Here is a 473,432-nt window from a genome sequence, read left to right on the forward strand (position 1 = left end):
AATCATGATCGAAATGAAAGCAAAGCCCGTTAGGAAAAAGATGACCGTCACCTCTGTGAGGCAAGATAGTGAGATGATATACTCTAGTCTGAATAGTCGATGCAAACAGTGAAGTTCTTTGAGAGGCTCTCCTTCCTACAAACAGGGATCCTGGCGTAAAACCGGCATTAATACGTGTTTTCAGGAAAAAGCAAACAAATTGCAATTTTCAGTAAGTGGCAATGTAAGATGGCTGCCCTCTGGCTTTCCGCCACTAGGGCCCAATAGTTAGTCCATTCAAATAAGTCCGTGGTTCTTGTTCGTTCTTATGTAATCTCGTGAAACGTCATCAGTCCTCGAGGAATACCCAGATGTTGTAGGATGCATTTGGTGGAGACTTGTTAAGGCTTGGCGAGGAAACTTATCCCAAGATGCATTTCATGCTGCTATCATGGAAATGCACCAGAGTCATTGGGAGAGTTAACACTTAACAAGTACACAGCCGTTGCACTTTACAAAGATGCTCATGTTCTTAGGAAGATTATGCCCCGCGTTCTTCATGTTTACACTGCAGTCTTTCGCTTTCATTCAGCATTAGTTGCAAGGCTTATTATGCTAGTAGCATGGTGAGCTATTGGTTAGCCCTTCTGCCTCACAGTTCTGAAGTTAGAGGTTTGCATCTGGGCTCCAGCCTTCTTGTGTGGAGTGAGCGTGTTGTCCTCATGTTCATGCTCATGTATGTTGTTTCTTAGATAAAGTCATTGAAATGGTAAATGACTATAATCTAAATTAAATCCATGGGCACACAAGTGACGCAGATTGGCTCCAGAGTTCAAAGTGTGTGTTAGTTAGCAAATGTAAACATCATATTGATTTCTTCTCTTCTTCATGTGCACACACACACACTTTTTACTCTTCTTGTGAAGAAGAAAATTGTATTGCTTGCATATCATTTTGTTGTTGTGTTTGCGTGTGTTGGAATATTCTGCAGTGTGGCACCGCGCCACAGGGTGGCGCCTCCTTGTTTTTGTTGTGCATATGCAGCACTTCTTCGTTTTGGCCAACAATGTTTTTTTGACGCCGTGGACGTGTACGCTTATCATGCGTGGCTTTGTTTCCTTTTAGTAAAGTGATTCTGTAGACTTCCAGTTCCTTTGTTGCTCTCCAGTTTTTGCTGTCCAGCTACGCCGCCCATGGCCGATCAACCACCGCGCGTTATAGTGTGTAGCGGAAGTAGGTACCAAACCCGCAAACCGCAATTTTATTGAGAACACATACACACATTATCGTCATGCTTCTTGTGGGCGCAGGCGGGAACATTGACACAAGGCTGAATCTCCTCTATGGCGAACCCTGGTGGCATGTTCCCGCACGCCAACGGCATCCCAACAAAGACGGCCGGGTCGGCCAAATTACCGATGGTGGGGCTGACACACACAAACACAGGTATGTGTAGACATGCACAGACAAAAATCCCAGAAACAAACATGCATATAGATTCACATACGTGAACACACACACATAAAATGACAATTGTCAAATTTGTGCTGATGGTTGGAGGATAGGTCATGTGACCACACGCATGTTCTTACCGATATTGACTGTAGTCTGGTGAACATTTCCTCCTCCGGGTGCGCATAGGATTTTGTCCACACACCTTCTTACACAGAGACCATGGCTCCCAGCCCTCCCAGTTGCCCTGGACTGACACACGCGCGTGCACACACATGCAGACAAAAAACAGCAGAGCTACTGTGAGCTGATTTACATATGGTGTGTGCGTATTTACCCACTGTAGCAGTCGCTGACGTCGTAACATCCTCTCAACTGGCTGAGGGTGTCGTCGTTTCCTCCGCAGATGTCGCCGCCGTGCGCCTTATGCAAACAGCTGCGTACTCGAGTTTGACTTCCACCAATCTGCTTGCAGCGGATGTCACGGTTCTTGTCCTTGTGCTTGAACGCATAAGTGCAACTGTCCCACGCGGACCACTCGGCCCACACGCCGTCCACTGAGGGACACACGCACACTTGGTTTATTTCAAGACACGGTGGCGCCTTGAGATACCAGTCACCTGACTTGCAAGTTTTTCCATATGCGAGCTGCCAATGGGACGATTTCATACTTTGACGACATGCTTGTGTATTTAAAACAAGCATGTAGCTTTGCCAAAGTCCACTACTTTCATGCTAACAAACAACGCATAACACCGTTGACATGCTAATGATTAGCATCGATGGTTTTACAGTATAAGCAATGTAAATTTGAAAACAGTGGAGCAAAACATTTAGATGGATAACATTACTCACACGTAGTGGTGCTACAATTAATTGATTAATCCACAACTAATCAATTATCCTATTGATCGGCAAGTATTTTGCTAATCAATGAATTGTTTAGAGACCCTGACTTTGAAACTGTCCCTTGGAATTTCAGCCTCTCAACACTAAATATTCTACTACATGAGAGAAGATTGAGTAGCTTTGTGCCCCCCCCAAATAAGACATTCGCAAACATTTGTTTTTACTTTAGAAAACAAAATGATCAAGATTTTTACTGACAAGCTACGGACCAAATATCCTGGAATGGATGAATGGCATTTGCATTAATTTCAATAGTGGTAAGGTGATTTGAGATCAGATCATGGTCAACTGGTATCTCAAGGCACAGGTGGACAGTGAGGACACATGAAGACCTGCCGAGGACGCACCCGGACAGTGTTTCTTGGTATTGCAAAGGCGTGTCCGCCGGTGGTCACCGTCGCACGGCCGGCCACCGTGTTTGAGGGGGGGGCTGTCACAGCTCCTGTCCGACACCTCAACTCCGACGCCGCAGGTTACAGGACAAGCCGAGAAGGCTGACCAGGGCCCCCAGGCGCCGTCCACTGCCGACAAACGAACAGACATCAACCCGGTGGACGCGGCGCGGTAGAGGCCAGGGTTGCGGTCATACCGGCGCAATGGGGCAGATCAATGCAAGCCTCCGTGGAGCTGTTGGTGCCAGGGCAATCTTTACCTGTAAAAACAACCGAAGACGCCGTCACATGCACTGAGCCACATTTACAACCAAATTACAAATTACACTGCTACCTGGATTCACCCCAAATTAGGAGTTTTTCAAATTATAAACCATTAATTGTTCATTTATTTTTTAATTTTTTTTATATGTGTAGTGACCAAATTTGGGGTGAAGTAAAAGGGAAAATGAGCAATTAAGGCAGGGGTGTCCAAAGTCCAGCCCAGGGGCCATTTGCAGCCCAATGTATGCTTTTTAGTGGTCTACCCGCAGATGTGAAAATAAAAAAAAATATTAGGGGTGTCAGGCGATCACAATTTTTAGTCATAATCAATTGGATGACTTCAATAGTTAACTCATGATTAATCACAAATCTGTTCTAAAAGTACAATAAAATTAGTGCTGTCAGAGTTAAAGCGTTTAAAAATGATCGTATTAATCATGTATTAACGCAGATTAACCACACTATTAATTTGGACCATAAAGTATCCTTTAGCTTGACAGCGGATGGATACGTTAAAGGTAGCACAGGTTGCGTTTGAGCAAAAAACATAACTACATGCATTAAAGTAAAACATAAAAAAAAAGTAGGTCATTTTTTATTTTATTATGCAAATAATTAACTGAGGGGGTAGATGAGAATGTGTGCAGTGGATCAAATTTTTTTTAAGATGTCCTGATAACATTTAATGTCGAAAAAAATTAACACAGAACATGTGCTCTTTAAATTTAGCGGGCAAAAAATGTTGGTTAAAAATAGCCTTTTAAAATAGGTGATTAATTGGTATTAATCAAAATTCTAAAATGTGATTCATCTGATTAAAATTTTTAATCGTTTGACAGCTCTAAATAAAATGTACAATATTTTTTGGTTTTCATAAAGTTTTCATACTTGACATAAAAATGTTAAACTAATAGAAATATGGCTGCATCTTTTTGTCATTGATACAGTAATTTCATATTGATTAAGATTTACAATTAAAAATATGTACTGTCAAAATTTTTGTGTGATATTGATTTGTGTTGAGGTCATTTTTATGCTACAAGACGACCTAATTGCATCTGTAAGATGTTGGTGACAGCTCAGTGCATTTTCTTTATATTAAGAGCTATCTAATGTTTAACATGAAATAAGAAATTCTGCACATTTTTAAAATTGTATAATACTTGACCTCAGTCTCCACAAAATATAGGTATTATTATTAAATTTATTACGTCGTCCTTTACGGCTGCTACCTGCAGCGCCCACGAAGAGGTAAATATGGAGGAAGATATTGTAGGGTTTAAGAAAAAATCAGGCCAAGCAGCTAGCTAGCCGCAATCACGCCAAAACTACAACAACAAACTAAGCTTATGAAAAGTCTCATGTTGCCTTCACGGCCTCTCCGGGCCAGGGGAAACGACAGATCCCGCAAACCACACACAAGGATTGTTACAATGTTGTGGAGCCTCGCGTCCTCGAACCAACGTCAAGTGCCAATCTTTATACAGCATTGATGTACTATTCATGCATGCGCATAGTGATTTGTGCAACGAGAAAGTGTATTTTACATGTGACATATCGTGCTTGGCAACGAAACTAAAGTTAGCGCTTATGCTAATATTATGTCATCATTTAGTTAGCTGTTTACTAACAGCTCTGGCCTCTCCGTTGATTTTGATTGATGGAAATGCACAAGTTTTAAAGTTTAACCTCCCGGTCAGTCCACTTTGGTACTGGCCAAGGTTAACCAGTTACACAATGAGTGAGTGAATAAGCTAACAGTGAGTGAGTGAGTGATTGAGTGAAGTTAACACAATGAGTGAGCAGAGCTCCAGCCAGGGAGGCCGGCGCCTCGGCCAAGGTGGCGGTATGGGGGTGGGTTCTCACTTTTGTACGTAGAAAAGTGAGGACCCAGTCCTTTACTTGGGTTGGGACTTGGGAGGGGCTGGTGCTTGGAGAGCAAGAATGAGAAGGAAGACTCATGCGAATGGAGTCAGTGAGGAAATAGCCTTTTAACCCATTAAGGCTTAAAGTGCTTGGCAAAACATGCCTCCAAGACCTATGGGTGACTTTAGAATCACTCCCGATAACCTGAAGTTTTCCTGGAAATTCAACAATATTGTCCATGCCTGCTAAAAAATTGATGTCTCAGCTCCTGAAGCAGGTAGAGTGAGTTAACACAGTAAGTGAGTGAATGACAGAGTTAAGACTGTGAGTGAGTGAGTGAGTGAGTGAGTGAGTGAATAAGATGACACAGTGAGTGAGTTAATACAGTGAGTGAGCAAATGAGTGAATGTGTTACACAATGAGTGTGTGAGTGAGTGAGTGAATAAGCTAACATAGTGAGTGAGTGAGTGAGTGAAGTTAACACAATGAGTGAGTGAAGTTAACACAATGAGTGAGTGAGTGAGTGAGTTAGTTAACAGTGAGTGAATAAGCTAAAACAGTGAGTGAGCGAGCGAGTGAATGAGTTACAGTGGGTGAGTGAGTGAGTGAGTGAGTGAAGACAGCTAGTGAAGTTAGTGAGTGAGTGAGTGAGTGAGTGAGTTAACACAGTGAGTGAGTGAGGGAGGGAGTTAACACAGTGAGTGAATGACTGAGTTAAGACTGAGTGAGTGACTAAATAAGCCAACACAATGAGTGAGTGAGTTAATACATTGAGTGAGCGGGTGAGTGAATGCGTTACACAATGAGTGAGTGAGTGAGTGAGTGAATAAGCTAACACAGTGAGTGAGTGAGTTAATACAGTGAGTGGGCAAATGAGTGAATGCGTTACACAATGAGTGAGTGAGTGAATAAGCTAACACAGTGAGTGAGTGAGTGATTGAGTGAAGTTAACACAATGAGTGAGTGAGTTAACACAATGAGTGAGTGAGTTAACACAATTAGTGAGTGAGTTAACACAATTACTGAGTGAGTGAGTGAGTGAATGTGTTACACAGTGAGTGAGTGAGTGAGTGAATAAGCTAACACAGTGAGTGAGCGAGCGAGTGAATGAGTTACAGTGGGTGGGTGAGTGAGTGAGTGAAGACAGCTAGTGAAGTTAGTGAGTGAACAGGAAAGTGAGTGAGTGAGTTAACACAGTGAGTGAGTGAGGGAGGGAGGGAGTTAACACAGTGAGTGAGTGAGTGAATGACTGAGTTAAGACTGTGAGTGAGTGACTAAATAAGCCAACACAATGAGTAAGTGAGTTAATACATTGAGTGAGCGGGTGAGTGAATGCGTTACACAATGAGTGAGTGAGTGAGTGAATAAGCTAACACAGAGAGTGAGTGAGTTAACACAGTGAGTGAGTGAGTTAATACAGTGAGTGGGCAAATGAGTGAATGTGTTACACAATGAGTGAGTGAGTGAATAAGCTAACACAGTGATTGAGTGAAGTTAACACAATGAGTGAGTGAGTTAACACAATGAGTGAGTGAGTTAACACAATTAGTGAGCGAGTTAACACAATTAGTGAGTGAGTGAGTGAGTGAGTGAATGTGTTACACAGTGAGTGAGTGAGTGAGTGAATAAGCTAACACAGTGAGTGAGCGAGCGAGTGAATGAGTTACAGTGAGTGGGTGAGTGAGTGAGTGAAGACAGCTAGTGAAGTTAGTGAGTGAACAGGAAAGTGAGTGAGTGAGTGAGGGAGGGAGTTAACAGTGAGTGAGTGAGTAAATAAGCTAACACAGTGAGTGAGTGAGTTAATACATTGAGTGAGCGAGTGAGTGAATGCGTTACACAATGAGTGAGTGAGTGAGTGAATAAGCTAACACAGTGAGTGAGCGAGTGAGTGAACAGGAAAGTGAGTGAGTGAGTTAACACTGAGTGATTGAGTGAGTGAGAGAGGGAAGGAGTTAACACAGTGAGTGAGTGAGGGAGGGAGGGAGTTAACACAGTGAGTGAGTGAGTGAATGACTGAGTTAAGAATGTGAGTGAGTGACTAAAAAAGCCAACACAATGAGTGAGTGAGTTAATACATTGAGTGAGCGGGTGAGTGAATGCGTTACACAATGAGTGAGTGAGTGAGTGAATAAGCTAACACAGTGAGTGAGTGAGTTAACACAGTGAGTGAGTGAGTTAATACAGTGAGTGGGCAAATGAGTGAATGTGTTACACAATGAGTGAGTGAGTGAATAAGCTAACACAGTGAGTGAGTGATTGAGTGAAGTTAACACAATGAGTGAGTGAGTTAACACAATGAGTGAGTGAGTTAACACAATTAGTGAGTGAGTTAACACAATTAGTGAGTGAGTGAGTGAGTGAGTGAGTGAGTGAGTGAATGTGTTACACAGTGAGTGAGTGAGTGAGTGAGTGAATAAGCTAACAGTGAGTGAGCGAGCGAATGAATGAGTTACAGTGAGTGGGTGAGTGAGTGAAGACAGCTAGTGAAGTTAGTGAGTGAACAGGAAAGTGAGTGAGTGAGTGAGTGAGTGAGTGAGTGAGTTAACACAGTGAGTGAGTGAGGGAGGGAGTTAACAGTGAGTGAGTGAGTGAGTAAATAAGCTAACACAGTGAGTGAGTGAGTTAATACATTGAGTGAGCGAGTGAGTGAATGCGTTACACAATGAGTGAGTGAGTGAGTGAATAAGCTAACACAGTGAGTGAGCGAGTGAGTGAACAGGAAAGTGAGTGAGTGAGTTAACACTGAGTGATTGAGTGAGTGAGAGAGGGAAGGAGTTAACACAGTGAGTGAGTGAGTCTGTTTTCTTGGTGATATTCACCTGCGGGGAAGAGTGAAGGTGAGGGGCTAGAGCAGGAGCGTTTTCGAGTCCTGACGGGAGCTCCGCTTTCCGGGATGCAGGAAGCCGAACACTTGGTCCAGTGGGACCAACCGGACCAGTTGCCATCATCTGTCAATCACACTCACGTCAGTGTGTGTGCGCATGCGCGTGTGCGGGTGCTTACCGGCGCAAACGATGTCACAAATGCTGGTGAGCACGTTTGATCCCACACAGTATCGTCCACCATATTTGGGCGCCGGCTGATTACACTGCCTGGTGGATACTACAATTCCCTCCCCACACTTGGCGGAGCAACTGCTCAGCGGTGACCACTCCCCCCAGTTGCCATCCACTAAGAAGCATATCACAAAGGGGGGAGCTTATCTCAGAGAACAAACTCAAATTCAAACCCGGAACCTTGAACCTGCAAGCCCGACATGATCCACTTGTCACCATGTGTGAAAATGTGCCGCCAAACTACCTGGACAATTTGGGATGTCGGTGCAGCTCTGCAGCTGGGTGTCATTTCCAGGGCAAGCATCGCCAGGTGGCGTTGTGTCCTTGGAGGGGACGGGGTGCGAACAGGAGCGATGGCGTTGTTTGGACGGCAGCGGCGCGTCGTTGAGCACGCACTCGTGAGAACACGACGACCATGATGACCATGATGTCCACCCGCCATGCACTGCGCACACACGCACACATATGAACATATGCAGTAATGGGCAAAAGTCTTGATTGGATGTGCTGCTTTAGCAATGTCATCATGATGATATGGCAAGGCTCAACTACTCCCTACTTAATGGTTTCATTATACCCATATTTAGAGAAAACATGTGTGTGTGTGTGTTTTTATGACTGCAACAGATTGCTCTCGCATTATAATTTTTGTGTGTGTGTGTTTTTTTAAATAACCCCATGAGCTAACTATAAATTACAACGCATGCCAGGTAAATCCATATTGAACAAGCTTTTATAGGTCAAATTTAAAAACTAAATGTGAAAATATGTCAAAAAATTAGAAAAATTGTTTTGTTTTGTTTTTTAAATCAGTGTCTATAATACTTTTAGGGACACACAAAGCCATTCTGATTCAAATTTGCTGCTGGCCAGTATAATGAGGTAGATGCCACGGACTTCAGACTTCCACACATCAGCGCCGTTTCCGGCCACTGCTGGCCGCGTTCCAACACTCGCACCCCCAACCCTGCGCCCCCCAACCGGCGTCTCAGCTCTCTGAAATGCTTCGGACAACTGAAACAGACACACTACACACTCGCACCCGTCGGGAACGTGCAACCCAGGGCCACAAAAGCGCAAACACAAATAACGGGACGCGGCCCACCCGTCGCAAACCGGAACCGTAAACAAAGTTGATGTGAGAACCCGGAAGTCTGAAGTCCCGCCTCCTCTGTGGCATATAGCCCCTTGATGGTCATTACAATTGCCAAGGATAAAAATGATAATTTTGAAACAAAATTGCGAATAAGTGTCTGATCAGGTCAAAAAATTAGGGGGAAAATAACAAAAATAAGGAGGTTCTGTGAATAACAATGATGATGACGAAGATGCAAAATATATATAGCAAAATAGCAAAATCACTGAGAGTGTTAAATCTAAGACTAGAAAAGTGTTTATATGTGTCCACGCTAATGAGTGTAAATCTGACACTTTTCAAACTGTTATTTTTTTCACACTTAACCAGTGTTACTCCAACACTGTATAGTGTTAAAAATATACACTGGTAAACACTGGATAGTGTTGAAAGTACTCAGTGTCAGTGTCAAAAATTGGAAAGTTTCTCCTTCACCGGAAATGAGGGTGTGGTCAATTTAACACTCAAGGTAGTGCTAGTCTGGTTGCATCCAACGTCCACCTCAACACTCAACGAAATTTACTCTGACAGCGTACATTTCTTTATCATAACAGTGTTAAAATAACACTGCTAACTGCACATTTGATCGAACGCTGGACCGATTTGCTGTGTACTCACCTGGACACTTGCCGGTGGCGTCGCACGGCATCTGCGTCTCGGGTTCGCCCGCGCAGGTTGCCATGCACTCGGGAGGGGCGGAGCAAACCCTTGCTCGCTTCCTGACTCCGACCCCTCCGCATGTCAGGGAGCAAGACGACCACGGAAGCCACGGGCTCCACCCGTCTGATGCACACAAAATTGGATGAGCTCTTGACCCGCCTACTAAGTTGGATGGGCCATGTCCGATGTTTATGTATGAACAACTGTGCATGAGTGTGTGCGTTTAGTTTACCATAGCAGCATGTGCCGTTGCAAGGTTTGGTCTCCAGTGAATGTTCCGTGTCGTGGCACTCTGATTCGCCGATGCTGAAGCACTTCCTCCTCCTCTGGGTGACGCCATCCCCGCACAAGGTGGTACACGGTGACCATGGCGACCAGTTGGACCACGCCGGAGGACTGACACACAAGAACAAGCTGCATCATGACATCACTGTGTGTGTGCGTGTGCGTACTGACCCACAGGACTGACAGGTTCCATCTTTTCCGAGGAAAGCATAGTGAGGGTTGAGACAGCAGTCCTCTTCATTGATGTCGCCCAGCGCTTTGTCACAACTGCCTGATGACCGCTCGAAGCGTGCGAAACACATCTCACCCTCTACACAAGCATGCACACGCACACGCACACAATCAAAACACACAAACGTGCATGCGAGTCATCATTATGAACAAATAAAAACACACAAACTGTAAGAACACTCAGCATTACGCGTTGGAATTAGAGGTTTACCGATTTTCGGAAGAAGAAAATACAGATTACCGATTAATCTTTAGATTATTTAAAAACATATATTTAATGCATAAAATTATCTCCCTGATTCCTTTTCAATGGGTGTCACTTACTCGCAAATTTCGCTTTTAAGATTCTCTGCTTTAAATGGCAAGTCCATAGTATGACCTTATCAACTAATTTTTATGAAGTATACAAGGTTATTGTATTAATTTATGTGTCATAACATTAGCCTTTTCTTTTATATATTTTATATATTTTTATCTTGTGTTATTTTCACAAGTCTTTGGACTTGTTGTGCCAATGTTGGACCTCGAGGATTGTATTTGGAGCCATGTTACGTGGGAATGTGTGTTGAGACCCCCAAAAAATCCTCCCTTCGCTTTTAGCATTTGTGCTAGACTAGCGATGTTTTAAAAACAAAAGCATGTTTTGTATTTAAATACAGTGGATGTAATTCTTATCGTCGTGTGTTTAGTTTTACAGTTAACTGCAACTGGGGTGTCATTACATAACAGCTTATAGGACAACAGAATAACTTGGGTAAGTTAACATACACTACTAGTTGCTAATGCTACTCAAGCATATATGTATTTATACATATACACTGTATATATATATATATATATATATATATAAATACTTCCAGAAAACATTGTGGGTGAACACAATCCACCGTGCCAGCCGCCGTTGCCAGATGAAACGCGACAGTACAAAGAAAAAGCCATTTCTAAAGCAGACCAAGAAGCGCAGGCGTTTCTCTGGGCCAAAATGGAGTGTGGCAGAGTGGAAACCTGTTTTGTGGTCAGACCAATCACGATTGGAAGTTCTTTGTGGAAAACTGGGGCGCTAGATCATACTGACTAAAGAGGACAAGCCAAGTTGTTATCAGCACTCAGTTTATAAGCTTGCATCTGTGATGTTATAGTGCGTGTGACATGGGCAGCTTCCGCATCTGGAAAGGCATCGTCAATGCAGAAAGGTATATTCCGATTGGAGAACAACATCTGCTCCCATCCAGGCATCATCGTTTTCAGAGAAGATCTCGCATTTCTCAACACGATAATGCCAGACCACATGCAGCAGCAATTGCAACATCATGGCTGTGTAGGAAGGAAAAGGATCCGGCCGGGTATTGAAATGGCCAGCCTGCAGTCCGCTTCTTTCACTTCTAGAGCACATTTGGCGCATCATAAAGGGGAAGGTGCAACAAAGAAAACCCAAGACACAAGAACAGATAGAGAGACGCGTTTTAGACAAGAATGGGACAGCATTCCTATTTCTAAACTTGTCTCCTCGATCCCCAGACGTTTGCAGATGGTTGTAAGAAGAGGGGATGCCTCACAGTGGTGAAAATGGCCTTGTCACAACTTTTGGGAGATTTGTTGACACCATGAAATTTAAAATCAACATAGCTTTCCCTTAAAATGATAAATTTTCCTGTTCTCTATGTTCTATTCTGAATAAAATATAAAAATCTGGCACTTACACATAATTGCATTGTTTTTATTCACAATTTCTTTAGTCTTTTTTGGAATTGGGTTTGTATATACATACATATTTATATGTATGTATATATATATATATACATACATATTTGTATGTATGTATATATATATATATATATATATATATATATATATGTTACTACAATCCAGCCTAGAAGTGGACGGCCTTCTAAAAATATCAGCAAGAACCACAAGACAAATGATAATTCAGGTGAAAGCCAACCCGTGCATCACATGGAGGGATTTGCAGACCTCTTTTGCTGCATCTGGGACATATGCGCATGCTTCAACAATCAAAAGAAAAGTCCATCGACAAGGCTTTTATGGAAGGCTTGCTAGGTAGAAGCCTCTTCTCACAAAAAGAGGATCAAAGCTGCACATCTCAACTTGGCCAGCGAGTACCTGGACAAACCTGAAGCTTTTTGGAAGTCCCTTCTGTGGACATATGAGTCCAAAGTCGAAGTGTTTGGTCACAACTAAAACAGTCACGTTTGGTGAAAAGTCAACACTGCATACCAGCAAAAGATCTTCCTCCCTAAAGTGAAGCAGGGTGGTGAGAATGTTAAGTTCTGGGCTGGCTTTTCATCCTCAACTCCACATAGTTCAGGGAATGATGAATTCAGAGGAATATTGTAAAATCCTGGAACATAACCTGAAGCCATCCTTTGTGAAGTTACAGCCTGGTAGAAGATGGATTACGCAACATGACAATAATCCAAAGCATTCCAGCAATACAACCAAGGAATGGCTGAAGAACAACAAAATTCATGTTCTCAGGAGGTGCAATGTCTGATTAAGTGAGAGATTCATACTTTTGCACCCATGAAATCTGAGTTTTTCTTAAATCAACAACTTTTGCTCAATAATGACATTATCATGTTGTTTTTGCTCAAGTCCATCATTTTCAATGTCAGCATTGTAGATTTGGGTATGACTAAACATTTCATAAGGTTATTTTACACAAATGGTCTGACGTGACATTCTAAGCTCAGTGGCCACTTCTGTCGAGAACGTCCTGTTTGAAGTTGAAGCATCACGATGGCAAGGTACTGTTGATCCATTGTTGGGTGTCGTCTTGGTCTCATGATGTCAAAATGTCAACAGCATGATGAGGACGACTGTTTAAACATCAGCTCTAATTGAACCAGGACCTTGATTGGTCAGTTCAAGGATCAAACACCTGTTGTGAATTTTGCCGTTATCCTCGCTAGAGAACAGCAACTTGAGCAAAAAGTACTGAAACATTTAACAATTGGACATGTGCATTCTAAAGCTTAGAGAAGGTCACATTAGGTTGACTTGCTCGGCCTGAAATTTGCCCCAAAAGCCAAATATCTCTAACTTTTTGTAAATAATGTATATAAATATTTTTTGGGTGGTGGCTTATTGGAAGCTCACTTGTGACTCAACTTTTTGGCTTGCAACACTAGGCAAAAAAAAAAAAAAGTGGAGCAAGGGACAGCTCGTGACAAAATTCTTGATTTTATAAAAAGTGAGCATGGGTGAGAGTTTGTAACAGAGGTACAAATTGAAGATGGAATATTGTTAGATGTCAATGATTGAATAGACTCTCATGATGTCAGAATTTTTAAGACGTGAGGGTCGATCATTTTTTGGGATAATTATTCTTATAGCATATTAATCAACATGACCCATTTACAAATTTGCATGTCTGGATTTTTTTGGAAAGCCCCCCCCCCCCCCCCAGTTATTTTTTTTTATTCTTATTTGCTGTCTTTTCTGGACCCGGCACCCATTTATTTTTTCAAAAATTTTCCCCAACGCAAAAGCATCATGACATACATTTGTTTTTGAAATTATTTTTAAGGCATAATGATTCCGAAATTTGAACCCCCTCGTGTGTGCAAAACTCACGTGCATGCTCCACGTACACAAGGGCGATGAAGATAACAAGGATGGCGAGCAGCTTGTTGATGTTTTCCATTGCGTTTCTGAAATTAAACCTGAAAATGTTTTTGCACTTACTTTATCTTAGCTGCGTTGTTTGCACCCCCATTACACATTAACCTGACCTTCGACCCTTTGACTAACACACTCTTTAACACACAAACAGGAAGCAGGAGGCCCGCCCACATTTATTGACAGTTCACAATTATGACATCATGGAGGCGTGTCCCAGCACAAGTCACTTGACATCAATGTTCGGGCCCCGCCGACTTCCTGGATGTCACTCACCAGGATGGACGTGGCTCGGGATTCGTTTACATGCGAAAGCATCAATGTCCTTCTCAGCATCCTGTAAACAACTTTTTTTCATTTCCAAGGTTCCAGGAAGCCACACAGTTAGCGTCTTTGTCAAAACCTGGCGGCGTCAGCAACGAAAGCCGAGGAGTGGTTCCTTCTTTACCTCCCGCTGACCTCAGCAGCCAATCACAGAGCTCAGAGGAAGGTCACCCAAACATGCCCAAATACAGGACGTAGCGAGGGAGCTGATTGGCTGTTCAGCTTCAAGTTCATCCTGCAATGTCCCAAAAAAGGAACAAACAAATAAAAACAAAAGAAAATTAATAACTTAAAAGGTTTAATTTTAAATATATTTTTTTCTTTTTTAAAGTGCCCTGCTTGTTTATGTCAAAGCGTTAACTGTTTGCCTTTTTGTGCCCAAACCGTTTTGCTATGCAATAAGCGAGTTTTGCTCCCTCTGTTGTTGTTTTTTTGTATTGTTGTGGAAAAACTTGTAGATTGAATAATCTCTTTTTTAACAAGGAATTTGCACTTGCACAAACATCGAAAAGCTCTTCCAGGTTTGCTCTTGATGTAGTTGAATTAAGTCCACATTTGTTTTTTGAACCTGGATGGGCAAAGCTTACACAAAAAGGTATTTTTTTCTTTCTTGAATCCTCACTTATCTCCTGATAAAAAAAAAAAATAATAATAATGGCAGGATAGCATATGGTTTGTGAATGCATTGGCGCTGCTTATAGTACCTCGCTTGCAATTTAGTCTTTACTCCTTTTTTTGTCAGGTGGCTGCACACTCTACACTAAATTAAATGATGATGCAACACACAAGCAGACGGCATTTTTGGTTGGCTTTGGCTGCAGGTGGATCATTCAAGTTTGGCTTCAATTTCAAGAATATGAGGACGACTCAAATAGACACTGACAATTCCATTTGGAAGTAAGCTTCAAACAAGCGTCTTATAATAGTTTTTGTTACATGCAGAAATAAAATTTTGTGTTCTGATTTAAATAAATGCAAAGCACTATATAGTTTTTATACATACAAATTAAAATTAAAATAAAAAGAGGGGAAAAAAACAATATATGGAATGCTATTCCCACTTTAGATGTCAGTTTTGTGACTCCCAGTGGGGTTTTTTCCGCATCAAAGGTTCTGAGTACAGACGCTCCCCTACTTACGAACATTCGAGTTACAAACAACGGTACATACGAACATGTCTGCGCGCATGTCAAACAATGTTCGGAAAGAGATGCTGTAAGTTAGATTTTTTATTGCGCACCTTTTTCCGAGTACTGTAGTGCTTCTTACCGGCGCTAATACCGACGCTTGGCGCTGTGAGAGCTCACCCAGCATTGGAGGCTCAGCAACGTGTCGAGGAGGAGGAAGAAGAAGAAACGCCTGTCGCTCATAGATAAAGCCATCGCACTCTTCGAGCAGCAAGACCCAAATATTGAACGTTGCACAAAGGTTGCAAATCAATTGAATGATGCCATACAGTGCTACCGCATCATTTATGATGAAAAAAGAAGAAAACTGTGCAATCGTCGTTAGATCGCTTCTTTCGGCCAGTTTCTAGTAAATCCTCCAAGGAAGATACTCATCAACCCTCATCTTCTTCTCCGCGACCCTCAACTTCTCCCTACATTGAAGTTACGGAGGAGGAAGTAACTTTTGAAGCCCATTCCAGCGACGACGAAGAACCTCTCATGATATAAAATCCTCCTCTTCCTCCTCCTCCTCCTCCATCAAATCCTTAAGCATCGAGTACATCTTCCAAAAGTAAGTTAAACTTCATTTTATTTATCTTATTTACGTACATACTGTGTGTGTCTGTCGCTCTCTCTCTCTAACATACGTAGTACAGTGCTGTACGTATTCTCTTTAAACATAAATTATAATACAAAATATAGCACTGAAGCAACTTACGAACAAATTCACCTTACGAACGATCGCTCGGAACGTAACTCGTTCGTAAGTTGGGGAGCGTCTGTATTTCAGGCTGCCGACACCTGGTTCAGGTGGAACGTCAACATTGTGGTGTGTATGAGAATGCTAAAAAGAATCAACGTCCTTTGATGGGTTGTACTCACGTTGGTTGGCGTGCCACTTCGCTACGTTTGTGTGTCGCCGGTCTCCTTGGTGGGGCTGACCTCCTCCTCAGGGTCGTAGTAGTAAAACTTGCGCAGGTAGGCGATCAGCGGCCTGCAAACAGGAAGAGACAAGGGCTCAGCAAGCGCTCCGGCGCCGTACAAAGACGAGCGTGGCGGAGGTGGGCTTAGCCTGACGTGGGCAGCGGCAGCTCCTGGATGTGGTCCACGCGAACCAGCTGGCGGATGCAGAAGCGGCACAGGTGCTGCAGCGACTTGATGCTGCTCAGGCGGGACACGGGATGCAGCAGCTGCACTGGCGTGGGCGGCAGACCTGACAATGAGAAAAGTGCAGCGTGTAGTGGTGGGGTGGGCACGCCGTGCGTGGACGTCAAGTATGAAGAGAAACCCCGCCTTAGCTAGGATACATAAGCGCATCTGCCATATTGGATGTGGCAGATTTGCCCGTAAACTTACTTCAGAAAGCCACAACCAATCTGGACTTGTTTTGTTAAGTTCGACCCGTCTTGTTTAACTAAAAATTGTCCAAATTCTCCGAATTTCAGCAGTAAACCTCCAATTTCTGTAGTCCCCCTTGAAAGCAGACTAAACATCTTTGTGTTGAATACAATAAGGCATTTGCATCGAGTTATATTTTTGCTGACTTTCTGATGGTCGTTACAGAAGAAACAAAAGGAAGCAAACTACAATCTAAAAAAAAAAAATCGGATTCATTAATAATCTGAAAAAAAATATCACCAGATTAATCAATTATCAAACTAATTGTTAGTTGCAGTTCTAGTGGTGACGTTCACATATGACTGAACGCCAAGGCAGGGTCAATTTATATTTAATTTCTACAGGACGGGCGGCAGCCTACCCGGGACTCGCGAGCGCAGGAAGTAGAGAAACTTCCCGTTCTTAGAGTGCATGATGGCCCGCTCGATGAACTCCACCACCGAATGGCAGCGGTCCTCAAACTTGGGGTGACACCACAGACTGAAGGTCCCTAAGGAGGCACAGGCCAGATGTTACAGGGCAACCGTCGTAGCGGCGTCAGCCGCGGGTGTGTTTTACCTCGGTAGTGCTCCATGCGTGTGTGGTGCGTGACGCCCTGCGACCTGAAGCTCAGACTGAGGATGTAGCGAGGGTCTGAGCTGTCCCGCACCAGGAAGGAGCCGTCCGCTTTGCCCTTCAGCTTCATCTCGGCATCCTCCCACGTCATGGGACCCCAGTACCAGCCGCACTGCACAGTGAGCACACGCACAGTGAGCTCACGCAAATGTCTCACCGCCGGCATCACACGTGATCGCCCGCCCGCCTGACCTTTTCCAGCTCTCGGAGGCTGCTGGCAAAGTTGCCGGCGTCGGCACGCTTGAGTGGGCGGCGGGGCACCGGACGGGATGCCGGCGGGTGCGGGGCATCGAGCCGTAGTGGGACGGGCCTGGGCAGCCCTCGCAGGAACGAGTCTGATGAGAGACGGCAGCATGGTCAGCACCCAAGGCAGCTAGTAACTAGTCACTACCCAGTCTTTTTAGAATCTATTATCATATTGAATATTCCACCCAATAATAAAGTAAACACACCTCCAAATTAATTAAAATAATATTTATTTATTTATTTTTACTTCTAAGGTTGAAATTTGGTTAAAGTGAATGAGTTAAATTATGTATTACTTATCTTTTGTACACCAGCATTATCAGACACCAACAATATCCAGCAGAGCGTCATGGCAGAAATTTTCAACTTATTTTGGAAGTCATCTTATGAGGTATTTTGATTTTTTTTTTCCTCTCCCCAAACCTGTTAGTAACCAACTACTTACTACCTTGCAATTACTTTAGTAAATGTGTGGATACTTTTTGTACTTGTCACAGTACTTTAATACAACAGGTCCAACAACTAATTGATGATCAAATCAAGTGGGGAACTGACGCACCGTTGAGACTCAGGCTGTGCTGGATGGTGCTCAGGGAGGGGGGCGCACCAATGGGACGGGGGGGCAGGGATTGCATCGACGCCCCGCCGACGCATTCGGACAACGGAATCCGTGGCAGGAGGGGACCACCCAAATCATCTGAGAGAGAGAGAGAGAGAGAGATCACAAGATGTCAGGAAGTAACATGGGCTCAACCAATTAATCAGTTGGTCGACTGTATGGGCCAATATCAGCCCTTGTAAAAAAAAATCATCATAATCCGCAAGTTTTATCAATTAAACCTAGATTTATTCCTACTTTCTTATGAAATAATAAATGCTGTTCATGTTGGAGTCAGAATGTCCTTGCACCGTTTGTCCACTAGACAGAGCTCTGACTGTACAGCTTTCGGGTTCATGCGCAAATACAGCCAACATTTACAAAAACAGTGGAATATAATGTTCCTTAGCATGATTTTTCTTTGACCGCACTTAGACAGAAACAAGTGCAGATGGAGAATGGCATCTGCTTAAATCCGCCGCATTAAAAAGAGAACGTTTTGGGGATGCATCATTTGACTGTGGAGTGTGACTGTGACATTTCATGTCAGCAAATTTTGTTTACCGGATTACATTTTATAGATCAAATGAAACTCTGTCAAAGATGACATGTTTTGATGTGAGAAAGAAAACTAATCTTTTTATTTTGAAGTCATCACTTCACGGCAAAGAAAAGGATGGAGAAGAAAAGTGATTTAACATTAAAGGGCGTAACTCATGTTTTGACAGTAACGTCACTTCTTATGTTGCTTATATAATACTACTTGCATTTGTGGACTAAGTTCATGTTTTTTATTTTTGTATTAGATAATGGCTTGGTTGTAAAGTTAAACAAAATCTAAAGCACGTACTCATGTAAAACAGTCAAATGTTCTGCCTGTAATTCATGTTTACTGTTGCAAGCATTCATGGAACAAAAAATAAGCTGTGTTAAATTAATCAGCCGTTTGGAATTTTTTTCCTGCCAAATATAGCCTAAAAAATCCATAATAGTCAGGCACTAGAAAAAACACCAAGAAATAAAACAAAGAAGAAGAGGAAGGGTAGCAGTGGAACAGGTAGCAGAAATTAGCAGGAAGAGGAAATTGTACCGAGCAGACTGAGGCTCCGTCTGGGTGGAGGTGGAGGGGTCGGAGGGTGGAGACAGTTCCTCCGAGAGATCTCCACATCCACCAGAGAGACTGTCTCCCCTTCACACAGAGATAGAGAAGACAGGAAGTGACATCACCGCTATGAAAGTTCAGCACTCAAATAGAAAAGAATGTGGGTTCTAGGTGGCGGAGTGGTACCGTCATTTGCCTACATCGCAGGTTGGTGTGGGTTTGCTTTCCCGCCTGGGAGACCATGTTTGTATGTGTGCGTGTTTGTGTGAGTGAGTGCAAAAATACATAAATAAATAAAAATAAATAGAAAAGAATGCTACATATTAGCATGTCAGGTGTGCTCACCAGTGAAGGGTGGCGTGCACGTCAGCGTGGGTGTCTGCAGCCTGACAAACAGGAAGTGATCCGTTAGCACGTCACAACGGCAGCCATCCAACTCAACCTTTGACCACATACCTGCCACCATCCTCCATGTTGCTGCAAGTGGACCCCCATAACCTGGCGGACCCCCATACATCCACCAGACTCCCCCCTGACGAGGTGGACGAGGCGAGGGATGGCCTCTTGTCCAAAAGGCCCCCTGCGCCCCCGCACGAGCTCTTGGTTCGGAACAGTTTACTGAGACGCACCTTCAGGGACCCCCCTTTCCTGGACTTGCCTCTGGGTGTCCTGTCCCCGCCTGGCAGGTCCCCTTCCAGGACCACCAGAGGGGAGGCAGAGCGGCCCCCCGCGGCCAAGCCCAGTTTGGGGGTGGTGGCCCGGCTCTGGGGTTGGGAGCGGGACTGGTGTTGCGGGCGACGCCGCAGTTCAGGGGGCGAGGATGGCGAGCCAGTGGGGGATGACTGAAGACCGCTGGCAGTCGGGAGGGAGCCGGCAGTCCACGTCTGATGGGTGCATACCCCCGCCTCCCCTGCCAGTCTGTGGACCTGCTGCATCAGCCCGCTGAGGGTTCCGCTGGAGAACACAGGCCCAACCCTCCTACAAGGCCCCAACTCCCCAACATCTCCACCTGCATCCAAGCCTTCCAAAACCAGCAGGGCGTCACTGGTCTCGCTCGGATCCTCGCCTGGTGCCATCCCCCCAGTAGCCAAAAGACAGGAGCACTGAGGGACAGGGGCCGCCACACTTTCATTGCCTTCCCCCACTCCCACCTGTTCAGGTCTAGGGTTCAGAGCCAGGACCAGCTCCTCGTCACCCGTACCACAGCTCTTCCCCAAACTCAGTTGGGGCCACTGCGCCAGCGGGTGGCAGAGGACCGATCCAGAAGGATCAGGTCGGTTCTCCTCAGAAGACGGGACACAGCGAACGTCCCGCTCCTCAGCGCCCCCGGAAGGACCAGAACCCAACTCCGACGAGTCCACCCACCGTCTATCCTTCCCGTCCAAAGGGGGTTGCTCCAAACCGAAGTCCAACATCCGGTTCCGGAACACCATCAACTGTGCCCTCGAGCCAGGCGTCCCCGAACCAGGATAGTCCAAGTCGTCTTCTTCCTCGGATCTCGGGGGGACCTCCGGCAACAGCAGCCGGCCTTCTAGCTCGCCTTTGCCGGGTAGAGGCGAGCTGTAGTGCGGGGACGCTGAGCCGAGGAGGCCTGGCGGGGACTCGCCGGAGTCCACATCGAAGCCGCCGTGAGCCAGGCCGGCTTTCCCGGATGTGACGAGTTCAGGCTGCCGGTCCAGGTGCTCCAGGTGGTCGTACTCGGCCGCCGAGACGAGGAGGCGCATCAACACGAAGTCAGGAGACATTTCGTCGTTCATCGTCACGGGCTAACGTTAGCTTAGCTTATTTGAGTTTAGAGAAGAGCTGCGGGAGCCGAGACGGCTTCGACGGCGCTCGGCGGCCGCCTGGTGGGGCGGCAAGCCCACATGTCCGCCCGACCCGCGACCTCCAACAAGAACAAGCAGACGGAAGAAGAGAAGAAGACGAGGAAGGAGGAGGACGCGGGCTAGGCTAGCCGTTAGCAGTTAGCCTCCTCCGTCCACCGACACAACATGGAAGGGAGTCAGCGTACGCGTGCGCATCAGCTGCGTCAATCATCGATCATGTACGCTTCAAGGCGCGCGCATGTTATTTGCGGCGCACTTTGATGGTGGCAAAATGATCCAAAAACTGTTTGTTTTTTTAATCAATTGCAGATATAGCACAAAAGCCTCTTCAATGATTTAACCATCCGTGTGACATTATAAAAAAAATAAAAAATCTAACACACAAACAAAAATTGCCTGATTTTACACGGTGAAAACAAACAGTGTATTATATTGCTGTTGCCTGTGCCGTGGCTAGCAAACAAACCAGGCAGATTTTTATAGTATTCAAACATTTCATTACATTTTGAAATCAAAATAATCCTCACAAATCAAGAAACGATCCAAAGTACAATGCTTTTTAATAAACAGAGCTAACGTTCACCGAGAAACGCCGCCATTTTGACTTGTGACGTAAAATTGGAATTGGCCATTGCATCATTGACATAAGTATTAACCAGATTATAGATAGATTAATTCATACGTTTTTATCCATTTCAGAGGGCCGCCATTTGGGCCAATACCACCCTCTCCTGTTGATTGAAATTGATGTCAACGTGCCCTCAGGTTCGCATTGCCAACATCACGTAATCAACCCCCCTAAAAAACAAAACAAATTGGTGAGCTTTGACTATATAGGGGTGTACATCTCTCCACAAAAGATGATTTGACACGTTATTTTTTTTCAATACAACTCAAGGACTGGTTCGATTTGAAAGTGCGACGATTCGGTTAGTAGTATTACGAATCGATTTGATATGGTATGGTTCTGTTCGAGGGGGTATGATGCAATGACTTTTTGTTGTCGTCTAATGAACTTGTTACTGTAAATGTTCCATTTTCTCTTTTAGGGTATAGCTCTCCAATAAAAGACTATTTGATACACATCTCATCATATGTCAAAGTGGAATGATTAGATTCAGTTTGATTCGATGTACTCATATCTTTTAAATAAAAATATATATTTTCTAGTGAACACGTTTTTTTGTCACGACCCTAATATATATATATATTGATGGGGATGAGGCGTCTGGGGACGTTCTCTCATATATATATATATACAGGGTGTCCATAAAGTCCCTTTACCATTTAAAAAATGTATTAAAATGCAATTGATTACATATTTTATTCAGATTTGTTCTATTGTATTCAGTGTTTAAAAACACACACAGTGTTTATCATTACTGACCTTAAGCAAAGGATTACTGATGCCATTGCCACAATTGATGAGGCTATGTTACAGCGAACATGGCAAAGAAATCGAGTACCGTCTTGATGTGCTTCGTGCAACTAATGGTGCCCATGTAGAAGTGTATTAAAAGAGGTAAAACAAAAAAAACTAATAAACGCTGAATACAATAGAACAAATCTAAATAAAATATCTAATCAATTGCATTTTTAATAAATTTTTGAAATGGTAAAGAGACTTTATGGACACCCTGTATATATATATATATATATATATGAGAGAACGTCCCCAGACGCCTCATCCCCCCAAAACAACAAAACTGCACCTTTCAGAGTGGCCTTTTATGGGCAGTCTAAGGCACACCTGTGCACTAATCACGGTGTCTAATCAGCATCTTGATATGGCACACCTGTGAGGTGGGATGGATTATCTCGGCAAAAGAGAAGTGCTCACTATCACAATTTTAGACAGGTTTGTGAACAATATTTGAGAGAAATTGTACGTATGTGGTAAAAGTTTTAGTTGAGTATATAAACCAATGTTGGCAGACTTTTAGCATTTTGAGAAGTACGAACTCATAATCTAGATAGTTTTGTGTATTCCATTGGGCTAGAATAGGAATTTTACTGTGAAAATAGTGCCTTTAATTTTTTGTCTTCAAAGTAAGTGTGGTTATATGGTGAACCATGCGTGGTTGATAGCAACCTTGCACCCTCTAGTCTCAAATGTGCAAAACCAGCTGTAAAAACTGTGAAGAGGTAGACTGATGAAGCAAAGCTGGCACTACAGGAATTCCTGGACTGTACAGACTGAGGTGTGCTTGAAACTTCAGCTGGCAACCTGGATGAATATACCGACACTATAACATCATACATAAGTTTTTGTGAGGACGTGTTTCATGATAAAAGCTACCGTTCATTCAACAATGCGCCGTGGTTCACAACCAACTCAGGAAAGCCAAATGTTAAAAATGGGAATGGGGTAGATGACACGGACTTCCGACCTCTGGGTTTTACACATCAGCGCCGTTTACGGCCACTGCTGGCCGCGTTCCAACACTCGCACCCCCACCCCTGCGACCCCGAACCGCGCGCTCCCGCTCATCGGCGGGAGGGTGTCTCGGCTATCTGAAATAATTCGGACACTGAGATAGACACTACACACTCGCAGCCTCGCACTCGTCGACGGGAACGCGCAACCTCGGGGCACAAAGGCGGAAGCGCAAGTGCTGGGACGCGGCCCATGAGTCACAAACCAGAAATGGAAACAAAGTTCTTGGTGAAAACGAGGAAGTCCCGCCTCCTCCGTGGCATATAGTCCATTACATTCTCTCAGGATCTGAAGTGGGAGACCAACATCGACTACAACCTGAAAAAGGCCCCGCAGAGAATGTACTTCCTGTGGCTGCTGAGTAAGCACGGTCTGCCACAGGAGCTACTAAGACAGTTCTACACAACAGTCATTGAATCAGTCCTGAGTTCCTCCATTGGATTCTGGTTTGGTGCTACCACCATAACCTCATTTGTTTTTACATACTTGGCCAATAAAGATGACTCTGATTCTATTGTCCATCTGTTGCTAAACAGAAATGTTTGTTAATGTTTCACATAAAGTGTTTTCCCTCCTCCTCAGACCACTTGATGTGCAACTATTGTGCGCAAGTGTGAACAAAATCAAGACACAAAGAGTGTTAACATTTCACTATATTTATATTATAATCATTAAATTCATTGTAGTACCTGAAACTAACGAGCAGGGGCGCACAGCCGCCACCGCCCTCGACACGCAGTCCCAGCGACGACAAGGAGAAGAGGAGAAAGGCACAGAGAGTTGTGAGAAAGACCAAAACACAATGAACAGAAAAATCATGACTGGATATCAAAGAAAATGAGAAGAAACAAACAAGCAAAAGAAGCACTAAAGTCAGCAGAGATGAGACAGAAAAGGCACGAGTAGTAAAGTTTTTTCTGAATGGATGATGAGGCGGATGAAAGGAGACACACAACTGTCCCCCCCAAAAACGAAAAACACAGACATTTGAGACAAAATCAAAAATCAATACTATTCTTGCCAGCGTGAAAGGACAGCGACAAGACGGACGATTCACTGAGACACTGAGATCCAAAAAACACCACTACCAACCCAAAAGTGCCTGATGATGTGATGACATCATCGGCTGGGCTTAAACGCATCAGTTAAGTATGAGCTTTCGCACGCAAAGTCACACACTCATTAACACACAGTGGCGAAGCCAGAACGTGGCTAATGGGTGGGCCTGGACAAATCAGGATGTGCCTGAATCATCTACCATTATTTATTCTAATAACATAAACGGCAACTGTTGGCCGTACTGATAAATAACAGCAGCTGCGACTGCGAGACAAAGGTAGCAATACGAGCAACAACTCTCTAACGTACGGCTCACTCTCTCCAACCTGCTGCGCTACTCTGCAGTACTCCCTCCCTCGCTGCGAGTTCCGCGATGTGTTAACAAACACTTGGAAACAAGACAGCAAAATGAAATATGCGCTAACAGCATGGTAAATGGTGAATGAACTGAGCTTATAAAGCGGTTTCTAACACAAGACAATGCAACCTAGTTTGTTACAATATAACATTTTTTTCCCCCATGAATCACACTGGGTGGGCAGTCTTGTCAATCTGGGTGGGCCTGTGTGCATGGCTCCGCCCCTGAGTGTCACACTCACTCATACGTAGCCTCTCAGTCTCACACAAGCCCTAACATTCAGTCACACACAACACATAGCAAGTCAATGGCACACACTGACTCACACACGCGCAGGTTTGTATGAGGTGTTTTTGAAGGTTAGGCGGCGGTCATGTGAGGTACTCGTGTACGCTGAGCCGAAAGTAGCGTGGCGCTCGTTAGTGTTGTAAGATGCTCTCGGCATGCGTCCGTCTCGTCTTGCTCGTTTAGTGTTACGACTTCCTGTAACAGGAAGCTCCTCCTCAGAAGAAGGAGTACTGGTTGTCCACGGCCCGGGGCGCCCGGGCGGCCTCAAGCTCATCTCCTTCCGCCGCCGCTGCCGCTGCCGCCTCTAGTTGGCGCAGTGGAGCGTCCCGGTCGTCCCAGTCGTCCGCCGCGCCACCACTTCCCGCCCCGCTGCCGCCACTTCCTGCCACTGCCGTTGTCACCTCCGGCTCCATCTCTCGTCCTCTCTCCTGGGGCGGGGTCGGGGGCGGCGGGCGGCCCGGTGGCATTGGGGGCGGCTGGGGGGGGCTACGGGGTCTGCTGGTCAAGTCTGCGAAAAAACAAAGACGCCGAAGAATGAGACCAAAAAGTGTGAATGCAGTAGGAGAGCTAGCAAGAGGAAGTGAGGTCGGGAGCGAAGGAGGAGTCATGGAGGCCGTGGTTGTTATGGAAACAGTCAACTCTCACACTGAATGTTTCTACTTCATGTTTGGACCACAAGAAGTAAAGATTGCTTCCTATATGGACATCCGTGCCACTTGGTGGCAGTAGCGGGCGTCTACGAGGGCTTCTCAACACGCTGCAGGAAGAGTTTCGCCATTTTTAGTGTCACACAATCCAGCCAATCACGGACAAGGGATGTGGACGCACAAAGCTTTGATGCTAACACGCACGCACACACTAAGACACACCCTCATGCTTGCATGTGCACATTTTCCTCTCATGCAGTCACTCACTCACTCATTTTCACACAACACATGCATGCACTCATTCATTCACTCACTCTCACATAACACAGGCACTCACTTCTTCATTTTCATAACACATGCACTCAATCACTCACTAATTTTCATTAAACACACTCACGCACTCACTCACTTTCATTAAACACATCCACGCACTCACTCATTCACTCACTCGAGTCACTTACACACAGTCAGAGATGGGGGTTGATGGAGAGTCGGGATGGCGCGTGGTGATGACATCACAGACGGTAGGCCGACTGCCCGCCCTGTCCCGGCCTGCAAGGACGAGTGACGGACAAACACAAGATGTCAGAAGTGGGAGGGGCGGAGGGAGGTGGCCATCAGTCCGCCGTGCGGCGAAAGCCCGGGCGCAGGAGAAAGGCAGAGCCGCCCGGGGTCGAGAGTGGGCTGGTCTGGCTCATACCCGGCTGGCGGACGGCAGCGGCGCCCACGAAGCTGATGAGCGTGACATCGGAGGCGCCGCCCGACTCCAGCGGGATGGGGTGCACCCGAAAGTGCTCCAGCATGTCGAAGATGGACTGGAACCAAAGGTGCTGCACCCGGCACTGCCCGTCCTCGTTCAGCGACAGACGCAGGTGCTGTCGAAAGGGACAACAAAGGGACCAACATCCTTTTACACCAATCAATTCAAATGTGTTTGTGCTTAAGTGTAGGTGCCTGTGTGTTATTAAATGTGTGCGATGTGAGAGAGGGAGAGAGGGAGAGAGAGAGTCAGAGAGAGAGAGAGAGTGAGAGAGCGAAGCGCATGTGTGCGAGTACAGTAAGGCAGTGTTTCCCAACCAAGGTATGCCTTGGGATATGTGGGCATATTGCAGGCGGTACGTGTGAGCATTTAATAATTTGTTGTCACAGCAAGTAAATTAATAACCACAAAAATGCTGCCTGTCTTTTTTTTTTGCGGGGAAGTCTAAGCAGCAGGGCTTGAAGAGTTGCGAAGTAAACAAGCCCCCTCTTTAAAGGAATTGGCTCCAATTAATTTACAGAGAGGAAAATGGGGCAGGCGGAGTTATGCACGGAGGATGAGCTGACTCCTTTAACAGGGAAGAAGACCTTTTTGCTCTGCTAATGTGCATTGTCCTAAAAAAAATTGTGCCAACAAGACAACACGAGTAGCCCATGGGTCCATTCTAAAAATAGCTCACCAGTGATGGGACACTGTGACGTAACAAGAAGAATTAGAACAGAAGAAGCATGTGAACATTTATCTCTATTTATTTAAACTTATCTTGGTACATGTTTTTTTCGCTTCCAAAAATATTCTAGATTTTGTTCAAAAAGCAGTTTGGAAAATGAATGAGTGAATGCATAGATGTAATAGATTGTGTTCAATGGGGAAAACAATGTTTTTATTCACCCAAATATATAAAAAAAAAAAGAAGAAGATAATTTTAGTGCTGTAATATAAATAATATTAAGTGATTTGTTCCTGATTTAAACTCCTATTTAAAGGGGATTCAAAGGAGCTCCAGTTTTTGTGGTAATTGTTATAAGAGCTATATAAAGGCAGATCTATTCTTTATTCTGATTAGTATTTTTTAATGTATATTACTCTGCTTATTTAATTTCAAGGCAACATGTTTGTTTTAACTTTGAGTTAAAAAAGAATGCCTAAGAATTAAATGTTAAATTAAGGTAACAAAATAAAATGAGGCTCATTTAATAATCAGTTGTGTTGCATTCTACTTTTGGAGAATCCTCAACATGCATAAGTGAGGGGGTACTCAGCGTATGACAAAAATGTTTTGGGGGCACACGAGCAAACAAAAGAGCGAGAGTGAGTGTGTGCCTATGTGTAACAGTAAACAGCAGTCGCTTGCTTGGATTTGAAGCTTGGTGTTGCGTCACAAAAATGTAGGTAGGCTATTTTGTCGGCGGAGGCACTGACCTTGGCCTTCCCCTGGAAGTTGAAGGTGAGAACGTATTCCCCGCGCCGGGTCTCACTCTGGCGTACCAGAAAGACGCCGTGGCTGGCCGGCCCGCCTGCCAGCACCAACTGGGCCGCTTTGAGGCGCGATAAGGTGCCATGGAACCACTGACACTCGCTGAGCGGGTGCTCCGGAGCCTCGCCAACCGTTGCCTCAGAGAACAGGAAGGAGCCTGCATGGGAGGACCCACAACGTGGTGACACGTCAGCACAGCTAAACGCTTCTTGAAGCTTGGAAATACAGTGTTGGGTGCTCCCTCACTTTTTGCTGGTGATACGTTCCAGGGAGTCGTGCGTGGTTAAGTGTTTATTTTAGTTTTCTTTACCACAGTGAATTTCCCTAATTGTGTAAAAGAATATACTTTTTGGTACCAATTTTTTACATGCTACTCCAGGTAAAAAAAAACGTTTAGAACCTCCACTGCTTGTCACACTTAATAAATTTAACTTTTAGCCTGCAAAAGGTAGAATAAATAGAGATGCTGATGGAGTTTTTCTTTTTAATTTTAAAATGGCTTACTTTAACCAGAAACAGGGCTACACATGTCAGAAATGAAAATCTGCGTTACAGTGAATTTGCAATATCTGAAGCGCAAAATAGCAAGGGAACACTATGCCACATTCGCATCACCTGTTGCATCCGGCGTCTCCGCAAATGGCGTACCCAGGCTAGCCCCACCCCCTCCGAGAACACGTGCATCGGGTTCGTCCAGAGGGGCTCGTGGCGGCAATTCGGGAGGAAGAGACTCCAGCAGAGGGGAGGATCCCGTCACGCCGCCGTAGCACACTGCGGGGGCATGAGAGAGGAAGCGGCGTCAGGCGACAGACGAGCGCTGCCATGTTGCGGCGTGTGCATTTGACCATGCTTACCTTGCGACAGACGGTCCACAATATCTGGCGTGCCGCTGATGTCCAGCGGGCCGCCGCCCTCAGGATCTTCCTGCCTGCTGCAGGAAACGCACGTGTTAAGAGGCATGCCACGCAAGGTTATTTTAGTTAATTGAAACTAACAAAATAACAAAAATTCAAAAAGCATTTTCATTAACAAAATAAAATAAAAACAAAAATGCTAAAAAAATTAATAAATAACAAACTGCATTTTATAATTCTAACTAACACTAACTATAAATATAGTGAAAATGTCCTTGGTTTTCGTCTTTGGTAATTAATTTAATGCATGCGCCTTTGGGGTTGATTTTAAATATATTTATTTCGATATTAACCGGAATAAGGGCGTTTGAAAGCGAGTCGCACAGAGGTAATGTCATCTAGCAGCAGCCAATAGAAAAGCACCATCAGAATTTCCCATGTTTGTCTTTTGACTCCAATGGCTCGCCTTGCCTGCTTTTTCATTAAATTCAGTCAAAACACACCGCTAGAAAGGTAAGAAGTGTGTTACTTTTTTCATTTTACAAAGGTATTCATTACATCTTGCACACAAGTAATACACATAAAAAAAATCAAAACTAATACTAAAACTATTTTGAAATAACTAAAATTAAAAACTAACAGAGCGGACCTGAAAACTAATTAAAACTAACTAAATTTAAAAAACTAAACTAAAAACAAAACAAAAACTAATTATATTGAAAATTCCAAAACTACAATAACCCTGATGCCACGTCACACCATGTGTCAAATTAGTGCGTCACATGCCGGATGCCGAACTGTCACATCCCAAGTTACCTGTCACATGCCGCATGCCACACGTTGCTAGCCAGGTGAACTTCCTTACCTGAGACAGATGCCGTTGCGGATGTCACTGAGCCACGCCCTCATCTGGACAGCGTCCCGTGTCTCGATCACGTACTGGACGGCGCCTTCCAGCTGACAAACGAGCACGGATGAGCGCAAAGACGCAGGTGCTATAGAAAACATCCACCGGCTCGCGTGTCAGCATCTCACCTGCAGCAGAAAGCTGTTCTCCTTGTCGGGAACTTCCAACGCCGTTGTGCTCCTTACGTCCACAATGGCGCCACATGCCACTGTCCGCCGCGGTTTGGACGCCTGACCGCACCAATGACGGACGCAAACATCATCATTATTTTAAGCGTTACGCTCGTCACCATCATCATCATACCTTGGGTGGAATGAAGAATTCCAAGTAGTGCTCATCGCCTCGCTCGCCTTCACGTTCCCTGTCTCGGAGGACCAGACGACACTTGTGCCAGCGTCCACCCCTCCAGGGCACGTTTCCGGCACCCACCGCGGCCGCCACGGGAGCCGTGGCCACGTGTGCCGCCGCGTTGTTGTCAGGGCCGTGATGGGGGAGAGCAAACGAGAAACCTGGGAAGCCATGACCTCCGCTCAGCTCATCGTTGGATGAACTGACACTCACCCCACCTTCCCGAACTAGCCGTCCCACCTTCCTGGGCGGCGCCACGGCAGCAGCAGCGCTGCTAGGTGGCAGCACAGAGGCGGCGGCGCTCGGGGTGAGGACGGGGGGTGGGGATCGCGTCAGTCTCAGTTTTTCCAGACGGTGGCTCCACTTGTCCTTCTCGCCGCCTTCGCCGTTGCTCCGACGACGGTCCCGGGCAGCGTCGCCAAATGAAAGGGAGGTGGCACTGCTGGACGATGAGGGGGGCAGAGAGGATGAAGAGGAGTTGGGCAGGGATAGGGGCATGGACAGAGACACGGGCATGGAGGAGGTGGGTGTCGGAGGCTGGGTGGTGGCGTTCCGGGTCGGGGCGGCATCCTGCATGCCCACGGTGTAGCTGTAGCTGGCGGGCAGCGGGCTCGGCGCCGAGTCGCTGGACGAACTCCGCCAGTGCAGGATACCTCGCACGCTCCCACGCACGCTTCGCCCCACGCTGCGCAGCGAGAAGCGCTTCTTCACTTTGTTTTTAGAGACGGATCCAGGGCCGCCTCCTTTGGAGCCGGGCGGGGGCGTGTTCGGCACGTGGGAGGCATCAGGTGAGTCCACTTCGCCGCTCTCCACTTCCCGCTCGTCCAGCTCCGCCTCCTCCCCCACGGACGCAGCCCCCGGCCAGCTGTCTTCCTCTTCTTCAGCGGGTGCGTCCCCATTCCCACTGGCTGTCACGCCGCCCCTGTCGTCCCGCCTACCATTGTTACCACCCACGGAGGAGCAGCAGGATGACGACGAAGACGGCGGCAGGACCTGGCCGTGGGCGTAAGGGTCTTGAAATCTGTCACCGCTGCAGCCGTCCAGCAGGAGGCGCGTGGGTGCCTGTTTGGAGGCAGGTCGCGCCATGTTAGCGGTGGAGCAGGGCGGAACGGTTCCCCCGGATACCGACAAGGGGGACACAGCTTCTTCTTCTAGGGAGGTGGCGTCCGACTGGGGAGCCCAGCTCACCAATTCCTCCCTGCCAGAGGGGCCGCCGGGTGGCGGCACACCCTCCAGTTCGCTCTGGAAGTGGCGGACAAAGCGATCTGTGAAGCGGCGGCAGAAGGCGGCGGCCGAGTCGGACGAATAGTGCGGGTTCTCCAGGAGAAAAGCCCGGAAGTGGCGCGCAAAGTCACCAGCAGCCACACGAGCATGAAGCTCGCAAAATTCAGTCCAGCTGAGGCAGGGCGAGGGCGAGGGCGTGGGCGTGTCCGACAGCGAGGACGGGTGTGCCGGGGGCGGTGGGCTAATCAGAGGTGGGAGGGGCGGTGGCCGGGGAGACAGGGGCAGCAGAGAGGGCGATGGTGGGGATGGTGATGGGGAGGGCGACGGGGGCAAGGGAGAGGAGTTTGTGGCCCGTGGGCTGGGAGGAGTTAAAAGCGAGCCGTTCATCCTCCTGCTGACAATGCCAGATCAGATGGGTCCTGACTTGTAAGACCGACAGACGAAGAAAACTCCGTACGTCCGATCGTTTACAGTTGAGTGCCGAGTCTGGCACTCAAGGGCCGTGATGCATCATGGGAGCCCACGATGTGTGGCTACATGATCCCGACAGCGTCCATGGTTCCTCGGAGCGGTCAGGTGGCAGCAGCGGTCAGGCAACAACAGTGTGGCAACACATGGGAGGCCACATCCTGATGCACAAACATGCATGAACAACATCAACTATTAACAACTTTTAAGTACAGTATCATATTTATTATCATCCTACTGTATATTGTGGCTTCCAACACTAACTGAATGAATTTCATATACTAGAAATGCTTCCTAACAGAAATATTTTGCACCAATTATAAAAATAATGAACTGCAATAATCATATGGCTTTATTTGATGCATTTATATTCACATTTGCACATTATATAATACTTCACACTAGGAGACCTTGATGATTATTTTCTGTTAAACATTTCAATTTAGTACTAATTTAATATTAATTAAGTTGGTCAAAAATCTATGTATTTTCAATGATTTGAAAGAGTCACTATCTTAATATTTGTCACAAGGAAACGATATTTATTTTACTGGAATTGTCTTTTTTCTTTTTCTTTTTATCTAATAATGCTGTTGTTATGTAAATAGCATACACACGTACCTTAAATATAGAAAGTAAGTGTTGAATGATTTTTACACATAATGTAAATATAAGCAGTACATTTTTGATTTATAGTTTTTTGTTGTTTTTTTAGCCTTGCAGCTACGTGTAACATTGAGGTAAATACGCTCTGACTTTAGCTCGCTCACGCTAGCAACGCGGGTGTTGCTCACTCAACTAAACCATAAAATACAACAACAAAAAACATCGCTCAAATGCACCATGTGTCCCAATAAACGAGAAGACGTTTGTCCGAGAGTCACGTTTTAAGCCATCGCTTAGCATTTCAAAATGTATTGTGGAGCTACGCTAGGCCGTTAGCTCCACGGCTAGCTGCTAGCAGCGGCTATTAATAAACCTGAGATGAGCAGCATCAACCTACGGTACCTGCAAATCACAGCCGCGCTCAGGCGTCTGTCAACGGGGCCAAGCCCGAACGAGACGTGACGAGCACGGATGAGCGGGGCGCATAGCGGCGCGATGGCGCCCATGGGGAGGCTTCTTCTTCTCCTCCTCCTCCTACTCCTCCTCCTCTTTCTTCTTGTTCTTGCTATTCTTGTTGTTGCTCAGATTTCCAGCGACAGCAGCAGCAACTCGCGACAGGCAAGATTCTAGCTAACAGGCTAGCCTGTCTAGGCTGTTTGCTCGCTTCGACAAACTCTCGCGAGACTCGGCGAGATTGGAACGTCACACGCGAACATTGCTGGCCGATTTTTTTTTGATTCATTTCACAGTTCACACTTTCAAATACAAAACAATGAATACAAAACTCAACAAAACAAATACAAGTTCACTTCCAAAGGGTTATACAAGAGTTGACAATAAGACAAATGTTTTCATATCGCTCAGATTTGATACTTATAAGGGGTTTCAAATATAACTCGAATTCTATTAGAAAAACATTAAAGATGGGGTTGATTTAAAAAGTCTTTGTTTATGAAGAAAGAATTTGGCTAAACACAAAATTTAATTATAGCACAGTTCTTTGTTTTTGTGTTCAAGAAAAGTTCCAAATGTTACAATGACTCTTGTATCGTATCGTATATAGGTTGATCTCCAAAATGTCCATGAGTCCAGTCTTGCACACGCTTCCAAAACACTTAAGTTTTAGTACATAAAAAAGTGGTCTATTGTCTCTACACCATTCTCACAGAAAGCACATGCATTATCATATATTTAAAAAAAAAAACTTAATTTTTTTTTTTTTTTGCAAATCTTTAGCAGGATAAACAGCAATCAAAATTTTAAAGTGTGTCTCTTTCACTTTTGGTGGAATAGGAAGTTTTAAATAAAGTGGTCTTAGCTTTGTAATAGCAGTTTTGTCATATTTATTTCCTATGTTATTGTTGTTGCTTTTACCAGGGAAAATAGTTTCAGTAAGACACTGTCTAATGAATTTGTTTGTACATTTTTTTGTCAGTGAGACAAATCCCTTGAATATTAATGGTACCCAATTGTGGGTTGACACGTTGACTATATTTTTTTGTGAGAAAAACAAATTCCTTAGGCAGTGCTTTCGCCAATCGTTCAAATTCAAATCTAGGAGAATAGAAACTATATTTGCCACAAAATTACTCATAACTCAGCATAGTACCATCTGTGTTCATCAAATGTACAGTAGATTCTATATATTCTTATTTATTCAATCTTTATACAATAGTGTCTTGTTTCTACATAGTATATACCTGTTGTTCCACATTATATTTGAGTGTGGTGAGTAATTGTATACATAGTACAAGAGTTTCCAATGCAATAATACCTGCTTATGGAACTCTGATAATTTAAGTGGTAATTTGTTTATTGTAAAATCACACACAAGTCATATTTTTAGCCCACCTATTTTGTTAAATATAAAGTTTGTGACACAGTACCAAATAGCGTTAGGGTTGTTTAGCCAGGATTTTAACCAATTAATTTTGAGTGTTCTATTAAGACAATCAAAATTTATAACCTTCAAGCCACCATCTTGTATTTCTTTAACCATTTGACCTTTTCTAAAATAGTGAGGCCTGTTCCTCCGAATAAAATAAAAATTTATGGTATTAATTGTTTTAACTACTTTGTTTGAAACAGCTGTGGTAGAACTTGGGTATATTATTTTTGATAGACTTTCCATTTTTGTTAAGTAAATACGCCCTAAAATGGAGATATCCCTCTGAAGCCAAATATTTCATTTGGATTTGCCCTCTTTAAGTTTGTTTTCAAAGTTCGTAGTAAAATTGCACAACGCTGGACGATGGATGGGCAGACACCGAGGACAACAATGCCGCTTATCGCCCAAAGATATCTATTAGTAAATTAAATCGCAGTCATAGTTTGCTTCCTTACCATCTTTGAAAGACTTGAATACGGACTATCAGACGTTATGTGAAGAGGTCTCAAATTATTGATGCTTTTCATGTGTGAGACTAGATACTGAAGTTGGCTTGTAAAAGTGTAAAATGCCTTGCTGTTATTTTATTATGTTTTTCGTTGTTTGTAAAACAAACGTTATCTCTTGTAAATTGTTTTTGTGTTAAAAAAAAAAAAAAAAGAAGAAGAAGATATATATGAGTGAAGCCACTAGCGAACATTTTACTTTGGCACTCTGATACATGAAAATATGTGAAGCTTTTTCATATGTGTGTGCGTTGACTTTTTTTTTGTTTTACCTAAACAAACATGAATATCGAAACATTTCTAGTTGAATAGTCGCGTGATCATGACAAACATTTTAACCCGGAAGCGGAAACATAGGGCGTGTCTTTACAACAAATCTACATATCAAATGGATGAGCTACAGTATGACATTTTCAGTCATCCCTGCTTTTGATACATATAGCATTTGATGCTTAGCGTTTAGCTTGTGACGTTGTGGGTCAGCTGACGTCTTCTCAAATCACATGATTTCAGATTTTCGGGTTCGTCTTCTGCTTGTTTAGGATTGTGAGAGGACGACAACTTTGGAGAAAGTCGGCTTGTTTCGTCATGGTGGATTTTTTGGGTCCATACAGAGAAGCTCGATGACAAGTGCTAAGATCTAGGTGTCAACCTGAGCTTAGCCTAGTTTACCCTGTCTCTTCAAGAGGCAAATAAGAAAGCGACAAGAACTGCCGCCTCTTCCGTAAGTGGACAAACACATATTGAATTTACCTTTATACGTTTAATTAATCAAAATTCACGCTTGCGGCTCATTTTACCACCAATTTTATTAAGTATTTGCAAGGATGGGAAATGTATTTAAGATTACAGTAGAACCTCAAATTACAAATTGAATTTGTTCCGTGAGTCCGTTTGTAACATGAAACGTTCATAAATCAAGCCGTCAAGGTAAGGTTTCCCATCGAAATGAATGCAATGCAATTTTCCATCTATCAAAATCCAGCTCCAAAACTAAGTTATACTTACATTTTTAAGGGACAGTCACAGTATGTCGATTTTTATATTTTTAATGTTCTTTCGCTTTAATAAACGAAGTGGCTATTTTTGCCGTGACCGGCAACCCACCATCTTGCACCATTTTTGCAGTGAATCGCGCGAAAATTAAAAGTAAAAATTCTGCGCGAGTGCATGTGCACGTGGCGGTCCTACTACCATTTCTTGACATTTATCTAGTTAAAGTTATCTTAAAAGTAAATGCTAATTAGTACATATGCAACAAACAAATTGTACAATTTGATGTGCACAAAATCAACATACAAAACATAAAATAATAATAATCGTAATAAAAACATCACTAACCAGACAAAATTTGAGTGTTGACATTCTCCATTCTCATTCATAGCAATTGGTGCGCGAATGTGAATGTAACATATTTGGGGGTGGGGCGGAAGAATGGCTTTTCAATTTTATTTCAATGGACAAAATACATTTGATATGTGGGTACATTGAGCTAGGACAGGGATAGGCAAGTTCAGTCCTAGAGAGCCGCAGTCCTGCATGTTTTCGGTGTCTCCTGCATCCAACCCAGGTGTTTCAAATCATCAGCTCATCATTACGTTCTGCAGGAGCCTCTCAGTTGTGTTGGAGGAAGGAGACATAAAAAAACATGCAGGACTGCGGCTCTCTAGGACCAAACTTACCTACCCCTGAACTTAAGGCTGGGCAATAAATCGAATTAATTCGATACATCGTCATTTTAAAAATCAAATCGTTGAAAATTTGCTCAATCGTGACATTGAATTTTGTCTTCTGGATTATTAAAAGCTGTTATTGTGTTCTGTTACATTCAAATGTTTTTATGAGTTGTCATTTTGCACATGTGGCAGAATGCTGGATGGGTGGTTTACAAGACATGTTTACAATAGCTACCAACTACAAGAACAAACTATGAATGTTACATTTATGTTAAAACTCATTTATAATTAGTATACATTATTGTTGTCTGAACATTTCTGCACAGGAATTATTTTTGAATAAATGAAATCTTTAAATAAATGTTTGTTGGGTTTATTAGATTAAAATCGACCAAAATCGTAATCGTCCTAAATGACTGCAAAAATCGAGATTTTATTTTTTTGCCCATATCGCCCAGCCCTACCTGAGCTAGGAGCTTGGAATTAAACTTGAAAGTCAATGCATGTTGATAATTGTTAATCCTGTTGACCGAGACATTTTGCAGACCAGATGTGTTACTAAGACATCTGAAGACTTTTACATTGTGAAGAAAAATGTCACATTGTACCCTGAGCATCCTCTCGCCTCTTCATCAGATGTTGTGACGTCAACACATGCTTCCAAATGGGTCCTGACGGCAAGAAGATGATGAACGTCATCGTCCTGGGCGTGGCCTTCATGTTCATCTTCACCGCCTTTCAGACGTGCGGCAACATCGAGGTAGGCCAGCTGTGCGTCAGCCACATGTCACTCCACACACGTTATGCCGTGACACTCTCTGCGTCACTCTGGGCGCGCTTGAACGCTGACACGTCTCGGTTTGTGCAGCAAACGGTCATCAAGAGCTTCAACAGCACCACCTTCCACGCCAGCGGATACACCAGGTAAAACCCAACAAATCTATATATACAGACGCTCCCCTACTTAGGAACATTCGTGTTACGAACAACGGTACATACGAACATGTCTGCGCGCATGTCAAAAAATGTTCGGAAAGAGATGCTGTAAGTTAGATTTTTTATTGCGCACCTTTTTCCGAGTACTGTAGTGCTTCTTTCCGCCGCTAATACCGACGCTTGGCGCTGTGAGAGCTCACCCAGCATTGGAGGCTCAGCAACGTGTCGAGGAGGAGGAAGAAGAAGAAACGCCTGTCGCTCATAGATAAAGCCATCGCACTCTTCGAGCAGCAAGACCCAAATATTGAACGTTGCACAAAGGTTGCAAATCAATTGAATGATGCCATACAGTGCTACCGCATCATTTATGATGAAAAAAGAAGAAAACTGTGCAATCGTCGTTAGATCGCTTCTTTCGGCCAGTTTCTAGTAAATCCTCCAAGGAAGATACTCATCAACCCTCATCTTCTTCTCCGCGACCCTCAACTTCTTCCTACATTGAAGTTACGGAGGAGGAAGTAACTTTTGAAGTCCATTCCAGCGATGACGAAGAACCTCTCATGATATAAAATCCTCCTCTTCCTCCTCCTCCTCCATCAAATCCTTAAGCATCGAGTACATCTTCCAAAAGTAAGTTAAACTTCATTTTATTTATCTTATTATGTACATGTACATACTGTGTGTGTCTGTCGCTCTCTCTCTCTAACATACGTAGTACAGTACTTACTGTACGTATTCTCTTTAAACATAAATTATAATACAAAATATAGCACTGAAGCAACTTACGAACAAATTCACCTTACGAACGATCGCTTGGAACGTAACTCGTTCGTAAGTTGGGGAGCGTCTGTACACATATACAGTATATGCTGTGGATATTAAAAGTCTATACACACCTGTTTAAATAGCTGTTTTTCCACCAACAAGCTCAGGATCTCTGAGTTCTGGGTAAAGGAAGTTCTTGGTTGTAAAAGTTCCGCAGGGAATTTATCATTTGTGTTTCCACAGTGTTTTAGCGTTCTCGGTAATTAATTCAAATGAGTATGATGACGTATGAGTTTGATGAGACCAGCCAATGTAACGCCCCCCCCCCAAAAAAAAAATTTCAAAATAAATAAATGACTAAAAGTGAAAAACTGATATAAAAATTATAATTAAAAAATTAAATCCCAAAATATAAATGGAAATAAATATAACTATATATACACACACAAATAAAATTAAATAGGGATCAATAAATAAAAACACTCTGCTCTCACATTTATTTATTTCATGCTGCAGACGCTCTGCCAGGATAAAACGCTGTTTTTGGATTTATATTTTATTTATGTATTTATTTTGACATTTATTTTTATTTTTGGAACCTCGTTTTTTATTTTTGAGTTTATTTTTACATTTATTTATTTATGCATCTATGTATTTTTTATTTCCATTTATATTTATTTTTGGGGATTTAATTTTTGAAAAGTATTTTTTGTATCTGTTTTTATTTTCACTTTTAGTCATTTATTTTAAATGTTGGCAGTTTTGGTCCTCCATAAGTGCAGCCCGTCCTCTCTAAAGTTCCAGCTTGGCTCAGCAAGACCCTGCTGCTGAGATAGTACTCGGATGTCCCCTGGGGAATTGAATTGAAAAACGCGCAAACTGAATTTTACCAAGGTAAATTGAAAAGATCTCCAAAAGTTCCGGCGGTGGAAAAGACCCTAATGTCAGGTTTTTGTGACATAAACAACATGAAGAACAATGACTCATGATTAAGCGCAACATCGCAAGGGAAGCTCGGTCAGACTGGAACATAAAATATGTCAAAAATGAAACGGATGCACACTGTGTGTGTTTCTGTGCGTGGCGCAGCATGGCGGTGATCTACGGCGTGTTTTCGGCGTCCAATCTGCTGGCGCCGTCGGTGGTGGCGGTGGCGGGCGCGCAGTTGTCCATGTTCTTCAGCGGGCTGCTATATAGCGCCTACATCGCCGTCTTCGTGTACCCGTACACGTGGAGCTTCTACACTGCGTCCGTGCTGGTGGGCCTGGGCGCCGCCGTGCTGTGGACGGCGCAGGGCAACGTGCTGGCGCTCAACTCGGACCCGCGCACCATCGGCAGGAACAGCGGCGTCTTCTGGGCACTGCTGCAGTTCAGGTGATGCTCGTGTCGTGTGTGTGTGAGAATTTGGACACGCGGGTGTTTGGTTAGTAAGATTGCGTACATGTACGTTTGCAGTTTACTGTTTGGAAACCTGTTCATCTTCTTCGCCTGGCGCGGACACGAGCATATCACGGGTAGGAAGCAGCTGGCCGCGCACGTGTGTACAAGTGTTGAACTCTGCGTGTGTGCATGCGCAGACAAGGACCGGCAGACGGTGTTCATCTCCCTGACGGTCATCAGCCTGGTGGGCTGCTTCCTCTTCTTCCTCATCCGGAAGCCCGACAACGAAGTGGAAGCCGAAGCCGCTTCTGGCGACCAATCAGAGGCCCTGCTGCTGCCCTCCGACTCGGGCGACAGTGCACTCGGGTACCCGTCAACATGAGGAGGAGGCGGGTGATGTTGACAAAGTGCTTTTAATATCTTATGGTTGCCATGGTGACCTGGCCCTGCCTATTGACTCTCTAATGCCCTCCATGTTGTGCAGTCACTATGGTGACGCAGGGTAGCGAATGTCAAGGATCACTCGCAGTTTTTTTCCCCCGTGCCTAACTCCAACGCCAAAAGTAAAAATTGGGTTTCTTGTGCCTATTTTAGTAGTTTAAAGCCTAAATACACTGCAAACTTTAACCCCTAATCAGTTACATATCATTTCAAACTCAAACTGAGCGAGGGACTGTGTATAGGAATTAGTGCCATCTAGTGGTGAACTAATCTAATGCAGCAATTTCGAAGCATGTGTACTACGGTGCCTCAGAGAGACCAGATTTCACAAGGCTACCACCAATTACTACCAGTTATTATTTGGAGCCAGCAGCCTGGCAAGCAGGAGCAGCGTAGGCGGCGAGCAAGAGTGGCTAGCGGGGGAAGTTAGCAAAAGCTAGCAAGAACACAGCAGAGGGAGACAACGGCTAGCCTGGCAAGCCACACCCACTTTCTTCAAGAAGAAAGTTTGTCTGGACAGGCGGCCATAGACAGCGATTCGGCTCCATCTGAAAACAGGACGGCCCAATCAAATTCGTCTATGCGTGACGTCGTCTTCGTGAGCATTTTTCCTGCTACGACATTCAACGACATCATTCACTACTGTCACTCTTCAGATAGTAACCATGTTGGAATTTTACTCCGTCCCTGCAAAAAAAAAACAAAAAAAAAAAAACATCACGTCCGCTCTTCGCTCATTGGTTCATTCCACTGTCTGTTAGCTCAGGTTTGCCCTGCCTCAGAAATGCGACTGATAGGGTGGTTGACTAGCGAGTGAGTCTGGATTTCCAGGCTACACAACGGCGGGAGCGCGAATCGCGGCTCTCAGCGATGACCAGATGCAGACCCCAGCTGTGGAACGCAAGCAGCAGTCGACCCATTTGGTCCGACACTTGCTGAAAACACCACCGGAGACTAACTATGTTCGCAAACTTTTTATCCTTCGGGTATCCGTAGCAGAAAGATGGCGGCGAAAAATATCAGTCTCCTGTATCAGCGATTACTAGAGCTACGATTATATAAAATTGCTGTGATAAAATTATTATTTTTTGCATATTATTGAAATTAACTCATTCACTGCCATTGATGGCTAAAAACATCAAAAATACATTTGAACTATTTCTATTAGTTTATCATTTTTTTCCCTCTTTTGTTAACAAGAGTATGAAAAGCTAGATTTTTTTATTGTACATTTAGAACAGATATAACATTTGTGATTAATCGTCAGTTAACTAGTAAAGCCATGCGATTAATTACGATTAATATTTTAATCACTTCCCTCCCCCAATTTTTTATAATCTTTTCTTTTTAAAAAAAAATTCATTCGCTGCCATTGACGGCTATAAGCGTCGAAAATTCATTTGAACTAATTTCTATTAGTTTAAAAATGTTTTCACTTTTGTTAACAGGAGTATGAAAACCTAGAATTTTTTTTCATTGTACATTTAGAACAGATATAAAATTTGCAATTAATCTTGAGTTAAATAGTGAAGTCATATGATTAATTACAATGAAAAAAATTAATTGCCTGGTGCCCCTAATTTTTATTTTATTTTATTTTTTATGAATTTATGGGTTAATAGTGTTTTTTTTAAATTAATTATTAGTTCACTACTAGATGGCAATAAACAATAGACTGTCCCTTTAAGATCGGCTTACAGAAGATTTGATCATCAAAATGGTATATGGAGAATGAACGGACAAAAATTGGCAAATTGGAGATTTTGTGTTCACAGTACATGACCTTTTCTCAGCTTCTTGTCTCTTTTTTTTTTTGTTTCCTCTGAATTTGTGTCCTTGGCAGCTCGCCTCTCTCGCGCGTCTGTTCGCAAGCCCTGGATGCTTTTGGTACGTGCGCACACTTCAGCCAACACAGACAAACATCAAAGCATGTAGCAGTGTGATTGCTTGCCTCCATGGCTGTTCACTTTTTGCATTTTTGTTCAAATTTTCCTTATAGCAACGATTATTATTTATATCGCAGAATTTTGCCATGGTTATCTCTGTGTGACAGTGTTGTGATGTCGCTCTGCTCCACAGTGCGGGCATGCAAGATGTTTGTGACCAAGGAGATGCTGCTGCTCAGCCTGTCCATCGCGTACACAGGTGACTCGCTACTTCCTGTCACGTGACCCACACGCCCTGAGATCACCCATGTCACGGCATGTGTGTCGACAGGCGTGGAGCTGACGTTCTACAGCGGCGTGTACGGCACGTGCATCGGCGCCATGACGGGCTTGGGGCGGGACGCCAAGAGCTTGATAGGGCTGTCGGGCATCTGCGTGGGCTTGGGCGAGATCCTGGGCGGGGGCACGTTCGGCGCGCTCAACAAAGGCGGTGGCCGCCTGGGTCGCAATCCCGTCGTGCTGCTGGGGCTGCTCGCGCACTACGTCGCCTTCTACCTCATCTTCATCAACATCGCTGACGACGCCCCGCTGGCGCCTGAGGAGGGAACCGAGCTCATCGCATTCATACGGCCCAGGTTGATACCAAATCAAAATGGTGCACTTTGACGGTATTACAATTGCCGCTCTAAGAGGCTTTCTTTTGAAATGTTTGGATGAATTAATACGCCTCATAGATGAATAGGGATTATAGATGTAGAAAGAAACTAAAACAAAACATTTGAATGTCTAAATTAATCAACATGTAATACAACAGTAGTTTATTCTCAGAAAATGAACGTGCTAATTTTCTGTCTCAGTGCAGAGTCTGTGGCATTAACAGTAACACTGGGGGACAATTTAAAAAAACTAAAATTACATTTTTATGACGATTAAATTTCAAATTGGCATGCTGATTTCAAAGTTGCAGTCAGTTTTTTTTTTCACAGTTGTCACAATTGAGAGTTCAGATTCCAATAGGTCAGTACTACCAATATCTGCAAAGAGAAAGTTAGCATAGTAAGAATTAACAGGATATTCTCTTAAAGGGATACTTGACTCCTTGAGCCATTTTCAGCAGTAAAAAAAAAAAAAAAAAAAGTTAATTTTGTCCAGAATTAATTTGATAACTTCATTATTTTTCATGTACAATTAATACCTTTAAAAACACATTTTTCCACTTACTGTCGACTGAAGATGATGTCACCTGTGCTGAGGAAATCGGTCTGTTTTCTGGGTTTGGTCAGCAAATGGAGCCATGATTGTTTGTTCTTCCTTAGCACAGGTGATGTCTGTCATGTCATCTTCAGTTGACAGCAAGTGGCAAAATTAGTAATTAAATTATTAAATTAAATTAATTATGAAATTATTTTTATAGGTATTGATTGTTCATGAAAAAGAATAGTTATTACATTAATTATAGACAAAATATTATCTTTTTACTGTTGAAAATGGTTCAATGAGTCAAGTATCCCTTTAAACTTGTAACCTTGGGCATATCAAACTGTTTTTTTTTTTAAGTTTTCAAAGTTTGTAACTATTCCATCTTTGTGTGTGTGTTTCACATCCATACACGTCATACACTTCACACACACAGATGCACACATCACTCGCAAATTGCAATTAAACTCTCCTTGTAAAATTTACTCAGAATTTCTGAGTGAAAACACTGTTAGTTTTTTTTCCAAGTAAATTTCACTCCCCATTTTTTACAGTGTATTTTTTTTTAAGAAAATGGGGATCCTATAGCTCAAAAACTTTGTGATAGAATTTTTTTTTATTTGGGATTCTACACCCAAAAATGTGGTTAAAAACAGCTGTCGCACCTCACTCCACAAAAAATTTGTTCACCATTATAATAAATATTTGACCCAGTTACGGTTTGCATGTTGCCAGGGCCCTCGACAGCCATTCCACTTTCTCATGTGTTGCCCATAAATTGGATGCTAATATACGATGCCATTAGTTCACCTATAAGTGGCCACTGACTTTGTGCACGTGTGTGTCAGTGTGGGCGTGGCCTTGCTGTGCAGCTTCCTGTTGGGCTTGGGCGACAGCTGCTTCAACACGCAGCTGCTCAGCATCATCGGCTTCACCTTCCGTGACAACAGCGCCCCCGCCTTCGCCGTCTTCAAGTTCATACAGGTGAGAACTGCTCTCTCACTTCTCATTAGAGGTGCCAAATGTAATTGTTTAATTAAACTTAGCGTTATAAGTGGTGCTCGGGAAAATGTGTCAAGGGTCACCTTGTTGCGTTTCCTCCTCAGTCCATCCTGGCGGCGTTGGCCTTCTTCTACAGCAACTTCCTCCTGCTACACTGGCAGCTCCTCATCATGGTCGTGCTGGGATTCGCCGGCTCGCTCACCTTCTTTGTTGCTGAGTGGCGGGTGCAGGCCGGCGCGGTGGAGGACCCCCGCTATGACTCCATCTGATGAGGAGGCTGATCCGCTACACACATTTCCACCGCCACCAAATCTGCACGTTCACTTTATAGACACACCGAGGCATGATGGGAAATGCCGCTGGTTGCTGGAAGAAGTTGATTTTATTTTTGTAACAAAAAAGAAACCTTCCGGAATGTTGAAGTTCACAGAAGAAGGGAAAGCGGAGACAAAGGTTTAAATAAACATTACACGAGCAATAATTTGGAGTGTTTGAGACCTGTTTTGCATTCAAATGCCCGTAGACATTCGATTGTATTATCGCTGATGCATTTCATCATCGAGCCACCGAAATGTAGTCTTCATCCACTATCAGCATGGCTAGACACACTCTAAAAACAGTTGGGTCAAAAATAACCCAATTATGGATCAAAAATGGACCGATCCACTTTATAGGTCAATTTTACCCAACTTTCTGGGTTGTTTTATACAAAATGACCCCATTTTTGGACCCAAGTAAAGGATCTGACCAATATTTATGAGTTGTTTTCTTGACTCAAAAGTTGGTTCAAATTGACCCAAGTAGAGGATCGGTCCATTTCTGACCCATAATTGGGTTATTTTTGACCCAAATGTTTTTAGAGTGCACTACCCTAAGTAATTCTAATTGCCGATAGGTGCCTCAAGATGGCACAAAGCACTACTTTTGTCCAAGTGAAGTTCCTGAAGTCACTTCAAAATTCTAACCCTAAAAGTGAATTAAGGAGCAAGCAATTAGTGAACGCCAAACCACGAAGATGAACATAGATTCCCAGACACAAAACTGTTTTCATAGAAAGCAGCAACTAATGGCATGCTGCATTTTTTGGGCTTTGACTAAGGTATAATTCACTCCAGTTTTGATCAAACACATTTATTTCATTGGAATGAAATTCATGTAATTACAATACGATACACTCCCGTTATGATAGAAAAAAAGGCTACAGACTGAATCAGTGCAAAGTACAAAAGTGAAATAACCCCCCCCAAAAAAAATTTTGCTCAGTCTTTGACTGAGGAACTTTGAGTGAATTATCTCACTTGTGACGTCATTATTGGTCAAAACAAGACTTTCAGAAATGGAGAAGTCAAAATTTGCTCGCTTGTGTAATTTGGCAGACTCACTTTGAACCACAGACATTCAATAAATTGCTCCCTTTAAATTTTTGGTGCACTTACTAAAGATTCCTGCTGGAAACGGCGCCCACGTGGATTACGACCACCAGGTGCCCAATTTGCGCGTCATAACGCAGCTGGAAGTGTGAAACAACTTGTCACTGGTGATGCGCCCCCACCTGATGTGATGATGTCATCACTGAAGTGTTCAAATGTATATATTTTTTGTTGTATATGTCAGGGATATGCATGCGATTGATTGATTTTGTGGAAAATGTAGGCCTTAAAAAGCTAAAATGACTGCATTTACAGGATTCTTAATACAGTTTTTTCTTTTCTTGCATGCTTATTCTATCCAATGTTATTTTTTTGTGCGTGATTTTAGTTCACATTTTAACTTGATACAATGATATAACTTAATTAACATTTTTTAATGTCTGCGTTATTGATGGCACACCCAAAAGTCCATTTTCCAAAAACAAAATGGCTTGGAAATTGAAGCGCGTCATTCAAGCAGATCCACGTTCCGATGTGGTGTGCGGTCCTTGGACAGTTGCCTAGCGACGCAGGACGCGAATGTCATCTCCCGGCAACGAACGCGCGCACAACGTTGTTGGTATTGAGCGATGAGGCGGGAGGACGACGACGACGTGACCTTCTCGGACCTGCTGGATTTGAGTTTCGGCGGCCCCCGCGTGGGCGCATTGGACCTGGGTTACCTGCGTCGGCTGCTGCTGGCGCTGCTCCACCGCTTGGGCATTCGGGACGCCAGCGCCGCCGAGCGGGCTCGCGGGTCGGAACTTCTGGAACGCCTCCGGGCCTGCGAGGACGGACTGGAACAGGTTGGACGTCCGCTTCGGCTGAGGGTTCTTGATTCTGGTCAGATAGACTGTGTGTGCGCGCGCGCGCGTAAACAACACATAATAAAGAATGCCATATAGCCTATAACTCATAAAGAATGTTTAGCTAACAACTTTCTTTAATTGCTTGTGTTCCCCGTCAGGCGCTGCGACTCGCGCAGGACGTCCAGGAGCAGATGTCGGCCATAAAGCTGCGTGCCGAGGAGCTTCACCTCCGCCAGCAGGTCCGTTACAATGTCCCCGAAATCCTGATTGCGGTTTCCTTCGTTATTTCCTCATTGTCGGCCGTCCTCAGGGTTTCGCGTCCGCCTCATGGCTGGACGAGTTGAAGGACGCGAGCGCTCGGCTGCGCGTTCGCGTGGACTCACTGGAGGCTGCAAAGGGGGACGGGGAGCAGATGGACGTTCTGCGGCGACTCATCGACGACACGGGTGCGGTTCCCGTGCACGCACGCACAGCTTTCCTCACGCACGAGTTGACTTGAATTCGCTCATGTTCTTATTAATATTCGTACAGACCGACGCGAGGCGTGCAGACGTCTTGACGAGCGCGTGAGGCTCCACGAGGACGCCATCGAGCGACTCACTAAGCAATGTTGTCAGGTGAGCGACGCCAGGTGTGCAGGGTTATTATAGTTTTGGAACTTTCATTTTAGTTGTGATTTAGTTTTGAGTTTTGTTTTTAAAATGTAGTTAATTTTAATCATTTTTCAGGGTGGTTCAATGGTTTTGATTAGTTTTAGTTTGAAAATGCTTAGATTTAGTTTAGTTTGAGTTAGTTTCAGTATTAGTTTTATATTACTTGTGTATAATATTTTAAAAACACCATTGTAAAATTGGAAAAGTAACACATTTCTTACCTAATGTTATTTCGGCTGAGTTAAATAGAAAAGTCAAGCAAATAGGAGTGTTGCAATCACATGATTCCGGCAAAATTCAACTGGGGGTCAGCAAGGGAACACCCATTGAAAATGATGGAAAGAGACTATGCAAAAGCGTTGGGTGAGCCTAGACGTAGCTGATACGCTCTAAAAATAGTAAAATATGTGGGATATGATCCTTAAACTCTGAGGAAAAGAGATTTTTCTGAACTCGTGTTGGATTTGCCTGGTGTGGAACGACCTCGTCCTCCAGACATCGTATCACACCGCTAGCCAATTGAAGGCATATATTTTTTCTTAATTAGACTGGTTGGTACAGCCATAAACAGCACAAAACTTTGGCATTTTCTCAGCTTTTTCCTATATGGACAAATTACTTCCTGCCCCCCATCTGGGTTTGGGCCGCTTGTCGTGACGTCACATGACACCCACCTATTGGAGCAACGTCATCTAAAGGTGCTTTATATCGGATACTGACAGATGACGTCATTTCTGCGTAACACACTTTCAAACGTCCTTTTTCCGGTTTCTTTTCAAATACATTAAATTAATTACCAACTAAAATGAAGGACATTTTCGTTATAATTATATTAGTTTCAGTTAATTTTGTAAACATAAAATATAATTTCAGTTAGTTTTCGTTTTTTAAAAAGCATTTTTGTTTTTATTTTATTTCGTTAACAAAATTGTTTTTTAAATTTTAGTTTAAGTTTTTTCGTTATCTAAAATAACCTTAGATGGCATCAACGTTTTTAAGTGAGTTTTCCTAAAGTGTCCGTCTGACCTGATGCAGCTGGACGACCTCCAAGCGGCATTGGACCGCATGATGCCATCTTTGACCTCCGAACCCTCTGACCGCAGAGGTCGCAACCCGGACGACCTGGGCGGGAAGTTGAGTCTCCTGCTGGAGAGCAAGTTGGCAGAAGGCGCGCGGCGGCAGCTGGAGGAAGACGCCAAGGTCAACGAAACAAACGCACCCAACGATGGGATGCGTGTTAGGATGTCATTGATTGTGTGTGCGCACGTTTGTGATTTGGCATTTGTGTGTGAGCTAGCTGCCATGCGTCAAAATGTACTCAGTTAGATTCCGAGATATTACGAGACATTGGAGGTGATGGTTCAGTACGTAGAATAAACATGTACGTGTGCCTGGGTGCAGTGCGTGGACATAAATAGGCTATATATAAATACTGTATATGGGCTATATATATAAATATATGAATGTGTGCGTTGTATGCATGCATGCATTTGTGTGCTGGCATGCAGCTGACTGGCGGGCAGACATCCATCTTGAAGCTTCAAAGTGAGTGTGACAAACTCCAAGAGGCCATCAGGCGTCTCAGTGATGACAACAAACACAAACACATCCACATCCTGGTAAACAAAACACACACACACATACACAAACTGTATTAAAACCAAGTATGCACTGTTATAAGCACACTAATCAAACGATCTAAACATGCTGAAACACTTTCACATGCAAGACACACATTATTAACATGCTCCACGCTTCTATGACATCATGACCATTATTATACAAGTATTAACATACTATACACACTGTTACACTATATTGCTAACATATTGAAGTATTCACACAGTTATAAATATAAGACACTCCTTGACCCCATCGTTAACATACTGCATGCCTCTATTACGCCGTTATTGTTGTTATTACACAATTATTACACTGTTATAAAGCCACCCGGAGTTTTGAGAAGACAGTTTAATGGGTTTTCCATAGCAACTGCTGAGGACCTCCGAGGAGCTGCAGGAGAACAAGGTCGACAAACGCTCGCTTCACGCCGAAGTTGTAAGATTCTTGTGTCGGAATGCATCGCATACCTCCGATATACCGATTATGCGTGACGGAGGTGTGCGCCTGTGTGTCTGCGTGTGCATTTGTGTATGTGTGGTAGAAGAAGCAGCTCGACGAAGCTCAGCAGAAGAACTTCCCGTGGAGCCGCGAAAAGCTGCGCAGTCCAAAAGATTCTCAGCAAGATGTTGGGGATGCCACCGCTGCTGGGATCAGGAAGTAAGTTGACACGTAGTCCACTAATGAAGAAACCTGTTGTAGTGATTGGAAAGTTCAGGATGAATGAATGATTCACTCATAAATAAAATGTTCAAACTGTAATGTGTTTATAGAAGTTCATAATAGTAAATAAATAACTAGTAAATAATAACCATGTAGTGTGTGAGCAGTAGTGGAATAGTTTCTAATTAACTGTGTATTAAAAATAATAGTAATGTGGAATAGAGGTGTAATAGAGGCAAGTAGCTTGTTAATGATCGCTTGTATGTTTATAACCATGTATAAAGTGTAGCATGTTTATAACAATAATAACAGTGCAGTGTGTTACCAATAGTGTAATAGCTTCTAAAATGTTTATAATCATGTAATAACAATAAAAATAGTGTAATAGAGGCATGGATTGCGTTAATAATGTGTAAAAGAGTATCAGTAATGAGTGAATGATTCCAAATACAGCCATTACTTTTGGAAATTATTCATTGATTCCCAACTCGCAAATCGCTACAACAGGATTTTTCTAGGTTCACTATGTAAATTAGTTAGCAGGTACAGACGCTCCCCAACTTACGAACGAGTTACGTTCCGAGCGATCGTTCGTAAGGTGAATTTGTTCGTAAGTTGCTTCAGTGCTATATTTTGTATTATAATTTATGTTTAAAGAGAATACGTACAGTAAGTACTGTACTACGTATGTTAGAGAGAGAGAGCGAGAGACACACACAGTATGTACATGTACGTAATAAGATACATAAAATGAATTTTAACTTACTTTTGGAAGATGTACTCGATGCTTAAGGATTTGATGGAGGAGGAGGAGGAGGAAGAGGAGGATTTTATATCATGAGAGGTTTTTCGTCGTCGCTGGAATGGGCTTCAAAAGTTACTTCCTCCTCCGTAACTTCAATGTAGGAAGAAGTTGAGGGTCGCGGAGAAGAAGATGAGGGTTGATAAGTATCTTCCTTGGAGGATTTACTAGAAACTGGTCGAAAGAAGCGATCTAACTACGATTGCACAGTTTTCTTCTTTTTTCATCATAAATGATGCGGTAGCACTGTATGGCATCATTCAATTGATGTGCAACCTTTGTGCAACATTCAATATTTGGGTCTTGCTGCTCGAAGAGTGCGATGGCTTTATCTATGAGCGACAGGCGTTTCTTCTTCTTCCTCCTCCTCGACACGTTGCTGAGCCTCCAATGCTGGCTGAGCTCTCACAGCGCCAAGCGTCGGTATTAGCGGCGGAAAGAAGCACTACAGTACTCGGAAAAAGGTGCGCAATAAAAAATCTAACTTACAGCATCTCTTTCCGAACATTGTTTGACATGCGTGCAGACATGTTCGTATGTACCGCTGTTTGTAACTCGAATGTTCCTAAGTAGGGGAGCGTCTGTAATCACTTTGGTTGATTTGGAATTTCCATAAATAACTACTACATAAACATCTGGGGAGCATTAGGGAATGAGTGAATGAATTAGTGTTCATTACATCACTTCCTGTTGTTGCTTGTGTGCATGTGCACAGACAGCTGCTGGAAACACATCATTGTTTGTCATGTGACCGTCACGTTATTAGACATCTTCACGCAGCGTAAGTCCTTCTGAGAACACACACACTCACACAGGCACAGTGGGACCCAGACACATGCACACCTGCTGTCAATCCTCTTGTGTGTGTGTGTGTGTGTGTGCAGTAAAAGTGTGTCAGGGGTGTGGCCTAACAGCAGCACTGGCAGCAGGCCTTTGACGGATTTGACACAATTCAGGTGAGGAACTTCAAGTTCAAATTCAAGTTGAAAGTCGTGCATTGCAATGTGCTGCAACAGGAGGAGGTCACGTAGAGTGTCGCTTGCAGGTACCCCCCGGTATCCCGCAGCTGTGGCGGAGGGCATACGGTGACCTCGACCCCCCAGCGCCGCCTCAGTGGGTGGAGGCCCCACAGCCAGACTGTGGGGGGCGCCGCTGGCCCGGTAGGACTGCTGCCACGCACGCACGCACGCACGCACGCACGCACGCACGCACGCACACACACACACACACACACACACACACACACACACACACGCACACACACACACACACACACACACACACACTTTTGTGTCAAGTTTGTTTTACTATCTTTGTGGGGCCATCTCAATGACATGATGCATTTCCTAGCCACTTCCCCTAACCCCAACCATTAAAAATGATTGCCTACCGCCATTCCTTACCCGGACCTCAACCATAACCCAATTCAAACCTAAACTCTAAAACCAAGTCTTGACCCTCAAACACAGGGCTTGAGTTGTGAGGAAAATGTCCTCAATCTGTTGTGCAATGAGATAAACATCCATACATATTAATGAACCAATACACGTGTGTACGCGTTCCATGGGCCTTAGTTTGTGCATACTTGCCTGAAATAAAGTCATTCAGAATTGTAAAAATAGTACGGGGAAATACCTGAAATAGTGTTCATGGAATTTTTGGAAGTCATCAACTTCCTGCTGCAGTGACTCAGCTCGGATGAGCCAAATGTGGTGTAGATTCCTTCCATAGTATCAGCATCGTACACCTCACACAGGTCGGCTGATATCGCTTTTGGGTGCCAGATGTTGAAAAGTCAAATGGAGCCCCCCACCGTACCAAATATAACAGTTTTTCATCGGCTGAAATTTTTTTGATCTGCGGCGGGCAATATTTGAATGACAATGTGTGAAGGTCAACTCATTTGAACAAGTCGAGAGCATGTCGGAGCGTTCACGCATAACATGCACACTTGATGATGCAATGTGCCCCCCCCCCAAATGATGGTGCCTGATTCACATTATCTGCATATCGGGAGCGGCAACCCTGACCACACAGACAGTCAACGTTCAGAGTAATTCCCCATTCGTGACTCCTAATCACTAATCACTCGACGGCCATTTTGAATATTGCGGAGTGGACCATAAAGTTGACAAGCGCGCTGAAACGGTGAATCAAATCCTTCGGGATTGGATTTTTTTTAGAAACTACCTCAGTCCACTCTATGAAAATCCCTTTTGTTGTTGTCGTTTCAGTGAGTTTGTCGCTGCCCGAATGACCAGTGATGTCGTGACCCCACCACAGTTGCATCATGTAAATAAAGCACCTTCCTCTCCGGTGTTTTTTTTTCCTCATGTGAACGTTTACAATGCGAATAAAGTTGACTTGAAACAATGTTTGCCGTCCTGCTGGCTTTTCTTGGGAGTCACATCCAGTCACTGTAAGTCACGACGACCTGTCCTGTCATGTCGTGTCCCGTCCGTCACAGCGACCAGCCCAGTCAAGCCACGCCATCTAGCCACGTCATGACAAGCCCAGTCCAGTTACATCCTGTCCACGCTCGTCAAGTCATGGTTGTTTTCTCACCTCTTCTGTGTTTCACGTATTACACTTGATTCCTGTCCCACTGCCGCGCTTCCCTGCATTTTGGTCCACCATCCCTCAACCGCTCACGTCACCCATGACACCTGCGGTTGCCGTTGTTTTCTTCAAGTTGGTGTCAGTCAGCCAAGTCGTGCACCAGAAGTAGTGTGATTTCAAAATAAGAGCACAAAAAGGAAGTGCAGTGTTCGACATCTTGCAGGCACATTCAATTGTACATTTAGATTTTAAATCAAATGCAGTATGAATATTGTTGGAGAGAATGGTAACCTATTTTACATTGATACACTAATAACTGTAAAATTGTGTATGTTCATTAAAATGTGAACTCATGGACCGGTCTAAGCCCTGAAAATTTGGGGCTGAAAATGAGTCCCAGTCCGACACACACACAAAATGGATCACATGCAGGGAAGTAAGACTGCAGAAGGTCCCCAAATTTAATCGTTATATTTATAAACAATATACATTATAAATGTTGTGTTTTGCCATTACAACATTAATAGTTAAATATGTCAATTAAAAAGACTGTCCTTAATTTAGAAATTATTTTTTAAAAAGTATTTTTGTTAAGTGAAGTCTAGAAAGACTATTTTTAATTTTTAATTAATCATTAAAAACAAGTAGCAAATTAATTCAGTTGAATCCTGAACATACTCCCTTTTTTAAAAAAAAATTAAAATTATTATAATAAATCAAAGAGGTTGCTGTTTTATTTTTAATTAAAAAAACAAACTACACTTCAAATTAAGTGTCATTTATATGCCAAGCAGGGTTGCCAGTATCTACTAAAAGCAACTATTAAACTAACTTGTAATCTGCCTTCGTTACTTTTTAAAGCAAGTAATCAGGATTTTTTTTAAAATCTACTAATAAAGTAACTAAGTTAGTTGTAATGCCACAGTGGCGGCTGGTCAAATCCAAAAGTTGTTATTGATGCAATCCAATTTCTTCCTCATGAATTGACGGACATGAAAAGCAGTGTTCTGTTATGTGTGCTGTCCAGCAGGGGGAGTAGATGACAACTGCTCCATCAATTTAGAAACTACCGACAAATCCATTTATCAAATTAAATAAACGGCACAAAGAATGTTATTCATTTCTTGGATTTTAGCCACAAACGCCAGGTAGCCAGCCCACAATAGGGGGCACACATTGGGCCATGCCTTATGGGCTTCCGAGTGCACGTCCCATATCTTGACCTCAGCTGGCTCCTTCCCACTGTCACTGCGTAGGTGAGTTTTGATATCACCAGTTTTATTCAACAAGAGACCATCTCACCTCTTAAGTGACTGCAAACTTCATTCATGTTTTAAATAAGTGTCCTTTTCCCATTTTACCTGCCCTGTGTTAATTTTTAGTCCATTATTTTAACTGCATAACTGCAAGTCTGGACCTGGTTGCACCACCGAGAACTAAAAATGTATCAACATAAACAATGGATGAAAGCTGAGAAGTAAAGAAACTGAAAAGGGTTTGCATGGCAACAGAACAAAGATTGAAAAAATAATAAAACCAATGAAAATGATCAAACACTCTGTAACCAATAAAAACTTTACACCCATGCTGTGAGAAAGTCAAGAAAACATACTGAAAAAGAGCAATTTAGAATTCAGTATCAGAAGTAGCAGAATTTTAGGGAAAAAAATCGTTTTTGATCAACTCAACGACTTTTTAGCCAACTTTAACACTTCCAAGTGCGGGGAGTGCGGCGGGGACACGGACAGGGGACCGCAGCAATGCTCTATACCGCGGTCTGCCCCAACCGATGGCGCCCCATCCCGACCCCCCCCCACACACACACACAGTTGTGTGGTGCATTAAAATTGGAGGGGAGTTGTAGGGCGAAGACTGTGTTTCCACCCCCCACCAAAGTGTGTTATGTGCCCTGTATGTCTATAAAAGTGTATTGTGCAAAACTAGTTCAGTGAGTTAAGAGGAGCGACCGGCTTACAAATCACATTCAAAATCATCCCCAAAGGCTCATGCATTTAATTAATTACCAAAGACTAAAACCAAATTGTTTTTTTGCTATAATTATAGTTAGTTTTAGTTAGTTTTGTAAACAGAAAATGTAGTTTCAGTTAGTTTTCGTTTTTTTTAAAAAGCACTTTCATTTTTCATTGTCAAGACAGAGACATTGCACACGACTGGGTAATCAAGATGATGTCACACTATTGTCAAGATAACATTTTCTTATTGTGTCAACTTCTGGTTGTGTTGTAAACTGGTCCGACTGGTTTGGTGGCACTGCTGATAACACTGATGCTGCTAAAACGGCTTTATGGAAAGCCATAATTGATATTCCCAGAAAGAAAGAAACAAAGAAAGAAACAAAGAAAGAAAGATGAATTGTTCTACAATGATGAGAAAGATTCTGCAGAGCAACCAATTTCATACACTGACCATATTGGCTGCTTTACAATCCCCCATATTGTCTATAATGTACTCTTGGCAATTATTTTACAAATGTTCCTGTAGCATTATTAGCTTCGACGTATTAACTTAGATTAAGCCAACACAACATTTGAATCTTCATTTCTTCTTCTTTGAACTATCCGTTCAGGCTTGCGGTTGCCCAATTCTGCAGCTGTCAATCAATCAGTGGTTGGAAGTTGTCAGGTGTGACAGCCAGAACCATGACGAGTGCTGAAACTGCTTTTCCTGTAATGACGTCGACCTGATTCTCAAAAGTGACAAGCCGTGAAATTCCCCAACATTCTTGCATACACTACATAATAAATTCTCGTATAATGAGATATAATTAGATGATATCCTAAGTACACTATATAATAATAATAATAATAATAATAATAATAATAATAATAATAATTATTATTATTATTATTATTATTATTATTATTATTATTATTATTATTATTATTATTGCTTTTATTATCCATCCATTTTCTTAACCGCTCAATCCTCACAAGGGTCCTAGCCGGCTTCGGGCAGTAGGTGGGGTACACCAAGAACCGGTTGCCAGCCAATCCAGGATTATTATTATTATTATTATTATTATTATTATTTTTTTTTTTTATTATTATTATTTTTATTATTTTTATTATTTTTATTATTTTTATTATTATTATTATCATCCATCCATCCATTTTCTTAACCGCTCAATCCTCACAAGGGTCGTGGGGGTGCTGGAGCCTATCCTAGCCGGCTTTGGGCAGTAGGTGGGTACACCTTATTATTATTATTATTATTATTATTATTATTATTATTATTATTATTATTATTATTATTATTATCCATCCATCCATCCATTTTCGTAACCGCTCAAATCCTCACAAGGGTGGTGGGGGTGCTGGAGCCTATCCTAGCCGGCTTCGGGCAGTAGGTGGGGTACACCCAGAACCGGTTGCCAGCCAATTCAGGATTATTATTATTATTATTATTATTATTATATATATTTTTTAATTTTTATTATTATTATTATTATTATTATTATCCATCCATCCATTTTTGTAACCACTCAAATCCTCACAAGGGTCGTGGGGGTGCTGGAGCCTATCCTAGCCGGCTTCGGGCAGTAGGTGGGGTGCACCCAGAACCGGTTTGACAGCCAATCCAGGATTATTGTTGCTATTATTATTATTATTATGGATGCTTATGCGATGTAGAAATAGATTTGAGATTCCAAGATTTATTGTCATTGTCACAAAAACAACAAAATTGTGTTTGTAGGCTCCGGAATCTGGAATCTGGTATAACAATCATATTTGCACAAACAATCAAATAAAACAGTTTAAACATCGTTAAAATGTATAACTCTAAAAGTGAACATTTAGCCGGACATTCAGCCATGTACACACACACACACACACGCACGCACATGCACACGCAAACACACACACACACACACACACACGCACGCACACACACACACACACACACACGTGTGTGTGCCTCCCTTTATGTGTGTGTTTGTGTGTGTGCGAAACCATGATGCTGATGAGAAGGTGCAGCCCCTGCTCGTCATTGATATTGACACGATGTTGGCAAGTTGGGGAATTTGGGCCAAGAATGTTTTTGTGATAACGATCACAAAAACAATGGTGTCCACATTCTCGTTCGTGTGTGGCAGCAACGGAGTAGCGTGGTCATCCTGCCAGTAAACAAAGAAGAATTCATTTGTTAGCTTTGGGGGAAACCACAAACGATCTGGGCGTGGCAAGCGGGCACCTGCGGCAGGTGAAGGGGGTGTGTCCTTGTGTGTCTTGGCATGTCTTTTGCAGGTATATATTGGCGCGTGCAGAGGCTGTCAGGCATCCTTTTGTTTCCTGACCATGGATGTCTCGACGCTGCCATTTTTTTTCCTCCTTCTGCTGCTCTCAGGTAATGTCTCTTTTTCTTTTGCTAAGAAAAAAAACTACACTTTTCCATTTTGTCAATAACAAACTGAAATCATTTAGACGGGAAACGTGCCTATTTGTGATTCGTTGCTTTACATATTTGTGTATTTTTTGGGGGAGATAACCCATTCCTCAGTTATTTGTTTTTTCAGAGCTCAGAATCTGCCTGCAGCATCATCAAATCCAACTGAATCGCATTACACCACCTGCTCCACAACTTAGACCTGTTTTCAGCCGGTCTAATGTTTGAACTACTTTCAGACAACCAAATTGTCAGGTGCTCTGGGGGCACGTGATAAAAAAAATACCCTGGGTCCGTTGGAACGCCCAGCATGGCGTGGCACACTCTGCCAAATTTCCAAACACACAAAAGTCAAGATGTGTCAGTCCAACGTGAGAGTCTGTTTAACCAGCTCAGTTTTACAAACGTCTATGATTGATGGCTTCAAAGTTTGTTGAAATTGTCTCGAAGACCGTTGAGTCCATTTTGGTGCATTCTGTCCTGATAGGCAGGTTCAGAGAATTTTGTGTTGATTGTGTTGACATCATCTTGACTTTTTATGAGCTTTATTTTCATTCATATTCTCTTTCTCCACGTTAGCATTTAGCTTTAATGTACACAAAGAACACAGAACATTGGATTCCAAATCAAAACATCAAAGGAAAATTTTAACAAGGAAAACATTCGGGGCATTCCAATGTAAATTATCTTTTTTCTTTTTCTTTTTTTGCTAGGCTAGAAATGACACAGGTGTCTCCCAAAATTAATAGAATGTTGCACAAGAGGCATCACTGTGGGAAAATATATTTCAGCAGCTTTTATATACATTTGAACTCCTCTTGATGAGTTGGAAAGAGCAGTGAAAGAGAGAAAGAGCATACGTCAGGTTGGTTGGAAAAGAGATTAAAATCTACAGGATGAACATAAATATAGCATAGGGATAAGGGGAAAAAAATAGGCTAAGGCTTCTTCTTCTTCTTTTTTTTTTTTTACTTCAGTTATCAATGTCACAATTTACCCCACTGAATTCTGACTAATGGCACAACTTGTCTTGTCTTTTCATCTTCAGAGTATCGAGCACAACAAGATGGTGAGTCGCAGCCTTCCTTCTCTCCTGCCTGCTCCTATAAACAATAATTACACATTTATTTATTTTTCTGATAAGTTCTCAAATTGTCCAAGTGTACATTTATGTAATTAAAAAGATGAGTAACTCAAGTGAAGACTGTGATTGACGTTAGCGTGTTTGTGCGTGTTCAGTGTGCGGGCAGGCTCCTCTCAACAGCCGCATCGTCGGGGGGGAGGCGGCCCCCAACGGTGCGTGGCCCTGGATGGTCAGCCTGCACAGATTAGGGGGACACTTCTGCGGGGGGTCGCTCATCAACAATGAGTGGGTGTTGTCAGCAGCACACTGCTTTTTCCGCAGGTGAGCTACACGCATTTACGATGTGATGAAAAAAAAGGAAGAACACTGAGTTTTGAATGAAAGCCATTTGACAACCGTTGTTTGGCGAGATGCAATAAATAAGATTTTTTTATGTGCTTTTCATGGGTTTCAATTGGCCCAAAGTACCATTTGATGCTAATAACAAAACAATTATAACAAACAAATTCATCTCAAACACAAAACAACCAATAGCAATAAAACAATACACAACAGGAATAAGAAAAGCCATGGTGTGTACGTGTGTGTGCGCAGCTCCAGATCTGTGACGGCGTTTGTAGGTCGTCAGAGCCAGCAGGGTTCTAACCCTAATTTGGTGCGCCGCAGCATCGAGCGGATCATCATCCATCCTGCCTACAACAGCAGGTCTAATGACAACGACATGGCCCTGTTGCGGCTTTCCTCGCCCGTGACCTTCAACAACTTCGTCCGACCCGTCTGCCTGGCGGCCACCCCGAGCACCTTCTTTGCCGGAACCGACAGCTGGGTCACCGGCTGGGGGAACATCGGCTCCAATGGTCAGTTGACACTCGGAGTGACTATTGATTTCTTGTTCGTTTTTATTTTATTTAGTATTATTATTCTGTAAACTGTGAAAACAAATCGTTTGGTGACTTTCTGTCGTTGTCAGCAAAAACAGTGAATAAGAAGTCTGTGCAATGTAAACACTCACAAAAATGGCAGTGAAGCAAAGAAACACTGATGACAGTTTTTCAACCAAAAAAATGACCTGACATACAAACATTATAGGGCCACGTTCACAAATAGGTTCACTCTGTCACTCGGTTCAGAAATTTATGGCATTTGGGCTCTCAAAACCCTTCGTGTGGGCATCTGCCCAGTTCCATCCACTGTCCTCCATATGCTCAGCTGTGTTAGTGACGTTTGTTCGTGGTATTGTTTGCGTGTTTGTCTGCAGATCCTTTACCATTTCCTCAGAACCTGATGGAAGTGGAAGTTCCCGTGGTAGGAAATCGCCAGTGCGGTTGTGACTACATCGTACCGGGAAGAATCACCGAGAACATGATTTGTGCTGGTCTAAGAGAAGGAGGAAAAGACTCCTGCCAGGTGAGGTCAAAACAAGTTCATTTGAGGTGACAAATCCTAGTCCAGAAAGTAAAAACCCTGCCACAGTTTGGCTTTAGCCCCTAGCTAGCTCCCATGGTGCTCGTTTACCCGCTAGGAAGCTTGCTAGCTAGGTAACATCATGGGTTAAAGCCAAACTGTGGCAGGGTTTTTACTTTCAGGTGCTAGCTAGATAGCTCCCTAGCTAGCTCCCGTGGTGCTTGTTTACCTGCTAAGGAGCTAGCTAGCATAAGGGGCTAAAGCCAAACTGTGTTTTTACTTACTTAACCTGGATTTGCCACCTCTGTTCATTTGTAAGTATGGGCTAGCTCCAATAATACACAAGGAAATCCCAACTTACAAGAAAACACGGTGTTCCACAGGGTGATTCTGGAGGTCCTATGGTGACCAAACAAGGGTCCGTGTGGGTCCAGAGTGGGGTGGTGAGCTTCGGAATAGGTTGCGCCCTTCCTCAGTTTCCAGGCGTCTACGCAAGGGTATCTCGGTACCAAGACTGGATCAGCAGCAACATAGAGAGCAACAACCTACCGGGCTTCGTCACCTTCAGGTCCGCAGGCACCAACTCAGACCTGGAGGTTAGCTGTCTTGCTGTGCCACCACTCATTGGTGGCACGACGCCTACCACTACCATTGCTACCACCACCGCGCCCCCACGTGAGTAGTTTGACAAACATTTAAATGTTTAAAAACATTACATCAATTTTTATAATACGTTGTATGTGCACCCATTAGTGTTATATAAGATAACCCAAAAACATATTTTTGACAATAATATGCAGCCCCACTAGTCTATGGTATTCTGGTTGATATTGTGTTAGTGGAAAATTAGTTAAGCATCTCAGGGGGTGGCCATTTTGCCACTTGCTGTCGAATGTTTTCTGCTAAAGCTGAGCTGTGATTGGTTGTTACCTGAAACCTGAGCAACTGTGATGTCATCTTCAGTCAACAGCAAGTGGCAAAATGGCCGCCCCCTGAGATGGATAAAAACGACTGGATTTTGCTTCATAATTCATATTCCACAAATGTAATATTAATCAGAGTGTCATGTTTAAACTAGTGAGGTCACATATAACATTTTATTGTCAAGAAATGTTTACGGTTGACTTCCACTTCAACCATCTCAGAGGCCGGCCATTTTGCCACAGAAAATGACTGAAAATGGCATCACAGTTACTTGGGGCTCAAGTAACGACCAATCACAGTTCAGCCTCACAAAACAGCTGAGCTGTGATTGGTCGTTACTTGAGCCCCAAGTAACTGTGATGTCATTTTCAGTCGACAACAATCAGCAAAATGGCCGCCCCTAAGATTTGGCTATATTTTGCTACTTAATTCATATTCCCCAAACACAATATTAATCAAACTAGTGATGGTGCAAATAACATATTATTGTAAAAAAAAAAAAAAACGTTTGGGTTGACTTCCCCTTTAAAGTTAGCTGGAAACTAAATAGTTGTTGATGCCTCTTTGGAACTGCTAAATTATGGAAGTGTACTGCTGCCACACCTGAAGTTCAGTATGACGTTGATACGTTTGACAAAACAAAAGCGAAGGAATTCCTTCCGATTCAGGTTATCATGTCTTAGCTGTAGACCAATAAAAAAAAATGATCCTGTGACGCTTGCCTTCCTTAGGGGTGTTGTGCGGGCGTGCCTCGTTGAACCCGCGCCTGTCGGGCAACGGGTCGGCGACGGCCGTGGCGGGCATCTGGCCCTGGATGGCGAGTCTGCACCGGAATGGGAGTCACGTATGCGGCGGCACGCTGGTGGCTGAGGACGCCGTGCTGAGCGCCGCACAATGCTTTGCGCAGTAAGGCGTCAAGTCAGCTCATGCACACTATTTCGTGAGCCTCACGGCCCGTTGCTTATTGGCCTTGTCATGCGCAGGTCCAGCACGCCGTCCGATTGGACGGTGTTCCTGGGTCGCTCCAGGCAGAATGGCACCAACAGCTTTGAGATGGCGGTGAGCGTTATCAACATCACAACCAGCACGCTGTCCGGTCAAAATGTGGCCATCCTGCGTCTGGCGTCCCAGCCGCCGCTATCCAATTTCATCCAGCCCATCTGCATGGACAGTGGGCAGACCTTCGCCACGGGGTCCACATGCTGGGCCGCCGGATGGAGCGCGGGCCAAGGAGGAGGTACGTGCACTACTCTAAAGAACGCACGTTAACTTGATTTGGTTGTCTTCCTGACGTCACCGCCTGGCATTTTCACATCGTCATCTTGGTTCCGTCTGTCTCCGTAGAGGATCAGGCCTTGCAGGAGGTCCAGATGTCGCTGGTGGACTGCGGTAATGCGTCGTCCGCTGACAGCATTTGTACGGAACCTCTGGCACTGGACCAGGTGACTTTCACCACTTTACCTTTCACACCGAGGCCGGCTTCATCTTGTGACTTCCTGTTTTGTAACTTGCGTCCCTGCAGGAAGATCTGGGCGGTCCGTTGATGTGTCAGCTGGGCGAGTCCTGGTACCAGGCGGCGGTGCTGAGGGCCAACAGCAGCGGCAACGCCAGCCAAGAGCTACGACAGAACGAACTTACGGTTTTGCCCAGACTCCGAAGCTTCAATGACTTCCTGATGCAGGTGGTGGGGGACTTTTTGTCCCCCACCACCGATGCCCCCCTCACCACCGATGCACTCACCTCCAATGACATTGCCGAAGCTGCTGATATTAATGGCTCCGCCAGTTCGCCTGCGCCCTCCCTCCTCAGCTACCTCAGTCGGTTCTCGGTACTCGCCGTGGTGCTGCACGCCGTTGTCATGATGTTGTGACACACCTACTAGAACTGATGAACTTTATTTGGAGGGAGGCCCTTGAAACGATGGCAGGTGTGCGCCGACTTGGATGGATTGGTCGATTTTGAAAGCATCCACATCTCGTGTCATAAAAGGGTGTGCAGAATATAAAAATAAATAGGTGTAAAAACCTCAAGACACTTGGATGGAAGAAAGAAAGCAAGCAAGCGGAAGTGCCAAAGACGTACGATTTACTGAGAATTGACGGTGTGTGGAAATCCTGCAATGTGCACTTTTCAAGAGACTTGTCACGGAAATCAGTGAAAAAGATGAAGCACACTTCAAAACAGTTTATGTAACAGAATTAAAAATGTACTTTTTGCTAATTTCATAAATCATTTCATGGTTATTCTGAGTATTTGTGAATTTAATCTCAATGAGGTATTGTATTTTATTCTAAGCTGTGAAAGCAGTTACCACTTAGTGTCAGACAGGCCACCCGGTCTTCAAATCACGACTACTTTTCTCTGGACTTCAACACATTGTAAGATATCTTGTATAGCATTTACAAATAGTAAACTGGCATCAACTTGTTTAATTTATTTATTATTTTTATCCATGTCTTTTTAACTTATTTTCCTATTTTTATGTACATCACTTTGGCTTTGCCTGTGCATTTCTTAAATGTGCTATAAAAATAAAGTTGATTGATTGATTGACAATTCATGTCCTGTAATGTCTTCTGCAGGAGTGAATCGATTCCGAAAACCAGGAAATTGAAACATTTTCGTCGAACTCTGTCCACACTCGTGTTACGCTAGTATTTTGGGGTTGGTAAAATGCTACTCACCAGGCATACCACCACCCACACTCACCGTTCCAGCAGTTTTATCAACCTCTTTATTCCCAATGTTCGCACTACTTTATAATACAAATAATGAAACTTACCTTAATTTGTGACGTCATCGTTTAAAAAGTTTGTGATGGATACTTTAGAGTTCGTTGTCTATATAGTTGTACTTGCTTTTGCAGTATTTTTGCTTTGTTTTAAATCTCTTCTACACATTCATACCTGATGAAATAAAGATTAAATTAAAAAAAATATTGCATACTTCTTACTCAATGCATTTTACGACATCCATCAGGGGAAAAAAAGGGGTGAACCTAGCTAGATCTGTGGTCTGCAACCTTTCTTGCGCCGTGGACCGGCTCTACTGCCACATTTATAGTAGAGCACAAAAAATAAACCTTACTTGCCATTATGCCATGACGTTGTTGTGCCTGTCATTTGCGCTATTTACAACGAAGTGAATTAATTGTGAGTGTGACTTTCTGCTTTAAATATTAGCAAGTTCAGCTAACACTAACAGCAAGGAGAACGCCATCTTGAAAGGAAGGCGAAACCAGACACCAAATTTAACAGCATGTAAATACATTTTATTTGTCTGTAGTGAACAAACAATCAAGCAAACGTTGAGTGCCTAGAGGGAGTCACATTACCCACACCTGCAGACTGACACGACTGCATCCTTAAATCTTTTACCTTCTTACTACAGTACATACATTTGGAAAAATAATTCATTTGGGGCCTGAAGGAAATGAATAGTGACTTGGGGCTTTTACGAACTCTCTCGAAAAGGAACGAATGCTCTTAAGGGGAGAAAATAACAGAAAATAAATTAGACTTAAAATCTAAAAAAAATCACGAAAAAGAAAAAAAACTATGAAAAACAGACATCAGAAATACTGCAACACAATACTCAATAAAACAGAAAAAAACATATTTGGAAAAATTGTAAGAAATTTCCCTGAAAAACAGGAAAGAAAATATTGAGAACGAACAAATGACAAAAACACATTATTCAAAAAAACACTCTTTACGTTATCAATTTCATGTTAAAACGTGAACTTTAAAGTGATACTGAACTTTTTATTTCTATGGCAGCGATGCGCGTTCGTATTAAATAATTAGTTGAAATAATGTAAAATTAATGTTTTTTTTTTTTTTGTTGCTTCATCCCTCTCGTCGGCATCTTTTTTTAAACTAATGCAGTTTTACATACATTCAAAAGTATCGTATTGCAAAGAATACAATAGGAATCATAACATACAATGTAAGCTACAACAAAACTATTGACATTCAAACACATTTCAAATCTTTCAAGGGTCACAGCAAAAGTTTCACTGTACGTTAACTTTTCTTATTTTTAACAAGAGATTCTACATGAACATATACATTTACATAATTAATAATGTACACAAATGAAGGTGTAAGGTGTTTTAAAAGCGAATTCTCAAACGAGCAATCAAACAAAAATTGGGCTGTACCGCCCCCCTTTGTTCAGTAATGACCATTACATCTAAATATCAGCGGACAATGTACGGTATAAAAAATACAGGCAACAATTAATGCATATTCTTGCTGTAATTGTTTTTTTGTTAATTACAACACAGCACAGCATAGAAAGCGTGACGTCACACGGAAGAATACGTCTTTTTAAGCTATCGTCAAGGTCAGTGATTTAATTTGACCACCAAAATACTGAACACACGTTTCAAATAACACTTTTATCTTAAAAAATAAATAATAATAATAATGTCTGTCTAGTGGAACCATAAAGTAAACTTCTTGTGGTGGAAGTTGAAAGTTACAACGTGTGAAGGAATGTACGTTGGAAAGATATACAAAAAGGTTCAACTGACTGAATAGGACGCTCACAAAGAAACTGATCATGATAGATAGATAGATAGATAGATAGATAGATAGATAGATAGATAGATAGATAGATAGATAGATAGATAGATAGATAGATAGATAGATAGATAGATAGATAGATAGATGGATAGAGAGATAGTAAGCGTGCCGCGTTCGTGTGTCTCCACGGTAACGGGCGGCCAATGGGCGTGCGGCAGATTGTTTACAAGGGGGCGCGACCGCCGTTGCTTGGGTTACGTGTTCAGGTATTAAAGTGGGGCTGCGAGCTGCGCGTCGTCTTCGTTTCCTTGCGTGGCTCTTTGGTTGCCCTCGCGCACGCACGCACGTACGCTCACGTACACGCACGTACACGCAGGCAGGAGGCGCGCGCGCAATTCACACGAAGGAGAGACTCTGGACTGTAGGTAAGATCACATTTTTATTCTTTTTTTATGTCGTTTCATCATTTTGATTAAGTTTTATTGTGTTGGTGACTCGATGTGAAAAAGTGCAAATATTTGTTGTGTTACAGAATTTTCGACACATTTAATAAGTTTAATATATGAATATAATTTAACATGACTTCAAAGTTCCATTTGAATTGAAAACCATGTGCGCGACATTTATTTGTTGTAAGCGAGGCGTGCACGCGCGCAGGTGTGAAGAGAAACTGACTGTGTTCAAATGAGTCCTCACGCTCTCATTCACATGTTCTCACTCTTCCTCTCTCACTTCTCATGTTCTCACTTCGTCACTCCCTCACTTTATTTCGCTTAACTGACACATTCAGTCTTGCTCACATTTTCTCTCACTGAAATGTTAGTCGACTCACACATTCACTCATTACTAATGAACCTTGGTCCATTTAAATTACTATTCACTCACTCAGTTACGTTCTCCTTCACTCAACCACTTTCCTGTTCACTCACTAACATCACTAGCTGTCTTCACTCACTCACTCACTGACTCACTCACTGTGTTAACTCGTTCACTCACTGGCTCACTCACTCACTCACTGACTCACTCACTGTGTTAACTCGTTCACTCACTGGCTCACTCACTGTTAACTCACTCACTCGCCCTGTGAGCTTATTCACTCACTAACTCACTCACTCATAGTTTTAACTCAATCATTCACTCACTCACTGTGTCAACTCAGTCACTTACTCACTTACCCACTCATTCACTCACTCACTCGCTCACTGTGTTAACTCGTTAACTTACTTACTCAATCACTGCATTAACTCACTCCCTGTGTTAGCTTATTCACTCATTCACTCACAGATTTAACTCAGTCATTCACTCACTCACTCATTCACTGTGTTAACTTGGTCATTCACTCACTTACTCACTCACTCAATCAGTAATTCAGTCATTCAGTCATTCAGTCACTCACTCACTCACTCACTCACTCATTCACTCAGTCACTCACTCACTCACAGTCTTAACTCAGTCATTCACTCGCTCACTGTGTTAACTCACTCACTCATTCACTGTGTTAACTCATTTACTCACTCGTGTTAGTCACTTACTCACTCACTTATTGTGTTAACTCATTGTTAACTCACTCACTTACTCACTCACTAACTTCACTAGCTGTCTTCACTCACTCACTCGCTCTGTTAGCTTATTCACTCACTAACTCACTCACTCATAGTTTTAACTCAATCATTCACTCACTCACTGTCAACTCAGTCACTTACTCACTTACGCATTCATTCACTCACTCACTCACTGTGTTAACTCATTAACTCACTTGCTCACTCACTGCGTTAACTCACTCACTCTGTTAGCTTATTCACTCATTCACTCACAGTTTTAACTCAGTCATTCACTCACTCACTATGTGAACTCACTCACTCACTCAATCAGTAATTCAGTCAGTCAGTCCCTCACTCACTCACTCACTCACTCATTGTGTTAACTCACTCAATGTGTTAACTCACTCACTTACTCACTCAATCAGTAATTCTGTCACTCACTCAAGCTCTCACTCATTCACTCACTCACTGTGTTAACTCATTCACTCACTCACTGGTTACTCACTCACTCACTGTGTTAACTCACTCACTTACTTATTGTATTAACTCAGTCACTCACTCACTCACTCACTCACTCACTCACTCACTCACTCACTCACTCACTCACAGTCTTAACTCAGTCATTCACTCGCTCACTGTGTTAACTCACTCACTGTGTTAACTCATTTACTCACTCATTGTGTTAGTCACTTACTCACTCACTCATTGTGTTAACTCACTGTTAACTCACTCACTTACTCACTCACTAACTTCACTAGCTTTCTTCACTCACTCACTCACTCTTAACTCAGTCATTCACTCACTCACCGTGTTAACTCACTCACTCACTCACTCACTCACTCACTGTGTTAGCTTATTCACTCACTCCCTCACAGTCTTAACTCAGTCATTCACTCACTCACACACTGTGTTAACTCACACACTGTGTTAACGCAGTCATTCACTCACTCACTCACTTACTCATTGTGTTAACTCAGTCAGTCAGTCACTTTCTCACTCTCCCTCATTCACTCACTCACACTGTTAACTCCCTCCCTCGGTCACTCACTCCGTCGCTCCCTCACTCACTCACTCACTGTGTTTGCTCATTCATATGCTCACTCACTCACTTGACCATGTCGTACGTTTGCAGTCGAGTTGAGGCTGGCAAAGGTGAAGACGAGTGGCGATCGTCACGGTGCTGATGAGCATGGAGTCGTGCTACCAGGTGGGTCCTGAGGAGTCGGAGGGGCTGGAGGAAGTTCTGGTGGCGGTGGCGGCCCAGGCGGAGGCGGAGGCGGAGGCGGGCACAGAGGCAGGCGCGGATGCAGGCGCGACCTGGGCCGGTGCCACTTTGGACGACAGCCTGACCAGCCTGCAGTGGCTGCAGGACTTCTCCATCGCGGGGGGCGGCGTCCCCCCTGGTCGGCCGCCACCCCCCCACCGCTGCCATCCTCTGGGCTGGGAGGCACCCGCATCCCCGTTGGCGGGCGACCCGGCCTCGGCGGGCCCGCCGCTCACACCCGGAAAACCCACAGCGGCCGCCTACAGCCGCTTGCTGCCGCTGCCCGCCATCGTGGCACGCGGGCATTGCCCGGATGAGGTCGACTACAAGACGGACGCAGGCGTCAAGCCGCCATACTCGTATGCGCACCTCATCTGCATGGCCATGAAGCACAGCAAACACAGCAAGATGACGCTCGCCGGGATTTACAAGTGGATAACTGACAACTTCTGCTACTTCAAACACGCAGAGCCCACCTGGCAGGTATACAAAATGGCTGCCACATGAAGGCAAACGCGAAGATGGCACACACAAGTTTGTGGTACTAACTTTGTGGGGCCATCCCATTGACATTGACCTATGCCCCTTATGCTAACCCCAACCATCACAAATGATTGCCTAACCACAACCCTTACCCTAACCTCAACCATAACTCAATTCAAACATAAAATCAAGTCTTGACCCTCAAAAAGAGGTAAAGTTGTGGGGCCCTCCAAAATGGCTCCACAAGGACAAGTGGGCAACACTGTAAAATCACATCGATATTGTCCAGCTTGAGTGAGCACAAGCGTGTAGAAGTGACTTTGATGGGTTTGGCTCTTTTCAACTAAAAGTTTAATTTGCCACATAAATGATTGATGAAGCCGTTAGCTTGTTTTTGTAGCGCCACCATGGGGCAAATAATATTTAACAAAGGTCAGTAGCTCCATTTAGACTGGTGAGGGAGGAGGGACATGGTGGGGAAAGGGGGGCAGCTTCGGAGCATGAATACTAATTCATACTTCCTGCTTTACTGCACTAGCTCACTTAGCATGATTAGGCTAGTACAATATTTTGGGAGGATTTTGTTTAATGGACCTAGATTGTTATATATATATAGATAGACATGCATTTAAATCTACTTTGGGAAGGAGCGTTCACTCACTTCCGACTCCCCAAAAAGTGAGTGAACACTCATTCTCAACTATGAATTTTTATATAGTGGATTGTATGGTTGAATGTAGAATGAAGAACATCATTAAGTCCATTTGTTTGCCTTTTTTGTAACTGTGACGCTAAGCTAAGCTAAGGGTCTGCCGTGTGTCATTACAGAACTCGATCCGCCATAACCTGTCGCTCAACAAGTGCTTCATCAAAGTTCCTCGACAGAAGGACGAACCGGGCAAGGGAGGCTTCTGGAAGATTGATCCGCAGTACGCCGAGCGCCTCTTGAGCGGTGCCTACAAGAAGCGTCGCATGCCACCCGTCAGGATCAACCCGGCGCTGCAGAGCCGGCTGGGGATCGCCGTGCCGCCCCCCTCGGGGAGTCCTGCGTGCACCCTGCGCGCCGACGACCAGTCCCAGCGGCTCCTGCGGGAGTTTGAGGAGGCCACGGAGCAGAGCTGGGACCCCCGCCTGGCTGAAGGCACCATGCTGGGGTCCTGGCCCGCGCCACGTGGCGGTGCCAAGAGAAAGTCAGGCCGCAGGAGCGGCGGAGGGAAAACCCCCCGCCGCTCCGGATCCCCGCTGCTTCCTGTAGACGAGCAGAAAGAGAGCGGCCCCCTCAAGGGCGACTTCGACTGGGACGCCCTGCTGGACTCGGCACTCAGCGGCGAGCTCTGCCTGGACGCCGTCGACCCTCTAGGCCCCGTTATCCAAGAGGAAGAGCTGAGCGTGCGGGCCGGAACACCCCCAGGGGATGCGGACGTACTGGCCGAGTCGCAAAAATCCTTCCTGGGCTCGGCCTTCCTGGAGAGCCCCTGGCCGGAGGATGAGGCGGATCCGGAGCGCGGCGACTTCCTTTGCGGTGCCGGCGTCAACTTGGAGCAACTGTTTGACCTTGCCGAACCCTCCGGGGAGTCCCTGCTTTGAGGTCGCCTGGACACCGCGCTTCAAACTTTTGATACTCACGGGACTTCCTGTTTACATCACATGATTGACAGATGACATTTCAACATTCATTTTCCATGCCGCTTCGGTGAGTGAGCTGGAGCTCAAATACACCATCTCCATCGTTCTATGAATCCGTCCATCCATCCATCCATCTATCCATACATACATAATACATACATTCAAAAAACATTGCATCCAATAAGCTTTCATCCAAAAATCCTTCCATTCATCAACAGTCCTTTGATCCATCCAACAATCCATCTGTCCATCCATCCAACAATACTTTCATCCATCCAGCCATCCAACAACCCAGCCATTGTCCAACCAACCATGGATGGGTTGTTGGATGCCTAGACGGGTATATCCAAAAATCAATGTATCCCTCCATCTACACCTCCAACATCCCATCTGATTTTGGATTCTAGGCTGGGTACACCCTGGACTGGTCGCCAGCCAATCGCCATTAGCATATTAGCTTCATTAAAGATGAAGAACTTGTCCATGTGATTGTGAGTGGGAATCTGCGACAAGTTCTTCTTCTTCAATGAAGCTAACATGCTAACGGAAGGAAGCTGAATTACCAGAGGCCATATTCATACCCTAAACCTCAAAATGGTGAGGCCGATGCGTTAACTACTTCACATTTGTTCACAAGTCATCAAATTCTTGTCGCGTGACTGTGATCAACTTCAAAGACAGTAAAAATCATACACCAACATACTTACCTTGGCTCCGCCTCCTCAGGCTGAACAAATATCACGTTATTTGTTAGCATTGCCAAATTATGCATTTGTCTACTTTGTGGACTTTTAAAGACAAGATCAGTCAAAGCGATGACCTTAGGTCATTAAAACATTACATGACCCATGAATAAGAACGCAAGCAGATGGAGAATGGAGGAGCAGAAGCCACACGACTGTGTTTGTTCCTGTGACATTATTATGACATCACATCTCGTGATTGGCTCTTTTCTTTTTTATGTTACTTTTTTTCAACAATAAAAATGTCTTTTACTTCAGCTTGTTGTCTCGGTCACAAACACATATGAACACACCCTGTGTGTATATCGTCGCTGATATGTGAAAAACACTTGCCTCCATTTTTTTTTATTCATTTTTACGTTTTTGGGATGAAACAGAATGCAGACGTCCCAAAAACGAAAAAACAAATGACAAAAATGGAGATAAGTGTTTTTTTTTCACACAGCAGCAACAATATATATACGTGGTTCAGCACCCGCAGACTTGCATATTTGCAAGCTTACAAATATTAAATATTTGTCCCACCCATAATTTCCACCTATAAATGTGGAAAGGATGTATTGAATGTTTATCAGCATATTTTTGGAACAATTGTTTGCACTCTCCAATGCATTTCAATTGATGTCAATTCAATGCAGATTTTTACTATTCGTGGGCCAGCCCGGTCCCCCTGTACACACAAACACACACATTCCTTCACACTACATATATACAACACATTCACATTACACACATGCAGTCACAGTGTATACACAGTGACACACACACAGCAGCTACTAGTGCTTGTGGTACTGATGGTGGGCCTCGGGGGGGTCTTTGTCTTGCATGTCTTTTGTGTGTTACAAGCGTCCATATATCAGCAGCTGAGACCCCCCCTGGAACGGACCCCCCAGCCGGGTCATGTGCTCCCTCATCAAGGTTACGGGCGGTGTCATGTGACACGTGATAGACATCCAACACGCTGCATTGGGCATCATTCCCTGCTCGGGATTTCACTGGTGGACCTTCGATACTTCCTAAAATATCAACTCAAAAACGTGTTATAGTCATCAGGAACGTGTGAAGGATTTCGAACGCATTCCCTACTCCTCAATCACTATGTTGGGATTTCAGTCACGCGGAATATATAGTTGACTTTAGGCTGAAATGATTCACTGAAAACCATGATTGGTCGCAACTATGATCTCATTTTCAGTCAACATCAAGTGGCAAAATGGCCGCCCCCTGAGATGGATAAAAAATGGGTGGATTTTGCTGCCTAACTCATATTCCATAAAATATTAATCAGAATGCCATGTTTAGTGTTAATTTTTTATCAGACATTTTTAAATTTGGTCTCAGTTTTAGTCCAGTCCAGTTTCAATTCATAAATATATATATATATATATATATATATATATTGTCAGCTGCTAATGTAGTGGCCACTATGGCTCCATGCTACGAGCTAGTAGGTTAGCCAGCATTAGTTAGCATAATTGTTAGAATGTTATAGCTGTTGGATTAATGTCACGTTATAACTATAATTTTTCTTCTCGTCTGTCCCATGTGTTTGTGGATGTTGCACTCGCTAGCTTCAGATTTGAAAGGGGGGGGGTGTTCGTCACATGACAGCGTTAAAGGGACAGATTAGCAGAGACAGGATTTTACAAAATCATTTCAGTTTCATCTTGTTTTTGTTAAAGAGCTAAAATGTCAATGGATTTTAGTCCAGTTTATTAAGTGAAATACATTTTCGTCTCGTCTTCATTAGTCGACAAAAATGTATAATGATTTTGTCCCAGTTATTGTTTATTAATGAGTGTTTTAGTCTAGTCTAGTCTAGTTTTTGTCTGGTGAAAAATAAGTGTTGACGGAAATATTTTTATAGTGTCGGCACATACAACATATAATTGTAAACAGGTTTGGGTAAGCCACATTTGCTTCTAGTCAACCGGCAGGTAAACGAGCTCGAGTAGAAGCACCTGTGGCTAAATCCAAACAGTTTCACCATTTTTACTTTCTGGACCTGGATTCCCCAATTGATTGTAAATGTAAAAACATTTTGGAGTTGGCTTTCCCTTTAACGTGATTAGTGCCTCCTCACAAATTATTTTTGATTAATAATGATACCATTTTGTCAAATGAAAGGAACATTTCAGAAGTGTGTATCAAACTGGTCACCCTTCGCATTAATCAGTTCCTGAGAAGACGCTGTCAGTTTCAAAAAGGTTAGTGACCCCGGACCTAAACGCTACATAGGAATTTTCAGCAGCCATTTTAGGAGCTATCTATGTCCACTACATTTGGGCAAACCTCTACTCACGCCACATTCCAACAACACTCCCAAATAGCTGTCTCACTACATCGTCCACTTGCCAACACAGACCACCCCCCCACCCCAACGCGTCCGTAGTAACCTGAGTGGCGTAAGACGAGCTCGCCGCTGAAACGCTAACCCTTGACACGCCAACATGGCCGCCAGTCGCGTTTCTAATGTTTATCCTGGCAACCATGTCAACGCGGGTCACGTGAGCGTGGCGGCTGACCAATGGGGGATGAGCACGCCGGCCAGACATAATAGATGAGGAGTGTGGTGAGTAATCAGATTACCAGCACACAAGCAGACACCGACAAGAAGACGTTTTGTCCCGGGAAGGCCTGTTGCCGTGGCAACGGCTGGTAGCATTGTCACCGGGAGGCGGGGCCTCGGATTTACGACATGGCTGCTGTGAAAGTTTGCAAACTGAAGCCCGCAAGCACATGCACTTTAGTCACGCACGCACACACACAAACACATACACGCACCGTTTGTTGTGGTGATGATGTCATATGTTGTCATGAAAAATGCGAGGGATGTTGAGGTGGGTCATTGTATGCAGAGTATGTGTAAATGTGCGCATGCGTGTGTAGCCACAGTGTGTGTATATCCCACCAATTCACCTAGATGCTGAGTGCAAGGAAAGGGGATATTTGAATGGGCTGCTAACACTCTAGCATGCTAATAGGAGTAATATGTGAAGCCCCGCCCCCTTGACAGGTCAATCATTACATCAGCCCGCTGAAGTTATTTCATTACGTATTAAAAGGTCGCCATGTCGCCTCGAGGAAACGTCCTGGTCTGTTTCCTGCTTGCCATCGGCTCGCTCCCATGCTTCTGGCACGATAAAAAATGGCCGCCATGTGACATCACAAATCAGCCAGCTGTCAGCCAACTTGCCCTGACACTGCCTGATAACAACACGCGCGCACACGCACACACACGCAACATCGGGCTCTAGGTTGCGTGTGTTTGTGTAAACCAACAATAGCCCGCACAAGATGGACAACACAACAAGGTCAAAGCCAAATAACACACACCCAAACACGAGTAGAAGATGTCGGACACAATATGGCAGAAACAAGATGACATCATGACCACCATCATCGAAATCATCATATTGAATGCACAAATAACCCACAGGCACATGCATAGTACATACAGACAAACACACACACACATTGATACACAGACAAAAACACACACTGACACACTCACACACACACACACACACACACACACACACATACAGTAAATAGCTGCACGCAGAAACAAACATTCATATAAAGACACCCACAAAAACACACACACACTTATTAACCATGAGGAATGCGAAAAGCAGGACATGAGCGGTGGGCGGGGTTGTGGGACTGGGACGGATGGACGTTTCTGGTCAAGTCCTGCCCACCCATGACCAGAAGCCTTCAAAGCTTCCAGAATTTTCTGGAAGAATTCCTGAAGGTTGGAAGTTTGAAAGGAACTTCACATCAAATCAAATCCAAATAAAAGAAATCAACTTTTTTTTTAATATAGCTGTGTTTGTTTTGTGAATTGCGACAACGTGTGTTTTTGTGTGTGTTTTATGTGTGTATTAGATCAATGTCCTCCATGCTCCAGTGATGCACAACCTTTGACCTCTGACTCGCTCATCCTGCCAGCAGACAAGGTAACAGAGGTCATGAAATCTGCCATGTTTGGATGTTTTTCCTCAAAAATACAAACTATATACATTTTATATAATGTAAACTATACAAAATCTATAAATCCATGTATGTATACAATATGTAGACTGTGTATACATCGTGCACAATGTGTACATTATACACATCATACAACTTATATACATTGTATGCATTTACAGTCAATTGTACTGTATGTGTCCTATGCATGCTATGGTATAAATACTATGCATCCATCCATCCATTTTCTTCACAAGCATTCATATACAGATTATATACCGCTATGTGCTACTGTATATGTTTTACAGTTCTAGTTACTTTCATGTACTACGGCCTATATGACCTCTACGTTCTGTATGTTTTATACTGTATATGTTACACATGCTAATCATTCTGTATGGTCTATATGTAATAGAATTTACTTTACAAGAGTTAGACATATTTAGTCCATATATTATATACATTATTGATTACACACATGATACTGTATATGTGTTCTAGGTGCGATACGCTCTATATCTTTTATGTTTGCTGTATGTTTAATCTATATGTCCTATGCATTCTAATTCTGCTGTATACTATATATTCTGTATATATATTCTACGTATTTTCTATACATTCTATGATACTGTATATATGCTTTGCATTCTACAATATATGTGCTATACATTCCTTATGTGCTGTATGCGCTCTTTGTCCTAAATGAGCTATATCTGCTAGAAATACTACAACAAGTACTAATACAACCACTTCTACTACTGCTACTACTACTACTATATTCTGTTTTAAAGATGCATTCTATATGAGCTATACATTTTCTAGGCGGTGTCACATGTACTATAAATGCTACGCACTATGCAGTATAGTATGCGCTATATTGTGTGTACACTCTATTTGCTCTGAATGGTGCTCACATGCTATACGTGTGAGCACATATGCTAAACACGTTCTATTTATGCCATCTGCGCGAAATATTCGCAGTCTGAAAATGGCTTCAAGTTGTGACATGTCAAAGTGGCTGACTGACACGTCGTCCGAGCGACGTCTCATGCTAGGCCTCGCCGTGCGTTTTGCAAGTCAACAAGCAGACTACAAAAAAGCACCGTTCATTTAGCGCAATGCCTCCCGGCAGCAGATTAGGAGATCGGGTCATCGGGACCCCGAGGGGCCGCCGGAGAGCCGCGCCGAGGTTAAGCGGGCCGTGAATGGCCGACACAAAAGAGGATGCGTCTGACGTCAGCGCCCACAAAAGAGTCAATGAAAAGACCTAAAATATTGCGCTTGTCTAACGTGTCACATTTACACTCACAGTGAGTACACCCCCCCCCCTTGCCCCTCCTCATCCCCCGCATGGGTGGCCACCAGCAAGCAGTCCGCGGCTTCTTGGGGTCTCCATGGCGATGAGTAGCACTAGTGAAGGTATCCGTCTTACTGGAAACCAACTTTATTGTTGACTTTCAGGAACGCCTGACGGGGGGTGTCTGTGTGTCTTTTGGGGGGTGAGGGGGGTTGTTGGGCTGAGGGAGTGAGGGAGGGGTGGGGGGTGTCAGGAGAACATCCTCATCTGTCCTGCTACATCCATGCTACCTACGTCGCTAATGCTAACAAAGTAGATGAAATTCTAGAAAGATGGCAATTTCAGAACTTTGTCTATATCCTTAAGGCACGGCCGTGTACTAGTTTGCTCTTTGTACTCTAATGAGTCTAGAACTAATGTCTTTCTATTGATGCTTGTTCCTTACTCACATTTGTCCTATGAGTAGGCTACCACCTTTAGTTTCAATATTGAGCTTTTCTGAGCATGTATTCAATATCCACGTTCTAGTTATATGCTCACTAATTAGGCAATTGAACACACTGGAAGAACAATTGTGTATTGCTAGTAAGGTTTTTTCCACTACTAGTGCCACCTTTGGTCCACTAGTTAGTATGTTGATATTGAAGCATTTATTTGATATCAAGTATATCCATCTTAATGTCTATGTAGTAGGCCTATTTCACTCTTTGTTCACACTAGCAAAGTGCATTAATAGAGTAACTGTGCTTTTATTACTAATGGTTTTTCCACTACTAATAACACTTTTGGCCTACAAGTACAACAAGCTTCATTCAATATTGAAGCTTTGTTCAATATCCTTGATATCCACTTTAAGGTCCATACATAAGCCTACACTTTGCCCTCACTAAGACAATTTTGTGTACTAGTGGTAGAACAACTGAATCTTATGAGTAATGTTTATTCCAGAACGCATGAGTGCAACTTTTGGCCTACATGTACACCATTAAACCTTGCTACTGGACTACTGCGCTTCACTATTTGCATTACAAGGCCCAACTAGTAGGCATGTGTCATGCACTAGTAGCATCCTGGTTAAAAATATGGACTAAATGGTCAAAAGACTTCCCATAACAGATACCACATCTTACTGACTGTTAACTTCTGTGGTCTTTAGTAGTTGTTCTGCTTTATTCATTTTACCTTTTGTTAATCCACGAAGATATGAATAAAAACGTAAAAATAAAATAAATATGAACGTAAAGGTTAGTTTTTTCATGATACGTCAGGAAAACACTTTGCAACTTTTTCAAAATCGCCAAATGCAAACATTATTTCGTGGAAAAGGTGGATATGTTGATAAATCTCTTAAAAACTCATGGAATATTCTCGTCTCGACATGTTCGAACGTGTTCAAATGTTTTGGCGCCCTCTTCTGCTAAAGTTTGGGAGTACAATTTAAGCCGTCCCCCACACAAACACACACACACACACGTACGTACGCGCGCAAAAAACAACAACTTTTAAATGTGTTTAGAATTTTTTACTTTTGCTTCTACATCCGTAAAATTACTTGTCAACATTAATTTCTAATCCCACAAAGTAAAAATAATTGTAGCTAATATTGTTTTTGTCAGCTGACTTGTTGGGTCACGTGATTGCATCCGTTTCCGACTCATGTGACTCACTTCGTGTACGCTGCAGAAAAGCAAAAAGCGAGCGCTGCAAAAACTGCTTTCATTTAATTTATTTTATTTCATTTAGTCGGTTTTGGCTGCCTGGGGACACAAAAGAAGTGCGGAAGTCGATAGGGTAAGGCATCAAAGGCTTTTGGGAAGGCAGTCGAACCTTTTTGCTCTTATTTATCAGACAAAAGTTGACTTTTTAATCATAAAAAGTACGTGGTTGTTTTTTTTGTGCATCCGTCGATCTAACTGCACTTGAAGAAACAGTCCCACAAATCGATTCTTCGTCTCCTTTTCACGTATTTAAAGGATAACAAGTACTAAAATATCGCCATTGAAGAGGCGCTTTTGTCTTGTGGTTTTTCTGTTGCTTCCGTTAGCCTTTTTTTGGGGGGGGGGGGGTGAAATGCACGAAGAAGAGCACCAGGGTGCAAAGTCTCTGTGATAAGATCGTTGCTTATGCGTCCTGACAGTAAAGACTCAAACATTCACATTAGTAATCGTAACACGAGTCACAATGTCAGGGGGGAAAAGAACCAGATGTGTTCTTTAGTTACAAAAGTCCCAACGATATTTGAAAATGTCTCGGAAAAGTCCAAAGTTGACAGAGATGTGAAAGGAGGACAAGATTATTTTCCCCCCTTTTTTTCCCCCAGACTTCCGAGATGCCGTCCAACAAATCGGTGTCGGAGGCGCCCATCACTCAGCTGCTCAACTGCAGGATCCTCAGGGACCACCAGCTGCAGAGGTGACCGGCAAACGCAACTCGTACAAGTCAACAAAAATCTTTGCATGCAACATCTGTCCCATCTGATTTAGAATTTTTTAGGGGATGGAAAAAAAAATACACCAAAAGGTAACTTGGATGTTGAACCCTCCTGGGATTTTTGCGCTACAATTTTTACTCTGAATTTTGAAGGCACAACAATCATAAGTACTTTATATGTGTGCATTTTCTGCATGGTCAATTGGAAAAATCATTTTATTATTTTGAATTAATTATTACGGAAGCATATTGCATTCACTTGGGGGGAAAAAAGTCCTGTTTTTCTGACTAATTTTTTGGGGGAGCTTTGTTTTTTTCCCAGTTATTTTTGAGTATTTTTTTCTGTTTCAAAAAAAATATTTTCCTCTGTTTTCTGAATATTTTTTTTCTTTTTTTCTGAGTAATTTTCCCTGTTTTATAAAAAAAAAATTTTTCCTGTTTTCCTGAATATTTTTTTTCTGTTATTCAGTTTTTTTTTTAAAGGGTTTTCCCTCAGAGATTTGAGAAAAAACACATATATAGTATGCACATTCATTCTTTTATTGAGAGCCAGGAAGTAAACATGACCATCTTATTGCATATGGAGGTATGCGGGACAGTGTCCGCTTCTGCTATTAGCGAGTCTGCAACAAGTCACTTGGAGATCAGAGGTAAAAAAAAATAATAAAAAATTACTCCAAAAAACAGAACACCAGCTCTGTTTTTTGGAATAATAAATGTTTTTCGGAATAATTTTTTTCCCCGTTTGTCTGAGTAATTTTTCCTTCTGTTTTTCTGAATATTTTTTTTCAGCCTGTTTTTCTATTCAGAAAAAAAAATACTCCAAAAACAAAGCTCCCTCAAAAAATTAGTCAGAAAAACAGCAGGTTTTTTTTCAAGTGAATGCAATATGCTTCCGTAAATTATTATAATATTATTATTATTTTTAAATAACGGGATTAAGGGAATGTTTTTTTTTTAGTCAGAGTTGTCAATTAACAAAAAATATATTTTTAAATTAGATTATTTAAGTAATTGTTCTGTTTAGAGTCAACTTGTCACACACATTCCCGCCATGTTTGAGTCAGGAAATGCTCACAGCTGATCACGTGATCCGCCTGAAATATATCGCCATCATATCATCGCCCAGCCCTGACAAAAGGTTATGTTGAAAGGTTGTAGGGCATTGTCGGCTCAATGCTTTACATCACCAACTTGTTTTTTGTGTGTGCAGGGATGACCTGTGGGTGCGCGAAGGGAAGATCCTTGATCCGGAGAAGCTCTTCTTTGACGAGCAGGCCTACGCCGACAAGCAGTTGGACTGCGGCGGCGCCATCGTGGCACCGGGATTCATCGATGTGCAGATCAACGGTGGCGTCCACGTGTCTCGTCGTTTGTCTTCATATGTGCGCATGTGACTGACGGCGGCGGCGTGCGCTCACTCCGCAGGAGGTTACGGCGTGGATTTCTCTCGGGACTCTGACGACATCGGCGCTGGTATCTCTTTGGTGGCCCGGAAGCTTCTGGAACACGGCGTCACGTCCTTCTGCCCCACGCTGGTCACGTCGCCGCCGCACGTCTACCACAAGGTCCGCCCATCACCTCGCGATAGCGCGTGGTGATGACGCCACCCCCTCGCAGTGGTCCTGTCCATTATAATGACCCCTGACCCCCATGTGCCTTTCAGGTCCTGCCTCAAATCAAAGTCCAGGATGGCGGTCCTCACGGCGCAGGTGTCCTTGGTGAGTTCATCTTTTATTTTGCCAGCGCCAGGAAGTTTTACCCAAATCTTCTTTTTTTGTTTTTTTTGTGGAGGGGTCCACCTGGAAGGTCCCTTCATCAGCGCCGAGAAGAAGGGCGCGCACCCCGAGTGCTTCCTGCGCACCTTCTTGGACGGCGACGCAGCGATGGCGGACCTGCTGGAGGTCTACGGCGGGCTGGACAACGTCGCCGTGGTGACGTTGGCTCCCGAGCTGGAGGGCAGCCGATTGGTGGTGAGCGAGCTGTGCCGGAGGGGCGTGACCGTCTCGCTGGGACATTCGGTGGCCAACCTGTCGCAAGCCGAGGAGGCCGTCTGCCACGGCGCCTCCTTCATCACGCACCTCTTCAACGCCATGCTGCCCGTACGTCCCCGAAACACTACATGCACATTTTGATATCGTGCACCAACGTTGTTACGAAACTAAAAACCCAAATTTGGGGAGTGGGGATTTCTTGCTTCCTAATCACGAGATCGGGATTTATAGTCATTATACAGGGGTGCCTTGAGATATGAGAACATAAGAATAGTACAAATTTTTACACCCTCAAAAATACTTTGCTGGGCGTTATTATTGTTTGATTAAATTCTTGTAATTTTTGCCAAAATCTGGCATTTCCTTTGAAGTGTGATAACTTAGTCATTTATGAATATTTTTTTCACTTTCAACCTCTCAAAATGTTCACTGGCATCAGACCTATCTATACATATATAGTTAAAAAAAAGAAGTTATTTTTAATGCCCTCTATGGACAATAATAGCAGTATTATGCTAACAGCAAAATTAACTATGCTGTGTATATATATATATATATATATATATATATATATATATATATATATATATATATGTAAAATAAAGGTCTAATTTGATTATTTCATATGACATATTTAGAGGCTCAAACAAGTCCATAAGTCATAACAATAGAAATTTTTATGCATGCCCAGTTTTCACACAATGGCAGTTTTCCGAATAGCACAAAACTCTTGTAATTTTGCCAAAATCCGGCATTTCCTTTGAAGTGAGATCACTTAGTCATTTATGAATATTTTTTTCACTTTCAACCACTCAAAATGTTCAGTGGCATCAGACCTATCTACACATATATAGTTTTTATTTTTATTTTAATGCCCCCTATGGACAACAATAGCAGTATTATGCTAATAGCAAAACTAACTATGCTGTATATATATATGTAAAATAAAGGTCTAATTTGAATATTTCATATGACATATTTAGAGGCTCAAACAAGTCCATAAGTCAGAACAATATAATTTTTTTATGCATGCATTTTGTATTCATTTATTAGCCTTTGGCGCCACCTAGTGGATTTTTGTGTTAACACTCTTAAACACAAATTCCTCTATTTTCATGTTTATGACTCGTCAAAGAAGCGATTGCATCAGTAATCACAGAAAATGCATTATAACACATCAGGTTTACAGCATATCAAAAACTGTCAAATCACGCTCGTTTTTATTATGGTACAGTACATCTTTTTAATTTTAACTCAATGTATGAATTGTTATGAAATGACTGTAACGATGACTAAAATATGCAGCCATATTTCTATTAGTTTAGCATTTCAACAAGAGTATGAAAAGGTAGGGAACATTTTTTTACTGTACATTTTATTGTACATTTAGAACAGTTATAAAATTTGTGAGTTAACTATTGAAGTCATGTAATTAATTAATATTAAAAAAAAAAAATCGCCTGACACCTAATCAAAACATACATGAATGACATCAGTGAATGGAACGTAAAATGAAACATTCTTTGCGTCAGTTCAGTGGACATTGTGCTGCTTCTTCTGGCCACCTGGGGGCGGTGCAATACAGACATGGATACTGAAAATGGAGACATCTCAGCTCCTCAGTAATCTGCACTAATAACAGTCGTTCTTTGCAGAGGATAAAGAATATATCGGTAGCCTAAGCGCATAATTGCCAATGTCATTGTCACAATATGAAAAAAAATACTAGTGTGCGTGCAAAGTATTTTTTTTTTTACTTTGTGTGGATTGTTAGTCATACAGGTTATAGTAACCTGAAAAGGATGAATTGAGGCAACCAGACTGGTGTTTTTTCGAGTTTACAAAGATAATTAGAAATAATAACTACGCAATTTATCTAACAGTATAGGCCTACCTGTGACTATTAGATTGTCTGCCTACATGTGTTGCCGCACCATTTATGTTCACATCCATTGCTTAAAGGTGCTTAAAGGTAATATTAAAGCTTTTTCTACATTATGTATGCTCTACCAATGCCCAGATGAGTACAAAGAGCCCTGACTGTTTTACTCTGACTGCACCTATCAGCTTTTATCTTCCCTTTATAGTAGAGTGTGCGGACCAGCACACTCCACAGTTTCTTTGGGGAGCGGAGGGGCGGAGTTTTTTTTACCTCATTTGAAGTCATGTCTTCGTTTGTCAACTGTGGCTGTCGCTTTAAGATCGTGCACGTACTCGCACGCGCACCATGAACGAGCCTGACACAGATGCTGTAGTTACGCTTTGGGCCAGAGGTGGCAGTCACGAGTAAAAAAGTGGCAGCATGTGTGCAAGTTTTGTTAGCCTGTCTATGGCATTTCCCATTATCCGTTAGCATGATGCTAGTCATGAATCGCGTGTTTGAAGTTTAGTTTTAACCTTAAACCTCGTCACGCCTCTTTTTGGAGAAGTGACGTTCACTGGCAGCATCTCAAGCCAAAACAAAAAAGCTCCTACCTTGAAAAACTCGGCTCACTCGTACCTCAAGGCACCACTGCACTCTACTGTTAATATTTTGGGTGAAACGCAGGTGGATACAGTATGAAGAGGTTTTAAGTGGTGCAAAAGCAACTGCTGGGGAAAAAAAAAAGTTCACGCGCGCGCGTCCAAGCACGTATCTCACCAACTTCCTGCGGCGTTGCGGTCCAGTTCCACCATCGGGACCCGGGCATCGTGGGCCTGCTGACCAGCGAGCACATCCCGGCGGGACGGACCATTTACTACGGGATGATCGCCGACGGGATCCACACTAACCCCGCCGCCCTGCGCATCGCCCACCGCGCTCACCCGGCAGGTCGGCGTGCCTCCCCTACCGACATGCTCACACTCACAAAGATCCATTTTGATGCTCACACACGTGTGCACGTCACATGACATTGCTCGTTTTACATCCAAATTTGATCCTTTCTATCAATCAGTATTGTTATTTTGGATTTGTATGCCATCTTATTCTCCACGTTCCTGAAATGAGCAAAACGAAGACGAAAGTAAATAAGTTGCCGTCGTGTGTGTGTGTAGGTTTGGTGCTGGTGACGGACGCCATCGCGGCCATGGGCCTCTCGCCGGGCCGCCACACGCTGGGCCAGCAGGAAGTCCAGATCTGCGGCCTGCACGTCTACGTGGCCGGTGAGATCCCAAAACAACATCCCCACATGATTTGCTGCTCCTTTTTTTTTATTCCACAAATAAGTAGTAGGATATTTATCCAATTCATAACACACATTTGTTTTTTCATTTTATGATAGAAGATGTCACACTTTTTATTATCAAGTTGAATGTTACAAGGTATAGGGCAATTTTTGTTATATTAAAAAAACAGATATCAAATTAAATGTTTCCCTTAATTAACTCATTCACTGCCATTGACAGCTATAGACTTTTAAAACATCATTTTAACTATTTCTATTTAACATTTTTTTTCCATTTTTGTTAACAAGGGTATGAAAACCTAGAATTTTTTGTGTGCATTTAGAACAGATTTTTTTATTTTTTTTTTCTCAGGAGAGCTCAGTATTGTTCATTCGATTTGACATCATCATTGCTCTCCTTTTAAAAAAAAAAATTAAAAAAATAAATAAAATGTTTTTTTTTTATATATATATACATTTATATACATATACACACACACATATATATATATATATATATATATATATATATATATATATATATATTTTTTTTTTTTGTATGTGGGTGAGCATGTGCGTGTGCGTGCGTGCGTGTGTATTCATCAGTTCACCTAAAGCCCATTAAAAAAAAATCCCATACTAATAATATAATATAATAATAAATTGCCAAATGCAGAAACATCAATGTGAGTTATCACGATGTAGTGGCTCTCGCTAACAGACAGAATTAAGTAACCAGAATTAGGTTAAAAAATTCTATATACGTAGACCATGTTTCTATAAATTTTGATATTTGGTTTTTATTTGAGGCAGATATTTTTTCCATTAAAATGTGATTTATGAGGAGGTTAGACCATTGGTCGATATTCAGAGTTTGTTTATTTTTCCAGTTAACAAGAATTGTTTTTTTTGCGATAGTAAGGGCTACAAGTGTAGATTGAAATTGTTTATGTGGTAAGTCAGTTGTTGTTAGGTCACAGAGCAAACACAAGTTTGGAGATAAAGGTATCCTACAGTCCAAGATAGCGGAAAGTTTTTTAAGATTTTAGTCCAGAAATACATAACCGGAGTACATAACCATAAAGCATGAAAATAAGTGTCTGTAGTGTTTTGTAAACATTAGAGACAAATGTCGGAGTCTGAGAGTCCCATTTTCTTAATCATATATTGAGTAATGTATGTTCTGTGAATAATTTTATATTGGATAAGTTGTAAATTTGTGTGTTTTGTCATTTTAAATGCGTTTTCACAAACTTGAATCCAAAAGTCAGATTCCGGTGCTATAGACAAGTCTGTCTCCCATTTCGAGATGGGTAAAGACATTTTATCAGTATATGAAAGTAACTTATATATTTTTGAAAGTTTTTTTGTTGTTGTCGGAGAAAGCTTGTTAATATCTTTAGCTAAAACAGGCGGTTGGAGCGTACCCCGAAGTGTTGGAATTTGTTTCTTTATCATATTTTTAACTTGTAGATAATGTAAAAAAAAATCCGTTTTTTATATTGTATTTTTGGAGCAAGGATGTATATGATATATACATATTATCTGAGAAGAGATGGTGGAGATGTGTAATTCCTTTCTGCTCCCACACAGCTAAATAAAGCGGTTGCTTGTTAAGTTGAAAGTCGGGGTTATGCCATAGGGGAGAAAGCCCACAGGGCTCCACTTGGGCTTTTGTCAATTCTAGTGCCTTCCACCAGGCAGTCACGGTGGCGGAAATCATTGGGTTTTTAAAACAATTATGTCGCTTAATCGATGTTGTAATAAAGAGTAAATCTCGAAGTCTGAGGTTATTACAATCCTTCTGTTCTAGTTCCAACCAACAGTTAGTGTCTCTGTTGGGTTGTGCCCATAGAACGATATATTGTAGCTGGTTAGCTATATAGTAGTACATAAAGTTTGGTGCCTCTAGACCACCTTTGGATTTACTTTTCTGAAGAGTAGATAGACTAATCTTTGCTTTTTTTTTTATTCCAGTAAAATTTTGTAACGGCTGAGTCCAACAACTGGAACCAGTTAGCCGTAGGTTTAAATGGAATCATTGAGAAAAAATAGTTTATTTTGGGTAAAACTTTCATTTTAAAATTTTCCTTTTTAGTGGTGGCTATTCGTCCTATTAGAGAAATAGGAAGAACAGATATAAAATTTGTGATTAATCGTGACTTAACTAGTGAAGTCATGCGATTAATTACGTTTACAAATTTTAATTGCCTGATGCCCCTCATTATTAATTATTTTTTCTTTAAAAAAAACAAACATTTATTGTTTACTTTTTAATAATCTTTTTAATCGCATGACTTCACGAGTTAACTCACGATTAATCACAAATTTTATATCTGTTCTAATACAATAAAAAAAAATCTAGGTTTTCATACTCTTGTTGACAAAAGTGGGGAAAAATATTAAACTAATAGAAATAGTTCAAATGAATTTTTGACGTCTATAGCCGTCAATGGCAGTGAATGAGTTAAAGTATTGAATGTTGAATTTGATCATTGGGATTGACGACACTCCAATTTTTGTCTTGCAGGCACGCAGACGCTGAGCGGCAGCATCGCCACCATGGACATGTGCGTGAGACACTTCCGACACGCCACAGGTCAGCAAGCACGCGGGAAGGAGGGAAGGATGTAGGAAGGAGGGAAGGTGACAAGTTGTGTGGTGTTGCAGGCTGCCGCGTGGAAGAAGCCCTGGAAGCGGCGTCGCTGCATCCGGCGCAACTTTTGGGAATCAGCCAGCACAAAGGGACGCTAGACTTCGGATCGCATGCAGGTCACTTTGATTTTGCATCCGTTTTGATGGCCTCGTTGTTTTATTCTTAGCAGGTAGTCAAAAAAAACAACCAAAATTGAAATATAAAATCTAAACATACATACATGCATACTATAGTAGTGCATATTGCTAATCTCCACATATATAGCTAAAACAAATACCTCACACACATCCATCAATAGACAAATCAATCGATAGTAGGGATGCAACGATATCCAAATATTATCACAATATGAACCTCACAATACGACAATTATCACAATATTGTGTTGGTGTTGGCAATATATATATATTTTTTAAAAAAGCTCATAATACTATATATATATATATATATCAACCTCTGAGTTTTCTGCTATATCCCTGCCACTGTGCCAATACGGTCGCCGCCCTCCGCCATCTTGAATCACTTTGTAAACAATGCACAGCGTATGTTACTATTGGCTCAGCAGCGTAAAGTATCATAGTCGATGTAGTTCATAATGCTGTGCTTGAATGAAGCAGGTGAAAAGTAGCATTTTTTGATGGCGATGTGGTGCTTTAAATATCGTAGCATGACGACGACGACGATATTGTGGCAATTTTAATATTGCGATATCACGATATTGGGGTTATTGTTACATCCCTAATAGATAGATCAATAAGTTGATCACAAGATATGTCATATACTGGATCTATCACCAGGGGTGTGTAGACTTTTGTATATCCACTGTGTGTCAAAAGAAAAATGAATAGTAATACAGCAACAAATGAGTCTACTATTGATATTGGTCATTAGAAAAGATCAATAGAATGATAAATAGATTTTGATCAATAGATTGAGTTCATGTTTTCTTGATTTATTAATTTTCTTTAGATCGATGACTCAATATTGTATCGATTTTTTTTACGCTGCTGATATTTTATCAATTTATTTTTTTATAGCTGACTTGATGTTACGCGTGTATATTTTTTTATTAATTGATGATTTGATGTTTGGTGAAAGTTTTTTTGGGGGATTGATGACTCAAATGTTTTATCTTCTTTTTTTTTTGCAGACTTTGTGTTGCTTGATGACGAACTGAACGTGAAGGCAACATTCATTTCCGGACAGGAAGTGTGGAGGAAAACCACCGAAGAACAATGACAAACAACTTTTATATTTTATTTTTGAATTTCTTCCTTTCAAGTCCCATCATCATTTGTTTGTTTTTTTACTCATACCTGTTAATTGTCCATCAAATCCTTCAACTGTACATCCTGGTCACACCATTTCCTGTCATACCTTTCAAAGTTGAACTCGCCCTCTCGACGCGCAACCCACGGACTTGCATATGAATAGACTGTCAATGCCGCTTACTCGCCGTCGAGAGAAGTGAGACCACCGGAAGTGCCTTGGCAGCCATCTTGTACCAATACGTCTGGAAGAAACACTTCATGCACATTTCATCGCTAAGAATTCAATTTTTAAGTTTCACCTGTCTGCATGATCTGTCCCAGGGAGGCAAGTTGTGTCTGCAGTTTGTCAATGTCAATTTTATTTGTATAGCACATTTCATATGGCAAGCATAAACTCAATGTGCTTTAACATAAAAAGCAAGATGTCAGTACATTCAAAGTATTACTAAACCCACAAAAAATATAGTAAGCTAACAGCTAATAAACTCATTCACTGCCATTGACGGCCATAGACATCAAACATTCATCCCCCACCCACACACACACACTTTTGTTAACGCGAGTATGAAAACCTAGGGAAAAAATTATTGTACATTTAGAACAGATATAAAATTTGTGATTAATCGGGAGTTAACTAGTGAAGTCATGTGATTAATTATGAAATACAAAAAAATAATAATAATAATCGCCCGATGCCCCTAATAAAAAAAAAGGATTAGAAATTTTAATAGTAATTAATCGCATGACTTCAATAGTTAACTCATACGTTTTATATCTGTTCTCAATGTACAATTAAAAAAATCTAGGCTTTCATACTCTTGTTACCAAAAGTGGAGGGGGGGAAAAAGCGCCTGAGATTTTATGATAAAACAGACACGCAAATGCCAAGATTGCTTGCAGGTGCTCACGCAGAATGAGCGCATCAATTTACCTCCTCGAAAATTGATTGCTGCAAAGCTCAGGGGTGGCCTTACTGTTCCAATTATGTTTTCAATCATGTACAGAACCTTGAACGATGACACGAAAGCAAAGCCCATCAGGGAAAAAAATAACAAATTAATTATATTTGCACAACAATAAGAGGAGACTGTAAATGTTGTGTGTTTGTTTATTGAACATTTAAACAACAGAAAATATTGTTCTAGAAAGTTAAAAAAAACAAAAAGATCACCAAAAACAGTTTTGATTAATCTGTAACTAGAATGTAAATATGACCTCTTTATTACTTAATAAACCCTTAATGGTTGATGCGAACAGTTTGTTCTTTTGAGGAGCTCCCCTTCTTACATAGATCCTGGCGTAAATCACGCACTGATAACTATTTTCAATGAAAACTGCATTGAAATAGTAAGAGTGGCAACGTAAGGTGGCGCAACACCCACAGAGCCGTAGATAGATACCTACAGATCTGGCAACGCCCAGAGCCGGAACAGGAAGTTCCTTTCCCTGATGGGAAGCGGATCTTCATCGCGGCGTGTCACTTCCAGCGAGAACACGACGCGCGCGCCGGCACATGAGCCCGAACCAGTAGATCTGCAGGGGCCACAGAAGCCCCGCCCCCAAGGCGCACTGCCACGGGGCGCCCAGGACCGCCTGGTGAACGGGGATGGACGCGTGCCTGGGAGACAAAATGGGAGGCGCCACATTGTCACATGATGCGTTCAAGATCACTCGCTAGACACAATTGTGTGGTGGTCAGTGGACCGCCACCTCCTCCGAATAAGTCCTCAAAAAATATTAGCAACAAATAGTAATACTCAAAAATCCCTGTTGTTTTATGGTGCTGAATTCCTGTTGATTGGTCTCCTACTTGTTCTAAATGCGTTTTTATTGCTTCCTCCATATTCTGGGCCAAATCCGAAAAAGTCTTGAACGCAACTGGCCTTAAAAACTGTAAAAAAAAAAAAAAAAAAAACTCTCTTTAAGCTGAAACGATTAATTAAATATGTCCGCATAATCACTATAAGAGGATTTTTATTTAGGAGGCTTCAAAGTCAGCGCTCAAGATTCACTGCAATCATTTCTATGGGGTTTTGAGATATGAGTTGAATTTGTTGTGTGACCACACTCATTCAAAGCACTTGCATCGGAAATCATCTTTCCCCAATGAAATGAATGCGAACTCCGTTCATCTGGTCCAGCCACCTAGAAAAACTATTTTTGCAATTTGTATTTTTCTAACATCATGATATAAAAACAAACACTAGTGACATCATTAAATTGAATGTCAAAAATTCAACAGATTTTGTCAGTGAGTGTGTGTGCACATTCGTGTCTGTTTCTTTGAGTGTGTCTGTGTATTCAAGTGGTTTGTCCGTCGTGCTTAATGACTCAATAAAATGCAGATAACAAAAATCTATCTACCTGTGAGTGTTGTCTGTCTTCATGTCTTGTTGCATCATGGTCAAATATTTGTTGCTAAAACATTTTTTTTTTAATCCATGACATTATTCCACACTGTCTATGACGTTTTGCACTGTTCGCTAGCATTAAGTTAAGCAGACTTTTTTTTAAAAAGGTTGAACTTGGCTGAACAAACGACAGCTTGTATCTCTGAAGTCAGGTCGCTTGTAGGGGTGGGAATCTTTGAATGTCTCACGATTCGATTTGATTCCGATTTTTGGGTGCGCGATTCGATTCATAATCGGTTTCCGATTAAAAAACGATTTTTGATTCAAAATTATTTGATTGACGGATTTTTGCTTCAATTTATAGATGTTCAAGGAATCGTAATGATCTATTCCAGTCTGACTCGCTAATGCTAATTAGTGCGCTACTCGCGGCACTTTGATCACTCAAAAGAACGGTTCCACGCCACAAAAAAAACTTTTATTGGAATAACTTGATTGTGACTTTTTCCTTCTACTCTCTAATGTGGCTACAACTTAAAGGTGTATCAGACCGCGTGGAACCACACTGCCCCTAGGTGGCCAAATCGGGTACAACACGAACAGCGCTCCCAATAAAGGCACACATAAACAAAGGGAAGACAGTATAAAATTATTTAAGTAAAATTGATTTTGGGACATTTAAAATCGATTCTGAATCGTGCTAAATGAGAATCGCGATTCTTATGAGAATAGATTTGTTGGCACACCCCTAGTTGCTTGTACCTCAAGGTGCCACTCTTGTGATTGGCTTAAGAATCTTTCAGTCATTCCTGACTGCGTGACCATGGGATTTTGAGGAACTATCTAAGCCCGCTATATCAAAACGGCCATGTAGACATTAAGGAGGACACGCCCAGGGGTGATGGCGATACTTGATTGGTTGTGTGTTGATGACATCACCTGCTATAGGCCAGGTACAAATACGGGAAGAGCGCCACGCGGCAACCGAAGAAGACGAAGAGCGTGACCGCGCCGTTCACTTTGAACGCCAGCGTGTCGGCACAGTTCAACTGGAAACGTCACAAGAACAACAAAAGGGAGGCTGTCAATCATTTTCACCACTGACACACACACGTTTGTTTTACTATCTTTGTGGGGCCATCTCATTGACATAATGCATTTCCTAGCCCCTCCCCCTAACCCCAACCATCAAAAATGATTGCCTACCCCTATTCCTTACCTTAATCTCAACCATAACCCAATTCAAACCTAAACTCTAAAACCAAGTCTTGACCCTCAAAAAGAGGTCTAAACTTGTGGGGCCCAGAAAAATGGCCCCACATGGATGGGTGGGCTCCACTACTCTGTGAAATCCCAGCATGTTGGCCCCACTATGTAACAAAAACAAGACCACACATACACACACACACACACTTACCTGTATGAGCCCTTTGGCAAAACACACAAACGGTGTACTTAGCTCAGCAAGAAACAAAACACCCTGGAAGTAGTCGCCTTTGCCCCGCCTCCACACCTGACACACACACACACACACACGCAGCTGATGAAGTCACAACAAAGAGGGCGGGACTTGAGCGTTTTCACGGTTACCAACGAGGCGGGCAAGCAGAAGAGGACCATGAAGACGTGATGCAACACCATCAAACTCTCTCGCCGCAAGAAGCCCACGATGGCCGCCGACAGCGCCCGCGCACCGCCGTCGCCCTCGTGACCCTTGACCCCGCGCCTGTGCCAGTCACACAGGAACATGGCGTACACATCGTAGACAAAGTAGGGTGCGGCAAAAGTGATGTAGGCGCCCGTCAGCCAGTGCCTGAGGAACCACAATTGAGTTTGGAATTACCGTAAGGTCCATGCTAATTCATGTTAGCCTGGCTATGGAGTTTTGAATCATATGTTAGCATTAAGCTAATATCTGTTGACAAAATAAGTTGACTTGGTTGAACATTTTGTGGTTTAAATAAAGAAATTGTCTTATTTGTATGTGAGGTCAAAGGTGAACCAACCTCACACTGCTCCATCCTCACCTGTCATCCACGACGTCGTGCCGGCACGCCGAGGCGATGACGCATCCCGCCGCCGCCGCCATGACAGCCTGGACGGACGACACGCCGCTGAGGACGAAAAGAGCGAGTGTGACGTCAGCATCGATGTCTGACGGGCCAGCAGTGTTCATGTTGTGATGGAACGTAGCCAGGGCTGGGACTGGCCCTCTGGCATTCAGGGCAGTTGCCCGGTGGGCCGGCATCTTTTGGGGTACTATTGAATTGTTATTTTATTACTGTAATTGTTTCAACTCGAGAGTCCTGTTGTAGTGATTCAGAAGTTTGGAATGATTCAGAACAGTTACTGCGGTAATTTAAGAATCAATTACTTGTTCCCCGTTTGTGCACAAGTTGTGAAGGGACTTTCAAATCAGGTAAAGTGGCAAACTCTTTAACTGAAAATGCTTATGTGACTCCCCAATGGGGCACATGCGACCCCTTCCAACTTAAATTCATATTTTTACATCATATACTGTAGTTGATTCTAAAGTAGGGCTGAAACAATGAATTAACTTCTTCTTAAACACTAGCTATATATTCAAAACACATCGTGGGATAAATTGAGGACACTATATTGGATTATCTGTACTTGCCACCCATGTGTGTGTGTGTGTGCGTTCTGACCGTGCTGCCACGACGGTGGCGTCGGCCTGGCTCCATCCCATCTGGATCCTCAAAAAACGACTGCACAGTAGGAAAAGTCCGGGGAAGAAAAGCACGCCGGCGGACATGAGGGTCAACATGTCTGCATATAATGTGTGTGTGTGCGTATATGGGATCAGGTGAGGCCGGATTAGGATGGCCACCTGTCATGACCACAGGGACGGGGGGTGGAGGGGAAGGCAGTCTGACTCGGCCAATCAGAAAGCTTCCTTGTGAGAAATCAGTGCCTCATTTGCATATATTTGCATGAAGCAACTCAAGCGAGCCAATCAGCTTTCAGCTTGATGTGAAGTTTTGGTGTTGTTTCTTGGCTTGAACCTTGAAGCCTGTCCCGTCGAGGGTCAAATGAAGCCACGGTGGCCCTCATTTTCCTTTTGGTACTACTGTATTGTGGCCCCTGTTGTCCTCTTGTAATACAGTACGAGGAAAATGAGGGCCACCAGACCCCAAAACGAAGAGCTGACAGCAAGCATCAAATGGACATTAGTATTTGGTTACACATAATATACGGCTTTTGGAAATAGTAACATGCCATGTATCAAATTGAAGCTTGGACATTTGCGGAGCTGAATGTGGAAGTAACAAAGAAAAAAGACTTGCATTTCTCGAGTGGAAGGCTACCAAACAAGGCAGGGGTCAAAAGGAACATTCACAAAACTCGAAAAATACTGATGCTTGTCTGGTGAATTGTAACAGCTGATCAATTGGCGGTTGTTATTGTCGTTATATATATATATATATGTCATATGTCGAAACATTGCAATTGTTTCTGTTTATGAGTCTTTTTATTGTTGACAATATGTGAATTAAATTTTGCATTTTTTTATTTATTTTGTACCTTATTTGTCTTAAAATCGAGAAACGCAAGGTATACAATAGGCCTACAACATCTTTGTTACTTCCACATTTATCCTCCAAGCTTTATTCACCATTTAAAAAATGAAACATATCATTTGTAACTGAAGAACCAGTTTTTTCCCCGTTTTTTGGTTGCGGTAATAAAGAATAAAAGCCGTTGTTCCAGTGTCATTTTTATTGATCATCACTCTCTACGTTAACTTCAAGTATTTGTCAAAACAAGAAAAACAAGTCAGCTAAAACACTTTTTCAAACATGAGCATCATATTGAATCAACACCAGCAAAACCCGGCTAATCGCTAAACAACCATTGAGAGCCGAGGGAGTCGACCGACCGACCGATCGATCGATCAAACGGGGGGCAGCAAAGTCCAAAAAGTTCCACGTTGTTCCTCGGTAAGTCGCTTTCCTTTCTGTCAACAAACCAATGCTAACCAGCTAACAATACACAAAATAATGACTTCAAAAGTACGCAGCCACAGACATGATTGGGGGCAAATGAATTAAATTTTGGCCACAAAATGTAAACATGTACACAATATGCTAATATGTGACCACGACATAGACAACTGTGGCCACAAATGTAAATCGAATGTTATGAACAAGAATGTTGCATAAACAAAGCCTCATATTGCTAAATGAGGATTTCAAGCATACATTCTACATATTTTGTGGCCATGAATTAGCATACTGCGGCCACAAAATTAGTATTTTATAGCCACAAATGACTAAGTACTGTGCACATTCTACACATTTTGTGGCCACAAATTAGTTAAAAAAATAATAATTCTAGCGCGTTATTTTAATTTGACAGCTACAAATTAGTATTTTGTATTTCAAGCGCAATTTATACATATTTTGTAGCTACAAATTTTCATCAAAAGTTTTTATGACGTTTCAACCTTTGAAACATGATTCATGTTCAGTTCCTTTTTTTGTTGAGAATTTATTGATTACAGAATCCAATGTTCTTCGCCCCTTATTTCCTAATCAACATGTTCAATCAACTTAATACTTGTAGTAATCTATTTTGTGTATACAAGATGCGGTATTTCATGGCCACAATTTAGCATTTCATGCACGTTATATTTGTATTGGCCACAATTATTTTTCTTTTACCCCTGTCATGTCTGGTGCTCTTCAAAGAGGAGCTATTGTCCCTCATCCTTTCTTTTTTTTTTTTTTTTTTTTTTAAACTGGAACGTTTATCACATTTGGAACGGACTCCATTTTGTCACATAGTATTATACACGTGGGTCCTAATAAATTGACTTTTTGGCCAGGCCGGATTGGAGGGGTGGGGGGGGATTCAAGTGGTTTGTTTTTTTATCAAAGAGGAAGTGAAAACACTTGTGATAACCTTTAATAATCTTCCCCTTGCGTCAGCGCGGTTCAAAGTTCAAGCGAATCAGTGGGCGCACAATAAATAAATGTGTGCACAGGAAAGTCGCACGCCGGCCAATGGGATGTGGGAGGGGGTTAGACTCAAGCAAACAGGAAGTGAGGAGCGACAGGAAAGTGACATGTTGGCACTAGTTGGGTGTGCGTGCGGGCGCGGGCATTTGAACTTCCTGAGATCCCAGAAGATTCCTGGCAAAAGTTCCTGCAGTGGCGAAGGGACCGCGGAAGCAGCGACTTCACGAGTGTGTTCGAACGCGCCGCCTCCGCCGCCGAGGAGGCGTCGTACCATTTGCATCTCTCTTAAAAAAAAAAAAAAAGATGGAAAACTTCCTTCAGCGTCTTTCTAAGCTGCTCAAGTCCATGCTGAGAAGCAGACGGAAGATTCCGAAACGATCCGGAAGTTCCTAATGCTTCCGTCCCTGTGGCAACATCACAACAGGAACAAGAGCCAGGCTGCCATTTGCTTGCATGTGGAAAGACGCTTGAGTATTTATTTCACGTCATTGCTAGCTTGCTTAAGTCATTCACCGCCATAGACAAAAAGACTCCGTTTTCAACAGAGATGGGATATTTAAAATGTAGTATTGTGTGCACATTACTCACAAAAGAGAATATTTCGCAAAAAACGGCTTCAATATCAAAGCTTGATGATGTACTAGTAGGCCAAAAGAGGCACTAGTAGTGGAAAGAAAAGAAACTACTAGTAAGACATTTGTTTACGTACTAGCAGGTAGACATCAAGAACATAAACGCTCAAGCGGCTTTTCATACTGGAAGGGAGTGAGGAGCAAGGAGAAACCAGCGACGACACGCGTGGGGTAGGAGGAATGGCGCTGAAGTGGCGGGTGTGGGCGGGCAGGGCGTCATGTTCGGGCGCCATCACGGTGGCCCATCCTTACGCAATAACTTAACAACACGCACACAAGCTCACACGCGTCTCGTGTGAAACACATATCACAGTTCCTGTCCTAAAAACAAAAGACGAGAGGAATGAAGGTCAAAAGATATCCCATGCTCTGCTGCCGAGTGTGAAGAGGGCGAGGAGTGTGTGGACACCAGGAGTGGGCGCTACACGACACTCTGCTACATGGAGCACGCGGAATGCTAAAGCCAACAAAAATCTACATTTCTACTCACTAAACTTTTTAGTCATTTTCTGCAGCAGAAGCTTTTTTTTCCTTCTTCTTTTCTTTCTGTCATCAGCACCTGTAGTGCCGCCACAGTGGGCAGAGCCTGTCGCCGCCATTGGCTTTTGTTCACGTGCGGGAAAAGTGGACATCAAGGTTGGTTGAGGCGGCGAGGAGGAGGAGAACGAGGAAGGAAAGGACACTCATCTCTCCTCCTTGCGGGACACCTTGGATGAGTGCCAGGCTGTGGACCTGAGGACAACAAGACTGCAGGTTAGACAGGTAACTGCTGCTAATTACAGCTAATGATTGCTGATAACATCACTCGCTAATTACCACCAGTGACCGCTAACAATTGCTAGCTAGTGACCGCTAATTACAGCTGACTGCCACTAAACACAAAGACTGCAAGTGACCACCACTAACTACAGTTAATATCTGCAAATGACTGCCAGCAACTGCTAGTAACTGTTAACTTCAGCTAACTACTGCTAATAATCAGCAGTGACCACTAACACCCACTAGTTAACACCCACTAGACTGTTACTTACAGTCAATAATGAATGCCAGCGATCGCTAGTGGCCACGAATCAACTGCTAATGACTGCAAAGTGACAGCTTGCAACTCCTTGTGACCACCAAGATCAGCTAACGACCACGAGTGACTGCTAATAACGGCAAGTGATCGCTAACTCTCACTAACAACTAGGAATAAACCAAAATGAAAAGTCTTTGCCAAATGGTAACACCCACGCGCAATCACTATTGAACCCTAACTCCAGTTACAGATGGCGACAAATAATCGGTAATTATTTTGGATAATCGTTAGAGAGATCTTGTTGAAGTTTAAAACTGTCCAAATTATTTTAGTCTTTCAACAGTAAATATTAGTGTTGTTCCGATACCGTTTTTTGGCCACCGATACAGATTCTGATATCCAGTTTTGCAGTATCGGCCGATGCCGATACCGTACCGAAAACCCAGGTGGGTTTTTTTTCCAACATGAAAAAGCTGCCCTGCCATTGGTTCAGAGCATTTAAGGGCCAATAGGATATCTTGGCATGCAGTGAACACGTCACACATCAGTGAATGTCAAGCATAAGCAAGACACAAGATGCTGCATCCAAAGTCCTATATTAGCGTTGTAAATAATGGTATCGGCATGTTACTTGTTAGTACTTGCCAATGTCACTGTTTATATGCAGTATCGGGGCCTCTCCCGATACCGGTATCGGAACAACACTAGTAAATATGATCAGGTTTCTCTAGTCCTCCATAAAAGCAGACTGATTCTCTTTAATACACATTTGCATTTACTTTATAAAAAAAGAGAAAAAAAAAGAGCCCTACCTACATCTTTGCCGATTTTCTGATGGATATTACGGACCAAAGCTGTAACTGAATCTTAATATGTTTTCTGCCCTGTCAATTAAAAACAATGCTTTTGAAGAAACAGATGAAAATCAAAAAGTTTTTTGATCGAACGATCGGCAAAATAATCCACAGATTAATCAATGATGAAAAGAATTGTTAGTTGCAGCCCTGAAAGCGAGTGTGTGGCTCACGGGGAATGTGGTGATGATGATGATGCATGGGGGCGGAACTGACCTGATGAAGGTCTTGAAGGCGGCGCTCTGAGGGTTGATGCACAACGGGACTCGCTTGCCTTGCTGGTGCTCCGTGATGAAGCGATGGATCAGCTCTGAGAAGAAGAAGGAACAAAACCTCTCAGAAAATCTTTTTGGACTTTTTCAAAGCAGCTTCTTGGGGCTCCCCCCAAAAGCTAAACAATTATTTTTTAACACATTCAATGAAAGATGTGACTCATACATCACTCGCAGATAATCAATTACCTTTGCCCTGCCACACGGACAGCAGGCTGTTCTCATAGCTGTGGCTGAAGGGCCGCTCGGCGGCCGGCTCAAAGTCTCGGGTGTAGACGCGCCCGCTGGGCACCGAGTAGCAGCACTGGCACATGCACGTGTGGTAGCGCAGGCGGCCCTCGTCCAGGTACGGGTGCGACAGCGCGTCGCCGCCTGAGATGCGCTTGGCCTGCGGGGAGATGGTCGTTCAACGCGGGCCGACGCGCACGCCACAGACGCTGCTGAACTCACCGGGTCGAAAACCAGCATGCGGCACAGCAGGTGCACCGCCTCGTGGGTGGCGCCGTCCGACAACATGTACAACACCGACAGCGACGGCTGAAAACGCAGACGCGCCCAACACACAAGCCCACAGCGCACAGTTGTCAGCTACTTGCCGATCAGTAATAACCTTGACGCTCGGCAAAAGTGAAAGGCGACGTACGGGTTTGTGCGGTCCGCGCAGGATGTGAGCCCGGGCGCCCTCGCAGGCTGCCGCCAGGGCGGACAGCGGCGGCGTACCAAGCAGATCTGTGATCAGGTCCAGCTGAAGAGCCGCAAACGACGAGCGCACGTTAGGCAACCAAAGCAGGCTTTCAAGTGACACACTTTGAAGCTTAATGTCGCTGACCTGCTGGATGGGACTCTGCGCCTGGAAGAGGATGCGGCGGCCCAGCAGCTCGGCAAAGATGCAGCCCACCGACCACACGTCGATGGCAGAGCCGTAATGGCGGCAGCCCATCAGCACCTCGGGCGCTCGATAGTATTGCGTCACCACCTCCTGGGTCATGTGACGTGATGGGTCTGGTTCTTCCACGCGCGCCAGCCCAAAATCGCAAATCTGAACAGAACAAAGGAAAAAGAGTCACGGCCATTGGATTGGTCGTGACTTGACTTGGGATGTGGCTAATTTTTCTCTAATGTGGGCTTGTGAAGCCCTTTGACCCCATTGTTGATTAAAGGCTATACAAGAACACCACCATTTTTTCTCCAACATAGTTTTAATAATGAAAAGCAAAATAAGGTTGATTTTTAACTTTATTCTGGTGCCAGGGAATTATTTTCAAGTAAGACAGTAGTGCATAAATTGGCAATTATAAATACTTTTTGAATGTGAAAATGAAGTAAATATTGCTGCGCTTTCTCCTTGAATGAGGGCAAGCAAACTGAGTGAGCTGAAGAAATCAAAGTGGACATACAGACCTTGAGCAGGCAGTTGCTGTTGACCAGAAGGTTCCCGGGTTTGATGTCGCGGTGCAGAATCCCGGCAGAGTGGAGATACTTGAGGCCTGCGCACACAAGCCTCCAGTCAGCAAGACCCCTCAACAACAGGGGGCGCTAGTGGGCGCTCACCTCGCAGGATCTGGTAGAGGAAGACCTTGATGTGGTCAGTGGTGAGCGGCTGAGGGGACACGATGACCTTGTGAAGGTCGCTCTGCATCAACTCCGTGATCACGTAGCTGCACTTTCTGTCAAGGGCCACCGCTCGCAAATGGAGTCCATTCATATACATGCTTATTTTTCCACACATATTTATCCTGATGTTTATTGTGATTTGTTCATTTTGGACACTTTTCTTAATTACTCCTAAGTTAAATAAAATTTTAAGTACTGCAGTTGAAATGCTTAGTAATGAAGTCAAAATGATTGGGGGTTCATTTTGGTTTGGAAACATAAACATTTAAGATGAACATTAAGAAACAAAAAGTTCAAATTGGACATCATCCGAGATTTTAAGTCTTTAAAAGTTTTGGGAGTTTGACCTCTCAACAAATGAAATCAGCCTCCACTTTTGAGTATCACATTCAGCTTACAATTCATTTTCTGAGGCATCATCAGACAGTTTTTTTTATATTTTTTTATTGCTGCTCCTTGTGATGTTTTCTTGTTTGTATGAGGTTACATTACCGCAGTGGGAAATTTGGTTTAATCATTTTGTGTCACTTAAGATTATTTGCCATTTGGTGTGGCCTGTGACAAGTAAGTTTATTAAGAACTTATCATAGATGTTAAATCGTGAATGCATTTGGTCACATAATGAAAATAAAACAGTTTTAATGACCCCCCCCCCCCCCAAAAAAAAAAAGTAATACATAAGGAACACAACACTATACATACTTACTGTACAGTATTTACAAGTCACTCCAAAAAGGTGCGTGCATTTTGGGGTAGAGTGTCACGATAATTATTCATCTTCAAGTTTCATATTTCATAGCTCATATTTGATTTTAATTTCATCCCACTTAAAAAGAGCATAAAGTGAACATTTGTGGTGATATTCTGCCACCCAGGCAGACAATTCATTTGTGATGCGTCGAGAAAGTGGCGTGTCATCTTTCAGAGACGCCGTCTCATGAAATCGACAACATCAAGAAGTGATCAGAACATGGCATTTTTTACAATACACTATTACATTAGCCTACATTATTGCATACACTATTGCAATATTGCATTTCACAACTTCATCCCCGACTCGCTGTCACTCTCCTCTGGTGGGAGCTGCTTGCATGATCTTCACCCTCGTTAGTGTGACATGCTTTAGTGCATGAACACATGACCTTCAATTCATAGTAGAAATAGACTCATTAAAGAACGAGATCTGAACTGAAGATTATTTCTGTTTGCAAACATTTGCCGCGGCGTCCGGACCGATGACGACATTTGCTTCTGCTATACTGTAAGTTTGGATACGTTTTTTATGACGCGTGTCTTCTGTTCATTTTCGTGCTTAAGGGTCACATTATGGTGCATTTAGACTTTTATTGGCTGCTATGTCCATTTTTAAAAACCATTTGTGAGGTGGCATTAGAGGCAAGGAACTCCGGGTTATTTTGAGGCAGGTTCCCGAGATGCGCTGCTAGCTAAAGATGCACTTGTTCTAAACATGACTTATTTTCATACACTTCTACTAGTATGCAACAATTTTAACTTTTGTGCTGCTGGGAAATGAATATAGAGACCTCAAGGAGGCTATTTTTGGAGAAATTTCAAAATCGACTTTTTTGTCACTAACCCAAAACTAATGTCGCCGATATGTGGACCATTGTCGGAGCGGGTTACATTTATACGATACTTCTTATTATACTTCTAATTAAGCTAATCATAATAATTTACAAATAAGGTTGTTTTTTTTTGATTTTTGAAACTTTGGGATGATGAAACTGAGTCTTTTTAAAATTAAATAAATAGAATAAAAAAAGTTTAAAATAGTTGGTGGATTTCACATATTTGCAATGAAACGTTTTAATAATGGAGTTGATGAGGCATAAAAAAATATTGTTTTTCTTATGGATAATAAAACACTTGAGCAAGGAAAGCAACCTAACAGAAAGACGATGCTGTCCGCCTACAATGCGATGAATAAACGAGCGTGGACAAGGATACATCTCCTCGAAACAGTCAATCTGCGGTGGCTGTAAAATGTCCAGTGCCGACAGCACCTGAAACGCAACAGCAACGATCAGTCATGTCATCGGGGATGTCACTGTGACGAAGGAGAGGGCGGGGCGTTACGTTGTCATGTTTGAAGAAGCACAGCATGCGCAGCTCCCGGAAGACGCGTTTGCACGACACCAAGTTCTGGAAGACATTGGGCATCTTCTTCAGCGCCACCTTACGGCCGTCTCGAGGGTCCGTCACCGACCTGCCACATGATAACACTCAAAATGGGTACCACCCAGAATGATGACCTCTTTCTTACAACAAAGCAATCTGATGAACATGTGAATGTATTCATTCAGCATGTCTACACCATGACATGTGAGACGAACATGATCCAAGTCTCCACTAGAGCTGGGCGATATGGACCAAAAGTCATAACCCAAATCATTTTTGGCTTAATATCAGGAAGTGACAAATGCAGATAAACAGTAAGCGATGGAAAGCCTCGACAATTTTGCTCATTTTGCACATTATCACCCTTCACATTTGGACATTATTATTATGTCTGGCTGGACACAAGATCGAGAAGATAAATTCATCATTACGAGAGACTGGCATTGTTTGTAATTACTGTTAAAGGATATGCCAATAGAGCAGACCAGGGGTCAGCAAATGGCAGACCGCGGTCCAGATCCAGACCCAGAGACCCTTTCATCCGGACCTCCAACAATATGCACTGGGGGTGAAATATATTCAGTTTTACCGATAGACGATTTTTGAACAGGCGCGCGCGAGGGCAGCTATGCCTGAGCCGGGGGGGTCCGGTAAGCTCACAAACGTTTGCTTGTTTTTGGGGGTGCACGCATTCTCACGACAAACGTGATGAAGTATGGCGTTGTCAAAAGTCAGAAAAGTAGACACTGAAAAGTGAATGGACTGAGGTGTATGCTTTAATTTTACCGGCATCGAGCGCTACAAGCACAAAAATCCTTTTACTGACTCCGGAATGGTCGAGGAATTTTTGGATGCAATGGCAGACACGCTATTTAAAGAGAAAGGAGAGGAACTTAAGGTCCGTGCACTTGGAGGATGTGCACCCCCAGATGGACGGCGCCATCCAAAGTGCCCAGTGTATTTCGCTAACTCCGGATGAATCAATCAACTGATGTAAGTGACAATCCTCAGCTTTTGGTTTATGTCCGATTCTATCACGAGGAGACCAAAACATTCATAGAGGACATTTTGGGTATCACAGCTTTGAAAACGCATAGGAGAGGAGAGGACATATATTTCGCCATAAAGGAAATGCTTTAAGAGAAAGGAAATATTGTGAAAATTGTTGTATTCATAACTAGTGATGGGGACCCTTCCTTGAAAGATTTAACAATTGAATATTTGCACAAAAAATAAATAAATGAAATATTTGAATAGACTAAAAATAAGCTGAATTGAATTATTTAAGAAATTGAAGCTTGTATCAAATAATTGACATGTTTACAATTGAATAAAAAAGCAGAAAATGAAATTATTGCGGTTGGGTGTTTTTCGTGTCCAGGTCAATTGGGCGGATCGCTTTAGTGGACCTCTAGCAAATTTAGTTGGGGACCCCTGGAATAGACACAACTGGACATATCAGGTAGGATTTACTTTTATATTACATAATACTCTGTAAGGAGCCTGAGGGTGTGCGTCACGTAGGAGTACATCGTGAGTGGAAAAGATAGTGGTATGAATTGTTTGCGTTTTTTTTTTATCTCGCCCACACTCGGGTGTAAAGAGCTTTCCAGTTGCCTTTTTTTTTTTTTTTTTTAAACAAAGATTGTATAGAGGGTATTACTTCTCATGCATGCGATACTGTCGGTGTCTGTTGCAGTGTGCATTTGCGCCATTTTTCCAATGTGATGTGCCGACAGTCAGGCCGATGCCAGAGGCGGTAGGCGTCAGTCACATTTGGCTGACGTGGCCGGTATATAGAGGCTTTAATAGTATCATTTGGTCTGATATGTGTTAAGCCAAAAAGCTTAAATGTTAAACATGTTCATATTTGTTACCAAAAATCTTCATCCGTGTGGGCAAAGACGACAAGTCATTTGATTCGTAGAAGCTGTGGTAAATAAAATAAAAAGTCCTACTTGATCTATGTTATTGTTTGCATAAAAGTGGGTTACCCAGATGCCAAGAAATAACTTCCAAAGCAAGTCTTTTCTTAACGACTTCACCAATTTTCAACACTTCTGCTTCTGGTCCTCTTCAGAAACATTTGGGTAACATCAGCGAATTTCCAGAATTTTCTGTTCTTTGCTTTGGAGAGATCACATCTGATCATGCAAGATTTCTGCCACGTAGAGCTTTGTTTCAAGATTGATGGTGAGACAGAATATTAAGGTGGGTGGTGCCAAAACTGTTGAATGCTTGGTTTTCTATTTTTATGTGTTGGGTCTGTCAAAAAACATTTGAAAAATCCTTATGAGTTTACTAGGCTTTACACCAAAACACTGTCTGTAAAAATTGACTCAATTTACTGTGGCTGAAGCCTTGCATCCATCCTTACCAGACCACGCCAAAGGCCCCGTATCCAATGGGCCGATCGGGCTCCATCTCGGCCGGGCTGGGCACCTCGCTGGCTGGGTTGCTGTATGGCTGCGGCACAGCAGCTCCCCCACCGGCACCACCCCCCAGGGCAGTGGGATGCCGGGGGGTCCCGGCCGGGGCAGCTGGAGGCCCGCTGACGCACGGGGTGGCGCTGAGAGCAGCCGAGGGGGTCCCGCAAGACGAGTTGACGTAAAAGTATTTGTGAGCCAAGTCAGAGCCAGAGAACAGGTCGCCGCAGAGTGTTTGGCGGCCTGCACCGTGGAAGGCCATCCTCAGAGCTGCACTTGCGCCTCCTTCTGGCTGGCTAGACGTGGAGGGGTTGCGGTTGCAAGCTGCACATGACCCTCGACCTCCGCCAAGGCGCCACCGTGGACACAGCTTACATTACATGAAAAAAAAAAAGTTCAATGGGGATTTGATAATCACTTTAATCAATGGAAGTGGAGGTAACAATGCTAATCGTTAACCCTAAGCATTGACTGAAAAGTAGTTGAAACTAGTATTTTATATATGTATAAAAATATATGAGTATAGTATAAAATGAAAGGGAATAAAGGGAATTGATGCTGTTGCAATTGGATCTAACACTTAGCCGTGTTCCTAAGGAGCTAACAGTTAGGTGACTTACTATGAGCTAACAAAATAACAAAAGTTAGCAGGTAGCTGTGTTGGCAAGGATCTAACACTTGTGTTACTATGAAGTAACGTATCCAAAGAAAAGTACACGCTAACAGTTAGCAGTGTTGCTAAGGAACTAACATTTAGCTGTGGTACTATGAGCTTTAAAAAAAAAACAACAACAACAACCTATGAACCCTTAGCCGTGTTGCTAATGAGCTAAAATTTTGTTTAGTTTATAATATAAGTTGAATAAAAAAGAAGAAGAAAAACTATAAGCTTACTGAGTTAAGTTGGCCGTATTGTAATGAAGCTAATAGTCAGCAGGGTTACTCTGAGCTATCAAAATTTAACAAAAAACAAAATCAAAACTATGAGTTAGCAGTTAGCCGTCTTTCTATTGAGCTAACTCTTAGCTGGGTTACTACGAGCTAACAACAAAAAAATCAAAACAAAAACAAAGCTACGAGCTAGCATTTTAGCCGTGTTGCTAAGCATCTGCTGGAGCTATGCAGCGATGACCCACATCTCTTGGCGACACTGACCTACATACTCGGCAAAAAAAAAAAAACTGGAAAAAAAACAAGCCAGTCCGACACAACTTGTTGTAAACTCCACACGCAGACGAAGGACCGCTCAATGCAGACGCGACAACAGACGTCAACAGTCAATAAGGGAGAAAAGTCGAAAAAAATGAAGAGTTTTCAGACGATGAAGATGATAGCCGAGAGAGCAGCTAGCTCGCGGCTAGCTTCTCCCTGCTCGCCAAGCTCGACATCAAAGGAGCGTCCACCGGAGAAAGGGCCTCCAATTTTACGGAGCGATTATCCAAAAAGCTCCGTCAAGTGAAGGCAAGAAGTAGAAGCGGCATCTGCTGCCTGACGCAGACGTCTCACCGCCTGCTGCTAGCTAGCGAGCTGCTGGCGACCGACGAGGAGGAGGAGCCTGAGTGGGGGGAGGGGGAGGGATGACCATAGTGCTGCTGCTACCGGAGCGCCATGCTAAAGTTAGCTTAGCAACATCAACGACGTGCAAAGTTCACTTTTGTGCATTTAATACACTCAACGATCATCAATATGCACGAGCACGAAAAATAATTACAGTACTTGGATGGAGGTACATCCAGCCATCTGAGATTACCATTTGAATTTGGATGTTGGGGGGGAAAAAATACACAGAATTTTTGGAATATTGAATTTTCTCTGCAACATTTTTGCATATTTTATACAGATCTTTTAACTTATTTTTTCCGAATGTTGAATTATTTTATACCATTTTTTAAGATGTTGACATTTTTACACAATTTTGTTTTACAGTACTTTTTAGATGAATTTTATATTGTATACAGAAATTTTGCAATGTGATTTTGTTACACTCAACTTTTTTAGATGATTTTCTTTTTAAAGGGGAAGTCAACCCAAAAAGTTCCTTATTTCAATATGTTCTATGCATCCCCACTAGTCTAAACATGGTATCCTGACTAATATTATGATAGTGGAATGACTTAAGCAGAAAAATGCACCAGTTTTTTTCTTTTTATCCATCTCAAGGCACGGCCATTTTGCCACTTGCTGTTGACTGTAAATGACATCACAGCTGCTCAGGTAGCTGAGCCATAATGTCATGATGCTGCATTCTAGGAAGGTGGGAAGTTTGACTTTCTGACTTCATACCAGAAAGTCGCCCCTTTCAACTCAGAGATCCGAGTTGCCGGCTTCAGTCTAAGGTCATTCAACAATGGCAAACTCCTTAGACAGACACAGACCCTGAATGTCAAAAACTAATTTACATGATTATCTTTATTATTTCTTTAATACACTAACTTAGTTATTATATTAATGATTTGGACTGACTCCGTTAACCAGAACAACAAACAATCGGAATCAGCCAGCGTTGTTGTTTAGATTTGCCTCAGGTCGGAAATAGGACAATCTGAGTGGGACATTTCTGACTTCCCACCTTTATCGAATACAGCATGAGCCCTGAACAACTGTGATTTCATCCTCAGTCGACAGCAAGTGGCAAAATGGCCGCCCCCTGAATTGGAGACAAATGGGTGCATTTTGCTGCTTAATTTACATGCCACAAACGCAATATTAGTCAGAATGCAGTGTTTGGACTACTGTGGGGGAACATACAACATATTGTAAAGAACATTTTGGCCAAGACTTCCGCTTGAACTGAATGTTTGGAGAGCTCTCAATATAGACTGTAAATTCAGTATCAGAAATTTCAGTTGAAACTATCATGGCACAGATGTTCTTCCATATTGTTGCACCACTGCAGGGAGCTACAAAGTACACGTCAAATTAATCAATGAGAACGTTCAACATTGATATATAAAAAGTGCAAGCACACACGCAAACCACACACACACATACTGACGTCACTGAAGAATCCCAGCAGCACCACACGCACACATGAGAATCCATGGAATGTTTTAGGATAAAAACAGGAATTTACACAAAGTCTGGAGAATCTTTTGTACTCTCTTCCTGGCCTCAGTCTTCTCCGCTGAATGTTGGCTGCAAATGTCGATGCAACATAATGATGTCATCAAAGGCCCCTCCCACTCAGCCAAGCATGATGAAGCCAAGACGTCTGAGGCTGTATTGGGAATTGCCGTTTATACTGTATTCTACAGTAGTGGCCTGCCCTACATTAGGAGTTGGTCACTTTGTGGTGCTCTTGGACATGTGGTGGGGAAGAGGTTACTTAAATAGTGCCTGAAATGTGTCCCAGCGTGCATCTTGAATTCCTTGTAGTGATTAGGGAGTCGAATGATTCCAAATGTCGTGAGTGCATTCGGAATCGTTCACTCATGCAAACATGCAATTTATTTCCATGTGTGTTCCCTCAAATATAGAACATAGAATTTATCGATTTTCTTTAACCTATTCTGTTATTAGCTTTGGCGCCATCTAAAGGCATACTGGTGCCAAGGAACTATGTTGAAGTGTGTTGAGCTTCATGGAACATGTGACATGGAATTATGTTGTAGTTGGTTGAGGAGCGCCATCTAAATGCATACTGGTGCAAAGGTACCATGTTGACCTGAGTTGAGGGGCTTCATGTTGTGAACTAGCACTTTGACACCATTTGGGCAGATGGGAAAAGTACTGACATTGGACAAAGTACAATTACTTGTGTAAAAAGTACTCACTTAAATAATTACTCAAGTAAAAGTAAGACAGTACGGGCTCTGAAATGTACTTGATAAGTAGAAGAAAAAGTATTTTTACAGGATATCTCCTCAATTTAAAAGCTAAAGGAGCAAAAATGGGTTGACGTGATCGGCCCGTTGACACTCTGACTTGCCCTGGGTCGAGTGGACACCGTTGAGTATCACTCGCTCATGTTGTTGGTCCACATGATTGAACCTTCTTTCATCTTGTTGACTGTCCATCTGCAGCGTTCTTCTCATCCAGTTCAAATTATCCTCTGTTGTGGCGGCGCGCATTAACCTCATATTTACGGGTTGGCCCAATCTAGCCAATTGCACGTCATGTGATAGCGTGTCGTAGAGCCAATCACAAGCTGGAGACATTGGCAGCTGCTTTTCCTTCCAGGTCAACTATTTGAATCGTTTTCATGCATTTAAAAACAAAAATAACGACCTTGTTTTGAAAATGTATCGAGTAAAAAGTACAGATACTCATATTAAAATATAAATAAATACAAATGTTTAAAACAAATACTCAGGAAAGTACAAAGTATTGAACAAACACTTAAGTACAGTAACGAAGTATTTGCACTTTGTTACATCCCATCTCTGCCTTTTGGTGCCAAGGAACTATGTTGAAGTGAGTTGAGACGATTCATGTAGTATGTTGGTGCCTCACTGTTGACTCAACTATCAAAAAATGGTTATATAGCGATCAGTTGAGTTGGGGGACGATGAAATATTAATACCTGCGTTCGTAGTCATTCATCATTCCCAACTCCAAAATCACTACAAAGGGATTTTCGGTGGACATTTTAGGAACTATCCAGGTCCTCCATATAAAGATCCCCATATAGTGATTATGGCGAACGGAATGAGTAACCGTGATTCCCGAGACAGCCACAGAGATCTCGCCATCGTGGCACTCGGACACCAAGTTCAAAACAGTTTGTAACAAAGTCGTCATTATGACGTCATTGTGATGTTCTCAAGTGTTCCCAGCATGCGCGTGCTAGCTGTGCGTCTGCGCGCTGATGCTGGAGCAGTCAGTGACCAACAGCCCCACCGCGCTGCCGCCGTCGCCGCCAGGCGGAGCGTCGCTCAGGGGGCCGGTGGGGTCGGGCTCGACCTGGTTGGCGTGCGTGCCCATGTGGCCCTGCAGCTGGGTGGTGGTTTTGCACTGCACGCCGCACAGCTGGCACAGGAGCACCCCGCCGGGTCCCGCGCCGCCGAAGCCGCCACGGGCGCCGCCGCTCTCCTTCCACTCCTGGCCATGGTGCTTCTGCGCGTGGACTCGCAAGTACGTCAGCGTGGTGAAGCCTGAAAAGCGCAAAAACGGCACGCTGTCAGAGACCACCCCTTTCTCGTCGTCGCTAAAACGCAGGCGCACTTCACTGTGCGTGAGATTTACAACAGCGGTACCTTGACTTTTTAGTCCATTCAGTGAGCAACCTTGAGACTTATGTTTTGTGGAAATTTCAAGGATTATGTGTAAGATGAGCCAACATTTTCTTAACCCAATAATTTCATGTCATCACTATTTTTTGCTCCTGCGTATGTCGCCTTTTGATGACTTATAAGTCAGACGGGCTCAACCTAAGAATCCAGACTCGGGCTGAACAATTTAGTGTTTCATGATCGAAATTGAAATTCCAGACATCGCGATCATGTGGCTGTCAAACCTTGGTTCATTTTGCACCCAGAATGTGTTATATCAACTGTTTCACACATAAACTTCCTCCTCTCCCGCCAATTTTAACAATCAGAGGCGTCATGCTACTAGTGACACGTCATGCAAACCAATCAGCTCGGATGTGCTGCTCACAAACTGGCAGGAATGCTAAATTGCTAAGCTAACTTGCGTTCATGGGCTGCGCTTGGTAAACTTTTAGATCCTCTCCAAGTAACTAATCCTCACCTCTGTGGTGTTAACTGAGCTACATAAAACCATCTTTGTCAGATATACTCTTCACATTGACATGGCAAAATCCGATACATGTCATTTATGAGCAAGAAAAAAAAGCTTGTGATTAACTCATTCACTGCCATTGACGGCTATAGACGTCATAAATTCATTTTAACTTTCTATTAGTTTAATTTTTTTCCCACTTTTGTTAACAAGAGTATGAAAACCTAGATTTTTTTTTTTGGTACATTTAGAACATATATAGAATTTGTGATTAATCGTGAGTTAACTAGTGGAGTAATGGGATTAAACATTTTAATCACCTGACACCCCTAATTTTAAATGATATTTTCTTAAAAAAAAAAAAAAGTAATTATTTTTTGCCAATTTTTAATAATCTTTTTTTTTTCTTTTAAGAAAAGATTCTTAAAAAAATTAGGGCGTCAGGCGATGACCATTTTTATCGTAATCAATCGCATGACTTCACTAGTTAACTCACGATTAATCCCAAATTTTATATCTGTTCTAATACAATAAAAACATTTCTAGGTTTTCATACTCTTGTCAACAAAAGTGGGAAAAATGTTAAACTAACCGAAATAGTTCAAATGAATTTTCGACGTCTAGAGCCGTCAATGGCAGTGAATGAGTTAAGCTGCAGTATGAACATAGCATAATAGCATATTTATATTTAAATATTACATTTACATATTTAAAAGTAATGAAAACTAAGAAAAACGCCCTGAAAACTAAAAAATTCAAAATGAAATAAAAACAACTTAAAATGAAAATTTCAAAACTATAATAAGCCTTACTGCGATTGCAGAGGTGGCAGGAGTGGTGCTGTGATTGGTTATGGACCCTCATGTGGTCCGTGATGTACGCCGCCGACAGGAGCTTCCCGCAGATGTGACATGGCACTTTCTCCTCGTGGCGAATCAGGTGCGCCCGCAGGCGGTCCCGCGTGGCGAACGCCGATGTGCACGTCTGTGGGCGACCACAATGGTGACAAGATGACGAGACCATCGGGTCGAGCGGGGGCGCGGGGGGGCATTACCGTGCATTTGAAAGGTCTCTCAGTGGAGTGCACCTGACGCACGTGACTGTTGAGATGGTCCGGCCTGGAATCAAACAAACACATAAGTAACGTGTGAGTAGTCAAGCGAGCAGTGACCCATTTTAGCCAATCAGAAGCCTGACGTCAAGAGCCGAGATCAGAAGCTGCGCACGAGCTGCCATACCGCGAGAAGGCCTTGGCGCAGTGCGGGCACACGTAGGGCTTCTCCACGCCGCCCTGGTGCGAGCGCACGTGGTAGCTCATGCGGTCTTTCCTCTTGAAGCGCTGCTGGCAGATGGGACACGAGTACGGCTTCTCGTCCGAGTGCGACAGCCGGTGGCGGTTCAGGTGGTAGACGTCACGGAAGGCCTTGCCACACGCCTCGCACGCGTGGTTCTTGCGTACCTGGTTGGCGCCGCCGCCACCGGAATTGGGAGGAGGCGCGACGGCGGCTGGGCTGGGATTCTGAAGGGCAAAAGCAGAAAGGATGCAGAGGAAGATGCGTGATTATGTACAACGTGACGTAGATTACACAGTGAGTGGCTAGTTTAGCAAAAAATGCTGCGAAAAGACAAAATGGATACCTCATAAAATGTATTTCACCATGTTTTTCATTGTGAATGGAATATAATCACGACATATTAAAGGTTTATTTTATTCATGTTTGCCTTATACATTAGAGTATACATGTATATTTGTATCCAGAGGCGAGCCAAGGCACAAGCCAACTAAGCCAGTTTATTGCACTCTGACCACTGGTGGGCACCCAAGAGCAAATACAGTACCTGGAGTAGCATTTTTTTTTTTTTTCAAGCCAAGTCAAGTCAATTTTATTATTATTTTTCCCTACTAATTTATTTAGAGATCCACATTCAAACATTTTTAATAAAATATAAACAAAAAAACAAAAATATTCACTAAACAAATTAATGATTTAGATATGAAATGAATAATTAAATATTCAAAAAATGGCATAGTGTAAAATTTTAAGGTTGTCAAAAAAGAGATGCAAGTTGGATGAAAACATTTTCAAAATTGCCTAAATTGTCTCACGATTCGATTCAGAATGATTTGATGGACAATGATTTTTGCTTCAATCTATAGATGTGCAAGGAATCGTAATGATCTACTCCAGTCTGACTCGCTAATGCTAATTAGTGCACTACTCGCGGCACTTTTATCACTCAAAAGAACGGCTACACGCTGGAAAAATAAACTTTTATTGGAATAACTTGATCGTGACTTTTTCCTTCTACTCTAATGTGGCTACAACTTAACAGTGTATTTGACCGCGTGAAACCACACTGCCCCTCAGTGGCCAAACCGGTACAACATGAACAGCACTCCAAATAAAGGCACACACAGACAAAGGCAAGACGGTATAAAATAATTTAAATCAAATTGATTTTGGGACATTTAAAATCGATTCTGAATCGTACTAAATGAGAATCGCAATTGTTATGAGAATCGATTTTTTGGCACACCCGTACTAAATATGTCCAAAAAGTGACCAAAAAACAGCCAAAAACAAAACTAGAAAGGCAAAAAAATTACCATCAAATGTCTTTGGAATTTCCAAAAAGATTCCAAAATTGATTAAATACAACACAGAAAAGAAAACGTTAGAAAAATAATTATAAAATGTCCAAATTAAAAATAAAAAAAATCCCCAAAAATGACCATAAAATGTCCACAAAATTGCCAAAAACGTCAGGAATTTGATTTAAGAAAAGGCAGGAAAGAAAATGTTCAAAAAGTAACCATTAAATGTCTCAAAACAAAAGAAGAAATGCTAAAAAATAACCCTGTCAGAAAAAAGTCAATTAATTGCCATAAAATTACCAAAAAAAGGAAGATGAGAGGCAGAAAATTACCATAAGGCAGAAAATCTAAAAATGAATGAAAAATGACAAAAACAAATCCAAAAACCGGAAGACGAAAGGTAGAAGAAAATGGATCAGTACGTATTACTAACACTGCCACACTGTTCCTTTCATCATAATCTTCAAATGTTTTACAGCTCCAGACATATTTTTTGTTATCTATTTGACTTAAAATTTAACAGGAAAGATTGCTGACCACTGTACTACACCAACAATGGGCGGCTCCAAGTTACTCACCTGCTCCACAGTGGCAGCGCCCACCACCACAACCGCTGCCGACGGGACGGTCTGCAGGGGCGGCTGCATCGCCATGGCAACGGTCACCGGGGCAATGGACACCGACACCTGTTGGTCGGGCTGTGGGAAGACGTCCGAGGCGTCGGGGTTGGCGGTCTCCGACGGCAGGGCCAGCTGGAGGAGGGAGAGGGGGATGCTCTGTCTGGGGAACGACTTTCCACTCTCATCCTTGTCGCGGGCGACGCGGTCCTTCATCTTGATGCCCGTGTGCACCGATTGGTGGCGCCGCAGGTTGTAGCTGTTCTTGAACTCTTTGTTACATGTGGCGCAGATGTGGGCGGGGCGCGGCGCTTTGGGTGGTGATGCTTTCACTGTGGGTGAAAGTAGGGAGTTACATTACATTCAGCACGGGGGATATTTACACACAGATCCATACAGATGGTCCCCAAAAAATTTACAAGTTCACCCATTATATTGTGGTTGCCTCCTAGAAGACTTGTAAAACAAGGAGGCGCTGTACTTTTTTTAAAAAAAATTTTTTAAACCCCTCACCGGGAAGCGGCTCCTCGCTGAGAGCGGCCGTGTCCACGGTGGACGGTGGCGCCACCAGGTGCTCAGCCAACGGACTTTGGGCCGGCCCGCTCAGTTCAGGCAGTAGCTCCGCCTGCAGGGGCGCCTCCTGCTGGCCTGGAGTCGCCGGTGTCTGTCGTCAAGTAGAATGCGTTAGAAGTGCAACAATCCACAACTAATTGATTGTTAAACGTAGTTAGGAATTATTTTGAGAATCGATTAATCGTTTGAGAACTTGTTGAATATGAAATTGGCCAAATTCTCAGAATTTCAGACTGTCAATATTAACTGTAAATATTTTCATATTTCTGTAGTCCTCCATGAAAGTAGACTGATTATATCTTTTGGCAAAATAAGACAAACATAAACATAAAAAAAGTGTGCTTTTTACCTTGGAAAACAACGATAAACATTTTTCCCTTCTGACGGATGTTACAGATCAAACCAGGAACTGTAACATCATCAATTTACAGTATGTGTATAATCTGCACTGTCAATTTGGAATAATGTCGTGGTTATTTTTCTTTTAAAAAATGATGTAAATCAAAAAATTGTTAACTGATTCATCAAACAAAATCATTGACAGATTGATTATTAAAAGAATTGTTATCTACAGCCCTTTACAGAGAGATTGATAGACGGATAGACAGATACAGTATATCGCTAGCAGAGCCCCATGTATAGCTATGTGTCTTCTTTTTAAATGTTAATTTTTTTCACTTGGCTTTATTTTTTTAACAATACAGAAGAGCCATGTAGTGAGGTAGCTGGTAACCATGGTTTAAACCAGAGGTCCCCAACCCTGGTCCTCAGGGACCTTTATCCAGCCTGTTTTCCATGCCTCCCACAGCCAACACAGGTGATTCATATCATCAGCTAATCAGCAATCTCTGGGGAAGGCTGATAACGATCTCCACCTGTGTTGGCTGTGGGAGGTATGGAAAACAGGCTGGATAGCGGTCCCTGAGGACCAGGGTTGGGGACCTCTGGTTTAAAAGACACAAAAATGACCTGAATCAGAAGGAATTGCCGTTTTGTCGAATGCCTAAGCTTAACTTCCCACGTTTTAACACCTTTTTTCCCCTGTGGCAGCAATACACTTTCATACACAGTATGAGATAATGGATTATTATTATTATTACAATACTTTCATAAGCCATGTATAAAGTGATTTTTTTTTTTTTTTTTTTAAATGGTATCATTGAAGTAGTAAGCTTGTAACTAACATTTAGTCATATTTTTAATGGCACAGTGTTTACATTGGTTTGATGTCCCTAATGAAGTGACTTACATGTGATACTACTATGACTAATGTGCTGTCACAACTCCATGTAAACATTGATGTATTTAACGCTTTGCACCGTGATGGACATAGTGCGTGCCCCCCACCCATCCTTCCCACTGACTCCTGGATGCAAAAGGCGGCTGGGGGGGGGGGGGGGGGCAGACCCTGACCCTCGTGTGACCCCCTCCCCTTCCCTTCCCGTCTGCACCACCCCCCAAGTGTAAAGTGAAACAAAGCACTTGGCTCTCACCTGAAAGAGGAAATTGCTCCACGAAGTGTCCATGCTGCTCAGCGGCCAGTGTGCAACCGGCGGGCCGCCTGGATGCTCCCTCGGCCGGTGAGCAAACCAACAAACGCTCGCTTGCTGTTCAGTCACTCAAAAAATGACAAATTGTAAAAACAATCGTGCACCGCTGGACGGCATTTGCCTAAATCGAACTCCCTGCTCCTTCTGGACTATTTTGCCGCAAAGCTGATGAATTCAATTTGGATGCGCCAAAAAAAAAAAACGCAGGCTGTCATTCCTGCTCCAATTGTACCTTTTCTGCAATTTGTTAATGTGTGATGTCATAAAATGCTGCATGCGAATTAGCGATCAAGTGATAAAGAGTTGGATGAAGATGATCACAAGTGATGGAAACGCTGATAAACATTTATTAGCAATAGCTCCAGGAGAGGCCTTTGCGCGAGCTTCAAGCCTCGGCCTCACGTAGCGCTCCTTCCCAGACTAGGACGCTGCCCATCGGCCGCGGTCCCTGGCTCCGCCTCGGTGTTTAAATGGCCTGGATGACATCTTTCTCTTCCCCCCCCCCCTTTCCCTCTCGCCCTCCCTCCCTCGCCGTCCTTCTTCCTTTCCTTTTTATTTATTTATTATTATTATTATTTTCAAATCTCGTCTTGTCCCGATGCGTCGTATGTGCTTTAAAGGGAAAGTATTGGCTCACGGTTGTCTGTCGTCTCCCGACGAATAAAAGCCGACATTCGACAGAGGCAAACCGACGTCCCCCGCCTCCACCACTCTCCCGCCGCCGTTTTGTGTCTATCGACAACAGACAGACGAACAGCACCGGATGCGCCAAACCGCCGCTTCAACCGATAACATTCTCAGGCAGTCCAATGGTCTTAAACGGTTCCGACGATGCGAGCAAGTCGACAACAGCTGGAGCGTCGAAGCTGCGTTCACGCCATAGTCTGTCCGCAAAATCACAAATTTCCCGTTCGGCTGCTTGCATTGCCACAGTTCTGCTCGTCGTTCGGTGGGTCAACATTTAGCAACGAGGACTCCACTTCGGGCCACTACAAACGCGACCTGATGCCCTGTTATGGTGGCAAATGTGCCCCCCAATAAAATAATGCGTTGTTCCGTGACGGCCAATAGAAATGTAATATCCAGCTACTAGCTACACTCTTTGTCCTCACTAGTAAGGTAATTAAGCGCACGAGCAGAACGGTCTTACTAGAAAACCTTGGTGTGCTGCACTTGTAAGGCCCAACTAGTAGTACACTCCTCATCTCAAGAATATCCCTGCATACAATATGCTCAAACAACTTGCCATTAAGCCATGAGTATTTCTTCCATTATTCCTCCATTTCCAGGTTGAGGTCCACGGACTGGTGTGCTTTTTCTCCACAAGAAAGACACTGTGACACAGTTCTTGTAATTTGTCCAACTAGTGAGGATAAAGGGCATACACGTACCATATGCTGAATATCCTTGATATTGAATAAATACTCAAAACAGCTTCAATATCAATGCAAAGGACAGAAATTAGTTAATATTTATTGATGGGAGGCTGAAATAAGTTAAACAAGGTCTCGAAACAATTCATCGATTATCAGAATAGTGATTAATTTCATAATTGATTAATGGATTAATTGTTGCATCTCTAGTTCATTTCATGTTTGTTTATTTTTACCTTTTGTTTGTAACTGGACACAAGAGATTATTTGTTTGACATGCAGATGTTTTGCAGGATTAAATTTAAATCATGCGTCTCATCATCATCATCCACAGGTCAGATTGCAGCTTCCTTATTTTTATTTTTGCAGTTGTAGTCAAACCACGCAGGAGCAGAAAAAAAAGAGCAAAAATACAAGTCAAGTTGTATGAATTAACAGCAGTAAAGAAACACGCGTTTGCTAATAATACATTCTACACGTTGCCCATATTTCATCACATTTGACATGAATCACAGCAGCACAAGTGTAAACAACCCACTACTCCCACTCCCACAAATAATACTTGGTGCCACAAAAACCTCCACAACTTAAGTCAATTTTTTCTATACATAATATAACAAAGTGCTCCCTTTTAGGGAATTGGCAATTGCAGAGTGTTTGTGTTCAATTCATGTTGAGAAAAGTTGAGTTGCGCTGATTTAAAAAGTTAAATTAGGAAAGGTTGAATTAGATGCTAACCCCCCCCCCCCCCCCTCCCAGCACATTTGAAAACACCCCAAACGTAAGCAGCCCCAGAGAAATTAATGTGTGCGGCTAATAATAAAGACACAGACGTACATGGAGATTGTCGAAACTCTTCAGTGAGCGGCTGTAACAATTGTCATTCTTCACACAGGATAAAGAATATATGCCTGTGAGTATTGTGATACTGTCTGCATGTGTTGCACCACTGTTTTTGTTCAAATATCCATTGCCTCTAAAACCACTACAAAGATGCTACCTTTGTGAGCCTGTCAGTGGCATTATGTTTTTTTGTTTTTTTTCCCCATTAAGCTTAATGGATGATTCTAAAGCGAAGCTGCATTGTTGTTCTCCATTCTGTACACTTTATCAGATTCATTTCTTGGAAGAATTTTAGTTCAGAAATAAATTACAAGTACTTTAAAATAGGGCGTTAATTCTCAATCACCCTGTATATGTGTGTGCCAAAAAATGCAAATGTAAATTCCTGGACATGTGTGTAGATACATGGAGCGCACCTCTCAATAGGGCTGGGTATCGATTCGGATTTCCAAAATTGATTTGATTCAGAAGGGCCTGATTCGATTCACATTGATTTTCAATTCAGTTAAGGACTTCATGCAGTACCAATTTAACTTTTATTTGGAAGACTTGCAAATAGTAGAAACTTCTTTCTTGTACTTGGTGCATTAGTAAAAATATGAATATTTACATTTATAATTGAATCCAACGCAGTTACATTAATCATTGAACATGACCTGATCAAAACAATAAAAAATAATTGAAATCAATTACAACTACAGTGCTATGTAAATACAGTAAAGTGGCAAAAACACTAACCCGAAACACAACATTCACATTCCTGTGACTGTTTTCATGCTAAGGTTCCAGAGGTTAATAAATAAATAAAAACAAATTGACATAAGAGACACAGTCATAGTGCATAATTATGCATCCACATTTTATGTTTTTATGTCCAATTTCTTACCTTACTTCTTTTGGGGGGTATTTGTGTTCAGTCTTTTTCTTTTTTTTTTCATTTAATGTAGTTTAATTACTGCCACATGCATGCACTCCGTTTAATAAGGTGGCGGTAATGCACCAAAAGCACCTGCCAACCGCGATAAGAAAGAAAAAGTCATGCATTACTGCCAGTGGCCTTCTTCATAGCCATAGGTATCTATGCTAAAGAAGGGGGCGCTAATGAACCAAACATATTTGACAACCATCCAATGGAAGTAGAAGAAGAAGTCCGTAGTCTTGTGTAAGTTATAGTGTAGTATGATTTATTTACTATTTGGAGCAGCATAATGCGCAGTAAACGATCAGGATTCTACTTTTGGCTCCAATGTGGTGCATCATTTTAGTTAAGGTAAGCCATTTAAAACTACTGCAAAAAGAAAAGCTTTTCCATAGTGCGTCTGTCTAAACAGTGTGTGTTTGCATGAGTTTATTTTTCGAGAAAGAGACTCGCAATGCGATCCGCTTGCAAGTTATATAGCAATAGCTTAGCTTAGAGCTTGGAGCAGCTCATGCTTGAGCTGTTTCCTTTCTTTGTAAGCACTGGGCTCCTTCCTTTTGGGGTACTCTGAATAACAGAAAGGCACATTTAAACAACACTCACACAAGGTTTTCAACGAGTACATGCTCTCCTCCTACATTCATTTACTGGAAAAAGCAGTATTAAGAGTATTGGTAGATGGTTTTATGAAATGATATTGGGCTATATGGATATTTTAAACCCAGCCCTACTCTCAAGACAGCTTGTATTGCAGTTTTTAGCCAAGGTGCGATCCATTACCAAGACGTCCAAGCTATTCATGGGAATGTAATTAAATGCACAAATGACCTCGTTTTCAGCCTCTTTTTCATCTAAAGTATTTTGTGTCCACAAGTTCCCCCCCTACAGTGTCATGTGTGAGGTTGGGATAAACGTGAGCAGCCTCCAGGTCCCCATGTCGTAGTCAGAAAACAACTCAGATAAGCAATGTCGATTGTGTCGAAACGATCGAATGACAATCTTGACGAATTTGGTCAAATGAGGTCCGGATCGCAAAAAGCGGCGACGTGACGGACCCTCTCACTGTGACTTCCTGGCGGCGGCAGCACGCTGGGCGACATCCATGGCGGCCATGTTCTGAGAGGCCGTCACCAGGTGGACCACACTGATGGCCGACTTTAGCGCGCACACCACGCCACTCGCCACTAGGGTGCAGTACACCAGTGCTGAAACAGGCACGCAACATGCAGACACCGGTTATTACGTAAGAATGGACTGTCAATGCCACTGGCGGCCATTTTATGTTGCAATTCACTGAGGTCACCTAACTTGAATACATTGTCTTCTCTTGTTATTTTCTTCCTCTAAGGCAAAAATTCCACCGTGTATGACATAAAGTTGTACTAATAATCTGGAAGAAGCCCTACATGTACATTTCATTGCTAAGAAAAATACTTTACATTTTCTCTTATAAGGTATATCTCCTTCGGGTGTTGTTCAAAAATCAAGTGAAAGTAAAGCCCAGCAGGGGAAAAATTCCTGCAAAATGTAAACCAAAATTGAGATAATATACTCTGAATGATGGATGCAGTGAAGTTTGCTCTTTGCCAAGCTCTCATGACTCCATACAGGGATTCTAGCGTAAAACACGCACTGATAAAGGTGTTTTCAGTGAAAAAGTAACAGAAGTTGTCAGTAAAAGTGGCAACATAAGATGGTTGCCATCTGGCTTCAGCCGCGAGGGTCCTATTGACAATCCATTCATATATGTCCGTGGTTACAACACACATGCACAAACACTACATATGGTTAAAACTAGGGGTGTCAGGCGAATAAAATTGGTAATCATAATTAATCACATGACTTCAATAGTTAACTCGCAAATTTGATCTGTTTTAAAATGTGCAAAAAAAAAAAAAAATCATACTGTTGTTAACATAAAAGTGGAAAAATGTTAAATAGAAATATGGCTGCATCTTTATTTATAAGGCATTGGTGACAGCTCAGTGCATTTTCTTTTCATATTAAGAGCTACCTGATCTTTAACATTAAGTAACTTGTGAAATTCCGCACATTTTTAAAATGGTAAAATCAAACTTGACCCCAGCCTCCACAAATACAGTCGTACCTCGGAGTTTGAACGTAATTCGTTCCTGCGAAGTGTTCAAAGGCCGAATTGTTCAACCTCCGAAAAAAAAAATCCCATAGGAAATAATGTAAATGCAATGAATCTGTTCCGAAGCTCCAAAAATATATTATATTTTATATTATATTTATGTTTTTTACATTTACAGTATAGTACAGTTTTTAAACAATAAAAAATACTTGACCTTTTTTGTTGTGGTGTGATGGCATCAGTGGATAATGAATGCTATGTTAATGCTTGCTTTAGTTCATTGCTGAGTTTGTGTATTTACATTGGGCATATTGTTAGGCTACTAAGCGGTCCTTGCGTGCGTTGTTTAACATCAGGCACATTGTTAAACAGCTAAGGGGGGTCCTCGTGCCAGTATTTACAGAAGTAGTCACGGTAGTTACAACGGCGCGATAATCTCCTTCCTAATTCCACTGTGGTTCGTAGCACTGTATGGGTTTTTCTTTGCTGCCACTGGCACTGTTGTCTTTCTTTGGGCCCATGGCAAAGAAAATCGTCGTGGAAAAATCAAAATGCACTCGCGAGTATGGAGCACCTCCGGGAGTATTCACGATCTGACTGGAAATGAGCAGTGCATCGTGAGCATCCGGCATTGCTCGGCTTCACTCGGCTGCCCGTTTTCAAGGTACGTTCGGCTTAGCTTGCTTTGCTTGGGTGTTCGAACTCCGAGGCATTTTTTACTCAGATTTTTTGGTTGAAGTCCGAATTGTACGAGTTCCGAGACGTTCAAACTCCGAGGTTCCACTGTATATGCATTATTATTACTGATAAATTTTAACGTAGAAGTGTCTGCTGCGGTGTGACTGGAATTCCCCTCGTACAAGCTTTGCAAGTAAGGGGTGGTCATTAATTGTGTGTTAAAATTTGTGGCCTTAAAGTAACTTTAAATTAACGCACTAATTTTGACACCCCTAGTTAAAAAACACACACACAGAGGGTGGCAAGAATGCATGTAAAAGTTACCACTTGGTTGCTCCATGTGATGCAAGATGTAGAGCAGGCAGAAGAAGAGCTCGTTGCCCATACACATCAAGAACAGAACCACCTGCATACACACACACATAACGTATCGTCACTTGAATCGTGCACACTGATGCTGGAACTCTTCTTCAGGAAAAAAAAAACAAAGCAAAAGAATGTGAAGTAATGTTCATTTTAAAAAATATAAAAAAAAAAAAAAAATTAAATACGGTTCATGCTCCAGGGACAAAAGTGGTAAGAAAGTTCCAAGTGTGACCTTGTTAGTGTAGTAGATGCGTAGCAGCGGGTTTCCGGAGAGGTCGATGCTCTTGTGACTGGTGGAACCCTTGACCATGGAGCTACACACACGCACGCACGCACACACACACTCAGTTAACAAGCGTGGCAGGCAGGAAGAGGCGGGGCCAGTCAAAAGGCAGCGCGTGACCTGTGCAGGTGCAGCCAGTGGCTGGCGATGTCCAAGCACATGCTGAGCTGGAAGAGGAACGCGCATGTCGGGTACAGCAGCGCCAGGTTGACCAGCAGGCACATGGTGGCACAGCGGTCCGTCAGCATGTCCAGCATGGCGCCGAACTGCGTCACTGCCAACACGACGGACACCACAATGCTGTCATCAACATCATCTTCATCAGTCATAATTTAACATCAGCACATACATCATAATGTTCATCAGCAAAGATGGTGGTGATATGAGGACTTCACCATCATCGTCTGTATCATCGAGGTTGTCATCATCATTATTGACATTTTAACATCACCGTCTGTCATCGTCATCGTCGTCGTCTTCTTCATCATCATCATCATCATCATCACCCTTGGTGTCATTAAAATCTTTGGAATCATCATCATTAAGACCATCATCTTCATCAACATTATTAACATCATCCTTAGCATCACCTTCGTCATTATTAGAGATGAGCGAGCACTGATACCAGGCCTTATTTTAAGGTATCGGTACACGCAAAGGCACCCTTTTGTGGCCATTTTACAATCAGGACAGGAACTCGAATTTAATGGAAAAAGGCTACATTGGCACATATAGGTCGATCTTGAAAATGATCTGTCATTGTTGTTTTTTTGGAGGGGGGGTTTATGTATCTAAAGTAATACTGTTATCAGTACTTTGTATCGCTATCAGTGACTGCTCGTACTGGTATCGGTCTGTATCAAACATCCCTAGCCATTATCATCATCATCGTCATCGTCATCGTCTTCATCATTATCATCATCAATGTGCTCACAACATTGTCATCATTTACATCACCTTGATAGTCATTGTCGTCTGTGTCTTTATCATCATTATTATTTCATCATCCTCATCAACATGGCCAACATTATCCTACAATCGCAGTCGTCTTCATCGTCATGAAGCAAAAAAAATGGAGATTCGTAAACACCATTGTTAAAATGATTATTTAAAATCTTCAACAATTGAACACCAGAAAATAAACTGCTAGCGAGGCCCCAGCTTTCTTGCGCTCCTTTCTCATGTCGTCCTGTACAGGTGGGGCAAGGCCAGCTTCATTTGGACGCACCTACCGGTGATGTAATATTTCCAATATGTGGAAAATTGGCTGTTTTTGCCAAGCGTATGAATGGATTGGACACCATGTCAAAACAGTTTCCTGAGCAATACACTCCAATTATAGTGGGGAATACATACACTGGTTGAGCGCTCGTGCAGCGTGGCCATCAAAGGCGTCCAGCAGACTGCTGAGCATGTAGCAGAAACAGGCAGGAAACGGGCAGCACGGCATCAGGAAGAAGGACACCAGCGCCAGCACAATGCGCGTGTAACCTACAAACAAACAACACATTTACAAGAATTTAAGGCAAACAAGATAACCCGTCTGCGGCAACAACTATTTAGGGAGTGAGGTGGGGGACTCGTTCTGATAAAATAAGACACGTCAAGTGTTAAGTGGGGGTAAAAATGAAATCTCAATGTCGAATTATATACAGATATTTTAAATAAAGAGTTACTTAACTTACTTTTCACCAATTCTGTACAACATAATGCATTTTTCATCAATAAATGACACATGACTGTAATACAGTAACCTAGAGTTGCAACTAACAATTTATTTTAATAATTAATCGGTCTATTTTTTTCTAATTAGTGAGTGAATCATATAACAAAAATATTGCTTCATTTCCATCCTTTCACTCAAATACAGACACAGTAATTATTTCTGACAAACATAACATCCATCAGAAAATGGGCAAAAATGTTCACTCTTCGCAAATGTCTATTTTGATTTGCCACAAAGATATTCCGTGTGCTTTCATGGATGACTACAGAAATCAGAGACTAGTTTCTGTTGAAAGGCCGAAATCAGAGGATTTGGACAATTTTAAGTTAAACAAGATATTTAAATGACTAATCGATTATCAAAATTCGCAATTTGATTAGCAAATTTTGTTGTTAGCAAACAAATATATAAATAGTCTACTAGTGCATGAAATAGGTATTAAACGCGTAGGGCACAGTTCTCATTAGTTTTCTCTCTTTTTTTTTTTTAAATGCAACATTGTTCAAATACAAACAAGCACCGCATTGTGTTACAATTATGTTCTGGTACGTAGAACAACAAAAAATTAAACGCGAACAAGGGTTATTGTTAAAAGTTGCCAAAAAGAGAAGTAAAGGTTTGCATTAAGTACATACAAATAATTTGAAATTAAATCATAGTCTTTTAAGAAGACTTCAAGAGTACGGGCATTTAGTAAATGTTGCTAGATATAAATTAGTGAATTACATCAAACGCTGACATGTCTTAAATAAGTTTCACTATCAACAAACGACAAGTAATTCTGCCCCCCCCCCCCCTTTATTTTATTTTATTTTATTTTATTATTTTCATGAACTCCCTTGGAAGTGGCGGATTCTAGTCTTTTTTAATGATAAAGTGAGGCCGGGTACGTATACGAGGCTGAGGCTTGGATCCAGCGTGAAGGCCTCTTGCGGAGCTTTCGCTAATGAGTGAAGTAAAAAAATAAAAAAATAAATAACATTTGTAAAAATGTGTTATAATTGTTTGCTATTCAGTAGCAATTGACAGCAGTTAGCTTAGCAACTACCCGCCGGTGACAAACTCACCGATTAGATTAGGAACGAAGAGGAAAATATTTTCTTCTGCCATCTTTACGTTTGGAGGTCGTCGAGAAGTAAAAGTGGTTATTTTTTTCCCCTGCTCCGAGATTGTTGCGGAAATCTCGTAGAAATTAGCTCACTAAAGACTTCCTCAAATAGAAGCTTTTCACCAAGTTAGCGCTCAAGTCTTCAGACAAGACGACCATTTCCGGTATTTTTGTGTTTCATCACAGTAACTTAACACGGAATCAAATGAAGCACTCGACAAACGACTCTTGTTGAGAACGGATAATGTTTTCACTTGACAGCATTAATAGATGCTCATAAGAAATCAGACTTATTAGCTGACTCATTTTGGGGAGGAATGCAATTTGTTTATTTTTCGATGGTCGTATTTCCGGTTTCACTATGGGCGCTTTGATGGGGCGGCTGTTGTGACGTCAGCACATCCCCTTTAAACTCCACAGGTCTATTTTTAGCTTCGTCGTCACCAGTTTGAACCGGACAAGAAACGATGTTGACTAGAATTATTTATTTTTTTAAATGAAAAAAAGATGTTGACTATAAATCATCATTTGCTATCTAAGTTTAAAAATGTTGTAGTAAAATACAGCTTTAACTCCAGAGTTAAAGCCTTAAAAATAGTTGTTTTTTTTTGCAACTTTTATTGATATAATCAGAACATAAATAGCTGTATTTGGTGTAATTGACAATTCCGAGATGGCTTTTCTGATTTTTTAATTTTTTTTAGAAAGGTATGCATAATTTTGGATGTGCCACATTTTGTTCGAATGTAAATAAATAAATGAGAAATATTTTTCTCCCACAGTGATATGACAACATCCTACTCTCTTCTGGGCAAAAAAATTGCTGGTTGACAAGTAACTTTAAATCAAAATTTGTCGCTAGTATGAATAATTTCGGGCTTGACTGTAGATAAAATGTACAACATTTTAACGTATTAAGTTTAATTTTATAAGATGATAAGGTCAGTTTAACTTGCGCATTCAAGCAAAATTATGCAATTTCTTCCAGTTGAGTACAAAGTTAGTACTGTAGCAGTGAATAAATATGCTGCTCTTGTATAAAACAGTAAAAAAAACATAATTTTACCATTTACCTGAACTGCAAGGAATTGTTTCATTTTGCTTTGCCCATTGCGAAAGTCAAAGTCAACTGTATCACCATGCTCTAACCATGATATTGTACCACATAATTTACGTGAAACATTTCTTTTGTAGAAATACACTTTCATAAAAATTTAAAAATGCGCATATTAAAAAAAGCACACTTGATTTTGAGTTGGGGAAGAAAGGCAGAAAAAGGACAAAAACAACACAATGTACTGATGATTGTTTATTTTTCCAAAAGTATTTTGTTTCGTTTCTGTACAACTTTCTCCCCTACAATGCTTCATTTTTTTTTTTTTTACTTTATGTGTAAAGAAAGCCTGATGTTTGGGAAGAAAAGGGAAGCTTCCTGAAACATGTTTGTAATGATGTGACTCTTTCTTCCCAACTTGAAAACTAGAAAAATAATCTTTACATCATCCACCTACGGGAAACGTGAGAACCGCATCGTATCCGGCTCATTTCCCCCAACGTTGTCTCCCTTAACAGGACCCAAGAAGACAAAAGTGTGCTTCCTGTTTCCTATAATCTTTGTGCCTCTTCAAGCTTCAACTCACCTAATGAAAACATAACAATGACCCCAAAAAACAAGTCAAAAAGTGAAATGTCGCTCCTTTGTCAAGTCAATGCGCGGTTACCGGCGCGTTTGAGAAGAGCCAAACATTCTTTGACCATCAGTGCAAATGAGGTAGACGTGACAACCAAAGATGGCCGTCGCGCTCCTTCGCCATGGCAGGAGGAAGCGGCCTGAATGCTTCTGCACTTCTACACGCACTCGACAAAAACAAAATCAAGTTAAGTTGGACATGGCACCAAAGGATTGTGGGAACGCTCCACATACTAATACTGACACGACAACAAGGAATGCTGGGAAATGGACTTAATACGTCGTTCTATCACAGTATCATTGCACTGCGCTTATTCTTCTCCACCGAGTGGTTAACGTTAACAGTCACATTCGAGAAAAAAATCAATCTTAGCTTAAAAAAAAATGGCATACAACATAAATATGACAGCAGTAGCATCTATTGGTCTTGTAGGTCACATGACAAAATGATCCTTATGATTACTAAGACGCCTTTGGAGTTAGTACAGCTATGTACATGGCGCGTTTAGGAGCGCCTGCGATGTTCACATTGAGATCTGACAGACACTCGCATCGGGAACGCACACACTGCAATTTTTGGGGGGAGACCCGACACGGGTGTGGTTCAAGGGCTTTGCAATGCCATCTACGACTGTACACAAACGACAATAACCCTCCATGCTGCCATAGTAACCACACACCAACTGACCAAACTTTTGTCAACGATGAACATGTCTGAACTGGTCGTGCTGTAATGTAACTAATGTAATGCAAAGTAACGTGTCGGCGTGATGTGACGCCGTATGTGTTGCAACAAAACGTGCAGCAGCGCAACATGTCTTTAAGTACCGCAACTAGATGCATTGTAATGCAACAAGTCGCAACGAAACAGTCATAACGTAACGTGTCATAACGTAATGCGAGGCTGTAGCATGTTCAAACTCGTCTGTAACATGCTGAAACCAAGGTGTTAACGTAACCTGTTTTACGGTAATATGTCCATTGTAGTCTGCTAATTGAACAACAAGCATATTTGTACTGCCCATTGTTGAAAGTTGCAGTTATAAAAATAACTTTTTAAAATGGGCACAAAAAATAAAATAAAATAAAATCATAACTGAGTTACGCTGGACGGTGCAGACAAAGCTATACTAAGCTAACTACAATTTGGAGCGAATGAGACTTTTTTTTTTTCATTTTTAAACACAGCAATTAGATATGGCTGCTGTGTTCAGCTAGGCTAAGCTAACTGCGGAGCGAGTGGGCGAGCGCTAAGCTAACTCGTGTCGTAGCTCGCCGATGTGGCGGTGAAGAGAAGACTGGCACGTGGAGTGGGTTGTTTACGTCGCTATCTACACAATCTCTGCTCAACAGCATCAAACACGAAAAGGAAGAAGAGCGTATTTACAGAGTGGGAGTGGTTTTAAAAAGCCCCGCTAGCTGAGAGGAAGCGCCACGCGACATCCGAGAGCAAAATCTCAAACTTTGTTTTGTGCAACAGAAACTGCAAATGACACATGAAAGAATTCAAAATGAAAACTTAACAGGCTCTCTGCAAAATCTTCATGAGTAGGACAGGTGCGAGCCGTTGGAAATGTGCGACGTAACCGACGTGCTCCGACTCAGGCCCCCGTCGCTGCCGCCGCCACCCGGTCCCCCTGAGGCCGTCCTGCGCAGAGGCTGGGGGCTGTTCCTGAGGGCCATCAGGCCGGGGCCGCGCACCCCGAGACCGCCGCCACCGTAGCCTCCCTGAGACGATGAGGATGAGGAGGCCGAGGACGGAGGCGAGGAGGTGAGTGAGACTGGCGGAGGCGCGGGAGGGGGCGGCAGCAGGGCCAGGGACTGGGAGGAGGCATGAGACGACAAGTGGTGGTGGTGCCCCCCCTGGGAATGATGGGAATAGTGGCCGCCGCCCCCCACCCATTCCCTGGAGCGCTCCCTCTCTTCCCGGTAGAGGTGCGGCGTGCTCTGGTGGTGTTGGTAGTGCTGGGGGAGGTAATGAGGCTGCGGCGGCGGCTGCTGGTGGTGGTGGTGGTGGTGCGAGGAGGATGACGATGACGATGTGGAAGACGACGACGACGCCCTGCCGCCCTTTAAGGGCTCACCGTCCCTGCCGAAGCCATGCGATGACACCATCGTTTCGGTCCGGACAAACCCACCGCCGCCATGGTTCTGACCGCGCCAGGATGGGGTGGCCACAGAGTTCTGCACGCTGTGGCTCCAATGGCTGCCGGAGCGGGGGACGGGGCGCGAGGGCCAGCCCCCTGAGCCCGGGGAGGGACTGGGGGCCGGGTAGCCTTGGTTGTAGGCCTCGGCTGGGATGCCGCTCAGCGCCATGTTGCTGAAGCCCAGACGCATGCTCTCCGAGTCGAAGGCCTCGATCTCGTGAGCCTGGCGTTCCAGAAGCGTCCGGATACGCTCGGAGCGCTCGTTCTGCAGGGAGAGCATCTCCTCCTCGATCTGGAAGCCACAAGACGTGATTGTTAGGGGTGGACAAATTTGGAATACTCCAGATAAACACTTCCGTGTTCGATTAAAAAAAATATATATATATATATACACTAACGTGCAAGCCTGAATTTCGAGTTGTTTACCACAACATGCCAGTACTGAACTCAATTGTAAGATATGCAGCATTAAGCAAGATGACGCAGAGAAAATCCCCTAACAAGTGACAGTAATAGTGTCATTATAACAAAGGAGAGCGAAATATATTCCTGTGAGTATTACTGTACACTCTGCATGCGTTTCTGCTCCGTGTCTGTCAAAGTGGTTTCTAATTATATAATTTTGTTAGCTCGTCTGACGTTTTACATTCTTAGCATTATGCTTGCTGGCCTGAGACCATGGTTCGGTCAAACATTTTGTGTTTAAACATACAAGGTTCTCTTCTGTTTTGTGTGTCAATTTTCCAGTAAACTTTAACTGCGAGTGACAAACAGCTTGAAGCAAGCAGACCTTGCAAGTTATTTGGAGAACCCGCAAGCGAGTCTTAATTTCCTCCAAGTGACGTAATTTCTTGACAGTGAGAGACTTCAAATGTATCTTTTAATAAATGTAAGCCTGTTTTAATACATGTACATGTTTATAAAGCATATTGAAGGCAAAAATACTTTTTTTCCCCCTTTCCCTATACCACGAGTGGGTCTGGAATGTGTCCCCACAAGATAAGGATTTGGCAATATAAGGTTTTTCAGAGAGCACAAAACAAAAAAACCTGAATGTGAATTTGCAGGCAGAGAATTACAAATAGGCGAAAACGTGATGAGATGCTTATGCATTTAAATGGTGTTCACAGAATGGGGGACTAGCATGTGGCCCGTGCCGAAAATCCTTGACATAAAGGATCTAAAGATGGACGTGTTGGTGGTACCCGTTGCTCTAGCAGTGCGCGGCGTATTGACACCCTCTGCTCCAGCTCCTTGATTTCACGCTCGTGCTGCGTGTCGGTGTGCATCTTGATCTTGCTCTGGTAGGCGTTGAGCAACTCCAATTCCTGTTGCAGTTGCATGCGGAGCACCTGGTACTCTGCCTCCTGGGTCTCATCCAGGCGAAGCTGCAGAGGGACAAAAAAAGGGGGAAGGGGTCCTTGTCAGAGTTGCAGGTGTGCGGTGGTCAACGTGCGGCGGTGTGGAAGGTGCGCGGGGGGGTTCCTTGCCTTACTCACAGCCTGTGTGGACAACATGTCGTTGATGGAGTGGTCATATTGTTCGGCCAGGATGGCCAGCTTGCGCGTCTGCTCCTCCTTGACGCGCTTGAGCACGGCCTTGTGATCCGACTTGGGCGTGCTCTCCAGGAGGTGGTTGCGTAAGGCTTTGTACTGACGTGTCTGGATCTTGCAGGTCTCCTGGAACTGACGCTTGATCTGCAGCTCTTTGGACTGCAACACAAAACAGTCACAGCGTCAAGACTCCACTCACGACTTAACTCAAGTCAGAGTTAAGTCGGTCATTTTAGTGATTGCTTGGCTAAAACTTACAAAACCACTCCACAAATCTTTGATTTGGAGAGGTTACAATAGTTATGGATTTTTCAATATAGTTAGTTTTAATTTCGTTTGACTTTTCTTTTTTTAAAGTGACTGTGTAATAAATGACCACTAGATGTCACAGAATGCAGTCGAAAGTCACTATGGTGGCTCAGAGCGACCACACTTCGCAAGCCTACTACCAATTCTTATTTTGAACGAGCAAACAAGTATCTCAGCAAGCGACGGCGACTAGGCAGCCGGTGTTAAACCCGGCGAGACTGAAAGACAGAGCGAGTCACATTTAAAAGTTAAAGTACCACTGATTCTCACAGTCAGAGCAGCTGACAAGAGTGGCTAGCGGGAGTTAATCGGAGCGATAGGCTGGAGAAGCTAACAGAGGAAGCTAGTAAAAAAAACGTTTACAAAAAAAACTTGTGAGATCAAAGCAGAAGGTGACAAACAAGCGACAGGAGCTCAAATCCCGGTACTCAGCGACGACCACCTGCAGGCCCTTGTGGAAGGTAATTGGCGATCGACCCATTGGGTCCGACACTAGCTGCAAGCAGGGCTAACTACTTTTGCAAAGTTGTCCTTTAGGCACCGTAGCAGAAAGATGGCGGTTAAACATGACAGCCTCATGTAAGGCGAGGCTCCAGCATATAATTAGTGATTACTAGACTTACGATTACAGTTGTGCTTGAAAGGCACTGTATGATGAGAAAAAGGTTTAATGGCCACAAAATCCAAAATAATGTAGCAGTTGTTTTAACATTTTCAGAGGTTGTACTTGACATGTGTAGAGATGTCAGATGTGCATGTGAATTTTGGTGACGGCTTGCACCGTTGTTCAAGCTTTCGCAAAAGCCGGCATCATTGCTGAAGCGCTGCACGGCAACGAGACTGACTTAAATGACGACGAGAGGAAATTTAGCATGTTTGATGGAGAAATTGCCCATTGAGACTCGTCTTTTAATCCAGTGCGTCTTATGGTCGCAAAAATACGGTAATTTGGGACCATCAACAAAATGATGCGACTGTGAATGTGTAAAGACAGCTAATTAACCCAAAAGCCACTGAATCCCAAGTGGCTAATGTGTGAATAAATACAAGATGCGACTGAGCAAAATTGTATGACTTGACTTCTGACTTGCTTAACCAGTAAGTTAAGTATTGACTTAACTCAACTTGCTAAAAAATATTTAAGGAACTCCAGTTGATTTTTGCCACAGTAACATGGGACTTGCTTGAAACTTAAAGGATAAGACTTGAGCGTTACATATACCTTGCACATATGTGACTTATCCCCAGCGAAGCAACTCCCAACACAAGGTTGGACTCACCTTGAGGCTTTTGGGCTGCTGCCGCACCTCCATGGTGTGTTTCTGACGCAGTTCTTGCTCTCGTCGCTTGTTGTACTCCATCTGGTTGGTCAGCTCCGTCTGGTGCTGTGTTCGGATCAGCTCGACACGAGTCCGCTGCACCGAGCCCAGCTGCCTGAACTCCAGCTCCTGAGTGGACTCGTGGTGGCGCAACAGCATGGCGCACTCCAGATCTTTCTGGGTCTGCTTCTTGTTCAGGTCCTGGTTGGGACAAGGATCAAGTGGATCAAACAAACGGAGAAGGTGGTGGCAGGCCGTGACTTTTGGACATTTGGTAACTGGGCTTTCAGTGGGACCAGACTTAATTCAATTTTAGACAGCACCACTATCATGTGGCCATTATATAAGTCATCAACATCATAGGGTCGGACCTCTCTGAGAAGATCCTGCTCCAGGTTGTGTCGAGCAAGCAGCATTTTCCTCTTGTACTGCCGGCACTGCAACTCGTAGTACTGCCTCTGCCTCCGGAGCAGACTGGCCTCCTCCTCCGCCTGCATCTGCTGCAGACATTCCTTCTGCCGGATCAGCCATTCCTGCTTCTCCCGCTTGGGTGTCGACTGGTTCTCGTTCAGCTCCTGTTGGGGTTTCAAGGGGCAACGTCAGAGGTGAAACCCATGCGGTGGTCTGGTGAGCTGGCTGATTTTTCTTGCCTCTTTCAGCTGGTCCTTGCGCTGGCGATACTGACGCTTCTGCGAATCTAGTAAGCTGGTCAATTCTTTTTTCTGCTGGCCCAGAATGTGCTGCTGGAACTTCTTCTCTTCTGCCAGAGCAGCTTTGGTCTGCAGGGAAAAACACCAATGTGAGGTTTGGTGGCTAGACGTATAAGCGAAGGGGGGGACCAAAATGGATTAAAGTTGGAGCCATTTTATTTTGAAGTCCTGCCTCTCACCTCCTTCTCCAGGATGGCCTGGTGCTTCTTGACAAGCTTGTCAGCCTCTGAAGAGAAGCTGTTCCTCTGGTTCTCCAGCTCCTTGTCAAGCTTGAGCTGATGCTCGTCCATCTCAGCCTTCAGCTTGTTCTCCAGGCCCATCAGCTGTTTCTGGTGCTGCCGCCGCATGCGCTTGTAGCCCGACATCTGCTCCCGCAGCGCCGAGCCCTGCTCATGTTCCTGGATCTGCCGCGTCACCTGCAGATGGGACGGGACGAGGACACGGCGTGGGCATGAGCACAAGTACAGTGTTCCCCTTTTTTGGTGCAATCTTCCTGCTCCTACTTTCCAGAAGATTTGCAAGTGATCGTTTATGTTTTTTTTTACAGAATACAGGAAAGTCCCAATTCACCTTGGGATTACACCGCATGAGTGTGCATTGCGGATCCGCTCCGCTCCATCTTGACTGAGTGCTCCGGACACGTCAATTTGATGGACAAAACTAACCGTCTGTGCACAGGTGTGGTCCGGCAGCTCCGTCAGCAACAATTTCCCGCCGTGTCTCACGTGATTGCGCGCAATAATGTGGCACAACTTGCATTGTAAAAGTTTTTACTGAAGTTATTAATAACTCACCGGCATCCACTCTCATAGCTTTAGCTGAAGTTTCATGCAGCATTCTTTTTTAGGTTGTCCTTATTAAAAGGATGTGCCGTGTCATACATCATTTTGTGGCTTTCCACCGCCTTTATAAATCTCTCCTCGTTCGTGTTCACTGGTGTTTAAACTGTGAATAAGCACTTGGCCTGTTGATTCCAAGCCTGACTCCGCCCATTATGATGTTTTGCTGACATGATTGTGAAATAGGATCTGGCGAGCGTTTTATTCTGAAAAGTAACTGGAATTTTTATTTTTAAACTGCATCTGTTTTCCTGTCCCCCTCGATGTGTTCTGTACTACTTTGCCATTTGACGGATGCGTCGTCCGGCAAAAACAGAAAATAGGTCTATCTGTCCGGTGGGCTCCGGCGCGACGGAGCTGGTCCGCAAACGATCCACAGCGCATACACAGCCACTGTAATTTGAACAAGATGATAGAATGGAAACGAATTGGCTCCGCTGCCGGAGCGGAGTGGCTCCGCAACGCACACGCATGCGATGTAATCTTGCGGTTAGAGTTGCACAGCATACAAGGCAGCGCTGAGTTCTACTGGAAGAGATGCAGCGCTGAGTTCTACTGGAAGAGATGCAGCGTGACTAGAAGAATAGGTCGTTATTCCCGCACAGTCAGCAGAATCAATTTCTGTGAGTATTGTTGTATGGTCTGTTTGTATCTGTTGCTGATCTGTGAAAGTAGCAGATTTTGGAAGGTTTAGAACTACTCTAACTACTGTTAGTTTGTCTAAGGTGTTTCATATTATGCTATTATTAGGTTAGCAGACATTGGCTAGACAAAATTATAGTTTTAGTTGAACATTTTGGCGTATTGTTGTATGCAAAGTTTGTAGGTGTTGCTGCGCTGTGTGTTAACGTATCAGTTGTATAAAGGTTTAAAATTACTGCAAAACCCATCCATCTTTTTTCCCCCCATGCAAAACACTTGAAAGTATGCATGGTGATTTCTTCACATTATTCAATTTTTTTTGACATCCTGTTTTAGTGGGTTTTGTGAGCTGGAAGCTCAAATAATGTAAAATAAATAAATACTTAAAATCACTTGAGTGATTGGGTCCTGAATCTATAATCTATGGAAGTTTAACTTTTTTAATAGAGTTAGGGAAATTATTCAACTTTGAGGATATTCAAATTTTTTGACGAGCACCTGTATATATATTTATTATCAATAGTAGTCTCTGTATTGCAAAGTTTCACTTATTGAGGACAGGCCTGGAATGTATCCCCGATAATAAACGGGGGTTGACTGTAGTGTTGTTTGCTTGCAGGAGGAGGAGGATGTCATGAACCTGACGTACCAAGGAGGCAGTTCTGATGGTGGCAAAGTGGTCTCTGTTCCGGTAGTAAGCTCGTCGACGACCGGCGGAGGGAGCCTGGGGCTGCTCCAGCTCCGGCTGGTATGGGTCATCGTAGATGTTGTCCTGAGCCTGAACAAAACGACAGGAAAGATTTCATACTACCAGCATGACTCCAGCACTGCAAATACCAAGCAGCATGAGCTATCCCAAATCAAGGCAAAATATAATTGTTTTTTGGTCGGCCAAGACAGCAGCACTCTTTGTTAAAGAGTATGTGACTCTTAAATGAGTGGTTAAAACGCATGGGAACAGTAAAACAAAGTTTTGCAAAAAAAAAAAAAAAAAAAAGAAGAAGAAGAAGATTTTTTTAGTATGTTTGATCAGATATTTTCATCTATTACAATTTCAGACCCCACAGGCAGACGTAAAGAGTCCAACACATATGGGGATTGCTGCGTGCTTACGGTAGGTCGGTGTATGATGGAGCTGTTGGAGGTGACCGTGTGCTCTCCCTCCTGCATCATGGCCATCTCGCCACTGCTGTCATCAGAGGCGTCGGCCAGGCTGTTGACGGAGCTGCTCTGGGAGCTGGCCGAGATAGACATGCTGGGCACCGACTGCGAGCTCTCCATACTGTTGACAGTGCCAGTGCGTAACAGGTACTGCTCCACCTCCTGACCCACAAGGACACGCACAACACACACAACCAATGCATTAACCGAGCTGCCCACCATCCTGAATAGTGGTAGTAGTTTTAAGGTCCATTGCAGGATATGGGTGTCGCACGTCTCGACAACCACACTTTTCATGATAAGCAACGCCACCCAACACACACACTTTTTTTATTTTATTCAAATAGTCCTGTGGGCCATCCCTATCTTAGAAGCCCTGTGTACATCTCCGCTGTGTGCGCTTCTTCAGCTCACCTCCTCGTCCTCGCCTCCCTCCGACACGGGGCCGTTCTGCTGCGTCTCCTGGAAGAGGATCTTCTTCATCTTGCGGTACTGCAGGTTGTCCAGCTCGCGCACAGCGTCTTTGGTGCGGGCGATCAGGTCCATGACCACCGTTAAGGGACGCTCGCGACACAGGAAGCGATGCTAGACGCACAGCGAGAAGAAGTTCAATCTTGCGTAAAACAAGGACAGATGTGTTGCAGTGCAACTAATGCAAATTATGTTGTACCCCACCAATTTTTTTCTGTTAAACATTTTTTCAGGAGACCAAAACAGCATTTTTGTTCAACCATTAACAATGCTTCATTGTAAAAGGGAGCAAGCCATTTTCAACACTTTAGATTGGCCAATAATCTGTAAAAATAACACACACCACATGTATGTTGTTGACCAATATTATAGATTTGTGGGAACAAATTAAACTGGCCATATTTAGACATAGGAGGCTTTGACCCGACGCCAGCAAAGAGCGTACAACAGTAATTTTGGGTTAAACCATATAATAATTTTAAAAAAACAAGCACAGGGGCAGCATCTGTTATTTGAGTGTCACGTTAGTTTGGAATATAACCCTAAAAAAGGCTGGGGATTACTTTACTAGGATAAAATCTAATTGTTGGGGCAACCCTTAGACCTGTGGTGTGTACTATGTACTGTGAATGCGCTGTGGTAAATATTAATTATAACAATTAATTTGCAAACATAAATCCTATCATATTTCACTTCAATGGTTTTCACTGTTTTGAATCTGTAATGGACAATTCCCAAAAACCCCACCCCCCTTATTTGACGCTTCCAGGTCCAGCTTCCTTTTGGACGTTTACAATGGAAATGAACGTGCCAGAGCATTCAGTGAGTTTTTGGAGCAATACAAGCGCTATCGTCCTGATCAAGGCAAAGGGGTCTACAGTATGCAGTGGAAGGATATATTCACAATATTAAAAGATGCAGAAAAGCGGACTTCACAACTATTAATGCTAAATCAAACAGGTTTTAAAATAAATCCAGGACAACGGCACCTCTCTCAGTGTGGAAGTTATAATCCAGCAAAAAAATTCCCATTTTTAAATAAATGTCCCTGTAAAATTATTACGCGTTTTTTCTTCTGTAACAGAACGGTTGTTTACTCTGAGGTAACACAAAATGCTACGTGAAAGATGAAAACAATCATTTCAAAGCGCCTGTTACGATGCTATGGTGACCTTGTATAAATCGATGAAATATCACAGAGCTCCCAGTATGACACCCAGCGTAAATGACCTAATAGGACGTCAAGTTACCCAGCTAATAATAATGATCAAGATAAACCGCGTATTTTTACGAGGCGTCGCATCATAAACAACGCGCTGAAAATACGGACGTGCTTGCCAAATGAGGTGGTGAATGGCCAATAATAATGATATCCTGATAGTATACAATATTAAATAGTCGTAAGTATAACTTTGATTTCCAGTTTTGTGGATAATCTTGCCTCTGGAGCTAAAGTGATTTTGACAATAGAAGCTGCAACTTTTAGCTCGCTCGATTGCTAGTTAGCTTTAGCCTAGCCCATTATAGTCTTACCTTGGAGCAAACGTGGAAAATGCTCGTTTTGGAGACATTTAGCTGGGGGTGAGACCGACCACAATGTGTAACCCATTGAAGACATCGCTCACGTATGATTTGCACAATGTATGGGCACATCGTGTCACTATTTTGCTTGTTTGAGGTTGAGGCTTGTTGGAACTTTGTTTGGTCTAGTTTTATTGAAGCTCACAAAAGTTTTGTGGATTGATTTTACAATGAAGGTCAAAGGAGCTTCGAGCTGCATGTCGGAGCTGTGGGTGTTTGGGGGCGTGGTTAGCAAATGGTCAAGTGGGATTAATGATTTTTTTTAACACACTGTTGCTTTGCCAACTTTGAAATTACTCTGGTGTGATTATTATTCTCACATTGAGCAGCACATTCGAGGTGGGCCGGTCCTGGGGAATCTTCTGCAAACATGAGTCCACAAAGTTGCGGAATGAATCGGACCTGGCAGAAAGAGAGAGAGTTGAGAGATCCGTTCATTAGCGTGGTGGAGGATGTGAGGAGAAGCAAAAAGGTAGGTCTCACCAGTGATTGGACTGCAAGATGGGGCTCTCATTTTGAGCAATGTGGTATAAGGCACTCATGGCGTTCATGTTGAACAGGGGGGGCTTCCTCTCCGCTGTGACAACACAATTTCAAATATTTTTAGGCCCACGTAGTCATGAATCATGAAGAAACCAGAGGATACCTATGAAAGCTATTGTTTTAAAAATGACTGTAGGGAAATGTCCTCTTCTGAAATTGAAACAAAAAAAACTGAACAACTACTCTAAGCATATCAATTTATGTGTGTCAAAGGAATTTTTTTTTTTCAAATAGGGCATGCATCAGTTTGATTCCATATTTCAATGACCTGTTTGAGAACATCCTTTGTAACATATCACATAACACATCAATACAGAAGCATTAAAAAGTTTGCTTGTATAAACTGTGATAAGCATCTTTTTAGCCAAGCTGTGAGTGCATCTCGTACCCAGTTCGATGCAGGTGATGCCAAGTGACCAGACGTCCACTTTGCCATCATACTGCCCCTCGTCCATGGCCAGGATCACCTCTGGAGCCATCCTGCACCGAGGCAGCACCATGTTTGTGTTAAAAAAAATAAAGTGTTGAAGATGACCAGAATGGCTGTCAAAAAGGAAAGACTTACCAGTAGGGCGTCCCCACAAAAGAATTGGCCGGGGCCACGATGGAGGCGGAGCCAAAGTCGCCCAGTTTGACTTGACCGGGCTCCGTCAACAGGATGTTGCCTGCTTTCACGTCCCTGTGGGCAGCAACACATGTGTGGCACTGCAGTCACATAAATTGGCTTAATCCTTCCATACTGTTTGTACATGTAGGGTAGATACATAATTTGAGGATACCAAGGGTATCCTCAAATTATGTATCTATCTCAATTTATGATAGATGGGTAAGGGACTTGAACTTCACCATTTAGCTCGCTGATAGCTGCTTAAAACATCAACCAAACTTCATATTGTTTATTCGTTTAATTGAAAAGACAATCAAGTAGTAGACAGGACAGAGACTGTTTAGGGACCATTACAAAACAATGTGATTGGGAATGAGTTAGTATAGGTAAACAACACAAGTACAGTTAGTGAGTGTGCCAAAATAACGCTGGCGTCGGGCCAAAACCTTGTACCTCCAAAATCATCACTTTCAGGAGACCGCAAAAATTGCATGTTTTGTTCAACCATTAATATTGCATTGCACATATGTGTTTTCTGCAGTGACTTGGAACATGCATGAAATTTTGACATATGTGAATTACTCCCCCGCTCCCCCGGACAGTAATCAATCATCAATATTGCCAAGGAGTCACCTGTGGATCATGTTGTGAGAGTGAAGGTATGCCAGTCCTTGCAGTGCACCATGGGTAATAGCCGCAATCTCCACCTCCTGCAGAGGCTTTTTGTGAACTGCAAACAACAACAGGCAGGTTGGATGCCAAAAGAAAACAGGGAACAAAACTTGAGCGGTGGCCACCGGGACAGGACGACCTTCAGGGCTAGACTCACCTTCAAGGAGGTCGGAGGCAGAGCCGAGACAGTACTCCATCACCAGCTGCAGACACAGTAGACGTGGTTTGTAAAACAAATCTTGTTAACATTGTGCAGGTTACTTACTCATAAAATCTTAGATGGCTTAGAAACTTCCTATCTTGTCGACTTAGTGCTACCGTACGTTTAGTTCCCAAAATCTACACTCAAAACATGGAGTTCTTTTGGTGGTGCTAAGAGCTAAAAGGAAGTTTGCAGATTCTACTGCATTCTCTATTCGAGCTCCAGTCTTTTACTCTACCTAACAGTCCTACCCGTCGAAATTAGAACGGCTACCGGCATTATTCAAAATAAGGTTTGTTTTGGGATTTTCCTTTATTTCTCCTGATACGAAAGAAGTTGTTTGTCCTGCATTAAGGTACACAAGAACAATAGAGAAGAAAAATCCTTTAGAGATCAAAATAAGTAATGATGTCATACCCATGCTGTGTGCTCCTTCAGGTAACACCCTTGATACTCAATGGTGTTTGGATGGCGAAGTTTTTGTAGGAACTTGACTTCTTTGATGATGTCCTGCCACTTCTGCACATCAAAACAACACAACAAGTTGGTGAAGCGAGCCTTTGTTTTGTAGGGCCCGTAACCACAGTCATGTTCGGTCACCTCGTTTGTCTGCTTGCCGCTATATGACATCTTCTTGATGGCCACCACCTCATTGTTGCGCACGTCTCGGGCCTGAAAGGTAAGTCGGTTCATTCAAACTGCATACCGCGGTGCTATACAATTCTTATAGATAGTATTCACATGACATGTGACCCACATTGTGTGCCGTTCACGGGTGCAAGAATGTCAAATGTGAACTAACAAAGGAGTGTCCGGAGAATAATGCAAGGATAAATCGAAAAGTTCTCCAACCGATAAAACCTACCAAAGTATGTTCTGACCATTTTGATTAAGTATTATTGTAAGATTGTTAAGATGCATCTTACCGTAGTGTGATTGTGAAATACGTGACCCGCTCTGGCTAAAAATGGATTGAGTGGTCAAAAGTTTTGATTTGGAGATTTCTCCAAATACCCTACTCCTTAAAGGAATACAAGACTTATGAAAAACTAACCAGCTATTCTGTGAAATGGTTAATTTCAACACTTTTTGTGAATATTCTTGCATTAAGTACAGTATCGGCTATTTTGGATAGTCGTGATCATCGTGACATGTCGCGTGTGTTAAACACGCATATATGAAATGGCCGCTAAAAACAAAGACATTCACGAGGAATTATTGCGTTGCACGGCAGATATCAAAGGTGGAATTACGCTCTATAGCAAAGAAGCACTTCTTCAAAAGCAGTACAGCCACGGAGGACTCGCGAAAGATTTGTGTCCAGCCAAAAGTGAAGTTGAAACTGGCTCGATAAGGAGGACGTATTCAGCCGGCCCGTTGCAAGTAGAAGTTAGGAAGCGTCTGCAAGTTCTGTTAGAACATGTTGCGTGCTCAGCACGCTTTAGCCCACACTAGGAGAGGACACCCCCCACTCCCTCACAAAATGACACGAAACCTGACATGCTGAGGGTTTGACTCTGATCACAATTGGCGCAGCGTTTGGGATCGAAGATGGCCTTTTTCTTGCCCATTACGTCAGGAAACTCCCATTCAAGTGAACGAAGGCAACTGTCGTTTACGCACGGGATACGTCATCACAGTCAGGTGACCAGGATAATGTTCTTATTTTGATACTTAATCGGTTTAAAAGAAAATCCAGGGCATAAAATGCCAGAGATAACTAATCCAATAGTGGAAAATGAGTTATTAGTGGTATGTTCTTTTAAGGTCTCTATTTTCCTTTTCCCAGCAGCCCAAAAGTTGAAGTGTACGAAAATAAGTGATGAGTCAACAATTGTTGTTGTAACATGCTAGACCGTGTAGCTAGCGCGGTCAGGGAACTAGCTAACTTGGTCACAAAATAACCCGAGATTATTCACAAATGATTTATATAAATGCACATAGCAACCAATAAAAGCCAAAAGTACAGAAGACGCAGGAACGTCCATGTTTTGGGATAGAGCCATCCTACCTCAGAGCAGACGTGAATGTCACCATGGAGTCCAGACACCGGCAAATGTTTGTAATCCAATCGATTCCATGAATCAAACAACCTTTCAACATGTACCGCTCCAAGGACTGTTGATCTAAACCTTTTGCATGTCTTCTTTACACAAGTAACGTTAGACGTTGGCCCTTATGCGAAAGGTGGTCTTCCTTCAGGCAAAACACTATCGCTTTTGTCCAAATGGCGCCGCCATAATCAATGAGAATTTTAAGTGTTGCTTTAACAGTATTATGACATTATCCTGCTAAGCTGTAATTTTCTTACCAATGAAAAGCAGAGAATTCAAGTGTCTGACAGTGCCTTTTTTTTTTTTTTTTTTTTTTAAGGAATCGGTTCAGGCATGGGTATCAACACTGCTTTGGATACTAAAAAACATACTCAACCCTAGTGACAATGTGGTAGTTTGACGTTTGAGGTGTTGAGAGGGCAACTCACAAAGTAAACGGCTCCAAAGCTGCCATGGCCGATCTCCCTGAGGTCGGCGAAAAGCTTCTCCGGGTCATCCCTGCAGAAGAGGTCGGCCACATCCGGGTCCTTCAGATTGCCCGCCCGTGCGCTCGAGGGCATGGCCAGGGCCTGGCGGGGAGCATCAGCGACATCATGAGGAACCATCTTACAAATGTTGCATCATCATCATCTTGCTGATAAGCATCTTTAGTGTCCAAAAGTGCACTCTCAGTCTCAGGATGCTCTCCCACATAGCTGGGACGTGAAAAGTGGTGGTGGAGGAAGGCATGGAGAGCAGCGTGGAAGCAACAAAATGGGCAGCTGGTAGTAATGGAAACACAACTAAACTAAAGAGTCTGACTACAGTGGAGCCTTGTTTATCATGGGGGACACGATCCACAGTTCCACACATATCCACACCAACCTGGTGAAACCCCCCCCCCAATACAGAGAGGTGACAAACATTTTTCTAGCTGTCTCATACGCCAGAAACACATTAAAATGTATTAAAACGCAATTTAAATGTATTAAATCACACGTCAATTACCGTATTTAAAAACACTTTCTGGTTTGTCCTCACTCTGTGGCTCTCACAATTGACCAAATAAAAGGAATTGTGTGCTTGCTCAAAGCGGTTTATCACTCCCAGCTGAAGTTAAGTCTGAAACTGACACGAAAGACAAATAGAATAAATTAGCGTATTTTTAAACACCTAAATGTTCCCCCAAACCACAAAATAATCAAAGTCTAGTAGCTTAATGCTAACATAGTGAGAAACTCCATAGATAGGTTAACGGGATTTAGCATTGATGTCATGGCAATCGTAAACCATCAAACAATTGCTATTTCAACACACACAGACATACCTCCCAGGTATATATTCTCTCTGCACTGTAGAAATAACTACTAATATTGAACTTAGTTGGGGACCTCTGCCTCTTCTTCCTGCTCTTAATTATGCGGCATCTCTTTCAGTAGAGCTCAGTGACTGTCTGGAATGTTGTCTCACAACGTGGTACTATACTGGGAGGCGCACAATTCTAAATTTGGACTTGACTGCACCTGTAATAAAAACCCACAATTGTAATTTGTTTTTGCCTTAAAGGGGATGTCAACCCTATTTTTAATTGACAATAATATGTTCTATGCAACCCCAACTAGTCTAAATATGGTATTCTGGTTAATGTTGCGCGAGTGGAATATAACTTAAGCAGCAAAATGCAACCGTTTTTATCCATTTTAGGGGGCGGCCATTTTGCCACTTGCTGTTGACTGAAGATGACATCAATGTTGCTCAGGTGTCAGGTAAGAACCAATCACAGCGCAGCTTCAGAAAACAGGTGAGCTGTGACTGGTCGTTGCCTGAGCAACAGTGATGTCATCTTCAGTCGACAGCAAGTGGCAAAATGGCCGCCCCTTGAGATGGATAAAAATGGATGGATTTTGCTTCATAACTCATATTCCACAAATGTAATATTAATCAGAATGTCATGTTTGCACTAGTGAGGTCACATAAAACATATTATGAATAAATGTTAATGGTTGACTGTTAGGGGTTTAAGTTGTTCTTTGTAACAATTTGCCCAACAATAGCCTTTTTATTTGACCATGTATGACTGAAACATCTTCTAATTAGTAGATTGACACATTGGCTGTTCACAATGGGTACTCCTGCAAGCCTCTGGCCAATAGTTTTCAGACGGGATTTGAATTTCCTGCCCACTGTCTGCGGATGTGATGTTATGTGCGCATTGTGTGTGTGCAGATTCATTTTTCTTCAACAGGTGGCAGTGGTGATTCAAAACTTAATTTTCTGCATTCAGTAGCTTTATGTATTGATAGCCGTCGGTATTGGCAGCCTTCACGAGTACCCAGTACCCTGACGGGGGCTGATACCGATACCTAGTATCAGTTCTCATCCATCCCTACTATCCACGATACTATGACCTATATCAGTGATTCCCAAACGGTGTTTGGTGGCATATTAGCATTGGCCCAATAGATACCTGGCATCGGCACTCACCATTCCCTAAAATAATCAAATATGGCTCTATATAATAGTCGTTCACTTGAGTCAATTTCCCAGCCCTACTTTTGTCTGTACAATGAATAAATAATTCATGATGAGGCCAGTTTGACCCTAGAACAGATTATTTTCTAGGCAAGTAGGATCGTTGTCATCGTCATTATCACGACTGTTAAGTAGAGTGTGAGGAGACTGTGCAGAGCATTTGGATGTCATTCAAGCATGTTGCCACGCTTATGACTGGAAACATCAGCAGGCAGGCGAGAGTGATTCAGTGAGCGCACAAAAAAAAATCACTCGCACATGAGCACGCATTCTGTCAACCAATTTCCATTTATACATTTGAGTGGCCTTCAACGAGAAAGAAGGAAGGAAGCCGATGGAACATCCTGATGCAGGGAAGCAAGTAGCCACAAACCAGAGCAAGACTATAAGAGAGGCATGTTGACAAAAAGCAGGAAGTCAAGGGTGTCTTTTTTTCGCAACAAAGACTTCTATGACACGCGCTTAGTCAGCGATGCCTAACAAATGTCGTCACGTGACTCCGCCACACGGTTGTATAATGGAGCTGACGCATCAGCTGCGTGCTGTTCAGAAGACGCAAAAACAGCCACAAGCCAGACAAAAAGAGATCAATCTTGCGTGCGGCTTGAGTGACACTTGCTGTTTGCCAGTCAGGCAAGGATTTACCAGAAGATTACATAATAAGTGCACGAATGTGTTTTTGGTCTGTGTGGAGCAGTCAGCCATTGAGTGAAACTGCAGCCATTGATAGCACAAATAGACTGGTTGCCTGTAAAAATCCAGGGCACGTGTAGAAAACTCAAGCACTGGTTGCCATCGGTGTCAGGGCTCAAGTAGACATAATGGACTGGTCATCAGTCATGATCCAGAGCACATATAAAACTATCAGACTGGTTGCCAGTCAGTAGCAGGGCACAGACACACAATGGACTGGTCACCAGTAAGTGTCAGGGACTCAGGGGGCACATTTATACATCATACCAACAAAGAACTGGTCGTCAGACAATGTAAAGCAGGGACCACATGAGAAACCCAACATGCTAACCTCAACTTAGTCAATATATCTATATAATAGATGGATAGATAGATAGATAGATAGATAGATAGATAGATAGATAGATAGATAGATAGATAGATAGATAGATAGATAGATATTGAAGTGTGTCTTCTGCCCAGATTTAGTCATAACTGTTTTATTTTCCTCATTTCCTCAGTAGAGCTTTGTTCTGCGGCTATATCCTTGTGAGTGTTATCGCTATCTCTGCCAAGTGTAGTCATGACTGAATAACTTCCTCTATTCCTCAAATGATCTTTATTCTGTGTCTGTGTTATCGCACGTCCGGTTAACATCGTTGAGCTGTTTACTGGAAACTTTGTGGTACCGACCTTTAAGATAGTATAAGAATGTTGTAAGTTCTCTGTAACTTCGCACTTGTGAGATGCTACAGCCATTGTCTGTAACTCACTTGTGCCCGGAATATTCTGTAGAAATAAAAGCTTTGAAGGAACTGTTCATTGATCTCCAGCCTGTATTCAGATAACCAACATTCTCACTAACCGAAAGAAAACGAACACGCGGAGGAAAAAGCTTATCCTCTAACGATAGATAGTCTTGTTTCAATAAATTGCCACATTAGATATGATGTGTATTGTTATTAGGGCTGGGACAAAATATCCTTTGGCAATATATCGCAATACTTTTTGTGCCGATGTGAAGTATCGATCCTTTAAGTGAGTATTTATGCTTTTCGATACCTTATACATAGTATTCGCATGACGTCACCAACCCCCAGCTATCGACCCGGCAGCCATTTGGTGGGTCACAAAATTTTGTGGCAAACAATTGTGGCCAGCGAGACAACGCAAGCAAATGCTGAGGAGCACTCTTAGTACAAGTTACTTGTTCATTCATTCCGGATTTTCACAAACCGCTTCAGTTTACAATGTGCAAAAATAGTGCGAACAAAGATGTGAAACGAAGCTTCTAGATAGTATTCACATGGCGTCATGACTCATTTGCCCCACATTGTGTGCCGTTCACGGGTCCATGGGATGTCGAATGAGAACGGACTAAGTGTCCGGAATTGTAAAGATAAATCGAAAGGATTGACAAAGTCTACCAAAGTGTGTAATGACCATTTTGATTAAGGTAAGTGTCATTGTAAGATGGTAAAAATGTTTTTACCATATTGCGATCATAATATATATGTGAGCTGCTAGCCGTGGCTAGCTTTAGCTAAAATAGACCTGGTTGTCAAGATGATTGAATTTGAGATCTCTCCAAATACCCTCAAGGTCTCTTATTTTCCTTTCTCAGGAGCGCCAGCTGCATTACAAGGAGCCAAGGCCAGTAGTAACCAAAGTAGGGCTGAAATGAGTACTCAAGTAAATAGAGTACCACGAATACAAAAAATCCTCAAGGGTTTTTTCCTGCCTTGAGTACTTGTTTAAGGCTTTAGCGTAGCGAACACAAGGAAGGAGGAGAACACCAACGCAAGGAAGAAGAAGCAGATGTTAATAAAATAATAAAACTAAAACTAAACTAAGACAATTAAAAGCAAACCCCCAAATTAGGGAAGAGAATAACAATTAATAAATAAATAAATAAGGCTGCGGCGAAGGCAGAAGAGAGTTGTCGCTGTATGTATTCAAATGTGGAGATGGAACGAGAAAGTGAATAAAAAGAGATCAAATGAAATGCTAGACTGCAGTGTGACCTCCTGTCTCTTGTAGTTAATTTCGTTTACCCTGTTTGGACCCCACCCATTTGGCGATGTGTAGCGACCGGGCGCTATCGGCGGAGACGACTAGAACTGCTGCGGAACTCCGTAAATGGCATCAGTTTAAAGTTGAGACATTCTTACAAGGCACAATTCAAACTGCAATCTATCAGTTACGCGGTTGTACATGGGAATAGAGCAGCCGCGAGATAATTCCACATCTATGAATCCATGGTTCGGAAGGTGAGGAAGCAAGAAAACGTCGAGGCTTGCCATCATTCTGGGAGGATCCAACCGCATTGGAGCGATCCACCACAACAAACTGGGACGCCGCACCGCGGCGTTTGAATGGATTGCGAACGCCTGTTAAAGTGCACGGCAACGAATAGCGTGAGTACCGTGAGTTAAATAGTTGAATTATAAAGTACAACTGAACTCACTATTTTACTCCAGTTGCCATTTTAAAACACATGGTAGAATGCTTGCTACCGTATTTTAGCATACATGCTACCATTTGTTTTTAGCATGCATTCGTTTCGGAGCTGTGTGTGTGTGTGTGTGTATAAGATATGAAGTGTAAAATAACAATATTTTTTATATTATACAACAATAGCAGCATGATGAAGTCATAGGCGAAACGCGTTGATGTAGTAAGTCAAATTACTCAATTCTTAATTGTTTGCAGAGACGCTCCAGCGAGGAGGCTCTCAAGCCCAGTGTTGCTGTTTTTGACACATCATTTTGGAATTAGTGGTGTGGACTGTGGACCCTCGTGAGGAGAAGCGGTTCAAAAAATGGATAGATGACTGGAGGTGTTTAAAAAGTAAGTCCTAACCTCTACAGCTGACATGCAATATATAAGGACCTGCAAACAATTCAGTTTAAGTGAAGCCTCTTGGAACACATTGATTGTATGCATTCTTATCTTGGGGATTTATTACAGAAAGAAACAACATTTGAGCAGCACTTATCCTTATTTTCTTTTAAATCAGATATGGAGAAGTGAATCTTTTGACGTTTGGTTTAATTGGGCATAGGCAGCTTTTACTTATATTATTTACTGATTTTCCAAAACAGGTGGATCAAATTGAAAATGCATGCTAATATCATTTTCCTAATAAAAAAAATAATAATAATAATGAGTTTATGAGTGAAAAATGGGCCATCCTGGCAGGACGATCTTTTTGTTTGTTTGTTTGCTCTATATTATTTATTTGGTTATTACGTACATAACTATGAGATTCATTTTTCAAAAATATTTTCCAGTTTAACACATTTTGTAGAAACTTTATTAGGACGTACACCGCCATTGTCATTTACGTCGTAATGCATTCAGTGCGGACTAGTGACATAGAATGGCGGCTGGCTCTCAGCCGAGCAATGTGAAACACGTATAAAGAAAGCACGGTAAGCATCGTATTCGTAACGTTCCTAAAGAAACAACATGTGATCGCGAGAGTCACCCTACCTCACGCCGTGCTCTCGTCATTCACCAGACACATTCAAGAGTTTTGATCGTTCCTTTAGGAACGTATCGGATCACCACCAAAGTATTGGATCCAGATTGGATGGTGACAAAAATGTATCGTCCCAGCCCTAATCGTTATAATTAGGAAATACAAATTTTAAACAAAATTCTAAGTAGGTATGTTCAATAGGACTTTTTTTCACACCAATACCAGTATGAGTACTCAACAGTTGAGTACTCACTGATACCAAGTAATTGATAGGACTTTTGATGCATACAACTTCTATTAAACCAATGACACATACTGTAAAATCCCGTGACTTACACAAATTTTTTGGGTGCAAAAATTATGATCCACTTACGACCAAAGTCACAACTCTTGCTCGCTACTTTGCTTGTACTAACGCCCACACGTGCGCAGATATACAAAAAAAAAGCACAGCTTTCAAAATAAAAGCACCTCATATTTTACATTTTACTTTGACGTGTTGGTTGCTGCAGGCGGGCCAGTTGAGGCCCATATGCCTTTCCTTTACTCAGGTCTTATGTAAGGTCACACAGACAAACAACAGACTGGTCACCAGTCAGTGTCAGGACTCAGGACACATGTAGCCAAACGATGGACTGGTCACCTCACCAGTCAATATAAAGGTACATAATATAGACACAATGGACTGAACTCTAGTCAATGTCAAGGAACATTTAGTCAAACAATTGAATGGTTGCCAACTTGCCATGACACATATAGACAAACAATGGACAGGTCGCCAGCCAATGTCAGGACACGTGGGAACAAACGCACATTCAGACCTCTGTCCAATTTGTTGGTTTTGACTCTTCACTGAAGCTAACATGCTTTTGGAATGTGACAGAAAAAACGACTACAACTCCACAGAGGAAGTAGAACTCAGATTAGAACCCCAAACTGGCAACCTCTTGACTTCAACTGACGCCACACTCGAGATGAGCTATGACGTCAGCAGAAGCTAACCCGCAAGTTAGCTTGTGTTAAAACAAGAAATATTAAGCCAGCCCTGGCTGATAGGTAGTAGAGTACAAATGGACGATTGTTCCCAGGCAGACGGAGCCGCTTTGTCCTATTTTGCTTTCCGCTTTGAGCACTTTGTCCAAAAGTGGGTCAGCCGGAATACGTGCTACCGATGAGCGGAGACGCGTGACATGAGAGCGCTTAAACGCCCCTGCTGTCACCACGGCCCGTTTGCAACCGGTTTGCTTTTCTTCATACTTTTTTTTTGGTTTGTTTTATTTATTTATTTTTAGCTTTTTACTCACCGCGGCTTACTGCAGTTCCGCTGTGGAACGAAAATTTAGCGCTTAGCAGTGGAGCTAACGAGCTTGCGTCCTCATAGCGACAGCGGCGGGACATCCACACGACGCTCGCTCATCTCCTCCCAGCTCACAAGCACAATAACTCCTCAAAAAATAAGAATAAATAACTGAAATATTTTTCAGCGTGGCCAGTGGAAACTTCCAACTCTCACTAAACGTTAGCTTTGCCTGGGTAGCTTGGAAGCTAACGTTAGCTTAGCTGCTCTGCCGGGTGTGGCTGCTCTTAGCCCAGCAAGCTGCACTTCCGGTCCACAACCTCCAGTTCAGAGGAAAGCTCACGGACGGATTTTTTAAAAGCTCTCTTCAAAATATTCGCTCCATCTTTGTCTTGGCCTCTTTCCTCCGCCGTTTTTGTTCAAGATGGCACAGACAGATGGAGGCGGGGCTCGGAGTGCAATCCCGGAAAACCTTTTCTTTCAACTTCCTCTCAGGCATTCGCTTCCAAAATAAAACCTAATCTAAATAGTCAAACGATAATTCCAAACAGGCAAGTTTGTAACAGACTCTTTGCATAAACAATTCCACCCATCCATCCATCCATCCATCCATCCATCCATCCATCCATCCATCCATCCATTTTTCGAACCGCGTATTCCTCACAAGGGTCACGCCTTATTTATGTCATGGTTTTGGTTGGGTCTTGTTTAGTTTCATTTCCATGTTTTGGGTTTTGTTTGAGTTTATTTTACCTTAGTTTCAGACCCCGTTCACACAAAAGCCAGTTCCAATGTATCCTCACAAGTTTCTTACCGTTTAAGCCATTCGTCCACACAATGGCGCGGTTTTGGAGCTTGAAACCGATCACTTTTGAAACCGGGCTCCAGAGTGGAAAGATTTCTGGACACCATATACAGGATACTCCTCCAGTGATGATGTAATGGTCGCAGCTCGATGACGAGGCATTGTCGCAGATTGATGACATATGCGCCAATTCTCACCCGCCAATGTCACTTCACCTGTGTTCGTCTTTTTCATGTTGTTTTGATACATGCAAAGCCATGTTTGTTCTGTAGATTGCAATAAAGTTAGAAAAAAAAGTGTTAGTCCTCTTTGCTGATTCCTCTTCTACGCTTTCCGTTAACTCCCAGTGGCTGCGCTACAGCGCCACTCCAGACTTGGCATATACATTACAACCGTTAAACGTCCTCAGCGTCTTCTTTTGGATACACGAAAGTCTTGAAATGCTTCTGTGTGTATGAGATTTGTTTGAGGAACGAAGCCGGCTTTGCTTCCGTCTGGATGGGAGACTTAGTCTCCGGTCTGCCCTTTGACTGTGGCGATTCATTATGGTTTTCTCCCGTCATGCTGCCACATTTCTGCCCTGGAGTTCTCCACGTTTTGTCAGTTTTTTGGATGTTGTTTTGTTTGTCTGCCAGATCCTTGTTTGCGTTCTTGTTTTTGTTTAATTAAATCCTTTTTTCAACTGCACCTCTGCCTCCTTTCCCTGCACCAGGGTCCTCATCCCACTACATCGTAACAGAATGAATCGACCACAAAAGGATCCAGCAGGGAGCATCCAGCGCCGACCGGCACGGCGCCAGCCGGCTTCCAGACACCATCAGCTTGATGATTTAGATTTTTACACCAGTTTTTCTTCACACAACGTTTCCCCAAGTGCTTATGACACCATTTTGCCACCCCACGTTTTTGTTGACCCAGAATTTGAGTTAGATTCAGATTTAGAGGATGAGTGAGTGCCCCAATTTTGGTTTGAGTGCGAGTGAAAACATTTATAGTTTTTTGTTTTCATCTCCCCCGTTAAGTCACTTAAAACATCTTTCCGCGTCACCTTGAACCCCGCCGTCTCAGTCACCCCGGTCGCAGTCACATACACCACCAAGCCTCTTGTCGTCTTCATGTCTTGATTATGTTCCCACACCCCTTCGTTCCTCACCTAGTCTCGCTTTTTCCAGTCACGTTCTCTCAGCCTCTGAGCCGCTGCCGCCCTCGGCTTCATCGCCCGAGCAGCTGCCGCGCCAAGTCTTGTATCCTTGTTCTGGCGGCACATGCCCTGCGGCCGCCCTCTGCTCCTGGTCCGGCTGCGCACGCAGGCTCACGCCCTGCGACCGCTTTCTGCTCCTGGTCCGGCTGTGCACTACCTGCTGCTGTCTCCTGGTCTTCGTCTAGCTGCACACTACCTGCTGCCGTCTTCTGGCTCTCGTCCGGTATGGCGCTCGGGACGCTATCCTGACCGGCCCGGCCGGGCACCTCACATCTGGCGACTGGGACGCCCTCCTGACCAGCCCACCGGGCACCTTTCGTCTGGCGTCGGGGACACTTTCCGAATTGGCTCTGCCGGGCGCATCTCGTCTGGCGTCAGGGACGCCCTCCTGACTGACCCTAATGGGCATCTTTCGCTTGGCGTCCGGGACGCTCTCGTGACTGGCCCTATGGGGCACTCTCTTATTTGGCATTCTGACGCCCCTTATGCTGACTCTGATGGGTGGAATGCATTCTGGCCTTTGTGCCCCTTTTTTGTAATTTTTGGACTGTTTTGTTCTCTGTTTTTTGTGACATCTGGAGGTGAGTCCTAAGTCCTAGCTGGGTCTTGTTTAGTTTCATTTCCTTCGGTCATATTTTGGGTTTTGTTTGAGTTTATTTTACCTTAATTTCAGTCATGATCTGTGTTTTGTTATGTTGTCTTTGTGTGCCTCCCTAGTATAGCCAAGCATTGTCATGTCCACCTGTGTTTGCCTGCCCTTCCTCATATGCCAACCAACCAGCACTCTCTGCCACTTGTGTCCTGCCCAGGTGTGTCTCGTTGTGTCAATTACTGTGTGTGTATTCAGGCCCCGTCCACACGAAAGCCAGTTTCAATGTATCCACACAAGTTCCTTACAGTTTAGGCCGTTCGTCCACACGATGGCGCGGTTTTGGAGCTTGAAACCGATCACTTTTGGAACCGGGCTCCAGCGTGGAAAGATTTCAAAACGCGCCCCGTACGCCTCCGTCTGCACACCCTATACAGGATAGTCCTCCAGTGATGATGTAATGGTCGCAGCTCGATGACGATGCATTGTTGCAGATTGATGACGTATGCGCCAATTCTCGCGTGACTGCGTGCAAACTATCAGTCTGTCAACAACAATGGCGGATAGCTGCGTCATAGTCGTTTTGCGCAGCCTCCTTAGCTTGCTTATGCTTTTGCAGCAAAATATTTTGCTTCTTTATTCCTACATTGAACAAGCTGTATTGTACTTGAATCAACCCGCCGTTGTCACTTTTCCTGTGTTCGTCTTTTTCATGTTGTTTCGATGCATGTGTTTGTCTTTTTCGCTGATTATTCCTCTAAGTTTTCCGTTAACTCCCCGTGGCTGCGCTACAAGGCCACTCCAGACTTGGCATGTACATTACAGCCGTTAAATGTCCTCAGCGTCTTCTTTTGGACACACACAAGTCTTGAAATGCTTCTGTGTGTACGAGATTTTTTGAGGAACGAAACCGGCTTTGCTTCCGTCTGGATGGGGCCTTAGTCTCTTGTCTCCGCTTTGTCTTTGTCGATTCATTATGGTTTCCTCCCATCATGCTGCTGCATTTTTGCCCTCTAGTTCCCCCACTTTTTGCCTAGCTTGTTTTTTTGGATGGTGTTGTTTTGTTTGTCTGACAGATCCTTGTTTACCTCCTTTTTTTAAATTAAATACTTTTTTTAACTGCACCTCTGTCTCCTCGCCCTGTTTCCCTGCACCTGGGTCCTCTTTGCACCACATTGTAAAAATATCTGCAAAATTACAAAATATTTATTGTGAAAATAGGCAAGCAATTTTCAAGCAATTGCCTTATACTTACACAGGCAAAAGGCAGATAGGATCCCCAACGAAGCTGCAGTAAGAGTGGTTGTTGCCACATAGAGGGCATGTGCCTAAAAGTATAGTTGGATGTTCTCTGTTAGGGCTGGGGGAAAAAGTCAACCAAGTCAGATACGTCGACATTAAAAATAGGTCAATTAAAAATGTCTGCCTCAAGCCCCCCCGGAACCATGTCTGCACCGCCATCCATGTTTCTCCAAGGACCTATTTACAACCGCACACAGTGAACAGGAAGTTATTGAGGCAGGCAGCTCCACTCGTTTACTCATGACCCCTGTCCCAATACACGTACTTCCACCCTTGTGCAACTGTGTCGGGCGTCCCAGTTCTCCGAAGTGCACTGTCACCTCGCTACGCCGCACCCCCTTTGCGCCCTTGTTCTACACTTCGGCTGAGCCCGCATCGATGAGGGCTCAGAAGAAGTGTATTACCTACAATTCATTGCAGAGTTGACCAAAATAGCGGAAAAATGGTGGCGTTCGGTGGTAATTCCTGCGCCTGTGCCGAAAAAAAGTATTTTCAAGTATAAGTCTCAAAGCGTTATTTGTTTTATCGTTTGTATATGTTTAATTTTAATCAAAGTTTAACGTTACCTACATATTTTGCCATAGTGCAGTTGCTGTACTTAGCGACCTTGTGCGCGTGCACCGCAGGTTGTGCAAGCCAACAGGAGCCGCAAATAAATGCTTTGCAAATCCAGGCATGGAGCCATAGCTGCCGTCGACTGGGCTTTTTACTTAGGTAGTACTTTACTGCAGTTTTTATATCATTTTAAGCAGCAAAATTGCCAAAACAACAAACGCTGCCGCAATATTTAATGATGGAATCTTACACAAGGCACGGCGCAAGTCGATGACATCACGCGCACTGTCCCAATTCTACAATTTTCTCACGCTTGGAACCTGTGCTTTTGAACACACACCTCTATTAAGTGAACACTTCATTGAAGAGCGTAGTGTGTAGTGTGGGTATTGAGACTTGGCCATGGACTACTTTGGGCTATATGCCACATACTTCCGGCAAAACTGACGTGTACGCTTAGGTAAGTTCTGGTCGTATTTCCTCCCATTAAAATTGGTGTGTTTTCCACTCGATCCCTGCGCGATTTATCTCCCTTTTCTTCTAAGTATGTAAGTCGTATCATTCAAGCGAAGTCCTCCTCGTCATCTCCCAAGAATGGCAAAATGATTTAAAACTGCACATCTGTAGTTATATTCACAATTATGAAGGTAATGTTAGAGGATAAGCTTTTTCCTGCGCATGCTCATTTAATTTCGGGCAGTGAGAATGTTGGTTATCTGATTACAGGCTGGAGATCGATGAACAGTTCCTTCAAAGCTTTTATACTGAATATTCCGGGCACAAGTGAGTTACAGACAATGGCTGTAGCATCTCACAAGTGCGAAGTTACAGAGAACTTACAACATTCTTATACTATCTTGAAGGGCGGTACCATAAAGTTTCCAGTAAACAGTTCGGAAGTTAACCGGACGTGCACGATAACTTTCAAGGACAGTATCCTGACACAGAACAAAGATCATTTGAGGAATAGAGGAAGTTATGCAGTCATGACTACACCTGGCAGAGATAGCGATATCACTCAAGGCGAGGATATATCCGGAGAACAAAGCTCTACTGAGGAAATTATGACTAAATCTGGGCAGAAGACACACTTCAATCCCCCTTTCGGACTCGAAAGAGTCCGACACATGAAATGAAAAAAAAAAAAAGTACTATCGGCGCAGACGGCTAGCGCAACATTAAGCAAGGGTTGTGTGGAAAGATTGGACATTATCATCTTATCAGTAGAATAAGAAGCAAAAGCACGCAACAATGAAACATCCCTTTAGCAGTGAGAGAAGGTTGTTTAGCAGTATGTGGCATTAAAGAACAATTTGATTCATTAAAATATTTTGCAGTGGAGTAAGCATATGTGTACCACATGTTGATTGTTAAGGGATGTCCCCTGTCCATGGGATGCCAGATGTCCGCCGGGGCAGGATCATGAAGGAATTGACGAAAGCGTTGTGTTGGTGAGCTGGACGACCAGGAGAGACACACCAAAACCAGGAGAGAGGCTGTTGCAAGTCTAAGCGGGAATGCCATGGTGGGACGGGACGAGGGTCTTGCGCCCGTTCTGCAGTGATGAGTTGAACCAAAGCGAAGTCGGCTTCTTCAGGACCTTAGGGTTAGACTACCTGGTCCCAGGATGAGTCACTGGGATTATTCTGCCCGTATACCGTGAACTCAACCTTTAATAGAACGATGTCAGTGGGAGCCGGTTTGCTTCTCGGTTGTTGTTGGGTGACTGCCTGGTGCAGGGACAATGGCGCCAGCCGGTGTCCTTGCCGGTCTGGTGGAGGAGATTTGATACCACGTATCACCTTTTCCGTGCAGGCAAACTGCAGAAGATGTCCTCTCTGTCACCTTGTGGGGTCCTGTCCACCTGGGCTCAGACCATTTTCATTTAATCACTTTCAACCATACATATTCACAATCAGTTATTTCTGAAGGAGCATCTGGTTGTTTTTCTGTTAGCTGGGAGAAAGTAAATGTTAGTTGTTTGAGTTCTGGAGGCCCTGGAACGTGTGCCTCTTCCAATGGAGCTGTTGGAGCCGTAAATGGTCTGTTGGTATGACTTTTGATAGATTACATGGATTTTGTAATCTATTGCGTGTTCAAATAAATCATAAATGAGATCGATGAAGAAGTTCCTTGCAAGTTTTTATTTTAAAAGACACAGGGACAGCTCACTCGAAAAGTGGTGAAAAGCTCCCAGTGTGTGTTGGATTTTGAATCTTTAGCATCTTTATACAAAAAGGTCTTACATTGAGACCTGCCCCGCCCTCCTTTGAATCCTTAGCAGAGTTGTGACATAAAACAGGTACAGTTCATATCTTTAGTTACTTCTCGACCAGAGTCTTTGATATAGACAGACTCTTGCCCTCTGAACCCTATTAGATTTTACGACAGGACGACCTGATGAACAGAAACACTGATAGTATTTTTAACATCCTCTTCAAGCGTCAACAGAAACTTTTTAGCCCACTCCTTTGTTACGGAAGATAGAGAACAGAGTTCAAACAGAGATCAAAGAAATCATTATCACATCCTCAATACATCTGGTGATTGAGTTAACATAGTAATATCTATTTCTACACATGTATAACTAAATTCAAAACAGTTAAGATATAAATTGAAACAGTTAAATGTCAACACATTCAAACGGGGTCCAACCCTTAGTTGAGTTCAGTGACATTCGCACATTCATTTTTGCAACAGGAAGAGCTTATAGCCAATTCAAATTTGATGAGGCCAGTGCTTTAGTCAATTTTTCTTTAAATTTCTATTCATTCGCTCAACCTGTCCTTGGGATTGGGGATGATACACTGAACCAAATGTGTGTTTTAGCCCCAATGCCTTTTCTACTGCTTGTAGATGTTTGTTTTTGAAATGGGTTCCATTGTCTGATAAAAAATTTCTAGGGAACCCATGTGATGGTATGTAATGATTAATCAAATGTTTTACCACGATATTTGCTGTTTCTGTTTTACAGGGATATGCCTCTGGCCATCCTGAAAAGGAATCCACTATTACCAGCAAATATCTGTATCCTGACACTGGTTTTATCATGTCAGTGAAATCCATCGAAACCACCTGACCAGGAGCAGTCACGTCCGGATCATGAGTGCCCTGGGGAGGTTTAGATGTAGGCATACTGTTATACCTGCTGCAAACACCGCAATCCTGCAGTCCTGCTTTTAACAATTTGTCTCATGAAAGGATGCCACCAGGAGTGGAGTCGTCTCAGTGTTTCTTCCACAACTACATGGCATGTTCCATGGGCTTCAGAAATAGATTTTTCAATTGTTTCTGAGATGGAATGCATTTACCTTCTTTTCGCCAAATACCTGCTTCATCTTTTTGTCCCCCCCCCCTTTAGACATCCACACACTCTTTTCTTCTGGACTTGCTTTTTCCTGCCATAACTTAACTGTTTCTACTATCACCTCCTGTGGATTGTCACATTCAGACTCACTTACAGTTAGTTGGAGTGTAGGTCGGTACCCCGCAACCTTTTTTGCTGCTCGATCTGCTGATTCGTTTCCTGCTGATACAAAATCATTAGTTCGAGAGTGACCTTTACATTTTATTACTGCCACCGCTGTTGGGAGCATTAAAGCATCTCGCAATTTAAGAATATCATCCTGATGTTTAATGTGTGTACCGGTTACAGTTTAAAAATCGTTTCGCTACCATTCTATTAATGCAACATGAACTGTCATGTGTGCATACGCCGAATCTGTGTAAATATTTACTGACTGGTTTTCTGCCAATCTGAGAGCTGCTGTCAATGCCAAAATTTCAGCTCTTTGTGCTGACTGAGAGCCTGAAATTCTTTCTGCTGACTGAGAGCCTGAAATTCTTTCTGCTTGGACTTCTTCAAAACCTGTTTCTGTGGGTTGGGTTCCTGCCAATCCAGATTGTAGGCCACAGTTGCCTTTGAAGCAACATCCATCTGTGAAAAGGATCAAGTCCGGGTTGTCAATAGGTGTCTCATAGAGTTCAGTGCGGAGTGAGTTTTCTTCCGTACTTCTTTGTATGCAACAATGCGGTTCTCCTTCGAGCAGACCCTCAGCCATGTTTACTCCTTCATGAGTAAAGAGAATATGTGGTTGTATTAAAATAGCTTAAATTTTTCTCTGTCTTCCTCCGGTCATGGTGAAAGCTTGACTTGTGACGTACTGGACTGTACTGTGTGATGTTCGCACAGTCAGCGGGTGATGGAGTACAATGTGAGATGTTTTCTGAATCACTCTGGCGAGAGCAGATGAGAAAGAAGCGCAAATTGGGTGTCTTTGCTCGTATTTTTCCAATGGAGTTGATGCATACAGACAAACTTGTCGACTTCCTCCTTCCCCCTTCTGATAAAGGGCAGCAGAAACACTGCTGACCTTTTCAGACACGTCAAGATAGAACATGCGACTGTAATCAGGAATCGCAAGAGCTGCAGCAGTAGAAAGATGCTGTTTCAAGGAGATGAAGGAAGTGTCTGCTTCCGTGGTCCAACAAAGAGTGTTAGAAAGGTTTCGCATACCCTGTTCATTGACCATCTGTCGGAGTGGGTGAGTGAGTTGAACAAAGTTTGGAACATGATGTCTGGAGTAGTTGTAAAGACCAAGAAAAGCCAGCATGGTTTTGACATTTGTTGGTTTTGGGTGATGGAGGATATCGTCTTTGTGAGAGGGCGACATTCCTGTTCCGTGGCGTGAAATTAGACGTCCTAGACAATCTGGAGTTTAGACTGGGAACACTTCAGTCCAACAGAGGCCAAATGAGAAAGCAAAGACCTGGTGGCTTCAAGACAAGAAGTTTCAGATGGAGCTGCCAGCAAGAGGTCATCCACATACTGCACCAGGAGAACACCAGGGGGAAGTTCAAGTGGAGACAGCAACTGGCGAAGACAGTCGTTGAAGAGTCCAGGTGAAAGGACAAAGCCTTGAGGCAGGCGATTGTAGGAGTAGCAAACACCAGTCCGAGTGAAAGCAAAACATTGCTTCATTGAAGGATGGAGTGGAATGCAAAATAAAGCATTAGCCAGGTCAATGCAAGTGAACTGAGTGTGGGTTGATTTGGGACAATGCCGAGTGAGGGTTCGGGACAGACAAAGTAGGAGTTAAGACGGCCGCATTAATCGCTCGCAGGTCATGGACCATGCGAAACTTTCCAGTATCTTTCTTCTCAACGGGTAAAATAGGCGTGTTATAATCAGAGCCGGGAATTTCACACAACACTCCTGCTTTGAGCAAACCGTCAATTGTTTCCGAAATGCCAATCATCCCAGCCTCTTTTACAGAGTATTACGTACTGTTTACCAGAGGTGGGGGCATCAATGAATTTTGAGCGTCAATCCGTCATTGCCTCAGCAAAATGGGGCATCCGCCATTGACGGACCGACAGACCTTCCGTCAATATTAACGGAAAAGTAGTCTGCTTGCGAGATGGGAGGCGTAAGATGGCTGCCCTATGGCTTCAACGGCTTGTACGGGCTGTAAAGATGGCAAGGAGGCTCTCTTGTCTTTCTAGCACCTCCCTTTATTTCCTGACACAAACTTAACACACGCGCATATATAAACTTTCTCGCGAGACTCCACGAGGTATTGACATTGAATTACCATGCAGCTATAATGTATGCACAAACACAAATCTAGCATCATTATAGGACATCTCCCCCTCTTTTGTGTTATTTTCAATAACGTAAAATAAATCTTGTGCTGGACAGCAGACACTGTTTACCACTTACAAAATACAACATAGTTTCTTCTGCTATAGAAATAAGAGTAAACTTAAACTTGCATCAACATAAATTTCTTCTGCATATGAATAATGTCAACAACAGTTTCAAAACTTCCACACAAAATTTCCCAACATATTCTCTTTATGGTCATTTTTCACACTCAAGTTACCTTTCTCCTTTTTTCTTATTTATTTTTATTTGTATTTTTATTCAGGATCCTCCTGCTGTAAGATCTTCTTTGCCGTCTGCACGGCCCTTTCTGCATGCCCGTTGCCCTGTGGATGATGAGGACTGGACGTGTAATGTTGGAAGTCGAGTTGCTTTGCAAACTCCTGAAATTCAGCACTTGCAAACTGGGGACCATTATCCCTAAATTCTTCATTTGGAATACCAAATCTAGCGAAAACTGACCTGAGCTTTTTGATCATTTGCGTGCTTGTTGTAGATGGCAGGTGCAGTATTTCAATGAATCCCGAGTAGTAGTCGGAGATGACAAGGTAGTGGTGTTGTTTAAATTCACAGAGGTCCATAGCTACTCTCTTCCAGGGTCGCTCCGGAGGCGGTGTGGATAGAGTGGCTCCTTCTGTTGAGTTCTTCTCATTTCGTAGCACACTTGACATGATGTCACAAGCTTGCTTATTTCTGACGAAAGTCCAGGCCACCACACCGATGAACCTGCTCTCTGCCTACATTTGATAAGGCCTTGATGCCCTTCGTGAATTTTCTGAAGTACTTCATCTCTCATCAATCTTGGCACAACAATCCTACATCCTCTCAGAACTAGGCCATTGCACAGTGACAACTCAGATTTGACCTGAACATATGTTTTAGCATCTACTGGCACTTCACTGATGTGCTCAGGCCATCCTTTCTCTTATGAGCGATGTCACACATAGCAGTTCGGTATCAGCGGCTGTTGCTACCCTGATTTCATCCAACTTGCTTGTAGACGCCGGGATCCCTTCCACCACACTAGCCACATAGCTGGCCACATCCCTGTGCATTTCATTTGCTGTGCTAATGTTCGGCATTAGACTGCGCGACAGCGTGTCCGCAACAATCAGGGTTTTCCCAGGAGTATATTCGGCGATAGGGTTGAATCTCATGAGCCTCATGAGAAGACGCTGGCAACGTAAGGGTACATTGTCCATGCTCCGGTTATTAATGAGAGGCAGCTTGTGATCAGTTATCAACTTAAACTGTTCTAGCTCCTTAAGGTACCTTAAGGTCAAACTTCTCGCATGCCCAGACTCCCGCTAACGCTTCCTTTTCTATCTGCGCGTAGCGAGATTCTGCATCACTGAGCCTGCGGGAGCAACATGCTACCGGTTTCCAGTGACCTCCTTGGAGTTGGAGTAGCACACCACCCAGTCCATAACTACTTGCGTCAGCCGACACAGCAGTTGGCTTGCTCACGTCGTAGTAGGCAAGCACCGGTGCGGTTGTTAGCATGTCTTTAATGTTGTCGAAAGCTGTTTGTTGAGCATGACTCCATGTCCATGCAGCATTGTTCTTTAGGAGCTTGTGCATTGGCTGGGCCACCATCGAGGTTTGGAATGTATCTTCCCTGGTAATTCACAATTCCAAATATCCTCTTCAGCTCTTTCATATCAGCTGGTGGTGACAGCTGCTGAATAGCCTCCACCTTCTCAGGATCGGGCCGGATGCCGGACCCATTAATGAGGTGTGAAAGATATTATAACATTTTTAATACCTAATTTCATATATCAACTATTGTTACACATTATGAACATTTTAATTCTTCACATTAACCTTGTCGAAATGTTTTGTGTCCTGAGCAGAGCAGATGATGTCGACCTCGTATGGTCTGGCCTTAAGCTGGGTCATATTATTTAGTCTAAAAAAGTTCCTTCTCAGCGCTTTGTGCGAAAACACATTTCGGTCTTGAAAACAAAATTTGCTTTGAAATAACACACACACACTATTTACTTTCTCCATCAGTCACGGCCACTGTAAATTTGGTTCAACTTGTTTGTGAGATTTTGCTATGGGAGAATCCTTCAACTATATAACACATTCTGTCTCAAAAACATCCACCTGACCTTGTTTACGCCATCTGCTCACGGAAAAGTACCAGAGAGTATGTTTAGTCTATAAATGAAAAGGAGGAGGTCTTTTTAACTATAAGAAGCTATTGTACACGTAGAAGAGCACATTTGACGCTCTGAAATTCCACGTTCTTTAAGTGATGAAATCAGAAGCTGTTGTATGTCCAGAGACTCTCTGTTTTTTATTAAAACACTTTTGCAAAAGGTGTATTTTTCTTACATTAAACCTATCTTCATTTTTGGAACACGCAAAGAGGACAAAATTATTTTATTCTTCTTCAGGTGCCCAAGCAATCTTAGCTGGCTCTGTTTAATTGAACACTTCTCTTTGTTTAGCTTTAAGCCAGCAGACTCAATGCGTTGCATTACCTTTTCCAAGCGGTCATCATGCTCCCTCCTCTTTGGCCCCGTACACCAGGATGTCATCCATGAAGACCTCAACACCTTCCAGGCCCTGAAGAGTCTCCATCCTTCCTCTGAAAGATCTCTGGTGCACTTGTGATTCCAAACGGGAGTCGTTTGAAATTGAAGCGGCCAAAGGGTGTAATGAATGTAGCGAGCTTCCAGCAGCCTGGCTGAATCCCGAGAGGAAAAGACTGTAGCTTAGCTTAGCAATGATCTTTTCTGCTGTGGGAAAAATGTACCGTTCTCTTTTAACAGCTTCATTCAGCCTTTTGAGGTCGACGCAGATGCGGGCTCTGCCTGTACTTTTCTTCAGGACTGGCACCATAGGTGCACACCAGTCAGTGGGCTGGGTAACCCTCTCTATTATGCCATTTTGCTCCATCTTCTGTAGCTCATCTTTCACTCTTTGCATCATGGGGAGAGGAACGTGTCATGCTGTGTGTACAGCATATGGCTGAGCATTGTCTTTTAGTTGTATTTTCACTGGTTCAGTCTTTAAGGTCCCGTGCTCACCATATGCTTGTATGTGGCCTTGGTTGGTCACCATCTCATCCACTCTCTTCACCAAGTTCATCTGCACAGACATTGGTTGGCTGAGGAGGTTATTCACCGCGCGTCCATGGATAACATAGACTGCGATTGGATAAGTTTTGCCTTTGTAGCTTACTGTGCTTTTAATCTGCCCTAAGCACTGCAGTTTGCCTCCCGGGCTGTCGAGTGGAATATCAGCAGGCTGTAGTTGTGTTTTTAGTTTGAGCGAGTGATAAGTCTGTTCACGTCTGCCCCCGTGTCAATTTTAAACTCTACTGGTGTACAACCCAGTAACAACTTGACGGCCCATTGCTCTGAAGACCCATCTGCTTTTGTCACTGCCATAAGGAAATATGGCTGCTGTTGTTGCTCTTGTCGTTGCTCAGCCTGCTGTGTGGCCTCACTCACTCTTTCTTATTCCTACACACTCGACTCCAATGTCCGACTTTGTGTCACGAGTTGTACATGGATTTCTTAGTGCGGCAATTTTCGTTTTTGTCATGCACTGCTTTCCCGCATTTTCCATATTGTCCATTATATCCATCTCTTTGCTTACCGTGGCCTTTGGTGCGCTTGTGGTATTTGTTTGTGACTTCACGTACCATCCCCGCTGTTTCTCAATGCATGCTGATTTGAGACGCCACCTCCTTACTCTGTCTGACTGTCTCAATGGACAGCGCCAGCGTCAGGTCGTCAGCTGCAGCTGACGTGAAACTTCTTTGTCCAATATTCCCACGATGATCCTGTTGCGGATATTTTCCTCTCGGGTTGCGCCAAAGTCACAATGTTGCAACAGTTCGTACAAGGCTTGGATGAATGTATTCGCCTTCTCACCGTTGCGCCCGCTGGTGAAAACATGCGCGTTCATGTATCACGTTCCTTCGCGGCACAAAATATTCATCGAACTTGCCGAGCACACGTTCAAAGTAATTTCTGTGTCCCTCCTCGTTGAAAGCAAACGACCTGTAGATGTTTTCGGACTCGCTACCCATTGCGTATATAAGGCTGCTAACTTGCACCGCGCCATCTTCTCTGTCGAGTTTCGTAGCGGTCCTAAATCTCACAAAACGCCTTCAATCTGGCCACTCACCAGGCTTATCGATGGGGAAGCTCGTCGGTGGAGTAAACTTTGCCATTGATTCGAATTTACTTCTAACACCATGTAAAGATGTCAAGGAGGCTCTCTTGTCTTTCTAGCACCTCCCTTTATTTTCTGACACAAACTTAACACACGCGCATATATAAACTCTCTCGCAAGACTCCGCGAGGTATTGACATTGAATTACCATGCAGCTACAGTATAATGTATGCACAAATCTAGCATCATTATATGACATGCCGTGCATGGGCAATCGGCTATTCAGTAATGGAGTAGATGCCACGGACTTCCAATTTCCATAAGTCACACACCTACGCTGTTTCTGGTTACTGTTGCGACATATAGGCCGTGTCCCAATACAAACACTTCCACCCTTGTGCCCCTCAATTGTGCGTTCTCGATGATGGGTGCGAGTTTGTAGTGTGGGTGTCTCAGTTCTCTGAAATGCTTCGGAGAAGTGAAACATAGACACTACACACTCGCACCCATCGACGGAAATGCGCAATTGAGAGGCACAAGGGTGCAAGTGCAAGTATTGGGACCCGGCCTATATATCACAAACAGTAACCGGAAACAGCATAGGTGTGTGACATACGGAAGTCGGAAGTCCCACGTGGCTTAAACAACATATAAACAGACAGAGGCGACTTATTATTAGGCAAACCTAGGCAGTTTCCACTAATGGATCAGTCCATCTTACTGCACATGTGCATGCGCAAAAAAAGAGCGGAAAAGCGCGAAGTGACGGCAGTGAGCGAAACTGAGAAGATAGGAGAACGTAAAAAAATAAACAAAGTTATCCCAGGAGGAAAGCAAAAAGTTTATTGCCAAGTTACCAAAAATTACAAATATTTTCACTGCATCTATGGCGATTTACAGCCTGCAGCAGCAACAACAAGATCGACACCTGATGGGGACACAAAAGTAGTGAGTAACTGTTCAGATGGTGACATTTCCCCTGTATTGATAAGTATTTCTTCATCTCATTGAACTTGGGAGGGCCCGTTATCGTTGCAGCTTACCACCCGCATGGCACTTGCTATTTTTAGAACAAGCTGTGATATGTACATCACTACCCTGGTTACGTGACATATTTAAGCTCATTTGAAATGAATTCATGTGCTGTTGGACATATATATTTGTAGCATCACTTGTTTCTCCTGTGAGTTGCAGCCAGCCTGTTTTTAGGCTTGTCATGATGCATTTTCCAAACTGGCCCAGAGTGATTTAATTATTATTCTTCTTTTTTTTTAAGTTTCGTCACCCTGCAAAGGGATATTATTTCACTTTAAGCATTAAATCATCATTTGGGGGTTATATGGTTTTTGCTGAGCAGTAAGGGTTTGAAATACGTAATCAGCAACCAGGGTTAATATAGTTTGGGAATTTTTCACTTAAGTTATTTTTTCTTTCGTTTTGAGTTTTGTTTTTTAAATTTAGTTAGTTTTAATTAGTTTTCAGGGTGGTTCTGTTTTTATTAGTTTTAGTTATTTCATAAATGCTTAGTTTTAGTTACTTTCAGTATTATTATTTTTTTTGTGTGTGTGCGTGTATTACTTGTGCGCAATATTTAAAAATCTGAAGGTGGTTTTCTATTGGCTGCTGCTAGATGACGTCACTTTTGTGTGGCACACTTTCAAATGTCCTTATTCCGGATAATATCAAAAATAAATCATCCCCAAAGGCTCATGCATTAAATTGATTACCAAAGACTAAAACGAAGTACATTTTTGCTATAATTAAAGTTAGTTTTGTAAACATAAAATGTAGTTTCAGTTAATTTTTTTTAAATTTTAAACAATATCTCAATTAATACAAAAACCAAGAGGAAAGTGTTTTCTTTAAGTAACACCCATTTATAATCAACTGTCTGCTTGACACCTGTGTAATGAATAATGAGACTCACGTGTAGATGCTTGTAGACTAAAATTTAAATCTAAAAAGACGTTCTGTGGGGTGTACACATTTTTGCAAAACCCTTATTTGTGTAGAACTGAAAATGTTGTTCTGTAATTCATATTATTAACCTTACTTTTATGCTATAAGGCAAACAGATGTTATATAAATTTAGTCTTGTCATCATTTTGGAAATTGTTTTAGTGGTCATTGACATATTGTTCAAAGTGTTATTTATCAAAGGGGATGTACTCATTTATGCTGAGCGCTGTGCAATAGTGGAGTAGAGAGTGCAGTATTTGCCTCAGAGATACAACGGAGCAGACAAAATTCTCAAATTTCTACATTAACACTTGAGTATACCACTGAATAAGACACCTTATACTGTGTTGTGCATGTTTGTTTCAGAATGAGACGGGGATGTGCTGTGAGAGTTCCAAAATTATGTCATGCAATTTTAAGAAAAAGTACTATATTGGGATTTATAGGTCTGCCTTTAAAATGATCTGTATTTTTTTGGGAGGGAGTTTTTATGTTCTAGTGGTATTGGTATCTGGTATTAGTATCTGTGACTACTCAACAGTTGAGTATCGGTATCTGTCTAAAAAAAAAAAGCGGTATTAAACATCCCCATTTGAAATATATGTATCTGTCTTCTCATTTGAAAGGGCCCCATGCTTACCTTTGCCCCCAATTTCGTAAATCTGTCCCTGTATACAGAACAGTGATTGAGCCCCACAGTTATTCAAGACGCTCCGGAACACTAGGTGGCAGTATTACTGCTTGTGCCTGTCTATGACGCACTACCGGAAGAAGAAGACGAAGGAGAAGAAGAAAGGTTCTCGAGGGCGGTAGAGAGCCATTTTGTATCGAGCGTAGTTTGGCGAAAAAGTGCAAGCTTGAGATCATCACGTTCGAAAAGAAAAACATCCTTCTACGAGATTCAACGCCGAGTGAGAAAGCCACGAGTGAGCTCGGTGTGATTAGTTTTTCGGGTTGCTGTTTTTTTTTTTTTTACTAGGAAAGAGAAAAGCACTCGGCGGGCGGCTGCAGTCATGAGTTACGGAAGGCCTCCGCCTGACGTCGACGGCATGACTTCCCTGAAAGTCGACAACCTGACGTACCGCACCACACCGGAGACCCTGCGGCACGTTTTCGAGAAGTACGGCCGCGTCGGGGACGTGTACATCCCGCGAGACCGCTACTCCAAGGACAGCCGTGGCTTCGCCTTCGTCCGTTTCCACGACAAGCGGGACGCGGAGGACGCCATGGACGCCATGGACGGCGCGCTCCTAGACGGACGTGAGCTACGGGTTCAGATGGCCCGCTACGGCAGACCCCCGGATTCGCATTACAGTGGTGGGCGTCGTGGAAGCGGCGGCGGTGGCGGTGGAGGAGGAGGAGGAGGGCCACCCCGGAGGTACGGAAGCTCCGGTCGCCGAAGCAGAAGGTAAGAAAATAAATGAAGCTAGCAGAGGCGCTTTGTTTGGCAAAGCATGGCGACCAATGAACGGTGATCCCACAGAGCAAGAGGAGTGCTTTGGTAATAATTCATTATACTTTGATTTATTAAATGTTTCTAATGGAAGAAAAAAAAAAAACTTCTTTAGTGCTTGTTGTTTTTCGCAATGGTTATTCTGCCGTGACCGACAAGCGTGAGAACTAAAAGTAATAAAAGTGAAGCGCACCCCCCCCCCCCCCTTCCCGAGATACTTAAATCTGTCTGCTTTAGATTATTTGTCCATTTGTATTTTTAAGAAATCAATTAAAGCACAATTACTTAAAAATGCTTCTGAGATGCAGCGAGAAATTATACTTATTTAATTTTACTAATTTTGTAAAATTATTTATTTACTTTGTTTGCAATTTCTTGCAGCCAGTGAAGAGGTGTAAACGAGCTGTTTTGTTTTACGTATTTATTGAAGAAATGAGCAGTTATGGAGTTAAACAAGTTCGATGTAGTGTGTGACAAATCTGCAAACAGAATTACTGGACTTACATTGCCCTTTAACGGCCACCGCTGCTATCGGGAGACAGTTAATCTGGAAGACAGTTGAATCATAACACGACAGTCTACACACCAAGCTAAAATAACCTATTTATGGCCACCATACTGTAATGATGGCAATATAGCTGTTCACAACAGGCCAAGAATTCCAAATTACACCTTAACACGGCACATTACAGACCAAAACTAGTCATCATAATATACGTTTGTGCATTTCTTGCAGGTGTCCACTTAAAATAATGTCCTGTTTTGTGCATAATGTCCTGTTTTGTGCAGTTGAATTGAACTGAATTAAATTGTTGCACTTTAAAAATGAACCGTCCATTAATCGAATGGCACCCCATCCCATGTGTTGTGATATGTATCGACTCATCTTTCATTGGAGAGATGCATACCCCTGAATTTGACCAAAATTGCTTCACCCCTTTGCAACTGTATTAAACAAGACGTTATGTGATTGTGGCTAAAAAAAAATATGTTTTGTGTGTGTGTTTTCCTGCAGCCCTCGACCCAGAAGACGCAGCAGGTCTCGCTCTCGCTCCCGCTCTCGTTCCCGAAGCCGATCCCGTTACAGCCGATCCCGCTCCAGATCCTACTCCAGATCAAAGTCTCGCTCTCCCAGGAACAAAAAGGCCGCTGCCAAGTCTCGCTCAAGGTCCCGTTCCAGGTCTGCCAGCCGCTCCGTCTCCCCTCCGAAAAGAGGGTCCGGGTCCAGATCTAAAAGCCCACCACCCAAGTCACCCGTTGAGAATGGAGGAGAATCTCCCTAGTTGTCAGTGACCCAGGTGTGGAAGTAATTTTGCATAGCTACAATGAATGTGAGACTTAACGATGATGAATGCACCTTTTAATGCAGGGATCATCCGCCTTTTTTTTTAATTATTTTTAAAAAAAAAAATTACTTAGAGCTACTTCTTGGATACTGATAATGCAAAGGGCTATCAGTTTCATACACACTCCTGAAATAACACATTTATTGAATATGAAGTTAACTAATGCTTGCAACTTGCGGGCATAATAATGCTTTAAGAGGGTCTTCCGAACGTCTTCGCAACGTTTTGTAGTCTTGAACAAAACCTGACGAAATAACTACCCTCGCTACATGTGCACAACCCATGCAAGTCTGTGCCGCTGTATTTGGTGGTTTAAAGCCAATTACGCTCATTGTTGTGTAACTTTACTTGAGGAGTCCTAACCTGCTGACTTTTTTTTTTTTTTTACCCTCGTTCTTTCAGGTGAAGAGGATGATGTTCCAGGACAAGAAACCACTTGTTCCAGGAGAAGGTTGTCCTCATGGCTTCTACATTGTCTTTTTTTGCTTCTTCTTTTCATTACAATTTTAAACCTTTTGTTTTCAAATGAGTTAGCTGGTTTTGCAAGGGACATTTTACTGTACTGAGGTTTCTAGCAAGTAAGTGGGTCTACTTCCTGTCCTTGCCGGACTCTGAAGCGCCCGTTCAATGATTCGATGTGATTTCATGTTTAAAACGAAATGTGTTAGTCAGCTGTTATCTTTTTTTCTTTTTAATAATTTGTCTTTGTGCACTAGGCGCAGTTGTGTAGCAGTTGTTGCTAAGATGTTGCTGTGTGTTGCTGGTGTCCTCAGCGCTGCAGTATTCTTCTCTCAGCGGTACGCTCGCGACGCTCCTCTTGTACAATCAACTCTTTTTGTTAAGTTTTTTTTTTTCATGTGACATTCATTAAAGATTTTCTCAACATTGTCTTTTTTATGACGTTTTAGGTTTTTTTACTTGCACCGACTGGAGCTGTGCAACTGCAACCTTCTGGAAGCACCGCAGATTCATGTTGGTCACCTTTTAATAAACTGCTATTAAGCTTAAGAGTTTATTGCCACTTTCGGGCGAAATCTGAGTCGCCATCTTGCTTGAGTTCCCAATCACCGCTTGTTCATGATGGTATACATTGTATCTATCAGGGCTTGACGTTGAGTTCTGTCAACCCACAAAATGTGGGGGGATTTCAGCAGTGGCAGACTGGCGCGTTATACCGCAACTCTTTCAAACCACTTTGGCTGGTTGCAGAATTTTAATTTTCTCAAGACAGCATCTTAAAATATGCTCCTTTTAATTTGATGCTGACATCTCAACTCCCATGATCGCTGCCTGTACGTTTGCTCATTAGTCCATTTGGGAAGTCTTTTGCTGTGGAGAAGAGAAGAGCTATGTAGCGACATCTGAAGTTATTCAGAGAAAACGAATTTGGAAATGTGATGAGATGAAAGAAGAGACAAAGAGCATTTTTCATGAAAAGTTGAGGGCAGGGCAAGACTAGCTCATCAACTATGACCCAGGAAAGAAAGTCATGTGTGGTGGTGGATTCATGTGGTCGGGACAAGCAACTTAAAATTTGAAACAATAGGGTTTATCATGACTGAATGAGTGAGGGTGGGGGTTGACAGACAGGATAGTGTGATGAAGTTGGCTGAATTCTGTTCCCAAAACACATTTTTTGGGTAAGGAAGACCTAAAGACTACAGGCCAATGTGCACATAAGTATTAGGTTATGCAGTTTAATAAATAAACATTGAATTTGTTGATTAAAGGTTGAGTCTGATTTGTTTTTTGCGCATTAAAAATAAATGCTAATGCATTGTTTACGAACTGCAATGAACAAAACTCCAGACCTTACCTTTGAATAATAATACATCAGATTTATATAGTGCTTTTCAGGGCACTCAAATGCATCACAATGGATACTTTATTATGCACTCTCAGATTCACACATTGGCGGTGGTTTAATTTGTGCACAGGGGTCCTTTACATTGAAAAAAAAAAGGTAAATGTCATTCTTAAATGTAGTTTTAATTCTATTCATTATCCAAATACATTTGCTGAGTGGCTAGTAATGCTGCATTCGGTCAGGGTGGGAAGTTAAGACTTTACCGACCAGGAAAAAAAATTCACCTGAACGACCATTGAACTGGGAGGTCCGAATTGAGAGAGGGGGGGAAACACCCCACTCCAGCGCACATACTAAAATCCGTGCTTCAGCTACCGGCTTCAATGTGACGCCAGTGGAGAAACGGACCGTGAATGGAAAAACTATTTACATGATTATGAACCTATTTAGTTAATCAGAATAAGTACCTTCACGTTACACAACGTGATTTATACTGACTGCGTGAACCAGCACAACAAACAATTTATCGGAATCAAGTCAACCGTCTTTGCTAACATTTGCATCGAACGCATTGTGTCGACAATCCGAGTGGGGTTATTACTATTTCCCATGTTCCTCGAATGCAGCACGTCTGATTAGAAAGAAAAGTCAAGCCATGCTAATAATATTAATAATGATAGTATGTGAGAAATTATTTGGTATATGTGCTGTACTATCGTTGAAACAAAAGGGGGGAAATAATGCTTTCGACAACAGGAAGTAGCGTGACGAAAGTCCCCACTGTCAACACGGCCAGGTTAATTTACATCAAGATTTCCATTTTGAATATCTCTCGTACTATATTTGTGTTTCGGGTACCGCGCTATCATTAGCCAACTACACTAAAGTCGCGTAATTTGATAACGTCAGCCTGTGCCTTAAGCGACATCCGAGAGGATTTGCTCCTCTGATTCGTCAGATTCCCCGAGACGTCACAGGTATGATGACGTTTTATGGGCGGGGCTATAAAGGCTTGTTTTTCTTGCTGTTCGCCGTCTCCCGACTCCATTTTGAGAGAACTTGTGTGGCAGCATTGAGCGGAGGAAAAAGGAAAAAAGAAGCTAAGCTAATCCTAGCCAGTCGTCGTCCTTTCTCTAGGCCCGAACGCTACTAGTACGATCCAAACTAACTCAGCCGACGAAGCAACGCTCGCGAACCAAGTTACTATCCGAAAGGAAAGCAAATCTTATCGTATGTCCGCTATCCAGAACCTCCAAACTTTTGGTGAGTGTTTAGGAGCGACTGGGTGGGGGAAGGGCGTGAGATGTTTTTTTTCCTCCTCGCTGCATATGTTCAAATAACGTTGATTAGCTTTCATTTATCTGATGCGATTAGATTTGGGGCGATCTTGGCGTATATAATTAAGATTTATAAGTGGCCCGGAGTGGGTGATGTGATCAAATTGAACGTCGATTAGCATATTAGCTGGCCTGGCTAATGGTCAACTCGGCCGCCATTTGGTCTCCAGGAAGCTAACACCCTGTTAGCTTATTATTCTTGCGGCGTTTTTTCTTTTTAAGAAACTTGATATACATATTTGGCATTTTAAAGGCAATTTCACATTATTTGCAATGTATCGATTTAGAATACCAGTAAAGTTGTCAGGAGGATGAAATAATTCTTAGTGAATTATTTTGACGTTTGCACCTTCTACCCGATGTGTTTCAACATTGTCTGTTAAAAAAAAAACTATATAAATCCTAGCGTTATCTTTACTTAGTTAATCCTGATGCGGCTGTCAAATGTACGAAGCGAGTATAATTTTTAGTGGCTCTTCCAAAGTGAAAGCGTGATATCTACAGTAAACTCTTTTATGCGCAGACACGCAGCTGTTTGACCTTTCGAGTCAGGATTCTTGAGCGAGTTGTAGGATTTCAATGATCCTGTTGTGATGATCTCATTGTTTATATTTATACCCACAGACCCCTTTGCTGATGCAACTAAGGGTGATGACTGCCTCCCAACTGGGAAAGAAGACTACATCCACATAAGAATCCAACAGCGGAACGGGAGGAAGACCCTCACGACTGTCCAGGGCATTGCCGCCGAGTATGACAAGAAGAAGCTAGTCAAGGCCTTCAAAAAGGTCTGCGCCTGCCTGCCACTTGGCACATATTTGTTGTTTTATAATCGACTTTGTCGTTTAGCCACTAGTACAAGGAAATGAAATGCAATGTTGTCAAACTTGATATACCCTGTTTACACAAATACTTGGTGATCATGTGAAAGGCTCGCTTTAGATCCCAAAAAGTAAAACTACTTGGGTCTAGGAGACCTTGAAAAAAAAAATTCCACCGGCGTAGTTCAGAGTACAAAAAGGTTTTTTTGTGTGTGTGTGTTTTTAATAGCAAATATGTAAAGCTTTGGGGAAGTTAGTGGCTGTATGAAATGCAAATGTCACTTTGAGTGTTTCATTGTTTTTTGCTTGCCCCAACAGAAATTTGCTTGCAATGGGACCGTGATCGAGCACCCGGAGTATGGTGAAGTGATCCAACTTCAGGGAGATCAGCGCAAGCACATCTGCCAGTTCCTCATTGAGGTGAGTCGTTGTCCTCCAGTCTCTTTGTTGATAGTTCACAGCTCATCTGGCGTCTTGTCTTTGTAGATCGACTTGGCCAAGGAGGAGCAGCTCAAAGTCCACGGCTTCTAAACGCTACCGGCAGCCCCCCTCACCCGGAAGACCATCGCCCCAGTTCCCCCTCCCATGTGCTGCTGTCGCTCTTCCTTCCTCCCCTCTTGCTAGCCCCTCCCCCCAGCTCCTACTAGCTAAGGTGAACAAGCTGTTCAAACATGGGACTGTGTACCACCACTGCCGCCCTCCGCCACCTGGGAGCAGACTCGCTGCGGTGGCGTAGACTCGCCGAGACGCCACACAACATCCGCGATGAATGGTGATGACGTCTATGTGCGCATTCCTTGAGTTATTCCCCCTACATCCATTTTTAGGTCTCCGTGCCACCACGAGGAGGCACTCTTCATGTAACTTTTTTTGTTTTGTACTTTAAGGTGTTTCAATAAAATGATGCGTCTCCGTATGCTGTTGAGTGGTGATGGATGGGGAGTGAGGTAGTTACATGGAAATTAACATGAAGGATTTCACAATAAGTGGTTTGCAGTCATTTGCCTTCAGGCCAATGTACTCTGCACATGACCTTTGTTCATAACTATGCTTGTTATGCACCAAGACGTCCTTGAAAACAAATCGTAAGCCGTTGAAACCTCTTGTGGCAACACCTGCGTTTCTTTTACGCTGTTTCCTCGAATGCAAAAATTAAAAGCCATTGTGGGGAGGAAGTTGAACAAAATGCCTGAAGTTATTTGAAAGATGTTAATGTGAAAGATTTGTATGTATACATATTTTTATAGAACCATGAAATATCCCATTGAGATTAAAAACTTTTTCAAGTGAGATTAATAAATAGTTACATATTTGCAGGGATAGGACATACCAATATGATTAGTTGATCACATGAAAAACAAGTGCATATTGTGCAATTGGTCTTCAGAACTCAGGCTTTTAAATTGTTTTTTTTTTTGGGGGGGGTGTCTATCAGTTCGCAGTCTAATTAATTCGGGAACAGTAAAGAAAAGTAACAAAAAATGTGACATAAGATAAAAATTTTAGCATTTCTTAAGAGTAGTTAAGGTACAAATATGAAGGTGGCAGTATTCACTATTGCCTTGCAATTAAATACGGGTACCAATAACCAACAGCAGGCCAACCTACTCGCAGGTGTCACCGAAGGAATGTACGCCCTCATGTAGCCCCATGAGTAGCAATTAACTGAACCCGTTCTAAAAGTATCGGGTATATTGTGATTTCCGAAGTACACTGTAGAAGAAACCATTTAAGAATATAAACGTTTGCTGAAATTGAATGAAATAGTTATGCATTGATCGGTATTGACAATAATGACGGTGTTATTCGATGAAATCACATTCTCCCATCTATTGAAAATAATTACTTAGGATCGTAATTTGGTTTGTAAAGATCTTTTTAATTTCAAAATGTGATGAAATGTCATTTCACTACTATAACAATGTGCCTGGTTTGTATTCTAGTCACTGGAAAAAGCAATACAATACGCCGTTTGTTTTCACCTTGTAATGAAGCATTTGCATTGCGGAAATATCAGAAATGCCCGGATGTTAGATTTCCTACTCTATTAAATCATTATTTTGTGAGACTAACATGAGCAGTGTCTTCACAAAATGTAATGTAGTGTTACTTTGAGCAAATGTGTGTATCAACTTGGTAAACCCCGGCAATCAGTAAACTCTTTACATGATGCCGTTTTCGCGTTCATCTGTTTTGAGCCTTCTCACGAACCGTCGATCCCCATGGCAACACCGTTGCCGCCATTGTTGTTTGTTGATGGCGGCGAAGAATCGATGCACACGAGATACTCCTCCAAATTCTTTCGTTTCTCCTTTCGTCTAGCGTCAAACACCGGAGACGCGACTCTATTGTGGAATTCTTCCTTCAGCGTACAAAGTACGTTAACAATGGATTGCGCTCCATTTTGTTGTAATTTGACGAAATAGCGGACAGGCGACTCATGTTTTGTTTTGACAACCACTTTGCGGCAACAACGAAGAAAAAAAGACATTGACATCAACCCAGAAGAAGAAAAACAACAGTTTGCGCGTCAACCTCAACATAATCACTTCTTGAATCACCTCTGACACCAGGTGAGCACGTGAGCTGGCCCAAAAATATTATTTTCTTCAAATATTTTTTACTTATCTTTCGTTAAACGTCTATACTCTACTACGCAAGCAGAATAATTAAAAGGGATCCCACTAGATAGCACAAAGTACGCAATTAACTTGCATGTCGAGTTTTCCTTAGATTTTTGTTGGTGTACTACAATTGACTGGTTGCAAGTCAGTGGGTACATATAGACAAACAAACATTTGCACATGTGGACAATTTGTTGGATAGGGACGACATGCAAATTCCACACTGGGAAGGCCACAGCCCAGATTTGAACCCCCGACCTCAGAGGCGTGGGGCATATGTGCTAACCACTCAAGCACTGTACTCAGGGCACAAATACTTTCATATATATTTTTGTGTTTGAATAGTGTTTTGTGTCAATAGTTTACTGAGAGAACATATTTTCTTCTGAGATTATGTTGCTGAGTGACAGTCGCGCTGAGGGGTAAGTGGTAACAATGACAACCAATGAGCTTCTAGAGCACAGGTGTCGAAGTCCTGCATGTTTTTGAAATTTCTCTACTCCAACACACCTGATTCAATGATCAGGATTCAGGATCATTATCAGGCTCCTGCAGAGCTTGCTGATGATCTTAAATATGAATCAGCTGTGTTGAACGTGGGAAACCTCTAAAACATGCTGGACTCAGGCCCTCAAGGACCGGACTTTGACACCACTGTTCGATAATTCTCTTGATATCAGAAGACACACAAGGAACCATGTGAAACGATAAACGCAAGCAGAGGAAGTCAAGATTGATTACGTTTGATTTCGGCAATGTTTTTCTTCTCCTAGTTAGCTTTTCTTTTCCTTTTTTTATACTACAGGCAACCTGGACATGTGACCTTCGTGCTGGCTGAGAATGAATGTAAGAAAGAATATTCATAACAATCATGACTTTATTTCTACGGTCCCGTTAAAATAGGTATTTACAAAGTGCTTTGAAAGAACAGGAAAGCAATTAGACGTCCAACAATTAATTGATTAATCAACAGCTCATCAATTTTCACATTAATCAAAAACTGTTTTAATAATCGATTAGTCAGTTATGAACCAAACCAGTGACTGAATCATAATTTATATTTGTGCATTGTCTGCACTGTCAATCTGAAATAATGTTTGAATAAAGGAATGGAAATTAAAATGTTTTTTAATTCAGTTAATCGATTATTAAATAAGTAATCAATAGAATAATTGACTGTTAAAATAATTGTTAGTTGCAGCCCTACATGATTTTTTTTTTCCACACACAATCAAAAACAAAAACTAGCAACAATTACTCAACATTTTTTGCCGATTTTCTGATGAATTTACGTATCAAACCAGTAACCGAGGCATAATCAATTTAAGACAAATAACATAATAATAAAAACAATAAATCTAATTAATTGTATTAATTCATCATTTTATAAATCAAATCGTTGAAAATGTGCATATAAATAAATACACTCTCTTGTCTTATGGATGATTAAAAGCTGTTGTTCTTAAATTATTTAGTAGCTAAACGTTATTGTGAGTTAAAATGTTGCACAAGTGGCAGAATGCTGGATGGCTGGTTTACAAGACGTGTTTACAAGTTACAATAGTTACTAACTTCTTAATTGTAGCATTTAAGCAAATTATGCACAAGCTATAAATGTTAAGTTTAGGTTAAAATAGATTTAAAATCAGTTTACAGTACATTATTGTTGTTTGAACATTTAACAATAAATACAACCTTTAAATTGTTTGCTGGATTTATTACTTTGATTTTAATTGAATCTAAATATTACATTTTTGGGCCATATTGGCCAGCCCTACTTGCAGCCCTAATAAATACACAAACAAGCAAATATAACAGCGTCTCATAGCAGGCGGGCTGTTGTAGGTTGCGTTAAAAAAAAAAAAAAGGACGACATCCCATTAAAGTGAGACTGGATGTCACGTAAGCACGCCGCCTCTCTAACGTCTTTCCGTCTTTCCGTCTTTCCGTCTTCCCGCTAAGGTTGTTCCTGTTATGGGTTTGGCTGTCCCCCTGCCAGCCATCATCATGGCGGGCGTCACGCTCTACATGCTCGTCCTGGCCCTCGTCCTCTGGATACGATTCTGCTTCAAGGTCTGTGGCGGCCACCCACAAACAAACAAACAAGCTAAGAAAGCAACCGAGACCTTGTGGCCTGTGTTGAAGGAGCGCTGTCAGATGGCGTGCGATTCGTGCTGCCCGAGCTTCTCCGTGTGGGACTGCTGCTTCCGACTGGCACAGTCGTGCGACTGTCGGCCGCCTACGCTACGCTCGTGTCTGATGGACGTTGGCTCGACGCCATCGGTGAGAGGCCGCACATAACGCGACATGTTGCACACACAAGCAGGGGCGTTCAAAAGATGGGAGCTATGGGGGGCGGCGGCGTTCACACAAACAGCAACCCGATTGTGGATTCACGGGCATGTGGAAGTGGCATCCGGCTGGGATGGAGGGGCATCAACACGGGAAAACAACCATCAGCCGCACCTGCACAGGTTTTTAAACTAGTGTTCGGGTTTCAAAGTAGAGTCACAATGTATGACAGCGTTTCGGGGTTCGGATGATGGATGCGACCATCTAATCAGAATGCGGGATCTCAGCTTTCAAAGTCGAGTTTGCGTTTCAAATTATTAGGGTTTTAGAATAGGGTTTTAAACTGGTTAGGTTTTCAATTTAAAATCTATACCGTATTTTCTAGACTACAAATCACACTTTTTTTTCATATGTTGGCTGTTCCTGCGACTTATACCCCGGAGCGACTTATACACTGGGGGTATATAATAGGGGTGGGAATCTTTGAATGTCTCACAATTCGATTTTTGGGGGGTCTGCGATTCGATTCAGAATCGATTTTCGATTGAGAGCGATTTTTGGTTCAAAATGATTTGATTGACAATGATTTTTGCTTCAATCTATAGATGTGCAAGGAATTGTAATGATCTACTCCAGTCTGACACGCTAATACTAATTAGCGCGCTACTCGCGACACTTTTATCACTCAAAAGAACGGCGCCACGGTGAAAAAAAAAACATTTATTGGAATAACGGGATCGTGACTTTTTCCTTCTACTCTCTAATGTGGCTACAACGTAACAAGTGTATTAGACCGCGTGGAACCACACTGCCCCACAGTGGCCAAACCAGGTACAACATGAACAAATAAAGGCACACACAGACAAAGGCAAGACAGTATAAAATAATTTGAATAAAATCGATTTTGGGACATTTAAAATCGATTCTGAATCGCGATTCTTATGAGAATCGAATTTTGGCCACAACTCTAGTATATAATTTCACAGACATCCATGACATTCTAGACTCACACACTTATATCTCCTACTCCTTAACAATTAAATATAACAGTAAAAGATAATCATATTCTGCAGACTACAAGCTACAAGTAGTTAACCTTCATTGTGATAGCATATCTTACACCTATTCAGCCTGTTCTCTATTATTTTATTAATGTAATAACGTGCTGATTTGGTCTGTAAAATAAATTACCTGCAGAAAATGCCACTTATTTTCCAGTATGACTTTTTCCTACCTAATTAAGCATTTTTGGCCTAGTGTGACTTATACTCCGGAGCGATTTATAGTCTTATAGTCCGGAAATTATGGTAAATAATTGATGTTATTGCTCACTAAAACTGCCAATAAAAAAAAAACTCAAAATACACAGGTGGGGATTGGATTAAGAAAAGAAAAAAAAGATAAATGTAGTGATGGCTAAAAAAATGAATAAATGGGGCAACTGGTTATAAAAAGCATATAAAACAGGGAACTGTTAAAAAACACACACACATAAGTGGGGGAACGGGTTAAAAAGCACAAATTAGCATTCGGAAAGGGGTAAAAAAGAAAAGAAGAAATCTAGGTTAAAAATAAATCTTGCAAATTGGTGAATCTCCGAATGTAAAACCACAAATATGCGTTGGTCCACTATCTTAAGACTTCAGCTTTTAAAACTACAATGTTATTCTCATAAAATGTCCTCATTTTGTCCTGACGAAACACATCTTTGTTCTTGAATTTTTGTCTTAAAAAATGCAACTTTATCACAACATTGCAACCTTTTTTCCCTCTAAATAACATGAATTTTTTAATCGTAACATTTAGACCTTTTTACTGAAATATAGGCAACTTTTGAGTTCCTAGTTATTAGGGATGGACGAGTACCGATACCCGGTAATTGGTGTCGATACCAGCCTTATTTTACCAGTATCGGCCGCCCTCTTGTTGCCATTTTATGATAGGGAAATAGAAATTAAAAATGAGAGGAATAGAAAATTGCCATTAGTTTTATTATTATTATTATTTTTTTTAGGAATAATACTACATTGGAATATATACAGTAGGTCTTTCTTCAAAATTATCTGTCATTTTTTTTTGGGGTGGGGGGGGTTATATAGTAGTGGTATCAATATTTGGTATCGGTGACTACTCAAGAGTTGAGTATCAGTATTGGTCTGAAAAATAGTGGTATCGAACATCCTCACTAGTTTACACACACACAAACGTGCATTTGACGGTGGCTGCTGTTTTTGTGTCTGCAGTGTTCCAAGTGGGACTGCGCGTGCACGTGTCAGCCGCCCGAGTGCGAGTCGTGCAACTGTCTGTGCTTCGAGATCCGCATCAAGTAGTCGGGCATCACACTCCAACATAAAAAAACAAACAAAAAAAACATCGGCTGAGTTGGACTCAATATGATGTGTCAAAGAGCATTTACAAGTCAGCACTGCAGCGGACAATTTGGATGAAATGGACTGAATGGAACACTAAGTGCCATCTTTGTCTTGATTTGCGTAAAAGTCCTTAAAGGCCTCACGATGGTGCCATTGAGTTTATTTTGTATTTTTTACCCTTTGAACACATTTGACTGATTTCAAATCACACAAAAACAAAGATTTTATTTTTTTTTACACTTTACAAACATTAAAACCTCAAATGTTGAAAAATGTGATTTATTTTCTTTTTTGCATAGCCCGAAATCACAAAACAGTCTGAAAGGGCTTCACAGTTGACAACTAGCAACGTCCCCTGTAAAGTGCAAGACAGTTGACCACAGGCATTAACTGGCCGAGCTGTACAGTTTGCAATTGTTCATGCATGAATGTTCATATAGGATGGTATTTACATAAATTTGTGTTTTCACAAAATCCCCTCAAAATTCAGGAAGAATCTGTTATTTTCACTGGTGTTGTTACGATACCGGTATTGGCAGAGGCCCCGATACTGCATAAAAACGGTGGTACCCGCATCGGCAAGTACTAACAAGTAACATGCCGATACTATTATTTTCGATGCTAATATAGGACTTTGGATGCATCATCTTGTGTTTTACTTGTGCACAACATTCACTGATGTGTGACGTGTTTACTGCATGCCAAGATAGGATATTCTATTGGCCCTTGAATGCTCTAAACCAATGGCAGGGCAGCTTTTTCATGTTGAAAAAAACCAACAACCCAGGTATCGGAACAGTATCGGCCGATACTGCAAAACTGGGTATCGGAATCGGTATCGGGGGGGCCAAAAAATGGTATCGGAACAACACTAATTTTCACATTAGGCTTCATTCACTAACAAATGCGTAGGAATGTTTGTAATTAGGCATAGATTAGGGATAAACCGATATTGGGCATTTTGAGAATATCAGTATCAGCCTTTTCTAAAAATCAGACGGACCATAAAAGGTAAATCTAAAACCATTTTAACTTCAGGGAACCTTAAATTTCCATTTAACTTTATAAGAGATGCTGCTGACCCTGGGAAACTTTTGTTCAACAAGAAAACAAAGAAATGCGAGAGTTTAAGATTTCAGGTATTTTGAAATTTTGGGAAAAAATATTTACTGTAGAAAACTATAGAGAGTTATGGTGTTTACTTGGTTAAGTTGCCATTTAACTTTTTAAGACGTATAGATAACATTCGGAGCTCCCTGAACATTTTGTTAGAAATGTCTATTGTCTTAGAAAACAAAAAAACTACATTTTGAGTTTTGACGCCAATATTTTGTTCCCCTTTTTTACTGAAAATTAATATTGGCTCCAAATATCGATTATTGGCCTCTTTGACAACTACTAATCGGCATTGGCCCTGAAAAAAACATATCGGTCTATCTCTAGCATAGATGCAAATTCACCGTTGGATTCACGACACGTGCGCACCCGTCTATTTTGTCCGCACAGCGGTGCATATGTTGATGATTCAGAATTCCTCTCAAATAAGAGCGCATGCCCGCGGCATCCTAATTTGCATAACCCCACGCCCATTTTCCCACCCAAAAAGGGCATCTGATTCTCAATGCAAGTTATTACTCTTAAAATGATTTGTGTTTATAATAGTTATGCTTGAAAGTTTACATACCCTTGGTGTATGTAAACTTATGAGCACAACTGTAAATTTACAAAAGCTAAATGTTGCTTAGTGAATAATGCTACGACTCGTCACCAAACTTCACATGCACATCTCTACTCATGTCAACATTGAACTTTGACCTGGCTTTCACTCACTAGCATGAGCTCAAAGATGTCACTGTGCTGGTCTTCAGGGGAAATGTGTTCGTCCTTCGGGCAAAACACTACCGCTTTTGTCCATATGGTGCCGTCATAATCAACAAAAACTGAAAGTACTTAACGTTTAAATGCTTGGTTGGTATTAGGAGAAATAATCCAAGAAAAAAACAATCACATTCACGTTGTGACCCTTGGCAGCCACTTCAGTTTCATTCAATGGCGCAGCAGCAGCATCAGGATGACGTGCAAGGCCATGCCCACCACCAGGAGCTGGCTGAGGAGGGCCGACGGCGCTGAATTGGATTCGGGGTCGGAGTCGGTGGCCGACAAGAAGTCCCCCAGTATCTGCCTGAGGAATTCGTTGAAGAGACTGACTTTGGGGAAGACCATCGTTTGACCCTCTGTTTGTCTAGGGTTGCTGCTGCCGGTCCCCAGCACCGCCACCTGGAACCAGCCGTTGCTCAGCCGGCACATCAACGGTCCGCCGTTGTCCTCCTGTGTGGACACAAGTCATAAGACAGGAAGTCACAGTTACAAATCCGTCAAAAAGTGTTGAAAAGCCAGTTTAGAGGTGCAAAGTGAAATGATCAGAAGAGTTGTAGGTCACCTGGTCTAGTGTCAGATTTTGGGTACAAATGTTAGTGGACGACGCATTCCCACAATCCACCAGTGATGTCTGGACCTCCTGCAAGGCCTGCTCCTCTACAATGTGAAACAGGAAGAAGATGGTGAGTAAATGTGAGGGGGTGACGTCATGACCAACTCACATGAACATACACAGCAAAGTGTTAGATTAACACTGAGAGTGTTCAATCTTATCTAACACTTCAAGTGTTTTTATTTAAATGAGGGTGTGGTTAATTTAACAATTTTAACACTCAAGGTAGTGTTATTCAGGTTACACCCAACATCCACCTCAACACTCGAGGAAATTTACTCTGTTAAAATAACACACATTTGATAGAACACTGGAAATTTAAAACTGACTGATTTGCTGTATACACAAATCCCTACTTAGAAGACGGTTAGGAGGCTTTAACAAGGGTATGGTACTTTTTGGGGGGGTAAACATCAAAGATAATTTGAAGTAGTGCACATGCCTCCTCCTCGGCCTGCACTCCATCCGGCGGCCCAGCAGGTGGAGCCAGTGGCGAAGGTCTGCCCACTCTCAATGCAGATGGGCTGGATGAAGTCGGACAACGGCGCTCGGGATGCCAGCTTCAGGACGGCCACATTTGAACCTGATTGTGTGCTGGATGTGATATTGATCACGCTCATCGCCGTCTCAAAACGGTTGGAGCCATTCTGCCTGACGCGACCCAGGAAGACGGTCCACTCGGACGGCGTGCTGGACCTGCACAACACAAGCCCGCCTTAAGCATACGACACGGCTGCAACTGAGCTGTCACAGGTGGGAGTTGAAACTCCTCAAAACGGACCAAACGGCCAAAAGTTTCCAGCAGAGTGCGAGAGAGAGACAGAGAGAGAGAGAGAGGGCGCGTGCACGCCTGCGCAAGTGCGACTGTTGCTACATGTCGGGGAGGTGGGAACGAACGAACTTAAAGAACTGGGGGCTGTTTCCTGTGGGGGGAGCGAAGGAGGCTTTGTAATACTTTTTCAAGATAGTATAAGAATGCTGTGAGTCCGCTGAAAGAACACACACACGAGAGGGAAACCACACTGATTGAGTGTATCATCTTGTATGTGTCTCAGAAATTTCTGAAATAAATCCTTCGAAGGAACCTGATTCATCGATCTCCAGTCTGATTCTGAAAATCAACATTACGAACACGCGGAAAACAAGGATCGTTTTCCAAAAAAAGCTTCACGGATGAGAGGAGGAAATGGCGACCGGTACTCACTGGAACTTACTCGGAGCGAAAGTTTGAGCTGAGAGTCCAGCGGCATGCTACGCGCTATAGCTTCTTGTTAGCTAACCCGCTAGCCTACAACCATAATGTGAGTTACATCTTCCAAACAAATCTTCCTCCCACCAATTCACTATTTAAACATCATACACAACATCTACATGGCTAAACTTGTGACTAGGATAAAAGTTCATTTTGCAATTGATGTCACACATCGTCATCCTCTCTATCTATCTATCTATCTATGAGGTGTGGTTGCTTTCAGTGACAGTTCGAAAACAGCATAAGGCCTTCAATCAATCAATCGCCTACATACTTTATAATTAAACAAGGATTTTTGCTATTTGTAGGCTGTCCCTATCACCCGCAAATAAGAGAGGCACATTGTATAGAATATATATTGTGGTGATATTTATTTTTATTTTGTCTTCATGAGCATATTCAATATTGGAGTAATCCAAAAGTAATCCAGTTACATTACTTTAATATTATGGTACTTGGATTACATTACTAACTACATTTTTTAGCAGGTAACTTGTAACTGTAACGGATTACATTTTTAAAGTAACCCTCCCAACACATTGTATAGAATCTATATTGTGGTGATATTTATTTTTATTTTGTCTTCATGAGCATACTCAGTATTGGAGTAATCCAAAAGTAATCCAGTTACATTACTTTAATATTATGGTACTTGGATTACGTTACTAACTACATTTTTTAGCAGGTAACTTGTAACTATAATGGATTACATTTTTAAAGTAACCCTCCCAACACATTGTATAGAATATATATTGTGGTGATATTTATTTTTATTTTGTCTTCATGAGCATATTCAATATTGGAGTAATCCAAAAGTAATCCAGTTACATTATTTTAATATTATGGTACTCGGATTACGTTACTAACTACATTTTTTAGCAGGTAACTTGTAACTGTGACGGATTACATTTTAAAAGTAACCCTCCCAACACATTATATAGAATCTATATTGTGGTGATATTTATTTTTATTTTGTCTTCATGAGCATACTCAATATTGGAGTAATCCAAAAGTAATCCAGTTACATTACTTTAATATTATGGTACTCGGATTACGTTACTAACTACATTTTTTAGCAGGTAACTTGTAACTGTGACGGATTACATTTTAAAAGTAACCCTCCCAACACATTATATAGAATCTATATTGTGGTGATATTTATTTTTATTTTGTCTTCATGAGCATACTCAATATTGGAGTAATCCAAAAGTAATCCAGTTACATTACTTTAATATTATGGTACTCGGATTACGTTACTAACTACATTTTTTAGCAGGTAACTTGTAACTGTGACGGATTACATTTTAAAAGTAACCCTCCCAACACATTGTATAGAATCTATATTGTGGCGATATTTATTTTTATTTTGTCTTCATGAGCATACTCAATATTGGAGTAATCCAAAAGTAATCCAGTTACATTACTTTAATATTATGGTACTTGGATTACGTTACTAACTACATTTTTTAGCAGGTAACTTGTAACTGTAACGGATTACATTTTAAAAGTAACCCTCCCAACCCTGGGTATACATATCTCTCTTAAGAGGAATTGTACAGTTACACAACAGATCCTAATGACCTCTGCTGTGGATTCACCTTAGTTTAATCAACCATCAGTAATTTCTTCTCCCATACATACTACTGGGCACTCGCCATTGAGCTGCACCTATTTTCATCGCAAGGGGTCATCTGTGGTGTATTTTATCTGGTTCCTCCCCAGGAAGCAGTTCTTTCTGGGTGATCCTACCAGTGGCATAGAGCCACTTAGCTCAAAGCATTAGCATCATTGGGACACACTAATCCCTCCACGCCACTGCAAGGATGACAACATAATGCTTCTAAGTCTTGATGAACCTAATAAAAAATGAAAGCATCTTCAGCGGCCCTAATGTGCATTAGAAAGACAAGAAGAATGGCCCGATGATTCAAGCGCCTCATTGGAACGTTTGTTAATGTGCTGACTTGTTGCCCTCACCGCATGACGCATTCTGCGCTGGTGAGCACGCTGTCCTCGGCTACCAACGAGCCGCCACATACGTGACGTCCGTTCTGGTGCAGACTGGCCATCCAGGGCCACATGCCGGCCCTCGCCGACGCTGTGCCAGAACCTGACAGACGGTCGTTCAGAGGGGCGCGCCCGCAAAATGCTGCTAAAAGCAAACATCACAGGGCATATTTTTTAATACCTGGTTTTTGCAAACCTCAATGACAATTTGGAGTGAAGAGCACAGCTAATGTATTTCTAAGCATTAGAGACACTTTACAGTCTTCAAGCACAACTAAATTGTGTTTTGTAACATGTTGTTGAAAAAATCCAAGACAATTTGATCTCCAACTAAGCTAATGTACTTACATTTTCATAACCAAAGATTTATTTTAAAGGTACAGTGTGTAACAGTTGACCACTAGATGTCGCCAAATAACACATTACAGCTGAAGCGCATGCATTTTGAAGCATGCGAACTACGGTGACTCAGAGAGACAGAACTTTGCAAGCCTACCACCAATATTATTATTTGGCGTGAGTGAGGGAGCATCTGGACGAGCGACAGTGACTTGGCAGCCGGCAGAAAATCCCAGCATGCGACGCCGAAAGACCGAGCCAGCTGGAGTTAGCCGGAGCAGCTAACAAAAGCGACTAGTGGGAGTTAGCCGAGCCATAAATACTGTAGGTTGGATGGAGCGGCTAGTCAGGTCATCTTTACAGTCTTTTTGTTTTTCTTCTTTAAGACAAAAGATTGACTAATTTCGGCATCGACTGCAGCCAAATGACAAAAAGACTAAAGATTTGAAGACAAGATAAATCTTTTTAACCAGGTCATCTTTATTTATATAGCAGTGGAAGAAGCTAGTAAAAGCTATTGAGAGCAAAGCAGAGGGCAACAAGCAGCGGGAGCCCGAATTACGGGACTCAGTGACGACCACCTGCAGGCAGGGTAAGCGGCGGTCGATCCTTTGCGTCAGACGCTAGCTGTAAAAGGGGCTAACTACGTTTGCGAAGTTGTCCTTTGGGCATCCGTAACAGTAAAATGGCGGCAAAACATGTCGGCCTCTTGTAAGGTGACACCGATTACTAGACCTATGATTATTATTTTTTTAATTACATTGATGTGATAGGATATTTTTTCCATATTATTGAAAACAATAGTGGCCTTTTGCAATGAATGAATAATTAGTTCACCACTAGACGGCGCTAATTTACTACACACTATGCCTTTAAAGCTGTAGGCAATGGGCTTTTTGCACAAATACACTACTTCCTGAACTCGATACCACTCCTTCATTTCCTGTCTTTCATGATTGGACAAAATGATTAATCCAGGTGTGTCTGGTTATTATTGTCGTGGTTACTGACGTCAGGCGCACCTGGATTAATCAATTTGTCCATTCATGAAAGACAGGAAATGAAGGAGTGGTGCTGAGTTCAGGAAGTTGTGGATTTGTGCAAAGAGCCCATTTAGGTTTAGATATCGAACCAGATTTTTGTTTTCACTTTTCCACAAACTTAATATTTGGTAAGCATAAAATTTGTTGTGGTGTAAAAGTTTAAAGTGGTGGTGTGCGGCACTACTCACGCTCGGAAGTACCAGTACTGGTGGTTGGCACGCTCATACTGCTCGGTACTGGGCCGGCGCAGCTAACCTGCAGGTCTGGGTCAGTGCCCTCGGATGTGAAGGTGACAAACCCTGGCAGGGTGGTGCCGCTAGTATGGTTGCTGATCCACTCCTGGTATCGGGACACCCGAGCGTAGACACCTGGCATCTTTGGCCTGGCGCAACCTATTCCAAAGCTCACCACGCCGCTCAGGACCCACTGGGACCCTTGCCGGCTCACCATTGGTCCGCCAGAATCACCCTGTAGAGCACCATTGTCTCCTTGTTATGAGAGTGCATTTCACAAAGTTAGAGCAACACATCACAGCACGGATGGATAGAAAGTGTAAGGTTTGGATTTATGTTGTAAAATACATTCATCTCAAAACAGTACGTCAGTATTAGGGATGGGAATTGAAAACCAGTCATTTGATTCCTACTAATCGTGGGTTTGCTTGTAGAAATACTGGTCACCAAAAAACATGAACATCAAGTCACCTGACAGGAGTCCTTTCCTCCGTCTCTCAGACCGGCACAAATCATGTTGTCTGTGACTGTAGCCTTTGGATTTAGGTCACAATTGCATTGGCGGTTTCCCACCACGGGAACCTCAACCTCCATCAGGTTCTGGGGGCTTGGTAGAGGAACTGCATGCACACAAAGTGATACGTAACATTACATATAATTATTGTGAATATCACGATCGAGAAGGACGATTAATGTGCCAAATAGTTTGTCTAGGTTTCGAGCTGACATTGTTATTAGTTGGGGGAAAAAAAGTTTTCATTAATCGTGATTTCAATATTAATCTATAGAATTATTATTTTTTTTTTCATAATGGCTCAGCCCAAGCTGACTGACCTCCCGCGCCGATCCTTCCCCATCCGGTGACCCAGCTTTCGGTTCCGGAGAAGAAAGTGCTATCCTGGGCGGCCAGGCAGACGGGCACGATGAAGTCAGTGAAGCTTACGGGCGAGGAAAGCTTCAACAGGGCCACGTCATTGTCGAAGGTGTCTGGGAGGTAGTTGGGATGGTTGATGATCTCAGTGATCTCGCGGCGTTCCTCGTTAGGATTTGAACCCTCCTGGCTCTGACGACCCAAATACGCCGTCACGGGTATGACTCTACACGCACGCACACACAAACACACACACCATGAGAGTTATTATTATTATTGGCCTGCAAAAAAGTCAACCAACTCGTCCATTCACTGTAATTTTTTGCTTACTTCTTGACCAAAAGCAGACTCGTTCCAGCTATCTTGAGTCATTTTTTATTCCTTATAAAAATAAGCATGTGCATGCAAACACAAATTGGTATCCTAGTCTATTTTAGCCAACAAATGTTAGCGTTTGAGCTATTCCATTTCTAAATCTTACCTGAGCATTGGGCAGAATGTAAAATGTTGATCATGCTGTCTCAGCGCTATCTCTACTCTACTTGCAATCTCACTATTAGCATATTAGCTGTTAGCATGTTAGCATTGTACCATTACCAGCGGGAAACAGAGCAGCGAATCAGAAGGTTGCGATGTCATCATCTCTCTATGCTGCTCATGGCCACAAGGTGTCGTACACGTTATGCTGCGATGCTGTTGTGGTTTTGGCTGGGTTTTAATGTGTAGCGTGTAGAACAAAAAAGGCGTATTCTTTTTTTTTTTCTAGTGGATATTTTTTCCCCCCGAGGAAAATGAATGCATAATGTTGCATGAAGATTTATTTATTTATTTTTTAATCACGTACCAACATATTTTCTTCCCAACTGCTATTTTGACTTGAGTCCAGTGCTTATCAATTATAAATGTGCTATGATATCAATGTACTTTTTTATATATATATATATATATATAATCCTAGGTCTAGTAATTGTTAGTAATATATTACATAGGTCATGCCTCACTTTACAGGAAGCTGACATGTTTCGCCGCCATCATTCTGCTACAGAGACCCGAAGGAGGCAAACTTTGCGGACGTAGGAGTTGATGGTAGGGTTTGCGTTTCAAACTTTGTTGTTTGGTTGTTACATTCGATTAGTTCACCACTAGATGGCAAACGTTTCTACACGCTGTGTTGCCTTAAATGAATCTGTGTATAATACTGCGGGATGATTTTAGTTCATTTTATTATGCAAATATAAAAACTGCCATATTTATGGAATTTTATCGTAGGTCTTTATTCCTAATTCAGTGTGGCATTAGGAGCAGTTTTGTTAATTAGCATTATAATTATGAGGGGACCCCAGAAGTTGTAGAATCCCTGCGTGCGTGTGAGATTTGAACTACCTGGGAAAGCAATGTGCGGCCGACAGCAGCCACTGTCTGCTGATGAGCGACGCCCCACAGAAGTGATTCCCGGAGGAGTGCAGGCTGACCTGCCAGGGCCAGTCACCCGGTAAAGCCTCCACACCTCCCACGATGCGGGTGTTGGCCTTGGTCTGCCCGCACACTGAAAACACACACACACGCACGATGTGAGAAGTCGGCACACACAGGCCCACTTTTTTTTTATTATTGATTGATGAAATGGGAAAAAAAGAGGGGGGAAAGTTCAAATAATTGCATAAGTAAAAAAAAAAATTTTTTTTGTGTCTAAACCATCTCCTCATGATGCAAATGGTAATTTTTTTTGTGTTTCCTGAAAAATCTGAAAAAATGACTTTGGCAATTATTTTAAAAATATGTCGACCTGTAAAATAGTTTATTCCAAACTAATGATTCTCTACATGTGATATGAGTAGCACTTCTGGTAAGCAGGCTCCCTCTAGTGATATTGAAAACGGTATAATGTTACATAATGGGCTTCTTTTTTTATTTACAGTAAATGAATATAGTATACAGCACTTATTAAATACAGTTCAGTTGTGTTTAACTTTTAAGTACAATTCAGTTGCATTTAACATTTTAAAACTATTTTCTAACATTCATTAATTGTTTAACATATTTGCAATACATTTAAAGTAATTCAGAAATAGTTTTTCTATATTTAAGCACATTGTCAATGTTCAAACGCCACATTACATTGCATTATCTTACAATAATATACTTTTTAGGCTTAAAGCCTCTGTCTTGTTATTGTTGAACACTTAGGCCTACTACGGTCAGTCGGTCAAGATGGTGGTATTTGGAAAGCTAAGTTTTTTTTTATAAAAGTGCTACTTAATGTCAAGGTTTGAGAACCACTGCTTTATCCCAATAATAGTTTCTTCTTATTTTTACATGGTTTAATTTCTATTTACTTGGATTGTAATTAACAATTTAACACATATATACAGTATGTAAATGTTGTATTTTACCCATCTTTTTGTTTTGTAGGGGGGAAAAAATGCCTAAACGTGTAAGTGGTGTTTATTGTATAAAGTGTACTTTTCCTACTCGTGTGCTGCCACATTGTTATATTCAAGTGAAAATAACATACCAAAAAGGGATTGGACACATGAATGAAGGAAGGCAGTGACTCACCATCTTGTTGCGCTCCACATTCTGAAGATAAAAAAGACAAAAAGTTCCAGATGTCATTCCAACATTTCATAAGCAGCACATGCCAATCATTCATTCATCTGATATGATCAAATATCAACGTTGCGCATCGTGTGTTGACAACAATATACCATGTGTTTAAAAATTAACTTTTATATCCCAATGGACGTCACACATTCTATTCAACGAAAAAGATGGATCACAAGTGTTACTACTTGACTCAAAGTCAACCAAAAGCTAAATTCGACTTAACAAACTTAAAGTTTGAGTTGAGTAGAAAGTCAAAAACGTTTTTCTGTGAATCAGGAAGTTAATATGAAGTCATATCCATTGTTGTGGACTGCGCATTCTTCCGATAGCTTGGCTCCGACTAAATGCAACAAAGATGTGAAACGCTTGTCACAAATGCTGCTTATGCAATCATTTAGCATGTGTCACCTGTCAACCACTGTGCCAGACCGGACACACGAGACTACATTCTACAATAAAAAGAAAAAGTTCCCCACGGGGAAAATAAAAGTATATCGTATCGTATCGTATCGTATAAAAAAAAAAATCCCCCAAAAATCTAAAGTTGAATATAGAAGTTTGAATTTCCCGGCTATGAGTTCATTTAAGTTGTCTTGCTTTTCTTCTCTTATGGCCCAAGAACATTAAACTGCACGATTGTACTACAGAATACTTCTCTGACCGTTTGCTACACACATGAAGCCATTGAAACTGACAGCTGCCTAATAATAGTAAACAGTCATTAGCAGTTCTTACACAACTGTAACTCATCACAATCTTTCAGCCTAATTTGTTTTAAACCTCGTGTCAGAAAAATAGGTTCACTTTTGAACTTGTGATAAATGTTCCTTTGAAGTTTAGCTATTGATTGTTGGACCTGAAACACGCATTTGAAAGCCATGCTAAGAATGTTAACAATCAGGAAGAAAGACGATAAATGCATACATACATAAACATAATCAAGCTGAGAGGAAGTAAAAATGTCTCAGGCGAAGTTGGCAAAATCCTCTATCATGATCTCAGCTTCTCCATTGTTGTCTAACTGGTTTTGATGGCGCTGTTTTTGCATCTTTCCGCTTGTCAGATGCTTGACAATGACAACAAGTCTTTGTCTCGTGGGCTTGTTCGTCCGAAATTATGTAGAGAAACAGGATGCTCTGAAAAAATCTCGATAAAACGATGATGGAGTATTTGAAGAGGACGTTGGCCATTTTGGTTTTGAAGCAGCCCTTTTTGCCAAAATTCCTTTATTAGCGTCCCCTAGTAAGTTAAAAAATAAATAAATAAATTATCCGACCCGGACACTACTTTGACTGATCAGTTCTTAGCTTAGTAGATGGGTGTCAAGAACCCATGTCCAAATTTGAACAGAAAGTCAGCCATTTTGGCCAAATTGCCGTCAGTACAGCCAACAAAAGTTTTTAAAAAAAACACACAAAAAAAACAGCCACTGACACCGGGTTTGACCGATCCACACAAAATTGGGTGGACATGGCTATGACAGGATGCATGAAAATGTCTCAAGGACTTATGTCCGAATTTGATCAGGAAGTCGGCCATTTTTGTTAGAAGAGGACCATTTTGGAAAAATCCTTCAGTAGCGCCCCTCGGAAAGTTAAAAACAAAAAAGTCAGCCCTTGATATTAGTTGGACTGATCAACATGAGATTTTGTGGACATGTCTACCATGACAGGACACATGCAAAAGTCTCAAGTGACTTTGAACATGATGTTAGACATTTTGGTTAGAAGCGGCCCATTTTGGTCAAATCCCTTTTTTAGTAATTGGGGTCCTCGACAAATGGGTGACACTAAATTACAAAGATTATTTGGGCAAAGTTTGATGATCATTTTGAAGATTTTCTGATCAAGTGCGCCTTGTGCAAGTTTGGCAAACAATCTAAATCCAGCAAAGCGGCTACCCACAAGTGCAACGTGCCCCCGTCTTCGCACATAAATGTTCCAAATCGATTTATCTGGAAATCGTCAAAAGGAAAACGTGTGGATGATCATGGAGCGATATCTGGATTTCAAAATTTCAGTAAATTACAGTCAAATTAATTGGAAAAATAACAAAATTCCTCGAAAGACAAAATAGAAAGTACTGTTTCAAAATGATTGCATAGAAACCCGTTTCTGACCCCCCAAAAATGGTAACAAATGTCTTACCTGTGAATAGCAGCAGTAGCACCAATGTGCTTGTCAACATCAGCTTGTCCATGACCACGAAGCGTGAAGATGGCTTAGCCCAAACGCAACCACCAATAAGTACATGCGTGGGACACGCCCCCTTCACCTCACGCACCTTCGCACTGGCCACACCCACAAACCTACGTAGACATACAGTCCATATATGGATAGAAAAGTTGTTGAGAATGCAAACAAGCAAGGGGGAGAAATAAGTTTGTTGAACTTTCCTATTGTCTTTACCTTGCAAGGTTGCCATTGGAAAAAAAAAACTTGAAGAATTACATTGCTGGTCCTCCCACTGCGTGAGGCAATCATATTTTGAAAGCTGACTTGCCATCCAGGTGCAGGAAACAATTTTCACACAAACTTCTCCCTTGTCAATCACTGAAGAAAAAGAAAAACAGCCCTGGTGGTTGGACTCTGATGTGGATTGGTTCCGTTTGCTTTCTATAAATAAAATATTTAAATAGCACCGCATCAGCCCCAAAAGACGTTGGTCCACAGGGCATCTGCCCTGTACGCCAGCTGGTCAGTCCAGCCCTGATCATTTCATCACGTTTTCCTGGAAACTTAAGCCTACCACTTTTTTTATACTAGTCACACACAACATTAATAACACACACACACACACAATATACATATATAATGAGGATAACTGGTGGATGCAGCAACAAAACCAGGGATGGCTGGGCACGAGGGTGCCCCGCCACTGACAGTGGTCACCACATTACTTTCCCTAAAGACAATGTTATTAAAACATTCATAATAAAACAGAAATATTTTGAAATATATATGTATCTAATTTTAAATGATCAGGTTAAATCGGCCTGAATTGGCTGGCAACCACTTTAGGGTGTACCCCGCCTGTTGCTCGTAGCCAGTTGGGATAGGCTCCAGCACCCCCCCGTGACCCTTGTGAGGAATCGGTTCAGAAAACAGATGAGTGGATGGAGGTAAAATCGTAAATACTTAATGATGACAAGTTGCTTCGGGCAGCTCGCCAGTCTAAATTTGTGACGCATTTCCAGCCTGAGGCCGCACATTCTTTAGCCATTCACGACTGTTAAAAAGTAAGACATGCATTGTAGCTCCTCTTCACAGCGACAGGGGGACCAAGGTGCATTCCAGCATCGCGAGCTGTTCGACCTCACACCTAAATGTCGCTGCTCGGTCTCTACGCGCTCAGCACGTCAGCGTTTGCACATTCTTCGTTCAGTGACAAGTCTACTTCCGGTCGCAAGTTCACTCGCTGCCTGCCATAATGATTGTTAATGTTTTTCAACTTTAATTATCATATAGCTTTGCTGTTAGCTTTTTGTGTGTGTGTAACTTAATCCTTCTCCTGCCACAATTAAGTTAATTACAGAACATTGTAAATATGACTTAAAGCAACACTCAGGAACTTTCAGTTTATGTTGATTATAGCGGTGCTGTATGGACAAAAGCGGTAATGTTATGCCTGAAGGAAGACCACATTTCCCATGAGGACAAGCGCATTGCGTCGTTTTCAAGCTCATGCCAGGCCTATGTTGTTCCTTAACTGTCCTTTTATGTGGGTGGCCTCCCTTTATCTTTTCTGTCTCCTCAGACTTAACTTTTCAGTTGTTTTGCAGCTTCTGCAAGGAAAGCAGTAATTGTGCGTCGACATTCAAATTGACTTCCATCTTTATAATGATTGGGTAAAGGGGGAAGTGATTTATGCCATAAAGCACGAGTCAGCAAATTAGTTGTTTTTTGTGTGGCAGTGTTCCTACCGTCCTCCTCAAAGTTGCTTAGTGCCAGTAAAAATGATACAGACCGCCTCAGGCCATGGCAAAGGTACCATTCGACTAGTTTTAAGTCCATGTTTCATTAGAAGTGTTATGAAACCATTTGATTAAGGTTGAAAAGTTCCTTAGTGCTTCTTTAAAGTGACAGTTCATTGAACAATATTAAGGTGTGTATTCAGATGACATTCAAGCGAGCTTTTGTTTCCAGGCGGATATTTGAAGTCAGTCGTACCCTCCTTCTTTTTTTACACAAAGAAAGTGTTGTCAGATTGACAAATATATATATCAATTAGAATAACTTCTCTTGTGCAAATTTGACTGCAATCAGACTTAATTGGGAACAAAATGTGCTTTATTCTTTGAGTTGATGAACAAGCTGTTTGTTGATTTCGTTTTATCACAAATTCCTATCATGTTTCACTGATGATCATCTTAACAGTGCTTGCATAACCAAAGGTCATTGAATTTAAATTTGTATTTGACACACACACACACAAACAAGCTCCCCTCCATGAGCCGTTACCCTACGGTGGCGCAGGGGTTTGTCTGACCCCTACAGCTCTGAGGGACCAGAGGACCAATACCACACATCATGATGGTCTGCTGGGGACTTGGGAAAAATCAAGCAGAGTTCCCCGTCAGAATGAGTTTCAACTCCCAACTATGACAGAACTTCATCCACATCCTGGGGAGGCGGTGCATGGTCACTGAGGCAAAAAAATTGAGCGTGGGAGTAGTAGTGAAGCCATGGAGAAAGACTTCCGGATGGCTTCAAAGACATTCTGGTCCACCATCTGATGTCTCAGTAGGGGAAAGTAATTCACCATCAACACTGGGGTGCTGCTGCTGACCTTAACTTGGCACATTGTCAATCGCTGGAAACAATACTTTAAAGACCTCAGTGGCCGGGGATGACCAAAGGACACGCTGGAGAGATCGTCTCCCTGTCGGCCTGGGAACACCTTGGGATTCCCCTAAAATAGCTGGACGAAGTGGCTGGAGAGGGAAGTCTGGGCTCCCCAAAATCCGACCCCAAATAAGGGAAAGAAAGTGAATTAAAAAGCGAGCAGCACAATAAATGTTTTAAGTCAACTTTATTCACATTGTAAAGATTCAAATGAGTCACGACAGAACACAAACACACCAGAGCGGGAGGGGCATATTTACATGACAGCAGAGGAGTGGGCGGGGCCAGAGTTCAGCTAGCAGCAGGTTTTCTTTTTTGTATTACTTGCACTTTTACTGCTTGCTATCCAGTTGACTTGAAAGATGATGAAGACGAGCAGCTACATGATCACACAAATGACAAAGATGACAAGAAGTCTGCCGTCGCAATGCTAGTTAACAAGTCAGTAGTCTGTGTGTGTGTGTGCGTGCGTGTGTGTTTTTTGCATTGCGAGTCTACTCGTTTTTCTTCTCCTTGTTCTTGATCAGCTTATTGATTTCTCTCTTGGCCATGGCGGCATACTTGGACAGGACGCCATGCTGGTTGAGGCCCGGCAGCAGAAGCAACAAGCTCACTGAAACAACAAAAAATTCATAGAGTGAATGAAATACAGTGGGGCAAAAAAACAATTTAGTCTGCCATGGTTTGTACAAGTTCATCCACTTAAATGATGACAGAGGTCTGTAATTATTTAATCATAAGTGTACTTCAACTGTGAGAGAATGTAAAAAAAAAAAAAAAAAACATAGAAATCACATTGTAGGATTTTGAAAGAATGAATTTGATTTAAATTTGTAAATTATGTCATTGTCATCATATCACACCTCTGTCATAATTTTGAGAGGGGAACATGCACAGTCAAAGGCTGACAATACTTTTTGTGTCTATTGTGCGCTTACTAACCGATTAGGTAGGTGAGCAAGAGGTTGTGCACCTGCTGTCCAATCCAGGCCACCACCAGCAGGCTGCTAATCACCGACGCAAAGTACTGAGAAATGACATCGGACCACACGGTCACCGGGGCTCATTTGGGCCAGGCGGCATTTTCATTTATTTTTACCATTTTTGGCTTCTCTTCCTTGAGTGTGCACAAACGGCGCCACCAGCCAAGCAGGCGGCGCTGTGTCTTCACCATGTTGCCGCAGATCTCGTGGAAGCGCTGCTGCTGCTCTGTGGTCCTGACGTACAGATACTTTTGAGGACTTCCATAGACATAATGCATTTTCTAGCCCCTCCCCCTAACCATCAAAAATGATTGCCTACCCCCATTTCTTAGCCTAACCCAATTCAAACCTAAACTCTAAAACCAAGTCTTGACCCTCAAAAAGAGGTCTTGAGTTGTGACGAAAATGTCCTCAATCTGTTGGTTAACTCTTTGACTGCCAGACGTTTTCAGAAAAGGGATGCCGTGGGTGCCAGCTGATTTAAGCATTTTTGACTGATCTTTCAAGGTCCACAGAAAATTATGTGTTTGGACTATGGAAACACACATACTACCAAATGAAAGATTGGACTCATCTTTCATCAGAAAAAAAAGTTTGTTTCTACCTTATTCCGTTTTTCAGTAATCAACAATAGAAAATGGTTAGTTTCCCCTCTGTTTTGAAAAAAAAAAAAAAAACGTCTTTTAACGTCTTTGGCACTCCTCCATAGGATTTTACTAAACGTTATTTAACATTTTTGGCAGTCAAAGAGTTAAAGACGTATTTTGGTCCTCACAATATAGTATGTACAAGTACACACACGGACGTGGACTACCAAGACACGGTATAAAAGGCACACAGGAAGTAGACGCTGCAACGTTCTCACCACTTGTTGGAGCCAAAGACTCTGGGTGCCAGCGTGGGTACCAGATAGTCAGCCATGCACAGCAGCATGACACCACTCGACACGCCCGTCAGCACCGACGGGTCCAAGTAGTAAATCAGCCTGAGAGGGACAAGAAGTAGACATAAGATGGTTGCCAACGGGACTCGCAAGCAATGGCAACATTCAGAATCATTGCAGAGTCGCTACAAAGGGGTTTGTATGGAGTGGACCAAGATAGTTCCTAAAAAAAACATTTTCTTGTGATATAGTGTCTCGGAGACCGTCACACCGTCTGTCTCACTCATTTTCTTTGCTCTGTCTCGTAGTAATGGAGGAGTGTGATGTGTAAAATACCCTGAGATAAGATATGTTGTGATTTTGCGCTAGAGAAAAACAATTCAATTAAATTGTGAATGGCAACCTCCACTCACTACACATCCCAGGAGCACTCACGATACTATCTCGCGATTTAGGCATGGCAGACTCACAGGAATAGCGTGGTGGTGACGGCCAGTAGCGCTCCAGGAAACCACGGCTTTTCCCAGCGCAGGACACGATCGCCCACCAGGATCACCTCGCCCCACGCCTGAAGCTGCTCCTCCAACTGCGCCGTTTCCTGCGCCTGCGCCGCAACACATCACATGACATCACAACATATCCTTTTCCTGTTGCTGGTTCCTCCTTATGGAATGACCTTCTGGCTGCTGCTAATAGGCACTCGTCTTAAAAAATGATTTTTATTCTTTTGGCTTTTGACTCAGTATTGGTTTAGTGTCTTATGGTGTCTGTTATTTGTGTTTTAATGTATTGCTTCCACTGCTAAAGTATCAGCTTTCATAATGATATATAATTAATAAATATATAAAAACAAAGGCTATCTAGGTCAAAAATAGATCAACATTACATTTTTTAATATTTAAGTTGTATAATTTGTTTTTAAAGTTTACGCTGTGTCTAAACTTTTGCCGCTAAATGCTATGCCTAAAAAAATATGTAGTTTGGAACCTTGTGCTACATTCATTGATTACTTTCAACGTGAAAGCAGTCATGTGGGAGAAACCGCAAGTCACAAGGATAACTTCAGGCAAGGCTGGACCGCTAGCTGCTTAGCATGGTAGCAGAGGACGTAGTCAAGTCACCGTCGAGTAGCAGCAGAGTAACTAGACAAAAAAAAATCTGAAGCTTTACATTAACGACCGCCATGAAACAGAAGGTAGTGTGCGTGCAACCGGCAGCTAACAGCCGAGGTCCTTCAAGAAGCATCAAAAGCCGCGGATTAGCACAAGCTAACCTTCGATAACGACGACACCAACGTCATCTTCATACTAACCAGCATGTTGGCGCTCTTGTTGTCTCCTTCGACCATGGTTGCTCAAGTAGAAACGTGTTTGAAATGTCTGTGTTTTAAATTTGTAAAAATAAAAAAATAAGAGAAGATCTTTGAACAGAGAGCCACAGAGACAGTTTGCTCAGCGTCCCTACGGTCGAACTGAGAAGACTTGACAGGCTGATTTGATCCGGAGCGCCTGCGTCTAACGAGGCGTTGGGCATCATGGGAGATGGAGTTTGTTTCACTTTGGCTTCAATACACTTCATTGATCCGGTGTCAGTACCAGATGTGATCAGGCTGCCAGATCGTATACATCGGATACAGGATTGACCGGAAATTATCCAGTAGACGTCAAACATTGGAAATAAATTATTAAAGATGTAATTTAAACAACAAAATGTACGGACTGAAATTGTAAAAACGTAAATAAACCTATAAATATAAACGCAAGATATATTGAATAAATAATAGAATAGATTGAATAAATGATAAATACACACATTCTTAAAGTATCCTGCTTTTATATTCTTAGGTTTATTCACGTTTTTACAATTTTAGTCTATACATTTTGTTATTTTAATGACATCTTTATTAATCTTTCCAATGTTTTACCGTCATTTTTATCATATAACTTTATTGAACAATTGTAAACGGATAATTTCCAGCCAATCATTTAGTGTGACGTCATCTGTAGGCGACCCCGATGCAATCGAGCAGCCCGATCACATCTGCTACCGACACAGGCATGGTTATTTACTCAAGTTAACAGTAACAGTAGCACAATATAAGTATTACAGAATTATGGAAGCGTGTACCCGCCGGTTAAAAAAAATAGGAGAAGTAAAAATAAAAAAATAAAATGTGCCCGCGACCCCAGTGAGGATGAACGATTTAGATAATGAATATACCTGATATGACTTATTTAATGATATAAATAAAAGCGTTTATTATGTTAAATTAATTGTTTGTTTACTGTATTAACATTTGGGATCCCAACGAACGGAGGTCGTTCATGGGACAGTGAACGCACCAGGTTTTTCCAGCGCGTCTTTGTGACGTAGATGTCAAGTGGTTTTTATTTCGTCCCTCCTTCGTTTGCGTGTGGCTTAGCTAAGAGCTAACAGTCTTCACTCGTTCTTCTTCTTTGTCATACTTTCTTCAGACAACCGGCGATTAAACGAACTGCAAATAAAGACCAGACGAAGGTTATTTCCTGTTCCTACCGGCGACGTGTCTCTCCCGGAGCGGAGAAAAGTGTGGTACGTAACAGGCGCCTTAGCTCAGCTGCTAGCCTTCCAGCTAGTTGCTAAATGCTTGTTAGCTAGGCCTGTACAGTTGTTCAGGCCCGTGGCGATGTTCGCCACTACACTTTCTGTTCTAAATATATGCTACGGGTAGTTAATGAACACATTTTCACCCTTTCTAACCAAATTGTACAAAACGACGTCTACGAATGCCCATGCGCACGTGCTTAAATCTTTTCTTAAACTACTTAATTAAGGAAACAATCGATTGATAAAACGAGATGTTAATAAGGGCCTAAGAGTCACAATTGTATCTGTAGCACACGTCAAACTGAATCTTGAGTGATTCAATAAAGATCTTGTCTTCTACATGCATGATTTAACAACACACTTGCTTTCCTGTCTGTCAAATGTTAACGCAGTTAAAACATGTTGACTAATGTACAAATAAGCCTTTCCCGAAAAAAATCATCAGGACATAACTGTAGAGGTGCAACAATTACTCGAATAATCGAGTACTAATTTATTGATGATTGCAAAGCCTTTTCCCTCCTCAGAGCCGCCATGTATAATGGCATCGGCCTGACCACTCCCCGGGGTAGTGGCACCAATGGCTACGTCCAGCGCAACCTGTCCACGCTGCGAGCCAAGCGGCCCCGCGATGACCGTGGTGGCGAGCGCGATGAGAAAGACCGCGAGCGGCTGGAGAGTCAACTCAACCGGCAGCCCAATGCCGAAATCCTGGAGCACCAGCGGAAGCGGCAGCTAGAACTGGAGTGCGCCAAGTTCCAGGACATGATGGAGGAGCAGGGGTAAGGTGGCAAACTGATAATGACGTCTATGATGGTCTACGCCGCTTTTTATTAGTACTGCATTGTGTAATATATATATTTTTTATCTTGCTAGTCTCCCTCCATTAATATAAAAGAGGTACAAATAACGATAGGAGTAACACCCTAATTATTGCAAATAGAAATAAATATGATGAGCAAAGATTGGAATATTGAAGTATTGCAGGCTGCAGAGATATTGCACAGTGTAAACATTCAAGTGAGCAGGATTACAGAAGAAAAATATGTGTAAAATAAGGGTGGTTGACAGATGGAGATGTCATTCGTTCAGGAGTCTGATGGAAACTCATACGACGTTGAAATATTGAACTTATTTGGGCAATGTTTTTTGAAATGGCCACTCAAATGCCCACTTTACCCACAATCGCAAATTTTCAGTGAAGAAACATTCCGTTAAATTCTGAGACTTTTACCTAATTTTACACATCCTTCATATTCCTCAGTTGTTCAAAGAATTCCAATTTAAGGTATTCATCTTATTCATGAAATGCAGGTAGTATTATTCACATTCCACAAATTACCTTTTTTTCAACATTCCACATTTTCTAAGACAAAATGTCCATATTAATCAAACTTTTTATGGAGTCACATTATCATTCCGTGTTTATAGACCAATTGTTTTTTTCCACAGTCCATTTTCCATCTGTTTTGCTCTTTGATGACATTTGTGGAACCATTATTCACATACCCTAAATTCCCACTTTTTGCGCTATTCTACATTTTCTTAGGCAAAATTATTATTGTTTCAAAACCCAGTTCTTCCACAATTCTCAACCGATTTCAAAACCATTGCCCTAGATTTTGCCATTCCTATGATATTAGCACTATATTATAAATTTTTTGATTTCACATTCTGCATTTAATTAATTTTGACGACCTTTTAATCTTCAGTATTCACATGCAATTTCTGCAGCTGTTGAACGTTTTAGTTATTATGTCGTTGATTTTACCCTGAAGTGATGTGATCAACCAAACAAAGTTTGTTCCAGGAGCATCCGTGCTGCTTTTTATTCATTTATCTTTCCACACCGCTGTCTGCTTGTCACCTCAGATACTCGGCAGAGGAGATCGAGGAGAAGGTGAACAGCTTCCGAATGATGCTGCAGGAAAAACATCAGCCGCCTCTTCCCGCCGCTGGTGACAAAGCCAGGTGAGACAACAGCTAACGATTTTCCTGGCTCAAATTGAGGAATATGTGTTGCTATTCTTATCATTCGCACGTGACGCACCTCATGCTGGATCAAACAAACACTTTGTCAATGAATATAGACATATTTTGGGTGATTTAACAATGTACTCACATTATTTTTGACCAGCCTTCATCCACAAATCAATCACAGTCCTCATCTTCTGGATCCGAATTGAACAGTTGAGCAATTTCTCCATTAAACTTGCCAGGTTCCCCCTTGTCATTATCGGCGTCAGTCTCGCTGCCGTGTAGCTGTTTAGCAATGATGCTGGCTTTCGCAAAAGCTCAAACAACAGTGCACGCTAACACGCTTGCCCAGGCGTCCGCAATTCATTCTCATACAGTGGCGTACTCGCCCAATGCTGCCTCCCAGTTTGGTGAAAGTGTGTTCGCCTTCTCCCATCCAGTGCACAAACGCTGCTCTGAACTTCAATATGAAGGCCCAGTTTACGCCAATGTCCAGCGGTTGGAGACTTGGATTTCCTTAGTTAATCCTCCTGGAATGATGACAAACTCCGAGCTTGTTTTCTTGCTTCCTCCACCGATGTGGAATTCTCTATAGTTGATAGGTGCAAAGTTATTCGGAACCCGCATTATGTGGAATCAAAAATGTCAAATTCTGCATTACTGATGTCTCTGACCTAGATTATTTAACAAAAGTACTTTATTTGTTGTGTGAATTATTCAGATTTTATTGACCTGAGGGTTTTTGGTCCGCTCAGTATAACAGAAACGCACGCCCTGGCGGCGGCCAACCAGCAGAAGAACGATCGGCTCCGAGCCGCCTTTGGCATCTCCAGCGACTATGTGGACGGCTCGTCCTTCCATGCCGACCGCAAGGAGAAGGAGAAGGAGAAGCGCGAGCAGGAGCGTTTGGAACGGGAGAAGCAGCAGCAGAAATACACGTGAGTACACATTTTTTAATCTTTTCAGGAGTAGCATAAAGCGAGATTACTTCCTGTCTCAGGACGAACAGGAGTTAATTACCCTGGTGAATAGTGGTTTATTTACCATAGAAGAAAATATCGACCATTATGACAATTAGGGATGCACCGAAATGAAAATTTTGGGTCAAAACGATAACCGAAAATGAGAAACGCTTGGCCGAAAACCGAAACGCTGAAAATAATAATAATAATAAAATATATATATATTTAAAAAAAAAAATCAAAATAAAAAACTATGTTTAATATCACTCAGATTCACCATTAGCTACAGTCCAAGTCCACTCCACAACACATATTACTACCGTAATGATCGAGAAATAAATGAGGTGGATGAATGAGAATAACCACAAGCATACAGTAAGCACACAGTGCAGTATCATGTCATTGCATTTGTTATTCTATGATAAATAAAGTTGTCGTTAGCACACAGACACAGTGCTTTTCTGCACATTGTTGGACGTAATAATCTGGAAATGAAGCTTTACTTTTGTGAACTTTTTCGAGTGTCGTCACTCATCAACCTCAATTGATTTGGGTCGCTGTTGATAATGCAGCTTTCGTCTCGGTCATATGAAATAAATTAATTTATCATGTAAAGGAACCGGGTGCCGTTTTGCTTATTCAACGGGGGCTTTATTTGCATTTAAGCAGCAAACAATTTGCTACGACACTTCAGTTGCAGAAGAAGTTTGATTGCTGTAAGCTAGCGCGTAGCTGCTACACGCACACACTTGCCTTGTGTTGTCTTCTGCGTCCTCTTCTCTCGCTGGCGCACTCACCATACGAAGATCACGATACTGCTTTCCGCTAAAACCTTGTGCCGTTGCCATTATTCCTCGCCGCTGATTTGAGATGGCATCGACCGGGTTAGCCTCAAGACGCTAGCTTTCGGCTACTGCTCATGAATTAACATTGAGGCGGAACTCTCACCCCGGCGTTTAATTCGAACATACGCTTGCTTGCAGCAGTTTTTTTTTTTTGCTTGCGTTACCACAACATCCTATTTCGGTAATATTTTCCAGCTCAAATTTTATTTCAGCCAAAAATGCATATTTTTCTCATTTTCGGCTGAAAAATTTCAGTGGCTGAAATAATTGGACGACTATGCGTGGTCCCTATTCATGCAAGTTGTCCAGAACTGATCCCTGCAAACATTACTCCGGCTGCTCATTCTTTAAAAAAAACAACCAAAAAACCACTTCATTCTTTTCTTTTCTCCCCAAAAAATGTATGCTCCTCAAAATGCCTCTCAACACCCCATAGCACAATTACACGCACCTCTGCCAGTCCTCTTTCTTCTGTCGTACCTTGTTGATTTTAGTTTAATTTCAACTTGTCTCTATCATTCTTTACTCATGCCATTTTGTGCAAAAATGTACAATAATTTTGAAAATCAGCTCTGTATACGTGTGTGGTCGTCCGCAGGCTGGTTGAGGATTCGGACGAGTCGGATTCCCCACCAAAGAAACGCAGTCGCAAGAAGAAAAAGAAGAACAAGAAGAGAGCCGGGTAAGCTAAGATCAAATAGAATAAACATGTTTGCGGATATGAGCAAAAAGAACAGAAAACCGTAACGTGGACTCTTGATCACTACTCTACTAAGGGAAATTAACCAATTTCTCTTAATTTGTCCGACATTAATTTACTACAAATAACAATGTTCCTCTCACTGTGCTAGAAAGTGACAGACAGAACAATTAAATACTTATGGGGGACATTCATTATTTATTTCCCCACACTCTTTATTAACGTTAACCATACGTTCGTAAACTTTTCCTATATTCTTAAAATATGGACGACTACCACACCAGCATCGGTGTTGTGCCGATATCAGCTTTATTTCAAGGTATCGGGTACATATGAAGGCTGCTAGTGCTATCACTATCGCATATTTTTAGAATCGATTAATCTATCCATTATTCAATCGATTAATCAACTAACAGGATTCATTTTAATTTTGTATTAAAGTGTATCACAAAAGCATTTTTCCCTGATTACTGTTTATTAACCAGTGATTGGTGGTTATTTCATACGTTGTATTTGTATACTGATGAAAAAAGGGGGGATTGGTCTTGTACTATGTTACCGGTTCTGTCATTGTTTTTTAAAGTAAAAGCAGATGTTTGCAAATGTCTTATTTTTACTAAACAAAGAAGATAATCAGACTTCTTGCATGAATGACTACAGATATCAGTGAACAATTACTGTTGATATGCTGAAATCAGAGGACTTGGACAATTTAAAATTAATAAATGGCTCCAAACGATTACTCTATTATTAAAATAGTTGTCAATTAATTTGATCATCGATTACTTGTCGATTAATTTTGACAGCTCTAAAGGGTAGGCTGCCGAAACCAGACACTGATACTTAAAAGGGTAGATGAACAGGAAGCCAGACTCTTGCTCCACCTTTCACTAAAATTTGAAATTGACGCTCAAAGGAGGTGTTGCCTGGAGGACCCTTGGGTTGCGAATGAGAAGAGGGTTGGGCGTAGTGTGGCTGTGATTGACAGCAGCAGTGAAAACTACAATCTATATGTCTATACTACGAAAGGCAATGTGAAATAAACCAACCAAATGCTATGCTAATAAAATCACTAACCTGAACCGGTGGGTTGCGGAGCGACTACCATCACACTTTACAGGTGACATAACAACTGACTTCTCGTGTAATGAGGACAAACAGCCAAATTGTGTTTATATAAGATGGCGCCAAACACACAGTTTTTACCCCAAATTCAAGCTTTCAACAAACATGCACTAAAATGTCTGTGCTCCCAATTGTGTCTTTGTGTGAATTGAAGTTTTATGTCATACTAGTGGTAGTGGCACTTGGCCTAAAGCCCATTGGAGGCTATCTATAATTATTTTTAGGCTCTAAAACGCCATTTCTGTGTCAGTAAACAGATGAAACCTCATGAGTTGAAAATGTCATCTCAATAAGTTGTCGCCGCCGTATCATCTTCAGCTCACAGAGTCCCTCTCCACCTCCTTGCCGAGAGAAAAAATCAAAGAAAAAGAAGAAGAAACGGTATTTGACTTTGGTTCACTGTTTCATGTCCAACTTGACCGTCCTCAGCTCTTGACTTCTAATTTCTTTTTCAGTGAGTCCTCAGTGGAGGAGGAAGACGACAGGTAGGACTTGCCTCTTGAAGTATTTGCATTCTGTACTCAATTTTAAGTACAAATACTGTATTTGTGTAAAAGTAGTACTACTGATTCAACTCCTTTACCAAAGTAAAGGTTACAAAAGTACAGATAAAGTTAGAGTACAAAGGAGAGTACAGAAAAGTTTTTAAATGTTGGAATTTGTTGGGAAATTTTGGAAAAACAAATGCAGTAAAAGTATTTGTACTTGGTTACTTCCCACCAGTGTTGACTGGTGAGCAGCAGCAACAGGTGAAATAAAACGAAACAACAGTACAGTATATTTGTTCTCTCCTCAGTTCCTCGGACGAGAAGCAGAAGAAGGCGTCAAAGAAGAAAAAGAAGCGCGCGAATAAAAGTCCCGCAAAGACACAGACAGCGCCACAGCGGAGCGTCTCGTCCAATTCATCCCGCAGGTGTAACACTTGACCGTTAATTTGTTCGATTTTATTCATTGTCCATTTTATTAACTTATCCCAATTTCTTTCTGGGATATTAACAGTCGCTCGCCTGCACCTTTGCGATCGCGTCAGAGCAAGGTACAAGAAGTCGACAATGGACGAAGGCCAAGATCCCCGGACAGGAGACGAGGCCGTGACGAGCAAAGCCCACGACGTCGAGGAGGTGATGAGGTAAGGTGCACTCTAACTTGAGTATTTGTAATCCCTGGTTCGCGAGTGCACCAACGTATGAGGTTAGGAGGTTTACACACAGCCAACTAAAGAAAAGCTACCAAAAAAAATAATAATCTGGCGAAAGCGCTCCCACTCTGTCAGATGGGGCCGGTGTGCGTCTGCTGTTGCACATAAGGCGGAAGCCCGTGTGTGACATGCATCACGTTAAATCCTCGTCCTGTAATTAAATGGATCTCCAAGATTCTGTAGCAGAGGTGGGCAATCTTGGTCCTGGAGGGCCGGAGTCCTGAAGGTTTTGGAGGTTTCTCACTTCCAACACAAGCTGATTCCAATCAACAGGATGGTTGTCAGGCTTATGCAGAGCTTGCTGATGAACTGATCATATATCAGCGGTGTTGGAGAAGAGCAACATGCAAAACCTGCAGGACCCTTGATGCCCACCTCTGCTTTATAGCCTCGTTTCCACAGACGGTATCTATCCTATCCTACTCTACCCTACCCTACTCTGCTCTGCTCTACTTGGCGCTACACCAAAAAGCAGTGCGTCTCCACTGCCACGGCCACCACCCAGCAGCCCCTCCTCATCTTGCCAGTGACATCATGCTAAAGCGACAGCTGCCAGCATGCACGGCACACACACAGGCGAAAATAATGGAGAGCGCGGATGTTTATTTGTACCCGGTGCTTGGTTTGTGGCCATTTCAGCCAGAAGACATCAAATAAATACAGTGTTCCCTCGTTTCTCGCGGGTGTTGCGTTCCAAAAACTACCCGCGATCATGTATATCCGAGTTAATTTTATTTTATATTTATTTTGTCATTTATGATAATGTTTTTTTTATTTTGGTATGATTTTTTATTTATTATGAATGCTTTTTCATTCATCGTATACTGTATATTCTTTTTTCATTTAGTCATTTTTCCCATTAAAAAAATACTTTTTTTTATTATACAGCACAGTATACAGTAGATTTTTTTTTTTGTTTATTCTAAATGTTTTTTCGTTTGTACTATATTTAATTTATTTATTATATATGTTTTAAGTAACACCTCATCACACACTTGACACATGCACTTTTCTTGATAGGCGTTAACATTTTCTCACACTGTACCTCTTATTTAAATACAGTAGGACTCTGTGTTCAAACCTTTGTAGATTTTAAAATAATAATAATAAAACCAGAATTAAATTAAATTAATAAGAATAGTAATTAAAAACACACAACAACAACAACAACAACAAAATAGCTGTTAGAAATGACACTCCTAATTTTAATGATGATGATATGAAGCTGAGAAATCCATTTTGACCGGGAGGCTCAGGAGCGCATTGCTGCCTGGTGGCCTGCGCCTGCCCGTGTGGGTCTAATCGTCTGGCGGTCTCGGCACGACAAACTCCACTCGAGCGCTCATGGCCGACGGGGGCTTGCGTGAGCCGTGGGGCGTATGGCTGGCGGCGCGCTGAGCTGTCTGACTCCGCGTGCATACGCTGTAAAAAAAACAAACCGGGGAACGCTGTATTGCAGAAAGCAGAAGACTGCATTCAATAATGTTTAAAGGGCTTGCAGCTCATCAAAGGTCCGAGCATTAATCTGTTTAGAGGCCATTGTTGTCCTCTCTTCATCATTAACTCATTCACTCTCAGGCATTTTCACTGAAGCAATCCCCTTCAAAATTGAACGTATTTATACATTTTTGGGGGCAAATGAGTTAATGGCAGCTGTTTTCCCGGGGTGGTGGTTTGCGCAGCTGCACATTGATGACGACATGTCTGGAACCAGTCATTGGCCTTATTGATAAATAAATGCTGCTTTATCACTGCCGCGGTGCCATGGAAGGGAGGTTTGCATCGTAAGTATTTTGGCGCCTGAGGTTTCAGGTTCTGTTGCTAACGGGTTAGCCATGACACTCCAGTGGGAGTAGTGCAAGACAAGGCAGTTTTTGATAGGAAAACAGCGCACCAAATAAAGCAATTCATAAACAACTCGTCACCCATTAATATGAATTGTCGACGATTTTGACCGGCGACGTTGTTGTGCCTAGTCGACTAATCTTGGCAACCCCATTAGTATTAATGCAAATAAAACAAATTTGAAGTTGTTTAGCAGTCAGCTATATCATTTCATTGCTTTTTTACCGTTTTACGTTTTTGCCATGGTATCATTTCAACTACCGGTATTGAGGTATGCAGCTTATAGTATCGAAGTCAAAATTTTCACAACATTACTTCATCATCTCGACCCCGATTTGTACTTCAAATAACTGTAACCAAGGTGGGGAATGGACACTGTAAGGCCTAGCGGGTGATTATTAGTCAATTTACAGGTACGATAAGGAAGGTAAAACCCAGCCCCCCCCCTCCCAACAGCTAGTAAACTCTCAATAGTCACTACACATGCCCACTGTCTTCCTGTTCTGTCTGTCTGCCACTAGAAAGAGAAAGAGAGGACAGTGGCCTCCCTTCCCAGGAGGAGACGAGACTCCTCTTCCCCGTCCTCGCCTCCAAAGGCCGACAGAAAGAAAGAGATTGAGAGGAGCAAAGAGCGACCCAGCGAAAGACGGCGTTCACGCAGTAAAGAGATGGACAAAAGAAAGAGGGACAATGAGGAGGACACCCGGAGGAGCTCCAGGAGCAAAGAAACGGGCAAACAGAGAGGTAGAAGATCAAAAAGTCCAGAAAGTGACAAAGGACGGGGAAGGCGTTCAGGGAGCAGAGAACAGCGAGACAAAGCAAAGCCGTGTCCTCCTCAGAAGGTGAGACGTGACTCCTCTTCTCCTTCACCTCCCAAAATGGAAGCCAGGACTGGTCGAAGCAGAAAAGCGGAAGAGCGGAACGCAAGAACCCGACACGACTCTTCTTCGCCTTCAGCTCCCAGAGCGGACGCCAGGACTGCTCGCAACAGAGGAGCCGAACGAGAGGAAGAGAAGAACGCAGGGAAGCGGGACACAAGGACCAGACATGACTCCTCTTCTCCTTCACCTCCCAGAGTGGACTCCAGGATCGCTCGTAGCAGAGGTATGGAACCGGCGGAGAGGAACGCTGGCAAGCGGGACACAAGAACCAAACATGAATCCCCTTCACCTTCACCTCCCAAAATGGACGCCAAGACCGGTCGCGGCAGAAGAGCGCAACCAGAGGAGGAGAAGAATGCCGCGAAACGAGACACAAGGACCAGGCACGACTCCCCGTCGCCATCTCCTGAGAGGAGGAACAGAGGAGACATGATTCAGACATCCAAGAGTAAGGAGGCCGCAAAGAGAGCGGACGTCACTTCTCGTCGTCCTTCTTCTCGTTCGCCACCCTTCAACGGACGCCAAGACAAAAGCCAAGAAGATGGAGGGAGGAAGTTAGACGAGGCAAAGCGAATTCAGCGGAAACCTGACACCAGGACCAGAAGTCCTCCAAAGCAGCAGGCACAGGAACAAAAAGAGTGCAGCAATGACAGTGACTCTTCCTCGTCTTCGTCATCCTCCTCCTCGTCTTCGTCATCCTCCTCATCCTCATCGTCAGAAGACGAAGACCAACCCCAGATAAGAGAAAAGACAAACTTGTCTTCCATCGGAGCGGCTGTTCAAAGGTTCGTCACCAACGGACGCGCTGAGAGCTCACAAGAAGCCCGAAGACCCCCCGAGCGGATGGAAGACAACAAAGAGCGACCCACTCAAAGAGCCCTTGAGGACCCCCCTTCAGGCAAAAACCAGCAGGACCGCCATAGTCTGCGGGAGAAGCCGACCAGGGGGTCCCGCTCTCCACCGGCCCACCGTGCCACCCCACCCAAGCAGTACCAGGACCCCTTGCCCCGCACCAGGAGAAGCAGTCCTCCTCCAGCCCGCCTCAGGGACCAGGAGTGGGACCGGGATCGAGGATGGGAAAGGAACGCCAGACGTAGCAGGTCCAGGAGCCCCAGGAGACGAAGCCCGCTAATCAGGTGAGAAGTTGAACACAAGCTGGTGGATATTTGGAATCATTCACATATTGCTCCTCCCCAAATAGGGATTTGTACAGTGGACCGAGATAGTTCATCCACTAAAAATCACTTTGTAGTGAACAGGGAGCAACTGCATTTGAATCTTTGACGAATATCAGCATCGGCCATTTTGAAGAATCATATGGCCGATAATAGATCCATTTAAAACATGTTAGCTTCAGGAAACTGATTGTTTAAAATTTCAGAGATGCTGCTGATCCTGGGAACTCTCTGCACCTTCTGTTCTTGTTTGAAATTACCTAAGATAAGTCAAAAATGTATACTTCATTTTGGAATACAGTACTTTATTTACTGTAGAAAACAATAGAGAGCTATTTACTTGTTTAAGTTTTTATTTAACTTTTGAAACCATGCTACTGCCCCTGGGAGATCCCGGAACTTTTTGTTAGGTTTGTTACGCGCCACCAATCAGGGAGGAGCACCAACACACTTACACAATCCACCACTCAACAAAAAAGAAAAAAAACGGCCTCGAAACCACGTGGGCCGTAACTGATTTTTAAAACAAAGATGTCCATTAAATAAGATTTTTTTTTTTAACTCCACTATTTTATGAGCCCTAAAAGTTGTTCGATAAATATACGCTTAAAAAAAATTGGTTCATCAGGAAGTTTAACTCATGGTTAAGTTAAAATCTGGAGGAAGTTGAAATAATTGGGAAGTTGAATTAAACAGGAAATAGAAATTATTATGGCATTGAAATTGTCTGGAAATTGAAATCATTAGGAAATTTTCCACAATAGACAAATTTACCGCAAGAGAAGTTGCAAACATCGGGAAGTTGACGACAATAAGTTTTGCTTATCCAGAAACAAAGTTAAAATCATTAGTGAGTGTTGATTGAAGGCCATATCTTGCACCCCTGCAGAAAACCACAATGTCATTCTTGATGATTGCCTGACCAAATGTCCGTTTGTCCCCTAGGGGCCGCCACCCACCTTCGCCGCTCCACAGAAGACGGAACAGTCGCTCGCCATCTCCGCCGCGAAGGAGGCGGAGCAGTCGCTCGCCAATCAGGAGGCGGAGCAGTCGCTCGCCAATCAGGAGGCGGATGAGTCGCTCGCCGTCACCGTTGCGGAAGAGGCCATCCAGTCGGTCTCCTTTGCCTCTGCTGAGGAGGAGGACCAGTCGCTCGCCAGTCAGGAGGCAGACCAGTCGGTCTCCTTTGCCTCTGCTGAGGAGGCGGACCAGTCGCTCGCCAGTCAGGAGGCAGACCAGTCGCTCGCCAGTCAGGAGGCAGACCAGTCGCTCGCCAGTCAGGAGGCAGACCAGTCGCTCGCCAGCCAGGAGGCAGACCAGTCGCTCGCCAGCCAGGAGGCAGACCAGTCGCTCGCCAGCCAGGAGGCAGACCAGTCGCTCGCCAGCCAGGAGGCAGACCAGTCGCTCGCCAGTCAGGAGGCAGACCAGTCGCTCGCCAGTCAGGAGGCAGACCAGTCGCTCGCCAGCCAGGAGGCAGACCAGTCGCTCGCCAGCCAGGAGGCAGACCAGTCGCTCGCCAGTCAGGAGGCAGACCAGTCGCTCGCCCATGAGAAAGCGGACCAGTTGCTCACCACAGACCAGTCGGTTGCCCGTGAGAAAACGGATCAGTCGCTCACCGTCGCCATCAGCGAGGAGGCGTCCCAGTCGCTCGCCATTACCCCCAAAAGGGCGAGGGCCGACCAGTCGTTCGCCAAAAAGGACCAGTCACTCTGCGTCCTCAGAAGGTGCCAGGAAACAAGATGGCGAAGCAGACAACCCTCGAGGCAGGCAGGAGCAACGAGCGCCACCGGAGAAAAACGCTCGCAAGTCCAGCGGGTCCTCGTCTTCGTCTTCTTCCTCCAGCTCCTCGTCCTCGTCCTCCTCCTCCTCATCGTCGTCTTCACCTTCGCCGCCGCCAAACAAGAAAGACGCAAATCCTCCGGAGCAGGAGAAGAAAAACCAGCATGAAGATGAAAGGCGTGATCACAGGATGCCAAAAAGCAGGTCCGACTCGTCGCTATCTCGCGTGGTTGCCGTTGCAGCGCCGGCCACGCGAGGCTCCGACGGCCAATCGGAGCACAATGGGTCGTCGAGAGCCATGAGCAGGAAGTCGCCGCCGCCTGTGGCGCGTCCGCCGCCCCGGCAGGAAGTGGTCACCGAACACGGCGTCAACGGCAAGGAATTGAACAAGAAAGCAAGCCGGAGTAGTAGCTCGTCATCTTCTTCATCCTCATCCTCCTCCTCTTCTTCCTCGTCCTCCTCGTCATCCTCCTCTTCAGACAGTTCCGACTCGGAGGCACAGCCAGAAAAAGAGTACGTATTAAACCGGAAGTGTGTTCACACTTGATCTGGATGCCTCATTGATGTCTTTTTTCCCCCTTTTTTTTGTAACAGGAAAGCTAAAGCTCAGCGTTCCCAATCCTCATCCTCAGACACTGAAAAAGACAAGGACAAGAGGTGAGAAAAAGTTTAAATCAGTGCAAAGTTAAAATCGTCACGTTTACATAAAAGTAAAGCCAAGGGAAATAAAAATCTTCAGATAAAAAAGTTGTAATCTTCTAGAATTTTAAAGCATTAAAGCATTTGTACGTTGAAATCATCAATAACTTAAAATCATAAAGTTAAAATTGTCTGGAAATTTTATTGAAATTGACATGAAAATCATTGGCAAAATTCAAAGCAGGAAGTTAACATTTCAAAGTTAAAGCTGAAGAAGTTTAAATCATGGAGAACTCAAAATATAAATGTAAAGGGAGGTTAAAATCTTCAGGTGTTAAAATTATCCGAAAAAATATTTACCAGGTTAAGTGAAAGTTGTGATGTAGAAGTTTGTCTTGTTTGTTTTTCCGACAGTGGCGTTCGCCCTCGCAGAGTTCCGGCCGACTCCCTGCGAGATTCTCGCTCGCTGAGCTATTCTCCTCCCCGACACATGCGAGGAGCTCTTACCAAGTCAAGGGGTCGACCTCGCTGATCCCCTCTGCTGAGCCGCCTTGTGAACTTTGACCTTAAACAAGCTCCTCCTCCTGACAGCAGGAAGTGAAGCAACCGGAGCAGAGACACACCTGCTGCACAACACTTCCTCTTCTGACAGCTCACCACTAGTGTGGATGCGTCATGTGGTTGTCATGTGACTTCTGGTGTTCTGTGTCCTCAATCAATTTCCTATGTGTTGCACCATGTGGTTTTGTTTTGCTATGGTTGATGATAATAAAGTTAATTGTACATTTTATTGCTGTGCTCTTGATTGTTAACACATTTTTGGTGGTTCTTGAGGATTTGAAAATGAATCAACTTCTTTAGTTCCTTTTGTGGCGCTGATGGACATCAGCGTGAAATGAGCTCATCAGTCCAATGATAAAACTAAATGTGTAGTTTTTTTTGGGTTTTTTTAGATAATAGAACAGAAATGTTGGTTAATCACTGAGCCAAATTTTACTGTTAAGAGAACAAACCAGTCACACTTTCATTTCCTCAAAACTGATCTCACAAATTGTCAAATAGATGAAATTGTGAGTTTTTTTTTGGTGGCGGGGTGTAAAGCAATAAACAATTGTACTTGTATATAAATACCAAGTAGATAAAAGCCCTTTGGTTTCTAGTATTGTTAGCGAGTGTTATGGCATATAAATGTAAATAAAATGTTTCAACTCCTGACGTTGCTCTCGTGCCTCTTCCGCTGACGCCGTTTTATCCCAGGCGCCATGAAGGCATCGTGAGATGCTGGGAGAGCTGCGGCTCATCAGGTGTGGTCGACGCTCACGCACATTCTGAATATTCTCGTGTGTGTTCTGTTCGTCATTTGGAGATACCGACGAGCTAAACAACAATCCAGCGAGTAGCTGACGCTCAACCACAGTGAGTTTGACGCCATTTGGACGACTTGACGCGAGTGTGCGGGCAAGTTTACTTGTCAGGCCTGCGTACATCAAACGAACTTCATTTCAACGTAAGACAATTCACGTGATGTACTTTGTTGATCTATATCAACCATCTATATCCTAACAACTTAACTTCACAGTCGCGTTGCTACTCGCGTCATTGCGTCAAACGGAGTACTTTGGCTTTCCGTTTTTACCGTTGATGACTCAGTGAGATTGCAGCAACAGCGGGCGCTAAAACTCTTCGTGACATTTTTCAATTGTGACCCAGAACGAGCGAAAATGCACAAAAATTGTGCAGAATTGATCGTCTTCCCAAAAGCCGTCATTTGGCGTACAAACGAGCTACAACGAGATGATTTGTTTCGTTTTAGGATTCTTTTTTTTCTTCTTCATGGGGCAAGTTTGGCTCCAAGCCGGAAGGTGTGTTGGAGTCGTGACGTCACTTCGCGATAACGTTTTTTTTGTCTGTAGTCGTTATTTGTGTGCTCGCAGGCTTTCCCACGTTAGCGTCATTAAAACAGGTTCAACTTTTTTTTAATTGGTGTTTTTACTATAAAACTCCAAATACTTCGTTTTGATGTTATCTGTTTTAGCACGTGACCAATAGTAATCGCGATGTTGCATTCCCGTTCCCTTAAAAGTAGGAAAGTCTTGTCGTTGTGCTTTTTTTGTAATCGGCTTTGAAACGTGTTACATTTAAAATATTTCATCTTAAAACATAATTTACTTTGTCTCGGTGATATATACATGGACAGAAAGTCATGACACGAAAGCTTTATTGTTGTCATGTTATAAGTTAAATTCAGTGATTAACACAAATTAAATTAGCATGAATGTCACATACGTTTTTTGTGTGCGTGTGGCAGTCTTGAGTTTAAGATAAACTTGTTTTCTGCCATTTTGGTCGCGTGTTTTGTTGAGCAATGCTAGCATTGTTAGCTCTGTCTTCAACGACTTGAATGTCTGTGAGTACAATTGATTGGAGTCGTTTTCATGTTGCTAAATATAACGTCTTCTCTGTATAGACTGTCATTGTGGTGGGTGGCGTCCTAGCGAGCTCCTTCTCCGAGTGGAAAGTGGAAATTTTTGATTTCCGCTCATAACTCGAACGCAATGTGAATTTCATTTAGATATTTATTACTATCTATACGTCAAAAAAAATTCACCACTGACATAATGTTCATTAAAAAGCTTTTAACTTCACCTCGGTACTCTACTTGAATGAATTACTTCATTTGCCCGACCACGAGTATTCTTACGTTTATACGTACAATATATTCGTTACATATATCAACATATTAGTTGAGATAGAAGCGATTTGGGGATGTTTTGATGAAGCCGAATTGAAGAATGAGGGAAAATAATGATGGGTGATGCGGAAAAGGAACATATGAGGTCATATTGTTCAGAAAAAAATCTAAAACTCTTTAAATGGCCTGTTTTACAAATGGAAGGTGGTTTGACTGCTGTTAGCTGGCTCACAATGAAACTGATAGTCAATCTACTTGAACAAGTTCTCGTTTGCTTTTAGCTCCTTCTAATCACATGACCTCTTCTCTGTTTAGTTAAGTTGGGAGCGAGGATTTTTGAAGTGGAAGTGTACTGAAAAAGGAGGAACCTCATTTCCCTGATGCTTTTGAATACTTCAGTGATGGAACCTCTGAGGAGCAGGAACATCTTGTAGTTGGCCCGCTGTGTTCTTGTTGACCATTTTCATGCACGACCCTTTTGGTCGTCAAAACTGAAAGCCAGCGTGATGCCGGACACAGTAAGTAAGTAAAGTAAGTACATTTTGTTTGTATATGGGAACACTTTTCACAGCGGGGACTCACAAGTGTTTCACACAGTCTGAGAATACATTTGTATACATTCATGTTATTAAATGTTCACTTTTCCCATCTACATAATCTCTGTGTTATTTTTCATCATCTTCATCTTTCTCTTTGCGTTTTTTATTCTTTGTCATCTTCTGTGTTGTGTACATTGTCGTTGTCTTTGTCATCTTCATCTACTTTATCGTCTTCGTTGTCTGTTTTGCCATTTTGTCTACTTTGTATTAGTTGTCTATTTCATTGTATCCTACAGCTGCAACAATTAATGACAACTAATTGATGATCAAATTACTATCATTATTTCTTGATAAACAATCAATCGTTTGGATACCTTTTTTTAATTTAAATTTGTCCAAATGATTGAATTTCGGCTTGTCAACAGTAAATGTTATCCGATTTCTGTCCATGAAAGTGGACTGATTATCTTTGTGTTGAATCAAAATAAAACATTTGCTCTTACTTTGGACAAGGATGCTAATATATTTTGCTTATTTTCAGATGTTTCAGACCAAACCAGTAATTAATGTCAATTTGGAATAATAACATGTTTTGAATAAAGGGCATGGAATTACAACCATGTTTTTAAAATCTGATTAATAGACAAAGAGGAAGCCATTATTCAAATAATTGTCAGTTGCGGCCAGATTGTCTACTTTGTTGTCTTTTGTCTTCTTTGTGTTCATCATCTTCTCCTGCATCTTGTTGTCGTTGTGAAGGAGAGGTGCCCAAAGGCCAGTGCTGATCGTAAGCGCGAGTGTGGCGGCGGTCGTGTCCGAAGTCTGACACCGAGGGGTCGGGAATGGCGGCAAAGGACTACAATCACCTTTTCAAGCTGCTCATCATCGGCGACTCCAGTGCGTCTCGTCTCCTTCCTGTCATCGTTTGTCGATGGTCTCACTTGACGTTCCTCGCCGTGTTTTCTTCTCACAGATGTCGGGAAAAGCAGCCTACTGCTCCGTTTTGCTGACAATTCCTTCTCTGGTGAGTTTGAAGAAGCACTTGTTCATCCACAAACACGAGTATACTGCAACAAAAAAAAGGCGTGGTCTGGGGCTGCTTGTTTACTTCAGGACCTGGACTGCTTACTTTTTCACCGCACGGTCTGTGTGCGCGAGTGTAACTAATGCTGAGACAAATGCCTAAAGATATCATTGAAATAAGTGGCTGCACCGACAGGAAGTTACATCACCACCATCGGCGTGGACTTCAAGATCAGGACAATGGACGTGGACGGGGAGCGCGTCAAACTGCAAATTTGGGACACAGCCGGACAGGAGAGATTTCGGACCATCACCTCTACGTAAATACATTAAACATCGCACGCGCACATGCTTGTATTCACAAACTCAACTGTGTGTGTGCGTGCAGGTATTACCGGAACACGCACGGGGTCATCATCGTGTACGACGTGACCAACCCCGAGTCGTTTGTCAACGTCAAGCGCTGGCTCAACGAAATCTCTCAGAACTGCGACAGCGTCTGCAAGGTTCTCGGTTAGTCGAACCCGTTGCCACTCTCGTCTGGGTAGCAATACTATCAAGTACTCCCGAAACACTATGGTGGATATATTTGACCTAAAAATCTTTTTTTTTTTTTTTGGTCACCTCAGTGGGAAACAAGAACGACGACCCTTCCAGGAAGCAGGTGGACACCCAGGACGCGCTGCGCTTCGGGGAGTCCGTGGGGGTGCGCGTGTTCGAGACCAGCGCCAAAGAGAACATCAACGTGGAAGAGGTCCGTTAGCGCTTCCTGTTAGCGTATGACTGCCATGTGAGGAAAAAGAAAATCAAAGTCAAATATGATGTTATAACATGAATTGGAAGTCAAACTTGGCAAGTTTGAATGTTGATGTGTTGTCACATTATCACGTGATGGGGAACTTTTCTCATTTTGTGTTGCGGCGTGGCAACAATGCGCATCCGTAAGCACGGCTAACTCGTATGTGACACGCGTGTTGTCGTTCTCCTGATCCGCAGATGTTCATGGCCTTCACTCACATGGTCCTGTGGGCCAAGAAGCAAAGTCAGAACCGGGCCGAGCGGGAACGCGAGCGTGAGAGGGACACGGTCAACATCAACGCGCATCGGGAACGCGACCGCCGGAAGCGAGCCAAGAAATGCTGCTGAGAGGAGAACCACAAGTTTGTTTGTTGTTTTTTCGTTCTATTGTTCATCATCTCCAATCCGCACTGACGTTGTTTGTGACTACTGTACTAGCGTATTATCACACGTGAAAACTGGACTAGCAATAATACACAGTAGTGCTGGGGTCACACTCACAAAATCTACAACTACTGCATTATGATTTTTCGAGAATCAATTTGCAGATTTTTTTTTCAAAATACAAAAAAAGGGCATATTTGATTCGTTTAAAAAAAACAAAAAACTTTTCGTATTACATATTTTTGCATCCAGAGAAATTTCTCCAGGTGCTCTGGCAAACTCCACTTGAGAAGGCCAGAGCCCCGGTTTTGAACCCTCAACCTCAAAACTGTTAGGGGTTCATATGCTAACCACTTGTCCACCCTACCACCAAAAACGCAAATTTAACTTTAAAAAAGGCGCCACTTTTGTTTTTTTTAACATGACCTGGTTAATTGATGATCTACACGGACGTCCAAGAAAACACGTATTTTTTTTAGGCTAGCACATTGCTATTGTTTATTGATGTTGCGAGAGTTGATTAAAAATGACTTGCAATTACACTATTAGGTTAATTAACATTACAACTTCAATTGAAAAATGTGAAATTTTTTATCTGCACGATACTACTTTTTGTACTATCTCAACTTGAGTCCACTAGTGTGAGGTCCCCTGGTCAGTGTGGTCCTAGTACTTTTTTTTTTTTTTTTTTTTACTTGAACCAAAGCCTTTGTCCATCTTGTTGACAATTAAAATCCTCTCCGGTTCAGTGGAGAATCAAATCAACCTGAAGGTGGCGCCAACATGTTTGTGTTGTTGGACTCATAAAAGGACAAAGAAGAAGAGGAACAAAGAAAGTTTTTATTTGCACTTATTTGTGTGCCATAAACTAACTCTGGATACACTAACACAAACAGTGGCTTAAACTCATGTATTAAAAAAAAAAAAAGTAAATCTGTTGTCTACCAACTGTACGAATAAAGTCTTCATTCCAGAATGGTTTTGGTGACATATCATCAGAACACCTAGTTGGCAACGGTTGTACCTAATGATTTGTCATTCCTTCTTGATTGGCGGTTGGCAAGCAGCTGCAAGGAAAGCCATGTCAATTGATGGCCACCAGATGTTGTGACGTTTGATACTGCCATCTTGTGGTGGGCGTCTGATGTGCGCCGCTATCAAATTTTTGCTTATAAGACAAAAAAAATGGGCCAAGCGACACCTCGTATCTGGAAAAACTTGTACAACACGCTTGTCGCGGTCACGAGGGCCACCAATCAAAATGAGCCGAGACGCTCCCAAGCTGTATGAATCCCGAGTTGCTCGGTGGCGGCCCTTTTTGTTCAGGCGGTCTTGGGCAGCCTGTATGCGCCGGCGGAAAGGACGAGCTGATGATCGCGAACCTTGCGCTGCAGGAAGGCCTCCAGCTCGCCCACGTCCATCTCGGTCACCGCGGGCCCCGTGACCACGAACAGCCGCAGCATGGAGTGGATGCGCTCCAGCGTCATGCTGTCCAAGTTGGTCAGCATGGCCTGGACGTACGCCCAGAACAGCTGCAGCGCGCACACACAAAAACTACAATCAAACTACTTTCCAAGATCATTCAGCCCTTAATTGACGCCCTTCTGACATAATGACCCCAAAACGGAACTAAACGCCACCTCTTGGTCCTGTTTGACGGCGTGCGTTACCTGCATCTTCTCCTCCCTCTGCTGCCTCTGCGTGGTGGTGTTGGAGTCGCGTTCGTCGTCGCTGTCGATCATCATGGCGGCGGCGCCGCGCTCCATCTTGTCCTTGCAGGAGGACGCCGTCTCCAGCACCGAGTAGCGGCCGCCGCTTTCCTCGCGCAGGACGCCGTGCTGCTGCCACAGCGCCAACTTCCTGTGCACCGCCTCCTTGGGCACGCTCAGCTTGGCGCTCAGCTCTTCCAACGTCCAACTGCCTGAAATGAACAACCGCACACGTTAGCAAAGTGGCTTTGGAAGTTCATCCACTGGCACTCATTTTCATAACTTCGCCCCCACAGCAATTATGTTAGAGCAAAAAGAACCAGCCGGAGTACTGTCAAGTCAAAGCCAAAAGGTAAGCAGAGCTGCAGCTGGTGTAGCCGCTCCTTAAACATGCCATTATCAAAAGAAAATGGTAAGATTTTATAAGAAGCGTGACTTTTGTCCTGGAAGTGGAGGATGATGGCAGCGTGCAGCGGCGACACGGTGATATTGCTGATGGTTCGGTCCTCCAACTCCACATCCAGCGTGACCGAACCCAAGTGAGGCTTCCAACTCAGAGTCCGCATGGCCTGACACAAGCACAAGAACAAACGTACAGTGAAAAGAAATCACCAGGACAACAAATGTTTGAACTTGAACAATTACTTGATTTAAAATATAACAAAATAACTTAAAAAAAAAAAAAGATTTGTAATTAATTTAGTTTCAATTCATTAGCCAATTCTGGGTAAGTGGTAGGAAATAGATGGATTTAATAACCAATTTGTTATTATCAAATGTTAAATGCCTTAATGTCAAAATATTTGTATTCATATATTTATATTGATTTTACTATATAAAATACATATACAGTATATACATGCAAAATAGTGTTTAGTATATACAATAAATGTATTGTTTAATCAAAAATATATCCACATGTATTTTAAAGAAATCATTATTGCCCATTTTAACCAATTATATAATAAAAAATAGTTTAATAATGTATTTAAATTGGGAGCAGAGGCAAATGATATTCCCGCGCTCTGATCCATTTGCTCCCCAGAAATGTGTTGGTGAGTGTCTGTGTTGCATTCAAAATAAAAAGCACTGCTTAATACTGTGGTCTGCCCCAACCGATGGCTCCCCACCCCGACTCACTCGCCCCTCCTAGTTGTGGGGTGCATTAAAATTGCAGGGCGAAGACGGTCTTTTTCATCAATTTGATAAAAATAAGTACATTAGTGAAAAAAAAAAAAAAGAATTCAAAATTGTACTATAAAAAATCAGCAAAAAGTGAACCGCGTTCTAGCGAGGGAATACTGGATTCCACAAGTTATGATGATGTAACCACGTTAGCATTAGCACACACTAACGGCTAACGCAGTTGTGCTTTACCTTGAGCTTCTCGTACCGCCGCGTGTAGGCGTCGGTGGCCTGTTGCACAAGGGCAGGCAACTCCATCTTTTCCTCCTTCAGCTGCGGCCAAAACTCCGACGACAGGACGATGGCCGACAGCCACGGGGATGGCCGAGGCTCCTCCCCTTCCGGCCTAGGCTCCTCCCCTTGCTCCTTTTCCTCCTCCTCGCAGATGTTGCTGTTGATGCGGCGAGAGTCGGCCATGTCCTGCGCCCGACACAGCAGCGCATGACGCCAAATGGAGGACACTTCCGGCGCGCTTCTACGGCCATGTTCGCATCTTCAGGACACTTCCGTGGTTACGTTCAACTTATATGGGATTGTTTACATTTCTGTGCTTTCATTTACGTCCATGGTTACAATCACACTTAAACATTTACACTTCTGTAGTGATCTGTGGGGTTACATTTGCACAATTTTAAGAGCGCTTATTCACCAAATGTCACCACTAGGAGTTGTGATATGGATTTTGAGATGTTCTATTTTTGAGCTTCGATAACGTGATCCGCATTTCCGTTTCCTACCTTGAGCATGACCTCACAGTAGTGCATGTGCGACTCCCCAAAGCGAAGTTTCAGCAGCTCCACGTTCCTGATTTCCCTGCAAACGCACCAGAGATGTGAGACGGCGCGGCCGGCACGGCCGGCGCTTCCGTCGACGTGGCGGCGGCGGCGCGTACCTGGCGGTGTTGTAGTTGAGCTGATGCAGCAGCCTGTCCGCCAGCACGGTGCGGTACTCGTTGATGAAGATGTCCTTGCTGCCGTAGATGCTCACCAGCAGGCTGATGATGTCTGACGAGCGCCGCTTGGAACCCGACTTGTCTGACGCACATATGAGACAATTAAGAATCGATGTTGTAAGAGAAATTGTGACAGTTTATAATTGTGCAGCCCTCGCGTAATTCCTTCACTGACCGGCCACGGCGTCAGTGGGGTCGGGGGTCCAGCCGTCCGGGTCGCCGCCCTCCTCGTCGCTGTCCTGCATCTCCAGCGTGACGGGGTCACCTCGGGAAAGCTCCGACGCCAGGTCGGTGCAGCCCGTCACCGCGTCGCCCGTCAGACCGTCCACAATCTGACGCACCGTGTCCTCACGCGTCCTGAAAGCACGACCACGCGCTTACTCGTATCCCAAGTTTGACCGACTTTGATTGACAACCTTCCCAGCTGCGACCGACGGACCTGAGATACTTCCTGATGGGCTGGCAGGCAACCTGCAGAACCACCATGGACGGGTCCAGTTCTCGGAGGGTCTTGATGGCAGAGATGTAAACGGTGAGGATGTCTGACGTGTGGACGCCTGACGACACGACGACAACCTTAATTACGTACTGTCGCTTTAAGACATTAAAGGAACAGTACGTCAAAAAGCGGGACTGTCAGAGCTCACCCGGATGCAGCAGGCGATTCTCAAAAGTGGACTTGAGTGACGTGAGGAGCTGCTGGCGCTGATTGGTTCGTTCCAAGCAGAACTTGAGATCTTCTATTGCAGCTTTGGATTCTGGGAAGTCTAAACAAGAAACACGAATCAGTTTCACGAGCGAGCGCGCGTGGCATCGCGCTTGCCGGCTCACCTCTGATGATGCTGAACAGCTCCTCTATCCTCATGTTGACGTAGATCCTGCAGAAGAACTGATGCATGTGACATCGCCACTGCTTCAGCACCGAGCTCGCCGAGGCCGCAGAGCCCGGGACGGCGGCACGGCGAGATCCGTCTTGGACTTCCTGGCTGGAGAACACCTGACCCAGCCAGCCCACAACCAGCTCCAACCACTGCGGGGACACCAGAGGGTGAAGACGCTTTTATTTCTCCACTGGAATCCAAACGTTTACTGCCACTGACAAATATATCCGGCAAGAACGGAGGCGTGGACGAGGGTCTCGCCCAGTTTGTCTGTGAAATTCAATGAACTCATTCACTGCCATTGACGGCTATAAACGTCAAAAAATAATTTTAACTAGTTCTAGCAGTTTAACATTTTTTCCACTTTTGTTTAAAAGAAACCTAGAATTGCTGTTATTGTACATTTAGAACAGATATAAAATTGTGAGTTAACTAGTGAAGTCATGCGATTAATAATTACAAATTTTAATCGCCTGACGCCCAAAATTATTGATGTTTTCCCTTTCTTTTTTTTTTATTCATTCACTGCCATCGACGGCTATAAACGTCAAAAATTCATTTAAACTATTTCTATTAGTTTAACATTTTTTTCCACTTTTGTTAACAAGAGTATGAAAACCTACATTTTTTTAATTGTACATTTAGAACAGATATAAAATGTATGATTAAGTCATGCAATTAATTACGATTACAAATGTTAATCGCCTGTCGCCCCTAATTTTTAATAATCTTTTCTTTTTTATTAATTTATGGCAGTGAATGAGTTAAGAACCAAAAAGGTTAGGAAAAAATGTCTGGGTGAAAGAAGAATTTACTTACAAAATGTTCATATGGCCACATCTTTGAATGTCTCACGATTGGATTCCGATTTTTGGGTCTGCGTTTCGATTCAGAAACGATTTTTGATTTGGAACGATTTTTTGATTCAAAATGATTTGATTGACAATGATTTTTGCTTTAATCTATAGATGTGCAAGGAATTGTAATGATCTACTCCAGTCTGACTCGCTAATGCTAATTAGCGCGCTACTCGCAGCACTTTTATCACTCAAAAGAACGCCTCCACACTGCAAAAAAATAACTTTTATTGGAATAACTTGATCGTGACTTTTTCCTTCTACTCTCTAATGTGCCAGGGCCGAGCCAACTTAACAGAGTATCAGACCGCGTGGAACCACACTGCCTCTAAGTGGCCAAACCGGGTACAACATGAACAGCACTCAAGAAAGATAAATAAAATCGATTTGGGGACATTTAAAATCGATTCTGAATCGTACTAAATGAGAATCGCAATTCTTATGAGAATCAATTTTTTAGGCACACCCCTATTACACAATATTGAGCAGGTGTGGAAAGATCAGGCCAAATGCTGAAAAACATCAGGCAGTATTGGTGAAGTCTGGCTGGTGGAGGCCCCAAAACGAGCGCACCTCTTGGAAGTCGTCCAGGAAGGATCTTTCGTACTCCCCGCGGCAGTGCTGCTCCAGCCACTGCTCAATCAGTCTGTGCAGGATGGACGTGACGGCATCGCAGCTCACCCACTCCAGAAGCTCCACCCTGGACCTGGAAAACATTGCAAGGTTGGGACTCGGGTCGCAACTAAACATCGTTTCAATAATCCACGTTCATCATTACTATTATTTTTTTTAATCATCGAAAAACACAGAGAATCTGCTTTTATCTGAGAATATTTACACACTTTTTGTTTTATTTGGACAAATGTGCGAGCAAGTCTTCTGTTCCCATTTTTTCAAAGTGACGTTATCCGAAGTTTCTTGAGAGTGAGAAGAGCGAGAAGACGCGTTAACTCATTTAGGGTGCCTTGACATACAAATTTTGTTCCACAACCATGACCTCAAAACATTTGTATCACAAAATCTCTCTCCCCATTGAAATGAATAGAAATGTGATAAACACATTTGCTCCCAAAAACGTATAAAAACATTCTATTTGAAATGTTGCCATGGCCCAAAAATCATATTCATACGTTTTTTTGTGTGTGTGTGTGTGGGGGGGGATTCTGCTAGAGCATACAGAAGGCTTTGGTAGTTGTTACAAAAACGGCCAGAAGGTGGCAGTAGAGTAAAAGAGATCAACCAGGGCCATGTTGCAAACAAGCTCTTTTCTTTTTTTCGTGTTTTAAACTGATTTGTGAATAATGATGAAACTTCGCTATATTCTAATGCTAATTGCTGCAAAACGGAAACAAATACAAATATACTTTTTTCCTGATGAAAGAAGAGACTAATCTTTCTTTTGGTAGGTTCCATGCAAAATCAGTCAAAATCCAGTAAAACAGCCAGGAGCTAAGGGGGTTGCTTCAGGGAAAATGGCTGGGAGTGAATGAGTTCAGATCTGTTCCTGCCACCTTAAACACCAAAATGTGTTTTTTCCGTAATTAAAATCACAGTCAACGGTATTGTACTGCACAAACACTTCTTCTTTTGTGGTGTTTATTGGTGATTGGCAAACGATCTTAACAGCACATTAGCACCACCAACAGGTATTGTCCTTCCACTTCAAGGAAACCAATGTGAATTGATGATGGCTCAATGTTGTGATGTGTGCTGTCACCATCTTGTGGTGGGGTCAGACACGCATTCATATCTCAGAATTTTGCTTGTATCTCGACAAAAAAAAAAAGGCAGCCAAGCAGCATCTTCTCTCAACAACTTCAAAGCACTCATATCTCAAGGCACTGCTTTAAATACATGTTTTTCATCATGTGGGAAGACGCAAGCTCTAATCTGTTGTGTTTGCACTCACAGGATGTGGCCGAGCTCCTGCAGGTGTTTGAGAGCCTCCTGACACCAGCACTCGTCAATAGGGACCCCGCATCCGCCGCAGGCGCCCCCCTCCAGGCCCTCGGAAGCTTGGGCTCGGCCCTGCCTGTCCCCGTCCTCGTGGCCCTTCCGCTTCATGTAGACGGAGAAGGTCCTGCTGTAGAAGTCTAGCACTCGCTCTTGGAGAAGTTGCGAGGGCGGGAAGAGGAGGAGGCCCCTGATGATGGTGAAAGCGCGCTCCTGAAGGCCCTGAGGCCTCGGGCCGCTACGACCTTCCAGGCCCTCATCCTGACACGCCCCCAAACGCTCCAAACCCACTACAAGAAGGAGAGGATGATGATAATGTGAAATATATGTGGAGGACTTGGACACCACTGATCCAGATATTAAAAGATTTTTGCCCCAAAAAATTGGCAAAAAAAGCCAATTTGCTCTATAGTGATTCATGGAGTAGCCGCAGAGTGCTCAACTTACCCAAAAACGGCTGCAGTCGTTCTAGCAGCGTCCGGAAAGCGGTGAGGAGAACCCAGACCCGACCCCTCTCGTCCACTTTGTTCTCCACCTGCTTGAGTCCGCACCAGAACTCAGGAACCACCGAGGAGGACAAACGCATCTGCAGCATCTCCAGCAGCCAACTGGCCAGAAGCTGAGCATCGCCCTGACCGCACAACACCTCCACACTCGCGGACAACTTGTGGTCCTCCAGACCGCAGCCTGGAGACATCTGAAGCGCACAGGAAGCCTTTTGTAATAACACATGAAGTGTAAATATTTGCTGTTTGACCAAGTCCTTATGATCACATGAATGAAGTCGAAGAATAGCAGATCAGTGCTGGTCTCGGTCGGTCTTGACAGAAAACGAGTCTGGCCAATCCAGGAACATTTACCTTCAAAATGTGGTCTCGAGTGTTACTAACTAGTGCAGATTTTTTCCAACAAAATAGAATCACCGGAAGGACAATTATATCCAACCTTCTCCTACTCGGATGTAGCTAACATCATCAGTAGACAAGAACATCTTTACAAAGACACGCCGGGCCGAATTGAGTTTCTTAAGGCTGAACGAAAAGACAAATGTCTTTTTTTTGTAGTCAAAAGTAAAACGTCGCCACGAGAATGCAAAGATGAAACGTTTTGTTTTTCAAATGAATCAGCCTCACCAAAGCTGCTGTGACAGTCTCCCAAGCTTCAGCAGCTCCCAGCTGAGCTTCACATGCGGAACTTTCGGCGGATTCCATCACAACTTCGTCCATTTTTACACCAAACGGCAGCAACTCTGCTGCAAATATGAACTGGGTTAAATATTTCTACTTTGGATGGCGCTGAGCTAAGCTAAGAGGTTGATATTGTTTTTTGGGTGCACGCGCCATTGCTCCGTTTGACGAGTTCCGTGTTTTTCCGCCTCCGCTTCTTCTTTGTCTGCTTGTAGTTTTGGTTTTGTGGCGATGGCGACACGGTGCTTCCCCCAACAGTCACGAAGACGACATAACAACAACTAAATCGACTGTATATTTGAAACATGTTCTAACATTAGAACGTCTCGTAGAACCTTGTTCAAATTGATTTAAACATGGTAGACCCTCGTGAAAGCATATGAGAACCTGATTGAAACTGTTTAAAACTTCTTCTTTTTTTACCTTACTGAGGCATATTGTTGAAACTGCAGTGAAGCGTGTTACAGTTACAGCACTGTAGGACTTGAAAGCATATTAAAGCAGTGTGATGCATGCAACAATAATTGGCAGCTTTATTATAAGATTATTGGTTAGGGTGACCATACTGTATGTATTCCCATTTCCAAAAAAGAGGACACTTGGAATTGTGGTAGGCCTACCGGCCGTAGTTACACAGTGTACTTCACCTCCTATTAGTCCCGCAATGCCAACCGGACTTTTTCATGAATTTATAAAACCACCCGAACAGGTCGTAAGAAAATGGTATTGCCTCCCAAATGTCCTCCCAAAAGCGGACGTTTGGTCACCAGATTGATGGTGCCCAGGGCTGGACTGGCCATCTGGCATACAGGTGGGCCGGTCATTTTTGGGGCCGATGCAGTGCTTTTTAATGATTATGTTCCTCAGTTTTATCTCAAGAGACTGGCCCACAATTTATCCAAACCAATTCACTTTATTTACTGTATATAGCACATTTTATAAACAAACGTTTCCAAAGTGCTGCTCATTGAAATTGCCCCGTTGGTGCCTTGTGCAGTAGATTATAAACTTAATGTTAACGAGAACATTGTAAAACCCAGTAGAAGCTAATGAGGACTTTGTAGAACATTAATAAAACATAGATTACTGTTATAGGTTGTTAAAACATATTGGAACTTTCTGTCACATTCGTAACATGCATTTAGAACCAAGAACATTGTTGAAGATTACTAGAACAAAAGAAAGCATATTGAAGCCTTGTTGAAGCATTTTATGACCTTGTAGAACATATAAATCAGGGGTGCTCAAGTTCGGTCCTCGAGAGCACCTACCCAGCCTGTTTTCCATGTTTCCCTCCTGCAGCACAGCTGAATTTAATGATCAGCTCATCAGCAAGCTTTGCAGAAGCCTGATAACGATCCTGATGATGAATCGGGTGTGTTAGTGGAGAGAAACATGGAAAACAGGCTGGATAAGGGCTCTCGGGGACCGAACTTGAGCACCCCTGATATAAATCGTAGGACATTTCAGAACCTTGTTAAAGCATGTTGCAACCTTCTGTAACATTCTTATCATTTATTTTAAAGTTGGACAACTTTGTTAAAGTATATTAGAACAAATGTAGAACCTTGTTTAAGATTATTAGAACATTTTAAAGCACATTGGAACTAATTAAGATTTGTAGAGCCAATGTTGACACAGTTTGGAACCATGTAACCCTTTGTTGAAGGTTATTAGGACTTTGAAGATCTTCAGCTCCCAAACACAAGTTCTGCTTTAGCATGCTAGTTTTTCTGTCCTCGTGGCTGTTGGGAATTCTGCTGCAAAGACAACAATGTGTGAGCTCCTTGTCCAGCTCTCGTTGAATTGTGGATTAAGACAACAATAAAGTGTGAACATCCCTGGCCTGATGACTTTAGTCCAAGACAAATATCCAATCTCGGAAATATCATCCCCTCGTCTTTGAAGTGAACTGCTCTTGGCTTAAAAGTACCCTATTACATGTGCTGCACACTTTAGTCATTCTGTATGGAATGGTGCACAACTGGACATCAGATCAAAAGTTAAATATCAGTATCCGTTATAACGTAATAAATTACCACCCATTTGTTCATAGAAGAGCAGTGTATGTAGGTAGTTTGTAACTCTGATTTACAAAAACAAAAAGGGTTCACCCAGTCACCTCACGTTTAAACCACCATGTTAAAACGGGAAATTTTGCAATGATTAAAAAATTGAAAAGCATAATAAAGCATATTGGGACCTTGAATGTCCTTGTTAAAGATTTTAGAATATTGTAGAACTTTTTTATTTTATTTTAATATATTAGAACCTTGTTTGGTGTATATGTATATTTGTATGTTATCTGTGTCTGGACCTCAAAACAGTAAATAATGGGGAATCATTTTTACCTCTGATGATGCAGTGTTATACAATCTCGATTCAACAAGTATTGTTGGAATATCCAAAATATTAATTATGTAGCGAAAAATTGAAGAAAACTGCCTTCGTAGAAGACCGTGGCCGACAGGATGGGGGCGCTCACTCTACAAAGACTTGACGTCGTCTGTAGTGAAGTGGTCGTAGAAGAAGAAGTAGCGGCATCCTGAGGCAAACAATCATGGCTGCGACGGAAAGCGAGTGAGTTTGTGCTCAACTTGTTTCGAGGAAAAACCCTTAGAACGTGATGTCATTCAGCCGCAGTCCGGTGTTTAAACTTCGGATACATTTTGCGTGTTTTGCGCTGTCACACGAGCGGCGGCGATCGCGAAACACGCAACCTTTCAGCTAACGGGCTAAAGCTAGCAGCGAAAACATGACATTTCAGCCTGAACAACATGAAGTCTGTTATTGTTTGCGTAACTGTTTTGCAAGTAACTGGAAACTCTTTAAATACTTGCTATATGTGTGAATGTACTCAGACACCAGCGTTTATTTTTCTTTACAAACCATTCTTCTTGTCGTGTGACAATGGCTCTTGCTTGTTTTCTCCTTCTACTTCTCTCATCCCTTCTCGTTCTTGTTCAGGGTTCTGTGTGAGATTGAGGTGCTGCAGTCCATCTACTTGGATGATCTGCGCGTCACCAGGACGCAGGACAGGTGACCAACATCATGATGATAAAGCTCAAGTCTAATACTCATTTTCATCGAGTTCAATGTTTTGTTGTGTTCAGGTGCTGGGAGGTGAGTCTGGTTCTGTACCCGTCTACAGCCGAAGACTCTGGATCTCAGTTTGTGCGACTTGGCTTGACGCTGACCCTCGATGACCAGGTGACGCACTCGTCATTATCACATTTTCACTTGTATGGATAATACAAACTTACATGTGTACTTTGCGCATGTGTGTCCAGTATCCGTGCTCGTCTCCTGACATCTCCATAAACAACCCTCGTGGACTCTCTGACGACAAGCTCAGCAGGTAGCACACTCTGATTAATTTTGTCACTGCCCCGGAAAACCTTCTAAATTATTAAATTATGTTAGTAACAACCAAATAAATTATATGGAATAAACCTATCATTACAGTTGGGGTTCCTTTTAAAATGTGCTTGAGGTTTCTCAAAAACCTTGTTAAAATCCTGTTAAAGCTTATTAGAAACCTGTAAGTTTCTTGTTAGGTATAACATGACGATGATGATGATGATGATGACGATGTTGTGTTCTAGCCTACAGCAGAGTCTTGAGCTTGAAGCCAAGTCGTGCGTGGGTTCACCCATCTTGTATCAGCTGATAGAGGTCACGGCCGTCACTCTTTACGTCAAACAGGAAGTTAAACCCTTTCAAACCTTTTTTCTTATTTTTCATTTCTCCCTCCAGAAAGCCAAAGAAATCCTGACTGAAAGCAACATTCCCCATGGGAACTGTGTTATCTGCTTGTATGGATTCAAGGTCATTTTCAACAGCTTCCCTTTTTTGTCCACTGGACATGTCTTGGATGACTTTTACTGCTGAGCTTTAATACACTTTTTGCCCTATTGTCCAGGAGGGGGAGTCGTTCAGCAAAACGCGCTGTTATCACTACTTCCACTCTCACTGCCTGGGTCGATATGCTCGCCACTCGGAGGAGGAGATACGCCTCCGCCAGCAGGAGATGGCTGATGACAAGACGGCCACGCAACATCAGGTTGGATCTCAACATCAATGACATCACGCTTTTTACCAGCGGCGTCAAACTTATTTTAGTTTCGGGGCCACATGAACCCCAATTTGATGTTAAATGGACCAAAGAAATTTGCTTAGGAATTGTTTGCTGTTCTGAATGAGCTGAATATTTTAAAGTTAGCCTGGTTTGATTGGTGGGAAACTTGAGGTAAATATGTAAAACAAGTATTAAAGATGAAGTCAGTTCAAACGTTTTCTTGACAATATGTTCTATGCAGCACCTTAACAAAGAATTCTGATTAATATTGCGTTTGTGAAATATAACTTAAGTATCAAAATCCATCTCTTTTCATCCATGTCTGGGTGCGGCCATTTTGCCACTTGCTGTCAACTGAAAATGACAACGTAATTGTTCAGCCAATCACGGCTCAGCTGTTTTCTGAGTTTGGTCATGTGATGTTTGCAAGCTGAGCCATGATTGGTTGTTACCTGAGCAAGTGGAATGTCATTTTCAGTCGACAGCAAGTGACAAAATGGCCCCGAGATGGGTAAAACAGGTGGATTTTTGATTCTTTATTCATATTCCACAAATGCAATATTAATCAGAATGCTGTGTTATTGAAAATAAAAGTTTCTGTAGTAATTGGAGGGAAAAATAATAGTGTTGTTTCGATACACAGAATAAAAAATCTGTCAATTTTGGACTTTTATTCTGAAAATTTTGTGAATGGATTGGTGAAAAACTGTGATAATTGGAAGTAAATATAGAAAATATCTTCATTTTGAAAACCATTTGGTTGCAATATTTTCCACTTTTCAAACCCATCTAAGAGACAATTTTATTATTTATTTACAAATTGGAGATCCTATTTTAATGTCCCGTGTCCCCCAGGAGCTGACGGTGGTTTGTCCCGTGTGCCGCGAGCCTCTGACCTACGACCTGGACCAGCTGATGGCCAGTGCCGCGCCACAGCTGCCTGAGGTGAGAACAGGAAGTGAGCGCCGCGCTAGACAGGAAGTGAGCAATAAAATGTTTTCATGCTCACCCAGCTGGACGGCGCTGCCATACGCTCCAACTTCCGTCAGAAGTGGCGAGAACTCGAGAAGGTTCTGGACAGGCAGCGTTGTCGAGGAGGCGTCATCGATCCCGAGGAGGAGTCCAATCGCTTCCTTATACACATCAATGAGGTGATGGCGTCATGTGACCCACGTCTCATGTTTGTTATGCGTTGTAAAAGCACACTTTTACTTAGAAGTTTGTCGAAAACCTTGTCGAATCTTGTCGTCAGCAGATGTTTGTTTTCCTCCACAGGCTCCTCCCCCTTCTCCCGATGGCGGCGGCGGCGACGTTGTGGACACTGCGCAACCCGCCACATGTGAGCTTGCTCCGCCAGCGCATCACATTACACCGACGCCAACAAATTGCACAGGCACGCACGGGCAGCCTCAGGCCCACAAGCGCCACAGCCACGGTAGAGGTCCCAGGAGAGGAAGCGGGCCCCGAACGCATCACATCAGAGGATTCACCCCCATCTCGGAACACCTGGACTCGCTCCGACTGTCGTCGGACCCCGCCGAGGGACGGCCCGTCGCCACGCGTGCGGACATGCATGCTCATTTGACTCTTCGCCAAACAGGAAGTCACGCTTCTTCTTCTGACAAGCACATGGCAGGGGGGCGCGCTCAAAGGGCCCGCAGAAGGGGCCCTCAGCACTTGGCCCACGGAGGGCCCCCTCAACACCACCGCTGGGACGCTCGGGCACCGAGGGGGGTGGCGCCCCGCCAGCAGAGGGTGGGGGGGCCAGAGGAGGAGCTCTGACACACACACACACACATACACTGGTGGCGTGGTGACAAAATGAAATAATTAATTAAAGGTATTTAACTAAAGATACGCCGGTCAACTTTTTCCATCCACAAAATGTTTCTTTTTTTTGGTATCTTCGCTAGCTGTATTTCTAACTGTTTTATTTACCGTATTGTATAATCTCGATCAGAACATCTGCTTCCCAATTCTGAGATTGCAAGTTCAAATCCGGGTTATCAAATTATTGTGAGCATGAATAGTTTTGTGCCCTATAATTGGCTGGCGACGAATTTCAGGGTGTTCCCCGCTTCTCGCCCAATGTGCTTGGAAAGGTGCCGGCACACCTGTGACCCTAGTGAGGATAAGCGGTACAGATAGTGGATGGACAATCTAGATCAGTGGTGGGTAAAGTTTGGCCTACGGACCACATACCACCCACTCCGTTCTTTTATTTGGTCCACCGAGCCCTTAAAAGAGTCCTTACTTGTGTTCACCTTTTTGCGTTCGTTTACATTTTTTCCCCTCTAACATTGTGTAGTTAAAATGTTTATTTTTTTTAATTAATCGGAAATTTTAGTTAATTGTAAATAATTCAAAAACATACTACAATAAACATGCCTAATTCATTAGATAATTGGTTACTTAATCAATGAAATTGTCAATATTAAAATGAAAGGCATTATTTAATAAATAATGTCCGTTGTGGGTAGTCTGTGGAAGGAAGGCCTTCTCTTTTAAATGTATTCCATGAAATTGTTGCCACCGCTACATTCGTTTCTCTGACTGCACTGGAATGTAATGATTTTTTTTTTTGTCCAGTCGCATTTCAGTATCATTTGTAATTCCTCACATTCTATAACATCAGGATTTTTCGGTGGTTATTGTAATATTTTTTTCTTCCTATTTTGTTGTTCGTTTGTGTATGGTACTTGCATTTTTAAGGTCTGTGATAACTGCGCGCCCTGTGCGTGACGTCAAACGAAAGCGACGCGTCAGCCATGTTGTTACTTTGTTGTTGAGCGCGCCTGTTTTCAAGCTGAAGGCGGTCCGCCCGCGAGCACAACCGAACCGGGACGGAGGAGCGACCATGGACGCAGATATTGACTCGTGCCCCGCGGTGAGTGAGCGCGGTGACGCGGACGCCAGCCTCCTGGCGGTGTGCTCGTCGAACGGCAGCGGCGGAGAGGACGACGAGGCCGAAATGGAGGCTCACGGCCGAGAGGCGGGAGACTGCGGCGGCATTGGAGGCCGACACACCCCGGAGAGGAGCGTCTTGCGCGGCGGCAGAGAGCAAGAAGTGTCGGTGGAGATCGGAGAAACGTATTTGTGCCAACGAGCCGACAAAACATGGCGTAAGTTAGCATGTTAGCGTGCCTCGGCTAATATGCTTAAAATGGCTTCTCATCGTCGTTTAAATGATCTTGATTCACATCGCTGGCAACGTTGGTGATTAATGTAATAGTTAATTTGTGGTAAACAGTTAAAACTAAACAATGAGATCAAACAGGGACGTCACGAGTACAGCAATACTCGATTGCAATGATGTCACCATCACTAGTGGGGGCGGGGGGTGTTTGTGTGTAGCCTAGCTAGGCATAATAATCGATTGTTTGCAGTTTGAGGCAAAGTGGAGCGCACTTATTGCACTGCTTGGTTGTATCTAGTAGGGGCGCTGTTGAGTAGAAAGCTTCCAATGAGCACTGTACATTTTCCTGTTTTTGCACGTTTCAATTCAATTTGTGCTTTTCTTCACTTTATTACTTTATACATGTACTACTTTTTTAAACCTACCCCATAAACTTTATTTTCAACTTATCTTTTGTACTTACCTACTTTTAGTTTTTACTCCCTTTTGTATTTCTAACTTTACTATAGTATAACCTTTTCACTTTTTACTCATTCTACTTTTCTTTGTTTGAGTTTTGCTTTTTTACTTTACTATCGTAGTGTTTACGTTGAAACTTTTCTATTTTTTCCACCATGTTTTTTACTTTACAGCTCTTAACTTTAAATCATATCTTTTTAAGTTAATTTTTGGGGTGTTATTTTTTCACTTTTCTGTTTGTATTTCTGCATTCCTGTTTTTGTGTTTTCCCACTTTTTTGTTTCAAAACTACTTTTTCACTGCTTTTTTTTTTAAATCTCATTACCAAAACAATTTTTTTATTTGACTTCTTTTTTGTGTTTCATTTAAGGAAAGATAGTTGAATGCTTGTTTGATGAGATCATCACTGTGTTCACGTGTCACTTATCGGTGGCCGATAAGTACCGTCAAGTATCGACCAATTTGACATCATACAGAGAAATCCACAGATAATAATCAACATGCCACGTTGTTCCCTCTGTTGTGCTTGTGGCTCAAGTTGTGCCCAATTCCTCAACCCGTCCCCTCTCCTTTGGTAGTGTCGTATATTTGTGATGTCATTATGTGCGCGACCTCGTGTTCAAATAAGATTCATCAATGGCAGTCGCCAGTGTGGGCTTTTTTTTAAAAACAAAACTATTTTACACGTATTAACATAAGTTTTATTCTGTATTGTGGACACCTGTATTTTCTTTAAGAATGGGCTTTTCACTTGTACAAGAAGAAATATTGAAATGATCTTGACTGATAAGCCTGTTGGGAACAGACTGCTTGCTTTCCTGTCTAGCTGACCCTCCCTTTCTTCTCCCAAACCTAACCAGGCTGCACAAAAATCTTCACATGATATTTTAATGCACACACCCTCACAGATCACTTCTTGCAGACTGCTTTGTAAGACTTGTGTCTGTTTGAAGGTTCAAATTAGGGCTGGGCAATAAATCAAATTAATACGATACATCGTCATTTTGAAAATTAAATCGTTGAAAATTTGCTAAATTGTGAAATTGAGTTTTGTCTTCTGGATTTATTAAAACCTGTTGTTCTTATATTCTGTTACATTCAAATATTTTTGTGCGTTGTCTTTTTGTACAAGTGTCAGAATGCTGGATAGGTGGTTTACAAGACATGTTTACGATAGCTACCAACTACTTAATTGTATTAATTGCATTTAAGTCCAAACTATAAATGCCAAGTTTATGTTAAAACTAATTTAGAATTGGTATACATTATTGTTGTCCAAACACTTTTGCACAGGAATTATTTTTGAACAAATGAAACCTTTAAATAAATGTTTGTTAGGTTTATTAGATTAAAATCGTAATCGTCCTGAATGACTGCAAAAATCGAGATTTTATTTTTGGGTCATATCGCCAAGCCCTACTTCAAATATAAAGAAACCCAAAAAGCACGTTGTTTTCCATGTTTTTAATCATCTCGCCTAACTACTGAAAATTCCACAACACTCCCCAAAATGTTACCCTCACAATTTTTTTGTTTTAAAACGTGACTGTTTTGTTTTTGGCAAACTCAAAATGAGTTACTGGTTGTCTTTGAAGCAGAGATATCAATCAAATTCAACTTGATGGTGCTTTATACAATGTTTCAATGTATTTGCCCATGTTAGACTTATAGTAGGATTCAAAAGTATATTTGTAATTAAGTTAATTTTGCAAACAATTATCCGCTATTATCAACATCGGCGCTTTCTAAATTATTGGTCGTATCGTTTGAAAATAGCATCATCGTGCATCCCTCGTCACTTGTGTGGAAATGTCTGCGTATTTTGAACATTTTCTATGTTTTCAGACGCAGCAGAAGTGATTCAGTCTCGACTAAACGAGCAGGAAGGAAGAGAAGAGTTCTACGTGCACTATGTCGGCTGTAAGCGCGCACATGCACACGTCGAGTAAATAAGCATGGGAGTCATGTTTTGTGCGTGTGGTCAGTCAACAGGCGCCTGGATGAGTGGGTGGGCAAAGCTCGGCTGGCGCTCACCAAGACGGTGAAGGACGCGGTGAGGAAGAGCGTGGAGGTGGGCGGCGTGGGCGACATTGGCGAGCAGCCCGAGCGCAAGATCACACGCAACCAGAAACGCAAACATGATGAGATCAACCACGTGCAGAAGGTGATGACTGAACGTGATCCCGTTTCACTTCTTTGGGACAAATATGGTGTAACGCCAACGTGTTCATTTGCAGACGTACGCCGAGATGGACCCAACCACGGCGGCTCTTGAGAAGGAACATGAGGCGGTAGGAAGCGTCTTCCGCTTCATCTCGGTCGCCATGCTCTTCATCTTCCTCATCCTCACGCCGACGTGTCCTCCGCAGATCACCAAGGTGAAATATGTGGACAAGATCCAGATCGGGAACTTTGAGATCGACGCGTGGTACTTCTCGCCGTTCCCTGAAGATTATGGCAAGCAGCCCAAACTTTGGATCTGCGAGTACTGCCTCAAGTACATGAAGTACGAGAACACCTTCAGGCACCACCTGGTCAGTAGTCAACAATCACGACCACGCTAAGCAAAAAAAGTCCAATAAGGTGGAAAGTGGGACAAGTCAGTGCTTGTGAAATTCAAACATAATAAATGTCAACGTGCTTTTGTAGTCCAACTGCCAGTGGAAGCAGCCTCCAGGCAAGGAGATCTATCGGAGGAGCAACATCTCCGTGTACGAGGTGGACGGACGCGACCACAAGGTAAGCGGCGGGCAGACAGGAAGCGCGCGGCAGGACTGGGAAGGGTGACGTCAACGGCTCGTGTTGCGTGTCTTTCAGATCTACTGTCAGAACTTGTGTCTGCTGGCCAAACTGTTCCTGGACCACAAAACGCTTTACTTCGACGTGGAGCCGTTCATCTTCTACATCCTCACCGAGGTCAACAAGCACGGGGCGCACATCGTGGGATACTTCTCCAAAGTAAGCCCCACGCAGACGCATTAGCAATTTGTGTTGTCAACATTGCACAAATTGCGACTTTGATGCTATACCTGTGTAAGGTACTCCGATACCAGCATTGAAACGGAAATGATACCACAGCTAAAACACCGAAACTGAAGTAAAAGCGCTGGAATCAAATTTTTCAAAATTAACAGTAAAAAAAAAAATCGCATGGAATATATTTGACTTTTTTTGCTTATTTTCTTTTTACACATTTGCCTTGTGCTTCACTATTCATTTGAACTTAATTTCAGTACTCTTTAAAAACTTTATTTTCCATTTGAACAGCTAAAACCACTTTTTGTGTGTGCACTTTTTACTAGGAATGGACAAATACAGATACCAGGTATCAGTATCTGCCGATACCGACCTTATTTTAACTCTTTTACTGCGACATGTTATCCAAAAAACAACCCAGACTTTGAGCATTTGAACTCTTATTGTGAATATTGTGTGCTGTGGCTACACAAACATGGCGGGTACCACATGAAATATCGCGTTCCAATCTTCTCCAATCAAGTATATTTCTATCTTATCCTGTTCTTTAGTAATCACCATTTGATAATAGGCAATTTGAGTGACATTGAGCAAAAATTGAAAAGATAGGAGAAAAGAAGTTTTTTTGCGAAAAGATACATTTTCTGCACAACAGTGACTTTGACACAAATATTTTTTGTTTAGTGACGCTGTGTGAATTAGATTTAATGTGACAAAGGCTTTGATCAGTCACGTCATCCTTGAAAACGTACTATTTCATGAGATCCGCCATGTTTTCTTGTAATTTGACACCCTGGGAGCCCATTGAAAAGAGATACAATGCTGCCATAGTTAGTGGGTGTTTTAGGATTTTACAACCCCAACGACAAGGCAGCGTTGCATAGACATTGCACTCTCCATTGAGAAAAAAACCCCATAGTAAACGTCAACTAATGTTTGTGGCGGCATTCATTTTGATTTTAGTTTACGTCATTCAACGTTTTTGGCAGTGAAAGGTATTGGCACTCGCGACAGTGTCCAATACCAGTATCAATTTCTCTGATCAGGCTGTTTTATAATCAGGACGTAGAAATGAGAAATTAGAAGACTATAAAATTTGCCTTTAACTTCATACAATTTTTATTTATTTTTGGGGGTATATAGGTCAATTTATTTGTCATTGTTTTTTGGGAATTTTGTGTATTAGTGGTATTGGTATTTGCTATCGGTATCATCAGTGATTCAGGAGTTGGGAATGTGTGAATTATTCCGAACACAGTTATGTGGAAATTTTAGGTCCACGAAATAGTTAATGTTTTTCTTGTTTCCAGGAGAAAGAATCTCCGGACGGGAACAACGTGGCCTGCATCCTCACTCTGCCGCCGTACCAACGTCGCGGCTACGGGAAGTTCCTCATCGCTTTCAGTAAGTTGCCGCTTGTTTTCCATCTCAACAACGAGGCACTCTGATTTGAAAGCCCAAGTGTATGTTCAGGTTACGAGCTGTCCAAGCTGGAGAGCGCGGTGGGCTCGCCGGAGAAGCCGTTGTCCGACCTCGGCAAGCTGAGCTACCGGAGTTACTGGTCCTGGGTTCTTCTGGAGATTCTCAGAGACTTTAGGGGGACGCTTTCCATCAAAGACCTCAGGTACACACACACACACACACACACATTGGGTATAAAAAGTCTACACACCCCTGTTCAAATGCCAGGTTTTTATGAGACCAAGATAAGTCATTTTGCAAACTTTTCTTTCTACCATTAATGTGACCAATAACCTTTACAGCGCAATTGAAATGACTTTTAGATGTTCCATTAGGTTGTGGAATTATTATATTTTTTTGTTGTTGCCATAATTGGTTTTAGAATTGTTTTGGTCAAATAGAATTGCAAAACAGGATTTTGGCCATTGCTTGCGTAATTTTTATTTTTTTCCTGCTGAGTTGCAATGGTTTCGGTCACATTAATGATGTCAAAAGTTTTTAAATGATTTATCTTGGTTTAATTTTATTAAAACAAAAAAAGCTGGCAATTGAACAGGGGTGTGTAGACTTTTTATATCAACTGTATAAACAGATTTCTTTCTCTAAAAAAATATTTAGTGTATTTTTTTTTTTTTGCTTGAAAATCCTAACAAAGATGATAACCACGGTACTAATCTTTTTTTTTTTTGTTGACGTTGTTGAGTACCAGAAGTGGTACTCGATTACTAATCTTGACTTTTTCTTTGAATTATTGAATTAATTGAACTTTTATGTATAGGAAAATAAAAGCTAATGTTAAAAATAAATAAAATAACTGGTGACCTGAAACAAGAATGATCAAATAGTAAAAACATTAAAAAGTCTGAAAATGTAAAATAAAATAAAATTGAATGATAATAAAGTAAAATAACTTTTTTTTTTTTTAATCAAAACAAATGTAAGACTTTTAAAATGTAATACATAAAAATGAGGCTCATTGGAAGCACAATATTTTTTTTTATTGAAAGAAAATGTAAAAAGTTAAGTTAAATTACTCTTTTTTTCTAAGTAATTAAATAATTGGAATCAGTATAAATAGTAAAGTTTAAAAAAAAGTACTCTTTAAAATGTAAAAAAAAAAAAAAAAGACGTCACACACAAAAAAGATCCCCGGCAGTAGTAATAAAAATTATTATTATTTTTTTTGCTTTTAACTCTTTTCCTGCTGTCAACGTTAACTGAAATCCCAACTAGTACAGCCATCAACGTTAATTGCCATTTAATTAACGTCAACTACGGGTGTTTTTTTTCTAAATGGGCAGCACACAGTCATGGGCAGCTCTGGTTTCATGAATGAGCTGAAAAAATAAATAACATACGCTAACTATGACCAGCAGATGGCAGCATTGTATCTCTTTTCAATGGGATCTGATGGATCAAAGCAATTGAAATGACATGACATGGTGGATCTTAGGAAATAGCTTTCGAGGTAGAATCATACTTTTTTTTTTTTAACTCATTTACTGCCATTGATGGCTATAGACGTCATTAATTCATTTTAACTATTTCTATTAGTTTAACAATTTTTTTCCACTTTTGTTAAGAGTATGAAAACCTAGATTTTTTTTGTGTACGTTTAGAACAGATATAAAATTTGTGATTAATCGTGAGTTAACTAGTGAAGTCATGCGATTAATTACAATAAAAAAAATCACCTGACACTCCTAATTTTTAATAATCTTATGTTAAAAAAATACATAAATAAAATAATTGTAATTATTTTTTCCAATTTTTTTTTTTTTTTTTTTAAAAGAAAAGATTATTAAAAATTAGGGGCGTCAGGCGATTACCATTTTTAATCGTAATTAATCGCATGACTTCACTAGTTAATTCACGATTAATCAAACATTTTATATCTGTTCTAATTCAATAAAAAAAAAATCTATTTTCATACCCTTTTGTAAAAATGAGTATGAAAACCTAAAAAAATATATTGTACATTTAGAACATAAAATTTGTGATTAATATTGAATTAACTACTTAAGTCATGTGATTAATTACAATTAAAAAAATTAATTGCCTGATGCCCTAATTAAAAAAGAAAAGATTATTAAAAATTAGGGGTGTCAGATGATTAAATGTTTTCATTGTAATCGTAATTAATCGCATGACTTCAATAGTTAACTCGCGTGAAACTAATAGAAATAGTTCAAAAGAATTTTTGACATCTATAGTCGTCAATGGCAGTGAATGAGTTAAACACAAAATCTGCGGAGCTTGAAAAAGTAGAAATGCTCTAAAATGAATGAGGATTGAAAACAAGAAAGAGAAAATAAGGGGCGGCGGGGGGTTTGTTGGAGTAAAACGTAAGAAAAATTAAGGTAAAAAAGACAGAAGTAGTAATACTGAAAAGAAAGCCCAAATAAAACAAATGTTGTCGACATTTGTGGCGTGTGCGCTTGTGTAGCCAGATGACGAGCATCACGCAGAGCGACATCATCAGCACGCTGCAGTCGCTCAACATGGTCAAATACTGGAAAGGCCAGCACGTCATCTGCGTCACGCCCAAACTGGTGGAGGAGCACCTCAAGAGCGCGCAGTACAAGAAGCCGCCAATCACTGGTGAGTGGCGTCGCGGCCCGCCGTCACGCGGCGCGTCATACGTGCACCCAAGTAACGGCGTGTAACTCTCGTGCAGTGGACACGGTGTGCCTCAAGTGGGCGCCTCCCAAATACAAACAGGCCAAGCTGTCCAAGAAGTGACAAGAAGCCGCCATCTTTGTAAATATGTGTTATAATGTGTCTTGCTACTTTCTTAAAATAAAGCCAAAGGAAACGCCACGTATGGACTCGTGTCAACAACTTACTATCCAAACAAATATTTAATTTTTTATCCTTCTTAACTTCACATAACTTTAAATGAACTGTGTAAACGTATAGAAAATAATGGCGTGAATGTAAATCCCAACTGCATAATTCTTGCGAAGGTTTGGCTTGAAAACACAAAGACGAGACGAGGAGGTGATGTTTTTTTTTTCTTGGTTGGTTGATTTATTTTGTTCCCAAAGTTGTTTGAAGGCATCCATGTGACATTTTCCACGTGGAACACAAAAGGCACCGTCACACGTGTTGTCAAAGAGCAGCAAGGACAAATCTTTTCAGTTCATGACAAATATGCAACATACTTAAATAAACATCCATTTATATTAATTTCTCCTCTTAAATAAGAAAGTCAAAATGTGAGGCAGCTTGAAATCTCACAGTGTTCAGTTTGCGTTCGCCACATTCAACTTTTGGGTTTTCTTTTCAAATTGTATTTTTCGAGCCACCCGTCTCACGAGCGACTCTTCGAGGCACGTCTCAACTGGTGTGCCTCTGTTGCCATGGTAACAACAAATAAATACTTCGTCAATACATTCCAACAGAAACTAATACAAAATCAATAAATATTTGCTGTGTCTGTCTCATGTCACCAACTGATCCTTGGGGGCCTAACACGAGAACGTGCCCCCATCCCACCCCACCCAATCTCTCCCATGCACAAAAACACACACGCACATGTCACGTGTATGCAACAGTGCAGTTGTCATCACCTCCTGTGAAGCAAAAGCAGGAAGTGAGTCAAAGTGCTGTTTTGCTCTTGGACAGGGAAATCATTTGTGCTTTGATTTTTAAACTTAAAAAGTTCAGATTTAATAATGAAATGTTTTATCCTTCGCATTTTTTTTCCTATTGTCTTTAATTATAATGAATCAACCATTTAATGAACGCCACATTCTTGTATATAAAGGTTTATTTTGTCTGTTTTATGCTTATTTACAATCCATCAGTTCACCAATTAAGAGATAAATTAATTAAAATGTTTATTAGCAATTGCTAATGGACCATTGTGGCAGGGAAAACTTTTGTGCTTGGCTTTTAAAATTATGCAGTAAAAGAGTTAAAATGTAAAATTGCAATGATAAAATCATACAGAATTGTCATTTTTATTTTGAATTTAATAATGGTTTATTTTGCCTTTTTTATTGCTATTTACAATCATTCAGTGAACCAATTTTATCAACTTAAATGAAAATAAAAAGTATTATAATAACACTATTAAATAAAAATCAACCAATTATTTAAAGATATAGAGGAATAAGAAATAAATTAGTAAATAAATATATTTAACTTAATTTTAGGAATGAATTATTATAGATATATAATATAATACATTATTATATTATCACAATTAAGCAAATATTGAATGTGAAACAAGAATAATTAAAAATCTATAATAAATGAACATTTTTATATTTATTACAATTATTTAATGTGATAAATAAATAAATGTAACCAATTTTAGGGGAAGGGAAAAAATTATTGAAATGAAAAACATCGGAGTCTTGTCCCCCTTCTCCCAAAACTCCACCCCCTGCCCTTGTTGGAGCACAGCTCAGACTTTCAAAATAAAAGTCATGAAAATGAGACAAACTCCTGCATCTGGCCAAGAAGTCACAAGAAAAAGGTGGATGGTCCTCAGGCTACCTGATGCGTCCGTCGGGCCGCGCGGGTCCCACTTGGGATTTGGGATCGGGGCTGTCCGAGCTCCAGGCGGTGCGGCGGCAGCGTGGCAATACGTGACAGGCGGCGGGGTCGGGGCCGGCGGCACACACGCCCGCCGCCGACCAAAAGCTGGCCAGCAAGCGGTCCAGCCAGCGGCTCAGCGGCGCCCCCGTCAGGCCAGCGTTAGCCTCCGCCTCCTCCACCGCGCCCAAACTGAGCGGAAGGCGCAGTACCGGGTTCAGCCCGTGGAAGCTCTGCTCCATGTACGACCTCCCCGCCGGACCGCCGTGCGCGCGACGCGCCTCCTCTGTTGACAAATACAAATCCGTCAAGACCATCGCATGCACCCGCAAAACTGAATGTGCCGTGGAGGGGGGAAAAAATTAATTCAGAAACCCTTTCAAACCCTAATCTGATTTTGTCACCCTACTTTGAAACCACAACCTGACAGAAACACAAACTGTAGTTTGAAACTCTATTGCGAAACCGTAACCCGACTATGAAAGACTTCTTTGAATCTTAAAAATAGTTTGAAAACCGATAGGGATAGACCGATTATAAAATGGGATGATTATTGGGGTTATTATAGTTTTGGAATTTTTCATTTTAGTTAGTTTTTATTTCGTTTTGAGTTTTGTTTTTTAAATGCTTAGTTTTAGTTTCAGTATTAGTTTTATTTTATTTTTTTAAAGTGTGTATTACTTGTGCGCAATATTTAAAAAAACACCATGGGAGCAACGTCATCTGAAGGTGCTTTTCTATTGGCTGCTGCTAGATGATGTCACTTTTGTGTGACACACTTTCAAATGTCCTTATTCAGGTTAATATCAAAATAAATCATCCCCAAAAGCTCATGCATTAAATTGACTACCAAAGACTAAAATGAAGGACATTTTTGTTATAATTATAGTTAGTTTTGTAAACATAAAATGTAGTTTAAGTTAGTTTTCGTTTTTTAAAAAAAACATTTTTGTTTTTATATTATTTTGTTAACGAAATTGTTTTTTGAATTTAGTTTTAGTGTTTTAGTTAGTTTTAGTTAACTAAAATAACCTTGGTCCAGATCTTCAGCATTTTGATGATTACGGGCATCTGTCTTTTTTAAACATCTGACAGCCGTTAATAGATCAAATTAAAACGGCGTTAGCTTCAGGGAACAATTTATTTCAATTTTCAGTTAACTTTCTAAGAGATGTTGTCGACCCTGTGAACTTTTTGCATCTTCTCTTTTTGTTTGAAATTATCACTAAGATAAGTGACAATTTAACATTTCAGATATTTTTAAATTTTGATGAAAAAATGTCTTAAATATTGTCAAAGATTTTTATTTTTTTGCAAATCGGAAGAATTTGAGTTTTTTTTTTTAATTGGATGGCAATATTTACCTTTTAGTGAAAGTGAATATCAGCTATAAATACCAGTTATCAACCTCCTTGACTATGTCTACTAGTAATTGGTATTGGCCCTGAAAAAAACATATCGGTCTATCTCTATATCCTATTCCTACTTTGAAACCCTAACCCTCGTTTCAAAACCCTACTTTAAAACTTGAAACACAAATTTTCAAATGTATCTATTTTCAAAGTTTTAAAGATGTGCTAGAAGCAGTCAACGTCAAACGTAATCTTTTCATTTAGTTGTTTTAAAAATAAAAATAAAGGTTGAAAGTAAACACAAATAAACAAAAAGGATGGCTCCTGCAGTGGAAAGGCGCCAAAAGAAGAATGAGTGAGTGGACGCAGCGCTTGTCACATGGAGGGCTGCCAGGGCGAAGGAATCAAACGCACACTTGCGGTCACCTTGACGCCGGCCAAAAATAAAATGCTGACAACCGCCGGACCCGTCAGCACGTCTACATCTCAAAACGGACGCGCATCTAATGGCGCAATGTGAGGTTGTTTTCAGCAAGAAACCTTCAAAATGGATTGCTCTCAACTTGCTCAATAAATTCATCCATAACTGGATTTCAAAAAATCCCCTTTATTAGCTTTTGACTTTATTATCTAAAGATGCTCACTCTTACAAGCTATAAATTAATGGTGCAAAAAAAAAGAAAGAAGATTTTTCTTGGTCTGTTCTTTCATATCTCAAAAGTCTGGCATTTGACCAGGGGCGTGTAGACTTATGCGCTGTCGTTGCATTCTGACCTTGTGTGATGGGCCGGCCCCCGCGGAACTGCAACGGGGCGATGACGAATTGCGTCTGTCCCAGCGGACTCCAGTGGTTGAGGACCCTGAGGGTCCAGATGCCGGGGCGCAGCGGCGCAGCCAGCGGGGGGCGGTAGTGAGTGACGTCGGCGGCGGCATCCACGTGGATGTCGTAGGTGGCGGCGATCACGTTGGTGGGGTCGATCCACACCACCGTCGCCGTCAGGTTGGCCGAACCGCGGCTCCAGCGCTGCGCCGCCGATACCTCATCCTCGGGCCCCAGCGGGCCGCCGCGCCGGCGGAACATGCGCTCCTTGGGGTCCCAGTTGGCCCCCACCTGGACGGAACAAGCGTGTCAGCACACGTCGACGCAATAACAATCTTGGAGTATGTGACCTGTATATGCTGCAGCCTGTTAGTGGGGTGGGGGGGGCTGGCCAGGCTGAAGTGGTCCCGGGGGGTCACCCAAGTCTCCAGAGTCTCCGTCTGGGCGGAGGCTCGGTTCACCGCCGTGTGGCGCACCAGGTAGCCCTGGAACTGGTCCGAGACGAAGTACATGTGCACGGACGTGGGGTGGCTGATCGCCTCATACCTGAAAAACACACACACACACACACACACACACACACTTGTAGTAATTGACTTGAGCAAATAAGCAAAAAAATGTACAGCTCTGAAACGGACAAGTCGTTAGTTAGGCGCGCACACACAAACAAGCTTGAGGTGATGGACTGAAATAAATATGCAATGATTTTTACACTTCTGAAACAGACAAGTCTTTATTCACCACACACACACACACACATGCAGGAGTCTCAGGTCCCACCCAAACACTAACAAGAACTTCCTTGTCGCGTGTGAGGGCGTCCAATCCAAACACACACACGCACACTCACAGAAACTGAAGGCCGATTGTGCGGCGATAAGAGCTAACGTTAGCAAACGTTGGCTACTGTTGATCTCGCCGTCATGGGACATTTGAGCGTTCGTTGATGCCAAGTTGCCAACATAGTCAAAATGAAATCGGAACACACGCAAACGCGCATTGTTAGACTTTAAATTGACGTGAAATGTTCAGCAACACAGCTAAAACCAAAGGAACATAGATAGGAACATATAAAGCGAGACTATACAAATAAATATGAATTAAACACAACTATGGGTTGTGCTTGTGTTATGTTTACAAATAGAAATGTGATGAAAAAGGACCTGAAATCATTTCACATCATTTTTTTCTGAGGTGGTTACTCAATTTCAGGATATTTGTGGTTCACTATTAGCATTCTTTAACTTATACTCTGTTATACACTGAAAACTCACCTAGTCGCAGTTCTCAGCATTTTATTGTGTGTTATTTTCATGCCACAAGATGGCACCAAATCCCAGCAAATAAGAAGATACTTGGTGTATATGTTGCTGCTGCATTTTCTTACACAATGAAATCACCTGCAAGGCATTTATTTTGAAGGCTAATGTAAAATAAAATTGAAGTTATGGGTTCCCTCTGTTATGGTGCTATGTGAGAAAAAAAAATCACAGAATTAAATGTTCAAAGTGTGCTTAATGTTGCAGAGGCTTTTGAATCCAGTATGTTAAGTATAGTTCAATTGTATTGAACTTTTAAATACAACACTTTTTTAAAACCGTTCTCAAACGTTTATTTAGGTACAATTTGTAATTAATTTTCAAGTAAATTTTTAAATTGAATCATTATTAACTCATTCACTTCCATTGACGGCTAGAGATGTCGAAAATGCATTTAGTTTCAAAATCTTTCTACTTTTGTTAACAAGAGTATGAAAACCCAGAATTTTTTTTATTGTACATTTAGAACAGATATAAAATGTGTGATTAATCGGAAGCTAACTATTGAAGTCATGCGATTAATTACAATAAAAATTAATCGCCTGACGTGATTTAAAAGATTACTAAAAATTAGGGGCCTCAGGTGATTAAAATTTGTAAATCGTAATTAATCGCATGAATTCACTAGTTAACTCACGATTAATCACAAATTTCATATCTGTTCTAAATGTACAATAAAAAAACTCTAGGTTTTCATACTCTTGTTAACAAAAGTGGAAAAAAAATTAAACTAATAGAAATAGTTCAAATTAATTTTTGACGTCTAAAGCCATCAATGGTAGAGAATGAGTTAATTGGATTTTATTTATTATGCTACATTAAAGTGCACTGTTAACTGGATTATGTTATAGTGGCTTTCAATGTGAAAAAAAAGTTTTAGGAATAAAAGTTATGTCTTTGATGAACAATCACTACCACATGATGTCGGTACTTAAGAGGATTTTCAAAAAATATTTTTTTTGAGGTGGGCCTTGCTGTAAAAAGTTTGACAACTACTAATTAAAACTATTCATATAGATTTTTTTTTAGTTAGGGTGTCAACTAGTTTGCGGTTTTTCACTCTTCATTACAGTATAGGATTGCTGAGTAATCCACATCATGTTCTACGGAATGACATCACGGATTTTAATATACCTACTGTTTAGAATCCCTCAGGGGGAAATTCAACGTACACTCTGCTGTACATCGCGCGATGGAAATGTCACTTAGCAACAAATAGTCCCGTGAGCAGCGGGCGGGTCCAAGAGGGTCCGGTTTGTCGCATGTTTTGGTACCTGCAGCTGTTGTCCGCGCGGCGTCCCAGCAGCGAGGCGGCGGCACGCTCCAAGCCGAAGCGAGAGAAGGCGTGGTAGTGGCTGAGCGCGGCGTCCGTCAGACCGTCGGCGCCGTCCGTCTCCCGCTCGTAGACGTTCTCCCAGTACGCGCTCAGGCCCGGCTGGCCTGGCGCCGGCGCCCCGAACAGGTGCGCGTCCAGCTGGTTGATGACTTCCTGGCTGATGCTGGCTTCGAACTTCCTGGCGAAGAAGGTGGGACGCGACGTTTGCTGCCCACAACAACAACAAAGAGGAGCTAGTAAGTGTGCAAGTCGGTGGGAAGTTGTGTTAACTAGGGGTGGGCGAGTACCGAAACAAACAAAACTTGCTAAGTCATTTAGTGAAGTCGTTCAGGAGTGTTAGCTAAGCATGTCCTAAAACTAGCGATTTGCAGTAAATCTGACTGGAATCAATCACTTCACGTGATGGGGGTAAAACATTTTTTTTAACTCGGTGGCGCCCCCATTGGCAGGGAGTGGCGGCACAGGCCGTGACTGTCGGCGGACTTGTGATAATGATGGGTTAGAAGCCAGGAGGCGTCTAAAAATACAGCAGCTGCTTCCTGGATCAGCTGCCAGCTCCCAGAGGCTCGCAGCTCAGACGCACCGCTAATTTGTCAAAGTTATTCCCGGCGTGGCTGGAAAAGTGGACGGCACAACACACCGGAGTCTTTGCTAGCTTCTTTTTTTTGAGGCCCAGAAATATCCGCCGATGACAAACACTTCCTGCCGGGATACATCTGGCGCTCTCTAATCTTTACGTTCTAATAACAACACTGTGCCGTCTGAAGATAATCATTAAAATGGCCACTTCAAAAGCAAAATGGAGGGCTTCCTGTGTCTTTTCTGGAATGGCTTCATGAGACTTTTTTTGTGGGTCTACTTATGATTGACAGATCTACCACATTTGAGGTTGCTATGCCATACTGCATTTAACAAAAAAATCAAACAGAAACAACCCCTCGAACTCATCAAATTGACCATAAACGGCCATGTCAAAGCAAAAACGGCTGACTCCCTGTGCCTTCTTGCTTCTCGAGACTTTGGTCCTACTCATAGGACCAAGACATTTCTACCAAATTTTATGTCAAGTCAAACTGACTTGGGGGGCAAAATTGTTGCATAACATTCTAGAGGAAGGCACTAACAGGCAAGTTTTGGGGATTTCACTCAAAAGCTGTAACAAATGTAAAAATGTCATCAGGATGAACATGTCTTCCAAATTTTGGAGCATTTTTAGCGGTCGTTACCAGGAAGCGCGGCATGTCGGCAGGCTTGAAGTCGTTGGGCGAGCACCCGCACCAATCCACGATGTGTTTGTACTGACATTTGCAGCCCAGTTTGCGGTTCCAGTTGGTCAGCCTCAGGTTGTTGTCCACCATGCTGCCACAGAGGGCGCTGTTCTCCAGCACCGTGTGGAAGAACGACTGCAGGGGGCAGTGGAGAGCGCATTAGGCAACATCGGTAGTTATGTGGCCACGTGTGACCTAGACAGTCCTCTAATTGAACATTAGCCTGTCACTGTGATATGTCAGTGCTTCCGCCATATTGGATGTGGCAAATCTGCTTGTTAACTAATGCAAGCCAATAAGACGGGCTACAGAAAGTGACAACCAAAAAAGTTCTCAAGGTTAATGCCTCTCGTTTATTCATAGCTTTCACAACCTGAAAACAACAAATATCAATTTTAATCTGATGATTTGAAATATTGAAGGCACAGCATATACAGTATAATTGGGCTACTTCCCAGCATTACCTCGGCAGGAAGCAACGTGAAGGTGTAGAATCGCTTCAAGCCAGAGACCAGCTCATCAGTGGACCGCACCACGTAGTCGACGAAGGCCCGGTTGAGCAAGAACCAATCGGAGCCGCCGTCCACCGCGATGCCTTGCGGGATCTTCCGGTCTCCAAGCCGCCACATGTGCGTGTCGCACTCCAGGAAGAGGCGGTCCAAGCCCTGCTTGCGAATGAAACTGACAGCACAGCCAATAAGATGACGGCCACCTCAGGGGGGCGGGGTTTGTGGATTGTCGCTCACCGGGCGTTGTCGCGGCCGTGAGACTTGATGAAGTTGTGGTGGCGATGTTTGGACAAGAACGCCACCAGCTGATCGTTGGTCCTGTCAGGACAAAGCGGAGGTTAGACGCCAGCCAATCAGAACGCACAACACACTAGGGCTGACCATGATCACATTTCTCACCCAAAAACAATTTCCTAGAGGTGCAATAATTAACTAATTTGCTCCCAAAAACGTATGAATACGTTCTATTGTAAACGTTTTAAGCGTCCCAAAGACATATTTATACGTTTTCATGTTTATCTATGTTTTGATGCAGCCTCTCAACTGCAGAGAACACTTCAAGAAATGGTCGCTATTACAAAAACGGCCAGCAGGTGGCAGCAGAACAAAAGAGATCAACCAGGGCCATGTTGAAAAAAGCTCTTTCCCCACCGTTTAAAACAGATTTGTGAATAATGATGAAATGATAAAAAAGACCCTAATCTTTCTTTTGGTAGGTTCCATGTTTTTATAGCAATAGAACACAATATTCTGTGCAGCCTGGAGTGAAGGGGGTTGCTTCAGTGAAAATGGCTGCGAGTGAATGAGTTAAACAATTCATTGAAAACTAATCGATTATCAAATTAATTAACAATTATTTTGATTCATGATTAAGCTTGTAGAGACATCGTTGAACTTAAAATCATCCAAATCCTTATTTGAAATAAATGTCCCGCTTGTCAATAAATAGATTGAAAATAAACCCTATTAGCAATAAATTTAATTAATTCATTTTAAGCAATTCGACAACCCCCCCCCCTCCCCTACTGATAGAAAAAGCAAATGTCAATGACATTATACAAAGCAAGTTTTGTGCTTTATTTTTTTCCCTTTCTGGGATTTGCTTTATTTCTTCTCAGAGTAAGTTTTAAAATGTATTTTTTTGTAATCACAAATGAGGGGAAAACATTTTTTTTTCTCCTGCCTGTGCCAATGTTGAAAATCTGTGATCTGCGATTGCCTTCCAGCAGGCTCCTTTCTTCACATACAGAAAATAATGTGAAAACTATTCAGGTCATGTTGTTTGTTTCTTCACAGTGGGAAATAAATGTCACTGGTCAGGTCACATTTCATTTCACTTCAATTCACAAGCGCTTGAGGGCTTGGAAAAGTTGCAAAATAGAGTGAGAAAATGGCTGAATAACAACACTGGCTGCTTTTAAAAAAAAAACTGTTGCTAGTGTAAGCAGCGTAGATGCACTTTCAACTACACAAAAAAATCTATTTGAAAAAATAGTCATGACCAATTAACACACACGCACATCCTATTTTTGCATTGACTCACTGAGTCAATGCACTGGCTGACGTCGCAGCTATTGATGGTGCTGTGACATCAATTTCAGCTGCGAGCATGTGCGAGTGAGTCGCTGCTTTGCGGGTTGATGACAGCAAACGTCCGTTAAGTTTAGGAACGGGATCATGTTTTCAATAACAGTAGCATGGTGGAATGGTTGCCTGGCGACCAGTCTGCATTTTGTCCAGCCCTGTGCTGGTTTTCAAAAGCGCTTGGCGTCTATCGACATGCAAATGACGAGACCGATCCGATGACCTGTCCCCCCCCCCCCCCCCATTACCGCTAAGAGCGACACTGATCGGTCAATATGAACACTCTGAGTATGTCCTCCTCGTGCATGGAAATATATGGCTTATTTGCATATCATTTGATCAAGAACAGCAGACGTACCCCACTGAATATACTCAAAATTGACTGATATGAATATTTGCATTATTGGCAGTTATTATTAAAAAGCTCATAAAAAATGGTTCAAAAATAACATTTTTTACACTTTTAATGCTAAAATGTGTTTAATGTTATGGGTCCCAAATGAAGTTTGATGATGTGAAGATGCTAATTTTTCCTCTTGCTTCACATGCCTTTTCCATGAAAAGTAACAAAAATGCATATTCAGAGTTCCTTTTTTGTATTATTTTACAAATTGTCACAGATGCTACCCTTAGCATTAGACTGAGCCGCGTGATGTTGTTGCAATGCACCAGAGGGATCTGTGAGCGGAAGAGATCAAGTTTGACAAAAAATGTTGTTCACATGGCACTGAAATGAATTGAGTGTATTTATATCTTGTTAGTGAGCCTCCCCCCAAAAAAGACCAAAAGTAATGTGTTAACTGCCAGTCCAATAAAATGGAACTTTGACGTCTTTAGCCGTCAATGGCAGTGAAAGAGTTAACAAATAATTAAATATAAAATAAGTTAAGTAAGGAATGCCTTAATTGCATTTTCATTCATCTCCATGGGAAACATTACTTTGATCTATGAACAATTCAGATTATTATTATTATAAACAGGTTCCACTAATGAAGTTCACAACTTGAAGTACATGCAAATGACTCATATAGATTACGTTGACATCTTGGCACGTGCGAGGAAGCTCACCTGACGGGGTAGTCGGCGGCGCTGAGGTTGACGAAGAAGTCCCAGGACCAATCGCGCATGTCAAGGAGGTCCTCCATGGCGCGCAGGTACATGCTCAGCAGGCTGGCCCCGCCCCAAATGGTGGCCATCCTCCACGGCGTCACGCGCACGTTGGCGTACTGGCGGGCCAGAAGCGCCACCTCGCGTTGCAGGAAGTTGGACCTCTGAGGGGGACACGCCGGTCAGCTCAGTGTGTGCGTGCGGTGATGTCATTGCGCGTGAAGATGTCACCGTGCATGCATGTGTGCCACCTGGTCCACGTGGATGTAGTAGAAGTGCGCCGTGTGGTAGATGGCCTTGAAGAGGCGCTGGAATTGGCGCGAGGCGCGTCCGTGCACCACCAGCACGAAGGCCAGACGCACCGGCGACGCGGGGGGCGAGTCGGACGCGTCGTCCTCGTCCCATTGGACATTCGCGCTCACTTTACCTGCCAAGGGGAGGAGTCAGCCAGTCATCGGAGAGTTTACAGCAGTGGTGTCAAACATACGGCCCGCGGGCCGGATTAGGCCCGCAAAGGGGTTTAATCCGGCCCGCGAGATGATTTTATAAAGTAGGGGAAATGTTTTTTAATGTCGGACCAATTAATCAGCCGGCCACAATCAAAGCATATAAATCTGTAATTTCAAAAGCAGTCATTATTTTACACACAATTTAAAGTTACAGTTTGTTTTAAAAAAAAAAATTATAGACCGACATAAACGTGTTAAATACGACACAAATTCAATGACTGGTAACACAAATACATATGACAAGGATTAACGTTCTTATAACTTGATTAACTCCATCACACAATGCATTCTGGGAACAATAATTATGCAAAACGGGTAGATTTAACACGTCCGGAACTCCAAAATGTTGACGTGTTTCGTATTCGTGTTATTTTTTGGAACAATATGATTACAGTTGAGCTCTGTAATTTAGGGCTGGCCCTCAAATAGCGAAAATCTGCGTATAATTGACGGCAATTGTTTTTAAGTTACATACCATTATTTTACCGATCCGACCCACTTATAATATAATATTATAATAATATATTTTTCTCGATGCAGCCCCTGAGATAATTTGAGTTTGACACCCCTGGTTTACAGCTTTTCGGTAAAGCTTCCTGAATTTTGATGATATATTTATTATGAGAGTCAGATCATATTTGTTATTAAATATATGTGTTTTCCACTAAATTAAGTTCATTAAAATATGTCTATTTATTGTAATAATGGTATTTATTTTCTTTTATTCATCGATCGATGAACAATTGATGTATTTACATACAATATATCCAATAATAAAATATATACTAGAAAATTAAACAATTTTCAAATTAAGCTTTTCGATTCACTATAATTAAATTGACTGTAGATCAACTGAATCATGGAAATATATCATATCATTATTCTTATATATATATATATATATATACTGTATATATGTGTGTGTATATATTTAACTTTTTCTCCTTAAAATTTGTATATTAAAATGTATTAATTTACTGTTATTAAAAAAATACATATAAAATAATAAAATATAATATATAAATATATAATATATATATATATAATATAAAATATAAATAAAATATTTCCTTACATTATTGGTTATTTTAAAATGACTTTCTTAAAAATATAACAAAGTATAAAAATGAATAGCTGTTATTATATTATAATGTTTTTTTATCATTTAAATTCACATTTTTACTTATTAATTAAATTGCATTAATTAATTATTATTACTTTTCTATTAAGTGATTACATTAATGAAAATCTTAATGACTATTGTAAGGAATTACATAAATATTTGTAAAAATGTTACATGCACATTTGTTCAACATTTCTACATTACATCATCAGTAAATGAATTGATTACCTTGATTAAAAATAATGGAATAAAAATTAGTGCGTATATTATGATTAAAATTAACTATTTAACATACCTTACAAATTTTACATTTTAACTGCAAATATTGTAGATACAATAAATAAATTACTGCATCGATGTTTGTTCCATTAATTCATACATTTGTTGTTGTAGTTTTTTAAAGATATATTTTCAATATGCATGTATTCTTTTTTTTTTATAGTAATAATGCATTAGATTTATATAGCGCTTTTTTGGACACTCAAAGACACTTCACACTACAGTGGTACGTCGGAGTTTGAACATAATTAATTCCTGTGAATTGTTCAACCTCCGAAACTTTTTTCTCAAAGGAAATAATGTAAATGCAATTGTCCATTCCCAAGCTCAGAAAACAAAAAAATCCTATTTTAATTTCTATTTGTTTGTTTTTTTACGTGTACACCCGGTACAGTATTTAAACAATAAAAAGTACCTCACCTTTTTTGTTGTGGTGTGTTTCATATCCACTTTTGTCTTATAGAAATTCTATCTTTAAATCATTGTCTAAAGACACTATCTGCCAATTAAGAAATAAATATTTGAAATTTCCAATAATTCCCAAAGCCAAAGAAGTACAGTTTTTTCTTTTTTTGAGAGAGAGAGAGATCAGTATTGTTCATTCGGTAATCTTACCGATTCGATGTCATCATCATTGCTCTCTCTTTTTTCTTTTCTTTTTTTTTTTCTATGTGCGTGTGCGGGTCTGTGTGTGCATATGTGCGTGCATGTGAGTGTGTGCTCATTAATTCACCTGAAACCTATTAAAAATCCCATACCCTTCACCTAAAACGAATACTTCAGAATCCCGCTAGAGTCGTGAAGTTGTCAGGAGACCCGAGGAAGGATCAAAGAAAAGAAAGAAAAGTGAAATCCAGCACTGACCAGACACCACCTACCACCACCACCCCAGGCTGCGGCAGCGCCAAGGCACAACCCCCGGGCCACGTAGGGCCCACCAGCCCCCGTTCCCCCTACGCCCCCCACCACAACCCAGCCCCCTAGTCTAGTCTAGTCTAGTCTTTTTTTTCTTTCACATCACCTATGAATGAGTTGTCCCATGGGTCCTTTAAAAAAAAAAATCCAATGCAGCCCCCCCAAACCCCCCCACCCCATGCGGCTCCAATGTATGCTCATCTGTGTCGTTCCCATCATCACGTGTTGCCTGACTGGCGTGGGCTGCCAGGGCGTGCACGGTGCTTGAGGTATCGCCACCACTAAGTACAGGCCGGCTGACGGTGGGGAGGGCGTGGCCCCTGCCGCCACCACCGCCTGTCCATCAACATCACGTCAAAGCCGAGCCTCCCGCCCTGCCTGAAGCCTGGGGGTGGGATGGGGGTCAGTGGTGGTGGGGGTTAGTTGGTTTTGGCTTCGGGTGGGGCCCGTGATGAAAAAAAAAGCTCGGTCGGTCGACATGGAAGTCATTAGTCAGCACATCCCAGAATAAGCGTGTGCGTGATGCGGGTGTAATTACGGCGGAGGATCCCACACGTGCGCACGTTTTCTGCTTGGACAAAGGACACGCCCCCATGCACGCCGGGCCACGGCCACACGAACATGCGAACAGCAGCCAAGACAAACGTCGGCTTCACGTGGACATGCGTAAACTCAAGTTGCGCCAGTCAGCCTTGCATGGGGACAGAGTAACTATAGCAAACCTTATTCGAACTCTGACCCCCACCCTTGTGTGTGCGTGCTCATCTCACCCTGCAGGGGGCAGTACGTGGGCAGTTTTGCCGGCATGAGGAGGTCGTTCTTGTGGCGGCAGTAGACGTCGGCTATCTGCTGACGACACTCGCGACTTTTGGCCCGCGATAGCGCCGAGATGACTTCCTTGCCGCTCATCTCGCACTCGGACGACGGAGCGGTCGTTGTCGTCCGCGGGTGCTCCGCCGCGCGGGCATGGTTGCGATCGCCCCATCCTCGCTCGGCCGCTCTTCCCGGGACGTTTTGCGCTTTGGTGGCCGGCGCCCCCTGCCGGCGTGGCGACCGCTCCCCAGGGCGCCCGCCGTCCACCTCGTCCAAGTCTTTGGGGACCGAGTTCTCGTTGTTGTTGCTGTCAGAGGACGGCCGTTGCTTCTCTTTGGGGCGGTGCGAGCGGTAAACGTCCTGCAGGGGGAGACAGAGAGCACTTTTAGTACGATGCGCAGGTGCGTCTTTTCCAACTATCATTTGATGAGATTCAACTTTTAATATGCGCCCATCCGTCTGTTTTGAACGCCGCTTGTCCTCATTGGAGGGGCGGGTTAGCTGCTGAACTTTGGGCCAAAGGCACGGGACGCCCTGGACTGGTCGCCACCATTTGTTCTGTTTTGCTGGCATCGGGCCAAAAGTTCCTGTGTCATCTTAGTCAGTCTACACTTGAAGGTGTTATTTTTACAAATGAGGTATGAAGATTGCACTCGAGGCCAGCGATTTCTCTCTTTATTTCAGTCATACTCATTGCTCGGCTCGTGAGCCACATGCAGCTCGTCTAGCTTTAATTGGCGACTTGAGTGGCAAGTTCTAGGCATGTGCAGATAACAGTTCTACCCATTTTAACTAGTGGCCTCTTTGAAGTTAATTGCCTTCAATTAACTTTTTTTTCTCATTCTCAAGTGAGCTTGTGCACAGACAAGGAGGAGGTAAGAAGAAGGGAGGGTTAAGGGGGATACACATGGGTGACCCTAGCAGTTTGCATTGTCCTAAAAAAAAAAAATTATGTATTTTAACTTAACTCATTCACTGCCATTGACGGCTATAGACGTAAAAAAAAATAATAATAATTTGAACTATTTCTATTAGTATAACATTTTTTCCACTTTTGTTAATAAAAGTATGAAAACCTAGAAAAAAAAATATTATACATTTAGAACAGATATAAAATTTGTGATTAATCATGAGTTAACTAGAGAAGTCATGCAATTAATTACAATTAAAAAATGTAATCGCCTGACGTGATTAAAAAAAATAATAAGAAAAGATTATTAAAAATTTAGGGCGTCAGGCTAAGTTAAATCACAATTAATCACAAAATTTCTACCTGTTCTAAATGTACAATAAAAAAATTCTAGCTTTTCATACTCTTGTTAACAAAAGTGGAGAAAAAAAAGTTAAATTATTGAAATAGTTCAAATGAATCTTTGACGTCTATAGCCGTCAATGGCAGTGAATAAGTTAAAGGGATAGCAACGTGAAAAAACAACTTTCTGGAGCTTTTTTTCATGTTAGAGTGCTTATTCCTCACTAAAAACATTACCGAAGTGTTTTCCTCCACTACGATTTATTGCGGCAAGGAGACGTTTTGTTTCAAATGTTTATTGAAGAATTGAACATCCATCCAATTTCCGCATGTAAAGAAGCAGGCGGCTCGGACGAAAGGGGCGGGGCAACCACACGGGGAGAGGCGGGGTTTTACTGAACTGGGAGTTTTACTTCCGCATTTGAAAAATAGCCCGCAAAATACCTAATATTTCATTTAAAAAAATACATTGCCATGGTATCGAAGGTAAGATTTAATCATTGTATGCCTATAGTTAACTGTGGAAGGGCTTAAAATTGCGTGTTGTAATCCCTTTAACATGCACATGTTTGTTAATGTAGCAAATATTCTATATTTTGTAAAAATAAATCCGTTGTGTTCAATGCAAAAATTGATGTTTTTATCTATCCAAATATTTCAAAAAAGTACATTTTTGATCTTTAGTTTTAATACCGCAATACAGTGACACAGCGATATTTTGCTCACTCAGAATGTAATATCGGCACATGCCTAGTGGCAACTTAACCATATGAAAACAGTCCATTTTTTTTTTAATATTCTGCTACGTAAATATATGACAAACATTAAGATGCAAATACCCACATTAAAAGTCTCCTTTCATCTCAAGTAATGTTTTCAAAAAGGAGGCAACTGTCAAACATGGCAACCCGGCGTGCTCCCGTCGGTGTTCCAGCTCATTGTTGGGTTCGGACATTTGATATATTGACGCTAAAGTGGCTCCCACCTTGACTTTGCTCTGCTAATGTGGCTCTTGTAAAAAAAAAAAAAGTAAGTATCACTGGTTTATTTGGTACGCAAAGCATTTTTAAAGGGGTCAGTGTGACCTTCTGTATGCTTAAGCATAAAAAAGACAATTGATCATATATGTAATACTTCTTTCTGTGTCTACTGGAAAACCCAGAAATATTGATGTGTAGTATTTTTAAGAAATTTCATATACAGCATCTTTGTGTCATAGCAGGTCGGTGTTTAATATACCAAATTGTATATTGCAAACATATAATAAAATGTCAACTATTTAAAAAAAAGAATATTTTGTTTCTGACAATAAAAATAAAAACATTTTTCAACATAAACGTGGTCAAATAGACCCACAATAAAAAGCCAGATGTAGGGGAAAAAATAACTACACGAATGCAAGAAAGGAAAATATTCAAGGACTCTCAATGACGTAAAAGCCAAAAGAACTTTTCAGCTATCCACAACCACATCCTTCCTATCCTCATACACATAAATGGCACAACTATGTTGCAGATATTCGTAACTGACGAGCCACAATGATGTCACACACATCTTGAATGCAAATTCAAACGACGTGTCATTGCAAGCAGTCCGAAAGATGTTTTTGGCCTTTCAAATGTTACGAAGGCTTATCGCCAAACAGGATGTGCAGCCACTAGCATTTCACTTCCTGCACGATAATAATAGATGACCTTTAACCCCGTTGTGCAAGTGTGACCGAGGTGGATTCAATGATGACCAACTTTCCTTTCGCCACAATGTGTGTGTGTGTGCGTGTGTGTGCGCGCGCTAACCCGCATGCCTTTGGTGTCTATTTCCATCCTCCACATCGTCCTATATCCGTCTTTAGTGTGAGTGCGTGTGTTTAAGTGAACGTGTGTGACACACGCACGCAAGCGCACGCACGAGGGCGTGTCCACCGCGTGTATGGTCACCTGCTCCGCACGCAGCCGTTCATTAAGTCAAGTGTAACGTCAGCTTGGAGGAACTGCCGGCAGGCGGGCGGATTGGACACAGCGAAGCAAAGACAGACAAATTTGTGAATGGCAGCAGGGTGGCCGAGTGGGTAGACCGTCTGCCTTGCTGTCAAGTGGTTGCGGGTTCAAATTTGTCACCTGGAAGCCAGTCAATTGTTTGCTGTGATAAGACTTTATTTCTTGTGAAATTAATGTAAGCAGGTCGCGTTAAATTTGATGTTGAATATGTTTCCAAGCTGGCATCAGGTCAACGTCATTCAGTTTGCACGATGGCGCCACTGGTCGGAGGCCAACACACACAAACACACACACACAGAGCACCTTAAGTGAGAACAGTCAGCACATTGACGTTGAGCTGTTTGGATTTAAAAAAAAGAAGAAAGTTTACAGCCACGTACGGATCCCACTCACACAAACAAGCATATCGAGCAGGGGTGGACAAACTTTTGTGTTTAAGGGCCACAATTCATTTTAGCAGATGGCGCCGTTGCATCATTTTGGATTTGAGACCAGCATAGATTTGGAGGAGAAGACAAAGATTTGACGGTGAAACTCAGCTCAACACACTGGTCACGAGAGAGCGAAATGCCAACATTTAAGAACTTGGGCAAGTTTAGGCAGCTGAGACTCGAGCAGAGTACATGTGGTATGGTATAAACAGGATATGTGTCACAATAGGTCATCGATCGTGCGAAAAGATGACAATGTTGATGGAGTGTATAGCAAACAGCATATAAAAAAAACATTGATGTTTAACTGGAGTCTAGGACTATGATTATTTTGTCATCAAAAAGCCTTTTCTCACTGATGTCTTTGTGTTTTTCTAGTTTTGGGGTGTCACAAAAGCATCACTTCAACATTAGTTGGTTCCCCCCCCACAAAAAAAAAAAAACAATTCTGACCAAAAAGTGGAGAAAACGCCACATTCGTCAAGTAATAATATAAAATATATTAGTGTCAAGGTTTGTTGTCCTTGACATGCTTTTTTTTTCAATCAATCAATCAATCAATCAAACTTTATTAATATAGCACCTTTCATGCATTGATACTAGAACTGTCAATTTTTAAATCAGATTAATCACATTTTAGAATTTTGATTAATCACGATTAATCGTTTAATGAAAAAATGGCTTTTTTATCCCCCCCAAAAATTCCCACCAAATTTGAAGAGCACTGGTTATGTGTACATTCTTTTGACATTTAACTCATTCACTGCCATAAATTAATTAAAAAAAAAAGATTATTAAAAATTAGGGGCAAGAGGCGATTAAAAATTTCAATTGTAATTAATCGCATGACTTCACTAGTTAACTCATTAACAAATTTTACATTTGTTCTAAATATACAATAAAAAAAATTCTAGGTTTTCATAGTCTTGTTAACAAAAGTGGGAAAAAATGTTAAACTAATAGAAATAGTTCAAATGAATTTTTGACGTTTATAGCCGTCAATGGCAGTGAATCAATGAAAAAAGAAAAGATTATTACAAAATTCAGGGCGTCAGGCGATTAAAGTTTTTAATCGCATGACTTCACTAGTTAACTCGCGATTAATCACAATTTTCATATCTGCTCTAAATGTACAATTAAAAAAAACGGTTTTCATACTATTGTTAACAAAAGTGGAAAAAAATGTTTAACTAATAGAAATAGTTAAATAATTTTTTTACGTTTATAGCCGTCAATGAGTTAATGTTATGAGGACGTCTTCAACATTTTTTGATCCACTGCACACGCTCATCCTCCTCTTGTTCTAATCAATTAAATATTTGCATAATTTTAAAAGGAAAAAAATCCATCCATTTTCTTTACCGCTTAGTCCTCACAAGGGTCGTGGGGGGCGCTGGAGCCTACCCCAGCTGGCTTCGGGCAGTAGGCAGGGTACACCCTGAACTGGTTGCCAGCCAATCGCAGGGCACACAGAGACAAACATCCACACTCACAATCACACCTATGGACAATTTGGAGTGTTCAATTAACCTGCCATGCATGTTTTTGGAATGTGGGAGGAAACCGGAGCACGCGGAGGAAACCCACGCAAGCACGGGGAGAACATGCAAACTCCACCCAGGAAGGCCGAAGCCCGGACTCGATCTCACGTCCTCTGCACTGAGAGGCGGACGTGCTAACCAGACAGCCACCGTGCCACCATGGAAAAAAATGATCCTAATATTTTGATATGAACAAATATTCTAAATGTGATACGCAAACATTTATTAAATGCTTTACTTTAATGCATGTAATTATGTTTATTGCTAAAACACAATCTGTGCTACCTTAAACGTAGCCATCCGCTGTCACGCTAAAGGATAATCTATGGTCCAAATGAATAGTGCGATGAATCTGCGTTAATTTATGATTAATGCGATAATTTTGGGTGATTAATTAATCAGTTAACGCTTTAATTTTGATAGCATTAAAAAAAACGAAACTTAAGGTGCTGAACAATTAAAACACCCATACCACAAGGGGCCCCCGGGACGACCGCCCGCCCGCAGGAGAAGACCAGCCATCCCTCCCAGAGGAAACACTAAAGCTAAAAAGTGAAACGCGAGAAGAAAACAGAATAGGAGGAAAAACAAAAAAAGATGAATTAAAGGCCAAACTAAAAAGGTGTGTCTTGAGCCTCCTCCTAAAAACATCACTAGTGTCTGCGGCCCTGATGCCCTCCGGCAGGCTACTCCATAGGTGAGGACCACAGTGGCTAAATGCAGCCTCACCGTGTGTTTTGGTCCTCACCCTAGGAACAATTAAAAGGCCGCTGCCAGAGGACCTCAGGAGCAGCGAGGGCTGATACGGTAGAAGCAGCTCCGATAAATAAGATGGCCAAAGACCATTAAGACTTTTAAAAAATAATAAAAGCACCTTAAAATCATTCCTGAAGCACACCGGGAGCGATTTTCAAAATGGTGTAATGTGCTCCCACCCGTTTTTGGTGAAACTACTTCATGTTTTACTGCTTACGACTAAAGAATGGAAAAAGCAAACACGTGATGAAGGAAGGGAGTATTAGAGAGAGAGAGAGAGAATATGTAAAAAGTCATAAAATGCACCAAAACCATCATCTTAGAAGTCTGTTTTCAAAATGGCTGCCAGTCAATGAGTTAATAATGAAAGTCAAGCAAATCCTTGATTTTGTTATTAATTCAATCATTAATACTCACCCAATCTTTTAATAAACTAAAAACAATGTACCGTGTATTTGTAAAATTACTTATGTCAGTATTTTTTTTCAATGGCATTATTTCCAATAATTCAATTATTGTGGTAAATGGAAAAAAATGTACATGTTAATTAACCAGTTTACAGGGGGGGGGGGGGGACAAATTAATGCAATAAATATTTCAGGATTAAATGTTTATTGGTTGGGATTGTAATTCTGGATTGTAATCCTGCTCATTTGAACATTTACACCTCCGTACATAATACACCATTTTTTCTTTTTGCATTAACTAGACTCTTACTACTGCCTAATTCAAATACAAATGCCCTTTAAAAAAAAAAAGTCATTGTTTTGTTGGAAGTGTGTCCCAGCGCTGATATAAATCTCCGTGCTGAACATTTGTATCCTGCAGCAGATGATTGACAGCGTCCGGTAAGAAGCTTTGGATCGTCGCCTTCTGATGGCACTGAAAGGCACTAATCTGATTCTCATGGATCAATCATCGCACAAACGTCATCTTTTTGTCTTTCCACCTCCACAAGTCCATATGAGGGAAAATATTGAATTTTAAGTGTCTTATTTTTCTGTACAAAACTTTTCTCTCCTAAAGTGATGTAAACGTCTCCTGAAGTCAGCACGCCGACAAGAAAACCAGAAAGCGGCATTATGAAAAGTTGTTGTGCGGAGAATAGCGCGATAGATTATAATCTCGCCGTAATCCTGGCTCATCCGGCTGGTGGGAAAGCTTTTTCTTCTTCTTCATCCTCGTTTTAGGCGTCCATTTAGCTTTCGGATCACAGATGGCCGGCTTTTTTTTTACTTTTTTTTTTGTCTACACCAGGACTGTGCAAACATTTAATAAATAAATAAAAAATATTGATGTGATGTTTTAAAACGCACAGATGGGCCAGGTCATTAGTACAATACAAGAGGTAGACAAAAATGATTCAAATATATGTACAGTTTTTCTTTGGATCATAAAATTTGCATCTTTCATTCTCAATTTTAATGAATAGTTATTGGTACCTATTTAAATGTGTCATATTTCATTATTACAGTTAACAAACAAACCAATTATTCATATCAACTTTACTTTATTGAACAAGCACTTTAACTGCAGTTGTATTGAAGTGCTTTGTATAAAATAATCCTTAAAAAACAATAAATACGTTAAAAGTAAAATGATTAAATAAATAAATGTATCCAATTTTTTTTTTTGCATTTTCTAATATAGAACAGCTCACATCACATTGCCATATGCCATATTTATATATTATTCTCATTATTTTTGATTTAATAAGAAATATGAATAAAAAACTACATGAACTACATTTTAATGACCAAATTTTAGAAAAGTTTGGCAAAATGAATGCAAAAATATTACATCATGTGAAAAATGGGTCGGATGTGGCACTTTGACTGCTCATTTTATACACATTTAAAATGCAAATTTATTCATTTCAGGATTCTCTAAAAAGAAGCACTTTTCTTTTTTTGCAGTATCTGTAATGATGATTAACAGAATGTTTTTGTGGAAGTTGATGCATTGTATTTTTTTTTTTTCAAATCATGAACGGTTTCAAAAGAAATAAAGCAAATCCCAGAAGAAGAAAAGTGGAAAGCAGCCTGCTTTCCTTGCAAAGCAAAAGAACATTTTTACAAGTTGTGTTGCATTGGGCTCCTGCTGCGATTTCTTGAAGGCAACATGTTGACACAGCAGTCAAAGACGTTCTAATTGGTCCACGGGAAAGCGCAAACACATGTTCTTTATTTTTGTTGAGCTGACAAGAACAGGAGTTGCTTTTGAAAAAAAAAGAAGTCCTTTTAAAAGTCATACACAACTTGTCCAAGCAGGGATAACGTCAGGGCCAATGTTGAAAACAAGAAGTGTTGTTGATCTGAGACAGGTTTGCCCAATCCTGGTCCTCAAGGGTCCAAACCCAGCAAGTGTTAGATGTTTCCATCCTCCAACGCACCTGATTCCGAAGATGCGGATCGTTATCAGGCTTCTGCAGATGATTGTATATGAGAATCAGGTGTGTTGGAGTACGGAAACATCTATAAACTTGCAGGACTCCAGCCCTGGAGGACCAGGATTGGGGAAGCCTGACCTGAGAAAAACACTACTAGTTTCACAAGTTGTTATTGCAAAAGTCATCCACATGTATTGTGAAGTTGTCTCAGCAGTGTCAGTGCGGCGTCCGCTCGACTGTTGCTGTGGCAACGCAACACATAAATGTGCCCAGTGACAGGTCGGTAGGTGAGCGAGCGGACGGCAGGGGTCCCGAGAGCATAAACCAAAGACCAGAGAAGAATGATTGTTCCCCGTCGTAGGTGAGCGCCATGCTTGGCCGGGGGCACCGTCACCGTGGCGACCGGCAAGTGACCTTTCATCATGTCACAGTCACCTTTCAGTGACCTTTTACATGTCCCAAAAGCGTTAGTCAACTTGGAATGATGACTCAGCCTTTCTAGCGCCACCTTCAAGAAGGAGGATTTGTTGAGTACACCCTGGATTGGTCACCAGCAAAGTGTGAGGTACATATGGCTAAACAACTGACTGGTCGCCAGCTCATGACATAGCACAAATAGACAAACTAAACACTCGTCGCCAGTCAACTTCAGGGCACAGAGACAAAAAAAAAACTCCCACAACATGGACACTGCGTTGGTGTTGAATGAAGCTAACAAGCTAGCATGCTAACAGGAGGGTAAAAAAACACTTGAGGCAAGACTGGAACCTAGAACCGCCCACCTGTGAGGCAGACGCACTAAACACTAGTGCGCCATGCCGCCCAAGTCAACCACATTATACAAATTATACGTTCCACAGGCCTCCATGGAGTCGTAACCACACCTGACATTTACGACCATTTGACGACAAATCGGTGTTAAGTTCATCTCCTGCCTGAGCGGCTTGCAAAGCATCATGGGAGAATGGCCCACCTTTTAAGGACGACGCTGACCATTTTGTTGAATTCACCGCTATCGTGTGTCACCCTGACATCCTTTTCACCTCCTCTCCTCAGACGTCAGCCGGCAGCCGCGTCTCTGCCTCCACACTTTTACAAGTCACATCACACACACGCACACAAAGGGAAGATGAGAAGGAACGGGCCGAAGCGTAATGAAAGGATGTAAAAGAGATGACGGGCCCCGCCCTCGCCTTGAATCCCCACAAAGCAAAACAAGAACCAACGACGCGAAACCGCAAGACTTCACTCTTCACCTGAGACTCCCAACCATGGAGGGAAACCCTCCAAGCTCACTTCAACGCGTCAGCTTCAATGTAACACACAATGTAAAACCCCACTCACAAGCTAACAAAAATTAGCATCGAAGTTGCTGTTGTCATCTGTCTTCAAATGAGGAATATTCACACGCAAATGCTGTACGAACAAATACAGACAGATGCTAGCACAATATCCACAGGCATCTTCTTGCTCTTCTATGAGAAACGAGTTATATCGATGCCATTCAATTGTGAATGTCTTCTTCTGTGGTGTTACGCATCTACATGCTGCACAACACTGCCCCTAAGAGGCCAAGGCGCAAACAGCAGGTAAAACAGGAATTTTTTAGGACGATATATTCTTCCAGAAACTTTCACAATAACTAATAGTATTGTTTATATATTTGTTTATTTTTTTTAATCCCACTGATTAGTGATGTTAAAGCAAACACAATTAAAATACATCCTTGTTGAAGCTACTCAACGTAGAATATTCCATTTTAAATCACTACTGCCACCTGCTGACGAAAAATGAAACGGCACATACCGTTCTTCACATACACACCACGCACATTACGTTACATCCGCAGACAGTGCGCGGGAAATTCTAACCCGATTCTAGTCTGAAAACTATTGGCGAGAGGCTTGCAGGAGTACCCATTGTGAAAAGCTAAGGTAATGATTAGAAGGCATTTCACTCATAAACGGTCAAATAAAAAGCTTACTGTAAAGTTATTTTGGGGGAAAAAAAGTTCCACATTGCAGCTTTAAGTGCAATTATCTTTCAATTCTCAAGGTTATTGAATGTTAAAATTGAAATGTTGAACAATAAAATATCAATCCATTCTCTGAACCGCTTATCCTCCTAACAGGTGGAAGGTGTGCTGGAGCCTATCTCAGCTGTCATTGGGCGAGAACTGGTCACCCCCTAACAGGGTTGGGAGGGTTACTTTTAAAATGTAATCCATTACAGTTACAAGTTATCTGCTAAAAAATGTAGTTAGTAACGTAATCCAAGTACCATAATATTAAAGTAATGTAACTGGATTACTTTTGGATTACTCCAATATTGAGTATGCTCATGAAGACAAAATAAAAATAAATATCACCACAATATATATTCTATACATTGTGCCCCTGCTATTTGCGGGTGATAGGGACAGCCTACAAATAGCAAAAATCCTTGTGTAATTAAAAAGCATGTAGGCGATTGATTGATTGAAGGCCATATGCTGTTTTCGAACTGTCACTGAAAGCAACCACACCTCATAGATAGATAGATAGATAGATACATAGATACATAGATACATAGATAAATAGATCGATAGATAGATAGATAGATAGATAGATAGATAGATAGATAGATAGATAGATAGATAGATAGATAGATAGATAGATAGATAGATAGATAGATAGATAGATAGATAGATAGATAGATAGATAGATAGATACAGTCATCCAATGAGGATGACGATGCGTGACATCAACTGCAAAATTAACTTTTATCCCAGTCACAAGTTTAGCCGTGTATATGTTGTGTATGATGTTTAAATAGTGAATTGGTGGGAGGAAGATTTGTTTGGAAGGTGTAACAACATTATGGTTGTAGGCTAGCGGGCTAGCTAGCAAGAAGCTACAGCTACAGCATGCCGCTCTTAGCTCAAACTTTCCAGTTCCAGTGAATACCGGTCGCCATTTCCTCCTCCCGTCCGTGAAGCTTTTTCAAACTGCCCGCGTGTGGAGGACGCGACTAGTCACTTCGTTCGTTCCCACCTCCACGACATGTAGCAACGGTCCCACTCGCGCGGGCGATAACGCGCTCTCTCTCACTCTGTCCCTTTCTCTCTCCTTCTCTCGCTCGGTCTCTCTCTTGCCCTCTTTCGCACTCAGTTTCTCATCGTAGAAATCGTAATCCCTTGAAGTAATCCATCCCCATTTTTAATAAATGTACCTGTATTCTGATTACATGTTTTTTTCTGTAACTGTAAGGGAATACAGTTACATTTCTTTTGTAATCTGATTACGTAACGGCGGTACATGTATTCCGTTACACCCCAAGCCTGTCAATCATACAACCATACATGTTTTTGAAATGTGAGAGGAAAACTGAATACTGGAAGAAAACCTACACAGGCACGGGAGAACATGCAAACAGGAAGGCCGAAGCCCAGATTCAAACCATGAGCTCAGAACTGTAAGGCGGATATGCCAACCAGTCAGTTGGTCAGTAAAATACCTTAGGTAAAAAAAATTGAAATAAAAATGACTCATAGCTCCGCAAAAAAAAGAAGCACTTCAACAAATATTAACACATTACATACACTACATACTTTCAGTAGCAGCAGAGTAAAATGAGATGTGTTATCGCCTTCACAAATGTCCTCTTTCATCTGGTTGTACATGGCTGGAATGGCTGTTTGGGAAGCCCACATATTTTTAGGCAATTTGTACAGGCTAGCTAATCTGCAGTCAGGTTAAAAATGGAAGGATCATTACAAGAAACATATTCACAGCATTATTATTGTTGACCATGTTTTTTTTAAAACACATTTTAGTCATCAGAAAAATGTTTTTTTTATTATATGTGCCAGCACTGTATAGTGACAGGCAGAAAAATCAAATGTACTTCTTTTAGATGGCAAAATGTACAATTAGTCTGTGTATCAAACTGTTGCCATTCATCCAAAAGAATATGTCTTGGCTCCCTATCAAGTCCAACCTCCCCGATTGGATCTATTTTATTGATCAAGCCACAAGTTGATACAGAAATTATCGTTACAGGCCTACAAATTAATGCGTTCATTTTGATAGGCCTAATTTTGATAAGGAAAAATTGCATTCCAGAATATTCTACTCTTTAAATAAAACAAAATTAAAATAACAAACTTTTATTTTTTTATTAATAACTTTGCATCAATTAAATGAATCCTTGGCCAGGTGTGGGCACTCGAATGCAGATAGCTCTACTGTTTACTGAGGCCTTATTATGAATTCAACCCTTTCCTCTTTGCAGCAGTCAATCATATTGCAGTGAAGCCATGTCCTGCCTAGAACTTGAGTGGGATCCATAATAACACCTCAACTCTTCTCTGATCTCATCAATGCAGCATTGAAATTAGTCATGTGTTACATTGCCACTTTTGGGACATTTTCGTTTCTTGGTATGTCTTGACGTTTTTGCCTAGTGAAATATAAAATCAAGACATACAGTATTGCTGTAATTACAGGGTGTTCAGAAAGTCACTGTACACTTACATTTTTTTTATTACCATGTATTATTATAGAGTACAAACGGCACATATGGCTTCTATAATAAAAACATTGTCTATGTGCGCAGTAACTTTCCAAAAACACTGTATAACAATAAATTTGATATCAAGTTTCCAAACACCTCGCTTGGTAAATGTGATTTTTATTTTTTTTAACTCTTTCACTGCCACTGACGTTTAAAGACGTCAAGTAAAAACCTACGGAGGGCTGCCAATGACGTCAAAAGACGTTATCCAATTTTTTATTTATTTATTTTTTTTAAACGGGTGGGGGGAAGCCTTCCGCATCTGTGGTGAAAGTTTCAATTAGGTCTGTTGTGCCTAAGGACTATTTTTGGCCCCTAGAGGGCAGTGATGACTGTCTTTTGACAAGATCGGGTGGGCGTCAGTAGAGGCGGAGCTAGAGCGTCGAGCAGGAGATCAGAATGGAAAACAAAGGAAAAATGGCGACCGGTTGCGAGGAGCTCATGCCCGAGCCGTTTTTTTCAAAGACCAAAAGCATCGACCAACGCTAAAAGAGCACATTATTGACAACGATGATCATCATCGATGATGATGATGGTGAATCCGAGCTTGACGGCGAAATTGGAACCGCTGACGCGGCGGCTATGACGGCGTCATAAACGCGCAGCACAACCGAGCACGCACAGGCGGACGTTCGATCGGACGACGGAGAGTGCCCCGAGTCCAATGCATATTCATCGGAGGAGTGTGTACAGTCTGCTACTTGCTATTTATTCCCCGGAAAAAAAGGCGGTCAAGAAAGTGTAACGTTTGGACGCGAAACGGACAAAGTGAAAGTAAACTGTTGTGCGAGTCCAGCGGTGTCTCCTTGCACGCAGGAGAGCGTTACAAAAAGAAAAACTGTATTTGAAACATCCACATAATTGTAAGTAGTACCACAGTTGCACACATTTGTAAATAGTTTGCGAAATTGTTTTGTCAAATTGTTACACTGTTCAATGGAAATAAACGTATTTTGCAATCCAAAAACACTTTTTCATTGTTGGTGGTGGTGTATTACAGAAGTAAAGCACTATTTAGGTGTTTGTGGCATCATTCATGGACAAAAAGAAGTGTACAATTCACTAGAGTGCATGAAATAACATTGTTTCACAAAAAGCTCTTTTTCTCCGTTTTTTGTTTCAAAACAGAGAATTTCGGTGAAAGTAACCATTTTCTATTGTTGATTTTTCTGATGAAAGATGAGAGTCCAATCTTTCATTTGGTAGTATGTGCGTTTCCATAGTCCAAACACAACATTTTCTGTGGACCTTGAAAGATCAGTCAAAATGCTTAAATCGGCTGGCACTGGGAACAACCCGTTTATGAAAACGTCTGGCAGTGAAAGAGTTAATAAATTACTTATTTTACCATAGGTTGTACAAATGTAGTCATTTGGAAGTCTTGAGTTAAGGTTTGCATTTCCATGTATTAATTAATGAACTTTTGATATCAGACCAGCTAACTCAACATGAAGCCAAGTCCAAGTTCATTGAAATGACTTGGATGTCAAGGTTAAAAAACATTCAACGATCTCAATCTACTCACCAAACTCGTTTGGCAAACTTTTCGACTTCAGTATTTTACAGGTGCTTTACTATAGATTGTGAGAGTGGCCATATTTCCAGAAAATTGGTGACGACATCAGCCAATCGGCGTTCATTTGAAAGTCTGACAACCCCGTTTGCGGCTGTCATGGAGTGTTAGTGAACGTTTTTCAACAGACGAATGGGCTCCCCGGCAAGCTGATGCCACGTTAAATTGCCTCTTTTCTGACTGGACTTCTGCCCGCTAGTTGCAGCTGCAAAAGCACGACATCCGCCGCTCGCACATCACTGACACGCGTCCAAACACACTCATCAGACATCCACTCACACGGACAAAGAGTGGACTTACGGCTCGTAGCTTGTGTCTGCCGGCGGCGTTTCCGAGCTCCGGCGGCGGCGGCTCGCTCCTCCTCTGCAGCCCGCTCCTGGGCGGCTGCCCGTCAGCTTTGTCGGGGCCGACGGCTCGCTTCTCACGGCCGCCGGGCGAGCCGTCCAGGCTGCTGAAGTTCCACACCAGCAGGGTCTGGATGAGCAGCACGGCCAGCGCGGCGGCCGCCACCGCCGACCGTGAGCGGAGGCGGTGGGCCAGACTGCGGGGACAAGCGTGAGCCTTCATGGCCGCCTCGACGCCGCTTCAGAGCGGCTGCTGGAAGCGGCTGGCGGCGGCGGACGACTGGGGGAGGACCAGGGAAGAGGGGAGGGATTTTGGCACAGCGGGGGAAAGAGGAGAGAGAGTGCGGCGGGCGGATGCCCACGCGTGGCCGCCAGAATCAAGCGCTCTCACCTCATCAACTGTGCTTTAATGGTTTGTTCGTCCTTCTTCACAACTGACAGATGAGACAGCAAAAAAAATAAAAAAGCCCAAAAGAGACCGTCTAAAACCTTAGTTAAGGTAAAGCTTTACATCACGTCAGAAAACTTAATCGTCAACAAATTTTATGTAGAGATCTCTATTTTTGTCTACTTCAAATTCTGAAAATATCATATCCCCAGTATTTTGTTATGGGTGTCCTCAATGGGACACCTCCACGAAGAGAAGGCTAGAGGTACTGGTAGGATGACCCAGAGATAATTTAGAGGTCCAGAATCAAGCCACTGAAGGTGGTTGAAAACAAGCAGACCAAGATCCTGTGGGACGTCCAGATTCAGACTGACAAACTGCTGCTAGCTAACCAGCCTGGCATAGTGGTGGTGGATAAACATCAAAAGACAGCAGTCAGTCATGATAGATGTACGAATCTGAATGATGGCAACATCCACAAAACGGAACACAAGAAGCTGGAGAAATACTTAGGACTTGAAGGAAGAACTAGAGAAAATGTGGCGGGTAAAGGTCAAGAGTGGTGCCAGACTGCCAGTAGTGATCACACTGTGGACTGACCAATAGTATAGATTTGTGAAGAAAAAATACGGAATTTACTATCAAATTGTGACATAAGAGCTTTCAGCGATAAAAATTATTCTGCTAAATTATTAGTAGGATTACAGTCATGGCTACTTTTTGCACAAACGAATATAAATGCTTCAGAAAATAAACAAATTACTAAGTTATTCAAACATTTAGTAAGCACTGACATTCCAACAATGCACAATATATATATTTTAAATGTAAGCTATGTAAAGGCAGCGGACACCAAACTTTACAGAACCACCGGCTGTTTTTATGAGAATATGTATTTTGAAAGACCAACATAAAAACAAACACGTGATAACAAATGGTTAAAAATATCACTTACCAACATCTTATCTTGTCTTCCACAGCACAGCATGTAACGATGCCTCATAAATGTCTGGCTCCAAAGAATGAAGCGCTTCTCTTTTACTGTTGTTAGTTCACTTGTGCTTTTGTTCTTTGAAGAAGATGTTGTGTCCTCCAACTTGGACTTATATGACGAATAAAGTTCTCATCAACGTCTAGTTGTTGTTCGCACATTTTTTCCTTTAATAATCTGGTGACAGAGTTTCACTTTGTGTCCCTGCCCTCATTCCTTGCCACCATTTCGTGGTCCCTCTGCCACTTGTGGCGAACAGACTTGTCGACGCTAGCGACATGTTGCTAACCCACAACATCCTGTTTTGGCCAGAAAGCAACAATGCACCTTTGGGCCAATTTTGGTGACCAAAATGTTTCCGTTGTTGGCATCGGTACGACACGGCAGCATACTTGCCCTCGGACCAGCGTTAATGTCTGACGCTAATCTGGTTAGCATGCCTGCTGGACGCCTCCCTGGTGAGGCGTTCCGGGCATGTCCCACCAGCAGGAGGCCCCGGGGACCGCCCAAGACACGCTGGCCTGGAAATGCCTCCGGATCCCCACCGGAAGAACTGGATGAAGTGGCTGGGGAGAGGCAAGTCTGGGTTTCCCTCTTTAGGTTGCTGTTCTCGCAAGAAAATTGATGGATGTTCGATGTCGTCAACTCCAAGACGGTGGTGGTGATAGCTTAAAATTTGAAAAGGTGAAAAAGCTCCAGCTTCTGGCCTTCAAAAATTCCCCATCTAAGCTAAAAAAAACAGATTCTGGTAGCAATGTTAGCAAAGCTGCACTTTGGGTTTGCTTAAGACATTGAATCACACTACTTTTACTAGTCACTTTTTTTTAGTATCAGTCCTACTTCTGCTTAACTCATTCACTGCCATTGACGACTATAGACATCAAAAATTAATGTGAACTATTTCTATTTAACATTGTTTTCATTTCATTTCATTTTTTATGAAAACCTAGAAGAAAAAAATGTTGTACATTTACAACAGATGTGAAATTTGTGATTAATCGTGAGTCAACTATTGAAGTCATGCAATTAATTACGATTCAAATTTTTAATTGTAACTAATCACATGACTTCACTAGTTAACTCACGATTCATCATAAATTTTATATCTGTTCTAAATTTACAATTCTTTAAAAAATTGATCAAATGAAAAAAAATGTTAAACTAATAGAAATAGTCCAAATGAATTTTTGACATCTATAGCCGTCAATGGCAGTGAATGAGTTAAAGTCAACCGTAAATATTTCTTGACAATAATATCTTATATGCGACCTCACTAGTCTAAACATAACATTCTGATTAATATTATATTTGTGGAATATGAGTTATGAAACAAAATCCATCACAGGTGGCGGCCATTTTGCCACTTGCTGTTGACTGAAGATGACATCACAGTTGCTCAGGAAATCACAGCTCACCAAGCTGAGCTGTGTTTCTTTAGTGTGATGTTATTTTCACTCGACAGCCAGTAACAAAATGGCCGCCATCTGGTATTGATAAAAACTGCTGGATTTTGCTGCTTAACTCATATTCCACTCACGAAATATTAACCAGAATATCGTCTTTAGACTAGTGGTGCTGCATAGAACGTATTATTGTCAAGATTTTTGGGGGGGTTAACTGTATCGATGAGCATTGTGATTGCTGGCAACCTTTAAACGTAGACGCGCGGCGTGGGCGCGATGGTGTCGAGGATGGCGATCCGCCGGGGGTCCCACACGCAGTCTTCCTCCAGCCCGCTGGGCACCATCCCGCAGTGCGGGGGCACCCAGGCGGTGTCGAAGACAGGGCCGAAGCGCACGTCGTGCCACGTCTTCTGCCGCGGGTGACCCTGGTAGTTGATGGCGATCACGCGGCCCACGTCCACCGCCACCTTCAGCACCACCTTACAACCATTCATCATGCACCAAAAACCAACACAAAGAACAAAATAGGGGGAAATTAGCAAGAAATCCAAGTAGGATTTCATGAATCAGAGGGGATCGATTGGTCCTTCCTCCTCAAAAGAACAGGTGAATCCGAGATAATCCGGGGTCCACTACACAGTATTTCATTGCTCTGGCCTGACATCAAAAATGCAATTGAACTTTGAATAAGCATGTTTTTCAGCTCAATCCTGTGAATATGAATTTATTTGCATTTAGAACAACAACAATTTGTGATTAATCGCAAGTTAACTAGTGAATTCATGCGATTAATTACGATTAAAAACTTTAATTGCCTGACGCCCTGAATTTTTAATAATCTTTCCTTTTTCTTTTTGTATTCATTTACTGCAATTGATGCCTATAAACGTCAAAAATTCATTTGAACTATTTCTATTAGTTTAACATTTTTTCCCACTTTTGTTAACAAGAGTATGAAAACCTAGAATTTTTTTATTGTACATTCAGAACAGATGTAAAATTTGTGATTAATCGTGAGTTAACTAGTGAAATAATGCGATTAATTATAATTAAAAAATTTTTATCACCTCTTGCCTTTAATTTTTAATAATCTTTAAAAAAAGAAAATAATTTATGGCAGTAAATGAGTTAATGATAGTGAACTTTATTTCTGGTGGGACATCAATACGCTTTTGTATGACGCAGCAAAAAAAAAAAAGCAATATGAAATTAGATATGTACGATTAAAAAATCAGTGAAACCGCAAAAAGTGAACATTGTTATATCTAAGAACAACTGTACTTTTAAAATTGGTCTTTTAACTCATTCACTCGCAGCCATTTTCACTGAAGCAACCCCCTTCGCTCCTGGGTGTTTCACTGGATTTTGACTGATTTTGCAAGGCCCACAGAATATTGTGTTCTATTGCTATAAAAACATTTAACCTACAAAAGAAAGATTAGAGTCTCTTCTTTCATCAGAAAAAAAATGTACATGTCTAACTGTTTTCGTTTTGTAGCAATTAGGATTAGAATACAGCTAAGTTTCATCATTATTCACAAAACAGTGGGGGAAACAGCTTGTTGCAACATGGCCCTGGTTGATCTCTTATACTCTGCTGTCACCTGCTGGCCGTTTTTGTAACAAATACCTTTGCCTTAATCGTTCTCTTCAGTTCAGAGGCTGCATCAAAACCTTCTGTATGCTCTAGCATAAACGTATAAGTATGTTTTTGGGACCATGGCAATATTTATAATAGAACGTGTTTATAAGTTTTTGGGAGCAAATGAGTTAATGATTTCAAAAGGCTAAAACCTTCTCAGCGTCGGGATGGTGGAGCGGGTAGCGCTTGGCCTTCTGCAGGTCGCGGCTGAGGTAGACGCCACAGCCCAGCATACCGTCCGTCGACTGGCGGAATCCCGACAACACGATGAGGTCGGCGCTCTGCCGGGTGGTGCCGTGGTACATGACGTAGCGCCGGCCGTCCTCGGGTACCGCGCCCCCCAGGGGGTCCACCCCCTGTGGAAGTTCAAAGTCATCTTCGGCCCAATCGTATTGCATCCTCCTCCTCTTCCTCGCTTGAGCGCCGCATCACTGCATGAAACGCAAAACTACACGTGATGTGACCTTTAGTTGACCTAACCTAGCATAAAGTGCTGCATGCTATCATGCTACTGCTAAATAACCGCAGGGATTCCTAACCACTCATGTGCAATAGCAAATTATCCAATTTCACTTTATTGGTCCAAAAACAATATACTGTAACCAGAGGTGGGTAGAGTAGCCACAAATTGTACTCAAGTGTACTGTTACTTTAGACTACTGGTAATATGATTCAATTAGTTACAGTTACTAAATGATTACTCGATTAAGTAAATAAGAAGGGATGTTGCTCTCACTTTTTCCTCAGACTACTAATTCTTGAGTAGTCACCGATACGATACCAAGGATTAATACCACTAGTACTTTTGATACATAACAATACTCCCCCAACCCCCCCCCCCCAAAAAAAAACAACAACAACAAAAACAAACAAAACAAAAACAATGCCAGATAATTTTTAAGCCATAAGACCGATATATCCGAATACATCATTTTTGTATTAGCCGCGGTCGCAAGTACCGATACTTTAAATAAGGCTGGGTATCAGCCCAATACAGATACCCGGTATCAGTACTTTCTCATCCCTATAAGTATGCCCCCCCCCCCAAAAAAAAACAACTAGTCTAAGCTACTTAGTACCTTAGAAGTAACTTAACATTTAGTTCTTGTAAAAACAAATCAAATCAAATCAAAACATATATAGAAATAGTTTCCATGAGAAAGAACTCTTGGAGCTTCTGCACTTTCATATTTTTTTACCGTTTAAAACATTCCTGATTCTGCTAATCTGCTGCTGCTTTATAAATTCCGTCTTGTTTAGTGTCGTTTTCATATGATTTCATGTTTGTTCTAATGTATTTTTTATTCTAGATAACAAACTCAGGAGTTGTTGCACCACAGTTGTATCCACAGTCCACACATATGAAACCTTTCATCAAAATCATTAAGTATCTAATACATTCTACGATACTGTAATTCATACATACCAGTAATTCAAATTAGAGAGGGACTTTTCTATTTATCAATGTATCTTCTAGTCTATCCATCAGCACTCACAAATCTGAAATGACACAAACATAAATGTGAGAAATTTACCATAGTAAGCAGCTGATAAACAATGCAGGAGTTTGTATGTTTATTTTTTATGTGTGCTGTTGCTATTATTGCTTATTACGCGTTCGGTTTCTACGTTCTTTACGCGCGTCCACGTGCTCGTCGACGTGTGCGTGCGTGCGCTTACACACACAAGAAGGAAAGCCCCCGAAATGAGTCTGGACCACAAACGCGACACAACCACTCAACGAGTGTCGGATAAAAGACGTTCATTTCGGTGAAGTTGGGCCTCGCCAAACCATGAATATCGAATTTAAATAGTTTATGCATGTAAACAGACGACTTCAACTTGAAAAGATGACGTGAAAATCTGTCAAATGTGTTCAGACGGGTCCGATATTGACTGCTGTGGCACAAATAGTGACTATCCAAAATAATTCATTAATATATAACAACCATAAATAACGTAGCTTTAGTATAACATTTAAGCTAACAATCACTAACATTTTGACAGCAATTAAAGGAGAAATTAGAAATAATGTCGGTGTACTGACCTGGATACTTTGACTAAAGCTCTGTAAGGACTGCAGTCCTACCATAAAAACAAGTCAGCTATTATTTTCAAACTTTTTATAAAATAAAAAAACACTTATAGCTTTGCTGTATGTATGTCATTGATTGGGACCAAGAAAGAAGAGTCTATTGACAATTCCGAACATTTCTGATATTGCCGCAATGCAACACACCTTACACGGTGAAAACAAACTGTGCACGCCTGTGACTAGCATACAAACCGAGCAGATTGTTGTTGTAGTCAAAGGAAATTTCATCACAGTTTGAAATCAAAATAATCCTCATAAATGAAATTACAACGATCTAAAGGCCAATGCTTTTCAATGAGAGGAGAGTGTTATTTCACAGAGCTGAATGAAATTTTGACTTGAATTGCTGGATTCGTCACATTGTTTGTCAGTTCGTATTTAAAAAAAAAAAACAAAAAAAAAACGAGAGCCAAACACAACACAAACTCTGAGTAAAAGTTTATTAAAAGCAGTTGACTAATTGTAGTACAACATTCACACAAATTCTCTTTGGTAACTGCTGTTTTTCTTTTTTCCAAGGTGTAGTGATTTGTGATGTCAACAAGGAGATGCAGCTTGTTGTCTGTTGGACTAACTTGAATTTGCTAGACAATAAGAGTACAGTAGAGCGCAGCACTCCGGGCCAAGTTCTGCTATCAATACAAACAAATCCGCTCCACTAAAAAAGGTTAAAAACAAAACAAAACTTTATATATAAAATAAAATTAAACAAAAGAGGCAGATTGTTGTTTGTGTTGGAAAAGTTAAATACTAAATGTCAAAGTATTGTAAAACAAAATGATGTCAAAAATGGTGATTGAAAGTTACATATTTATTCTAAGAGTTTAGGGACCTTATTTACAAATGGCCTCATTTTAGTCACAATGTATCTTTATTCCAATCAACCAATAATCGGTTATGGGAATTCTATCCTGCCAAATATGGGAATCATCCTGAAAATAATCAAAATTGGTCGTGCCCCCCCAAAACCCCAGACAGCATGTCAAAATGCGGGAGGTCGTCGTCAACGTTCCGCCCCGTGGCACTTCATGTGCTGTCGAAGGTTGGCCTTGCGGAAGAAAGTCTTCCCGCACAACTCGCACCCGTGCGCCTTTTCGCCCGTGTGCACGTCGTTGTGCTTGCTGAGAGACGAGCGGTCGCTGAAGCGCCGGTCGCACACGCCGCAGGCGTACGGCTTCTCGCCCGTGTGCGTGCGCATGTGGCGCGTCATGTTGTGCTGACAGTTGAAGGCCTTCCCGCACACGCTACATTGGAAGGGCTTCTCGCCAGTGTGCACGCGCATGTGCGTCTCCAGGTCGCGGCGGCCGTCGAAGCACTTGCCGCACACCTCGCACACTTTGCCGTTACTGTGCGTGGCCAGGTGGGCCTTCATCTGGTCCCAGGCGTCGGCGTGAGCGCCGCACACGCCGCAGTCCGTCTGGTGGCCGGCCGAGTGGTTGACCAGCGCGATCAGCGAGTGGAACATGCGACCGCACACCACGCAGATGACGCGGCTCCTCTTGGGGGGTGCGCGCCGGCCGGCCGGCGTTTCCTTCTCCTGGTGCGTGAGCAGGTGGCGCATCCTGGCCGAGTCGTCGTTGAAGAGCTTCCCGCAATGGTCGCAGGGGAACGGCCGCTCGCCCGTGTGCGTGCGCATGTGCCGCCGCATGTTGTGCTCCCAGTTGAAGGCTCTGCCGCACTGGCTGCACACGAAGGGCTTCTCGCCCGTGTGCACGCGCACGTGCATGTCCAGGTCGCGGGCGCCGTCGAAACGCTTGCCGCAGACGTGGCACGCTTTGCCGCTGTCGTGCGTCCGCAGGTGCGCCGCCAGGTCGTCGGTGCGGGCGCCGCACACGCCGCAGTCGCCGTAGTCATCTGTGGCGTGGTTGACCGCGGCGTGGTTGACCAGAGCAATGACGGAGCGGAAGCCTTTGCCGCACACCACGCACACCACGTGACCCTTCGACTCCTTGGCGCTCGCTTGCTCATCGTTTGCCTCTCCATCCGTCACCATCTCGTGGACCAGCAGGTGGCGCTTCCTGGTGGAGTGGTCGCTAAATTGCTGGCCGCATATCTGTGGAAAGACGCAATTAAGGATTAATTGATTCGCTGATTAATGATTCATTTTTCATCCTATCCCTTTAATTAAATACAGGAAATTTACTAAAACATGGATGGTCAAACAGCAATCAACATTTTTGCCCAAAAATAAAAACAGAGGTGTTGTTTTGATAATGAGCCTACTTTCATGAAGGACTACAGAAATCTGAGATAATTTACTGTTGGGGGCTGAAATCTGAGGATTTGGACAATATTCTGGTAAAGGTGTCCTAACATGAGCTTTGCAGCGACAACATCATCCATCCTCTGGATGCCCTAATACTGTATCAATGCTTTTTCTTGTGAAATTCTGCCTTATTGTACAAATTAGGGGTGTGCCCAAAAAATCGATTCTCATAAGAAACGCGATTCTCATTTACAGTAGTATGATTCAGAATCGATTTCAAATGTCCCAAAATCGATTTTATTTCAATTATTTTATACTATTTTGCCCTTGTTTGTGTGTGCCTTTATTGGGAGCACTGTTCATGTTGTACACAATTTGGCCACTTAGGGGCAGTGTGGTTCCGCTTGTTCTGATACACTGTTAAGTTGTAGCCACATAGAAGCAAAAAGTCATGATCAAGCTATTCCAATAAAAGTTGTTTTTTTTGCAGTGTAGGATGTTAAGATGCTTCTCTGTATACATTCCTGAAGCGTTTTGTATAGTTGTTCTTTTGAGTGATAAAGTGCCACGAGTAGCACGCTAATTAGCATTAGCGAGTCAGACTGGAGTAGATCATGACAATTCTTTGCATATCTATAAATTGAAGCAGAAATCACTCAACCAAATAATTTTGAATCTAAAATCGTTCTGAATCGATAATTGATTCTGAATCGAATCGTAGACCCAAAAATCGGAATTGAATCGTGAGACAGTCAAAGATTCCCAGCCCGAGTACAAATACAGGCTCCACAAGATGGTCTTCTGTGAGCCCAGTTTCAAAGGGACGGATTTTGGTAGGCGTGGCCAAGGCTCGCCTGATTCTAAGCGCTTCGGTTTACAAAATGAGTTGGGCGTGGCCAAGGCTCTCCTGCCCCACCTGCTTCGGTCTAGATTCAGATTCAGATTATTGACATTACAACTAGTGCAACGAAACAAAAGTGCAGACCGTTCAGTGCAAAGACAAAAATAAAGGATTTTAAAACTATGATAATGAAAATAATTAAGTTGATTCCGATATTTGGCAGGATAATTCCACACTGTCTTAGGCAACATGCTTTTTTGCTCTTCAGTTTCAATAGATGATCACCAAATGTCAACTTTATGTACAAAATGCCATTACAATATTATTCTCTGTCTCGCCTGTCTCGGCAAACTCGGTTGCTGTTTCCCACACAGCGCTCCTTCCACGGAGACGGCCGGCTTGCAGAAGCTGCTAGGCAGCAAGGCCGACCCCGCGGCGCCGGTGGGACCAGCCAGTCCCCGCTCTCTCTCGGGGGACCGTTGCGAGAGGCCTCTGCGGCCGGCGGCTTCGAGCCGAGGGGCTCGCCTCGCTGCCGAGCGGCTTCCCTGAGCCAGCGAGCAGAAACCAGCCATTCCCTGATCTCTCGTCCAGGTCCGCTGCCGACCAGCTTCGGCGAGTATTATAATGAAGGTGGGGGGAGGGGTTCAAAATTGTGAGGGTGGAGTTCGTGCTGAGCTAGTGACGCATAAAACTGAGAAAGGTGGGGTTAGTGACGTATAAAACCGATCTGCTGAAACGGCCCATTTGAGAGAGCTGTTTGAGCTGTGTTGACACACTCCCATAGACAAGGGAAACATGGGTTGTTTTACTCAACTGTGGGGACTTAACGCTTATTATGACCAAAAACCTCCCAAAATTTTCATTTCAGGTCTCCTTTAAGTACGACGGCGTATTAGGGCCAGGTATAAATATATTTTTATAGAGGGCAGGGGCAATATTCAGAGAGAAAAAAACTTGCATATTTGCGAGTTTATAAAGTGGTACATTTGCGAGAAAAAAACTCAAAAACTTGCGAGAAATACACGTAGCGTAGCTAAAGTCTCATCATGTGAGGATTCGTTGGTGGTTAATGGGACACTGTTTATACAATGAAAAGTCAGGATGGAGACGGATTCATTTTTAAATTTAAACTTTACTCGTCATTCACCGCAGCCAGAGCGACAGCACTTCCTGATCCCCTATCAGCTGACTAACACTAACCAATCAGATGCTAGCATTCTTAAGGTAAACGCTAGTGAATGACGGAGAGCAGCAGATTCGACACATCAATAGATACTTGTACAAAAAAATAATAATAAATGTATGAACCTGTAAATAATAATTCTGGAAACATAAATGTATAATACACATTTTAACAAATTAACTTAAACGCTTGATCATCCGGGTGTGGACCTCCGCAAAGTGAGGCGTCTTTGTCGCTGGCCAGTGGCCGTACACAACGCTTCAAAGAACGAATGCTTAACATCATATGGTTAATCTCTGCTAAAGCAATTACTATCTCCTTATTTGGAAAGTCGACCGAAAAGTATTGGCACATAAACAGTTGAGTAGTACGCGACGTGTGTTTCTCGTAAATGTTTGAGTTTTTTGGTCGCAAATCTGCCACTACATAAAGTGGCTAATTTGGCACTTTATAAGGTCGCTAATTTGCGAGAAAAAAACTTATTAAGTGGCAAATTGTAGGGTTTTTTTCTCTGAATATTGCCCCCGCCCTCTAAAAAATTATATATTTATACGTGGCCATAATACGGCGTGGTATTTAAGCAAGGTCTCTAAACAATTTATCAATAAGCAAAAGAAAAAAAAGAAAAAAAGTTGATTACTGTGGTAATCAATTGGCGCTCAATTAATCAATTGTTGCACCTCACACTTTGCTTTTTTCCTAGTGCACTGGTTGAACAACTCGTTCACACTAGTAAAACGTTTGTGCTATATTAAGTTGTAACACGATTTGGACAATTTTAAAATGAACATTTCCTCAACAATTAGGGACTAACTGTTGCTACGTACGTGGCAGGCGTAGGGTTTCTCTCCCGTGTGCCGGCGCATGTGCCGGGTCAGGTTGTGCTGACAGTTGAAGGCCTTTCGGCACTCGGCGCACTCGAACGGCTTCTCGCCCGTGTGCACACGCGCGTGCATCTCCAGCGCGTTGGCCGTGCCGAAGCATTTGCCGCACACGTGGCACACGTGGCCCTTCATGTGAGTCTTGACGTGACGTTCGAAGCTTTCCTCCGAGTCGAAGCGCTCGCCGCAGACGCCGCACACGTCCTTGGGGTGCGCCTCGCTGTGATTGGCCAGCGAGATGAGGGCGTGGAAACTCTTCCCGCAAACTTTGCAGCTGAAGGACAGCTTGGCCTTCCGCAACGTTTTCTTTTTCCGTTTGTCGCTATCGCTGGGCTGCCACTCATCGCTGTCCTTCACAAGTCAAAAAATACAATAAATAATAATAATAATAAAAAGTCAAGACTCCCCCACCCCCCCTTACCTGGTCTGGTGTGTTTGGTGAAGATGGTTTCTGTGCTTGGGGGACCCAGTCATCATCTCCGATGTCGTCATCATCACCATCACAAATCACTTCCTCTTCGCGCGCCACCTCACCATCATCATCATCATCGTCGTCATCATCATCGCCGTCGTCGCACAGCACGGCCGCCGGCTTCTCCCCTAAGCCGCTCAGCCCATCGTCTCCTTTCACGCTCTGGAATCAACATCCTGTTGCTTGACCATTTGGGCCACATCCTCAACATGAACTCAACCGTCTGTACACTTGTACACGGATTCTAGAAGTGTGGTACGAGTAACACTCGTGGTACTCGTGCTCCCTCTAGTGGTACACGAAAGGGTCACTGAGCACAGTTCATTTGCATTTTATCTTGAAGAAGTAAGTGTTTAGTATAAAACTTTTAACTTGTGTTTTTTTTTTTTTTTACTTTTATGTATAATACATTTTGAATTAATCATTATTCGTTTTCTTGCATTCTTTGTAAAATGTTCCTATATTTAGGCACAGTGCTGATTTATAATCTGCATAATGTTACAGTGGCAAACATAATTATAAAACGTTTTTTCGTCATAATATTATAACTTAATTCTTGTAAAATTCTCTTTTTTGTCATAATTAAACTTATCCCAAAAAAAAACTTTTCTTGTAATATTACAACTTTATCGTTCTGGATTTAAAATGTTTTCGTTCTCATAAAATGTTACTTTATTTCTGTCAATTTCTTAAACTTTAGCTTAGACTATATATATATATATTTTTTTTTACAGTATTTTAATGAGTTAGAAATGTTTGCCATGTAATATTATTATAACTTCATAGTTTTCTTTTTTTTTTTTAGCATTGATTTTCTTTTTATATTTCTTGCAGTATTTCCACTTAATTCTCAGATACTATCCTGTAAATTTGAGGATTATTTTCCCAATAGAACCACTACTTTACTCACATGATTCTTTTTTTTTTTTGTAAAACTTGCATTTTATTCATATACAGTACAGGCCAAAAGTTTGGACACACATTCTCATGCAATGCATTTTCTTTATTTTCATGACTATTTACATTGGAGATTCTCACTGAAGGCATCAAAACTATAAAAGAACACGTGGAGTTATGTACTTTTAAAAAAAAAGGTGCGATAAATGAAGACATGTTTTATATTCTAGTTTCTTTAAAATAGTCCCTCTTTGCTCTGATGATTTTTTTTTTTGCACACTCTTGGCATTCCCTCAAGAGGAGTCACCTGCAATAGTTTGCCAACAGTATAGTAATGAAGGAGTTCCCAGAGGTGCGAATGCCAAGAGTGTGCAAAGCAGTAATCAGAGCAAAGGGTGGCTATTTTGAAGAAACTGCAATCTCAAACAGGTTTTCACTTATTTCACCTTTTGTCTTTGTGAAGTACATTAACTCCACATGTGTTGATTTTTACTTTTGATGCCTTCATTGAGAATCTTCAATGTAAACAATCATGAGAATAAACGCAATGAATGAGATCTATATAGTAGAATGGCCAACCATGTCAAATGACATTTCTGTAAAGAAATATAAGGACTAGTAGGAATTCTCGCTGGACCTTTTGCTATGCATCTACTAGTTGGGGATGGTAGTTTTAGAAGTGCAGTGCAGTCGTTTAGTCGTAAGGTTTAATTATGTACGGTCATTCAACTAGTGCACTGAACTTTTTTACTAGTGGGGGCAAAGAGTGCACTAGCACTTGGACCTTTTCCATACAAACCTGGCAGGCATCGTTAGGTTTCTCTCTGGCGGCGTGCGTGCGCATGTGCCTCGTGAAGTTGCGTTGACATTTGAAGGCTGTTCCGCACTCTCCGCAGGTGAACGGCTTCTCACCCATGCACGACAAGAGGAAGAAGAAATATGATGTCATCATTTATACAGTGCTCAACGTTGCTTTACTTAGCATAAAAACACAGTGGAGGGCTTTTTCGCCAGATCGTGGTATATTGGTGCCATGGAACTATAATGAGCTCAGCTGAATGTCTTTAATAATAATAATAATAGTGCTTTTAAAAGAGCTCAAAATTACTCCAAATAGAAAAAAAAAGAAAAACTTTTGCTAAAAAAAGTCGCTAAATTTCTGGGCGCTTGTTATTATTAAGGCAAAACTGTGCATTAGTTGTCAACCTGCACGCTAGTAGTACTACTAGTAAAGTGCTAGATGTTATCACGCAGAATTTCATAACATCACTTTTAGTAGGGATGCACCGAAATAAAAAATTTGGGCCGAAAACTGAAACGCCGAAAAAAAATATGCCTATTTTTTTACTATCATTGCATTTTATTATAATTAACTAAAAGGATAATATTATTATAAAATATTTATTTAGCACTGGCATTTTAAAAAAGCATAATATAAATTGAAATATGTCCAGACCACAGATATGTTGGCTAAAGATACATTAAACACCAAACGCGGGGTGAGCATTTTCTGGCGGTGTGATTGCACTTTATAGTCAATGTACAGTAGTTCGCACAGGCGGTGCGGATGACGCATTTGTATTTGGAGCGGGACACGGCGCGGCGCACCTCAAATCCACAGTCACGTATTCACCAACCTGACCAACGTTTAAAAATAAATCAATCAATTTCTTCGCACCAGGGAACAGACTGCAAAGTCACACACAGCATAGGTGTGTAGTCACCCGGAGAGAGTGGTAAGTGTTTACTACTTGTTTCAAACTGTTGATAGTAACAGTGCTAGCATTAGCTAAAGTATATAGCAGGGCCACTGAACGCCAGTGAAAAAGTGGAAGAAAAAAAAAAAGAAGGCGCAGGAGAAAGAGTGGCTCACCTGTAGCATCTGTTTAACCGACCTGTTAAAATGCTGTACAGTTGTTTACCAAGAGACGCTCCTTTCCTTCTCCGGTGCGCGCAGAGGCGGACACTCACCCCCGTGTTTGGCATTTAATTCAAACAGACGCTTGCTTGCAGCGTCTTTTTGGCTCACCACAACTTCCAATTTCGGCCATATTCTTTGGGCTTTCATTTTATTTCAACCGATTGCCAAAAATAGGTATTTTTGGCGGCCGAAAATTCGGTGCATCCCTGACTATTAGTACTAGAAACCCAACTGGAGCACAGTTAGGCTTCACTAATAACATGTAGTCATTGTACAAGTGTGTTGCTTTGTTTCCTAGTGAGGACAAAAAGCATACTAGTACATGACATATTTAACTGCGTCCACTAGTAGAAATATTTGGCTGGGCTGGCCTGGGCTTACCCGCTCGCTGGCGGTGGGATCCTGCTCGAGCGGCGCTTTCCAGTCGCGATCAGATGGCTCGCCCTCAGTCTCGTCCTGCAGTTGCAGAAGTTCAGGCTGGATGGACACAGACGGCTGCGCTGCATCTTCACCGCAACACACAGGAACACTCATTTTGTTATATTGTCAACCACATTTATACCTCTCAATTGGCACTCATTACAGAAATGTGACATCTACATTTTGTTAATTTAAACTCCAATGTGGAATACAACATGCATACTTTACTGGACACATTGGGTGTATTTTATTATTGGAAATTAAATGGCATAACTATTTCTAACTTTCTTTTTTATATATAGTTTTTTCTTGTTCCACGCACGCACTCAAACATGCACAAACATGGTCTCCCGGGTGGGGAAGCGAACCCATGCCACCTGCACTGAAGGCAAGTGAAGGTACCACTTCTCCATCCAGACCCGTGACCACCGTACTTATCATGACACAACTGCCAATAAATCTCAGACTATTTATTACGAATACAAATGTTTTAAAAACTTTTTTATTTCCTTTGTCGACTTTCAACTGAAACAAATTAACTATTTCCGTAGCATCTAGTAAACGTATCACTTTTATTCTCACGCATCATTCATTTTTTCATACTCGCAATGCATTGCGGTCTATATCAACTCAGTTGAGTGAGCATCGATGTTCACTACTTTTCAGAGTGGGTAATTTTGAGTGCCCTACATTTTCACTGCCTGGACATTCGGACACCCCTACAAGATGGCGCGACGCCTTAATAGGGAGTCGGGTGGACATTCGGACACAGCCCCTGTTTCATAGTGATGGAGAAACCGAAGCTTTCTAAAGCAGGGAATCAATATGTGTCGAAATGGTTCAGCGCTATGAAGCATTTGCCACGAATTAGTGTGGTGACATCTGCTGGACAAAAATATATTTCATTTACATTCAGCAAAAGGGCAAAATGTCAATAAGAAATAAGACACTCTTGTGTCCGTTTTAAATGAAAAAGTGAAATGCTTGTGCAACAGAAAATTGACGATGGTATTTGAATAAAATTCTTGTGACACTGGGACGGGGATTTTGGTGTTTCACGAAAAAAAAAAAAAATCTGCAGCATTTGGTTCTAGTCGGTTCCTACGACCTCTCCAGCTTTGGAGAATATACTTTCGGAGATTTGATTTATATTATAATTCAGTGTATATAGTGTGTGAATGAATGTCTACAATATGTGCAATTGCAAATTAATCTATTGTGTAATAATCTAACTTCACCTCCATTGAAAAAAAAGAAAGGAGGGGGGTGATATTTACTTGAAAAAAAAACCTACTAAACTTTTTTTATCATATAAATTTTACAAGGAGAGTTTTGGGTACATTTTCCCAGTTTATTAGAGGATTAAAAAAGTTACTAAACTGTTGAGGAGCGAACTCATGACCTTCTGCTTGGTAGGCAGACACTATCATGTGTGCCATATTAGTCGTGTTGTTTATTACAGGCTAATGTATTTCTGGTGTGACTAAACGGAGCAAAAAAGGTCTTGAAGCTAGGAGGATTCCACCTGACACCAGCAACACAGCTGCAGTGGCGTGGCTCAGCTCCTAGCCGGGCTGTCACCCAACCTGAAGGTTGTGGGTTCGTGCCTCAACCCTAGTAGTTTTTTTTTTTTCATTGAAAAAAAACAAACAAACTGAAAAGATGTACTCTGAACACTACTTGGAAAATTTACTTAATTTTGGAGTGAAAACACTTACCTAGTTTCTCCCCCCCATGTAAATATTACTCATTGTTTTTTTTTAATGCACCCCTCCTCATTCTTAGTGACTTCAATGCGCGCAAAAGCTATCCTCCTCTCAATCTTGCCACCAAGAAACATTGGGAATTTGACTCGAAATCAAATTGACAGACTCGACCCCACCCAAAACTTCGCCCCGCGGTCACGTGAATTTCCACCGAATGAAGCACGGCATCGAAACAACGTATCGAGACACTTATTGCCGCGAGCGCTCGACACCTGCCGAGCGTCTGCTTCGAGCGTCTGCTTCGAGCGTGACGTCACTAGATGTTCCCCAAGATTCAGCGAGACATCGGGACGACCGATTGTGATACTTCTGCTGTGAGCGCTCGCCACAACTGCTTCGAGCGTAACATCACTACTGTTTCATCACATCACGACTATATTGAGTCTACCTGGCCTCGCGATGTACACGACTCTCTTGCGCCCTCTTTCGTCCGGGAAGCAGAAGTGCAAACTAAAGATGTTCCAATGAAGTTGTCGGGGGAGTCGTTAAAAGACATTTCCAAGAGTTTGATGGCTCGGAGTTTGAAACGACGTCAGAAGCGAAACGAACCTTTGTGTTGTTTGAGCCTTTGATGGCGCTCGAGCTCCAGCCTGGAGCGCAGCAGCTCGTCCTCCAGGCCGACGATGGTGCCTTTGAACGCCTGAAAGATCTCCTCGGCGGCTGCGCGCAGACGCTCGTTGACGGTCGCTTGGAGCCGCTGGAAGCTGGACATGACGCCGGGGGACACTCGGACGGTGGGCCCCGCTGAAAAAGATTATGAAAAGGGCTGCTTTCGAGGCTGACAAGACGCCCAAATATTGATTGTTAACAGGAATAGTCACTTCCTGTGTGCTCTTTTTCGTCTGCTGCAGAGCAACGTGCTGCTTACTGAGTGTTACGGTGCTTCCCCTGTAGGGCATCCGTGGAACTACGCGCCCATGTTTGCAGTTACTACAAATGTTCTAGATTACTTTTGGCGCCGCATAGACTGATTCACTAGTACTGTATATTAACTGGTGAAGCAAAATTTATTCATTCATCTATGGTATTAAATAATTATAATGGGCAATTTAATTACTGTAAATAATTCATGTAATTTAAAAAAAAACTGTTACGTATAACTTTTCAATTGTATTAGCAATATTATTATTATCATTAATTTCACAATGTTTTACCTTAATCTGAGTGCTCATGGGAAAACGATTGTGGTAGCGACTTCCGCCTCCAGCCATAATTTTGCTACTTAAAGTGGATTTCATGTCATGGAGCCGTTTATTTGAATGTATTTTTCCTCATTTGTCAAAATGATTCTAAGCCCGTTGCATTTGAAAATGACTTGCACAACATGGCAACCTGTTGTGCCTTTTCTGTTTGTACGAACAACAAACAAGGGATTACAGTTTCTACGAAATGAGAGTGAGAGAGAGTATGAGAGAGAGAGAGAGCACGTGCACCCCTGAGCGAAAGTTTGAGCTGAGAGACCAGCAGAATGCCAAGCGCTGTAGCTTCTTGCTAGCTAGCCCGCTAGCCTACAACCATAATGTGAGTTACACCTTCCAAACAAATCTTCCCCTCACCAATTCACTATTTAAACATCATACACTACACATCCACAGCTAAACTTGTGACTGGGATGAAAGTTCTTTTTGCAGTTGATGTCACGCATCGTCATCCTTATTGGATGACTGTATCTATCTATCTGTCTAAACTGTGAGGTATGGCATTTAATCGATCAATCAATCGCCTACATGCTTTTTAATTACACAAGGATTTTTGCTATTTGTAGGCTGGCCGGGGCCCTATCACCCGCAAATAGCAAGGGCACATTGTATAGAATATATATGGTGGTGATATTTATTTTTATTTTATCTTCATGAGCATATTCGGTATTGGAGTAATCCAAAGTAATAAAGTTACATTACTTTAATATTATGGTACTTGGATTACCTTACTAACTACATTTTTTAGCAGGTAACTTGTAAATGTAACGGAATACATTTTAAAAGTAACCCTCCCAACCTTGCAACCTACCTACCTATCTACCTACCTTCTTGTCTTGTCTGCAGCCATCTGTCCATCTATCGGCTGGCCTCTCTGTATCAACAAACATTCCAAAACACAGCAAAGTGCATCCAGTGCAGCTGGGATGAATTAGCAGAAGCAATTTCAGTTTCTGGGAAGGTTCCAGAAGTTTAATCAACACTTCAGTTCATGAGTGGCAATTGATGGGACTGCAGCATAATCAAGAGGTTCCATCACAATACCCAACACGTGCGCGCACACACTAAACAGTAATAATTAATTAGCGCGTGAGAGTGCATATTGTCACAAAGTGACTCACAGCCACAAAACGGATGAGTCACAGTGAGGCCCACCATCACGACTAACACCTGAAGGATTTGAAACACATTTACGACACCACTCGGAGGGCACACAAAAGGGCAAAATCTTTTACAAATACTTTTCATGTGTCCTTGAATGTAAACATGATGTTTAAAGCCACGTTTGTCAAGCAGCAATGGGAAGTAACCAAATACAAGTAGCCTGTGGTACTGTACTTAAATAGAATTTTCAGGTGAATTTTCACCTGAACCGACGTGAGATCGAGTCCGGGCTTCGGCCTTCCTGGGTGGAGTTTGCATGTTCTCCCCGTGCTTGCGTGGGTTTCACCGGGTATTCCGGTTTCCTCCCACATTCCAAAGACATGCATGGCAGGTTAATTGAACACTCCAAATTGTCCATAGGTGTGATTGTGAGTATGGTTGTTAGTCTCTGTGTGCCCTGCGATTGGCTGGCAACCAGTTCAGGGTGTACCCCGCCTACTGCCCGAAGCCAGCTGGGATAGGCTCCAGCGCCCCCCGCGACCCTAGTGAGGAAAAGCGGTCAAGAAAATGGATGGATGGATTTTCACCTGAACCTTTGGGGCAAAAAGCAGGGCTACACTATGAACTAGTCGCCAGCCAGTCCTAAGGTACAAACAGACAAACAATTGAACGGTCATGTTTCATGTAGACAAACAATCTACACAGTACAAGTACCACTGATTGTCAATCTCAGGACCCTTTCAGACAAACGATGGACTGGTTGCCAGCCAATGTCAGTTCACTTATAGATTAGATTAACTGGACTAGTCGCCAGGTAATGGCAGCGCCACACTGTCTTCATACTACAAGTCGATCATTTCCAAAGAGGTGCTGTGCTCCACGTTGTCATCAGGCTTTGTTTTTGCGCTCCCGTTAGCTTTGTTTCCAAGCAAAGGTGACGCTAGAGACGTCTCGCAGGTCTCGAGGTCCCTATTGCCGGGGTCCGGCATTTGTCCCTGGGGATTCTGCTCCTCGGCCTCATGGAGTGCCAGCAAAGGCTCCAGAGTCTGCGCCGGGCATCCGTTTTGGCCGATTCTCAAGACTTGCGTCATTTCCGAGACGTCGTCGTCCTCGCGGAATCCCCGCCTCAGGCTCTCCCGGGGCACCAGTGCCCGCTTACTGCTCTCCTGTGCTGACTGGACCTGGACGACATGGTGGTCCTCCACCTTGCGGTTGGCGCGGCAGAGGGCTTTGCGGAAGCCCCTCTTGAAGTTTTCCGACATGAAGCCGTAGACAACGGGGTTGGCGCAGCTGTTGGCGTAGCCCAGCACCACTACGAAGTAGTACAGGCCCTGGTACTCGGGTGGCAGCGCCACCAGAAGATTGAGGATGTTAAGCGCGTAGAAGGGCAACCAGCACAAGACGAAGACGGCCACCACGATCACCACCATGCGTGTCACCTTGCGCTCCGACTTGCGACGCTTAGCCGAGGCTGCGTGGACCTTCTTGGCCGAGCTGCGTACCTTCAAATAAGAATGATAGTACAGTCAAACCCCCAATTTAAAAAAAAAGTTCTATGCAGCCCCAATAGTCTAAATATGTTATTTGGTTTAATATTTCGTTAAGCAGCAAAATCCAGTTTTTATCCATCTCAGGAGGCGGCCATTTTGCCTCTTGCTGCAGACTGAAGACTACATCAATGTTGCAAGGTAACAACGAATCACAGCACAGCTTCAGAATACAGGTGAGCTCTGATTAGTTGTTGCCTTATGCTGAAATTGAGGATGGTTGGAAGTCGGATGGATCTGAGTTGGGTTTTTCCCAGTCCTACCTGAAAGCGTTCGAGGCGAAAGTAAACAACCAAAATGGCGGCTCGTGATAAATTGTTTTTTTATTCGGGTCCTCAAAACTAATTTTGACCTCCACAAAACTTGCCTTCTCGCAATTTTGCTTGATTGATTGTTTTTATCTTATTTCATAAGCATTCCATACGGTTCAGTAGTTCGGTGAAGTCGGGGTCCTCCCCCCCCCCGTTTGCAAGTGGGATTTCCGAGTTAAAGGGGGCGTTCCTGTACACATTTCCTGGTTTAAAGTCGGAAAAGTCCGACTTCCGACCTTCCTCGAATGCAGCATTAGCCCTGGTTAACTCTGATGTCATCTTCAGTCGACAGCAAGTGGCAAAATGGCCGCCCCCTGAGATGGATAAAAATGGCTAACTCAAATTCTACAAATGTAATATTAATCACAATGTCATGTTTAGACTTGTAAGGTCACATATAACATCTCATTGTCAAGAAATGTTTAAAGGTAGATTTCCATTTTAATCACAGCGATTGATAGATAAGATCCACGGACATTTTTAAATCGCCAGCAGCTCATTTTAGATTTAATGAGGTTAGCCGCTAACGGACAGATTCTGACCACGACTCATGCAAATAAAGCCCTCGAAGTATTGTAGACGTAACCTTGAAGACGATGAGCAGGTAGCAGAGGCAAATGATGAGCAGCGGGCACAGGAAGCCCACCGTGGACGTGTAGATGATGAACGCCGCCCTCCACACCTTGGCGGGGGCCGGCCACATAATGTTGCAGGTGCCGCCTGTCTTCTGGATGTTGGCGAACACCACCACGGGCAGGACCACCAAGAAGGACAACGCCCACACGGTGCCGTTGACCGCTTTGGCAATGCGGGGGCGCCGCCAGCGGGCCGAGCGAACGGGGTGGCCCACCGCCAGGTAGCGGTCCACGCTCATGACGGTCAGGCAGAAGATGCTGGTGAACTGGTTGATAGAGTCCACCGTCATCACCAGGCGGCACATGAACGAGCCAAACGGCCACGCCTGCAGGGAGTTCTGCACGGCCAGGAAGGGAAGGCCCAACATGAAGAGCTCGTCGGCGATGGCCAGGTTAAGGATGTACATGTTGGTCACAGACGCCATCTTGGAGTGATGTAGCACGATGTGGATGACCAGCGTGTTTCCACCCAGGCCGATCACGCATACAATTACGTAGATGAGTGGCATCAAGACGCCCCCCACGTCGGAGTCTGACCCGTCATCAGGCGCCGTTGCGTTGGTGACGTTCAGTAGGAGGAGAGAAAGATCCTGGAACGAGGCGCTGGCGTTCTCCACCGCCGCCTCCATGTCTGGAAAACGGCAGCTTGCTACAGTTAAAACAACCACTCTAAAATGGTAGGTGTTTTCAACTAATAAATATTGGTGATTAGGCCAACCAATACAAATTGGCTAAGATATTGGTTCATCTGTGCTAGAGGCTGACAAAAGTAGGCTACCACTGATTGTCACACCGGGCAAAACTCTTTCTCCGCATTTGACCCATTCCCTGAGGTAACTGTGAGCAACAGCAGGGGCCACGCTCGGGAATCATTTGGTGATCAAACCCCCCAATTCTAACCCATAATGCTGAGTGTCAAGCAGGGAGGCAAATGGGTCCCATTTTTATAGTCTTTGGAATGACCCGGCCAGGGATTGAACCCACAACCTCCCAGTCTCAGGGTACACTGTAACACATTTCTCCAAAATCTACAGTAAAAAAATTACAGCATTTTCTTATTTTTTTAATTTTGCAGTATTTAACTGTATACTGCAACGCATTATGGGTAAAACAAAGTGCAGTAATTTGCTATATAATTAGCGGTAAAATACTGTAAATTTTATAGCAACTATGTTTTGGCATATGTGGATTACAGGTAAGTACTGTAAAGATTGTTGGATTTTGGCGGGTATCGCTATAAAACATAGGTGTCAAACTCCGGTCCTGGAGGGCCGTAGTCCTGCAGGTTTTGGAGGTTTCCCTCTTCCAACACAAGCTGATTCCAATCAGCAGGATCGTTATCATTCTTCTGCAGAGCGTGCTGATGAGCTGATCATTTATCAGCTGTGTTGGAGAACGGAAACATCCAAAACCTGCAGGACTCCAGCCCTCCAGGACCGGAGTTTGACACCTATGCTATAAGAGAAGAAGCAAATAGTGGACCCTGTATTGTCACCGGAGCAAGGACAATAATTTTTTTTTGCGCGAGGGCAATCTGCATTGTCTTCACATCGCATTTCTCCGATAAACAGGCAATATTACAGCTAACATTCATTTATGCAGTTGGCTGCAGAACGCAGATTGATTTTACAACAAGGGCGGCACGGTGGGCGACTGGTTAGCACATCCGCCTCCCAGTACTGAGGGCGTGAGATCCGGTCCGGGCTTCAGCCTTCCTGGGTGGAGTTTGTATGTTCTCCTCGTGCCTGTGTGGGTTTTCTCCGGGTGCTCATGTCTCCTCCCACATTCCAAAGACATGCATGGCCGGTTAATTGAGCACTTTAAGTTGTCCCTCTACTGTAGGTGTGACTGTGAATGTGGATAGTTGTTCATCTCTGTGTGCCCTGCGATTGGCTGGCAACCAGTTCAGGGTGTACCCCGCCAGCTGGGATAGGCTCCAGTGACCCTTTTGAGGAATAAGCGGTAAAGAAAATGGATAGTTGGTTTTTACAACGACATACTGTATTTGTGTATATTTACTAAAGTTACCAGTAAATTCCTGTAAATTACGTAGAATACAATAAACGGTTGTAAACTAGATTACATTGAATTGCTGTAAACGTAAATACAGTAAGTAACTGAAATGTATTTACAGTAAATACTTGTCAAAAAAAAAAATACAGTTAAGTACTGAGATTTTAGAAGAATTAGCTGGCAACTTTTTTTCCCCAGTTAATTCTTGTAAATTCTACAGTCAATTTGTTATTGTGTAGACACCACGAGGCCACTGAGCTGGTCACACCTAGGGATCTATCTAGACCAAGGGTGGGCACACTACGTCCTCGAGGGCCGGAGTCCTGCAGATTTTGGATGTTTTTCTTTTCCAACACAGCTGATATATGATCAGCTCATCAGCACGCTCTGCATAAGCCTGATAACGATCCTGTTGATTGGAATCAGCGTTGCAGCAGGGAAACCTCCAAACCTGCAGGACTCTGGCCATCGAGGACCGAGTTTGCCCACCACTGATCTAGATACACGTTTCCTTTTTTAAACACTAGATTATTTATAATATATAATATAATATAATATATTGTAATCACTTATAATAATTTTGAATACATTAAATTGCTACAATAAATATATTTTCAAGTGATCCATCTCGACTTAGTTTCTATTGTAACCAATTTTATTGGTTGTTTGGGAAACCAAATAAATTGGTATGCCCGTAACCACCCGTAATGGTCAATGTCTGACCAATCTATTGGTTAATCAAGCCAATATGAACTTAACCTACTAGATGGGTATTTATTTTATTTTATTTTTTAAACCAATCCATTTTTAGAGTGTACATAACCTGTTGTGGTTTCGACTGACTGTGTTAACCAGAAGAACAACCAATTTATCGGAATCAGCCATCTTTGTTGTTTACATTTGCCTGGAACACTTTAAAGTCGGAACTGGGAGAATCCAAATGGGATATGTCTGACTTCCCACCTTCCTCAAATGCAGCATGAGGAAACTTAGTCCATGCAATTGCAGCTTGGATGTTTTCTGAAGCTGGGTCGTGATTGGTTGTACCCTGAACCCTGACCAACTGTGATGCCATTTTCAGTCAACGGAAATTTTGCTGCTTAACTCATATTCCACAAATGCATTATTAATGAGAATGCTGTGTTTAGACTAGTGGGGGCCGCATATAACATGGTAAAGAAATTGTTTGGGTCGACTAACCCCCTTTAATAAAAACGAATGAAATAACTAAAATGAAAGAAAATATTTAAAAAAAAAAAAAAAAAAACTGAAATGCTTTTAAATGCTAATTAAAAGCAACAACTTAAAAATGTCATTAGTTTTCATCTTTTGCCAATTATTTTCAAGCATTAACTTTTATTACTGCAAGGCTGTATGGAAGAAGGAAGGCTGAACAGTCAGTCATCATATTATTCCACAATATCTATTGTGACCGACCAAATGTCACGAAAACATTTTTGTTGATTTTTGGTTTTGGTCAGTTAAAGTTTTGTTTGTTTCCTTGTGTCCTTTGTCTCTCGTTAGGTTATGTGTCATCCAATCAGCTCGCTCAGCCACAGGTGTCTTGTCCAGGTGGTTCTCGTTGTCTTATCAGTGTGGTGATCTCTCGTGTTTCTTTGTTACTTTTGATTTTCATTAGGACTTTTGATTTTATTTTATAGGCTCTCACCCCAGTACCCTTGCTATATGTTTTGTTTTTGGTAATAAATCGTTTTGTTCGGTCTTCCCTACACTCCTGCCTGATTTTGCCTGTTTCCTTGCACGTGGGTCCTCATTCGCCACCAAATCATCACACCAAATACTCAATATATAACAAAACAAACAAAAACTACACTAAAATGAAACAGTTATCTTTTTGTATAATATAGGAAACATGCTCAAAAACCATGTGAATTTGAAAAACAAAAGGATAGTGATAAAAAAAATTAATAATAATCGGTTCACACGTCACTCTTTTTAAATCGTGCATATCTAATTTTATATTGCATAATTTTCACTATATCACCGGATTTTGTGGTGATCATTTTTCGACATGTATTGTTACTGCATACTCACATAGCAATAAGCCAGGCAGAAAAAAAGATAGATTAAAAATGTTGAATACATTTGATCATTATTGTCATTGTGTGTGTGCGTGTGTAACAAAAAAACGCTACACTGTTGTTTTTTTAATATCTTCAAGTGTCTACATCGGTTTAGCGTTTTCGCTCATCAGGGTTGGTGGCCGTGGAAACGGGCCAGCGGGGCCTCGGATATCAAAGTCATCAATCATTAATAAATGTCGGCGCCTTCTCGCCAAAGGCAAAACACAAAGAAAATAAAGCAAAGACGAAAACACAAAGTGTAGTAGTCCGTTGATTATTTTCAAGTCATTGAAAACTTCCAAAGAATGAACAAATAATATTTATATCCTGAATTAGCTGACTTTCTGAAAACAAGGACACCACCAATTACATTTTTGGGTAATTAATCTAACGAAACATGCCTCATGTGTTTTTTGGTCACCTGTCAAAGGAAGGACTACAAATGTAAACAAACATTTACAAAGTATATTTGTCAAAGTGCTGTTGTTCATTAAAGTCTCTTTTGCTTTCTCTCTGTGACGTGTATGCACTCACAGCCGATAACAAGGCACTCTAATTCAGCCATAACAGAGGACTATCTGAAGAGAAGACACATTATGAGGATGTCGACATAGCTAGCTAGCTATCTGCATGTCACAAATGCATAAAGTAATAACTACTGATGCCAACAAAGTTCTATTAACTCTTTGACTGCCAAAAACGTTAAATAACGTTTAGTAAAATCCTACGGAGGAGCGCCAAAGACGTTCACCAAGTTTTTTTTTTTTCTTGTAAACTGGTGGAGGAAAGCCTTGGCCAGCTGTGCTGAAAGTATCAAGCAGATCTAGTTAGTATAATGCCTATTTTTGGCCCCTAGATGGCAGTGATTACTCTCTTTGGACAAGACGAGAGTGTTGAGGGGACAATGGCTGAGGAAGCCATAACGGCGACCGGTTGCAAGCAGCTCACGCTTGAGCATTTTTTTCAAAGACGAAAAGCATCGACCAATGCTAAAGAGCACATTGATGACGACGATGATGATGATGGTGACTCCGAGGTTGACGCCGAAGTTGGAAGCGTTGACGCGGCGGCTATGATCACGTCATAAAGCCTCACCGGTTAGCGATGCTAACGCCGGAAAACGCGGAGCACAACCGAGCACTTTTGCTCAGGCGGACGTTCAATCGGACGACGAAGAGTGCCCCGAGTCCAATGCATATTCATCGGAGGAGTGTGTACAGTCTGATCACGGAGAAGACACTGGTTATGGACTACGATGTCACCATGAATGGAGCGGATAAGATGGATCAACCACCCGGTATAGGAACTGAAGGACATGAGGAAGCCAGACGTAACACCACCGTAACGTCACCGTATCATGATCCTGAGAGTAGACTTGATGGCAACATGGCCAAACACACACTGCAGTATATACTTGCTATTCCCCGGGAAAAAAAGCCAGCAAGAAAGTGTAGCGTCTGCACGCTAAGGGGCCATCGCTGTAAAACTAATCTGTTGTGCAAATCCTGCTGCGTCCACTTGCACGCAGGGGAGTGTTACAGAAAGAAAAACTGTATTTGAAACATCCACACAATTGTAAATAGTACCACAGTTGCACACATTTGTAAATAGTTTGCCAAATTGTTTTGTCAAATTGTTACACTGTTGAATGTAAATAAACGTATTTTGCGATCAAAAAACACTTTTTCATTGTTGGTGGTAGTGTTTTACAGAAGTAAAGCACTGTTTAGGTGTTTGTGGCATTCATGGAAAAAAAAAGGTGTCAAATTCACTAGAGTGCATGAAATAATATCGTTTCACAAAAAGCTTGATTTCTCCGTTTTTTGTTTCAAAACAGAGCATTTGGGTGAAACGAACCATTTTCTATTCTTGATTACTGAAAAACGGAATAAGGTAGAAACAAACTTTTTTTTCTGATGAAAGATGAGAGTTCAATCTTTCATTTGGTAGTATGTGTGTTTCCGTAGTCCAAACACAAAATTTTCTGTGGACCTTGAAAGATCAGTCAAAATGCTTAAATCGGCTGGCACTGACGGCATCCCTTTTCTGAAAACGTCTGGCAGTCAGAGTTAAAAAGTGGGGAGGAGCCACTCATGCCAGGTGTCACTGGGTGCAGTTTTAGACACACCCTAAATATCAGGATAACTGTAATTGTGGGAGAAAAAACTGTTTATCGCAACATCTCCGCAATTGATTAGCATACAGTAACCTGCAGACTTTTTCAGATTTTATTTTCAGGGTGTGACATCAGGTCATGTGACTTCAGACAAATACTTTCAGAAGTGTTTTAAGTCAGTGTCAATCATTTTTAATTGATTTGATTACAAAAATATTTTTTATACGTACCCTACAGTATATTGCGGAATATCCAACAATTGTGAAGGGGGCACCGGACTGTGATAAATTGGGGTTCACCGGTGGTAATTTTTTTTTCAAGGTGAGGCGTAAATAGGTCTTTATTGGATTTGGATGAATGCTAACATGTGCTAAATGCTTATTGCGCAAACGTTGCGAGACAAAATGTCAGCAGGTTGTTCGGCGTCCATCCTAAAGTTCACCGCGACTTGAAAGCTTGGGGGAGGACCTGCGCGCACACACACACACACGCAAACACGTGCACACACAAACACGTGCGTACCACTCACACAATACAACCTGCATCAAATTTCTGACTGATGACGATGATGTTCGCATGTTGTAAAAGTTTATCGTTGTTGTTATCACTGATAATAATGTAATCATCAATATATAGATATTGATCATATTGTGAGACTTTATATGCGTGTGTATAAATATATATATATACATACATACATACACAGTATACAGTATGTACAAGATTTTGTATTGTATTGATCTACTATTCTATTTAGTCCATTCTAATGTACATATTACATAATTCATACAACCATATAGACACCCCCACTGTTCATGATTTTTTCCATACACCTCTAATTTTCCACTTAATTTTTTTAATGACTTCATGAGCAATTTTGCACCTATTTATTATATACGTCTATGCATATTCAACCGTTTCATACACTGTACATATTGATATATTATATTATAATTCATAACTGTTAATAATATACGTCACACTTTGCATACACTTGGTGGCCTAAGCAGAAAGATTTCATCTTACCTTTGGACTTTTCTTGGTCTTGTGTTCACGACGGCAGCTCCAAACTTGAACAGTCTCCGGATTCGGTCAGCTTAAGTCCACATTGCATCGCGAATGGAACCATCAGCATAATTGTCGTCATCAGCAGCAGCAGCAGAAACGGAGCACTTCTCTACTTGTAACTAGGAGACAGCTAGTCAAGTGGGAGGTGTTAGGATCCCATTCGATGTGCGTGCGTGCGTGCGTGTGTCACAAGAGAGGCTGCAGTTAAGTGGACCTTCTGGCCAGAATAAATGTGATATAGTATTAGACTTATCATCGTATCATCAGCATCAAGTTGGATAAATAATAAAGTACAATGTTTTTTGAAAATGTTATTTTATTTTGACGTGAAAAAAAATCCCAGAAAAAATATTATTTGCACAGGGGTGTGTATACTTTTTTTTTTTAAATAAGCACATATATATTGTAGGAGTGATATTTTTTGTTTCCACTATGTAGTGTATTTAGGAGACATGCATGATGAGTACAATAATTGATAACACTCACGCGGGTGGGATTAGGGATGGGCGAGTACCGATACCAGGTATTGGTGCTGATACTTGCCATATTTTAAGGTATCGGTACTAACGACGGTGGCCAATACCAGAATCGGCCGCCCTTTTGTGGCCATTTTACGATGAGGAAATAAAAAGTTGTCATTAATTTCAGGCTTTTTTTTTTTTTTTTTTAAGGAAAAATGCTTTATTGGGATGCATAGGTCTTTCTTTAAAATTATCTGTCATTTTTGTGGGGAATTGTATGTATTAGTGGTATCATTATTTGGTATAAGTGACTACTCAAGAGTTGAGTTTCGGAGTACAGTATTGGTCTGAAAAAAAAAGTGTTATCAAACATCCCTAGTTGTGATGATGTCATCATGCACGTGGAGGCCAAAGAGACAGAAGATGATGTTCAGTCTTTGCCAGGAGTCCAGCATGATGGACACTGTTCTTGAGATTGTTACTTTTGCCATACTTCAGTTGGACTATATTGAATGTAAACATCAGAAATCGACGATGGCCAATCAGAAGTCATTTTTCGACTACAAACCGGACAATAAATGGTGACCTTCACGTGATTCAGCAGCTGTTGATCATCCTACCCCTTAAATTTGCATAATTTTTTACATTTCCTACTTCCACACTCAACATGAGCTCTTATGAAACAAAACAATCTATGTCATAATTGAGTATTTTCCAAATAAACTTTACATTTGAACTGGCAAGGAGAAATTTTCACATGGAAATTGCAAAACCTTTTATTAAGCAAAGTTGGAAAAGAGTCTGGTACATTTTCTGAGGTCCATTATTTGTGTTTGAGACTCTGTTCAAGGGCACTTATGCATCAGAAGTAAGAAGCTTTGTTGTGTGAGATGAAGATAACAAAGCGCTCTAAAAAAGCAAAGAGTCAGTGATATAAGGAATGCAAGTGAAGTAATTCAAAATGCTGTTGTAATGTGAAGTATTTTGATAAGTGTTAACGCAAGATGGTGATGACACCTGTAAAACGCTCAAAACGTATTTAGTGAAATGTGAAAGAAGACCCTGCAAAATGAATGTAAAGATTCTACACGTTTGAAGATATTGGCTGAAAACGTGTCACAGTCAGCTTTTGTGGCTAGTGGTGGTTTGCCAGTATTGCTAAAACAAAAATCTTGTTTGCACACGCAACAACATGGCTAATATATTGGCTGGAAATTGGACACAGGTGGCTAACATGATTGCAAACATTTTTTGAGGATTTACAAAGCACGCAATGAGAGCTGTTGCCGCGGCGGTCATGTGATTAGCCTCTCGGGGCTCGTCAAGCACATTTTGTTTCGAATCATGACGAAAGCCACGCTCGATAGCGCCAAGCATTAGCAGACACGTAGCCGATCCATAGCTCGTTAGCAAAGTGCTTTGTTACTACCTTTTCATTTAATTTATGTGGGGTGTTCCTGATTTTGGTTGATAACCTCAAAAGAAAGAACAAATAACAATCAGTAAACAAGTCACGTTACACCAAAACGCAACAAAACATTTGACTCATTAATTTAAACAAAGGAAATCATGTTGTAATTATTGTTTTTAGTCAGTCTTAAGTTAAATATTTTCTATGCACAGAATGAAAATCAAAAAGTACTGATTTCAAAGAAACTACGGTTGTTATTTGTGCCGTTTTTCGCTTTTCCACAGACAAAAATCAGGACTACTGTCCTCGAATGTTGGGCTGTATTACAACAAGCCGGCACTGGTGGATTGCGATGAAATCACCTTGAGGAGTGAGTTGGCAGATTTGAAGTTGACAAGATAAAGAAGGAAACAATGCGAGGTCTTCAGTCTTCTCTGGAGCAGAACATGCTGCAGACTCCATTCTCAAGATGGCTACTTTACAACTTTTGCAATACCTTAGTTGCATTTAATGTAATAGTTTTATTATTTAAGAAATCAAGTATAGTGAATCAGAAATCTGACTATAGGCGCTAGAGACATTTTTAGATTACATGGACGTGTGTGCTTTAGACCCCCCCCCCCTTTTTTTTTTTGCAGATTTAGGGAAAAAGAAAAAGTTGTTTTCAATAGTATGAAGGAGGGGGAAATTTTGATTGAAATCCAAAATGTATTTCTTGTGAAAAATGATTGGAGTTTTTTTCTTAAGGCCTTGCTGCCCTTATGTAAATTGTCGTATGTGCGGTACATTAAAAAATAAATCTTTAGACGTCAGCTGTCCTTCCATAGCGTCTTATATGCTTAACATGTTGAACCCACAATGTGCCGTTTGTTACTCGTGTGCAAGTGAGGGCGTTTTGTCTGGCAAGGTCAACTGATCATGGTGGCCTGGTAACCGTGGCAACAGAACCACACAATGAATGATGAGACCTTGGGAGGTTTCAATTGTATAGAGAAAATAACATTATCATACTTCTTTTGCAAAAAGATGAAATCATCATCAACACATAATTTTAAATGTTTATTTCTACATACTGTGCCATCAATGTGTCCTCAAGACATCTTAAGTTATGTCTTAAGACATATTTTTGAGACGTCTTGAGATGTCTTCTAAAGTCAAGACATGTCTATAGACATGTATTGAAATGTCTTAATGAATCAAGATGTCTATAAGACTCGAGATGCCCTAAGATGTCTTGGAAATATGAATGTCTTGAGACGTCTTAAAATTATCTTAAGATGTCTTTTACGGTATCACTATTTTACTGTTCCTCTTTATATTTAACATTTTATTACCGCTACTTTTGTCAGTTAAGACCGTGTCTCACTGAGCAGCCAAAAGCTTGCGAGGGTGCGCGCATTGCGAGTGATGGCATTTTGTCAGGTCTCTTTCAAGACTGTTTGCCAGAACCTTGTCACCCATATTTTTATGCTTGCAAACAGTTTTTATAGTCGCAAAGAATTTTTTGTAACATGTTCAAAATTTGATGGCGACAAGAAAAACTGAGCATAAAAATGGTTTCGGAAGGTCTGCCGAACGTCTTTGCAACGTTTTGCAGCCTTGAATGAAACCTGACGAAAACAAACTCTCGCTACGTGCGCGCACCCTCGCAAGCCTGAGTTGCTGAGTGAGACAGGGGCTTAGCTGACAAAAATAATAAAATGTTAAATTTAACTGATTAAGAGGGACAGTGAATAGTTATACCATAAAAGACATTTAATCCTCACACTAATGATAAAAAAGAATGAAAAGCCATGTTACACAGTATATACAGAATGCTAATGTTTGTTACCGCTGAACATATTTGGTGAGCATACAATAATTTGCATCCTGCTACTTGTAGTTGATTTAGCTTTCTTGTAATTACAGTATTTTGATTGAGGCAGAACCTAGAAAGAAATCAATCAACTCATTCAAATTTAACATTTATTTAATTGCAATTATTTTTCCCCACCGGACACATTGAAAGCAAGGTGAAACTGGATCTAACACTAAAAACTTTGATATGCATTCACAATAATAACAATAACAATAATAATAATAATATCTAACGAGAGTCAAAGCAAAACTGCTTTATGTGTGTTTTGTCAAAAATATTAGCTAGCTATGGTGCAAAAAAGTTTGAACAAAAGAAAGTGAGAAAAATACAAATATTAGATATTTGTAAATATAAAAATGTGCAGAAAATACAAATTAGTCAAAAAAAATCACATTAGAGAGAACACATTAGAAAATAATATACAATATTATCAACTGCAAAAATACATTTTTTTTTTTTTACACAAAATAGCTTAAGATACACAGTACAAAATAATACACATATATTGCATATACGAAACAACAATCACGTGCAGTCAACATCAGTTCAGACGATTGGTTTGTTTTTTCTAAATATTGCTCACTCTCCACACTTCACTGTAACATAAAAACAATCACAACAGTTGCCTGTATTGGCTTTTTATCAAAAATATATGAACAAATACTTACTCTTATACTGATTCTTTAATCTTCACTCTAACTTCAACCTATAAAATATTTGTGTGCAGCAGAACACAAGAAAAAAAAGAATGAATCACTTTGTCAACAACAATTCAGAATACTGACTTTTGTCATAACTGCATATTCATACTTCACTGTGACTTTAAAATAACATGTATAACACAACACCAAAAAAATAATCACATCAGTTCAGCCAGCAGTTGGAGTCATCCAAGTTGACCAGATGTATGCAATGTAAGCAGCACTGCTATTTTGTGAGCACCAAAAAGTTGTACAATTGCCCTGAGTGCTCAACAGTACTAAACAACATCTTACTGAACCTGCTCCCTCACACACGCGCACAAGCACAACGTGAGATAAAACAACACCCGAAACATACACTTGTTTGAGGGTAACTCAAAGTAACACGACAGAAATGCTCCACTTTATATTGCAATAGCTATCGTTGTTAGCTAGCGATTAGCCACAGGCGGTGGGTGGGAGACAAACTGTTCGATTCCCTCGCTGCTGCCTCGGCTCAAAAACCACGTACGTAACCACAAGAATTGAAATTTGTTCGTTTGTAGCCCACGGTAAAGCGATACAAAACTCACTTTTACACTGAACTAGCATAGTGTACCTAGTTAGCGAACAGCCACGGTGGTGCTTTGACAAACTTTTTACAACACACGACACTGCAGCAACAGTGATGGCAGCTGTACCTTGCACATTGTTATCCCGGGGTATTTGAAACAGATACACAGTACGAAGAAATAATTATTTTACTCACCTTTCCATTCGCCGTATAGTTGCCGTCTGGATTGTCGAACAGCATGAAAAACAAAAGAAAAAACCGCTGCCTCCTTGACGCGTCTGAAGATCATCAGATGTCATCCGACGTCCACCTGTGGAAGCGCACCCTCGCCCCTCCCCTCGCGCGTACGCGTGCGTGCGTGTCGAAATTGAATTTAAAATGTAATTGAATTGAATAGTTTGACGTGTTGAATCTGCTTGATTGTGTTTTGTTTTGTTCTCAAATCTCTATGTTATTACATAGATTAATTTATTCAAATCTATATTTTAGTTGAATGACAACATTTTATTTAATACATTATGACATATTGTTGTAATCATTATTAATGTATTGTTATTGTATATTTAAAATGGATAATTCTTTGTGTGATATTAATTTAGTTCAATCATTTAGTCATTAAGCACTTTAAAAAATAAAAAACTTTAGCTTAACGAGTCATCCATACCATGTCTCGAGACACCTTAAGATGTGCATGTTTTAAGACAAATGAAATATGTCTTAAGCTGTTTTAAGACATTCGATGTCTTCAAGACACAACAATCTCTTTGGGGGGCATCTCATGTGCTGCTCTGTCAAGGAATGATGTCTTCAAATGCTTGTCTTAAGACGTCTTGATGTTCCAAAATGTCTTGAGATGTCTTGATTTTGCTTATTAAGACATCTTAAGACCCCTTAAGACACGTTGATGGCTGAGTATGTACATTTGTATTTGCATTTGCGTGCTTTTTAAAAGTATGATATTTCGCAGTTTTGACAGGAAGAGGAATTATTTCATCATAAACCAACACCATCTTCACATCAAATCTGAAGATGGTGAAGGTGTAAGTCACCTGACCACACACTGCAGCTGCGAGGAGTCAAACAAACCACTTCCTGTTTGATTAAAGTGGAGCAGCGGCGGCGCATTGCTTCGGCTCTTCACCGCCTCAATCTCTTCCAAAAAACAAACAAACAAAAAACACAGCTGCTGCTTCATTTTCATCTTCTGGTCATGATCGAGATCTTTTCATTTTAAAGAGAAACACTTCATGACATTGCAACAAGCTTATCAAGACAACCAAAGTTGGATAAGAATATCACTGAAGCTGATCTCATTTAGCGACAAATTCTTCCATTTGTCAATTTCTTATGCAACGCATCTAGCTCACACTCCTAATTATTGCTGTTGCTGCTAAAAATGTACAAAATAAAACCACATCAGAATAAAATGTACCTTTATTTGAAACATTTCTGCTGTACCTATTAAATTGAGCTTGACTTGGCTCATCTTCCCCTTCACGTGATTCTTCTTCTACTTCATCTGCGTCATAGTGGTTTGGTGTAGTTTGCTGGAAAGAGTCCTTTCCTGCCACCACATTGTCCCGTCCACCATGCAGGGTCGGAGGCGTTGGTGATGTTGATGACGTCGCCGGCGCAGAAACTCAACTCGTCATCTTCTTCGGCCTTGAAGTTGTACAAAGCCAAAACCTGTTGTGGCGGCAAGGCCCTTTGCTGCCAAACAACACACACACACACACACACACACACACATTTCTTTTACTATCTGTCTGCATTTCCTAGCCCCTTCCCCCTAACCCCAACCATCAAAAATGATTGCCTACCCCTATTCCTTAACCATAACCCAATTCAAACCTAAACTCTAAAACCAAGTCTTGACCCTCAAAAAGAGGTCTAAACTTGTGGGGCCCAGCAAAATGGCCCCACATGGACGGGTGGGCCCCACAACTCTGTGAAATCCCGAAATGTTGGCCCCACTATGTAACAAAAACTAGACCACACGCACACACTTGCACACACACACACATACACACACACAAACACAAGCACGCATGCACAAACACGCACACACACACACGCACAGCATTTTGGAGGACCAAAAGTGCCAATATAAAAGTTTTTTTTTTTAAAGAAATAAAAAGGATATAAAAAACATAATTTATAAATTCTAAAGCTATTTATTTATTTATACATATTTTTTATTTCCATAAATATTAATTCTTTGCATAAAATTTTTGAATTATATTTTCACTTTTTCTTTCATTTGTATACAGTGGTACCTCGGAGTTTGAACATAATTCGTTCCTGCGAAGTGTTCAAAGGCCGAATTGTTCAACCTCCGAAACATTTTTCCCCATAGGAAATAATTATTCCGTTCCCAAGCTCCAAAAACAGAAAATTCCCATTTCAATTTCTATTTATGTAAAAAACATGCACACTATGTACAGTATTTAAACAATAAAAAATACTTTTTTACTTTCTTGTTGTGGTGTGATGGCATCAGTGGATGATAAATGCTATGTTAAATGCTAGCTTTAGTTCAGTGCTGAGTTTGTGTATTTTACATTGGGCATATTGTTAGGCTACTAAGCGGTCTTTCCGTGCGTTGTTTAACATCAGGCACATTGTGAAACAGCTAAGGGAGGTCCTCGTGCCAGTATTTACAGAAGTAGTCACGGTAGTTACAATGGCGCGATAATCTCCTTCCTAATTCCACTGTGGTTCGTAGCACTGTATGTTTTTTTTTTGCTGCCACTGGCACTGTTGTCTTTCTTTGGGCCCATGGCAAAGAAAATCGTCGTGGAAAAATCAAAATGCACTCGCGAGTATGGAGCACCTCCGGGAGTATTCACGATCTGACTGGAAATGAGCAGTGCATCGTGAGCATCCGGCATTGCTCGGCTTCACTCGGCTACCCGTTTTCAAGGTACGTTCGGCTTAGCTTGCTTTGCTTGGGTGTTCGAACTCCGAGGCATTTTTTTACTCAGATTTTTTTGGTTGAAGTCCGATTTGTACGAGTTCCGAGACGTTCAAACTCCGAGGTTCCACTGACTAAAAAATTTTATTTTGGCATTTTTGATCTTCCATATATGTTGCTATGCTGACAGATGGAGGGATTAAATACAGTGAGCAGTGTGTTGGTCAGACCTGGTGGACGCGGGCGGTGTCAGGTGCTCGAGCAGCAGCAATCGGGCTTCTTCTTCCTGATTGGACAACGCTCTCAATGTGCTCCTCCAGCCCACGCCCTCTTGGCTGCAATACCACAAGATACAAACTTTGACTTTTTTATTTTTTACATTTTTAACATTTGTAAGTCTCAAAAATGATCTTCAAGTTTGACATTAAAAACAAAATGTCGTTCTTGAGGATACCAAAAAATGACCTTCAAATCTTAATTGGAATTGTGACCTTCATGTCCGGAAACTGAGGTCCAAATATTTGACCTTAGAGTCCCAATTTTGAACTTCAAGTCACAATTTTGATCTTCAGGTTACAAAAAGTGTCCTTTAGATCCCAATTTTCACCTTCAACACTAGCTTTATGCTAACATATAATGTGAAATGCCATAGACAGGCTAGCAGAAATTATCATCACTGTTGCTAATTATTATTTTAGTAATTCTAAGCTTCCAAACAAATGCTGGAAGCTGAAATATTTGCATATATGAAATGTTCAAAGGTGAAGACAAGTTGTTTATTGCAAAAAATTACAAATATTTATAATAACAATGTTGTACATTAAAGGAACAGTATGTGACAATATCATGTGGTTACCATGTGGCCATGTTGAGGCTGATCGGTGACTCGTCGTCCGGCGGCGGCGGCGGCCATGTTGGCCATCATGATGTGGGCCATGCTTTGCTGTTCGGGTAAATTTCCTCCCTTTATCTGCAGGGAGAGAGACATTACAATTGTTTATTCCAGTAGTAACTATACAACACTACTAGAGCATAAAAGTTTTTCTAGCAGAAAGCTGTTGCTTGTGTCCATTTTTTTTGTGTGCTTTGTATTGCAAAGCCAAATTTGAGAAAGTTCCAGAGTGAAGTAGAAAAGACGACATAATGCCCTGTCATGTGACCCTCAAACACACATACATAAAGGAAACATTTCCAAGAAGCTGCTGTAGACCACAACTCACGCTCACACGCTCACAAGTAGGCCAATCCGACTGCAGCTACTTACATCACTGACTAGGCCGCACCCCTTAAAGGCATACATCCAGCACACAAATACTGAAGGATGTGCTCTAATTACACTTCATGAAAGCACTTTATTTGTTTACAATAGATTTGATTATGGGCTTTTTTTTTATAGTCTAGTGCTATTTTTCTTTCTTAAAATCATGTAACAGAAAAGTTGTTTGTTTGTTTTAGGTGCTGGAATTGCATTTAATTTCAATGGGGAATATATATTTGATGTAAAAAAAGGTACCGCTGTACTTTTTCTTGATTTTTTTTGTGGTTAGCAAAAGTCACCACAGACAGTTTCCTCATTGAGATTCCAACCCGGAACCTTCTCGCTGCAAGGCGCACTGCGCTAACCAAATGCCTCACCGTGTGGTGTGATTTCTCTGAAGGTTGGCAGCTTGCTCACTTCCTGTTCAGCTCAGAGCAAACTAAAATTTGCAACGCTTACCTGATACCCTGAATACAGCTAATGTTGGATAGTTTGCCGGTGTGGCCGCTTTAGAGCACCTCGTTGTAAGCCGTGAGTGCACGGACGTCACACAGAGAAGGGTACAAGAGCAAATTTCGAGACTGACATGAAGCTCTGGGCTGACGTGGCCAGTCTAGAGTGCCTCATTGTCGGCCATGAGTGTGCGCATGTCAGTGAGTAGGCAACAAAGCCAGGTTTAAAATTCAATAAAATGTAAAAAGGACTTGACAATGGGTGTGTACAGAGGCTTTGCCCTGGTCTGGCCGCTTTAGAGTGCCTCGTTGTTGGCCATGTTGTTCGCCATGGAAAGAAAGTGAGAAAAGTGAGGTCATTTTACAATTTTTTTTTCAAAAGCTACTTTTTAAATGCCAGCCAGCATGTGGAATATGGCTTCACAGTGGTGTGTCTATTTTAGAGCGCCTCGTTTCAGCCACCAGAAGCAGATATTTTTGTGGCTCAAACATAGAGCGATATGTAGCCATATGAAAAATGGGTGCAATTTGATTGGCTGTTGACCATTGAGCAAATTTGCTAACAAAATTTTTCTCTGAGATTTGAATTTTCAAAACAAGTCTATTTGAACTTTACAGGGACTTGAAGTATTTACCGATTGCGCTCCGGGTGTTGTTCTGATGGCGTTGTCGTTGAGGAAGATGTTGGTGGTCTTTGAGATGGAGGTGGTCTTGTAGAAGTCCACCAGTTTGTTGAGGGACGTGAACCTCTCGGCCCACAGGAAGTAGTGACCTCGCTCGTCGCGGATGACCTTGAAGTGTTGCACGTCGCACTCGTGCCTGAGGTCAACATTAAGCGACAAACACAACTCAAAGTCGACAGGACCGACGTGCTAAAACCTGCGTTAGCTTAACCATGCTTTTGTCAGCACACTTAGCATTCGCTATTAATTAGCAGCAGCTAAACTTTCACTTTTCAAACAAACAAAAGTAGAACTGGCACATGTTAAGAGTCTTTACAGTCTTGCCTTGAGATATAAGTCACCTGTTTTATAAATTTTTCAAGGTAAAGGCCTTCTTTCGGACATTTCTTTGCTTTAACTTGCAAGCAAAAATTTGGTGCCGTATGTGGTGGCAGTGAACTCACTTGACAAAAAGCATCAGTTTGGCAGAGAACAAACAAAACTTAACATAAAACAAAGAGACTTTATTTAACTTAACCTTAGGAAAGTCAATTTAGCTTGATGCTAGCAAACAAAGCAAAACACCACTGACATGCTAACTACTAGCTTCGATAGTTGCTAATAAGCCAATTAGCATTTTTCATGTTTCCCACGAAAAAAAAAAAAAGAATTGACTCGCCTCACCAAAATAAAATACAACAAAAATATTTAAATATTTGTTTTAATTGTTGAAAATAATCTGTGACTTGTCTAATCAACTTGTGCAGTATAACAAAATTTACAAGTACATTTGTATGTTTGTAATATACTGTACTGCCCCCAGGTGGCCAAGGTACGTACACCAAAAGGAGCAGCACAGTTCACTGAACTGACGGAAAATTGTGGCGGAAAAAACGGTTACATTCTTTACATTGAATTTAGTTGTGTCATACCTGTAAGTTTCATAACGTACAATATTATGGAGTTCTATTTTTTCCCAAATTTTTTCTCTCATTAAAAACTTATTTAGGCGGGGGCGGGGGAAGGGGCAGGTGGGTGACTGGAGCCTGTAATGGATTAATGGAAATTAATGTAATCAGTTTTGGAATTATTGTAAGGTGACAAAATAGAGAAAAAAGTCAAGCTTTTTGTTATTTCTGATAAGTATGCCAAAATCTTTGAAAAAATATGCTATGTTTGTGTTGGAGTTGGTGACTGACTTGACAGAGATGGAAAAGTTTCCGGGTGAACTTTGACATCCTCGGATCACGAAGTCTCCCACGGGTTTGGCGATGAGGATTTGCTCAGCCGCGCCGCGAGTGGCGTTCTCATTGAACCATCTGCAAACATTTGCGCGTCAACACACAAGAAAAGGAAGACCGAGGATGGCATCACATCACATGTGGGCGGGGTTTACCCGGGCGTGGTCACATCAATGTAGTTTTGGGGGACGAAGCCTTCGTGCCCGTCCATCTCGGCTTTGTACCACTCGCCGTGCGTACTTAAAATCTGATGGGAGACGTAAAGACATTTTTGAGGTTAAAAGTTGACTCGGGAGCGAGCTTGGTTTCTAACCTTGACCACGTCGTCCTTCTTAAAGCTCAACTCGCCAGCCGCCGTCGCTGTGAAGTCGTACTTTCCTCTTGCCTCCATCTTGGCAACCACCACAACCAAAACAACAGCACCTAGATAGATAGACAAATGGATAGATGGATAACTAAACGGATGGACGGCCAGAGGACGGATGATAAAGATAGACACATGAGCATTTCCAAACTGAAATGTCATTTAAACCTCTACAAAGCAACCATTAAAATAATAATATTATAATACGTGCATTATAATACTGAAAAGTCTTAAGGGTGCATGAGATGGCACCTGCAACTTTGCCACTAGCTAGCAAACAAGTAAAAACTAATAATTGAGTAAAATATCAAATGTCTCACACATTTATGGCACGTGAGATTGACAGGAACACACAACTGTGCTGATGTTTCACTTTTTTTCACATTGTCAAATCTTGTTTGTAGATGTGTGTTTTAATGACTAGAATATTATCACTAATTTCATGACAAAAGTAGCGAGCAATCAAATAAAACACATCAAGCATTCGTTGACTGTTCAAGTGTCACGTGATGGCGAAGCGCGCCTCCTACAGCTACAACTGAAGCAACAATTTATGGAAAATTCCACCAATGGCGGGAAGAAGTTCAACGTTGAAAAAGATCAATGATCTAATAATAATTTCTAACTTTTTTGAAAGCAGATCAGATCATATACATTATATGTTCATTAATAATAAGAGGTCCAGTTAAATGGATGGATTATTAATTTTTATAAAAATCCACGCAGGATGTGAATAACCATCAACAAGTGAAAATTACTTAACAATAACTGACTCAATGGCTGACTAAAAAAATGTAGAAGAGCAAAAGTGAAAGTAATCTTTAAATAGGATCATAAATATTAAAATCAACAACATTTACGCACGTGCTCTTGTTTTTACTCAATTACACTTTGCACTTTTTATGACGTAAACAATTAATTTGAACATTTACCTTGGAGGCTTCGGTTGAACTTGCGTGAAGTTTAATCCATGGAAAATAAAACCAAGAGACAAACCGTTATTTTCATTTTCCTTCCGCGTCACGTGCAGCAGCGAAACCACGAAGAGCGCTCACAAAATAAAACACTTCAACTTCAAATATTGTCATGGACAAAAAAACGGCATAATATTCGGAATCGATGATGGTGTGTGCATCTCAACGCACTTTTGCTCGTATATGAACACGCGCACGTCAATATGCACCTGTTGGACCATTTAGTCACCTCCTGTTTTCAAAATAAAATATGTACTGCAGCGTTTCTGTCGACAGCGTGTCTTTGACGCTTAAACATTATCAAAAAAGCCTGGCAATTTGGGGAATATTTAGACAGTTTTCTTTTGAAAGTGGTCAATTTAAACGTTTGAATTTTTGCTGACTAAATAACTGGATAGTTTATTTAATAAACAAAAGAAATACATTTAAAGTCCTCGAACATTTGTTGCATTCATTGAGGCGTTTTTTGTATGTGTGTACTATATGTATTTATATTTTCATTTCGCTTGTTGTTAAATGTTATTTTATTTATTTATATAATATATAATATATATTTTTTAATTATTTCAACATAGCCAAGATAAAATTTAAAAATCAAAATGACATCCCCCCACAAATGAGCCTAAATTTGAAGCCGGATCCTTTGAACTGTGAGCCATGCTTGCTTTCTAGTTACAGCAACTACAAGCAAAATGGTATTCATGAAAATCTTACATCATGTCATTCCGCGATTGTGACTTCAAAGAGGTAAAGTTGCTAATGTCAACAACACAAATTGTGTTTGATTTCAAAAGTGCCTATATGCATGCTATACTGTGCGCGGCCGCCAGGTGGCGGCCAAACACTTTATAGGTTTTTGGGGGGATTTGTGCAGGAAGTCATCAGGGCAACTTCCTGCATGCGCACTTGTGGTCACAGTCATTTTCGAAAATACAACAAAAAAAAACGTGTTGCAGACACACCCTGTTGCCTTCCCAACACACTGTGCCTGCACGCGCACACACCCACGCACACGCACACGCACACACACAGATATTTATTGTGTATATGTTGAAGAATTGCATAAATCCGAGAAAATAGTGGCATTTGTTTTATATATAAATACAAATGAGTAAAAACATTGAAAAGATTTAAAAAAAAAGGTCTTGGAATGAGGGAGAGACTTCCGGACAGGAAGCAGGAAACAGGAATGAGTCTTGACTTCCTGTTCAGCATTTGGTCGTCTGTGAGCTCTTGTTGGCGTTTTTGTTGGTGTCCATGTTGGCCACCAGCAATCGCAGCGAGTCTCCTGAAGAGCGAATTACTTCACGCCCACTGGAGAATAAAAAACACTTTTAATAAAGTTGACACTGGCAAATTCACCACTCATCCATTGTCAGATTGTATTGATATAAATGCTTGATAACAAACATATTTAAAAAACACATTTAATTATTTGGCTTGCCACTAGAGGGAGCCAGTGTACAGTGTCGTATATGCAACTGGTGGTGGTGGTGGTGGTGGTTGGGTGTAGCAAATCCGATTTTCATGAAAAAAAAAATCGATTTTATTTTAGGTCCATATATTTCCCGCTCTCACATTCCAGATGTTTCCTTGCACACACTTTTACTTACACGCTGTAATCCAATCCGACCAAACTGACGCCGTTGACAGCGAGGATTCGATCTCCCGTCTTCAGGCGACGGCACAGAGCAGCGGGCGAGTCGGGAACGAGCGACTTGACGTAAACTCCGCTCATCCTCAGCGCCGTCTTCTGCACACGCAAAACAAAGAGAAATAGCGTGAGGAGATTGTCGGTAAAACTAAAGCGATGGTTAGCCTGAAGGAAGCGGTACCGTGCCGTCCACCAGCGCCAAGCCGAGTCCGTGAGGGCCGCGGTGGATCTCCACCGTGAACACATCATCGTGTTCGTCGTCGTCGTCGTCTTCTACACCACGCCCACCATCTGCATATAAACACGTCAGAAACAACTTAAAAAAAGAAGTAATTAAGGTAACAATATGACGCTGCTAATGCTAAGTGTTAAATTTCATGCAAGAGCTTGATTAAGATATTGCTTATGAGTTTTTTTTAGTTAGGAGCCAATGCTTGGCTGATTTTTTTTTGCTTTCAAGTTGCGAGCCAAAATTACTAGTCACTATTGCTTTCTTGTTATTTTTAAGACAAATAAATTATATTTTTGTGTGAACCCCTAAAATTGGCCTACCGGCTTCCCCTTATTGTTTTTAAAAATTCAGCCCCAAAAAACAATTTGAAATAGCAACAGGAAATGTGTTTGACGTGTCTATCATGAGAAGACCCACAAAAATATCTTCAGAAGTCCTGGCAAAAATGACTTTGGAAATTGACCATTTTGGTTTGAAGCAGCCATTTTAAACATGCCCAAACCTTTTTGAAAATTCAGTTCCTGAAGATAGTTGGACTTAGTGACTTGAATTTTGGCAAACATGTCATGTCATGAGTAGACCCACAAAAAAAGTCTGTGGAAGCAATGTCTAAAAAGTCACAGGAAGTCTATCATTTTAAGGTCCAACCACCCCACACCTTTTTGAAAACTCAACCCCCAAATACAGTTTGACATAACAACATGAGATTTGGTTGGCATTGTCTGTCATGAGCAGACCCACAAAAAGACTCAAGAAGTCCTGGACAATTGATATAAGAAGGCTGAAATTTTGATTTTCAATGGGCTATTTTAGGTTCATTTTGTTCTATTTCTATGTTCCTTCAGACAAAATTGTCATAAATTGAAGTTGTCACAGATTTTTTTCTGATTGCTAACAAATTTGACGTACACAAACTAGATGAATCTACAAAAAAACCCACTTGTGTTTTGGTCAATGTGTGCAAGAGGATCACCACGGCAAAGTTTGATGACTAGCAATACAATACAAAACTAATATATCATTTTAAAATTCACCCTCTGAAGCCAGTTTGACTTATGGTTCATAGGTCGTATCATGAGAGGACCCACAAAAAAAGTCTCAAGAAGCCATATCTGAAAAGTCACAGCAAGTCTGCCATTTTGTTTGAAAGTGGTCAATTTGGTCGTTTGCAGTGATCTTTTTTTTTTTTCTCTCCCAAATTCATTCCCAAACTCAATTTCTTTTTAGCAACGTGGCTTTTGGTAGACATGTCTATCATGAGGAGACCCACAAAAAAAGTCTCACGAAGCCATGTACGAAAAGTCACAGGATGTCTGTGACTTTACTTTGAAACAACTGTTTCAGGGTTATTTGGAATAAAGTGGAATATCTTCAAGGTAAACATTTACGAGCGATTGCTAACATTTCAAGCTCTTAGACCTTGCCAAGAATTTGTCTTTTTGTCATTGTGTCTGAGAGGCGCTTTGCGGCAAATTTGATGCCGGGCCAGTAAACAAAATTCCACATTGTCTGAATGTGACCAAACATCTTATGTGTGATGAAGTTTTGAAAGCATGCATAGGCACTTTTAAAGCAAAGCGTTAAAGCCAACAGTAGTATTCCCGCTGCACCCCCTGCATAGCTTTTCCCAGCATGCTGAATACGCACGCACGCACACACACAGAGTGAGTGTAGGTGGCGCGAACAAAGGCGCACGCGTCCGATTAAGATTCCATGCAGCAAGCGGACTGTAAATTGTCCTGACGGGTGGCCGCCGCTGTCGCCGTCGTTCTTTTCTGTCCTGACCTCAGCGCCTCGCTGTAATTCTTGGCTGCGATTAAAGGATTAGCAAACTTTCCAAATAACGTTTAGCCAGCCCGCAAAGCATGATGGGAGCACGCCGGCACATTCAACAACAAACGCGGGTTTTTAATTTCTCGATCAGGAATCAGTTAAAAGTGATTAAAGTGTTGAGCTAGAGTTGGGGGATTCAAAAGAGTAAAAAATAATAAATAAAATGAATTATATACTTTAATGAGGTTATTTCTTTTATGACATACAGTAATAGAGAATAACAAACTTCAAACGATAATTACAGAGTGAGAAATGAGCCAATGAGAGTTAAGACATCTGCTTCAGATCAAGTCAATCCTCAAGCTTAAAGCAGCACGGCGGGGGGGCTTGTGAAGGGGGGTGGCGTGAGGGAGGGGCTGAATATGTGTGTGTGTGTGTTAGGTGGGTGAGGTCACATTAGCAGGATGAACCTTTTAAGTAAGTACTAATGTGATTTAAAATTCAACTTGCAGTAGAGCAGTGCACATTTTCCTTGGACTATTACAACTTTTTTTCCTCCCAAAAATAAAACTTTCATCTCATACTAAGTACCCCTTTGTTTTTTTTCATGAAAGATATTTCCTAAAATAAAACAAAAACAAAAAATATATAATCTTGAACCAAAACTTTTTTTTATCATAACTGTTTTCTGCAAAAATATCTGTTCTTCATTTTTCTCAATTTTCTTATTTATTTTTGACTTTTATTTAATATATACATAAAAAAACAACTTTTGAATGTACTGTACAGTAATCTAAATAATAATCAATGAATAGTTAATTGTGCAAAACTATTATTATTGTTCTTATTATTAACTGTACATACCTCACAGCTAACACAATATTATTAATTTGCTACCACACTACATCCTGCTGCGCACATCAACATTAAAATAGCCCAACAGAATGACAACATTTGACGCGAAGAATTTGCATAGTGCAGTTGTTGTTGTATTTAGTTAAGGCGGAGTCGTGCACTTCACCAGAACATTCCGAGTAAAAGAGGAAACATTCTCCTTGTGCCCACATCACACTCCTGACCTCGTAAAAGTTGACCAGAAAACATTCAAGTTGAAGGCACGAAAAACAAAAAGGCAGCTCATAAAAAAAAAAAGCGTAACAGAGTAAAACGTAAAAGTGAGATTGCTGTGATTGAGAGTAAGTGAGAAAGATTGAGAGTGTGAGTCAGTGTGAGTGAGTGAGCAAGAGAATAAGAGTGTGAGTGAGTGACTGAGGGTTGTGCGAGATGTGTTTAAGAGAGAACGTGTGTGTGTGTAAATGTGAAAGAGTGAGAGAGTGAGTTTGAGAGAGAGAGTGAAAGTGTAACGATATGTCAGTGTCAGCAGTATGCAAGTTGTCTGAAAAATGTGAAAGTGGATAAGACTAAGAGTGTGTGTAAAATCATGTGAGTGTCTGTCAGAATGTGTGAGAGCATGCGCATGTGAGTGTAACACGTTTGCTGGCGCTTGTTACCGCTGTTGTGTTGAAGCGGGGCGTCCACCTGGTTTCCCTGCGGGGTGTTGGGAGGCGTGAGGAGGCAGGACGGGTCCAGAGGAGCGCTCTGGTTGGAGACTTCCCGCTCGCCGTCAAGTTCCACCCGCTTCGGCTTTCGGGTCGCCATGTCCGCGCTGGCGTTTGGGTCACCGGCAGGTTCTGGGGGCTCGGTCTCACGGGAGGAGGTTGCAGACAACGCTGACGTGTGCTCGTCAGGCGCCAGCTGAGGACGTCATCGGTCAGAAGGATGGGAAAGACGTGTGAGCACTCATGCCATGGCTTAAGGAATGACCTCGTAGTGCCCTACCAGTATTAAATCATTCACTGCCATAAATTGATTAAAAAAAAAAGATTATTAAAAATTCGGGGTGTCAGGCGATTACATTTTTTAATCGTAATTAATCGCATGGCTTCACTAGTTAACTCACCATTAATCACAAATTTTACATCTGTTCTAAATGTACAACAATTTTTTCTTCTTCTGGATTTTCCTAATCTTGTTAACAAAAGTGGAAAAAAATGTTAAACTAATAGAAATAGAAATAATTAACTCATTCACTGCCATTGACGCCTATAAACGTCAAAAATTCATTTTAACAGTTTCTATTAGTTTAATTTTTTCCCCACTTTTGTTAACAATAATTTGAAAACTTAGACATAAAAAAAAGATCTTAAAAAAAAAGATCTTAAAAAAAAAAGATTATCAAAAATTAAGGGCGTCAGGCAATTAAATTTTTTAAATTGTAATTAATCGCATGACTTCAATAGTTAACTCACGATTAATCAAAACTTTGATATCGTTCCTAAATGAACAATAAAAACATTTCTAGGTTTTTATACTCTTGTTGACAAAAGTGGAAACAAATGTTAAACTAATAGAAATAGTTCAAATGATTTTTGGACGTCTATAGCCGTCAATGGCATTGAATGAGTTAATAGTTCAGTGCTAGAATTTTACAATGTCACTAGTGCTGCCAGTAGCTCACAGTTGTTAACTAGTTTTCCTTACTAGTAGTAGCAACAAGTATTTTCCCGAACTAGTATACCAAAGTTGTTGTACTAGTGAGGACATGTACTATGTACATGTCCTTTAGTTTGATATGAAAGATACGGAAAGAGATTTCCAAGCAGTAGATGAAGTCAACTTGCTGACTGTGTTGACGTGTTACCTCCTCCACTTCCTCTTCTCGGCGCAGACCTTCCCTGGGGGAGGTCTGGCCGATGGCCTGCTGCAGGCGGGCCAGCTGCTCCAGGAGGGCGGGGTCCTGGTGGGCTTCTTCCAAAAAGAAACTCCTGCTGGGCAGGATGAGCGGCGGGTGCTGGTCAAAGCTCTCCAAAATGTCTGCTGCGCACACACAACACACACAAATCATCCTGATGAGTACAGGTAGCAAAAGAACTCACACTCTAAGTAAAATAACTAATTGTACTGATCAAGAAAAATAAGTACACTCTTAAATGTATGGTCCAACATTTAAAACTGACGCTCGGGGAAGCCGAGGACAGAAGCCAACCAGGAACGAGTGTGAAAGCAGTCCACCAATCAGGAGCGGGGGTTCGCACAGCAATATTTGCATATGCCACTGATAGTCAGTTACCTCCGCGGCTTGACTGGAGTCTCCGCCTAGAAACATCCCGGACAGGCCAGAACAAATCTGTCGGAATATACCTTTTTAAAAAATTTGCATCGAGTCTACAATCATTCGACTTTCAAATCAATCAAAAACAACGTTTTCCCACAGCTAACGTGAAGTGGAAAAAATACACCTCACACTGTTCGTGTTTCTTCAGATTAGATGGAGAATGTTTGAAGGACAGAATCTGTTAACTTTCAGGCTGACACAAAACAACACACTCGCCACTACTGATTTCTGTCATTACTGTACGTCTTATATACGTTGTGTCGCCATCCTCAGTGGTTTAAATAAGTAACAAACCCTTTTGACAAAATGAGGAGAAAGTACAGTGTTTTTAAATAGAAGGAGTAAAAGTATAACGTTGTCAAGAAAAATAAATACTCAAGTATAGATACCTGAAAAATCTATTCAAGTACAGTACCAACGTTTTCGTACTTTGCTACATCTCCTAATGTTGAGTCATCTTGTCCAAACTGAACATTTTTCTTACTTAAAAATATTTCTAAAAAGAGGCCAATTGATTTGTCAAATAAAGAAAAGCACGGATGGAGTGCGCGTGGATTTTGTGTCCTGATGAGTCATCACTTTGTTGTTTGTTACATGAGCAATAAAGTTTCTCAAATTGAAACGCGTCAAAATAAATCCTCTTTGTAACCTGTTGTGATCTATTTCTATTGCTGTGTTGTTGCTGAGTCGTGTTCATGTTGGAACTTTTTTTTTGCGATGTGCGTCATCGGATATTTAACACAAGACGCATAGTTGTTAGCACGCACGCGTACGATGATGACACCAGCAACACAACTGCTAATGGCTGGCTGCGTGTGCGCGTGTGCGTGAACCGACCCGTCCTGCAGGCGTCGTCAGTGTATCCCGGTCCAGGAGTCCAGCCTGCGGGTCGGTTCTTGCCGGTGCTGTACTGGGTCAGCATGTGCTGTAGCTGCGCCGCGTTTAAGGCGGAAAACTCGGACCTCAGGGAAGACCACGACGCCTGCGGGCACAAGAAAGTAAACAGCTTCTGAAAGCACGTTGGGGGCGCGTGTGCTCCAAAGTCACAGGCTTCACTTTACAGCTGCTTCAGCGAGTTGTTGACGGACAAACGGAATGAAATCTGCACATGTGTTTATGAACTTTGAGCTTGAAAGGCCGCGAGATGGTGAGCTCATCATCGTGGTCCACTGAAGGAAACCTCAGAAGACCACTTTTAGAAACCTCAGCGACACACACACATGCAGACACGCACACACTGCAGTTGGAACATGTGCCCATTGATTATGCGCGACTGCGGCGGGGCCGTGTCCCAGAATAACTGCGCTGCTGTGCACCACATCCACTTGCTGCACTAGAAGGGGTGGAGGTGGGGTTTGGGAGGGGTCAATAAAAAACTCATCCTGACTCATGGTAGCAACTTTGAGTCAAACAAGACACCAGCTATGTTTGTTTTCATAACTGTAATATCATAATTGTTTGCATATTTCTTGTAGTTTTTGTTTTATATTTCTGCTGTGACAGCTGCAGTTATAAAAATAAAGTACAAATGTGTTGAACATTTAACGTGTTGATTTCATGTTTATTGCATTTTTTTATGTGTGTTCATGTGTACATTTTTTATTTTTTTTTAAATGTGTTGTGTATGGTTGTCAGACAGGAAGTAGAATGAATTTGGTCAATAAAGGTGTTTGTATTATGAGAGTCTCCTTGGAAAAAAAATCACCACCACTATCAGGGCTCCGTGCCTGGACGCAAAACTATTGCTCGTGTGTTGGAAGGGTCAAATGGGGACGAGGTCTGACCTGCAGCAGCGTTTCTTTGGGCGTGGCCAGCAGGTTGATGGCGGCCGAGAGTTTCTGGAAGAAGTCGGCGGCCACATCGGCCAAACTGATGCTCTGCAGCCAGTCCATCAGCAGGTCCAGGTTGGCCCGCATCTGGACCCCTCGCGACCACTGGTAGAAGCCGACCTCCGAGCCTTGAAGACAAACAGCAGCTCAGTCGGGGCACAAGTACATTGAGATCGCCGTTTCACATTTATTGAGCCTTGGCACATACCTAACATTCCAACAACCTCACCATGCACTGTCAAACCAAAACGTCACAAAAAGTTTATACACCCAGTGCCTTGCCTTATGAGTAGGGGCGACCGTTTCGTCAGCCGGCCAATTTCATTCGCTCTTCTGAAATCAACAAAAACCAGCCAAAAAATAAAATAAAATAATTGGCAAAGAATTAGAACATTTTTAAATGAAGAACTAAAGAACAACAATTCATATGTTTATTGTTTAAAGTGTTAGATGACAGAAAAAAGTAATTTTATCCATTATGTATTCTTTAAATTAATCGGACGATTAATCGGTTATCAGTATTTTATTCTGTCAAATATTGTTATCTGCCTCTGCTTCAAAATATATCTATCAGTTGGGCCCTACTTATTTTGTAACCCTAACTTACGTGATTTTCAAATTACGAGCCATCACTTGATTTGAGTTACAAGTGAGCTTCAGAAACAGTTGTGCTCATAAGTTTACATACCGTAGGGCTATGTAGTACACAATTGTATGTCTGCCAAATAGTGCTGATATATACAGTTTTGCCATATGGTGATGCCCTCTCATGTGGGCAAGGACGGCCAAAGTAGCGATTCCCGTTTAGCCGTTTGTTAAAGAGAGCAAACGATAAATCACCCCAAAACAAAACAAGAAGCAGAAGTGACTCTCCAAGTCCTGGTGGCCTTTATTAGGCCAAGCCCCTTAAAGGCACCCATCCAACACATGAATACGACAGTATGTAAAACTATGTTATTTCTTTACATTGTCTTTCATCATGTTTTTATACAATACAGAGGAGCCTGCATATTTGTGGTTTGACATTCTTGAATTCACCTACCACCATCTTAGTTGAACAAACATACATTCATTTGTAGCAAAAAAATGAGAATTCCTTGACCAATTATGTGAAAGTGGACAACTGATGATCTTTCACTCCAAATGGGTGTTGTAAGCATTGGTTAGCATAGTTAGCTTAGCATGCAGCTACCTCTCTCCATGAGCGCGTTGAAGAGCGAGGCGTTGATGAAGAAGAAGAGGTACGCGCACAGCTGCAGGCAGATGTCAGCATGCACCTGGAAGGAGGTGAAGAGCTGCAGCGCTTCCTTCAGGACTTCCAGGATGCCGCTCAGGCCGTCCGGCACGCGCAGGTGCCCGCTCTCCGAGAACGGGTTTCCGTCCAGTATGGCCGGCAACGCAGAGTACATACTCTGCAGAACACAAAAAAAAAGAGGAGATGTTTTTAGTAGCTACGCCTAGGCCTGGTTCATATGGTCTTAAAAGTCCCTGAGAAGTGACAATAAAAATGACACAACAGAGAATGGTGCTGTTGATGACTCTGACACATTTGAATGGATAAAACAACATTGAGGGGCAACCACGAGGCACTCTAAAGTGAATGCACCAGCGCAAAGCCCTGGTCCACACACTAGTTTTTTTCTCTCCACTCACTCTTCCACGTTCTCGTCGACACATTTCTAGCAATTGTTTTCAAACGTATAATGTATTTTGAAGAAAAATCTTTGTTTTATAGGGCCCAGCCAGATTAATCGGACAATATTAGTCTGAAAATTGGCAGATTTTTTCCCTTTAAAAATAAATAAATAATTTATTTAATTTTTTTGCACACCAAAACATAAGACAACAACATAAAAAAAACTAGCCCCTCAAAAATAAAAACAAAACATACAAATTAAAAACAACAACATTTTTGCTAAATTTATCCAATATGTTGTAAAGTTAGACAAATACTAAAGGTATTGTAAAACATTCAAATGTTCACTGGCAATTCATATATTTTTCATTGCAAGTAATAAAGCACCAAAAAAACAAGTTCTATTACTCATGATGTATTTTAAAAATTACGGTAATTGGCTAATTAATTGGTTAAAAAAAAACTCCAGATTGGTTGGAAATGTAACGAATGATTACATTATCGATATTGACCGTGCATCTTGGAAACCAGCTCCTCTCTGTTTGCAGCCTTGTTCATGGAAGCACAAGCAGCGTATATGAGTAGTGGTGTGCTTTGGACAAAAAAGGATCCTGAGCAATGACAACCACCCAACCCCACCTCGAGACTCCCTTGGTGCTTCCTGTGGACTTATGAGGAAGCGGGGCAGGAGAAGGATAAAACGAGCGGGAACGTTGACCACTGCACTGATTCATCATGTTGCTCTCATCTTCATTCTTCTCATTGTTCCACACACACGTGTGACATCACCTCCGCAGAAAAAGACCGCTGACTCACAAACATCCGCTTGGTTGCCATGAAGACCAGCGCAGAATGTGTAAAGACGTGCTTACGCATCACTAACTTGACTTTTTTTGGGGTCTTTCTAACAAATTTGTGATCACGTTCTTGAGAAGTCGACATTGTCGATGTTCTCAGCATTCCGACACTATTTACAGGAAATTAAACTCCTCCCTCCCTTCCTTACATACACACACGCTTGCTTCCTCTCTGGAAACACTATGCGTGTGTGTGTGAGAGAGATGTTCTAACACTGTGTGTACGGACAAAAGCATGAGGTCAGACAGTGACCCGAATCAGCCAGTTGAACTTATTAGTGACAGAGATATGAGGACCAGTACTGGCCAAAAATTACATTTATTTACCTCTTCTCCCTCCTGGTACACATGCACACGCACACACACACACAAAAAGAAACTCTCAAAAAACTCACACACAATAAAAAAATTAAAAAACTCACACCCAATGCCAACAAAAACATTTATCCACTTTTTTTCCTTTGTGTGTGAGAGTTTTCGGTGAATAAGTGGACTCCTTTGACTGTGTGAGAGTTTTTTCGGTGTGAATTAGAGCAGTGGTTCCCAAACTTTTTTGTTTTGTGTACACCCGAACCTTTTCGTCATACCATGAGTACCCAGTCACTCATGAGTGTTGATGGTTCGATTCTCCAAAATGTAACAACTAATTACAAAATGTTTTTTTTTTACTCTGTCCCTTCATTTTTAGCATTCAATTCTCTTCTTTTCAACTCAAATTTACCATTAAAAATGAATATGTTGCCTTGAAAATAAACACGTAAAATATGTTTAAAATGACAAAACCTGTCTTTTAACACTTCTCCCCCAAGGGAAATAAGTTGTAACGCGTGCATACATACCATTTTAATTGACAGGCTAACCAAATGCCTGAGAATATTTCATTATCTTTTTGGAAATAATCAATTAAATGCTTCCTACAATAGTTGGGAAACACTAAATTAGAGTTTTTGGAGTGTGTGTGTGTTTTTCTTTGATGCATGTGACTTTTTTGGTGAGTATGATGGTTCTTTTGGTGTATGTGTGAAGATTTGGGGGAGTTTCTGGCATGAGTGTGAGGTTTTTTTGCTCTTGTTTTATATGTTTTTCTGTCTGAGTGCGTTTTAAATTATGAAAATGAGAGTTTTTTGTTGTTCTTTTGGGTGAGTGTTCAAGGTTATTTTTGGTGTATAAGTGAGATTTCCCCCCCCCCGCGTCAGTAGTGTTTTTGTGTGAGTTTTGTTGCGTGTGTGAGGGTTTTTTGGTGAGTGTGAGTGGATTTTTGGCAAATATGTGTGTTTTTGTTTTAAGAGGTAGATGAGTTTTATTTTTGGTCTGCTTGAGTATTTTAGTCAATGTGAGAAGTGTGCTTGTGTGTGAGTTTTTTTGTGCATACAAGGTATTATGGTTTCATTAAGTTTTTTTTTGCGTGAGCGTGGAGAATTTGTTTTGGTGCATGTGAAAGAATTCTTGGTTTGTGTCGAGTTTTTTTTGTGAAAGCGAGAGGCTTTTTTTGTGTGTGTGTGAGAGGATTGTTGGCGCATGGGAAAGGGTTTTTAGTGCGTGTTCCGCTATCTGCCAGGCCTTTCCCTACTGAGGGCTGCAGATAAGGTGAGCTGATCTTTCTATTGTGTGCGCCGCTTGTTTACACAGTACACTTTACGAAACACACTTTGTGTGTGTGTGTGTGACAGAGAGAAAGGGGAAGAGAAAGAGTGAGAATGTGACTGCCATAGTAAACATGTGAGAGTGTGAGAGTAAGATGTGTGTGTTAGTGTACTGTATGATAATGTATGAGAGTGCGAGTGACCTTAGTGAGATAGTAGACGGACTGTTGGAAGGTGAACATGATGACCTCCTCCAGAACCGTCATGGCCTCCTCGCAGGCGGCGCGAGTGGACGCCAGCTCTTCCTCGTCCATCAGACCTGTCGCCATGACGCCTGCGTGAGTGACGGGCGGACGGACGGACATTTGCGGCGCCGCGGCTCACCTGGCTGGTGGCAGTCCTTTCCGGCGGCCATCAGCTGAGGGACGCGGTACTGGATGAAGTGCAGAAGCTCGATGGTGTTGGCCATCCAGGCTGCCAGGGGACGCAGACCTGAGATAAGTTCTTGTATCTGCGGCGGAAGGTTGCCTTCAGGCCTGCTAATCGGGACATAAAAGTTTCCGTCACGAGAAAATCAATTAATGTACTTTGGTAACTTTTGTGTTTTTGTTGTTGTAAGAAATAAGTGAAGAAATGTTGAACAGAAAGGTTTTAATTTCAGTGCAGATTGAGTTAACTCACCTGTCTGACTGCATCGACGCAAGCTCCTTGGTCTTGTCCTATCACACAAAAAAAATAATAAAATAAAAAAAGAACAACAGGACAAGAAGTTGAGTTGTATAGAAGACAGGCTGATTTGTGGTAGAGTTGAGTTGCATCTAAAGAAAGTGTCGTTTAGTGCTAATTTTACAGTTGTGTCTAACTGAGGTTGTACCCAGACAGCTTTCTGCACGCGTGACGCAATGTTTAGCAGGAGGCGCCGGAAGTGGTCGAGGTCCCGCGCGGCGGCCGAGCAACGGATGCACATGCTGAGCAGGAAGGCGGCCGTCAGCTTGGGTCCGGCGTCAGCGGGCTCTGACATGTCCACGATCTCCTGTAGGACCTCGTCCTCCCGCTCCACATCGTAGCTTAGCGTCACGCCGCCGTCTTCCGCTAAATCGTCCGTGGCCACGGCGGGAGGCCAGCCGCACGATTGACAGGTGGGCAGCGGCTCGGCGGCCCAGTTGGGACAGAGTCGGCTCATCCAAGGAGGCGTCTGCGGAAAGGTTGTTAGAGAAAAAACAAACAAAACTGAAATTGAAAATGTTTGTTGACAAAATTAAACAATAAGAGTTTAAGAAAAACTACTAAATGCAATGACAAATGCCAAAGTTAATTAAAAAGTGAACTATTATTGTAGTGAAAATATGACCTTTCCTTTGTTGATAAAAAAACTAAACTAGCACAATAGTGACAGCATTCATTGAAAGAGCAATTTGTTATTGTCCACAATTACGGGCAAAACATGCAAATTTTGATAACCGATATGATCAGCTGATTAATTTAAAAAAATATACATACAATGGATGCCTGGATACTCGAAGATTAGCATTTTTTTTTTTGTGCCCAAACCAAAAAAGTTCTTTTTGGATGAGTGTGAGAGGTTTTTAGTTTGGTGTGAGTGGATTTTTTTTGGGGTGGGGGGAGGTTTATTCCCGTTGTCACGTTTCGGTTTTGTATGGGTTAGGGTTTTGTTTATTTTGTTGTGTTTGTTATGTCTTTCTGTCATTGGTGTTTGTCTTGTGTTCCTGTATATTTCCCCCCTGTCTCGTTATGTCTGATTAAATCCACCTGTGTGTGCCTGTTTACTTCCCACTGTGTTTGACCAATCGGTGCCCTCTTCCTATTGTGTTCCCCAGGTGTGTCTCATTAGTGTTGGTGTATTTAGTCTGTTGTGTTTGTCCAGTCGGTGTGGGATCATTGGCTATGTCAGGTGTTGAAGTCCTGTGTGGGAGTCTGCGCGCCCTGTCGCGGCAAGCTAAGCCTTGTCACAGTTAAGTCGTCTTTGTTTCAGTCTACTTGTCTATGTATTAGTCTAGTCGTCCTCGTCACAGTTATGTTCTCCACGTTCCTGCTAAGTTCTCCACGTCCAGCCAAGCTTCCCAAGTTCTGCCAAGTCAGCCCCGGTCAGTCCAGTCACGGCTACCAGCCTCCTCTCGCCTGGTCCCAGTCCTCTCACCCGTCCCCACTTGTTCCAATAAATGTTCTCCTTTTGTTCACAATTCCTGTCTTCCTGATGTGTCTCCTCGCCTCGATGGGTTCATTCTCTCCTACGCGCAACGTTTCATGACACCCGTTTTTACCAAAAATTTGGGGGGTAAAAAACGGAAACAAAAAAACATCCCCAATGCATTTACAATAAGTGTCAATAATATACAGATTTTTGCTAATTATGTCGGCCCCTGGTCCCGATCCCCCCCCAATGAGCAGGGGGTCCACTACAGTATAATGAATAAAATAACTTGATCATTAAAAATGTAATTTTTAAGTGATACATTTCAAATTTTAAGGTGGTAAGCTAACACCTTAAAATGTGCAATGCATCACATTTTACCGTGGAATGAATCATGTCACAATGTGAAACCGAAATTGTTTTTCCTGGTGTGGCAAAAATACTTAAAGCTAGCTGATTTTGAAAACCAAAAAGTCCAAAACAAACAAACTTTGAGAACCTTGTTGTGCAGTGTTCTTGCCGCCGTGCCGGTGGGGTCCTTGAACATGAACAGGTAGTGCTCCCCCAAGCCCACCAGGTCGCCAGGGTGAAGCTCCACCTCCTCCTTCAGGGGGGCCCCGTTCTTGGTGACGAGGGCGCCGTGAAGCGGCTTGAGCACGGTGGCCGCATCCAGACGGCGCACGCGGCAGTGGCGGGGGAGGACGTCGGGGGCGAAGAGCAGGATGTCCACCTTCAGACGCTCCTCGTCCTCGCCGGCGCGGTGCTCGCCACAGCGGCCCAACACCGTGCTGCTCCCGCTGAGTAGGTAGATGACAAAATCCTGTAAACAATATACATGTCAGCACATTTGAGGACGGGTTGTCATTAGGATTGTTTCTTGCTCTACATTAAAAAGTGGTTATTTGTGTAAGATATTTCATATCAGGCAGTAGTGGGAATAAGTGACTATATCATAGTATTGGTGGTAGTTTTAGTGGTAATAAGCCATAACTACTAAATTTATGTTTTCTGCTCAGATCGAGGAGGGAAAATTGACTATGCGAACAGGACACAGGACAAGATAATCACTCAGAATCATCTTTGAAGACATCCCATAATCAGGCCTTTGCTGACCTTTCGAAGGGGGCAGAAATACTCGGACGGGTCAAAATGCGCGTACACGTGTGAAGTGTTTCTGGGGATGAGGCGAAGTGAAGTCTCCTGAAAGACTTTGAGCGGCTCAGCCAGTCAAAGCGTCATCAGACCCATCGTGAGCGTCAGGTGACGCACGTGAGACAGCCTCGCGTCTGCGATGTCATCGTCAAGTGGACTGCTCAGGTCACATGACCTGACTCCAGTCGAACTTCATTTTAGGGCTTGCATGAAAGTTAAAGGTTAAGACTTGAGATTTGAGACTACTCCTGTCTGCCTCACATAACAAAAAGAAAAGTGCTCAAGCTTTCTGGAGGCGGGGCGTGATCTGATTGGACGGCCGCTCCCCCCCACTCTCATACCCTCTCAGAATAACCCACCTGCTTGTAATCAGATTTATCTGTGTGTGTGTGTGTGTGTGTGTGTGTGTGTGTCTGCATGTCCTCCTCTGGCGCTGACAGACGCTTAGCGTGTGCCAACAAAAGGACTTCTTGTCCTGTCCTTCACACACTTGACCCGTGAGCTCACTGTCAAGAGCTTTTGTGTCGTGCACATGCACAGTCGCGCACACTTAGTGTGTTTCTGTAGTACAATCAGACCTAATAATTAATCAGCAATCAAAAACACTACCTTGGTGTCTCCAGACCCATGCCAAGGCTTGATGCACTAATTTATCAAATATAGAACATATACAAAAATGTATAGCATATATAAAAAGTATTATTGTAAATCTCCAAAAGTAATACATGAATGGAAAATAATTAAATTATATTGCAATGATTTGAGTGAATGTACTGTATTGCTTAATTGATTACACTACTAATTTAATATATTATTAATATATTGTTATTATTTTTTTAAGTATTACATTCTGGCCAAAAATAAATAAAAAATAAGTCTGATTGTGTATGAACACATAAAAGGATCCAGTCTGGACTAAAGGTGCATACACAAATCTAATTTATTAATTAGGGGTAGAGTAGTGTGTAAAATTAATTTAATTCACTTAGTTTAAAATTAATTATTACTCCTTTTTTATTTTGTTAATTGGACTTTTCATCATATTTGAAATTAATAAACTATATTATTAATGTATTACAAATTATTATTTGTATTTATTTATTTTTTATTTTGGCCCCCCAAAAAGAATGCAATCTGAGCGTGTGTGACCACAAATGGGATCTAAACTGGATTAAATGTGCATAGACATACAAGTAGCACGTAGCATGTAGCGCGTCACCTGTCTGTGGTTGTATCCATGCAGGAGGAGGAAGTAGGGGAAGTCAAAGGGCGGGTGTATGGAATACTGCGTGGCGTTGTCGTCGCTGCTTTCCGTCTCCTCCTTCTCCATGCCCAGCAGCCTAATGGCATCCTTGTCCTCATCCACATCCTCACACTTGTCCTGGTTCTGAACCCGGGCATGGCGCACAAGACGGGCCTCTTTGCCCATGGCGCTCAGGTCCATCTCGCTCAGGCTCCTCCAGAACTCCGGCCCGTCTGCTTCCGTGCTGCTGTCTACAAACAGTGAGGTGGCCCTGGAGCGGTTCCGCTGAAGCTTGCGAGCTTGAGCGTTGATGCCTGGACACAACAGACGGCAGCATCAAGACCAAGATGGAGATGAGAGACGAAGGCAACATATAGCCCGCTCAGTTCTCTTATCTTATGGTTACTATTTTATGCACATTCGAGGCATCAGGAGCAACTTGGAGTTCTTATCGAACCCACAACCTTCCAGTTGGGAGACCACTCTACCACCTGAGCCATGCTGCCCACACACAATGTTACTGGCTGAGAATGAGATGAGATGAAAGATTGAGAATATCCACAGACATGCTAAAAGGGACACATGGCAGTTAATTTGATGATTTGTGGGACTTGAAGCCTGAACTTCCTGTGCGAGCAGGAAGCGTAGTGATAGCGGCGCCTTGATAAAAGTTATCACTCCAACCTAGAGTGGCGCTCAGTGGCTTTGGATGCCTCAGCGTCGTAAACAAAGATAAGGACAGCTTTGCTCTCCCATGGCCGCCTTCCATGAGCGGCGCAGATAAGAAGAAGGACAAAGGACGAACCGTTAAAGGGCTGACTGTGCGTCTCCCCTAAATCCTTCCAAAAGCCGAAGACACCACTGAAGGAAAAGTGAGATGCAAAGACACATAGACAAACATGCCTCATCTTGTGGTTTGGCCCGTTGCAGCGATACGTCAGTGTGGCAGCCATTTACCTTAACTCATTCACTGCCATTGACGGCTATAGATGTCAAAAATCCATTTGAACTATTTCTATTAGTTTAACATTTTTTCCCACTTTTGTTAACAAGAGTATGAAAACCTAGAATTTTTTAATTGTACATTTCGAACAGATTTAAAATGTGTGATTAATTGTGAGTTAACTAGTGAAGTAATGCGATTAATTATGATTAAAAAAAATTATTGCCTCCGTCCGTCCGTCCGTCTTCTTCCGCTTATCCGGGGTCGGGTCGCGGGGGCAGCAGCTTTAGCAGGGAAGCCCAGACTTCCCTCTCCCCAGCCACTTCAGCCAGCTCATCCGACGGGACCCCAAGGCGTTCCCAGGACAGCCGAGAGACATAGTCTCTCCAGCGTGTCCTGGGTCGTCCCCGGGGCCTCCTGCCGGTAGGACATGCCCGGAACACCTCCCCAGGGAGGCGTCCAGGAGGCATCCGAACCAGATGCCCGAGCCACCTCAACTGGTTCCTCTCAACGTGGAGGAGCAGCGACTCGACGCTGAGTCCCTCCCGGATGACCGAGCTTCTCACCCTATCTCTAAGGGAGAGCCCGGCTACCCTGCGGAGGAAACTCATTTCGGCCGCTTGTATCCGGGATCTTGTTCTTTCGGTCACGACCCACAGCTCGTGACCATAGGTGAGGGTAGGAACGTAGATCGACCGGTAAATCGAGAGCTTCGCCTTTCGGCTCAGCTCCTTCTTCACCACAACGGACCGATACAGCGTCCGCATCACTGCAGACGCTGCACCGATCCGCCTGTCGATCTCCCGCTCTAACCTACCCTCACTCGTGAACAAGACCCCAAGATACTTGAACTCCTCCACTTGGGGCAGGACCTCCTCCCCGACCCGGAGAGGGCACTCCACCCTTTTCCGACTGAGGACCATGGTCTCGGATTTGGAGGTGCTGATCCTCATCCCAACCGCTTCACACTCGGCTGCGAACCGCTCCAGTGAGAGCTGGAGGTCACGGCTTGAAGAAGCCAACAGCACCACATCATCTGCAAAAAGCAGAGATGCAATGCTGAGGCCACCAAACCGGACCCCCTCAACGCCTCGGCTACGCCTAGAAATTCTGTCCATAAAAGTTATGAACAGAATCGGTGACAAAGGGCAACCTTGGCGGAGTCCAACCCTCACCGGAAACAAATTTGACTTACTGCCGGCAATGCGGACCAGACTCTGACATCGGTCGTACAGGGACCGAATGGCCCGTATCAGGGGGCTCGGTAACCCATACTCCCGAAGCACCCCCCACAGAACTCCCCGAGGTACACGGTCAAACGCCTTCTCCAAGTCCACAAAGCACATGTGGACTGGTTGGGCGAATTCCCACGCACCCTCGAGGATCCTGCTGAGGGTGTAGAGCTGGTCCACTGTTCCACGGCCGGGACGAAAACCACACTGCTCCTCCTGGATCCGAGATTCGACCTCCCGACGGACCCTCCTCTCCAGCACCCCTGAATAGACCTTACCTGGGAGGCTGAGGAGTGTGATCCCTCTAAAGTTGGAACACACCCTCCGGTCCCCCTTCTTAAAAAGGGGAACCACCACCCCGGTCTGCCAATCCAGAGGCACCGTCCCCGATGTCCACGCGATGCTGCAGAGACGTGTCAACCACGACAGCCCCACAACATCCAGAGCCTTCAGGAACTCCGGGCGGATCTCATCCACCCCCGAGGCCCTGCCACCGAGAAGCTTTCCAACCACCTCGGCGACTTCGACCCCAGAGATAGGGGAGCCCACTTCAGAGTCCCCAGACCCTGCTTCCTCAAAGGAAGGCGTGTTGGTGGAATTGAGGAGGTCTTCGAAGTACTCTCCCCACCGGTTCACGACGTCCCGAGTCGAGGTCAACAGCACTCCGTCTCCACTATACACAGTGTTAACGGTGCACTGCTTTCCTCTCCTGAGACGCCGGATGGTGGACCAGAATTTCCTCGAAGCCGTCCGGAAGTCGTTTTCCATGGCCTCACCGAACTCCTCCCATGCCCGAGTTTTTGCCTCAGCGACCGCCAAAGCCGCATTCCGCTTGGCCAGCCGGTACCCGTCAGCAGCCTCCGGAGTCCCACAGGCCAAAAAGGCCCGATAGGACTCCTTCTTCAGCTTGACGGCATCCCTTACCGCTGGTGTCCACCAGCGGGTTCGAGGATTGCCGCCACGACAGGCACCAACCACCTTACGGCCACAGCTCCGATCGGCCGCCTCAACAATTGAAGCGCGGAACATGGTCCACTCGGACTCAATGTCCCCCGCCTCCCCCGGGACAATGGAGAAGCTCTGCCGGAGATGGGCGTTGAAACTCTTTCTGACAGGGGATTCTGCCAGACGTTCCCAGCAGACCCTCACAGTACGTTTGGGCCTGCCTGGTCGGACCGGCATCTTACCCCGCCATCGGAGCCAACACACCACCAGGTGGTGATCAGTTGACAGCTCCGCCCCTCTCTTAACCCGAGTGTCCAACACATACGGCCGCAAGTCCGATGACACGACTACAAAGTCGATCATCGAACTACGGCCTAGGGTGTCCTGGTGCCAGGTGCACATATGGACACTCTTGTGCTTGAACATGGTGTTCGTTATGGACAGTCCGTGGCGAGCACAGAAGTCCAGTAACAAAACACCACTCGGGTTTCGATCGGGGGGGCCATTCCTCCCAATCAGGCCCCTCCAGGTCTCACTGTCATTACCCACGTGAGCGTTGAAGTCCCCCAGTAGAACGAGGGAGTCTCCAGGGGGTGCGCTCTCCAGCACACCCTCCAAGGACTCCAGAAAGGGTGGGTACTCTGAGCTGCTGTTCGGTGCATAAGCACAAACAACAGTCATGACCCGTCCCCCCACCCGAAGGCGGAGGGAGGCTACCCTCTCATTCACCGGGGTAAACCCCAACGTACAGGCGGCTAGCTGGGGGGCAATGAGTATGCCCACACCTGCTCTGCGCCTCTCACCGTGGGCAACTCCAGAGTGGAAGAGGGTCCAGCCCCTCTCGAGAGGATTGGTACCAGAACCCAAGCCGTGTGTGGAGGTGAGTCCGACTATATCTAGTCGGAACTTCTCAGCCTCGCACACCAGTTCGAGCTCCTTCCCTGTCAGAGAGGTGACATTCCATGTCCCCAGAGCTAGCTTCAGTAGCCGGGGGTCAGACCGCCAAGGCCCCCGCCTTTGGCTGCCACCCAACTCACTGCGCACCCGACCCCTTTGGCCCCTTCCACCGGTGGTGAGCCCATGGGAAGGGGGACCCACGTTGCCTTTTCGGGCTGTGCCCGGCCGGTCCCCATGGGTATAGGCCCGGCCACCAGACGCTCGCCTTCGAGCCCCACCTCCAGGCCTAGCTCCAGAGGGGGGCCCCGGTGACCCGCGTCCGGGCAAGGGAAACGAAAATCCAATGTTTGTACTCATCATTGGGGTCGTTTGAGCCATGCTTTGTCTGGTCCCTCACCTAGGACCTGTTTGCCTTGGGTGGCCCTACCAGGGGCATGAAGCCCCGGACAACATAGCTCCCAGGCTCATTGGGACACGCAAACCCCTCCACCACGATAAGGTGATGACTCACGGAGGGGAAAAATTAAGGGGAAAATAAAAAAATTATTGCCTGACGCCCCTAATTTTTAATAATCTTTTCTTCAAAAAAAGATTATTATTTTTTTTTATTTTAATTAAAATTTCTTTAAAAAAGAAAAAAAAGAAAGAAGAAAAGATGATTAAGAATTAGGAGAGTCAGGCGATTACATTAATCGCATGACTTCACTAGTTAACTCATGATTAATCACAAATTTTATATCTGTTCTAAATGTACAATCATTTTTTTCCTACGTTTTCATACTCTTGTTAGCAAAAGTGGAAAAAATGTAAACTAATAGAAATAGTTCAAATGAATTTCTGACATCTATAGCGGTCAACGGCAGTGAATGAGTTCAATTGAAATCTGGATTAAATGTCCCAACGGCCTTGCACTGCACCGTCACCAATGGAATGCGTGGTTGCCTATGGTACCTGCTGTGACGGTATCCCGCTCTTTCAGGCTCTGCTCCTCCACGCGGACCTTCAGCTGGATCTCGAAGCGTCGTGAGAATCCTTCTTTGGGTTTCCACAGCGACTGCAGCACCAGCGGCTTCTCGTGGTCGCCCACCACGCGGAAACATTCCCGCCGCCACTGGCCGCCCACGCCGGTCTGGCCGATCACGTCGCACAGCACGTAGGCGCTGGCGTCCTCTTTCTCCAGACTGTACCTGAACAGGGACAACCACGGTCAACACCCGATGAGGCCTTCAAGAATTTGTTCACAAAAATGTGATTTAATTGCCATTGAAATTGATTGTTTCCTCTTCGATTATAGAAAAGACAAATTACATTATTCAACTTTTGCTTGTGTTTCCCCCCAAAATGTGGCATCATTTTTTCATGTTGTTTGACATGTTTATTTTTATAGGAAACTTGCAAATATGCTGTTTTTGATAAAAACAACTTCTGTTGCTGATTAATAGAGAATGGAAAAAAGCTAAAAACGTTTTTGGGGGAAAGGGAGAGTCTACCCTTTGTTTTTGCTCGGTTATCTGCTTATATAGTCACACAAGACAAGAGTTTGTGTTTCTTGAAAAATCACTCAAAATACTCTAAAATGGCTGCTAGTCAATATGCAAAGCAGGTGTACGGAACCCTGGTCCTCGAGAGCCACCATCCTGCCTGTCTTCCATGTCTCGCTCCACCAACATAGGAACAGGATCGTTATCAGGCTTCTACAGAGCTTGCTGATGAACGGATAATATGAGTCAGCTGTGTTGGAGGAGGGAGACTTGGAAAACAGGCGGGACAGTGGCTCTCGAGGACCAGGGTAAGATCTACTTCTACGCTCAATTGTGATTCTGACCTGTCCAATGCTTCTTTGAGGAGCTCCTTGGCGCTGGACTGCGTGGTGGCCAGGACACTCTTATAATTGGCACCCTGGCAAATGTCACTGCCGAAGATCTTGAGGATGCCAGGCACAGACAGCTGGCAGGACAGCTCGGCCGGGTCGTCCTGTGCCGAAGAGGAGCCACCCTCGCTGCCGCTTCGGCGGAGATTGGGGCTGTGGTTGAACACGCCGGATAGACGCTTGTTGTTGTTGTTGTTGTTGTGGCGCCGGATTTTGGACTTGGCCGGCTGCCGGACGCCCGAGCTCTCGGTCGAGCGGATGGTGCCGACCGAACTGTTGGACCTGGAGCGCACAAGATAACATGTTTAACATGTAAACAATAAACATACTCATCAATCATATAGAGCGAATCCCAATTTAGAAGACGCAAGAAAGCACTATATTTGTTATATGAAGCTCCTCAACTTACTTCAACATATTTCTTTGGCACTGAGATGCCACAAGATGTCGGAAAAGCACTTTTCCATTTAAATAAAGCTTCGCAACTCACATCAACATAGTTCCTTAGCACCTGAATGTCACAAGATGGCAGCAAAGCACTATTGTGTCCAAATGAAGCTAATGAAATCATATTAGCAGTTTCTTGATATCTAGAAGCCCTAAAACGGCGGATAAGCACAGTTTCTGTCGAAGTGAAGCTATTCCGCTCGCTTCAACATAGGTCGTTGGCAACAATATGCTACAAGATGGTGATATCGTACTATTTATGTCTATAAGGATAGACTGATTATCGGCTGGACCAATTATCGATGCCGATATTCAGCATTTTGACGAATATCGCCATCGGCCTTTTTGAAGAATCATACGGCCAATAATATATCAATTTAAAAATGTGTCAACTTCAGGAAACTATTTATTTCAATTTTCAGTTAATGTTATAAGAGATGCTGCTGACACTGTACTCTCTGCACCTTCTGTTTTAGTTTGAAATTATAACTAAGATGAGTAAAATTTTAATACTGAAAGTAGGGCTGGGCAATATGACCAAAAAATAAAATCTCGATTTTTGCAGTCATTCAGGACGATTACGATTTTAATTGATTTTAATCTAATAAACCCAACAAACATTTATTTAAAATTTTTCATTTATTAAAAAATAATTCCTGTGCAAAAATGTTGAGACAACAATAATGTATACTAATTCTAAATTAGTTTTAACATAAATTTAACATTTATAGATGGTTCTCAAATGCCACAATTAAGTAGTTGGTAGCTATTGTAAACATGTCTTGTAAACCACCCATCCAGCATTCTGCCACATGTGCAAAATGACAACTCACAAAAACATTTGAATATAACAGAACATAAGAACAGCAGCTTTTAATAATCCAGAAGACAAAATTCGATTTCACGATTTAGCAAATTTTCAACGATTTGATTTTTAGAATGACGATGTATCGAATTAATTCAATTTATTGCCCAGCCCAAACTGAAAGATATTTTGGAAAACTTTATTTACTGTAGAAAACAATAGGGAGCTATTTACTTTTTTAAAGTTTTTATTTAACTTTCAAAGACATGCTACTGCCCTTGGGAGATCCCTGAACTTTTTGTTAAATTCTTAAAACAAAGATGTCTATTGACTAAGGTAAAAAATAATTTAGCGCCAATATTTTACGAATCCTAAAAGTTGCTCAGTAAACATATGCTTAAAAATTCAACAAATTTAAGAGCTGGAAGTTGTATTTTTTAAAATTTTGATGCCAATATTTTCCTTTTTAGTGAAAATTAATATTTGCTCCAAATACCAGTTATCACCGTCCTTGACTACTAATAATTGGTAACGGTATCTGCCCTGAAATAACCATCTTATCTTATCTTTAGTCTAAAGGAAGCTCTTCCGCTCACTTCTGTTCTGTATAGTTCAAATTCATCAAGATGTCACAAGATGGTGGCAACATATTTTTTATTGCTTTGATCTGAGTACACAAACAGGAAATGGAGAGCAAAAGAGGATAAAGTATGTGTATCCTGTTGATCAGGGTTGGGAGGGTTACTTTTAAAATGTAATCCGTTACAGTTACAAGTAACCTGCTAAAAAATGTAGTTGGTAATGTAATCCAAGTACCATAATATTAAAGTAATGTAACTTGATTACTTTGGATTACTTTTGGATTACTCCAATACCGAGTATGCTCATGATAAATGAAATGAAAATAAATATCACCACAATATATATTCTATACAATGTGCCCTTGCTATTTGCGGGGGTGATAGGGACCCGGGCAGCCTACAAATAGCAAAAATCCTTGTGTAATTAAAAAGCATGTAGGCTATTGATTGATTGATGTCCATGTGCTGTTTTCAAACTGTCACTGAAAGCACAGACAGATAGACAGATAGATAGATAGATAGATAGATAAGATAGATAGATATAGTCATCCAATGAGGATGACGATGTGCGACATCAACTGCAAAATGAACTTTGCTAGCTAGCAAGAAGCTACAGCGCGTAGCATGCCGCTGGACTCTCAGCTCAAACTTTTCGCTCCTTCAGCAAGACGAGTAAGATCCAGTGAATACTGGTCGCCATTTCCTCTTCCCGTCTTTTTCAAATTGCCCGCAGCGTGTGAAGGACACGACTAGTCAGTTTGTTTGTCCCCTCCTCCCCGACATGTAGCAACGTAATCGCCAATATAAATAAATGTACCTTTAATCTGATTGCATGTTTGTCCTGTAACTGTAAGGGAATAGTTAATTTTTTGGGGTAATCTGATTACGTAACGGCGGTACATGTATTCCGTTACTCCCCAAGCCTGCTGTTGATACACATACTTGTATCACAACAGAAAATTGGGACACTATTACTGTGCAAGTACAGCAAATATTTTGTACTTTGTCTAGCTATCTAATCATTCTGTCAGATATGAGACTCTAATACAAAACAAACAGAATTAAATCTTCATCTCAGATGAAAGGAATTAAATCTTCATCTCAGATGAAAGGACAGGATGGACATACTATAAACCTGAACGTTGGCTCAAGCGAGCCAGTCAGTGTGCGGAGTGACTGGGCTTGAGTTGTGGAAGCTCTTGAATGAATGGGCATACTTTATTGCTTGAGGGAATGAAGTAACTGAAGAGCCTCACTAGCGACTGTCATCCTTTGACTACATACAAGGTTGTAGTTAGAAAATACAGTACAGCGTAAACTAGTATAATGTAGAGTAGTAGTATGTTGTAGAAAAAGTCAATTGCACTGGAAAGAGTATGTATACAAAGAAGAGCCCATGCACGTTAAAATGTAGTTTAACATGAGTGCTGCCAAGTTCCAATTGGTTGATCTTACTGTGTTGATCCATTGCTGGCTTTCCGGCCAAGTTGGGCGAGTCTCTTCTTGGGAGAGCGGATCAGCAAGCCCACCACGGCGGCCTGTTTATTGACGTGGCTGCTTCTCTCCTCGCTAATCATCTTCTTCTTAGATCAGCACATCAATATCATTGTCGTCACCATCCTCACCATCATCACGTCCACATTGGAGGAAAAGGTCCAAAACCACCCTTGCAACTTTCCCTCCACTTGGCGTCCATGAGAGCGGCTAGTAGCTTGTTTAGTTAGTTAGTTAGTTAACATAATTCTAAAATTTGACAAGCTTCTATCGGAGCCAAAGTAGGTCCAAAGCCCAGAGATGTTTGTGGGAGAATAGAACGAGGAGTAGAAGAGCGTCCGTTCGTGGTGTATGCCTGCGTGAAGTTTGTGAACCTGCCTCCACCGACTGGAGCCCTCTCCTCTGTGACGTCACCGCAGCATCACGAACGCGCGCCCGCAAGCACGGAGGCGGGAAGAAAGTGACGCGCGCGCACACATAGTGGTCAACTCGTATAAATACAGTATATGACTTAGTTAAAAATCAGTTAATGACTCAAACCGCTATTTCTACTGAATTAAATCCAATTTTCAGAAGATTAATCACGTAAACGTGTTTAGACTGAATGTTATTTTTTTAGACCGTTGTTGTGATTGTACAGCATAGTGTGGTCAACAAACAAGCGTGAACGTGACTCTATTTGTCTCACAGTGACATCTAGTGGTCAACTCTTGTAAATGCGAAACTTGACGTGCAGTACGGGTCAGTTATACTCAGAAAAAAATAAAAATAAAAGAAACAACTGACTTGTCCGTACAGTACCTCAATATACAAAAGAATACGAATGTAGCGGTTGACTGTTAATCCCCTTTTTAATTTGATAGACAAAATGTAGTCGGATGCCTAAGGCTTAGGTTTCAAACGTTTTACGTGCTGACTGTGTACTTACCTTCAGCTTTCTAATGGTAACTTTGGAGAAACGTACAACAAACGTATACGAAGGAGTCACTGAATATCCAATTTTCAGAAGATTAATCACGTAAACATTTGTTTAGACTGAATGTGCGACTGAATGTTATTTTTTTAGACCGTTGTGATTGTACGGCATAGTGTGATCAACAAACAAGCGTGGACGTGACTCTATTTGTCTCACAGTGACATCTAGTGGTCAACTCTAGTAAATGCGAAACGTGACGTGCAGTACGGGTCAGTTACACTCAGAAAAAAATACAAATAAAATAAACAATTGACTTGTCCCTACAGTACCTCAATATACAAAAGAATACGAATGTAGCGATTGACTGTTAATCCCCTTTTTAATTTGATAGACATAATGTAGTCGGATGACTAAGGCTTAATGTTTCAAACGTTTTACGTGCTGACTGTGTACTTACCTTCAGCTTTCTAATGGTAACTTTGGAGAAACGTACAACAAACGTATACGAAGGAGTTACTGAATGAAAACAATCATTTCACGCCATGTAAACGGCTGTGTTTTACAACTATATGTAATCAATTTTTGCCGTTAAACCGCAACGCGCCGCTGGTGTAGTGGTATCATGCAAGATTCCCATTCTTGCGACCCGGGTTCGATTCCCGGGCGGCGCACTTTTTTATTGTTGCTTCCATTTAATTTGTATTTGTTGCCCCGGGCAAATTTTTATTTTTGGCGATTTTATTCTTATGGTTGCTTATTAATTGATTGTGTATCTTGTTAATATACATACTACAATAACTAAGTTTTAGGAGATTGTTAAAAAAAAAAAAAGATTGATGCTTTCTGCATGCATGCAGAGCGCGGGTGTGCACACTTCTTTGTATCGGTGGACAAGGCATTACAACATAATCTAAATGATTGTCCGGATCAAAATCGTCTCTTGATGCCCAACCCCCGGTGACCAGTCTATTGCTTGTCTGTATGTGCCGTAACATTGACTGGAGACCAATCTGTCTTAGTACGCTGAAGGGTGGCCAGTTCGTTGACTCGTGACCTGACAATAACCAATCCATCCCTGAGCTCAATAAGGCCAAATGCTAGAGAATGACTGGATGCATGAAAATTTTGCTTCCACGCTTTACAATGTATTTCCTTTAATCTGGACATTCTACAACCATTTTAAATATGAGCAATTTTAACTAGGAATAAAAAAAAGAAAATACACAAAATGAAAACGACAAATTCCTTTTCATCACTTGTGAACTGAAATGTTATGACACAATTCATTTACAATGTACACTTGTTAATCCACTTTGGTACTTTTTGGTGCTTTTCCTCCACAAAGAACTAAAATAATATCACAATAACTTTCATATGGAATTGGCCGTTCATTCTTCCCGCCTCATTGAGAACAATCAGTTTCTGAAATAATGCAAATTTAAGCAGTATGATACATGGGCATCATAATTAGTGAACGGCATAACACAGAGTTTCATGTCATTTATTGGTGTGCATGATCATAAAATGCAGCAAAAACTAGTGAAACGCTCGCACTTTAAAAATAAACATGGAAAAGAGGTCTTGATTCAAAAGTGATGCACTGCATTTGATCTTCTAACGAGTGTAAACATCAGATGTGGCATCATCATGTAGGCATTTTAATGACCGTATAGACTGCGTGTGATGCATATCCTAGCAACAGCTATGACAAAAATGAACTTGAACTGATGAACGCTTAATAATAATGAAACCTTTGTGATGCTTGTCAACGTGTCACCTGCAACACAAACACACACAAAATAAACACAAATACAAAAACATTTGACTAATGTCACAAAGACATAAACCGGAGGTGAAATTGTACCGTAAAGTTTGATTGGGCGTGACGTACACACGTGCCGGCTGGTTTTGATGATGTCACAAGAAAGTAGGCGTGGTCATAAAAGGCCCCGCCTCCTGAGGACTTTTACAAAAGACCAAAAATAAATAAACAAACTTGAGGCCTTTAAACTTGTTTTAGTTAGTTAAGTACTCTGATGACTTACGTGTGATTACTCTGGAGCACCGTGGTTGAGTCATGTGACTCCGTGTGTCAATCGAGTGTCAGTCACGGGTCAGTAATTTGAGCTGTCGCCTTGTCTGTCACCTGACGTGACGCCGCGCTGCTCGCCAACTTTTCCTCTGACACGTCACATAAAACTCGTGTGAGCACACACACGCTCACACAAACACAGACAAAAACAATCACACGCACACACACAAATAAACCCACGTGGAAACAAACACACATACATGCACATAAACACAAAAATACAAATTAACACACACAGACAATTAAACACACCTGTGTGTTTCCTTCATGTTGTTGTTGATATGTGGTCATGTGATGTTGTAAACAACGCAGTGACAAGTTGTCCTCGTTTAGCACACAACCTGAACGCACGCACACACACACACACACACACACCTATTAAACACAAGTTCATATATAAAACACATGCATTTATGAAACACATACAGACAGACACACACACACACAGATAGTACCTGAGGATAGGGCACACGCGTAGTGAAAATATTGGGTGCATCCTTTGCGTGAGCATCCCATAATAGCACCAGACTGATGACACCAACAGCACATCTGACACAGGAAGTAGAAGTACTCATTAGGAGAACGTGATGTCATCATAAGGAGACAAATAGAGGAACAAGAAGTAATGATCATCCAAGGAATTTGCATTCGACCAACCGTGTCGCGCGCCAGCTGCTCCGCCTCCTCCAGGCCGTACATATTCCCTCGGACCAGGAAGACTCTGCTGCTCCACACGCTGCAGTCCGAGTGGACCCAGCGCTCGGCAAGATGGCGCGCGGCGGCGTCATCGGTACCTGAGTCCGGCAACTTGACGAGCGAGCTCAGTACGGGAAGGTACGGTCCGTGAAGGTCGCCCAGCCCGTCGGCGTTGGCCTCGTGACCGCACAGGCAGCACAGCGGAGGGGCGTCGCCGGCACCATTAAGTCGACCCAGACGGAAACAGGAAGTCTTGGGGATGAGCCCTGAAGAAGAGCGGGTGGTGCTTTGCTGATTTTGGTGCAAGACGTTTAGCTGGTCCTGGTGGTTGACCACTGTGACGGCATTCTGCCGTGAGTTGGCACACTGCCGAACTCGCACAAACGGGCAAAAATTGTCCAATGTTTTCTTCTTCTTCTTCGTTGGTTCTTGCGTGGAGGTGCACTTCAATTTGATTTGAGGCTCTGGTGGCGAGAAAAGAGATGACGGCGGACACCACGCTCTACGTTTGCGTCGCTGTCGCTTCACAGTTTTTTTAGCCACCGCCGACAACTTTCGTTTTGTTGAACTTCCTTGAGTGTCGGCAGATTTGTTGGTGGCGCGGCGCCAGTCAGAATTGTCTGATTTGTTAGCGGAATGACGTCGGCCAGCATTATCAGAATCGTTTGTGGCCTGGCATTGTTGCGCATCATCCGATTCACTGGCATGCCGCTGGAGGGAATCGTCTGATTTGTTCACAACATGACGGTGAGAATGATCAGTTTCTCGAGGTTTGTCGGCAGTTTTGCTGATGACGCGGCGCTGGCAAGAGCTGTCGGATTCGCTGCCGGTGTGGCATCGACGAGTATCCTCGTCGCTCTCTAGCGCGTACCCCATGGCGCCGTCAGAGTCGCAGCTTTCGTAGTAAACGCCCACCGCATCTTTCTTTGCGCTTCTCGCGAGACGGCGCCGTGCCGGCCAGGTTGGCGGGGGTGCCTGCGTTGAGTGTGGCTTGATTCTGACACTGCACTTGCGTTCAACAGGCACAGATTTGTCCTGAATTTTATTAAACGTCAGCCTCTTCCGGGCAGTTTGGGTGACAGGGACTTCTACCACATCACTGTCGTCACTCAACATGTCAGCGTGGAAGTGAGCGGCGCTGGCATAGTCGGAGCTAAGGTCTGCCAGGAGGACGACAGGTCTTGAGTGATGCGGCGGGATGTCCACCGAGCTTTCCGATTCCTCCACGACTTCCTCTTCTTCTTCCGATGACGAGGTGTCGCTACTCTGCGAGCTTGGTGTCGGCTGGCAGGATCCTGGCGAGGACGGCGCCGGCGACAGTGGCTCTACGCCATCCTCCACAAAGGAGGCGCAGAGCAGCGGCTCCTTGGCGGCCGCCAGCAGCACGATAACGTCTGAGCCGCTGTCGCTGTCATCCTCGCAGCTGGCGTCTGCCTGGTAGAACGTGGGACACCACAGGTTGCCGTCGCCATACACGCCCGGCGGGAGCGCGGCGTTCAAGTAGCTTGGCTCCACGCCGCTGTCACCGTCGTAGCTTGCGGTTCCGTACGAGGTGTCCACGTGCGAGCCGACTGGACGTCTGTGGTACCACTCGGGCTTGGCGGGGTGGTCCAGGGCAGGGGCATGGTGGTTTCGGGTCCGGCCCGGCGTAGAGAAGCTCTTGGAGAGGTCGACCGCCATAATGGACGGCTCAGACGGGATCGCCTCCATTACTGAAACACAAGTTTGGTTGCATTGTGATACAGTGGCCACTCGTGAAGACGGGCGTCACCAGAAGTTTTCCAACAGGGTGGCCAGTAGTGATGGCAAAATCCAAACTGTTCTGAGGTCTGTATCAGAAGGACAATGCCATTCCATTATGCCCCTAATTGTTTAGAACATTTTGTCTCTGAGTGTATAATGGATCGAGATTAACGTGAGACGGTGTTAAAAACCTTATTTGCGTTTCTATACATATTTGGGGTACTTTTTCACTCCCATGATATTATTTCTTTCTCTAATGGAATCCATTACAATTATATACGGTTTGTTAATTGGGTAAATTAGGTGATGACAGCGATCCCATAGCTACTTTCCTTAATAGGGATTCGGCAACTACTGTTTTAATATGATATTTTACAATTGGCCACAAGATGACGCTGTGGGAAGGAGTTTCAAACATTCCCAAAGATTGCTTATTTTTCTGAATTAAGTGTTTCAAATGATTTGATCATTTCAATATGCCATTCGCCAGCCCTACTTGCCTGAGCAAACCAACATTGCACATAAGAATGGCAATACATGCACAGACATTCATATACAAACATGTCACACCTGCTGTAGCTGTGAAGTATAGGCCTACCATCTACAGTCAGGGTTTCATGAACTAAAATGCAAAATATCCAGAAACGTGCTCAACGCATTCATAACACAAGCATCATGTCTAAGTAAAAAGCAATGTTTTGCTCAGCTTGATTTATTAGATAATGCAATTATCTGCAGCTGGGCTTTTGTGGCTACTTTTATTCAAGCACTGATTTGCTAGCTAACAGCCAATCAGTGTGACCAATTGTCAATGACGACTGACAGCATTGTGCATACTGCGACATTCTTTCAAATCAAATCTAACAATCACAATACAAAATCTCATTATAATTCACAATTTTAAACGTTGCCTTTTAGTTTATTATAAATGAGTTGGGCAAGATTTATATATATATATATATATACATATATATATATATATATATACTGTATATGTACCTTTTATTTTATGAAACCATGACTGTGGATGGCATGACAAACAATGAGTTCTCAGCTATGTAGTTTGCTTGCTAAGGTGAAAAATAAGGGTTTTGATTGACAATGATTGTTACAAAGACAAACTCGTAAAGTGTGTTCATTTAGGTTAATTATTATTGTAAATGTGTAACATACATTTAGAAAAATTCCCCAAAGAGTTGGGTAGCACGAGAGTGGCCGGGCCACCACATAGCTCCGCCCTAGCATGTAGAGGAACCAATAACTGCTTTAATGTAGTATTCTTTTATAAAAACAGCAAGTTAGTAGCACGGTGCTGCAGTGGTTATCATCTATGCCTCACTATTCTAGGGATTGGGGTTTGAATCCAGACTCCACCTTTCTTATTTGGAGTTTGCATGCTCAAGTCATATTTTCATTTCTTTAAGTGCCCTGACATTGGCTGGTGACCAGTCTATGGTTCCTTTCACTGAAAAACACCTTGGACAAACAAACTCAAGATCATCACTCCTAGTGAGGATTAGAAGTCTAGAAAATGGATGGACCAATGGCCATATAATGATGATGTCATATAATAAAAATAATTTCTGATTTGATGATTGAGCACCTTCAAGCAAATTAAATTTGTGTCTGTAACCTTTTTCTTAACGACTTTTCTTTTCATATAATATGTTGTTTGATACTGTCTGTTATTTTCGGTCCAAGCTGTACAAAACAAAACAGCAATGTAACGCTACAGGCACACGCAAGCCTCGTTTATAATAATACAATATTTAATGAATGAATAAATGTTGAGGTGGACTTTGGCGGCGTTACCAGCGGCGGCTGTTCGGATGGTCTTGGCGGGTCCGGGGCGAGGCTCTTCCCTGCTCACGAAGCTCTTCCGCCGGCTTCAGCAGGCCCAGCAGCCAGCCCACACCACGCTAGCTGCTTAGCATGCTAACTAGCCGGACAACTAGACATTAACAGGCACACGTCGCCAACGTTTTTGTCGGCGCGACAAGCCACATATGAGACATAAAGTAGTCAAGTACACAGGAAATATTAATGAAATATTAATAATAGAGCGTTGTAATGTTACTTGGTATATGAAGATGTTGTTGTTGTTGTTGTGACGACAGCTGCCATCCCCTAATGCTTAGCCAAGCGACATTGAAACACATAAAACAAACCCGGAAGACGGAATGTTGTTTTCAAAGTAAGAGTTAGGGGAAGTGGGGTGGGGTGGTCGTGGGGGTGTTTGGGAATTCGAGGGTGACAATTGAGTTTTAACTGCAAACTAACATCTTAGCATGAAAGGTAGCTTTATGGTGACAACTCTTATTTGTTTACTTTCTGGTTATTTTATTAAATATAATTTTGTGTTCATCCATTTTCTGTACAGTACTACTTATTCAGCGTCTCATGTAATTTCCCCTAATTTTGTTGTGGCTTAAATTTTTATTTTTACAATGACACCTGGGCCTTAGTTCATGTTGTAGATAAATACTTTGAAACATTTTACATATTATGCTGTATTTAATCTTAGGACTCCCACAGCAGTAAATTAAATAGAATATTCTTTTCATACTTAGAAAAACGATTAATTTTCTTATAAAACAAGTTAATTTAAATACACATCAAATATGCACATATATTGTAAGCAATAGAGAGTCTCTCAAACACAAAATACCAGATATTGATCTCAAAAGTTTGTTTTGAAACTAACTAGCATGGAAGCACAGAAGGCAGCTTTATACAATTCTAATTATGTAACTTTTTGGTCATGGTTATTTGATTATTTCTATTTTTTGATCTGTCCCACCCAACCATTTATTTTATTACTTACTTATTCCAATTTTATAAAATGGGACCTTTGTTTTGAAATAACCCAAGTTGTCCGTTTTTTTTAATTTTTTTTTTACCAATCCTTCAACTTGACAGTCATCTCAGGATGCTTTTTATCTTGTTGACTCAACAAAACAAGTTCACTTTTTGTTGTCTTTATTGTGAGTGAAACACAACAAAATAATAAACACATGACTCAAATAAATAACAAATATGAAAAATCTTGATATTTTCAAGTCATTTTTCAAGCAGAAATGACAGAATAATAAACAATAAATATTTACAACACCACAGACAAAATGTACATGACACAACAAACTTTCAAAGGTTGCCTGAGAAGGATTTTTAAATACAGAAATAATTTATGTGCAACATGAGGGACAAGGGGTGGGGCTTCAACAGACTAATGCTAAATCCTGTGCTGTCATTCGTCACTCCAGTAAACTCTGACTTGCTGTGCGGCCAGCAGTTTGTCCTGCAAGGCGGCGACTTGGCGCCTCACGCTCTGGAGCTCGCTCTCCTTCACGCGCAGCAGCAGCTGAAAGCACACCATCATTCCACACACCCAAAACACTACAATGGAATTTAAATATAGTGGATTTAGATAGTTCCCTAAATGTCCCTACAGCACACTTTGTGAGATAAACCTACTCACTATATAAGCCACTATATACTGTAGTTGATAGGGGGGGTACCATTAAGTCCACTCACCTCCATTTTATAAACGTTGGCGTCCTGATTTACAGGAGGTACTTCCTGTTTAGTCAGTCGACTGACTTCAGCTGTCAGCTCCTAAAAGACGACACAGAATTGACAACAACAACAAAAAAGTTATTTCTATAGTAGAGACAGAACAGAGCCCTGCCCTGAATAGGAAAGTCCGGTAATAATTGAAAACATTGTAACTGCGTACAGAATAAAGCAGTAAACAGAGGATCATAAAGCATCAACACCATGCATATTGCAAAGGGCTGTGCAATTAATTGAATTTGAGACATGTTCACTATTTTGTCTGACATGACTAAATTAATCTGATTGTTGGCAATATTTTCATTTCAAATGCGGGCTCTGCAAAATATGTAATCAATCACTTTCTTAACAAGTAGTGCTCCAACTTCCAGGGGGCTTTGCTAAGTCTTCATTACGATGCCTAAATAACAAGCACAAAGCGGTTTGGAAAATGGATACTAACATTTATTCTGCTAGATGTTAGATTTGAGTGAATCTTCCGTTCTTTACATTGTAAATTATTTTTAGGATAATTTATTTTAAAATGATACTCCTTTAATTTTTTCACTAAAAACTGTCAACATATTTTTTGTTGTTATTGCAGTTAAAATATAGACGTTTCCCCAAAATTATGTGTACTTGTGATTAATAATTGTGTTTTTGATTTTGGCCAAATTCATGCAGCCCCAGTAATACGTATGTACACAATCATGAGCACATAAACAAATGTTTTCAGTGGTTAAATTTTTCAACAGAAACAAACTATCTTTACATGAGGCTCATCAATAGTTTTAGTTAACATACAAGCCGACTGGCATGACATCACACATGGGCATGAGATGACGCCAAAGCACTACTTAAATTGCTTTGGCCTGAGCGTAATAAGCCAACTGAGAAGAATAACAGGGATAGCTTTGGATAAGAGGTGCGATAGGAGGATCAGGATGACGGCTACAGCCAAGGCGATCACAGGACAGGCTAAACAGAAGTCATCGTTGTTTTTGTGCTACATGAAACACACAAAGATGCCGCCAAAAGTTCAGTCTTGCCAAGGAACTATACTGAAGTGACTCATTTGGGCTGAGAGACAAGTGTTCACTCTCCAGCGATTCTGTTGTGGAATGTTCTGGAATCACTCCAAGAAGCCATCTTACGTGTCTGACGTGTTCCTACCTGATTTTGGTCCATCAGGTCCTGATTCTCTTGCTGCCGCTGGCTCAGCGTTTTCCTCTGGTCATCCAGTTCCTGAGTCATGTGACCAACCTCCACACACTTGAGCGTGAACCGATAGGACAGATCCTCCAGTTCCCGCTGACAGGACGCCAGCTCCTCACTGCATATATATGAAAACACATGTTGATGCGCTGCATGCTAATGTGCTAACAGGCTGTGGGAGGCGTGTACCTGTGTAGTTTGTAGACTTCCTCCATGAGCGCGTTTCCTGTCACATTGAGTGTTTGACATCTCCTCTGCACTTCCTTTTCCAGCTCCAGGCGATGAGCACGCTCGATGGCTTCGATGGCTGACCCCGATGCACAAGAAATTAAACATAAAGAAGTTGATCACTCATCATTGACAAATCATATTGACCAGTAGGGGGTGGGCGATATGGCCTTGAAATACAATTTCCAATTTTGATTTCCTCTTTTAACCTCTCTTAACCTCGGTCCTATTTATTGCTTGGAGAGAAATTCAAACTTTTAACAAGAATTACACCTCTGAGTGAACTATGCCACAAAAGCAAAACAAAAACAATTTTCATTAATATTAGCATTACATTTTTTGGAGTAATGTGTTGGGCATTGTGCGCGGTGAGGTGGTGCCCTAAGACCCTGCTATTGACCAGCTGCCACCGGTTGTCACCGAGTCCCACACATACAGTGCATCTCACCGGTTGCCGTGGCGACAGACTCCTCGTTCAACATCCTGTCTCTCTCGGCCAAGAGGCAGTCAACTTCCTGGAGGTGTTGCCGCTGCAGCTCCTCCGACGCCTTCACGTGACAAGCCTCCATGGCAGCCAGGCCACGCTCGCACTCCGCCTGATGCCCCGCCCCCACAAAAAAGATAAAGTTAAAAATGTTTTCATAAACATGTTCTCAGTGAAAATAATGTACGTGTTTTTGTAAACATTGCAGAATTGAGTCTTGAATGTACGTGTTTACATAAAACATAAAAAATAATCTTCAACGATCCAATTTTACTATTCTTTAAATGAGCCTAACGTAAATGTTTCATAAACAAAAATTATTTTGAGGCAACCAACTTTGATTTACAAGCCAAGGTACCTGGTTTGTAGATATGAACTCATTTACTCCCAAAAACGTATACATTTCTATTTTCAATATTGCCATGGTCCCCAAAACGTATTTATAGTTATTACAAAAAAAAAAAAAAACAGCCACCAGGTGGGAGCAGAGTATAAGGGATCAACCAGGGCCATGTTGCAAAAAAAGCTCTTTCCCCCAATATTTTCAACAGACTTGTGAATGGTGATGAAACTTATATATATTCTAATGCTAATTGCTGCAAGACGGAAACAGATAGATACTTTTTTTTTCTGTTGAAAGAAGAGACTCTAATCTTTCTTTTGGTAGGTTCCATGTTTTTCTAGCAATAGAACACAATATTCTGTGGACCTTGCAAAATTAGTCAAAATCCAATAAAACAGCCGGGAGCTGGGGGGGTTGCTTCGGTGAAAATGGCTGGGAGTGAATGAGTTAAAGGCAATTACATCTATAATGAATATAACATAGAATTTAGAATCTTTGGTGATCCTAGCATAATTATTTTTGCATCGTCATCACCTAAAGTACACGCTGTTGTAAAAATCTAAGCTAAAACATCTAGAACATTCCTGCCTTGACACGTTTTCATGATGGTACAGCTTCTTTAAGGCGTTCAGAGCCCCCTACCTTCAAGTTCTGCATCTCCTCGTCATGTTGTATCTGAGCTGAGCTGAGTTGTTGTCTCGTAATTGACAGCTGCTCCTCCAAATCCGTCACGCGACCCGTCAACTGAGCCACTTGACCCGCCTCCCGGCATCCTGTCACTTCCTTGCCTTCCTCTTGCGTTTCCTGTTGCGTCTGGCTGCCGGCGTCGACGCTAGTGGCTCGTTTCTCTGTATGGGAAAGTCGCCTTCGCAATTCTGTGTTTTCCTCCAGCAGACGGTCGCACTTGCTGGTTATGTGACAGCAGAACGCCGCCTCGGTGGAGAAAATGAATGTGGCGCGCAAACGCTCGGTCGTCATCCCGACCTTGTCCCGCACGCTGGAGGACCCTGAGTTTATCCAGGACGAGAAGATCTGTATGATCGTTGCTAAAAATTCCACACTGCTGTCATCCAGCGTGCCCGGTTGCTCGGTATCATCCGACATTCTGCCTCTTTTCAATGCAGTGACACGTTGGGCGTTGCCAAGAACATCCTGGATGTTCTCCTTGAGTTTTCTGTCTAAAATGGCGGGGCTCTCTTCTTCCGCGAGAAGTTTCCGACTCATCAACATTTGATTTTCTGGACTCATCTGTCGTGCCGCGTCACCAAGAAGCTCTTCATGTTGTTCTTGTGAATGGGAAGCGTTGGCGTTGATGCCATCCAACAGCGCACTCCACAGTTCCTCCAGTTTCATCTGGGAGGAAGGCACCGGATGCCCTGCTTCCCTTTCGCTAATCTTGCTTTTTCCAGCCTCCAATCTATCAACAACCTCCAAGAACCTGTCCAGAACCTTCCACCTGAGCATGCTCCACTCCAGCATTTGGTGCGTTCTTCCGTCCGCAGGAGGCCTCGGGAAGTCGTCCTCATTTTGTCCATGAAGCATCCCGGCTTCCTTCAGGGCTTGGTTCTGCGCCTGGAGCTGCCTGCAGCTGAGCTCCGATTGACTGAGCTTCCTCTCCAGCTCCGTCAGCTTGGCCTCGGTGGCTTGGAAACATCGCAGCAAGAAACCCTCGGTGTTCCCCGAGCCTGCAACCACGTCATTCACGCTAGCCTCCTCTTCTACCTCTTGCCGCCGCAGGAGAACCTCGGCGTCCCCCAGCCTGTCCTCCAGGGATGTGATAAGGGTCTGCGCCTCCAAAAGCTGTCGGTCCTTCTCCAGAAGCTCCTGCTCCAAGTGCTCCATTTTATTGGGAAGCGGTTCTGCACACCTGAGATTGAGCTCTTCCTTGAGACGTTGGATCTCGCGGTCTGCCTCGCTCAGCTGGTTGAGCATCTCCTGATTGCGCTGGTTGAGAGCTTCCTTCTGACAGCCCAGGATCTCCACTTCCTGGGACAGCTTCCTGACATCAGACTGGTCGCCACCCGCCTCGACCAGGGCGTCCAACGTGGAGGACCGGCAGTCGCCTTCTGAGTCCGGACACGGTGGGCCATCCGTCCTGGGAAGCTCACGCTGGTCACATGTGAAATCCTCCAAGTCTAGAGGTTCATGTTGAGCTTCACCGTCGGTCTGTAGGTCTGAGCTGTCCGACCCTGTGGAAACCAAGGTCTCGCACCAGATGGGAAGTAAATGCTCATCCATTTCATGCATCCACATTGTGGGTATGTTGTCGACAAGACACGGATGCTCTGGAATTCTGCTTCCTGTGATTGCAACCACCGGACTTTCACTCAGAGAGTGAACATCATCCCCGGATCTTTGCAAACATTCCGACTTTAGGAAAGACAAGAGAGGAGAACATTTAAGTTGATGTATTTATAATGTTTAATTGATAAGATTAGTGTAAATGTCTACCGTTACAGTCGCCTGATAAGAAGTCCAAATGCTCAGACGAGACTCAAGCTCCAGTCTGCCACGCTCGGACAATTCCAGCTGACACTTTAGATCCTCAAACTTCCAACACAGAAACAACTAAGTCTCAAATTACTCATTAGTGATGCTAATCAAACAACAGCCTCACCTTTACGTCTCTGTACTTAGAAACTAATGTATGTGACTGAGTTAATTTAGTAAGTTAGTGAGTTATAGTAGTTAGCTGGTGCATGAATTATTTGGCTGATAAGTGACTTAGTGAGTTTTGATTTCCCTATTACATTTGTTACTTTGTTAGTGAGTGAGATAGCAAATTAGTGACTGCAGAGCAGGTTAGCATGATTTGTGAGTTTCTGAGTTAACTAGTTAGTTACTTTAGTTAGTGAATGAGTTAGTGAATAAGCTAACAAGTCAGTGATTTAGTCAGTTTGTGAGTTAATATGCAAGTTAATGAGTTTAATTGTTAGTGAATTAGCTGGTTAGTGAATTAAATAGAACATTAATCAGTGTTAGTGAGAGAGTAGTTTTATGAGTTATTGAATTACTGAGTGACTGAGGTTGGTGAGTCAATCATTGAGTTGGTGTCTGAATGAATGCATGCCCGAGTCAGTGAGTTTCTTGCTTTGTTAGTGAATGAGTTAGTTGGTAAATTAGTTAGTGGTTGCTTTCATTAGAGTTTGTTGGTAAGTTCATTAGCGTGTTAGGCGAAGTTAATTATTGAGTGACTGAGCGAGTAAGTTTGAGTGTGTTAGATTGGCAATTTAGTGGGTTCATGAGCGAATAAATAAGTCAGAAATCAAGTACATTAATTAGCTAGTAGTGTTAGCAAGCGAGTGAATTAGTTATAGGGTGAGTGTCAGCTAGTGAGCTTGTTACTTTGTTAGTGTGTTAGCAAGTTAGTGAGTTGTTGAGTGAGTTAGCATGTTAGTGACTTTCTCAGGTATTAACAGAGTTGCTTACTTTGATTGAGAGTGAGTTCTTTAGTGAATAAGTGAGTAAGTAAATGAATTAGTTAGCTGAGTATTAGCAGTGACTCAGCCAATTAATGGGTTTGTGAGTTAATAAGTGAGTTGGAGAATGAGTTAGTCGGTGGGTGAGTTTGTTACGGTGTGCATGAGTTAGTTGGTGACTGAGGTAATTAGTGAGTTAATTGGTCAATTAATTACCATGTTTGCCAGTGTTTTATTAAATTAAATTATTGAATGAGTAAGTTTGTGAGTTAGTGAGTTACTAAGTGAATTAGGTTGCTGAGTTAGCGAGTTAATGAGTGAGCGAGCGAGTTAGTAAGTGGGTGAGTGAGTTGTCGGCTGAGTTAATCACAATGAGTTTCTGAGTTAAAAATGGAATTAGTTAGTTAGTCAGTGTTATTTTTTTATTGCCATAATGAATGAATTAGTGAATGTATAAGTATGTTGGTTTGTGAGTTGAGTAGAAGAATGTTAGGGAGTCAGCATTTGTACACCTCACCATCAGGACACATACACATAATGGACTGACCGCCTTCTTGTAGTCGTGCGGGGAGTCAGCATTGTTGTTGTTGTCGTTGATGTTGAGGATCTTGGCATTCCTGAAAGAGTTCTTCCTCTCCACCTGCTTCCAGCAAGCCTCCATTTCGTCCTTCAGACTGGCAGCCGCTGCCGCGTCGCCCATCACTTCTCGGCCGGGAGACAAACCCAGGATGCTCTCGTAGCGCCTCCTCCTGGCCTCCCTCCTCCTTTTCTTCTCCAGTTCGCCATTTAGTGTTGGCGGCAGCGGGGTCGGGGACTGATCGACGTCTGCCGCCGATCTGCTGGGAGGCCGAAAGTCGGTCCAGTCGAAAGTCTTGTAGCGGCCTTCCCGCCTTCGTTCCAGAATGCTCCGGGGCTTGGAACGCCGATCCAGCTCCGACCAATCTGGAGCCACATCAGGTTTGACCAAAGATTCCGGCTTAGGGCTGAGGACCACCATTGAGCCTGATAAACTGGATGTCATACACAAATGTAACAAATGATGCATGTTGAGCTAATGCTTTATGTATAAAGTTTATGTGCAAAATTAGTGCGGACTTTGGAAACTTTGGAGTGAGTGCGGGTGGTGGTATGCATGGTAAGCACAGAGCCAATATAGTGTAGGTGTGTCTTGCCAATGAGTGAAATTAGTTAACGCATGTAAGTTGATCTCTTTAATTATATTACATTTATAGATAAGGAAGTTAACATATTTAAGTTTAGAGAGAACAGGTAACAAGGTATATTCACATGGTAAAGCCAATTGTTGATCACAATATAGTCGATATGTTAACTTTATGTATCTAAGTAAGTTAGGTTTATATGCAAGTATGCTGGTTAATATATAAAGTTGACATGTCAAAAAGTTGCCCATGTAAGCTGTAACATATGAGTTAACTGTAAATAACTTAAAGAGTTTGTAAGTTTAAGGATGATAAGCTGATGTGTACAAGTTTATATGTTCACAACTTGATCTTTGCAAGGTGGTATGTTCCCAAGTAAATATACATAAATATATATAAATTGTAAATAAAGTTACCTGGTGACATCAGGAGCAGTGTGCACGTTTTTCATCAGAGCTTGGATCCAATTCCTCCGTATTCCGGCCGTCATGGCCGACAGTGTGCAGATGCTACTTGGAGTCTGAAAGATGTTGAAAGAAGCTTCAAAGTTCATGTTGGTAAAGAAAAACAAACAAATCTCATTTCAATGCCAACTGTTTAGTCTTACGTGGATCTGAAGGCCGTAGTTCTTGTGGACCTGCTGCTCAGACACTTTGAAGCACTCGCTCAAGTCCACTTCACCTTCCTGCTCTGACGCCTGGCGGCAGAAAAGAAATCACCACACCGATATTACGGCAAAGAAAGAGAAACTAAATGAAAACCCAAAGAATAACACAGATAACAGCTTGTTGACAAACCTCCTCGGCCACAGCGTCCTTGTAAAACTTGAGGCAGTCAGCAAACAAGACAAACCAGTACTTTCTCCACTAAAGGGAGACAGACACAGGTGGGCTTTAAATATGTTTTTTTTTTAAATTGTTGAGTATAATGTGATGAAAGTTGAGTCCATCCGTCCATTCAAGGTCTACTAATGGATACTTCAAAGCGTGTGTAGAATTTAGTGCCATCTAGTGGTGAACTAATAGAATGCAATGACCTAAGTTCGACGTGTGCATTTTGAAGCGCGCGCGCACTACGGTGCCTCAAGTTCTTCTGCTTCGGGTATACGTAGCAGAATGATGGTGCGGCACGATGTGGCAGTGTCATAGTACGGCACCACCTATGCAATATAATTAGTGATTACGAGACCAGATTATTTGTATATTATTGAAAAAAATCAACTTTGAATAATATAAAAAAAAGGTATCCCTTTAAAAATCAAATGTGGCCCTTGAACACAAACGCTTGTCTGTATTGCAACAATTAATCGTAACTGATTATCGAATTAGTCAAGAACTAGTTCCCTAATCAATTGATCGTTTCGAGAGTTTGTTTGAATTTCAAACTGTTCAAATCCTCAGAATTTCGGCATCTCAACAGTAAATATTCACAGATTTTTGTAGTTCTCCATGAAAGTAGACTTATCTTTGTACTGAATCAAAATAAGACATTTGCAAACATCTGCGTTTACCTTACAATTATTAAAATTTTCTGGTAGTTGTTACAATTGTTGACACCTGGAACCAAATCATCATGAAGTTGTAAATTTTCCGTGCAGTCAATTTGAAATAATTCTCTGCTTTTGAACAACGGAATGGAAATAAAAAAATGTTTCGGAAAAATTTATCAACATGTTCAACAAGCATTCAAATAATCATTTGTTGCAGCCCCTGTTTATACTAAATGGTGTGATGTTGACATTTACCTGAGCATCGTCATCCAGCTTCACCAGCCAGCCTTTTTTGAAGTTTAACAAATCCGGCTGCAAAAAGACACATTTTATGAAATGAATCACAAAATAAGTTCAAGTCAAGTGGAACAGTTGGGATATTTGCGTGGGGTGCTCAGTGATGAGGATTAGCCCAGCGCTGAGCACTGGGGGGCGGGGGTGGGGGTTGGATTTGCCACTGCCTCACTGGGCCACTGCACAAGCCGCTAAAGGCTTTCAGGAGATCATAATCCAAAAGCTGTTTGTGGATCGGGTCCAGAAAGACCGTACGCCCGTGACAACACGCACTCAAGTCTCATTAAAAGCAGCATCCAGCTGGAATCAGCTGGTGCGTTGATGCAAATCTGTTTCGATGTCAAGCGTCGCCATCTGTACACCACTAGTTTGCACAAGGGTGCTATGGAGCCAATTGGATGCAGTGTTTAGTCACATGACCTCTACTCCACTACAGAACTCTTATTCAGCATTCATGTTGACACTTAAATAGTGAATGGCATTCAAATGTGTTAATTTGGAAAAATTGTTGTGTGTAGGGCATTAATGAGTGAGCGAGTATTAGTGACTTGTGAGGAATTATTAGTGAGTTATTTTCCAAATGAATTACTAAGCAAATGACTACACGGTGTCTCATCATATTGACTCCATACAGGAAGAGGATGGAAGACACAAAGACGATATTCCCGACATAAGCAAGTGTTTACTTCTCGCTCGGAGGGCCGAGCTTCACTCTTGTCCAACCCAGAGGAGAACATCCCCACTTCCTGTTCCACCCCGAGCGTCCCGCCACTCATCAAGTGTTTCCCTACTGCAAAGTTAGAGCTGCAAAACGCCAAGAACACAAACACTGATCACATTTCATTGACAGATTGACTATGTTTTGGGAGTGGTAAGTTGATTGGTAGTCAACTTAGTTGGCTAATGTCCATGTCTCACGTTTGGATCAACGTTGTCTCCAGCTCAGTCAGATCGCCGCATGGATGCAAACTTCCACATGTCGAGTGTGCGTCACCAACAACACACACTTCACAGTCTGTTAAGAGGAACCACAGAAGAAGACAGAAAGTGAGAAGAGAGGAAGTGAAAGGCCAAGCTGTGAGAAGAAAGGACGTGATTAGACAGGAAGTGATTGACTACACCTGCTGCGAGGGCATGTTGAGGGCTTGTGAGATCAATTCCTGTGACAGTCCAGACGGGGATCTTCACAACTTGTTGGTCTTCCTGCCATTGGTCGCTGCCTGCCACCGCTGGCGCTTGAAAGGTGGAGCCCGGGGCTGCCATCTTGGCGGGAGAAGGTGCCTGTGGGAGAAGAAGACGACTGCTTGAGTTTTGAGGAACTTCTCTTCCAGGAAATCGCAGTGCTGACGTTGACTTGACAATGTTGGTGGTTTTCATTTCGCACCTGCACGCAGGCAACGTCCACTTTGCGTTTCTTCTTGAGATTGTTAGCGTTGGCCAGCACAAAGACAGCCAGCTGATCCCTCCACCTGGAAGTAGACACCAATCGTGAAGGTGGAATGTGAGAAGATAGGAAGCTTAAGGACAGGAAATGAGAGCGCAGGAAAGATGGTAGGAAGTGAAAATGCAGGAAGTGACAACGCTGAAATTAAGAAGAGAGGACGTGACAGGCCACGAAGTGTGTCACTCCCTCATGTCCGTCCTCCCGTCCGTACCCGCTGATGGTGTCCTTGTTGTCGGCGCGTACGTAGACTTGCTGCTGTGCGGTGACGATACACAAGGCGTTCTTTTGGCCGGTGCGCGCCTCCGCGTCCAACACGGCCGTGCACGCGTTCATGTTCAGCGTGCCCTGAGGCAAAGTGCTCGGCTGGAGGCCAGAAAACAAACAACAGCGTGATTTTTTTAAATTTTGGATTTGGTGATCATTTCGTCTGTTTTGTGTCCGAAAGTTTAAACAAAGTGGAAAAAACATTAATGTATGATGACTTAACAGCTGAATTAATATTTGAGGGGTACAAAGGTTAAGGCGAAGGGGGAGAGGGATGGGGGATGTGCATTATCGTTGGGACTAATCCTAAATCCTCTGTGTAACATCTGGATCAACATGGCCGCCCGCCTCACCAGCTCATCCAACGCGAAGGTTATGACACCGTCTTCATACAGCACAAAGAAACGACGCTGCCATTTCTGTTTGGGAGCGAGGCGATTAAAGTCAGATCAGCATCATCTTCACCCGCTTTAACACGACATTAAGATGGCGCCACCTTACCCTTGATCTGAGCGTTGCCTTGTCAAAGTCCGTCCCCTCGGGCGCCAAACAAAGCCAGCCGGCGTACACCGCCTTGGCCTACCAAACACAGGAAGAGGTTACAGTCAACAGAAGGCCACGTACACACAAACAAACATACTCACATTCACTGCTGTGGTCAATGTAGAGTCTTCAATGACGCTAACATGCTAAAATGCTTTTGGAATGTGGGAGGAAGGCTGAGCCAAGATTGGAACCTCGGACCTCTTGACTATCATGGATGGATGGAAATCCCCCCTCAATATTTCGATTTAATATGAGGTTAATTTTTCAAGGTCCACTTCCCAAGTTTGTTTTTGAACAAATATAAATCTGTACTACAATAAACAATATACGATTGATTATACATACTGTACATTTTTTGGTCACATAAGCAAATGAACCATGAATTATTTGAATAGGAAAGACTTAACTTAGTAGTATAAGGCAAAATGGCCGCCCCCTGAGATGACCAAAAATGGCTGGATTTTTCTGCTTAATTCATATTCTTTAAACACAATATTAATCAAAATACTGTGTTTAGCCTAGTGGGGGCGCATTGAACATATTGTAAAGACAATTTTGACTTGACTTTTTCTTCAAGCACTCACTACGACAGCTTGGCAAAATTCAGAGCCAATAACAACAATAATGCAATCAAATTTGAGGCTTTATCACTCCAAAATTAAATTGTCACGGTTCATGAAACAATGATATTGAAACATATGGACTGCACTTTTTAAGCACTTATCGAGACACTGTATAAATAAATGAATGCATACACGATACGAGTACCTGAAAAAAATAAAGCTAACAACCAACCAAAACGAAGCAGTTTTTGTTCCAAATTGCAGCCGTTGTGATTTTGAAATTGTATCCTACTACACTGCATTGTAGATTTGAATCCAATGAAGTATTCAACCCTACTCCAAATTCATAATTACGGTAAATATCTGTATGAAAAACACTTCTAGGCCAAAGTTACATAACCGGTGAAAAACAGTCAATTTTGCACAATCTAGCGTGTCTTCCTGTACCGCACATGACATATTCTTACTCCATTAGTAACTTAGAAGTGTTGTGTGTCAACAACAGTAAACAACACTTGGTAATTCTTTACTACATGTCCACTATTCATCCAAAATGGCTTCACAACATACTTTGGGCTACTACTACCTACCATTTGAGAATTACTGCATAATGCTAATTACTAAGTACTGCATTAAAGACTGAACTAAATTTTGCAGTACTACACTAGACTCTAAAGGTTTTACATAGCACCCAAATGTGATTCTTTGTCTTGTACGTAGGTGTAGGGGAACCGCATTTGAGTACCATTTATTTATCAGCATTCTTTTTGGTTCTGCACCACCTATTATTGAATGGTTACATTATATAGCCTCAAATTAGAACCAAATAATTATTGGATATGAAACTGGAAAGATGTCCAAGGTGATGTGCTATGTAGGACTATCACCTCTTCAAAGAACCAGCAACGAACCCCAGTAAAGTACAAAAATGGTGAGTGATGGAACCAGGCGGTGCGGTATGTCGAACCTCTGAAGCACCTTTTCATTTTAGAGCCTACACGAAAAGGATGCCGCGTGACAAGTGGACTTTAAATGACAAAAAGAAGCATAAGCAGCAGTAGTTCGTTTGAAGCTTGAAATAATTACGACCTGTAATAAAATAATAGCAACGCTAGTAGTAGTAGTAAGTAGAAGGATATTCAAATGCAATGTTTTGGTTTGTCCTTACGTGCTCCATCCGTGGGTGCGCGGGCACGTGCAGCTCGCGAGACTTGAAGCAGTTCTGACATTTGCTTTTGTTGAAAAAGTTGGCCTGAAACTTCTCGCACGGGCCGGCCGACATCTTGTGCTCCAAAACGTCTTGAAATTGCTGCTGCCCTCCTTTCCTTCTTGTCGCTGTTTTGCTCTTGCTGTTAGTTTCTGGTGTCCTCGCTCGTATGTCACTCGCACTTTACATGACGGCCGACGGCACGAGCATAACGTCACGCTCATGACGTCACCGTACGTACAAGAATAAAACAAAACAAAACGTCTTTGTGTGGAATCCAATGATCGCTTGAAACCCAATATGAAAACACATTATCGTTAATTGTAAATATAGGGGGAAATCTGTGCATCATTTGGCGAAAATATCAAGTTTTGAGATACGTAATTATTTAATTTACCCTTTTAAAGCATATGCCCGTATGTCCTTTTCCGAAATTTTTTATTCATCACTGATTAATCATCATTACGGGTAAATCAGAAGGCGGAACACTACGATAAAAGTTCATTTTTACTCTTGCACTTACATTTCAGAGTCTTTGCTTTTTTATTTTTGCATAACTACACAAGTATTTGTACTCAAGTATAGAATTAATACTTTTTTCACACCAGATCTAATACTTTTGTCACCTGTAGTAAGATGTGGAAGTGATAATGATAAAAGTACACAGAAAAACTTGTTTGTATATGTGCCACTAGATGGTGCTGTTGCACTTGAAGGCAAACTTACTCGAAGATCTGATTTGTATTTCACAAAAAAATATTAAATAACTATTATTATTAATTATTATAGTTGGATCAAGTTAGTCTTTTTTCCCTTTCTTTCTTTGTTTTAAGAAAAAAAGGTGTGCAGTATATATATATATATATATATATATATATATATATATATATATATATATATATATATATATATATATATATATATATTTAGAGACTATTGCCCTGTTTTTTTCTTTTAGAGAATAAATGTGCTTTTTCCAGATCAAAAGTCGTAATAGAATAGTGTGTTTTTTAAAACTCACTAGTTAAACTATGTTTTTCTTAAAATCACAGTATTATAAGTTTTTGTTCCTTAAAAAAAATTATGACAAACTTTCTGCTGCGCAGGAGAAGCACATTCTTTCTCTCTCTCTCTCTCTTTCTCTCTCTCTCTCTCTCTTCTCTCTCTCTCTCTCTCTAATTTCCCTTGTTCGCAACATTACAACGTGTTAATTGTGGACCCCAAAAGTTTGAGAAGCCCTGCCAAACAAAAACACCCCCCGCCCCCCCCCCCAAAAAAACGCAGTGCAAAAATTATGACGTCGCTAGAATGTCAGATGCAGCAATACTGAAAGTTAATGTATAATAATAATAATAATAATAATAATAATAATAATAATAATAATAATAATAATAATAATAATAATAATAATAATAATTCATTATTATTATTATCCATAGGATTGTATTTGAGGTTTGTTTGACAAGATTGTCAGCAACAACAAGCTGATGACATCTCAAGTGGAGTCAGAAAAGAGGAAAGAGCGCTCATCTAGGACAAATAAAAGTTGCTTGTATTAAAAATGTGCAACCAATCATTAACCTGACCAAGAAAACTGAACAAAATGCTTTTGTATTTTTGACTTGCTGGGATAACATACAAGTGGGGTCTCGAGTTACAAGTCGACAGTATTTTGTCCTGTGACCACGCTTGCAAGTCAAATCAAATCAAGGTTACCCATTGAAATGAAATCCAATTGATCAGAAAAATTGTGCTGTTATTTTGTTTCTAGCTTTGTTGTTGTTATTGTTTTTTTTGCTTGTTTTTGGTCTTTAGTAATCAGTAACATGGTTGCTTTCACCAAAATCACCAGTTTGTCACCCAAAAGTGGAGAAAACCAGCTTTTGTGGGGAAAAAAAGAAAAGAAGAAAGAGAAGAACAGTGACTTGGAGCCTCATATTCTTTGCTTTTGCAACACATTCAACTATAAATCAACAAAAACAATCATAAGAAAGGGATTTTGGTGGCAAAAAAATTGTTGTTGTTGTTTTTTTTGCATCGTTTACATTCACTCCATCAACTTCATCATCTTTTGTCACAATCACAACACACTATGACACATATACTTTCATAATCATCAATTTGTTGTATTTACACTCCAATACGTGTTTGTACGAACGTATTGTGGTCTTGGATTACTTTAAAAAGCTGCTTCTCTATTGCATAGACCCGGTCACACTTCACAGTCAAGTAGTATAGGTAATGCAAGAGGCGGACCGGTGTTGGAAGTTTTTCCACTTCTGCCAAAAGTTGACAAGATCTTGCTTCTTTTAATGCACAGACTAGGACACTCAAATTTACCGTATTCTTCGATTGTATTTATGTTAATACGGACAATCTGCTCAATACTCATATCTATCTATGCATGTAGCTAGTTGTGAGGATGGCTATACTATAATAGTAATAATGATGGGGACGGTTGGCAGGGCCTGCAGGCTGTACTGCAATCCATCATATGTATACATATAACTCAAATAATTTACAAGATATTCTAATAAAGCTATGCCTATATACTTTTCAGATTCATACCTTTATAGCATCAGATTTGGTTTGTTTTCCTAGTGTCAACTTTTGTTGGTCATATTCTTACCATTGCTGGTACGTATTGTCTATTACCAGTGTTGGTATGCGCCAACACTGGTAATAGAGTGTTAACCAATACATTTACTGTTTCCTTTGTTCCTAATGTTGGTAGAAAATGTACTGATGTAATGCAATTAACAATTTTTAATTGCATTACATCAGTAAATATTCACACAATACTTGTGTGTGAATATTTTTTGGTATATTGTGTTAATGATAATTGCTTAATTAGTTTTGAAACAAAAAGTTGCAAGTTATTTTTTGCCGGAAGTGGTGAATGCTTTTATGTTTTACATTAAATGTGTAAAAAGGGGTGGGATTAAATAAGTTCTCTTCTTCACACTCCCTTTCAGGCATCTTGTTTCAACATTTAATATGTGCTTTTCTTTACGTCTTTGTTATTGACGTCAATTGGGATATGATGTCTGAAATAAAAACAAGAAAGAAAGAAAGAAAGAAGCATACTCTATTTGTGTGTGAGGGTTCTAACTTCCCTCATCGAGGTGACTCGCCAAGCTTCATTACCTAATCTTCAGATTCTAAAATGTTTCATCATGTTCCTAAAAACTGAATTAAACATGGTTAAAAATGATATATTAAATTGCATGTACAGTTGATACTGTCAAAAGTTTTATATAGATTGTATCAGATCATTTCTATTTCCCATGAGGAAGAAACATTTATATATTGAAAATATATGGAAAGTTGAGCCATGTTAAAAAAATCCACTGACTTAAGGGTAAAAATTAAAATAAAATAAAAAAGAGGTAGTTTTTCACATTTGCAAAAAAAAATTTGGATTGTATTTCATCTTTGCACTGCATTCAAATTTACTCTTCTGTCTTTCAATTTGTATTAAAAGGAATCAGACATAATTTGCATTGTCTGTGCTTTGACTTTTAAATTAGCATGTTTGGACTGTCAAGGGACCATAGAGGACACTGGAGGACTCCAGGGACAAGAGTCGGGATGGTGGAGTCTCTCTCATGCTTCCATTTCAAAGGGAAAGTTTAGAAACCCGATCAGGCCTCGCTGGATTCTAAATCAACAAAGTTGCGTTGATATTGAGGAGCTCGTCCGCTCTGGAACAACAAGGCGGGTCGTCCATCTTATCTCGCTCCACATCCGTCATCGCGTCGGAGTCTTCAAGTCTAACGGGTCAAAAAACTCGGATGGGTGTTTTGTATCTTTAACATCAGAAGTACACTTTTTGTCCTCGCTAGTAAGACCATTCCGGAAGCTAGTAGAGCAACCGTGTCTTATTTATGCTTTTTTCCACTTGTGATGAAGCTGGTGAAGGCCATGTAAACAACAGGCACTAAAGAATATTTCTAAACATCAGAACATATTACTCCACTCCTAAAAGCTTTACACTGGCTCCTAGTCAACTGTAGAATAGATTTTAAAATCCTGCCACTGGTTGCTGAATTGCTTATGTCCTGAATGCATTAAAGAAATGCAAATGGTATATAAACCCATTAGGGCACTGAAATCTGCAAACTCGGGTCAATTAGTGGAGCCAGAGTTCAAAGCAAACATGGTGAAGCAGCATTTAGCTGTTATGCTGCATGCAAATGGAATAAGCTGCCAACAGAACCATGCTTTTAAATCCAAGGTAAAAACTATGCTCTTCTCCCATGTATGATTAAGGTCTTACAAAGTATTTTAAAGTCACATTCTTATAAATCATGTTCTTGCACTGGACGTTCTGTTAGCAAATTTAGTAAGCTACTTATATTTTTTTTACTTTGCTGTTTAATATATTTAACTTTATATTTAAAATGTTTTAGTGTATTATGTGAAGCACATTGAGTTTCTTTGTGTATGAAATGCGCAATATATATAAAACTACACTACACACTTCCTGTATTTTGTCACTTTATGTGGTTTCATGTGTGAAAAATACCTTTTGTTTGGAGTCTTGAAGTATTCAAGAACTGCGTGCAGGCCTACAATCTGATTGATGGCGTAAAGGTTGGATCAAACACGCTGGGCGAGAATTCCTCGGATGCCCCCCCCCCACCCATAGGCCCGATCCTGAAATAGGTTTGCAGGTCCGCGTTAGTACGGTGCTAACGTGGTCTGCAGCCCGGGAGTCAACTTGAGGAAGGTGTGAGGCTAAATCATAAAAAAAAAAGGATCTGGAAGACATTTGCAGATGTAAAAAGACGGTGGAGGAGTAGGCGTTAAAGTGTATGAGGACTGTGAGATTGGAAAAACGTGAAGAGACAGACAGACAGACGCTAGTGATGCTAAGCAGAAGCTCGCATGTCAGCATTTGTAATTTCCAAGACACTGAACCGCTGTTTATTGCGGGGATTATGCTCCAGGTGAAAATCTGCAATATGGAGAGGCCACATGAAAAACCTTTCCCATGCTTTAAACACATTGAAGTACTTTTAAACAAAACACAGGCTTAAAGTACTGTCATTTAAGTAAAAGACAAATTGAATGTCATTTTTACCTGTGATCATTCTTGCTGCTGTAGTTCCTCAAATAAGATGCCAAGCCTGCTCGCTACAAGCTGTTTTTCATGCCCATTTGAAGTTTAATAAAGGATTGACACGTTAAAGTTAAACATTGTCCATTTGTAGAACAAAATGCTCAACCAAATCACATAATGACTCAAGTCTGTTCTTTTAATTCTCCCATGTTCTCTTCTTCATATTTTTGACAAAACACAACTCCATTAATGTTTTGCTTCATCTTGTTCATCTGTTTTAAAACACGCCTGATGGTGCACCGGCGCCACCAACTGATTTTGTCCTTCCACTGCAAGGAAAACACTTGACACTTTTTCTTTATAGGTTTGGCACCCCAGATAGCAAAAGATCTTAAATCAACATTGAATTAGGGTTAAGAAGGTTGATTTTTGGTTACGGTTGAAGTTTGATTGGTCAATCAACATTGATTCAACAACATTATGTCAACATTGAAGTTTGTGTTTAAAAGATGACGTTGCATCTACATTGTATTTTGGTTGAATTAAAACGTTTGAAAGGTCAATGTTTAATTAACGTTGAATTTATGTTTGCTTTTCTCCTTTTTCTCCTTCAGCGGAGAAAGGGATTAGGAGTATTCTGTGGACAGGCCTGCTATAATTATTGCACAATCATACATATAAATATTGCATAATTGCAATTTTACATGATTGCAATTCCTTTTTTTTCAAGCAGGACAATTTCTTGTTATTTGAGGGACGCTGAATCCAATGAACTTGAGAGTCCTTAAAAATCAATAAAATACTCTTTTCTTTGAAATCTTTTCTTTTGAGCAAAAGTATTTCTGAATGTTTGAAGGACACTGAATCCATTAAACCTGGTCCCCTGTCTCTACGACACTTCTAAGTTGTGATCTTTCCGAAAGAGACATAATTTTCAATCTCTGTCTGTCTCTCTCTCTCTCTCTCTCTGTATATATATATATATATATATATATATTCTTAGTCTAGTCTTAAAAATACTATATAAATATAAAATACATTATATATTTTTATTTTATTTTATTTTATTTATTTTTTAATTTTTATTTATTTATTTACTGTGCAGCCACTAGGTGTGTTTCCATTACCCTCAGTTTTGCGCAAGTTGGTAATGGAAACACGTGATTTTCAAAAAAAACCTCTCAAACATCGCAAAAAAGTTTTTGCGCTCTTATGAGGTGTTTTTTGAGACGTGTCGAAGTATTTCGCATAAGTGTAATGGAATTTTTGCGCATTCCCTGTAGTCATGTGACCCCCATGTGACCCCCCCACCCAGCACGAAGTACGGGGCCACTCGCTTTCGTGTCGGAGCTGCCTCCGGAGGGAATAACAAGTCTTTTTAAGCACAAAGCGATTCAGTTATGGAGCCAATATGCCGCCGTTCAATGCACGTCCCATATCGTTGCATGAAAAATGGCCATTGCCCCTGACAACGAGCAAACGAGCGACATACGGAGCACGTCGTCGTTGCAATCCATCTGTATATAAGCGCGCACAAACACAACACCAACACCAAATGCCCGAACCCACCCAATGAGTGGAGGGAGATGTTTTTAAAGTAATATTAAGAACTCCGGGCGTCTGTCTTCATAAGCACCTCCTATAGAACTGCGAGATCCCGCGAGACGGGACATTATGAGAATTGCGCCTCAGAAGCAAAACGGTCTTCAATGGAAACACCGGCAAGTCGAAATTGTACTTAATCGAAATAGTACAATATCGCTTTTATTTTTGCGAAAAACTGTAATGGAAACGCACCTACTATCGTCACCTTCCCCCTCTTGGCCATCGTCCTCATTCTCTTGACCATCCATACGCTGCTCTCTGTTTGGCCAAAGGTTTTCATCCACGTCGCAGCATATCACTGATCCCCTGTGATAGGCTGGACTAATTTTGACAATTAAACAGATGATTTTGTATATTATAAATTAACTTACATACTGAAATCCTGTTGACATATTTTGGAGAGGATAGCCATTAGACTGAAAAACAACTAATCCAGCTCGATCAGCAAGATCTATTCATTTGGAAAATGTGGGCAGATTGTGCTAACTGTAGGCTAAATGTACACAACCATTTGCACAGATCCACTGAGGCAATTGAGACATGTACTAAGACATTGGCAATTTGATGAAAGCAAAAAGATGTTTTTCCCTAAAAACTACACTCAACAGTATTAACATTGTAAAAGTTTTTGTTCTCCACAAATTGCGAACATAGAAAATGCGAGCACAAATCCAGCTGGACCTCATAACTTGGCCTTCTTTCTTCTTCTGTCCTAAAACCTACTCAAAGGTGCATCAGCGCCACCAACTGGTATTGTCATTCTACTGCATGAAAACCAATGTGAATTGATGGTGGCCGCCATCAAGTAATGGGGCTCTGAAGTGCACCACACATTTTTTGGTTTGCATCTGAAGAAAACTTACAAGTCAAGGCACTCAATTTGGGCCAGAAAAACCCAAGCTGTTGATTTTCTAACACGCGACTGGTCTTGACGTGTGTCCTGCTGTTTTGACAGATGCCAGGGACGAGCCACAGACGTCTGGAGACTCTTCCTCCTGGAAAGTCTCCCTAGTTTTTGTGTCGCCCGGACGGCGTCCACCTTGCAACCTGGCCGTCACGTGTGACTGGTGTCCACAAGGCGTAAAAAGTTGCCACGCTTCTTGATCTCTCCCAAAACGACGGGCAGGCACAAGCTTGGCAAAGACAACTGACATCAAAGCGGCCCGTGACCTCGCATACCAGCCACGTTCTGATTAATGAGCTCTTGGTACATCAAACGGTAGGATCAGCCGCCATCGAAACCCACCGCCCGATTACCCGCACCCCCTTCGCGAAACCACTATAATTTACGGCATGTCCAAAAATCCGCCGTGGTTGTTTGACCGAAGACGATGTTTGAAAGCAGTCCAATTAGGCGGCGTGTGGGAGAGCGCCGCAAGCTGGCGCAGCGCCAGACTGCAAGCCCCGAGGCCCTCATCAAGCTCTGATGGGACGTGTCTGTAGATGATTTTTTTCTTCTTCACAAAATCAAAAAAATGTCAAAAAAAACCATCCATGTTTTTCAAAACACTAATGTCTTTTATTGATCTGAATAAAAATAAAAAAGGGGGCTGATATCACCGGTACGGCTGGCAACACTATGATATGAATTTGTTGACTCAAGGAAAATGAATACTGTGATGTCTTGAGATATGAGTTCAATTCATTCATTGACCATACTCATAACTCAAAATGCTCATATCTCAAGTCATCATTGCCCATTTAAATGAATGGAAATGTCACAAATCTGTTCTGTCTCCCTCCACACAAAAAAACAGTAATGTGTTGTTAAGGGGAAAAAAAGCATTTTATTATGTTGTGTTGTTTTATACAAAACATCATAGTACTAACATAAAAAATAACAATATAAAGAATCAGCCTGAATTGAACATGATGCTGCTCCTTCTGATGTGTGCACCTTGGCCACACGGGGACAATAAAATACAGACTTATGGGTATACTGTACATGGAGATGACATATTCTCAATAAGCCGCAGTAATATTAGCCATTCTTTGCAGAGGACAAAGAAAATATCACTGTGAGTATTGTCATATTGTCCGTCTACACTCTACATGTATATCTCAATATCTGCTGCTTTTTGGTTTATAACTGTGTGACCCTGATGCTATTCACCAGCCTACATGTCTTGCGTTTTGCAGTTTGTTAGCATGAAGCTAAACAGACTTAACGGCAAAGCTATGTGGTTGTTTGAAATACATAAAGTGTTATTCAATTTGTCTTGTGTTTAGGTTTTGAGTTGACTTCTCTTGTGGAAATACAAAGCTTGAAGCCTCTTTTAGAAAAAATGGTCACAATTTGCCAAACTGAAATCATTTGAGTTCACTGCCACGGTGTAGCGCTCAGGTTTTTGCTCACAAGTCAAAGCACAAACAAAAATCGCCAAGCAGTGACTCATATCTCGAAAACATGGGTAAGAAGAAGATGAAAAGTAGCTTACTATTAGTAGTTTTTTTTTAATGTGTGCAATGATGCCATGTCTATCTTTTATTTTAATTTCCTTTAGTCTGCCTACAATGTTTTGCATCATCATTACTATTAAGCTATCTGACCTTTCTTTGAATGCATTATATATGGCCTTTATTTTTGGAAAATGAAAACTGGGCGTTACTCTTTGAAGCTATAAAATGCCATTTAATATTGTTAAGCTTCTTCTTTGCTTGACCTCCTCTGTCCCAAAACTTTTGATCAGGAAGAGCGGCAACGTTATGCCGGCTGTTAAAAGCCATACATTATTATAAGTACTTTCTTGGATAGTGATACGGCCGAGCCAAAAGCAGATTGACGTCTAATAAGGCGAGATGTTTTCTTGATCAAAGTGAGCTACTCCTTGTTAACTTTGGCACCACCTTCAAGACTCGCACACAGATGAGAAAACCAGAAAGTCCCATTAACGCCAGCAAAACTCGTCTGAAGAGCCTCCATCACAAAGTGATGTGATGTTTGTGCTCAAATTGACACAATTTGTACAAGAGTGTTGGAGCAGTTTCACTCAAATGCTACCTACTTTCGCGCGGAGTTGCTGCAAAATTGATGCAAAAATGTTGATTACGGTAAATTCTCACTCAGGGTGAGAATTCAATCAACATTTTCCATTTATGCAGAACCCAGCAAAGTGGAACATTAGGTGCCAATAAAAATGCTTTCACACGGTTACAGTGATATAAATGCAACAGTAAACCAGGATTGTTCAGACTTTGCCTTTCACACAAAACTCAGTGAAGTAAGCAGGACATTGCTGTGTCCGTGTGTACTTTCACACAGCCCTTAAAAGTCTGCCAGCTTAAAGGTAACAAATAACATGAAACACCATACGGGCTAACACAAATTAGCCTAGACGTCTCAGTAATAACAAACCTTGAGCTTGTGCTGCTTCACATGACTTGCCTACATACTGTAAATTACATAAAAACTATTGCTCAAAAATCACTCAGCATTTATTTATAATTTGCAATTCTCGTCACCTTTCTGGTCAACAATGTTATTGGATGTTTCATCCTCAAATGACTCCTGATGTGTTCTGTCAGCTCGCATCACAAAGATTATCATGCGGACGAAGCGTCACATGATTCGCTGGCATGTCGTAAATGTGGTAACCATGGCAACTTGCCATTGCCTATCCTAATAAGAAGATGCGAGTCACTGATCACACCATTGATGGTGCAAAGAAGAAGGCGAGCAAGAGCATTTGGAATCATGTCAGAGTTGTTTTATTGCAAGAATATAACGAATAAATAGCACCAAAAAAAAAGTCCTTAATTTACAAGATGGATGCTCACCACCCACAATGCACCTCTGACAAATACACATCATTTCCAGGCTAGCATCCAGCAACAAAGTTCGCTCAAGTTACAAATAATACTAAGTGACACAACATATGCATTCGACATCAGGGATGACCAAACTCTTTCCACATACTGGAAAATTGCAGGGGAAAGGGGTGTGTGTGTGTGTGTGGGGGGGGGGGGGGTCACCTTGTGCTAGCAAACAAACAATTCTGTGTAAGCCAAGTATGCATATGAAAAAAAAATAAAATAAAAAATAAATCACAGCTTGGCGACATCTTTGACTTGTGACGTTGAACAAATGATGTGGTATCTTCATCTTACTTTTTAAAATGAAAAAATGGCGTGATATCTTGCCACCTTCAAATCTATTTTAAATCTTAAAAAAATCATGTGACAATCTTTGTTTTTGTTTTTTTAACTTAAGTGTGATAACTTGTAACTTTAAACTTTTATTGCTAATTTTAGAAAATGGGTCTCCTGACTTTTTTCTTTTGATGTTTCATTGAGATACATACTTGGTGGCCCACTAAATGGCCCTCAGGCCAGAGTTTGCACAACCATGTTCTATATTCTGTATAGTGGACAACAACAACACTATAGAAGATTGATTCAGGGTGACTGCATCATCATCATCATCATCAATAATAATATTATATTATCATTTTAATGTTTAGGACTTCTCATGGAATGTTCACTTTCTCCTATTTAGAATAACTGAAATTGTGAAGCTGAAAACTAATCCCAACATTTAAAAAAGGCTCAGTCTGGAAAAGTTGCTGACCTGAACGTTCAGATAGTTGATAATGAAACATTTGAAATCTGGTATTTCAAGTGAACCCTTTAAGAACCAACTCCCAACACAGGAGTTTTTGTTATATTTCCTTTGGGCAGTTAGGACAAAATTCAATAGTTTTAAAAATATGGTTGGGACACTTGATGGTTTAAAAAATAGACGGAGAGAGAAATACACAGCTTTAAGTTTTTAGTACATTAGATTTATGTGTGTGTGTTTTTTAAAATTATTTTGTATCATTGCTGTTTTTCAATGTATGCACTGGAAAAAAGTTTTGAATTTATTTAATTCGAACATATCCATTTTGCAATATATTACAATGGTAAACTGATGTAGGCCTACCTAATATTTCAATTTCGAAGAGATGAGGTGGAAATTACGTTTATTTTGATTATGTGCAACTTCATGTTCTGATTTTTTATTCAATATTAAACAACTTGGGGCACCCCCCCCCCCCCTTTTCAAGATTTATTTCCTAATAATCAATCACTGATTTTTATTTATTTATTTGTGGTTGGGTCCCAACCCTATCCCCCTCAAGTGGAGATAATATAGGGTCAACAGCAAACCTTTATTGGAGATGAACAGCACGTGCTGAAAATATTTAATCAGTCCTTAAAAAATAAAAAAAAACTTCCAAACGGTCGAGCTAGTGCACGAACATCCGTGGTCCTGTGTGACTTGCTGTCTTCTGATCGGTCGAGCTGTTCAAAATCTCTATTCAAACCCAGTGCACGGGTTTTTTTGTGCTTGGCGATGGAGTTCATGTGGCGCACGCGCACTTGCAGTCCGTGATGACGGGGTAGCGCACCGGGATCCAGGCGCACTTGAGCCCCGCCTTCCTTTGCGCGCACCTCCACCTGAGCACGGTGAGGGGCGCGGAAGCGGCGGGTTTGCACATCATCCCCTCCGGGAAAGAGCACGAGCGCTTAGCCGGGCAGCTGCCTGTTCGCACGTAGCGCGGCCAGAAGCGCGCGCCCAGGTCGTTCCAGGAGTGCAGAACCGGGCAGAAAGTGTAAGCCCACAGCCACTGCTGCAAGCGCCGCTTCAGCTTCTTGCCGGCCTTGTGGCGCCTCCCCAGCAACTGCGCGTCCAAGTCCAGCGCGCGGATCTCCTTGGGCAGCACCCCGCCGAGCATCTGCCGCGTCTCGTCGTCCTCCGACAGCTCGGCCGACTTGGCCTCCTCCGATATCGACGGCAGTGACACCGCCAAAAAGCGGCCGTCAAAGTCCCCCAGGATCCCGCGCAGCTCCGTCTCGTTGAGGTCTCGCTCCCGGGGGTCCAGCGCGGGGTCCGGGGCCTCCCGCAGGTCCACGAAAGGTAGGCTGTCGCTAGGGACGGGTCGCAGGAGGAAGTAGTGTTGGCAGCCGGCCCGCTCCGCCAGCAGCCCGACGGACACGAGCAGCACCGCGCACACGGCCGCCAGGTTGACGTCCATGTCGACGCCTGCTGATGCGTAATTACGCGTGAGAGGCGTCCATGCTGAGTGAGTGGACGCCTCCTCGCGGACCCGTCACGGTTCTCGGTCCGACCCGGTGGTGGTCGGCTCGTTTTATGCTGGGAGGCGCGCGTGATGTCACCGGCCGATCAAGCGGTCAATGCGCGCTTGTTGTCTGCAGGCGGAGAAGGAGGAGAAGGAGGCGGACATCCCCGCACCTCCTCCTCGGGGGGCGGGGGTCGACGCCCCCTGTCGCGTTTCCAGACTTCCCTAAATCAGCGCGCTGGGAACGAGCAGCGCATCAGTCTCGCATTGGTCAGGCCTGTTAAAATGCGTAAATCCTTCTTGTGGCGCCTGAGAGCTTCTGTGCAACATGTGCTGGATTCTTCGGCTCGTTGTTGACACTTCTCGAACTCTTAAGAGAGAAAACGGTGCAGACGCACACATCAAAATGAGAAAAATATCTCACTGTAGCTATTACAACGTGCGCACCAAATGCTAATTTGTGGCCACGAGCACGAAATTGAATAGCCTTGAGATGCGAGTTTAATTCGTTCAACGACCATGCATGCTTGTATAACGCAAAGCACATCAACTAATTTCCCCCTTTTTAAATGAATTTAAATGCCAGTCTTCTGTTCCAGCCTCCCTCAAAACACCCCATCCATCCATCCATCCATTCATCCATTCACCCATCATCTACCGCTTATCCGGGGTCGGGTCGCCGGGGCAGCAGCTTTAGCAGGGAAGCCCAGACTTCTCTTTCCCCCGCCACTTCAACCAACTCCTCCAATGAGATCCCTAGGCGTTCCCAGGCCAGAGGCCAGTCTCTCGGGACCCCCCCCCCCCCCCCCCACACACACACAAAAAATAAAAGTGTTGTGTTCTTGTTGTTTTTAAATAAGTAAACATTAAGGGTTTTATCCCCACATATTCAAGATTTTTTTGGGAATAATTATTTTATCTTGTTCCATAGAATTGAATGTGCATCAATTTAGTGGACCTACTAAGTAAGGTTCAGTGCCCGCAGGTACCCGCGGATTTCCCCACGTTTTTGGAGGTGAACGCAGATTGAACGTCTAGCAGTGTTTTCAGAAGAATTTGTTGGGTTTATTTTTATTCCAATTCATTTCAATGGCCGTCCATTATATGTGTATTTTTGCCAGCCCCGACCCACCCTTGCTGCGATCCACTGTAATGGCATTTTTTTTTAGATTAGGCCTCTTAATGATTGATTTGAGCTAGGCTGTTATGTCACTGTGACCTGTCCTGGCTTAGCCTCTTCCTGTCTATCTGCACTCTGGCGCACTTACAGAAACCAGTTAAGACCTTCGGGTCTTCGGTGGGCGGCCAAGACAGTATAAGGGTAGAAACCACTTTCAACAGATTAGACCTTCTTCCACATATTAAGGAAAAAAGGGCTCCACAGCTGTGTACTGGATCTTTCTGACATCCAGTAAATGGTTCAAATGAGATATGCAGTCTTCTGGTTGCACAATATCGCGAGCATTAAAGATAAAAGGACCGGGCAGGGGATCATTCGGAACCTTACATTCTCAATCCATTTCAATGGGGAAAACAGATTTAATATAAGAGTGAATTGAGCTACAAGCTTGCTCAATTAAACTGCTAAGTATCATCGTATTTATTTCCAGCTGGCGTGCATACAATATGGCCGCCTGTTGGCTCTCAAGTAAACATCGGCGAGCGAGCGAGCGAGGGAGCAAGCGGTGGCCGTGGAAAGTGTCAGCAGCGAGCATGAAGCTGTCTAAACTCGAGGATCGTTCTCGTAATGATTCGGTTCTTGGCGGCGCGGTGCAGATAAATGCCCGTTTGTTTGCTTTGTCAATGAGCTAATTCACGCTTGGTTTGGTTGACAGCCAAACGATGGCCAAAAGTCTGGAAAACATCAGCATGGCATGAACACCAGCGACACTGCGCAGCAAAGGAAAAAATGAAGGAAACTTGTGGGGATAAATGGTCTTTTTTTTAAGATTGTTTTTTTTTTTATTTATTTTTTAGAAAAACAACAAATAAAAACTCCAATAATATTAGTTTTTTTTTTTTTTATCTTAACATTATTTGTGATGTACTTAAAGAGCTAAGTATTTTTGTAGGTGCTACTTGGTGTCAAAAGTCTGAGAGTCATTGCTTTACTATTTAGATTCTCTGACCAGAAATGAAAAAAAAATCCCCATCATATTCTGTGTATTATTTGTTTTGTCAAAAAGCATAGCAATTTTTGAGGAGTACAGTTGTAAATGGCAGTTGCTCAACCAGTTTGAAATGTTTACCATCACATTTGCCATGACATTTGGAGGCGGTGCCGCAACCTCAGAATAATTTTTTACTAATCACGCTATAGTCTACATATATAATGGCAGATGGTAAACCTTGCATTTAAACACTAAACAGGATTGGACCTAAGATTGAAAGTATGATTTTTTAAAAATGTATTTATTTATTTATTTTTGTATTTTAGCACACTGAGATCAGGTAGTGAGATATAATTGAATCCAATCCGAAGTGAATTGAAAAAAAATGTAATTGACCCAATTTAGCCTAATGATATTTTGAATAACCATGTCAAAGGCTGTTGATATATACAGTATATATATATTTAAGCGTAAATCACACCCTCTCTCGTTGCTATTTCTGTTGAATGGTGGGTCCTAAAGAAAGTTCCATGGGTTGTTGGAAGTTGAGATGACTAATTAGCTGGTGTGCCACTAATGTTTCAGTTTCACCTTGGACACGACAGGAATGAAGCTTATTGGTCTATTATTTCAAACTGACAGAGAGGGTTAACACTTGTGATGTTACACTATGGTTGCCCATATGTTGACAGTAAGGGTGTGAAAACAGACATGAAAAAGTGTAAAGCATTGTGGGAGGGGTCGAATTAAATATTTATGCATGGCATTTCCAGAAGGCAGATTGTTTACAACAAAGACTAAACAGGATTGTACCTGAGATTGAACCTTGTGGGGCACCCTTGACAAGCTCTTTCAAAATTGATTGTATTTTATTTTTTAATACTTTGCATTTTAACAAACTGAGACTGGGTCATGAGATTTGATTTGAACTAATTGGAAGTGAGCAAAAAAAAAAGAAGTCATTTGACCAAAATTAGACTGGAGGATCATGACGCACTGTCTAATTTTTCAAAGATCTAAAAGGGGTGCAAGTTAACATTATTCCAAGGTGTCTTTATTGTATAACATGAACTTTCACATATTGTGTCTTGGTGTTGGACACTTCAGCGGGGGTTCACTGTCGTTGTCTCCCCTGCCGTTTTTCATCCTCCAGATGCAAACACCAGAAGCCAACAACACGAAATGAAAAGTCAATGTCTCCCCGCTAACTTGGCAAGAAGGCAAGAAGACAAAAGCGAGGTGGTGCGAGCTGGCGCTCTTATCTGCCCGCCTGCCGACTTTCACACCCGCCGCTAATTGCGGCCTCAAGCTGAACACACGCAGGCCGGCCCGCCGCTGTTGACTCTGGCACTTGCCGAGGTTTGTCATTTGCTAGTTTGTTTAGCACTTTGCTTGTTTTACCCTCCTCCTCCTCCATTACACAAGCGCGTCATCACTCCTGCCTCTGCAATGCCAACTCACATCACCACCACCAATTTAAGTAATTTAGCAAAGTTATGACACTTCAAATTAATCTACAGCCCCATTTATCATGGGGATACCTTCCAGACGCCAAATACAGGGACCTTTTTTTGCGTAGTTTTACCGCTACCACATGCTTTGAACACATTGAACCTTATTGAAATACACTTTTTAAAGTATTCCTTAGTGCATGCTCTTGCTATTCAGAAATTGGAGACTATTGCATAAAATCACTTAAAGGAAGTGTAAAGACACTCCCATTGACACAGTTTTCCAATAAGAGTGCTTGCTTGCTTGCTTCAAGCTGTTTGTCACTGCCGACTGAAATTTACTGCAAAACTGACATGAAAAACAAGACAAATCAACATATCATTTTGTCTCACTCAGTGGTTACAAATGGTGTTTAGCAGCTTAAAAAGGTGAACACCCATTTTATGAAATGAAGGCTTTTAACTCATTATTGGCTATAGACGTCAAAAATTCATTTGAACTATTTGTATTAGTTTCACATTTTTTCCACTTTTGTTGACGAGAGTATGAAAACCTAGATTTTTTTATTGTACATTTAGAACAGATATCAAATTTGTAATTAATCATGAGTTAGCTATTGAAGTCATGCGATTAATTACAATTAAACATTTTAATCGTCTGACGCCCCTAATTTTTAATAATCTTTTCTTTAGTTTTTTAATTAGGGGCATCGGGCGATTACAATTTTTAAATGTAATTAATCAAATTACTTCACTAGTTAACTCAAGATTAATCACGTATTTTATATCTGTTCTAAATGTACAATACATTATTTTTCTAGGTTTTCATACTCTTGTTAACAAAAGTAGGACAAAATGCGAAACTAATAGAAATAGTGCAAATGAATTTTTGACGTCTATAGCCGTCAATGGCAGTGAATGAGTTAATGACACATAGCAAATGTTGATTTAATGCTAAAATATAATGCAATTAGCATTGATGTTTGTGTAACTCTACAACTTCATATAACTGCTACTTCAACACGCACACAGAGCAGCAACACGTAAGAACAGAGCATACAACAACACACATAGACATAGAATCTCTGCGGCGTTGGCACAACTACTACCGCAATATAGGGGAGCTTCTCTGTCTCTTCTTCGTTTTAGTTACATTTCTACACTGGAGACGCAGAAATAAAAGAAAAAATGTTTTGACTAACGCAGAAGTGCTCGAACATCTGGAGTGTTCATGAAGTAAATGTTCTTATTAGGAATCTGAAAGGTTAGGAGGCACTGCTGTACAGTAGTCCCTCAATGTTTGCAGGGGTATATGGTTCCAAAACCCAGCAAGTTGTGCAAACGTAGCGAAACACTCAACAGTTGAACTTGCGCATTCAAAACTTTACACAAACTCAAATTAGGTTCAAGTGTAAAAGGTTAGAATGCATTTTAAGTTCATCCACTGACAGTCTCCCAAGTGTGATTTTTCAACAAATCACACCACATGCAATTCATGCACTTTGACCAACTTACAGTAAAAAAGTGATAACCCCCACCAAATTACAGTTTATATTATTGAAGAAAGCCTGCACAAGCCCCCTGTGTGCCTTAGTTCACGTTGCCCCTAAAACTCGTTTTTACAAGTCGCTGATTAGAGAAATGAACAAAAAAAGTCACCAAAACGTTTTAAAGCTGAGAGCTGCTTTCTGGCTGCTGATTAGTGTGTAAGACTACCAATTTGATGCACACTATGGAATTTTTTTTTTCTTCAAATTGCGTTTAATCGTTTTATTAGGAATTGGTGGTGGTGGGGGTCAGCTAAGTCGACCAAAAACATAGGTTGACACAAACATTTCTGCCTTGAAATAAGGGACAGAGTAATTGATGTGATCAATTCTAAGCCTTATGTGGAAACACGGATCATGTTAATTATTTCTCACAATAATACAGAAACAGATAAATACCAATATTTGTAAAAAATCTCTTCCACCGTTTGGTGTCAGTGTCAGGTTTTAGGTTGCGGTGGAGCCAAATGCAGGGAGGCAAAGCAGGAAAATGCTCAAAAGGTATGAAAACAAAAAGGCAAAGAGGTACTTGACTATTACAGAAACACTCAATTCAAAAGTCTAAAACAAGATTCAAATTACAAAGCAAAACTGGGAAGAAATCTACTAACCAAGAAAACATGACATGGCAAAGGACATGAGTCAGTGTGTCGTTACATTGAGAGCTGATGTTCATAAAGCCATCTAAAATTACATTCATGTTTTTTTCTTTAATTAATTATAAAAAGAATCGGGTTTCTTCGTCTCCCCAAACATATCTTACTTAATCATCCACCATTTATTGTGACTACAAACGTGCATGTGACGTAGTATCGGTCAAAACGTGCGACGTATATCCGCTCTTGTAGTCGCTTATTCACAAAACCTGTTTCCATCACCAAAATGCGCATTTTCCTTTTTTCGATACGCTTCAAAAACCACTCCCTCCAAGCATAAAACGTTTTTTTTTTGCGAATTTTGGGCCTTTTTGCGAATTTCTGGCGTTTCCATTCAGTTTCTTTTTCGCAATCCTTAAAATTTTGAATAAAAATAGGTCGATGGAAACCCACCTATGGACAACGAACAAACAAGGACTGACAGCAAGCAGGGGACTAAATACACACAAACTGACGAGACAACGAGAGACACCTGAGCAAGACACACGTGGCTGAGGGAGCTGATTGGATGAACCAGGATGACCAGCATAGGTGGACATGATAAAACTTGACAAGACATTGACAAAAGGAGACACAAGGAAAGAAAACATGACAACTAAAATGCAACCAAAACCAAACCAATCAAAACACAGATCAGAGACAGACTGGCAACGGCAAACAACAACCTCTTTCGTTGACTCCCACGTCACTCACCAGGCCAAGTCTCGCCTTTCAAGGCCAGATATCCAATCTTTTAAGAAGTGAAAAATCCTTATATGTACCAAGCCTAAGGTGAAGGTTGCAATGAGACACTTTTCCCAAACATTTGTAGAATTCCAACAACTTTTCCTCCAAGTAATTTTGAGTTAGGTTAGGACAGGAAAGTTCCTGACCTGAGCAAAAAAACAAATTCTAAAGAGGCCCTCGGACGCAAAGCCTTCATGACCCGAACAGCGGCCAGTGTGGTCCTGTGCTGATAGTCCACGCATGACTCCAGCTAGCAGCGTGTCTTTATTTGAGCGCTATCAACAACAACACGGAAGCCATTGATGGATGACTCGGCTTTCCATCAACCTGCCGGAATCCTAAATGGAGCCTGACGAGCAACGCGGCGAGACAGCGGGCGTCCCCCATTGCAACAGTGTCCGACCCACATTTACTCAAGACACGTCGATGCTCGGCCGCTTGGTCCTGCTTATCCGGCCCACAGACGCCCGCTTATACCACCCTCCATCCACCCCGCGCGTTCCGCGTAGACTCGGCTCCCAATTGGCACTTCATAAATCAAGAATCTCTGTCGCGGGATAATAGTGGCCTGATTGTTCGTCTGCAGTGGTGGGAAGGAACAAAGTACAAATACATCACTACTATCCAGTCGCCTTGATTCTAGCTCTACAGGCTACCATGACCCGGATGACTGAAAATCTATACAGATATTGTTTTTGTACATAAGTAGATTCTTCAGGTATCTGTACTTGACTTGAGTATTTATTTTTTCATGTCCTTTGGCTTGCACCACCTACATTACAAAATATATATCTGTATTTTCTAGTAGTTACTTTTTTATTTAAGCTCCACGGATGACGAAATGACGCAAAAAAAGACGTAAGCTGGGAAAGTCAACAGCAGTTGAGATATTGATTGATTGATTGAGTGATTGATTGATTGAGATTTTCATCATTTGTTCTTTGAGAGGCTCCCATTACTCCTTACTAGCGGAAAACACGCTCTGATAACAGTATTTTCAGCGAAAACTGAACAGCAAAAGAGCACACCTGAGCCATTCACCCAAGCGACAGAAAAGTAAATTCATTCATTCATATTGACAATGATTGAATTTTCACCCCCGTTCGTGAGCCCTCACCTTATCGTGATGGAGGGGTTTGCGTGTCCCAATGATCCGAGGAGCTACGTTTTCTGGGGCTTTATGACCCTGGCAGGATAAACCATGGCAAGGTGAGGGACCAGACAAAGGATGGCTCAAAATGACCCCTATGATGATTAATACAAATGGATTCCGTTTTTTCCTTGTCCGGACGTGGCTCATCTTGTTCGGATGCCTCCTGCACGCCTCACTGGAGAGGTGTTGCAGGCATGTCCCTCTAGCGGGAGGCCCCAGGCACGACCCAGGACACGCTGGAGAAACTATGTCTCTCGGCAGGCCTGGGTACGCTTTGGGATCCCGCATGAAGAGGTGGACGATGTGGCCGGGGAGAAGGAAGTCTTTAGCAGGCTTCCCTGCTGAAGATGCTGCCCTCGCGACCTGACCCTAGAAAAGCGGTGGTTAATGGATGGATGAATTTTCACTGTGTCTATTTTTGAATCACCTTAACCAGGCAGCATGCTAAATATGACAACACATTCGGAGAAATAAATATTCCACATCTTCGGCCTCATGTGGGTGACTTGTTTGATGCTGTCTGCTCCTGAAATGATTTGTGGCGAACGCGTTGTGTCTTGTTGCAGCCTAGAAACTGCCATTTTCTGGAGTTTAAAACGTCCTTGTTTTATCTAAAATAACACGTACAGTAAAAGTAAGGTGTCTTTTTTCAGTTGGTATCATTAGCTAATGTAGCTTTTTGTGTCAGTTCACAACCCAAGCCCTAAACCTAAACATCAAACCCAAACGCTAAACTAAACCATGTCCTTTTAACCATGTCCCTAGCCATGATCGCAAACAGGTACTGTATATAACTGGGAGTAAAAAAACGACTTTTGTTCTTAACTGCAAAAGGGTTTTTGCTTGTATTTAAATGCTGGGTTTGAATCAGTCCTTATGCTTTTATCATGAGTCTTGTTGGGGGAGAAAAAACAAAAACAAAATAAAAAACACACCAGATTCTGGCATTTAATAAATCTCCACTTAATCTAAAAAAAAAAAAACACATCTTGATATTTTTTCAATATAGCCAATGTCTCACTTCACAACCATAACCGTAAACCCCAAACCCCAAGTTTGACCATATCCTTCGAACTCTAACTCTACCTAAATCACATTTGACAGTTAAAAAAAGGATTACTTACAAGTATATTTTCAAGTCTGTAGTTTTTTTTTTTAATGCAAGGACAGAAATTGCTTCAGTAGGCCTACTTTTACCTTTACTAGAGTCTTTTTTTTAAACCCAAGTATCTGTATTTGAGTACAGAGCGTGATTGCCTTCGCCACCGCTGTCCGTCGGCTGGTGTCCACGCTGAAATTCCAGTCGCCTCCGTCGGGCCTGGTCTGCGTGGTCACATTGTCAACTCCCGTTGGCAGCTGAACGCCTTCCAAAAATAAGAGCACTAATTGGCCCGTGTTTATTTCTGCATGGGGAGAACCGCTTAAATGTTTTTAGCAGCTTGTTTGTGGCTCTCGCTGGGAGGTACCGCTCAGTCCACGGCATGGAAAAGAGCCGGCGTTCGCCCTACCCCCATGCCCCACCCCTCCAACCTCCAACCTTTCTTTAATAAATAAGCTCTTTTATGCTAATACAGTCTGGTTGTGTGCGAGGCCGGCTGACATCATGTGTGTTGACTCATGAGCAGATGAGTGATGCACGCGGACGACTCGCCGGCTAAAAAGTGCAGTAAAGCCGCTGTCTGTCGGGGCAAGCTCGCACACAGCAGACCTCTGTCACCTGCTGCCACCGCCGGCCGGGCGGGAGGGAGGGTGGCGGGCGGGCGGCGAGCGCGTAGGGCGGCCAGCCAAGACTGGTGGCTGGCTGCGGCGGCAACGGCCCGGCTCCACCTTGACGGCTCGTCACGGTGATTTACTCCACGCTGACGAGTCTCGTGCTACGGCGGCGGCTAACTGCCACAGCAGCGTCGCTCTTTGCCACAAATGGGGAGATCCCAGTCATAGGCTATCTGGCTATCTTTTGTCTTCTTAAAATTGTGCTATAAGATAAGACTTCTGTCAAGTAGTTTCTTGGTCTAAACACAGAATGCTGATTAACATTGCTTTTGTGGAATATGACTTAAGCAGAAAAATCTAGCCGTTTTTAATCCATCTCAGGAGGCAGCCATTTTGCTTTGTAGTTCCTCTTGCTGTTGACTGAAAAAGATGTCACAGCTCCGAAGAGCTTATGAACATCACATGACCTAACCCAAAAACAGGTGAGCCCGGCCCCTAACAGTCATTACCATGCTTAGACTAGTGGGGGCGCATCACTGATCTGTATGTATTAATGGATAGCTGATAGAGCAAGACTTTTGAAGCCGCGAGGCCGCCATATTACCCCTCCCAAGAAACGTTTCTATTCTCTGCATACGATCCTACACATTTACAGTATCAAAGTTTGAGAACATTTGAGACAGTACTTAGTAGAAACAGCATGATTTATGATGAAATTTGTTAAACATAAACAAAAGGAGGCGGCACGGTAGCTGACTGATTAGCACGTCCGCTTCCCAGTGCAGATGACGTGAGATCGAGTCCAAGCTTCGGCCTTCCTGGGTGGAGTTTGCATGTTCTCACTGTACTTGCGTGGGTTTGCTCCTGTTTCCTCCCACATTCCAAAGACATGCAGGGCAGGTTGATTGGACACTCCAAATAGTATGGATGGTTGTTTGTCTCTGTGTGCCCTGCGATTGGCTGGCAACCAGTTCAGGGTGTACCCCGCCTACTGCCCAAAGCCAGCTGGGATAGGCTCCAGCGCCCTCCGCGACCCATGTGAGGACAAGTGGTTAAGAAAATGGATGGATGGATAAACAAAAGGACTTCAGACTAGCACCGAATATTCGGCCACTGACATTTTTTTGATAAAATGGCCGAAATAGGATGTTGATGCAAGCAAAAAAAATAAATGCTGCAAGCAAGCCTCTGTTTGAATTAAACAGCGGCAGCTCCCGGGGTCATTACGCACACCGTAGTGTCGCTTGGTGTACAACATTTAAGTGGGTCGAAAAAAGACAGAACTGTCGTGTAATGCAGTACAGGTGTGCCACTCTTTCTCCTGCAGCGCCTTCCCTTTTTTTTAATTAGAACCTCCACTTTTTCACCAGTATCCGGGTGGTCGTGCTAAATATTTTAGCTAATGCTAGCACTATTGCTATCAACCGTTTTAAACACGGAAACACTTACCGCTATCTCCGGGTGGCGGCAGACCTGTACAGGACGCTGTGTGTGACTTTGCAGTCCGTTCCCGATTAGCTGGGGCGAAGAAATTTATTTAACTTATTTTTAAACGTTGGTGAATGTGTGATTGTGCGAATTTTAAGTGCGCCGCAGCTGCTCCCGCCGCACGCATCCGTGCCTGCCTGTGCGAACTACATTGACTATAAAGTGCAATCGCACCGCCAGAAAATGCTCAATTCTCGTTTGGTGTTTAATGTACCATTAGCCAACATGTTCAATTTATATTGTGCTTGGTTAAAACCCCAGTGCTAAATAAATATTTTATAATAATATTATAATTTGAATTAATTATAATAAAGCCAATGAATGTAAAAATTGGCATAATTTTTTTTCCGGTGTTTTGGCTTTTGGCTTTCGGCCAAGCATTTTTCATTTTCGGTTTTGGCCCAACAATTTCATTTCGGTGCATCCCTATTTCAGACATTTTACAATTTGCCTTAAATACATGTATACATTTTATACTTAGTGATGTTTACAGTATGTTTTTTTAATTCAAGAATTAAAACTTGAGTATTTCCCAAATTTATTTAAAGTCAGGTGCGTCTTATATTCTAGAAATTACCGTAATATATACTGATCAGTGGGACGCATACAACATTGTAATGAACATAAAGACAATTTTTGACTTGATTTTCTCTTTTAACATTACACGTTCACTATTTATGAGCAAAAATCTTCAAGTGAGTTTGTTATTTAAAAAAAACAACAATTTTATTTGAGAGGCTGGAATGGATTAATGGCATTTTCATTAATTTCAGTGGGGAAAGATGATTTGAGTGCTTTGAGTTGACTGAATTCAACTTGTAAGTCAAGGCTTCACCTCAATATCAACTTGATTTGACTGAAATTCATTTAGGGGATGCCACTTGATTTTCATCATTTTTGCCCCGGTCGCAGCTTCAGACTTGAGTCTGACTTGCGACAGACTGACTCGCCACATCTGCTGTTTACGCATCCCAACAGGTCTGCGGTCTCATTTTGACACGAAACCAGCGGCGTGTGACTTGGAGGGCCAGCGGAGCTTTCATTAGTGCGCTGCTTGGCCGCCGCCAAGATCCATGTAACATTTCCTGAGAAATGAAAGAAAAAGTAAATGTTTACTATTTTGACGATGCTTAACGAGCCGCCGTTTGATTGACGCCTCAGCACGGTAGTCTGGCATCTCGCGCGGGATGACGACGTGTTTGTGGCTTTGCATCAGATTCCTGCCGCTAGCCCACAAACGCCACTGTTGGCCATTTCTCAAATGCATCGTTGACACCTGATGAAAACCTGGTGCGTCCATTTTTGGGTGATTTAGACTTTTTAACGTAATCGTAGTTCGTTTTGAAATGGCTTTTCATTGGGTAATGTTTTGATCAGATTATGGCCTAATGTGTCATTAAACTATGAATTATGCAGATTTCCTCAAACAGAGATGAAACTAAACTGGTCGGCAGTTTAGAACTTGATTGGAATAAATCAAATTTTGACATTTTGCAGGACTGAGATTTCAAATTTTATGGCTGCAATAAAATGTATTCCAATGACAAGGATGATTTTGTTGATTTTAAGAAAATTACTTTTCCTGCCAAACATATCATTTGGATTTAATCCACAACTCATCATCAGTTGATTGGAACTCAATCGTCCCCGTATGAGTTGCTTGAGAAAAACGAAATTACCTAGGATGAAAATGAAAAAGATTGTTGAAATAGTGGTCTAAATCAAATCTATCAATATTTCAAAAATATATCCATCCATCCATTTTCTTGGCCGCTTTTTCCTCACAAGGGTCGCGGGGGTGCTGGAGCCTATCCCAGCTGGCTTCGGGCAGTAGGCGGGGTACACCCTGAACTGGTTGCCAGCCAATCGCAGGGCACACAGAGACGAACAACCACACTCACATTCACACCTAGGGACAATTTGGAGTGTTCAATTAACCTGCCATGCATGTTTTTGGAATGTGGGAGGAAACCGGAGTACCCGGTGAAAACCCACGCAAGCACGGGGAGAACATGCAAACTCCACCCAGGAAGGCCGAAGCCCGGACTCGATCTCACGTCCTCTGCACTGGGAGGCGGACGTGCTAACCAGTCAGCCACCGTGCTGCCCCAAAAATATATTAAAATTTAAATAATTTTTGTACAGTTGATAACAATTTTGTTCTGCCGCCAATTTATTTTGGATGTAATTCAACAGTAGACCACTAGATGGTGGGATTTATTATTATTATTTTTTACCTTTGTGTATGTTTGAAAGAAGAAGAACAAAAGCAGGTAGTACAGGGAGTCCTCGAGTTACGTCGTATGCAACCTACATCGTTTCGACTTTACTGTGCCTCGTTCGTCGCACCTTCTTTTTCGTTAATTACGCCATTTTAAAGTTATTTAAGGTTGTGTTGTTGTTACCTCCAGCAACGGACGTCCATCAGCAGGTCGACTTGCCATCAGGCGCGTCACATTCCTGTGCTTAAGTTTGAATTACCTCCGCTCTGCAGTCCGTCAGCAATTAATGTCTGTGCGGAAACACGAAATATTGGTTCCAGTTCTTCCGTGTTGCACAAATATGTTTTTTAAAATTACAGTACAAAGTATTTTGATGTAAATATCGACTCTAGCGGGGAAATCTGACTTAAGTCGAAATTCGGGTTACATCGCCAGCGTAGGAACGGAACACACCGTGTCTCCCTGTATTTCAGATCAATTATTGAATGTAAAAGCTCTTTCGGTCCTGCTTTTTTAAGGCCTCCAGAAAGCGAAGGCTGTATGTTCATTTTATAAATGACATCCTTGGACAGGGTTATTTATGTATATTGTCAGATGATAAGTTTGTTAGTTTGGCAAAAAATACAATTAACTGTAAACTGTACATATAGAGGAAAGAGTACACTGTAGCACTGTACAATAAATTTGTCTCTGATCTCCCCCGCTATGAAGGGTGGTTTACTAGGGGTGGGAATCTTTGAATGTCTCACGATTCGATTCCGATTTTTGGGTCTGCGATTTGATTCAGAATGGATTTTCGATTAAGAACTATTTTTGATTCAAAATGATTTGACTCACAATGATTTTTGCCTTAATCTATAGATGTGCAAGGAATTGTAATGATCTACTCCAGTCTGACTCGCTAATGCTAATTAGCGCGCTACTCGCAGCACTTTTATCACTCAAAAGAACGGCTCCACACTGCAAAAAAAACAACTTTTATTGAAATAACTTGATCGTGACTTTTTCTTTCTACTCTCTAATGTGGCTACAACTTAACAGTGTATTAGACAGTGTGGAACCACACTGCCACTCAGTGGCCAAACCGGGTACAACATGAACAGCACTCCAAATAATGGCACATACAGACAAAGGCAAGACAGTATATAATAATTTAAATAAAATCAATTTTGGGACATTTTAAATCGATTATGAATCGTACTAAATGAGAAATGCGATTCTTATGAGAATAGATTTTTTGGCACCCCCCTATGATTTAGTGTGTACAGATGCAGCAGTGGCGAATGAGAGAAAGATTCCGAATGCATTTTAGTGGACATTTTAGGAACTGTCTAGCGTCCGCTAAATCCCCACATAGCGAGTAGGGAACGAATGAATGATTGTGAGCCCAGCCAGAGAGAAAGCGGACGGTGGAGCAGCCAGTAAAGTGAATCCAGATGTGGTGTTATTATTAATATCTGTGGCTGATGAATGGGAAGGTAAAATTACAGGCGGGCGCCAGCGGGGGAGGCCCCGCGTGCCACCCAAGCGCTTCCCCGACCGCCTCACCTTTGCACTCAACACAAGGAGGCGCTGTACGCACTCGTGAAAAACTGAAGTGATGGGTTCAAATCACTTCCATGAGGGTCAGGATGGGTCACACAGCAAAAAAATGCAACTGGTTTCAAATTGAAATGAGGGTTTTGAGCATGAGTAGGGTTTCAAATAAGGATGAAGGTTCTGATGTGAAATCCTTACACGCTAAATAAGGATGAAGATTTGGGTTGATGCCAAGGTTAGGGTTTCAAATTATTGTTAGGGTTCCAAGACAGGGTTAGAATTTCATGTTAAAGTTTCAGGCTGCAAATTAGAGTTTCAAATTGAGGCTGTAATTTTAAATTTGAGTTTAAATCAGATTTTCGAGTTGGGGTTTTAAGTTAGGGTTAAGGTTTCAATTCTGTTTCAAATTAGGGTTTGGGTTTTGAGTCAAGGTGACAGTTTCAAATAAAGGTTTAGATTTTTAAGGTTTCAAGCCAATGTTAGCTTGTCAAACAAGAGATAGTGTTTCAAATAAGTGTTTTGACAAGCTTGGGGGCTCAAGTTAAGGCTTTTTTTGTGTGTGCTGCCACTTTTGTTCAAATGTCCTTTCCACATTGCTGGAGTACAAAATGCCTCTTGAGGGGTCCGACTTAGGTTCGGCTGTTGCTTCCCGTGCTGCATCTTGAATGATTCCAATAAAAAAACGACTTGAGTGAATACGCGTTGAAAACAAACAAGACGAGAGGAGCCAATCAGCACTTAACGACCCTTCGCGCCTTCTTCCATTCGCACCTCATCACATTTCCTCGCTCTCTATCAGCTCCAAAAACAACAGTGTGTAGTACCCTTTCCCACTCCACATTTTACATGAGCAATGTTTGCTCTTCGCGTCGAGTGGGTGGACTTCATTTTTGAATCTCGAGTGGCAAAGAAGCGTCTTCCCGCATTAGAGTTGAATGTCACCGGGTGGCCAAACTTTTTACTGCTTTTAGTTTAACGTGTTCCTGTGTAAACGTCTCCTGGGCTTTAACGATGGGCGAATGCAGCATGTTTATGCTAATTAGCGGTAGCGATGCACTAACAGAAGCATTTTGAAACACACACTTTTTATTTTCTGTGTTAGTTTTAGAGTAAACTTCAGATACAACTGCTTGTTGTCAAACGAGATGAGTTGAAATCACTGCCAACATATGCTACTCGTACTTCAGATTTTTTTGCTCTCAAGTCAAAGCAAAACATCAACCCAACAACAGCTTGTATCTTGAAAAAAAAAGTCTTGAATTTCTTCAGTCGTATCTGAAAGTTTAAAATAGTTTATTTACGTAGTCCCATGAGAGTTGCCTCCCCACCCAAATAGAACAGCCAGCGGCGTCACTGTGGCCGTCTGCCTTCCTTTCCTTCTCGCCTTCACGTGACAAGACGGGCACACGCAGACTAATTACACGTAATGAGCGGAGCAGAAGAACGGTCGCTCGCACAACACGCTCCTTTCTGTCGCCGGAATAAACAAGACTGTCAAGTGTCGTGCACAACGCTTACAGCAAACGCTATTAGCGCCAAGCAGAAAATACATCAATTACAACATAGGAATGAAATCTTAACTTTTCAAAATTGCAGGTGAACATTTGAGCAAAAAGAATTGCACCGGTGTTTTTGAGCATGTTCTTCATTCTATTAATTTTTGCTCCATAAGATTTCCCAAAATGATTGTGAAAATTTGACAATTAAAGGCAAAGTCAACCCCAAATGTTTTTTGAAACAATAATATGTTCTATGCAGCCCCACTAGTCTAAATATGGTATTCTGGTTAATATTGCATTCATGTAATATGAGTTAAGCAGCAAAATCCAGCCGTTTTTATCCATCTCAGGGGGCGGCCATTTTGCCACTTGCTGTCGACTGAAGATGACATCAATGTTGCTCAGGTCTAAGGTAAGAACCAATCAAAGCTCAGCTTCAGAAAACAGGTGATCTGTGATTGGTCGTTGCCTGAGCCCTGAGCAACTGTGATGTCATCTTCAGTCGACAGCAAGTAGCAAAATGCCCCCCCCAAGATGGACAAAAATGGCATTCCACAAATGTAATATTAATTAGAATGTCATGTTTGAACTAGTGAGGTCACATATAACATATTATTGTCAAGAAATGTTTAAGGTTGACTTCCCCTTTAAAAAGAAAAAAACATCCAATAAGTGGAACACAATCAACTCTATCTGTCACCTGGTCCAATTCCCATTTGATAAAATTTGAAAATAAAAACATGGGAAATCACCATACAGGTGAGTTTTTAACTTACAAGGGGGGAAATAAGGTCATGTGTCTACAAATAAGCCCAATGAAATATAAACTATGCAAGATGTCTGCTTGTATCTCCAAAATGCACCTTTTATTTTTAGTTGCTGCCAAAACACAAATGTTTTTTGTTGTTGTTTTTCTATCCCCAAAACACATTTTATTTGCTTCATGTATTAAAAAACTAACAAACAAAAATCATTTCTTGAAAAAGACTACATTGCGACTTTAGTCTTGTATTTTTTTAATGAGATATTTATTGAACTACATCACTTCCTGCTTAAATGGTAAATGGTCTGAACATCATATGGTGCTCAAAGCGTCTCACAATGCGTCCCATTCTGACACCACTGGTTGGCTTAACTATGTACACTGTTGTTGGTGTGGTAAAAAAGAGAAAAATTATGACAGGGACTTGATTGTGGTGCCTTTTAAGCCACACATTCCATTTGTCTGTTGTCTATTGTGTGGCATTTCCATACTTGAAATATTTGAGTTGCCGTCTCAAGTACTGTGCAAGTAATTAAGGCGCTTCATTATCTGACCTCGCTTGTCCACAGAAGAAAATGGCGCATGCGAGCGCTCTGATTTATCTCTGGCAGCGCAGCAGAGTGGAATTACAACGTTGTTTTCTAATCAGCGTAACGGATCGGCGTGGCTGCGAGGTGAAGAGCGGCGAGCTTGAATTTCCTTCCGATCCCTGCGCTCTTGACAAATGACTGGCGGCCTGGAGAAGAGACGTTTCAAAATGGCCGATTGGCCATGACGGCTCCCCGGGGAGACGTTTCCAGGCGGCGTGTCCGGCAAACGGCACATTTGTTGCGCAACCTGACCGGCTTTTATGCGAGAGACGACGTTCGCGTGGAGACGCATTCTTCCCCCGGGCCCCGTAGACGCTCGCCCGTCCGTCGTTGTTCTACTTCGTCTTCCTTTTGTCAAAGATTGGATCCACACCAGCTGGGACATTCGCGTTGATTTAACGACATGCAGACAGTATTTTGTGGAAGGACTGGACTGGACAGAACTTCAAACGCAGCGTGCTGTTAACGGGCTGCATTAGGTCGGCTACATTTGTTTACATTTTGGGGAGTTTTTAACGTATAATGGGGTTCAACAGACGGCAAGGCAGAATCCACAGTGCAAACTTTTATGAACAACTCTCCCGGTTTGCTCGGTCAAACACTCGGGGAAGTTGGGTGAACATCGGCAGAATCCACCCAGTCAGAATTTAGGTCTGCAGCACAAGAGAAACGTCAGTTTCATCAGACTTTCTACGGCCCCACTCAAACTATTTTTGCTTGCTTGGTGAGTGTGACTGCTACTCATGGGATTTTATTTTGAAGATCTGAGTTATGAGAGGATGTGTTATACTGACCTAACCTTGCTCTGCAAGAGGAATTCTCGCGGTATTTGTGAGTTCACAAACTCCGGAGAATGCATCTTGTACCGAGCCTGTTGATTTCCACCGCTCCGAACCAATCACAGAGCGACATTGTGTTTGGGGCGTGATATGCATCTGTGACGAAAACAGGAAGCCGGCGCCGACACCGGGGAAAACAAACAAACCTAACATGGACGAATGGACGTTGCAATTAATTCTGTTCTTGTAGAATTACTCACCGTTTCCTTGTTGAATGTTGAACAGCGAGCGGCGCTTCGTGCATTATTAGCTGGAAAAGATGTTTGTGCTTTTTTTCCCCCTCCTTCAACAAGAATGAAGATAACATTATCATCCGTGGCTGTGATTGGTCAAAACAAACGCATCCTCCAATCAGCTCGAAGTATTGTACAGACTGTTCCGCCTCGAGTAAATCAGCTTGGAGCAGTCCCAGATTGATATTGCGGAGAACTCCCTTGAGTGAATCGCAGTATCAATATGGCTATTGCCAGGTTAGAGCAGACCGGGAGAGTTGCTAATGAGCATCCATTCCAGTGAATGAATGGCCGAGTCAAGTGTTGTTTTTTTGTTCAAAAACCGGGCGGATGTGTTGCACCCTGAATTGGCTGAAAACAAGGAGAAATAATCACGACATGATGTTGGTGGTAATTACCTTATTCAAAAAAAACTTTTTATCCTTCTCAATGCATTATTTACTTTTAATCTCAACAGATTTCCTTCACATTACAATTATACATTTGTCTTCCTGTCATGTTTTAACACGTCACAGATGTACAATAACCAGGGCAAAACTAAAAAAAAAAATAAAAAATAAAATTGAAATCTGAAATCCAAAAAAACTACAGCATTCACAAACTAAAGTTCCGGTGTATGTCAGTTTGTATGTATGCTTAATGTGCATGCAAGAAAGTGAACTGAGAGATTTGTAAGAGCAGGGGTGACCAAGTTCTGTCCTCGAGAGCCACTATCCAGCCTGTTTTCCGTGTTTCTCTCCACTAACACACCTGATTCATGATCACGATCGTTATCAGGCTTCTGCAAAGCTTGCCGATGAGCTGATCATTAGATTCAGCTGCGTTGAAGGAGGGAGACTTGGAAAACAGGCTGGATGGGGGCTCTTGAGGACCAAACTTGGCCACCCCTGTGTAAGAAAGATTTGAAAGATTTGAGGAGGGGTTTGAAAAGAAGAAGAAGAAGAAGAGAATGGGGATTTTTTTGACAGCTTTTTTATTTTATTTTTTGGAGGAAGTCTGACTTGGCAGCCAGTGTGTGAACCCCGGGCTGGTCTGGCTGCTTTAGAGCGCCTCATTGTCAGCTATAAGTGCACTCTTGTCACGGAGAGAAAAAGAAGAGCAAAGAAGTACATAAAATAAAATAAAATAAAAAACGTTTATTTTCAATAACTTGTTTCTTCTGCCAACAAGTTTTACAAATGTCTGTTTTATTTTTTTGTTTTGAGACCACTGTTCTTGACATTTTAAAGGAAACTAACAACTCAACAACCAGGATCACAAATGGACTTTTCAGAGTAATCTGATCTGATTTTCTTGCTGGCATTCTCGTGCACAAAAATGTGTGGATGATGCAATCAAGCCAGTTTGTTTCCCATCAATTTGTCGTGTGGAGATGTGTTTAAATTTAAATTAGAGCGTGACATAAACAAAGAAACAATGACGCATCCCACCGCAGCACTGGCCGCCGCTGGTTTGTTTGTCTACGGATATTTCTCACGCAGAGCGTAATCTAAAAACGCCCGAGCGAGGCCTCGACTAATAGAGCGTATCAATGTTTATCAAAGAAGTATTGCATCTGCAAAATTTTGATTGTTGTCTTCAATTATGACATTTTTTTGTACAAACCCAATTCCCAAAAAGTTGGGACACTATACAAATTGTGAATAAAGACAGAATGCAATTATGTGGTAGTGCCAAATTTCAATATTTTGTTAAGAATAGAACATAGAGAACAGGTCAAAAGTTTAAACTGAGAACATTTATAATTTCAAGGGAAAAAATATGTCTATTGTAAATTTCATGGTGCCAACAAATCCCAAAAAAAGTTGGGACAGGTAGAGAGAGGCTGGAAAAGTCAATTTCACTTACACGATTACACAAAAAACAGCTGGAAGACCAATTACCACTAATGAGGTCCATTGGCAACTTGATTAGAATATAAAAATAGCTTCTCGGAGTGGCAGTGTCTCTCAGAAGCCAAGATGGGTAGAGAATCACCAATTCCTCCAATGTTGCGCAGAAAGATAGTGGACAAATATCAGAAAGGTGTTTACTTTACCAGCGAAAAATTGCAAAAAAGTTGAAGTAATCATCATCTACAGTGTATAACATCATCCAAAGATTGAGAGAGTCTGGAACAATCTGTGTGTGTAAGGGTCAAGGCCGAAAAATCCTACTGGACGCCCTTAAACGACACTGCACTGCAAACAGGAATGCTTACTGTAAGGGAATTCACAGAAAGGGTTCAGCAAGACTTCCAGAAAACATTGTGGGTGAACACAATCCACCGTGCCAGCCGCCGTTGCCAGATGAAACGCGACAGTACGTAGAAGAAGCCATTTCTAAAGCAGACCAAGATTTCTCTGGGCCAGGGTTCATTTCAAATGAATAAATGATACATTTTCTCAGTTTAAACTTTTGACCTGTTCTCTATGTTCTATTCTGAATAAAATATTAAAATTTGGTACTTCCACATAATTGCATTCAGTTTTTATTCACAATTTGTATTGTGTCCCAACTTTTTGGGGAATTGGGTTTGTATGTTTAATGTGCACAAGCATTCTCTTGTCCTGCTAAATACTGCGTCCTAGCAGGTCATCAGTGAAATATGGCGGTGGCATACATGTACACGTCTCGTGCGGCGTCCGGTCATCCCATTCTGATATGCTGGCCAGAATCACTTCAATCCCCAAGATTTGCTATCTACACGGAGAACCCCCCCACCCCGTCCTTCCATCCCTCCCACTATCATGCCAATGATGTGTACTCAACTAAACTAACACAATAAAAGCAATCATGTGGTCTTGTAAACAACTAGAAGTCTGTTGAGCTCTCACTGTGCTGAAGACCCCCTCCCTCCATGGCATGGCATGGCAGGGGGGCGAAGTAGAAAAGTGAAGGAAGGCTCGCTGGGGTGTGAACTGTAACACTAACGCCCCCAACTCCTCACCCCCAAAACACACCACCACTTTGATCACTGGCCCTTGGTGACAGTGCGCCATTCCACGCCAAATTGCCATGTCACTACACGCACACACACACACACACACACACTAGAAGAAACTACAGTGTGCCCCCGCCTCCCACACCACACCAGCCCCCAAACCCCCACCCCAGTTTATCACGGGCAACATGCCACCCAATATTGGTGAAAATGTGCATTGTAGAGAGCGCATATAACAAACATTGTTTTATAGTTTGGCCTCTAACCTTTTTATTTTAGTTTCACCCTTATTTCTTTTACATATGAAATATAGTCCAGTGCAAGATATAAAAAAAAAGTCACAGACTATTGAATAATAAAGTAAGCTACAATTCTCAAACAAGTGTTTGACCTTCCTTCTTCTGTATGGATGTAGAACAATACCAAAAATAAATACCAGTAGACTTCAGATAAACCCTGAAAGATCATATATGAGATCATCGATCAATCGATCATGCGCATATGTACCTAATGAAATGTCCAGGAATGTTCTGCTGCTCTGCCTGCTTACACACAATACGATATTATCGCAATTTCTCCAACAGCGATATGACAATAATGGGAAAATCAATACATAGTGTACGCAACCGTACACATGTGGATGTGTGATAAACAACTAATAAAACAGTTCTCAGTTTTCACATTCTGTGATGGAAATAAACGGTCAATTTTAAGATAAATGAATGCGAAGAGTTTAAGCAGGAAGTTGGTTGGTAGGGTCCCCTCGTGTCCCCTTGAAACTCCATCGGCCCCTGAATCAGTCACAAGGTGCCATCAGTGCAGCCTAGATGGGGCCAGCACGTGTGGGAAGGGAAGTGCGGGAGGGGCTGTTACCGGGAGGGTCGACAATGAATGATGCGCTGTCGGTGTCCTCAACGAGGCCTGGCGTCTCCGAGGGTTTTAGGAGCCACAAGAAAACGGCTGCTGAGTCAGACGAAACAAAGCGCCCTTCTCAGTCTTATTTTTGCTCTTTTAAAGTTTGAAAGGTTTCAAATGTGCAACATATTTACATCAAAGTCACGGTTTCTTTTCACACATAGCATGTTTTCTCCACTGTTTGTAAAAAAAAAAAAGTACTACTACTACTGCTTGCTGCTAGAGAACAGAAAAACTCAGAAACAAACTTTTTTTCCCTTTCTTTGCTGTTCATATTGTGACAAAATATTTTCCAAATGCTGTAAAACGGCTGGCAATTTGGGGTAATCTGCTTAGAAAATGGCTCACAGTCAATGAGGTAACGTAAATGTCAACATTACAGAAGAAGAAACTAAATGAAATACAATATTCTTGCAACAACGTGATGTCTATTTTGAAAGACCTGTAAAAAGAAATGAAACATTCAAAGCACATTTTTGTTTGTCAGCGACAGAAAACATATAACCCAATGAAGATTATGGATACAGGGTATAAAAAAAAATTGGTCAATTCTCAGCCAATTGAGGGCAACCACGGAACCCTATTCCCCAAATTCTCCCACTGTTGCACATTTCCCATGAAAATAAATCCCAGGCTGACAAATCTGGCATCAGGTAAAGCACTTAAAGGGCTCAGATGATACGCGACCCCAAATAATCCGGGTCGTATATCTCTCAGGGAGAGTGTCGTCATGTTGTCGCTTGAAAAGATAACAACCAGAAGGAACCCAGAGGGAAGCACAAGGGGGCAACCAGGGAGCAACCACGGATCTACTTCATTTTCTGTCTTCCGTATGAAATTTCTAATTGCGTGACCTGGCCACTGGGGGCAGTATAATAGAGTCATGCGGTCAAATGGAAAGGAGTTTCACTCAACTAAAGTAAGTGACTCAGTCATTTGCAGTGATATTTGCCATTCTTCACAGAGGACAAAGAATATATGCCTATGGGTATTACCACATTGTCTATCAGCATGTATTGTTGCAGTGTTTGTGTGCAAATATCCATTGCCTAAAACATTACAACACTGCTGTACAGATGCAATTCTGTAGCTTTTCTACAGTATGGCATTTCCAATTACAGTATGTGTTAGCATTAAGCTAGCGGACCTAACAGCAAAGTTAGATGGTTTTAAATACGTAATGTGAAAATGGCTTGGAGCCTCTTAATTTATTTATTTATTTTGCCCTATGGGCTCTTTGCACAAATCCACTACTTCTTGAACTCGATACCACTCTTACTTTATTTCCTGTCTTTCATGATTGGACACATTAATTAATCCAGGTGTGTCTGGCCATTGTCGTTGTGGTTACTGAGTGGATTTGTGCAAAGAGTTCATTGCTGCTTGTTGTTAAGTCCAGCGTTCGCATCACAAATTTGCACTCATAAGGAAAAGGGAAAAAAATCATCACTTGTATCTTAAGGCACTAAAATTTTAAAAACAATTTGTTAATATTTGAGGCCATTAGAGGAAGCGCCGGGGGATTAAGCTACATGACACAGCAGGAATGATGTAATCAAGACCTCTCTTCTATTTTTATTTTATTTTATTTTTTCCAAATGTCAGCCATAACGGAGTGTCACTCAAACCAACGCAACCCACATTGACAGAAAATGACAAATTCATATACTGTACAAGTTTTTGTTTTTCTAAGCTATAGCTGAGTTTTTTTTTCATGACCAATTAGCATCGCAGCTAACACAGCTAATGTTTTTTTCTTCTTCTTCTTTAAGTACAGTCCATTCACTCACACACCCTCGAAGCGAACCCTCGCGATGGTACTGCTCCGCCACCCAGAACCCAACACAGCTAATGTGTACTCTTGAGCAGAACAAATCCAACATTAGCACTGATTTGCAGCATTTTGACTGTAATTCTAATTTAACATTAAATTAGTACATAAATACTAAATACAATTTAAGTTTACTTAATTGTAAAGGATTTATTTGGCAATATTTTTTAAACATGTTTTTCAATTCAATTTTTTTCTTTCTAACAAACATAACCATAAGCAAATAAATAAATGGTCTGTTTTTAACAAATGTTGGTGCCAAATTCTGGAATGACCCAACCCAAAGAAATAATTAGGTCCGTATTTTCTGTAGTTTCTCTACGAGACATGGTAGGGAAAAAATAATAATTTGCGTTCCCTCGCAAAGATTACGCAAAAGTTTTTGGGCGAGAAGACGCCATTTTTTTTAAACGAGTTGATGTCCTTCCGGGTCATCATCCGTGTGACCAAAAGCAACGAGGATGGAGCGTGTAGGAAAGCAGTAGGAAAGCTTTGTCGAAATAGAAGTATTTTGCAAAAGTTTTCAAGTTTCCATTCAATTGTTTCAAAATTTTAAAGCGAATTTAGTGACACATCAGCGCCCCTCAAGCGCGCTCCCACTCATCGGCGGGAGGGCGTCTGGCGATCTGAAATGCTTCGGACACTGAGACAGACACTACACAATCGCAGCCTCGCACCCGTCGACGGGAACGCGCAACCGAGGAACACAAAGTACTGGGACGCGGCCCACACGTCGCAAACCGGAAACGGAAACAAAATTGATGGGTGAAAACCCGGAAGTCGGAATTCCCGCCTCCTCCGTGGCATATAGTCCATTGGAAACACTTTTTGCGCATACCCTGTAGTCATGTGACCCCCGCCTGGTCACGGAGGAAAGGAAGTAGGAAGTTTTTGTGTCGGAACTGCCTCCCAAGGGGATAAAAAGTATTTTTAAGCACAAAGCGATTTAGCTATAGAGCCAAGGCCGCCGTTTAATGCACTTTCCATATCATTGCATGAGAAATGGCCGTTACCCCGGGCAACGAGGAATCGAGCAACATACGGTGCACGTCGTCATTGAAATTCGTTCTATCCATCCGCACCATAAAACGAGTTATAAGCGCGCGCGCACACACACACAACAGCTGTTACCAACACTAATTGCCCGAACCCGCCCAATGAGGGGAGAGAGATGTTTTTAAAGTAATCTTAACTCATTCACTGCCATTGACGGCTATAGACGTCAAAAATTCATTTGAACTATTTCTATTAGTTGAACATTTTTCTACTTTTGTTAACAAGCGTATGAAACCCTAGATTTTTTTATTGTACATTTAGAACAGATACAAAATTTGTGATTGATTGTGAGTTAACTATTGAAGTCATGCAATTAATTACAATTTAAAAAAAATTAATTGCCTGATCCCCCTAATTTTTAATAATCTTTTCTTCTTTTTTTTAATTAGCGGCATCAGGCGATTACAATTTTTAATTGTAATTATTCACATGACTTCACTAGTTAACCCACGTTTAATCACACATTTAATATCTGTTCTAAATATACAATTCATTTTTTTCTAGGTTTTCATACTCTTGTTAACAAAAGTTTAAAAAAATGTGAAACTTATAGAAATAGTTTAAATGAATTTTTGACGTCTATAGCCGTCAATGGCAGTGAATGAGTTAACAAGTCCGGGCGCCCGTCTTCCATAAACATCATGAGCACCTCCTACACAGCTACGAGATCTCGCGAGACGGGACATTACGAGAATTGCAACTCAGAAGCAAAACACTCTTCAATGGAAACACATACAAGTCAAAATTGTACATAATCGAAATTGTACAAAATTGCTTTTATTTTTGTGAAAAACTGTAATGGAAACGCAACTAAAGACATTAATATTAACACTTGCTTCCCTCATTCCACTCAAAAAAGACAGTGATGGGCATTAGGCTTCAGTCTGACCACCTGCAACGTTTCCTAGCTTTGAGGGGGGGAACTTCAGCTAACTACCTCCCAAGTAGCATGACTGAACAGCAAAAAAAAGCAGACTAGTAATGGAACTTTATTTATATAGTACCTTTCACACAATAAAATGCAACTAAAGGTGCTGAACAATTAAAACATCCATAGTACAATAAAAAGATAACCCTCCCCTCCCCCTAACATTATCATGATCATACCCACAAACACACGCAAACCACAACATGGCGGGGCACAGAAAAACCCTGTGAGGAAAGGCACCCGGGAGGAGCTCATCCACACTGAGAGGGACGACTGCCAACCACCACAGGGAGCAATGTCATCCCAGAGACCCCCGGCCCAGATTGACCGCGGCCCGCCCCACGCAGAGTGAAGCGCGCCACAGTCCCCCGGGGCAAAGGGGCCCCCGGGACGACCGCCCGCCCGCCCGCAGGAGAAGACCAGCCATCCCTCCCAGTGCGGAGGCTCCCCCATGAGGAAACACTAAAGCTAAAAAGTTAGTAAGAACCAAATCAAAACAGTTAAACGCTGGAAGAAAACAGAATAGGAGGAAAAACAAAAAAAGATGAATTAAAGGCCAAACTAAAAAGGTGTGTCTTGAGCCTCCTCTTAAAAACATCACTAGTGTCTGCGGCCCTGATGCCCTCCGGCAGGCTACTCCATAGGTGAGGACCACAGTGGCTAAATGCAGCCTCACCGTGTGTTTTGGTCCTCACCCTAGGAACAATTAAAAGGCCGCTGCCAGAGGACCTCAGGAGCAGCGAGGGCTGATACGGTAGAAGCAGCTCCGATAAATAAGATGGCCCAAGAACATTAAGACATTTAAAAAATAATAAAAGCACTTTATGTACCTATAATGTGTTGGTATTGAGTGGAGTAATGAACCTTTCACGTATCCTGGTGAAAGTAAGGAACTTACAATTTCACTCGATTAGACACTCACAGCGATGTACCGATCATGCATGCTCTGCTTGTACGCAACAGAAGAGTTGGGAACGGAGGGCTGAGGAGGATCAAAATATTTTCTAGTGAAATGTGTGTGGGGGGATACTGTATTTTTGTTTTTTAAATATTTCTTTTAAACTAGATGGTGCATATATATATATATATATATACACAGTATACTCAAAAATTTTGGGGGGTGCTATTGTTTAGGGATGCACGATAATGTTATTTTCAACTGATACAGATAAACCAATAATTTAGAAAGTGCCGATGTCGATAACCAATAAGTAAGCCGATAATTGTTAGCAAAATTAACTTGAATACAAATATATTTTCGAGTCCTACTATAAATCTAACGTGGAAGCATTGTGTAAAGCACAGTGAAGCTGAATTTTATGGATATCTCTGCTTCAAAGACAACCAATAACTCAGTTTGCCAAAACAAAACAATCATGTTTTAAAAAAAAACTGCAAGGGTGTTGTGGAAATTTCAGTAGTTAGGCGAGATGAATAAAACAATTTGTCTTTTGGCTTTCTTTGTATTTGAAACTTCAAATATATACAAGTCTTACAGAGCAGTCTACAAGAAGTAAACTGTGAGAGTGTGCGCAGTAAATTATCATGGGAAGATTTTTATGCAGCCTGGTTAGGTTTTAGGAGGAGAAGGGAGGGTCAGCTAGACAGGAAAGCAAGCAGTGTGTTCCTAGCAGGCTTATCAGTCAAGGTCATTTCAATATTGCTTCATGTACAAATGAAAAGCCCATTGTTAAAGAAAATACAGGTGTCCACAATACAGAATAAAACTTATGTTAATACGTGTAAAATAGTTAGTATTATTAGAGGAGGGGGGGGGTGGAGGAGTGGGGCACAACTTGAGCCACAACCACAACAGATGGACCAACGTGGCATGTCTGTTATTATCGGAGGATTTCTTTATTATCTGGTTTATCTGTATGATGTCAAATTGGTCGATAATTGACGATAATTATCGGCTACCGTTATTATCGTGCATCCCTACTATCGTTCACTTTGGGAGTGCTTCAGCATTTGACAAAAATGGGCTGAATACGTGTCTGGATAGCACACTATTGTGATTGTGTGTGTGTGTTTTTTTTCAAACCAATCATTTATAGTTTAAATTTTGTCTTCTTGTCTTGAAACTTCTTTCTACACTTGACAATTGTGCATGAAGTGTTTATGGCGCAGTAATTGGCCACGGCAAACAAGAAGCCGACAAAAAAAGTTGACAGATGAAGAAGCAGAAGTGCGCGCTGGCTATCTGCTGTGGTCATCTCTCGCAGAAATGAGCAAAAAGTCAGCAAAGCGCTTGAAAAATAAGCTCGCCAGCAGAGACGTTATTTTGTTACGTCTGGCAGACAGAGAGGCACCTGGGAAATCTGAGCCGACGTCCAGCGTGTTGTGTTGGGGGGGTTTGGGGGTGAGGATGAGTGCGGAGGAGGGGGTCAGTCAGCTTTGTGTCACTTTCTGGTTTTACAGCTAAAAATGTTAAATTTGTGGAGAAATTTTGTGTGAATGCTGGGGAATTGATTTGGAATTGTTGAAATGTAGATGAGACTTTAAATAAATGATCTAGTTTTAATGTGTAGCATGTGGAATTGTGAGAAAAGTATGAATTTTTGGAATGTGACAAAATGGTACGTAACCAGTGGCGCGGTTGGTCAATAGATGGTGGTCGCGTTACTTTCCTTGAACACCCACAAAATTTAAAGTGTTGAGAATAAAATGATAAAAATTCAAAATGTATGTACAGCATATACTGCATATTTGATGTGTATATTGATGAGGAAAGTGATTTTCTTCATCTTTATCTGATTGTGTGATGCAATTTCACTGTGGGGTGCACTAAACTTCTTGGAATGTGAAAAAAAAGGCCGAAACGAACGCAGGGGTATCAAAATCATATTAGCTCAGGGGACCACATGGAGGAAAATATATTACTAAGTGGGCCGGACTGGTAAAATCATGGTATAAAACTTCAAAACAATTGACGTCAGTTATACACAGATTTTCGCTATTTGCAGGCCAGCCCTAAACAGCGAGGTTCAACTGTTAATATATTGTTCCAAAAAATAACACACATGCAAATGGAATGCGGCAACACTTTGCCTGTATGAATTCCGGGCGTACCTGTTTTGCACATACGTATATTAATCTCAGAATGCGGTTTGTGACGCAGTTATTACATTTATGGGATGTTAATCCATGTCATATGTCATATTCAGCATGTTTATGTTTAACTGATGTTGGTCTATGTTTTTATTTTTTTTCAAGACACTATAACTTTAGGCTGTCTGTAAAATAATGACATCCAGGCAGGGTTATTATAGTTTCGGAAACTTTCATTTTAGTTAGTTTTTATTTTGTTTTGAGATTTCATAAATGCTTAGTTTTGGTTTAGTTTGAGTTAGTTTCAGTATTAGTTTTAGTTTTTGTGTGTATTACTTGTGCGTAATATTTAAAAAACACCATGGGAGCAACGTCATCTGAAGGTGCTTTTCTTTTATTTCTCCTTTTTTTTCTTTTTCTTTTTTTATGAGAGAGCTCAGTATTGTTCATTCGGTAATCTTACAGATTCAACATGTCATTATCATTGCTCCCTCTCTTTTTTTTCTTCTTTTTCTTTTTTTTTTTGCATGTGCGTGAGTATGTGCATGTGCAAGTGTGTGTGTGCGTGTGTGCATGTGTGCGCGCGTGTGAGTGTGTACTCATTAATTCACCTAAAACCTATTAAAAATCCCACACCGTTCACCTAAAACGAATACTTCAGAATCCAGCTAGAGTCGTGAGGTTGTCAGGAGACCCGAGGAAGGATCAAAGAAAAGAAAGGAAATTGAAATCCAGCACCGCCCCGGACATCAACCACTACCCACCAGGTTACCAACCAGAATCTTTCACCAACCCCAGAAACATATAAATTCCAAGGTGCTTTTCTATTGGCTGCTGCTAGATGACGTCACTTTTGTGTGACACACTTTCAAATGTCCTTATTTCGGTTAATATCAAAATAAATCATCTCCAAAGGCTCATGCATTAAATTGATTACCAAAGACTAAAACAAAGGACATTTTTGCTATAATTATAGTTAGTATTAGTTAGTTTTATTAACATAAAATGTAGTTTCAGTTAGTTTTCGTTTTTTAAAAAGCATTTTCATTTTATTTTGTCAACTAAATTGTTTTTTGAATTTTTGTTTTATTTTTTTCGTTAGTTTTAGTTAACTAAAATAACCTTGCATCCAGGTCAATTCAAGCTGCATCGCTCATCTGAGGATTGCTTGTGAAATTGCAAATGTATATGTTTTGATTTTGTCCATTTGATTCATTGGTCTGACATTACTCATTTTTTTACTTTACAAGATCACGTCATCTCCGGAGCTGGTTTAAACCCATTTGTGTGCCTGGTAACACCCCTGGCCTATCCATCCATCCATCCATCCATCCATTTTCTTGACCGCTTTTCCTCACTAGGGTCGCGGGGGTGCTGGAGCCTATCCCAGCTGGCTTTGGGCAGTAGGCGGGGCACACCCTGAACTGGTTGCCAGCCAATCGCAGGGCACACAGAGACGAACAACCATTCTCACATTCACACCTATGGAGAATTTGGAGTGTTCAATGAACCTGCCATGCATGTCTTTGGAATGTGGGAGGAAACCGGAGTACCCGGTGAAAACCCACGCAAGCACGGGGAGACCCCTGGCCTAGCGTGTCCTAAATTTTGCGAATGGAGTGTAGATTTCTTTTTTTATTGGGATTGAGAAATGTGAAAGGAGAACCCCTTGAAAAATGTGAGGAGGTTAATAATAATAATAGAGAATTTTGGTGTTGAATGCTGTGTTCTTCAGCTTTGACACAATTCAGCGAGTGCATGACCAATCAGAAGGCTGGCCAAGAAATAAAATGGTCTTGCACTCGCCGTCCAGCTGACATTCCAAAGTATCAAAACATGCAGAGCATCACTGTTCGGATTTTTGTTTCCGCTCGCTACTGTCACATCTCGACGCGTGCTATCACATATATATACATACTCGTTTATAAAGGCCGCCAAAAGTCACAGTATACCAGAAAATGGAAAAATAACATTTCAAACAAACAACAAAAATATATATCGCGTGGTGCATTTCCAGCACCAGACCAACTGTGTGTGTTGAAATGGTCTCATATGATTTATTTTATTTCACAGTACCTACTTCTGCAACAATTGCATGTGCCGTATCTTGCACCAATTTGCATACTGACTATTTGTTATTTTTCTGCTCACATCGCTCCTTGCAATTAATTCAATTACAGCGACGCCATTGCTGATTCTAATCTGTGGCAATAATAACGATCATGCTTTACCATCTGTGCAGGGACTACAGATGGAAAAATGTCTTTTTGTCTAACTGGCAATGTTTATCCACTCACGTGCATTGTCGCTGTTATAAAGCAACAAATCTCCGATTCTTCCTTGCCCACACCAAAGGTCAGAGGTCCTTCGGTGCCCTCCGCCTTAAAGTTCGACTACTTCTAGTGATTAATCTTGTTACAGCCTCCTTTGGTAAACTCTCAACATTTGACCCTGACCTATGACCCCCAAATGGTACAGTAAAGGACCCTAATCCTGACCTGTTTCAGTATTTTATTCTTTGTTGTATTTTTTGGCATCATGGTTTTTTTTTATTTTTGTTATGATAAATACAGTATTAAAAAGTGTGCAAGAAACATTAACACCCAAACGTCACACCCCAGTTACATACGTAGACATATATTTTTTTCTGTCCCGATTGCTTCAACAGCATGATTGAGCAATGCAAATCCACACCTTAGACATTAGCGCCATCTAGAGATAATAACTCCACACTGCACTCACACATACATTTGCTTATTTTCTCTCTCTCTCTCATCCAAATAACTCGTCAACTTCTAAAATAAATATTCACCTTTAACTTGAAATGACATTTGTGTGTGTTGACTTTGTTTTGATTAGATTTAGTTTGATGTCCTGTCTAGTTTTTGTCTCCACCTGTTCCTCGTCTCAGCCAATCAGCTCAAAGCACAGTAGTTTGCCCCACCCTGTTTGACATCATTACGATATTAGTAAAATATCTCATTAAACACACAGCTGCATGATAATAAATATTTGTTTACTTGCCATTGAATTTTTGACAATCAGCAGGGAGGTTCACAACAGGATCATTTGTACACACAACAAACGTTCACATCTGCCTATTAAAAACCATAAATCATTTACATTGCATACGTCATTTTGATCGTAAACATGACAAGTTCAGATTGCACATAAAGGAGTGTGTGTGTAAATAAAAGACAGCAGGAAAATACAAAGGCGACCAATCATGCCCAAGACGGCCCACATCCCTGCCACTCACATCGATGACTAAAATGCCATCAAGTGTCCTCATTTTTTCTGACAGTAGAGCGGATAGTTGGCGCACGCCTTCTTCATGTCAGTGAGGAAGCCGGGAACGCCGCTCTGGTGACCAGCAAAACAAAACAAGACAACAAAAGTGAGATGACATCACACTGAAACACATCTGCGGGCGATAAAGTTCACAAACACCCCTTGGCCCTGAACAGCACTAACTTCAAATTGAATGCATGGAAATTGGTAACATGTGCTTCCTTACCTTGGCTGCCCAGTTGACCAGCCAGGTGGGAATCATCCCGCCAGGATTGTCAAAGTAATTCATGAACACTGAAAAGTGGAACAGGACACATTGATTGAACACATCAGTCATTATAGACGTCAAAAAAATCATTTTAACTATTTCTATTAGATTAACATTTTTTCCCACTTTTGTTAACAAGAGTATGAAAACCTAGAAAAAATATTTTATTGTACATTTAGAACAGATATAACATTTGTGATTAATTGTGAGTTAACTAGTGAAGTAATGCGATGATTACAAATATTAATTTTAATAATCTTTTTTTTTAAGAAATAAAAGATTATTAAAAATGTTTTTAAAACATTTTTTTTTAATTACTAAAAAAAACTAAGAAAATATTAAAAATTAGGGGCGTCAGGCGATTAAATTTTTTCGTAATTAATCACATGACTTCACTAGTTAACTCACGATTAATCACAAATTTTATATCTGTTCTAAATATACAATATTTTTTTTCTAGGTTTTCATACTCATACAAAAGTGGAAAAAAATTTTAACTAATAGAAATAGTTCAAATACATTTTTGACATCTATAGTCGTCAATGGCAGTGAATGAGTTAAATTTCAACATTCTACATTTTGACAATTGCACGAATCCCTCCACTTTTCAACTCTTGGTCATTCATGTGCATTTCCTCCACAAATTGCATCATCTGTTTACCTCTGGTTCCGGCGTCGCCGTCAGCCTCCAGGGCGACCGTCTGCTTGTAGTCATTGACCCTCAGCACGCCGTTCTTCTCCGGGTACGGCGTCTCGGGCGAGCTTCTGGCCAGGATGACCCAGATCTTCCTGCCGTCCACGTCCAGCACGCGGCGCTCCCTGACGTACAGATACTAAATGCAACGCGGCCGGCGTGTTAAGGAAGACGCCGCGAGGACCAGAGGACGTGACGAGGTTTTGAGGGGAAGGATACGTCTCTGTTGGACAGAGGGAAGGGGTACTTGACCTCCCAGTAGATGGCCAACTGGCCGTCAATCTCCTTCTCCACCAGCTCTAACAAGCACAAAGGGGCGGGGAAATTCTGCTCAAGGCCAAAGTCAACGACAGATGCTCGCGCTCTGAGCACACTCGCAAAAGGAGAGCGCAATTTGGGATCGACTGCACGCACTTGATCAATTAACTGCTTATTTTATCATATGTTTTGAGGTAACTAATGATGGATCATTTTTAACTCATTCACTGCCATTGGCGGCTATAGACGTCAAAAATTAATTTGAACTATTTCTATAAATTTAATATTTTTTTCCACTTTTGTTAACAAGAGTATGAAAACCTACATTTTTTACATTTTTAGAACAGATATAACATTTGTTTTTAAATCATGAGTTAACTCGTAAAGTCATGCAATTAATTACGATTTTAATTACCCGACGCTCCTAATTTTTAATTGTAATTAATCACATGACTTAATAGTTAACTCATGATTAATCGTAAATTTTATATCTGTTCTAAATGTACAATATTTTTTTTATATAGGTTTTCATACTCTTGTTAACAAAAGTGGAAAAAATTTAATAGAAATAGTTCAAATGAGTTTTTGACGTCAACAGCTGTCAATGGCAGTGAATGAGTTAAAGATCATTTTGGGACAATTAGCTAACAATTAATCATTTCATTGGCATTTATTTAATATTACGTTTTGGGAAAATTAGGGACCAATTAATCGATTGAATTAATTATTGATCTAAGGTACAGTGTGTATTATTCAGTGACATCGAGGAGTGCACTAACAAAATGCAACATGTTTTAAGCACGTACATTACATTGACTACCAATTATTATTTGGCATGAGCAAGCGAGCATTCCGGTGAATGACCGAACAAGAACGGCTAGCGGGAGATGCTAGTGAAAGCTAATGAACGCAAAGCAGAGAGAGACAAACGGTGGCAGCCCCGAATCACAGGAATCAGTGTGACCACCTGAAGGCCCCGGCTGAGGAAGGTAAGCGGCAGTCAACACATTTGGTCCCATACTAGCTTCAAACAACACCAGAGGCTAACTACATTCGTGAAATTCGACTTTGGGTATCCGTTGCAGAAAGATGGTGGAAAAACTTGTCAGCCTCTTGCAAGGTGTGGATGACCGATGTAATATAACTAGTTAATTGTTAGACCTACGATTATATATATAAAAAAAAAAAGTAGGTTCATGTGATAGAACATTTATTGACATATTATTGAACTCAATAGTGAGTTTTTTAAATGAATGAATTATTAGTTCACCACTGGATGGTGCTAAATTTTACATCTCCCTTTATTTTATTTTTTTTAAACATATTTCGTGGGGAAAGTTAACTAACAATAGTAAATTGTAATTTTTTTTATAGTATGGTTTTGAAAAATACTTTATTTTAATTGCCATTTTATAAATGTATTATTATTATTGATTAATAAATTGACTAACTGATCAAATTTTAAAATTATTTTTCAGGAAAATTTGCAAATGATGAATCAATTAATTGTGTTTTTAATATAACATTTTGGGTAAAATTAACTATTGATAAATACTTTTGATATGCTTTAGTGAAAATTAATTAATTAAATGCTAGTTTAATAGTTAAGTAATTTCTAATTTGTCAATATTATATTTTAAGGATAATTAAAAACGTATTAAATAATTGGTTGTCATTTTATAATATTATTATAATAGTTTGGGAAAATTTATGATAGATTATTTGCTAGTTTTTTAATATGCTTTAGGTGAAATTAATGATGGATTAATATGTTTTTGAGATAATTGAGGATTAACTAACTGTTATTTCATCAGTATTATATTTTAGGGAAAAAATTAACATTTTATTAATGAATTAGTTGACATGTTTAATATTAAGTGTTTGGAAAAATAAGTGATTGGTTAATTATTTTTAATATTTAATTTTAGGGACAATGAAGATGATTATTGAAATGAACATTCTGATTCTTATAAAATAAATACGACTTCATTGACCTGTCAGTGTCTTAATTGCAGCAGTTTGTAAGGGAGGCGGAGCAACAAACGGGCATCTACATCTCGACAAGGCTACGTGAGCAAAGACACTCGCTACGTCTTACCTGCTCAGTTCTGCAGACGAGCATGAAGACAGAGAGAATGCCAACAGTTGAGTATGCAACCACGCGCATGTTTTTAGGCGGAAGTGGGGACGAGAGACTTTGTGTGGCGTTACCTTTGACGTAGGAATCCCAGTGCTTGCGGTAGGCCAGGTCCATGTAGACGTCAGCGCAAAGCTCCGCCTTGCAGTCGCTCAGAGAGCCAAACACTTTGTACTCGTAAAGACCCGTTTCCTGAAAACAAACGGGACAGTTTTGTCTTGTAATCAAGTCCTTCATGTAAAGCGACCCCTCGCAAAACAGCACATTTTTAAGTAATGGTTTTGGATGTTTATTTTTTTTAACAGTATACAGTTACAGTTTTTTGTTCAGAGTTGTAACTATTTTTTATATACATTGTGGGCTAAAACTATATTCTAAAACATTTCGATATGGTCTTTTCAGCTATTGTGGCTGGTCTGGTACGTATCCCCACCGTACTGCCTTTAACTCATTCACTGCCATTGACGACTAAAAACGTCAAAAATTCATGTGAACTATTTCTATTAGTTTAACATGTTTTTCCTTTCATTTTTTATGCAAATCTATAATTTTTTATTGTACATTTATAAGAGATATAAAATGATCATCCGATTATTTACGATTAAACACCCCTTATTTTTAATATATATATTTTTTAATTAGACCTGTCAGGCGATTATTATTTTTTTAATTGCAATTAATCACATGACTTAACTAGTTAACTAACAATTAATCACAAATTTGATCTGTTCTAAATTTACAATAATTTTTTTCTAGGTTTTCATTCTCTTGTTAACAAAAGTATTTTACAAAAAAAGTTAAACTAATAGGGATAGTTTAAATGAAGTTTTGGCGTCTATAGCCGTCAATGGCAGTGAATGAGTTAATCACAAAATGCATGACAGGGATTAAGACCAGAGATTATTTTGCGATCCAGCGTGACGTCGAGGCTGCAGGAAACTGTAAACATGAATGAACTTTAACCACCACAGTGTTGCACTTGTTTGTACTTGTGAGTTTGATGAGGTTTAATAGTAATTTTGTGCATAAATAAGCGACGTCAACCATCATCATCGTCAAGTGCTGTAACTCTGTTCATTTACCTGCCAGCAATTGATGCTGTAGTGACAGGCAGAAAAATAAAGTGCTCCACCACTAGATGGCAGAAACTCCCTAGTTATTGTGTATTCACTTTTTTTAGAAATGTACTAGTACACAATGACATTTTTGTTCTCCTGTTTTTATTATAAATGCATCATTTTGCTTAAAAAAGGAATCAATTTTCAAGTGCACTCATGAGATGATTTCTGGAGATGCATTTCATGAAATGATGAGTGCAATAATTTTGTTTTCCTTAATGTGTGTGTGTGTTTTTGTTTTTATGTATATTTTACTATGCGTGGGGTGGAGGCACTTCGGGAGATAATATTCACCTGCTTTCTTAAGTATAACCAAACCTAATTGGAAATAATTGGAATTTAAAATTACCCCCCGCAAAAAAAACACGATATAACACCTTGCTCAATCAAACTGATTGCTCACCTTAATTAATAAAAGCCATCTCTTAAAATCGGCATATGAGTGACACTTTAACACTGTGGCTTTTAATTCATTCCGGTTGGGAGACCGTGAGTGTTTATGGTGCGGGCGCGTCGGGAACCGGTAGTGCAAAGACAAATGGCGATTTCATTTCAGCTGGCAAATGAGGAACCTGCTCGAGAAGTCTGTAAATGCTGACGCCCATGGTCTCGGTGAAAAGCTGCCATCCTCCGTCCAGCTGCGGCTCGTCCAGCTCCTTCCAGGCGTCCCGAAAGTCGTCATCCGTGAAGCACAACGACGACATGACGACGACTGACGAGCAGCGCTTCTTATAATGCCAGCTTCCGCTCACGACCCACCAAAATAAAGGCAGAAGCTTTTTCCAATTAGCTCTGCTTCTTTCTTTCTCCGGAATCCTTCGAGGCGATTTATTAAGCAGCGGGCGCAGCTACCACGGGCCAGACTCCTGCCACCCACTCTAGAGGAAAATTTTGATAAACGTGATTCTGTGCTTTTGATAATTAATCTTACCCCTGATTTCGCATTACACCAGTGATGGGTCAAATTGTGTTGAGGCTTCAAATTGTGTGTTGAGCAATCCAGGACGGAATTTCTGAAGCGCGGAAATTATGTAATTAATGATTAATGAACAGATTAGATTTGTTTCTGCTTGTATTATGAGTGAGGGCAAGGTTGCTATGTGTGTGCATCTGAGTTCATGAAACCATGACTGTGGAAGGTATAACATACAATGACTTCTCGGCCTTGTGTACTAAAGATAGACGTTAACATGTCTGATTTATGATGTTGTAATCTTAGAAATTCAGTTTGTTTTCGATTTGTAGTAACAAAACGTGGCTAACATTTTGCATTACATTAAAATAAACATATGAGTGACGGAAAAGGTACTTGTCTTTAAACATAATTGACATTAACAAAAAGCATGTTAAGTAAATTTCACATGAGTTTTAGTTCTTCAACTTTTACCAGTAGCCTATGGCAGAAGTCCAAGTACAGCGTGTGAGTGCTTTTGCCACCTCTGAAAAACGGATATTACATTTGGACTTCAAAATAAAAGCATGACAAACGTGTGAGTCCAGTAAGATGCATCAAATGACCCAGAAATTGAATTTTATTTGGTATGTTTTGATTCTAATCCAAAATTATGATTACTTGTAAAATTTATGTGCGGCACATCTATGAGTTTACTTGTATAAAGCCTTTAGGAAAATGATTTATGTAATTTATCTAACTTCCCATGGAAATAAGTTGCTAACATCTTTTTTGGCTCATGATATATATATTTTTCCTCCAAATGAAGTAGAGAAAAAAATCTCTTCATTACCTTGAGGGTCATTCCAGAATTGGAGGACATGTGGGCTTCAAAATTCTTGAAAAATAAACCTTCAATTTTCTAAATTTCTGCTACAATATTCATCAACTATAGGTAATAAGCTACCAAAGGCTTGATTAGCTCATCTTACAAAGCAATGGTACCATTTTTATTTCATCTTTCCATATTTGAAAATGTATGTTTAATAAATGAAATGTTCCCACAGTTACAAGAGACAGCAACGAAACAATTAATACAACAACAAAACTAAAAAAAAGAAAGAATAAGAAATAAATTAAAAATTAAAATTGTAAGTGTTTCTTTGAGATTCAATTTGGTCTTTAGGTGGGTGGAACAAGAGAAAAATATTATTCTAGGAGGTACAATTTTCAAGCATTCTTTTCTCTTAGGTTTTTGTCTCAGGCCAGTAGATTTACTCAGAAACTGCACATTTTAATAATAAAACTTTTAATAATAATAATAATAATAACAATACAATTACTTCAGATTTCAAATAAATAAGTGCTACATGCAGTTGAGGGTGAAAAACAAATTAGCAGTATTTAAAAACAAGCATTAAAAACAAAGAACAATAAAATACAGCAGAGGTTTTTTTTTGTGTATTCATTTCGCATTTATTTTAGTAATTTGTTTGAGGATTTTTTTTAATTTTATGGGTGGGACGTAAAACATCCTCCAACTCTGGAATGACCCTAAAAAAAACTAACGTATTTTGTGTTTTCCTGCACTGATGAAGCTCTTCTTTTGTAATGCCGGACCGGACACAGTATACATGTGTGTTGTGTGTCACAATTGACACACGCGCTGTGTTGTCAATGAAAGAGCATCGTGACGTCAGTATGAGCTCAGAGCGGCCAGCGTGCTCATGAATGAGACGCGAAGCCACAACGTGCACTTTGATCACAAGAACTCACGTCTTCTCGTCATTCACGGCGCAGATTTGAAGGCAGCAGAGGAACACTTCGACTCCAGACATGGATTTCGACTTGCAGGTCAGACATATCGAAGCTTTTTGCTACACTATTTGCTCCAATGAACTAACAGCTCCAACATGGACTTATTGCTTGAATGCTTCAATTGTTCCTTGTTCTGGAGATGGTACTCATCACGAGTACAAATAAATAAATAAAAACAATAACAAAAACACAAAAAACACCTCCCGAGTTAGTCCTTTTTTTTTTTTACTTTTTTTTTTAACATTTTTTTTTTCTTTTGACAAATTGATGCATATGAGCAAAGGAAGGAAAAATTTAATCCGAACAATGAGCAGAGAACATTATCAAGAGTACTGCAGTATTAGAATAGAACAGAATAGAATAGAAAGAACAGTGATTCTCAAACTTTTTCAGTGATGTAGGGCCTACCCCCTGTGAGTTTTTTTTCAGCCAATTACCCCCTAACCAGTGAAAAACACTTTTGGTTGGAAAAACAAAACAAAACACTGTGGTGGCATCGTTGTCTGATTTATTAAACTTTTGAACTTCCTTTGTACATGTGATCTCTCTTGAACTATTTGGAAATCAAAAGACTATTTAAAAAAATAAAATAATTAACTAAGTTACAAATAAAGATTTGTGCACATAAAAAATATTATCACTATTAAGTGTCCTCCTTTGGGATCACAGTAAAGATGTGTTCGAAAAAATAATCATTAATTTTAAATAAAAATGTCAAATAATTGATAGGTGATCTAAGATGGCATATGAAAGCTTGGGCCAAACCATTTTTGGTTTGAGGGGACTGAGTTTTCAGGACAAATTGAACAGCCCCACTGAATATACATTTTATTTGACTAACTTAGATTTTCCTGAAGTATTTACATAATGTAATAATTATTTGTAAAGGATTTTTGCATTGATGCTGCTTTTATAATTTATTTTAAAATCTTGCGTACCCCCTAGATTGCCTTCAAGTACCCCCATTTGAGAATAGAATAGAATAGAACTTTATTGTCACTGTCACATAGGAACAATGAAGATTTGTGTTACTCATCTCAGAATTTGCAATCTGAGGTAGCGGAAAAAAACTTGAATTCAGCTATTTGCTAATTTCTTCCCATTTTTTTTTTATATTATATATATCAATTGTTTTCAAATAGAGCCAACCAATCCCTTATTATTCAAGATTATTAAGATTTCTGCTACTTGCAAGGCGGCCCACTGCTTATCGCCTGCTAGGGAGCCGTTGTAATCCATTAAGTAACTTTTTAGAGGAGTAATCAGTAGTTAGATTACTTTTTCAAGGTAGCTATTGCAACACTGACCCTAACATAACAACTCATCAGTTGGCCCTGGAACTAATCAAGCAGCGGAAATAAGTGCACCACGGGGGAAATGTTGTGAAACTAATTGGATAATGAATCACAGCCAGCTGCAGAATTTCACCAGTCGCATTTTGCAATATGAAGAGAAAACCAAAAACGAAACATCTGCGGACGCTGCAGTTGAACTTTGGTGTGCTGGCCTCTCACTCGAGCTCGCTCGTAGCCGAGGCCGTAATGTCATCTCCCGCGCTCTCCGGGGAATGTCTCAGCTCGTGCTGGCCTCGCGGCTCCTGCGTCATTCGGCCTGAGTCGGGAGGCGGCTCGGAATGCGCATTCGGGGGTTACGTGGGTTCGCTGCGCCGCCGTAGCACAACCTCCGTTGGCGTAAGAGCCGCCGCCTCGCAGGGAATTCTGACAACAAACATCTGCGGGAGCCCGCTCATTGTTTATGACATGCTTCCGGAACGTTTCCAGGCCCAGTTCATCAACATTCCCAGGACGTGCGGTGTTCTGTAAGCTCGGATGGTGTTTGACCACAGAAGAAAAATGATCTCCTCTCCTAGTTCTTGTCAGCACTCGTGGATTAAATTTTTATGAACACGTCCATAAGCGATCTGATGGTGGTTGATCACAGTCCAAATGATTTAAAACTCTACTCAAGACAATGCTAACCCAGGGGAAAAAAATGATGACTTCTCTTAGTCTCTTAGTTCTAGTCAGCGCTCATGCAGCAGAATTTAGGAGAGTTTTAGAGGCTTGTACAAGCAACAATCAAGGCAAAAATGTTTGAGGATTTGTTTTTATTTGGCCTATATTATAGAGTCAGTGCCACTTTGGATCTCTTCTCCTACTTCTAGTCAGCACTTATTCTACAGAATTTAAGAGAGCCTAAAGAGACAACAAGCTATAAATCAAGGCAAAAATGTTGTTTTTATTTGGTAGACTGTGTAAAAGAGTCATGACACTTTTGATTTCTTCTCTTAGTTCTAGTCCACACTTGTGCCTCAGGATTTTGTAGTTTATAGAGGCTTGTAGGAGCAAAACGGTCCAGTGATCTCTTCTCCTTATTCTAGTCAGCACTCGGCCATCTTAAAATCTCACAAAATGACTTGAAATTCAGATAAATGCGTAATTAACGAATGTCCCATTGGTCTTCACAGGCAGGTGGGCCTGATTGAGGACAAGGCCTCGCCTATGAACCACCTGAGCCCGTCGGACTGTGCCATGCTTGAAGACGGCGCTCGGGACGCCATGAAAACCCCAGCGAGCTCGGAGAAACCTTGTGTGGGCGAAGGCCCCGCTGTCGTCTCCACGACGGTCAGCATCCCCCTTGTCAACGAGGTCCAGTTGGCGGCGGCGACGGGCGGCGCCGAGCTGTCTTGCTACCGCTGCACGGTGCCGTTCGGCGTGGTGGTCCTGATCGCCGGCGTGGTGGTGACAGCGGTGGCGTACAGTTTCAACTCGCACGGCTCCACCATCTCCTATTTGGGCCTGGTGCTGCTTTCGGCCGGACTGGCGCTGCTGGCCTCCAGCGCCATCTGCTGGAGGGTCCGGCTGGGGCGAAAGAAGGAGCGGCGACGCGAGAGCCAGACTGCGCTGGTGACCAATCAGAAGAGACTTTTCACGTGAGCGCCACCTGGCGGGAGAAAGGGGAACTGCAAGAACCAGAGGTTGGGGTTTGCGGTCACATGACTTGACTCAAATCAGACTTCAGTTGACAATTTTAGGACTTACTTGGTTAATATTTTTTGAAAGACCCAACTAGATTTGACTAAACTATAGTGAACCCCTGCAGATTTGCATGAAGAGGCAAAGAGGGTCCCCAACAAAGCAAAATATGTACTCATAATTATAATCTGTTAACATCCAATCTGTTGTAGTTGGTTAACATTTAAAAAAGACCAAGACTGGTTTTGGGACCATTAAAAAAAATGAGAGCGTAAATTTGCTAGTTTGGCAAACAGATACGAGCGTGAAGTGGCAAATGGGTGAATATAGTGGTACCTTGAGATAAGAGTTCACATTTGGGGATATGTTGTGACTGAGCAAGCTTGTACTAACTTCACTTGTGACTTGCCGAGCCCAAGAATCGCTTAACTCCTCTTACTTGATTTCTCCCACCCCCCATCGTGGGACTTCTTTGAAACTTGAAGATCAACATTTGCAATTGACTCCTGACTTGTGACCTCCTCCCACCTCTGGCAAAAAACAAAACAAAAATATATTGTTTGTGAAAGGGCTGGCGGACGTGCATCTTGCTGGCCAGAGAACAAAACTCAAGCATACGATGGGCAACATTGAGGACACGTTTGTCCAAGTCCAGGATGACTTGTTGAAAAAATGTTGGATGTCACGTTGCAGCGTGCACTGAAGGTACCGGATGCTACGAGCGCTCCGAACTTTGCTTTTAATTCTCATTTGTGTCTTATAATGGACCCTGAAAGTGTCTGAAACGATTCATGACTGATGCAATTGTTGAGCTGAACAGTGAAATGTCAACGATGAATCAAAGTTAAAATGTTACCGTTCCGAATGTGCTTTGAAGCGATGTTCATCATCTGCAGGTTGTACATTCAATTAAGGTGGGCTTCATTTGACATATTGTCATAATAAACGATCATATGTTAATCGACATTACGCAACATAATCCCAATGACTCGAAAGGATTTTACGATCATAAAGAGCCTTTTTTTTTAAAGAGGAAATAAATATATGCTCATTTTAATAAAGTGAAATACATATAGAAATGATTCTCTCATTTTTTTTTTATATATCTGAGTTTATTGGTTGTTTGGTGAGCCCAATAGTAGAAAATGACTGAAAGAGAGATAACAGAACATTGATACACAAGTGCTAAAAGTGAAAGAGAAGAGATCAGTTTTCGCCTTGTGCTTATGTCTCTACCATATCAAGTCCTCCATATTGTGCTCAAGCATCATAAGAGCTCACATTTAAGAGCTAAAACTATGGGAAGAGATTTTTTTTTCTCTCCTCTGCTAGCTGTGCTGCAATTTAAAGTCCTCAATGTGGTCAAGCACCATCAAATCTCATATGATGAACGAGTGCCGAATTGAATTAGGGCAACAGATCTTTAAAATATATATATATATATTTTTAATCTCTTTTACCAATTGCGCTGTATTTTTAGATTTTTGCATTTGCAAACCTTAATGCATAAGCGCTGACTAGAACTAAAAAAAAAAGATTGTTTTTTTCTCCTATATTAGCTTCTTGGCCATTTAAAATTCTGCTAAAAATATGTTACCCATTACCACATTTATTAATTTTTTTTTTTTTTTTAAATAATTTGTACTTTGGGCGACACCATTCTTAAGTATGATGCAAATTGATTGATGCCTCCATCAATAATTCAAATTATGCATGGAGGAAAAAGTAAGTCCAAACATCCAGAGGGAGCAGGTTGGAAATAGACAGACTGTGGAAATTTATTTATAGGCAGCCTTTGCGTTGCTATGCATCCGCGTGATACTCGACACTACAACTCAACGCCTGGCCTGCGTCAAAGGCGACGCGACAACACGCACTCACACACACACACACACACACTGCAGGCATGCGTGGCCGTCATCCCCCGAAATCTCTCATACACACACACACACACACGAGTTAATGAGCCTCATCGGGAAGTCAAGACAAAAATTCTCAGTCAAATATTTCAATATAATCATATGGTCGCTATCCATGTCCATTTTATTGATTCATTTGTTTACATTTTTGGGACGTCTGCATTCAGATTCATCCTATAAACTTAAAAATGTAAATCAATTTTTTTTTTTTAATGGACCTGAGTATTTTTTGTAGGACAGTGATGATATGTTCTATTCACACCAACTAGTCTTAAAATGGCATTCTGATTAATATTGCATTTTGTAGAACACAAATTGATCAGCAAAATCCACTCGTTTTTATTCATCTCACGGTGCGGCCATTTTGCCACATTCTGTCGACTGAAAATTAGATCACAGTTGCTCAGGGTTCAAGTAACGACCAATCACGGCTCACTAGTTTACTGAGTTTGGTCATATGACATCCGTAAACTGAGCCATGACTTCCCCTTTAACCGTTGTTGGATTACATCATCAGGTCAGGGAGAGATGCAAAGCTGCTTCCTTTTGAACATATAAAAAGGACAGCACTGCTTCAAATGAATTCCACTCTTTTCCTGACTGACGTCGTCACAGTACCTTTTAAAAATAATTCACAGATTCTAGCTTTGTACTGCTTGTTGTTTTTGTGAGGGATCCCCTGAAGCTATTTTTCATTGATTTTGGAACTGCCCATCTCTGAATATGGTACAGAACAGATAATGAATGAATGACTGCTTAAAACATTATTTCAGAACCACATTTTTATTTTTGAAAATTAAGTCGAACAATACATTAGGACCATTAGACCAGGGGTGGACAAACCTAGTTCTCAAGGGCCGCAGTCGTGCAAGTTTTGGATGTTAACAATCCTGTACATTGGAATCAGGTAGGGAAACCTCTAAAACCTACAGGACTCTGGCCCTCGAGGACCGGAATTGCCCACCCCTGCATTAGACACTCAACAAATGCAAAATACATTAAAACCTTGCATTTATGTGCTCTTAATGTATTTTGTATTTTTGTCTTGATGTCAGTGATGCACCCCTTGGCAATTGTGTTTGGAGGTTCTATTTTTTAAATAAATATTCAAAATAATAGCCTGTCTATGACTTTTCACTTTTTTTTGTATAGTCTTTCTATAACGTATCCCCTTTCAGTAAACGGGGTTCTATTTCTCATTGTCCAATCAGATTGCTTCATTGTCATTATCCAGCTGACAGCCATGATTTGTCATGGCGCGAACGGCATCTGAGTACGACTCCGATCTGCCGTGACTTGTTAACGGAGGCGGCGACGGTTCTGCAGGATGTTTGAAGGAAACCGACCTCCTTGACGCCGACGGCAGCCTTCACAGGAGACGCCCACGCCCACTGGAAGGAAGTCACGTCAGTGGCCAGCGAGAAGGTGAGCCAAACTCTCACTGTGTGTGTGTGTGTGTGTGTCACACTCAGCCACTTCCTGTCCCCACACCAGGGAGGACCTAGAATCCAGTCCCATTAAGTGACAAATGGCTAATGCACAAAAATGCTTCCTTTCATCAAATAATATAAAGATTTAAAAAATGTTATGTACTTAAAAAAAAAAAAGAGCACATATTAGGACTATAAGAGAAGAGATTTATCTCTTGAACGAGCTCAATTGCTTAGAACTCCAAATCCTTCTTATTGACTGAACACCATCATATTTCGTTTTCAGGAGCTCATAGAATCCTGGCGCACGAGTGATGACTAGAACTAGGAAAATAGCTTGTCCTCCTCCTGGACAAGGTCTCTGTACTAGAACTCAAACTCCTTCTCACTGTGAACAAGCCCCATCAGATCTCATATTTAAAATTTTCATAAAACCTTGATGCACAAGCGCTGACAAGAACAATAGGAGAAGTCATCATTTTTATCCTAGGCTAGCTATATTTCTTCGAACTTTAAATCATTCTCGTTTTCAGGAGCTCATAGAATCTTGATGCACGAGTGGTGACTAGAACTAGGTAAATGGATAGTCTAGGTTCTCTGCATTAGAACTTACTACTACTAACTGTGATCACAGATCCCATTTTCAGGAGCTAAAAGAACCTTGTTGCACGAGTGTTGACTAGAACTCTGAAGAGAGACTTTTTTTTCTCTCCTGGACTAGCTCCTCTGAAGTTTTACAAGCCCTACTCACTTCTGTGCAATTTTCTTTCTTCCTCACTGTGGTCAAGGCAGATTCTTGATGCACAAGCGCTGATGAGAACTAGGAGAAGAGTTTTTCTTTTCCTTATGGACTATCTTTTCAACAGTGTAAAACGGTCCTCCGCCCTGGCTGGCACTCTTTGATGTTCTGCCAGGAGTTGCAAGTGTTGGCGGCGCTGGGTCCCTGGGGTGGTCCCAGCCCTTTTGGCTGGCCCTCATTTGGACGCATCAGCCACACAAAGTTCTTCCGGACCTCACAGACACGCTCGCCTTAATTCGAGCCCAACGGCACATTTAACAGTCATAGCAATAAAAATTGTCTGTTTCAGTTGTCATCTCAGCTCCAGAAAAGACAGTTGTCCATTTCTGACTAAATCCTACTAGCAACAAAGATACAAGGACTTCATCTCAGCAACTTCATGGGGATATATAATACACAATTGTCATAGTGGAGCAACATCAAAAACACAATACACATGGATATCGTAGATCCAATTTTGTCTTCTTTTTCGCGTCCCCACCACGGTTGGGGAATGATGAGATCCATGTGTGGGACCACATGTTGAGCGTGCCGCCCGAATGACGCACAACGTGTTTGCAGTGGTTAGCGTGATGAAACGTAAAACGCTCCCCAGGCTTTGTAGTCAACGTCGTGAAAACAACAACAAAATAAATGCCTGTGTCACACTTCAAATGTCAAACAGCAAGACTAGAACTCAGAAGCCAAAAAACAAACAATGGAACGGAATTGGGTTTGGGGTTAGGGTTAGAAATTTAGGATTACATTTAGAGGGTTAGAAGTTAGGATTCGAGCAATATTAGGGTTAGGTTCAAGACTTTGGTTTTATAATTAGGTTCTGGGTGTATGATTAGGGTTACAATTCAGGTTTAGGGTTAGGGTTAAGATTGGTTGTTTTGGGGTTAGGATTAGAAAACCTCAATGTTTAGGAGGAGAACAATTTGAATGTTTGAAAGTGACATTGCCCACTAGTGGCCTAAATTGCATATGACATCATTTTCACAGTTTTTTTTTTTTGTTTCAGCAAATTCTGGGCAACATCATCATCTGAACTTTAAAAACTGCTAACACATCTTTACAAAAAAAAGTTGGCCGGTGAGATGTGACCTTAGCCTGTGAGCCAACAAAATAAACTGGGAGGTGCGTGGGGGAGTTAAGAGGGCGCGGGGTGCGAGTGAGGGCGCAAACAAACTGAGCGGACCTCCCGTGAGTCTTCTTACGACATTTCGCATTGCGTAATAAGTTCACTCTTCACCTCCATACGCAAAAAAAGTCACATTTATCTTTTTATTCATTTTAGTACGCAACCCCCCAGCACTCTTTGGTGGGGGGTGGGGGAAGGGGGGGGTTGTGGTTCACGGCAGGGGGCGGTCGTTGATGAGCTCGGCTCGGGATTCTTTGGCATCCGTCTACTGCAAACATTCCCGCACGGGCGGTCGCGATGACGTGCAACGCACAATGGCCAGGCGTCACTTCTACGACTCCCCGCTGGTCCGCGGTCACCGGCAATCAGTGAACGCCTTACTCAAAGACACACACACACAAATACACACACACACACACACACACACACACACACACACACACACACACTGAACACATTACGTTAGCATCTTTGTGAGCCGACAATTAATTCAATGTAGTGCTGGCAGCCTCTTTAGTGACAGACAGACAATTGTGTCTTTGATGTTGCTATGATTAAGTAACAGACAAATGTGCTTTAATGCCCCTTTGATAAAGCAGAAAAACAGGCAATTGTCTTTGATATCTGTGTGATTAAGTAAAATATATACAGATGTTTTTGATACCCCAAATGGTTTAGCTCCAAACACACAATCGTGCCTTTAACATTTATATGATTAAGTAGCAAACCGAGAGGTGTGTCTTTTATATAGAGCCAAATCACAAGATATTTTTGCTATATTGTCAAAGAAATTGTTGAATTGTGAAGAAAAAAAAAAACGGTCAAAAGCAGACAAAACAACTTATGTGGTACCTTGACTTACAAGCGCTCCAAAATTTTCCAGTACGAGCGGCTGTTTGGTCAATTTTTTGGGAGTTACGAGCGAGCTTTAGCTGTAGCTCATGTGCAGTCACTGATGCACTTTCAATCTTTCACTTTATGGGACAAATATTCAAACATAAAAATCCAATATGAGACCAAGGAGCTGCTGTAAGCCACAGCTCGCGACCATACGTTCACATGCATGCTAACATGATACATCCAATTCATCTTCTTATGTCAATCGCTTGGCCACACCTCTTAAAGGCACACACAACACACCAACACAATCTGCAGTTCCTAGCCTTCCTGAATGTGGCATTAGCATCCGGAGAAATGTTGGTCGCTAACAGCAAAGCTAGCAAGTCGCTTGTAAGCACATGTGCGAATCACATTCACAGGAGCCCTCAAGCTTCATCAATGGCATTGTGTCCCCATTAGCAGGTTTTGACTATTGCTCTACTGGAGGGAGCCCCCGAGGGAGCCCCCCACCCTCAACCAAGTGAGTTTGGAGGCTTTGCAGAGGTTTTGTTTTTGTGGCTTAAGAAGTGACAAATACGCGCGTGTGATGTTACACAAGCAGCGCACAGCTGACGTCATGGAACGTCTCAGTGTTGACGCAGCAGGAAGATGGACTTGGGCCCACCCTGCCCCAATGGCTGCCTGCCTGCCTGCCCGCCCGCCCGCCCGACGCGACACAAAAACAATGCACGCCCACTTGCATACTGTACTTGGAACTCCTGCTCAATTCAGGTGATGATCACCAAGATGAAAACGCAGTCAGGATTTCCTTTTCATTAACATTGTTAGGGTTTTGTTTCCCCCACTCGTGATATGTATGATTGCCCTCCCGGGTCAAGGAGAAATTGCTGTCTGTTTGAAAAGGCTGTTTGTCAAATATATGGAAATACAGTCACTATTTTGAGTTTGTGTCAGCTAAAAATGAAAATGTTTAAGGTTTGTTGGGTACTGTTGACAAATTGTTATCTAGCTTCAATAACATTACAACAACACATAATAATAAAATACTATAGAAATGATCCCTGAAAGTATAGTCTTTCTTTCTTTTCTTTGATCCTTCCTCGGGTCTCCTGACAACCGCACGACTCTAGCTGGATTCTGAAGTATTCGGTTTAGGTGAACGGTATGGGATTTTTAATAGGTTTCAGGTGAATTAATGAGCACAAACTCACACACACGCATATATGCACACACACGCATACTCACGCACACACTCACACACATACCAAAAAAAGAAGAAGAGGAAAAAAAGAGAGATTAATGATGATGACATGTCGAATCAGTAAGATTACCGAATGAACAATAATGAGCTCTCTCTCAGGAAAAAATAAAAATAAAAATAAAAATAAAAATAAAAATAAAAATAAAAATAAAAATAAAAATAAAAATAAAAATAAAAATAAAAATAAAAATAAAAATAAAAATAAAAATAAAAAATAAAAAATAAATAAAAAATAAATAAAAAATAAAAAATAAAAAATAAAAAATAAAAATAAAATAATATATCACTCAGATCACAATACATTCAAGTTGAAAGACAATTCCACTAGATGGTGTGAAAATGTATTAATGTAGACTAAAGTCTAGAAATACTTCTTTTTTTTAACACAAAAAGCAGGAAAAGAAGAAGAACTAGCCCATTTATGCTAGGTGAAATCCAGAAAAGACTCATCATTTTTTCTTGAAAAATAATTACAATAAGTGGAAAAGGTTGTCTTTATTCCATTTTTAATAAAATGAACTTTATTCTTAAATGTTATTGTTCAAAATGCACTTCCAATTCAGTGGCAAAAATGTTTGTCATTTTTATGATAAGCAGGGTTGTTAGTATATCTGCAAATGTAACCATAAAAGTAACTAAGTGACTAACATAAACTTGTCACTTTTCAAATAAATTAATCAGTAAAGTAATGAAGTTAAAAGGAAGTGATCAATAAAGTAACTAAGATACTTGTTCTAAATAACTGTGGCGGTTCGTAATGGAGGCCGTTATTCCTAGAACTCTCATTGTGTTTCGAAGGAACAACAAAGCTGCTGCATCCACATCCTCTTCCACGTGGGTGGTGCTCGCATCGCTTGGCACCGGCGGCCACATGGTCAAACACTTGCGCAACCAAACCAACAACAACCACCAGGCACCAGCGATGTGAAGTAAAGTCATCCTCCAACAGATTTGTCTGCCTGAGGAGGACCAGGAGGAGTCAAATTAGGAGACGGATGAAGAGGAAGAAATATTAAGGAGGAGGAGGAGGAGGAGGAGGAGCAAGAAGAGGAAGATGGGGTGGGAGAAGAGCAGGAAGAAGAGAAGGAAAAAGAGTTTGCGAAAGAGGAGGTCATCGTTCCTGCATTGCCTCATCAAGTGGGACGTGCATAAATTATGGCTGCTAGCTACTAGATGCTGCCCCCTGCGGTTCAGTGGCCGCAATAACGTGCAATTGAACTTCAACAAGACCTTCAAAATGAATGGGAAAGATTTTCAGGTGTCTTCCTGCCACGTGACTATACCTGCAAGTAAAACGTATTCGTGATCCTCGTGCATTATATTGCTATGTTGGCACTACTAAACACATTTCGTGGCTTGTACACAAGCGGATTACGATTGTTTGAAGGCTTCATCCAAAAACATGAGTGACAGGCGCCTTTAATCCCTTCAAGTAATGCGGGCCCAAAAATACACGCTTTGACATAAATTAATCAGGCATTTAAAGAAAAAAATGCTTATGGAAAGAAGTACACATGAGTATTTAACTGTTTCACTAGTACTAATAGTACCCAGATGTCTGAAAACTACTGTAGTGCAGTTTTGCCCCAAAAGTTACAGTTGTAGATGTGCTACTAACTAGCGTGCAGAAATATCATGCAGTGGTGGACAAAACATTACTAAAAACAGTTCTATTAAACTGCTAGTTTGCTAGTGAACTACTTGGGCCTCAAGATGGATCTCAATGAATAGATTTAGTATTCTTAGTAAGGTTTAGTAGGCCAAAAGTGTGCTATGAGAGCTACTAGCGACATAAAATTCATCTAGCGCTTCATTTGTATTAGCAGTTGTGCCCAGATGTTAACAAGAGTTATTTTTCCTCACTAGTAAGCTTCTACTCATAAGATAAAGTTGTCCCGCTAGTGTGTCGAAAGTGGATAAATCGTTACTAGTAGTTATTCTACTAGTGAGTACAAACATGTACTAGTACAAGAACTTTAAGATGGATGTGAAGGATATGGACTACAGTAAATGCTCAAACGGCTTTCCTTACTTGCTAGCATGCTAACCTGAGCTCCTTTTCTGCACACTGACCCGGCATTTCGCCAGATGGCCGCGGCCGCCAATCCCCGCTCACAATCAAGATTAAGATTACGCCACGCACACGCTCACTTCCACACACTCACACACATGCAGACCAGAGGATGATATAAGCGAGAATCTGTCACGGAGTTACGGCTTAACTTATTAAAGCAAGCCAACAATCGGGGCTTGCGAGGAGTGGCATCCATCAAACTCTTTGTGCGACTAAGTTAGGCAGAAGATGGAGGCGGCAGGACGGGCGGACAGCTCCGGCGGCACGGCGGCGGCCGGCGCCATCTTGCGCGGTTGAGCTTCCCAACGGGCGCGTGGCGGGCAAAGCAGCATGCAGCGGGCGTCATGGGCTTTCTGGAAAACTATCAGGAGATCGACCCGGTCACCCTCAATTTGTGCATCCTGATCGCCAGCTACGTCATCCTGCTCCTCGTCTTCCTCATCTCCTGCATCATGTACGACTGCCGCGGCAAGGATCCCACCAAGGAGTACGCGCCTGACCCGCAGCCCACCCAATCGCCTATCCGCTTGGTGGTCATGCAGAGCTCCCCAGCGCCGGTGGCACGCTGGGACGCCGCCAACATGATCGCCACCTACCACGAGCCCTCACACACAGACTTCCGGGAGAAGAAGAGCACCATGGTTTAAGCCACCGTGGCGCTCTCTTGGCCCCCCTAACTTTCCTTTCTTCACTTTCCCTTTTTTCGCTTTACGTTGGAACTCGCCGAGGTCGAGAGACATGTGTCGGCCTGGTTAAGCGTGCGTGCACGTGAAATCCCGCTCAAGGATCCTCGAGCCAAAGCCGCCAGTCTGCTCCCATGTCACAACTGATAAGGCGCACGCTTGTTTTGACGCACTCTCTCAGCCTCGGGATTATGGTGAGCGAAAACATTCGCAGAAATGTTCCAGGTGGGCAATAAAAGCCGCTGAAGATAGACTTTAATCAGGAAGGACGTAACCTTTTTCTTGAGCGCTGCACTCGTCTGTCCTTTGACCTTTGAAATCTTAGCAACGGGAATGCGTGCAAACGACCTTTTACAGGTGTCCATTGTTACACCACGACTTGGATCTACAAGGGTCATAAATCAGTCCATTTTGGATTTTGAAAGTGGTGTTGTCAGAAATCAACTTGTGTGGCTTGTTGCCCATTGATATGGGTCCGAAAGACAAAAAACACTTCTATGCCTTACTTTATCCCTCCTTTGATCTAGAAGAGTCAAAAATCAATCCATTGTCAACAAGTGTTATTTTCTACACTTACTAAATTCCACGTGTCAATTGTTAATCCAATACTTTGATTTCTGAGGCTTACAGGTGTCCATTTGTAGTCCAGTCCTTTGATTCTCCAGTCCATTGATTGTTGAGATTCATAAAGAACATGTGTTGTAAATGGATCAGGGGTCATACTTTATTTATGTGCTTTGATGGTTTATGTGTGTCTATTTTAGTCCGTTCTTCTGATCTTTGAGGGTCGGTTTTGGCTTTAGAAATGGACTAATTTTAAACCACTCAAGAGTCATAAATGTATTTGTTGCATGCGTGGGAATATAACATTTATTCTTATTTTTACAACAGGGAATTGCAAATGCACATTAATGACCCGATTTTTATGGCTCTATGGGTGTCAGTCAATTCAGATTCCGATTATTTTTTTTTTAACACTTAAGTGCTATACTCTATTCATTAGTTGGACGGACAGACGGACAGAGTGATAGATAGATAGATAGATAGATAGATAGATAGATAGATAGATAGATAGATAGATAGATAGATAGATAGATAGATGTGGGTGTGGAAGGTGTCATGAATCCTTCCTTTTTTTTTTTTTACATAAGAGTCATCGTCTGTTCTCTGCCAATGCCATTGTTGTCTTTAGCTGTGGATCTTTCCAGTCCATGTCTACTTCCTGATTGGATGCCATTCACGGATTATGCTCCAACATTCGGTTAAGTCTGGTCGGAGCGCTTACGTAATTCTGAGAGGGCTTCTTAAAGTTGGGAGCTCTCCAAAAACAAGAGTGAATACTCCTGTCTTGTTGCTGTCATTTGAAATTGATTTTCCATTCAAACAAACAAACAAACAAACGAAAAAAACTACCTCAAATGTCAAAATCATATCAATCATATAATGTAAAAATCAACATGATGATTTCGAGGAAACAAAGACTCTTTTCCTTACACATTCCTCCAAATTATGTTTGTCACTCCCAGTTGAAGTTTATTGTACAACTGACACAGACGAAAAACAAAAGAAAATTAAACATTGCATATCTAAACACCAAAATGTTCAACCCAATCCATACACTAACGAACGATAGCTATCTTAATCCTAACATTCAATGAGAAATGCCATTGACAGGCTAACTCAAATTAGCATTACTGTGATGGAAATTCTTCACCTTCAAGTAACGTCAAGTTGAACACACATGGAGCAGCAAAAGATACAAAGAGAGCATGCAACAATCCTCACAGGCTTTGCTTTTCGAATTTGAGCCACTTCTCAATATGCTTACGTCCTTGTGATCTCACGAAACGTGACCATCAGTCGCGGCCCGAGAGTTGTTCCAATTGAAAGTACGCATAAAGCAAGACTGCACGGAATAGGCTTAAACCATGGTCATGGATGCATCGGTACAAAGTCTGTTCGATTTACAAAGAAACTTGCTTCGGAGGAACGTTCTCAAGTACAATCTTAGGAAGGTCGTACTTGGTGAGTTCACAAAACAATATTCTGCATTCTTCATATTGAGAAGCCGCCTTAGTTGGCTCTTCTACTTCTTCCTGTTAATTACTCTGCATCTCTTCGAGTACAATTCAGTGCTGCCCAACATGTTGTGACACAAAATGGCGCTACGCTAAAGACGTGCAACTCAAATTTGGGATTGGCTTATATACTGAATAAACAAATGATTGCTAAAAAGTCACAATACAGTGGTAATGCAAAAAAATTTAAATTGTCGCAATAAAGCGGGGACCACTGAAGTTTACTTTATGGTATTTCTTTTTTTTATACAATGGTTTGCCTAATTTTACAATGCATGACAATTATAGCGTGTCTTCAAACGTGTCCCATACGCCCAATAACAATTTTTAATGCGTCCGCTTTGGGCTTAATTTATTTATTTGTCAGTTGAGAAGGATGAGTTGGCGAGCGAGAGGTTTTCATTGGCCAAAAGCAGAGGATTGCGCTTACATAAACACTCTTATTTCACTCGTCAAGCGTGCTTGCGTAATAACTGTTACGGTGCCATCTGGAGAACCATGTCACTTAGTGACAACTTAGTAACAAGTGGCAATCATAATAACGCACATTTTTGAACATTTCGATATGCTAATACATTACCATTCGAGACATTAATATTAAGCAATCGCTGAGTAACACTGCATATAAAATGTTTGGGCTTATATAGGCATACACAACTGTTAAAAATTTAGAAAACAAAGTAATATATTTCATGTGTTTTAATTTTAGTGTGTATGAATGACTAGTTTTTAAATTCCTTGTTTGAATATGTTGGGGAGTTTTGCAATTTGAATTTCAATATAAAACTTGTTTATTAATCTATCTATCTATCTATCTATCTATCTATCTATCTATCTATCTATCTATCTATCTATCTATCTATCTATCTATCTATCTATCTATCTATCTATCTATCACTCTGTCCGTCTGTCCGTCCAACTAATGAACAGAGTATAGCACTTAAGTGTTAAGAAAAAAATAATAATCAGAATCTATCTATCTATCTATCTATCTATCTATCTATCTATCTATCTATCTATCTATCTATCTATCTATCTATCTATCTATCTATCTATCTATCTATCTATCTATCTATCTATCTATCTATCTATCTGTCTGTCTGTCTGTCTATCTATCTATCTATCTATCTATCTATCTATCTATCTATCTATCTATCTATCTATCTATCTATCTATCTATCTATCTATCTATCTATCTATCTGTCTGTCTGTCTGTCTGTCTCTCTGTCTGTCTGCCTGCCTGTCTATCCATCTATCTATCTATCTATCTATCTATCTATCTATCTATCTATCTATCTATCTATCTATCTATCTATCTATCTATCTATCTATCTATCTATCTATCTATCTATCATTTAGGATTAGGATTTGCATTGTTTGATGCCTCAGTAAGGCAGAAATTTCTTCTACCCAATTGGTTGAAATCTCAGTGTTCTAGCTGTTTATTGGCTCGACTTGCTGTCAATCACGAATCCTGGTTGCATTCCGCATGCGCGGTGTGGCGCAAAGCAGGCGGGCGTGGTCCATTCGAGTGGCCTGGCCGGCCTCTTTTCACTACCTCGCCGACTTCTTTTGCACATCTGGCCGCTTCTCATGGATATTTCTACCTCAGAGGCTTGTCGGCCAGTGAACACTTGATCCAAAATGTTAAGGAGAAAAAGACTGAAATGGTGCCTTTAAGCTGTTGCGAGAGTTAGCGGCTAGGTCGCGTGTAGATGGCAAGCTAATGCTAAAGTGCTGTGGACAGGACAGCTGCATCATTGTTTCATACCTGATTTTTTAACATTTAAATATTTTTCGTTTTGTGCTGCTAAGGACTACAAGACGCTGACATGAAGAAGGTGAACAGCTTCTACAGGTGAGTAACGATAAATGCACGTTTAGCAGTTTGTCCAGTTTGCTTTCATTCAAATGAAATGTTACGCTACTCGCGTGACGTCATTAAACGTGAATGAATGATTACGTGAAGGCAATAGAAAGTGATTGGGGACATCATTAACGTTTTATCGATTGGCAAGAAACTATGTTGAACGGGGTCGAGGACTTTCATTTAAAGTAGTGCTTTCTCACCATCTTGTGGCACTTAAAAGTCAAAATATATATTTTTTAGGAGGGGCACGTTTGTTACTTTTGGATTTTAGTAACATTGATGTAAATTTCTGTTGGGCCACTAATAGGATTTCCCTTTTTATATGATGACTTTTGCCATTTTGTGATTTGCTTGAATATTTTGGTGCATGAATATACGTTGTTAAATACTCTCTTGTTTTATGTGTCAGTTCTACGGTGAACTAACTCATTTTGGCCTTTTCCAGGGGTCCTTCAAGATCTGTAAAGAATTCAGCTCCTGAAGTCAGCTGGACTTACCTAATTGAAACTTGGTAGACATGTCATGAGTAGATCCACACAAAAAAAAAGTCAAGAAACCGTGTTTGAAAAGACACAGGAAGTCTGCTATTTTGATTTGAAGCAGAAATTTCAGGCTCAACATAGCCATTTCCAGTAGTCTGTTGAATTCTTTGAAAATGAAGACCCCAAAGTCAGTTTGACCTTATGTGGAATTTAGGAAACATGTTTACCACGAGTTGACCCTCCCAAAAGTTTCAAGCAACCATGCCCAAAAAAAACACACACACAGAAAGTGGCCATTTTGGGGTTAACTTGGTCTTTTCCTTGGGTCCTTCAAATTCTTGTGCCCCCAAAAGGTAGTTTGGCATAGCCACATGAAATTTGGTTGGCATTTCTGTCGTGAGTTAGACCCACAAAATAGTAGAAGGCCACGATCGAAAAGTTAGCCATTTTGATTTGAAGTTTAGATGTTATTACTTTGCATGAGTTTAGCAGGTTAGTCGGTGTAATATGCATGGCGAAAGTCCACACGCACGCACGCACTGTGTAAGGTCGTACATTGTACAGAAACGTCACTGAGATGATGTGTGTCAAAGTTCATGGCCGCCTGCCTCCTTTATTTAGCTTTAGGTTAAATCAAGTATAGAAACATTGGTCAGTTCATTAGGTACACATACGCTGTAGCGTAAACCATGTAATTACTTTACTAATAATGATTACTTCATATGATTAATTCATGACTATTAGTAGACATGTATGGTTTTGCATCATACAAAGTTACTGACTAGTTTTGCTGTTTTTATTCACACCCTTGCTTATTTAGCGTCTACTTAACGATATCATGTACTTTGAAATTTAGTGGTGTGCCAATCCTGATTACTTTCCGTGGAACAGTACCTGATTGGTATACACTGCAGTGCAGATCAATGCCCTTCATTGCTGATCACAAAACCTGATCAGCCACAGCTCGTGCTATGCAGTTTGCAGCCAATTAGAGACCAACCTGTGTGCAGTGTAGCGTCACCTCCCCTTTTATGTAACACCGTGCATGTTACACACCAAACCAGTAATTGAATCATAATGTATATTTGTACATTTTCTGCACTGTCAACTTGAAATCACGTCCTGCGAATTTGGCTAGAATGTTTTTTATTAGTCAAATATTCAAATAATCATTAGTGAGCAGCTCTAAAATTAAAAATATACTGCCATTACGTTTAAGAATTGAGCTAGTGGACTTTGGTAAGACAAAGGGTGTTTGGTTGTTGTTTTTGCTATTTACAAGACTGCTGACTATTTTTTTTTTTTGTGGATGTTTTTTGTTTTTCAGATACATGAACAGACGGCCTTCCGCTAACTGTCGCTACCAGCCCACCTGCTACGAGCATGCGGCTAACTGCTACACGCACGCAGTGAGTCGCCAACTGTCTGCCAACGTTCTACACCACCAGCTTGTTTCTTTATTGGCCGACATCATACACAAAAAAAAGTTGTGAAAAGAAATTTTGAATTACATATGTATTTTTAATCATTTAAACTTGACCATGACCACAATTTGACACCTTGCCTTAAAACCCTAACCCAACTTTGAAACCTTATTCTTTCTTTGAGAACCTAACCCTAATTTGAAATCCTACTTTGAATTCAACCAAGCACTCGTTTCAAACCTTACTTTGAAACCGTAACCCTAGTTTAAAACCCTTCTTTGAAACCCTATCCCAAATTTGAAACCCTAACTCTAATTTGACACCCTACTTCTAAATCCTTTCCCTACCTAGTTTGAACCCTAACCCTAATTTGAAACCCAAGCCCTGCTTGAAAGCTAACCCTAGTTTGAAACCCTACTTGGAAACCAAAACCCTCATTTGAAGCCCTTCTTTAAAACCGTAACCCTAATTTGAAACCTTACTTTGCAACCCTAATCACTTCAAACGCTTGCGCTAATTTTAAACCCTACATCGGAACCCTACCTTGAAACTCAAACCCTTATTTGACTTTGAAACACTAAACCTAATTTGAAACCCTACATCCAAGGAAATCCAAACATACTTCAATCCTAACCTTTATTTGAAACTCTTCTTTGAAACCTTAACCCAACTTTTGAACCCTATATTGAAACCCCACTTGACTTTAAAACACTAGACCTACATCGGAACCCTACCTTGAAACTCAAACCCTTATTTGAAACCCTACTGTGAATTTCAAGCATTTCGTTGAAAGCCTAATCCTACTTTGAACCCTAACCCTGGTTCGAAACTCCACTTCTAGATGTCCAGACCCAATTGAACTCACCAGTGTTCAGTTGTGTCTGGTGGAGCGTTTATGTTGCTCTACTTTTTTTCCCTCCTGCACAATGTGGCATTTGAGCAGGGGTGTGTGGACTTCTTCTATGCACCGTACATGGCCGCAGCTTATGTCTAGTATGTGGCGTGTGCAGTTCCTGATCGCGCCGGCGCTGGCGGGGACGGCTTTCCTGCACCGGCTGTCGGCCGACGACTGGCAGCGCGTGACGGCGTGGGTGTACGGCCTGGGCCTCAGCGCCCTATTCCTCGTCTCCACCGTCTTCCACGTGGTCACCTGGAAGAGGAGTCACATGAGGTGAGGCTGACACACTCCAAAAGTCAGGGCTAGGCTTTTAAACAAAGGGTCGCTTTTGAAAGTAGGGTTTTTAGCCAGGGTGATGGATTCAAACTGGGCTTCGGGGTAGGCTTAGGATTTGAAAATAGGGTTTCAAGCCAGTGACAACGTAATTGGGGTTTTTAGATTATTTTTTATTTTATTTTTATTTTTTTTAGCTGTGCAATGCCAATAAAGCGGAAGTAGGGTTTGTAGACAAGGATGGGGTTTCAAGCATGAGTTGCACTTTGAATGTTTGTGTCTTTTTCAGGGAGGTGGAGCACTGCTTCCACATGTGCGACCGGGTCGTCATCTACGTCTTCATTGCCGCCTCCTACACGCCCTGGTGAACGCATGCTAGCACACGTACAGCACTAGTAGTCGAGTACTAGTACACTTGCTCCCCCCTCGTGGTCTTGCTCATCTTACCGTGCTTTTGCTCAGGTTGAACCTGCGCGATCTTGGCCCGGTGGCGTGCCACATGCGTTGGTTGGTGTGGCTGATGGCGGCCAGCGGGAGCTTCTACGTCTTCAACTACCACGAAAAGTCAGACGACGAGACGCCGCGTCCCTAACGCTCATCGGCGGCCGCTCGCAAGTGACCCGTGTTTCCTTTCTGGTTTGCCGGCAGGTACAAGCTGCTGGAGCTGGTCTCCTACCTGACCATGGGCTTCCTCCCGGCCGCCGTCGTCGCCTCCATGGTCAGTACGGTTTTCCAGCCGAGGCTGGGCTTTCTCATTGGGGTTTCAAACCTTTATGAGCCGAGGCTAGCCCGCTTCAAATTATGTCCGTCAGTAGCAGTGAATGAAGTTGAGCTCTCAAATTACGGTGCGAAACCCACGTCAGGCTTTCAAATTAGAGGTTAGGGTTTCAAAGCAAGGTATGGGGTTTTAAACTAGGGTTTTAGGGTCACACAGAAGTTTCTAGCCTGCTCTTGGGTTTCCATTTAGGTCTCCAAGCCTATGTTACGGTTTCAAATTTGGGTTCAAAGCAAGGTATATGGTTTGAAGTAAGGGTTTTAGCTAAGGTTGGGGTTTCAAATGACATTTTTGAGCCTGTGTTAGAGGTTCAAGCAAAGAGTTTCAAGAAAGGGTTCACTTTTTAAATTCTATCTTCAAATTTCTAATTATGTGACAGCGTTTCAAGCCAGTCTTAGGATTTCAAGCTTAAATTAGCATTTCATATTTGGGTTCAACTCAAGCTTTAGGGTTTCAAGCCTCTATTGGGGTTTTAAACAAAGGGAATGGTTTCAAATGATCCTTTTAAATTTGGGTTTCAAGTGAAGCAGGTATATTAAAAATCCATACTTTTGCGTGTCCAATAAATCAAATTATGGGATAAGAAATGAACAGAGTTCCTGCGCAGGATGATTTATTCCGGAGATCTCCGTTACATCATTGAATCAAACTCAAACAGTTTCAGATCAATAATGCCACTCTCTCAAAGAGCCCACACTTTATTACAATCAAATCGCAAGAACAGTGTCTCCAACTCCGCCCCTCATGAATAAGTAAATGTGTTATATAATGGAAAAATACAGGTTGAAAAACAGAGTTCTCAGCACACAGATACAGCTGTATTCGTCTCTAGTCAAAATATACTTTCAAGGCACTTCTCAGTACTTTCTCCCATAACAAAATCTCACAAACAAGTTGAACTCAACAGCTCCTAATGTAACATAGTTATATGAGTGTGCGCGCTCTCTCACGAACAGAAATGTGTTTTCGCACAGAGAAGGAACTTCTAGACCAAACAATGTGTCCCACCTTAAAGTCAAATTATACTGAGTTCAAAACTACTTTACCTACTTCACATTTATAAAACATTTCAACATGGTTAATATAAAGAATTAAAATGCTAATAATGTATAACAATGGTTAATATATGAACTAAAGTATTAAAAATGTTCATAATGTATAACACAAGTCAGTGATAAGGTTTTCCTAGCCTGGTTTGGGCTGAAAGACGGGATAGGGTTTCAAACAAGTGTTAGAGTTTGAACTCAGGATTAGGGTTGCAAAGCGTGGTTTCTATCCTGTGGTATAGTTTTTGGGTGGGTGGAATGGGGTTTCAAGTCAGGGTTAAGGTGACAAAGTGTGATTTCAGACCTGCAGTCATCTTTTAGTTTCTTTAGGCTGGGTTATGTTTTCAAGTCAGGATTAGGGTTTTGAGCCAGGTTTGGGGTTTCAAATTAGGGCTTCAAGGCAATCGGATAGGGTTTCAAGGCAGACACTAGTGGTCAGTCTTTGCTGAGCTTTTTCTGCCCCCTTGTGGCAGCTGTCAGGACATCATCATTATCATCATCATCATCATGGTGTGTGCGTAAGCTGATGATTGTTCACTGCACGTTTGTTGTAGAGCACGACGGAGGGCTTGGAGGAGCTAGCGTGCGGCGGCGCTCTCTACTGCGCTGGCGTCCTATTCTTTAAGAGTGACGGCGTCATTCCCTTCGCGCACGCCATCTGGCACGTCTTCGTGGCGCTGGCGGCCGCCGTGCACTACTACGCCATCTGGAAGTACCTGTACCGCCCTGCGCACGACCTTGTGCTCGGATCATCCTGAGCGCCCGGCACTGACCACTCAACTGCCTCCCACACCCCCCAAAAAAAAAAAATGTTTACCACTTTCTTACATGAGACGATTGTTTTCAACACCAAATGGCGCTTTGAAGCTCATTTTTCTACATACTCAAAGTCATTCCGCGGCCTGGCGACCAATCGAGTGTTGAGGAAATACACATTTTGTGGAGTTTGCATGGTCGGCACGTCTGTTAGCAGGTTGCGCTAACCTCTCCGGGCAGGAAACAGAGATTTCCCAGCTGCATACCTGGATATTTCAAAATGCCCATTCTGCAGGCAGGCGACCAATCAGGAGCTGAGAAAAGCTACATTCCTTTATGGGAGTTTGGTTGCTTATCAGACATTAAGACACATTTTGTAGCCGTTTGTTTGTCTGGATCTTTCAAAATGGCCGTTTCTGCGGCCTGCTGACCAATCGCATGCTAACAAAATTGTACTGATGGACATTCTAACCTTTGGGAGTAAAAATAAAATCAATTCTGAGCCGTTGTTGTTCAATATGGACATTACAGGGCCCAGCAACCAAACGAGCGCTGAGAAAAACGTGTTTGATTTGTTAGCATGTTGCGCTAATTTGTTGTCTGGTCGAAAAACTACAAACAAAAGACTGAAATTTGTGAACGATTTATTTTGTTGTTTTGAAAGTTTGCTGCTCTCTGCTGGTGGTTTTGTGCATTTCAAGAGACTTTCAGTTTGTCCAAAGCTGCTTGGGCATTTCTTCCTTATTCTACTAGTGCACACAATTGTCCATCTAATAGTATACTCTGGCCTCATAAATAAGACAATTCAGCACACCAGCTGTTCTTTCTGTTACTATAAACGTACTTTAAAAAATAAAATAAAATCTTGTATTCTGCAAATTAGTAAAAACAAGTGTAGCGTACTAGTAGGACAAGTAGATTACTGGTGAGGCAAAACTGAACTGTTTGACAACCGCGTGCTTCTAGAGAAGTGCACTAGTAGCATATGGAACAAAGGCTCAAGTGTCTTGATATAAGTTATTTTTTGACAAGCGGTCGTGATTGTCATGTGGACGCCACTTCTTGCTTGGATGGACGTCATTTCCTGTTTGTGTTTTGTACGTTCCTGGCCTTCCCGTTGGCGTCTTTGTGGTGCTACTATTTTTCTCTTCCTGTCAATAAAAATCATATCAACAACCATGCTCGCCGAGCATCCTCTTTATTTGCAGGCGCTTACAGGTTGGAAAAAAGTTTTATCAATATCCCATAATAAGGTGGTTCAAATTGGTGGTTTTAAACAAGGAATAAGGGCTCCAAGTGAGGGTTATAGTTTAAAACATGGGTAAGGATTTCTATGTAGGGTTTCAAGCCATGGATAGCTTATTAAACAAAAATTAGGGTTACCATTTGGCAAGGTTAGGTCAGGGTTTCAAACCTTGGTTTCAAGTTCAACCTTTTTAACTTTGGTCCCATTTCAGTTCAGTTCAAAGGTTGTATTTGAATTTGAGAAAGTGGAATTGAATTCAGTGCAATTTGGGGAAATTCATTCTCATCTCAAATCAGTGAGAGTGAGACTTTTAAAATACATTTCATTCCAACTGGAAGTAAAGTAGGAAAGCTGAGCAACATATCTTAATTTCAAAGTACTGAAATGAAAGAATGTTTTTGGAGTTAGGGGCAGGTGGCAATCAGGAATTTTGGGAGCTTCCCAAATGGCTGGTATATTTTCGGTTCAGTTGCAACCAGAAAAACTTAACTCGGATCCTTCACTCCATTTCTTCTTCTTTTTTTTTCTTCTTTAAGGAGAGCTCAGTATTGTTCATTCGATTTGACATCATCATTGCTCTCCTTTTAAAAAAATAAAATAAACCCCAAATTATTATTTTTTTTAAATATATATATATATATATATATACATATATATATATATATATACACATATATATATATATATACACATATATATATATATATATATATACTGTATACACATATATATATATATATATATACACATATATATATATATATATACGTATATACACACATATATATATATATATATATATATACACATTTTTTTTGTATGTGCATGTGTGTGTGCGTGCGTGCGAGCGTGTGTGTATTCATCAGTTCACCTAAAGCCCATTAAAAAAAAAATCCCATACTAATAATATAATATAATAATAAATTGCCAAATGCAGAAACATCAATGTAAGTTATCACGATGTAGTGGCTCTCGCTAACAGACAGAATTAAGTAACCAGAATTAGGTTAAAAAATTCTATATACGTAGACCATGTTTCTATAAATTTTGATATTTGGTTTTTATTTGAGGCAGATATTTTTTCCATTAAAATGTGATTTATGAGGAGGTTAGACCATTGGTCGATATTCAGAGTTTGTTTATTTTTCCAGTTAACAAGAATTGTTTTTTTTGCGATAGTAAGGGCTACAAGTGTAGATTGAAATTGTTTATGTGGTAAGTCAGTTGTTGTTAGGTCACAGAGCAAACACAAGTTTGGAGATAAAGGTATCCTACAGTCCAAGATAGCGGAAAGTTTTTTAAGATTTTAGTCCAGAAATACATAACCGGAGTACATAACCATAAAGCATGAAAATAAGTGTCTGTAGTGTTTTGTAAACATTGGAGACAAATGTCGGAGTCTGAGAGTCCCACTTTCTTAATCATATATTGAGTAATGTATGTTCTGTGAATAATTTTATATTGGATAAGTTGTAAATTTGTGTGTTTTGTCATTTTAAATGCGTTTTCACAAACTTGAATCCAAAAGTCAGATTCCGGTGCTATAGACAAGTCTGTCTCCCATTTCGAGATGGGTAAAGACATTTTATCAGTATATGAAAGTAACTTATATATGTTTGAAAGTTTTTTTGTTGTTGTCGGAGAAAGCTTGTTAATATCTTTAGCTAAAACAGGCGGTTGGAGCGTACCCCGAAGTGTTGGAATTTGTTTCTTTATCATATTTTTAACTTGTAGATAATGTAAAAAATTTCAGTTTTTTATATTGTATTTTTGGAGCAAGGATGTATATGATATAAACATATTATCTGAGAAGAGATGGTGGAGATGTGTAATTCCTTTCTGCTCCCACACACCTAAATAAAGCGGTTGCTTGTTAAGTTGAAAGTCGGGGTTATGCCATAGGGGAGAAAGTCCACAGGGCTCCACTTGGGCTTTTGTCAATTCTAGTGCCTTCCACCAGGCAGTCACGGTGGCGGAAATCATTGGGTTTTTAAAACAATTATGACGCTTAATCGATGTTGTAATAAAGAGTAAATCTCGAAGTCTGAGGTTATTACAATCCTTCTGTTCTAGTTCCAGCCAACAGTTAGTGTCTCTGTTGGGTTGTGCCCATAGAACGATATATTGTAGCTGGTTAGCTATATAGTAGTACATAAAGTTTGGTGCCTCTAGACCACCTTTGGATTTACTTTTCTGAAGAGTAGATAGACTAATCTTTGCTTTTTTTTTTTATTCCAGTAAAATTTTGTAACGGCTGAGTCCAACAACTGGAACCAGTTAGCCGTAGGTTTAAATGGAATCATTGAGAAAAAATAGTTTATTTTGGGTAAAACTTTCATTTTAATGGTGGCTATTCGTCCTATTAGAGAAATAGGAAGATTATTCCAGCGCTCCAAGTCACTATAAATGTTATCCAGAAGTGGAGAAAAGTTTAAATGAATTAAATCAGTTAATTTAGGTGAGATTTTTATGCCTAAGTATTTTAAATTACCTATAGGAAATGAGTAATGTGGGTCCTGGCTTGCAGGGTTCCATGAATTTTCTGTAATAGGTAGAAGTGTTGATTTTGTCCAGTTAATAGAATAATCTGATAACTGTGAGAATTTAGTTATTAAGTTAAATACTTCCCCTAACGAAGTAGCCGGCTTTTCTAAATAAAGTAAGATGTCATCGGCATATAGATTAATTTTATGTTCTGTTACACCAGAGTGAATTCCTTGAATCCTTCTTTCCTGGCGTATGGCTAATGCAAGTGGCTCAATAAATATTGCAAATAATAAAGGGGACAGTGGGCATCCCTGTCTTGTGCCTCTCTGTAAAGTAAAGCTCTGAGATATAATCCCATTAGTAATAACTGTAGCTTTAGGAGAATCATATAATACTGATACCCAGTGGATAAATGTAACTCCATTTCTTCTTCTAATTTCTTTTGGTAGGTTGTCAAATACTTTTGGTGCATTACTGCCACCTTCTTTAGCAGGCTATCGTCTGTTCTTTGTCTCAGATTTTGTCAAATAAATTTCCTCAAAATATTTAACTTCTATTTCGGAGCAATTTATAGACCGAAACATACGGGAGCAAGGAATTAAAAAACAACAACATTTTTGTTCAACTATTTTCATGGCTTTCAATTGGCCAAAGGCACAATATGATGTCAAGAAGTAAATGTGAAATGGAAATGATGAAAATAGATAGAAATATAATCTCCCCCATAAAAGTTATAAACAAATGCGCAGCATCTATCTCACAGGATTCAAGCTCAAAACAAAGTATTTATTTGCATCTGGAAAAGCTTCACTGTCGAGTTGTCGTGCAGAAAATGAGTCTGCCCAGCTGTTGCCCTGGAAACACTGCTCGATGTCTGGTCTGTCTCCATGACAACAATGTGGATGATGTTACATGGCCGAGTAGACGAGAAGCAACTGGAGAGCATGGAACAAAAATAAAATGAATGAGACAATTCACGTTGCCTCAGCGGGGAAGTCACATGGCTGCCCGCCGCCTTTGATCACATCACAGAGACTACTTTTTTTGTCGCCATGACGACCGGCCATGATGTAGCAACAACAAAACTGCATGTCTTCATTTCACTGTTTTCAAATTGTACAATGTGACACGAAAATGCAATTCCCCAAAAATGTCATCCATACCGCATTAAAAATAATTATGTATATAAGATGGAATACAATATGCAATACATTTTTTAATGCATATTAATTTCACTCCCAGCCATTTTCACTAAAGCAACCCCCTTCACTCCCGGCTGTTTTACTGGATTTTGACAGATTTTCAAAGGCCCACAGAATATTGTGTTCTATTGCTATAAAAACATGGAAACATTAAACATTATAACATTATAGTCTATTCTTTCATCAGGAAAATAAAGTAGATTTGTATCTGTTTCTGTTTTGCAGCAATTAGCATTAGAATGTAGCTAAGTTTCATCATTATTCACAAATCTGTATAGAACTATGGGTAAATTAGCTTTTTTTCAACATAGCCCTGGTTGATCACTTTTGCTCTGCTGCCACCTGCTGGCCGGTGGTGTAATAACTACCATTTCTTTACCCGTTCTTTGCAGTTGAGAGGCTGCAACAAAGCCTTCTGAGTCTAGCATATAAAATCATATAAATAGTCACCCAACCCGTGACCCCACACATGCATTTATGCATGCATTTTTTCTAATTAAATTAATAATTTTGATAATCAATTGTTTAATGTTAACTAAAAATGGTCCTAAATCTTCAGAACTTCACTCTCAGCATAAGTGTTTATTTTTCAGTTAATCAATTAAGAAACAAATAAATAGCAACAGATTAATTATTGAATTGATCGTTACTTGCAGCCCTAAAAACAAGTGAAAGTATTTGTTACATTTGAGTATACAGTACTAGTAGAGGTGCAACAATTAATTGAGTGAAAGCTCAATCAAATTAACAAACAACAATTTTGTTATTTGCATAGGGAAAAAGCCTTTTCAGATTTGATTTAAAAAAAATTAAGATTAATTGATAAAAATGAGGGAAACAGAGGTGGAACAACTAATTTACCTAAGTGTCAAATTAATTCCTGTACTGTCAGTTTGAAACAATTTCCCATTTTCATTTGTATGTATACTTTTCAGTTGTTCATGTAAAATTTCGACTTTCTTGCAAAACATATTTTTTCTCCTGTCTAATATATTTATTGCAATTTAAATACAACAATAATAGAAAATACAAAAGAACAGAAAAATCCACTCCAGACAAAACTTAACTACTCGTTCTCCAGTCACATAAAAAAAGAGCACACAAAAAACAAGCATATACCTTTAATCAATAAAATGTAAGTCTGCCAGAATATTGCTCTAATATTCATTGTTGCACGCACTACTGTTAATTAAAGAATCTCAAAATGCTCCCACATCCGATGAAATTCCCGTTCCAAGCCCGCCATCATCATCACACATGTAATTTTGTAGAGTTTGAGATTAAATAGTGCATCTTTCATCCAATGTGGTACTGTCGGAGGAGATGCAGCTTTTCCTCCTCTTGGGCCGACGACTCACCTGTTGCAATACTATATAAAGTCACCAGGGGGCGTCATATCAAAACAAGCCATACAACAAGTGGTTTGTATCATTTTAATCTTTAATAATCTGGATCTGTTGTGCCTTTAAAATACATATTCAATAAATGTAATAGGAAAAATACTGTACAAAACAACAACGTATAGATTTATAGGTTTTATATATAAACATCTCTTGTAACCAATTTTCATCTCTGTAAGCGATTGGTTTGGTCTGCCAGAAACAAACTAGACGCCCGTCCGCCAAACCCAGAGAAAAAAAACATTCGTGCCACCATCTTGATGGCCAAACGGGCGGCGGCGGTGGCTACGCAGACACCAAAGGCAGGGGGGCTCTACCACGTGGGGCCAAAGGTCAGGGGTACATGCTACGCTCAACACAAGAGGAAAAAAATTAACATTGCCCAAAAAAAAAAAAACACTAAGCGGCAATTGAAAAAAAAAAGAAAGATTGCAAAAGATGCTTCTTTTTTATTTTTTTGTGCACAGTGCAATGAAGACGAGGAGGAAAAGGAAGGATGTTGTTGGCCAATCAAAATAGAGACCAGCTGGCAGTTAAAACATCAAAAGTAGAAGAAGGTAAAAAAAGTTGTCAATGGGACTCGTCCTCATTGTGATGGCTTTTATGCTGCGGGCGGAGGCGCGTAGAAAAGGTGGGAGAAAAAAATCAAGCCCCTTTCACAGTTTTTTTTTTTTTTTTTTAATATGTTGCTGTTGAGTGTGACAAGTCGAAATACGAACAGGTCATGATATTGTCACCCCCCCCCCCCCCCCTTCCCCAGTAGACGCTTTTAAACCGTCCCCATCGGTCAGAACAAAGAGAGAAGACATTTCGGCTTTATGTGGACTACGAATGCTAATGATGCTAATGCTAAACCCGAGGCGATCAACAAAGCGCTTTGACTTGTTTTTTTGTGTATGTTTTTAAGTTGCCCACCTTAATGGACTATTTTCCAGAAATTTGCCAGGATTTTTCAGAAATTTACTGGAGATTTTCCATGGATCTCCATTAAATTACTGCCATTACCAGTTAATTTCCACTTTTAATATCTCATGTAAACTGAGCAAATGTTTCCAGAAATTTACAGGAATATCTTCCAGAAATTCATCCGAAATTTTATCAGCAATTGTCGCAGAAAATTTCCTTAAATTTACAGGAAATTTTCCAAAAATCAAAACTTTTTTTTTTTTTTTACTGAAACGTTCAGAATAATTTCCAGAAATTTAGGAGGAAATTTGTGAAAATTCCAATGATAATTGCATGAGGACTTTTCCAATAGGGAATGCTTTGTGGTGCTGCACATGAACATTAACCACTGTGCACTCCACAGGCAGCGTGAAAGGGGCTTGATAGGGCATGTGGGTGATAGTGGGGAGGGTGAAGACGACATAGTCCTTAAAGGGCCGTGTGGCGTGGGAGGGGGGGACTGAGGGTGTCGGGATCACAGGGGCCCGTGCCTGGCCTGGTACTTGGCCACGACGTTCTTGCAGCGGCCGAGCTCCTTGCGCAGGTCGGCCACCTCCAGGCGCAGGGCGGCGTTCTCCTTCTCCAGGAAGCCGGCCCGGATGGCGATCTGGTTTTCTTTCAGCCGCCGCGCGTCCCGCGACCGCTTGGCCGCCACGTTGTTCTTTCTGCGCCGCGCCCAGTACTTGTCGTCCTGCACGAGCCGGCAAAACACGACGATGAAAGAGTCAGAAACATTTCAAAAATATTCTATTCATGTTGTAATCGTGAAGCATTGTGTGTTAAAAATGGATTTTATTTGAATCAATTTTGGAAGGAGGCTGTAACAAAAAGTGTGTAAAAAGTCACATGACGTTTGCTTTGGAATAAATGAGCATGAAAGCATCACGTTGCGCTGACCTTGAGGTCCTCGGGTATGAAGACTTTGCGGGCCTTCTTGATCATGGGCTGCGGCTTGAGCTCCTCGGGTGAGAACTTGTGCTTGCGCGGGTCGAAGACGGCCTGGCCCGGCACGCTGGACAGCGCCAGGTCGGCCGGGTCGGGCTCGTAGCTCAGCGCCACCTGGATGGACTCGGGGTCGATGGGGCTGGGCGTGTCGCGGGACGCTGCGGGACGAAAGAGCGGGAGATTACTGCGGCGTCTCCATGGCAGTTGGGAGTTTGTTTTCAGGAAGTTGTCCCGCTTAAGCTAACAGCAGCTTCTGCTTTTCTTTCTGCTGGCCTTTCTAGGCAACGCGCGCGTACTGACCGGCCACCAATGCCGAAAGCTTCTTAGTTGTGCTAAAAACAGCTGCCGTAAGTCAAGTCAACTCAGCCACCATCTTGACGTCCCCATTAGCACAGAGGCTAACAGGCTCAACATATCTGTTAGCGTAGCCAGTTAGCGCTGCTGAAAGCAAGCTAGCTGGCAAGACGTGGCTAATGATAAGCTTGTTTATTCGCGCGGCCGAACTTTGACCCTAAACGTAGGCTGCTGACCGACGTTAAGGGGTCAAAGTGCGTGGGCTGAGCTAATCTCAGTTTAGCCTTCGAGTGACTAAGCTTTTAGACGTCCTACTTCACAACAACAGCTAAACAGTTTATTTCAAAATAAATACAAACATGCTAATCTGCACCATGCTTTTATTTTGAAATACCGAGTTTTTGTCAATAGTCTTGAGTTTTCCTGCCTGTTACATTAGTGGACAAACGCCAGTTTCATTGGTGAGTCCAATGACGATTGGTGACGGCAACATAACTTGCTAATGCTGATTCCACCACCTCAGTTGTCATGACGATACTAAATCGTCAACCAGCTGCGTGCACACTCCATTTGCGCTCTCCATTTAGAATGAATGAGTCATGACGGTGATATTTCATCTCGGTGGAAAATGCAGAATGTTTGTAGTCTGTATATATATTGTGCATATTTGACATGACGCTGGCTGGCGCCATGATGTCTTGCTGGTTTGAACCTTGAAATAGATTTTTCATCTTTAGGTGAAAGCATCTGTGCATTTGATGGGCTGTACTTTGCGACGTCGCCACACCATGCAACGGAAATTCACATTTTGAATCCTGGAAAAAATAAAATATACTTCCCACTGGTGAAATGTTATGGCAGAACTGTTGTAATTGATGAATGCTTTAATAATAAAAGTCTTAAAAGAAAGTATGTTGCCTGTAAAAGAAAGCGTGTCAGTTGAATTCAATCGAATTTTCGCTTGACTGGCTGTGTGGGAGCATTTCCGCGGACACTAGTGATGTGACGTTCGCGAACGAATCGAGTCTTTTGAACGGCTCTTCAATGTGAGAGCTGTTCAACCCCCTAATCGCCCACCATTCACTTTTGGAGGGAACGTCATCTTCGCATATTAGCGTCAATCAAACAATTAACTTGTAAGTGGGTCGTTAAGTTATGAAAATAGAGAAAAATAAGAGAACAAAAGAGGACACTGCAACTGCTTTAGCACTTTGGAGAGACGGAGCAAAGAGGAGAAGCAGTGTTTTTTTTTATGATTTGAAAAAAAAAATCACTTCATGTTCAAGCAGTTACTCAGTACTTGACTGATTTTTTTTATGACCACTTTTTACTTTTACTTGAGTAATATTATTTTGAAGTGACGCTACTCTTACTTGAGTACAATTTTTTGCTACTCTGCCCACCTATGTTTCTCAGTACACCAACAATCATTTCTTTCGTTTTCATTCCGTTTACAACTGAGCTTGTCATTCCAATACATTTGGAGGGGACAGTATGTGCTAACGCTAATGCACACAAGCCCTCATGTTTATCACACGCGCACCCTCATATGTGAAATACACACAAACACACACCGGTATGTTCAACACTATATGTTGTTGTTGTTGTTGTTCTCGTGGAACCCGATGACGAAGCAGGAACAAGAGTGCACGTGACACACACGCACGCACGCCCAAATCCATGTGAGCCGGGACAAGCTGTGCTGGGCGAACGGGCGGGAGCGAGTGCGAGAGGAGCTTGAAAGGAAGCAGAGTGCGTGAGAGGACGAGGCGGGGCCACGGCCAGCCGCACATGCTGTCTGCATGTGTGTGTCACATGGGCCCGCACGCATCGGCGGGGCGGTGTGGCGCACACACACACACACACACACACACACACACACACACACACACACACACACACACACACACACACACACACACACACACACACACACACGCACACACACACACAGATGCAGGGCCTGCCAAACACAAACACCCGGCGTTACTTGACACCTGGTGTGAAAAGACAACACGCCGCTCCGGCCACTTCCTGTCATGCACCTGCACGCCGCCTGCCGACAAATTTGGGAGCGAGCTGGCGTGAAACCTGGACTGGTCGCCAGTCTTCACAAGGCCTCTCCTTTCACATTTAAAGACTTCAAGCACAACAAATGACAAACTTCAATTGTAGTTTTTTTTTTTTTTTTAAAGGTTGTGCTTGTTGCCTAGCAACCAGCTGTACCTACAAGGCATTGCATTTTGATGGCACGTGTTGGTCATGTTGTCGCTATTGCAGGATTATTAAAAAAAAATTTTTTTTTTAAATTATCAGAGATTTGGAGCATTTTGGACGACAAGCTCTTTAAGTAACTTAAAGGTCTCAGTTGCTGTGGCAACACCAGCAGTGACTCATATGCTTCCTCTCAATTAAATGTCATTCTGTGTGTGTAGCACGGTTACAATAGTTTGGGATTTTCATTATACAGTAGTTAGTTTTGATTTTGTTAATTTTCAAATTCTGTTAGTTTTAATTACGTTTTAGAGCAGTTTTTAATTCTTCCAAAATAATTCATTTTAGTTTTGCTTTTATTAGTATTAGTTTTTTATTAAATGTAGAGTATTCTTTGAGTGCAGAAAAGGTCCCTAAGGATTGCGTAAATTAAGTAAACTACAATTCTGTTTGTCTTTTCTTTTTCTGTGCAGACACGCAGCGAGCGATGCCTAAATGAATACATTTAAAACCAACCCCGAAAGGTCACGACATGTATGATACTAATTGGCAAAGATGAAAACAAAGGGCATTTTTGCTGAAATTACACATCAGTTAGTTTTAGATTGTTTCAGAAAATGAGACTCCATTTCAGTTAGTTCAAACGCATTTTTGGTTCTTATTTCGTTGACGAAATGTTTTTTTATTTTTTTATTTGTAGCTTTAGTATTTTATTCCATTTGTTTTTTTTTATATCTATAATAATAACCTTTCTATATAAATGCAATAAAGTTTAAGTTTTGAGCGGATATGTATTTATTTGTGTATTGTTTATAGGGATGGGCGAGTAGTACCATTACCATGTTTTAGTATCGGGCCAATAACTGGCCTTATTTCAAGATATTGGTACTCGCGACGGCGGCCAATACAATCCGGAATGGAAAATTAAAAGATTAGAAAATTGCCATTCATTTCATGCAATTTTAACTAGGAAAATGCGTTATTGGAATATATGGGGTTTTTCTTTAAAATTATCTGTCATTGTTTTGGTGGTATTGGTACTTGGTATCATATCGATGACTCAAGAATTGAGTACTCATACTGGTATCAGTCTGAAAACAATTGCTCTGGAACAATATATATATATATATATATATATATATATATATATATATATATATATATATATATATATATATATATATATACATATATATATATATATATATATACATATACATATACACACACACACACACACAAATTGCTGTAGTTTTCAGAAGCGGGGTGGACGTGTACTCAGCATTTTATGCTAGCTAGCTACTCGCAACAACATGTGGCAACGACCAATCAGACTGCTTGGGACCAAGGTTCAAGTCCAGAAGCTGTCAATCAATCACACACACACAGGCACACACACCACACTTGTCTTTGTATCATTGTGGGGACATCTCGTTGACATGATGCATTTCCTAGCCCCTCCCCCTAACCACAACTATCAAAAATGACTGCCTACCCCCATTTCTTACCCTAACCTCAACCAAAACCCAATTCAAACTTAAACTCTAAAACCAAGTCTTGACCCTCAAAAAGAGGTCTCAACTTGTGGGGACCACAGAAAATTCCCCACAATTTCAAGTCGGTCCCCACAATGGTAGTTAAACCTGGAAAAACAGCCGTGTATTGGCCCCACAATGTAGCAAAGACAACATACACTGTCATGTTAATCCCATGCCCACTGAATCTCAAACACACGCGCACACGATTTCTCTCACAGACTACGCACAAACAGATGCGCAGCATTAATAAAGCATCTGTCTATCTTCGTTTAAAACACAACACACTCACTCCTGCACACACTAAACAGGAGTTATTATCTAGTGTGCCAAACTTGATAATCACGTTTCCATCAAATGTGCAACGTGAGCCAGCGGCCAATCACGGCAAGCGGGAAGTCCGTGCGCACGCATGCGTGTTGTTGCTGTTTCTTACCTGTAGCGTTGGGGCTACGCAAGCACGTCTGTTGCTGCGGCGGCATGCCGCCTTGCACCGGGGTGTCGGCGCGGCTGCTCAGGTCCACCACCGAGGGGGCCGGGGCCTGGGGGGGCTGTGGAGCCTGGGGAGGCGGCGCCACTTGCGGCTGCTGCTGCTCGCTCTGCGCCGTGGTGGCGGGAATGCCGTTTTCGGACAGGAACTCCTCCAGGTCCATGTACTCCAGCTGGAAGTTGTCACCGTCGTAGGGCAGCGTCTTGTCCCAAAGCGTCGGCCCCAGGAAGGCCGACTGCGGCGGGTTGGCCGCACCGCTCTCATCCTCGAGCTTTTTCTCCTTGTCCTTCTCCTTGCCGAAACCTGCAGGACAGGTAAACACAGTCAGCAGGTGGCGCTAGGCTTCACTCACAACTGGAATCCATCAGTTTACCACCACCGACAAGTATATAGTCGTCAAATAGGTTTTTTTTCAATTGGTAGGCATGAAAGAGGTCTCAGCCAGCTTCCCTGTCAAATTCAATCTTCTGTAATTACAAATAGACACCAGCAGATGGCGTCTAATGGTACCCTTATTTTGTAATTGAGTTGTCATAGTTCGTTACTGCAAAACTAGAGTAACTCACAGTAGACTAGCATAGACAAATCCATTGTGTGTGGCTTTTTGCATACTTGACCAATAAAAGATGATTCTGAGGCCGAGAAATGCCAACACATTCACACTCAGATACGTTTCGGCAACTCACACTCGATCAGAGTATGTTTAAGTATAAAGTACGTGTCGGGTCCCATGCCCCAAATTGAACAGTCCACCATTTTGGTTTGAAGCAGATACTTTGTGCAAAGAAACTTAATCACACCCCCTGGAAAGGTGGAACAAACTAGCCCAATCTGGTGTCAAACCAGACATAAGTTCAATATTTGAAGACATCTTGCAATATTAACTAGATAGTTCCACTTTGCATTAATCGTACACATACTGTAGCAGAATTAAACACAAACCATTACTTAACACATACCTACGGTGGTTGTTGTCGAGATTTTATTCAAATTTCCTTTGATTCCTCATCAATGCTGCCCTTTGCATTTGTTTTTGCTTTCTTGGTTGTTTCTACAGTATTAATGACGCTGTGACAATTTAATTTCCCCTTACACAATATATGGATTTATCTATACACAAGGAAACATTTTTAACGCGATTGTAAACGACAGTACTTTTCCAAAGAAAAGAGAACAATGTTGTTTACTGTGTGGCTTGTAGGACCTTTGAACAGCAGCTTTAAGGATTAGATGTGTCTTTTTTTTTTTTAAGCATAATGAAAGCCTTCATTTTGGCAGATCACATTTAAGGCTTTTTCCCCCCCAAGCTTTGCGAATATACCCACTAATTGTGTACTTAACAATTCTCAGTCCATTATCTTAAGGTGTGTGAGTGAATCCTGTGTGCGAGCATGCGGCTCAAATCTGGAATTTTATAAAGACGGCTGCCAGTTTCATTTGGTCTGTTAGGAGTGGGACCGATCAGAACGGTGCAGGCAGGTTCAACGGGTTTATTATTAGGATTATCACGTAAATTCCAGCAAGTATCTGTGCGGCACTTCGAGGACACGGAATTCATTGTTGCTTTACGACAAAAAAGGAAACATTATGGTGTAATAATAGAGAAAGCGTAAACTCCTAATTACAGCAGAAAATGTATCACCTGTATTACGAGACCATTAAAAACACTTTTTTTAACATACTTTTGCCAATCCTACACTTGCTTAAAACTAGAGAAAATTAAAACAAGTTCTCCAAATAAGAAGCAAAGCGTGCTTTTGCCAAGTTGTTTAGATTTTACTCCCACTTCAAGATTAGGTTTAATGCAAAACAGACCCGTAAAACAAGAGAATTGAACATTTTATATCTAAAAAACAACATTTCATTCAACGAAACGTTAGCTAGCTTAATGCTATCATGTTATTTAAAAAAATAAATAAATAAATACATAGACCAAGCTAATGGAAATTAACATTGATGTTAGCAATTCCAAAACTTTACACACACACAAAAAAAAATCCTACTCAGCATGCATGAAACACAATGTTACTCACAGGCATATTCTGTCTGCCCTGTAGGAACTACGGCTGCAACTAACAATAATTCTAACAATCGATTAATGGGCAATTATTATTATTATTCAATTCAATTCAATTAAAAAATATATATATTTCATTCTTTAAAAGAAAAAAAAAATGAAAGGGGACTTAAGAAGACAAACCTGTGAAATCTGACCCTATATCAACACTCACACACACAAAAGGTCAACACAAAATAAATGAAAGCAAATAGTCAAGACGGCCTCAAAGTAACAATGAAACAAAACAATTCAATAGAATGACCTTGTGCTAAATATATTTTTCCAGTAATTGTGCTTTTATAATTAAAAAATATATATAGATACATATGGACTGAGATGATTTAGTTTTCTAATTCTGATTGTTCCACAAACTGACACCTTGAGTTGAAAAACATCGTTCTTTTTGTTTTGTTCTGTATTCGGGTTTGGAAAAAAATATCTGTTCCTCTTAATTTGTACTCACTTTCCTTTTTTTAATTTGATTTGCATGTTAAGTGGTAAGATTTCATGATGGGCTTTATACATTATTTTAAGTCGGTTAAACTCCATCAATTCATTAAATTTGAAAGTTTTAAGTTGTATGAATATTGAATTAGTGTGAGCTCTGTGTCCACAACCAAAAACGACACAAATAGCACATTTCTGTAAAAGAAAAATGGGTTCAGTGTAGGCTTTGCCCCCCCCCCCCACCCCCACACACACACACACACACACACTTCAATGCAATAGGTCAGGTATGGAACAATCAATGAATTAAAAAAACAATAAAGCTGGCATGGCTGGCATGTTGTGGCACAACACGGTACTACAGTGACAGTGCGCCACTTTAAAGTTGGACTTGCCTGCATAAAGTAAAAACATATTTAAAATAACAATCACTTGAAAATCCACAACATGGGGGAGGGGGGGCTTATTTAATGAGGGTTGACTGGAATCTGATAATAACAACTTTTCTTTTCAACGTTTTTTGTCTTAATTAAACAAAATAAAAACGTCACTAAGTGGAAAATTTGTTGGGGGGGTAAGTCCAAACTTCATGTGGTGCCTTCTAAGTGGGTCACAGTGCAAGTAGACATGATTGCCGTGTTGTATTAACCAATCACGACATCATTGGACATTATCGCATACATTCTCTTTAACACGTATGACATTAGCATTTTAGCTTCTCGTGAGAACGACATGGAACAAATTATCCATTTCTGTTCGGTGTGCCTAGTTCCCCCAAAACGACTTATTCAGAAACAAGACAACATGAGTGGAATCATTATCACATTCACGCAAAACATCGCCATGAAATTAGTTTTGAATCACGTCATTGCTTTTGAATTTTTCATGAAATGATTTACAATGATCTGATATTTGTATGGAAACATTCAAAGATTTGAGCTCTGTATCAAACATTTAACATCGTAGGAGCATCTTATCTATTTGTTGCCATTATTATTACCCTGTCGTTATGACATTCACACAAGCACTTAAATTAATGACATAAGATGATAATCATAATTCAAACAGAAGGAATGGGGGTTGGGGAGGTCACGACTTGGCCTTTACTCCTAGGCATCGGTGAAAAATTGCGTAGAAAAATTAAACACATAGGAGTAATTTCATTAATGTTTTTCTCTTAAAAATAGTTTAATCTTTGTTTCCCCCGGGAGGATTAGGGTGTGTGGCGCCCCCTACTGGTGACACGAGGAATCCACGTAATCACCATTAAGACGGAGGCTATTTAAGGTAATAAACGCGACTTACCCCAAAATAAAATATCCTTTTCGTCAAGATAATTGGCACAAATGGTCTCATTTTTAGGTGGCGCAAGGGCTGAGTCACGTACCATCGGCTTGTTTTGCTCGTCTCTGCACCGATTAAATCGAATTCGTGCTTCATTTTCCTCCACGGAAGCTATAAAGCAAAACGTCAAAGTTCCCAAAGGGCTTTATTTGGATACCTTCGTCGTGGTGGAAGGGCATCTTAAGCGGGTTCTCCAGCAGCGACTTGAGCACGCCGTGCGTCGGCAGCAGGAAAGTTGCGTTGGCGGGCACAGGTCTGCTTGCCATTTTCTCCAGATGGCGTCGAAATCCCGCTGCTGGCGATGGTGCGGCCCGGGGGGGACTCGCAGACCGTTGAAAGGAGCTCCGACGGCGGTGTGGCGTCGAGATAAGCAAGCAGGCAGGCTGGCAGGCGGCGGACTAGAGGCGGAGGGCGGAGGCAGTTCGACTTTGACGGACGGAAGGAGGGAGGGAAGAGGGAGGGAAGAGGGAGGGAAGAGGGAGGAGGGAGGAAGCTAAGGTAGGCTCGGCTGCTCCGCTCTCCTCTCCCGCCCACCCTACTCCGTTTCAGCACACGACGTACATGTGCAAAAACTGCTGACGTCACAGCAGCGGAGGGCGGGACCAGTGAGGCGACGCCTTCGGGCGACGTGGGAAAACATGGAAATATTGCCCTCAGTATCCATGTAATACTCTTTGGCTCAAGCGAATTTACACAAACGTATATAATCGAACATTTTCTGCGTTTATCATCATTTATCTGTTGCAAATTATGGAGCCCCGGACATGAATTGGGAAAACTTTTTTAAATTGTGGCCACAATAGTGGTAAGAGGGTGCAAACACTACAGTATAGATTAAGAACTGACCTACATTTACAACTGGTTCTATATTTGCTCCGTGAAATTGTATACAAAAAAAAAAATCCATACGTTTCGTAGATCACCAAATGACCCCTGATGATGTGCAATGCTGCTCATCGCTCCTTCAGTGGATGGGCCAAATGCACAGAATGAATTTCACCTCACTTGGACAATCAGTGGTCCTTTAACTTTATAAAATGCGAGAAATATTATTTGGTTACACATAAATTAATTAACTGGTGTCAAAGTGAATATGTTAGTTCAATTAAAAAATAAATACATTTCTTTCAATAACTAAAATGTTAAGAAAATTATTTGGATCAAGGCAAAAAAAATTAAGGTTGGTTCAAGTGAAGAATTATTGTTTACCTCAATATGAAATGATCAGTCACTCAATTTAGTTTCTGGGAAGTCAAATATTTTAGATGTGATATCTGGACATCTTTTTTTTGATTTTTTTTTTGTTTAAGCGGGTTTATAATTAAAATAAATAAACTAGATTACAATGAATTGCTATATTCTTTCAAAAGTAAATACAGTAAGTAACTGTAATTTGTATACAGTAAATACAGTAAAAATGTATATACAGTAAATACTTGTATAAAAAAATACAGTAATATACTGTAATAGATTTTCACAGTAATGAAATGAAATTTTACAAGAATTCACTGGCAACTGGCCAGTTATTTCTTATGAATTGTACCGTCAATTTGTTACAGTGTATATGTCACTAGTGAGGCAAAATTGTGCACTACTTGACAACTGTTTGCTAATCGTACAACTAGTGAAATTATAAACTTGTCTAGGACATCACTATACAAATTCACAATTATTAACCGATTCTATGTCTCTACCTAAATAAAAAATGAAACTTAAGGAAGCTTGAATGTGAAAGAGATTTGGTGCTGCAGAAGCTTGACTGATTGTGTATACACTATTTAATATGTGTACTGCTATGGAATAATTTTTTGCTAAAGTAAAATTTCAGTTATGTTGAAGATATGTTTGCTGAGGCTATATATATATATATATAATTTTGTTTTTGTTTTTAAAGTGTTAGTTTATTATTCTTAGGTGATGTCCTTGATAAGTCTGTAATGGGTTTCTACCTCACCTTCACATTTTTGCTGCCATATTTGTATATATTTTTAAGATTGTTTAAATAAACAAACTAGCACAAGCTGCATGCAGATGTCAACTAATGCACAATTGTCCTCCCTAGTAACATGTAGCTATTCTACTAGTGCCTCCTAGTCATTCGACTAGTGCGAAGAAATGTCATACAATAGTGGAAAGCAGTAGTGGCAAAAAGTCTTGAGACCACCCCCGCTCCTTCTCATGCTGAATTGTCTTACTAGCGAGGACAAAGAGTGTACATTTGAATTTTTATCCAGATTTAAACCTTCTAACCTTGACGTTGATGATGATGTTGATAGTGACGGTGATTATGTTACAGTAATGCCATAAAGAAACGTGTGAAAATGCACAGCAGGGAACCACATAACATGTAGGCGACCTACTTTTAGGCGGTGGAGGTGAAGGCTCACAATCGTGTGTGTCAAATCTGCTTTCAGTCATACTCTGCAAATCGTTTTTGTTGGCGTACAATCATAACACCATCGCACGGTTTGTGTGTGCGTGTGCCTCTGTGTTTGCTACATTGTGGGGCCCATGCACGCAAGTTTTTCCAGGTTTAACCACCATTGTGGGGACCGACTTGAAATTGTGGGGACAGACCTTTTTTGGAGGGTCAAGACTTGGTTTTAGAGTTTAGGTTTGAATTGGGTTATGGTTGAGGTTTGGGTAAGGAATAGGGGAAGGCAATCATTTTTGATGGTTGGGTTTAAGGGAAGGGGCTAGGAAAGGCATTTGTCAATGAAATGTCCCCACAAAGATAGTAAAACAAACGTGTGTAGGTGTGTGTTTGTGTGTGCGTGTGTGTGTGTGTACTGACAGTTTGATTTGCACTTCTCAAATAAATTTGTTCAAATTACTTTTAATACTGTTTGTTACTGTTAATAATTAATGATACTCATTTAATTGTCAAAGCTAAAACTAAAAACTGACAAACTTGGGCAGAAGACAATTGTATAATAGTAAGCCTGAAGCTGCCATGAAGATTATGGGGTCAGGAATCATCCTTCCCTACAAATGCTTTATGAGCGATCCGTCACCGGACTGGCACAGAAAATTGTTAATGACCCGACTCACATTCTGCATCATGAGTTCAAGCTACTGCCTTCCGGCAGGAATTCATCGATCGGCTTCAAGCTGATGTCATTCAACAATGGCGACCCCCATGGAGCAAAGATGGAAAAGTCCTGAAAGTAAAAACCCTGCCGTAGTTTGGCTGTAGCCACAGCCCACAGCTGCTTCTACTCAGCTCGTTTAGCTGCCAGTTGAGTAGAAGCACCCGTGGCTCTGCCATGGAGAGACAGACTGTAAATGGCGATACAAATTACAAAATTTTAGATTTTTATTTATTTTTTATCTATTGTTACTTCAGTTATTTGACATAGGTTCACGTAACACAATGTGATTTTGAATGACTACGTTAACCAGGACAACAAACGATTTGTCAGAATCAGTCATCTTTGTTTTTTGCATTTGCCTTAAACGCTTTGATGTCAGAACTGGGACAATCCGAGTGGGATCAATCCCACTTCCCACCTTCCTCAAATGCAACAAAAGATGCTGCCATTTAAACTGAAGCTAGAATGCTAGTCGGAAGCAAAGATGCTAGCCTGTATGGAGGTGAGTTTATTGCGAGCTCACCCAACATGAAGGCTTGTGTGGCGAGTGTTCAAAACAAATGCAGCATCTTGGTCACTTGGGAGCGGCCTTGGCAAGAGGTTGACTTAGCTCAGCACCTTGAGGCTTATTATAATGAGACACATGACGAAAACAAAGACAGCATTTGTTTGCGACCGATCATCCATTGAAGAGCTTCAAATGTGTCACGTCTCCTCGGGGGGGGGTCTCTCGTTCTCGTGAGCTGACAAGTCAACAGCATTCACACGCAGATGGATGGACAGACACACACAACAGTCAGATAGACAAACAGACAATACTTTTGAAACCCTAATCTGAAAGACTAACCATGGTTTGAAACCCTACTTTTAAACCCTAAGATTGGTTTGAAACCCTTATCTGAAACCTAAACTTGAAATCTTTAACCTGTCTGGCTTGAAACCCTAATCATAGCATGAAACCATACTTTTATACCCTAAACCTGGCTTGAGACCCTAAACATTTGCTTGAAACCATAACCCAAGCTTTGCTTTGAAACCCTGGCCATGTCTTGAAACCATAATTTGTAAACCCAACATTTTCTTGACACTCCATCGCAGGCTAACTTTTGTTCTTATTTTCACATTAACTTCAAACTGACAACATGCAAATGGCATGCCATATCTAATCCCGCTAATTTTGTGGTAGCTTCCAGCTAAGTACATTCTAGCTGCTATATGCTAACCTTAAACAATTCTTTAATATCATAGCATGATGCTAGCAAATTAAAGTAATCCATTCCAAATAATGCTGTATATAAAATTAAATTAGACTTTAGTATTTAAATTATTTTTATTACTTGCAAGTAATCCTTTCAGTTTAACCTGAAAGCTTTTGCTCCATGTACACCATTTTTTGACATTGGAACAAAGTTTTTATTTATTTTTATTTTTAGCTGTCTCAAAACAAACATTTGAAATTGTGATAATTGGATGTATTTCCCATTGCATGTATCCTCATGCTAACTTGATGCTAACTTCAGATGTGACAAGAGCCACTTCGGCTAATCCGTCCAGAGTAATCCTTGGGCCAAAAAGTCATCAGAAGCACCACTGTTACATAACGCGCAACAATTTCAGCCACTTATATTTTGCGCTGCTGCGACCAGTCCCGAGTGGCGAAACCACAACAGGCGGTGCCATTCAGCTCGGACCTCATGATCAACTCTTCGAGATCCAATCTCATAAAAAAAGCGCCCTGAAAGCTTCAGACCGTCAAATTGCTTGGATTTGAAATTCACAAGGAAATACATGGCTTGAAGGAGAGGTCACCCACTGACAAATTTGTGCACTTCCTGTTTGTCTGATAGCTTTGTTTTCCTATTGCTCACGTCTAACGCCACAATTTCAAACCCTACTCTTCTTTCAAAGCCTAATCTGCATTTGAAACACCTACTTTAAAACAATAACCCTATTTTGAAACCCTAACCCTTGCTTGAAATCTCAATTTGAAACCCTGATCCTGTCTTGAAACCCTAACCTGAAAGCCTCGCCCTGCTTTGAAACCTTAATAACAATGACGCCTAACCCTGACTTGAAACCCTTAACCTGGTTTGAAACCCCAATTTTAAACCCCAATCCTGACATGAAACCTTAATCTGAAAGTCTCGACCGCCCTGCTTTGAAACCCTAATATTAAATACTAACCCTGACTTGAAACCCAAATTGCAAACTTTTGAAAGCCTAACCCTGGCTTGGTTCCGAACCCTGCCGCCATGTTGACAGCCTCCACGAGGTCACGTGTCCAGTGAGGTGGCTCCTAGTGTGATTTCCAGCCTCACGCATGAGCAGCTACGAACGGTCTCCCAGCTAGCTATGCTTTCACTGCGGGAGGTCGCATCTTGAGATCCGAGAAACGAGCAACGCATCAGCGCACGTCTGACACCCTGACACCCACCGCTCTCCATTTTTACCTCATGTGCCACAACATGTCTTAAGGTGTATGTGACAGGACACACAGACGTTTACAAGGAGGTTTTATGTGAATGGACGGACAAATGTTTACATGGAGTTAGTTGTATGATAATGGGTAGATGGTTGTTGACATTATCAACCCATAAAACAAAAGAAAAACAATTTTATCTCCACCAAAATTGTGAAGCTAACATGAGTGAACGTCTGCTAGCTTTATGCAACAACCCTGCTTGAACACAATTGCCAGGCTACATACAGCACACGGGTTGTGTAGTACGCACGGCGGCGAGGGCCGAGGATGGACCGTGAAGCGACAAACTGGCAAAACAAGAACGTGAGAGCAGCTGGGTCGCCGACATCCCGTCGGGCTGCCGCTCTCCCGCCGTCTGTGTGCTGCTAGGCTATTCCATTGGCAGCGTGTGTGCGTGTGCGCGTGTGCGCGGTGAGGGCGGCGCCCCGCTACACGCGGCGTCCCATGCTGTGAGCGTGGAGGCACACGTTTGTAAACACATGTCGGCCGCTGCGCCTGCTGCTCCCGACAAAAACTACGACAACAAAAGCCATCATTGTCCTATGAGACCCAACAAACGCTTGCGGAATCTTTGCCTGTTTTTTTTCCCCCTTAAAAAAACGGAAAGCATCCTGCTCACTAGAAATTTGGAAGAGTTGATGTTGATTTCAGTTGAATTATTTTTTTATGCCACTGATATAACGATATGAGAGCATAAAAATTCAAATTAGAAATGCAATGATTAATCAACAACTACTATTTTTTGCTAATCTTTGAATTGTTTATATACATCATTTTAGATACAGTGGAACCTCGGAGTTTGAATGTCTCGGAACTTGTACGAATCGGACTTCAACCAAAAAATCTGAGCTAAAAATGCCTCAGAGTTTGAACTCATTTTCAGAGTTTGAACACCCAAGCAAAGCAAGGTATTTTTGTTCTTCTTTTTTTTCTTTTCTTTTTCTTCTCTGGAGCTAAGCAAGCTAAGCCAAACGTACTTTGAAAACGGGTAGCCGAGTGAAGCCGAGCTAAGCCGAGCAATGCCGAATGCTCACGTTACGGTAGTTGAGACGATGCACTGCTCATTTCCAGTCAGATCGTGAATATTCCCGGAGGTGCTCCATACTCGCGAGTGCATTTTGATTTTTCCACGACAATTTTCTTTGCCATGGGCTCAAAGAAAGACAACAGTGCCAGTGGCAGCAAAAAAAAACCCATACAGTGCTACGAACCACAGTGGAATTAGGAAGGAGATTATCGCGCCGTTGTAACTACCGTGACTACTTCTGTAAATACTGGCACGAGGACCCCCCTTAGCTGTTTCACAATGTGCCTGATGTTAAACAACGCACAGAAAGACCGCTTAGTAGCCTAACAATATGCCCAATGTAAATACACAAACTCAGCACTGAACTAAAGCTAGCATTTAACATAGCATTTATCATCCACTGATGCCATCACACCACAACAAAAAAGATCAAGTCTTTTTTTATTGTTTAAATACTGTACTCTACTGTAAATGTAAAAAAACATAAATAGAAATTAAAATAGGATTTTTTTGTTTTTGGAGCTTGGGAACGGATTCATTGGAATTACATTATTTCCTATGGGAAAAAATGTTTCGGAGGTTGAACAATTTGGACTTTGAACACTTCGCAGGAATGAATTATGTTTAAACTCTGATGTACGACTGTACGTAAAATTGTCCGAATGCTCAGAATTTCAGCCTCTAAATATCCAATTATCAATCCATTATTTTTGTGTTGACATTTGCTTTTACTTGGGAAAATAATGATCAACATTTTTGCCTATTTTCTGATAACCTCGCCACTCGCCAGCCAGATTGATAATTGTGAATCAGGGAGGGGGTTTGCACGGACATCTTTACCAGATAAAAATGCACCAAACGCCTCTCGCTGTTCAAATTCAACAAGGAAACGGTGAGTAATTCTGCAAAAACATAATTAATTGCAGCATCCATTCGTCTGTTAGGTTTATTTGTTTCTCCCCACCATCGGCGCTTATTGGTTTCCTCCTGCCTAAACAACGCCTGATTGGTCCAACCTAAAAAAGGTCGGCTGCAAACGTATCAGCGGGAGCGGTACAAGATGTTTTCTCCGGAGTTTGTGAACTCACAATTACCGCGAGAATTCATCTTGCTGGCAAAGTAAATTTTCCGACATATTATGGACCAAACCAGTAACTGAATTACTGTATAATTCATTTGTTTGCGCTTTTTTTTTTTTTACTAGTCTGTCAGTTTGAAATAATGTCATGTTTTTTTAATAAAAGTAAATGGTAAATGGACTGCATATAGCACATTCAAGCAGTTTGGAAATTTAAATATTGTTTTATCCAATGAATCAACCGATTAATCAATTATTAAAATAAACATTATTTGCTGCCCTACATCAATTTCTTGTGAAGATGTGATAATATCAAAATAACAAAATAAATAACAAAATCGAATTGGACTTACCTGGTGTAGATGATGTGATGCATGGGATGATGCGGTTTTTGGATAATTATGTGCTTATATATTTTTTATTTTCACTTGTTTCACCTCAGCTCTGTAAATTGTGAAATGCCTAACTTATTTTCACTATTGCTGTGACAGTGACAATAAAGTTCAGTTTGTCTTTTTGCCTTGGAGGAGGTCGAGAGCGGTGCGAATGCCGGTTTGTGCCAGTGTGTGTGCGTGCCATGCATGTCCTCGGTAGTCACGGAAACGTTGTGGCCACTCGCCAGGCCAATTCACTCGCGCAACGGGATACTGGACGACTCCCAGCAACAAACAACACACTTTGTGCTCTTTCTGGACATGGGTTGTATTTCGCCACAGGGACAGGAAGCCCTCAACAACCTTGCAAATCTTGACAGGAAGTGCCGGAGAGGAAACACAATGTAAACAGTGATGCCGGTAAAGTGTTACTATGTAAAAATGGCTGCCATTTCGAGTACCTAGTAATCTAAGACATGACTTTAAATTAGTCTGATTCCAAGCCTTAATGTGCGACTTTGTGACAAAACAAAGCTGGCGTAACATACAACTATAGAATAGGCGGCAATTGCCACCAGGCTACAGAAGTGATTTAAAAAATCAGGCGCAAGTCACTGACCACCTCACCAAATTCAGCCACCGCCACATGCATAGTTTTTGCACTTTGCACCATCCATCCATTTTACAAGCTGCTTATACCTCACACATTCAACAAAATTAATTTACAAATAATAAAATAAAAGAGGTAAAGCACACCCTTTTACAACAACAGACATTACGAAACATAAAAGTGATCAAAGGAAGAGGTTTGCATATTCAACCGTGAAGCATTGTAGGATGAGGTCAACAAGTCACATTTTCAGGACGCCTCATGAACATAAGGAAGGAGAGACGTTTGCGTCTTCACGCTGGAAATACAGTCCTTATTTGAATTTTGTGAAAGATAAAGATAAGAGAAATATTAAAGTTGGATGTACTGTCGACAAAGTAGCTTAAAAAAAGAAAAACACATCAAAATTGAAGAAACATTTGGAGTCAGTTGCAGCACAGTAAATTCAAGCAAGAATATATATATATATATTTTTTTTTTAAAGTACATTATAAATGTCAAGTGTAGTCAAGAAAGACAATTTAAAAAAATATTAAGTCAAAAAGGCTGTTTTTATTTGAAATACTGCTAAAAATGCATTTGCAATACAATATTGGCAAAACCAGTTGTCAATTTTATGCTAAGTGGGGTTGACGGCGTCTTGTTGAAAGTAACTAATGAAGTACGGTCGTGATCAAAAGATGACATACACTTGTAAAGAACATAATGGCATGGCTCTCCTGAGCTTCCAGTTATTTCTACAACTCAGATTTTTCTTTGATGGAGTAATTGGAACGGATACTTTCTTGTCACAAAAAAGATTCATGAATTTTTGTTCTTTGATGACTTTATCCGGGGTTAACAGAAAAAGTGAGCAAATCTGTTGGGTCAAAAATGTATCTACTGCAACATGAATGAGCAATTTTGGTGTCTTAGAAAGTTTGTCAATGAAATGAGCTTCATACCATTGCTTCTTATCTTCTTGTTTGTGATTTTGAGGCCATTGAAATAGTGCTCATTAGATACCGATGCCCACAAACGCTACAATGGACATTCAAAGGAGCTCAATGGTGTCAAAACAGATCTGAAAACGCAAATCATTGACTTGAACAAGTGAGGAAAGATGCTTGGAGCCATTTCAAAGCAGCTGCGGGTGCCAAGACCAACAATGCAAGCAATTGTTTGCAAGTATAAAATGCATGGCACTGTTTATCACTGCATATGATCAGGAAGAAAATGCAAGCTATTGCCTGCTGCGGAGAGAAAATTGGTCAGGAGGGTGAAGATTCAACTGACAACTACCAAAAAGCAGATATGCCAAGAATTCAAAGCCGTTGGAATACAGCTGTCAGTGTCCACGGTCAAGCGTGTTGATCACATTGCTGCTGATCATATGGACAAAGAGAAGACTTTCTGGAAGAAAGTTCAGTGATCAGACGAAACAAAAATTGAGCTGTTATGCCCAGCAATAAGTTTGGAGGTGAAAAGCCCAACATCACCATGCCTACCGTCAAGCACGGCGGTGGTAGTATTATGCTGTTTTGCTGCCAATAGAACTGATGCTTTACACAGAGTAACTGAGATAATGAAGGAGGATTAACTTCCTTCTTTTTTTTTCCTTTCAAAAATCATCACCTCAAAGTTTTGCCTTTGGGCACCGTGGGGTGTTCCAACAACACAATGACCCAAACACACATCAAAAGTGGCATTGGAATGGCTAAATCAAGCTAGAATGAAGGTTTTGGAATGGCCTTCCCAAAATCCTGACTTATTAAACCCCATGAAAGTCCCTGTCAGCAAGCCAACAAATTCAACTGAACTGCACCGATTCTGTTAAGAGGAGTGGTCAAAGATTCAAGCAGAAGCTTGTGGATGGCTAACCAAAAGCGCCTCATTGAAGTGAACATGGCCAAGAGACATGTAACCAAAAATTTGCATTGCTGTATGTATATTTTGGACCCAACAGATTTACTTTTTATGTCAACCCGAATAAAGTCATGAAAGAACAAAAATTCATGAATCTTTTTCTGTGACAAGAAAATATCCGTTCCAATTACTCTATCAGAGAAAAATCAGAATTGTAGAAATAACTGGAGAGCCATGACATTATGTTCTCTTGTAAACTTTTGATCACGACTGTAACTTGTAATCTAACTTAGCTACTTTTAAAATCTATTCATCAATAAAGTAAGTTATTTTTAAGATCAAGTAATCATAAAAGTAACTAAGTTACTTTTTCAGGGTAACAGTGGCAACCCTGTATGTGATTGGACAGACAACTGTGAAAGGACAGGACGTGTAGCCGACGTCAATCAACTAACTGTACGTTACCATCACCGGTCAATCAATCAATCAATCAATCAATCAATCAATCAAACTTTATAAGCACCTTTCATACATTAACTCATTCACTGCCATTGACGGCTATAGACGTCCAAAAAATAATTTTAACAATTTCTATTAGTTTAAAAAAAATCAATTTTTATTCATTTCTTTTTTTAATCTTTTCTTTAAAAAAAAGAAAGAAAGAAAAGATTATTAAAAATTAGGGGCGTCAGCCAATTAATTTTTTTTTTATTGTACTTAATCGCATGACTTAACTAGTTATTTTTATTATTTAATAAAAAGAAAAGTTTAAAAAAAGAAAAGATTATTAAAAGTTAGGGGCGATTAAAATTTGTAAACGTAATTAATCGCATGACTTCACTAGTTAACTCACAATTAATCACACATTTTATATCTGTTCTAAATGTACAATAAAACTAATTTTCTAGGTTTTCATACTCTTGTTAACAAAAGTGGGGGGGAAACAAATAGAAATAGTTCAAATTAATTTTTGACATCTATAGCCATCAATGGCAGTGAATGAGTTAAAATGCAACTCAAGGTGCTGATGGGAAAAACAATGCGTCAGTGATGTGTATGTAAATGGGCAGATTCTAACACGTGAGTGATATTACATGATGTATGTAAATGTACGGACAAATTTGCGTTGGCGAAAGACGGCTTGAATCATTTTGTGACAGGACAGGAAAAGCGGTTTCGCCGCAGTTGTCGTCACGCTTATGTCGCAACGTGACCGTGCTTATCGCAACCCACTTTCACACGCGCATGCCACCAGATGGCCTCGCTAACGCACTGTGAAGTTGTCTGTTGCCATGGCGACCACGGTCAGGTACACAAAGGCGCCTCTACCGCACATGTGGAAAAAGTACCAACATGCTTTAATTAAGTACAAGTACTGATATGTAAAAAAATTAATAAACCAAAGTACAAGTACTGCTTCAACTCTTGTACTTAAAAAAAATTACAGGTAAAAAAGTACAGACTAGAAAATGTGCTGGAATGATTTTTTAGCACGATGTAGCATGACATTACAGCATGACAGCCACGTTAGTGTCACGTTCTTGTCTTTTGCGGGAAACTACGTCGATCAGGACTGGACTAAGCCATCTGGAGTGACAGGACAAATCCCGGTGGGCCGTCCTATATTTCAACCGTGAATCGGCAGCTCGTTTCAGAATCGCACAGGCAGCAGCTCACGCATTCGTTTTGAAATCAGCCCCTAAATAAAGAGTATCCACATCATCTTGTGTAGACTCATTGTCAATCAACTGTATCTCCAACATGATTACAGGACATTATATTATATATAGTATAGTCTGGGCTTCCCTGCTAAAGCTGCTGCCCCCCCGACCCAACCTCGGATAAGCGGTAGAAGATGGATGGATGGATGTATATATTATATATAGCACTGCCTTTGTTACTAAGGGTTTCACCGAGTTACGATAATTTAACTCATTCACTGCCATTGATGCCTATGAAGGTCAAAATTTTATTTTAACTATTTCGATTAATTTAACTCCCCCCCCCCACTTTTGTTAACAAGAGTATGAAAACCTATAATTTTTTGATTGCACATTTAGAACAGATAGAAAATGTGTTATTAATCGTGAAGTGACTAGTGAAGTCATGCGATTAATTACAATTAAAAATTGTAATCACCTGACGCCCCTAATTTTAAATAATCTTTTTTTTTAATCATGAGGTAACTAGTGAAGTCATGCAATTATATTACAATTAAAAAATGTAATCACCTGACGGCCCTAATTTTTAATAATATTTTCTTCATTTTTTTTTTTTAAGATTTAAAAAAGAAAAGATTATTAAAAATTAGGGGCGTCAGGCGATTAAAATTTGTTCCATGACTTTACTAGTTAACTTACGATTTCATATCTGTTCTAAATATACAATTAAAAAAAATTCTAGGTTTTCATACTTTTGTTAACAAAGTGGGGGAAAAAAAGTTAAACTTATAGAAAATTGTTCAAATGAATTTCTGACGTCTGTAGCCGTCAATAGCGGTGAATGAGTTCATATCAAAAGTAGCAAAACTTTAATCCACGAATAGAATCAATAAAGAATATAACTATATTAAACCTTGTCTGTACAAAAATAACACGTAAAAAGAGGCAAAACACGGTCACAAGTGTTACTAGTAACAGCAACAAAGCATGATGAGAAAGCCTCCTACGACTACAGTGGCTGTCTTCAAATTAGTGTCAGTCAGCTCAGTATTGCCCCAGAAGTGGTGAGAACACATTTCAAAATAAGAGTACTAACAGAAAGTACAATGTTAGCTGCCTTACCCTTGCTGGTTTAACTTCATTTTGTAAATCTGTCTTGTTAAGTGTAAAATGTCTTATCCCATTTAATGTGCATTTGCTTATTGGTTTCTTTTTGTCCTTATTTGCCCATTTTATGTTCACATACTTGTTCAAATAAACAAAGACCGCGCTGTTGTAAGAGCATTCAACGGTAAATGACATTTTTGATCAAATGCAATATGAATATCGTTGGAGGGAATGCACCAGGGCTGAAAATGAGTCCCAGTCCGGTCCCTGATGTCAATCATAATTGTTTGATTCGCAAACAGGTGACACGCTCACATTCCGACATCTCTAGATGACAAACGTCGTCACAATCACAATCGCTACAAACAAACACGCCCTACACGCATGACATGCTGTGGACAACGCCCCAAATTCCTGATGTCCTGATACTTGATGTAAGTGTCTCAGTAACACTCATCACCTTGCCAGCGAGACCTCACCAAGTGTTCACAGTCAACTAATATGAAAACACTGACGCATGCAAGGCTGACCACTAGGTAGCGCTGTGCCTGACGGCGGCCTTAGCGTGCTTGCTAACATGCTAGTCATTTTACCAGACGACTGCCACTTGAGTCCAGAACGATTGAGAAAGTGTTTAAGGCGCAAAAGAATGTGTCAAAGTGTGTTTCTAAAGCTTATAGGTTTTAATTTAAGTGTTGTTAACATGATATTTGAATGAATACTATATTTTATAACAACATAACATTTGCATCCAAAATATCACCAAATACATTAAATGTCTGAATCAAACCTGTATTATTTCCACGAGTATGTGTGTCACTGATTCCATAAAATAAACTTATTAAAAATAAATGGTTTTTTTTGTAAAAAAAATTGCATTATTTGTGTGTGTTTATCTTGCCACCCCGTCACACTTACTAGTTTTGTCTATAAATTACTGAGTGTTTCTTTAAATGACATGACAAAGAGAAAATGACATCAGTTGAACCTCTAGAGCAGCCAGCAAGAAAGAAGGCAAGTCCGGACATTCTTTGTCTTTTGTTTTGTTTTTCATGTTAGATAAGGTCCATCAAGCTCAACCCAACCGCCCAGTCACGCAATATTTACAGGGAAAACTGTTTTTAATCAACAATTTTACACTTTTAATGTAAAGAAAATGATATTTTCAATTGGAAAGTAAACTCTCTTGACCACATGGAGAACAAAGGTCATTTTAGGGTGAAATTGACCACCCCCGTCACAATTGGTACTTCTTCAACACAATTATGTAACATTGTCATTTCAATACATAGAATAAAAGTCTTAATTAGATCCCAAGTACTTGCAAGAAGAGTTTTTATTTGCTTGTTCTTGACCATGTGTTAAAAAACATTTGTATTATTAAATGTTTCACTTTTGTTCAATTTGAGTTAATTTGTTCTTTGCCTTTTGAACAATTTTCCATAATTACTGTTAAGATTTACTTAAGGAGAATGAAATGCTTATCAAATTCGCAAATATTTCTTGCACTTTTCCAGAAAGCGCTTATATGAATAAATTCTATTTTTTTTATATTATTATCATTATTTTAGATCACTATCATCATCATCATACTTACATTAGTATCCAGAATTAATGAAAATGTCTAATGTCAAATGAATGCTAAAAACCCAACAGATCATATGAAGAGACAATAATGAAAATTGAGGGAAACGGAGTGAAATGCTTCATGAATTAATGCTGAGTAATGTTCTTGTTTTGTGGACTAATCAATGGACTAAAGTTTTATTTAAAATTTTGAAGTCAATATAGTTTTTGTAAAAACAATGATACAAACAATGACATGTGAAATTCATATTTCATGGCTAATGAGCCTAAAATGAAAAAAAAAAAAGTATTACATTACATAATATCTATTGATGGTTTAAAAAAAGAACATTTCACTAGTAGCTAAACATTAGATTTTTAAATGTATTTCATCTACCATCACTCAAGTTGTGTAAATATTGTCCGTGATAGGGTGGTACAAAATAACTACAAGGTCTAAATAAATAAATAGATAATATTAATAAAGAGTTCATGCTTGAGGTGGGAATATGTTGTTGTTGTTTTTTAGTATTAACATGTCTTGAATGAAAATGTTACAAATTGCGAAGTGGAAATGGCCCCCGTTTTCGGACAATGACTCAGGTGCCTTCTAGACTTTCTTGTTTAGGTATCTTTGTCTCAATGTACTTTTGACCAGGTGTCTTTTTGTTTTGGTGTATTTTTGACTATTTTCACTAGCTATCTTCGTGGCTCTGAGTAGATATTTTGGATGAGAGTTGAATAAATAGACACAAAAGTGTAGATAGCATTAGCTAAAATTAGCCACAAGTATTGCATAGTTTGTTTGTGGCGCTGCCTTTAATGCTAACCCAGTGTTTCAGTTCCATTCATTCCTAAATCGAAGCCGCCACTCCTTTGAATTTCTATTAAAGCAGTTGGAGGCAGGAGGGGGAGTGCAGCATGCAGCTTTAAACCGCATAGATCATAGGTGTCAAACTCCGGTCCCGGAGGGCCGTAGTCCTGCAGGTTTTAGAGGTTTCCCTCTTCCAACACAAGGTGATTCCAATCAGCAGGATCGTTATCAGGCCTTAGCAGAGCTGGCTGATTAGTTGATCATATATCAGCTGTGTTGGAGAAGGGAAACATCCAAAACCTGCAGGACTCCAGCCCTCGAGGACCGGAGTTTGACACCTATGTAATAGATAGTGAAAAAGATGACCAGGCATCATTGGGAACTTCATGAACGGCCGGTCTGTTTTCGTCAGCCCCCTGACCATGTCGACAAATATTACACATGTCGCCGGCCGCCGTGCACAGTTCACGCGGCGTCGGACAAGAATAGTCATCGCTGAAAGCAGGCATGCACTTGACATGTTCAAATATCCAGGGCTCGACGCTGCGACTTATGCGGCCAACTTAACAGGTAAAAAACAAAACAATTCATCTGGTCGCACGGCGCCAGTGCATGTTTCAATTCATAGTGCAACAGATAGAGCAGTGAGCTGCCAGGCCACCATGCACTGTGAGGACCAACTTCAAAATAAAAGCCTAGCCAATAATACATGGACGTTAATGCAATTGATCATTCGTAACATCCGGGCATTTCTGCTATTTCCACAATGCAACGCTTCATTTCCACGGCATATTCGATTGCTTTTGCCTGTGACCAGACATGCTGTTATAGTAGTCAAACAACATTTGATCACATTTTTAAATCAAAAATAATCCTCACAAATCAAATTACAACGATCCAAAGTCCAATGCTTTTCAAGGAGAGTTTCACTGAGGAAAAAAATGCTGCATTCGTGGAAAGTGGGGAATTGGATTTATCCAACTCGGATTGTGTCAGTTCCGCCGTCAAAGCGTTGGAGGCAAATGTAAATAAAGGACATACAGTATGTTCACGTGACACAACGTGATTTGGAATGAATGCGTTAACCAGAACAACAAACAACTTATCGGAATCATCTTTGTTGCTCACATTTGCCGCAAATGCTTTGTGGGCGAAACTGAGACACTTCGAGTGGGATGAATCCGACTTCAAACCATCCTTGAATGCAGACCGCCATTTTGACTTGAATTTCGTAATTGTCGAAAAAAAAATCTCCCGATTTTTTACAACACAAAGTTGGCAAGTATAGCCGACCGGCCTAGCCCCCGCTGTTGAAAAAAAATCTGAGAGGAAACACTGTAACCTTTTAGTTGATGAGCATTTCAATCAACGCAGTTTGCACTTTAAAGGGCAAACAAAAGGTTAGCAAGCGCAGCGCTAAAACGTTATCAGCAAACTCAGGAAGAGTTTGTCGGCAGTTGTCCGTCTCTCAAAGTGATAGACAGACGCGCTGTCGTCATAGCAACCAATTGATCAAAGACCAAATCTTCATATGATGATAATCGGGAAAAAAAAGTTTAAAATGTTATCAGATGTTTTTTTTTCTTGTTGACGTTTTTTCTTTTCTATTTTTAAAACAATTTTTTGGGGTTGTGCGTGCGTGCGTTGAGATGGAGGGACCTCCAAAAAAAGCCTACAAGTATCCTGGCGGTTACGTAACAGGCTCACATTCCAGGTAGGGCTGCAGGCTGGATCACAACTAAGCGACAAAAACAAAAAGAGGACAGAAGAAATGGATAATTTAAGGAAAGGGGAAAAACAGACAAATAAAGACAGAAAAAGGAAAAATATAATAAAAGACAGCAAAACTTGACTTCATGCCAACTCAGACTTGAAACCTTACTTTTAAAAATCCAAACCCTGACCTGAAGTAGTCATTTCTTAAACCTGAACCGACTTAAAACCCTAACCAAGGCTTTAAAAAAAAAATCAACGCTGGCCGAAAAACCCTTACCCTGCTTAAACTCCAAATTGAAACCTTACTTTAAATCCCATTGCTTGATAGATTTGAAAACGTTGTCTATATTTGACACTCAATAACTGGGACTAGAAGCCCTCCTTTGAAACTGTACGCTGGCTTGTGTGTCAAGGTTTCATTCCTGTCGTGTGTGTGTGTGTGGGGTACAGGTTTGTGTTATGTTCTATCGTGTAGTCCGTTTTGTGCATTTGTTGTGTATAGCTTTGTCAAAAGTATACGTGTATCCGTCATGTAGTGTGTGCACGTTGTGAGTCGGGTATGTGTTTGTGTATAGTGTGCATGGCAGTCCAATTAAGTCTCCCTCAACCTCGCGTTAATGCTGTGTCGTATGTGTGCGCGTGTGCGTGCGTGTGACAGTCCCATCCAGCTCGGCGGGCGGGCTGGCAGCTCGCTGGAGTTTTGGTCGACGTGCTGAATAATACAAAGCAAACAGTGACCTACTTTCCACGCAGGGAACAAACCTCTCGCAAAACCCGGAAGCGGATCTTCCCTTCCTGCCGGAAACGGAGTGCGCGGACCGGACTGCACGCGTGGGAAGCCGCGAGGCGTGTGGGTAGATCCGTTCCGCACTTTGTGGCGTCCCGCGAATGTGCGTAAACAGGCAAGCGCAGGAATACTGCGGAGAGGCCTCGGCCTCTCGAGTAGGAATGTCTTCTTCTTGTAAGACGGCAGGTGCCTCACCTTGATTTGGGACACGTCGGAAAAAGAAAAAAAAAGGGGGGGGGGGGTGGGAGGGGGGGGAGCCAGCAAAGACAGACTGTTTCCTCATTCCTAGCTTGACCTTATACAATTCTGGTAAACCCAAACATACAAATAATACATGCAAGGATTTTATTATGTTGTGGTCACATATGTGCTGGAACTGAGCCCGGTTGATTTTAGGTCAAAGGCGGGGTACATTCTGGACTGGTTGCCAGGCAATCACAGGTCACGTATAGCATTCACACTCATACACGCAAGCACATTTATAGTCTTGAATCAACATCATTTTTATTTGGGGGGGGGGGGGGGAGAATTCAAATATTTTTGGCAAGAGAAGCAGGTTACACGCCGGAAAGGTCAGTGGAGCGGATCCTGCTATGACTCATATAAACAAACAAACTGGTTATCTGTCAACATTGGCACATATATGGAATGGTCGCCAGTTAATGGCATATTTTGATAAACAGATCCAACATGCAAACTAGACAAGATTGGAGCTTTAGAATTGCCAGGCAGACTTACTCACTGCTTATTCACCATGCCAACATGTTTTACAGGAAACTTAAGAGATCACCGACCAATCTTTTAAGGCCACATTTGTTATGCGAGAACAAAGTTCGACAAGAGACCGATAGGCATGAAATGATCTGAAAGGACAACCAGGAAGTTGGACAGGTCGAGGACAGGTCGCAAATGTAGGCCAGCGCAATGTTTGCATGGAAGGAGGGACGTGCTAAAAATAGAACACGGGCTTGCAGCCACACAATTTTACTGCCCGTTGGCGTCCCAATATTTTTACACATCACATTTTGTACGGTTCAAAACACTTGGGATGAAAACAATTTATCCAATTTTCACATACTTTTGTCCATACAGGTATCAATACTTTTGATTAAGGGCGAGTATGGGTATATCAGTACTCGGACGATACAAGCCTTATTTTGGTCATTTTTTTCTCAATGTATTAATTGGAATTTACATCAAATAATACAATAATATCACTTATATCAAAAGTACTCGAGGTATCTGTACTCGGCATCGGTGAGTACTCAAGAGTGAATTCTGGTATTGTATTATTGGTCTGAAGAAAAGTGGTATTGAACATCCCTACTCTTAACCAAACCGACACACTTTTTCCCCATTTAACTTATGACTTTCCATAAGCTTCTCAAGTAGGTTTATGTGTCCCAATACTTTTGACCAAACTCCACATTTTCACTTGTTGGAGGGAGATCCGTGTTGGCATAGCAACAGAGAGTTGTTTCATTATCAGCAAGTTTCTTGCAGGAAGAAGATTGTGACAAAAAAACAAAACACACACAGATAAAAAAAAGGAAGGAAAAAGTGGAGCGTGTGAAAGTAGGACAGGAGTGGAAAGTTTAACACTTGATGCTCCAATCGTTTCAAAACTTAGCAATTGTTGTATGACTGTCATCTTATTATCTGTCTGCAGGAAGCTGCAATATTAGAAACATTTGTTAAAATACTACTGCCCAATCTTGTGTTCAAAATAAGTAGCTACTTATTCATTCTCATAATTTCTTTAATTTTGTAACATTAGAAAAATTACAAAATATGACAAATCTTTTTTTTTTTATCAATAAATAATATACGTCATAACATCACAAATGGTTTCTTAAAAGTACTATAAAAAGTGACAGTTGAGAAAATATGTTAATTCTGCACTACGACCTGATGGGAGGCTGTCTGAATATTAGATTGCTAACCCACACCAATAACAAGATTGTTGAAGTCAAATTCGTGTCAACATGTGGATGTTTTTTTGTTTTTGCATTGTGTGTGATGAGGTGGCGTACCTAATGAAGTGTCCAGTAGTGTCATGTCATCAAACACGTTTTTCATCACTTGTGACTCATGTTAAATAATAAAAGAAAGCACTCAATTGGATTTGTCTCCTGAAAATAGGGACGAGCTATTCTGTGTTTTGCACTTTTGCTGTTAGTCCATTGAGTTATTTGTGTCAAGAGACGACTTAGCTGAGTTTATTTGCAGAGGATTACCACGGGGCCACGAATAGTTGGCCCGCTTTTGGCCGAAGCCCTTTCGATCCCGCTCTGTGTCCACCTCAACATCCAGGAAGGAACATGACGAGAAAGACAGAGTGCAGGGCTCACCCACCTTTTTCAAGATGAGACACTTCTTGGGTGATGATTACCCCTTAAGCATTTGGTTCTTGCTTTGAAAACAACCAATTTGCTCATATTACCTTTAATGTTGTAATTATTAATGATAATTAATGATACATTTATGTGATGACACTGATCATGAGTTGCCACA

The 473,432-nt window shown here is 41.8% G+C and overlaps 36 protein-coding genes and 1 non-coding gene across 61 annotated transcripts; 15 read left to right on the top strand and 22 right to left on the bottom strand.

Moving 5' to 3' along the window:
• Nucleotides 1-1,194: 1,194 nt before the first annotated feature.
• On the bottom strand, nt 1,195-13,992 carry LOC144043406 (properdin-like). Of its 2 annotated transcripts, XM_077557008.1 has the most exons (12): nt 13,824-13,992; nt 10,170-10,308; nt 9,946-10,109; nt 9,672-9,836; nt 8,163-8,363; nt 7,866-8,033; nt 7,682-7,810; nt 2,930-2,992; nt 2,688-2,861; nt 1,773-1,988; nt 1,572-1,683; nt 1,195-1,406 (listed from the first exon to the last, which is right to left on the bottom strand). In XM_077557008.1, the coding sequence occupies exons 1-12, from the start codon at nt 13,891-13,893 to the stop codon at nt 1,241-1,243; spliced, it is 1,767 nt and encodes a 588-aa protein (XP_077413134.1). In that variant the 5' UTR covers nt 13,894-13,992; the 3' UTR covers nt 1,195-1,240. The 2 variants fall into 2 exon arrangements, with proteins under 2 accessions (XP_077413134.1, XP_077413135.1); XM_077557009.1 differs by lacking the exon at nt 7,866-8,033.
• Nucleotides 13,993-14,019: 27 nt separating this feature from the next.
• Nucleotides 14,020-21,374, bottom strand: LOC144043405 (suppressor of cytokine signaling 7-like). 3 transcript variants are annotated; one of them, XR_013291102.1, is made up of 11 exons: nt 19,777-21,374; nt 19,666-19,706; nt 19,309-19,407; nt 18,180-18,317; nt 17,567-17,709; nt 17,318-17,486; nt 17,121-17,249; nt 16,439-16,574; nt 16,244-16,355; nt 14,317-14,427; nt 14,020-14,215 (listed from the first exon to the last, which is right to left on the bottom strand). XR_013291102.1 is itself a non-coding variant. In XM_077557006.1 (10 exons), exons 1-9 carry the CDS (start codon nt 21,075-21,077, stop codon nt 16,265-16,267), a joined length of 2,247 nt encoding a protein of 748 aa, XP_077413132.1. In that variant the 5' UTR covers nt 21,078-21,373; the 3' UTR covers nt 14,020-14,427; nt 16,244-16,264. The 3 variants fall into 3 exon arrangements, 2 of the variants coding, with proteins under 2 accessions (XP_077413132.1, XP_077413133.1); XM_077557006.1 differs by having other exon boundaries at nt 14,020-14,427; nt 19,777-21,373; XM_077557007.1 differs by lacking the exon at nt 19,309-19,407 and having other exon boundaries at nt 14,020-14,427; nt 19,777-21,372.
• Nucleotides 21,375-24,223: 2,849 nt separating this feature from the next.
• On the bottom strand, nt 24,224-33,268 carry sh2b1 (SH2B adaptor protein 1). 3 transcript variants are annotated; one of them, XM_077558710.1, is made up of 10 exons: nt 32,982-33,267; nt 30,237-32,134; nt 30,062-30,163; nt 29,892-29,983; nt 29,027-29,103; nt 28,788-28,943; nt 28,118-28,329; nt 26,636-26,810; nt 26,397-26,487; nt 25,633-25,796 (listed from the first exon to the last, which is right to left on the bottom strand). In XM_077558710.1, exons 2-10 carry the CDS (start codon nt 31,890-31,892, stop codon nt 25,775-25,777), a joined length of 2,583 nt encoding a protein of 860 aa, XP_077414836.1. In that variant the 5' UTR covers nt 31,893-32,134; nt 32,982-33,267; the 3' UTR covers nt 25,633-25,774. The 3 variants fall into 3 exon arrangements, with proteins under 3 accessions (XP_077414835.1, XP_077414834.1, XP_077414836.1); XM_077558709.1 differs by lacking the exon at nt 26,397-26,487 and having other exon boundaries at nt 24,224-25,796; nt 29,027-29,100; nt 32,982-33,268; XM_077558708.1 differs by lacking the exon at nt 26,397-26,487 and having other exon boundaries at nt 24,224-25,796; nt 32,982-33,268.
• A 2,129-nt stretch (nt 33,269-35,397) lies between these two features.
• On the top strand, nt 35,398-44,737 carry mfsd11 (major facilitator superfamily domain containing 11). Its single transcript, XM_077556360.1, has 11 exons — nt 35,398-35,697; nt 37,286-37,409; nt 37,518-37,573; nt 39,440-39,724; nt 39,806-39,864; nt 39,928-40,096; nt 42,015-42,058; nt 42,251-42,316; nt 42,389-42,692; nt 44,103-44,238; nt 44,361-44,737. Exons 2-11 carry the CDS (start codon nt 37,314-37,316, stop codon nt 44,523-44,525), a joined length of 1,380 nt encoding a protein of 459 aa, XP_077412486.1. The 5' UTR covers nt 35,398-35,697; nt 37,286-37,313; the 3' UTR covers nt 44,526-44,737.
• Nucleotides 44,738-46,126: 1,389 nt separating this feature from the next.
• On the top strand, nt 46,127-52,564 carry LOC144043124 (uncharacterized). 2 transcript variants are annotated; one of them, XM_077556362.1, is made up of 12 exons: nt 46,127-46,471; nt 46,633-46,713; nt 46,785-46,920; nt 47,006-47,091; nt 48,142-48,327; nt 48,636-48,746; nt 49,117-49,185; nt 49,292-49,407; nt 50,928-50,993; nt 51,097-51,168; nt 51,258-51,372; nt 52,447-52,564. In XM_077556362.1, the coding sequence occupies exons 1-12, from the start codon at nt 46,256-46,258 to the stop codon at nt 52,447-52,449; spliced, it is 1,257 nt and encodes a 418-aa protein (XP_077412488.1). In that variant the 5' UTR covers nt 46,127-46,255; the 3' UTR covers nt 52,450-52,564. The 2 variants fall into 2 exon arrangements, with proteins under 2 accessions (XP_077412488.1, XP_077412489.1); XM_077556363.1 differs by having other exon boundaries at nt 48,163-48,327.
• Nucleotides 52,565-57,963: 5,399 nt separating this feature from the next.
• On the top strand, nt 57,964-63,023 carry LOC144043120 (polyserase-2-like). The gene is made up of 9 exons (XM_077556356.1): nt 57,964-58,244; nt 58,415-58,580; nt 58,854-59,116; nt 59,518-59,666; nt 60,047-60,338; nt 61,319-61,493; nt 61,571-61,824; nt 61,932-62,029; nt 62,110-63,023. The coding sequence occupies exons 2-9, from the start codon at nt 58,486-58,488 to the stop codon at nt 62,455-62,457; spliced, it is 1,674 nt and encodes a 557-aa protein (XP_077412482.1). The 5' UTR covers nt 57,964-58,244; nt 58,415-58,485; the 3' UTR covers nt 62,458-63,023.
• A 2,408-nt stretch (nt 63,024-65,431) lies between these two features.
• Nucleotides 65,432-70,069, top strand: foxj1a (forkhead box J1a). Its single transcript, XM_077558597.1, has 3 exons — nt 65,432-65,541; nt 67,790-68,404; nt 69,233-70,069. Exons 2-3 carry the CDS (start codon nt 67,841-67,843, stop codon nt 69,989-69,991), a joined length of 1,323 nt encoding a protein of 440 aa, XP_077414723.1. The 5' UTR covers nt 65,432-65,541; nt 67,790-67,840; the 3' UTR covers nt 69,992-70,069.
• Nucleotides 70,070-77,690: 7,621 nt separating this feature from the next.
• amdhd2 (amidohydrolase domain containing 2) lies at nt 77,691-88,792 on the top strand. The gene is made up of 11 exons (XM_077559650.1): nt 77,691-77,836; nt 78,366-78,457; nt 79,689-79,825; nt 79,904-80,043; nt 80,142-80,196; nt 80,270-80,577; nt 83,137-83,281; nt 83,506-83,613; nt 86,146-86,214; nt 86,286-86,387; nt 87,422-88,792. The coding sequence occupies exons 2-11, from the start codon at nt 78,375-78,377 to the stop codon at nt 87,508-87,510; spliced, it is 1,236 nt and encodes a 411-aa protein (XP_077415776.1). The 5' UTR covers nt 77,691-77,836; nt 78,366-78,374; the 3' UTR covers nt 87,511-88,792.
• LOC144044934 (ceramide synthase-like) lies at nt 88,745-92,715 on the bottom strand. The gene is made up of 6 exons (XM_077559651.1): nt 92,563-92,715; nt 91,921-92,007; nt 91,484-91,706; nt 91,311-91,406; nt 90,833-90,942; nt 88,745-89,160 (listed from the first exon to the last, which is right to left on the bottom strand). The coding sequence occupies exons 1-6, from the start codon at nt 92,679-92,681 to the stop codon at nt 89,007-89,009; spliced, it is 789 nt and encodes a 262-aa protein (XP_077415777.1). The 5' UTR covers nt 92,682-92,715; the 3' UTR covers nt 88,745-89,006.
• A 901-nt stretch (nt 92,716-93,616) lies between these two features.
• On the bottom strand, nt 93,617-106,986 carry nlk1 (nemo-like kinase, type 1). 3 transcript variants are annotated; one of them, XM_077556359.1, is made up of 12 exons: nt 106,904-106,986; nt 103,782-104,200; nt 101,363-101,492; nt 101,234-101,289; nt 99,203-99,309; nt 99,053-99,138; nt 98,481-98,690; nt 98,295-98,396; nt 98,102-98,188; nt 97,841-98,039; nt 97,596-97,689; nt 93,617-96,239 (listed from the first exon to the last, which is right to left on the bottom strand). In XM_077556359.1, exons 2-12 carry the CDS (start codon nt 104,090-104,092, stop codon nt 96,191-96,193), a joined length of 1,431 nt encoding a protein of 476 aa, XP_077412485.1. In that variant the 5' UTR covers nt 104,093-104,200; nt 106,904-106,986; the 3' UTR covers nt 93,617-96,190. The 3 variants fall into 3 exon arrangements, with proteins under 3 accessions (XP_077412485.1, XP_077412483.1, XP_077412484.1); XM_077556357.1 differs by lacking the exon at nt 106,904-106,986 and adding an exon at nt 104,986-105,385; XM_077556358.1 differs by lacking the exon at nt 106,904-106,986 and adding an exon at nt 104,725-105,385.
• On the bottom strand, nt 105,478-116,193 carry maza (MYC-associated zinc finger protein a (purine-binding transcription factor)). Its single transcript, XM_077556361.1, has 7 exons — nt 114,792-116,193; nt 113,239-113,389; nt 112,687-113,057; nt 110,751-111,031; nt 110,567-110,630; nt 110,325-110,496; nt 105,478-108,923 (listed from the first exon to the last, which is right to left on the bottom strand). The coding sequence occupies exons 1-7, from the start codon at nt 114,822-114,824 to the stop codon at nt 108,616-108,618; spliced, it is 1,380 nt and encodes a 459-aa protein (XP_077412487.1). The 5' UTR covers nt 114,825-116,193; the 3' UTR covers nt 105,478-108,615.
• Nucleotides 116,194-116,561: 368 nt separating this feature from the next.
• cdipt (CDP-diacylglycerol--inositol 3-phosphatidyltransferase (phosphatidylinositol synthase)) lies at nt 116,562-124,853 on the bottom strand. Its single transcript, XM_077556365.1, has 6 exons — nt 124,199-124,853; nt 122,762-122,896; nt 121,526-121,679; nt 121,355-121,436; nt 121,081-121,162; nt 116,562-119,188 (listed from the first exon to the last, which is right to left on the bottom strand). Exons 1-6 carry the CDS (start codon nt 124,239-124,241, stop codon nt 119,043-119,045), a joined length of 642 nt encoding a protein of 213 aa, XP_077412491.1. The 5' UTR covers nt 124,242-124,853; the 3' UTR covers nt 116,562-119,042.
• Nucleotides 124,854-125,535: 682 nt separating this feature from the next.
• On the bottom strand, nt 125,536-149,168 carry taok2a (TAO kinase 2a). 2 transcript variants are annotated; one of them, XM_077556354.1, is made up of 20 exons: nt 148,711-149,168; nt 141,168-141,308; nt 139,286-139,357; nt 139,103-139,204; nt 138,641-138,686; nt 138,445-138,541; nt 137,770-137,883; nt 137,593-137,684; nt 137,145-137,238; nt 136,982-137,063; nt 135,024-135,194; nt 134,562-134,771; nt 134,098-134,226; nt 132,147-132,383; nt 131,908-132,036; nt 131,629-131,832; nt 131,219-131,458; nt 129,576-129,788; nt 129,282-129,464; nt 125,536-128,368 (listed from the first exon to the last, which is right to left on the bottom strand). In XM_077556354.1, the coding sequence occupies exons 2-20, from the start codon at nt 141,297-141,299 to the stop codon at nt 127,472-127,474; spliced, it is 3,444 nt and encodes a 1,147-aa protein (XP_077412480.1). In that variant the 5' UTR covers nt 141,300-141,308; nt 148,711-149,168; the 3' UTR covers nt 125,536-127,471. The 2 variants fall into 2 exon arrangements, with proteins under 2 accessions (XP_077412480.1, XP_077412479.1); XM_077556353.1 differs by having other exon boundaries at nt 129,567-129,788.
• Nucleotides 149,169-165,693: 16,525 nt separating this feature from the next.
• srsf2b (serine and arginine rich splicing factor 2b) lies at nt 165,694-169,441 on the top strand. Of its 3 annotated transcripts, XR_013291272.1 has the most exons (5): nt 165,694-166,321; nt 167,382-167,664; nt 168,115-168,163; nt 168,429-168,509; nt 168,621-169,441. XR_013291272.1 is itself a non-coding variant. In XM_077558854.1 (3 exons), exons 1-2 carry the CDS (start codon nt 165,927-165,929, stop codon nt 167,647-167,649), a joined length of 663 nt encoding a protein of 220 aa, XP_077414980.1. In that variant the 5' UTR covers nt 165,694-165,926; the 3' UTR covers nt 167,650-167,664; nt 168,115-168,600. The 3 variants fall into 3 exon arrangements, 1 of the variants encoding a protein (XP_077414980.1); XR_013291271.1 differs by having other exon boundaries at nt 168,115-168,509; XM_077558854.1 differs by lacking the exon at nt 168,621-169,441 and having other exon boundaries at nt 168,115-168,600.
• Nucleotides 169,442-170,549: 1,108 nt separating this feature from the next.
• Nucleotides 170,550-172,593, top strand: eif1 (eukaryotic translation initiation factor 1). The gene is made up of 4 exons (XM_077558961.1): nt 170,550-170,782; nt 171,481-171,644; nt 171,996-172,097; nt 172,164-172,593. The coding sequence occupies exons 1-4, from the start codon at nt 170,752-170,754 to the stop codon at nt 172,206-172,208; spliced, it is 342 nt and encodes a 113-aa protein (XP_077415087.1). The 5' UTR covers nt 170,550-170,751; the 3' UTR covers nt 172,209-172,593.
• A 1,301-nt stretch (nt 172,594-173,894) lies between these two features.
• On the top strand, nt 173,895-179,243 carry LOC144043638 (uncharacterized). 4 transcript variants are annotated; one of them, XM_077557489.1, is made up of 6 exons: nt 173,895-174,053; nt 174,157-174,250; nt 175,107-175,147; nt 176,264-176,374; nt 176,447-176,584; nt 178,837-179,243. In XM_077557489.1, the coding sequence occupies exons 3-6, from the start codon at nt 175,142-175,144 to the stop codon at nt 178,921-178,923; spliced, it is 342 nt and encodes a 113-aa protein (XP_077413615.1). In that variant the 5' UTR covers nt 173,895-174,053; nt 174,157-174,250; nt 175,107-175,141; the 3' UTR covers nt 178,924-179,243. The 4 variants fall into 4 exon arrangements, with proteins under 4 accessions (XP_077413615.1, XP_077413613.1, XP_077413616.1 ...); XM_077557487.1 differs by having other exon boundaries at nt 173,895-174,250; XM_077557490.1 differs by lacking the exon at nt 174,157-174,250.
• Nucleotides 179,164-192,084, bottom strand: LOC144043634 (prostasin-like). Of its 3 annotated transcripts, none has more exons than XM_077557481.1 (10): nt 191,956-192,084; nt 189,761-189,781; nt 188,585-188,747; nt 187,165-187,427; nt 186,802-186,950; nt 186,286-186,565; nt 184,686-184,857; nt 181,899-182,152; nt 181,406-181,500; nt 179,164-181,293 (listed from the first exon to the last, which is right to left on the bottom strand). In XM_077557481.1, the coding sequence occupies exons 1-10, from the start codon at nt 192,005-192,007 to the stop codon at nt 181,012-181,014; spliced, it is 1,731 nt and encodes a 576-aa protein (XP_077413607.1). In that variant the 5' UTR covers nt 192,008-192,084; the 3' UTR covers nt 179,164-181,011. The 3 variants fall into 3 exon arrangements, with proteins under 3 accessions (XP_077413607.1, XP_077413606.1, XP_077413608.1); XM_077557480.1 differs by having other exon boundaries at nt 184,686-184,860; XM_077557482.1 differs by lacking the exons at nt 188,585-188,747; nt 189,761-189,781; nt 191,956-192,084 and adding an exon at nt 187,683-187,835 and having other exon boundaries at nt 184,686-184,860.
• Nucleotides 192,085-194,822: 2,738 nt separating this feature from the next.
• Nucleotides 194,823-197,979, bottom strand: arl6ip1 (ARL6 interacting reticulophagy regulator 1). Its single transcript, XM_077557486.1, has 6 exons — nt 197,831-197,979; nt 196,989-197,122; nt 196,501-196,620; nt 195,752-195,869; nt 195,595-195,679; nt 194,823-195,265 (listed from the first exon to the last, which is right to left on the bottom strand). Exons 1-6 carry the CDS (start codon nt 197,864-197,866, stop codon nt 195,147-195,149), a joined length of 612 nt encoding a protein of 203 aa, XP_077413612.1. The 5' UTR covers nt 197,867-197,979; the 3' UTR covers nt 194,823-195,146.
• A 197-nt stretch (nt 197,980-198,176) lies between these two features.
• On the top strand, nt 198,177-213,020 carry srrm2 (serine/arginine repetitive matrix 2). Its single transcript, XM_077557478.1, has 13 exons — nt 198,177-199,089; nt 199,632-199,886; nt 200,977-201,075; nt 201,837-202,019; nt 203,487-203,570; nt 205,032-205,094; nt 205,169-205,198; nt 205,510-205,626; nt 205,713-205,842; nt 208,278-209,773; nt 210,758-212,104; nt 212,186-212,248; nt 212,645-213,020. Exons 2-13 carry the CDS (start codon nt 199,639-199,641, stop codon nt 212,760-212,762), a joined length of 3,978 nt encoding a protein of 1,325 aa, XP_077413604.1. The 5' UTR covers nt 198,177-199,089; nt 199,632-199,638; the 3' UTR covers nt 212,763-213,020.
• Nucleotides 213,021-213,479: 459 nt separating this feature from the next.
• On the top strand, nt 213,480-218,642 carry LOC144043635 (ras-related protein Rab-35). 3 transcript variants are annotated; one of them, XM_077557485.1, is made up of 8 exons: nt 213,480-213,737; nt 215,238-215,444; nt 216,221-216,358; nt 216,435-216,485; nt 216,681-216,804; nt 216,873-216,997; nt 217,114-217,238; nt 217,481-218,642. In XM_077557485.1, the coding sequence occupies exons 3-8, from the start codon at nt 216,304-216,306 to the stop codon at nt 217,628-217,630; spliced, it is 630 nt and encodes a 209-aa protein (XP_077413611.1). In that variant the 5' UTR covers nt 213,480-213,737; nt 215,238-215,444; nt 216,221-216,303; the 3' UTR covers nt 217,631-218,642. The 3 variants fall into 3 exon arrangements, with proteins under 3 accessions (XP_077413611.1, XP_077413609.1, XP_077413610.1); XM_077557483.1 differs by having other exon boundaries at nt 213,481-213,737; nt 215,238-215,453; XM_077557484.1 differs by lacking the exon at nt 213,480-213,737 and adding an exon at nt 214,101-214,193 and having other exon boundaries at nt 215,238-215,453.
• On the bottom strand, nt 218,487-226,582 carry anapc2 (anaphase promoting complex subunit 2). The gene is made up of 14 exons (XM_077557479.1): nt 226,337-226,582; nt 225,651-225,900; nt 225,160-225,493; nt 223,824-223,956; nt 222,344-222,542; nt 222,160-222,279; nt 221,952-222,069; nt 221,688-221,869; nt 221,453-221,594; nt 221,298-221,373; nt 220,753-220,980; nt 219,812-219,944; nt 219,337-219,587; nt 218,487-219,198 (listed from the first exon to the last, which is right to left on the bottom strand). Exons 1-14 carry the CDS (start codon nt 226,427-226,429, stop codon nt 218,989-218,991), a joined length of 2,469 nt encoding a protein of 822 aa, XP_077413605.1. The 5' UTR covers nt 226,430-226,582; the 3' UTR covers nt 218,487-218,988.
• Nucleotides 226,583-228,869: 2,287 nt separating this feature from the next.
• Nucleotides 228,870-232,947, top strand: rnf25 (ring finger protein 25). Its single transcript, XM_077556814.1, has 10 exons — nt 228,870-228,970; nt 229,358-229,429; nt 229,504-229,600; nt 229,681-229,748; nt 229,996-230,065; nt 230,147-230,218; nt 230,313-230,453; nt 231,324-231,413; nt 231,482-231,619; nt 231,744-232,947. Exons 1-10 carry the CDS (start codon nt 228,951-228,953, stop codon nt 232,248-232,250), a joined length of 1,275 nt encoding a protein of 424 aa, XP_077412940.1. The 5' UTR covers nt 228,870-228,950; the 3' UTR covers nt 232,251-232,947.
• A 240-nt stretch (nt 232,948-233,187) lies between these two features.
• Nucleotides 233,188-241,320, top strand: kat8 (K(lysine) acetyltransferase 8). Its single transcript, XM_077556813.1, has 11 exons — nt 233,188-233,590; nt 235,909-235,983; nt 236,049-236,227; nt 236,301-236,354; nt 236,433-236,597; nt 236,713-236,802; nt 236,881-237,021; nt 238,350-238,443; nt 238,513-238,663; nt 240,947-241,101; nt 241,178-241,320. Exons 1-11 carry the CDS (start codon nt 233,326-233,328, stop codon nt 241,240-241,242), a joined length of 1,434 nt encoding a protein of 477 aa, XP_077412939.1. The 5' UTR covers nt 233,188-233,325; the 3' UTR covers nt 241,243-241,320.
• Nucleotides 241,321-241,491: 171 nt separating this feature from the next.
• On the bottom strand, nt 241,492-271,368 carry LOC144043318 (xylosyltransferase 1-like). 2 transcript variants are annotated; one of them, XM_077556811.1, is made up of 12 exons: nt 270,773-271,368; nt 255,937-256,339; nt 252,592-252,767; nt 252,302-252,504; nt 249,887-249,967; nt 249,605-249,821; nt 249,099-249,275; nt 247,811-248,079; nt 245,568-245,763; nt 245,172-245,508; nt 243,007-243,331; nt 241,492-242,075 (listed from the first exon to the last, which is right to left on the bottom strand). In XM_077556811.1, exons 1-12 carry the CDS (start codon nt 271,037-271,039, stop codon nt 242,069-242,071), a joined length of 2,658 nt encoding a protein of 885 aa, XP_077412937.1. In that variant the 5' UTR covers nt 271,040-271,368; the 3' UTR covers nt 241,492-242,068. The 2 variants fall into 2 exon arrangements, with proteins under 2 accessions (XP_077412937.1, XP_077412938.1); XM_077556812.1 differs by having other exon boundaries at nt 241,492-243,331; nt 270,773-271,308.
• A 2,478-nt stretch (nt 271,369-273,846) lies between these two features.
• On the bottom strand, nt 273,847-275,638 carry LOC144042760 (uncharacterized). Its single transcript, XM_077555694.1, has 2 exons — nt 275,393-275,638; nt 273,847-274,077 (listed from the first exon to the last, which is right to left on the bottom strand). The coding sequence occupies exons 1-2, from the start codon at nt 275,636-275,638 to the stop codon at nt 273,847-273,849; spliced, it is 477 nt and encodes a 158-aa protein (XP_077411820.1).
• A 2,123-nt stretch (nt 275,639-277,761) lies between these two features.
• LOC144044388 (uncharacterized) lies at nt 277,762-306,074 on the bottom strand. The gene is made up of 9 exons (XM_077558768.1): nt 305,179-306,074; nt 304,398-304,435; nt 289,949-290,074; nt 288,472-288,666; nt 286,118-286,242; nt 284,615-284,719; nt 282,868-283,080; nt 282,393-282,797; nt 277,762-279,388 (listed from the first exon to the last, which is right to left on the bottom strand). Exons 3-9 carry the CDS (start codon nt 289,977-289,979, stop codon nt 278,339-278,341), a joined length of 2,124 nt encoding a protein of 707 aa, XP_077414894.1. The 5' UTR covers nt 289,980-290,074; nt 304,398-304,435; nt 305,179-306,074; the 3' UTR covers nt 277,762-278,338.
• Nucleotides 290,161-300,048, bottom strand: LOC144044389 (somatostatin receptor type 5-like). Its single transcript, XM_077558769.1, has 3 exons — nt 299,958-300,048; nt 292,670-293,349; nt 290,161-291,727 (listed from the first exon to the last, which is right to left on the bottom strand). Exons 2-3 carry the CDS (start codon nt 293,345-293,347, stop codon nt 291,068-291,070), a joined length of 1,338 nt encoding a protein of 445 aa, XP_077414895.1. The 5' UTR covers nt 293,348-293,349; nt 299,958-300,048; the 3' UTR covers nt 290,161-291,067.
• Nucleotides 306,075-306,399: 325 nt separating the features above from the next.
• On the bottom strand, nt 306,400-313,065 carry LOC144044932 (GRB2-related adapter protein 2-like). Its single transcript, XM_077559649.1, has 8 exons — nt 312,807-313,065; nt 311,824-311,933; nt 311,666-311,757; nt 311,469-311,588; nt 310,243-310,426; nt 308,754-308,867; nt 308,128-308,232; nt 306,400-306,693 (listed from the first exon to the last, which is right to left on the bottom strand). Exons 2-8 carry the CDS (start codon nt 311,899-311,901, stop codon nt 306,508-306,510), a joined length of 879 nt encoding a protein of 292 aa, XP_077415775.1. The 5' UTR covers nt 311,902-311,933; nt 312,807-313,065; the 3' UTR covers nt 306,400-306,507.
• Nucleotides 313,066-313,925: 860 nt separating this feature from the next.
• LOC144044338 (ras-associating and dilute domain-containing protein-like) lies at nt 313,926-339,772 on the bottom strand. 2 transcript variants are annotated; one of them, XM_077558679.1, is made up of 17 exons: nt 339,310-339,772; nt 335,977-336,303; nt 335,103-335,338; nt 330,111-330,448; nt 328,239-328,559; nt 326,462-326,782; nt 326,269-326,306; nt 325,972-326,123; nt 325,791-325,906; nt 322,704-322,923; nt 321,467-321,639; nt 320,520-320,664; nt 319,209-319,384; nt 318,019-318,262; nt 314,684-314,793; nt 314,462-314,601; nt 313,926-314,162 (listed from the first exon to the last, which is right to left on the bottom strand). In XM_077558679.1, exons 1-17 carry the CDS (start codon nt 339,429-339,431, stop codon nt 314,057-314,059), a joined length of 3,285 nt encoding a protein of 1,094 aa, XP_077414805.1. In that variant the 5' UTR covers nt 339,432-339,772; the 3' UTR covers nt 313,926-314,056. The 2 variants fall into 2 exon arrangements, with proteins under 2 accessions (XP_077414805.1, XP_077414804.1); XM_077558678.1 differs by having other exon boundaries at nt 325,972-326,126.
• Nucleotides 339,773-340,864: 1,092 nt separating this feature from the next.
• Nucleotides 340,865-340,935, top strand: trnag-ccc (transfer RNA glycine (anticodon CCC)). Its single transcript has one exon. It is a non-coding gene; the product is annotated as a tRNA-Gly (tRNA).
• Nucleotides 340,936-341,749: 814 nt separating this feature from the next.
• On the bottom strand, nt 341,750-346,944 carry LOC144044726 (uncharacterized). Of its 3 annotated transcripts, XM_077559310.1 has the most exons (8): nt 346,873-346,938; nt 346,608-346,746; nt 343,014-344,764; nt 342,812-342,905; nt 342,609-342,697; nt 342,310-342,445; nt 342,129-342,227; nt 341,750-342,041 (listed from the first exon to the last, which is right to left on the bottom strand). In XM_077559310.1, the coding sequence occupies exons 3-6, from the start codon at nt 344,760-344,762 to the stop codon at nt 342,407-342,409; spliced, it is 1,971 nt and encodes a 656-aa protein (XP_077415436.1). In that variant the 5' UTR covers nt 344,763-344,764; nt 346,608-346,746; nt 346,873-346,938; the 3' UTR covers nt 341,750-342,041; nt 342,129-342,227; nt 342,310-342,406. The 3 variants fall into 3 exon arrangements, with proteins under 3 accessions (XP_077415436.1, XP_077415437.1, XP_077415435.1); XM_077559311.1 differs by having other exon boundaries at nt 342,156-342,227; nt 346,608-346,944; XM_077559309.1 differs by having other exon boundaries at nt 346,608-346,944.
• Nucleotides 346,945-347,757: 813 nt separating this feature from the next.
• On the bottom strand, nt 347,758-366,317 carry LOC144044604 (uncharacterized). Of its 3 annotated transcripts, none has more exons than XM_077559119.1 (20): nt 366,090-366,317; nt 359,189-359,266; nt 359,041-359,106; nt 358,635-358,786; nt 358,364-358,448; nt 358,101-358,260; nt 357,898-357,994; nt 357,666-357,783; nt 356,941-356,997; nt 355,994-356,062; nt 355,804-355,893; nt 355,613-355,716; nt 354,569-355,046; nt 353,069-353,167; nt 351,260-352,987; nt 350,239-350,386; nt 349,752-349,869; nt 349,521-349,680; nt 348,330-348,410; nt 347,758-348,156 (listed from the first exon to the last, which is right to left on the bottom strand). In XM_077559119.1, exons 4-20 carry the CDS (start codon nt 358,754-358,756, stop codon nt 348,043-348,045), a joined length of 3,828 nt encoding a protein of 1,275 aa, XP_077415245.1. In that variant the 5' UTR covers nt 358,757-358,786; nt 359,041-359,106; nt 359,189-359,266; nt 366,090-366,317; the 3' UTR covers nt 347,758-348,042. The 3 variants fall into 3 exon arrangements, with proteins under 3 accessions (XP_077415245.1, XP_077415243.1, XP_077415244.1); XM_077559117.1 differs by lacking the exon at nt 366,090-366,317 and adding an exon at nt 360,965-361,271; XM_077559118.1 differs by lacking the exon at nt 366,090-366,317 and adding an exon at nt 360,965-361,270 and having other exon boundaries at nt 354,584-355,046.
• Nucleotides 366,318-373,015: 6,698 nt separating this feature from the next.
• On the bottom strand, nt 373,016-373,690 carry LOC144044347 (noggin-like). The gene has a single exon (XM_077558695.1). It carries the CDS (start codon nt 373,688-373,690, stop codon nt 373,016-373,018), a length of 675 nt encoding a protein of 224 aa, XP_077414821.1.
• A 32,278-nt stretch (nt 373,691-405,968) lies between these two features.
• pctp (phosphatidylcholine transfer protein) lies at nt 405,969-411,457 on the bottom strand. The gene is made up of 6 exons (XM_077557805.1): nt 411,308-411,457; nt 409,692-409,809; nt 407,442-407,521; nt 407,190-407,361; nt 406,487-406,554; nt 405,969-406,332 (listed from the first exon to the last, which is right to left on the bottom strand). Exons 1-6 carry the CDS (start codon nt 411,437-411,439, stop codon nt 406,258-406,260), a joined length of 645 nt encoding a protein of 214 aa, XP_077413931.1. The 5' UTR covers nt 411,440-411,457; the 3' UTR covers nt 405,969-406,257.
• Nucleotides 411,458-413,336: 1,879 nt separating this feature from the next.
• On the top strand, nt 413,337-417,493 carry tmem100a (transmembrane protein 100a). Its single transcript, XM_077558052.1, has 2 exons — nt 413,337-413,481; nt 415,913-417,493. The coding sequence occupies exon 2, from the start codon at nt 415,947-415,949 to the stop codon at nt 416,379-416,381; it is 435 nt and encodes a 144-aa protein (XP_077414178.1). The 5' UTR covers nt 413,337-413,481; nt 415,913-415,946; the 3' UTR covers nt 416,382-417,493.
• A 9,032-nt stretch (nt 417,494-426,525) lies between these two features.
• mmd (monocyte to macrophage differentiation-associated) lies at nt 426,526-437,328 on the top strand. The gene is made up of 8 exons (XM_077558751.1): nt 426,526-426,774; nt 430,443-430,485; nt 432,307-432,388; nt 433,414-433,574; nt 433,864-433,938; nt 434,037-434,138; nt 434,223-434,292; nt 435,950-437,328. The coding sequence occupies exons 1-8, from the start codon at nt 426,684-426,686 to the stop codon at nt 436,151-436,153; spliced, it is 828 nt and encodes a 275-aa protein (XP_077414877.1). The 5' UTR covers nt 426,526-426,683; the 3' UTR covers nt 436,154-437,328.
• A 5,177-nt stretch (nt 437,329-442,505) lies between these two features.
• Nucleotides 442,506-453,261, bottom strand: hlfa (HLF transcription factor, PAR bZIP family member a). The gene is made up of 4 exons (XM_077556426.1): nt 452,917-453,261; nt 448,856-449,212; nt 444,329-444,534; nt 442,506-444,122 (listed from the first exon to the last, which is right to left on the bottom strand). Exons 1-4 carry the CDS (start codon nt 453,023-453,025, stop codon nt 443,907-443,909), a joined length of 888 nt encoding a protein of 295 aa, XP_077412552.1. The 5' UTR covers nt 453,026-453,261; the 3' UTR covers nt 442,506-443,906.
• Nucleotides 453,262-473,432: the final 20,171 nt, after the last annotated feature.

The sequence above is a fragment of the Vanacampus margaritifer genome, chromosome 2 (genome assembly GCF_051991255.1).
Source record: "Vanacampus margaritifer isolate UIUO_Vmar chromosome 2, RoL_Vmar_1.0, whole genome shotgun sequence".
Taxonomy (NCBI): Eukaryota; Metazoa; Chordata; class Actinopteri; order Syngnathiformes; family Syngnathidae; genus Vanacampus; species Vanacampus margaritifer.

What these genes read in the sequence shown, in the direction of transcription:
- LOC144043406 (XM_077557008.1), bottom strand. Translation starts at nt 13,893, where the DNA reads ATGGAAAACATCAACAAGCTGCTCGCCATCCTTGTTATCTTCATCGCC. An exon ending in TTGTGACATCGTTTGCGCCG is followed by an intron (nt 7,811 to 7,865) that starts GTAAGCACCCGC and finishes TGTGATTGACAG; the next exon opens with ATGATGGCAACTGGTCCGGT. An exon ending in CGACGTCAGCGACTGCTACA is followed by an intron (nt 1,684 to 1,772) that starts GTGGGTAAATAC and finishes CGCGTGTGTCAG; the next exon opens with TCCAGGGCAACTGGGAGGGC.
- LOC144043405 (XM_077557006.1), bottom strand. Translation starts at nt 21,077, where the DNA reads ATGAACGACGAAATGTCTCCTGACTTCGTGTTGATGCGCCTCCTCGTC. An exon ending in GTGCACGCCACCCTTCACTG is followed by an intron (nt 19,408 to 19,665) that starts GTGAGCACACCT and finishes CTCTGTGTGAAG; the next exon opens with GGGAGACAGTCTCTCTGGTG. An exon ending in ACGGAGCCTCAGTCTGCTCG is followed by an intron (nt 18,318 to 19,308) that starts GTACAATTTCCT and finishes TCTCTCTCTCAG; the next exon opens with ATGATTTGGGTGGTCCCCTC.
- sh2b1 (XM_077558708.1), bottom strand. Translation starts at nt 31,892, where the DNA reads ATGAACGGCTCGCTTTTAACTCCTCCCAGCCCACGGGCCACAAACTCC. An exon ending in AGAACAGCTTTCTGCTGCAG is followed by an intron (nt 29,984 to 30,061) that starts GTGAGATGCTGA and finishes CTCGTTTGTCAG; the next exon opens with CTGGAAGGCGCCGTCCAGTA. An exon ending in TGTGGACCGTCTGTCGCAAG is followed by an intron (nt 28,944 to 29,026) that starts GTAAGCATGGTC and finishes ATGCCCCCGCAG; the next exon opens with TGTGCTACGGCGGCGTGACG.
- mfsd11 (XM_077556360.1), top strand. Translation starts at nt 37,314, where the DNA reads ATGGGTCCTGACGGCAAGAAGATGATGAACGTCATCGTCCTGGGCGTG. An exon ending in GCAAGCCCTGGATGCTTTTG is followed by an intron (nt 42,059 to 42,250) that starts GTACGTGCGCAC and finishes TCTGCTCCACAG; the next exon opens with TGCGGGCATGCAAGATGTTT. An exon ending in CCGTCTTCAAGTTCATACAG is followed by an intron (nt 44,239 to 44,360) that starts GTGAGAACTGCT and finishes TTTCCTCCTCAG; the next exon opens with TCCATCCTGGCGGCGTTGGC.
- LOC144043124 (XM_077556362.1), top strand. Translation starts at nt 46,256, where the DNA reads ATGAGGCGGGAGGACGACGACGACGTGACCTTCTCGGACCTGCTGGAT. An exon ending in GCGAGGACGGACTGGAACAG is followed by an intron (nt 46,472 to 46,632) that starts GTTGGACGTCCG and finishes GTTCCCCGTCAG; the next exon opens with GCGCTGCGACTCGCGCAGGA. An exon ending in ACAAACACATCCACATCCTG is followed by an intron (nt 48,747 to 49,116) that starts GTAAACAAAACA and finishes GGTTTTCCATAG; the next exon opens with CAACTGCTGAGGACCTCCGA.
- LOC144043120 (XM_077556356.1), top strand. Translation starts at nt 58,486, where the DNA reads ATGGTCAGCCTGCACAGATTAGGGGGACACTTCTGCGGGGGGTCGCTC. An exon ending in GAGGAAAAGACTCCTGCCAG is followed by an intron (nt 59,667 to 60,046) that starts GTGAGGTCAAAA and finishes GGTGTTCCACAG; the next exon opens with GGTGATTCTGGAGGTCCTAT. An exon ending in GAGCGCGGGCCAAGGAGGAG is followed by an intron (nt 61,825 to 61,931) that starts GTACGTGCACTA and finishes CTGTCTCCGTAG; the next exon opens with AGGATCAGGCCTTGCAGGAG.
- foxj1a (XM_077558597.1), top strand. Translation starts at nt 67,841, where the DNA reads ATGAGCATGGAGTCGTGCTACCAGGTGGGTCCTGAGGAGTCGGAGGGG. An exon ending in ACGCAGAGCCCACCTGGCAG is followed by an intron (nt 68,405 to 69,232) that starts GTATACAAAATG and finishes GTGTCATTACAG; the next exon opens with AACTCGATCCGCCATAACCT.
- amdhd2 (XM_077559650.1), top strand. Translation starts at nt 78,375, where the DNA reads ATGCCGTCCAACAAATCGGTGTCGGAGGCGCCCATCACTCAGCTGCTC. An exon ending in CATCGATGTGCAGATCAACG is followed by an intron (nt 79,826 to 79,903) that starts GTGGCGTCCACG and finishes CTCACTCCGCAG; the next exon opens with GAGGTTACGGCGTGGATTTC. An exon ending in TCACGGCGCAGGTGTCCTTG is followed by an intron (nt 80,197 to 80,269) that starts GTGAGTTCATCT and finishes TTTTTTGTGGAG; the next exon opens with GGGTCCACCTGGAAGGTCCC.
- LOC144044934 (XM_077559651.1), bottom strand. Translation starts at nt 92,681, where the DNA reads ATGTTGACCCTCATGTCCGCCGGCGTGCTTTTCTTCCCCGGACTTTTC. An exon ending in CACGACGTCGTGGATGACAG is followed by an intron (nt 91,707 to 91,920) that starts GTGAGGATGGAG and finishes GTGGTTCCTCAG; the next exon opens with GCACTGGCTGACGGGCGCCT. An exon ending in TCTGCTTGCCCGCCTCGTTG is followed by an intron (nt 91,407 to 91,483) that starts GTAACCGTGAAA and finishes TGTGTGTGTCAG; the next exon opens with GTGTGGAGGCGGGGCAAAGG.
- nlk1 (XM_077556359.1), bottom strand. Translation starts at nt 104,092, where the DNA reads ATGGCCTTCCACGGTGCAGGCCGCCAAACACTCTGCGGCGACCTGTTC. An exon ending in GGGGCCTTTGGCGTGGTCTG is followed by an intron (nt 101,493 to 103,781) that starts GTAAGGATGGAT and finishes ATCATGTGGCAG; the next exon opens with GTCGGTGACGGACCCTCGAG. An exon ending in CCTCTACCAGATCCTGCGAG is followed by an intron (nt 99,139 to 99,202) that starts GTGAGCGCCCAC and finishes TTGTGTGCGCAG; the next exon opens with GCCTCAAGTATCTCCACTCT.
- maza (XM_077556361.1), bottom strand. Translation starts at nt 114,824, where the DNA reads ATGGACACTTCGTGGAGCAATTTCCTCTTTCAG. An exon ending in GGAGCAATTTCCTCTTTCAG is followed by an intron (nt 113,390 to 114,791) that starts GTGAGAGCCAAG and finishes ACTTGACGACAG; the next exon opens with ACACCGGCGACTCCAGGCCA. An exon ending in AGAGACCTTTCAAATGCACG is followed by an intron (nt 110,497 to 110,566) that starts GTAATGCCCCCC and finishes GGTCGCCCACAG; the next exon opens with ACGTGCACATCGGCGTTCGC.
- cdipt (XM_077556365.1), bottom strand. Translation starts at nt 124,241, where the DNA reads ATGGCAGAAGAAAATATTTTCCTCTTCGTTCCTAATCTAATCG. An exon ending in TGCACGAGCGCTCAACCAGT is followed by an intron (nt 121,680 to 122,761) that starts GTATGTATTCCC and finishes TCGTGTTGGCAG; the next exon opens with TGACGCAGTTCGGCGCCATG. An exon ending in TCACATGGAGCAACCAAGTG is followed by an intron (nt 119,189 to 121,080) that starts GTAACTTTTACA and finishes TGCCTGTTTCAG; the next exon opens with CACTGGTGTACTGCACCCTA.
- taok2a (XM_077556353.1), bottom strand. Translation starts at nt 141,299, where the DNA reads ATGCCCTCGAGCGCACGGGCGGGCAATCTGAAGGACCCGGATGTGGCC. An exon ending in TGAAGGAGCACACAGCATGG is followed by an intron (nt 138,687 to 139,102) that starts GTATGACATCAT and finishes CTGTGTCTGCAG; the next exon opens with CTGGTGATGGAGTACTGTCT. An exon ending in ATCTTGCAGTCCAATCACTG is followed by an intron (nt 137,064 to 137,144) that starts GTGAGACCTACC and finishes TCTTTCTGCCAG; the next exon opens with GTCCGATTCATTCCGCAACT.
- srsf2b (XM_077558854.1), top strand. Translation starts at nt 165,927, where the DNA reads ATGAGTTACGGAAGGCCTCCGCCTGACGTCGACGGCATGACTTCCCTG. An exon ending in TCCGGTCGCCGAAGCAGAAG is followed by an intron (nt 166,322 to 167,381) that starts GTAAGAAAATAA and finishes GTTTTCCTGCAG; the next exon opens with CCCTCGACCCAGAAGACGCA.
- eif1 (XM_077558961.1), top strand. Translation starts at nt 170,752, where the DNA reads ATGTCCGCTATCCAGAACCTCCAAACTTTTG. An exon ending in CCAGAACCTCCAAACTTTTG is followed by an intron (nt 170,783 to 171,480) that starts GTGAGTGTTTAG and finishes TTATACCCACAG; the next exon opens with ACCCCTTTGCTGATGCAACT. An exon ending in TAGTCAAGGCCTTCAAAAAG is followed by an intron (nt 171,645 to 171,995) that starts GTCTGCGCCTGC and finishes TTGCCCCAACAG; the next exon opens with AAATTTGCTTGCAATGGGAC.
- LOC144043638 (XM_077557487.1), top strand. An exon ending in GGATACGATTCTGCTTCAAG is followed by an intron (nt 176,375 to 176,446) that starts GTCTGTGGCGGC and finishes CCTGTGTTGAAG; the next exon opens with GAGCGCTGTCAGATGGCGTG. An exon ending in ACGTTGGCTCGACGCCATCG is followed by an intron (nt 176,585 to 178,836) that starts GTGAGAGGCCGC and finishes TTGTGTCTGCAG; the next exon opens with TGTTCCAAGTGGGACTGCGC.
- LOC144043634 (XM_077557480.1), bottom strand. Translation starts at nt 192,007, where the DNA reads ATGGACAAGCTGATGTTGACAAGCACATTGGTGCTACTGCTGCTATTC. An exon ending in AGCGCAGAATGCGTCATGCG is followed by an intron (nt 182,153 to 184,685) that starts GTGAGGGCAACA and finishes TGTGTTGTGCAG; the next exon opens with GTCCAGCACGCCGTCCGAGT. An exon ending in AAAATCTGACACTAGACCAG is followed by an intron (nt 181,294 to 181,405) that starts GTGACCTACAAC and finishes GTGTCCACACAG; the next exon opens with GAGGACAACGGCGGACCGTT.
- arl6ip1 (XM_077557486.1), bottom strand. Translation starts at nt 197,866, where the DNA reads ATGGTCGAAGGAGACAACAAGAGCGCCAACATGCTG. An exon ending in ACAAGAGCGCCAACATGCTG is followed by an intron (nt 197,123 to 197,830) that starts GTTAGTATGAAG and finishes GTTGCGGCGCAG; the next exon opens with GCGCAGGAAACGGCGCAGTT. An exon ending in CTTGCTCACCTACCTAATCG is followed by an intron (nt 195,266 to 195,594) that starts GTTAGTAAGCGC and finishes TTGTTGTTTCAG; the next exon opens with TGAGCTTGTTGCTTCTGCTG.
- srrm2 (XM_077557478.1), top strand. Translation starts at nt 199,639, where the DNA reads ATGTATAATGGCATCGGCCTGACCACTCCCCGGGGTAGTGGCACCAAT. An exon ending in AAGAAAAAGAAGAAGAAACG is followed by an intron (nt 205,095 to 205,168) that starts GTATTTGACTTT and finishes TTTCTTTTTCAG; the next exon opens with TGAGTCCTCAGTGGAGGAGG. An exon ending in GACGTCGAGGAGGTGATGAG is followed by an intron (nt 205,843 to 208,277) that starts GTAAGGTGCACT and finishes GTCTGCCACTAG; the next exon opens with AAAGAGAAAGAGAGGACAGT.
- LOC144043635 (XM_077557485.1), top strand. Translation starts at nt 216,304, where the DNA reads ATGGCGGCAAAGGACTACAATCACCTTTTCAAGCTGCTCATCATCGGC. An exon ending in GCTCATCATCGGCGACTCCA is followed by an intron (nt 216,359 to 216,434) that starts GTGCGTCTCGTC and finishes TTCTTCTCACAG; the next exon opens with ATGTCGGGAAAAGCAGCCTA. An exon ending in CAGCGTCTGCAAGGTTCTCG is followed by an intron (nt 216,998 to 217,113) that starts GTTAGTCGAACC and finishes TGGTCACCTCAG; the next exon opens with TGGGAAACAAGAACGACGAC.
- anapc2 (XM_077557479.1), bottom strand. Translation starts at nt 226,429, where the DNA reads ATGGACGAAGTTGTGATGGAATCCGCCGAAAGTTCCGCATGTGAAGCT. An exon ending in CCCCACTGACGCCGTGGCCG is followed by an intron (nt 221,595 to 221,687) that starts GTCAGTGAAGGA and finishes TATGTGCGTCAG; the next exon opens with ACAAGTCGGGTTCCAAGCGG. An exon ending in GGCGGTACGAGAAGCTCAAG is followed by an intron (nt 219,945 to 220,752) that starts GTAAAGCACAAC and finishes TGCTTGTGTCAG; the next exon opens with GCCATGCGGACTCTGAGTTG.
- rnf25 (XM_077556814.1), top strand. Translation starts at nt 228,951, where the DNA reads ATGGCTGCGACGGAAAGCGA. An exon ending in TCTTGTATCAGCTGATAGAG is followed by an intron (nt 230,066 to 230,146) that starts GTCACGGCCGTC and finishes TTCTCCCTCCAG; the next exon opens with AAAGCCAAAGAAATCCTGAC. An exon ending in AGACGGCCACGCAACATCAG is followed by an intron (nt 230,454 to 231,323) that starts GTTGGATCTCAA and finishes CGTGTCCCCCAG; the next exon opens with GAGCTGACGGTGGTTTGTCC.
- kat8 (XM_077556813.1), top strand. Translation starts at nt 233,326, where the DNA reads ATGGACGCAGATATTGACTCGTGCCCCGCGGTGAGTGAGCGCGGTGAC. An exon ending in TTGAGAAGGAACATGAGGCG is followed by an intron (nt 236,355 to 236,432) that starts GTAGGAAGCGTC and finishes TGTCCTCCGCAG; the next exon opens with ATCACCAAGGTGAAATATGT. An exon ending in ACACCTTCAGGCACCACCTG is followed by an intron (nt 236,598 to 236,712) that starts GTCAGTAGTCAA and finishes GTGCTTTTGTAG; the next exon opens with TCCAACTGCCAGTGGAAGCA.
- LOC144043318 (XM_077556811.1), bottom strand. Translation starts at nt 271,039, where the DNA reads ATGAAGGCTCACGCTTGTCCCCGCAGTCTGGCCCACCGCCTCCGCTCA. An exon ending in CACGTACTGCCCCCTGCAGG is followed by an intron (nt 252,768 to 255,936) that starts GTGAGATGAGCA and finishes TCCCCTTGGCAG; the next exon opens with GTAAAGTGAGCGCGAATGTC. An exon ending in ACAGGCTGCAGCATATACAG is followed by an intron (nt 245,509 to 245,567) that starts GTCACATACTCC and finishes TGTTCCGTCCAG; the next exon opens with GTGGGGGCCAACTGGGACCC.
- LOC144042760 (XM_077555694.1), bottom strand. Translation starts at nt 275,638, where the DNA reads ATGCAATACGATTGGGCCGAAGATGACTTTGAACTTCCACAGGGGGTG. An exon ending in ACCATCCCGACGCTGAGAAG is followed by an intron (nt 274,078 to 275,392) that starts GTTTTAGCCTTT and finishes AATGGTTGTAAG; the next exon opens with GTGGTGCTGAAGGTGGCGGT.
- LOC144044388 (XM_077558768.1), bottom strand. Translation starts at nt 289,979, where the DNA reads ATGGACAGATGGCTGCAGACAAGACAAGAAG. An exon ending in AACCTAACGATGCCTGCCAG is followed by an intron (nt 283,081 to 284,614) that starts GTTTGTATGGAA and finishes TGTTGATTCCAG; the next exon opens with AGCGTGAAAGGAGACGATGG. An exon ending in CACCAAACACACCAGACCAG is followed by an intron (nt 282,798 to 282,867) that starts GTAAGGGGGGGT and finishes TGACTTGTGAAG; the next exon opens with GACAGCGATGAGTGGCAGCC.
- LOC144044389 (XM_077558769.1), bottom strand. Translation starts at nt 293,347, where the DNA reads ATGGAGGCGGCGGTGGAGAACGCCAGCGCCTCGTTCCAGGATCTTTCT. An exon ending in ACCTGCTCATCGTCTTCAAG is followed by an intron (nt 291,728 to 292,669) that starts GTTACGTCTACA and finishes TCTTATTTGAAG; the next exon opens with GTACGCAGCTCGGCCAAGAA.
- LOC144044932 (XM_077559649.1), bottom strand. Translation starts at nt 311,901, where the DNA reads ATGGAGGCAAGAGGAAAGTACGACTTCACAGCGACGGCGGCTGGCGAG. An exon ending in AGAAGGACGACGTGGTCAAG is followed by an intron (nt 311,758 to 311,823) that starts GTTAGAAACCAA and finishes GTCTCCCATCAG; the next exon opens with ATTTTAAGTACGCACGGCGA. An exon ending in ATTGATGTGACCACGCCCGG is followed by an intron (nt 311,589 to 311,665) that starts GTAAACCCCGCC and finishes AAATGTTTGCAG; the next exon opens with ATGGTTCAATGAGAACGCCA.
- LOC144044338 (XM_077558678.1), bottom strand. Translation starts at nt 339,431, where the DNA reads ATGATTAGCGAGGAGAGAAGCAGCCACGTCAATAAACAGGCCGCCGTG. An exon ending in GAGAAGAGGAAGTGGAGGAG is followed by an intron (nt 318,263 to 319,208) that starts GTAACACGTCAA and finishes TGACGTCCTCAG; the next exon opens with CTGGCGCCTGACGAGCACAC. An exon ending in GTCGGATTGGATTACAGCGT is followed by an intron (nt 314,163 to 314,461) that starts GTAAGTAAAAGT and finishes TTTATTCTCCAG; the next exon opens with TGGGCGTGAAGTAATTCGCT.
- LOC144044726 (XM_077559311.1), bottom strand. Translation starts at nt 344,762, where the DNA reads ATGGAGGCGATCCCGTCTGAGCCGTCCATTATGGCGGTCGACCTCTCC. An exon ending in AGCAGCTGGCGCGCGACACG is followed by an intron (nt 342,906 to 343,013) that starts GTTGGTCGAATG and finishes TTCCTGTGTCAG; the next exon opens with ATGTGCTGTTGGTGTCATCA. An exon ending in CGCGTGTGCCCTATCCTCAG is followed by an intron (nt 342,698 to 342,811) that starts GTACTATCTGTG and finishes GCGTGCGTTCAG; the next exon opens with GTTGTGTGCTAAACGAGGAC.
- LOC144044604 (XM_077559117.1), bottom strand. Translation starts at nt 361,078, where the DNA reads ATGTCGGCCGGCCCGTGCGAGAAGTTTCAGGCCAACTTTTTCAACAAA. An exon ending in ACTGCTCCTGATGTCACCAG is followed by an intron (nt 355,047 to 355,612) that starts GTAACTTTATTT and finishes TATGACATCCAG; the next exon opens with TTTATCAGGCTCAATGGTGG. An exon ending in GAAGTCTACAAACTACACAG is followed by an intron (nt 349,681 to 349,751) that starts GTACACGCCTCC and finishes ATATATATGCAG; the next exon opens with TGAGGAGCTGGCGTCCTGTC.
- LOC144044347 (XM_077558695.1), bottom strand. Translation starts at nt 373,690, where the DNA reads ATGGACGTCAACCTGGCGGCCGTGTGCGCGGTGCTGCTCGTGTCCGTC.
- pctp (XM_077557805.1), bottom strand. Translation starts at nt 411,439, where the DNA reads ATGTCGTCGTTGTGCTTCACGGATGACGACTTTCGGGACGCCTGGAAG. An exon ending in TTTACAGACTTCTCGAGCAG is followed by an intron (nt 409,810 to 411,307) that starts GTTCCTCATTTG and finishes GTTTGTTTTCAG; the next exon opens with GAAACGGGTCTTTACGAGTA. An exon ending in TCCCTCTGTCCAACAGAGAC is followed by an intron (nt 407,362 to 407,441) that starts GTATCCTTCCCC and finishes CGTTGCATTTAG; the next exon opens with TATCTGTACGTCAGGGAGCG.
- tmem100a (XM_077558052.1), top strand. Translation starts at nt 415,947, where the DNA reads ATGAACCACCTGAGCCCGTCGGACTGTGCCATGCTTGAAGACGGCGCT.
- mmd (XM_077558751.1), top strand. Translation starts at nt 426,684, where the DNA reads ATGTCACAACTGATAAGGCGCACGCTTGTTTTGACGCACTCTCTCAGC. An exon ending in CTAACTGCTACACGCACGCA is followed by an intron (nt 432,389 to 433,413) that starts GTGAGTCGCCAA and finishes TGGCGTGTGCAG; the next exon opens with TTCCTGATCGCGCCGGCGCT. An exon ending in GCCGCCTCCTACACGCCCTG is followed by an intron (nt 433,939 to 434,036) that starts GTGAACGCATGC and finishes GCTTTTGCTCAG; the next exon opens with GTTGAACCTGCGCGATCTTG.
- hlfa (XM_077556426.1), bottom strand. Translation starts at nt 453,025, where the DNA reads ATGGCAAGCAGACCTGTGCCCGCCAACGCAACTTTCCTGCTGCCGACG. An exon ending in GCGTAGCCCCAACGCTACAG is followed by an intron (nt 444,535 to 448,855) that starts GTAAGAAACAGC and finishes TTCGTCCCGCAG; the next exon opens with CGTCCCGCGACACGCCCAGC. An exon ending in TCATACCCGAGGACCTCAAG is followed by an intron (nt 444,123 to 444,328) that starts GTCAGCGCAACG and finishes CGGCTCGTGCAG; the next exon opens with GACGACAAGTACTGGGCGCG.